Here is a 516,090-nt window from a genome sequence, read left to right as displayed (position 1 = left end):
GGTCCTACCCAACACCAGCTGTTGATAATTGATCTAATCACTGAAGTCTACACCAGTTGGTATTTTTGCAAAGAGTACTACTCATAGATCTTATAATTTTTAACTGAAAGGTGGTCATAGAATTTCAAATACCAGAATCGACTTGGGTTTAGAATGGGGAGTGGGATGAGCATTGGTGAGTGACGGAAGAATGATATTTTTTTTTATCAGAAGACATAATGAATAGTCCTCCTCCAAAATCCTGGTTTTATATAAGGGTGGCATATGTTTATCTAGAATAGCTCCTGAAGAATCTGATCATAAAAAGCTTTGGACAAAAACAGTCTTCTGTAGGTTGTGGCAACTGTGGGGATGCTAATTTTATAACAAGCCATAGATTGATTGACAAGAGGCAGCACAATAGCGGGGTAGAAGACAATCGGCTCAAAGACAGAAGCTACAACTAAGATGTGAGATAACTAGTTGGCCGAGAGAACTGAGGGCCCTTGAGGCACATATGGGAAAGACATAGGGAAAAATTCTAATCTGAGGTCTAGCAGATTAGTCAAGAAGTGGAGTGGGGTTTAGAAGTGCAGAAGTCACTGGAAGTTGATGAGGGCTGCACTCTCCAGGAGACAGCCTTATGGAAGGGAGGTTTAGGTTTGGGCAGTGGGGAGAGAGGTGCCTTCTGAGCAGAGGCAGCAGCTTCTGTACTTCAGTCACAATGAGCCGTGTTGCTCTTAACTTCTGAGAGCTTCAAGAGAAATCTTTTTTTTTCTCTGTTTATATATTTTACTAAGTTTTATTAACACATTCTTATATTACAAAGGCAATTTAGTGGAAGAACCTTCCCTTTGATATTTGAATCATTTGAAATAACACTAACAGATCTATGCATTTAAAAAAAAATTCTCAATTGGATAACAAAACAAAGCGAAACAGACAAACAAAAAAAATCTTTCCTTTCTTACAGGTGGATAGCGAAGTGGACCTAATTTGGTTTTCTTTTTAAAAACTCCAAAGACAAAAGCAGCTTAAAATCTAATCAGAATGAATAAAAACTTTGTTTTCTAAGCTACTGGTCTCCAGCACCATTTTCTATTTTCTGTTGTTTTGATGCAGATTCTTCCTTGTCTGCTTCTTCTCTTGCTCTTTTCACTGTTCCAGCTGCACCATTTTCATTATGTTCATCATCACTATCAAACTTAGTTTTCTTGCCCTGAAACTGTATTTTTCCTTTAACAGATCCAGCCTTTAAAAGATTTAAAATCTTCGACCTTTTGACTTCCATTTGTTTAGGGATTCTTGTTGATCTTCTATAATTTTTTTTAATGCATCTTTCTCCACTTCTCTAGTACTTCCCATGTTACACCTTTGTTCCTTAATTGTAGGTTACCATTATTTGCATCTTTGGCTTTATCCAGCGCTTCTTTAGCTCTTTCTTAAAATAGAATTATTCCCTCTTTTTCTCCTATGACAAAGTCTATCCATTTTATTTCACCATGACTTGAGAAAAGGATGTGCAAATCTTCTCCAAAGGTCTGATCATCTAAGTCACCCGAAAATTTTACCAAGCAATCTTTTCTTCTAGAGATTTCATTTCAGCGTCTTCTGCCAACTCCTGTTTTTCTTCTTGCTCTTGTTTAGCTCTTAATTTAGCTTCCACTTTATTTTGCTTTCTTTCTTCATTCTTTTTTGCAAAGTAATCTTCCTTGAAAAGTATTAGCAGGTCTGTGTCTTTGTATTTCTGGCTAGGGGTCTCCACAAACTTCTTAGCAGATTCAATGCTATAAAATACAGCAAATACTGATGCCTTAAATGCTTTGTGCAATGTTCTTCTCATCTGAATATTTAGTACTTGCCCTTTTACCTCCCAACCATTCTTTTATGTCATCAAGGTATTGCATCAGTTGGGAAGCCTTTAAAATAAACTGATCTGTTTTTTACATCATTTTATACTCGTCAGTCACTTCAGGAAGAGATTTACTTGGAGATCTGCTGATTTTAGTTTTATCTTCACTTATTTCCATGAGTTCTGCCTTAGATTTGCTCAGTGCTTCTACTATTACATTGAAGTCTGTTAGACCGTTTAACCTATTGAATTTTATCATAATCTCCAGAAGTACCCAGCCTTCGTCCAATTTGATGTGTTCCTTTTAAAATTTGTCCCGTGGCAAATTAAAGTCACCAAAATAATACTCAATTTGATGACAGATTTTGGCCTCCAGAGCAGCCATTTTTTCATTATCACCATTTTCAGCCATTGTGGCAACCTTTAGGGTCTTAGTGTCACAGAGATGTGTCACAGGACCACCAGCAGCAGCAGCCTGGACTTCTCCAAAAGAATTGTTCACTGATCTAGTGGTAAAGAAGGAAGGAACAGAAAGAGAAGAGTCCAATTAGGGATTTTCTAATTTCAAGACCTATAAAATCAAGACTCAAAATAAAAAATCAAGCAATTACATCCTTGAGAATAAGGTCTTTTCAATTTGATGTCCTCAGATGAAGCATGAAGCTTTGCATCTGATGGCCACCACATGGTAGTGTTTGTTGATTGAATGAAAAAAACCTCAAACTGATAGACTAGAATGAGATAGAGTTGGGGGAGGAGTCTAAGGTTGAGGTCTCAGAGAGAAGAAGCTCTTAGTCCTTGCATGATGTTCTGCTGTGGAAAACTTTCTGGTGTAAGAATCTTTTCTGTCCTAGGTTGGGGTCAACCATCCTATGACAAACAGGTGTGAGACAAGTCATTTCACTTTCATGGCCAGGCATTTTCTTTTGGTACTGACATCCCTGACTGACAATCATAGTAACGAAAGATAGATGATTTGGTCATCTTTTCTCAGGTTTTTTTCATAAACAGTCTTGGTTGCAATGTAGGGAACCCATTCTAAGCATCATGCTGAATACATTTAAATTTTTCTTTGATCTTATATATGGAGAAAAAATGTATGCGGTTCATTTGCCAGGTTGTGTTGACCATTCCCTCCTCTGTGAATTGACTGTGGAAGCTTCCCTCAGAGTATTCAATATGAAGCATAAGCTTCACTGCCTTTGTAACCAGCTGCCTTCTCTCTTCCAAGACAGAGATGATCTTTTTGCCTCTCGTGCCTTTTGTGGAACTTGGTACATAGTCAATAATTCATAAGTGTTTTGCTGAATGAATACATTAAATCAGAGTGCCTAAAGTGCATCTTTCACATGTGGTGTGAAGTAGATATTTAAAATAATTATCCAGCTATTTCGAACCAAGAAATTCACCTTGAATTAACCTGTCTCTGTATCTTAAGGCATGGTCTTTTGATCTGTTGCATACAGATAATCACCCTCTGCATCCGATTTGCCCAAGTAAACAAAGCCTCTATCTTTACATGTTCCTATTCCAGTGCAGCCTGTGAGTGATGCCGTGTGGTTGGTCTCCCCCTGTCATCTTAGCTGGATTGCTCTGTATGTGTGTGTGTGTCCTGAAGTTTCCATGCTTATGGTATTACATGTGTGTTGTGGCAATTCTCTGCTGAGCTTATCCCCAAACCTCTTTCTCCAAGGAGTTACAGATGTTTTCAGAAGAAGTGAGAATATGTACAGAAGTTTTTATTTTTGTTGTTGTCTTTAAATCACAGTTTGGTACAAAGACGCAAAAGTGAAGCCCCCACTTTTTTTTTTTTTTTTTTAGCATTGTCTTGCAATAATTAAAATATTTTTAAAATGACAGCAGGTTGGATCAGAGGGTGAATTTAACAATATTAAAATATTTAACAAATAACGGCTCTTTTCTATGAGGAACGAAAAGATGAATCAGGAGTTGTATCTGCTCCTAAGAAGCTAATATCAATTAACGGAGGAAGAGATCTCTTTCTCCTCTATCTATGGAGATAGAGCTAGAAGAGTGTACATGTATTGACTAGTCAGTGTGCACCAGGGCTTGGTTATCCCATTTAATCTTCACCATTCCTCTGTGGGGAAGGTATTATGACTGTTCTTTTGCAGCTGAGGAACTGAGGCACAGAAAAGTGATAAAGTTGGTAGAAGCCTACCCTGCTAGGAAGCAGGTAAATCAGAATTCAAAGCTAGGTTTCTTGACCATGAAGCCAACGGCTTTGGTCATGTGATATGTTGGCACCTGTGTCTTCTCCATTCACCCTTTGGGCTTGTTCACCTTAGTAGTTAGGCCAGGACGCAGTGTGGCTGAGCAGTTGACTGAAGAAGACCCTGTTGGAGAGGTGGCAGGCTTAAGGGAATTTGGATGTCCTTGGAGTCTCTGCTTTCCTGGGACTGATGAAGCTGACTCTCTGGGTCTGTTGCATGGATGGAGCTAAGGGGAAGGACAGAGAAGTAGGAGGGCTGCAGACATGTCATTTTCCCAAGGTGGTAACACCAGGGGGAGGTCCTGGCAGGTCAGAGTCAGAGCCCAACATAACCCCCATCTCCACCATCCAATTATTAAGAATGACCAAGTGCTGCAGTTCTTAGGGTTTTAGAAAACTTTTTTTTTAAATTGGAACATAGATGAGAATCAAATTTAATCAGAATTTACCCAAGTCAATGCTAAGGAGTAGTTCAGCCTGGAAACGAAATGAGCCGACCATATGAAGTTATGAAATTCGTGATTAATTTTCAATTAAAATAAGGTTTTGCAGTTGAGATGCAGGGTCTGTGACAATAAATAAAAATAAGGAGAGCTAAAAATAGGAAAAAAATGAAGTTAGAATTGAATCCAGTCAACTACTTGGTTCAGTTAAGGGAAAATACTAAATATATATATTTATTTATATTTATAAAAAAGATAGTGAAAAATCCCTTCCTTATATATTCGTGCATTTTGAGTTAATTGGCTCAACAATCCACGCTGTATATTGAGAAGGAAGTACAGCTTCAGAATGTCAGTGCTTTGTTTTGTGGGTATGGTTTTTGATGATAGTGGAGTGAATGGGTTTTCTCTTTTCAGGAGATAAACATTGTTGTAACAGTTAGTATCACTTAAGAAAAGTTGCTGCCAATGGGGTGATTACAGATGCTCCAAGGCTCTGTGGCAGGTGGGGGCTGGCTGAGGGGCACAGCCCTCAGGACACAAGGAGGTCTGGGAAATTGCAAACTTGAGTCACAGAAACTGAAAACTCACTTGTCCATTTAGGTGAGGGACTTTCCACTCTGGGAGAGGGATATCACCTTCACAATAGCTCTGGTAAAACAGACATAAAATTATGTCCATGCACCACAAGGTTGCAAAAACAAACAAACAAACATGGATACAAGAGGGCTGCTGGGCAAAACTGTGGCAGCCCTGACATAAGACATAATTTCTGGGAGTCAGAAAGTTTCCACAAAGAAGTAGAAAACAAGAAAAAGTACAATCATTCCGTCATTCCACAAAGCTCTCTTGTCTCAGTCTGTCAGGGCTGCTACGACAAATACCACAGACTAGTGGGCTCAAACCACAGGAGTATATTGTGTCATAGTTTTGGAAGCTAGAAGTCCAACATTAACTAATCAGCAGGCCACGTTTTCTCTAACGTTTGCAAAGCTCTTGTGGTGGCTCAATCTCTGCCTCCCTTAATTGACTATCTGCCTCTTTTGGACCTCTCCTCCAGTTTGTATTTCCGTGTCCAATTTCCTTTGCTCACAAGGAAGTCAGCTATATTGGATGAGTGCACACCCTCATTCAGTCTGGCCAAATCTTAACTAATAACATCTTCCAAAGTCCTGTTTACAAATGGGTTGACACTCATAGGGCTGGGGGTTAGGACTTGAGCATGGTTTTGTAGGGGACACTATTCGCTCTCTAACATTGGTTGAGAGTTTCATTTCCATCTGGTTCTATACATGGTGCTGGAGACCCTCAGAGGTATAGGGCTTGTTCCTTGCCCTCAAAAAGCACACAATCTAGACGTGGAGAATGATACTAGATCCAAGATGGTGTGGAAAGAGATAGGCAATGTCAGAGGCACGCATGGCGTTTGTCTATCTGGTGGGCATGCTGATGGCGTAATTAGAGAAAGAGGGCCAGGGCCCCAAAGCATAGTCCCAGAGGAGGTCCTGTTGAGCTGAGCTTTTCAGAATGCCCAGGAGGGAGTTAAATGGAGGAGGTGGGGAAGGGTCTTCTGGCTGAGGGAAACAGAACCACAAAGCCCTGGAGATCTGTGACTTGGACACGAGAAGGTGCTCAGTGGAGGAGATGGCTGGAAACCTTTGGATCTTCACTTTTAAACAGAAAGAGCATTTCCACTGATGCTCTTCATATTGGGCAGGGATATTGAACATTGTGAAATTTAGTTATTAATGTTCATTAGAGACATGTCCTTTTCCAGTTCCAGTGTCATGGGATTATACTCATTTGCCCTACTTCAGGGGAAGACTAAAAGTCTGAATTTTAGATTGTTTGAAAGAACTACACTAGTGAAATTAAGATAAAAATCTTGCCTTTGGGGAGTCTTTAGGGAGCCGCTTTCCTGAAATTTAACAATGACTTATTTCCTATAATAATTATTTGTGAGTGAGTGCTTCTGATGTGTTGAAACAATTTATTCTCTGACGCATTTTGATGCTTCCTCACAAGTGCTGTTTATACATTTAAATTGCCCTGTGAAAGAAAAGAAGGTTTGCTGAACAAATTTCAACTTCAGCCTCAACTCTGTATGAAAGATTTCAGATCATCGGGTTCCTGGTTAATGAAACGTTACCTTAGGTCACAGTAACAAGTTTAATCTATCAAAATGCATGAAACACGCTTGGGGAAGGGAGAGAAGTGGAGGCAGCATTCTGGGAGATGACTACATTTTGTAAGGACTGTCAATGGGAAATAGAATTCAGTTGTTCCAAGCCACACACACACAGAATATATGTATTACAAACAGGTATGGTCGTCTTGCACCTGAGCTCTCAGCACTTGCTCTTTGCCTGGAGTCTCCATCTGAATCAACAGCCTCCTCTCAATGGAGTGAGGTGCCTTGCTCAGGACCAGTAGACCTGCCTGGTGGGGCCAGCTGCCCACCTGGAGCTGTGTGGGCTTCAGCTCAGGCTGCCTTGAAGCTTGGTGCATTGACTCACATCCTGACAAGGGCTGTGCTGGGGAGGAGAGAAGCCACAATTCTTTCTCTCTCATGGAAATCTCAACAAGGCTTTCCTCGTCATCACACATTGTGTCCTGGCACCAGGAGCATCATAAGGTGGCTGCACAAAAGTGAAGGTGTGAGACTCACGGGAAGCCCCATTCCTCCTTGAGGTTTGTATCATTTGAGGATGAGTCAAGAGGACCCAGCCATTTTTCTTTCTTTTGCTGAAGGATTTAGGAGCGAAAATGTGACCACTCTACAAAAGAGCTTGCTGCAAGATAACTTTTCTTTTGGGCTTGGTCCCTGCCCTCAGGAAGTGCACTCTCTGGCTGTGGAGAAAAATACTAGACTCGTGAGTACAAGGGCAGTTCAGTGGTAGAATTCTTGCCTGCCATGCGGGGAACCTGGGTTTGATTCCTAGCCCATGCACTTCCCAAATGAAACAAAACAAGCAAAACAAACAAACAAAAAACCAACCAAACAATAATCCAAACTAATGGTGTTGCAATAAGCGGATATTCTCATGGAAAAAGAATGAAATGTGACTGCTGCCACACAGCATACAAAAGAAATAAAAGATACTAGTTCTAAGATGGCATGGAATGAGATTGCAGTATTTGCTGTTTGCTTGTTTGCTTTTTCCCTATTAATGGTTACCTTGACTTTGTATGTTTATGATGCTTTTGTTTTGGGGAAACTGGGCTTGCAGAAAGCCTTTCTCAAATTACCTATCCTTCAAGTAATAGGTAAAGGCATTGCTGTGGGATGAGCCAGTTCTGACACTCTGGAGGAAGCTTTGAAGTTTCCAGCGTGTGTGTATTGTATTCCCGCTCACTTCTTTTTCAAAATCACCCGATTGGGATACAAATTATTTTTGTGATAAAGAAACCCTCGGACATGTGAACTGAAGCGTCACTTTTAGGGGCTTATTTTATCAAGGGGAAACCTGCAGATGTGTTCTAGTGACAGTCACCTTCACATCCTCTGGTCGCATCTCTAGCTGGCTTGCACGCCTCTTGCTAAATGTCTTCCTGTTTGTGGAAGCAAGTGCTGAAAAAGTTTCTCAAGAACTCTGGCCTGTTTCTCTTATAGTCCTTCCTTTATTTTATTGCCTGCTTTTACTGATAAGAAATACTTGTGTAATGTGGGCTGAAAATGTATCAAGGAAAAGTCAGAGAATGGAGTTGAGAGACAGCTTTTCTTTGTGCGTGTGCCTTCGTTTTTAGATACTTTTTATTTTCTTTAACTCAGCATTTTTGTTCACAGGGTACATTGCTCAGAGTTAGGTGGCCATAGGCACTTATCTGCCAGGGCAAGTACTGTTTTAAGCCTAATTGTCTAGGAATAATTAGTAATAACTTCTTTTGCTCTAAAAAATATCCTAGTTTGGCCAATATATTAATGTGGTCTCTACCCGCCAGCTCATAGATATTCTGAAATGCTCAGTTTTTCCTAATGTCTACATATTGAGTTTACTCTGGAGATTTGAAGATGTGTGTTGATAGCTCATCCAGTGTGAGAAAGCAATCCCACTGATTTCAAAGTCTCTCATGGTGTAGTGACCCACATTTTTTCTTTCTCTCTCTCTCTCTCTCTCTCTTTTTTTTTTTTTTTTTTTTAGCTCTGGCTCCTTTATAAAATAAAGAAATGTACCTGGATCGTTTTGACTCATTTTCAACTGCAAATTTAGCCTAGGGTGGCATGCTTCCCTAATTCGCCTGCTCTCGAAAGCCTATGCAATGGCAATAAAAATGGTCTTTTAAAAAAATACTCAGAGGAAGTTGCAAACGTTTTGACGTTTGGGTGTGCCCGGGCAGCCCTTTCCCGCCTGCCTCACCAGTGGATCCGTTTTTGTTATTTTAGCCTGCCTTCTGTTTTGCAGTTTTATAATGTAATTTCCCCAGATTCCTTTAGGAATGTTTCCTCACAACGGGCCGCTCTTGCAATGCCCGAGGGAGTTGTTCCATCTCCGTTTTCCCTTGCTCTTTTGATTGCTCAGTGCTTAATGAACTTTTCTTGGCTGTTTCAACTGTCAGCATTTTACGGTCTGATGGTGAATGGCGGTTGGCTTTCTTGCTGCTAAACTGGACCATTCAGTGGCAATCATCGCCCTTAATCTCCATGAGAAGTTTGAGGGAAAGGTAAGTCTTCCAAAATCTTCCAATGCAGGAACAGCAGGAAGTGAGCCTGGGAAATAAAAAAGAAAAAAGAAACCCAAGGACCCTTCTAGACTCGTAAGACTGAATGTGATGTACAGCAGATAGTCCTTTGAAAATAAAGCCAGAAGGAATAAAAAGGAAGCCACATTGATTTCTTCCTCTGCTGGGATTGTTTGTACTACAATAGTTGGCATTTGAGCCATTCATTCCTGGGTTAATCAATCCTTAATGGATGCCTACTTTTAACCAGGTAGTACCCTGGACAGCATTCCAGAGACTCCTAAATAAATGTGGCATGATTGCTGACTTCAGGGAACTCTACTGGTGCATAGACCAGCAATAAACTGACTCATAGGGAATAGTCTTTCAAGGGGGAGACAGCTGGAGAGTCATGGAGGCAGAGAAGGGCACCCATCTCAACCTGGAAGGGGACCATGGAAGCTCAATGCTGGGAGCCAGCCAGACTACACAGGAGGGGGTGCAAATAACCTGTCTTTAGGGATGGCAAGCTTAGCAAATTGGCCTGGAGACCACGTACCTAGGAGACCTCCTCCCTCAAACCTTCAGGACAAGGAAGAAATTTCCATGCCTGGTTTTGTTTCCTTTATAAAGCTCCTGAGGGTTCAGCGGAAACTAGCATCCCCTCTCAGCACGTTGAAATCCCAGTCACCCTTGAAGGTTCACTGCAAAACGGCAGCTTCTCGATGTCATGCTCTGGTTTCTCCCAGTCAGATGAGGTCACTCCTGCCTCTACACTCCCACTGTGCTTTGCACAGCCACTCACTTGCCACACATTCATTTCCCTGGTCATTTGCATTTCTGTCTTAAAGCCCAGGTGGGTAGGACAATTCCTTATTTATTTTTGTGCCTTGCGTGTAGTTGGTGTTTAATGAATCATTGTATTAGTAGGTGCTCACTAAATGGTTATTGCATGAAAGGAAGAAAAGTTTCAGATGCTTTTTCTCCTTTTTATTTTTTGCTTTCATGGATGAATTTACAACCAAGCTATACTTGCAATTGATCTTTCTGATATTTCTTTGTTTCCCCTCTAAATTCCCATGGCTCTTTACTTCCTCTCCATCTATGCATTCATCCACCTGATATATATCAGAAGTAATTGCATCTCTGTGTACCCGGATCCCCACAAGACCTCCAGTTCCCAAGGGCCGAGTTTTTACTCATCTCTGAGTCCTGCATGTCAAGTCCTGTGTCCGCTACTAAATGGTAGCTGGAGAGGGCAGGAATTCCAACCCCTGTCATGGCCACAGGGCCATCCCTTCGGCAAACACAATCTTTCCCTAGTCCTATCAGCCACACCTTCTATCTCATTCTAATGGAGGGAGCAGGTGGCCCAGCCGTGCTTGACACCCCCGTGCCTCTTCTTGGTTTCCCCAGCCCCCGCTGTCACAGACCCAGGCACACACATGACGCTGCAGCGAGACGGGTTTCGGTTTTGATCAAAGCTGAAAACTGCAGCTGAGACCTGAACTGGCTGATAAATTAACAAAGACTCATTTCAGCCGGTTGTGCCAGAGTCTGCAAATGTGTGATGCCAAGAGCTTCTGCCATCATTCTGAGTCTGAACCTTCTAAGGCATTCCTTAAAGAACCTCCCAACATGGAAGGGAAAACTGGTGTGTTGAAGATGTAGGATGGTCTCCAAAGTACTTCCTTTAGTCCCCTCCCTTAACTAAGAGGAAAGCAGCTACATTTGTCATTGTTGATTTTCTGCCAGGTTACTCCCACTCTCTTAATAGAGATTGGAAGATGAGCCATTAGAAAAGAAAAAGAAAGAAAGAGCAGGCGTGTTTCTGTTACTTATTTCCAATGTAAACATTTCGAGCAAGCCCATTAGGGGTAACATTTTTGGTGGAAGTACATATTTCTACTGGACACAATGCAAGAAATTTTTGCTCATGGAATTTTCACTCAACAATAGGGGAAAATTGTTTTCACACAGGCGGTTTTGGCTCCAAGTATGGATTTGACAAGTGTTTCCCCAAATGCCACCAGGACTGAAGTATGCAGCTGCTATGGAAATTTCGGAACTCTCAAAAGAACCCCAAATGCATTAAAAAAAATTACTAAATCACATATTTAAATTGTGCTTTCTATTGTTGCTAACAACATTTGAGTATTATAATTAGAAAGACCTCAGAGGCCTTGTCTGAGAAACCTTAAACATTCATTTAGCTGTTCGACTTTCTGTAGTTTCATTTTGTATCATGGCGCGGCGCGAAGAGTCTGCTTGGCTAGTTTCACATCCCATTCATTATAAATTTTACTTTCTGGGTCTAAGACATTGATATTTGGGTTTTCAGAACAGAAAGGTAACGTTGAATATGAAACTCACGTATCTTGGTTAACATTTTAATTGAAATTTCATGTCGAAAGCATCTTCTGCTTTATCTGATGGGATTTCCAGTTTAGTTTAAGGCAGAAAGATGCCATCAAAATTAAAGCAAGCCTGTGTTTTCTACTCTGTGTGACAGCATCATCGGCTCCTTCTGGTGTCATCGTCACCACAGGACAGCAGCGCAACTGATTGCCTCATGCAACAAGAGGCCACGTGGGAATGTGTGACTTTCCCCTTCTGGCAGAGCTGGGGACTTCCAAGGGGTCTTGAAATTCTGTCAAAAATGACTCAGTTCTCTCCAGACTGTATTTATGAAATCTTTTTTTTTTTTTTTAACCCAGGTCGGAGACTGCTGTTCTTCTCTCTCATTTCCTTCTGATTAATCTTATTATGTTCAAAATGTAAAACTATCCTGATCAATTTTAAATTAATTTACATGTTGAAGATATTTAATTAGGTGACTTTCTCTTACCCTTTTCTTATGGCAGCATCCCGCAAGGAAAAACAATGCTTGTTTCTTAGAGTCCAATCTGGGATTCATTGACAATTCAGTTTGCACACACTTAAAAAAATCTATTAAAACAAACCAAAAAATATTTGCATTCACAGATGAGTGTGGCATAATGGAAGTGACTTGGGCATCATTGTAGGAATAGGTAATGGTCTGTCTATGTGTGTCCACTACAGCTAGGCAAATATTAAATAGAATTGAATAACAGAGTGAGAATAACACTTCATTCTACATCTTTCTTGATTTTTAGTGCTATACCTAGAGAAGTTTGATTTATATTTTTCTTTTACAATCACTCATATTAGCATCACCTCTGTAATTCTGATTACTTTTAACAGTGCAAATCAGATCTGACTTCCCTTTGAGGATGAATGTAGGGGTTGGGAGGTATAACCTTAATGCAGTTGGGAGGTGGCAACATCTGAAGCTCATAAAAAAATTCCTATTTTGAGGATCCCTCAATACTTTTAGTGAATTCCCCATTTCAGGGGAAACTGAAGGTGGAGTCATGATTTTAGACATAACTTTGTGCTCTTTGGGTCTGATTAGGAATTGATCCTGCCCTACAATCTACAGTGAAATAGTTTAATAAAGATCTAGGAGTAATTAAGTCCAATGTGGGTGGCTTTATTCAGTATCTTGAATAAGAATGAACTTCCATGATGAATGAACATTTGGCCCAGTCTTCACGCAGCCATTTTTCACATTGATCTACCTGAAGGTCAGTTTTAGAAGTCAGTGAGAGCTGAGTCATCCCCACAGCCTCAGGGGATGGAGCACCTCAGGAGATGGAGCACCTCAGGGAGATGGAGCACCTCAGCTGTGGCCCGATGTATATATATTTATCTTTTGCACCTTTTTTTTTTTTTTACATGGGCAGGCACCAGGAACCTAGCATCATTTTACGTTGGTCACTTTATTTGTGCAAGAAGAACAAAGAATTAAGACATCAGCTATATTCTTAAATCAATTTTTTGGTGTGAGTGTGGGTGGTAATTGCATAATTTTCACTGGAATTCCTTTAAGAATAATTGAAAACTATTTTCTAGTTTGGAGCAAGAACATTTTTTTGTTGTTGTTGTTCCAAGAATTTTAGTTGCTTATGTAAACCAATAACTAAGCAATCTTGTTAAGAGACCCTAAAGTGCACTCATTGGGTGAATGTCCAAATGCAATCTAGGTGAGATGAAATTTGGAGGAATTATGGAGAAGGCTTCATGTTTCTAAAAAGTACCTTTCTAGGAAATGGATTCCTTTTTCTGCTTCATATTGTACCAGATTTTTCAAGATGCTTAACTTAATGAAACAAAACCAATTTAGCTTCTTCCTTTAGGGAAGGAGCAATGAGCATTCTTAGTTATATTCCTGCAGTTCTTAAGTTACCCAGTCAACTTTTTCTTTTTATCGTAAAAAAAAAAAAGGCTCCTTTAGCCTTTCCTCATACAGGTCTTAGTCTCTTCTTATGGTCACCAGGTCTTTCTGTCTCCATGAATCTAGAGCATAGACTATTTACTTATTACTTTCTTAAGCCTCCTTGTTAGGTGTCTTGGCTTTACAGTGACAACTTTTGTTCATTAACAGTGTGGCATAGTGAAAGAACATGGATTATGGAGTCAAGCTTTTTTCTGCCCATCTATTCAATTAACAAATGTTTATTGCACATTTTCCAAGTGCTACACATGATAATGGGGCTTAAAGTCTATTGTGGAGCATGCAAGGTACCCGAAAATGTTATGATTACAGCTCATAATTATAAATATAACTAAAAGCACTAATTATAAATTGCCATGGTGAAATGAATTATGATGGGCAAGAATAATGCATTGGGAGTATCCATTTCAGATCGATTAGTCCTTGAAGAGTTTTAAGGAGAGGGATTAAACAATTTCTCTCTGGTTACTATGTGAAAACCATAAGAATGAGAACCTGGATGGTCTAAGAGTGAAAATGGGGAGACCAGAAGACTTGGGTTTTCTTCTTGGCTCAGACATTTATCAGCTATGTTCCTGGTCAAGTTCATTTCCGTGAATCTCATTTTCTGCATTTGTATAAAGGGGATAATAACACCTCCCATGCAGAACGGTTGGGAAGATTAGCAGTAGGACATTTAAAGCTCATCACCCAGCCTGGTACTTGTTGGGATTCAAATAAATTGGTGCTACTCTTACTATCTGATAAGGGCATATGCTCCTAAACCTTGATCATCTTTTGTTAGCTTTTCAACACTCCTTTCACAGAGCACTCTAGGAGGTCTGTAAGCATATCCTAACTTCTGCCTATTTCAACTTACATTGATTGATCCACCTCCTTCTTTCCTGCATGCTAATGGGAGCCAGAAAAACCAAGATGGATAAACCATGTTTCCCACCCTTTGGAGATTCAATCTAGTGGGGATACGTCCACGGCAAATACTATGAAAAAGGAATTCTCAGGATCACAGAAAATGGTGCTGGGGGTCCGGGAAGACTTCCTGGAATTGGTACCCATGAATTGGTATTATCCATTTAGGAGAGAAATGACCTACAAGGCAGAGGACTCACAATAAACCCACTTATGGTGGGGGCAGAAAGATTTTCCTTTTTGTAGAGAAAGATTTTCTCAGCTTTATTGAGATTTCTGCTCAGGTCCCAAAGGTGGCCTCCTCCAAACAGACTTGCTCTTGCCTTCACCATACCATCTCTTGCTCCCCACATTAAGGAAGAGCCTTGCATTTCATAGCTCTTGGTTCTAAGATAGTAGCTTCCACTTCCTGAAGTCCTCTCTCCAGTAAGCCATTGTACTTGCCTCCCAAGTGGAAAGGAATGGGCAAAACAGGAGGCCTACGGAGAATTGAAGACACAAGCGGTGGGATGCATAAGATTGAAGAAGAAGAAGACTTGATAGCTGAGATTAGAGTTGTTTGGGTTTCAGACCTGGCAAAAAAGATACCTCAAATCTGATTCCAACACATTTTGCTCCCAGTCTTTCTGCCTACATGCCCCATTGCAGCCACACCAACTAATGCCCCTGCTGGCTCCTGCCTCCTCTCCTCATCCACACTGTCCTCTCCAACATTCCACGAATGAGCCATATATCCTGCTTCTCTAAGTGTTCAGGCTCTCTCAGCCCATTCTCTGCCACGTCCCTGACCCCTCTCTGGTCCCACTGACCTTCATCCACTGCACTTCACCCGGATCTTCAGTTTAGTTTTTTCACATTCTGATAATTTATTTCAAACTCATCTCCTCTGGTAGGCTGTGAAATCTTTGAAGGCAGAAACTTGCCTTATTTCTTTCTAGATCCTGACACACACTGGCACGCTGTAGGCATTCAGTAAATATTTGTTGAATGAATGAAGAACTGAGCTGGAGTGAAGCAAAAAAGGGTCAATATTTGGCTGGTTGGTGAAGGTTATTTACCTTGCCTCTTTCCATACAGGCTTTCAGGTGACTTTCAAAAAAGAACATGGAAACAACAGATTAATAAGCATACATGTCATTGGAAATAAAGAGAAAAGAGGCAGAGGAAATATGACAACTAGGAGGAAGAAATTATTTTTTGTGACTGAGTGACCATTTTTCTCTGAGCCTCCTGCTAGGAAGGGCAAAAAGGAAAAGGGCATAATCATGCAGTTATTGCCAGCAGAAAGGAGGAAGCACACCTCTTCTTAGGAGAAGATAATTCTCAGGTGTGAGGTTCTTGGTTTGAATATAGCTACTAAAGGATAGGAGCCAAAGTTTTTAGAAACATAGTGCCACTTTCTTAATGTTCAAGCCATGTGACAAACTTCATTATGATGTATAAAATAGTAGAAGTTCACTGGTAATACAAAAATGAGATAACGGACAACAGTAGCATTGCAAACAGGAAAGAGTTATATTTAAAAAAATTGAAGTAGCATTTATAAAATAGAGAACAAATATGCAGGCCATTCTTATCCAAGAGAGGGAATCCTTAGCCTGCCGTTCATCCTCCATGCTTACCTAGCAAACCTTGTTACTTGCTACTCATGGATTAGACTCTCTTCTCCAGAGAGCCTGATCCTCTCATCGTTCTCTGATTATACTTCACTTCTCCCATCTCTCAATCTTTGTGCCGATTGTGTTTCACGGAGGGCTATCACTTTTCTCTGCTGATTCAAATACTGCTATATTTCAAGGCCTGGATTGAGTCTCATTTTTATTTTTCATGCCTCCATCCCTGAACCTTTCACTCTATATAATTATCTCATTCTTCTCAGCATACTGTAGGTGGGTCCACTCTTTTCACCCTTAATCATAGCCTGTCTTTTGCTATTTTAACTTTTATGCCGTCTGTCTTATTGCCAGCCAAGTTTTAAGCCAGAGTTCCTTGGGTGTCATGGTCATGTTTTACTTCTTTATATCCTCATTCCCCAGCAGCCAAGAGGGCTGTATAATGTTGAGAAGTTAAAGGATTTGGAAACTGGCAACTCGTTTTGAGGCCGGAAGCCAAAGATTACTAGCTATGTGAACTTGGTCAAGTCACTTAGACCTCACTGAGCTGTGAGTTCCTCATTTATAAACCGGACAACAGTCCTCTCTTTCCCATTTTTCTCTTGTTGATCAAGAGAGACAAGGAAAGCAGATAAGCCAGGTAATTTCTCCTAGTCATTTATCCAGCACACTTTAGGTCTTGAGTAAACAGTGGGGGAATGAATGGGTGATTGGCCAGCGTTTCTTTTCTTCTATCTAGACTGTTTCAGATAGCTAACTGCCTGGAAAAAGAAGGTGCATGTCAAAAGGAGGAGAGAGAGAAAATGGCCACAGGTATCTACAAGAAGCAGAGCGAAATTGTAATGGGAGTTGGCCATCTGAAGCCTTGGACTGTGGCCAGACAGGGCAGTCACAGAGCCTCTGGTCTCAGCTGGACATACGCTGAGAGTGGGGAAAGCAGAGCTTGCTGGCAGCTGAAAGCTCAGCTGAAAGGGGTGGGCTACCACAGGTAGGGTCCAGGAGGGCTCCAGTTCTGCCCAGACGGTGGGCCTTGGCTGGACAAAGCCAGAAGGACAGCTTTGCGGGTCGCCCGGCCTCACAGGACAGCCTCAGATATTGGGGCCATTTATAGCGAAGACGTTGCCTCAATCGATGGTCTACAAAATCAATCCCTAATCAAAGAATGATATTTGTGGGAGCCCCAAGTGGCAAGGCACTTATTGATCTTTGCTGGTGGATACTACTGACCATGGGGAGGAGAGTTGTCAGTGAAAGTGAAAGACTGGAATATTTAAAAAAATAAGTGTAAGGGGGAGAAATAAGAGGAAATGATAAAACAAGCAAAATCAGTTCAGAAGAATAGTTGTGATCTTAGAACAATGGGCAGTGAATGGTACGAGTGATTAATGAATCTTCTATTGTGGGAATCATTAACAAGAAAGAGATGATCTCCTTTTACTTGTTCTTCTTGGCCGGGTTTCAGACATTACTGGTCAAACTAACTGCAAAACAGTCTTCAATAAACTAGCATTTCTATATCAAACTGTGATTTTAATTTAAAGAGGACATGGCACATTGGCAGTGTGCTGTAGTTCTCCAATACACAAATCTTATTAAGCTTTTATGTTATTGCATTGAGAAAGGATGACTAGATAATTTCTTTCTGTACTGCTTAGGGCCATAATTATTCCCCAACTTTTTCTCTTCTTTTCTTTATTTCCATCCTCAGGCATGCCAGTTATTGGGTTTAAAGAATGTAGTTGAGTTTAGGTGGCTCCCCAGAGGGTCCGGGCCAGGGCTGGTCTCCAGGGGAAAGTCCACAGTGTTTTGCGGTGGACATCTGCCTCCGTTTACCAGCGCTGCTATGACAAACATCACACAATGGGTTGGCATGGCAACAGGAATTTATTGGCTCAGGGTTTCAGAGGCTGAATCAAAGTGTCAGCAAAGCCACACTTTTCCCCTAAATCTATTGCATTCTTGTGCTTGTACCAGCTTGCTGCAGTCCTTGGGGTGCCTTGGCCTGCAGCTCTGCTTCCTGTCACAGGACAATCCCTCTCTCCGTGTGTCTGTTTTTCTGGTTTCTGGCTTCTGGCTCTTCTGGCAGTGACTTAATTCCTTCTGCTTTATTATAAGGGACCCCAGTAATATCAACTAATATCAACTTCACTGATAATGCATCTTCAAAGAGTCCTAGTTACAAACAGATTCACAACCACAGAGAAGGATTAAGAACATGACTTCTGTTGGGGCACCTGGTTGAATCTTCCACAATGCCAAATGCCAAGCCTGTGGTCATTTTATTTCTCATCCTATGTAGGTGAGGTCAGAGCCGAGAATGAGAGCAGGATGTGTATTAGAAAGGAAGGTTGAGATGATGTTTCTAATCAGCAGAAGTGGATACGTGGAGCACAGCACCTGGAAGTCTGTCCCTACCATCCTCAGATGCTACTGTTTGGGGACTTTGTTATTAGCTGACCCCAAAATAGAGGCTTCTCATTTCCCATTTCAAACTGCTGGGTCATCCAGGGACCCTATAGAACAACAGCTCTACTGGCCTCTAGCACAAGTGCGAGGGGCATGGGGCTCTGTTAGGGTAGAAGGCATGGTGTGAGATTATGACTTACAGTTGCCAGTTGGCACATGTCTGAGAAGCTGTGTGTGTGTGGGGGGGGGGGGGCGAGGGGGGTGAGGAGAGGGCAGGTGAGATGAGATTTGCTTTAATGAGTTTAAGATTTTTCCCAATGGTGTCTGAGACTCATCCTGAAACAGGCTCAAGAGTCACTGCTGAAAGACGACGTGCATGGTTAAAGTGAGCCTGCTGTCATTAAAGGGAGACTGAGCTCCAGTGTTCTTCTCTTACAGAGTAAATGCATTGCAGTTGGACCGAGGTCACCTGCTTTCCTTATTTGAGTGTGTTGCAGCTTTGGGAAAGGGCCCCAACCACAGGCTGGCCTGTGGGTAGCTGGCATGGAGAGTGGTCGTGACTGACGCTGCAGAGTGGCCAATCATTTTGCACACATGAAAGACAAGCTCCTCCCCCTGTTGTGAACCCCTGAGATCCAGACAGCCTTTTTTTTTTTTTTTTTCCTTATATGCTGCATGCTGGGGTCACATTTCATTATTTTTTCATGTGAGCATTCTGTTACTGCAGCACCATTTTTTGAATTTTTGTTTGTTTGCTTTGTTTGTTTGTTTGGGAAGTGCATGGATTGGGAATCGAACCCAGGTCTCCCACATAGCAGGTGAGATTTCTACCACTGAACTACCCTCGCACCGCCCCCAGATAGGCTTTTGAGCAGGACCAAGTGAACTCTGCAGGTAGGAAGAGACCTAGCATGACCCAGTGCTTCTGCCAATGGGCTGCGCAGGAAGGTGTGCTTTAAGCTGGTCAGAGTGTAGCCCCTGTATAGCCCCTACAAGCTGGGCAGCTGGTGGCTGCTATATTTCAGGCTTCTGGGCAGGCATAGCACTTGTGGTACTGACCTGTCTGTCCCCTTAACTACGGCAGGCTTGGTGGCCTTTCCCTGGCTGCTGGAGGGGGAGGTTGGGAGTGGGGGCCTAAACAAAGGATGGGGTTATTCTGGGATCCCATGGCACCCTTCTCACCATGTGCACACACTGAGAATTTATTTTGTGAGGAATGAGGAAAAACCCAGCGGCAGGGAAAAGGGCCTCACCTTTGGGAGGAGCTGAGAATGCCGGTCATTTCCCAGCCCCGCCCTGCTGCCCTGCTGGCCTCGCCCACTTCGTCTTGCCCTTTCATGGGACTCTTTACTCGTGAAGTTTCTATCAGACCCCTTGTCTGGATGCCCTGTTTTGAATGCACTTTTCTGGTGTAAATAAGTACCATCCTGTGACTAGGGCTCCCGATGTCACCTTCTCTTCCAGCTCTGTGGCCTGTGGGTTAAAGACACCTCTTCTTTCAGAGCCAAGACCCCAAGAAACAAACCACACCGGCCACCTTGCAGCTCTGCTCTGCCGTTCCCTGCAGTGAGGGGAGCAGGACTCAGATGCTCCCTGTTAGAGACAGACTTTCTCAAGGAACGATGATAAAAACTCATTGAGTGGTTTCATTTAAGGATGGTCCACAATAGCATTAAATCACCGTATTTGGACAAAAGGACACTTGTGAGCTAGCCTGGAAAATTGATCATGTTTTTTATTTTCTCCAGTCTGAAATTAAAAAAAAAAGACTAAGAAGTATACTTTCAGACAGTATTTTTTTTAAAAACATGTACATTTCTTAAAATTAGTTTTGAACTATAAAAATAATAGAATTATAGCGATTCAAATTGGAAAAGGGGAAACTTCCTTTCCCTTCATCTTAAAACATTTAACCTACAGCTTCCTGGCTAGCTTTTTCATCTTGCGCATCCATATTTTATATCCTTATAAAATCAGTGCAGAGGCAAATTTGTATATTGCTTTTTTTTTCCATTTCATTTTGAATTCTAAGTTTGTTTTGCATTGCTACAGAGTCCTTGCAACCATCATTTATAGTGACTGAGTAACACGCTCCTGAGAGAAGGGATGCTGATTCATCCAGATTGTCGGGGTGCAGCCTGCTGGTGAGCTGGGAAGTGGCTCTTACCAAAAGCATCATTCAAATTTCTAAAAAGGGAAAGAAAACTTTGATTTCTAGTTATAAGCAAGAAGTTCATAAATCAAGCTGTTCTTGGTGCATCCTCACACCTAATTAGGCAAGCCCCTCCCTCTTCTGTACTTGTAGCCATCACTTGCTAAAAAAGCCTGGAGTGGCAGGGTCAGAGCAGCTTCATGGGACAATGCGGGTTTGGAGCATATTTCAGTGGCCATCTTCCTGTCTTCTTTCTCCTCCTTCATAGCAGATGATGCCAGCTCCCAATTCTCTCTCACTGCCTGTCCTAGTTTTTTTTTGTGATATTTTTATTGGGAAATCTTCACGCACATACAGTCCATACGTGATGTGCAATCAATGGCTCCCACTATCATCACATAACTGTGTATGCATCGCCATGATCATTTTTAGAACATTTGCATCACTCCAGAAAAAGAAAGAAAAAAGAAGAAAACTCACATATCCCTTCCCTCTCATTGACTACTAGTATTTCAATTTACCCAATTTTTCACCCTTTCTCTCCCCGCATGATTTATTTATTTGTTTATCCTTAGTTTTTCACTCATCTTGCCCACACGCTGGGTAAAAGGAGCATCAGACACAAGATTTTCACAATCACACGGTCACATTGTAAAAGCTCTATCGTTACACAATCTGCCTCTTCTTTTTCTTGCCTTTACCTTCTGCTTGTCTGTCTGAGAACCAAGGCTTATCAAAATAAGAGACAACTTAAGGTAGAAGTGGATTTGACGGCGCCGTTGTCCTGTGGTCCAGCTTTCTCCTCGCCATTGCCCCCCCACTGCTTCTCCTTTCTTCCCACTTTCTCTCCTAACTTCAACTTCAGGAATTGGGATGCCATTTCATAAGACATGTTTGCCTATAGCTTTTCTCTGACTCTCTGAGATAATGTACCATTTGGTAGCAGAGACACTGCCACTTAAATAATTTTGGTGTAGAACCCTGTGTGAGATTATATACGTGTGTAATTTGGGGTGTGCTGCTTTAGATGTTATCCTGTGATGAGCTGTGATTTTCCTGTAGGGGAGAACTACTTCTTGAAATGTGAGTAACTCATTCTGGCGAGTTCAGCGTTTTCATAATCTAGGTGTGGTGGACCCTGAACGAGCTGTGATTCTGGTTCAGTGGCACGATGAGCTAAATAAAACCCCAAAGTAGAAAGCAAAAGGGGATCTTCATCATGAGATTGTTGGGAAACAAGGCAAGACATGGATTTCAGGAGAGCTTTGGCCTAGGAAGGTGATGTTTCAGCAGATTGTCTTCAGGAGGGACTCAGGAGGACTTTAGGGTCAGAGGGAAGTCAACTAAGGTAGTGGAGGGTTGATTGTGACAGGCTAAATTCTTCATTGTCAGCAGGCAGGGTTATCTCGTTTCGCTGGTGAAGATGTCATGGGGAAGTTAATCTGGTCACAGAGCTGATAGATGGCAGAGCTGGGTTTTGGGTGAGGTCCGTTTGATTCAAAGACCCACTGTTGCCCCAGGCTCCCTTCCACGCCCCAGGCTCCCTTCCACGTGCACTGGAGCAGAAGGGAGGAAGAGAAGGGTAGAAAAGAAAGCATGTGAGCCATCAGTATGACCAAAGGCTTAACCGGCCTGCCTATTTTCAGAGAGTCTGTTAATTGCCACTTTGCACAGCCTGGGAATTTCACACAAGTGCTAATGTGAGACCCGCTCAGCAGCTCCCTTCTCCTTCCAGGAGACACGGAGCAGCACGGAGCTCAGTCACGTCTTGCGTGTTCTTTTCAAACCAATTGAACGTGATCCAATTGCTGTCCCAGAAACAAATAATTTAAGGCCAATTTCATTTGAACAGGTAACGGTAATTTATGGTCAATGCAAAATATATCTCACATTTTTAAGTGAAGGAAAAAAAATGGAGAAAGTCAATTTAGGATTTAATAAAGGCTTCCTGGTACACATGTTAGGACATCACGCTGGGTGCTACAATGAACTTAGATTTAGTGATGGAAAATTAGAACAAAGCCACCTATTTATTAAATCACTGCTGTACAATGAACCGTTGTATTTTGGGTTGGATCTCTGGAGAGTTGACACCTATTACCTTCCTGATTGAAACCATAAAAAGTTGCATTTAAAATTTCTTGGCATCCTGCCTCTGATTAGCTTTCTTATATGCTCTATTTTAGAAGCTGCGTTTCCGTCTCATATTTCTTTACCAGATATATTATCTTCAATGTTTTATCTTTTTTCTTTTCAGAAACAACTTGATTTAACCGTGATTTTTTTCAGTGTTCTTCAGGTAACATAATTACTGGCTGCCAATTACTGTTTTATTAAGGGATACTCTAAGACGAATTTTAAAACATGTCTTCTCATAAAACTGACACAACAAAATAGTTCATGATAACCAAGCAAATCTTAAATGACAAGCATGCCACCAACTTAAAGCTGAGTGGCTGCCTTACGTCCAAACAGATGATGAATGCTGCAAAAAGACACGAATTCAAAAAATTGTCCTTGGTGTTGACTGGGAAAGGAAGCAGAACGTTCACTAATTAGTACAGTGCTGGGAAAGAGTGGTGACTCAACCCTTAATTAGAAGAAAAATTACAAAATGGGTATATTTCTCCCTAGGTGAATGATTCCTAAATTTTGCAGACTGTAAAAGTAGATGAAGTATCTGAACAGGGCAAATAGAAAGCATAAGTCATCCATTTATTCATTCTATTTAAAAGATTAGCTTAGTTGGTTTTTAGGTGATTTTTAGATTGAACCAGAGTTTAAATATTTACACATTTTTAGCTGCAATTCCATTGCACAGCATAGTTAGTTGCTAAGAAAACAGGCGGCCTATAGAGTCAGACAACATTAACACTTATTCATTGAACTCGGCCAAGCTATTTTAGTATTTCTGAGGTCTTAAGTTCTCTGCCCTTCAGTTGCTTAGAGCCGAAATGGGGGCAGGGAGATGGTTAGATGACAAATGATGACACAAACAAAACATGTAAAATCTCATTTGTCGGAAGTCTGAAATAGGTTCTCCAACTAATTGTGGTGCCATGCTTTGAAATTTGTAGCTTCTTTGTATATATATTATTGTTCACAAAAAAAGAAGGAAAAAAAGTTTATCGTGATGATAAAAAAAAGTATTTAAGCTCTCTAGCCTCCTATATTCTGGAGCAGCTAGAAGGAAAAATATGAGAGGATCATATGGTAGCCCATGACAAACTCTGGGATCTGTCCTGCGACCATTTGTTGAAGAGTGCTTTGAAAACTATTGCTTTTTTATCTCCTTGCTTTGTATGTATATGTTATACCATACAATAAAAAAGTTAAAAAAATTAACTAGATAATATTTAGACATAGAAAAAAGTTTAATTGAATACAGAATTCTAGGTTGAAAATTATTTTCCTTGGAATTCTGAAGACATTGATCCATTGTTTTCTTATATATATATATGTTTAAGAAGAATATATGTATTATTCTTGTTGAAGAATCAATTCTTTTCTAATTCTAGCTCCTTTACTTGTGGCTTCTTTTTTTCTCTCTGGAATTGTTTGGATATTTCTTTTCTCCCCAGTTAAATTAAATTTCCCATGAGATGAAAAAATAATGGCATTGGATAAGTGTTTTGGAAGGTTGGAGCCTGGTACTCTAAGAAGATGGAACAGGGATATTTGAGTTGGTCGTAGAGAGCAAGAAAACTTCCTAGACAAAATTATACTTGAAAAATACGGGGGAAAGAGTGGGGAGGAAACAGTGTTCTCAGCAGAGGAAGCAATGTGGGTAAAGATCTCATGGTCAGAGGGAGTGAGGCAAGTGTGCGGGACTGGAGGATAAAGAGTGAATAGTGGGGACGAGGCCATAACTTGTAGGCCAAGTTCAGAAGTTGTGCTTATCTTAAGAGCAATGGAAAGTTATTGAAGAGTTTCAAGAGGACTGTGTTTATGTCTAAGTGGGGAAGGGGGAAAGGTTATCATATGGCTTGATGTGCATTTGGTTAGAAAGAACTAATCTGATGCAAGTAGGTCTGCAGTAGTCTACCATATTAGTCCACACTAGAGATAATGGTAATTTGTGCAAGAGTAGTAGTATAGAGAGTGGAGAGAAGTAGATGGATTGTAAAGATATTTTGGAAGTCAACCACAGGATTTGCTAATGTTTGCTTATGGGCCATTAGGAAGAGTTAAAGATAAAGAATCACCTATGGGCTCCAATCTGTACAAATGGATGAATGGGAGTGCCATTCCCTGAGATAGCCAGGATTGGGAGTGGAGAAAGCTCATGAATTCGGAGTTAAATCAGGGTTTGTTTGAGTTGTCTTTGACATATCCCAAAGAAGAGAACCCATGAGCAATTAAATATATGGATCTGAGATGCAAGATGCAGTGCGATTGGCTAGAGACAGCCACGTTTTGTGTTACCCATGATAGGAGGTAGTCGAAGCTGAGGTATGACTGAGCTTGCTTGGGCAAGATGCCCAAGATGCTTGGGAGGAGAGGAGTCTAGGATCTGAGACTTGAGAAGCTTCAACATTGACCTGCTTGGTAGAAGTCTGCAAAGGTGGCAAAGAAGGCAAGGGAGGTAGCCATTAGACAGAGTAAGAGAATGTTTCCAAGAAGCAAATGTGGTTGACAGTATTGAACACTGCCGACAGGATAGATGAGATGAGGTGGAGATGACAAAGGGCAGATCTAACTCTGAGGAGCAAAGAAGGAGCCCTATGTATCTCCTCAGCTCAACTTCCTCCCTGCTCACCCTGTGCTGCTCTCTGACTTTTGTTTCCTCCTGGCTGACTTCACTAACTTTCTCAAAACTGAATTGGCAAGTTAGAATCCCATGAGGAAGACTGAGGTCTGAGTACTGGATCCAGAGAGGGGTGACAGCAATCCTGTTTCTGGTTCCCAAAGATGAATCCATGGAGTGCTTCTGAAATGAAACTGCTAATGTATTCAATTGCCTTGTAAAGAAAGTGCTCCCTGTCCCCCAGTCAGGAGAGTCATCCAGAAACAATAAGATTGTCAGCCCTGTTTTGCCATTGCTTAGCAGCTGGAGCAAAAGAACAGGCATATGTTGACAACATACAAAATGATTTTTAAAAGAATGCATTCACTTTGCATTTCCACGTTTAGAACATTTAACCTGTTTGAGGGGAGAGAGCCTCTTTGCTTTGCAGATGGGAATTTCATGCAAAGAAACTTTGTTTGTTAGTTCCCCTTCTGCTGGGACTCCAGTATTTTGAAGTAAAATGTTTTAAAAATCAGCAGATATTTCTTAAGCATCTAACACAGGCTACTTATATGGAGGATTCAAAGAAGGGGAAGACAAAGCCTTATCTTCAAGGAGTTTTGAATCTAGAAGGAAAGCTAAGATGAAGCACAGAATAGGTCAACTAACAATAAAGAGTCACAATTTAAACCATGTTAATGATGTTATAGAGCAGTCCAAAGGGGCCAGAAGATACAAAGTGCTGTAGGGTCTGAAGTAAGCTGTGTCTGCCTGGGATTCTGGGTCTTTGAAATAACCAGCTAGAGGGAGAAGCAAAAAAAAAAAATTTATTCAGACATAAAATGACTTTGTCTTTGTATTTATGTTTTTCTCTTAATTTTGCTCAATATTGGTTTGCATCGTAGAATCTTAAACTGTTTTATCATCAGTACAGCTTTGTAAAGGAGCTTTCCAGAAGACCAATTTTCTGACTCCTCAGGAGGTAACAGAGACTTAGATTAGTAGAGGGAATCCCAGAAGCCAAGCCAGTGTCTCAAAATTATTCAGCAGGTCATTGCCCAAATTAAAGATAGTCTCAGGTAAATGTGTCCTTGACCGACATGCTACCTGCTTTGCCATGGGGTGATACTAGGTGCATTCTTTCCAAAATCACCTTTGATTTTTATTCAGCACTCTTCAAATTCTATGCGGTTGGTTCCAGATCCAGGAATCTCTGGTCTGCCCCATTCACTGGGTGGTTGAATGGTTGAGGAAGCAGTTGCCACGTCAGGACATGCCAGACCTGGGTCTGGTTCCTGCAGTGCCACACAGTCTGGTAGTCAATCACACATCCATCCAGTTCATTCTCCACTTCATAAATTTGAGTGCTTACTCTGGAGCCATCACCAGATCCAACATCATAGTCTTGGATACAATGGTAAGCAGGAGAGGGTGCCTTCCCTCAGATGTCACTGCCTAGCAGGGAAACCAGCAATAAACATCACAGAGGGCCATGAAGAAGTGGTACAGGGTGAATTTGTATCCTTATTTGACCTAAACTGAGGCTCATTTTGAGTTAACTGGTGAAAGAGGCAGGTGAAGAGCTTGTGTGGTCCTGGAGATGGTAGCATGGAGTGTTGCTGGAACAGACAGGAATGGTCTATCTGGAGTATAGGGGACCTCTAGGGAATGATGAGGTTGTAGGAGAAGGTGTGACCAGGATCCTAGAACATTATAAATCATATTAAAATGGTTTTTCCCCTAAGGGCAGTGGAAGTATGAAAGGGGTTCAAGCTTAGTTTTGACATATTCAGATATTTCTTTTAGAAGGATGGGCACGTGTTGGCTTCTCAAAAGTTCCTGGCTTGTTTGGGTGGTTTGTGGTTCTCTTAAGAGATGCAGCTCAATCAACCCTGAGAGCAGCCTGCCCAGACTCCTCTGTCAAGGCTTTGACATTGAAACTTCCTCTCTCTCTTTTCCATCTCTCCCACTTGCATTGGCTTCTATGGCTTCTAGAGACAAGTACTGTAGTCTTTGCAGCTGTAGCTCTGCATCCAGCAGGGAATGTTCACTTAAAAATGTTTGTGGAATAAACATGACTGAATAGAATATTTTGCAGAAGTTGCAGGGTCTTGGGTTTAGTCTCAGGAGCCAACACAGGAATCTTGGCTCTCTTAGAACTATAACATTTGGAAGTCACTTTCTTTCTTGGGGCCTTGGGCTCCTTCCTTATAACACATCAAGGTTTGAAATAGCTAGGGCAGTGCTCTGCTGCTGTAACAAAGAGACCCAGTGATGCAGTGGCTTAAACAACCAAAAGAGTCATTTCTCTCTCATATAACAGCTTAGTCTTTAGAGTCATCCCTGGACCCAGGTTTCTCCCAGTTCACCAATCTACCATCTCCTTGGGTGTTGCTATCATCTTTATGGTTGAAATCGGGATGCCATCCTGTCTGGGTTCCAGCTGGTAGGAAGGGGAAGAACATGTGGAGGCTGTCCTCCTGATTCCAGAAGTCCAGCTCCCAGAGGGGAACGATTTCTTCTGCTAACGTTTCATTGCTGAGAATTTGTCACATGGCCACTCTTAACTGCAAGGCAGTCTGGGAAATGCCATGTATCCTTTTATCACTATGGAAGAAGAAAAAAATTAATTTGGCTGACAAACATCAGTCTCTGCCATGAAGACTGGCTATATAACCTATGAGAACCCTTTTAGTTTTCAAGTTCTGTGGCTTTATGAACTCAGAGGAGAAAATGTAAAAAATAAGTTATCTAATGGCATAAAATTCACCAAAACCTTCATACAGATCTCACCCATGAGCATGGCACTTTGGATATCTGATCTTTCTTTCATGTTTTCTGACAAAAGTTTGATATCTGAGAAATTTAAACATATATGTTGTTTGATCAAAAACCTTTGGAAACTCCATTTGGCTCAGTGTGTATCCTATAAAACACAATTCTCTACCACAGACAGCTTCATTTCAGATGGGTTTCATTTTGGTAAAGCCTTCTAGACTGACTGACTGTATAATCTTCAGAGAACATGACTTACCTGAAGGCAATTAAAAAGTGAATTGAGGGAATGTGAGGGTAGTTCAGTGGTAGAATTCTGGCCTGCCATGTGGGAGACTTGAGTTTGATTCCTGGCCCATGCACTTCCTAAAAAACAAACAAATGAACAAAAATTCAACAAATGGTGCTGCAATAACGGGATACTCACATGGGAAAAAAGAATGAAATGTGACACCTGATATACAACATTAAAAAAAAAGAGTCGATTGACTGGTATAGTAAATATGCCACAGTGGCAAACACTCTAGGTACTATTAACTCTGGGCTGTGCTTGAGGCCATTTGTGTTTAAGATTTGTGATATGTTAGAAAATATCCTAATATAATACTTCTAATACTAGCTACCATCTATTAAGTACCTATTGCATACTGCCAAACACAATCTTGCGTCCTTCATATATAGCAATGTAACATAGAGGCCAATGGTTTAAGTTCTTGAGCCAAACCAATTGGTTCAAGTTGACTCTGCCACTTACTACCTGGGTGAAGCTTTAACCTGTGCTCCAGTTTTCTCACCTGTTAAATGGGTGCTAGGATGGAATGTGCTTCGTTAAGTTGCTGTGTGGATCAAATACACAGAAAGCTCTTGGAATAGTACCTACATGGCCTGGTTAATAAAGATGACTGTTATTAGCATTACTATTATTATTATTATTATCCTCATCACCTTTTAAACCAAGACTCAACATTGGAAAGCCTGCTTCAGTGGATCATGTGGCAGAGAACTTGAACCCAGCTCTATCTAGTTGCTTTCCTCTGCCCAGAAATATTGTCTTTGTATGTGTGTCTTAGCAAAAGCCAGGAACATATTTAAATAATAACTGCAATTTTCACTCTGTAAAAAGTTCATTTTAAGACTGACCCCAAAGTCAGTATAAGAAATAAACCAGTTGCAGGGGCTTTCAATCCTGCATTTAATTTTCTTGAGAACTTTTTCTTCTCATGGGAGAGTACTTCTTCTTTCTAAGTACTAAAAGAATTAACCTCTTTTTCTTCTGAGAATAAATCTTATAACCTATTTTGATGGGCTTGCTCCAGAAGCATTCTAAAGTAATTATGCCCTGGAGCATAAAGGTACAAATCCCAAAGATTGTACCATCAGACGGGAAGGAAATCATTCCTGTTCAAAAGGGGATAATACATATTTCAGATCATACTTGTTTCTGATACTCTTAAGCAAAAATTGTACTGTTTCTCAAACAGTTGTCTCCTTAAGCTTGCACATCCACCCATCTTTCTTAATGGTACCATCATCTTCTCAGTGACCCAGTTTAAAATCTGGGAGCTGTGTTTGGCACCTCTTTCTCCTTTACACTTCACATCCAATTAGGTGCTAAATTCCAACTCCTGCAGTCCCTCTCCTTCTTTCCCTCTCTGTATTGTTGCCCTCATTCAAGCCTTCAGTGGCATTTTGTTGGGGCTGGAGAGGAGAGCAGATTAACAAAAGTGGGAGTTCTCCGGGTGCTTTTCCCAGGCCAGGGCCCCTCTCCATGAGTACTGACGATGTGGATGGGAGCTGGAACCAGCAAGAGAGAACACCTAGAAACCAGCAAAAGGCAGGTGGACACTGGTGGGAGTGGGAGTGGGCACAGTGGGGGCCAAGTTCTGTGATTGACAACTAGGCAGGGGTGGGCCCACTCCCATGGCTCCTCCCTCATTTGGTCACATGGCATGGCTGGCTGTGTCCTCAGCTACCAGCTCACACCAGAACACAAGGGCCTTCTGGACAGGAAATCTTTGTAGGCATTCGTTACTGCCTCCAGGGTTACAGAGATGCTGAGTTCAGGGGACTCTATCCAGTAACTGTGACTACCTTCAGATCTAGAACTTCAGGTCTTCATGGGTCATTAGCCTCTCGTTTAATATCCTAGGAAGGCATTTCTGTGACTTTGCTCTAGGAGGTGCCAAACACAGACCCTCCTTCTACACTTCCAGAATTTGGAGGCTAGGTGATCCCTAAATAATCATATTGTCTGTATATTCTGAGTGAGACTTGCTCTGCCGAGTAGATATTACCGAAAGACATCCTTTAGATAAGTCTGCCTAGCCCCCTGGTGGGTAGTTCTTTTTGAGGAGTACTTAATTCCTCTGAGCATAGTTTAAGATGAGGACTGCACAAGATAAACACTAAGTATTTTTTCAGGTCTAAACTCCTATGATTCTTTGATTCTTAAAAGGGAATTTCCTTAAAGGGAGTTTGCCTACAGTAAGTGAATTCTAACTGTACAGGGCACTAAAATCTCTCTCAGTAGTTTCCTGTGTAACCTCTGTCTCTGCTTGGCTGATGTTAGCTTTTCTTAGGATGGAAGTCTGTTTTCAAATTCCTTAGATGCCTCTCTTCCCACAAAGGATCTGCCAGAGCTTTGGTCTTTTCCCAGTAGCTGGCCTCCAGGAGTTTTAAACTTACGTATTGAGAAAGAGCTTAGCATCCTGTTAGGTGAATGAAGCCTGCACACCTGAAGAGAGGGGGTGGTTTTTATGAAGGTATAAAGAGATCAGAAGTTGGGTTTTATTTGGTCACTTGTCACTCCTGATGGTAGCAGAAGGATCTCCAAGGGACTGACCCAGGAGGACCTCTCTCCCTAAGGGAATTCTATCCATTGCACAAATAGAATTCTTGACTGTTTTGGGAGATGTGATTTTTTTCAAGTCTGAAGGTCCTGGCCATTTCTTGTTTCTTTGGATGACCGATGACTCCTTGTATGAGAGACTGACCTGCAGGAACAACTATTATATTCAGCTCTAAGCTGCCACCTTCCCATCTTGACCCAGCTCCCAGCTCTGGGACCCAAGTCCCCAGGCCTCCAGGACTCAGTTCAGGCCTCACTGATGGTAAATGTCAGGAGACATCTGAGCAGGCTTTCAAGCCACTTCCATGTTGGGCTCAACTCTACTGAAGGAATGGGGACCTGCTCTCTTGGACAGCCATGAAGATAAATCCAAAATCCTGTGCTACATACGCTAGTAAGAAAAGCCAACTTGTCACTGGTACTTCACCTCCTCTAAATATCTGTAAGGAAGAAGTTGTGATCTGATGCATGCAAGTTACTGAGCATAAGGCATCCCCTAACCTACACCATAACCTCATCACCCCCTCTCCTGCCACGTGGCTTTATAGTTCAATCATCCTGATGACTCCTGTTTACTCAGCAAGCTCTTATCTTGTGCTTTGTACATTCCAAACCCTTCACCTGGAATTCAGTTTAGTTCCACCCCATCTAATCCCTTCCTGTCCTCACTTATTAAGCATCCGTAAGTGGGTGGGATTGTCTCATGGCAAGAGCTCAGTTTTAGCCTCAGAAAGGTCTACACCACCATCTGGACCCACTGCTGACTACGAGTTGCTTGACCTTGGGCCAGCTATTTGACCTCACTCAGTTTCCTGACCTGTAAAAGGGAGACTCACAATGTTAAACCCTATTATAGTGGGGTAGGCGCCAGGCACTTAATTAAAGCAATTGTTATTTTTCTTGCCATTACATGCATGAGGTGTCACTTGTCCTCTCTACCAAGTGTAAATCTAATCCAATTATCAAAGTCCTGTTCTTATTTCCTGATATCCTCCAATCAAATAAAGCTTTATAGTCTACTCAGGTCTCAGGAAAGAAAATAAAAAAACATTTGAATTAAGAAAAGAGGAGTTAACTGATATTTATAGTTTCTTAGCTGCTTCGGCCTCTGCTTCTGCCCCTTTTGAGAGAGCTGGGGAGACCAGTGCCTAATTAGTCTCACTGTGGCTGCTACAGCTTTCTACATTTCAGTACAGCTCTATGTGCACTAGACCTACCTCTCCCTCTAGAATGCAAACTAGAGCAGAGTGAAGGAAGGAGCAAATAAGCTAATGATATTGTGCTTGTGATACCTGACCTACAATTTTCCAAGTGATTAATATACCAAGCTGTCCTTTCTTCCCCCTTAGTGTTGCTAACTCTCTGTGACTCAACAATTTATTTCTTTTAATTTTAACAGTCTTACAATGAAGGCTATGTAAGATTTATTTAGAAGGAATATTTTTCATATCACATTTTTTTTTCTACGGGTATTGGGGAAAAGGTTTGGAATATGGGCCCTTGGAATTTGAGGGTGTAAAGAAATCAAATGATATGTTTTTTGACTGCTCAGTTCCTATTTATAGAACTATAATGACTTTCCTTCACTACCATCCTGGGTGGAATTTAAATGATTGACCAAGGGTGAAGCAATTCATTTCTTTATGTCATCCTATTTTATCCCCCTGCCATCTTTTCTCCTGTACTCTCTTTCCCTCTTCACGTCTTGTTATGATCTTTCTTTGTCAAGGGCGTTTCTCATGATTAAGCGCTTATATCTGCTGTTCTCCAAGATATTAATTTGGATAGATTTAGGACAGATACAAATATTAAAAATAGCCTGATTTCTTTTTACCCTAGACGAAACTCAAGATTTTTAACTAATGGCATTTGACTTGTTTCAATTACTATAAAATTATCTATTCTTGAGTTCTATAGTCCTTCAAAAATCTAGAGCTTTTGAATATTAAAGAAAACATGAAAGGCCTTAATGAACTGCCTATTTCAGAGACTGAGGATAGCAGACTATTGGGAAAACAAATTAAAAATTTTTTATAAAGGGACTTTGGTCTCAGGCCTGGACTCTGACTCTGTATAAAATAGACGCAGGTATTAATAATAATTTCTTGTGTTAAGGCAGTTTTATTCTGGCTCTCTCAAGGTCCTCTATTAACCTGACAGTGGTTGCAGGTGGGGTAAAGCTGATGCAGAACCTTGACCAAGAGCCCTCCCACCTAGGATCCCTTTCAGTAACCACCAGGCTGACAAGGAAGTGGGACTCGAGGTCAAGTGGAAGTGAAAACTTCAGTGGTGGCCACACAATGTCTATTTTGATGTTTCTCACCCTCTCACCTAGCTGAATGGCTGGATCATCACGGACTTATTTAGCACCTTTCTGTATAAAACTCAAAATGCCTCTGTTCATAGTCTTATGATTTATCCTTGTAACCTCTATTGACCTTAGAAACAAAGATATCTTCAGTTACAGTTTTCTATAGATTGCATTTTAATTCTAGTTATATAGTCATTGGCAGACCTGAACCGAACCCTGGTCTTATTACTAGAATATAGCCTGAGTCTTAAGACTTGGGTCCAGGAACTTCTAATCTGGCAGGATTGCATTTAAATCTTACCTGCTTCTCCTAGAGGTAAATCAAAAATCAGACAATAATACTGACCACAGACCACTCATTCCCTTGAACTCCTATCCTTCAGAAGGAGCAGACACTGATATGGAAGCAGCTGAAAAGCTGTAGACAATATTTAACTCCCTTTTTTTTCCAGTTGTAACTTTTTTTTATTATTCTTTCTGAGGACCAGGTAGAATGCAATGCTGAATTTGATTAGAGTAAAGCCAGTGTAGTTCGCTGTTTGATCACTTGAGAAATAAATGCGGAAATATCATAGTCATATTTGCAATTAACTTATTGCACATACATATCTTTCTATGTATTGGTTTCTTGAGGGTAGTTTATTAATTGCATAAGAGCATAGGGTGGGGGCTACTTAATCCCAAGAGGTTCAATCAGTTCTGCCCCTAAATGTTGGTTATACATGGAGGGAATTGGAAAGTTGGCTCAATCTCCATGACTGCAGCTGTTTTGTAATCTTCAATAGACAGTGTCTATTGAAGTGTCAGTTGAAGATTAGCCCTGTACAGTCCCGTGGATGCTTGTCCATATGAGTTGATAACCTTGAGTCCTCCATCCCTGGGCAGGCTGAGACAATGGTCCATGGATGATCTCCCTGGGTACAGCTCTCCTATCAGACAGGTAGGCTTAGCCATGTCTTCCAACAGGGCACGGGGCTGGGGGCCATCTTTTGAGAAGTCTCCAGCTGTAACTGTCAGAACCAGCCCTTTGCAATAAATCTTCAAGACTTATATTGGGCCTAAGACAATAAATAGACTCTTAATGGCATCCTGGTCAATTCTCCTTTTGGAACCTTGATATCAGGGTCACCGTTGTTCAACCTGACAGGACTTCAATTTGAATTTCTGCCCCAGTCCTGTTTTTTTGAAATAGGCTTTGGGCTCCTTTTACAAATCTCTCTACCCCATTTTTCAGTGACCAACTCTTCATACCAAGGAGGAAGTTGGTTTTTGCTTTTGTTGGAATACAAAATGCTTCATTAGGTGCTAAAGGAGATCCTCAAGTGATTCTTTGGAGAACAAAGATGAGTTTAGAAGTTTCTTGATAGAAGTGTGGAAGGGCATCTGCAGAGATGGGAAGTGGCGAGAGGTGGATAGCAAATAGTTTGGGGCATTCAGTTAAAAAATATTCAAAACCACATAGATAGGGGTGCATGGGTAGTTCAGTGGTAGAATTCTCACCTGCCATATGGGAGACCCAGGTTCGATTCCCTGCCTGTGCGCTACATCACTATCCCCCCCACCCCAATTCAACAAATGGTATTGCAATAATGGGATAGCCATATGGAAATAGAATGAAATGTGACCTCCACCATACAGCATACAAAAAAAAAAAATAATAACACATAGATAATGGCTTGAACATGATCTGTGGGTTATGTTTGTGTTACTCTCTCTGCAAGCTCTGTTTATGATGTGAAGGCCTCACTAGGCATTTGTTGGTAAATTGATACACACATCTAAAGTGCAAAACCTAATTTTTAAAATTTAAGTAATTCCTTTTTGTAAGATATGGGAAAATATTTCTTAACATTTTTTTCTTCGAATTTTTAATATAACAGTAGACCCATGTAAAAGGATAATTTTAAAAAGGGTTAAAAAGTATAACTCATACAAATACACATATCTTTATTCAAATACCTAAGTGATTGTCAAAGATTTTATTTACATCATTGATTAATAAAAAGACCAACAAAATGTTAAAACTGGTTCAACACAAAATTCAAAATACTCACAGAGGTGATCAGGAATGCTGAAGTGAATTTACAGGTCCACAGTGCAATAATCAATCACATCTCTACCAAATACAATTTGCATTTCTATGGACAAGAATAATTTGCATAACTATCAGTTTTCTACCACTTGATTTACAGAATTGTAAAATAGCTCAAAGACAATGCAAAACAGAGGTAATCTGGAAGGGTGAGACTAAACAGTAATCTTTCTTTGTATTGTTTTGTTTTGTTTCATGTGCATATGCATTTCAAAGTCTTATTCAAGTTTTATGGATATCTTCCTTGTTCTAAGTTCAGAGAAGGAATAATGGAAAACCAGTTGGATGTCTGAAAGAGGGTGATAATTAATGTCCCAAAGTTTAAATCAATAATCGTGTAATCAAAATAGCAAATTCCTAGCATTTTAATTTCACATTATCCTTAGCTGTTCACTTGTTACACTCTATGTTTTGTGCAGTGAAGAAAGGGTATTAGACTTGGAGGAGGGGATGTGTTCTCAATCATATGATATACCTGTTTTTGTAGCTTTTGTAGTATGATTCAGTCTTTCTGAGGTTTATTGTTCTCACAGAGATGTGGTGATACAGTTAACTCTGTATCTTCACCATATTATATTGTTTAGCAGAGGAGATGAGATGATGTGTGGTTATGACTTACAAAAGCATATAATCCTCTGATCTCACTAATGAATTTCTGGTTCACATACCCAGTTTTCCATCCTGTAGCTCCACTTCGATGACATCTCAAAATGAGCAAGACCAAAACTCAACTCTTGGTTCTCATTTCCACTCCCCAAATCTGCTCTTCTAGGCTTACTTCAACTCATGGCACCATCATCCACATAGTTGCTGGGTCCAAAATCAAGTTTTAATGTCTATACTTCTCAAGTGTCTTTCCAATCTAACCACTTCTCACACTTTCCATGATTACTACCCTGGACCAAGTCAATACCAGTCCTTACCTTGATTACTGCTATTGCCTCTCCCTCTTGATTAGGTCTTTCTGTTTCCGGTCATTCCCACCTACATTCCTGTCCCCCAAAGCACCCAAGGTGACCTTTTAGAAATGCTTATGAGAGCGTATTGCCCCTCTCCTTAAAATCTTCTAGTGGATTTGTATTGTCTTTATAATGAAAACCTAAATTTTCTTCCTTCTCCATGGCTTAAAAGGCCTATGTTATGTGCCCTCGCTCTGCCTAACTCTTAAACTTCTTGTCTTCACATTCCTTTTGCTCTCTGGGCTCCAGCGGACTGGTCTACTTGCTGTTTCATGGGCTGGGGCCATGCTCATTCCTGCTGAAAGGCCCTTGCATTTGCTGTGTGCTCTGCTGAGGACACTCCTTCTCAAGAGTCAGGAGCCTGGTCAAATATCACTTCATACAAGAGGCCTTCCTTAACCGTCCAAACTAAGAAACTGTGTCCTTTACCCCATTATCCCATATATCAGTCTAATCCCCATCAGGAAACTGATTTCATGGTCAACTTGGGTAATTTGGAGGAGGGCAGTATTTAGCGAAACCAAAAAGAGATAATGCAGTATACTTAAAATCAATAGGCACAGTAGGGAGTTGCGGTGGATTGAATCATATCTCCCACCAAGATACGTTCAAGTCCTGACTCCTGATCCTGTGGGCGTGGACTCTTTTGTGAATAGGAATCTTGAAGATCCTATTTAGATGAGGCCAAATTGAGTCAGGATGGGCCTTAATCATACAATTGGAGTCCTTATAATAAGAGGAAATTTGGACACAGTCAATCAGTAGAAGCCAGAGAAGAAGAGGTAGGTGACCATGCCATAGATCCTGAGATGCCAAGGAATGCCAAGTATTCCTGAGAAATCATCATCAGAATGCTACAGACTCTGGGAGAAAGTATGGTCTGGCCATACTTTGATGTTAGACCTCTAGCCTCCAAAACCTTGAGACAGAGAAAATAAATTCTTGTTGTTTAAAGCCAGTTGTATTGTGGTATTTGTCATAGCAGCCCTGGTAAGTTAAGACAAGATCCTGAAGGCTGAAGGGACAATGGTCAGAGTGGTCGCCAGTCTGAGTAACTGTAGATCAAGGCCTCTTGACAAGAGCTTTGACCTCCTGATTAGGGGATATAGCCAACCCACAGCAGCTCATCAGTAAAGGAAGGTAGGGTATATCTTTCCCAATCTCTTTCTCTTCCTCCTCTCACATCTTTTACTGGCACACTTGTTGGTCTAAACCAATGGAAGCTTGAGGCTAAGGGAAGTTAGTTGATACATTCCATAAAGCAAAAGCAGGGTAGAAAGAGGTAGAGAGTAGACATGGGAGATCAAATTGAAAATATGCAGCACACTTTCTATTTTTAAGTGGCATTACTGCCAACTTAAAGTATGCTGTGTTTCTGTTCGTATATTCATTTCTTTGTTGCCCATCTCTCTCCACTAGAAATCAACTCTGTGAGGGCAGAGATCTTGTTAGTCTTGTTGAATACTTTATCTTCAGCTCCTAGAAGAGTAGTATGTGCTCATTAAATATTTGAAGCATGAACGCACGAAAGGCTTTCTGTAGTTCATAGTGTACCTATAAAAAGACATCACTGTTTTTGTTTGGCTCTCTGTCTTTATTTGTATGACTCTTTCTTTGTTGCCATTCCCTTTTCACCCCCCTTATAGTATCCCCTTTTTCCTTCCTCTTCTTCTTCTCTCATTGCCTTTTCATCTTTTTTCCTTTTCTTTTCCCTCTTCTTATTTAACAGACCACATATAGCTCACAGCTGTATTTGTATATTGTTTGTTGCTTTTACTGAAAGGTGTCCTATGTAAACAGGCTGCAACTTACATTCCTGTAGTCTTGTATTTTACTTATTTTCCTTTGTTAATTATTGCAAAGAACCAGCTCTCTTTTACATACTTTTTTCTCTCTCAGAAAGATAAAAGAATTCTCATGATACACATTAATTTTAAAATCCTTAAAATAAATTAGAAAAATGAGGTGAGATAAATTTAGAAGTCATTAAAAAATTCTTAGAATAGTTTGACTTCAGAAGAACTTTATACGTGAACTGTTTCTTTCCAGCCATGAAAATATTGGCTGAACCAAAGCAAACAGCCAAAAAATGAAAATGGGCTATAAGGAATAATGAACATGTGATAATGCGAAAAGTTACTATGTAAAGTTTATGGAACATACTGTTGCCTGAAATCTCAGCAGGCTACTACTTGCAGAATGGTGTGTGTGAGTCTTTCCCATAAGGTCTGCCCCTCATGATGTTACTATGAAGTATGAACTACCTTTAATTCAGCTCAAATGTATGAAATGGTATTCCTGTGTAATTTAGCCTGGTTTACATTGACCAGACAATATACCGTCACAAAGATCTGGAATGGAGCCCTTTATAATGATGCACAGTCAAACATTTTATCTGTCAATTTCAACTTTAACACTGGAATTTTCTCCATACATACTTCCCCCACAATAAGCCTTGGTTTAACTGCCAAGTGTTGAGTGCATTTGGATATCCATTTGGGACTCACAATAATGTATCTCTTCTGTGCAAACTGTCTGTAGATGATGCAAATTTGAGAGTGTAAGAGGGCTAAACCAGAGCAAGCATTTTATGGATTAGATTAAAATACAGTTCTTGGGGGTGACTTTTACAGTTATTTTTTTTTTATTGAAAGTTTTTGTTGGTTTATTGTTATTAATTATTGTCATTGTTTGGTTTTGTTTGGGGTTTGGCTTTTCTTCTCCACTCATGTTTCATTCCTCTATTAGTACCTGTTCATGCTACTGCAATGGTTTAAATGCAAGTTTGGCTCCTGACTAACCTGTAAACTTGAATTCTCAGAAGACAGGACATAGGTTTTGTTCGCCTTTTGCATCTCTGATGCTTTCTTACAATCAGGCACAGATAAAACTTGTAATAAATATTTACTGAATAAACGATAGTGCATGCCAACAAACTATGGCTTAATGAAAAATTTGTATTTTTATACCAAATCAAGTTTGAGAAGACCTATAGTCATAGTTATTTCTCTGTGTTTTAGGATACAGTATGTTAATGTTACCATTTGTGTTTGCAAAATGTCCAAAATTGCCACCTTCACTCAAATAAGGGCATTTCAATTGAAGAATAGGATAAAGTAGGGTGGAAAGCAGGATCAAATATGTATCATGGTGAGGGAACTGAGAAGTTGAAAACTGAGTTCATTGAGGCTGAAAACCACAGTTACTGTGTGTTGGTTTAAAGGAAGTATGCCCCCTAAGAAAAGCCATGTTTTAATATAAATCCCATTTCATAAAGGTAGAATAATCTCTATTCAATACTGTATGTTTGAAACTGTAATGAGATCATCTCCCTGGATGATGTGATTTAGTCAAGAATGGTTGTTAAACTGGATTAGGGGATGACATGTCTCCACCCATTTGCGTGGGTCTTGATTGGTTTATTGGAGTCCTATAAAAGAGGAAATATTTTGGAGAATGAGAGATTCAGAGAGAGCAGAGAATGCTGCAGCACCACAAAGCAGAGTCCACCAGCCAGCAACCTTTGGAGATGAAGAAGGAAAACACCTCCTGGGGAGCTTCATGAAACAGGAAGCTGGGAGACAAAGCTAGCAGATGATGTCATGTTTGCCATGTGCCCTTCCAGCCGAGAGAGAAGCCCTGACTGTGTTCACCATGTGCCTTCTCACTTGAGAGAGAGACCCTGAACTTTATTGGCCTTCTTGAACCAAGGTGTCTTTCCCTGGATGCCTGTGACTGGACATTTCTATAGACTTGTTGTAATTGGGACATTTTCTCGGCCTTAGAACTGTAAACTAGCAACTTATTAAATTCCCCTTGTTAAAAGCCGTTCCATTTCTGGTATATTGCATTCCAGCAGCTAGCAAACTAGAACATACCGGGACTAGATCTCAGTTTTGCTCCCTGCATTCAGCAATCTGTGCATGCTGTCATATTCCCTCCTTAAATCCCTAAGGACTAGAATGCAGAACTTGATGGAAAGATGTATAGAGATAACTATAGTCCAATAAAAGATTCCTTGGCTTGAAGGTTTTAGAAACAAGATTTGCACTCCTACTTATGCAAACTTGAACTCTCCTTAGCAAAATGGGGATACTACTACTGAATTGATAGAGTTCTTACACGGATCACATAAAATAATACATATGCAAACATAAAAGTTAGAACACAGCGTGCCTGACCCTAGTGATAGGCCTTATGTTATCACAGTGTTAACTTTTTCTTCATTTTATTAATGAATGATCTATTTGTTCATCTACATATTGGCTATGAACCAGGGACTCCTCTAGGAGTGGGGAATACAAAAGTAAACGTGTCATCCTCTGCCAGTCTTTTTGTGAGTGGCAGGACTGGGCTGGTGTCATGCCATCTTCATCGTCTCTAACATGTGGGGACCCTGGGGACACATGGACTGACGTGACAGCCCAAGGGGTGAGGAATTACTAATGCCAGTTCTGAGAGCCTCCTTTGGAGCAGCTATTTACTGCACATAGGTTATTTAAGAGTGAATGAATGGATCCTGTGATCTGGAGGCTGCAGAGTGTTATGCTTATCAGCTTTTTACCTGTATGAACAACTTGTAGATTTTGTGAAAGAATTATATTCTATCAAAAGGATTCTCACACTCTGGGTCGAGATTTTCTTAAGTATGTAAAACAGAACAGTTGTCCCTCAACCCTACAGACATATGAGATGCTCTGTGTAAAAAGATACCATGGTCAAACAATTTGGGACAAGATTTCCTGCTCCACCTCCCTTTATATTAGTTAGGTCCTCTAGGGAAAAATAGGAGCTTAATATAAAATGAAACATAGGACTTGGGCAAGCCCCAATTCTACAGGACAGATCACAAGCTGGGAACTCCATGAAGGTTTTTGATGAATTCCCCAGGAGAAGCTGGCTGGCTGAAATAGAGATGGAAATTTTCCCTTCTAACTGCTGAAATCATCACTTCTCCTTTTAAGGCCTTCAGCTGATTAGGTGAGACTTCTCTCATTGTTGAAGGCGATCTCCTCAGTTGATTGTAGGTGTAATCAGCCATAGATGGGATAAACCTGCTGGTCATTTAAAGCTATGAAATACCTTCACAGTAACAATCAGGCCAGTGCTTCCTTGACCAAACAACTGCATACCATATCCTGGCCAAGATGACACATGAACTTAACCATCAATACTTTTCAGAGAGTCATCAGGCACTAAAGGTTTGGAGGAGATGTACAGACATCTAACCAAACACTGAACAAAACCAGCCATTAGTAATGAGTACTTCTGTGGAGTCGCATTGTAGTAGAGAAGATAAAAGAATCAACATTTATTTTTATAAACCCGCATACAGTTTTTCACAAGCAGCATGTAATTTGGTAAGTTAAAAAATCCTATAAAGTAAAATTAAGAATGAGACCCAGAAACAGTTCTGAGAAGTTCTGCCATAAAGAACTTTATCACTACCCAAATGTTTCTCATCAAGCAACCCTTAACTGTCTCTATAGAGCATTTTTTGGGAAGCGCTGCTCTAATAAATATCTGTCTTCCTTGACTTAATCTTATAATAATTTACCTTTAGTGTTAGAAGGGAGTTAAATCATGGCCCGTAATGCCTCATTTTACTAGAAAATTAAGTAAGGCCTGGAGAAGTTAGCAGCCAGCCCAAGGTGCTAGGGCTCTTGGGTGGCAGAAGGGAAGCTCCCCATTTCTTTTATGTAGAATGAGGGATCCCCTGTACCCCACTCCAACTGGGTATTGACACCATTGCCATAATAAGGTCAGATACTGACTACTGGAGCAACATAAACAGGTGGCATGTAATAGAAAGTCAGAGCCACTGAACAACGACTTTATTTTCAGATCTGGACTCAGGGATCTGCTGTCAGTAAGTACTCTGCACTTTAAATATTTGTTGTCATCCTTTCTCTCCAAACGCTGCATTCTCCCTCAGGAAACAGTCTGATGAGGGCTAACCTGCATTTCGCTCTCATGGGCATTCACTTCTGCTTTCATCTCTTGAATCCTTGCTTGCTTATGACTCCTTCTGCATGAAGGACTAATACAGTAGAGAAGCAGGATGCACAGGAAGTGACTTACTTTACACATCTCTCAGCAAAGGTCCAACAGAAAATTTCATGGGGAACTTTTGTGGCTATTAGCCAGTATCCTTTACTAAATGAGAAATCGGGCTGCCCCTGACACAGAAGTTCAGACTTCTGTTCCAGATAAGAAGTGTAAAGGAACTGTGGTTATCAGGAAGACGGGGCAAGTTGTGCAGCTGCATTTCTACAGAGAGCAAAGTGTAGTGTGGCAAAACCACCGATTTTAATCCTCACCTCCTTCAATGAAGGAAATAAAGACAGAACAGAACACAACTGGCATGCTTGCAAAAACTGGGTCTGAGGTCCCAGTGGGAATAGCAAGCAAAGGAAGAGTGAATGCTGGAAGAGGAGAATGGGTTGGTGGGCTTTCTCACAATGGGAGGTCACCCTGAATCATTTATAAAATGTACACGTTGGGAGAGCATGGGGGCTCTGAGCACCATGCTGTAGGTGTGATTTATGAGGCCAGAGATGGGTTCTAAATCAAATCCCTTTGTTTTAAGTCATTTCAGTGCAGCCGGTCAATTTACATACAAAGAGAATGAGAAAAAATCATGGTACTTTATAATCTGTGAATAACATAGAATCAGATTTCAAACCTGAACTAAGTTTTCCTACTGAGTGTTTGGCCAACACTGCAGAGCAGTGTGCCCACATGGAACTCTTTGGATGGGTGAGTGGGGGGAGGTTGGGGAGGGTGGAGAGTGCAGTGCAAAGAGAGGAGGGTGCCTGGACTTCCAGGGGATGGGGGAGGATGGCTTGATGGGTATCAGAGCTGGAAATCAAGGAATGCCTTCCAATGCTGGCATTTTTCCTATATCCATGACTCTAGGAGTGTCAACGTGGACAGTTGCTCTGACCACCACTGTTTTTGCACCTTAGAATACCGATGGTCCTGGCGCTTACATTGTAAAGGAGGGAAAGACTCAATTCTAGGCAAGTTCTCATCAGCCACCAAGCAGCTGGGGAGGGAGACAGGAGATAGGCTCAAGCACATGCAACCAACATTCTGAGTTCCTATAATGCCTTTGTCCTACTTATTTTACTGTACGATTGTTCACTGTCTTAACTGTTCTTCATTCTTTCACACATGTGAACCCTGTACTCCTCCAAAGATGAAATACTTCCTGAGATCAGAGATCCACCCTTTGCTTCTCTTTTCATTTCTCAAAATGCCGAGCACTTTGTTTGGGGAATAATTGATTCTTAGGATGTGCTTTTTGACTTGAGGCAAATGGCTGGGGAGTTAGGAGAGCAGCATTGCACAAAAAATCAAAACCCCATGGTTACTCAAAACCCTCATCTCAGCTATTAAATTTGGCTTTCTTTTCCTTCAAGCCTTTTATCATAAATACCACTAGAAAAAAAAAGAGGATTATGATATCATCTCTATTTGCTTCTCCTACCCTCCTGCTGGTATTGAAATGATCAAGAGAGTAGAAAAGTGGCCAAGAAATGACAGAAGGGAAGAGATGTAAAGGGCTTAGAGAACCACAAACAAGGGACTAGCCCTGGATGACTGAGAAAGGCTGTCACCGCCAAAGGACCTGCCTATTTCTCGTGAAACTATAGCATCTCTAAATCAGCAAATAACAAGAGCTTTCTTTGTGGTTTAGTGTTGGCTTTCCCAGCTGGGGAAGCTCATTTTTACCCATTTGCATATGTTTTCACATTACGGTTTCAAGTTGAATTTGAAGTCCATTCTTTCAAGGACAGAAGGGAATTTCTAATAGTTTACTGACAGTGAAATTCATGACTAAGAACTTCAAGTGCATGGCCTTGCTGTAGAGTGGAGATTGCTTTTATCATTTTTGCCCTAGAAGAAATTCTTTTTTTTAATTGAATGTGTTTTGTTTCTAATAAAATTATGGAGCATTAGATGCATCTATCAGAGGGTAATATTGCCTAAAGATGCCCTACAGGTTATTGGTATTTTCTGGATTTGCACGTCATGGATGGCAGGGAGAACTGGGGTCACACTACCTGTATGGAGTGGTCAGTGGATTTCAGTGAAGGCACAAACCATGCGTTATGGATTGTTCCAGCCCTAGAACCAGGTCTTGGGGCCTTGGAAATACATGGAAATAAGATCTTTGGAGATGTTATTAGTGAAAAATGAGGCCAAATTGGATTAGCATGGGTTGCGATCCAGTATGTGATGTCCTTTTTTTTTGGTATGGGCAGGCTCTGGGAACCGAACTGATGTCCTTTTGAGAAGCAGAATTTTGACACAGAAAGAGAAGCAGAAGGGAGAACGCCATGCAAGGACTGAGGCAGAGAATACCATGAATTGCCAAAGCCACCCCCTAAAACCAAGAGAGAGGAGAGATACAGAACCCATTCTTCCCTACCGACTTCAGAGGGAGCATGGCCCTGCTGACTCCTTACTTTTGGAATTCTAGCCTCCAGAACTGTGTGACAATCAATTTCTGTTGGTTTAAACCAGCCAGTAGGTGATACCTTGTGACAGGGGCCTTGGGAAACTAAGACACCATGCTGAACATATCTCAGGGAGAAACTGAAGCTAAGCCAGGGAAAGAGGAAGCCAGAAACTTTCTGGAACTGCCCATTCATTCCTTCATCTACCACCTATGAGGTGCCTGTTAGAGTCCAGGTCTTGCTCTGGGTACTGAGAATATAGTGATGTAGTAAGAGGCAGCCTGTGCCTTCCAGGAGCTCAAGCCCTCTTAGGGGAAAGATGGGCCTTTATAACAGTGTGTGTTTTAGGGCTCTGGAAAGGGCAGCCCAGAGTGCTGTGGGGAAAGGAGAGAAGCAGCACCTGCTCCAGACTGTGGAGAGTAGGTACAGGAGGAAGGTGAATGGTGAGACAGATTTCCAGGAGGAAAGGACCTTTGACTCACTCCTGAATAAGCAGTTCCCTAGGCAAAGAAGGTGGGTGAAGGTGGGGCGGGGATGTCTCAGGCATGCAGATGATAAGAGGACTTTTAAAGAAAATATTTGGGTAATGTGCATTTTCCAAAGTGCTGCTATGACACAAAATTAAACCCTCTTTAATTTACCATCTTAAAACATTGGTTATTGAAACATTAGAGGAGGCACTGGACTGAATGGCTCAAAAGGGTGAACGCTGACATGACTTTTTGCATACTCAACATTTAGCTATTGCCTGGTACAGAAGAGCGACTTCATGTGTTTGTGTAAGAGTTAATTAACCTCTTGGAAATTCATTCCCTTGGTCTCCTTTTTTTGAATTTATTTTTTAACACTAAGACATTAGTGGTAGAAGAAGAAATATAATTGTAGCTTATAACTTAATAGCTATCTTGGAGGTCAGGATGAGATTTTCAGAATCTCAATGAAATTTTACTACCTTAATTTGCTGGAGCTGCTCGCACAAATCCCACAAACTGGTTTTGGCTTACCAACAGGAATTTATTGTCTCATGGTTCTGAAGCTAGAAGACATCCAAAAATCAAGATATCAACAAGGCTTGCTTTCTCCCTGAGTCAGTAGCACATTGTGGTGGTGGCTGCCCACCATCCTTGGGGTTCTTTGGCCTTGCTTCTTTGCTGCCCATCACATCACACTGTTCTCTCCTTTTGTCTGCTCTTTTGGACTCTGCTGACCTCCGATTTCTTTCTGTGGGCTTCTCAACTCTTGGATTCTGTTTTCTTCTCCTCCAGTAATATGGATTAAAAACCACACCCACAAGGAGAAGACTGAAACCCTGGCCTCCTTGAAGGATATGACACAAATAAATGAAAAAAAAAAAAGCAAAACAACTACAGAATGAATTGGATAAACTTAAAGAAAACCACTTGAAAAATGTGGATGAGTTGAACAAATCAAAAGAACTTCTGATTGTAGAGAATGAAAAAATGGAAGAATTCAGGAAAGAGATAGAAACCCTAAAGCAGCAGCAGCTCACAAGTCCCAGCAGCTTTCAGCATTGCAGGAAACAAATATGAAACTTGCTAAGGAGCTGGGGAGAAGCAGGGATGACATCACCAGTCATCAGAAGCAGGGAGAAGAGAGATCTGTACCAATAATCAGTTGTTAGAAATAACAAAGAGAATCGAAGTACATAAAAGACACAGATAAAGAAAAAACTTCCTTGCAGAAATCAATCAGCATTACTATTGCCTTACTCACAGAAAATGATGCAGACCTAGAAAAACTGAGAAATGGGGTCACAGTGGAGAAAAACACCTCTGCCAAGCCTTTATATTCAGTCGTTCAGTCTCTGGAATCTGAAAGGGTGAAGCTTGAGCTAAATGTAAAGAACTTGGAGCTTCAACTCAAAGAAAACAAGAGGCATCCGAGCAGCTCCTCAGATACTGAGAATCAGGATAATCAGAACAGGAAGAAAGAGCCTAGGAGAGTCAGATTGATTTCCTAAATTCAGCAATAGTGACCCTTCAAAGGAAGAATCAGGACCTCAGGGTGAAGGTAGAGATGATGTCTGAAGCAGGCCCTGATGGGAATGGGGAGACCCTGAGCTATTATGGCAGCAATGACTGGGACAAAGAATCCAAGAAGAAACCTGCCTTGATCTCTACGGCACAGAGGATTGTCCCCCTCAGGCATGGATGTCTGGGGAGCCTCCCCATTCCATACACCATAGCAGTAGGAGTGAGGAGCACGCAGACTGTGAAATCTGTGAGATGTTTGGGCACTGGGCAACCAACTGAAGTAAAGACAAGACCTTCCGATGCAGGCTTAAGTCAAGAACTGGTCTTTCTAGGCGCACTAGCATGTAAGCAACTTAACATCAGTATTATGGTGCAGACTTATTTTTGAGTCCCATCAACAAATCTAAGAAAATATTTTGACCTTCCTCAAATAGCCCCTTTAGTCTCTCCTCTCCTCGTAATAAGTTAGAACAATAAAGAAATACCTAATAGGTGAGTTTTCACTTTGCGTTTTGCCTTCTTAATTTTTAAAAGTTGCAACAAGACTTTGAACCAGATGCCGTTACCTGTATCGTCCCTAGGGAAACCTCATGGAACAATCCCTATCCTTACAATATTTTATTCAAATGATTTAAATTATGCTGTTACTTTTCATATTTGCACAAAAATGTTTCCAGGCTGCATTTGTATATTTAGAATTTTTGGTTAAGCTTTGACACTGGAGTGAATTGAAAAAGGGTGTCATTTTGCATTTTCATCTGCTCATTGAAAGTGTTTGGTTCTTAATCAAAGAAATATCTGAGCACTTTTCACTGCCTGAGTGGTGCCTTTATTCAGACTTGATAATATTGAAATATGATTATAAAATCATGAAATAGGTCAAGAGGAAGTGAAGCCCCAAAACTGCTGCTGAGGACATTTTGTAATCTATATGCTGCATCTACTTATTCTACTGTGGCATTTTGTTTTTCAATTTTGCATAATTTTAGCTTCTATCTATTATATGTATATATTTTCATAAAATCTGTGTTTTTGGAAAAAAACACCCAATGTGTCTTTCTTTTCAGATATTTACTTTTATAAAAAAGAAAATGCTTCAAATGCTCATTGAGACATAACCAACTAGGCCAAAAATAGCATAGCTTTTGCAATACTTTTTTCTTTTGGTTTTCATTTTGTTCCTTTAACAGAACTCTAGAGAATTTTCTCCAATTTTTTTGCCTTCTCTAGCAGATAACCCTCAGCAGTCAATCAATTGGATAATAAACCACTGTAAAATATTTAAATTAACCAATCTACAATCTGACTCTACAAGGTTTTTTAGCTGAATTTTTAGATGAATGTACGATGAAAAGTTCAACGTTGAAACTTTTGGATTTTCTTATAAAAATTAAAATGAAAGACCTCAAACATAGAACCATTTATCAACCAGTTCGAATCTATTTATCTCCATTTGAATGTCTTCTAGAATGTGTAAAAAGTAATAAATAAGATGTATCTTCCATGTTACATATATAAGAAGTTCAGTTAATTGTATATATATCTCTGATATACTTTCCCCTCAAGATTATCAACTGTGTAATTGATATTAAGCAGTGGATATTAAATAAATCTGTGATCAGTTAAAATTTTTGGTTATAAAATATTACAATAAGAATTGTTTCACAAACAGAAAACAGGTAAAACAGTATTAAAATTTGGGCAAGCAAATGTTCTGTATCTACTTTAATGAATGGTTGTTCTTTTTTTGCCAAAAAAAGAGAAAACCCTCATTCAGTTGGGCCTTAGTTTAACTAAAATAAAATCACATTCAAAAGCTCTTCTGTACAATGGGCCCACACCATAGGAATGTGAATTAAGACTAAGAACATATCAATGTTGGGAAGTACAAATTATTTATCCCTGTTTACTCTGTATTGTGATAAACTAATTTTCTCTATATAAAGCACTGTGATGCATCTAAAATGACAAATAGTTTTGCTGAGTGATCTACTGCCTGGTTGACCCAATGTAAAAAAGAAGTTATTTTTAGTTTTGAGTATGAGAATTTTAAAATAAGAGAAGTCTCTAAGAAGCTGTGGGTTCCATTTGTGTTAAACTGAGAAGTAGAATACAAGTCTTTTCCTTTTCAGTCTTACCTTTCCACACAAAGAAACCACACACAGGGAATTAGGACTGAAAGCATCAAACATACACTGCAACGTGGGCTCGCCCTTCCTCAGCAGGGCCACCCAAAGGTGCACTCCACTTTTCAAACAAACTAAATCGAGACCCCAAATCTGAAAGAAAAAAAAAGCCTCTACAGTTTTATAGCACTTGCCAAGAGCAGTGAACTCTTTTAGGGGTCTATGAGAATTAAGTCATTCAATCTCACAGCAGCCTTATAAGGTGGATTCCATTGTTCTCTTCATTTTACAGGCGAGGAGACTGGCATGGAGAGGAGAAGAGATTGTTCAGGGTCATCAGCAATTATGTGGTGGAGATGGGACGTGAGTCCTGGCATCTGGCTCTTGGGAAACGTGCAGACACACGCTGTGCATTTAACCACTCGATGACTCACCTCCATCTTGCAAGAGGCAAAATGCTGTATGACACATGCGACAATGCCAAGTTCATGATGCTAAAGCATCACGTGGTTAAAAACACCATAGAAATACATGACAGTCATTTTTTGTGTGTGTGGTTTAAAACAAATTTAAATGTTGTTATAAGAGAATGATGATTAGAATGGTGGTTACTTTTCTCAAAGATTTGCGAGACAGACGTTTTGAAACCCAGGATTTTTGCACGCTTTTAAGGCTCCAAAGACAAGAAACCTTGAGAACCAACCATGACATGAGAAACGCTGGCACTGTCAGGCCTAAATATCAAGTGCTGCTTTCATACCTTTGCACATGCTTTCTCCAGAAGTGTGTCCCAACCAGCAGAAAAGTCTCCCCACCTGGCTATTCACCCCATAAGGCTAGTCACCCCGTAAGCGAAACGAGCGCCACCCCAGCAAGCCCCTAACCTAAGGGGTTTTATTGTCCAGAGGCATCCAGTATTAGGAATTTTTAATGTAATCTTCTAGAGACATAAGTTTATATATGTCTGTGTAGTTTTTGTTTTGTTTGATTTTGTTTTGTCTTGGTGGGTATGGGGCACAAATGGTAACATATTCTAGCACTTTGCTATTTTCACTTAAATTCTATGCTGGAAATGAGTTTGGTTCATAGCAGTATATTGAAACTCACGAAACTGGTTATTATTTGTAAAGCCCATTGGTTTTCTCTGCAATATGTTTGCATCCATCCATCTTACTAAATTATCCAATTGTTTGTGATAGTTTTTCGATGATTCCTTTGTCTTTTCTAAATTCGTATGATCTGTATTTCCCTTCCATTTTTCATATTTCACATATATTTATCTATTTGGAAGGCCTGGTACCTCTAGAACAATGTCAGTAATTGTGATAATAGATAGTCTTATTTTTTCCTTGACTGAATTGGAAACTCTGCTGATTTTTTCTCTATTAAACATGATATTGACTTTTGGGTTGACACACATACATAAGCATACATGTGCATATATACAGCCATGCTTAATTGACTTTCTAAAAATGTCAATTTTTAGACATATCTTTTTAGACATCTAAAAAATGTCAATTTTTAGAATTGACATATTCCTATATTTAGGAATAGTTATTAAAAATGGGTGCTGACTTATACACAATTTCTTTTTTTTTTCCTATATGGAGATCTTTTCCTTTTTATCTAATATATGATGATTTATTAAAACACTTTTGCATCTCTAATTTAATGCTACTTGGTTGTTGTACATTGTTCTTTTTTTTTTTTGGCACGGGCAGGCTCTGGGAATCAATCCCAGGTCTCTGGCATGGCAGGTGAGAATTCTTTCACCGAACCGCCACTGTACCGCCCTGTACATTGTTCTTTAAATATGTATTGTTCTTTTAAATATTTCGGTAAGGATTTTATATTGATATTCATAAATAAAATTTTCTTTTTTCACATTAACTCTGTTGCTATTTTGGTTATCTTGCTATTAATCCTTTTTCTTCTTCTTCAAAAATAAATAAGTAAATAAAAGGGACTGGAAGGCTTCTGTTTTAGTTCCCTGGTGGCTAAAAGAAATACCATGAAATGGCCTGGCTTAAACAGTGGGAATGCATTGGCTCATGATTTTGAGGCTAGGGGCAGTCCACCACTGAGGCGTCATCAAGGCGGTGCTTTCTCCCGGCAGGCAGTGGTGTTCTGGGGATGGCTGCCAGCAATCCTTGGCCCTTGGCATGTTCTGTTCCAGCGCCCATGGGCATGCAGGGCCCATGGCAGTGTCTTCTCCTTTCTCTGCTGATTCTGCTGACTTCCAGCTTCTGGCTGTTCCTTCAGGCTTTCTAGCTCACTGTGGCCCTCCCTAGGAGGACTTCAGTAACAGGACTAAGAGGTAGCTGGGCTACCCCTTAACTGAAGTAACTGCATCAAAAGGTCCTATTTACCTTTTCATATGTAGAGGAATGGATTCAGTTTCAGAACATGCCTTTCTGGGGGACATGGCTCCAAGCCACCACAGCTTCCTTATTTTTCCATGCTTTAAATAGCTTAAAAGAATACTGGTGTTATCTGTTTCTTAAAGGTTTGATGAAATTCTCTTGTTAATCATCTAAATCCACTGCAGAATAATTGATCTGTTTTGGGTACACAATATTTTTTGTTGTTAATTTTGGTCATTTATTATTTCAAAAAAGTATTCTTTTCTACATAGATTCTCAGTCATAGCTGCATAGAGTTAAAAAAAACTGGCCTCTTAATGATTTCTAAAATTTCCTTCCCTTATCCTTCCCTATAGTGTTTATTTGTTAAAATTAGTTTGGATAATAGTTGATTTGTGTGTTTATTTATTTATTTTTTTATATCCAACTCTTGAATTTATTATTACTACAAATAATAAATATTTATTATTGGATATTTATTGGATAATTATTACTATTAATACTACTATTTATTATTACTATTATTACTACTAAACTAAAATTATTATTACAATTTTCAGTTTTTAAATTAATTTCTCATGTAAATTCATCCATTCTATCATTTTATAATTCTTGGTTTTATTTTCTTATCCTTTTTCTATTATTTTTCATTGGATGATTTATTAATTTTAATTTTTAGTTTTCTTTCTATTATACATGTTAAAGTTACGCAACTTTCTCTGATTTCTGCTGTCAGTATAGCCCATAGATTTGCTATGTAACTTTTAGATTATTGGTATTTTCTGGCTATAATAAAATCCCAGTTTTGATGTCCTCTCTGATTATGACTTGAAGAAGAACTTTTAAGTTTCCAAGTGGTGGAGATGTGTTTATTTATTTGTCTTTGTGTTTTAGTTTCATTATTAATTTCTAGTTTCTTTTCATTGCATTGTGACTGGAGACATTTTTCCTTATTATTTCTACTTTGGGGAATTAATTGAAGTTTTTTATAGCTGAATGTTTTGTATTTCAGTAATTTGGAAAACTTGTGTTTTTGTCCTAGTGTTTTTTTGTATAACTTTATATTTACATATTTAGTCCTCTGTTTTTTCAATATGGTTAGTGAATGCCAATAGTTTTATTTATTATTTTATTATTTTATTTTTATTCTTTCTTTTGATTCTGTAGATTAAAATTTTTATTTCTGGAAAGTATTTTTTAGCATATCTATTTAAATATATATTTGACCCTGCTTCATCTTGGGGATATGAATTAGGCATATGTTAGATCTCTTTGCTTGTCTTCTTTATCTTTCATTTTCCTGTCTAAACTTTCCTAACACTTCATTTTAATTGTATTTTGATTGTGCTTCACAGTTTTGTACCCCAATGGCCTTTGCTAGGTTTTAGCATCTTCTGTTCTTAGAACTGCAGCCAATGGAGTGGTCTTTAGTTCTGTTGTGGCTTTATTTTTCAATTTCACAACTTTTCTGAGCTGTATCAACTTATTTTATCTCTTGCTGTTGATGAACAATGTTTCCCTGAGCTCTCACGTCTGTTGTGAGATCATATTTAATCAAGGCAATTTTTTTTTTAGATCACAATTTTAAGCTTCTCCACAGTAATATTTTTCTAGTCAATCTTTGCCTGCCATTTGTTTTACATGCTCTTTTCCTTTTTTCTTTTGACATGGGCAGGCATTGGGAATCAAACCCAGGTTTCTGGCATGGCAGGCAAAATTTCTGCCACTGTGTGAGCTTTCCTTCTTTTTTGTGCAGTATTTAAAAAAAAAATACATCCTGGTGATGGTTCCTTTTGGGTTGTTAATTAAAGGACCCAGGGCCTGTGTTTGAGAAAGTTATTTCCAGACTTCACTTTCAACATCATCTGAAACATTCAGGTGCAAATCTTCCCTTAATGCTGAAATTCTCTTCTGCTTCCTGCCTCATTGACAGATGGCTTCCTACATAGATGGTAGGCCTGTCTGATTTCCTTATTCAACCCGCCACATCCTGTTTGTTTCTGGGCCAAACTCAGTCAGTGGAAGTTGCCTAGTCCCTGCCTATTTTTGTTGTTCCAAACAAGGGAGGCTAGTTTGCTCCTCAAAATATGCCACTCCCTTTGGAACATGTACCATAGCAATTTTGATGAAAATTTTCTCCCATGGCACCCTCTGTCCTGCTTATCCATCACTTCATTTAGGTCCCACTCTTTATATATTATGGCTGGGGATTAACTATGTCTCTGAGTTTTGCCAAAGTTGCAGACCCATTCTTATTATTTATAGGGTGTCTGTGCAAAAAGGTTGAAGTGTCTTCTTTACTTTTCTGTATTAAAAATGGAACTCTCCATTTTATTTTCTTTCTTTTGCATGGGCAGGCACTGGGAAATGAATCCATTATATTTTAAGTATTAGTATTTTAAATATGGAAGAACTCAAATTTTGGAAAACAGTTCTACACTGTATCAAAGGTAATATTTTGTAATCTCTTTTGGTACTTTTTTCTTAGTAATGAAAGAGTTTTGTTAAATATGTGACTTTGTTTTACAAATGACTTATAACTTAGATTATCAAATAAGTTTTGATACGAAGAAATATGATGTGATTTGTGAATTCTTATACTCACACAGGTTTATTTTCACTTCTACATGAATACAATTTTTGGTAGATTTTACATGAAAATCCCAGAAAAATGTTTAATTCCTAATAAAATGTGAAAATCCTCAGAATGTTTTGTGTTGTAAAAGACATATGCTAATATGAAATAATTTTAATTTAGTTTTTCATGATTCAAATATGCAGGCCTGTTATCGCCTCTCTTTTGTGCCATCAGGTGGTGCTAAAAAATGTCCTATTTCTAATGATACAATTTTCAGGAATAGTCTCCATGTTTAGTTAACGAAGTTAGGGTCTTTGAGGAGACTGATGTGATTACCCAAATTAAAATAGCATGATTAGGAAGCACAACAGTTTAATATAATTATATGAACTACAGAAATATATTAAATGTCAATAACATTTTTGGTGTTTCAGTACAAATCACATCACATGCAAAAGTATATGCAGTCTTCTGTAACTGTTTACAAGCACTTTATCCCCTATTTAACACAGATGTGTGTCAATTTCCTTCCCTATCATTTTATTCTTTTTTTTCCCTGAGAAGTTGAAATTGGCTTAGTTTGTTTATCTAGCATCAGCTTATCTGAATTCTCCATGTCATATTTGATTTTGGTTTATTGCATTAATCTTGACCTTGATGAAAAATGATTCTATAATTTGCTTACCAGAAGAATCTGGATAAGGAGCTTCATGTAACTGTGACCTCGACAAGGTTTTATTCTTACAATCATACGTCTGTTCATTATGGAAGTAGCAGGGTAATGTACTTTCCAAAGGGGAGCAGGTGACTTTTCAGTGTCTCTTGATTGAATTTCAGTGGCCAGACCTTATAATGAATAGTGTGCATTAGGCAGCAACTTAATTATTAAATTTCTTTGGAAAAGGGGGAACAGGCAGACAGAGAGAGAGAGAGAGAGGCAGAGAGAGAGAAAGGTTATAAGTTATTGCCTTCCAAATCCCTGGGAGAGTACTTGCATTTATTTAGTACTATGTTTTTTTTAACAGATTTTCTTCTTAAAAATAAGTGTGTACTTAATACGTTTCAGAACTATGGTTTGGCTATGAAGGAAGATATTTGCTGAGTCTCCAGCATGTCCTTATTAGTGAGTGTCTCTTAAATTGTTAAAAAGCTTTCATAGTTCCAGTGTGCAGTCATCACCGGTCTAGCCAGTAGAAAGTTGGTTATGAACAGTGAAAGAGTAATAAATTGTTTACTGGAGACAGATACAAGCAGGTTTAGGGTAGCGTATAGGCACAAAAAAAAGGAGTAGTGAGTGTTCCTTCCTTTTTGTGCATAGGTGACTAATGTACAGACAGGGTCATGATGAGACTTACAAAATAATCTCCCTTTCCTCTCAGCTTTCTTATGCAGTCTGTGGTCCTCCCTGGGACACACTAGCCTTTCTTTTTTGGCACAACTGCTGTGGCTCTTGTCCCCTTCCTGACTCCCATGGTGCTTGACCTCCTTTTGCAATGCCCAGAGCTTCTGGAAGGATCCATCTGTAATCCTCCAAACTGACCTTTGGTGATGTGCTCGTAGGGTAGAGGTCAGAGGAGATCTGATGGTGCCTCCAACACTTTCTAGAACATGGCATGGCGGAAGGGAAAACAAAGGAAAGGAAGAACACACCTGAAAGAGTGAGACCTTCCTTTCCATGGCCCAGCCCTGACTCCATTTTCAGGTAACCTGTCCATTTTATCAGTCCCCTGGATTCAGGCCCCAGAGCACTGAGGTCAGGCAGGCATCACTGTGGAGACTCCTCTCTTTGTAGCTGAGAATACCAGGCACCTGTGCCTTGCACGGAAGAAACTTTGGTCCAGACAGGAGCCCAGTGGGCTGGCCTGGCAGGGAGATGCATGGGGCAGAGTGGCTTGGTTTCTGCTCTTTTGTCAGCTGCTTGTCTTCTTAAGAAATGGCCCTATTCATCTAAGTGCTTTCAGAGGAACTTTTGCAGCAGGTAGATCTAATGGGAAGCTTCTCTCAGCAACATTGATGGTGCAGCCAGAGAACATTTGCCAGAGGCCCAGGCCTGGTCCTCTCCCAGGGCCACTCAGGTTTGGGCAGATCACCTTGTGGCATGCCTGAGGAGTTCACTGTTACAACACAGGCTGGTTCAGGAATGCTCCCTACCTGAGACATTAAATTAATCGATTAAGTGTTTTTATTTATGCTAAATGTCTCTGGAGGTTTTTGCACCCAGGATCTGGCAGCAGTCTGTGAGGGATGTAGTATCATGTCCAACGTAGGTGAAAAAGACACATTCTTTCTCTTAATCCCCGTCCCGTGGGGGTGGGTCTGTTTGTATACAGGACCCTCTACAGATATAATGCCAGTTAAGGACTCCATTGTGAATAGGATCTCCTAGGCTCTTGATTAGGAGTCGCCTATGTGAAGGAGGGTGGGCCTTAATCCGTATGATTGTATCCTTTATAAGCAGGAGAAATTTGGATACAGAAAAAACCACACAGGAGGAGACCAGGGACATGGCCATGTGGCGGGACTCAGAGATACAAGCCAAGGCACCCCAGGGATGGCAGCCAGCAGCAGCAAGATGCTTCCCACTGTGGGGAGAAATCATGGCCTTGCAGATGCCTTGATTTGTGGCTTCCAGCCCCTAAAACTCAGAGGCAATAAACTCCTGGTGCTTCTGCCAACCTGTTGGGTGGTACTTGTTAGAGCAGCCTTGGCAAATTGAAACAAAGGATTATTTCTTAAGTAGGGACTAAGAGGGATGGAGTGGGTCTTAAACCGTGTCTGATGACTGGTGGCCTGAAACACAACACGCACGAGGAAGGGGAAGGAGAAGGGAGGTGGGACTCTCTCCAGCTTCCTGGCAGTGGAAGAACTAGATAGCTCCCTAGGGTAAAGGAGAATGGGACAGAAAGGGCATCACTTAGGCAGGCCAGAGAATTTAAAATCTGAAGACCAGCCTTGGAAGATCATAGGGAAGATAAGGGGTAGCCGGTTCAGTGTTATCTGGAGGGGATTAGTGGAATTAAACTTGAAGGCCTGAAGGATTAAGGTGGCTTCAGTTTGCCAGCTTAGCACAGGTGGGGGCTGGGAATTGGGAAATGCCAAGGCTGCAACTCAGCATCCTACTGGAGCAGCAACAAGGAAAGGCCAGTGGCAGAAGTCAGGGGAGGAGAGCCCTCCAGAACTTGGGTTACTGTCAGGGTGTGGGTTGTGTGTGTGGGGCGAGGGGATGGAGGACTCGGAAATTCCCATCACCCATTACCTCTTTTTTTATTTTTATTTTTATTGAGAAATCTTCATACACATACAGTTCATACATGGTGTACAATCAACAGCTCACAACATCATCACATACTTGTGGATTAGTCACCATGATCATTTTTAGAACATTTGCATCATTCCAGAAAAAGAAATTAAAAAAAAAACTTATACATCCTATACCCCTTACTCCCTCCCTCTTATTGACCATCAGTATTCCCATCTGCCAATTTTTTTTAAACTTTTATCCACCCATTATTCTTTTACTCATCTGTCCATATCCTGGTTAAGAGGAGCATCAGACACAAGGTTTGCACAATCACACAGTCATACTGTAAAAATCTATAGTTATACAATCGTCTCCAAGAATCAAAGCTCTGGACACAGTTCAACAGTTTCAGGTACTTCCCTGTAGCCACTCCAATATACCATAAACCAAAAGGGACTATCTATATAATGAATAAGAGTAACCTCCAGGATAACCTCTGTTTGAAACTTTTCAGTCACTGAAACTTTATTTTGTCTCATTTCTCTCTTCCCCCTTTTTCATCAAGAAGGCTTTCTCAATCCTGTGATGCCACGTCCTGGCGAATCCCAGGAATTCTTTTCCACATTGCCAGGGAGATTTACACCCCTGGGAGTCATGTCCCATGTAGTGGAGGAGGGCTGTGAGTTCACTTGCTGAATTGGCTTAGAGAGAGACAGATGCCACATCTGAGCTACAAAAGAGGTTCTCTGGGGGTGACTCTTAGGCATTGCTGTAAGTGGGCTTAATCTATCCTTTGCAGGAACAGTATCATTGGGGCGAGCCCCCACCCATGACCTCCTGATTCTGTGGAAACTGAGTGTGGCATCATTAAGGAGTGGATCTTGTGGCTGCAAGAGGATTCTAATTCTCAGGATGACCCTTTATCAAACCGTGGATAGACTGAAGTTTTCTTTGGGCAATTCCACTTTGCTTCTGTACCCCTATCATCTGTCATGTTGTCTCACACCCTTGCGACCCCAGGGGTATATTCCAGTTACTTAACCTGTGTTTTATGCTTTTGTAAATTTCATTAGGCCTAAACCCTGATGAATGTCATCCAAAGACCCATGAGTAATTCTACCTCCTTGGGTCCACAAATTAGGACCTTCTCTCTATTGACATACTTGTGGACATTGTGATAAGAAATTGGGACCTATTTTTGTAATTCCAGGTTCCCTGAAAGTCAAGGGTGGATCCAGGGTTTTAGGGTGTAAAACTTACACAGTTTTGGGTACTCTCTTTACAGAAAGAGAATGTAAAATCATTAAGACAAAATTAGGCATGAATGTTAATATTTATCCAAAACGAGGGAAAGAATTACAAATGTAAATTTAAAAGCTGACAAATATCACTAGCATGACGAAAACTCAGAAAACAACACAATCTTCTTAGTTAACTGCCTGACACCATTCTACAATACCTTTCTTTCTGACAGATTTTTTTGGTCCCGTACTCATTGATTACCTCTTCATATGAAAACAACTTTGTAATATTTGCTTTTGAGTGAGTAGAAAAATAATGCAGTCTTTCTCTTAGCATAGCCCAATGATCCTGGTTTTGTATTATTGATAGTTTAGAAAAATCTCTCAACTGCAGCACTCTTCGTAGGAGTGGCACTCTATGACTGCCCTAATAGTTTGATGTTCAAGCATTGCAGCTTCCCCAGAGACTGACATGGATAACTTGAGCCATTCGATCTCCCTAGGCATGTTTTTTTGCAGTACTGCTTTAGCAACTGGTCCAGCTCAGCCAGGTTGATGTATTCCCTTGTCCCCTAAACATTGTTAGTGGTGAGGTGGCCATTAAGACTGGATGTGGCAGAACAGGTGCCCCTCTCTTTCTCTTACAGTCAGAGGCAGGGTTTAGATACCCACCTAGGAGCAGTCATTGCTGTGGGCTGGGTGGTGTGGAGCTGGTGGTGGCAGCTGGCAGACATGCTCCATTGCATGGACCATCCCCAAGGAAGAGAGAGAAAACCCCCCGGGGTGTGTCAGAGCCACCCACTTCCCTTCTGGGGCTGGAGATGCTGCTTCCTCCTCACATCTGGGAGGAAAAATTTCAGGGCCTTGGAAAGGACCCAGGCAAGTAAGGAGTCCTGAAGCTTACACTGCATTAGGTGGCTATCTGCTTATAAAATCTCCCTGGCTATCAAGGACCTTTCCTGAAAGTGAGGATGGATGAAGGACTTTTTTTCCCTAAGTCTATAATATAGCAATAGAGAGAAAATATATAAAGTATGTAACTTAATTTCTTCTCATGGTAACTATCCAATGACTGGAAGCTATTATGGTTATTAGTAAATTACCATCTGCTTTAAGCATGCTCCTGTGAGTTTTAGTTGAAACTATTCATTTCCCTCAGTTTGCTCATGCTTGGGAGAACTTGGAATACTCCAGGACCAATTCCAATTTCTGGCTTCCCATTCTCAGTCATTGATGCCCCTTTGCTGAACCACCAACACTGCTGAAGCAGTGTTGATCCTTTCAGTGAATTTGGTGTGAATTACCCTGTAAAGCCATAATCTGGGTCAGTCATTCACACAGTGAGTGTTTACTGAGGTAGTGCTCCAGGGAGCACCATGCCAGGCCCAGTGGAAGATACACAGAAAAATCAGGGATCTTGCTCTAATTGACTATTCCACAGTAGAGTGAATTGAACATCCAGTTATAGAAAATGTTTTGGTTGCAAGTGACAGAAATTATTTTCTATAGCTTTAGTCAAAATAAGGCATTGATTGGCTCATGTAACTGAACATTTTAGAGTAGAACTAACTGGTTCACGTGGGAAGAGCTAGAATAATGACTCAAATGAAATCACTGCTCCCTGCTTCCCTGCCCTCAGTCTCTCAATATTTTGTGTGGTTTCATAGTCAGGTGGGCATTCTCCATGTGGTGGCTCCAGGCTGCTTTAGTTTTATAAACCCCAGCCCAGATCAACCGGTGGAAAGACAACTTGCATTTCCTATTTTTCTCTAGGTGATGCATGCTGGTTCTAATTGACCAGTATTGGGTCACATTGTCCCCTGCCCCACTAAATGTGGTCTGAGTGATGGACCATGCCCGTTCCCCGAGTCAAGGCTGTCAGTCCCACTCAAACCAAACGGACTGTAACTGAAAGTTTTAGAGTAGAATAAATTGGTTCACATGAGAAGAGCTAGAACCATATGGAATTATATTAGGAGGCTGTAGATCACTGAGGCCGTGGCATTATGTATGAATGATAAATTCATGCACAGTGCTTAGCACATATAGATGATCAATAGATGTTTTTTGCTTTAATTGTCATCAGACTCAAAGTTCTGGAAACAAAACTTGTATTCTTCTCACCTAGGATATTGCTTAACCTATCAAGGTACTTAAACCTATCAGGTTCTTAAAGCTAATCCATTCATATGAGCGCAGATCTATTGTGAGTAGGCTTTTAAGATGAGTTGTGACCCACCTCATTTAAGGTGGAGTCCTATCTAAAGAAGATGAGTATAGAGAGAGAGAAGAGAGGAAAAAAATCTGGAGAATCTGAAACAGAAGACCCAGAGAAGCTAAAAGAGAGAAACACACAGAAGCTCAGAAATAAAGCCACAGGCAGAGCAACCAGAGACTGAACGCAAAAAAAATCCATGAGAGAAGGACCAGCAGATGCTGTCATGTGCCTTCCCATGTGACAGAGGTGTCCCAAATTGCCAGCAGCCTTTCTTCAGGAGGTGTCATCTGTTGTTGCCTTGATTTGGACATTTTCATGGCCTCAGAACTATAAGCTTGTAAGCTAATAAATCCCCATAGTTAAAACCCAGTTCATTTATGGTATGCTGCATTTGGCAATTTGAGAAAATTTAAACAGAGACAGAGGTTATCAACTTCTGTGGTCAGAGGGCTTTATCATTTTGGAAGTACAATGTGAACATTTTTCACCTGCATTTGTAAGCTTTCATATTAAAATTTGAAGGGAGCCATAAGTTGGTGACCTCTGGTAACAAATTGCCGATTCCTTAAATGTTTGTCAAATCTATTTATGATGCTATGTGACTGCTTATACTTTTCTTATATTTTTAGACCTATCTTATATTGCAATATTTCCTTGGAGACCATGACAGATGGATATAAATATATGTTCTTTTATACAAGTGAAATGTACATTTTTTCCTGTAGTTGTCAACTCTTTCATCCTTTGTACTGTTCCGGCAGTCTTACACTTATATTCATCTTCTGCATGGGAAACCAACCTGGATAAAGTTTCAAAATACAGAGTTTGTTGCCACCTCTTCCGGCTCCCGTGGTCCTCTCTACCTTTCGTTGTGGTCTTTCTTGCACTGAGTGGCAATTATTTGTTTCCTTGTCGGTACCCATCTCCAAAGAGACTAAAAACACAAAAGCCTTGTCATATTGCCTCCTTTGTTCCCTGTACCCAGAACCAATGTCTGACACTTAATAAGTGCTCAAGAAAATATGCATGGATTGAATGAATGACTGAATAGTGTTACTTTGATGAATATTGGAAGAGGGTGAGGCAGGACCTACTATTTTTTTTTCATGAAGGTTTTTATCAATGAAAGCAGAACATCTAAACTTATGCTAAAAAAATAACCAAACAGAAAGTCATATTTATTTAGAATTGATTACTCAGTGCCATGCAGGCCACTGGGGGAGCTACAACAGAATTTACCCTTACAGCACTTACCCTCACAGCCTAGGTGAAGAGCTAAGGATATATTCGAGAAGGCATTAGAAGAAAAAATATATATGATGGTATGTCCTCCAGCCTAAAACAATACAATGCAGTTGGGCTCCTTATACCTTTTCATGGAAAGCAGTTTGGCTCAGCACTAATGGGAGGTTCTTTTGATGGGGATGGAACCTGAACTGAGATACTTTCAGGGACAAGTGACAGGATATTCAAGCAGACCTTAAATAACTACAACAAAGCAGTGGGGTGGAGGAGAACTTGATTGGCTCACTTAAGTAAAATGGTCAGGGGGTTCGGGCATGGAGAACTGGGGTTAGAATAGAACCATCAGGATGTGGTCTTTCCTCTGCATCTCTTGCTTTGATTTTCTCTGTGAGGCTTTGTTCTCAGGTGGTTGCCTTGTCATAGTCCTCAGCAGCTACAGGCTTACATCCTCCCAGACCTTGCAAAAGTAAACCCTTCTTTCCAGATGGTTCCAGCATACGTCCCAGCTGATCATGATCTGCCCTGCCCCAATTGCCATGGGAATTCAGTGCCCTCTGTCTAAACGTGGGCCATGTGCTCGTGTCTGGTACAAGGTGGCCAGATGGGGGTAGAGTCAACGCTTCCACCTGTCAGTGATATTTATTGAATGAATAATGAATAAAGGAATAAATCAGTGAATGGACAAATCAGTGGTTTTGAAGCTGGGGCAAGCCAAGAACATTAGTATACATAGAAATGTGCTTTTGACTTCTGTGGTTGAGGCCCCTCTTGGTTAAAAAGCCAAATAAGACACAAGCATTGGCTGGCAGCTGCCCTACCCCATAGGGCATAAGCTGGACATGGTTGCCTTGTGGTAGCAGAATAAAAATTTGACATGTGGCTGCTTCTGACCACCTGTGGAGGGAGGCACATATGCTTTCGTCTAATGAGCAGGTTTTGTGTCAATTTAAGGCTTAAACTCTAGACTTTACTTCCCCCTGGATGCCAGAGGCCAAGATTGTTCTAATAAGGGAACATGTTGGGATGTAGACAAACTGGGTTTTGTTTAAACTCTGAGAGCAAGAAAAAGCCTGGTCAGTTTCCCTGGTTAGCTAGTTCAGACATGCATGCATTTCCTAGAATTAGAATCCTCAACTCTTTCAGTCTAGGGGAGCTCAGAGGTTGGAAGGATAGAATGATGGAAATGTTAAGAAATCTGTATTTTGAATGGTTCCCAAACCTTTCACTGGTGGGTTCCCATGAACACTCTGTGAATGTTCCCTTTCACATATAGGGCTCAGAATAGGACCCCTACTCTGAATGCAGCATGACCTGCTAAGGTGACAGTCCACCTCCTCACATTCATAAAAAACTTGGGTTTGAGTCTTGTAGACCCATCTCTCCTCTCCATCTCCCACCTCCACTCTCCTTTTCTTCTGGAAGGATTTTGAATGGAAACATACATAAAATATACCCTTAAAGTAGTAGAGAGATGTTGAATTAAAGTGCAATACTCTGTATATCATATTATCATTGAGGGCATACAACAGAAAGAGTCCTTATAATAGGAGACTCCAATAATTACGTGTCAGCTTTTCAGATTCATCCTTTTCTTTTTTTTTGTTTTTTGTTTTTAATTAGTCTGTGGACTGAGCCAGTTTCTAGGAGTTATCCTCACCTCTGTCTTCCCCATTGTGTTTAGCATCCAGTCAGTTAACATGTCCAAGCAGTTTGACATCCTTTGGAGCTCATGCATTGTCTCCTCCTTGGATTTTTTTAATCCAAATTACATAACCCATCTCTCAGTCTTCAGTTTTGCTAACCTCCCATCCATTTTCCACACTTGGGTCAGAAAGATCCATGTAAAACCCAATTCTGTCATTTGGCTTTCCTGGCTTTTCCTTACTTTGGAAGAAGGTCTTTGAGGGCCCTGTGCAGCCCCCTGTAAAGGGAAAGGCTTTCTGGAAGGGGGTCAACAGGATGAGCCTGATCTTTGAATCACTTAGGTTTCTTATCCCCATAGTCCCCACATTCAGGATCACTGCAGGATCAAAGCCTTTCTGATGCCTTTGCTCCTGGGGCTGGCAGGAGAACTTTTTGCTGCCGCTGCTCATATGTAACAATGAACCAATTTCCCAGGACCTTTCCAAAGGAGCCATGGAAATCCTAGGTAGTTCTCTTCTCCTCTTGATCTCTCTAACCTAATCACAGAGCCCTAAATGTAGCTCCCTTGCATTTGCATACTTAGTTTAAATGAAGCATCACAGATAGTACAGTATTTGGCACACATTGAAATTCAATGTCAATGTCAATTTCCCTCAGTCCGTCTTCCCTATCTGTTGGGCCTTCTCCTGCCTGTCTTCATGTCTGTCATAAACCTAAGCTGTGACCTTCTTTGTTCCCATCTAAGTTATTGACCAAAATCCAGATCCTGGCAGGACTGAATTAGAAATTCTTTCATCTGCACTTTTTAAATTTAGTTATGAAACCAGCTGAGCCTATATTTCTCTTATTTTCAAGAACATTATATGACATTATTTCAAATTAATTGCTGAACTCCAGAAATGCTATGCTTAGGAGATGGATTTGGGTATCTGATAGAGCTGGGCTCCAATCCCTTTCCCACCATAGACCTGAGTTCGTTTAGACAAATCGATTGCATTGACGAATCTACCCTCTCTCAGCAGATGACCGAGATTTCCTGGCTACACGACTTTATAGCTGTATGACTTTTGCTAAGCATTAGTCATCATGTAAAATGGGGATAATAGCTATGACTATAATCCATGCAAATGGCTACAGAAGGACTTGCCCGCAACGGAAAAAAAAAACACTTCACTTTTGAGTAACACTTTTTTACATTGTTTTTGGTTATAATGACTTAACTAACCTCTCTAGACCTCAGATCCCCATGTACCAGATGGAAATATTCTACCAAAAAATTTCTTCTAGAGTTGCTGTTTGAGAAATGTGGGGAAAGTTCAATGACCAGCACATAGTTGGCTGTAAATCTCCCATCAGTGGTACTGCTTAAATTCATGGCACTCACCTTATCTGTCATTCCAATAGCATTATCTATTAAAACAGAAATGATAGCAGAGTGGTGTGATAGGAAAGGAAAAGTGGATGCCTGTGTTAGTGCCTATTGTAACAGATTTTCTTTTGTGTTTTAAAATGCGTGATGGGCCCTTGATTTCACAAGTTCAGCCCTTTCCAAACACCGCATCACAGGTTGGTAATTATATCTTTGGCAATTGGTATTCCCCAGGGATTAATGTTTGGTGCCAGTTTTAATGTTAGAGACATAATTAGAATATTCATTATGCTAATAAGGCTACACCATTCATCTTATGTATATTTATATTTGAGAAAATATGATAATTCTATGTAATGTACTCAGCAAGCAGGTAGGCTAGTGTATCATCTGAAATACTCTTTTCCTAATCAGCGGAGACAAGGAGAAGGAGGAGGAAATTAACATTAACTGAGGACAAGCAAGGTACCAAGGCCTGTGTTAGGTGCTTTGGATACATTATTTTATTGACTCCCCACCATAATGCTCTGAAATAAGTATTACTTTAGCACCTCCATTTAATGGGTAAAGAAAACTTAGGCTCAGACTAGGGACTCCACGAGGCAGTGGTTAAGTGGCTGCTAAACCCAAGGCTCCTTCCACAGCAGCAAAAAAGACCTGAAAAAACAAATAGTCTCTGCTTCTTTCACACTCTTATTCGTATCTTCCTCACGAGGAAAGTGGTCAGTCTTGGGTATCATTTTTGCAAAGCAGACAGAAGTTTTCAGCAAGAGAGGGGCCAAGGCAAACATGCAGCGTTATTTAAAGACATGCAGCTCTAACCACTTAAATTCTTCTTTAGTAAAGGAATGGAAACATCTTAGTTGTGCAAGTCATGAGCAGAGCTCAGGAGAACGGCTTAATTCTCAGGTTGGGTAGTTTGTAAGAGGCTTTTAGCAGCAATGCAGTCTTTTTCTTCACTATGAATTTAGAGCAAGAGTAGGCAGGTATGAGGGGGCTGAAGAAACAATCAGGACCCCAGGCATCCATCTTCTTGGAGATGAAGTCAGGGAACAGGATATTTGTCACCTGAAAGTCCATGCAAGAGAACTGGAGAGGGCCTGCACACTCAGAAGAGCCCTAAGTGTACCAGGGGCTGGGATTCCTGGAATTTCCTTGCTGTGGGATCATGGGCAATTCTTTCACCTCTCTTGAGTGTCTCTTCCCTGACCTACAAAATGAGAGTACTAGCCAGGATCTTCCAGTTGCAAATGACAGAACTTCTAGTAATATCAGTTTACACATCTCTCTCTATCTTGGCCTGCAGATGAGCATTCTCTAAGCAATGAGAAACTTGGCAGTAAGCAGCTGCAGGCTTACCCATCTCAATTTGGGGCATTAGGGAAATGCCTTCAAGTATAAAATTCCAAGAAAGGACTCTGGATGGTCTGTCTTGGGTCTCAGTTCCACCATTTCACTGGGGCTGAGAGGATGAGCTCCAAAGGCTGATTATCAGCAGGAGATGGTAGGGACCCCCAGCGCTGGGCAGACAACAGTTCCAGCTATCCACTAAAGAGAAGGGGAAATCCTTCATGGATTCCAGAATGAGCTGGTACCTGTGTTATTAATTTCTCCCAACCAAACATTTGCCTTTCCTTATTTTCATCCCTGCTTAACGTGAACAAAGTTGTTTTCAGAGTAGGAGGGAGTTTTATATTGGAAGTTCCTGCCCTGCTCAGCATTTCTTCTGTTAAGGATCTGTCTGGTGGCTGTCTGGGTTTCCTTCCCTTGGTGGGTGTGGAATGTACCCCTGGCTGTAAGCTACAGGGCGTAGGCTCAGTTATCACAAAACCCATCGGCCAACCGACCAACCAACCTACCAAAACAACAACAAGGAAGATATGCTAGGTTTAACAAAGTTGCAATGGAAATAGAAATTTAAGACTAAAGAGGGAAAAAGAGAAAGAAAGTGGATGGATGAAGTATGAGAGCGATGACTGCAAACATGACAGCATCTCTTACGGCTCTGAGTTTCCTGGCAGACAATGCAACGAGAGAAACATTCTGTGGCCTTTGCGATACCACCCTTGAGAAAAGCATGCTTATCCCCATCTTCTCTAGCACGTTCTCCTTCCCTTAGATCATCCCTGTTCAATGTGAATCAAGTCATTTTCAGTGTAGGAGGGAGTTTTATACTGGAAGTTCCTGCCCTGTTCAGCATTTCTTCTGTTAAGGATCTGTCTGATGGCTGCCTGGCTTCCCTTCTCCAGCACCACACTATAAAGGAGATTTCCTATCTGATGTTCTATATGAATATCTCTGAATGATATAAGGGACTACCTCAATGACAGAATCTGATTGGGGGTGGGCAAGTTCTAGCTACGCCTGTTGATCGAAAACCAAAGTCATGACATTGAGGTGCAGCTCCATGACAGCTTCTAGACTAACTGACGGGACCCAATGTAGAATTTATGCAGAGACAGTTACATTTGGGGGCAGGGAGCAGGGTGTAGGAAGTACCTGTTGCAGAAAATTGGATACAGTTGCACAGGTCTGAGATGGCTCAGGCCTGAGCACACTCTGCCATCTTCCACCTCTGCATTGTTGCAATGTGCCACTCCCCCTTCCTGAAATGCCATCAGCTCTTGATACCCTCTCCATATCACTTCTGGGAAGAGTTCTCAGGTTTCTCCCCAGGCGCTTTCCACGTGTTTGTCTTCCCCACCAGACTAAGCTCTGTGAGAGCCCACCTAGTCTCTGTGCATGGTGCCTGGTCAGGGGAATTACTTAATAATTATTTGTCAAATGAATAGACAAAGTCCAAAAGCCCATGCATCGTTAGAAAATAGAACAAGGAGTACCATGTAGGCAAATTTCAGCTGAACTGCCTTAAGATCTTGTATTAAATACCATTTTGAATGCACATAGGGTGAAACAAATAAAATTTTATCTGCCCTGGGAATCTGGAGTAGCAATTTTCAAAAGTTCCAAAATATATTTATTTAAGCCATTCACCTGCAGAAAACCGAAATGTTGGTTATGTGCACGCAATCTGCCAGTTAGCAATGTTTATTATATGTCACAGAAGAGGCTCAGGTCTAGGCATGGAGGTGCAGCAAGGGATCAGAAGACAAAGCACCCCCATTTCCAGTGGAGGTGACATGTAATCAAATGAAATACGTAATGCCTGTCAGTTATAAGAAGTCTATAGAAAATACAGGAAGGTGACATGATGGGGAGAGGAGTGAGCGGGTGGAGCAACTCTAGCGAGAGATTTCTTGAAAGAGATGGCATTGGAGCTGGGACCCGTATATGAGAAGGAGGTAGCCACATGAAGTATCAAAGAGGAGTGTTCTAAGCAAGGAAAAGAGCAAGTGCAAAGTCCCTGTGGCAAGAATGAAGCCGGTCTATGTGAGATGCAGAAAGAAAGTGTGGCTGGTATTTAGAGAGCAAGATGAAACACAGAAAAAGAGGTCAGATGAATGGGAAAGGGCCAGATTATGCATAAGCTTGTAGGTTGGTTCGTTTGGATTTTATTTTACAAGTGTTAGGAAGTCCTTGAAAGCTTTTAAGCAGAGGTGCAGCGAGAGCTGACGAAGGCTTTACAAAGATCAGCAGGCTGCTTGGTGGAGGATAGGGTGTGATGAAGGGAACCTAGGTAGGAAAAAGCAGAGGGGGAAATTTGTCTCTCAGGCTAGAGATTACGACTGCCAGGACCAGAGCAGCAGAGAGGGGAGAGGTGGGCAGTAGAGCTGTGAGGAGTGGCTGGATTCAAGAACTATTTTGAAGCCAGCACTGGCAGGATCCTAAGTTTTTGCCTAAGCAGCTGGGTGATGGTGGGGCCATTTCCTGAGAAGGACAGACAGGAGGAGGAGCTGATTTTGATGATGAGGGGTCATAAGAAAAAGGATGCATGCAAAGGCGTACTTAATATTTTGTTCTTGGCCACATCACATTTTAGATGCCTAATGGATATCCAAGTTGGTTATAACAAATGAAAGGCTGCTTAATTAGGAATACATATTTTTTTTTAAGATCTGAGGATACACTCCTCTTTTGGGGAGGTCAGTTTTATTTGACGTCTAGGCATCTAGATACGATTTCACTCACCATCTCATTGCCCTCCTATCTTTCTTTCATTTTTCCCTTTCTATTTGTGTTTTTTTCCCCTTTCCTTTGATTTGGAGGGAGAGTCATAAACCATGTCATTTTTACCAACTCAGATATGGTATTCCTATATAACAAATGCCAGCAGTTCACCCCTCCCTCCCTCTTATCCTCCCTTCCTTTCTCCCGACCTTCAGCAGAGATTTATTACCTTCTTAGCTCTGTACCAGGCTCTATCATAAGAAGTTGCAAGACATAGATACAAAGAGGAATAAACTGGAATTCATAGTTCTATAGAGGAGACTGGATGGTAAACAAATAATCATAATATTTAGTTGCAAATATCTATAAAGAGTAGTGGGAGTCCCTGGGAGGGGGTGTGGCTGTCAAGGGTACAGGGGAAATGCCTTTCAAGTTGCTCCTTGAAGAAAGAGAAGTTTATGAAGCAGAGGAGAAGGATGGAGTAGGCTGGGAAGAGCCGGGGATATCAAGCTAAGGAATTCGTACTGGAAAAGATGGGTGCTGGCCAGAATTAAAAAAAAAAAAAAGAATTCACAATCAAAACAGACCCCCCTCAGACTCAGGTTATGCTGAGCCTGGCTTCTACATTTTAGGAGGAATAAAATATAAAAAGTACTGTTGATGGTAAGATTGCTTGTTGCTTTGTGTGGCCAAAAAAGTGGGGCTTCCATCTGCTTGCATTTTGAAATAAGTATTCAATTTTACATCTGGTCAGACCCCACCCAGATGGTGATACACAAATGTATGTGTTAAAGATATTTTATATTGGTATTGTGGGCGTGTGTGAGTCTGTGTGTGTGTGTGTGTTTCAAGTGGATTATTGTAGCAGCGATAGTCCACCTGTTCCGAAAGAATTCATGTCAAAGTAAAGATAAGCAAAATTGATTGTAAAAATGATTCACAGGCAAATCAAATGACTGTGGGACTATTTTCAGGCAGTTTAGACTGAGGGGTTTTCAGAAAGGGTCAAAAGCACGGCCAGGCATTCAATGAAAACCCCTATTCTGCACCTCCTAGGAAGTGCATATTGATCCTAAATATTTGCTATTATTAAATAAATGCAAGTATTTATTTAAAAACACGAGGCTTTGTTTTAAAGGATTTCGGGGCTTATCGAGCTTAATGTCAACAAATGTTAGCAGGCGCGGCTTTACCTTTCAAAGAAAAGGTTCAATAGCAGGCATTTAGCTCGATCTGTACACCTACACGCCGCAGATGGTTTAGTTTTATAAGAGATGAAACTGCATTTGGTGGAACTGATTAAATATAAAAACACCACCATCTGCCATTTATTCTAATATAAAATGGTTTGGGCAGATGCTGACATGCTTCGAGATGATTGATTCATCTCTGACAAGAGAAGACGCGCAGTGGGCTCCAGCTGCCCACCGCCCAGACAATACCGCTTTACCGGACCCAACGTCGCTCGCAGCAGTTTGATTTGGATTCAGCAGGTGAAGGGACAGCGCTTTCATAATGAGCAACCGGGAATGTCTAAGCACATCGCCTGTCTCCTCTCTACCGGCGTCCTCCCTTGACTTCTGGCCCATATTTAATTGCAGAATATTTTATACACATGCTGCCTTCTATTAAGTGCCTAATATCCCAGGGCTGGGGAAACTGGAGGAGTGTTATTTTCTCAAAATAGTGTGCCTATTCTCATTTTTGTGCTGAATTTTTTCGAAAGTTCTATACATACGCTGCTGCTGGGTTTAAAATTATTTTTTTCAAGTGGACCATTGGGTTTCATTAAAAAATATATTGTTTACAGAGAAGCAATGCCGCATGTTATAGACTGACTTAGAAGAAGCTGCATCCATACTACTTACACAGCAATCGGTGATGTAGTGCCCTTTACACAAGTGGCAATAAATTGTGTCTTTTATGTAGGGATATTTTCCTAGCAACTCTTGAAAAATCTAAATAATTTATGAAAGAAAAATTTGGGAACAAGGTATTTATTTAGTGCTATGTTTATATAATATCTTTCAATTTATTAAAGTGATTGATTTCAAATTATTTCTTAACTCAAAATTAAAGCAAGAAGTAAAGTTGAGTTTTTCTGACCTCGTTCATCATATTCTTAAATATTTGAGCTCTTTAATTTGCTAATTTATTCTTAATGAATAATTATGCAAAAGTAACTTAAATATGCTTCTTGATTTTATTTTCAATTAAATGTAGCAAACTTATGAATGGTAAAATATATCTATACTTGTGATTGCATATTGTATGCACATAATTGTGTATGTTTGTGTGTATATATATATATGTTCCAATTTTTTGTGCATAGACAGTTCTGTTATTTTGAATAAGATGCTCATTCACTTATTTTTTTTTTTTTTCTATTTCCTCGTGACTATTTCTTCTATTAGTACTTTCAGGTCTGGTAAACAAAGGTGAAGAAAAAGATTAAGTTTTGTGTATTTCTCTGACAGCTTTTATTAGGAGCTCAGTCTTCTAGTTCACAATCTTAGTATCTCTTCTCTGATTTTTTCTCTCCCCTTCCACACGTACTTCAGTGTATAAAATGCTGTTTGTATCCTAGCTATATCATTAAAAAAAATTATTATCCCGCTCATCCATTGGTCTTCTCTATACTGTTTATGTGTTACTTCTTTCTTACTCTTTCAAATTAGGGAGAATCTTAGGATTCACTTTTTCAAAGTGAAAAGGAATTCTGGCTGGGTGGTTTCCCAACCACTCTGCTATTCCTACACTCTTTGGTATTCTACCCCACCCTTCTTTCCAAAATTCCTTTACCTCTCCTTTTCTCATTTCTTTCTTCCTTCCTTCACACCTACTTGCCAAGTGCAGGAAACCCAGGCAAGAAGAGGATAGCATACTTCCCTCAAGGATCCCATTGGAAGGGAGACAAAAATACAAGCAAGCAATCATAAGATAATGACAGGTGCTGTCATGAGGCTTGGTACAAAGTATAGACAGAGTTTGGGGAAAGGCCATCAAGAGGGGCGGACCTTCTGCTTAGGAGAGGTAGTTTTGATGCTGCAGTGTAAATAATGAGTAAGAAGTTTGCAGGCAGACATTTAGAGGAAAGAATTCTGGAGAAAGGGAAAAAAAAACTTGTGCAAATTTAGGAAGATGTAGGAGAGCTCTGTCTTCTGGGAGAGTTTTGCCCAGTTACTCTAGCAATGACAGTGCCCATATGGCACCCTTTCCTAGGAAGCCCCTATCCTTTATGAAGTGATCTTGCAACCTGCCTCCACTCCCTGCTTCATTTCGAATAGACACTCTCTGTTCAACGGGCAAATGCACTTGGGTCTGGACTCCGAGGAGGAATAGAGGTCTTCTCACTTATTGCTGCATACCTTAGTGGCTATTATTATTTCCCACAGCTCTGTGACGTGGCTTGGGCACTTCTTTCTTGGGGTCTCTCATGCCTACAGTTGGATGGCAACCGGGACTTGAGCATTGGGAAGCTCAGTGGGGTTGGATGTCCAAGATGACTCCTTCACTCTTATCCTTGGCAGGAACAGCTGGGGTTGCCTCCTCTCTCTCTCCATGGCTAGCATGGGCTTTCCCTCAGCATGGCAGCCTTATAGAAGTCAGATGTCTTCCAAGAGGGTTATCTTTCCTAGAACCAGCGTTTGAAGAGTCAAGGACAGAAACTTAACACCTTAGCCTCAGATGTCATATGGCATTGTTTCTGCCCTGGGCCAGCCCAGAATTAATGTGGGAGGGGCTGCAGAATGGATATTGGAATGGGTGGTTAATTGGGGGTGGGGCAGCACCTTTGGGTGGTAGTTACAAGTGTTTTTTCAGGTGATGGTATTAGGTTTGCCTTGAAGTCAAATGTTCTTGTGGTTAGTGATGTGAATCTGTGAGAATGTCACCAAAGGCTTGAACTGGCAACAGAAACTACAAAATAGACTTATCTTTGTGTGAGAAAACTGGGCTCTAAAATCTAATAACCAGGTCCCTTTTAGCCAGGATGACCGTGTGCAGATGTCAGCATCTGGAGCTCCACTGGACATGGGTGGCTCTGCCAAAATACATGAGCAACAAAGATCAAGAAACACTGTTTTGGGCTGATTTGACTGTTACAAGGAGGCTTAGGGATAACAAACTTCTTTTGTTAAGTTATTAGGCCTGACCTTAGTGAATGAAGGGTATTTGCATGACCATTCGGCCTCTTCACTGGGAAGTGTCGATGAGTCATCTGATTCTAAGACCTGTGGGTCATAGGGCAAGCAAGGAAAATCTGAGGCCAGCGCAACTGCAGTATTAGTTAAAGTGAAAAATTCAACAAGCTGCTGAATCCCTTCTCTGCAAGGAATCTTTCAATCCTAGTTAAAATGATTAATTCTTCAAAGCAAGCAGCCTTGTTTGCTAAATCATTGCAGGAGACATGAAAATCACCAGCTAGCCAGGGCAGGTGGATTTTCAAGTTGCAGGAAGCAGCCAAGTGTGGTCTGAATTTCCAATATGAAGCCTTATTTCTGGGTCTTACCCGCTGTGCCCAGCAGCCAGCTCCCCATCGCTTATTCCTCAGGTTGGAATTGCTCTGTGCATAGGCTCACTAATGACTCTCCGCTTAATTTGCGCCATTTTCCCTGTGATATTAGTTTTCTTTTTTTTTTTTTCCCTGTGAGCAGATTTCTTCTGCCATATGTCCATTTAATCCTAATTGTGGTGTACGAACATCTTGTGTACTTAGTAGCAGTGTCTCTGGAGGCTCCGTGAATCTGAGGGCTGTGCAACCCTTGAAGCCGTGTCAATGTGAGAATTTCATTTTACAGGTTCTGATAACTTGGCTCTCCCTATTCCTGATTAAAAAGAGTGCAAATCCAGGGTTTTTTGTTCTTTTCATAGGAATATCACAGTTTGATTGCTTCCAAATTACATCATCCTTACACATCTGTTAAGGGGAAAAAAAAATCTCGGGGCAATGTGTTTTTAAAAGTTCAGTTTCCCTTAGAACAGAATCCCAAATAAAGGCTGAAGGAAGGAGTGCCCCAGATCAGGAATGTTAATTGTTAAATTCCATAACAGCCAGGAGTGGAAGTTTCTTAGGCCTGGCAGGTTGACAGGATATGGACAGTCCTTACCAATAAGTCTTTTTGGGGACCTCTGAGGCACGCTTGTTCAAGTGTGTAGCTTGTCAATGGAAAGTTTGGCTTCCATATGCTCAACCTCACTGTCTCTCTCTCTGGTATTGGTGCTAAAGGAAGAGAAGGCAGGTTGGCTGGGAAATGACAGCCCATCTGACCATACTCGGTGGAGAGTTCCAGATGCAGAGCTGAAAAGAAGGAACACTTTGAATTTGTGGTAGAGCAGGGATATCTCTATTTCTGTGAAACTATTTAGTACCTCTGTTCATAGTTTACCAAACAGCCAGGCTGCACTCTTGAACTTTTTTTTTGCAGGCCCTGGGAGTTGAACCTGGGTTTCTGACATGGCAGGCAAGAATTCTGCCACCGAGCCAGTGTCATACCGTCCCTGCACTCTTGAACTTTTGAGTTCCCTGAGGTGCTGTTGTTTAAGGTGGTCTCTGCTGGTGGTAGTGACTTACCCAAAGCCATTAGTTCAGTTTGGTTGTCACCCACGTAACAAGAGGTGGGTGTTTGAATCAGCATGACCCAGGCTCTTTCAACATCTCTGATTTTCATTGGTTCTATCTGCCCCAAATGCTGTTCTCTCCCCTTGTATACTTGAAAAATTCCTACTTGTTTCTAAAAATCCCACAGCCTGAAGCCATCTTCTTTGCAGACCCAAGCTGCCCCACTAACAAGGATTTAATATCAAATCCCTCTGGGCTGAGCCCCATAGGTGAGTGTACCTGCCATTGTACTCAGCACATTTATAGCAAGTATTTGTGTGCATGCTCATCTTCCCTTCCAAATTTGGAAGTCTTTGAGTACAGAGAAGCAGCCCCGAAATCTGTTTCAAATCCACATAGATTTAATGAGAATATGTTAAATGGCAGAATCTATGCCAACTCCTTGGGATTCAACAGGAAACTCTTGCCCTCTAAGAATTTTATAGCCTGGTGGGAGAAGTAGACAAATAAGCAGATGATTACAATATTGGGTTCAAAATCTTACCATGAGGGTAAGCATGGGGTACAGAGGGAACATATAAATAGGAAGTTAAAGTAGCAATAATAATATTAGTGATAAATTAATGAATTTTTAATGTATCATTTCATGCATCCCTTACTAGAACCACAGGGCGTTGGTACTATTTATTTAAACCCAGTTTGCTAATGAGGAAAACTGAGTCCAAGGGAAGTGGTTAGGAATAGAACTTGCCTAAACGTAGCCAGCCAGCAAATAGTAGACGCAAGACTCTACCCAGGATTGATATCTCTGTGGCTTTCATTCCTGTGTCTGTTTCCCCAGCACCAAGCCTGGGCCTGGGAATGTTCATTCTAAGGGACTCAGAAAGGAGGAGCCAACAGTAAATGAAACAAGACCCCTGTCTTTGAGGGACATTTAGTCTAATGCAAGAAGCAAGTTCAATAAAGGCCAAGAGATATTGTAGGTGCTAAAGTTCAATAAACGTTGAATGCAATGGAATTGAAAATGACAATGTCATATCCTTTAGGAGGAGAGTTTGAAAACCATGTTTGTAATGATCACTGTCCGATGTATATTTAGTTATCATTTTACAATTGATACAATTGTAAGGTGGGTATAGTGCCCACCTTTCTTCCATCTTTTCTCAGTCCTGGTGACAGTAAGATGCCAAAAACCTACTTCAAGTGTTTTCCCTCTCCTGTGCTTATTTTACTGACTATACTGGAAGCATTTCAGGAGTGGCAAGCAAGTGTTGCTCCTATATTTGTGGCAAAGCTGACAGATAAATGAATAGCTGGAGGAATGCTTTGGCTTGTTTCTTCTAAGGAGCTTATCTTCAGTTAACATTTTGCTAATGGGCCCTGGGTTCATAGCTCCAACCTGCGTGAAGTAGAATGCAGCAGCACCTCAGCAGCTGTAATTCAGGTAAATGAGGTTTAACCTATTGCATCTTGTACATCTGAGTCTTGTGGCCTGTGAGAAAGTCCCAGCAGCTCTCACCAGCAGGAGATAACTTCATTGAGGTCTACGGAGTTTTCACTTGAGCAGCTTCTACCTAATCATTGTCTTTTTTTGAAAGTTGGATTGCAAATCATTGAAAATCAATCTGCATTCTGATCTGGAAGTGTTGATATACAGTTGCATGCAAACAAATTCACAAATATTTATTTATTAAGAACATACATACTTTGTGTTCTTAATAAATAGCATTTTACATTCTTTTTTTTTTTTTTTTGCATGGGCAGGAACCAGGGATCAAACCCGGGTCTCCAGCAAGGCAGGTGAGAACTCTGCCTACTGAGCCACCATGACCCGCCTGCCCTACATTTGTTTTTAATTTTATCTTTACACCTGGCCAATGACGTAGATGTTACTCTGGTTTTCAAGTGGGGAAATCCAAGCTCAGAGAATTTAAATCACTTTCCTTACATCACATAATTGGTGTCTGTATCAGTATAAATCATATTCAAGAATGACCTGGCCTCACCTGAATTCCTCACTAACATGTTAATGTCATGCTCCTCTCTTATCCTTGACGATTGCAATGTTATACTCCTCTCTTGTACTTGAAAATCTCTGGGATGATATATATTCCAAGTGTAAGTGTTAATGAAAAAAATATTCATGAATTCTATCAAAATTCCTTTTGCATCTAAATGTGTTTCTGGTTTGTACGACTCTTTGAGGTGACAGCTTATTCGTATTTATTACCTGCTGTGGCAGATAAAGTTTTCCAAAGATGTCCATTTATATTCTATATCACATGCATGTCTTATGACATGACATTGCCACACCTCCATAGAATCTCTTTCCCTTGAGACTGGGCAGATCTATATAACTGAATGAGCCATCTGGCAGAGGTGACTACATGACTGCAGAGGTCAGTTCATGACAAGCTCCGTAGCTTTCACTTTGGTCTGCTGGATTGCTCACTCTGGGGAGGTCCACGTGGAGCTGAACTACAAACGCCCAACCTCCAACAGGCAGCAACTTGCCAGTCCTGTTAGTGAATGAGCCACTTAGAAGTAGGTTTTCTAGCCTCCGTCAAACCTTCAGATAATTACAACTTTTGAAAGGCACCAAGGGACAACTGACTTGACAATGCATCCCCAAAATCCTGATCAGAGATAATGGTGTGAAACGATAGTTATCATTGTTTAAGTTCTGGGGTGATTTATTTTTTAGCAATAGTGTACTGTAACGCCCATCATGTCGAGTGTTTTCTTTCACATTTTCTAAAACAGTGATTCAAACCTCAAAGTCCACCATCTCCAATATTGACTTCCTCTGTTGTTTTGGGTTTCAGAGAAAAGAAATCAAAATAAAATAAAATCCTTTATTTTATTGAGTAAAATAAAGGAATACATAGATTCTTGGAAGTTAGACGTTGATAGTAGAACTTGGTTAAGGTATTTCAGTTATCTGAATCTCAGTTTCCTCAGATATGGAGACAGTACAATTCTATTAGTGTTCTCCAGTGAAACAGAACCCATTGGATATATATGGATAGATAGATCTATTATAGAGGTTTATTACAGGAATTGGCTCACATGACTGTGGGGATTGGCAAGTTCAAATTCTGTAGGGCAGGCTGCAAGTTGAAAACTGATGCTAATGAAGTTAAATTGCTTCAGACAAGCTGGCCGGCTGAAGTAGAAATAGAAATTCTTTGTAACTGTTGAAATCCTCCATTCTTGATCTAAGGCCTCAAATGTCTTTTTGGATTATTTTTGTTGCCTTCCTTATAGTTCTCTAATTTCTTTCTGGGGAGATAGTCACTGGAATGGGAGTATTTCAGGGAAAAATTAATTCATTTACCAAGCCACAAAGATTTAATGTGTCCCTGTATTTTTTCAAAGCACTATCTATGGGTCATCAACTGTGCAACAGCAGACAGATGCTTTTTTTTTTACATTTATGATCACATTTGAGAGTTTTGTTGGCTGTTTAGGGGGTCAAAAACACCTTGGGCTCTCTGGAAATAGCCTACATTATTTGAAACTTCTTTGGTTGTTAACCATAGCTTTCTACCAAATTGGCCATGTTAGGAGTATTTACCCAATGGAAAATGACAAACAGTACAAATCAGGGCTTTATCATACTTGTTTATTTTTTCATTTATTTAAATGGAGAGCCAGTTTGCCCTCTACTTACTCATTATCACTGGTAGACTTGGGACCCCTGGTCTCTCGTGTGCAAACTGGGTCATCTGTGATTCATGAAGTGTTGGTGTTTTGTGAGATTGTGATAGGTGTTCCTCTAAAAAAGAGGGCTTTTTTTCATCAAGAATTTGAGCAATTGTGGGATAAATATACATAAAGAATGTTTTAATTGCAGGACTTCTTAGAGGCTGTAAAATGATAATATGTATTATGACTATCCGAGAAAGAGGAAGAGATCAGATGAGGTATTTCCCTAAATTACTGAAATATTAAACCAAAAATCCCTTCCTCCAGAATATTATTATTATTATTCTGTCATTATGTCATTGGACCTGAGAGATATTACTTTAGTTTATTTCTCCAGAATGTATTATATTAGACCTATCTCATTTATTTCTGTTGTTTTATTTTTTTTAAGTAAGTTTGCAAAAGCTTCTTGTGAATTGGGGTCCTGAATGGACTGAGGGGAGACCTCACAATGCATTTCCTCACTCAGTCTGCAGCCTTCTCTCCCCATCTTCCCAGCTCTCAAGGATCCCATTTGCAATAAAACCCTTCTGGTCAGTAACACATACCTTGGCAATTTACAAAATACCTTTTTTGAAAGTGTAGAAAAATTAATTGTGCATCTTTCTCCTCAAATGCTTAGCTACCTTCTTAAAATGCTAAGTAGTTAGATCTTGCTGTAAGAAAACACTGAGTACACCACCACTCCCTGCCCAGTAATTATTTGTAGGGTGACTTCACCCTTGATCCCAGGCCATACCTGTAGGCAACGGGTCCAGAAATCCTAACCCAGAACCCATGGCCACACCGCTTCTCATCCTACAATTGGGAATCGGTGCCTGGGTTGGCATCAGGCTGCGAATTCCCCTGAAACACAAATAATGAGGAACGTAGTAAATGATTTTTGCCAAGCAATTGTTTTATAGAGGATTTTATATGTTGGTGGCCTCCCAAATGATGAGAAACAAAAGTCATAATAAAATGGATCATTAAAAACACCAAAAATTCTTACCTGCCATGCTGGAGAACTGGGTTCAATTCCCAGAGTCTGCCCATGCCAAAGAAACCCCAAAAACAAAAATACAAACCACCAAGAAAATATTCGAAGTTTAATATGATAGTAAAAATTAGAAGAGAATGATTAACTCTGTGAATAAATACACACCAGATTTCTCAAGAAGAAATTATTGGTCTTGGTCTTGAGATGGTGCACTGGTGATTTGCATGGCCATGAAATTGCAGTTTTATGGGGTGGGATTAGGGGGCGGTGGGCGGTAGACGTGACTAGAGGCTTGAGTCCACCTATGGATAGGCTAGACAAGTGAGGTTCAAGAAGCAGATACCCTTGAGCTCCTGATTGAATACTGGCCCTCTCACATGAATATTCCTGAGAACGGAGCTGCTACAAACTTCATGGAGAGCAGTTTGGCAATATGGAACAGCTCAAAGTGGCCTTAGATTTGACAAGTTTGCTTTTAGGAGCTTAGGTTAAAGAAGTTAAATACAAGGATATTTACTTCAACATTGTTTATAATCTCAAAAAAGTGAAAAACAACCTTACTGCCTAGCAATAAGGGATTTGTGAAGCAAATTATGGCAGATGTATAAAATAAATACTATGCCCATCGTTTAAAATAATAATATTGATCTATTTTTATGGATATTGGAAAATATGCATTATACATTGATGAGTGAAAAAGCTGATTATGAAAGAGTCTGTTAGTATGAATACATTTTTTTTGGTTAGAATTTATATATGTATATATGTAAAACCCACAAATATATGTGTGCATATGCTTAGGAAAAATCTGGAGGTTTATATACCTGTGTATTAATGGTGGATTTCTCTTAAGGAAACAGAAATTTGGGTTAACTTTCTTCTTTGTGTTTTCCTGTTTTAGCTGACTTTTATTTTACTTTTTAAAAATTTTTACAATATGCCTTTGGTATTTTATTATAAAGCAAAAAAACAAAAAACAACAAATTAACCTTAGCTGTTGGTCTTATCTATTAGGCCTGGATTTTTTCCCCAAGCCCCTAAAATTGTTTATTTCCCAGGACTTGGGGGAATTTTATCTCTCACCTGTTGACCCAGCCTTGTCCCAGTCCTGCGATCAATGTGGCTGTGGCTAGAGGTGTATAAGCTTCATGTTCCTGGGTTCCATGTCCTGAGACTATGCCTTAGGGTCCTGTCCTCTTTGGCTGGAACTCTGCCTTGGTCCTGAGTGCCATTATTAGTGCTTGTTTTTTTATTTTTTTGCTATGACTCCAGTACTTGAGTCCTTGTCTTGTAATTTGCCCAACTTCCCAATTCTTCCAGCCCCACCTTATCTTGATCAGTCACCGATCATAATCGGTACATGGCCTTCAGCCTCTACTTTGATGGCCTTAGCCCGACCTCCCTCTAACAGACCCTCCATGATGGGATCTGTGCCCCCATTGAGACGGATACCTTACCTACTGTCTCTGACATACACTGCGCTGTGCCCACCCTACCAGACTGGCTCTCAGTTGTATATTGGATGGGATCCCATCATCACAGCTGTCCCAATGTTGGTGAATCTCCTTCCTGCTCAAGCCTGTTCCGTCCTGTCCAGTAGCTATGTGCATTCCCAGCTCTGAATCCCAGGAGATTCAACCCTCTGTAAGGCCTCTAGCCCTGGAAACCAATCCCAGACCTAAAGTTCATTATGTGTTTGTGTAACTACTGAAAATTCTGGGTAAATCCACCCACTTAGTAAGAATTCCATGAGTACTAATTACAGACAGGGCATAAAAATCTTATTTAAGAATCATTACAATAGGTTGTTTTGAATCATGAATGCTCTTGAGAATTTGGTGAAGATATTCATGCCCTGTCATCCTTCGGGTGTACCATACCTTCACAGCTCTCCCACCATTTCCTTTATCCCCACTGTATTAGCTAGGGTTCTCTAGAGAAACATAATCAGCAGGAGACATCTGTAAGCATAAAATTTATACAAGTGTCTCATGCAACTATGGGGATGTAAGAGTCCAAGTTCTGTAGGGCAGGTCACAAGCTGGCAGCTCTAATGAAGGTCTTCAGTGAACTCTCAGGAGAGGCTGGCTGGCTGAAGCAGGAAGAGTGGTTGTCTCTTCTGAATCCTTAAAAGTCTTCCAATGATTAAATTAAGTATCATGCATTGCAGAAGACACTCCCCTTTGCATTTGCAATCAGCTATAGATACAGCCAATGTGGTCATGATTTAGGTCCATGAAATGTCCTCACAGCAACAGCAGGCCAATGCTTACCTGACCAGACAACCAGGCACCACCACTTGGCCAAGTTGACACATGAACCTGACCTTCACATCATCCTGATGGGAAGCAGAAGAAGCTTTGCCAATAGGTTACCACTACTTGGGAATCAAGGCTTACCTTTGAATAGGGGCCTGCTGGACATAGTCTCTCGCTATGAAAGCAGGCTGTGACAGCAGTATTTCTAGCCCAGCCGACCCTTTCATCAACTCTTTATTATTCCATGGGGAAGGTCACCTCCTCTGCTCTTCCTTTGGCTGATCTTAAAACTCAGGCCACCATTCTACAAGCTGTCATCTGTGAACTTGATTCTTATTTTGGTCTCTTCTCTTCCATCCTGTCTTGATCTGCACAGGTCTTTCTCTCCCCATCTCCATTAATGAGACATCATAATTCTTTTTTTTTTTTTTTGTGGAAAAAATATGCTTTTGCACCCACGAACTCATTCAACACTTAAGACTAGATGTACATAAACCAGGCAAGACACAGACAGCCGGCATTTAAAAAGAAATCACTTTTTTTAAGGCCCAGGGGGCTTCAATAGAGACTATAGTTCACACATCTGGTGGAGGGTGGAGGGGCTCTTTCATGTGTTTGCTTCTCTCATTCTATCGCACTCATTTATCCGCGTCTTGTCTTGCAGAAATTGATTTATTGATTCGTGACCTCAGATTAAAATCCTTCCCTGGAAAGCAATGTCTTTTATTAAAGGGAGGATATGAATAAGAAGGGTGTTGCACAAAACAAGTGAAAACAGGTGAATTGATAGGCCAACACTGCCTAGAAATCACCATTTCTGAGTTCTCATGACTGTTGGTATCTTTTCTTCTGAAGGGATTCAGTTGTATGGAAGGCAGCTTGGAAAGCACACTAACAATGCTTTTGGAGACGATGAGGAGGGTCACTTCTTGTCCAACAGAACCATTGAGTGTGGTTTCTTTCTCTTCGGTCGTTCTGCTTACTTCACTCTGTCGCTATTTGTATAACAGCTGGGCTGGGCCAGGGCTCTAACTGTGAAGCTGTTTTTTTCTTTGGGCTTTGTTGAATATTTTGATAATTTACACACTCTCTACAGCTGTTCAAATGGTCCTGCTTTTTCTAAGTAGCACCTCTGTGCTCATTCCCACTATTATAGACTTTGTCTCCATAGGTAAATAAAAACAGGACTTGGTGTTAAGCTAAACAGAACAAGCAACCAGTGGCAGTAGAGCTTATGATGTGAATTGTGCGGGAGTAACTCCAGGAAACCTTTTCTATCTGTGACCTAGATTCCTTTGACAATAGCTATGTGCAATTTACTTAAAATCATTTTCTCTCTCTCTTTCTGCCCTTGCACTTTCTAAAACTCATTTTGTTGATCAGTACTATGTCTCCAGTGTCAATCAATGGACACAAACACCTTTTTCTCATTTAGAGGCCATTTGCAGAAAACAAAATAATTTCTCCAATAGAAATTAGACTTTAAAAACATTGCCAGAGAGTTATTTACAGAAATGGTGCTGATAGAAAATAATGTCCATTGAGAATTATGAAAGTATAGCATTTAAAGTTTATGAAAGTCAGGCTTTACTATGCAAAGCAATTTTTGCCTATCACAAATGTGGCCTGTTTCCTGTCTCTATGTTGTCTCTGCTGTTGTGTGGGATCCCTAAAGAAGACCTCTAGTTAAACTCCCAGGATGAAATTGAATTGGGTGTGAACACCTGAAAAGTTCTCATTGCAAGCATCCTGCCATTCATTTCCTGCTAGTTGGCAGAAAAGAAAAAAAAAATCATCCATAGAAATGTAGAAGTTAAAACACATGCATCAAGCCTCTATCCTGCCTTTCCACCATCTCAGTTATTTACTTTCACTCTGTTCTAACAAGCTCTGGGCTTCCATTTTCTCAGCCACCACTACTTTATACGATCATTGGAAGGTTATGTAACACACGTAAAGTGTTTTTCAAAGAGGGTCTGGCACATAGTAGACCCCAGCTCATTTTGTATTATGATTATTGTTACAATCCCGTTAGCAGCCCAGACTCAAACTGGGTCTCACACTTTAAAGGTAATTCTCAACAGAACAAACATTATGTCAAACTGGACCTTCTGTAACCACCTTATGTCTCCAGAACTGTAGATTATTGTTCCTGGGAACTAGTATAACCAACGGAGGGATGATTTTCAGATTGGACGTTCACGCTTCTTGGAGTTTGATGACCATAAAACCTCCTATAAGCAAAACCCATTCAGAGTTGCTAGGATAACCTACACAGATGTCTCCCAACAATATATGGAGAGATGAGATCCTGGCAGACATTATGTATATTTTGATCACTTTACACAAATCCTGTACCAACCTTGAACCTTATAATCAGTTCTTATTAACATAGATGTGGTCAGTTCAGTGCTAAAATGATCAGAATGATGTATTTTGACAGCAACATCTGCCACCCTTCCAAGACCTCTGATTATTTGATTGACATAGGTGACTTAGTGGAGATCTCCTTTCTTCCTTGCTACTTCTTATACATCTCTCCCAAACTTCATGGACTCTCCCAGTAAATCTGCTTTGGAAGGGGGAGGAGGACCTCTGGTTCCAGCTGGTTTTCCCAGCTATGACCGCTAATCACACTTCCAAGGACCATCTGCCAAAGAACATGGGCTGCATTACAATCCTCCAAAAGTATTTGAGTGTCCATCATGCACAAGTCTCTTGGGAAGAGTAAATACAGGAGATTCATAATGAGAGTTGCTCATGGTTGTAATAAAGGTATGAGTTACAATAAGACCTGAAGCCAAACCTAATTTCTATGAAGAGGTTCAGCTGCCTCTCTCAAACCACATTTTTTAAAATTGTGAAATATAACATATCACATACAAAAAAAACAATACATTTCAGAGTACATTTTAACAAGTAGTTATAGAACAGATTTCAAAGTTTGCAGTTTGGGTTACAGTTCCACAATTTCAGAATTTTCCTTCCAGCTGCTCCAAGACACTGGGGACTAAAAAGAAATATCAATATAATGATTCAGTGGTCATACTCATTTGTTAAATCCTAATTTCTCTGCTATAATTCTTCCTTCTCCTTTGATCCTTCTCCCAATCCAAAGGATATTTGTGTTATTCCCATTCTAACTTTTTTCTTATGTTGAAAAGGGGTTTTGACAATATGACATAAGGGGATGGAACTGGTTGTTGTTCTTTGAAATATATTGCTTTTCAGGTTTTATTGTAAATCGCACCTCTGGGTTTTAGGACTTATCTGGTCTAGAAACCATCCAAAGGTTTAGATTTCTGAGAAGTAACACTTAGTGCATGAAACTTTTGTAGGATCTCGGATAAAGCCCTTGATATTCTTTAGGGTTACCAGAAATGATGGCTGCAGTTTGGCAAACCATCTGAACCACATTTTTACCAAAGTTACTAACAAGTCCATCTGGGGACATGTGCTAGTTTAATTTGTATAAGCTCATGATGGGATTTTGTGCGTGTGTGCTATTAAGACCCACAGTTGAAAGCAAAATGTGCTGTGTTCTCATTTCTAAAGAGAGTGCTGGAAGTTGGGGCCAAACAATTTTTCATAAGACCTAACACAATCAACCACCATCTTGCCACACTCATTCTTAGGCTATATGAGAAGTGGGACAGTCTGGTGGCTGGCCTCCTAAGGAGTGCAAAGTTTGTGATGGGGGCGTCATTTCCTCCCCTCCCCATGGGCCAGAGGGTGTTTTTTCCCTCTCTGAAGTCCAGGTAAAGGCCCAAGGGAGTCATTAGGGTGGATGGGAGTATCTGTAGAGTGAGGAGATAAGCAGCTTATTCCCTCCCTGGATGCTTGCTGAGCTCTAGAAATCCCTAGGTCCATTCTTGTCACTATTGTCAAATTGGAATTTAGGGAAAGTTCTTATCAGAACTCAACTCAGGTTTAGACGCACTTATCACAGAGACTGTTGCCTGTTTTGGGTCCAGAGATTTTTGAAGTAGGAGGCAAACAGGATAATGTGCCTTGGAAAAAGGCAAGGTGTACCAGCCTAATCCAATCTTGTGGGGCAGACCTATTGTTTAGGGTGAAAACTTTCATTGGATTGTTTCCACGAAGATGTGAAACACCCAGTTTTGGGTGTGACTTTTTGATTAGTTGGAGATGTGACTCCACACATTTAAGATGTGGAGTACTTTAGTTTACTAGAGTCTTTTAGAAGAGAAAACATTTTGGAGAAAGCTCAGATGCATGGAGAATAGTTGCTAGAGAACCAACAGAGATGCAGACATTTTGATATGCTTGGAGCACTGACAGAGATGCAGAGCCCAGCAGAAATCACCATGTACCCCCCATGAGATGCTAAAAAAGCCAGAACTCAGAATTTTTCCCCAGAGAAGCTAAGTGAAGGTCCCAGACACTTAGAGAGGAAGCCACTGGAATAACAAGCTGGAAGCAACAGAGACACAGATATTTGTAAATGCAAAAGCCCCAGGAGATGACAGCTGCTCCAGAGCTGACATAGACACAGATTTCTGGAGATGCAGAAGAGCTGAGAGAGCTGTCTGAACCCAAAAGACAGGACAGAAGAAATCTCCAGTCCCTAGAGATGAATAACTAAAAGACAAAACCCAGAGTATTGCCCTGGAGTAGCAAAGTGAAGTTCTACAGATGGTGAGAGGGGAAGCTACTGGAATCAAGATCTGCAAGCAACAAAAACTAGGAGCAAGGACATCTGACACCAGCTGTGGGCCTTCCCAGCTGGCAGAGAAATCTCAGACACCATTTAGTCTTTCTCCAGAGTCAAGATATTTTTCTCTGGATGCCTTAGTTTGGACTTTTGTTTTAGGACCTTAGAACTGTAAACTTGTAACTTAATAAATCCTCTCTGTAAAAACCATTCCATTTCTGGTATACTGCATTCCAGAAGCTTTAGCAAACTGAAACATAAGGCTACCCCTCATGCTATTCCAGACTTCCAAGGCCACTGAAGGGCACAGAAGAGGATCACAGGGATTCTTGTAGTTTCTTGTGGAGGAACACAGCACTTACTGGAGTACAAGCCTCTTGGGGCTGTCCAACCTGGCCAAGATGTTAAGGAGTGTCATGAAGAGATACAACTTCCCTCACTCAGAAGCCCAAGGAGGAACTGAACACCGTCCCAAGAAAACCACTCAAAGAAACCAATGGGGGGTGGGCAACAGTGGCTCGGGCAGGCAACAGTGACTCAGTGGCAGAGTTCTCACCTGCCATGCAGGAGACCCAAGTTTGATTCCAGGTGCCTTCCCATGCAAAAAAAAAAAAAAAAAAGAAAAAAAAAAGAAAGAAACCAACTGGAGACTACCATTTTAATAGAGAAGATATAGCCATCAGAATGGGAATCTCACCTACCACATTCTTCCACTTCACCAAAACCAGTTACACTCCCTTCCTGGCTATTCTATTCTCAAACTGTTCTTCCCACATTTATCTACATGGTTTGTTTCCTTATTTTATTCAGGTGGCTACTTACAGGTTGCCTACTCAAAGAGGTCTTCCTTGACCACTTTATCTAAAAGAATGCCTCTTGCCACTCTCCATTCTCTTACTCTGTTCATTTTTTACATAACTTATCACTCACTGACATTATGCTGTGCATTTGTTTGTTCCCTGGATATTTGCCCCCTCTCTTCCCAGATACATGGTGATAAGCTCTGAGAGGACAGGAACTTTATTTTGGCCACCACGCTACACCTACTGTCTAGGACAATGTTGATGCTGTAGATACTTAATATATATGTGTTAGATGAATGGTTGAGTGAAACAGATTGATCCAAAAGAAGACCAGGAATACTTCTCCACCACTGCCAAGGTCAAGAGGTTTGCCTTCAGTGCTAATTGTTTCCCATTTACCAATCCAGATCAATTGCCCACTTGACTTGTGCCTTCAGGTCCAGTGGTTAGGCTGGATTTGACCAGGAACAGCATCTGCGGGAAAATGTGAGGAGGAAAGAGTTAGGGCTATTTCTTCCCTCTGCTCCCTGTCTGCTGGACGAGGCAGAGGCCCAAGTGCCATTACATTGGCTGGAGCTCCCTCCCTGTCCCCACTAAGATGAGGTAACAACTTCCCTTTTGCTGTACTTCTTGGGTCTTTACTCTCTTTGTTGATTCCCTAGCCTTCTTAACCTTATGTAAAGAGTCTCTTCAGTAGCCCCTCAGAATGTTCTAACCATTCCATCAACATCTCCCACGCCTCGTAGCTTGGAGGAGCTGATCAACAGATTTGCTGTCACTGGGGTTGCTCAGGAATTGGCAGCATCAGCAACACCTGGGAGCTGATAGAAAATACAGATTTCTGGTTTATCCTATTCCTCTGGCATCAGAATCTGTATTTTAAACAAGATCCCCCAGCTGATCTATGCACCCAAGAAAGTTGAGGAAGCACTGAAGCCCAGAGAGGAAGGTATATGACCATGGACATATTCCATATGTGACGTCCATGGCATATTTATAAACTAGCAAGGCAGTCTTCTTGAACACTGTCTACACATTTCTTCTGCTTTCCTCTGTCTCCTAATTGGCAGAGAATGGTTGAAGCATGCATGTTTGGGAGTCAAGCTGCCTGGGTTTGAATCTTGCCTGTACCCCTAACTAGCTGTGCAACTCTAGTTTTCTTGTTAGCACAACGGGGATAATGATGATACACACTGGGCAGGATTGAGATGATTAAATGACATGATGGATGAGTAGTGAGGGGATGAACCACGTGAATGCACTTGGGAAGAGTCGTCCAAGCAAAGAAGAATGCGAGGAAGCCGGTGTGACAGCGACTCAGTGCCTGCCCGCAGCCTCGCTCAATGGATGCTAATGAGTATTGTTGATTTTGGTGGGGATGGTGTTATTCTGGGCAGGAGTGGAGGCAGTATGTTTAGATAATACACCAACTGGAAAATCCATTTTCCTATTTCTACTCATAAATAGAAGACAATCACCTGAAATGATAATCACCGCAGCATTTGTATTGACTTTAGAATTCACAAGGCCCTTTCAAAGACATAATATGGATACTTAAGAGCATAAGAAGAAAAGCCTGGAAAGGATGACCTGCACAGCTGACCATTCTAAGCCAGCACATGGTCAGATGGAGAGCTTTCAGAATAAAGTTTACCATAAATGCATCCCTGGTTCCAAATGTAGTAATTCTGCAGATGCACTTTGACTTCACAGCCATTGATCAATAATTCATTTGGCTGGTGACTGCTGATGACATGATTTAATATTTCCAGTTAAATTATGTTCCCTGAGGAACACTCATGCAGACCAAATGAAAAAAATCACAGTTGCCATAGTGCTAGGCCCTGATGGAAGCAAGCCTGCATACATGTCTAAACTTGTTGTTTAAAGAAAAAGGACTTGTGATCAAATCAAGCGAGTGCCTGAGTGAATTGAAATCTTTATAAATCCAGGATTATAGAGACTGTTTTTCATGTCACCCCCAAATCTGGAATGCCTAACATTGGTTAGTATTCATGAGTACCCACTGCCAAGACTAGGCCTGGAAAGGCCAAGGTGACCTGCACCCAGGAAAATTAAAATTGTCTGGGGGTCGTCCCAAGTATCTTGTTCAAATGTCTTTTTAAAAAAATACCTTTTCACTTTTACTATTGGTTGGCACCTTTGCTTATTTTCCTGTTTTCCTCCTGTGGCTGCTCCTTGTTTATATGATCTGAAATATGTTGGGTGAACTGGGAGAAGAAGCAAAGAACACTGGAGGGCACCATGATGTTAGGTTCATTGCTTTAAATAAAAATACTGCAAGAATTGGTTCCTAACAAAACAAGGAATATGGCATCCAGGATGTTTTGTATGAGACAAGTTAAACATTAAAAAGTGGTGGAATTTTAATATACCTATTTCATTTTCATTTACTTTGACTAATACTCTGGAGTCATGTCTAACACCCCTTTCTTCATATTGGGAGACTCTCTTTCCTTTGTTGGCTGCCACTGGCATCGAGTGTTACTCTAAGCACAATTTTAAACAGTGGTTTGATGCATGGATCTTGGCATCAGACTGCCTGGGTTCAAATTGTAATGAGCAATGGCTGTGTGATCTTGGCAAGTTACTTAACCTCTTTGCACTTCAGTTTTCTTATCTGTAAAACAGGCACCATAACGTCATCTTCACCATATGGTTGTTATGAAGATTAAATGGATTCCAATGCAATTAAATTCTTAATGCAGTGTTTGATGTACTTTCTTTATTATTATTATTATTATTACCAGTGGTTTCCTAAGTGGTCACTCTACTCTAATCTTTGAGTCCTGATCAACCACTGTTCAGATTCCTGCCAAAGTAAAATTCTGGAAGACCTATTCAGATAGGTCCTTAGTAATTTCCCAATATGACAAAATAAAGATCAGGCTTTTTAGAATGATTTACAAGAACATCCACAAACTGGCCCTTTCTGGATACCTTTCTGAAGCCACTCTAAGCTATCCCTACCTTCCTAAAAGCCTTGCATTTGTCAGTCTGTGGGTTCATGCTATCCCTTCTGTCCCTTGCTCCATCCCTTCATCCATCATCCATTTGACAAATATTTATTAAATGCTTACTTTGTGCCAGGGTCTGTGCTAGGAATTGATGAGCATGTAAAGGAAAAACTAAAACAAAAAGATTGGGATAATGACAACTGTTATGAAGAAATATAGCAAGGTAATGTGTGTAGAGGATGTTCTTCTAGATGGGGAAGCCCTCTATAAATGACATTTGAGCTAAGATCTGGGGGGCCTGCTATGGAAAAATTTGGAATAAGAATGCTCCAGCAAAAGGACAGCTATGGGTTTTGCCATAGCCCCAAATCCATGCCTTAATGCAATAAGTATCTTTCTTGTTCACTTTAAGACTCAGTGTGGGTTGGCAAAGGGGCATCATTGCCCCAACCAGTGACACCATGATGTGACTCCATGACTTCCAAGGACTTCCAGTATATTGACTGCACATCCAGTGGTCAGATGAGAACAGAGAGAGGAGATGTGGAGGATACAGGGGGAGTTTTAGGGGCCCAGGAAGGATCAAATATCACCTTTGTACCTTTTCTATTGACCCAGTCAGTGAAATATCCCTAACTTCCAGGGAGGTGCTACATGTATCTTACCTAAGGGGTCAGGAAGGAAAAAAGACAGGACTGGATGAGTAAGTAACAAGCTCTGCCCAGGCTTTGGGGCAGGAAGAGCTTGGGTTGTTTGAGGAACAGAAAGCAGGCATAAGTTGGAGTTTAGTATGCAAGGGGAGTCTGAAAAGAAATGAGATCCATGAAGCTTGACCAGCTCTTCAAGGTTATATGAAGGAATTTGGATTTAATTCTAAGATCAAACAGAAGACTTTGTAAAGAGTTTTATCCCAGACAGTGGCATGAGCAAATTGACATCTTAAAAAAACTTTCTTGGTATGGAGAAAGAATTAGAGCAGTGTATTGATTCCTTATTGTTGCTGTAACAATTTGCCACACATTTAGTGACTTAAAACAAATCAAATTTATTCTGTTATGTCTGCAGGTCAGTAGTGTATGTAAGTACCAGTGGGTCTGAAGGCCGTCTGGAGGCTTCAGGGGAGAATTTATTCTTTGACTTTCCTAGCTTCTCATGGCCAACTGCATTCCTTGGATTGTGGTCTCTTCCTTCATATTCAAAGTGCATCGCTACAATCTCTAGTCCCATTTCCACATGGCCTTCTGTCATTTTTACTATAATTCTACTGTGTACCTCTTATAAGGGCCCCTGTGATTCACTGGACCCACCCACATAATCCAGGATAATCTCCCCATCTCAATGTCCTTAATTTAATCCAAAAAATCCCCATTGCCATGTAAATTAAGTTATTCCCAGGTCCTAGGGATTAGGATGTGGACATTTTGGGGTGGCCTGATTCTGCCTTGCACAGGGACAAGGCTGGCGGCAAGAGAACAAGTTAAGAGGTTCTTTCCATGGTCCTGAACTAGGACAGTGGTGGTATGATGGAGAAAAGTAGGTGACTTTGAAGGTTATTTGGGAGGCAGAATCTACAGGTCTTGCTCACTGACTGGTCCTGGACGATAAGGCAGAAGAAGAAGAGGACCAGGTTTCTTCCTTGAGTATAATTGGTAGACTAATGGCCAGAATCATTCAAAGGGTCTATTCAGTAACCAATGATGAATACGAATTCCAAAATTATCTGTAATTTCTAAGGTTTATGACAAGGAGAGAACTTGTAATTATAAACTGGTTATCACAAGATATTACACACTGATTTTGCCTGAATCATTAATTAGCAAGTGAATCAACAGCTGCTGATATCTCATAAACAAGCTATTCCAAATTATTTTTTTTTAAGTACCATGCAGAAAAAGGGAAGACCTATAGAGGTGAAGTCTGAGAAATAGTCTTTAGAATTATTTTTATGTTTCAGGGTATATTTTAAAAGCTGTATTTGTGAGTTATCAATTTTCACTCAAAAAGCTAAAGTAAAGGCTGAGCTACAATAAATTAAACACTTTAATTTAAAAATTGAAGGGGAATAAAAAGTTGCATATTTTCCAAAGACACTTGAGATTTTCATTACCCTTCAGTGACTATGGGTCTTAGCTTTGTCTTTGATTTCTCCCTTCTTTATTCTTCAATTCTCTTCCAGTTACCTATTGCTGCATAATAAATTAACCCTCTCCATAGTGGTTAAATACAACCACCATTTTTATTATATTTTATGCTTTGGTGGGTCAGGATTTCAGGCGGAGTTTCATGGAGGATTCTTCTGCTGTTTGTGGTGTCGACAGATGTGGATGATCTGGCCTGCACCGCATGCCTGGGGCCTTGGCAGTGAGGCTGGAAAGCTGAGCTCCACTGGACCCTCCACTCTCCTTATGTGCTATCAGGGCTCTTCCACATTGTCTCTCCTGCAGGGTAGTCAGGCTTCTCTGGCAGCCAAGGCAACGAGGGACCAAGACGGAAGCTCCCAGTTCTTTTAAAGACTGGTCCTGGAGCTAGCCTAGAGTAAGGTTGCCAGATTTAGTAAAAGAAATACAGGATGCCCTTTAAAATGATGAATAATTTTTAGCATAAGTATATACATATGTACAAGTTTGTTTAAATATTTCTCAAATATTATAGGGGAGATACTTTACAAAAATTATGTTATCTGAATTTGAAATTTAACTGGGCATCCTGTATATATATATATTTCTTATATGCTGTATGACAGGGTCACATTTCACTATTTTTCCACATGAGTATCCCGTTATTGCAGCACTATTTGTTGAATTTTTGTTTGTTTGTTTTGCTTGTTTGCATTGTTTTTGTGGAAGTGCATGGACTGGGAATTAAACCCAGATCTCCTGCACCATCCTGTATATTTTTGACAACCATATCCCTGAGTCATTTCACCATCCTCAATTTGTCAAAGCAGTCACAGGCAACCCAGATTTAATGGGAGAGGAAACAGATGATAATTTGAAGCTGTATGTAGCCCAGAAAAGATAATGTTCTTAAAGCTAACCCATTCCTGAGGGTGTAGACCTATTGTGGGTAGCACCTTTTGATTAGGTTATTTTAGATAAGGCATGAACCCGGTGGATCTGAATCTTCTTACTGAAGTCTTTTATCGAAGATCAAATTCAGAGAAGTACATAGAGAAGCTGAGCGAGAAAATCCAGGGAAGCTAGGAGAGAAACATAGAGAAGCTCAGAAAGAAAACTACAGATGAAGCAGCCAGAAACTGAAAGCAAAAAAGTCTCAGAAGAGAAGGACCTGCAGATATCACCGAGTACCTGGCCATGAGACAGAGGAGCTGAGGATCGCCAATATAGGTGTTCGGAGAGAAGGTATCATCTTGTTGATGCCTTGATTTGTATGTTTTCCTGGCCTCAGAACTGTAAACCTGCGAGTTAATAAATCCTCATTGTAAAAGCCAACCTATTTCTGTTATATTGCATTTTGGTAACTTTAGCAAACTAAAATAAAGCCCAACTCTCAGTGAGGGGTAGAGTCAAAGAACTTGTGGCCATCTTTAATCTGTGCAAACACTCCAATTCACTGTTTGGATATCAGCTGGGGCTGATGTTCTCTGTCCTCTTTGTAAGTGATTCGTGGTCCTTAATGACGTAATGCTGCCGTTCGTCTCAATTTACGATAACCTTCAACTATGGGCAATGTGGCATCGGATGGATGGATTCAAATCGACCCGCGTGTGAATTCTGCATTACCTGCTGCAAATCCATTAATCTCTCAGAACCTTGATTCCCCCCACTTGTTATATGTTTATCACCATAATTATCTTAAAGGTGGCAATGAGGATGAAATGAGACAATGGACATAAAACAAAGTACCAGATAATAACATGCACTCTTCATCAATAGTAGCTGCTACTGTATGAGTGTTTCTGCAAGTAGAAAAGATGTGCAATGGGCAGAGTGAATACTAGTGATAGTGAAATGTGGGACTTGAGCCAGCTGCTTAATAATTTGGCTCTACTCTTAGGATTTCCCTTCCATTAAGGTTCCTTTGTGATGTTTAAAATGCCTAGTCTTTGAGTGGATTAAACACAAAAGTGAATGTCACTCTTATAGGCTTTCATGTCAGAATCCCTTCCCTTCTGGAGTAATATCTTAAAACTGGTTGAGACATTTGTAGGGAGGATTGTGGAAAGGAGGAACAGGACAGTTACTTCTCAGAGAACACTGTCTTCCTTTAACTTCAAGCCTCTAAATGTACTTTGATTTGCTGTAAACATTGGCAGTGTATATTTTCGACAGTTCAGATTATTTTATTCTATCATACTACTACGTCTATATGATGTAAATTTAAAATAGTAAAGGCCATTTTTATTCACAAATGGAAGTATCAGAATGGTTGTATTGGTTTGTAATTGCAATGTCCACCTCCGCTCCATACACTCCTGCCTGCTGTTCCTGTTTTAACTCCTGTGTGGCGTGAGTGCCCTCCAAATCCTTGGGAGGAGACTGAGAGTGGGTCAATGAGGTTTATTTGGAGTCTAAACATGGCTCAAACAGATATAAGCAAGATATTTGACAAAATGCATTTTGAAAAATACAGCGAGTTTTAGAGCCTGCCACTTCCAATAAATTCACTTAGATGAAGGTCCTATGTGTAATAAAAATGTCTCATTTAAGAAATTAAATGATCCTGTCATTTGTAGTAAGGCTTGATAGAATTTTAAAATGGAGTGAGCTAATAGGAAGCTTGGTGAGTCACAGTAGCCTTTCACATTCTCAATATTCCTAAGATAATTATTAATTAACACACCAGAAATGATTTAAATGTTACAACATTATGGTGCAGCTTTAGACACCCAAATGGAAAATGCTTCTTATTAAGGTTGTTCATCCTTTCTTAAAATTAAAATGCTAAACTAATTAAAATCAAAGTTACTTTAAAAACAGTTGGCTTCCAAACAGATTTTTTTTTTATTAGAGAAGTCGAGAGTTTACATAACAATCATGCATAAAATGCAGGATTCCTATATACCACCCTATTAGTAACACCTGGCATGGGTGTGGAACATTTTTTTTACAAATGATGAAAGCACATTTTTAGAACTGTGCTACCAACTCTAGTCCATGGTTTAAATCAGGGCTAGCCTGTTTGCATTGTGCAGTTTCATGGACTTTTAAAAATATATATATTCTAGTAACATATCTGTGTGTGTGTGTAACATGTAAAATTTCCCCTTTTAACCACATCCAAACAGTGCTGTTAATTATATTCACAATGTTATGCTACCATAACCATCATCCATTACCAAGACATTCCCATTGATCTAAAATAGAAATTCTGTACATTTTAAATCTTATTTCCCTTTTTCCTACCCTCACTCTGTCATCTGGTTACCTATATTCCAAGTTCTGACTCTATGAATTTGCTTATTCTAAGTATCTTATATCAGTGAGAAGTAATATTTGTCCTTTTGTGTCTGGTTTATTTCACTCAACATGTTATTTTCAAATTTCATCCATGTGGTTGAAGATATCAGGACTTTATTCCTCTTCATGGCTGGATATTATTCCATTGTATGTATATACCACATTTTGTTTATCCATTCATTGGTTGATGGATGCTTGGATTGCTCTCATTTTTTGGCAATTGTGAATAGTGCTGCTATGAGCATCAATGTACTAATATCTGTTCTAAGTCCTTACTATCAGTTCCTTTGGATATATACCTAGAAGTGGGATTGCTGGGTCATGCGGTAATTCTATAGTTAACTTTTCTGAGGAACTGCCAAACTGTCTTCCATAGCAGCTGCACAATTTTATATTACCATCAGCAAAGAATGAGTGTTCTTATTTATACACATCTTCTCCAGCATTTATTTTCCTTTTTCCTAATAGTAGTTATAGTGATTGTGAAGTGGTATCTCATTGTGGTTTTGATTTGGATTTCCCTAATGGCTAATGATGTTGATCATCTTTTCATATGATTTTGGCCACTTGTATATCTTGACTGGAGAAATGTCTATTCAAGTCTTTTGGAAATTTTTAAATTCGGATGTTTGCTTTTTGTTGTTGAGTTGAAGGATTTCTTTATATTCGGAATATTAAACCCTTATTAGATAGAAGGGTTCCAAATATTTTCTCCTTTTGTTTAGTTAAGTTTTATTCTCATGATAAAGTCCTTTGAGGCACATTTTAAATTTTGATGGAGTTCTATTCATCTATCTATATATTTTTTATTGCTTGTGCTTTGGGTGTAGTTCTAAGAAGCCATTGCCTACAACAAGGCCCTGATGATGCTTCCCTACATTTCCTTCCAGGAGTTTTATAGTTCTGGCTCTTAAATTTAGGCCTTTGATATATTTTGAGTTGAATTTGTATACATTGTGAGGTAGAGGGCCACCTTTATTCTTTCACAAACAGAGGTCCAGTTTTACCAGTACCATTTGTTGAAGAGATTATTCTTTCCAACTGACTGGTCTTTTCTCCCTTGCAAAGATCAGTTAGCCATAAATGTGAAAATTGATTTTGTAGCTCTTAATTCAATTCCACTGGTTGATATGTCTGTCCTCTTGCCAGTATCATGCTGTTTTTTTTTTTTTGGCTTGGGTAGGCATCGGGAATCGAACCCAGGTCTCTGGCATGGCAGGCGAGAATTCTGTAACTGAGTGACTGTTGCACTGCCCAGTATCATGCTGTTTTGATTGCTGTGGTTTTGTAATATGTTTTAAAATTGGGAAGTGCAAGTCCTCTTCCAATTTTGTTCTTCTTTGTCAAGATGACTTTGGCTATTTGACACCCCTTATCTTTTCAAATAATTTCTGTGATTGGACTTCCCATTTCTGCAAGAAAAGTTGGAATTTTTATTGAGATTGTATTGAATCTGTTAATCAATTTGGCTAGAATTGACATCTTAACCTTATCTGGTCTTTCAATCCATTAACAGGGAATGTATTTTCATTTCATTAGATCTTCTTTGATTTTTAGCAATGCCTTTAGTGTGTGTATGTGTATATGTTCTTTATATCTTTGATCAGATTTATTTGTTGATATTTGATTCTTTTTATTGCTGGAAAATGGAATATTTTCTTGATTTTTTTTCCTTTCAATTTGTTCATTGCTGGTATATTTAAACACTACTAATTTTGGGTATTGAGCTTGTACCCTATCATTTTACTGAATTTAGGTATTAGCTCTATGAGTTTTGTTGTGGATTTTTCTGTTTGGAGGGTCATGTTATCTGCAAATAGGGAAAGTTTTACTTTTTTTTTTTTTTTTTCCAATTTGGATTCCTTTTATTTATTTTTCTTGCTGAATTGCTCTGGATAACTTCCAGTACAGTGTTGAATAAAAGTAGAGACAGTGGGTATACTTGCCCTGTTCCAGATCTTAGAAGGAAAGCTTTCAATCTTTTACCACAGATTACCTGTGGGTTTTTTATATATGTCCTTCATTGTGTCAAGGACATTTCCTTCTATTCCTTGTTTACTAGGTGCTGGATTTTGTCAAATGCTTTTTCTTTGTCAATTGAGATGATCATGAAGTGTTTTTCCTTCATTCTATTAATGTGGTTTATTACATTAATTCATTTTCTTATGTTGAACCACCATTGCATACCTGTGATAAATCTCATTTGATCATGGTGTATAATTCTTTTAATGTGCAGTTCAATTCAATTTGCTAGTATTTTGATGAGGATTCTCACATCTTTTTTTCATAAGATGTCTGTAATTATTTATCTTGTGCTATATTTATCCAGCTTTTCTATGATGGTGATGTTGGCCTTGTGGCATAAATTAGGGACAGTTCCCTCCTCTTCAATTTTTTCAAAGACTGCGAGCAGAACTATGTCAATTCTTCTTGGGAAATTCCTCTGTGAATCCTGAATCCCTCTGGTCCTGGGCTTTTCTTTGTTGGCAGGTTTTTGATTACTGATTCAATCATTATTTCTTTGAGACATTTTGCACCTTCTTGAGTCAGTGTAGGCAGTTTCCGTGTGTAGGAATTTGTTCATTTTATCTAGGTTACCTAATTTGTTAATGTCCAACTGTTTATAGTATCTCCTTTCATTTCAGTGGGGTTGGTCATAATACACCCCCCCCCCCCCACTTTTCAATTTTGTTTTTAATAATTTTTATTATTTTTTTTTTTTTTTTTTTTTTTTTTTTTAAAGGAAAGACAGAGAGAAGGAAGGAAGGATAGAAGGAAGGAAGGAAGGAAGAAAGGGAAACATTTTTAAACATTTTCTTGTTTTATTGTATTCTGTTTCTCCGTTTTTGTTACATGGGCTGGGGCCGGGAATCGAACCGAGGTCCTCCGGCATAGCAGGCAAGCACCTTGCCCGCTGAGCCACCGCGGCCCCCCCTCATTTGTATTCTTGATCTTTTTTCTTTGTCAGTCTAGCTAAAGATTTGTTAATTGTATCAGTCTTTTCCAAGAACTAACTTTTTTTGGTTGATTTTATTTTTTATTCTCTATTTTATTTATCTCTGCTCCAATCTGTTTTGTTTCCTCCTTTCTGCTTTCTTTGGGGTCCATTTGTTCTTCTTTTCCTAGTTCTTCCAGTTTTGAGGTTAGGTCCTCTGATTTGTAATCTTTCATTTTTTTTTTAATGTAAGTTGTTAGAACTATAAATTTTCCTCTCAGCACTGTCTTTGCTGCAATCCATAAGCTTTGGTATTTTGCATTTTCATTGGCATTCACCTCAAGATATTTCCTAATTTCCCTTGTGATTTTCTCTTTAGCCCATTGATTAAAAGTATATTGTTTGATTTCCATATATTTGTGAATTTTCCTATTCTCCCAGTTATTGATTTCTAGTTTCACTCCATTGTGATCAGAGAAGATACATTATATGATTTCAATATTTTTGAACTTATTGAAAGTTGTTTTGTGTACCTAAGATATGGTCTGTCCCGGAGAATGAGACATGTACACTTTAGAAGAATGTGTGTTCTATTGTTGTTGGGTAAAGTGTATTATATATGTCTGTTAGGTCTAGTTGGTTTAGAGTATTGCTGAAGTCTTGATTTTTCTTACTGATATTTTGATAGATGTTCTATACTTATTGAAAGTGGTGTATTAAAGTGTTCAATTATTAATGTAGAATCAGCTCCTTCGCCCTTCAAATCTTTTGCCATTTGCTTTATATATGTTGGGGCTCTGCTGTTAGGTGCAGACAGAATTAAAATTGTTACATCTTCTTGTTGAAGTTACCCCTTTATCAGTATATAATGACTGTCTTTATCCCTCATCACTCTTTTTGACTTAAAGTTTTTTTTTTTGTATACTATATGGTGGGAGTCACATTTCATTCTTTTTCCATGTGAGTATTCCTTTATTGCAGCACACCATTTTTGCTAATTATTTTTGTTTGTTTGTTTGGTTTTCATTTGTTTGTTTGCTTTATGGAAGTGCATAGACCAGGCATCAAACCCCGATCTCACATGGCAGACAAGAATTCTACCACTGCACTATCCTTGTACTCCCTGAAAGTTTATTTTTATATGATATTAGTATAGCTGCCCCAGCTGGCTTTTTCTGGGTCTATGTCTTCTGTGGTGCTTGTGCTTGCTAATGGTCTTAGCAAAACCACTGTTTATAGAAATGTGAATGCTGCTTCCCAGGAGACAGAACTTCTTCCTCTCCCGTGTTTCCCTCTTGGATTTAAAGCAAGTAAACCTTTGCTCTAGAGCATCCACCTCAATTATTTCTTTCTCTGTCTTGGTTGTCTCAATCCACATTTGCCTGGCGGCTAAATTCTGGGAGCTGGGAGGCATGTCAGAGAGAAACGGATTTCCGGAGTCAGCCTTTCCCAGCCAGAACAAGACCAGGGCTCACAAAGGAAACACTGGCTTGCTCAACAGTTTGCTGGGCAGGCGAAGATGGAGGGACCAGTAAGGGCACCGGGAGTTTCTCCCAAGCCCCCCTAAAGCTATGCCTTCTTGACTGGCCCAGTGAGTACAGCCCTGTAACTCTGCTCCATAGCTATAAGTAAGTGTACAGTCTTCAAGTCTCTGTCACCGCCTTTTTCCAGGATGGGTTGCAACAATGGCTGCCCTCAAAGCCAGATCTGCAGCAAACTGAAGTAGCTGCACCAAAGCTGTGATGGGCTATTAGCTCACTGTGTTAGTTAGATTCAGTTGTCAACTTGGCCAGGTGAGCAAACCTAGTCTTGTTACTGCGGACATAAGCCAATGGTACGTGAACCTCATCTGTTGCTAATTACACCTGCAGTCAGCTAGGAGGTGTGTCTGCTGCAATGAGTGACATTTGACTTAATTGGCTGGTGCTTAAATGAGAGATTGCAATGTAGCATTGCTAAGCAGCTCGGCATTCCTCATCTCAGCACTTGCAGCTCAGCCCAGGCCTTTGGAGATGCAGAAAGAAGTCACCCTGGGGAAAGTTGTTGGAACCCAGGGGCCTGGAGAGAAGACCAGCAGAGACCATCTTGTGCCTTCCACGTAAGAAAGAAAGTTAGCTGCCTTTCCTTTGAAGAACCAACAAAATAAATCCCCTTTTATTAAAAGCCAATCCGTCTCTGGTGTGTTGCATTCCAGCAGCTAGCAAACTAGAACTCACACATGGGGAAGCAGAGTTTTGAATTCTTTTGTGGCACCAGCAAGCTATGCTTGGGGTTTAGCCCCACTGCTGGCTGCCAGAAGAGTGGGGGTTCTGTAATGGTAACTGGCCATGTGGAGAAAGCAATCTACAGGTATTTTCCATAACTTACTAGGCTTTTCTTCCTGCCCCTCTCTGAATGCTGTATGGTGTTCTACTGGACTCGGGGGTTTTTCAAAAGAGTTGATTCAGTCATTTCTTGCCTTTTTGGTAGTTGTCCTGATGGAGACCAATTCCTATAGCATCTTACTCTGCCGTCTTCCCACAGCCTTTCTCCCCCAAGCAGAATTTTCATATATACCAAGTCAAGTATGAAGCCAGAGTTTTTTTTTTAACAGACTCAAAAATCTGTTAAAATGGAATTTCCAATGGACTTCCTAACAGTCTCCCCTTTGTCTCCATGGAACCTGTGTGACAATAATGCCATTTGAGGAAGAATTAGGGGCCAAGTTTTGTATATTTTAAAAGTAATAGCCCAAAATTACATCACATATTTTCACTACTTTGTTTAAAATATTCCCATTATCTTCTATTGCTCCTAGTATGAACTCCAATTTCTTATAAAGTTCTGAATGTTTTGATCTGTATCCATTTCTTCTCCCTCATCTCATTTTTTTGTGTTACGTTTCAGTCATGTTGGCCTTCTTTTACATTTTTTGAGTGTTTTTTTTCCTTTTAGTTCCTGCCCCCAATTTTTTTTAACTGCAAGTTTTATTGAGATATATTCACATCCCATATAATTCATCCAAAGTATCGAGTGTAATGATGATTGCACAGCTATGTGATGATACTGTGAGGCTTTGATTGCATACTTTGGATGCCTCAAAGTTTTTGAATTTTCCATTCTTCCAAACTGACACATAGCCTCTTCTCACCGTTCTGGTTCTAGTTTGTTCTAGTAATATGAATCTACTCTAACCCATTACCTTTCTTATTTTCTTCAGGGTAATTATCATTGTCTGAAAGTTGTGTTTCCTTGTTCATTATCTGTCTCTGTCATCTATAATTCAAACTCCAAGAAGGCCAGGCCCTTTTCTGCCTCAGTATCTAAAACAAAGCTAAACAAACAAAGTTGAACAAATGAAGGCGCTTAAATCATCCATAAATTATAACAAGGAATTATTACAGAAGACACAAAAGAGGAGATTAAGAAAAAGGCATCATTTTTTTTTTCTTTTGGTGTTTAAAGAAGTTGCCTTGTGCTTCTCTGTGAGACCCTGAAGAGATTTGGATAACAGTGTGTGGGCAGGAAGTGGAAATACACGTATTTATATGCTCAGCTGATCTCTGAATCAAAAAGAAAGAAAACAGAAAGAATGATGGCTTTGAAATAAAAACGCGATAGCAATAAGACTGAGTGGTCAATGCTAGGAAATGGAGGTTGATGCTTTTTTTAGACCTGAGTCGCTTTATTTTTTTCAAAGGGACCAATTTATTTTCTTTCTAGGTTTAGAAATGTTCAAGTAATGTTTGTCAAATGGTTATTTGGTAGACTGGCTTTCTCTTTTTTATTTCTCATAGCTAATGTTTATTCACATTAGCTCACAATTGTGAATAAATGGCTTATTTGCAATATTACAAGATTGTTCTTTTCTGCTTTGCCCTCACTCCCCTCTTTACTAAATCTCACTTTTTAATCCAACAGCGTCTGATGTACAAGTGTTTACCTGACAATGTGTGAATGGCCCCTGCAGTTCTGTAGAAAACTTGTTAATGTTCTAGAGGGATATTCTGCAGGGAAACCTCTGTCTTAGGAATTATGATAAAATGATATACTTTTTCATATTTTAAAAATATGAAATGTATTTTAATCTTCTCTGTTTAAACTAGTCTCTCATATATACCTAAAATCATGCATTTGTTGCTAGTTTATAAGGAGACTCTCAACCCGCAAGCAAGCAGTACTCATGGTCAGCAGTGTGATGAAAATGGACCTGGTATGTAGAAAAAAGGACTCCACCTAGGATACCTGCTGTTCTAGTCTGCCGAAGCGTCCAGAATGCAGCACACCAGAGATGGATGGGCTTTTAATAAAAGGGGATTACTTAGTCAAAAGAACATATAGTTCTTCAATAGAAAGGCGGTTAACTTTCATCTGAGGTTCTCTCCTACACTGGAAGGCACAGGGTGATGTCTGCTGGCCTTCTCTCCACACTTTAGGGTTCCAACAACTTTATCTGGGGTGATTCCTTTCTTCATCTCCAAAAGTCTGGGCTGAGCTGCAAGTGCTGAGATGAGGTACACTGAGCTGCTTGGACTGTGCTGCATTGAGCTCTCTCTTAAATTTCCCATGAATTAAATTAAACATCACTCATGTGGAAGGCACTCACTCCCCTTAGAGACTGCAGATGTAATCAGCCCTGGATGAGTTTCACAGGCCAATGATTCAAATCCACAGCAACAGAACTAGGCACCATCACCTGGCCAAGTTGACGCGTATCCCTAACTACCACACCTGCTAATAATGAAATTAATGTAACTAAAGTACTTAAAGGAGACAAGTAAATCTATTATGGCCATATAACCTCTTTGTTGACCTTACAATTTTAATAATGATTTTTAGTTTTCCTTTAGTGGCTCTAATTTGATGCGGAAAAAAAAAAGTCAAATCAAAGCTATCCTATATGTGTGTGTGTGTATGTGTGTATTGTATATGTAATACATGTAGTAAACATGCAATCCAACAAAATGTATATTGAATGCCTCCCGGGTCCCAGACCCACATGGAGCACTGGGGACATTATAGATGTATAAGCAATGCTTCCCATCCCAGAGGAGAACATCCTGTAAAAGAACCCACAGTGCTCAGAAATTAGCTCTGCCCCTTCATTACGTTTCTGAAATTTAATAAGTATTGTTTCAGATCTCAAAACCTTGAATGACCAATCTCCATTCATTCTTTATAAAATTTTTGTTAAGAAGAAAACACCACAAAGGAATATCAGAGTTTGTTAGGTAGAATGTGCAGTTGAGAATGTTTTCCACCTCTGAGTAAGCAAGGCAAGGAGTCTCCACCCAGCCAGGGATTGGAAAAAGCTATTTTAGGAAGATACAGAGGAAAGAGTGTGTATTTTGGAATTATAAATGACCATGTTGGGATCCCTCTCCAACTCCTACCAGTTGTTTAACTATGGTTAGTTGAATTTTGTGTACTCTCATTTACTACAGCTGTAAAATGGAGCTAGTACTTAGCTTTGTACTGTTTTGATGAGAAACTGATGGGGTATTGTATGTAAAATACCCAGCACAGTGTCATGCCTTGGGCTAGGGTAGCTGAACTCTCAAAAGGGATGGCAATTTAATAACGATTTCCGTTTGCAAGCATGCATCTAAACCTTTCACTTTCAAAGGTCTAGGGTATAGCCATCTTGTACATCCTTTTCCAATCCTCACTCGTTCACTTTCTACAACTGTGATTCATCTTCAGCTTTGTGAACCTTTACCTATCAGAAGTTTGGTTTCCAATTGAACTTTTTACCCTCAATTCCTGGTGGCTTCGTCACTGTGCTGGTAGGCTCTCTTCAAAGATTACATTTGGCAGGAAGATCAAGTTCTTAATTTCTGACCCTTCTGATTCTCAAACCTCTAAGAATTCATCCATTGAAATGGTTCTCAGAGTGTAGTCCAGGGACCCTTGGGGATTCCTGAGACTCTTTCAGACCAAAACTTATTTTGTGATCAAACTAAGATGTTATTTTCCATTTTCATTTTTGTTCTCTCACAAGCTTAGAGTGGAGTGTTTTGGAGATGACATAACACAAGGTGATATTGCTCTGTTGGCTAATGGATTGTGTACTTGTATATTCTTATGTTTTACAGCTAAAATTTCTAATGTCATCTATCTATCTATCTGTCTATCTCTATCTATCTATCTATCTATCTATCTATCTATCTATCTATCTATTATCTATCTATCTATCTATCTATCTATCTATCTATCTATCTATCTATCTATCTATCCACCTATCCATCCATCCATATACACAAAATTTGTTGGGATCCTCAGTAAAATTTAAAAGTACAAAGAGGTCCTGAGACAAAAAGTTTGAGAAGCCCTGATGATTTCAAATCAGGTTGAGGCTTAATTGGGTGGGTGAAATGGGGACCCTTCCTTCCATCCTTCATTCATATTTAACAAACTCTAACTGGGCGTCTACTCTGGACCAGATCCATGACTATGACATAGAATGGACAGAGCAAGGGCTAATCTGCGGTCTCTGCCTTCGAGAGGCTGAGTGCCAGCTGATTTGGATGTCTGGACATGCCTTTTGCCTTCTGATTTTTAGGAGAATGATCATTGCAATAGTCACACATCTTTGCAGGATCATTTCAGTTAAAGCTGGAAGGGCAAGCGCCCCATCTTTCCGGGTGAGTGAGCATGGCTGTTGGGGTGGTGGGGCTGCTGATGCATACGCCAGTAACCGCTGTTTCTGTGGGTGTTTGAGTGTTCTCCGGGCTCCGTGGTGGTCGTGGCCTTAGGGTTAGCAGCCCCGGGCTCAGGAGGTTTGTGGGCGTGCAACCTTGTGCTGTTGACCTCGGACCACGCTGCACAGAAATAACCACTTCGAGCCCCCTCTGCCTGGAACTCAACTTTTAAATGGAGTTCTGAACACACTTTGGGTTTTGCGGTCTTAGACTGGTAACTGCTTTTCTAGGCTTAGCTCCTCTTTGTAACCAAGTGTGCCAGTTTTGGGTCCTCGAAAACAATTGCCTCCTCAGACTCGGTTTTCTGCTCTTTTTTTTTCCATTTGGGGTTTGAGAGACCCTATCTATTGTCAGAAACTTCTCTTTTTTCCATCCTCGGCTTGTTTTGTAGCCTCTTACATTCTTCTGTTGAACATGTGACCCAGTTTTCCTAACTTAAAATTGGTAGCAAAGGGGAACGAGAACAAAAGAGCATTTTCAGTTATTTTTATGAGGAAACTCAAGACCAATTGAAGCTTCTCATTGGATTAATCCATGGGAAATTTCATTTTCTGTTAGTTTATGCTGAACTTTAATATGCATTTAACTATTTGATGCGTGACATCGTTTTACTCAAAATAAGCTATATGAAAGAACAAAGCACAGAAACAGATGTGCTCTTGGGGCTAGTTTTCCCTTTTCTTAATGTCACAGTGTCCCTTCTCAGGATTCTCGTCTGATACATATACTATTTATCTTTCAGTAATTCACAGTCCTCCTCTTCTCTTTCCCATGATAGCAAACTGCACTATAAATTTCTACACTTTGCACTTATGTCTCAGAAACATGTAGCTAATATTCCTATATTTCATTTCGAAATTATTGTAGTAAATATGACACACCATATAGTGTTTACTGTGTGCTAGCCTTACTTAAAGCACTTTCTGAGATTAATTTATTTAATCCTCATAATGACTCCATGACATAGACATTATTATAATCATTTATAAATGAAGAACCTAAGGCATGAGAGTTTAAGTGACCCTCCCAGGCCCACATGGCTAGAGCAGTGGTGGGGCCAGATTCCACTCCAGCTGCCTATGCCTTAAGTCCATGCTCTTGGCTACAAAGGGCTCTGCAGCCAGGAAGACCTGGCAACGGTAGAGAAGTCTTGCAGGAGGGATCTGGAGGCAACAGGTGAATTGCTCATGGGAGTCCACAATATATAGGCCAGCGTATATTTTTCATCTTTGCAATCCTTCCTAACATCACCTTCTCCCCCAGCATGTCCTGGGATCCCCTATTCTCCAATTTTGAGATTAAAATTGCTGAAGAAAATCAAGGTTCCGCCATATTCGATTGGCAGCAAGAGAGCAAAAGTTCCCAAAGAAAGAGAAGGTTGGGTGAGGTATTTCCCAGCTTCTAACACCTGAGATTTATTTTAATTTTTTTATGTGTATTCTTTTTCTTTATGTATTTATTAAACATAACAACATACAAACACGCACATTCTTACCATATGATCATTCCATTCCTGATATATAATCAATAACACAATATTATCACATAGTTGTATATTCATCATCATGATCATTTCTTAGAACATTTGCATCAATTCAGAAAAAGAAATAAAAAGAAAACAGAAAAAAAATTCATACATACCATACCCCTTGTCCCTCCCTTTCATGGAGCACTAACATTTCAATCTACTAAATTTATTTTAACATTTGTTCCCTCTATTATTTATTTATTTTTAATGAGATTTCTTTTTTAATAGCAAGAACAGTGGCCTTTGTCATCACCTGTCATCCCCTGTGCCAGGCCACCAGGTATGGACCAGCGCTATGGGGCTTAATTTTCAGAGTTAGAGGTAGGATTTTCCTTTCCCTTCTCATGTCAATCAATAGTAGGAAAAAAGAGAATATATCATGGGGAATCTCTTGACATTCTTTTTCTTTTAAAATAGTTGCATATTCAAAGATTGAAATTAATTTCTTTTGCTGTTTAGACAGTGATGGGTGGGATGTGGGAGTAGACTGGTTTGTGAGCACACAGTCCTGGGTGAGTGGGTGGATGTTTGGGTCCACATCTGTGCAGCTGGGAATGCTATAACTGGTGAGGTCCCCCGTCTGTACAGATGCTACCATGCCCTGCCTCTCCATGGATTACAGCCAGCTCTGCTCTTGATGCATCATTTATGGACTACCCAGATGATTCCCCGATTCCAGGGACACATGGTGGACTGCCTGTCTCCCAGCCAAAAGCATCAGCTGTCTAGGGCATTTGTTACAAGTTCATTGCCCCAAGGAAGCCCAGTTTTGCATTGTCACCTGCATTTCCTCTCACTTGCCTCTCTTTTTTGACATCAGTGGTCACTTGTTTATTTCTTTTGGATCAATGAACCTTGGTTAACTGCAGAATAGCAATACCTGGAGGAAAGGTGACGTATTTTCATCAACATCTCAGAACAAGCATGTGACTGAAATCATACCGTTTATTGAATACCCATTAGATGCCAGGCACAATATTACCGTACGTAACATAATTATATGATTTATTCTTCATAAAAACTGTCTGGACAATATAGACATATCCTCATTTTTACAGTTCAGGAAACCAAAGCCAAGAGAGGTTGAGTAACTTAGACACAGTCACACAGCTAGTAATAAAGTGATAGAGGGAGAATTCTCAAAAGTCCTGGCATCTGACTTGGGAGAAATCAGCTAAAACAAGCAAACAAGCAAGCAAACAAACAGATGCATTCTACACAGCAGCCTCAGGCATAGTTTCATGGCAGCTGGCTATGCCCAGCTCCCATTGCTACCTGGAGAAGGGAGAAGGACCTTTGGTGGGTGCTTCCCTATGCTTGGAACCTAGACCGACTACCAGTACACTCTGTACTTACCAAAAAAGCAGAACACAGGCAACTTGCAAACAGTGGGTTTTTAGAACTGAAGTTGGACTGTAACATGTGTATTAGTTCATTTATCCAACTAGCAACTCATCAGCTTTTTTGAAGGAACATAAGCGTAACTCGATTCTAAGCCCACAAGGAACTAGTGTTCCAAAGCCACCTGAGTTTGAAGCATCCTTCTCCCAGTCCTTTGCTAGAGCAGAGGCAGACCAGAGCCTTCTCATTGTTCCTTCTCTTAGGAACCTGTAGTAGGTTCCCAACAAATAGTCTTCCAATGAATAAATTAATGAAAAGGAAGGTTACTACTGCAAGCTTCTCTCTTGGCCCCAGTGAAAGTCCTGGTGAAATGTGGAGGTAGCTGTAGGAGGGACACATGGCAAGCTGATGCCACCAGACTGAGGAACACTTTGCTTAGCCATCAGTAACACTTTCCTGATACTATACTCACCTCTCCTTGCCTTGTGTCACCAAGTATTTATTTTCAGAAAAATATCCCTTGAGAAAATGATGCATTCAAGTATATGAGATAGCCAGAGAAGAAAGACAAAGGGACAATTAGAAATGGGGATGAAACGGTTTAGTCTTCACTGGTTGGTCCATACAAGAACAAAATGATGATGTCTGGTTGGTCTTCAATTAAACAGGTATTTAATTCTCCTTTGGTGTTAGAGCAGACAAGACACACCAGTGGCTTTTAGCCTTTTTGAGATGCTACTGGGAGTTTTGGAGCCTCTCCCCAGGAAAAGGAACACATAGATACACAATGTCAAGAGCCCTCAGGACTTCCAGAAGCCATCTTTGGAGACTCTGGCTTTAGAAACTTTGTTTTAGAGTGAAGAAAGGAGGTTGTCATCTGCAGGCCAATTGAACAACAAGAGCTACAAAGAATGCCCATTTGTTGTCTTCTTTTGACTTAATGAAATCAATGGTATTTACCAAAAAATGCTTACAAGAAAGCCAGTTACTTTCTGCCTATCCATTCCTTTTATCCCTTTGACTGAACCAAAGTTTGCTTGGAAAAAATCCTATACCCCTCAAATACAAAGAAGATAAAAGGTCATCCAAAGGTCCCTTTGGTGTGAGGCCAAGGAACTAGATCACTAACTTCCCTTTTAGCGGGATGAGAGAGGTTTAAAACTTTATGGAATTTTTTAACACTACCGCTACCGCACCTGCTTCTAGGCCAAGAATTTTACCTACACTAAATAGATTTAATTTTTGTTAGGATAAGGAACCTGAGCCTCAGAGAGAGACAGACTCACCCAAGACACAAAGCCTGAGCCAGGATTTGAACAGTAGGATTCCCAGAATTCCCACCAAGCCATGTCTCATCTCAGTTCTTCAATTGGTAGATATATATTTTAAAACCTAATTACATTGCTTGTTAGACTTTCTGGCAGCAAAGCAAAGGAAAGCAGCAGAGTCTCAGAAGTCCAGACCCTAGCTTGGAAATAGTGGTCTCGGGCTGCAGAGGAGCCCCTGTGCTAGCATGTTTGCCCGGGGAATGCCTGAACGTGACTCTTTCACGGGGTGTTTGCTTGGCTGCCGCTGCCCATTCCCGCCTCACCTCTCTGAGTCTCTTTGTGGTCAGCTCTGGCCCCATACTCTGGGCCAGTGGGCTGGGGGCGGTAGGAGGGAGGGCTGGGGCTAGCTGGGACTGTGTTAGCACACCTGTGTTTTCCTCACAGCTGTTTGCTTCACAACAGGACTGCTGTTAGCAATTGCAAAACGTTTTCACACCACCCACCTACTCCCCACTGCTTTGTAACATTTGTTGGCGCTCACCCTCAGGGTTGAATGGCTTTATTTCATTTATTTTTATTTTACAAGGGACCCCAGAATTCTTCATGCCTGGGAGTAAGCCAAACTGGCCCAGTGTTGACTGCAGAAATATTCCATCTCCCTTCTGTGCCTGGAATTATTTTTGTTTTCTTCGATACACAACCTAGATACGACGATAGCAAGGAAATAAGTTGATTTTCGGCATCGAGACTCTTTTTCCTGTTTATCAGTGCTGAATAAAAAAAACACCATTGTCAATCATGATATCAGCTTATCTCTGCTGGCAGTGTTCAATCTGTTTTCTTTTTCAGCTGGTGTATGCCCCTAATATATGTACTAAAGGAAGTAGCCATTACATCTTCCAGCCAGGATTAGCTAATTAATATAATTATTAAAATTAGGATCCCCAGCTTAGTCATTTACTAGGCTAAGTGGCCATGGACGTGTGACTTAATCTCTCTGAGCATTAGGAGGGCTTCATTGTCAGGGACCGCGGACCAAGCAGTCCCCTGACTGTCCAAGTGTCCAGAAGACAAGGGTGGCTTAGTCTCTGGGAGTGGGTGGTGGCTGTCACTGACAATCAGTGTATTCCATGTGTTTATTGGCTTGCTATGTGCCTTCCTCCACTAGAATATACATTCCATGAAGGCAGGGACCCCACCTGCCATCCCCATTTTGTTTATTGCTCTATCTCCAGAACCTGAAGCCTGGCACAGAGCAGATTCTCAACAAACACTTGTTGAATAAATGAATGAATATGTGAATGAACTGCAGGGTCTGTATTGAAACACAGCCTTCCAGAAGGATGTTCTTCTTTTAGTTAGGCAAAGTGGATGCCTTAAAACCAACACTGAGTAGAAGAAAAGGAACTACCTAAGACCTAGGGACATTTTGTAGTCGCCCCATTGTTAAATGGGGCTGTTAGAGAAAGGGTTGCAGCGGAGGATGGAAAGTGCTAGAAAGAGATTGAGTAAAAGGAGACTCATGGCCCTGAACATTTGCAGATCCTTGGGGCAAGTCTTCAAACGGGGGTCCACACATTGAAGATCTCAGTATTTAATACTACAAATTTAGCTTACAAGCTATTGAATGAAATTGTTTCTCTTCTCCTGCCTTGACTTCCATGGCCAGGTTCAAATGTAGAATTTAGGCTCCCTAGGGCTTGGCACCAGCTTTTGGGAGCAGAGCATTAGCAGGCTTTGAGCTCCTGCTGCCTGCAGCAGTCCCTTCTTTACTCACATCCCTCTCGTCCTGCCCTGGGCTTTGCTCTGCCTTGCCAGGGGCCTCAGGTTCACACATGTGGGTGCTCCAGCCCTTGGCTCTGTGACCCACCCTCACCATTCTCACCACACTGCAGCTGGTTTGTCCTGCGGCAGTCAGACCTGGAGAAGAGGCTGGAAGCGGTTTGGTAGTATCTGGGCAAGGAGTTCTGGGTCCTGGGGACCCAGACATGATCCAGAAGGGGGTCACATGCTCTGGGAAGCCACATATCTGGGACCATACAGACTCCTCTTCCCTTGGGGAGAGGAGCAGCAGAGATGGCCAGATTAGGACCCTAAAAGTGGGCTCCCTGTGCTCCAGTTGAAGGGCAGTGAGGATTCAGGGAAGGTAAGCAAGCCTGCAGCAGGGCTAATTTCTTTCTCTCAGATATGAAGTGTTGGACAAGCACTTAAGCTATGGTAACAAAAACCTCTCCCTTGGCCCCATGCATCAAGAGTTTGGCTGACTTTCATGTGCATGAACAAATAACTCTGGCAAAATGCTTCCTCCAGCCTTACATTCCTTTGATCTTTGCAGCAACACTGATGGTCGGACCAACCTGGATCACTGACCCCATTTACAGATTAGGAGATTGAGGCTCAGGAAACTAACTCAGAGAAGACAAGGCTATGGCACTACAGGGCTATGATGATTGTCTTTGCCCAGAAGAGGATAAAGGACTTACTCAAGGGTGCATGGCTTTAGGAGGCAGGGACAGGTCTTGAGTCAACACCTTCGGATTTTCAGCCCAGAATTCTCTTCCCCATACCACAATCTCAAGGTGAGTGCCCTGACTCTATGACATTCCCCAGGCTGGTGATTAAGATGGTTCCAGCTTAGCCCATAGGGCTAATGTCCTAGAACCTCCTAATCTCAAGAAGCTTGACCAGCCAGAGTATATTGCACAAGATGCTCTGATTCCATAGCTCTGGGTCCATAAGATATCAGCGTCTCTGCACCTCTTGAACCAATTCCCACTCCCAGATCTTTAAGTTAACCCAAGCCTGCAACTTTGCACAGCCTCCTGTGCTTGGCCTGTGACTTTTCACAGAGACCCCAGAGTCCCCTGCCAGACACGATTTTCAGAGCCTTTTTGAGTTCTCTCCATCTCACTTATCTCCTTGACACTTGCGTGTTTATGGAGTGCCCAAGCAACTGCTACTTTGACTGCCTCTCTTTTTTTCCAGCAGGATCTGGTGCAGCCTTCATCACAGTCCTATGGCTGGGGTTGTATTAGGTCCCCGGAAGCTCTGAACTCCACTCCTAGATCAGGATGCGATGCCTGTGAGTAACATCTGGTTTCTCTGCAGCTACCTGAAGAAGCCAGGTGACACACCTGGGAAGCATGAGGATATTCACTTGGCTGTGAGATGATTTTAATTAATGGGAAACAGAAAATGAAAGAGAGCTGGCAGATAAATTCTTGCTCATTGGTCCTTTTGAGGGAACATTTCAAGACATGATTACTCCATGTAGCCTGGTTCGAGATGTCCCTGATGACAAGGGGATTCCTTGGTGGACCATGGAGCCTTCCCCAGCTTGGCGTCACACAGTCTTGTATTTGTTTTCTACCCTTCCCTTCTTAATTCCAGGGATTACATCTTTTAATAAACTGTTACTGTTTAAGCCGAGCCTCAGTCTCTGTTTTCCAGGGTATCTGAACTCAGTGAAGTTCAAGTGGCTATTTGCCACCTGAGTTTTTTTGTCTGCAGACCCCCATTCCCTCCTGACACTTCTAGGCTTCTGTTCCCGCATTCATGTAGCTTTGTGAAATTTCTTCTACTCCAGCTTCCCTGGTGAAAAAGACCCACAATAGGTAGAATGACTGAGTCATAGGATGATAGATTCTCTGAATGGAATTCTGAAATTCCCCAGCTACATTGGTGAAAGTTCAGCATATCATAGTATTTAAGAGAGTGGCCTCTATAATCTGACTGCCTGGGTTTGTACTTACCATATGGCCTCAGCGAGGTTACTTAACCTGTCTGGACACCAGTATCCTCATCTGGAAAATGGGATACTGATAACATTTACTCACATTATTGAGCAGAGTCAATGAATTAAAATTAAAGTTTGGCACCTAGTCAGCACTCAGTAAGTGTTGGCTATTATTTTGGCCTCTTCAAAACAACTGTCCCCTCTTTGGCTTGACTGAAAGACCTTAAAATATTCAATAATTGTTACCATTTATTGAGTGTTTTCCACATGCCCATAACCTTGCTCAAGTTTTTCCTCATTAGTGAGGCAGGCTGAGGCTCAAAGCCACACAGATGGCAGGTGACATGAGTTGGAAGTTGTACCCAGGTCTGCCTGATGTCACAGGTTGTGTTCTTTTTTTCCCTCATTTTTAAATCTATATACTTTAATGCAATTTTAATGAGATATATTCACATACCATATAAACCATCTGTTCTAGTTTGCTAGCTGCCGGAATGCAACACACCAGAGACGGATTGGCTTTTAATAAAAGGGGGTTTATTTCATTAGTTGTTCATAGGAAAGACAGGTAACTTTCATCTGAGGTTCTTTCTTACATGGGAAGGCACAGGGTGATCTCTGTTGGCCTTCTCTCCAGGCCTCTGGGTTCCAACAACTTTCCCCAGGGTGATTCCTTTCTGTATCTCCAAAGGCCTGGGCTGAGCTGCGAGTGCTGAGGTGAGGTATGCTGAGCTGCTTGGGTTGTGCTATGTTGCGCTCTCTCATTTAAGCACCAGCCAATTAAGTCAAACATCATTCACTGCAGCAGACACACCTCCTAGCTGACTGCAGATGTAATCAGCAACAGATGAGGTTCACGTACCATTGGCTTGTGTCGACAGCAACAGAGCTAGGTGTCTTCACCTGGCCAAATTGATGACTAAATCTAACTACCACACCATCTGAAGTATACAGTCCAAGGCTTACAGTAACATCACACAGTTGTGCATACATCCCCATGATCAATTTTAGAGCATTTTCATTACCCCAGAAAATAAATAAAAAGGGAAAAGAAAACCTAAATTCTCCCATACTCCTTGTGCCGGTTTAAAACTGTTGTGTATCCCAGAAAAGCTATATTCTTTAATCTTGATTTACTATTATAGGGTGGGATCATCTTGATTAAGTTGTTTCCATGGAGATATGACCCATCGAATTGTGGGTGGGACCTTTTGATTAGGTGGTTTCCATGGAGATGTATCTCTGCCCATTCAAGGTGGGTCTTAATCTGCTTACTGGAGTCCTCCAGGAGGGAAATATTTTGGAGAAAATTCAGAGCTGACACAGACAGAGATGTTTGGAGATGCAGAAAGAAATACCCCTGGGAAAGCTGTTTGAAACCAGAAGCCATGGGACCAGCATAAGCCTTCCCAGCTGATAGAGGTGTTCTGGACGCTATCAGCCTTTTTTTTCAAATGTTTTTTTTTATTGTGAACTATAACATATATACAAAGAAAAGAAAGAAAAAGAAATAATTTTTAAAATACACTTCAATAGGTAGTTACAGAACAAATTTCAGAGTTTGTTATGGGTTACTTTCTTTTAGCTGCTCCAAAACGCTGCAGTCTAGAAGAAATATCAATATAGTGATTCAACAGTCATGCTCATTTGTTAACTCCTATTTTCTCTGTTGTAACTTCTCCTTCTCCTTTTATCCTTCTCCCAATCTATAGGGATCTTTAGGCAATGCCCATCTAACTTTTTTTTATATTGAGAAGGGATATCGACACTAAAATATGTGGGGATGTAGTTAGTTGGTAATCTTGGACAGGCTGGTCACTCTGGGTTTCAGAATTTATCTGGTCTAGGAACCCTCTGGAAATTAAAGGTTTCAGGAAAGCAAACTTAATACATGAAAATTTTATGGAGTCTCGATTTGAGCCTTAGGAGTTCTTAAGAGTTAACAAGAGTGATGTTGGTTGGGGTTTAGGAAACCATAGCAATTGGCATTATCTAACTGAGGCTTGCATAAGAGTAGCCTCCAGAATAGCCCTGATTCTGTCTGATCTCTTCTAGCTAGTGATAACTTATTTTGTTACATTTCTTTCTCTTCTTTTGGTTAAAAAGGTGTTGTTGATCTCACAGTGCCAGGGCCAAACTCATCCTTGGTAGTCACACCCCATGTTGTCAGAGAGGCTTTCACCCCTGCGTGTCATGTCCACATAATACGGAGAGTAATGATTTTTCTTGCAGAGTTGGGCTCAGAGAGAGGGGGGGCCACATCTGAGCTACAAAAGAGGCTTCTTGGGAGCAGCTGTCAGTCCTAATTATAGGTAGTCTCCACTTCAAAAATAAGTTTCTGAAGGCAAGCCTTAAAATCAGGCGCTTGGCCTATTTTCTTGGGAAGCCCCAGTGGTTGAGAGGTTATCTGGGTTTTTCCCAGATGGAAAATTTAATTGTTCCTTTTTTTCTCTTCAGACCCTCAAGGGACTCTACCAATGCTTTCTAATTATCAGCCCACCACACCCTGAGATGCATCTGGGTATTACATTAAGCTATACAGAATTACAAGGCCTCATCCCAGTTCTAGACTCCAAGGGTTTGGGTTCTTTAAATGGGCTACCCACCAAGTTGATCCAGACAAGTTGTTACAGGAAAATTAGATTCTATACATGGTAAATCTCTCTGCCTTTGGTCTCTTATAGTAGGAGAAGGTCTAAAGCACATGTACTAGCATCTTTTACCCTGTATTCTGATTTACCTTAGTCCCAGCCAGTTCGGCTTTGTTTTTATCTGTAATTGAGGCCTGATCTCTTTTTCAGTTACTTTCATTGTTATTGTATATAGCTCTGCTAATTTTCAGGGCTGCAGCACTTTATTTCTGGTCTTAGATGTCACAGCATTACTCAAAGTTCTAGGGAAATACCAGTTGATACACATATAGCTCAGTGTCTCAGAATCTAGAAATATACTTACAACTTCAGACTAAGTGTGGCTGCTGTTAGGGCTTACAATATCAGCTCCAATTTTCTTATAAGTTTTTTATGAAAATGGCCTTAGCATATTTGTTCTTTTATTTCAGGCTTATTTTGCAAACACACTGTCCCCAAGGTTTATTCAGTTTGTTGCATGCCTCTTGATGTCCTTCCTTTTTGTAGCTGCACCATATTCCATCATATAAATGCATCACAATTTGCCATTCAGCTTCTTAGTCATTGTAGAATTTGGCTCCCTCCATCTATTGGGCATCGTGGATAATGTCCAAAATAAACATACCATGTCTTACTGTATCCTCACTTGGTTGTGCAATCAGCAGCACTCTCAATTTTAGAAAATATTCATTGGTCCATGGTGACAAAGAACTGACAAATCCAGTGTCACCAAATATCAAATCCAAACTGCCCCTTATCACTTGTTTCTGCCTCTCACCAATTAGTTGCCCCTGGTAGTGCTGAGGTATTAGTGTTGTCTTCTTATTAACTACTGTGCACAGCATGCAATTTTAGTTTTCCTCCTATACCCTTCTATTATTGACTCTATCCAGAATCAAACCTTTGAAATAGTTCATGTGAGAATTACTTATAATTGTAGATTTAATCAGTGGTATACATGCCACTATACATCTCCTTTCAACCATGTTCATCTTTAATATGCCAATGTTACTTATAACCCTGCTAATTAGTTGAGATCACTTTTGTCTGTTCCTTTGTGTGCTGGTTTGAAAGGATTTATGTTCCCTAGAGAAGCTATGCTTTAATCCTATACAATCTTGTGGGAGCAATGGTTTCTTCTAATCCCTATTCAGTACTATAGGTTGGAAACGTGATTAGCTTATCTCCACAGAGATGTGATTCAATCAAGTGTGGGTATTAAACTTGATTAGATGGAGACATGTCTCCACCCCTTCTAAGTGGGCCTTGATTACTTTACTAGAGTCCTTTAAAAGGGAAAGCATTTTGGGAGAAAGCTTCCCAATGACGTAGCCTCAAGAAGCAAAGAGTCTACCAGCCAGCAACCTTTGGAGATGAAGAAGGAGAATGATCCCAGTAGAGCTTCATGAAGCAAGAGGCCTGGAGATGAAGCAAGCAGACATCACCATGTTTGCCACATGCCCTTCCAGTTGAGAGAGAATCCCTGAACCTCAATGGCCTTCTTGACCTAAGGTATCTTTCCCTGGATGCCTTAGATTGGACATTTCTATAGACTTGCTTTATTTGGACATTTCCATGGCCTAAAAACTAAATTTGCAATTTATTAAATTCCCCTTTTTAAAAGCCATTCTGTTTCTGGTATATTGCGTTATGGCAGCTATCAAACTAGAACACCTTGTTTTTAAGTTCAAGTTCATTGGGTAGCCTTTCCGCCATTTCTGGCTTCTGTGTGCCTCTAGGTCTACTATACACTACAGTGTAATTTCTGAGATTACCATAATCATAATAGCAATATCATATAGTATCTATCTTTTTGTGTCTAACTTATTTCACTCAAGGTTCATCCACAGTGTCATATGTTTTGGGATTTCATTTTTTCTTACCACTGCATAAATTTTGTTTATCCACTAGTCTGTTATGGGCATTTGGAGTGTTTCTATCTTTTGGCAATTGTGAATAGTGCTGCTATGAACATCAGTGTTTAAATGTCTGTTTGAGTCACTGCTTTCAGTTCTCTGGAGTATATACTGGTATTGGTATTGCTGGGTCATAGAGTAACTCAATAATTAGTTTTCTGAGGAATTGTTAACTGTTTTTCACAGCAGCTGCACCATTATACATTCCCACCAACAGTGAATAAGTGGTTCTATTTCTCCACATCCTCTCCAACATTTGTCGTTTCCTCTGTGTTTAATAACACCCATTCTTATAGGTGTGAGGTAATATCTCTTTGTCGTCTTGATTTGCATTCCCTTCATAGCTAATGAAAATGAACATCTTTTCATGTGCTTTTTAGCCATTTGCATTTGCTCTTTGGAAAAATGTCTATTCATATCCTCTGCCCATTTTATAATTGGGTTGTTTGTTCTTTTGTTGTTGAGCTGTATACTTTCTTTATGTACACAGGATATCACATCTTCGTCCTACATGTGGTTTCCAAATATTTTCTCCCATTGAGTTGGCTGCCTTTTTACCTTTTTGACAAAGTCCTTTGAGGCACAGAAACTCTTGATCTTAAGAAATTCTCATTTATCTATTTTTTTCTTTTGTTGTTTGTGCTTTAGATGTAAAGTTTAAGAAGCTACCTCTTAAGATCTTGAAGATGTTTCCCTGCATTTTCTTCTAAAAGTTTTATGGTACTGGCTCTTACAGTTAGGGATTTGATCCACTTTGAGTTAATTTTTGTATAGGGTGTAAGGTAGGGGTCCTTCTTCATTCTTTTGGTTATTGATATCCAGTTCTTCCATGTCCATTTATTGAAAAGACAATTCTGTCCCAGTTCAGTGGATTTTGGAGCCTAATCAAAGATCAATTATACGTAGATTTGGTAGTCCATCTCCACACTCTTGATTTTATTCCATTGGTTGATATTTCTATCTTTGTACTAGTACCATGCTGTTTTGACCACTGTGGCTTTATACTAAGCTTTTAAAATCAGGAAGTGTTAGTCTTCCCAATTCACTCTTCTGTTTAAGGGTGTCTTTAGCTGTTCGAGGTGTCTTTTGCTTCCAAATAAGTTTGATAGTTAGCTTTTCCAAGTCTTCGAAGTAGGTTGTTTGAATTTTATGTGGTGTTGCATTGAATTTGTAGATCAATTTGGGTAAAATTTACATCTTAATGACATTCAACCTTCCTATTCATGAGCATGGGATGTCTTTCCATTTAGATCATTTTTTATTTCTATTAGCAATGTTTTATGGTTTTCTGTGCACAAGTACTTGACATACCTGATTAGGCTTATTCCAAGATGCCTGATTCTTTTGGTCACTATTTTGAATGGAATTTTTTCCCTAATGGTCTATCCAGATAAATCATTACTTGTGTATAGAAACATTACTGATTTTCACACATTAATCTTGTTTCTGGCCACTTTGCAGAAATTGTTCATTAACTCAAGTAGCTCTGTTATGGATTTCTCAGGACTTTATAAGATCACGTCATCTGAAAATAATGAAAGTTTCACTTCTTTCTTTCCTATTTGGATGCCTTTTATTTCTTTCTCCTGTCTAATCACTCCAGCTAGGACTTCTGGTAAAATATTGAATAATAGTGGTTGCAATGAACATCCTTGTGTCATTCATGGTCTTAGGGCAAATGCTTTCAAACTCATACCATTAAGTATGATGCTGGTAATGGGCTTCTCATACATACCTTTTATGATATTGAGGAAGATTCCTTCTTTTCCTACCATTTGAAATGTTTTTATAAGGACAAGATGCTGGACTTTGTTGAATGCTTTTTCAGCATCAGTTTATATGATCATGTGATTTTTCCCTTTTGATTTGTTAATGTGCTGTATTCCATTGATCGACTTTCTTGTGTTGAACCACCCTTGCATTCATGATATCAACCCCACTTGGTTGTGATATGTAACTCTTTTAATGTACTGTTGGATTTGATTTGCTAGTATTTTGTTGAGAAGTTTTGCAGTTATGTTCGTTATGAAGTAGTTTTCCTTTCTTGTACCATCTTTATCCAGTTCTGGTATTCGAGTGATGTTAGCTTCCTAAAATGAGGTAGGTAGCATTCCTTTCTCCTCAAATTTCTGGAAGAGTTTGAGCAGGACAGGTGTTAGTTCTTTTTGGAATGTTTGGTAAAATTCCCCTGTGAAGCCATCAAGTTTGTGGCTTCTCTTTGTGGGAAGATTTTTGGCGACTGATTGAATCTCCTTACTTGTAATTGGTTTGTTGAGATCTTCTATTTCTTCTCGAGTCAGTATAGGTTGTCCGTGCATTTCTAGAAATTTCTCCATTTCATCTAAGTTGTTTACTTTGTTGATATATAGCTGTTCATAGTGTTCTCTTCTTATTTTTTTTTTTTTGCATGCTGTGTGGTGGGGTCACATTTCATTCTTTTTCCATGTGAGTATCCCCTTATCACAACACCATTTGTTGAACTTCTTTTTTGTTTGTTTGCCTGTTTATTTGGGAAGTGCATGGGCAAAAACCCAGGTCTCCCACATGGCAGGGGAGAATTATCCCACTGAAATACCCTTGCATCCCCTAGTATTCTCTTGTTTAAAAAAAATTTTCTTCAGGATCCATAGTAACGACCCCCCTCTCATTTCTGATTTTGTTTATTTGCATCTTCTCTGCTTTTTCATTTTTCAATCTAGCTAGGGGTCCATCAATATTATTGATTTTCTCTTGGTTTTGTTGATTCTTTCTATTGTTTATTTCTGCTTTAACCTTTGTTATTTCTCTTCTTTTATTTGCTTTGAAGTTAGTTTGCTGTTATTTCTCTAATTTCTCCAGGGAAGCAGTTAAGTCCTCTTTTCTGCTCATTTTTGTTTTCTAATACAGACATTTAAGGCAATAAATTTCCCTCTCCACACTGCCTTTCCTGCATCCCCTTTGAAGTTAGTTTGCTGTTATTTCTCTAATTTCTCCAGGGAAGCAGTTAAGTCCTCTTTTTTGCTCATTTTTGTTTTCTAATACAGACATTTAAGGCAATAAATTTCCCTCTCCACACTGCCTTTCCTGCATCCCATGAGTTCTGTTATGTTGCATTGTCATCACCATTCATCTCCAGAAATTTACTTATTTCTCTAGCAATTTCTTCTTCGATGCACTGATTATTTAAGTGTGTTATTTACTCTCCACATATTCGTGAAAGCTCTTGTTCTTTGATAATTATTAATTTCCAGCTTCATTCTGTTGTGGTCAAGAAAGTGATTGGAGAATTTCAATCTCATTAAATTATAAAGACTTACTTTGTGTCCCAGTATATAATCTATCTTGGAGAATGTTCTATTTGCACTAGAGAAAATGTAATGATCTATATATGTCTGTTAGGTCTAATTAATTTATCACATTGTTTAAGTTCTCTATTTTCTTGTTGACTCTCTGTTCATTGTTCTGTCTAGAGTGGAAAGCAATGTATTCAAGTCTCCCACTATTATTGTTGAAACATCTATAGCTCCCTTCAGTTTTGCCAGTACTTGCCTCATATACTTTGGAGCTCCTTGATTGGGAGCATAAATGTTTATGATTGTTATTTCCTCTTGGTGAGTTGTCCCTGATTTCCTTTGCTTACAGGTTGCATAGAAGATCTTTTTCCATGCTTATCACTTTCAATCTATTTGTATCCTTGGTTCTAAGGTGTGTCTTGTAAATGGCATATAAGTGCATTAATTTTTTATCTATTCTGCCAATCTGTATCTTTTAATTGGTGAGCTTAGTCCATTAACATTTAAAGTTATTACTGTAAAAACTTGAATCTACCATCTAATCCTTTAGTTTTTTATTTGTCAGATCTATATATTCTTTTCCCTCTCTGTCTTTTTATCCTTTAAATTACCCCTACTGGTACTTTTAAATTCTGTGCCCTGTTCTAAACATCCCTCTCTTGTCTTTTTTTTTTCCAACTGAATGGAATCCATTTAATATTTCTTGTAGGGCAGGTCTCTTATTGACTACTTCTCTCAGTCTTTGTCTTTGAAGATTTTAATCTCTCCCTCAGTTTTGAAGGAAAACTTGGCTGGATAAGTAATTCTTGGCTGGAAGCCTTTCTTGTTCAGGATTTAAAATATACCATAATACTGACTTCTTGCCTCCATGGTGCCTGTTGAGCAGTCTGAACTCAGTCTTATGTGTTTTCCCTTGTATGTAGTAGACCACTTTTTTCATGCTGCTTTCAGAACTTTCTTCTCTCCAATATCTGACAACTTGATTAGTATGTGTTTTGGAGTAGGCCTATTTGGATTTATACTATTTGAAGTTATTGGGCTTCTTTGATTTGCACATTTACATTTTTTATAAGGGGTTGGGAAGCTTTCCCTTATTATATCTTCAACTAACCCCAGTTATATCTTCCCAGCCCTTTACCCTTGTCTTCTCCTTCTGGGACACCAATGATTCTTATATTTATGCACCTTTTGTTGTCCATCATTTCTTTAAGAATCAGTTCCACTTTTTCCATCTTTCTTGCCAATTTTTCTTTTGTGCACTTTAGGTTAATTGTTCTGTCTTCTAGCTCACTTATTCTTCTTTCTGCTTCTTTGAATTTGCTATCATGTGAATCTGGTTTATTTCTAATTTGTCTACAGTATCCTTCATCTCTGTGAGCTCTGCCATTTTTTTATGTATTTTTTTGAATTCTTCTTTATGCTTTTCTAGTGTTTTACTGGTATCCTTAATTTTGCTTATAAATATCCTTGAGTAGTTGTTCCATATTCTGTGACCTTTTGGTGTTTTGATTTGGTTGTATGGCTGGGCCATTTCTTCCTCAGATCATCACATGCTTTGTGATTTTCTTTTGTGTTTGGGGCATTTGATTATCTTAATAAGGTTATTTTGAAAGTCATATTTCTTCACTCATCTAAAGTTTTGTTTTGATTTGGTTTTGCATTGAAGATTCTATTTGCACTTCATTTGTCAGTAATTTCCCACAAAACCAAGGCCCAGATCTCATGTATGGGGTGTAACTCCACTTCAGGGTCTATTTAAAGCTAGACAGGTGTGCATGGGTAGTTCAGTGGCAGAATGTCTGCCCACATGAGGGAGACCTGGGCTTCATGCCTGGCCCATGCACCCCCAAATAAATAAGAATAATAAAATAAAATAAAAATATATATGTATATATATATATATATATATATATATATATAAATATATCTCAGCAATAGTAGGCCCTGACGTCAGAAGGAGACATGCCAAGATATATTTGGAGTGAACTCAGACTGGATCGGTGTGAACTCAGAAGGAAGAGATAATTTAAAAAATTTAAAAATAACAATATAAATATATAATATATATGCATAAAATAAAAAAAATAATATTACTCATTAAAAATACATAAAAAACATATTAAAAAACGAAAAAGCCTAGACAGGGAGTTTGCCAGATTGCACTTACTGCTTCCTTCCAGCAGGTGGTGCTCCTGAGGCACCTCTTTCCCTCAGACCTGTCCCTCCCTGATTGGAGTGGCTGTTTGGGAAGATGGCATGCACCGCGGGGGCTATTTCTGGTGTATGGCAGTGGGACAGCCAGGCCTGGCATGTAAGAGAGGGGAGCTGATTGCAGCACTCAGGGGGAGAGTTGATTGCAGTGCCCAGTGCCAGGTGGATCTGCTATTCACCATGCCCAAAGGGACAGCTATTAGTGGTGCCCAACCAAGCGACTGCTCCTTGCACTCAGATTGTGGCTTTTCTGGTAGATGGCTCGGTACACCTCTGGGCTCCCCACAAGTGCTGTCAACAAACCTCCATGCAAGGAGGTTTTCCTAGCCAGCAGCTGGGACAAGCTAGAATGGAGGGATGGTCAGTTTCCTCAGATCCGAACATCCCTGCATGCCGCTGTCCACGCCCAGTGGGGGACACAGCCGATCAGACCTACCGATTCTTCCTATCCCAATCTCCTTGCCTCTATCCTCCATATGAAATACTGATGACTCTCTTTGTTCACTCACTCCTGGGCCTGCAGTCCTGGTCATTTCCCTCCTGGTCCTTATCTTGTCCTACGGATCAGCAGTGAATCCAGCCTACCTACTCTGCCGTCTTCCTGGAAGTTGCCATGTTCTTCTCACTGTGTAGAACGTTTTCAATTCTTCTCTTTTTCCTGGAAACATTTGATCAATTTTTCGACATGAAGCTTCCCAAGCTGATCTTTGAAGTACAGAGAAAAGAACAGATGCTAACCCTCTGTAAAAGGGGGATCTCAGGGGATTTGAAACTAGGTGGAGAAGCAGAGTAAGGCAGATATTACCCAGTTTAAGAATCCTCTTCTAAATGGCAAAACAGTTAGCTGAGACCAACAAACAGAGTCTGGCTACGTTTGAAGGTGTGAAAAGAATAGCCCAGCACTGAGATACCTTTCTATTGAGCATCCACCCAAGATGACTTGACTTTCACAGCACAGGAAGTGTTGTGGTAACTTTCTAAATTCAGAAGGCAGTCAAATTCCTCAAGTATGGACAGTTTGGTCTGCTATGTCTGTTATGCTTCTCTTTATGGCACAGAATACGTCTCTTCTCTGAGAGCAGGACAATGCGTCCAGATAATTCCTTGGCACATGTGAGCCAGTTTGAGAAAGGGATCTTTAAGACAATCAAATGATATGCTTTGATTGTTTGGGAATTGAAGTCTTCCATACACACCCCATTCAGAGAAAGGTCGTTATGTCATTTAGCAGTGGAAGCAAAACTGGTATTATTACTATTATTATTTTTCCTTTTAATTAGTGTGAAAAAGGACTTCTTTTACCACCGTAAATCTGCTCTCATTGGTACAGCCTGAGAACGTGACAGTCATTATTGGTTTCTTTGGGAGAGTACTTGTTTCCAACTACTTCTTGAGGTGGCAGCCAGAAAAGGGAAACTCAAGGCGCTTTTGAGTTATGATGCTTTTTCATCTCCAAAGTACTTTGCAGCCTTTAACTAAATGCTCAGTCATAATTACCATCCAGACTGAGCTTGTCTATAGTCTTCAAATGTAGTATGGCACCCTACTTTCTCTTTCAACCTCAAGGAATAGTATATATATATATATATATACTATACATGTACATATACTATATATGAGGTATATATATCTATACCTCATGGTGGTTGCTTGTCTAACGCATCCTTTCGGTAGGTTACTGAGATTTATGACTTTCTCTACCTTGTGATAACCAAAAGATAGTGAAATAGACTTCCTAGTCTGCTTTGGATGGGTTTTTAAGGTCTATGAAAGTGAATAACTAAACCTTCGTTTATTTGCAGCTGTTATGAAGGACATTTTGCTTTCCTTTTTAGAACAAATAGAAAGGCTTTATCAGCATAGGTAGCACTATAGAGCTGAATGAAATGCCAATGCAATTCCCAATTCCAGTTTTCCTGCTTCACTGATATTCTGTAGATTTTAGAAGTGAGATCAGATGTATTCCACTCCAGACACCTCCTCCATGTTGCTATTTCCCTTTCATTGCTAAGAAGTGGGCTTTGGTGGAAAGGGAAAATGATGAAAAGACAGATCTGGATTTGAATTTTGGTTCAGAAATTTAGCAGATGTGGGACTTTGGGAAAATTAATTTCTGAGCTTTGAATTCCTCCTCTAAAAAAAAAGGGCAACAATAGACACAGCAGAGGGTTGTAAATATCAGAGCTAATATGCCTAGAAAGATCCAAGGAAAGTAGTTTTGATTAGTTTACTTTTACTGTGAGAGAACTGTTGGCAGCCCAGGAGAGTGAAAACAGAGTTATTAGATAGTGAAAGTAAAGAGGGTGCCGCACCTATGCTGGCTTCTTCTTGATTCTCATGGTGGAAAGAAGAGTGAAGGAGGCAAATCTTGGTAGTGTCCCTCAGTGACAAATCTATTTATTCCAATGCCAAGAAACAGTTAAGAACCTTATAGATGGCCCCTTACTTACTACTGGGTCTTGATGTTTCAAAGAAAAAGAATACAAAGCTACTTTTAGAGGATGAGACTTCTTAGTAGAAAGGGCTATGTGTTTGAGCCAGGTTTATCACTTAAGAGACTCCAGAAACTCTGGAGAAGGTAGATACTTCTTGTTTCACCCCAATCTAGGATTGGGCATTGTAGAGGAAACATAGTTGTTTATTGCTGTTAATGTTTTTAAACAGATTCTTTAGTTTTCTGAAACTTTAAAAAAGTATGGGACTGTGAGTAGAAAGATATGGATGCCATTTTTGTTTTTACCCCAATGCATTACTTCACCTTCTCGGCTTTTCTTTCCTTAGGTGTAGATGTAGGCTTTGGATTGGGTAATATTGCAAGTACATTCTTGCTGTAGGAGTTGATTTGTTTGGAGTACTCCCATTTCATAGACACTTGGTTACCAAACTCCTGCCATCAAAATGCACCCAATCGATCATTCTTACTAAGAAATTGCTAAAGTGAAAGAACTAGCATCAATTCATAAGTGAATTTGTAAAATATAAATTAATTGGAAGAAATTAGGAGGGAGAATTTCATAATATTTTCATTACCAGTCTTAAGAGGTGAAATGAAGTTTACCTATTTTAACAAACAGTGTTCATAAGCTGGTTAATACCAAACATATGCAACACTTAAGGTAAGTATTGTCCAGTAAGCTAAAGACAAACATATGTTTCAGAATTGGATGTGAGACTCTGGTTTAGTGTAATTATAAGTGGTCTCATGAATCTTTAAAATTTGTTCTAGGTTCTTAACTAATGAAAATTCTGAATTAAATAAGATGACTTTACTTTTATATTGTTCATGGCATTCAACTTTTTCATAGCACTTTCTCATACATTACCTTATTCCATTCTTCCAATGTTATGAGGTTTGTAAACCAGATTTTATTTCTATTTTATAGTACATTAGTCACGTGAGTTCAAAAACCTCATCCACTTTATTCTTCATTTATTTAGAATAGTGTCTGGACCATGGTGAGAACTTAAAAAAAAATGTTATGTGAGTGGGTGAGCGAGTAACTGAAAGCAATAAGAAACTGAAGTTCACGCACAAATTAAGTGATGTATCCAAGGTCATTTAGTATTAGTGCCAAGACTTTAATGAAAGAGACAAAAAGCTTTGTCCTCCTCAGAAATCAAACCTCGAAACTTTTCATGTACCTATGGCAACTTAATAAACAGTTTTGCCATTGTAAGGTTCACCATTACCCTGATAATGTTGTGCAACAAACAACTTAAAAATTGTAGTGTCTTGTAATAAATATTTGTGTTTCTCACTCATCGGTCTGTGGGTTGGCTCAGGTTCTATGGATCTTGCTTGACTTGGCTGGGCTCAGTTCCAGGCTCAGGTTTGCTCCATGTTTCTCATTCAGGGGTACACTGTAGAGAACGTGTCTAACTTGGCCATGTTCTTCTCATACAGGATGACTGGAGCACAAAAAAACCAACCAACCATGCAAGCTCATTTAAAACTTCTGCAACTGTCATGTTTGCTCACATTCCATTGGTCAAAACAAATCACTGGCAATGCCATCGTCAATGGGGCCAGAAGGTATGCTCTATTCTAAAGGGAAGGGAAGTGACTATTGGGTAAACAATCATTCAATTTATTACTGCTAATCTGAAGACAAGGAACTAAATTAAATGTATTTTCAAACCCTCTGTCAGCTTTGTAACTCTCCAGTTCTTCTTAAAACAGTAGAAGGAGCTTAGCATTTTGCCAGTGGAAACTGTATAGTCAAACCCTAATCAGCATTCAAGGACAAACAGGGACCATTATTTGAGCTGTGGATTTAGCTGTTTGATAGTCACACATCCTGAATGATCTTGGAAAGTATACTGTTTTCTAATGGCTGTAAAGACAGGAGTTTCTAACATTACAAACTATATATAATATCCCATGAAATTACATTGAATAATGTAATCATGTGTTAGGCTGTCATTAATGCATTATGAGTACCTAATTTGAAAGGTTAATGAAATTGACAAACACGTGAATACCAGGAATACCATCAATACCAGTTAATGACAAATCTCTTGTTTTCATTTGTAAATTCATCAGAAATGAGGAGACCCCATCACTCTAACTGGATTTTTTGGTCATGAATTAAGAAAAGGGTGCACAATATGTTTTGTCTTAATAAAGCATTTTTACATTGCTGATGAATGCATCTTTCATATAAATAAAATCATAATGGTTTGATATAGCCATTTTCACTTTTTCTGAAAAGGGATAACCTTGCTAAGGGTCAACATTTGTTTTAGTTGGACAGATCAAAGAAAGTGTCAGACCAAGGAAAACTGCCATGGGGAAAATTATCCTCAACAGCAAGTTGTGTTTCTGTTGAAGGGCCCTCCAGTCTTGGCTAAAGAACATGCAGCTCTTCATCATAAAAGCAGGGAGATTGATGTGAAGAGAATATTTGCTGACTCTTCAGATCCCTGGGTAAAGTTTTACTTTGACCAGTTGTGTTTTAAAGCAGTTTGATCTTTATCAAAAGATCAATGGATATCACATACAGAGGGGGGCTGACTTCATTTTCATTTTCAACATGGTATCCCTAAAATAATGGATATTCATCTATATTTATGTCTTCATAAAAAGAAATAAGTTAAATGCTTTCTATTCCTGAGTGATTAGGATATATCTACATCAATAATAATAATGGTAATATTTACAGTAATAATACTAGGAGAAGTGCCTGCCTTTGCAATATACAAAGCACTATGTACGTGATTTATTGATGATTAGGTGGGACTCTTTTAGAAATCCAGTTAAGTGTGTGACTCTTTTAGAAATCCAGTTAAGTGATAGAGAAGTCAATGTAATTCTATTCTGCTGATGGCAAGCTGAGGTCTGCAGAGGTTAAATGACTTATCCAAGGTAGAATGGTTAAGATGTATTAAGACTGTGACTTGCTGATTCTGTGCCTTTCCCATTATGCTTCACAGCTTTCCTATCTGCAGACCCAGAAGTCAAATCTTTCTATTAGCCATTTATAGTGTGATGCAGCACTTTTGTTAACAGTGATTTCATTTTCTGATTATTAAAACCACAAGTGGTCATGTAGAAAATTTAGAAATACTGAAAAGTGTATATAAAGGAGAAAATACTAATCACCTTATTTCTGGAATTCAACCATGCAGAAATACGAGCCACAACTATTGACTCTTTTCTCTCTCCATGAGTGTGTGTGTATGTGTGTGTGTTTTAACATATATGCTGGTCATGCGTTCTTAGCACTTTGCAAATAGTAACTCAATCCCCATTAAGATGTGATGAAGCAGGTACTATTATAATTCCAATTTTAGGAATGAGAAAAATTGAGGTTCAGAAAGTCAAATTAACTTGTTCAAGGTCAGGTGGTTAAGGTCTTTCTTCATGTGCAATATGATTATGTCCTCCCCAGTGAACTCTAAATCTAAGAGCAAACATGTTCCATTTGAAACTTTTAAAATAAGCATCAAACTGCATGTAATTCCCTTTGGGTTTCATTATGGGAGAACTATATGGTCTTTGACAATTTCAGACCTACAAAGATGTCCTCACTCCTCCCCTCAAGGATTAAAACAAATGTGTTGCTGAGAAATTTAACAATGCTAACATAATTGGCCTCTGCTGCTCTCCCAGAGGACAATTTCTGTGCTTTGAGAAGTCTCTGATAAACTAAACTATGCTAATGAGAGCAAGAGGGCTAATGCATGGGACTTTTGAAGGCATATCCTTAGTCAAATAGATAATACAGAATTGAAATTCCAAGTCAGTGCCATATAATTTGGAATCTTTGAAGTCTTGTACCATTTCTCAAATCATTGTATTTGGTGGTCTTAGGGAGCTGTATTTCTCAAACCTTAATCTCCATGCAAGTCTCATGGGGATCTTGTTAAAATAGCCATTCTGATTTAGTAGGTCTGCAGTGAAGCCTGAAATTCTGAATCTTTAACAAGCTCTCTGGTGATGCTGCCACTGCCAATCCATGGGCTCCTTTGGCATCTAGATCATCTATTCTTGGATTAGTGGTAAAACCAAGGGATGGAGCAGTAGTTGTATTGTGTCATAGTTTGAAAACTATTTTAATTTGTTAATTGCCACAGAACTCTTCAAATGAAATCTCAAGAGGTACCCAGGTTGAAAGTGGAATCAGGTGGGTAGGGAACTTGTCTTAAAACTTTGTTTGCACTACAAAAACACTGTTTCTAATTAGGTGATGTGTTTATTTGTGATGAGTTGGTAGGAGATGGTTGAAGTCCATAGAGGGTAAGGTTGAAAACCCACCTCAAAACTCCCTTATTCACTCCCCAGTTTTCTCACTGCTTTCATGGAAGCCCTAGACAGAAAGAGGAGATGCATTTGGTTGAAAGGGTAGTGGGAGCTCTGAGCTGCCCACTTGCCCCCTTTTAACTTTTCCTCCCACAGAAATTATCCTTGGAACAGCTCATGGAAGGATAGGTACTTGTGGGAGAGCATGCTGTTTTTTGGTCAGATCACTTGGGTTTTAGCTCAGCTCCAAACCTTTCATCACTATGATTTTGGTCAAGTGACTTAATCACTCATAGGATTCTAGTGAAGGTTGGAGAAGATTAATTATCTAAGACACTAAACAGCGTGTCTGACTCATAGTAATACTTGATGAATGTTCACTGTTATAATTGTTAGTATTATCCTGATTACTACTATTGTTGCTTGTTTGAGACTTTTGGACCACAATATGAAAACCACCAAGGTGGTAGAAAGAACCCAAGGTACTGAATCAAAGGACCTGGGTTCAAGTTCTGGTAGACAAGTAGCTCACTTAACCTGGAAGAGCCTAATTCTTTCATTTATAAAATGGGTTTGTTAATAGCTATCCTACACGTTGTTATGGAGATGGAATGAGATGGTACTGCATGAAAAGCCCCCTGTAGATTCTCAGGGATTATACAGTCACAAATTGATATCCTAACCCCCAGGCTTGGGTTCACGAAAGGAGAAGAGTGCTCATCATTTTATCCAAGCGTGAATCCCTAAGGATATACTCTTTACTTCAAAACATTAAAAATTTTATTCATGCCAAATATATGCATCATGCTGATGATCTCATTTTGAATGATATAGATCCATTATTCAGAATGATTGGGGCTTCCTTCAGAATTGTTTAAAGGTAATTTGGCACCTTAAGGAATTATTCAGTCTTCACTGCATGAGTAAAGTTTTGAGATACTTATCTAGTTGGGAAGGTTCATCGAAAAATTTAGGCTTTTGGTGTGATGAGCCTGGCAATCTTTCCTACTGTTGTAGGAACTCAGCTGGTGAAGTGTCTCTGAAGAATTTCTCACCCATGGGAAACAGTGTCCATCCTTCTGTCATTAGGTCTTGAATTTTTCCTACCCATATTCTTTGCCATTTTAATATTGTGTCTTTCTTCCAAAAGTCTCAAGAACTGAAAAATTGAGGTGAGGAAGTAGCTGTGAAGGACTGTCACAATTTTATTGGGAGTAGGACATCATAGTAGTTAGAAAACAAGGAATTGTAGAAAATAAGAACTCCAGGATGAGTCAAGCCAGTCATATGTTAAAATTATCCTTGTCATCTTCAAGTGGTTTTTAGCACAAGACAAGGAATGTGGCTGTTTACAGAGTATATTAAGGACAAATGGTACTTACTCTTTTAGTAGAGTTTATGAAGATAATTCAGTCAAACTCTCTCTTTCAACAAAATCTCTAAGATAAATCCAATATTATAAATTAATAAAAGCCCAATGCCCTGGCCAAAGCTGCGGGAGGAGGGGCAGGAGGAAGGATGACTAAAAACCCAAGGCTGTCCCTGAAGCAGGTTCGTGGGGCCTCCAGGGCCCTTGATATTCAATCAAGTGATATCTGTGCCAGTACAAGTGAAGGCTACCCAGATTATTACGCAAACAGGGAGCCAGTGATTAAATATGAAGACTGTATGCTGGTGGTTTCTAAATCCACTCCACACTCCCCGAGGATATTAGTCTCATACTAAATTCACCATTCACATCCCCAGTCAGAGTAGGTTGGGCAGGCAAGCCTGGAGTCTTTTCAGAGACAATCTGCCCCCACCGGCTCTTCCTGGTCAAACTTACCTAACTTGCATTTCAGTAGCCTGCCTTCATTCCTTGAATGTACCGTAACTGCAGGTCAACCTGGATGGTACAGACTTCATCTGTGATCTAAAGAGGTATCACTTTGAATTTTATGTGCATATTTATATCCATACACTCCACTCATCTTTGGCCTATATTCTGTCATGATTAGATGTGACCAATGACGATGTGTCCAGTGGACAACACCAGGTCATAAAACCAATTCCAATTCTGAGCTTTATGAAATCACAGAATCATCATTCGAAGAGACAAGATGCAGGAGTGGCGTCTATAACATCCCAAGAGAATGGTCATCCACCTTCTGTTTGAAAACTTCAGGCAAAGGGGAGTTTACTACAATTGCAGCAGACCTCCTCGTGACAGCTGTGTCAAGCTGTATTGAGACAACCCTTCCAGTGGGACAGGCTTCATGAAGGAGGTGACACCCTGGCTTGATGGATGTAAGTCTATTGGGTTTACTTTCAATGAGTGGTCAAGAAAATAAACTAGAGTGGCACACTGGGAGGAGCAGAGCTGTGGATACCTAATTTTCAGGGCTTGGTGCAAAAAGAAACTGCCAGGGCAAAAAAAAAAAGAGGGGGAAGAAGTGCTATTAAAGATACTTACAAAACTTTTCTATTCCTTCCATGGTCTCTCTCTACTTGACATGCTACTAAATGTCTTCTAAGGAAGGAAAAATAAAATTCTATGTTATTAGCATGAATCTTACCATTCGTCTTTGCAATGCTAAGTAAAGCATTCTGCAATGTAAAACTATCTGCAATGCTAGTTTTAAGTGCAAATGTTAGAGCATCTAACTTGTATGCAGAGATGATGAAATTACATAATTTGCATTTTTTGGCTTTTTCTCCAAAGATGCCTCTTGTTGGCCAGAAGAGGCAAACACAAGCAGGCCCAGGAAGATTCCAAGGAGGAAAAGAGGATCCCTTCAGCATGGAGCCTGCTGAAGGAGTATTTCCGGCCTGGGGAACAGTCAGGGGGCAAATGGAGATTCTTATAGGTGCCTGGTAGCCTCCCTGCTTTGAGCCTAGGGTTCTGGGTTTCCCCTACTGCAGCTGCTGGGCTGAAGTGCTGCATTGGAACCTGGGCAGGGTATGGAGAAGCTGATTCAAGCATCCCCTCTTCCTATGGACTGCCACCCCAACCCATGGTAGACAAGCAACTCCGAAGGACCTTTAAACCTGGGCACTTAACAAGCTGAATATCAGAATGAGGTTGAGCATAGGCTGGACCATGTTAGAACACACACCAGACTGAATGAGGTGCTGTCAACTGGGTTAGGGGTGGCCACCACCATACCCCACCCAAAGACCATACTACAGGACACGCACAAACAACCTGGGCTCTCCTTAGGGGTGCAGGTTCTTGTTGCAACTGAAGGCAGCAGTGGTCACAGACTGTGGAGGACAGGTGGATCCAGGAGCAAGCAGCTGAGAACCTTCCCAGGGAAGCAGCTGGAGTGGAATTGGGTAAGAGCCGAGACTCCAGGCCAATCTCATGCATGTCCCTTGCCCCATCAAATCTCATAAAACACAAATTCAATGTGAAAATCATTCAGTATTTCCAGTCACCAGAGTATTTAACTCTTAGTATAGGGCCCCTCTGTGACCGCACTGGTCTCTCACCCACGAAGGAGAGGAGACGCCGCTTAAGTATGCCATCTCATTTGTTCATTTTAAGCAAAGATCATTTATATGTGTAATCTTTTCCCTTCATTTTAATGACCCTACATGTAGAGGTGGCCTCACTTTACAGATGGAGAAATAGTCTCAAGTGTTAAGCAACGTGCGTGCAGGTAGTAAGTACAATTTTTGAGGTGAGATTGTCGTTGTTAAGAAAGGAATACAAAACAAAACAAATAAATGAAACTTTTTTGAAAGTGTGTTTTATGTTGGAGGTAACAGTCCTCACTATTATTATCAAGTAGCTTTTCATCCCCTGAAACTGCCTCTCCTCCATCCTATCTCTTTGACTTGGCTCTAATCAAGAATCCTGGGTTCATGAGAATGTGGGATGATTTCACTTTTTCAAGTGAAAGTCCCTGGATATAGGGAGATGCGTGTTTACTCTGTTGTTCTAAAATTCATTTCTAAATATTGGGAACTTCCATCTTATCTAATGGATGTCCAAATCAGTCTTTAGTAAACAGCTTTCCTATAGAACCACCTCTGTTGCCCAGTTTTCTTTCCAAGGGCAGCCATGACCTGATTGATATACTCTGAGCACTTGGCTCAGTCTTCCTTCTCCTTATCCAGTCCCATGGTGGAGATGGAAGTTACAGAGCAAATCTCTGCTGATTTCAAGATTTCAGCAAGTTGCTTGACATGAGATGGAAGATTTGAGTTTGCTGTGGAAGTAAGCATACCGAGTGCCTGGTAGACAGATGCCGAAAAAGAAAGAACGCAAAGTCCATTTTGTAAAACCAAGATGATAGCCTGAGTTAAATGAAAACACCCTGGGGTTCTTGAGGGTACCAGAAAAAGGGGTACCTTCTTTTATCCTGATTGTCCCTCAGGCTCTCAAGATCCAGGTAACAACTTATTGCAAGTCATTTAACTGCTCATATCCTCGTTTTCTTTGTCTATAATATGGTGATATGTGCGTTAGTCTAATCAATTCACATAAATCACCTAAGACAATACCTGGTCGGTGATTCACCTTCAGTAACTCTTGATTGTCCTTATAACTGTTGTCTTGCCTTTTTAAAATGCTCTTTAACCCTTTGCTTTGCTTCTTGAGCATGGATTGATCTCATTCGACTACTCACTGGGTCCCAGGCACACCATGCACCCATGTGTCTCTGGGTTCCTGCAGTTTCCTCTCTAAAGACTGCTCCCAGAACTCTGTCCTTTCCTGGCCCGGCCCCCATACCATTCTCCTGCTCTCTCTGAAATCTCTGACTCACCCACTGAAACTCAGCTTCACTGTACTAGCCCTTCCTGGCTCCCCAGCCCGCTCTGGGGATCACTGGAGAAATGCCTCAGCCAGGGAGCTAGAGTGACAGGGGCACAGGTTTAGCCTCTGCTTTCGGTAACTCTGTGATTTTGGAAAATCTGCTGAACTTTCCTAAACCTCAGTGTTCTTATTCATAACATAGCGATAATGCTTCTCTTGTAGGGTTGCTATTAAAATTAAATGAGATGAGGTATTTTATTGCATGGTGGCTAGCAGGCACTCTATAGATATCGACCATGACCTCTTTCAAATGTTACTCTCCTTGATCTATCCAGCAGTCTGGGAGCCAGGAATCATTACTTTAGAGATGAAAGCACTGAGATTTGTGGGCGAAGGGACAAGTCCAAGCACACCCAGATGATGAAGGGCTGAGTTCAAAGTTGAACCCAAGACTGCAGACCTTAAATCCTGTGTATTATCCGCTGTCAATTTGCAAAATTATTGCAGACTGATTTAGTAGCCTCTCAAATTTTCTCGAATGAAATCAAACAGAACACTAAGAAATTCTCATTTTTAAACTTATTTATTCATTTGTATTTTATGCTGGATTTTGGTTGCAAAACTACCCAGAAAGGGCAACAAAAATTTTATTTGAAAAGGAAACGAAAAGATGTAACTGGACACTTTCTCATAGCTGGGTATGCAAAGGGGTGTCCTTGCCTGTTGTACTTTTATGAGGCTTGACTGCCAATATTGCTGCACAAACACTCAGAAAGCCCCAAAAGCCAAGCACTTCTGATGCATTTATGATGTTGCTTGTCTTCAAAATCCATGCATAGTAAGAATAATGGTACATAGCTTCTATTTACATAGTGCTTCACTGTGTACAGAATTTTTGCATTTCAGTGGGTGTAAACCAATCACCACCTTTGGTGTGTGTTTGTGTGTGTGAGTGTGTGCATCTCTGCTCAGGTGTTCCTGCCACCCCGGCCTTACCTTTAAAAGCTCATCATGATTTCCTCTGTCCCCAGATTTGATTCCATACCTCGCCCTTCCCCTTCTGCAATCTCATCAGGTATGATTGTATCTTGAAGACTGTGGATCTAACTTGAAAGTAAGCCAGCTCTCATAGCACCATTCCTGACAGAGTTCTTAATTAATCTGCTCAGATTGTCAATAATGTAATTCGCTGTTGATTTAGAAACTAGTTATGTGAGCTCTGCCACCACCATTGTGGGAAAACATCTGAATAATTCAACTAATCGATGTGAAACTCACCCAGCTTGCCGGGGCACAGGGAGGGAACAGCTCATTCGAATGAGATGAGCTCTAGCAGGGTGATTCCAGCAAATTCCAGGGAGCAGGGAGAGGTTGTCATATTGCTAGGGGCAGCAGCTGCCTGGCTTAATTATTGTCATTTTGGGTTTTGGAAACAAGAGCCTGGGCCCCACGCTCTCGAAAGCAGAGGCCATTAACATGCTCTTGAAAAAGATGGTGGAAATTCAGTTCTAAAGGACATGAGGTGGTGGATAGTGGACTATGGGCTATGTTCACGTGTTAATGGGTCTTAATCTTGGCATATAACTTTTTTTATTGTTATTTAAAATGTGAGTTTAGTAACAAACTCATCCACGGACTGTAAAACAATGACTTTTTTTTTTTTTTTTTTGAAAAAAGGACATTTAGTGTGTTTCCCAGAACTGAGTTCCTGGGATAGATGTGTCTTATGTTTGTGGCCATCACCCTTTTTACACCAAAACTTTGGACTGTGAGTCTAATTATGTGAAGAGTACCACATAAGCATAAAAGCTCAATCCCTTTTAGTTATATACTTAACATTTCGTTTTTATTGAAAAGAATAAAATTATATAGAGTTGAGCTAAATTTTTTTTTGCTTGCGTGGTTAGAGTTTTAACAACCCTTAAGTGCAGATGAGTTAGTGCTTAGATGTAAATGTTCCTAAGAATTGTGGTGCATTGGATATAAAATGAGAATGCAGTTGCATTTATCTGCAGAATCACTCTCTTTTCTTCTGTTTCTCTTTCCTTTTCCACGGCGGATATCCTCACACACATGTGAGCACATGTGCACACACAAACACCTCTACATACAAGCACATGCCTTTCTCTGTGGCATCCCTCCATAATTTCTACCTTGAATATCCATGAAAGACCAGGGAATTTCAACTCTGATAACTGAGAAACATTGATAAAATTCTATCAGGGTGGAGTTGCTCTGCCTGAGACATAGTTCCTTATATTTTAACAACTTAAGGGTTGATTTTACATCCTAAATTAGATTGGAACTGCTCAAGGACAGAATTGCCTTTTGGGGACTTAGTGAAAAGAATGTCAGCAAATGATTTTGGACTGAATCAATGAGAGAATCACAAATATGATGTCTTTAAATAAACGCTGCTTTTCACACGTGCACAATAACTGTGGCTCCTGTAGAGAGAATGTGTGTAAAGCATTGTATTGGTTAGGATACGTTTAGCTGCATCTTAGAGAACACTCCAAGAAATGGAGGCTCAAATGAGATGAAGATTTAGTTCTTTCTTACAGAAGAAGGCTGAGGCAGGCTTTCAAGACCTCGAGTGGCTGCTTCGTCATCACCAGAGACTCAAGTCCCAGCTTATTTTATTGTTTACCCATCTTAGTGCACTGCTTGCTTTCTCAAGTTTACCTTATGGTTAAGATATTTGCGGAAACTCTAGATATCATATCCATATTTCAGAGAGCCGAAAAGAGGAAGGGGGAAAAAGGCCACCACTCCCTTCTGCTTTTATTAAGTGGCCTTTCTGGAAGCCTCTGCTGCCCCGTGCATGTATTTCGTCTTGCACATCCTGGACAGGACTTTAATGGCCACACCCAGCTGCAGAGAGACTGGGAAAGGTAGTCTTTTAGCTGGGCATGGGTATATTGAGGTTCTGTTAACAGAGAAGCTATTTGGTGAGAGTTTGCAGCTTATGTCACAAGAAATAACCAATTCCTGCAAATAGTCAATGCTTTAGAATAAGCAGCTATTGCTGTTTTAATGAAACCACAAAAGTAACCCCCATTTTCACTGAGTGTCCAAGTATTTTGAATTGAGAAAATGATTTGAGAAAAAAAGGATTAAGATTAGAGAGCACCCATCATAGCTATCCATGAATGAGTCACTTTCACTATATAAACTCCCAGCCTCTAATTAAGGAGATCAGCTGTTAGTGGTGGTTAGCTATTGTGACAGGTCCCTGAGTTTTCTAAGGACAATGGTTGTTTGGAGACTGCTTTGCCTTGTATTGAAAAATCGTTTGTTTTGTTACTTATGTGAAGAATACTAGCACTCTCGGATCAAGTATTCCCTGGGAATCTAATTTGTAAATAATTACTTGACAGAAACCGAACTGGCTGGAAAATTGTGAATATGCAGAGGCAGAAGCATATCCCAGAGAGGAGGCTTGAGCTGAAAGGCCAAGTACCTGAATGGCTCCAGTTGCAATCTTTCATCTCTCAGCAGTTAGCAGCTAATAAGGTCCCTAGTTAAACAAAAACAAATTCTTGGGCTCCTGATGCAGTGGACGCACTTAGCCAGTTGTTAGCAGAGCTGCTCGGAGTAGCTGGCTCCCTTGGAATGCTGATGAAATGCTTTCCCCCCCTTCACTTCTCCACACCAGAGGATGGAGGAAAGAACAGAGGTGTTCTTCGTTTATGTAGAACCGGAGGATCTTGGTGGAGAATGGGCTGGTGGAAGCAGGGTGTGTGTTTCAAGAGGGATGGTAAAGCCAGCGCCTGACTTCCTGCCCTTCCTGGGTTCATCCTGCTGGTTACCACTTCAGCTCTAATCCAGCACCAATGCTTCTTCTGTTCCTACCTTTTTCTGAGTATGCCATGCTCTGGGCCTCTTCATCTGGTACCCTCTCTGCAGCAAATGCCCAGCTTTCCTTCCCTCCCTCCCTCCCTCCCTTCCTTCCTTCCTTTCTTAGATGATTTATTTCCCATCATTTATTCAGCAGGATCACTGAGCCTCCTTCCACTCAGTGCCCAGTTCCGTGTTGCACTTAAACCATGTACCACAGCTAGAGGACAGATGCACTTACAGAGCCCTCCTTCCAAGGGGGATGGAGACAAAGCCAGTATCAATTAGCACTCAACAGCACTCACTCTGGGCCAAATAATGTCACTGAATCATTCAAGGCTCACAGTAGCCTCATGAGGAAGAAAAAGGCCCAGCAACATGACAGGGCTTTTCTAAGGACACATGTGCAGTGAGTGGCAGAGCAACGAGTCAGTCCCAGGCAGTCTGGCACCAGGCCCTGTGCTCAAGCCCATGCAATAAAATCAGGCCATGACAATCCAATGTGGTCGGTGCTTCCATGGCTCAAGCCAGGGAAGCTGTTGCAGCATGAAGGAAAGGCACCTCTTCTGGTCTTGGGAGCCAGGGAAAATCTCCCCGAGGAACTCATGTCTAAGTTGAGATTTGAAGAATGGGTAGGAGTCAACCAAGTGTAAAGAACAAGAGAAGGGTCTTCCAGACAGCTGGGACAGCAGGCATAAGATCAGAGAGCTGTGGGAGAAGGAGAAGTAATGGAGTGCGGCATGAGCATAGAATACAGCATGTGAGGACTGGGAAGGATTCAGGCTGGAGAGGCCAGAGGGATGTGTCGTAGAGGGAAATCAAAATTGTGGGGAGCCATCAAAGAGATTTAATCAGGGGAATTAATAACATGATCACACTTGCATTTTAGAAGATTGCTATTGCTACGTTGTGGAGAATGGGTTAGAAAGTGGACAGAATGGAAGGAGTAACTTGAGTTTTGGAGGCAGGGAGATGGGCTAGAAGAACTGTGATTCCTGCAGACATACAGCAGTAGCTTTGGTGCAGGTCGAAGAGATAAGTGCAGGGATTCACCCAGTAGCAATAGCAGCTGCCTCCTCCCAACCCACCAGAGCTGAATCTTAAATTTTCAGGAATCGTGGAGCTGGTTGTTATACACAGCCACTATTATAATTAAATTAATGCAATTTTACAGTTAAATAAATTATAGCCAAAACAAAGATGGCAGATACTCAAATCCATCTCCGCCAAATTACTTCCTCATATTTTCCTTTTATCGTTTTGACATTATTTATGTCCACTGTGTTTTTACGGAGAGCATCTGACTTGATGATGTGTGCACACCTTCCCATATCTGCATTCAGTGATGTCACATCGGTAGCTTTAGATCGGCTATTCTTCGGTGGGAGAATTTACACTAAGGACATTGGCAAATGTTACAAATCAGTACAAATAATTTTCTTTTCTTTTCGGCACCCTTCTGGAGAAGCCACCACCCTCTGGAGTTAAAGAACATAGAGGAACCCTCCCCAATTCTTTAAGGTCCCGTGGGGGCCTCCTAAAACATTCTGCACACATGCCTCATAGCATTGTTGTCTCCTAACTGCTATTTGTGCATGCTGGTCCTTTCAATTTGCAAACACCTCGATGGCAGGGACTGGCTCATTCCTCCTAGAACAGACTTCAGCACAAATTAGGGTACGTCATGCATCTGTGGAATGAATGAACAAATGAATGAGTCAATATTGAGAGGTTTTGCTTTCTGACATTTGTCTCTACTCTGCCTTTGGCATGAGCCCTCCCTCACTTCCTGGACAGAGCATTTTGATGATGATGAACCTCAAAATGCTTTTGGCTTCAGAAGTAGCCTGATGCTGCTAATGGTTGCAGGGATTTCCTTTAAATGGGAGCAGAGCTTGAAATGTCTGCCGAGAAAGTACTTCAAAAAGGCCACTTTGGAAAGAAATTACTTTTGAATCTACTTTGAAAACTGCTTGATAGTCAGACTGAGCTAAGGAAAATGTACCCAAGGGAGCTGGGGTGGACACATCAAAGGCATTCCGAAGGACAATTTGAAAAGAGAATCTTATGCCCAATCACCTCGGGAGAAAGTTGTCTTTGTAACTGATCTAAATCGAGGGCAATAGGGCACAAGGACATCAGATTTGTTTGAAGAAAACAGCATCCTGTTAGTCTTGGAAAATAATTGCACAAGCCACCAAAGTGCCACTTCCTCCCCTTCCTCCCCCACACCCTCACTGCCAAATAAGACTTTGTACATCAAAGATTCATTGAGTCCCGTGTCGCTTGTCTCTTCAGTTAACCATTTGAGGATCGATGCTCAGCTGTTGATATAAGTAGGGTTGGAGACAGCCCTCTGCCCCTCCCTTTTAGCTGCTGGGACCTCAATTTCATGGTGCTTCCCTTCTCTGTGGTTCACTTCCCTGGGCTTGCTTTGGTAATTTTTCTAGACGCCAGGAGTCAGGGACTTGAGTTCATAGGTTAACTCTGCCATCTCCCCTGGGAGCCCGGGTAAATCATTTCTGGGTCTTTGCCTCACCCTATCTTTAATATCTGGGTTCATTCAGTTTGCTTGCCCACCTCGTGGGTAGGCTAGAGGTCAGAAGGGCTGATTCACTCTAAGTCACCACCAGAGTTGTAAGCAGATACTCTTGTCTTTCCTTGATGCCACTGCTAGTTTCAGTCCCCTCATATTTTATAGGAGACACCTAAGGTCCTGAGATGGATCTGGGAGTAGAATCTTGGGTGCTTTCTGCTTATAAAATACATTTTTACTCTGTGCAACCTTTCTCATCAGCTCTTAATTGTCAGCCCTGTATCAGGTAAATAATATAATCAGAGAAAAACCGATTGTCATCCACTCTGCTATAGGTTTCTATCCAGGGAACACAGCCACATCCATACAGTCCACTCCCTCCTATCTGCCCCTGCACCCTCCATCACTTAGTTTTAAAATGAAATAGTAGTATGTGCTCTTTTAATGTGGCCACATTTAACTATGAAATTGTGTTTTTCTCTCGCTTATAGTTTAATACACTACAAAACTAGATTTTGCATAAGCTGTCTTTGTTTTATACTCTATATTGGTATATTTATATAATATAAATGGGAATGGCTATATGTCAGGGGCTATTTTAAGTGACTTGCATATATTAACATCCTCGCAACAACTTCATTAAGTCAGAGTTTGTCCCCATTTCAAGAGAGGACACTGAGATACAGAGAGGTTAGGTAATTTGCCCAACATTTCATAGCTAGGGCACAACAGAGGCAGGATTCAAACCCTTATGAGCATGGGTTCAAAGTTTTTCATATTGGAACATGTGGCTTTAAAGACACAAGCCCATGTGCATCCTGAGATGTGTGACATAAAGGATTTTCAAGGTTCTGCCGTGTTAGCTGTAGACTCATTCCGATCATATCATCATAAGCCTGGCCTTGGACCAGGTCACTTGTCTTCAGGAGGTTGAGATAAGACTGAATGCATCAAGGAGAGACATTGAGCCTCTCTCTACTTCCCAGGTGACCACTGCAGCTGTTCTCCTTGGCTGCTCTGGCTGTGGTAGTCTCCCTGGCCACTGCCCTGTTTCTTCTGCACAGCTGGCATGTGGGGTCACCTTCTTTTGCCTGTTGGGAGAGTCTGGTCTTACACATACCCAGTTCTCTCCTTGGAACACTTAGACACTTCTTGGAATCTCAACCTTAAGGTAGCCAGTGTCCACCCACTTCTCAGCACTTTCCCTGAGGAAGGTCAGCATTTCTGTGCTAACACCTTCCAAAGCAGTCTCCCCGGGAACCGGAGAGGCCCCAAATCTGCATTTGCTGCACTTGTTTGCATGCTGAGTGGTTTATTTAGCTGGGGACAGCGAGATAGACAGAAGAAGGAATAATTGCGATACACTCCAATAAGTGTTTAGAAGTAGGGCAAGACTCCCAACAAAGGAAGACAAAGTCTGAGGATGTTCTTCCCCCACCTCCACTGCCCTGGGAGCCCCTCATGTTCTGAGGTCCATCAGCAGAGTTGGCACGCCTCACACGTTTGTTGAGTGAGTGCATGACTGAGTAAGTCCCGCCTTCCCCAGGGTTGCTCATTCATTCATTCTACATTTAATTAGTCTTTCATTAAACTCTTATTATGCACCAACTATGTGCCATGCCCCGAAACTACAGAGGTGAATTAGATACATACCCTGCCTTGAGAAAGCTGCACTGCATGGAGGAGATGGACATAGAGAGAGAGAGAATCATTTTACGATGAAATGAGTTCAACAGTGTAGATGTGACAGGCATTTCAGGAGAGCCACGCCTGGTTGATGTCCAAGAGGACACCTTCTGGAGGAGAAAGTTAGGGCTCGCTAGGTCTGCAGGGAGGCAGCTTTTGAAGGTCTGCTGTAAGCAGCCTTTTCCCGATTGACACTATTGTCCTTTTCAGTACCTTTTTTCTACCAAAGCCCCTTTTGGCTTGGAGGGTGATACTTGGTCTGGGCAAAGAACATATCACTAGAAGATGCCCACTGGATGTCTCTTCCCTTTTCTCCTGGAAAAACCTGTGGGTTCTCTTTCTGCTTTTATTCTTCTTGTCAGCAATTTCCAAGAGGCCTTAGAAAAGTAGGTCTCAACTCCACCCGCAGTTGCTTGGAGTCCATGTTCCAATTACTGTGATGTGTTCGTAACACTTCTCCTTACAGAAATCATTTCACTGTCCAGTGGACTTTGAAAATAGTCTGCTCTTAGTAAGGTAAATTGTTCCTTTAGTGCAAGTTTCAAATGCAACCATCAGATAGAACAATTCTAAAGGGGCTTTAAAATGCAGATGGTCTCTTGAATAGGTTTCAGGTCCCATATAAATCAGAAGTAATTCCGAAATAGGGAAGCTGGGCTCCAGAAATCTGTTCCTCTACTAACTTAGAGAGCCGCTATCATATGCCTGAAGAAGTGTGTATTTCTTTACATCTTATTTAATTTAAATATGCCTGGCATATTTAGAACTTAGGGCTAGTTTCTTCTGAAGATGAGTTCTTGTACAACAAGCTCCCAGTGGAATCATAAAACTAAGTGGGATTTCACATTTAATGCAAACTTTTGATCTTACAAGATAAGGAAACTGAAGTCAGGGCAAGTTAAATGATCTTCGTTAAATTGAAGTCACTGGTGAGTGGTAAAACTAGAACTCAGTGCCGTGCCTCTCAGTCACTATATTATATTTATTGAACTCAGAGCAATAATTTTTAATTTGCCTTACCAAGAAGTTGTCATCTATGTGACAAACATTTTACTGGATATTGTGGGCTTACACAAACAAGTAATGAAGAGTTTTGGTTCTTAAGTACATTATAGTCTAGTGAGGGAGAAAGGCTCTTGTATGTTAAACTGGCATACAGTGTAGGCCGACATCGTTACCCAAGACAGAGGTACAATTAGCTACAAATTCCAAAGAGTCCCTTTGAAAAATACTATCTGGACCAGGACAAAACAATGCAATGAGAAATGGATGAAGAGGTAATAGGTAGTGTCTGATAAACACTGTCATTGGAAACATACTTGTCAATAAAAATGATTATTTCATCTACAATTTTGGCAAGTATTCTTCACAATAATTTGGGTTTTATTTCAAGGAAAGATAATGGTTTGGGGTTCCTTTTTCTTTGAGTGCAAACACACACACGCATGGACACACAATATACACCATATTTGGAGCCTTTCTTTTAGGAAACAGCAATAGCTTTAAACGTGGAGAATTCTGGATTATAAACTCTTCTTCAACTAGATTATATCTAGGACAAGTGTTGACTTTCAATTTATACTTCTGATCTGAGTCATTGAGTGCTCTGATTCTGTGTTTTGTTGGTCTTGTCTTCAGTAAAATGGATTGAATGTAGGGTTATCCAACCATGATGTGGTGCCTCCAATTTTGGGTTGATGAGATCTGAGTGCCTGGCGCTATCTTGCAGGAATATAAACATTGGATTTGGTCTGCAGCCAGCTTCCCTCCTGCACCGGAGCATGGATGGAACATCTGGGAGGTGCTCAACTCATTACCTGGAGCCTGAGCATTTGCATAATACCTGATCTATAAAAATCTAACTCCACACTTCCCATAGGCCTCAGATTTAGCTTATCCAGCTCATGATATTAATGAATCTTGCTTTCATGTCTTCTTTCCTTTTTTCCATTTTGTCATTTTATAGAATTATGGCTTAATTTTTAAAAGCTAAGAAGAAGATAATTATATTTATTTCTAAACTAAAATTTCAGATTTCCAAACTTCCGTAGCTGCTGTCACTGTGGACTCTGTTTCATAGAGATTGTCTTGAAAGCACTCTTCATAGAGCTAAGCATTTTAAATCCTTCTTCAGTGACAGGCAGCCTCCGAACCCCTTGATACTGTGCCCATAAATTCTATGTATTTATGTGCATTTGTATACTTTTACTGGAGAGAAGGCCAAAGTTTTTATTAGGTATTTATAATGATCCATGATTCCAAAGGGGTTAAAACCTGTTGCAGAATTTCACATGATTTTGAAACTAGAAAGGATCTGAGATGCTACTTTATAAAATGAGGCACTCTCATTTTACGGCTGGGGAAACTGAGGACCAAAGAGACGTAATTATTTTTTCCAGTCATTGCAACAAGCCAGTGACAAATACAGCATTGGAATTCAGGAGCAGCAATCTCATATTCTCTTGATCTGTGAATCCAAGGACCTCCAATATGTCTCATCTCCTTTAAGGTTTGGTTGCAGGAGAACTGGTAATCTCTGTGCATCGAGAGTTGGGATGTTAGATGTGTTTTGAATGGAATGCATTCCTCATTTGCCTTTTTTGGTAATTTACTCTGGCAGCTGGTAGGTATTTTATCCCACAGGCCTGTCCAGAAAATTCTATTCACACTGCTAAACCATTCACCCATGTAAATCCTCAGTACTGTTCTTCTTGGCTATTGGGAATAATCACACTTTGGGCAGAACTCCACTGCGTGTGTCTGTGCACACACGTGTGTAAGCGTGTGCACGCTAATGCAATTGCAAAGCAAACAGCAAATTCCATAATAGGGAATCATGAGAAAAAGTCTCAAATTATACTTTTGTTTAACACTTGGCTTCCTAGAGGTTTTTAAACAAGTGTCTGTTTAGGGAAAGTCTTCTTAAGCCTGGATGGTTGCCCTTAGCAAATGAAAGTGTTGACTAAACCTTGTTCTCTGTTGTGAAACGTAAGCCTGGTGAAATTCAAACACATTGTAAATTTACTAATCAGCTGTAATCAAAACGGTGGGATATAAACACTCTCAGAGGGTGGCTTCCACATGAGGAGAATACAATAAGGTGTCTTGGAAGGGCTTGGGTAGCTCTCCAGAGAGCCGAACAGAGAAGCAACCATCTCAGTTCAATCATAAGACAGTCTTATAAAAGTATATACTCCAAAGCTGTTTGAACTGGAAGACAGTTCAAAGAGCATCTACTGTGAAACTTGTACTTTGGCAGATAAGTAAAGTGAGCTCTCCAGAACAATGGTGTTTTTCAGGTTTCACACTGTGGCTCAGTACAGGCTAAAGGTGAAAGCCTTCATCTGACATCCTGCCTGGGGCTCAGGCCTTTGCATTATATGTTATTTAGTCAGGTCAGCCTGTGTCACTGGACAAAGCTCCTAGAGTCAGAGAAGTCTATACTGCACAGCTGGTTAAAATGGCAAAATTAACACAAAAACAAACATAAGAGCAGATAGCATGGAAGGCAATGCGCTAAGCACTTTACGGAAAATACGTTATTTAATCTTTACAACAGTAGCATGAAGCAGGTAGCATTGTTATAATTGTCATTGTACAAATGAGGAAACTGAGGTTCTGGCCAAATGACATAATTAGTAAGTGGCCAAACTGGAAAACCAAAATGAAGATTTGTAATAATTATGTTATATAAAACTCCCATTATTCTTGTCTGTTCGCATGTTTTATTTTTCCTCTACGTCATGCCCAAATTTCCCTGAGCCTTTCTGTCTCACAGAGCATGTTGTGTCAAGGACTTTTGCTCCCATTGGGCAGATGCTTTGAATAGACTTAAATTAACGCAGGTCTCCTGGGGTCTGCAGTGTCCTGGAGATGTGGTGTCAACCCTAGGCAAGTCAAGGGACTAATAGTCAAAGTTTGATTTAGAAGTTCTTTTAACATGATTTTCTCTTGTTTAGCCACTTGCTTCTCCTGGCAGCATCTTTTAGCAAGGCATTAAGTTCATGCAATGAATAATTATGGAGCACCTCCAATTATAAGCCACTGTGTTTGAAGAAATGGGGTTCAACACAGGTAAGGTTTTCTTTCCTTTTTTTTTTCTTCTTACTGTTAGCAATACAAATAAAGCTGTAATAAATATCCTGGTTTGTACACATGATTGGTCATGTGTATAACTCCCCAGATCACATGTCCTGCCCCACTCAGCCTACCCACTCTGCCCTTTGGAAATCAGTGCTACTCTACGAGGAGATCCAAAGACAGCTCGGCAGTAAGGGCAGATTCCATTGTCATGCATTCAGTAATCACCGTGTTTCCTGTGTGCTAGGTACTGGGGACAGATGGATCAACAAGACTTGACCCTTAACTCGACCCTTAACTGGCAGCAGCTTTTCCTCTACTGCCTGTATTTTGAAACACTTGCTTCAATTCCTGACTTATGGGTGGGGAGGGGACTGAACATGGGAGAGGAACAGAAACCAGAGATCTGGGCTCAGCAACACCCCTCCCTATTAACCTTGAGACTGTCCCTTGCATCTTTTTGGTTTCCTGTTACTTGCCATACAAAAAAGTAGTGCTTGAATTGGTTTCTCTATTTATCAGCTATAACAATCCTTTGGGTGGATCCAACAAGTGTTGACTCAGCTGGGAACTTGCACGGTTTGGTGCGTGGTATTTCGAGGCTGTTCTTGCACAAGCCCAGGGGGCCGCTCCCTGGATGATAACCTCAAGGCTGCCTGTTGGACCTTGCTCCCTCTGATGATGACAGTGGGGCCATCTTGCCGGGGGGCAGGGAAGGGGCTGAGTGTGCTGTGATCAAGGTGGGAGGTGGCCAACCCATGTAGGAAGGACCGGTCTTGGGAGCCAAAGGCTTCTCTCCCCTGGGGCTTGGCTATTGGGTTCATGGAGTGTCATTGTTGTCCTCAGTTCTGGCTTTGGGTACTCTTAGTCAGTGAAGCATTTCACAAGGCTGTTTCTGGAGGAGCCATCTCTTAGCTCAAGGCCAAGCTGGTCAGGGAGGGTTTGTAGCAAACAGAGGGGTGATAGGTCATTTCAGCAAAAAGTTACTGCCATGTGTAGTATTTAAATTACTTTTCTTAAAGTAAGATAAAAATACTAGCGAAAGTCAATCCTTCTTAGTGGGTTAATGACAGAATGTAACTTTTCAGTTCACAGAAAATGCCTTAAACACTGGAAAAAAAAAGAAAGCAAAGATAACAAAAATATACCTCTGTGTAATATCTATATAAAACTGTAACATATAATTTAAGTCAATTTAAAATATAAAATAAACAAAATGTAGTAAAACAGAAAGCAATCACCTGGTTAACAACTAGCATTCTCTAGAAGGAATGCAGAACATTAAAAACAACTTTATATTTTTTATGGCTGTGTTAACAATAGATGGCATATCAAATGCTATATGCATTGTAAATTTTACTCCTTATAAAAAAATTCATGATTTCAGCCATAAACGGGGAAACCCTTTTCATAAACAGAGAAGCTAAGTTGTCAGGAGATTAAGTAAAAGGCTCCCCAGCCAGGGGTTGAGTGGATAGGACTAAATGAAAGCTCCTGCTTTTACTGCTTATGTGATGTCTCCTCAGACCCCTCTCTGCAGCTGCCCCAGGGTTGCTTATCTAAACAAAAGCTCCCACAGGGGAATTCTTTGCACTGGGAGAGTTGATAACAATTGCTATGTTGTCAACAAGGGGGTAGTAACTGGGTGTTTACCCTACAACTACATAAATTCCCTCATTCGACTTGTACCACTACCCTGTGAGCTAGGGGTGGTTACTTTTATGATCCTGTGGCACAGACAAGGAAATGGGCTCAGGGGGGTGAAGGAACTTGCTCAACAGGCAGAGGGTGGAGTTGGCTATTCCCACTGTACAACCAAAGAAAGAACTGGTTCAAAGCCAAGGTTCTGTCTACCTTGCCCCATGGCCCATGACAGTGCCTGCTAGCTGCTCTGAGCATTTGTGGCTATAGTTTTATCTTTGGTTTTGTGCATTTGGATGTCCATGACAAGCTTTTTTTTTTTTTCTTGTTTCAGAAAATATATGGTCCCCTTAGCTCATTTCTTCAAATACACTTGCTACTTGTTGTCGAGACATCTTCCTTGCATGTTTTAGAAAGGGTCATAGGCTTTGTAAGTTCTTTGAAATCTTTTCTGCTATATCTTGGCCTCCTTCCCTTTGACCCAGAACCATAGAACTAACCGTTAAAATGATGAAATAAATGACCCTAATGAAAAATACTTAGTTAAAATATTCAACACTTGTTGGTTGCCTCTGTGCTAGGCACCAGAGATTCAAAGATATGTGAGACACTGTGACCATCTCTGAGGATTTTCCAGTGTGATGGGAAAGAAGGCATGGGACAGAAGGATGGACTACATCTTTGGAGTGCAGAGAAGGGAGTGGGTGAGTTGTGGTGGAAAGATGGTTGGACCTGATAAACGAGGTTTCCCCTTTCACCTGCTATTTTCCTGTTCCCTTTGCCTTTCATTCCATTCAAGCAGGACCTTTCTCTGCCCATCATCTCAATGAAGGAAGGTAAGAGCAGAAAGATGAGAGCCAAATACTGCCTCTTTTTTACTGAAGTGGATGCCCGGGTGCTCTGGCAATACCTTAATGTAGGACTGATCCCCAACTTGCTGTGAGTCTGGCTGCTGATAGCACACAGCTGGGCACCTCAATGGCACTCATCCTCTGCTGCAAAGAATTTGCCTCACTTAAAGTTGCATTCACACCAGTAGGGTCGCCCATGCTCAATGATTGGTTGAGGTAGAAATACGAAGGCTTGTCTTCCTTACCTCAATTTGGGATGACACTGAGGGGCCATTTCAAGTCCAGAACTCCCCACTTCAGTTGCAACTGCATTGGGAATCAGTTTCCTCCTCAAAAATCTCTTTCGTTTGTAATTCCTTATCAATGAATCTCTCAGTAGACCTTCTGCATGTAATTTTCCATCTTGGTCTCTGTCTCCAGGAAGCCTCTGAGAAATTTGACACTGGAGGTGGGTGTGAGCATGGCAATTTGGAACTGGATCCCATGGTTGGCTGACAATGAGAATCCGATTGCATGTGGAAAGTGGAGTACGGATGGTGCTTGAGAAGTGTTAGGGAAATGGTAACTAAAAAGGGTATGGGATTGGGATACTGTGGCTGAGGGCTACTGGGGCACTGGAGGGAGATAGGGACAGGCTCAGCGTGATTAATCAGCAATTTAAGAGAGGATGTGAAAGCAAAATTCTCCCTTGGCTGAATTTAGGTAAACCCCAATGGTCTGCAGCTGGAAGGCAAATACCCTGGAAGATCTGTCTTAATCCTAAGTGTAGCAAAGTGTGAGCAAAGATGAAATTCTCATCACTGGCAGGATTAGGGCACACTAAGGTCAGGACCCCTTAGGGACGGGGTATCTGGAAAGTCGAGCACCTTGAGTTCTTGCATTTCCTCAAATCCTCAGGTCCTGCAGAAGTGGTTTGCCCCTCACCCTGTGCTCAAGACTCACCTTTGTTGAAGAACATGGAGACCTTAAGAAAGCAATGCTTGCCCCTTCAAGCTCCACCTTTATCTTCCCTTCTGGCAATAATGGCCAAATATTAGCACAGCATAATTGGGGATGAGCTGGACTGACCAGCAGAAAAAGGGTCTTATGATAAAGAATTGTAGGTTCTAGCTGATATCTACCAGAGAAACCCAGGATGGTACTCAGAATTTTATCACAGTGAGTAGAATATAAAGTTGGAAAAGGGGGAGTTTATTGACATGTGAGATATATGATACTCTCTTGGACAACAACTACCATTCTTGGAGACCTTGTTAACCTTCTTCTAGGACAATACTTCAGAGCCCAGAGAAAGGAATGACCCAAACTAAGTAAAGTCGTGACAGAATTGCAAGGCAGATGGTGGAGGAAGGGAATAAATGGCTCAGAGAAGTGGGCATGTAAGGAAATCCTAGCAGCTGCCCTGTTGGCTATCTTTCCTAAGATGGCCTGGAGTATGTTCTGTTCATAAAGGAATGTGTTAGTGAGAGTAGCACCAGCATGATCTATAAGGTGTCCTCTGTAAGGTAGAGCTGGGGTTAGGAGTTATCACAGAACCAGGTTTCTGAATTCAATGGGGATAATAGGATCTTGAAATGTGGGGGTGTCTAATCATCAGAAGCAATTATCACACTGAGAGGCAAGATCGGTGGGGCACCCAGGTGGTATCCTGCCCTGCTGAAGAATATGGAGTTTGTCAATAGACATATTGATCTTAGTAGTAAGATAGATGGCCAGTCACCAGGGGAAATTCTTAATTTATGCAATTGAAGTAAATCAAGTTTGGATGATCAGAAGTCAAGAGTCAAGATCTCTTCTCTAGTTTCTTGAAATGAGCCAGGTCTTAGACTGAAGACCCATTGCTTAAAAAGAAAAGCAGAGTTATTTTGGGGAAAGATTTTACAACATTACAGCAAGTGTACTCAGAAGTAATTCCCCAGTCATTCCCCAAATCAACCTAGGCTGTTTATTCAGGCCAATGTACACTGGAGAAAAAAGACTACTTAAACTTTTTGAGGATTATTGAACTGACAATGATGCTCAGGGACCCATAATGCCACCATGGTCTCCCTGTTACAGTGGAGATATTTGGGGACCAGGTATAAGTGGAATCCTGGACTGACCCAGCTCTGAGTGTGACCATTGGACCCATGGACATGGTCATCATTTCCCTGGTCTTCAAGCACAACTGGAAGTAGGCAGAACCCTCACTACCCGTTCTTTACGTGTAGAATGAGAGGTGTTGTAGTAGGGCTGGTCCCTTCCCTCACAAGATAGTAAACCATAAACATTATACATCTCACAATAAGGACAGGAATGTCAGAGATTGTGCCACCTTCAAAGACTTAGAGAATGTAGGGACTGTGGTCTCTGGCTTATCCCTATTTAATTCATCAGCCTGGCCCCACACAAGCTAGATGGTGGTGGAAGAGGGTAGACGTCTAGAACTTTAATCAAGTAGTAGTTCCACTTTCAGCTGCTGTGCCAGATGTGGTATATTTACTGGAACAGATTAACAAAGCCTCTGGCATGTGGGACACAGCCATGAAGACTCAGCGGCCTGCAGTATCAATGAGGTTTTTAGAAAACAGCAATCTGGGTCTGGGGATATTCATTCCAAAGTAAAGAATTTTTTCCATCTCATATATTCCGTCATCTTAAAAGAACCACAATCCTTAATAGGCCTCTTCTGATTTTTGAAGCAGCATGTCCTGCCTTTGTAAACACTGCTTCAACCTATTTTCCAGGTGATATAGAAGACTGCCAGCTATTAGGGACACAGAGGTTCAGGCTGTGGTGCAAGTAGGCTTTCTGTTTGCACCTAACCTACTGACCCGATGGGACTGGCACATCTGATATGTATGGCGGATGTCTACAGAATGAAAGATGTACAGTGGGAAAAGATACCATACGGAATTCATGGTAAGTTTAGGTATAATCACTGACATTATAGAGATATGCCATGCCATCAACAGCAGGGAGGTATACATTATTTGAAAAGTAGCTCTTGATATGCTACTAGGCCCTGGAAGAGATGGAGTTTGTCTCCATGGCATGGCCTGTCAAGTAACCATGTGGCCATACTGGATTCAGTTAGACCCACTAATTTAAAGGATTGACTGGGGCCGTCATAAAGGGATGGGCTTGGGCAGGACCAGAAAGAAAAGGAAAGCTGCACAAATAGCTGACTCAGCCCTCATGTCATCCATCACTGCTGTTCTGACTTTTCTCCCTCAGCCCACACCTATTGTTTTTGGAGGGCAACGATGACTTGTTTCATTGGTGCATGATAAAAAATGGTCTGCAGGCACCACTCTTTAGGGTTGGTCCTGAAAAACATCAGTGAGAGGAAATTTTCCTCTCATATATTGGATATATTAGAAATATATCTGGGTAGTTCATTCCATTTGTAGGGAAAGAGAAGGATATAGGCCATGTGACTTTTATGACAAACTCATGGACAATGGTGAATGCTCTGGAAAGATAAAGGTCGGTGCTTGATAGACCTATGGGAGTGAGCACAAGGGGTGAAGATCTTTGTATCTCAAGATCATGCTCAGTAAAGATGATTCTCCATGTAAGTGGCAGTACACAATCAAATAGACAGAAAGACTTGACCTTATTGCTTTAGCCAGCCTGTCAGATACAGTGGGTGCACAAATGGAGACACTATCCCACAGAGATGGAGGCTGGGCCCATCATCTGACCTTCCGCTCTCCAATGCTGATCTAATTACTGCTGCTGCCAAATGTGTAATCTGCTTGCAACAGAGACCAACATTTGACTCTCTAGTATAGGACAGTTAAGGAGACCAATCAGCAATTTGGTTGAAAGTTGAGTGCATGGAAACTTTCGGAAAGGTTAGAGATTCATCTTATCTTGGATCATCAGAGTCTTGGCATGGACTTGCCTTTTCCACCATCAGGGCCTAAGCCAACAGCACCATCTGAGACTATAAAATATATATGATCCACCCACAGAGAAAGCCACATAACAGCACTTTATGTCAAGGAAGACCCATTTCATAGCAGAGGAGGTACAGTAGTGAGCAAATGACCATGGGATCACATGTTTCTATCACATATCATATCACCTACAAGCTGCCAATCTGATAGAGTGATGGGAAGGCCTCTTATAGATGCATATGAGGTGCCATATTAGAGTTAATACATAAACGAATAAAGTCCCTTCAGGACTCAGTATATATATATATACTATATCCATGACACTGTGTCCTGGGTAGATACAGCACTTGGATCTGGGAAGCAAAGGATGACAGTAGGCATGGTCTTACTTATCATCACTCCCAGTTAATCACTTTGGGAATTTGTGCTTTCAGTCCCTGGTTCTGTGAGTGAAGAGATACTGGTTTCCAGAGGGAGAATGCTTTTATGAGAGGACACATTGAACTTTGATTAATAGCAGCAGCCAGGTCATTTAGGGTTTCTTATGCCAATAGACTCACAGGAGCCATCACCCTGACAGACCCTCTTGATCTAATCACATGGGAAAATAGGGCTGCAGATAAACATGGGAGCAGAATAAACAAAGTTTGGTGCTCACGTGATCCACTGGAGCATCTCGGTGCTTCCATGCTTAGGTTTAATTGTGAATGTATAGGTACAGGAGCCATTACCTGAGAAAGGAGAGGTAAAAAGGGATTCAAAACCTTCAGAGGTAATGATCTGGGTCACCCAACAGGGAAGCTGCCTGGACCAGCTGAGGTGCAGATTGAAGGTGAGGGGAAACTTGAATTGGTGGTGGACAAGGGGATGATGAATTTGAATTATAGCTATGAGATCAACCACAGCAGTGGCAGCTGTAATTTAACCTACTAACCTTCTCTTGTAAGTTCCCCAGATAACCAGTCCGCTGAGCGTCCTGGAGGAGCTGTTCCCCTATTGAGGCAAGCTTGTTAGAAACTAGTGAATCTGATGCCTACAGATGAACTGAAGTGGATAGCAGGGTGCTCTACCAGATCCCTCATCAGCATCAACACATCCATCACTTAGCAGTTAGAGATGTTGGCCATTGAACACTCAGCTCCTTCGCTGTGGCCCTCTACCACTGGGGAACTGCTTCACTCAAGTTTGCATCACTTCCAAGATGGCAGCTCATAGTCAATCACCAACTAGTGTGGGAGTACAAAGGAATGACCCCCTTTCCTCAGCTTGGGACAAATGTGTGGGCCCATTACTGCTCTTGAGCTCCCTGTAGGATCAGCTGAGGTCTAAATGCCAACCTTACTGTGAATCATCTTCCCAACTATGCCCAATTCTGCTGACCTCTCTTCCTTCATGATGGAAGCTAAGACTCATTGCTGAATGCTCAAGAGAAGTACCAACATGACAGCAGATCCAGGGATGCCACATGCACAGGAACGGGGAGTACATAAGGATGTTGTGAGGCCTGTTATCTCTGCATGACCAGATGGCATTGAGGACCTGCAGTCCTCTGTCCCCCTAACAGCTCAACCTCTTGTACTAGGTAGGTGCCCTGGAACTTTGGCATATCCCAACAGAAAGAGGGATAGTAGTGGGGACATTTCTAAACTTGCTGAGATTAAGTATCTATCACCCTGACAACATTGGGACATAAAATAAAAATTAAGTTGTGTTATAGAAAACTAAGTAAAATTACATTTTCTTCACCCCTGTATTTATAGACTGGAGATCGTACAGTGTGGTGTTTACCTTTGACCTCCACATCTCTTTTCTCCTTCATTATTAGATGCACCTAAGTTGGAACTTTCTATACCTTCCTAGTAAAATTTCTTTTGTTATTATCCTCTTTATTCTGGCTGATGGTTTTTCTTTAAAGTATATTATTTTTATCTGATAATATTATAGTTACTCCAGTTTTGTTGGTAGCATTTTCTTGGTAAATCCCCAAACCAAGCATGAATTTTGCTTTAGCTAATTTGAATTTGGATTTATTTGGGGCAGAAAGTTTATTTTTAGTTACTAATTTCTTAAGGTCACCATACTCCCAGCAGGGTCATCTCAGCTCCAAGGCAGGCTCCTGTGGACGTGAGTATGAAGCTTAATTCTTGCTAACCCATACACTGAGGGTATAGTCTTTTGGGATCCCAGCTTTATGGAAGGAAGTTCTCCTATTGGACCCTCCAATTATTTTGGAACTGAGAATTTTCATAAAGGCCATGAAAATGAAAGTTCACCAGATTTGCTCTTCAGGCTAAAGTGATTTCATTGCCACTCTTGCTTCTCTGGTTTATGACTTTTGCTTAGATTTTACCCTGTATTTCCTCATGATGTCATAAAGGTGTTTATGAACTTAAAAAATGTATCCTGGATTTTTGGTTATTTTCAGTGTTCAGATGACACTCTTTGACTGCCACATAACTGGAAACAGAATTCCTCCAGGTAAATTTTCTAAGCAAAGAAATTACCAATAATGCTGAAATTTCATACATCAGCAGTAAAAAGTGAAGAAGATATTCTCCACATATGCACAGAACCGGTTTAACTAATGTACTGCAAATATCCACTTTGACATTGGCAGGATGGGCCCTGGGATTCTGAAGATCCATCATGTTCATTTTAATTCACTTCATGTGCATTAAAAAAAAGTGAGACTCTTCCACATTTATTGGATGCATGTTACCGAACAATTTCAACAATTGATTTGCATTATACAGTGGAGACAATAAAATTGAAAATAAATTGAAGCCACTTAAACAACTGTTTTGTGGAACAAATCTGTGAGATTTGAATATTTATGATGGTAAATCAGATTACATTGCTGAGCAGTCTTTTTTTAATCTGTCGCCAATGATGCAAAGCTCTCAGAGGTAAGTTATCAAGTTTTTGTAGTGTAAGTTGATCAAATATAAATAAGCTAATCACATTTTCATGGTTATGAAATAGTTCATTAAATGGGAGAAACAGTGAAAACCGCCTTCTTTTCTAGAAACATATGGTTTAGCAACGTAGATGGATGAAAGTTGTGTCAGAGTTCAACATTTAAATTAAATAAAATCTCCAAAAGTTAAGAAGTGATAGCAGATTTCATATAGCAGGTGATGAAGCTTTGCATTGATTTTTTTAAACTATTAAAACTGAAAACTAAGTTTACTGCATCATAACTGTCCCAAAAGGGTTTATTGTGCTCATTAATTTATTACTATCCTCTTTGCTGTCAAAGTTTTAGAAACAGGTTTCGTCTTCGGGATTTTTCCTCACAAATACAAGCTGTGACATTTGGGACAATACGTAAGTTTTAAATCAGAGAATATACGAAAAAAACCAGAATGTTTTAAATTCTCTTTTTGCCTTGGACTATTGCCATTTCCATTTTGAAGTGGATTCTGCATTGAAAGAATAAGAATTAAGGATTGGAGCTGAGTGGAAGTTGAGGAAATAGAAACCTAGTGAAGTTACATAATTTCCCTTGGTCTTTTAGCTGGTAAGTAGTGGATAACTTTCCTCTTCCCACAAATGGCAATGTCACAACTTCTTTGGTCTCCTGCAACCTCTGAAACCCCTATCCTTCCCTTCTCCTCAGTGGCTTAAAACAATACACATTTATAATCTTATACTTCTGAAAGCTGTCTCATTCCTCCTGGAAGCTGCAAGGGAGACTCTATTTCCTTGCCTTTTCTAGCTTCTAGAGGCTACCCTCATTCCTGACCCGTGGTCTCTGCCTCCACCTTCAAAGTAGCAATGAAGCATCTTCTCTCCTTTCTGACCTCTGCTTCTTTCCTCAGTTCTTCTCCCTCTGCCTCTAACTGTGGGAATTTCTTCTTAGAAGGATGGTTGTGCTTACAGTGGGCCCACAAAACTAAGTGAGGATAATCTCCCCATCTCAAAGGTCATGCCCTTAGTTACAGCTGCAAAGTCCCTTTAGGTTCCAGGGATTAGGATGCGGACATCTTTGAGGGACCTTGGTAAGAGGGATGAAGATCTTTCCACACTCCTCCCTCCCCGGGTTCACCTCTGAATGCTGGAGTACCTTGATTGGGTTCTGGGTCCATTTTCTTCTCCTTGCATACTCTCTGAGAAGATCTCACTGAGGTCCATGATTTTGTTGCTTTCCATGAGCTGGTGACTCCCAAATAAATTATCCCAGTCCTGACCTCACCCCCGAGCTACAGGTTTGTATCTGTATCTGATCTGTCTACACTGTCCATACAACTATTCCATTTGGATATTTCATAATACCCCAAACCTAAAATATACACAAAAGTTCCTGATTTCTCTCTCCCCAGCCTTCCTCTCTCAGTTAAGGGTGCCACCAGATCAAAACTTTAGAACTCAAAACTCTAGGAATCATTCTAGCTTATTATTCTTTATTTTACCCACTCTTTCACATCCGATCTATTAGCAAAATTGTCCCACTGCCATTGCTTTATTTCAATCTTGCCATCTCTGGCCTGGACTCATTAAGTAGCCTCCTAAATAGTCTCCTCACATCATTTTCCCCCACTATAGTCTGCTTTCCACCTCATCTTTTTTTTCTCCCAGAAATAAAAAATTACGTGTTTGTGAAGTCTTCTATTTACCTCTATTTTATCCTGTTTTTCTCCCTCATCCCACTTCCGAGAGGAAACCATTATCCTGAAATTGTGCCTCCTTTTTGATGTGCTTTTGTGCTTACAATCCATCTATGCATTCATATGAAGTGGATAGTATTGCGTGATGTGTTTTTATACTTTACATAAGTGTTTTTTTTACATTCCATGTGTCTGTCACAATGTTTTTTTTTTAGAATTATATTTGAAATGTTTCCATATTGATATACATAGTCATAGTTTATTCATTTCAATAGCTGCATGTGGCATATCGATACTGCAATGAATAGAACAAAATTGTTAGTCATTTTCCTCTTGGTAGATATTAACTAGCAAAATTTTGCTAGTAACACACTATAGCAATGAACATCTATGTGCATGTCTTTTTGCAAATAAAATAAATTTTGCTGTAAAAAAGTTTAAAATTTCAATGCAGCTAAGCCTATCAATCTTTCCCTAAAATATTCATATTTTTGGAATTGGCTTATGAAATTTCTTCCCAATACAATAAAGACATTCTCTTATAATTTCTTCTAAAATTTTGCTTTTTAAATTTAAGTCTTTAATTGTTCTGGAATGTGTGTGTGCGTGTGTGTGTGTGTGTGTGTGTGTTTGGCTTTTCAATCGTCCCATCCCTGTTGAATGGGTATTCTAAACTTTACCTACTGAATTTGAACGCCACCTCTGTAGAATACCAAGTTTCTAAAAGAGATGGTAGAACAGTACTTAAGGAACACTGGTCTGGAGGCACAGCTTTGGTTCAAAATCTGGCCTCATTACTACTAGGTATGTAACCTTGGGCGACTTACACAACCTCTCTGTGTCTCTGCCTTCCTTTCCCTCTTGTGTGAAAAAGAAATATTAGTTACTCCCTTATGAGGATCAAATGAGCAATTCTATATTTTAATTCTTTCACATAGAAACTAGAATATAATAAATACCCAGTGACTGTTAGCTATCATAATTAAGTCATTATTAATTTATTTTATGTGTGAGTCTGTTTCTGGGCTCTGTACTTTGTACCAGGGTTTTTTTTTTAATCAACACCTGTGCATTATAACAAACTCTGCAGCTTTATAGTAGAGTTGATATCTGAGAGGGCAAATCCCATTATCTTCCACCTTATCAGGCTCTGAGAAAAGCAATATGAGGATTTTGACTGCGGTAGTCTTGAATTTATAGGTTGATTTTTTTGAGAATTAACATAGATGATTGAGTCTCTTCATGTGTAAATATGATGCACTGCTCTCCTTATTTTGGTCTTCTTGTCTTTTAGTAGTTTTCAATAATGTTCCTCATAAATGTTTTACACTTTTGTTGTTCTGCAGAAGTTTTTTTTTTTTTATTTAATTAAAATTTTTTTTTCTGGTACTGATTTTTTAAATCGGTTTTGTATTCTAGCAACAACCTCACATCTAATAATTTATTCATAGTGTATTAGTCAGGGTGTCAGGGTTCTCCAAAGAAACAAAACCCATATTAAGAGATAAGTACAGGAATTGGCTAATGCAACCAAAGGGATTGGTTAAGTCTGGATTCCAAAGAACAGCTCTCATTTGGAAACTCAACGACAGTGATGTTGAATTCCCAGGAGAAGCTGGTTTGAAGCAGAGATAGAAATCTTTCTTTCTGACTGTTGAAATCCTCAGTTTTCACTTTAAGGCTTCCAATTTATTGAGGTAGGTAAATCTTGTTACTGAGGGTACTCTCCTTTGTTGATTGTAGATATAATCACTGTAGATGCAATCATCCAACTAAAGATTGAAATCCATCTACAAAATACTCTCACAGTAACAATCAGGCCAGGGCTCACTTGACCAAACAACTGGACACCATCGTCTAACCAAGCTAATGCATGAACTTAACCACCACACTGACAATATTTTTCTAACACTTTTGTCTGTTCCTTTCCACTCATTATATTTCTTTTTAAATGTATCTGTACCGTAGTAATAATCATTAAAATGTATAGAAGGCTTTAGAAGTGCTAGACATTTTTCTTAGCACTTTGCATATGTTAACTTTTTTCCTTTTCATGAAAATAAAATGTGTTTAATAATACTATTATTTCTATTGTATTGATAGGAAATTAAAGTAGGGGGGATTTAAATCTTGCACAAAAGAACATAACTAGTAAGGAGAGCCATGCTTGAAACCCTGATGTTTGGGTCTATCATCAACGATTTTAATGCCTCTGACAGGCTGAACAAAAACGGCAGTGGTTGCAGGGACTTTTGCCATGTTACTGATGTTAATGAGAATGATATTTGCTGTAAGATTGGATAAATACCATTTATGTGGTGTCATGGTCAGGTTCATGTGTCAACTTGGCCAGGTGGTAGTGTCTGGTTGCCTGGTTGGTCAAACACTAGCCTGTCTGCTGTTATGAAGACATTTCATGGACTTATATCATGATTATTTTGACTGCACCCACAGCTGACTGTGTTTAATCAGCTAAGGGGAGTGTGTTCTGCAATGAGTGACACTTAATCTAATTACTGGAAGGATTTTAAAGAGGATTGAGAAGAGGCAGTCACTCTTCCTGCTTCAACTGTCGAGCTTCTCCTGCGGGATTCATGCAGACCATTCAATGGAGTCACCAGCTCCACAGCTCTATGGATTTTGGACTCTTCCATTTGCATGGTTGCCCAGCCAGCCTCTCCTCAGAGTTCGTTGAGGACCAGAGTTGCCAGCTTGTGGCCTGCCCTAAAGACCTTGGACCCTTACATTCTCATGGTTACATGAGACACTTTTATACATTTTATATCTATGGATATCTCCTGTTGATTCTGTTTCTCTAGAGAACCCTAGCTAATACATGTGACTAAGGAATTTCTCATATATTGCTATGAGTTTTTATTTTTTACTTAATCTTATAATTTTTCTCGGCCTATTCTGCTAATCTTATGACTTTTCCCCTTAAATTTGTTAATGTGATGAATTACACTGTGAGATTTTCTCATTTGAACCATATTTGCATACCTAGTATAAACCCTGATAGGTCAGAGTAGAAATCAATTTATTATTAACTCTAAGTATCCTTAATTTATCTTGGTTTTTGAAACATACTTCCAAGATTTTTGCTTTTGCTTTCTTTTTTTTTTCTTTTCTTTAGCAGAGTCCCTGAGAAGCTGTTGTCTAAGTAAATTTAGATTCAATTTATATTGATATTGTATTTTATAATTACAAAATGGAATAAAGGAAAAAGAGTGTTTCTTACAATGTTTAAAGATTTGCTTAATTCCAATGGCTGTGGATAACTTAGAAACTATAAAAGGAATTTTCTTTGTTAGAGTGTTGTTATAGTGTTTATAGTGTCATAATGTTACTTATTTCAAGTTATAAAATATGTTTATCATATGAGATTGATATTCATATCAGCCTTATCCTAATTATCTTTTTAAATATTTCTTATTTATTATTTCTACTCTTTTCTTCCCCAAATCCTGTTAGATGTAGATTAAGAGTCTCTCAATCTGTATTCCATGTTGTTTGACAGCTCTTTCATGTATGCTTTTAATTTTTAATCTCTTTGTGCCATGTTCTAGAGAATTTCTTGGCAATTGCATTTCACATTAGCAATTCTCTCTCAACTGTGTCTCATCTAAAATACACTCCATTTACTGAGATTTAAAATAAAATGTCCATGTCAAACATTTCATTTCATAAACCTGTTGTCTAATTTTGTGCAATCATTTTTTGTTTATTTTTTCTTATGGACAGAATATTCCCCTCTAGATCTTGGTGGCTCTTAAACGTACTAGTGTTAAAGTCATTTCACAGTGCTTGTTTTGATTTGATTTGGAGGGGATCTACCCTTGGACTTTAGATTTCATTGGCTTTTTTAGCGCTAGTATCTATAACCATCGTTGGTGTAAACTAGGTGTTCAAAAGTAATTATTGGATATATGACAAACATTACTGTATGTTCTAGTTTGCTAGCTGCCAGAATGCAACACACCAGAGATGGATTGGCTTTTAATAAAAGGGGATTTATTTTGTTGGTTCTTCAGAGGAAAGGCAGCTAACTTTCCACTGAGGTTCTTTCTTACGTGGAAGGCACAGGATGGTCTCTGCTGGTCTTCTCTCCAGGCCCCTGGGTTCCAACAACTTTCCCCGGGGTGACTTCTTTCTACATCTCCAAAGGCCTGGGCTGAGCTGCGAGTGCTGAGATGAGAAATGCCGAGCTACTTAGCTATGCTACATTGCGATCTCTCATTTAAGCACCAGCCAATTAAGTCAAATGTCACTCATTGCAGCAGACATGCCTCCTAGCCAACTGCAGATGTAATTAGCAACAGATGAGGTTCAGGTACCATTGGCTTATGTCCGCAGCAACAAGACTAGGTATGCTCACCTGGCCAAGTTGACAACTGAATCTAACTAACACACTGCGGGATTCTGGAACCTCTGCTCTTTCCCCGGCAAGTGTGCAGGCTCAATAAACACTTCTGAAATGAAAATTTTTTGTGTACATAAAAGTAGTATATAAAAATTGCATTCTTTTCCATCTTGTTAGAAAATGAAAACCTACCACTAAAATTTTCAAAGAATATCTCTTCTCACCCCTTGGTGAACATTTTTATCATTCTGCTAAGCGTATTATAGAACTCAAATTAAACAGATGTTAGAATCCAGTGGGAAGAGGAGAAGTCCCAGTGGAGATTGAAGGTCATTCGGATAAGAAAGAAGGAATAAGTTTAAAAGGAATATTTGGAAGAAAATGATATTGAGTGTGGATTAGAAAATTTAGCCTAGTATCATGTAGGAGGAGGCAGAGGAAAAGAAGTTTGGAAAAGAGAAGCTGACTGAGAAGCCATGGCTTGGCTCTGAGCTGGGCACTGTGTAATGTGCTAAATAATACCAAGACCCAGCAAAGAAACCACAAAACACAAAAACTTAGCTACTTGCTTCAGAATCATGTGCTCCTGGGAGTTGAACCTGTATACACATTAGCCTAGCCTTCTCATCAATTTTAACAGGCTACTCATCAATATGTGCTTTAAGACCTCAGCCGCCCTGTCCATATCAATCCAAAGGTATTATGTCCTAAACTCTACTCAATTCCCAACCAGTTTCCTACTTGCAAGACTTGCCTTAAAATCATCTAAACCTAGCCATAAATCAACCTCATAAATTATCTCCCTTTGGCATTTTCTTAGATGCTGCTAACACTAGCAAGATGTCCTCTCTTGAATAAAAGTTTTACTGGTAGGGTGGGCCACAGTGGCTCAGTTGCAGAGTTCTCGCCTGCCATGCCAGAGACCCAGGTTTGATTCGCGGTATCTGCCCATGCAAAAACAAAAACAAAAACAAAAACATAGTACCAAAAAAGTGCAAAATATCTCATTAAAAATTGTTATACTAATCACATATTGAAAAGACATTAAAAAAAAAGTTTTACTGGTGGTCTTTTGGAGGTTAACAGCAGATAATGTCTCTTTAACCCTTCTTTCCCTTCTGTCTCTCCCTGTTCTCACTAGTTTTTTTCTTTATAGAAATTGTACATGGACTCTCATTTGTAGATCCGGATCATATAATAATGTGCTGAAAGGTTTGATTGCTGGACAATATTGGTTGGAGAGCCCCTTAAGGCACAGCGCAAGGAGATTTGCAGTTTGGAGTTAGACTATCTGGATTGGAGGCATCTCTCTGCCCATAACAACTGTATGTAACCAAGTATCACCTCCAACCCTCAGCATTCTTGTTTGTAAAAAGAGGATGACAGAATTGCCATCCAGCCCAATATGCAGCATGGTTGCTGGGCTTAAACGAAATGAGTGCGCATGAAAGCCTTTTGAGACTCACTTTCCAAATGTGAGATGTCACCCTCATCTCAAATGCAGCCAAGACTAGGGAGGAAAGGCAAGCAGCCTGGTGGCTGAGGATCAGGAAGTCTGATATGATATTTTCCCACCTAGGTTCTTAGGTGACTTCTCACCACGATTCTCCTTTTGTCTGCAAAGTTCAGCTCCCAAATAGGCATGGTGCTAGGCTACATGACTTCGTTCATTTTCAGAAAGGGTCCTGAGATAGAAATCCTGGCCAGACTGCGATTGCTTTTCTGGTTGGATTCAGATGCCGTGAGCTGCAATGATCGGTTTTCCACACTCTGTGATTATCTTCCCTCCCCCAGCCCCTACCCCGTTGTTGGCTTTTTTTCTCCTTCTAAAGTGCATTTGCCTGTGTGCATGTGGCAGAGGTGTTCTCCAAAGGTCAGTAGAAATGCTTTTGAGCTGCCTTTGCCTGGGGGTCCCAGACACTCGTCCTGGGCCTGATTTCCATCATTTTGACAAAGTCCCGCTCTGATCTGGCAGCTGAGATTCTTACAAAGGGGCTCAGTTGCATTAATTTCCATGTTCTGGTACTGTTTGTTCAAAAAGAAAAAAAAATAGAAAAGAAGCTCACTTTCAAGTTGAAAATTATGATGCGGCACAGAGTCCAGAGATACTTGGCTTAGCAATCAGCTCCCTTTTTGTTTTGATGTACATAAAACCCCAGATTCTTTTTCCTCCCACCCTTTCTTGCTTTTTATTTTCCAATGGTTGGGATAATATTCCAAGAAGCCCGCTGTGATGGAGTGTTCTCCAGGACCTAAAGAATACCTGCTACCTTGTGAGCTTTCTCCTAATTGTTTTTATTATGATTAATGTCATTACAGTATTAATGTGTTTTAATGAGGACATTTGTCTTCTTGCTGTTTGTGTACGTCATAAATCTGAAGGGGAAAAATACTGAAACATAAGGGCGTGTGTCTTTACAAGTGTATTTGGAGGCAAACCAAATGGCGCATTTCTTTTCAGATGCTTTCTGCTTCGCTTTCTGATCTCGAGTCCAGGGCTTTCAGAACATAAATATAATAAAAATAGAATGGCTCCTTTTTAGAAAGGCTTACTAATGTGGCTCTTTCAAGGGACTGGTTTTACCTGTACAAAAACCATCTCCTAGACCTGGAAGTATCGGCTCATTAGTCATTAAGGAATTTACTCCTTGGCACTAAGGACTGATGCAATGCAGTTTTAATTAAAGGGAAAGCTGGAAGTTGATGTTAATTTAATGGTGCAGTCAACTTTCAATTATCCACGATGCTGAAAGGGGGAATGGCACGGATAATCCAAAGTAATGAATAGTCTAGATTACGTTATGCTTTTCCCCCTAAATTCATTAGGATTACTGCTCTGACTATTAAATATTAAAATGATCATAGAAGTCAATTTGGGGGAAGGCTGGGCTTTAGCATGAAGCAGAGAAGTAATTGTGTGTGCTTTTACCATGTTAGCTTTTTAAAATTCACGGCTACCTGTGAGGTGAGTATTAATAGCCATAGTTTACAGTTGAGGAAACAGACGCAGGGTTAAAAGGAGTTCACGAAAGACATCTATCAGAAATTAAAGAACAAGAGGTTCTATGTTTTTCAGTCCAACCCATGTGTCTAGCAGATGAAAAAAGAAAAATGTTGTTTTAATTTGTACCCAAACTTAAACGTCTTCTACCCTTAAGAGAATAGTATAAATTCTCTTCTGAGTGTATGCCATTTTATTTTTTTGACTTTTTTTTATTATGAAGTGTAACATAAACAAAAATGCAATAAATTTCAAAGTACCTTTTAACAGATAGTTTAGAGCAAATTTCAAAGTATGGTATGGGTTACAGTTCCACCATTTCAAGTGTTTCCTTCTAGCTGCTCTAAGGCCCTGGAGACTAAAAAATAAATCAATATAATGATTCAGTAGTCATACTCATTTGTTAAATCCCATATTCTCTGATACAACTCCTCCTTTGCCTTTGATCTTTCTCCTACTCTTTAGGGATGTTTGGACAATGGCCATTCTAACTTCGTGTTGGAAAAGGATGTCGACATTATGAGGTGAGAGGATGCAACTGGTTGATGTTCTGATGCTGTTTTATTTTTAAGTAAAACTCTTGCTTGGCATGAAAGTCTTAGCTTGGAAGAAAATGGTGAAACAGAGTTAAACATGCACTACTTGTCCTGTGAAATGGGTAACTGAGGGTGCGAGAGGTGGCTGATAGGGTAAGGGGCAGAGAGGCCTAGCAATAAGGCAGCAGATTGAGGGTATCAAGTGGAGGTGAGGATGTATTTTTTATTACAGAGTTGATAGAAATTTTGAGAAGAGCATCTAAAAAGTCAACATTTATATTACTGGAGGGGAATTTCCCTAATGTAACAAACCTCCTTTACTCCAAACCTTCAGCAAAGGGTGCCGTGCACAGATACCTGCTGTTAGCAGGGATTTGGTGATCAAATCAGCTACCCTGATTTGCTTCCAGGCAGAAGAAAGAGGATCCCCCTGGGAGGGTGGGTGAGATGAAGTGTGGACATGAGTTACCTGTGAGAATATGAGTGACTGAGAATGAGAGCGGGCATTGAGCCTCTCCTTAGGCACGTAATAGTGAGATAGAATTAACTTTATGTAAATCTTAAAGGACAGGGTGAGTTAGTTCAGCTGATATGTGGTTTATATATTATATCTTACAAACATCCCATTAAAATAACTGAATACCAGCTCACTTTTCAGACAGCTAATTTAGAGTTATATAGACCCCCCCTTTAATGCACCCTAAAATCTTGCCACTCAATGGGTGTTTTCTGGACCAGAATCTCAGACTTAGTGAACTCAAATCTTTCTGTAAACAGATCCCCAGAATATCCCTAGATAGTTCATAGTCACATGAAATTCTGCAAAGTGCTTTCTTAGAACACATCAGTATTGGGGGAAAAATGAGAAGAAAGATGAGGAGAAGGTTGGAATGAGGGTCAGTATAGGGGGGACATTGAATTGTGTTTTTAAAATATTTGCCAGGTATCATCATCTTCAGGAGCCAGGCATAATTCAGAGCTGACAGTAGAATGTGCAACCCATGGATCTAGTTAAACACAGAACTTTGAAGCTTGCAGTAGGCTGAGTGACTGGCGTTACCCTTTCTTCTTCTCACAATTGAGATCTTTGCTTCCAGACTTTTAAGCCCATGCCCCTCACTCTGATCTAGTCTCCTTTTGGAATCCCTCTCCCCCCATGCTCCTCTCTAGAAGCTCAACCTTCAGGGGTAAATGTTTATTCTCGCTGCTCTTTCTTGTCCTCACTCCTGCTTCCCAAGTGTGCTTGTGGTGGTTACGTTGATCATATAGCCCCTGGGTCTCCATACTGAGTGAAGTCCAAGAGGAAGGAATGCTATCCTGAGACATTTGAATCAGAATAATGGGAGCTTGGCGTTGCCTCAAGACTGGCTTGACCTGTGCCCATTGGGGAGAGAGGGAGTGCGTTTCCCTCAAAGTAGCACAGTAGGTGGAAGTACCTCTGGGTGCATGGGAGAAGGTTGTGGGCATCTGTGTATGTGTTATGTTGTATTGTATTTCCCAGTTAAATGATAGGAAGCAGGTGAATAAGTTTTGGGGAACCTGCTCAGCTCACTATTCGTTATTTATTGGTGGGAAGGTTCCTGACACGTGGGGCTGGGGCTGGGCAGGCAACGGTGGATTTGTTGTCTGTATATATATATATATATATACACATAATATACATATATTTACATATATATACATATATATGTAAATATATATAACGCTCTTCCTCTGATTACAGCTGATTCAACCTGACCTTATCTGGGGCAATCAGAGACCCCTCTTGGGAGAGCTGAGACTTAGAATAAAGAGGCACTTGGGGAATGGTTGCCGCTGAATCACATTACTCTGATGATGCAACTTCTGTGAATCAACTGGAGCAGAACTATAGCTGAAAAAATAGTATCAGAATCTCCACATTCTCTGAGTGAGCCGGCCTCCTATATTTTTCGTTTGTGAACTCGCTGCAGAAGGTAACAATAACAGACCCTAGATGAGGCATCCAGACTTGGCCCTCCTAGAACCTATCATCTGGTGAAGAAGATAGAAGAAATCAAACGATCGCTGAAATAAATGTAAAATGAAAGCTGTGATAAGTGTTATGAAAGGAAGGGGCATAGTGCTATGAAATACTACAATAAGAGTAAACAGGAACTTCTTAGATGTGCAAGCAGGGGGGAGAAGGGGAGAAGGGGAACATCACGTGCAATTCCCCTTATCAGAAGAGTGTAAGAGCTGAGAGAGCAGAAAGTAGACTGGTGTGGTGTGGCTGGATCCAGAAAGTGTCTGGGAGTGGGAGGAAGGCGGATGGAGGAGGAGCAATGGGCTGAGGCCATATGAAAGGTTTTTTATTTTATTTGCAAAGAAGAATGAGCCGCCACTGCAGTAATTTAAGCAGAGGATAGTGGTTAGTGATGACCTAGCAGGATTTGCCCCCCATAGCTAGTGAGGATTAGGAAGACATAAGTAGCCAAATATATAGGGTGATTTTTGCTATTTGGAGGGAAAGATTTATGTAGGGGGCAAATCACACACCCTTTATTATTCAGGGCAGACTGTATAGTAACTAAAATGGGGTCCTCGCCTGGGATGTTGATTGTTTTTAAACACCCTTAGAATGGGATTTCATGTTCTTTTATTTTTTGTCTTTCCTTTTTCTATCTTTCTGGCTGTGAGGTTCTAGTTCAATCTGCATCTGTTTGACATTAGGGCTGTATTTGGGTGGGCAGGGAAGGAGGTTCTCTGAGCTTGGCATCTGCTAACTAGCTGGACCAAAGGGTGTGATAGGAGTGGCCACCCACTGTTCTGGAGTGGTCAGCCTGTGGCCAGAGGGATGGTGGGATATGACGGGGCTTCTGAGGGGCCCTTGCTTCAAAGCTCTGGCTGCCTTTTCGAGGTGGTGGGAGCAAGCAGAAGGCTGGTTTTCTTGACCTATTTCTCTTAGGACAAGAAAGAGGCAGGGCTGGCTATCTAGTATGGAAAGGACTGTCATGGTTGAGTCTTGAGAAAATTCTTAAAAAAGAAATTAAAGATTTTTTTTAAACATTCAGGTTTATTAATGTTGTTGCGGAGATTAGAGAGCAAGAAGAGAATTTCCAAGTTTCTGTTGTTTGTATTGATTAAGTTTAGCGTTGGCAGTGTGACAGTGGACTGATACCTGATAGAAATGTTTCAGAAGATCATAAAGTTGAGGAATTTTAAATAACTGCTTGATGCAAATGTATGGAGGTGTTATGCTTTAAGGAAGGTGAGCTGCTGGTCATGTTTCTGAGGACAGGACAACAAGAAACAGACTCCAAGTACGGCACCCAAACAGAGAGGTTCTCATGCAGAAGGATGGATGAAGTGAGTCTTGTTCTCCCTCCTCACCTGCTGGAGTCATGCTGCTAAATGCAGGACAAGGGTCACGGACTCCCTAAAGGCCTTCCTTTAGTCAGGGTAGGATTTTATAAAATAGGGTCACTTTGTGATTCTTAACTTTAGCTGCTCATTAAATTTACCTGGGGAATATCATAACCCCTGCTGCCCAAGCCCCTGAGACCAATGATATTAGAATCTCCAAAGCGTAACCCAGGTGGAATTCGATTTTGAATCTCCCTAGGTGATTACAAAATGCATGCAAGGTGAGAACCACAGATGCCACCCACAGCATTGTTCTTAGGATTGGATGATAGAATATTTGTAGAGAACTTCACAGAATGTCTGACGTGTTAAGAAGGCAACTAATAGTCCATGTATAACATTAGGAAGAAGGTCAACGGAGTGCAGGAGGGAGAAGAAGAACGGATGGCTCAGGTGGGCTGGCAGGCTATGCCACAGTAGAGAGGTTTGAAAACACATTCACATGTTAGGTATTGCAAGGAGATTCATATGACTGGAGCACAGCTTTTGGAGAATATCTAGAAAAATGAGGAAGTTGGGCAGAGATTGGGTTATGGGGGCCATAGTATGTCCTACCAAAGAATTTGTGTTTCATCTTGTAACAATTGGAAACTACTGAAAAGGATGCACATGCTCCATGGGACAGATTCTGAATGGGAAGGTCCAGTTGTGTGGCATCTCTTTATATTTGTGCAGTTTCTGTTTTTTGTACGAGGATGTGTCGAGTGTGATCAATGGGATGTATAGCCCTCAGAGTGGAAATCTTCTGTGTCTTGTTCAATGTGCTATCTTCAGGGCCTGGAGCAGAGCCTGCCACTAGTAGGTGTTTGATAAATGGTGTTGACTGGGAGAATCAATGAAAGAATGAAGGAAGGGCTCAACAGAGGCAGAGTGGCATGATGGACAGGCACTGATATAAAAGTGGGCCTCTTCTTCTAGCCCTGCCACTGATTTATCTCTGCCCAATAAATCCTGCTCCCTTTCTGGGTTTCCCTTTATTCTTCAGTGGTGTGTGTGGCCACCTGGCTCTAAAGTTCATGGAGAATTAAATTCTTCTGGCAATCAATCTGAATGCATTAATGACCTTGCTACCGATATTGCATGTCCTGGGTGGAAATTCCCCTTGAACGTTGCTCTAGGAGCCCAGCTCCTGGCCTGCAGAGTGGAGGCAGCTCCCAGAGGCTGCTGGGAGGAAATGGAAGGGCTGATCTGCAACTCTGGCCTGGAGGGGAAAATCAGGACACCTTGGAACCAGGTGCCCATATCCTCAGTGGTTTGAGCAGATTCTCAAAAGGCATTTTAGGATTTGAGGTATGATGGTGGAGAAGAATTTCTGTACCAAGACCTAGCCAGCTAAGAGGCTCATCCCAGTGGAAAGAGCCCTAGCAGCGGGGCCTGGAAGCCTGGATCCTCATCTTAGCCACTGCAACTACCTGGCTTTGTAACTCTGGGCAAGCCATTTAAACAGTTTATATTTTAGTTTCCTTAGTTGTAAAATGAGGGATTTCTGTGAACTCTACAGACCATTTTTGGCTTTAGACTTCCATATAGCTTCAGTGCGCCCTTAGGTTTCTATTATCTTTATCTGAGTGCATTTTTGTCTCTAAAAGATCCAAGCCCTGATAACACCTTGGTGATCCCTGTACTTTCGGCCCACGAAGGAAGCTAAAAGCTGACTCTGCACCTCTGTGTGCTGCTGAGTCTTTTGCACAGAAAGAAGAGAAAGCTGTTTTTTTCCCCCCTTCTTCTTTAACAGATATTTTTAGCTTTTCTAAAAGCTTCTCACTCTGAGCCTTAAAAAGAAATAAGAAACTCTTCCAAAAATGCAAATGCTCTGGCAAGGAGCAGGAGTGGTGTTTTCAATCTTTCCTGAACAATTGTTTTCTCTCCCATTGGCATTTGCAGCGTAAAGGGGGGAAGGCTGAGGGCCAGAGACAGGGAAGTGGTGGGGAACAGGGGAGGTGTCTTTTCCAAAGTGGACTGAGGCTTCTGCCCATGGGAGAGCTTTCCCGGGGGGCCACCAGCCGGGGATATGTGCGGTGGGCTTGCTTTTCTCAATCAGGCATTTGTTCAAATTGGCCCTGAACATTTCTGGGTGGGAAAGTAGGTTGCTGTAAGTGTTTTAGAGTGTCGTGAATCCGGACAGAACCCTGAGATGAGGCGGAGGGTTCTTTCCTCCCATCTGCTCCCCAGCCTCATGCAGTAGGAGCTGACTGTAGTGGGCAGAGAGTGGCAGAGGATGGCTTGGAAGATGAAAAATAAAGCGATGGCACAATGAAACTCCAGGTGGCTTAATGTTTGAAAGTGTCACTTTAATATCTTATATTCCCCAGCTTTATTTTTTTCTTCTTCTTTGAATTCCATCGTGATGCATTAGCTATTTGAGATCTCTTGCTTTCAGCAGTGTCATTTCCTTCCACTCTGTCTGCTCCCATAGCACTGGCTTCACCTCACCAGACAATCCCCATTGAAGAAGAAATGGTGAGTGGTCTATGTGTTTGCTTTCTAGAGGGATGAGGAAAGGGGAAGAAAACTGTTAATGTGTCCACCATTGGGCTAGTGACCTTATATGTATATCAATTCACTAACTCTTTAAACAATCTTGCAGTTATGTCTAATTCATACTTTGGATTCCTTAGCATGTAGTTCATAGGAGAGGCTCACTAACTGTTTGTTCAGATGTCTGAGATAAGCCTTTTCATTTATATCTCTCAGAGCTAATTCAAAGTTTTCTTTAATCCTGAAATAATGATTTGGCTCAAAATCTCATTGCAAGACAACCCAGTTCAGTTCCATCTATGTCAACTTCACAGAATGTATGTGAATGTGGCCTCTTCAAGGGAACGTTTAATATCTTCCATCTTGTAATCATTTTGCAGAAAATAATTCCATCGACACAGTAGTCTGAAAACAAAGGATACCACATCTCTGTCCCTTGCACACGCTCAGTCACACTTCTCAGAATGCTAGTAATAGAGGCAGAAAGCTGCCTGAGTGGAGGGAAAAAGATGCTTGCCTATTATCTTGGCTTCTTTTCTGGTCGTAGCTCAGCTTCCCTGTAACTGAAAGCAGAGAGTGATTCCATTTCTTCAAGTGAGACTTTGAAAGGCAAGATTATATTTGCAAAGTTGTTTCTGCGCATTGTAGATGAAAGGTAGGCATGGATATTCCTTTTACTTACTACACAATAAAGCTAAGGTGTGGATGTAGGTCTGAATTCAAAACAGCCACTAGGACTGGGGAAAGGCAGCTGTTATGAACTGATAGCTGTGACTTGTGTTTTGTATTTGTGGAGTTTTGTTTTAGAAAGCTTAAGGACATACAAATGGTTATCATTATTTGAGACCCAATTATGTTCCAGGCACTATGATAAGTGCTTTAATATGGTTTCATAAGTATATTTCAAAGCAGGTGTATTAGCCTCACTTTCTAGATATAGAATCTTGAACTCAAGGAAATTGAGGAACTTGCTAAGGCATGTCCTTAAATCTTTCTGCATCTTAAGCTATTCCTTTTTTTTTTATTCATTAAAACATACCATGAGATGGCTTGGATTAAACAATGGGGATTTTTTTTGCTCATAATTTTGAAGCTGAAGAATGTTCACATCAAGGAATCATCAAGGTGATGCTTTCTTGCTGAAGACTGACTGCTGGTGATCCTTGGCTCCTCTGTTATATGGCAAGGTACATGGCAGCATCTGCTGGTCTCTCCCTTCTCTTCTAGGTTTCACTGATTTCAGCTTCTTGCTCCTGCGGCTTTCTCTCCCTCTTTCTTACCAGGGATTCCAGTCATAGGATAAAGACGCATTCTGACTGAGGTGGCCCACACCTTAATTGAAGCCATGCCATCAAATGTTCCTACTTCTAATGAGTTCACACCCACAGGAATGGACTGACCTTCAGAACATGTTTTTCTGGTGCACATACAGTTCCAAACCCACCACAGTACTCCAGCATTAATGATGTGGAAACTGAAGTTGAAGGAAGGTTTCATGTTTGTCTAGAATCAAATGGGTACTTGGAAGACAAGGAAATAGATTGATAAGACTTGGTGAACTGGGGTCAGAACAAATGCTTTTGTCCATTAAATTTTACCATAATCATGCAGGATTTTATCTTTGATCTACTGATAAGGGCTTTGGTAGAAGCCCAGACATTTACACAAAATCCAGAAAAGATATACCTTAGAAATGAAAGGTATATTTTAGAATTAAAGGCAAAAACAGAAATAGTCCAGCCCTAACAAAGCTGAAGCACAAGCATTAGCAGGATCAAAGTGACCCCAGGTAATATTACTGCCTGCCAGAGAAAAATCCAACCCTCTTTAAGGGAAGATAGCATAGTTCAGGACTTCTAAATCGTATCAGTCACAATGTGTAGCGCACAATAAAGAATTACTAGATGCAAGAAGAAGCAAGAAAAAGTGACCAGAAATCAAGATTTGGATAAAAACAAAACAAAGCAAAACTGTCCATGGAAGCAGCCCCAAAGACAAATGAATGAAGTAAGCAGATGTGGGTTTTCAAAATAATTATGATTAAATTGTTAAAGAAAATAGGGAAAAATAGGTACAAAATGAATGAAGAGAGGTAATATTCAACAGAGAGTTAGAATCTATAAAAAATAATTCAAATGGGCATTTTAGAGCTGTAAAATACAATATCTAATCTTAAGAATCCATCGGATGGATTTAACAGGAGCTGGTCACAGAAGATATGAAGTTAGTGAACTCAAATACCTCGCAACAGATCATTAGAAAATTTCCAAATTGAAGCACAAATAAATAAATAAATAAATAATGGAGAAAAAAAACGGAACAGGTTATAAGCAATCTAGCTGATATATTTATGATCCAGTGTGGAGACCCTGAATTAACTTCCTTTGAAACATATAGAACACAATGAGGTAGTTTAGCTGGAAAGGGGAAGAAAAAAAGGGATGGGAGCTGGAGGGAAAAGTAGGGTGAATAGACGTTTCTTTTAAGGATGAGAGAAACAGTGGCATGTTTGTAAGCTGACGATAATCACCTAGTAGAGATGGGAAATTGATTATGTTGGAGTTTGGGGTTGTTGTTGGAATGATGTCCTTCTTTTTTTTTTTTTTTACATGGGCAGGCACCGGAAATCGAACCCGGGTCCTCGGGCATGGCAGGCAAGCATTCTTACCTGCTGAGCCACCGTGGCCCACCCTGGAATGATGTCCTTCTATAGGTGAGGACTTGTTAGCTATTTTTGAGTTTTCCATTTTCTTTCCTCCCTGCATTCCATCTGTGAGCCAGTCCTGTTGTTCACTTCTTATTGTGGTCTCTTCCTATTCCATACTGAACTGCGTTCACTCCAAGCCTTCTAACCTCATTAAAGTCAGTAACACATTGTTCCAGGCCCTGGTCACAGATCTGAGCTTTGGAGAGCAGTCCAGTGGTCTAGTCACCTGCGGTGACTTTCTCCTTACTTGACCTTGTTAAACATGGTCTCATTCGCAAGACTGTCACCTATGAGAATAAAGGTCACTTTACTCCTGCTTCTTACTGTCCTCTTCTACTCCACCCATCATTGTCCCCACCATGTCATCAGACTCAGCAAATAGTGTTCAATTGATTCTCCCTACAGTACTGTTTTATCAGCTATTCCACTGTATAGAAAAGATGTCCAAAATAAGAAATGGATCTAGTCTACTTCTGAATATCAAATGTAAATCGAGTCAGCTCTCCCTGGATTATTTTGAGGCACAATGGAGAAAGATGACATACTCAGGCTGGGTGATAATGGAGCCTTTTGTTTCTGATAGAGCATCATCACTGAATTGAGTAACTTTAAGGGGAAATGAGCACTTAGAAGGAAGACAGTTGTAGTCATATGAGGTTTCTTTTTTTTTAATAGAGATAATTCTTCCATAATACTAACCCACTAGCATAGTATTCTAAATATTGATATATCCAGAAAATGGAGAATGGGCTTGGAGGAAAGGGTGCTGGGATGAGAATAATTAACAGAATTAGGATGGATTCATAAATACCCATTAGACATTTATTGAGCAATGACTATGGACTGGACACTCACGTGCATTCCCTCATTTAATCCCTTCTCAGACATGATGAGTGAGATTCTATTATGCTCATCTTACAGGGGGGAACTAGGGCCAGAGAGGGTGAGTAAATTGTTCAAGATCATGAAATTAGTAATAACTTGAATCTAGGGAAATCTAACTCCAAAGTCTGAAGTCATTCTACCACTGAAAGAAATGAACTGGTACTCCCACTGTAATTCACTCTGATCAATTATGCTAATATTAGCTTAGTATCAGGCTTGGCACTTTGGAATTGAAGAAAGCATTAAGCCTCGTCCCTGGCCTCAAGGATCTTGTAATCCAGTTAAGTAAGCTAGGCACACATGATATCGTCAGTAATAATTCAGGCAATTCATCATTAAATGCTACGTATTTGGTACCAGACCATAGGTTCAGAGGCTCACTGAAGCCCTGCAAGTACTGAGGAAAATCTCTGGAGTACAGTTAGGATCTGTACAGGTAAGAGGGCTAAAGGTGGTGGTTGTAAATGGTCAGTAAGCAAGGGTGGGCAAAAAATAGAGCTGGTATTCAGCCGAAGCCCCCCAGATTTGTTCAGTGTCTGCGAGTTGGCTATTTGGAAGGTGTGGGGGGGAAAATGGCAAACTATGATTCTTGGAGCACAGGACAGTGTGTGCTGACAGATTAAAATAGAGGGTGTGCAGGCAAGTGATATTCCTCAGCTTTTAGTTACATAAGAAAATTGAAATTGTAAACTATTCCAAAGGTAAGTCTACTCAATATTGCTATCATTGAAATACTTTAAAGCTGCATTGCCATGCATGTGTGATTGCATCTCAGCCGTGAGAAATTTAGGGAAAATAAATATTTCATTTTCTTTCTTTGATTGTGCAGATTTTTAGCACTTTTGACATTTGTACAATTCTTCTGATTGTGTATCTTTATGAGTAAATAAATTGTGAAGAAAGGATTCCAGTATACATGTAATGGTCTGTATATAAAATATATACTGCATCACTGTGTTAATATATATTTAAAAAGAGAAATCTTAAACTGATGAGATACACAGAGGCCCCCATTTGTTTTTCCCGTACTTCGACAAATCTCTTTGTGTATCTTTGGAGAATATTAGTCTAAGCCTGGATGCTAGGAGAAGGTTTTCCAAAATGACAAACTGGGAAAAGCTATTGTTTGCAACAGTTACATTTGTGCTTGAAAAAGTTGCACAAAATCATGTTTTTGCAATCAAGTGCTAGTAAAGATATAAATTATAAATGTGCTAGTAGAGACATTATATATAAATGGTTCTTTCTGAAGCCCCTCCAAATTTTTTACAATGAGAATTAATCTGTCCTTCCTCTGAACTTCTGTAGCAAGTTTTTGGAAGCTTCTTTCTTTAGGTCATTTTCATTCTATCTTTTATAATGGTTGGCGTGGCAAATTCTTTCACAAAATTGAGAGCTTACTCAAGGAAGAAATGTTTTCATTGACCTTTTCGTCCACTTCTCTTCGTTACAAATCCCTACCTGTCCCCTTCCCAGGCCCCCAAATCATATTTTTGAGAACCTTCTTATTCTCGGTAGATGATGGGTATATACACTTTTATGGCATGTGGGTAAAGCGAGCGTGAAGTGCACACTATATCTGCCTGCCTTGTCCATCATTCTTTCTCCCACAGTTGTTAAAGGAGAACTGAAAGCATTTGCTAGGAAGCGTTCGGGCTCACAGCGTTTTACTTAATTAAGCAGAACTTGGCTAACATCTGGGGTGGAGACACGTTTCTACCACAGAAAATTGCCTTGTTCACTCCAGATTGAGTCATGTCCCCAAGTCTTAGCCAGGCAGTAGATGTCCAAGGGAATTGTGTCCTGGCATCCACCAACCATGAAATGCTCTTTCTGTAAGTGGCAGAGGTTTTGATGCAGAAGCACCTGCTTTTCTTTACCAGCTTCGGAGGAAGTGGTTTTTTTTTTCCTGTTATGGGGACTTTTAATTTAAATCTCCAGAGTTCCCATTTTTCTGCTGACTTGGCTGCAAGGCAGTGAAGGAATGCATGATTAGCACCTGTGTCTTATTTTTGGTATTGTTATTTACTCTGGCTCTATTCAATAACCCTAGTTGTTGCTTTATAATAGGCTATGATTTTCCAGTTTACTATCGATTAACTGCCTTAGTTTTACATCAACATTTAATCAACTCTAGCAGATGTCTCTTCTTACATATATTAGCAAATGTTGAACAAAAACATGTTTCCTTCGATCAATTATCCAGCTTTATGTAACACATCAGCTTGAAACATGACATAGTTCTTTAAGATTTTGTTACTCAAAATTGTACTGTTTCTTTTGAGGACCAAAGTATGTCAGATAATGAGCTGTCCAGAAACACGCAATTGAATCATAAGAATTACGTGTGCTTTTTTAACTCTCTGGTAGAAACAGTTTGTCCTAGAGAGTTGACCAAGGAAAGTGACTCTCCATTTTGGACAAACCCAGCTTTCCTATTGTCTGTAGAAGTGTGACACTGAATCTTCCTTTTTTTTTCCCCAGTAAAATGGACATAGTTGACATTGTTCTCCTTAACAAAAAAAGTGGCTAATTGATGACTAGTTAACTATAAATAAATTTTGAGACACAAGTATAAGGAACCAGCAGGGTGCCAGGCATATAGTAACCCTCATTTATAGTACATCATTTTTGCCAGACCCTTTACAATAATCTTATTTTTTTCTTTAATAATTTATAAAGAAGGAAATGGAGGCACAGAGAGGCTGAGTAACTGGGCCAAAGTCCCAAAGTTTGACGAATGGCACCCAGAATCAAAACCTGGGAGGACTGAACCTAGTACTCTTGCTCCTTTCTCGGCTCTGGGTACCATAGGCATTCAGCAGATTTTTCTCTCCATTGCCTACTTCAAGAGTTTAGGAGCTGGCACGCAAGATTTGAACTTTCAAAATGGGTTGTGTCCAATGTAGATAAAGATTGCGAACCTGCTTGTATAGCAAAGTGCCCATCTCGGTGATGTGCCATTGCACTTAGAGTTGCTTCACACGATGACGTAATAGGAATATTCCATTTCCCTTCCACAAGTGACCTTTTATTAGTCTGAGAGAGCAGCTTACATGCCAGTGATTCAGGATCAGAAAGCAGAATTATTTGTTTTTAAGAGAGCTTACCACCCACCTGTATATTCTTTTCCTCTCACCCCCCTCCTTCAGACTCATAAGGCAGCAAGTTGCAGGGGATAAAACATAAGGCCCTTGTTAATTGCAAATTAATAGTGCCAGGAATACATGCAGATGGCACCTGAAGTCACTTGCCGACGGCATCATATTCTGGTTGGATTTGTCTTCCTCTCCATGCAACTGTGCACCAAGCGAAGGCAGAGTGGTCTTACTTTCTTGTTTAGTTCTGCATTTCCAAAGGATGGAGTCCGGGTTCTTGACCTGCCGCTGTTCTTATCTTACAAATTCGGTGGTTTTGTTTTTATTTACTCGTTAATTTGAACAAGTTTCAGGTTTGGGTGGTTTATAGGACACAGGTGTAACTATCTGGATGAATGTGCTGTATATATTAGACTACACTTGCTTAGCTAGTAAATATTTTGCTGCATTAATTTGCTCCTTCTCAAGCAATCAGTTGTGAACCTCCAGTGTTGTAACAGGCCCACAGGGAGCATTTGTGCTTTGGTTGGCACTTGGGTTACATTCATCAAATGTTTTTTTTTTCTTTCAAGGCTGACATTTCAGTAAAGTTTTTTTAAAGGTCACATGCCAACTGCCAAAGTCAATTAATTAAATGCAAAATCCAGATTTCATTGGAGGATAGGATTACTATATGAACTAGATGACCCTGGGACAAAACAGACTTCCGACTGCCCCAAACTAGATGAGAAGGATGCTTTTAAACTCTGACTTAGAGCTAATATAAGGGCTACATTAACAGCTCTCAAGTAAATAAAGAGCAGCCCAGGATTTTGATGAAATTGTGGCCTTCCCATTTGAGAACAAGTGGCCCTGCAACTTGTGATACCGTCAGAGATGAAGGCTGGGCAACTGGGTATGCTCAGATCTTAGCCCAAGCTTTGTAATATCATTTTGTCATCTAAATCTTTGTGATTTTATCCTTCAAGAGAAGAAGAGAAGAGCCAGGGTTGACAGCCAGTTCTGTTAATCTAGAGGCATCAATTGAAATACTCTATTATAGTAACCCTTTATTTCTAGGGAAGCAAAATCTCTGTTCTGTTCACCCCATGCTCATGATTCTATCATTACATGCCAGCCTAAGAAAGGCACGTGCTGGGAAGCAGTGTTACTTGGATCGAGGCAGATCAGAAGTCAGCCAGGAGGGGTGTGACCGTGAGAGGTCAGGGATGTCCTCAGTTAAGGCTCAGAGCAGCAAGTCTGGCCACAGTGATTGAAAGCAGGTTGGAAATCTCAGCAGCCCAAAATGGCCCACTCCAAGCCCACCTCCCATTAGGTTAAAAATGGAACCAGCAATAATCAGCCACGGGTGTTCATTGTTTGTGGCATTCCTGTAATTAAAAGTGCTACCAGAACTTGGAATAGTAGCAGGGGCGTAAGGTTAAATTCTGGGCTTTCCTCCAGCCGATGCCACCTCCCCCAATGCCCCTCCCATGTGTTACCTCCTCCAAGTTCCCTTTCCAGTGTGTCTCTCATTCTGCTGTGTGGGTGTATCCTACCCGCACCCACCATGTTTTGGAGAACATGTCCTCCTTACCCCTTTCAAGAGTTGATTATAATGGTGGCAATCTCAGCCATGTGCTCAGGCTCACAGAGAGACATTTGTGGGCACAGAGCCTCTTGGTCCACATCTCCTCATACCACCTAAAGAATCACCAGTTTAGGGGAGGGAGCTACAGACATGTGCAGTGAGTAACCAATGGCTTACAGCTCGATTCGGTGAGAAGTGTTGGGCCCAGAGAGAAGCTGAGGGCATCTAGGGACCCAGTTTGGCGTCTTTGGAGGTGAGGAAGGGGACGAAGCATGGTTGCCCTTACCTGATAAAATAATAAGCCTGTTCTGTGTTCTAAAGAAAACCCCTGCTTGTTCAGAAGGATTGCATATCTTGCTCTTTGTCTCACATTGTCCTTGCAGGATGTTTATCATGGAGACTTCATGAAGTTATCCCTGTGAATGGTAGGAAAGTAGGCAGGCTTGGGTGGAGGGAGAAACTGAGCTAAGACATAGTGCCAGGTCAGGATTCAACTGATCCCTTGGGGAATTGTGGAGCTGGAAACAGCCCTCAGACATGTCCTGAGCTTTGGCCTTGGGCAGAGACAAATGTTAATGAGTCATTAGATGTTACCCTGGGGAGGAGAGGTGAACTTGGGTGAGGCATATTTGGCCAAACTGGCCTCATCCCAAAGCACACATGCCATACCCTCCAACACACACACACACACATACACACACACACACACACACACACACACACACACACACTACATGCAACCCCTAGTCTCTGTAGCTTATTTTACTATTTAATTTCCTTCTAAGTATTTCACTCAACAAATGAAATCCGATCAGCATTAACTGGACATTTACTGTGTGCAACAACTAACGGACAGGTGCCAAAGGGTTAAAGAGCATTCATTTGTTTAAGTGTGGGGATGCAGCCTCTACCCTCCAGGGACGTCCAGACTAGCATGTGTCCGTGTGTGGCGGCAGTGGGGTTGCAGGGTGGGACACATGTGCAGAAGACCTATAATAGGAGATTGACTATAGAAGCCAAGAGGAGATTTGGGATTTAAATAAAAGACAGAAAGATCACATCTAGTTGTGGATGATCAGGAAGGAGCAAGGGGCTAGGGCATTTGGAATTAGCTAAAAAGGGTTAGATAGGATTTAGGGAAAGAAGGAATGAAGGGCATTCTGAGAAGATGGAACACTTCATGTAAAGACACAAATACTGGAGAATATGGAACACGTTTGAAGGAGAGGATGATGATGATGATGTGTGTGTGTGTATGTGTGTGTGCATGCACACGTGTATTTTTTAGTTTGGCGAAACAATAAGGTTATAAAAAGTAATAGCACAGTCATGAGACAAGTTCATCTTTTTCCTCCCCCAACCCACTCAAAACTCAGCCCCTAATTCCAAACTGAAATGTATGCAAAGACTGTTTTATTGATGCAATGTCTGGGAGCTTTCTCCACAGAGCCAGACACGAGTGGGATTCCCAGTCAATCCCTGCTGATTTCACTCAATCAGCAGTCTTTTAGCACCTTTCTCTAAGTCATAGAAAAACTTGGGAAAACTTGAAATATCTGGCTCTCTTGCTTCCCTGCTACACGTCAAGGCTCTTCCTGATCTTATGCCCCTCCAGCAAGATGACAAGGACTTTTACAAAGCATCCTCTGCTGAACCCTGCAGCTATTGTACAAGGAATCTGAAATGATGTGCCATTTTTAGACACATGGAAGAAGCAAAGGATCTTCACCTTCTTCTAGGCTCTTTGGAGAAAACTTGCTGGATGGTGAGAAGACCTGGACTTGAGACCCACTTTCACCCCAAGCTGTGTGATCTTAGACAAGTCATTCATCTCCTGGGACCAAGTCTCCTCAGCTATAAGATAAGGATGATAATGTCTTCTGTAGACCATTGTGAGAATGAACTGAGAAAGTGTGTGCAAATATAAACATAAAGATCTGTAAAGACACAAGTTTAGATTTCTACAACAAAATGCCAGTAATGCAGAGATTTACTGGAGGTATCAGTTCTCTGGATCACATCTTTTCTGAAGACCAAGGGGCAAACCTATGGATCACCAAATAAGAAGGCCAGATAATGGTTGACTTCTATCACAGAAAAGATCAAACCCTGGTGATGTACATATGTTTTTGATATTCCATCAGGAACATACAAGAGATAATCAGCAGGCCAGCAGCAGCCAGCCAGCAGGGAAAGCTGGAGTTGGCAATGTCAGGCATTCATAATAAGAGACTCTCTATGGTGCCTGTGGAGAGATCTATGCCTGGGCAATGCTGATCCTCGCTCCATTTTGGTCCTGGGTTCTTGCTACCCCCACTTCTCTTCTTCTCATAAGAAAAGAAGAGCTATTGTTCCTGCTTCAGGCATTTGGTACACAAATAAGAAACTGAAATCAGTAGAAAATACCAAGTAACGAATCTTTAGGAAAGGATATAAATAAGGAGGTCCCTGTGTGCTCCTTCTGCCACCATGCTTGGCAAACAGTGGGTTCTCAATAATTGATTAATTGTTGAAGGAGTGAATTCAGAGTTTGGGGTGTTGAGTTTGGGTATGAAGGATCGGGTAAGTTTTTTAGATGAGATTAAACACGCAGAAGTGTTGAAGGAAGAAAAGAAGTTGGGTGAAGGGAAGGAGAAGCAAGGGAAGGGAAGGCATTGCCAGACCAGAACATATACTTGTGAGATGGGAGTGGAACAAGAATTATGGAGTGACTTGCCTTCATCTCAAGCTACCAGATGATTTCTTAGGCAGCAGGAAGCCATTGCAGGTACCGATGAAGATAAAGGAGTATTTACTTTTAGAACTGTCCTGTTAGTTGTGCGCTTATGGACTAGGGAGGCCAGATGGTATCTGATGTAGAGAGTGAATTTCCTGCCACAGGTAGGGGTCCCAAAACAGGGAGTTTGGTGACAATTCACAATTGCCCACATATTGCTCCTACCTCTTTCATGAAGTTTCCATGACTCATTTGGCTCAAGAACATCCAAGTAATCTACCTTTTCTTTATGCTATCATTCAGTAAACTCATTTGATTTTCTGTTTTTCACCTTTGGGGAAAGAGGGACATGGCCAACATCTTCCTGGATCTACTCTCCCTCCCTTTCTCTTAAGGGCTTTGTTTTCTCCAAGATGGTTTGCCTGATTCACTTGCTCCCAGTTTACAAAAGGCCTTCATTGAATGCCTGCAGGCAAGTCATCTGGCCTCTTTGCTGCCAGGTTCACCGTGAACAAAACCGAGCTGATTAATACCTGCTCCCGAGGGTTGACATGGAGGTGAGATCAGCATTGTGAAAGCATAACTTTGCATGTAATAAAACATTCCTTTCTTTGAAGGTGCTTTCTTGTCTTATTTTTTTAAATGCTCTTTGAAATGATTTTGAATGTTTCCTTTAGAGGAGAACTTGCAGTGGTTTGGGACAAAACACTGAGAGACTTTCAGGTTTGTGTTGGTTTGAAAGGATGTATGTACCCTAGAAAAGTCATGTTTTAATCCTAATCCCATTTTGTAAAAGCAGCCATTTCTTCTAATCCCTATTCAGTATTGTATGTTTGAATCTGTAATTAGATCATCACCCTGGAGATGTGATTTAATCAAGAGTGGTTGTTAAATTGGATTAGGTGATGACATGTCTCCACCCATTTGGGTGGGCCTTGATAAATTGCTGGAGTCCTATAAAAGAGGAAACATTTTGGAGAATGAAGGAGATTCAGAGAGAGCAGAGAATGCTGCAGCACCATGAAGCAGAGAGTCCACTAGCCAACGACCTTTGGAGATGAAGAAGGAAAATGCCTCCCAGGGAGCTTCATGAAATAGGAAGCCAGGAGAGAGAGCTAGAAGATGATGCCGTGTTCGCCATATGCCTTTCCAGTCAAGAGAGAAACTGTGACTGTGTTTACCATGTGCTCTGCCACTTGAGAAAGAAACCCTGAACTTCATCAGCCTTCTTGAACCAAGGTATCTTTCTCTGGATGCCTTAGATTGAACATTTCTGTAGACTTGTTCTAATTGGGATATTTTCTTGGCCTTAGAACTGTAAACTAGCAACTTATTAAATTCCCCTTTATAAAAGCCATTCCATTCCTGGTATATTGCATTCCGGCAGCTAGCAAACTAGAACAAGGTCTCTCATTTGTAGCTGATGGTTGAAAGAGCATAGGAAGTGGCCTTGCTGGGAAGATCATTGCTTTAGTTTGCTAAAGCTGCCTGAATGCAAAGTACCAGAAATGGAATAGCTTTTATAGGGGGATTTATTAAGTTACTAGTTCATAGTTCTAGGGCCTTAAAAATGTACAAACTAAGGCATCTAGAGAAAGATACCTCAACTTCAGAGAAAGTTTTTTCTGTCAGCTGGAAGACACATGTTTGGGATTTGTCTGTTAGCTGGAAGACACGTGCTGGGTGTCTGAGGTCACTTGCTTCTGGTTTGTTGCTTTGTGTTTCTGATTTCAGTGGCTTACTCTCGAAGCATCTGTGGTCCTTCACTTAGCTTCTCTGTATTGGTTCTCTCCAGGTTCTGGCTTGCTTATGGGAAAGCACCTGGTGACATCTGCTGGGCACTGGTTTCTAACATCTCTCCAAGCCTCTGTGCTGGCATCCCAAGCCTCTGGGTCACCACTCCAGGCATTTTCAACTGTTTCTGTCTTGGTTTCTCCAAAATGCTTCCCCTTTTAAAGGACTCCAGTAAACTAATCAAGACCCACTTGAATGGGCAGGGTCACATCTCCTGGGATCAAAAGGTCCCATTCTACATATCAGATCAAGATTAAAAGAATGTGTATGCTTCCACAAGATTGGATTAGGATATGGCTTTTCTGGGGTATATATCAGTTTCAAACCAGCACAATTGTATTGCAGGGATGGAACAGAGTATAGAGGAAGAGGACGTAGAGGAGGAATAAGAGGGAAATCCATTTGAATTTGTTGAGGCTTTCACTTTGGGGCCCTGGAATTCTACGTAGGGTATCCTATTTTGAAGTAACGTTCTCATTGCTCCAGGAGAGAACCAATTAACCAGTATGTCTGCATGCCCAATAGTTGGAGTAATAGACATTTATGAAGTGCTCTGAAATGTATGGAGTTACTGTTGTTATCTCATTTTTATCCTTCCAAGAGTCCTCTGGGGCTAGTATTGTTGGCATCCTTCTTCTCCATCTTTCTTCTTTTCAGTTGACGTTCAGAAAGCATAAGTGGTTTGCTCAAGGTGAGAAGTGGAGTCCACTCCTCCAAGAGTTTACAGCTTAGGGAGAGGGAGATCCTCACAGAGATGGAAGTGTAACTGTTATGCTGCTGTGTGGCGGTGTGAAGCTGCTATGTTCTCCTAGAAAAGGCCATGTTCTTTTAATCCATTCCTGTGGGTACAGACCTAGTGTAGGTAGGACCTTTCCATTATTTCAACTGAGATGTGATGAACCCCATTCAAAATAGGTTTAATCCTTTCTACTGGAGTCCTTTATGAGAGGATAAAACACATACAGAAGCAGAGAGATGAAATTAAGAGACACTTCTAGAGAAAAGTCCTAGAGTAGCTAAAAGAGGCCACACTGAATTTCAGAGAGGCCACTGGAGTTAGAAGCTGAAAGCTGTGAAAGAAGGACCAGCAGACTCTGGCCATGTGCCTTCCTATCTCACAAAAGTGTCCCAGATGCCAACATCTTTTCTTCAGAGTCCAGTATGGTCATCTCGATGCCTTGAGCTGGACAGTTTCACAACCTAAGAACTGTAAATTGTAAGTCAATAAATCCCCATTGTAAAGCCAACCCATTTCTGTTATATTGCATTCCAGTAGCTTTAGCAAACACAGCCACACACACAGGTGAGTATGAAATGAGAGACAGATCGATAAGCATTATTATAAGAGATGAGAGTCCTGACTACCTGGCAGCCCATCGAGCGTATACATGCATTAAATCTTTTAAATCTCACAACCATCCTATGTAGCATCCATGTGCTATCCCTATTTCAGATTGAGGATTAAGAAATCAAAGCATAAAGCCTAAGGCCACACAATTAGTAAGAGGCAGCCTGCTTTGTTACCAAGGCAATCTGACCCTGAGGCACAAGCTCTGCTGGACCACTCTTGCATTATAGCTTCTGGGTGGGTATTCTACATCAGTGGGGAAGAAAGTATGTGCAGAAGGGAGAGAGCCCCCACCCTACCAGACAGACTGCTTTTTTTTTCTTCTGACTTTTCTGTGTGAATCATAAGATCCTGGGGTAAAATGTTGGGGCAGGGCTGAAAAGACTAGGCACTGCCATGTCCCCCCTGCCAGTACTGCAGGGAGCAAGCAAAGAGCATGCTGTTTGGTCTTCTGCCTTCCTTTGAATCTGTGGGTGGGAGTGGCGTTCACCATCCTTTTAGCCCTCAGCACACTGGCAGGCTTTATGGCCAGCCCTGGGACTGTACCTACATACCTGGAACTTTCCAGCAGAGTGGGGTGCTCAGAGCTGTCAGCACAGATAATGAACAACCTTCAAACCCTCTCTGAATGGCATTCCTCAGCATCCACATGCTCTAAAATGCCTTCTAAAAGGCAAGTCCTGCCCATAATCCAACTGCACTCCAGAGTGTATTGGAAAGTCTACCAATCCAACATAGAATAATTACACTGTGATGACTGCAATTCAGCTGTCGATAAGGCAGCCCTTTGCCTTAGTCAGGTTGCTTTTATTTATTTATTTTTTCCCTCATGGTTATATAAAAATTCAAACACTCCTAAAAGCATTGCCTGCATGGGCTGTTTTAAGCCTGGCAAACGGAGTGATCAATCCTTAGTATGCATAAAGTTCAATTTTGTCCTTTGCTGCTTTCTGGCATTCAGAATTGAAAGGGGGCTTTTCTCATTGTTGGGAGGAAAAAGTGCTATTGGAAAAAAGAAATAATCTCACTGGCAAATTAACCGATAAGGATAGACCCTGCTGATGCCAGGCCAAGCAGACATAAAAATTCAATCTCTTTATCATGGCAAAGCCATTTTACCTAAACTGGGGAAATAATGTAGGTCAGAATACAGAGATGGTTTCTCCTTTTCAAAGTGTTTTTTCAAGTTTGAGATCTTAAACTAAAATTGAAACTGGCATATATTTGTAAAATGACAATCCTGTTCTCGTTTGGATTCTACCACAATTATTAAATTTTTATGAGAATTTATGAAGATGCCCAAGGAATTAAAGGTCTGCTTGTGATAGCAGAGCTGAACTATAAGGCTATTTTTAAATAGCATTTTCAGCATATTAACTGTTGCTTAGATAACAGTCCTATCTTTTCAGGGCTTCTATTTGGGTTTAGCACCACAGCCTGCAAATTAATATAGTCATTATGCAGCAGAAAGCTGTATTACTTACCAGTTCATTATTGTTCAAATCAAAATTCATACTTTTCTGGGTCTCCCCAGGGTTATAAACTATATAGGAGAGGTTCATCCTTCTGTAAAATAAGCTCTCATGTTTCTCTCTCCTCTGTGTTCAAAGGACCAGCTGATCATATTACATTAATTTTCATATTAAAAGGTCCTAGCCCGAAGAACTAGAAGAGAGACCACCCTTTTGTGTTCAATCCTGCCATCCTCTTCTTCAACTCTTCCGTCAGCATAGGAGGTAGACAGAAGCCCTGATGTTTTGTCCTTTCCCGTTCTCAAACCATATAAATGACCTGGCTTCATTTTTAATCAAAGTACCAAGCCATCTCCTAATTTTCAGATAGTGGCTACTCCAAAAAGGATGCAGTCTGCAAACTTCTGCTCTGCTAAAATTGCTGCTCTCAAGAACCTGTACAGGATCTAGATGTTGCTGGGTTTTTCATCTAGCATGTGTGTTTTAGAGCGATCTGTAGTATGAGAGAGATTAGGAAGCCACAAAAAACAAAAGCAACAAATTCCAGGTTTTTTTTTTTTTCAAAATAGCACGTTTTAAACCAAAGGCAGCTTCCCACGTAATGTAACCAATTTTACCCATATTCTAGCATTTAGATTTTAATAAGCTTGACTAGCCAACAATTTATCTCAATGAACAAGGCCACACGTCGAGGCCAGAAGCTGAAATGTTTTTTTTTTTGAGGCCAAAATCTGAAATGTTTTTTTTTTCCTTAGAACTATGAGCAGGGATAGGAGGTGGAATTCTTGAGTTCAAAATGGATCGTACACTATTGTAACTGCTGAGCTGCAAAGCACACCCCCGCCCTCCCCCGCTTGCTAGCATTTGCCGCCTCCATTTTTACCTGATGCTCCCAGGAAGTTTTGAGAAAAATGAGTGTGGAAGGGTACAGACTAGAATCACAAGCGACACATCTTTCAGACGGAGCATTCTTCTTTTGTCTAGAATTTTTCAGCAGTCAAAGAAACAGACATGGTGTCTCTTGGGTACTCTCTGGATATAATCATTTCACTTCTACAACCTTGTAAGAGGCAGCTCTCGAAGTTTCCAGGAAAGGTGCTGCTGGCTCAGTTTATAGAATCCTACTGATTCGTGTTTTGGGGACAGGATTTTAACACCTTTTTGAAGCTGCCATGTGGTTATCTTAGCTGTGAACACATGATGCTCAGATGCTTCAATTGATCAGGACTCCACGTTCTAGGACACCACCTACATTTCAGCAAGCTTTATTTATTTTTTGATTGAATTGAATCATCAATGCGCTCTAGGGGTGGGCCTGTCAACATTGTTTTAGTTTCAGAATCCATATGAAGAGCATTTGTTTCTTGCTTAGACCATCCATGATCCCCCCATTGCTTTTATAGTACAGCTTTCTTATACTAAAGCTTTTTTATACTAAAACCTCTTGATTGTATTAGTTCCTTCTCTAGAAAGACAACAGTATGAAGATCCCTTCCAAAAAGCCAGGGAGTGATGTACTATCGTGGCCTATGAGACTGCTGTCCCACAGGTACGAGTTATAAGGCCGTACATCAGTTTAACTCGAATCATCTTTAAATTTATCCAAATGACAAACGCTCTCTTTAAGATGAAAGAAGAGTCAATTCAAGAACTCAAATTGCGCTGATGTGCCAAGACTCTGGTTTTTTATAGTTCTCCGTACATTAAAATACTTACGATTTCTTTTATCTTACTGCCCCAAGTTACAAGAAATGGAATTCTACTTGGGTTTCTCAACCTTGCAGTCTCTCATTTTCAGTTTAGAGTGGCTGCGTGGAGTTAACACTGAGGCACGCTACCTGTTTCCACTTCGACTCTGGGGCCTTGGAGGACAGCCAAACACATTTTTCTTCTGTGTGCTTTGCTATGAGGAAATCTCTTTTTCAGAGATCTTCTGTGGTAGGTGCTATTCTTTTTATTTACTAGGGAATATGAGAATCTATGAAAATGTAGGTCTAGCAAGATACGTATGGTATTGGTACAAATATAGATCTGGGCTAAATTCATTTTTAAATTAAGTTGGATTATTATTATTATTTTTTTTTATGGACTGACCTGGAATGTGGTTTATGAATCACTCATTTTCTAAAAGTATTTGTTCTTATTTTAGTGGAGATGGAATTGTGAGAACCGTGCAGGGTGAGAGACAATGTATCTTGTACAGTTTTATGTGCTTGCAAGGGGCAAATAAGAATTGGCCAGATCGGAGACAGGCCTTTCTGCTTTAGGGCTGCCACTTCTCCAGAATCTGATCGTACAAACTGATACTGTCTTCTCTTCTCACCTATTGTTAAGAGAAGGAAGAGACACAGACAATGGTTTGATGCAAACACATCTGTTAAAGAAACTGCTCACAGGCTGCATAAGGCTGGGGCTTGGTTTCTTTGTCCATGTAAATAAGGATACTATTCAAGACTTGTCTAAGTTTTCCACCTCCTAAAATAAATCCCATAAAATGGGTTGGCTTAACCACACCAGGAATTTATGGCTCATTTGCCTCTTTCCAGTGTTGGGATCTTCTGACTGGCCAGCAGTCTTTGGGGTTTCTTGGCTTTCCTATCACATGGCAATGGACTTGGTAGCGCTCTTTTTCTTCTGGATTCTGTTGACCTCCAGGTTCTGGCTGCTTCCTTGACTTCTCCTTCCATATCCAATTTACTTTGCTTACTAGGATTTTAACCATGTTGGATTAAGGCCCACCCCTAACAGCATCTTCAAAGGTCCTATTGACAAACAGGTTCACACTTGCATGACAAGGGGTTAGGACTTGAACATGTCATTTGTCAGGGACAGATTCAGTCCCCAGCAGGGCTCCCAAGGTTGTTGTGAGGCTAATCGTTAGGGCAAAGTTTTTAAAACTTGCCTGACACATAGTTAGCCCTAAATACATGTTAACTGTCATACTACTTCCACTAAGAATCATTGTCATTATGAAACTTCATGAAACTACTTTCTGGAGGTTATTGGTATTTTCACCAGAAGCTGCATCTTGAGTCAGACTACTTCCACTCCTTATCAGCTCTGTAACTTGCGGTGACTTCCTTAAACTCTGTATGTCTTGGTTTCTTTACCCATAAATGGAAATAATAATAGCTCGTGCCTTCTAGGATTGTTGGGTGATTAAATGAATTACCACACTTAAAGCACTTGTATTGCACCTAGTTCAGATTCTGTCATAAACCTGGATTAATAGTAGTAGTTACTGGTGCTATTTCATGCACATTCAAGTCATTTTGTCATCCCCACTAATTCTGAAATTCTTATTACTATATACTCTTGCAGGTATCTTATGAGTATCTTCTTTTTGCCGCACATATCACCTCTCTCATTTTGTGCTGGTTTCTGACCTACATCCACACCTTGAAATTTGCCTGAGATTTTGTAAGTTCTGGGTGAAGCTACAAAAAGATGAGACATTTTCCATATTCATTAAGCATCAGTTAATTACATAGATTACTAATTTCCTGTCATAGCCATGCTCATCCTTTTGGATTTGAGTGACAACAAGATTCTTTTGCTTTATCAACATGACTAAGTATCCCAAAAATTAATGAAAAGTTTAACTGGGGACAGGGTGCAAGGGTAGTTCAGCAGTAGAATTCTCGCCTGCCATGCAGGAGACCCGGGTTTGATTCCCAGTCCATGCACTTCCCAAAAACAATGAAAAGAAAGAGAAAACAAACAAATAAAAATTCAACAAATGGTGCTGCAATAACAGGATACTCACATGGAAGAAGAATGAAATGTGACCCCATCACACAGCATACAAAAAAAGAGAAAAGTTTAACTGAGGATATGCTTTCTTTTTTCTTGTAAAGATGGTAGTTAAGGGATGGGGTCCCATCAGAGAAAAGCAGAAGAGATGAGATATCTGTTCCAAGGGTAGCTTTGGGTGAAATTGACCCCTATTGTTCATTTACTCCACAGAGTGTTAAGTATGAGCCAGGCTTCTGGTATCTGTGATTTTCCTGATTAGAGAAACTGACAGTTACAAGTCTCTGAGTCATTCCTTCTTCTAATCTGTGTCTGGCCCAGAGTAGTTGCTCATTAATGTTTGGGGATCAGGCTTCTCATATTCTAATCAGAATTGTGCTTCCAGGGATTCATTTCAGAAGACATAACATGACTTTCAGGCTATATTCGAATCCCTGCAGTAAGCTCAGTGCCTCACTCTTCTCTCTTCTCATCTCTTTTATTTTCAAAATAGATGCCATTGAAGCTATGGAATCCCTAAGAAAGTAAATGGACTAGAGTCTATTCTTGGCTCTTCTGCCATTGTCTTGCTGTTTGGCAGTTCACTTGACCTTTCTTCCCTTCCTTTCCCCCTAAGGAAGATGCCTGCTGTGTGTAGACCCCATGGGGGCGTTGGGAGGATTTCATGAGTGAATACAACTATCTTGGCTTATAATATGATGCTGCCAAGTATTTTGAGGCACTGGATGAAAGATGCTGTGTGAAAGAGCATTGTTATTACATTTTGTTAAAAATATGGATCAAAGGCTGGCTATACAGTAAATGCTAAATGTTAATTATTGTTATAATATCATAACAAAGCAGATGCCAGAATGCTAGATCCCATGAGAAAACCTATTATAATAAGCCAGTGTGAAGTGTACACATTACAAAGATATTTGGCAAGGAGGCAGATTTGGTTTTGAAATCTCAAAGAATAACTAAGCCGAATAAAAAAAAAATAACTTTTAATGCAATGAAAAATATAAGTATCTTGACAACTCCTTAACATAAAAATAAGAAGCTGCCTTTTCCCCATAGAAAAGAGGCAGTATTATTGCTCTCATTCTCTTTTTTTTATCCCAAGCAGAAGATATATTTGTGGCATCCTTGGAAATAGGAAGGGAAAGAAAGCACTATTCTTTCATACAATGACCCCTAAAATAACTCTCTTTATGATAGAGATGAAATGGAGGAAATTTCTCAAGTTTATAGTAGAGCAATGAAAAAATCTATTTTTTTAAAGTTTAAATTAGCTCATTGGTATTGCCTGTTTCTCGTTCATTCCTCAAATCTATGTTCTATTTGATAACATTAGAGAATGGACTTCAGCCAGCATTCACAAGTGTTACCTACTTCTCTCAGCTCAAGTTATTCAAATATTTTCAGATCTAGAAAGAAGAGTACAACATACAATAGTTACTAGGAATAAGAGAAGGAAGAAAGAGAAGACATTGGAAGATGGGTTTAGAAAGAGAACTTTATCTTAAAAAAAACAAGGTCAAGAGAAAATAATTTCCATGCCCTTGTGCTTTTTAAGAATGGAGTGTGTGTGTGAACTCACCTGGCATACTAAATCCTTTTTTTCAGCATATTTCAAGTAATGAATAACCAACTCCTAGGGGAAAGCAAGAGCATATATTTGCATTGGGACACGTTTTACCTTTGGCGAAGAAAATAAGAAAAGGAGCACTGCACATTACCTTCAGCAGATAGTATTATGACCAGATTATAATTGTTATTATCTTGGCTCCATCTCCTTGTTTATCTGCCGTGACACCCACCCAACCACCCGCCTTCTGTAATTCATTCAACACTAACTTCAGATTTTTCCCTTTTATCTCTTTCTCCCTTAATCTAACTTTAAAAAATGCATCCATTATTAGAAATAAACCAGCACCATATCTGTTTGTTAATTGTGTCATGTGTGCTTTTGATGGAAGGGGAGAAAGTGGGAAATCAAACCTGCCAACTTATCTTGGATTTGAGTTGAAATGGGAAGAAATCTAGTTTTTGGTATTAAAAAAAAAATCTCAAAATGACTCTCACTAGAGTCCCAAGAGATTCACTACCCCTATGCCTATGCACTTGAAAGCTCAGAACAACCTCTAAATAATGCTTGTCTTTGAATTGAGGCAGTGGGGGCCTGTGTAAATGTGTGCTGCAACTAGGATTGTGGATTGCTTGGGTCTCTGGACTTTTTCCAAACTCAGTAGTGGCATTTATTATTTTCTCAGCTCCTGTGATGTCAAGGAAGTTTCGTGATAGTGCCTTGACAGCTGCTTGTTAAAAAATAAATTGGGTGCTGGTACTAAAAACCTTAGGACTGTCCCTATGATTCTGCAGGGAGTGAAGCCACAGGATGTGAGCCTAACAAGGTGAAGTGGATGAGCTGATGAGAAAACACAGGAATTAAGCCTGATAGGGGTCTTCACCCTCTAACCAGGTTTTTCCTTCCCACCTCTCTTAAACTGTAGCCTCTTCTAGGCAGATAATTCCCAAGAAAAGAGGCCCAGAGTTGCTGAAAAATGAAAGCCATTGAATATCTTTTTTGTCACCACAACTGGTAGTTCTCTCTTTCTCTGCTCTACAGAAATTGGTATAAAAATTAGGAACTTTATGATAATTTGGAGTTCTGATTCATAAGGAATTCCTTTCATTTTACAACAGACATTGCTGGTGAAAGAGGTGCCAGGCAGAAAGGGATATAAAGTTAGGTAAGACACAATCCTGCAACTTGGCCTGCTGAAAGCTTAGTAGGAAGTACAGCCATAGAAAAATCAAGAAGTGCAGAAGTATTATAGGGGCTAGGAGATAAGATAGTCTGGGATGGGCTAACTCTACTTGGAAGATGGAGGCCAGGAAAGATATTGAGAAGAACGACTTTTAATCTAGGTTTTAAAAGATAGGCAGATGTGTTCACCAGGAAGATGGGTTGGGGAAGAAACCAAGTGAGCAAAGATGTGACAGCATGAAACCACTGCTGATGTGGGGGAACTGCAGGAAGTTCTCTGTGGCTGGTGGCTTGCTTAAGGGGGTGTGGTGTGAATGGGTGGAGGTGGGCAGGAGAAAGGTCAAGTTGATGCTCTCATCAGGTTTTAGGATGGGGCTGAGCGGCTTGGGCTTTTTGCTCAACAGCAATGTTTCTCACACAAGAACATGTATGCATACTATCTGGTATTTTATTAAAATGTAGATTTGGATAAGACAGGTCTGGGGTAGGCCAAGATTCTGTATAACTAACAAACTACAAACTTTTAGGTGATGCCTGCATTGCTGGTCTAGAGGCTATACTTTGAGAAGCAAGGACAGGCCAATTGCTCTGAAATCAAGTTTTGCATTAGAATCTCCTGAGCAGTCATTTAAAAGTATGGATGCCAGGGTTCCACCAAAGACCAATTAAATTAGAACTTAGGGTGAGGGCTGGGCCCTAAGTACCCTTTTTTTAAAGCCCTCCCAATGAGTCTAAGTTGAATCTGAGTTGAGAATTCCTTGATACTAAAGAGTTTCGTATAGAAGAAGGTATAGAGGGTATAGAGAAGAAGGTATAGGGTATTCAGCTGTGTTTTGGACATATTGCTTTTGCCAGTGCTGCATGAGTGAACTGGAGCAGATGCACAGACCTACATTTAGACATGGGGGGGGGGGTAACAGTTAGGAGGCTCCTGAAATACTCTAGATGGAATGGCAAGGATGTGAGTGAAGGTAGTAAAAGCAGAGGTAGAAAAGATGATACAGTTGTGAGGGCTTTAGGAACACAGATGTCATAGGATTTGGAGGTTAGCTGATTATGGAAGGCAGTGGTAAAGATAAAATTAAAGATAACTGGTTTCTGGCCAAGCTAACTGGTTGAATATCATTTCTTGAAAAAATGGACAGGGCATCCAAGAATAAATGCTGGTAAAAACAAGATTCTGTGGGAGAAGTGAGATTCCAGCTCAATCTTGAAATGAAGTGAAGGATAACTGTTTATATGGTGGTGGAGGAGGGGTAAACTAGGGCTGAAAAAGTACACGTTAACCAGTCATGAAGACTAAAAAGTCATAGTGACACAAAGGAATGCCTGTCCAGTGATAGGGTTTCACACAATAATAGGCTGTGGGGATGTGCAGTGATTTGAGGTGTGGGTGAGCTCACCCAGGCCAGGGTTCCTGGAACCACACCATGCAGATGGCTGCTACTGAATATGGCACTCCTGGGACGCAAGAGATAACTTGCAAATACATGAGAAGTCTTGCCAAGCCTTCATTTTTTTCTTTCCATGAAACTGGGAATGGTGGTACAGCAGAGGAGGAGAAAACAAAGTGGCATTTATTCAGCACCTTCCATCTGCCAAGCTCTGAGCTAGAGTAGGTTGTATTGTCATTCTTGTTGTACTTGTAAGGTTCAAACAGGTGAAGTGCGTACTCAAGGACACTCATGTACTGCTAGAGAATGGCCAAGGAAGATAAACACCTAAGCCTGCTTGATACTTTAATGTTTCAGCTCCACACATAAAGAGCTTGGAAGTCATCACTTCCATCTTTCGATAAGAAAGAGCGAGATGAACTGAACGGTGATGACTCTTCTTGGAACCATTGAGAACTGAGGTCTCAGGGCAGTCAGCCACACTGAAATCTGGAGAGACAGGTCCATTGTCAAAAGTTACAGCGCCTGAGACAGAGCAGAAGTCAGTGAATGCCATAACACAGGTGATGGGAGGGGACACAGGAACTTCACCACAGCTCAATAATGAAACCTTATCCTACATGGTGGGGCGGGGGTAATTCCACCTCACTCCAGCCCCCTCAGGCTTACTGCTTCACATAAGGCAAAACAAACAAACAAACAAACAAAAATAACCAAACGTAGTTAAGAAGGGACACGGCTTTAAAGAAATAGACTGAGATAGCTGCAGCAGAAGGTAGGAGACAGGAAAAAAAGAAGCTATACTCTCGGAGAAGCTCAGCTTATGAAAAACCCAGGCCTACAAAAAGATCGACTCAGTGAGATTGTAGGATGCCCTTTTCCACATTCTCCTATACACCAACAAGTAACACACACTACACACAACCAGACTCCTAGCAAGATTAACATAAACCTAAGACTTTTCTCTTTGATGTCAAAAGCTAATGTTGTTCCCACTAAAAGAATGCCCACAACTTACTCTACCAAGTTATTTCAATGGCCAACCAAGTCTTTTTAAATTGCCAAAGCAAAGGTCAAACGAAACTCAACCAGCCTCAAGAATTTCATTAGCAACACTATGTTTGCTGTTTGTTGAGGTCTAACCATGTTCTCGACACACGTTATCTTATTTGATTCTCATTTATTGTAATAATTTTCAGTTTATTGATAAGGTTCAGAAAGGCGAAGTCACCAGTCAAAGTTCAAGGAGTTAATGATTATTGGAGCCAAACTGGGAGCTAGATTTGCTGGTCTCTAAAGTTCATGCTTTTACTACTGTACCATGCTACTTTAGTACTTTTGAGACTAAAAATTATAGAACCAAAATTTTGATCCATGTTTTATCTTTACCTCTGATGTTTAGGCAAATCCATGGCATAAGTCAATCACTGGTAAAAGGGACAGAGAGCCTCAAGCGTAAGAAAATATTTTGCAATGAAACTGACAAAAGCAGGCTTTTTCTCCCAATAGGGGTTGGTGCCAAAGAAATAGTGGGGGACACTGTCTTGGAGAAAGAGAGGCAAGATTTTCCAGCACTGGTTGCCAATTATTGACATTTTGTGACACTTCATTAAGCAGAATCAAGGGCTGGGCTTTTCCTCAGGAGGAACACTCTTTGTGTAGATTCATTGTCCCTGCTGTCAGAATGTGTGGGAGTTGCCCAAGTCTGTTTAGACCATGGGCAAAAGTCAGACCCACATAGCTTTAGCTAGCTTTTAGGATTTTTCTATTGAGAATGCTGCAAGGAGAAAAACAAATCACAACATTTTTATGAGCACTATTTAACCACTCATCTTGAGAGCGTGTGATGCATGGGATTTCAGGAGTAAAGAGCAAGAGGGTTAATATTTTTCTTAAAGAGACCAAAATGGGAATTAGAGGACTCAGGCCTTCAGCATTAGATTCTTTAGGGATAACCAGGAATAGCACGGGGAGAATCTAGGAGCAAGGGCTGCTGATAATTTTACATGCAACTATCTGTTTGTTTTACTGGTTATCTTTCTTCCTCACTGGATTGCCAGTTTCATTAGCAGGGGCCACCATGGCTGGTGATGGCCGAGTAGTAAAGTGAAGGGTGTTGAGCTGTGGGCAGCGGGGCCCAGTGAGCTAAGGTGGGCTGGGGAAAGGAGGAACAGAGGCAGGAATGCTGAAGCAGGGGTAGTGGCACCAAGTGACACATTTTGGAGTATCATTCAAAAGTGAACACCAGGTACTTTTCCTAAGGACAGACTATGTCCATGTAAAAGATGCCCTAATTCCCAGGTACCCCAGCTCTAGCTAAGGTGATAGATTTTGGAAATTCTCAGGGGAGCTGCCTTTGATTTTGACACTCATCATGGCTTGGAATCAGATCGTCATGGAGGGTTGCCACTCTTCATAGTAAGTGGGTAATGACTTTTTCGATGCACTTAAGAAATATTTAAGGTGGACCAGTGTTCATTTAGTGCTCATTTAGTGGACATCTCCCACACATTGGGCTCTGAGTTGGGTGTCTGGGATGTACACATTAATACTGGTTTGGTGTTGAACAAAATCTAAAATGCTGGAACGTTAGAGTTTGGAGATTGGGACAGAAGCCCTGTGAAGAAGGAAATCATGTCATACATTGTGCTTTCACAGATATTGCCCCCTGAGCCCAAGCTGAGCAAGTCAGCTCACAGTGGCTTAGCATTTTGAGTATGTGGAGTTCTTTGTCCCATCAAGTTCATGGACATGCATAGCTTTTCTGGGTACCCTGAATTCATTTCATGTATCCACGCAAAATTTAATCTTTTACCTTCAGGTGTTATGTCTACTATTTCAGTAGTAAAGGAAAGCATCTCCAAAGAGTTCAACTACAAAAGTTATTTTTCTAAAAACAAGGTGCAAAAATTATTATTTTCTTTACAGTTCCATTTCACAGACATCTGTCATGGAGTAGTTTCCAAACTATTTATTTATAAGTTAAAATTTATTTATAAATAAGCACTTCCTCTGGTCATCATAAATTCAGAGTGGGTAGAAGTAGAGGTCAGACTTAGGATGGAAATCCTTTTTTATTTTTTTTTAAGCGTCAATTAGTGGGATAAGACCTTCATGTGTCTGGCAAAATCCAATGAAATGCTTCCTGATGGCTATGCCCCCTTAATAGACGATTCAGACTTGAAGCTTAGGGAGGAAGCTGCTTCCCCAACCCACAAGAGTTACAGCTGAGTCAGAAGCAGGTTTCCGACCTGGAACATTTGAAATCACGGCTCAGCCTGGGCGGGCCACCGTGTCTGCGCCAGCTCCCAGCGGCTGGCGGTGACGTGCCCCTCGGCACATCGCTGGTGACCTTTCCGAGAGTCACGACCGCTAGCACCTCTGTGACAGAGCCTGCTGGAGCCAAAGCGCCAAACTGCACGAGGTTAAGCGCATCTCCAAAAGCCATTCCGAATTCTGCACATGGGCACACTCAAGGGCGCTAATTGGAACAGTTAGATTATATTTGATGAATGGTCCTTGGCAAAATTCCAGTAAGAACTGTGGGGCCCCTACCGGGATCTGGCAGGCAGGTGAGTTTCCAACTTCACTGTTTTCCCCAAACCCACCTGAGGAAAGCTTGTAATGAGCCTGATGAGCTCTCCCAGACTCACCAAGGGCTTCAAAGAAGGAAAATGTTTCTATTTTTTCTTTCTAAAACAGACACACTGTTGCCTGAATGTTTCTTTTTTCAATTTATTATTATTATTTTTGCTTTGAGAAAATGTCATTGTTAATCCTGAAGCTAAATGTAGAACCTCTGGAGAGAGGGAAAATAAAATCCCATGATTGAGTCAGGACTTTTTTATTAACATAGCTAGAGAAAGTGCTCTGGAAAATTCCTAGTAACTGAAACTAACTTTTGTGAAGCCAAGAACTTCCAAACTAAACATATCTACTAACCCGGTTCTTTGTAGAGTAATTCTTCATTAACTGGTTTGAGCATACGCATCCAATAAAATCTTTGCTGAACAAATAAGCTAGGGTTTTATGGGTGACAATAAAAAGAAGTTTATATGAAAATCAAGCATTAACTGGGTGGGAAGATTTTTTTTTTTTGCTTTCGGCCAGTGATAGGAAAACGTCAATATCTCAATATATTAATTCATTTATTTTGTCAGTATATGTTTATTGAGGACCTTACTACTTGATAGGCACTGAATAAGTGCTGGGCTGAGTGCCTAAGAGTGAAGTAAGCAGTCTCTGTGTGCTTCCCTCCTATGGAGGAAACGTAGTCTGGATTCAAAAATAAAATGTATATTTATTCAACAAGCATTTATCAAGTGTCTGTGCCATGCCTTGTGGAGGAAAGAGAGAGGAGTGGGATGCAGGGGCCAGTGGTAAGAGACCTCCCCTTTCTGGCCAAGTGTGGACAAAGGTGGGATGTTGCATGTGCAGAAAGCATTTAAAAGGTGCGTGTTAAGGGATGAGGATGCAGGTTGCTTTGCGCCAAGTGCTGCTTTCTGCTTTCTGAGCTGGAGCGTGAGTAGGGAATGACTGAGTTGCTGTCTTCCAGAAGCCATGTGATCTCCTCGGGGCGCATTCCTGTGGGAGAGACAGGACCTTGGTTCAAGTGGCAACCTGCTCTCTTCTCTGAAGCAGCCCCTGGCTTCTCCTCCCTTCTGCCCATCTGCCCCCTCCCCAATCTCATCAGTTGTGCATAGTGGTGGATGGAGCTAGCAGTCTCCTCCAGCCCACTGCTTGTTCTTTCTCCTCTTGGGAGGGAGAGGACAGGATGCTCGAAACCCTGGGCCATTTATATCCTATAAGCCTGCCATCATCCTGATACTTATGCAAAGGCCAATCTCACTTTTTCTTTTAACATTGTACTGCTTACAATCAGGGGTAATATTCAAAACATTTAATAACTAGTATAGCTTGGGCTTCACCAATCAGAACAGATGCATGGCCAATAAGAAAAGGTACCTGCCAGCTTTGAACTTCTGGTGCTGTGTCTTGGTGCTTCTCTGCCAAATGATCTGCCCTGATTCTAGTCTTGTTTAACCTGATCTGAAAACAGAGGAACAGAAGATTCACACCCCAATTTAAATCTTGCAATTTACTTTAGAGTCTTTCACAATGTCTATTCTGACACCATGTTAACGCTTGAGGTCTATAAATAGTCAAAATATAGTGAACTCAAAGTTGCCTGCTTTTCTGAATTGCAAAATTTTTGTGTGTTTGTGTATAGGAAGGGTGGGATGGAGGGAGTGTGGGCTAACCAAGCTGGTGGGAGCCTTATGGGGCTAAGGGAAGGTCTCATCAGATCTCCTGGACATCCCAGAGGTTAACGAATGGAACAAAGCTGAGTGCCAAAACAAGACCAGTCTTGGAGTACAATTAGGTGATCAGAGTTGGTACCTAAGGGGTGAGTGTTTTAGTCTGCCAAAGCTGCCAGAATGCAACACAATAGAGATGGATTGACTTTTAATGAAAGGGGATTTGTTTAGTTAAAAACATATAGTTCTTCAGAGGAAAGGCAGCTTTCATCTGAGGTTCTCTCTCACATGGGAAGACACAAAGGGGGGCGGTCAAGAACACCTGATTCAGGCTACAAGTCATATCTGATTTTTCTGTGTCCTGTTGTCTGAATAGTCCACACCAGTATCTCATAAGGACTTGTGTTCTAGTTTGCTAGCTGCCGGAATGCAATATACCAGAAACAGAATGAGTTTTCAAAGGGGGAATTTAATAATTTGCTAGTTTACAGTTCTAAGGCCAAGAACATGTCCCAATTAAAACAAGTCTATAGAAATGTCCAATCAAAGGCATCCAGGGAAAGATACCTTGGTTCAAGAAGACTGATGAAGTTCAGGGTTTCTCTCTCAAGTGAGAAGGCACATGGCGAACACAGTCAGGGTTTCTCTCTCATCTGGAAGGGCACATGGCACACACCGCGTCATCTGCTAGCTTCTTCTCCTGGCTTCCTGTTTAATGAAGCTCCCTGGAAGGCATTTTCCTTCTTTATCTCCAAAGGTCGCTGGCTCGTGGACTCTCTGCTTCATGGTGTGGCAGCATTCTCTGCTCTCTTCGAATCTCTCATTCTCCAAAATGTTTCCTCTTTTATAGGACTTCAGAAACTAATCAAGACCCACCCAAATGGGTGGAGACACATCTCCCCTAATCCAGCGTAACAACCACTCTTGATTAGGCTACATCTTCAGGGAGATAGGATCTAATTACATACAGTATTGAATAAGGATTATTCTGCCTCTACAAAATGGGTTTTTGATTAAACCATGGCTTTTCTAGGGTACATACATCCTTTTAAACCAGCACAACTTGGCATAATAAGGAGAAAATTCTGGTCTCTTTTCTGTCTGTCTGAATTCTTAGCCCCTTTCTCACTCTACCTGTCTGACGTACCCCAACCTGAGAATGGCCCTGCCGTGTTTCCTTAGACTGTATGATAGCACTTCCAACTTATACCTCATCTGATCCTTAGTATAACTGTTTGCAAGAAAAAACCAGCCTGTTATTTCAGTTACAGTATTTATACCCACCCATAAAACTACACATGGAAACTACAAACAAATTTATTTGCCATTTCTGAAAATTTGGCCCTTAAAGGGCATTAGCAAGAATATTGTGCCATTTGTACAGATTGTTTTTAAAACACTTGAAAAGATCCAAATTCTACTGAAATTTGGGGCCAAGTACATTGAAAATTCTATCTTGAATTCCAGGATCTCCATGCAGTTTAGTCGTATCCACATCCGAAGAAGAATGCTATTTAGAAATACAAGGAGATGAATCTGACCCTGGCTACATTTACATGAAGTTGTATCCAGACATTCCTGGACCGTGGATGACTCAGTGGAGGGGACCAGAGGGCCCGGTGGCTGGAGACGGAGGGAGGGTAAGGTGGGCTTGCTCCATTGGCTTGAGGAATGACCCCAGATGCTGGTTCTGGAATAGCACTTCCTGCTGCCTTCTTAACACCCTTCGGTAGTTTTTCACTGCCCGTGGGTTAAAATCCAAACTGCTTTTCATTCTGTTACTCTGTACAAACCCCAGGCTGGGGCTACACAAACTTCCTTGTGTTGCCCCCAAATCTTTACACAGGCTACTTTCTCGTCCTGAGTGTCCTTTGCACACTGCCAGCACTGCCTGAATCACATGGTCTCCCTTGGGGGCCTGGCCCCTCAGACTCGCTCCCTGCCCCAAGCTGGCCAATCAGAATCACTTCCTAGTGATTCCAAAAGCTGATTGGACCATAACTCACAAGTGCCTGGAGCAGAGCGATGGTAACGCATCCCACCCAAGACTGCTGCGGTTCCCAGAGCTTGTCCACCTCTAGCAGGGCCCAGAACTTCTTTTCAGTTTTTCCTTCTGTTTGGGCAGTTATCTTTGCAGAGTCTTCCTTTTTCCTTAGTAATAATATACATGTACTGAGATATTATGATGTGCTTTGATAAACACTTCATTACAGTGTATTGTTGCAAAAATTCTTATTGCTTCCATATTGCGAGGAGAAAACTGAGGCTCAGAAAACATACAAAACTTCCTGAAGCTATAACAGTGGACAGTTTTGCCCCTTAAATTTCTCATTTGAAAATAATTTCAAGCTTACAGGATAGTTGCAAAAATGACATAACATTCATACAGAGAACTTCAACATAACCCCATCCAGGTATCCATATCTACCAATTTTAACATTTTGTCATATTTGCTGAATCATTTTATCTATATCTATCTATCTATCTATCTATCTATCTATCTATCTATCTATCTATCTATCTATCTACCTATCTATCCAACCATCTATCATCTATCACCTAAACATTTGAGAGTAGGTTACACACATCGTTTCTTGAATATATAATACTACCCTGCACATTTACTAAGAGCAAAGATATTCACTTATGTAACCACCTTAAGTACAGTTATCAGTTTCAAGAACTTTAACACTGATCTAAAGCTTGCAATCTACATTCCTATTTTTTTCATATGTTCCAATAATGTCTTTTGGGTCTTCTTTCCTCTCATTAGATCCCATCCAGGGTCATGTATTTCATTCAGCTGTTATTGTCTCCCTAGTTGCCCTTTTTGTCTTTAATTGTGGAAACATACATACAACATGAACTTTCTCACCTCAACCACTCTCAAGCATACAATTCTATGGGATTAATCATACAACATTAACTTGCAATGTTGTGCTACCTTCACCACCATCCATTACCATATGCAGTTATTGTTTTAATGTCCACACCATAGAGCCTCTTGAATATTTCAATCACGTAGTCACTTTCTGAAACTTTAGCAAATGAAACTTAAGGGATTCATTCTTTTTCATGCTTCACCCAGAGTGCCTTCTAGAGTCAGCTTGTGTCATCTCTGTGATGTCTTTCTTGACTTGGTCATGCAGGGTTGGATGGGTCCCTCTGAAGTCACATAGAAAGTAATTTGTATTTATCCCACATTGTTTGTTTGCTCCTCTCTTCTCTGTAAATCTATGACCTTCTCACTGGCACAGTCCCTGAATTACTTATGTTCTTTGCCAGAAGCAAAGTAGGAGCTTAATAAATATTTGTTGAATTAATGGATGATTCCTTTTTATCCAGGAAGGAAAGAGAAAGGAAAGAAGGGGCAAGGGGAAGGAATGAAAGCAAGCCAGTGACAACATTATTCCACAGTTCCTAGGGTGTCTGCAACAAATTACAATAAACTTGGTAGCTTAAAGCAATAGAAATTTCTTCTCTCAGAATTCTGGAGCCAGAAGCCTGAAATCAAAGCATTGACAGGGCCATACTCTCCCTGAATGCTCTAGGGGAGAGCCTTTACTTACCTTTTCCAGTTTCTGTTGCTCCAGGTGGTTCTTGGCTTGTGGTTACACCACTCCAATCTCTGCTCCATTTTCACATGGCTTCCTCTTACCTCTGTGTGTTCTCTTCTGCCTCTTATAAGGATGCTGTGGTCCAGGGTGATCTCCTAGTGAGCTCCTTCATTTAATTATATCTGCAAAGACCCTTTACCCAGATAAGGTCCCATTCATAGGTCCTGGGGGTTAAGACATGGATATAGCTTTTGAGGCTTACCATTTAACCTAACACAGTTGACCCTCTGGTCCCCCCAAATTCATAAGTTTAAAGCACATTAAACTTATTGTCATAGCCCCGAAGTTTCAATCCCTTATAGCCTCCTTTGTTGCTTCTCCTACTTAATTTGTTTATTTTATCAAATATATCAGGGCAGCGGACTTTGACTAAGGAATAAGTTGTTGAATATTAATTTCTGTAAGACCAATTAGCTTTATTTTAATTATTTCATTAATTAATTTAGGAAATATATATTGGTGATCTTTCCAAGCCTCAGTAGATAATGGGGTACCAGAAAGCCTGAGTGAGGCTGGATTTCTACATGCATGCAGTCCATCACTGATATGTGCAGACTGGTGAATGTCAGAATGAGAGCTGGCAATTGACATAAAAGAATTATAAGAAAGAAGGTAGAGGAGAATATGATTTGTTTTGACTGGGAGTGTCCAAAGTCTTCACTAAGGAATAGCATCAGGATTCAATTTCAATAACTAGAGGAGATATCCCCTGTAGGATGAAGTTAGTAGGGAGGAAGTAAAAGGATGGATTCATGGAGAACCATCACATGTTCTGAATATAGGTATGTGCAGAGTCACTGTACAGGGAATGAGAGCTAAACATGACTTCGTCCAAGGGGACTCGGAAAAATGTTTAGTCAATAACTTTATTCATGTCATTTTTATACAGAAGGAAGGAAACAACTGGTATTTCAAAGGCTAGCTGAACTTTGTTCTGGTGGCTTTGAAACTGTGGTTCACAGTCACCAGGAGGTTATAAAAAATGTGGGTTCTAGAACTCACCAAATGGAAATTGTAATCCACTTGGTCTGCGGTGAAACCCAGGAATCTGCATTTTATCAGGTTCCCCAAGTGATTCTAATGCTATGGATTCTTCAGACCCAATCTGTAAACCACTTCTCAATGTGGTGAGGACACACTATTCATTGGTTTGGGAAAAATTGTTAATGGACCTTTTGGCTATTTGATCAGATCAGGGTCCTAGGGATAAGCCCAGTGCTGGGAGGTTGCAACCAAGGGAGTTTAACCATTTTTCAAATAAAGAAAACAGGTAACTTTCTGAGGTAGAGAGATTGTTCCACTATAAAATTATTTGGATTTTCCCAAGAGAAAAATCCTAGAAATGGGAATTTCAGGTAAGAATTGTGGTGGGAAAAGTGGTAAGAGGAAGGAGCTGGCTCCAGTGGCAAGATGACAGCTTGGATGTACGGTCTGGAATGGCGAGCCAGGATTTCCCTATGGGTAATGAACTTTAGCAGCAGGGACATTAAATATTATTTCTTATTTAGTAAAGCAACTCCCTTCTAATACCCTCTAACTTTCAGTCAAAGCCAGTGGCACAGATGGCGCTGGATGATTGCCAATCTGGAGAAGGCATAGTTTGGGTCCTCCATCTTCCTTTGGAGCAGAGTGTTTTGGAGTAAAGATGTAATCGGCATGGACTGATGTGAAATAGAACCCCTTCTACCCACTTCTTCCCTGAGATCTTCAGACCTTATCTGGAGGGGGCTCAATTTCTGGAAGAAATATCAGAAATTTTTGTGATTGCAGTTTAAGCCTTTTATCAGGATATTAAAAGAAAAGATAACCCCAGAAAAACTTGGGCCCACTCTAGATACACACATAAAACAGTGCTGAGTGCATTGTTTCTCTAATGTTTGACCTAACTTCACTTTCACTGTAGCCAACTCTATGGCGTCATTACAGAATTCAAATCTGGCTTGTCTAGGGTCAACTTGAGTTCTACTTTCAAAGGAATACTTAATAAATGTTTCAGATATTCATACAATTAAATGAAATAACTGTGAGGCTCTCAGATAAGAAGATTGCTATGCAAATTTGGAGCCTCATTATTTTATGAAAGGTTGGAAAAATAGAAACAGATATGGTGACATACTCCCTTGGTTGGTAGTTGTAATGCTCTGGACACGGGTCACATTCAGATGTCTGTTTGAACAGAAACACCTGGTCCCGCAGCATCCTACAGTTTGTTTCATTTTCAAAGACTGGGATGGCAAATTTAAAATTCAAATTCTTATGAACAGCAGAGAGAATGTAGCTATAAAAGTGTTTCAGACCACACTTTTAAATGAAGGTTAATTTTCTGATAAAATGGGAAATGAAGGAAAAGTTATCTCCCTGCACGCAAGCATGGTTTTGAATACTGTAGCTCAATTAGATGTTCTGATTGGGCAAACAATCAGCTTCATGTCTTGTTAAACTTCTCTTTTTCAAATTATGAAGTTTTTCTATACTAAGATTAGCAGGGTATTAAGGGTACAACAGATAAAAGATCCAGCTGAGCTGGAAGGAAAATTATAACTTAAGAGTGTTTGAAACTAAATGATAACTTCCAAAAATCCCATGGTGTATCCAACATTATTAAAAAATTGTCCAGAATGGAAATTAACTGCAAGTCTCAGAGGAAAGAAAAGTTATTATTCTTTGCTTTTTCTTAAGATGTTGAGTAGTCCTTATTCAATGAAATTTTGCTTTGTGCATACAGAAATATACGACCCGTACATTAATCAAATCTACACAGGTCACATTTTCAAAATCCTTTGTTTGGGGAATACAGACTGTTTACTCTGAATGAATTGGGTTTTGGAGAAAGGGAAGCAAAGGCCATTGGAATTCCCTAATTTTTGTTGCAAATCAAATTTGATACCATATGCCTTAAAAATTATGTTATTTTTTCTGATTCACTCTTGAGTCTTTTTATTCAGCTCTAGCTGGGTTGTGTCCAGAACAAAGAGTCGTGCGGTCATTTTGTACTTAGTCTTTTCTACTATTTTTAATGTTCCCAGTAAAGGAACAGAATGTGTTAGCACCCACTTCATGGCACTCAGTGCACTTATTTGTTGAGTGAATGAAGGATGCATCATCTTAGTAAGACATTTGGATAATATCATGCCTCTCTCTTCTCATTCCTGTTAATGTTCAATTCTTCATTGGCTGGGCTGGGACTGTGGCAGCAACCTCTTCTTCAGTGCTCTCCTTTCCTCTGAGCTCTCCCCCTTCTTACCCAACACATTCCTCCAGCACCTGGCATTGCCCAGCATTCTCTTGCTGTGTGTTCTGCATGTTTGACTTTCAAGTAAGTAATAATTGAATCAATTTTTGAGTTCCTAGAGGAGACACATATTCTTCTTTGAGGATGAGAAGTAATTTTAAAAAGTTGATCTTGAAAGTTCCCAGAACTGAAAGGGTTGCACAAATGTTGCCTGGGACTAAAGTCCATTATATCCACTGCTCTGTTGACTGGGAGAAGAAATTTCGTCTGGTGCAATGGATTGCAAGTGAAATGGATTATAATGGTAATGAACATTACAGAATGAGGCATCATTTCATCTCAGAAAAGGGAACTAAAATATTGTCCTGGGTGCTTTATTCATTAATGCATCATTCTCTGAAGGGGCTCCTCTTGCTTGCATTTTATAGTGAAGAACTTTAACATTTAAGATAAGAGTTTTGGAGTTAGATGGTCCACACGTAAATCTATCATCATTTGTTAGCTGCAAGATCCAGGAAAACAGGTCATCTTTGTGAACCTCAACTTTCTTAGGTGTGGAATGGTATTTAGAAAAGCATGATGAAGTTGCAGTGAAGCGACAATGAGAAAATATATGTAAACATTTAGCACACTGGTTAGGAAAGGCTCAATAAATCCCATATTTAAAGTAGATACACTAAGGTTCAAAGGATTTAAATCCCTAATCTGACCATCACTCGGCTAGGAAGAATCACTGGCTTTTGAATCCAGATTTGTCTATCTTACAAAAGGTAAGGTATTTTCTGCTCTACTTGACTAGTTGCATAGAAATCCGTTATAAAGCCTTTGTTTAATGGCTGTGATTAACATTGCTGTTTTGAGCCTCTTTTGATTCCTGCAGTTTGCTGCAGTGATTTCAGGGTTTTTCCCAGTAATTCTGCTTCAACCAAGACTGGCCTTTATTTTCCTTGTTTTGTCAGGGTTACCCAACACAAGTTGGCATTTTAATGGAAATCCAAACTATGTGTCATTGTTGTTAAATTTTTAGTTTTCAAAGGACATTCCTGGACTTGGCTGTAAAATCCCGTAAATTAAATTGAAATCAGTTGTATTTATGATGGGGTTGTTTAAAAGCTGTAAGTGTTATGAATTATGACTCTGTGCTCACATTCAGCTGCTCACTACTTCTGCTGGTAGGTCTTTTTATCTTGTGTGGAACACAATTTATATTTGTAGGTGAGATCATTATAAACCTTTTATGCACCACAAGTGCAATTTTAAATGTTTGCAAGCCTGGAGAACTATGCCCATGAGATATCTACCATATTTCATGGATTATGGCTCTTTTATCACTGGCAAAAAATCCAACAACCCTAAAACCCAAACCCAAACATTGGACTTTGTAATAGCACCTTAGCCTCAGAGCAGAGGGAATGCTGCACGTGGAGCCATAGTTCTGCTCTCCTTATGTTGTTTTAAAATTCTCTCCTTTTCTACTTTTTTAAAAAAGAACTTTTCATGATAGCCATCTTTCCAAATGTCCCCTACAGACTTGCAGCTGAGGTCAATGAGAAAAGAAAAGCACATCAGGATTTCAGGTCTCCTTTGCACTAAGCAGCAAGGAAGCCCGAGCAGCTGGCTTGCCCTTTCCTCATTATTTTTTGGAATCTTGACCCTGAATTTCTGCGTCTTCAGAATCAAAGGTGTCAGTGACTAAGAAAATGTAACTTTCCAGAGAAGCACTGGTTTAAGAAAATATCATGAATATGTATGTATATTTCTTGCCAAAGGACAGATAGAGGCTGGGTAAAAATCACACAGGGTGACTCTGTGAGCTGTATAGTTAAAAGATGAGTCATCATAGCCTTTGTGACAAGAAGCTGGGAATTAAACCCACTTGCACGATGTGACCAAATTAAAACGAATAAGAGAATATAATGAAGTATTAAAAGCAAATAATGAAATAGATTTTAATATGTACAGACATTTTGTGCTGACTTTGTGCTTTGGGGCCTCTCATTTCCTCTATGTGGGTGCTAGGACTTTATTCCCAAATTAATCCAGGCAATGGTATCATCTGGAGGAATTTTAAAATAATACGCATTCCGGGCTCCGCCTCAGACCCGAATCAGAATTCCTGGGATCACAGCAAATGGTTCTGATTCTAATGACATCTGTGGACTGATTTTGGGGAACCAGAACATGCTCTGATGGCCACTCTTTCCCCATATCCTTTGGAAAGTGCATGGGTTATTTTAGGGCTACCTCTTTGTGTAAGAAAATTCTGGAGGACACTGAGATTTGAGGGATTTTCACACCCTTCTTGCAGATGGAGATGTTGAAGCTGGAAAGATTAGCTCCTTTTTCTAAGGTTTGCCTACCTGGACTCAGCTTCAGGAGCTGAAGCCAAGCCTGCAGCTGCCCAGGCCAGGGGTCTTTGATTAGATCTGGGATTCCCCAACTGTACTTGAAGATGCCTGAGGGTGCCAGAGTGAATGCACAGGGACCCTGCAGAGTATTTTATGCTTTTGGTTTTCTAGGAAAACACACTGATACCCAGTATCTGTCACACATCTTGTGAACTACTAGCTTGAAATAGTTCATAGTTTCCACTTTAGCTTGTGCTGCATTCCCTTCACTGACATATCTTTGCAAAACTGGGTTTTTGAAGATCATTATAATGAAAAGCAGGATTGCAAGAAAATCCACATGAACCTGGAAATGAGGTGGCAGTGTACAATCTGGTTCCAAAGACTGAGACACTGTGCATTGACTGATAGATGCAAATCCCATTAGTAAGTGGTTGTTTTAGAATTAAATACAAATATTATTTTTACTTTCAATTTCTGTAGTTTTTAAAATGGCTACTAACTCCCTGGGACATAATCCTTATGACTAATTACTTAATAAACAGAACTATTGGATTTTTTTTTTTTTGACCCACATATGCTGTGAAAAAGTTGAGCCGCATCGTGAATGAAGAACGTTCGGGAAGGTCTGCACTAGATCAGACTGTCTTCCCACTATCAGACGATGAATTTTGACTCAAAAATTTCAAAGCTTTGGCTTCCTGGGCTTAAAAAAATACAAAAACAGAAACAACTCAATGTCTTCTTATCTTCTTTTGATGTCATTAGGTGTTGCCATTCATTTCAGACTAATTCTAGAAGGATCTGCTTAGGAAAGAATCCCAGATGGCAGTAGTTTTTGTTTCAGCAGCAAAACCTTACATTTCTCCTGAAATGAGATTATATTCAGAGGTAAGGGAGTAGTAGGGCGCTGATGATACAGTTCATTTTGTCCAAAATATCTACTCCATGGCTGGTCATTCTATCATTAGAACTCTATCTCTTTGGGTTCTGTAGGCAATGGGGTCTGCAAGAAACCACCATTAAATTGCAGGTTTTTCTTGGCAGCGTTAGTTCTTGGTAATACTTTAGTTATTGCTAGAGTCAGTTGGGGGAAGAGGACATAGTTTACCTGATTCAGGAGGTAGAAAATGCCAGGAAGGAAACTGAAATGGGAAGCTGCACATGCTCCTTAGGAACTGCTTTTGCTTAGGACTAACAACCTTTGCATTAAATGCATAGGGTAGCATCACTTAAAAGCCATCGTCACATTAAAGAGGCTCTACGGTGGAGGAGCTCTGATGCTTTAATTCAAATTTTACCAAGATAATTGATTAAGCATCTTAGTCATCTTTTGTTTCATTGGTCAAAACAACACCTTCCATTTGCCTAATGCTTTATGTCTCTTGAAGCAAGGTTCTCTGGCTCTCACTATACCCCCTGGAAGTTGGAGGTCAGTGTCATTATCCCCATTTTTAACAGATGAGGAATTGAGGTCAATAAAGATTCAATGGTATGAGCTAGTCAGTGAAAGAAAAGAATAGGAATCTAGACTTCCGGCTCTTAGTTCAGTGTTTGATCCCCAGTCACATCTTTGTGGGTTTAAGAAAACTGTATCCTTAGATTAGTCCACACAATGAACACAAAAGAAGCTGGGGATGTACCTACATTCACCTTTGCTTGGTGTCATCTCTCAGTGCAGTAATTGCTCTTGCTTCAATCCCCAGCCCTTGTCTTACCCCCCTGCCTTCTACTGCTGCTATATGGCCTCTACTCCTACTCCTGCTGCTGGTCCCATTGATTGAGCACTTATTAGGCACCAAGGCCTCTGTATCTCTCTTTTTTTTAAAAAAAAACACATGCTTTATTGAGAAATACATATACAAAAGGGCAATGATTTTCAAAGTACATTTTAACAAATAGTTATAGAACAGATTTCAAAGTTGGTATGGGTTACAGTTCCACAATTTCAGCTTTTATCCTTCTAGCTGCTCCAAGACACTGGATACTAAAAACAAATATCAATATAATGATTCAGAAGTCCTATTCATTTGTTAAATCCTAACTTCTGTTATATGTCCTCCTTCTTCTTTTATTCTTCGCTCAATATTTAGGAATGTTTTTGTTATGGCCATTCTAACATTTTCCATGTGGAAAAAGGGGTGTAGATCATACAGAATGGCATCTCTGGGCTTCTGAATTTTTCTGGCCTGGGAACCATCTGAAGATTTTAGGTTTCTGAAAAGTAGGCTTAGTGTGTGCAACTTTTGTAGGATCTCAGATAGAGACCTGGGTGTTCTTTAGGATTAACAGGAATGATGTTGCTTTGAGTTTAGCAAACCAAGGCAATTAACAATATTTAGCTGAAGCCTGCATAAGGGTGACCTCCAGAGCAGCCTCTTGACTGTATTCAAACTCTCTTAGCCACTGATACCTTATTTTGTTACTTTTCTTTTCCCCCTTTTGGTCAGGAATGCCTTGTTGATCCCACAGTGCCAAGGCCAGGCTAATCCCTGGAAGTCATGTTCCATGTTGCCAGGGAGATTCACACCCTATGAATATCATGTCCCTCTTAGTGGGGAGGGTAATGATTTTACTTGCAGAGTTGAGTTTAGTGAATGAGAGACCACATCTGTGCAAAGAGGTTTCACAGAAGTAACTTTTAGGCATAACTACCAGTAGACTTAGCTTCTTGGCTACAGAAATAAGCTTCACAAGAGCAAGCCTCAAGATCAAGGACTTGAAGCTCTCAGAGATATGCTATTTCTTGTCCCAGTTCATATGATAGTAAGTAGATCCCAGGGTTCAAACTTCAGGTAATCTGACTCCAAAGTCCTTGTTCTTTTCCATACAGCCATATTGTGCGTCTTCTCTCAAACCCAGTCTTGGAACAAGACCTCAGTTTCCTGGGCCCTGGTATTTCTCAAAATGCTTATTCAGAGCCTCCTTTTGCAGGGAATAAAAAGGCTTTGCTGCTATAGATTCCCCATCTCCCAGGGAACTACAGGGCCTACTGGTTCAGCAAGGCCTCTCTCTGTCCGTGTTGCCCAGAGGTGGAAAACCAAAGCAAGGGACGACTTGTTTTGTGGCGGAGAAGACAGGGACACCAGAAAAAGTGTTTTCACAATTGTAGTGCGGTGAAAACAATGAAGTTGGTCCCACAGAGAGGAAGTACACAAAGTGTCTACATGTCTCCAATGGAATAAATTTTTGCTGTGTTGTGGTTAATGTTTGCTCTGAATGAAGCCCACACAGCTGGGACACTCAGTACTTTTGATCTGGCCTTTCAAGCTTGGATGAAGCCAGGAAATTGTATTTAATGGACTGAAGACTGCAGTATAGAAAATGAGAAGGGATTGTTATAAAAACAATGGAGATAATTTAACTGACACTCTCCCCCACACCTGGTTGGTTTTTGTTTTTTAATTTTATTTTTTTATATGGAGCTCCTGAATCTCAGATCTGCAAGGAAAGCCTGAGACTGGCTGACCAGGCACTTCAAGGATGCACACTCCTAGCCTGATTTGCTTGTGGTTAGAGACCTTCCCCAGGGCTTGCTGACTGTGTCAGATAACCAGGCACATGTGACTGAGCCATTACCACTAGGTCAGTCATTTCAGCACAGGAAACCATGCACCTGTACTTCTTTCCCGTGAAATAATTAGTTTGGGGAAAGTTTTCAGCCAGACTTGTCAGAGTTCAATTTATTAACTTCACACTCATGGCCACACCCAACCCTTGTGAGTTGTGGGTGCATAAATATCCCCTGAAATGATACCACCATATTAACATTACATTTTCATGATAGGACTTGGGGGCTTATTTCAATAAAAGAAGAGAGAGGGAAAACAATCCTACTCCTGTTGGATCCCTACAACCTGTCAGATGGGTTTGAAGAAGAGTTTCCTTCCTTCCTCTCATTTTTTTTTCCCATTGTGGAACTGAACACTAGGGTGGACTTTCCACATGACTTACAGTGTCGGGGACAGGTGCAAAATCAGAAGGGCAGAGAAAACAGCTGACTTGGCTGGAGAGATCAGAAGTACTTGCTGGCTTCCTATTTCCATATGACTATGTGTCATCAAGGGCTGACAGGTTTTCAGGAAAGAAACCCATTTTTGTGATAGAAGCATTGGTATTAATTAGTTCCATATCATTAGGGAAAATGTAATGATTATAATAATGGAGAGATGGTTCTTCAGCATTATATAAGGAACTTTAGTATTCAACTACATTTGATCTTCAAGTAATCTTTTGGCCTAGAGGAAACAAGAGTCAATATCATTCCCCATTGTGTAGATGGGAAAGCTGAGCGTCAGGGTTTTACAAAGCAGGTCAAACTGGTACAGAGGCTAAATTACTTAGCCAAGGTCTGGAACTAGAATATGTGACTGGTAGGGGTAGGGGTCTGGGAAAGAGAAAACCACTTGCTGTGTGAGACATAGATATTCTAATGGCCTAGAATAGTCAACAGCAGAGAAATTAGATAAAAGTTATAGTGGCTGGAACAAACTTTAACTTGGTGTTTTGGTCTTTGGGAGCTGTTTCCAGTGGACTTCCTGAAGTTTCCTATGATTTCTAAGTCTTGAAATGAAGTTTGGTTTATTCTCCTAGTTTCTGTTTTACCCTCTCTCAAGTGTTATTTGGCAAAATTAAGAAAGCCATCCTCCTGCTCCCCAGCAGTGATTCTGGTGAAGATCTTTTTTTCCTTCATGGGCTGAGACAGATATGCTTAGGGTAAATGTGCCCATCATCCTTACTGGTTGCCAAGGCTATTTTAGGGTAATTTAGAAACAGATTAGCCTTTTTCACCTTCATTATAATTAGTGGCATGTATTAGATAGAAAGTGAGCAACTACAATCCAAAGGCACTTTGGAGAAAGTGAAAGTGAATCGATAGCACAGAACGCATGGTCTTGGCCCTTGCTGAAGGACCAACACGGAAACAGATTTGGTGTACAAAATTTCTATTGATGGACTTTGTAATTTCCTTTTCCCGGGCACCAGTTTCCCCTTATGCATCTGTTAAGGTAATACTAGCTGCTGTTATACATACCACCCTACCTCCACTCAGTCCTAGTGGCTGGACATAGTGACACTTTCCCATTCATGCAGAAGCCAGTTGGGGGTACTCATTGGTGGACAGTAGTGTTACACACACTCATTCAGTAATCAAAGATCATTTCATCTTTTGATTCTGCCCTCCTTTAGACCTCTGTAGTCCTTGCCATTGACCTGGTGGATGAGAAAAGAGTTGAAGATTACATTGAAGTGATAGACTAAGTTTAGAAATGGCACATATCACATCTGACCACAGTCCATTAGTCAGAACTAAAAAACATGGCCTTATTTTTCTGCACTTGAAGCTGTGAAGTATATTCTGATTTTATGCCAGGAAGAAGAGAAAATAGCTTTGATGAACAACTACTCAGTTCCTAAACCACCTTTAAAAATAAGGGCTTGGATTAATGGCTTCTTGAAATCCATTTTAGATCTAAATTCAACCATTGCAAGCTTCTAAAATTCCTACCCTTCAAGGACTCATGACCCTGTGTGTGAATTAATCCATATATGACATCCCAAAGATGAATTATGAAAGTGATACGCAAGATGACTTCTATGTGAAAGATAACATTTTATTCTTCTATCTGAAGGAAAAAAAGTGATGAGAACACTTCCCACCAAGCTAGTTTCAGTGAGTTCCAGACAAACTGATGACGATGATAATGTTTTAAAAATAAAAATGAAAGCAAAGCAGACAACCCTGATGGAGCAACTGGGAATAAATTTACTATCTTGCTAAAGACAAATAGAAAGTTGGATTGAATTTATGAAACAGCTCATTTCAGACCCTGGAGGTAGACCAGTAGCCCTGGCTTTCTACCTGGAGGCACTTCCCAGCCTGCATCGCAAGAGGGGGATTTCTAGCAGAGAAGGATGATGTTGCTGAATTAAGAGAAGATCAGGACTCAGTCAACTGATGTGCTAGAATTAGTGGGACAAGCTACCAGAGAGGAGAGAATCATGTTTGAAAGAAATGTGTATTTGCAATTGCTGCAAGTTATGGTCTTCATATGTTACTTAAATAATCTGTTATTTGTATTATACAAATTTTCAATATCTCTACTTGTATTTCTGCCTGTTTATTTTCCCCCAGTTACTGAAAGAGGTGTGTTACAATCTTCAAGTGTGATTGTGTGCATGTATCCTTCTATTTTCCTTGGTTCTGTCAATTTTTTGGTTCATACATCTTGAGGTTATATTAATTGCATTCAGATTTAGGATTGTTATATCTTTTTGTTGGATTAATTCTTCCATCTTAATACGATATTCTTTTTTATCTCTACTAATAGTATGATCAGAATAGCTTTCTTTTTAATAGGGTTTGCATGGCACATTTTTTCCATTAGTTTACTTTCAAGCTTTCTGAACCTTTATTATTAGAGTATGTGTTTTGTAAACAGCATATAGTTGAAAAAATTTTTTTGATAACTTTATCCTGTCAGTCTTTCTCTTTCGCTTATTGTGCATAGACTTATTTTAATTAGTTACTGATGACTTGGTTTTAAATCTACTAACTTGTTAAGGGATTTCTGTGACATTTGAGCCAATAAATCTATGTTTTGGTTTATTTATTAAAGTAATTATATTACTCTAATGGATACAGAAGTTATTCCTTTCTTTACTCAATTTGTATAATGAAATACACTATTTTTAGATGGCATTTTATCCTTGGTAGTCAATGAGCGATTTTATTTCTTATATGACTACATCTATTTGCTTTGAAGCCCTCTGGTTTGCCTCTTTCTCACTGTCACCCACCACCCTTGTGCCCCCTCCCCTCTCAGATCATTTCAATTACTGCATTTATTGCATCTTATTGCACCTGCTTGTTTACAAGTCTATAGTTCTTGTGGGTATATTAGCTTTTTGGCAGGGATCTGTTTTATTAACTCTTGTACCTCAGTCCCTGGAACATAGAAAGTTCTTAATTTTTGTTGAATAAATGAATTGTAAGACTTGGATTTACTCTAGTAACATGTGCTTAAATGGGCCAGAGTCTAAGACCAGTAATACCCTTAGAAGATCCAAGGTGATACTGAACTTTCTCTTCTTTAAAATGTTCTCAAGGAATTTGACTAAGCCAGGGATTGGACTTTTCTTTTTCGTTGACCCAAGACCACTAATGGAGCCAAGAATCAAATCTATCTCTTTTTTGTGGTGACAATTAGTTTGGGCAAAAGATTTTTCATGAGACTTTCCCATCCTTTATCAATTTTGGGTTCTATGAATAGCTTTCAATGCAAAATTGCATGTGGAAATCATTGTGTCTGCTATTGAATAATTGCCTAATCTGTCACTCACAGCCTATGAATGAAGGGTCCTAGCTAACTGCACCTGCCAGCTACTGATTGCACCTGCAATTAGGCAATTCTGGGGGTAGTTTTTGTGCTTCCATTTAATTGCCTGGGCAAAAATGGAGAGTACTCTTTACGAATCTTGCTTATTATCTCATTGCAAGACTTTGCAAATATAAGATGACCCCAAGAACAGTGGGAGAAAATATATAGTTTTATTTGCTGCACATCAATTAATGCCATTAACCTAGTGCCAACTTTCTGACATTTCTCCATTTTAGCAAGATATTCAAGTATATTGGGATTAGCCACTATGTTAAAATATAACTTACCACTTCAACATCTACTTTGCTATTTATTCTGACACATATAGCTTAAGTGTATCTAATTGCTGAAAGTCATTCATGATTATTTCGTGCTTGTCAGAGGACCTTGTGAATGTGAGGTGACTTATGGCCTCTTGCTCATGGAGAGGAATGTAACTCTACAACACAAGGCAATTTGGCCATTTGTATACTAATTTAATACTGGGGTATTTTTTCTAATGTGTCTTTGACTTCAAGTCATAAAAACCTACTCTATGTATTATGAAACTTACTTATTTTAACAAAAGTATTATGTTAAAATTTGATGGGGCTTTTGGGAGATTTTTCCAATATTTATTGACTTGTTGCATTTGCTTTTAGTCATATATGCCATACAGAAATGTGCTGCTCAGATACCCTTTCAAAAATGGACTCACTTTCCAGCTGCAATGAGTGTGCTTAGCTGACAGTTTCCGGCTGTTGATTTCCTTGGCTTTCCATCTGAGGGCACGCCCTTGTCCAAAGAAGCTCAGTTAAAGCCCAAGAAAAGTGATGATACAAGGGTCTCGTCATTAGTGCCCAACATGGGACTCCCATCGGGTGCTCTGGTGCTCCCGGTTGACTGGCGGAGACTTTGTCACGTCGTCATGTCAGCGTTTAAATCTACTGGTCCCCACTAACCCCCTTCCAAATCTGCTTCCTCCATTTTTTTTTGTTTTTTTTTTTTGCATGGGTAGGCACCGGGAATCGAACCAGGGTCTCCGGCATAGCAGACAAGAACTCTGCCTGCTAAGCCACCATGGCCTGCCCTCCCTTTTCTTTTTAACAGCTATAAACCTTTTGCACTCTTAGTTCCATCTCAGTGTCTGCTGCCCAGAGAATACAATCTGTGACATAGTCATCAAGTTGAAATGAATTAGAAATAGCTCTGAGGATATTTATGTTATTGGATTATTCCAGATTCAAGGCTTCTCTCCAACAGCAGTGTTCAAGGAAATCTATTTTTCTATGAGATTATGTAAGAATTGTCTCTTTTCTATTTCTTTTTCTTTCTGTTCTCTCATCACCAATATAATGGATAGGTATGTGAAATGACTTAGAGTGAAAAAAAAAAGCATTTTGTAAATTGTTTGGAAATTAAATTTCAAAGGATTTATGTCTTTATTTAAATTATTTTTTATTTATAAGAAAAAATTATTCTGAATAATTCTAAGTGAAATAGAAGTTGGTTCTAAACAAGTTCTTCAGATTGGAAGAGCAATTTTGCTTTAGCATTATTATATCATCTGTGAAATGTGCTTTTTAGTTTACAAAATTTCAAAATTTACTCATTCTTTATTCCTTTGTTACATCTCTTTTGGATGCTTCTTTTTTTTTTTTTTTTTTTTTTTTTGCATGGGCAGGCACTGGGAATTGAACCCTGGGTCTCCAGCATGGCAGGCGAGAACTTTGCCTGTTGAGCCATTGTGGCCCACCCTGGATGCTTTTTTTTATGTTAACTTCTATTATGATTCTGGATAGTGTTATTTAGCAAGAATTCTACTTTCTGCTAGCCACACTCTATATTATAAATCTTGCCCTCTTTCTTCCTTTACTATTGTGCCTAGTGTTTCCAACTTTCCAATAAATGTTAATATTTAAGATTTGAGAATAAAAAATTGGAGTTCCTGGGAATTCTTGGGAACCCCTGAAATCTTAAGTTAGTAGTTTTCATAAGATCTTATATATGTATTTTAAATTAATGAGTTTCACATCTTTTACTATTTTTTTAATAGGGTTAAACTCAACATTTCATAAGCTTCCCATAAACAAAACTTATAATTAATAAATACCTGGTTTATTATATTATGACCCAATATATTGTGGCAAGAATATATATTTTCATAACATGTAAAAAGTGATCTCTATAGGATAGAGGCATTTGATAATGGAAAACATCAATAGAAGGGAACTTTAATATGATGTATCTATCAAACAAAAATCATTTAAAAAAACTGAAAGCTACTATCACAAATATTCAGTATTTAAATGCTGCCATTCTTAAAATGACATTTTTTTGAAAGACCTAAAGTATCAGTTGCCTCATTTGATGGTTTTGATCTTTGTTCTGTCAAAACTATTCCAGACATAGAAAATTGTCTTCTGTTTTGTGCTGAGTTGGTTGAATCATAAAGTGTACATCCTAAAGTACCTTTAGGTTGGGCATTAGGTCCTATAATGCTCCTTTTCTTTTTCTTTTTTAAGAATTAATATACTTTGTTTGCTTGCTCTGATTGGGCTTTGCCATTGAAATCAGATTTTAGATCCATTTCTGATATTATGTAGTAGTATTCTACAACATTCATGTCTTTTCTTTGCATGTCTTCTGTCATAATATTTACCAAGAACTATAGCCTATAATAAATACTCAGACACTGGAAAACACCCGAGAATATTGGAAAGGACTCAAATAATGTAATATTAGGATCTTCTAGGGCGGTTAACAGCATGACAGAAATCACAAGTCAATATTGCCAATTTAAGGATTTATTTTGTTTCCAAAACAAAATGTTTCTTGCAACATCACTAATAGGATTTGTGTACTTTTCATGGCACATATAAATTTATTAAAATTTAATTTATTTGTGAGAATGCCTTGCTATCAGCTAAAGTCAGGGCAGGAACACACACCTATAATATGTTAATGGTACAGACAGGACAGTCTGATTAGATCTTGGTGCTTCTCTGCTTTGCGACCTTCCACTCCACGCATCAGCACTTCCTGCTCTTCCTTTTGATTTGACATCAGTAGCTCCTATTGAACCAATAATATCTTGATTGGTAATTCTGTTTCCTGTAGGGAGCAGAATTTGGGATACAGAAAAACATAAATTTCCTGAGAAACACAGAAAAGGAATTCCCACATAGACACACTGATTATCATGTCTGATTGAATAGAAGAGTTTCTTGGAAATTCCACTAGGAGAAGAAGACTGAGCTTTTCACCCTTTGTGCTTTGTAATCAAGGGAAGGTGACTGTGAAGATTGGAGATAATTGCTGATAGGTGAAATAGTTGTCTTTGTGTTTCTGTGTATCTTTTTGCCTCTGTGCCTCAGTTGGGTGAAGAGGCTTGTGGCAAGAACTTTAAAAGGAAGAACCAAGTCTCAGGCATTCATCCCTCCGCAGCAACTCTAGTGGCTTCCAAATCCACAGAGAATTCTCCCACCAAAAGAGGAAAAAGGCAGCAGAACTTGTGCACATCTGCATTGAAAACAACTTTCCAAAATCAGAGCTTCAAAGTGGAGAACATTCATTGTCCTTGACTTGACACACTTCTGCATCATTCCACACAAACCAAAGCTCTCATGAAGGGTTGAGAAAATATTAGTCGTTGGCATAATATATATGTATTAGGGAGAGAAAAGTCAATCTTCTAATGATCCTCACGGGGCTTGTCTTTATGTGGTTCAACTGTGAATATCTAGGAAATAGTCAAATGCTTAAGTACCAGGAAGACATTTAAGGATGCTCTGATGTTTGTATGGATGTATAATTTTTTGAAACTGAGTTGTGCAACCAAAGAGTTCTTAGTGAAGACAGTTTTGCTTCCTTAAGTTGGATGAACAGGATGCTGAATCAGATTTTCTTTTATATACTTTGATTCTAAATCAGGAGATTTAGAATCATTCTGAAGTGAACTATTATGGAAAGTTTAGAGTAGATAAATGCATTTTTACACATTTAGTGTCCTACTTTCATAAATTTATAACATAAACATGTATAAATGAGATAAAGCTTGCATTCATTTTAAACTGGCTCTTTGGCCCATTGTATGAAGTTATTTGAGTCAATACACTGTAATTATGAGTCACTCACATGGGTTGGTAGAGTATATATTAGACAGTTGATTAAATTACCCAATATAACAAGCTAATTTGCCATATATTTTATTATAGTGATGCAGTATTGGAGGTGATGATATGTTTGTGATCATGTAGAAAGGGCACTTTATGCTTGCAACTGGTAATTTACTGTTCACTCAAATTCCATAAATACTGGTTTTGGCAAGGAGAAATCATCAAATTTATCCCTAATCTAGACTGTGAGTCAAATTTAAAACCCGGAAACATTCTTCTATCTTTGCCAGTGAAGAGTCTAACTGGTGACTTTTATTAGTCTATCCAGGCTAAAGCTTTTATACATGATGGCAAACCAAGGTGCAATGGAAAGTTTCTGGAGAAACCTTCCAGAGGGGTCAGAAGTGGATCTTAGTTCTGGCTCCAGAACTAATTAGCTTTGTGAACTTGAACATGCCACCCTGCCTCCCAGGGCCTCTGCTTCATCATCTGGGGTTTGCATTACTTCAGTGCTCCTCCCAAGGCAGAAATTTTATGATTCTCCGATTTGAATTATAGCCTTGAGCAAACATCTGATTCCCTGGAGTATCACAAAGCCTGGAAAGTCCCAGGCCTTATCCCATGTCTTGTTTAAGATGCTACGAGAGGAATAAAGAGACAAACCCAAATCAGTTCTGTACCAAACAGACTCTGGGCCACTTTCAATTGGAGGCACGTTGGCATAAATTATCCAATCAGAACATTTACAAATATGTTTTCAAAAAAGTTATGAAACCTTAGGGAGGTAGGTTGGTTTTCACCATTGTTTTTCTTAGTTTGGGGGGATATTTACAAACATAGAGGCCCATGGAAGGACACCTGCAGTCTATTTCCTGAGGCAGAAGTGCAGTGACTGGTTTCTTGGCAGGAGTGTAATGTCTCTCACTCTTTCCTATTCTGTTCTCCAAATGGTGATTTTCTTTGTAATGGGGTATGAGCCAGGGCAGGGAGGGGACACTGTCCTGGCCTGTGGATGCTGCCAGCCACAGGTTCTACTGGGGCAGACTTCCACTTTCATAGGGCAGCAAATGTTTTCATTCTAAAAGTCTATTGGTTTTGTGCCAAATATGGCTAAACAGGGACTTTCTAAAAAGACTGTCTCTGAAACACAAGCGATGGTGTAGAACCACCTATCCACCCGTCCTTTCATTCATTTAATGGACGTTTACTGAGCATCTGTTAAGTGTCAGGCACTCTGCCAGGTGATGACAAAGCAGGCTAATCAAGAAAAGCACAGCCCCTGTCCTCACAGAGCTTCTAGTCTGGCAAGGAGACCAGAAACGAACATGCAGGCATCGTGTTTTGGGGACACATAAGATGGGCAGCTGGGCAGGCCACAGTGGCTCAGCAGGCAAGAATGCTTGCCTGCCATGCCAGAGGACCCGGGTTCGATTTCTGGTGCCTGCCCATGTTAAAACAAACAAACAAACAAACAAACAAAAAACATGGGAAGATGGCCAGCTGACCAAGCGTGAGAGACTCACACAGACTTTCTGGAGGAGTGACAGCTGTTGTGATGTCATAAGACTGAGTAGGAATCTCCACACTGGAGAGCAGGGGTCCAGGCAGAGGCAACCACACCTGAGAGACCTGGAGGATCAGAGCAGATATGGTCACCAGTTGGAACGAGAGGCAGGAGGAGAGAAAGTGGAGCATCCCTGGATTCCTGTGCTCTTGGGCTTCCAGTCATCCACCCAGGCCTTCGAATGCTATAAATTACTGGTCGTTCTCAATAATAATAAAAATAGCAATAGTAAGAACAACAGCTCATGCATTGCAAACACTCACCCTCTGCCAAGCATATTGTAGCAGCTTTACAAGTGCTTACTCATTTAATCCTTTGAGATGTAAGAACTGTCATTCTCTACATATAACAGGTGAAGAGAACGAGGGACAGAGGGGTACAGTCATCTCTCCGAGGTGACATACCTAATATACAACTGAACCAGCTGCTTTTAATCAACGTGCTGCTTTGCTTTGGTCCCTAACAGGACTACCTGCTTCTGCGGGTGGGATGCTGCCAAGGGCGGTGTGATAAATACCCTGTAGCCATGGAGGGACAAACTACAGTGGATCTGTGCCTGCTATCTCATTGACTTCCTCACTGTGTTCTTACACCGATCTTATGAATCAGGAAGACCTGACGATATTATTCATCATTTTAAAGTGAAGAAACCGAGGCTCAGAAAATTTGCATGGTCAATGCCAGGGTCCAGGGCTGAGGCTCAGTGTGGCTGCTAGGGGCTGTGGGTTAGTTCACATCTCCTTAAAAGAGGTGTTGATCTCCTGACCCCAGTGCCTCAGAATACATCCTTATTTGGCAATAGGGTTTCTGCATATGTCATCAGTCATATAGAAGGCCTGATTTGGCTCGTGCCCACAGAAGGAGAGAAGAGACAGATGGAGGCACGGGCAGGAAGAAGGTCATGTGAAGGATGAGGCAGACATTGCAGGGATGTAGGAACAGGCCAAAGAATGCCAAAGATGAATGGCAAACACCACAAACTGGAAGACACAAGAAAGAATCCTTCCCTATAGGTTTCAGTGGGAGCCTGGCCCAGTGGGCACCTTAGTTGTGTAGAGCTGGCCACAGCAACTGTGAGAGGCTTGATTTCTTTTATATCAAGCCATCCAGCTTGTGGAAAAATTTTAAGGCAGTCCCAGGAAACTAATAACCATGTCTCCCAACTTTGAGGCTGGTGCAGTTTTCTCAATTCCACACTTTTCATATCAAATCTTGTTGATATGATGATGATGGAAAATGGGCAGTTTTATCAGTTCCTCAGACTCCCAGTTCTCAGTATTATGATGAGGAGTTGAAATTTCAGCCAGTGGAGTAGACATAATTTCTCAGATCCTCCTGCCTTCTGAGAAGGTACCTGCCTGGAATCGCTTTTGAGACATCTAATTTTCTTCTCTCCTTGTTAGTCAGCCTCGCTTAAATCATCCTCCTTTGAGCCTTCCCTTCTTGTCCCTCCCTCTGGTCTTTCCTTCCTCATCAGTTTGTCTTAGCCATATGCTCCATTTGACAATGAACCTTTCATAAAATTCCCATGTGGTTTTATACTTTAAAGAATTTCAGGTGCTGTGAATTTCTCCTCTCCCCAGGAAACTTTCAAGCCTTATCACTCCCACAAGGTCCAGCCCAGAGCCTGGCACCCAGGGTGGGTATAGTTAGTGCTTGCAGATTTGATGGGATTTTAATATGGTTGAAAACATTGGTCTGTCGAGTTTGGAAATGACCAGGTCACCCAATAGTGTTTCCCAGAGAGGCAGGGCTGTAGGGAATCCCACAGTATCGGATAGAGTACCCCAAGTTGGAATCTTTCCAGGCTCCTGCTGTGGACATCCTGTATTCATTGTCCAAAGCACAAGAGGCTTTTAGCATGTGCAGCAATGACCTGTGTGTGATTCAGAGGTTCGGCTTGAACACAAATTAATTTCCTTAATTCAGTCGCCCACCAGGGAGCATTTCCTGGTGGGAACTCAGAGCTTGTTTTACAACACCTATCTTAATTTAGATACTTCCTTAACCCAAACCCAGGGCAGGCAGCCTGACCACCCAGCCCCTCTCTCTTGACCAGGCGGCTTCACGCAGCCACAGAATTTCTCTTGCAACAGCGGTAGAGAAGGGCAAAACTGAGGTCATTGCTAAACTGAATTTTGAAGTAAGGTGGGGAAGAAGGTCTGGTGGTGTCTGGGATAGCAGGGCACGAGAGAAGATGCAGAGGAACATTTATTGACCATGTCTCTTGGGAAAGTTGGATTCAACTTTTAGAACTAGAGAAGCAAGGGGAGGAAAAAACCACAACAAGCCATCAGTGTCACATGACCACTTTACTATCAGGCTGCTCTCTTACCCTAGGGGTCTCATCCTAGAAAATCTGAACTTAGATCAGTGAGTTCTGAATTGGGAACTGGGGGTCCATAGCACAGGGGTTGGAAAAGGCTGTGGGCAGTCACGCAACCTTCCTCATAGGTCCAGGATGGGAATCCTTCTTTAATACCCCCTTCCCACCCCTCAGTGACATGCCAGTAATTGCATAGCTGTTTGGCATCAAATGAGTCAACTCTGGGTGCAGATTGGCAATTCCTTTGTAAGTCCAGGTGTCAGTAACCCAAAGTCACATGGAGAGGAGGGGTGATGATAGAACACAATAGGCAGTAACACATTTTAAGGTTTTATATGAGCATTTATACAACCCTTTGGATTGCATTGCTTATTTTTCTTATATATTATCTCATTTAATCTTCACAAAGTCCTCTGATGATGAAAGTGTTATTATTCCCATTTTATAGATATTTAGTGCTGAAAGTTGGACTGTAACCCAGTTCCTCTGAGACCCCCACATGCTGCCTTCCCCCACGGTACTGGGCTGTGCCAAAACACTCTTCCTCTTTCTCAAATAACAGTTAAATCACCATCTACCCGGTCCTTTCTGTGCATCAGTGGCTGATTGCATTCCTTGGCTCAGGAATTCAATTCAATTCAGTTGTGCAGACTTTCCCTCATTTTCTGTTTTGCATCAAGTACCAAGTGGGGAGATGCCTTGGGGAGCTGCAGAGAGGAATGTGAGGTGGTCCTTTCCCACAAGGAGTTAGCCTACAGGGAGGATGGGGAAATCAGTTCTAGCTGACAGAAACAGGGAGGCCTAAGGGGGAAAGTGGCTTATGCATTGGTCTTGAAAAACAGGCAGGATTTGAACACAGATGGAGGAGGGGCCAAAATAATGGAGAGAGGCTAGTGGGACAGTGTGAACAGTGGCAAAGGAACGTAAAGGCACACGGTATGCCTCCCACTTGCCTGCTCCTTTCGTGTCGATTAGTGGAGTGAATGGTTTGTTGATTTGTGTTCCCTTTTAAGATAATATGAGCTGCAAAAATAAAAGGAAAAACAAAGACTGAGCAATTTCAAAAGGTAGAAGCCTGCCTTGCATTACCCAGATTGCCTTGCATCTTTTTTTCTTTTCTCATGCTATTCTTTCTTCCCATAAAGCTTTCCTCACCCAGCTTGCCCTGTTTCTTTCTTAGTAACAGCACAGATATGGTTGTATATCCAAGAGGTCTCCTCTGAACCTCCAGAATGGAATAAATTCCTCTCTTCCATGCTTGCGTCAAACTGAGCACTTACCACATTCCTAATGAATATTTCCTCGATTAAGTTAATTAGGGTACCACGAGGCCAAACAGATTACATTGAACCAATCTTCTTTAGGTAAAAACATGGTATAAAAGCAACTCGAGAGATTGAGAGATATTCTGGCATAGGTTATAATTTTGGCATCTTCCCGGTAATGAATCCCAAAAGAAGAAGCGACATGTAAAGCAGGTAGGCTGAGCGAGCAAAACAAAACAGGAGCAAAGAAAACAACACAAAACACAAACTTCACCACACTAGCATCAGACAGAACTCAGTCCAAATTCTGGTTCCTTCACTTATTAAAGAGGAGACCTTGAGGAAATTATGTATTTAACCTTAATTTCCTACTTCATAGAATTCTTGGGTGCAAAATACCTGCCTCCAGCTTCACCGATAGTGCTATTCTTATCAGTCAGGCTGTTATCAAACTGTTTCTGCAGTGTCACCGCTTCTTATTTCTGGGTGCTTCCAGACCGTGACCTAAATAAGCATCTGAATTGTGCTTGAAGTTATGTGGAGACTGTCTCTGAGACGGTTATGTCTGGTGCACCGGCTGTTGGCTCAATGTTAAATATAACATCTGATAATTTCCTAAGAGCCTGGTGAAGAGGCAGCGTTTGCCTGCATTGCAGCCCAGAGCCACCTCCTCTGCCCACCAGCTCATCCACCTTGCTGCTCATGACCAGTGGTCCTCTAGGACATGAGTATCCTCATCTGTAAAGGGAGAGGGCTAGAAGAGAATTTGGAGGGGTGTTTGTCCAACTCCAAAATATGATTCTCTGTTGTGCAAGCAGGAGGGCAAAGATCAAAATGGCTGTTGCTATTTTCTTTTTTCTGGCCCAAGGACTCAGGGCATTGCCTCATGAAAACAGTATTGAAGTACACACGGGCTACCAAGTAGATGCGTGGAGTCACCACACTTTTTTAAGGGCTAGAAGGGGACTTGGACATAAACTAGTCTAGCCGGCCATCCTGGGGATGTGGGTGTGGTGAGTGGATGGCAAGGCTGGGACTGGAACCAGGCCTCTGGCCTCCCCCGCCTGTGGTCTTCCAGGCCTTTGCCTCCCTCATCGGAGGGGCTATTTCAGGCATCTCTGGGGGAATAAGCAAAGCTGACCACCCAAGCAGGCTAACAGCCACCCAGGATTCATTACACCAGATCAGGATCTCAGGTATTCAGTGTCAGGAGGAAGACAGAATAACAAATGGGTATCTCATTTGTGCACTCTCAGCTGACCAAGAATAGTCCCTCTGTCTGGGGGTTAGGGCTAAAGGAGGTACAATAATACCCACGATCAGCTCCAGCAAAAACAGGTAAGATGTGTATTATAGAATCCCAAATGCTTTTTTTTCTTTTTCTTCTAAAACAAAGATGCTCCTGCTGTTTGTCTTCATAGAAACACCCAGCTCTTCCTTACTTGCTTATTTAAAACCCACTCACCACTCAGGACCCATTGAACCGCCTACATCTTGTTTTCATTTGTTTATCAATCTACCAATATATATTGCAAACTTAGTTTGCACAGGGCCCTATGCTGGATGCTAAAACCAAGAAAGTGAACTGAGCATGCTCTCTTCTGGTTCTGATACTTTTTGACATTTTTGCCCTATACTGATAACTTGATTGTATTCGGTGCAATGAATGGGCACTTACTGAATACTTGCAATGGGCAAGGCACTTAATTATGCACTGTTTGTTTTCATTCTAGACTTTTTTGTGTGGTATTAGTTTTGGTTCTGCAGTCACTGTCTAGATTCCCAGAGGATAGAAACTTTCTTTTTGTGTTCTCTGGTACCTGGCCAATAGGGCTTTGTAAAATGTGCATTTCATTAAAAAAGGAAAATAATGAAACCACAATTCCTGAACTAAAATTCAGTTGTGCTCTATAACTGATGAGTAGTTTTATCCAAGGAAAATAATATAAATAATATAATATAAAATAAATATCTCTAGTTAGTGAGATGGCATGATAACCACATGTTTCTGACTTTCATAATCTCAATAACCCTTTGAAAGGTATGCATTATAAATCAAAAAACAAAACAAATTCACACAAAAAGATATGTATTATTATCCCATTTTAAAGATGAGGAATTTGAGTCTCTCTCAGGGAAATAGATATAGTAAGTTGTGGTGTGAGTTATGACCATAGGTGTCTCAGAATCCAAAACCTGTGATCATTTCATTAAACCACCCATCTCGCATATTATATTCATTCATATGCTTTCTTCTACATGGTGTAAGATTTAATGCAAATAATCAAACCAAAGTATTTATGATGCTTGCGTTAAGACAGGAGCCAAAGAAACACAAGATAGACAGGACAGAATTGGGAACATTTCAAAAAAGTTTTAAGCACCAAAGAAGAGGCTCAGATAATGTGTGTTAAAAAATGAATAATTTTGTTGAATATTTGCACTATTGATAAAGCTAGCAACGCAGCTAGAAACTGGCATCAGAAACACTTAGGAGAATGAGATTTAGTTTCCTCTGTCTTGTTGGCATATTGTGAATGCAGTGACTCTAAAGTTACTTATCTCTAAGAAATGGGCATTATAATTTGCACCCCCCATCCAGCCGATCATTTTAATTTTAGCTCATAGAACTATTGCTTTAGAGAGAAATGATATATATGGTTCATGCTGTTGCAATGGTGGAATGCTGATACTTTAGGTGAGTGGTGTGTTCAGGTTGAGATTTGTGAGAATATCGAACAGAGAACATTCTTGTAGATTTCTAGTTTTTCCTTAACTCTAACTAAGAAATGAGAGAACATTAGCGAGTAGAGCAACCTCTGTTAGTAAATGAAATACTCTTCCCAGGACCTCCACGACCTCAAGATCTTGGGAGTTGGAAGTCACACACCTGCACATGCTAATGAAATTCATTATCTGGAGACCAGTGAGGTTTGCAAATGGAAACCGTTGTGTTCTTCTCTCCTTTGACAAAGGAGCCACCATTGTCTGCTTCGCCTTCCTTCTGTCACTGCCTGTCATTAAAATAGACATGGGGGCAGGGGCTGGAGAGAGAGAAACCCTTCCACTAACTGCTTCCTGGAACTTTAAGAGGCTCAGCTGTTCTGTGGACCAAAATGAATTCAGCATGCGACACATAGCTGGATGCATATTCCTCGTGACTGGGAAAAACTGCCAATCCGGGCTGATTCCGAATAATTCTAGATGCTTATAACACTCAGGGAATGGTGGTGGCTGTTTTGACACTTCCTACTTTAGTAGGAAGACTTCATGTGGGTCTTTGACAATAGTGCATGTTCCTTGTATCTGGTCTATGTGACTCTCAGATACTATAAATTACACATGTCCGTTAAAAATTGGTGGCTCTCCATCTATGAGGCTGTATTTTATTGACTAGGGTGAGTGACAGGCACAGCATGTCTGCAAGGTTTAGCCCTGAGAATCCAGCCTCTCTAAAGCAATGCTAAGAGGACAGAAACCATTGAAAACCAGCTGTGATGCTCTCAAGAAAGGCTCCTAAGGTTTTTGCCTGCAGGTGACACTGCCATAAATCAACCTAAATCTACCTCGTATTGATAGAATGTTTCTAGCCAGAGCCACCTATCCTGTCCTTGAGGATACTCTTAAGAATGGGAACTTTCTTAGACTATGGTGTATGGGCTTCCATAATTTGAAAAACATAAAAGAATTTTTGGTTTAGGGAATGGAGGTAGGGAAGGGCAAATGGATAGATGCTTTTACTCAATTTTTTTGTTTAAAAAGTTTTCATGGGGTTTTAGTGTTTGTATTTTTATCTGCTTTTCTTCTTTTTCACAATAAAAGCATTCAAAAATTAATATGCTCCTGGCAGAAAATCTTCAGAGTTGTAAAAGCCTAAAGACTCCAAGAAAAAATAGTGTATGATTATATATCAAGGAACAGCCCTAAAGAAGATAACGGTTTATTTCTCTCCAGTCTTTTAAGGAAGGAGGTTACTAAGCTGTGTGTGTGTGTGGTTGTACATAACTTTGACTATGGCTAAAATTATATTTTCTATTTAATTTTGAATCCCATTTTTTGAACTCAGTATTATAAAGTAAGTTTCCTCTATGGTATTAAAATTTTGTTGCCAACATATTTTTTCTGCTTTAAAAATATCACTTTCTCTACCATATTTTTTTTCAAGAGGGATTAAAAACAAACCTACCTTTATGGAAGCTTTAGTTGAAATACAAATGAGCCCACTTATTTTAAAGCAATATCTTTTTTCTACAGAGAGACCGTCTACTTGTTTCAGTTTATAGGTCTTAAAATATTTCATCCCTTTGTGACTTTTATGTTTTGGTGAAAGATTGCGAAACTACATTGGTTGTGTCACTTGATGGTCATTATGGGGGAAATTATGTAGGGTATATTCTTTTCGACAAATACGTTACTCTTCCCCAAGTCTGATCTCTACGTGGATTTCTCGATAAAATTCTCAACTTGTTTGTTTTTCTTCACAAAGCTCTTTTGCAAAGAGGTTTTCATGAAACTAAATTCCATTTGTCATATAGAAAGTCTAAAACCCATGTAAGATTCTATGCATAACCCTCAGTGGGAGTGGTACTTCCTTACATTTTTATATGACACATGACAATCTTTTCCCCTCTTCTTTTCCTTATATACTTTTGGCTAGAATTGAACGTTTCCAAGCAGGTGTGTCCTAACCCAGAAGCCTGGCTTTAAGGATGCTTTCATAAAAACAAATGAGCAATGAACATATTCAATGCCGTACAATTAGATCTCAAAATAGCAACTCTAGATTTTTGAAAAGAAAAGATTCCATACCCAATGGAAATGACATGATTCCAAAAACACCTACGATATAACATTTCTACATGACTCAAAAAATGGATACAATTAAAGAAGTATTGGCAAAGAAAAAGAGAAAGTGGTGCAATTTAGGCAGAAGCTAACTTGCTTAGAAAGAAATTGACCAAAGAAACACCCACTGTGGAAGTGACCGGAGAGGAATTTTCTCTTCTCTAGAAACACCTGCATAATGAATGCCAACTAATGGGAGAGAAAACACAGAATTAATCAGCTTTTGTCCCTTTATTGTAAAATCATTCATACAAGAAAATAGAATGTCAGCAATAAGAGGCTGCTGGTTAGTGTGTTCGAAATGGTTCCTGTTCAAGCCCCAGGCCCTTGTACAATCAGTTGTGTTGCCTTCACTCTCAAATCTGTGGCAGTTTGGACATTAATTTATATGGTCACTTTATATTAATGAAACAGAATTGTTTGTGATATGAAAAATAATTATGGGAGACATGGGTTTCATGCAAGTTCTTTGGAAAGTGAGAAGGAGATGACAAAATAAAATTCAAAACATCTACACCCACAGCTCAGCTCTCCAGTGACACTGGGAGAGTTGAATAGATGATGGTTCTAAGGGAACCAATTAGAATGGGGTACAGAAAAATGAGATTATCTTTATGACCACTGTAATGAAATATTATATTTACAGAGCAAATGACAATGTAGATAGGACTTTCATTGCCCTGGACTCATTTGTTTTTCTGTGATTTGAGTGGTCTATGGAGAGGAAATAATTTCACGGTGACGGCAGGGGTTCCAACTGACCCGTGCTCTCTGGTTTGGGTGGTCCCACACTGGGAATAGACAGTGAGGAGGATGGAAGCAGACTGGAGCATGTTCAAAGAAGGATTGGAGGCACAGAGGCTGTAATCCACTGGGAAAAATTTATGAAACAATCTGCATATTAAGGCATAATTAATGGGATCCAGCAGCTTCTCCTTTGGAAAAACACCTCAAGGGCCTGCTTTTGGTGAGGAAGATGAGGTTTTACCATGGTTCATAGTAAAACGGCCAAATCAGGAAAAGAAACTCTTCAGGTGAGCATTTTGAGGTGATGGGATTGCTCATCTGAGAAAAGATGGCTGCTACCCAAATTCGTTGAATGCATCTGCTGGAAAATTAATTTTTTTTCCATAGACCTTTTCTATATTTGTTTCCTCCAAATTATCCATTCAGCATTTTTTTTTCTGAGGAGTAATTGAGAAGAAATGGAGATTTAAGTACAAATGGCTTAACATTCAATGTATATATCTTGGGGAGCATTGCAGTTTAGTCGGGGCTCCAAGTCCAGCAAGTTAACTAGCACTGGCTGAAAATGATGCTATTTTCTCTAGATAGAAAAATAGGCTCAGTTGTTCAAATTTAATCCATTTGGGAATAACCTCATGGCAGGTTACCCAGTGCTGTTCGCAATTCTTTCAGATCTTTGGCTCCCTGATGCTCTGGAGGAGAAATGGGGTGGACTGACATGACTTGCCAGTGGGCCACTCCCTCTTTCTGAGTCATCTAAGAAGTAAAATGTGGTGTCAGGCTTAGGTTTGATTTCCAGCTTTCCTTTACTAATTGTGAGGCCCTAAGTCAGTTTCTTAATCTGCATGGAGGGGACAGCCATGGGAAGAATTGCTGAGAAATTCAACTGAGATAATGTATTTCAAGCCCTGAAAAGAGCATATTAATTACATTCGTCTGGTTTGGTTCCATTCTGTTGACATGGGCATGGCTATTTTCAGTCGTGTACCCTCCAGGCTCTTATCTACTTTATTAACAGACATAAATTGCCTATGACTTAAACAATTTAAAAACTCTTTGTAATATGGAATCATAATAGGCTTTGAATGTTTTGTGCAGCAATTTGTATATGTTTCACTAAAGATTTTGTTGGGAGACCCAGAACCTGGTTTCCGCTGCATGCCATATGAGAAAATCTTAAATCACCCTCCTTAAACATTTGGGTTCTTTCTTCTAATATTATCTCCAAGCAGCAGTGGATCCATATCCTCTTTGCTATATCACTGTTTTCCTGATCTTGTTTTCTTTTGTTGTTGTTGTTGTTTGTTTCTCTTGCCTTCCCCTCAAACAGTTTCTATTTTCTTTCTTCCAGATCTTTCCCTAACCCCTATTCACTCTACTTTTTATTTGGAACAATACAGTTCTTCTTTTTCTTTTCCAGTTTACTTCCTCCAATCTGTTACCCTCTTCCCATTCGTCCTCCTGGGAAAACAAATGGCTGACCTTAGTATCCACTGTCTTTAGATTAGGGCTGGGAGAATTTAAATGAGAACGATTTTTTTTTAAATCCCCATGACAATGACTCAATGGCATCTATGGGTCTTCAGGGCTGATTAGTCAGTTGTGAGCAAATATTACAAAATATACTGTTCTATGGGATAAGAAAACTCTTAATTTGCATTGCAACTTTAAAACATTTTGCTTACAATAATAGAATGGGAAAGGAATTATATTTCAATTTAGTTTCCTGGCCTCACTTACCTTCTGTTCTAGTTTGCTAGCTGCTGGAATGCAACACACCAGAGACGGATTGGCTTTTAATAAAAGGGGATTTATTTTGTTAGTTCTTCAGAGGAAAGGCAGCTAACTTTCCACTGAGGTTCCTTCTTACGTGGAAGGCACAGGATGGTCTCTGCTGGTCTTCTCTCCAGGCCCCTGGGTTCCAACAACTTTCCCCAGGGTGACTTCTTTCTGCATCTCCAAAGGCCTGGGCTGAGCTGCGAGTGCTGAGACAAGGAATGCCGAGCTGCTTCGGCTGTGCTACATTGCGTTCTCTCATTTAAGCACCAGCCAATTAAGGCAAACGTCACTCATTGCAGTAGACACGCCTCCTAGCCGACTACAAATGTAATTAGCAACAGATGAGGTTCATGTACCATTGGCTTATGTCCGCAGCAACAAAACTAGGTATGCTCACCTGGCCAAGTTGACAACTGAATCTAACTAACACACCTTCTTGTAGTGATAAAAGTGATATTTACATTTATGTATACTCTGAATTAACACTTTTCTATTAACTAACAGCTCAGGTCAAAACAGAGCAGGAAAGACAGGAGAGAAAAAGGGAGAGGGTGGAATGGAAGAGGGATAAGCTGAGATCTGCTGTTGAAATATCATAAGCATTGTTTGCTGGCGGAGATTATGAAGTCGATACCTCCCATCACTAGTAACAGGGACAGAAGTCTTTGCTATCAAAGTCTAAGAAAACTTTGCATTGTCCAAGATCTAGATGATTTTTCTCTTATGCTTTTTTTAAAATAAAAATTGTACAGTTTTACACTTTGCATTTAAGTGAGGATCCATTTTGACTTAATTTTTGGATAAGGTAGGAGGTTGAGATTGAGGAAATTGTAGAAATACAATAGAGTTTTGCTTGTATATCTCATGCCCTGTGATTTTGCTGAATTCACTTAGTAGCTCAAGGAGCTTTTTGGAGAATTTTTGAAAATTTTTTGCCTATGGATGTTCTATTACTCCAGCATTGTTGGTTGAAAAGACAATCTTTTCTCCATTTAATTGCTTCTGGACCTTTGTTAATAATCAGTTGATTATATCTGTCTGTGTCTGTTTATTGGTCCTCTATTGTGTTCTGCCGATCTATGTGTCTATCCATATACCAATACCATACAAATTTGATTACTGTAGCTGTATAATGTCTTGAAACTAGGTAGATTACTCCCACTTTATACTTCCTTTTCAACATTGCTTTAGCTATTCTCGTTCCTTTGCATTTCCATATGAATTTTAAAACAAAAATAAATTTCTCTTTATCTACAAAAATATTTCTGAGATTTTGATAGAAATTGCATTAAACCCATATATCAATTTTGGGAGAAATGACATCATTACCATGTTGAGTCCCTCTAATCCATGAGTATGGTATGTGTATACATTTATTTATATTTTCTTATCTTTCATCAGCATTTTGTAGCTTTCAGCATTCAAATCCTGTACAGATTTTGTTACCTGCCATTTAAGAATTTTCTTCTGATCATTTGGCTAGGAAGAGCAACCTCTTGCTGAGTCTCTTTTTGTACTGTGTTTATCACTGTTTCTATGCTGCTGGCATATATGAGGTGAAAAAAAGCACACAGGGAATTCACACCATGTTGTTCCTTGAATTCTTTTTTTTTGCGTGTGCTTTGGGTGTAAAGTCTAAGAGACCATTGCTTAACACAGTGTCCTGAAGATGCTTTCTTATTTTTTCTTCTAAGAGTTTGATATCTGTGCCTCTTGTATTCAGGTCTTTGATCCATTTTGGTCAATTTTTTTATATGGTGTGAGATAGGGGCCCTTCTTTTTTTTTTTGGCAGATAGAGATCATTTTTCACAGCACCGTTTGTTGAAGAGACTATTCTTTTCCAATTGAGTGGTATCTGCCACTTTGTCAAAAATCAGTTGGTCATAAATGTGAGGATTGATTTCTGAGCTCTGAGTTCTATTCCATCGGGCTACATGTATGTGTCCTGTGACAGTACCATGCTGCTTTATTTAAATTTCATAAATTTTATTTTTGAAATAAACTTCATCTATTGAAATTAAGAAACTGTTGAACTCTGAATTTTTGGTAAAATAAGATCAAGGTTAGATAAATAATCTGTATTATAGATGTATAGTGTAATTTATGAATTTTAGAATAAATGTGACATTATTTAATGTGTATCTAGGGTTATGTCCAATGTTCTATACTCTATATTTTCTATACATAGTCCATAGTTAAGAAATATGCCATGCTTTTGAAAAATAATCAAGGCAAGTAAAGTTTTCATTAATCTGGAACTAAATATTAACTTTCCGTTTCTTCTCAGAACCCATGGTGCTTGAAAGAGTTTGAGAATGTTGGAAAGGAAGCCATACCTGAAAGAGAATAAATGATCACCTGATTGTGGAGAAGGAAATAATTTAGAATGGGCGTGCAACTGAAATGTGGTAGCTGGCGCACTGAGCAACAGAAAGCATTAGCATTGATTCCCTTGAATTCTGAGATCCCTGGTCCATCTGGCTCCTTCCCTCCACCTTTTTTACTTTTGTTGTTTGTTTCATAAATAAATGTCAAAGATATTTTGTTGTACTTAGAAGGAATGATAGGCGAAAGTACATCTACTTCACTTTGGTGGAAGTGAGATATAGTATGTCATTTCATCATCTACAAACCTTCTTGTACCTGCAGGTTTATAAGTGATGGTTATGGATGGAGGGAATGATGTTGATGTTTATGAATGATGGTGGTGACTGTTGTTACTCTTTCTACAGGGAGGTCAGAGAAGGACACTCTGATACAGATTTGGGTAGAGTCCTAAATAAAGTTCAGAATGAGCCATGCAAGTCCCCAAGGGAGGTACGTTTCAGGTAGAGGAAACAGCAAGTACAGACTTGAATTGGGAACTTGGCTGACACATTCAAGATGAAGCAGTCCCAAGCTAATCAAAATGCAGAGGTTGAGATCTGAGAGATGTAGGTAGCTAGATCATGTAATACCTTATAAGACGTTTTAAGATTTTGACTTTTACTTGGAAGGATATAGGAGCAAAGGAGTAACATGAGTTAATTTACGTTTTAGGGTGATCTTATTAGCCACTATGTAGACAATAAACTATGGGGATGCAGTAGAGAAAGGAAAGGACAGGGAAACCAAAAAGAAAGCAATCACATTAGCATCAAGGAGAGCCCTTAATTGTGGACATCTTAGTCCTTTAAGGCAGACTCATTCTTATGCAGCGTTTGATGCATATCAATCAAACAACTCTGAGTAACATTATCAACTATATCTTAAATGGATTCTATTAGGTCTGGGTTGGCAAATTTTGAAATAAAATTTCCAGTTCAAAAGCTCTACCATAGGGTGCACGGGTAGTTCAGTGGTTAGTATGCCCACCTTCCATTCAGGAGACTGGTTTTTTTGTTTAATTTTGTGTGGGGGGGCATGAATCATCATGTATTGAGTGTCGGATTTAATCACTTCCATGAAAACCAGAAAGGCAATTTGAAAAAAAGTCTCTGAAGACCATGCCCCCCCCCCCCCCCAAAAAGCTCTATGATAAATTCCTTCCAATTACACAGATGCATGCCTGCTTACTATTTGATCTATTTACAGGTATTGCATCTTGGCAATCTCTTCTCTGTGTCAGCATAGATACAGCACAATGGTGTTCGTTGTCTCCAGTGTTTTTTCATTTTTCCTCACTTTTTAGAGCTGTTGCCGGAAATATTAATAGCTCTACCCACAATTGGCATGGGTTTCATACAACTTCCAGTTACACAATCCTCTGCAATTAGTAAAACATAGGTTCTTCCACCAGAATTGTTAAAGACTTTTTGTTTTATGTACACCGACCAAGTTTTGTTTTATGCACAATGACCAAGATGCTACCTGAACTGCAGTGCAGCATGCTAGCACACTAAATTATTCAAACATGATTTTTGCAATCTGTTATCTATTGTCAATGTGTTTAGAGGATTTTGTGACTCTGCAATATGGATTCTTAGTTTCAGCTGCAAGATATTTAACAACCACCATCTCAAGTCTGTGCTATCCACCTCTCCTTGCCTATATTGGAGTGTGTAGGTTGGTCATTGGTTTCACTTATTTCAATTATTTCCACTTATTCCAAGGCCATTTATTCCCCCTGGATAAATCAAGATCTTCAACCCTTCTCAGTACTCTCTTTTGAAGTTTTTCTGATTTGGGGATGGCAGCGTGTGAGGGTATAATGAGTTGGGTCCAGTGGAGTCCGGGTGGATGGCTTGGGTGGATCCCCTAGTGCCACCATCTTACACAGGGAGGCAGCCAAATAGACCCCATGTGAGAGGTTGTCCTTCTTGCCCAAACTTCTTTCCCTTCTGCTGTCTAGCTGCTGAGTTCCCATTTGCTTTCCTCTTGCTTCTGGAGCCAACATAATCGAGCCACCTGGAAGCCACGAGTTCCCACATTTATTTCGTATTTCCTCCCTACCTCAATATTTTACTTCAACCCTGAGGAAAAGGCAAGGTGGGGTTTTATGGCTTTGTATCAAAATAAACCTATCAATGCATTAGTAAACCAAACTTGGAAGAAAGATTAAAAAGTACACTTCCATGATAACCAGAAAGGCAATTTGAATGAAAGTTTCTGAAGAGGAATTTAGTGGTCTGAACCCATTTCTGAATCCTCCTACTCCCCTATATTGGGACGATAAAATTTTCCTCCCGAGATTATAAGAGGATTAAATCTGACACTCGATACATGATGATTTATTAAAACTGCCTCTTGAAGATCTTAATTGTCCACAGCACCTAAAAGACGGTGTAGAACACAATAGGACTTAATAGATATGGTTGTGTGAACTCAGACCCCACGTGACTGATACAGGGTCCTCCTCACAGGGGCTCTCAGAATGTCCCTTCATATGTTACAGTCTCAGTACTTTTTAAAAAACAAACATGCACACATTACTATTACTTCAGAGCAGTTTAAACAAAACAGAAACAAGGTTTGTACAGTAATGTGCCCTATCTATATGTAGTTCAGATTATTTTTCATGCTATAAATCCATAAATTGATGGAATGTATCTCTTTTTTTGTACTTCACTAAGTAGTTTTATTGTTAGCACTGATATCGTAACTTCAAAAAACTTTTTTCTGTATATTGTAGGTAAGAAAATATGTAGTATGTTAATATTTTCAGGAACCAAGATTTTTAGTGAAGGAGAAAAGAGATCCAAACATAAAGTCAAAAAAGATCCAGTGGATATTCTGTGTTTTTAGATGTTAATTGGAAATATCTCTATGAACTCATTATTTTAAAAAATACAAATTGCTTAGTTCTGTCTGTTGAAAGTGTCGAGAAGCAATGCTATCCCAGTAGCAGTATCTCAGTAGCACACCTAAAACCTAGATTATTATTTCTGTTTTCCTTTTGTAATTTAATAAGCTTGATGCTGGAGAATGCTGGGAGTTCTTAGAAAATGCTGAAAACTGGACAGCCCCAGGAATTCTTAGAAAAGTCAAGGCCTTGACTGCTGAGGCTCTTGACTCAGCTGCAGGAAAGAACTCGAGGAGTGTCAGTGTGTATAACCCAAAACTTCAGTGCACAGCGAAAGGACATGCTCGAAGGGAGAAGAGCAAAGAACATAGGCATTCCTCAAAGGAGGAGAAGCCCTCTGAGGTTGGCTCATTCCTACATTACAAGGACTTGGAGGGGCCCTCCCCCTTCTGGCTGTGCTGCTAAGGGATTGATGAGCTGTGCTGTTTCATTGGTGCTTTTCAGTTGCCAACCTGTGAGGGCTAGGTGTTTGTCATGCTGAAAGGAACTTTTTGTTATGAGTCTTAGGGTGATTTTGCCCTCCCTCCTTCTCTATCTAACTTGCCTCATTCCCCTCTCAGAGAATTCTGTCCCTTAAACTTAGGGGGCACTGAATGGGGGAAGTCAGTCTTCTGTAACTGCTTCCTGCTGAGAAAGAGGGCATTGTCCCTGGTTATAATGGTAACGGAATTTTCTTGCTATTGTATCTAATCATTTTGGGGGCAGGTTATGGGGATTTTTTTTTTTTTGCATTTTTTTTTTGTTCTAATGTAACCCTTGGTTGTCTGCTGATGTCTTATAAGGGCGTCTGCTCTGTATCATGACTTGTGCTGTTACTGTTGAGATGCAGTGTTTTAAGACAGAGAGGGAGACAGAGAGAACCACAAAGCTAAGGAGAACTATTTTTAATAGGCTATCCCTATTAAACAGAAAAGGATGGAGCAAAGAATGGCACCTATCTCCTTGAGAACTTGAATAAATTAAATGGGAGATCTTGAGACCAGGAGGACGATTGAATGGTGTGGTTTCTAAGGGAGTTAATATCCTGTGCTATTTTTGAGCTTTCATTAACATAAAAACAATGATCCTCTCCTAGGAATTCATATGTTCCTCCATGTGCTGCTGTGAGGGCATTTAGGGCTTGCCAGTTTTGGAGGATGATGCCCGCTAATGAATTTACTTGGGACTGCAGAAAGATTAAGGTGGAGGCTGTTTGTTTGATGCTAGTGGATAGTTCGAGGAAGAGATGATGGTGGGTTTGCTCAGCATGGGCTGTTCCTGCAGATCCAGCAGCTCTAGCTTCCCCAAGCCCACTGGTAGCTAGAAGTGAGGTTAGGCAGTGGGGCTGCTCTTCCGTTCTGGCTTGGGATGACTGGTTGCAAGGCTGGGAGTGGGAAAGACTCATTTCCATTTTTTAGCTTGAGTCCTGGGACCGCATATACTGTACCGCATGCTCCTGGCCACCGTGGGGTGGGCTGAGATAGGTTTTATGCCCACAAAGGAGGAATATTCCCTGATTGTTGTCTAGAGACAGTGAATGGCGGGTTTCTTACTGGTCTGGACGATGCATTGCTGGTTGTTGATGAGGTCACCTGGAATCATTATTTCTAAATTCCATTTCCCACTAAAAGGAGCGGTCCTGCTGGGACTCCCCATTGATTGAACAGGTGAGCTCCCAATGGAGGAGAACAGAATGTAAAAGGGGGGAGCTTAAAATATGATGGGGACATGCCCAAGGGCAGGTGACAACAGGTCAACCAGGATAACAGAATGCTCATTCAGAAGACTGCAAAAAAAATATGAATTGGTACATTTTTGGGAGAAAACCCTCTAGCTTTTGACAAGTTCTCAAAGGGGTTGATCTTCTAAAAAATATAAAGAACCACTCTTGTATAGGCTAGAGCATGGCAAATATAAGAAACATGTACTATTACACTCCCTTGCTCTATTCTGGTACTTGACATAAAGGATGGCCTGATAATTGCCCAGTAGAAGTATTTTTTTTCCCGGTTTTTCTTTATATATATATAATTATAGAAGTCGTAGATTTACAGAAAAATCATGTAAGAAATACAGCATTCCCACATTCACCCTTGTTGTTGAACCTTTGCATTGGTGTGGTACATTTGTTAAACTTCATGAAAAGATTTTTATAGTTGTACTATTAACTGTAGTTCACTGTTTACAATAGGGTTCACTGTCATATATTTCTATGTTTTATCTTTTAGCTTTTGTTCTAGTAACATATATAAAGCCGGCAGCACTTGCATTAAGTGCTGTAATAGCTAATATTTATTGTGTTTACACTATTTAATTTTAATTTATTATTACTTATATAACTATATTACATTACCTATTATTATAGTGTATGTTTATTACTTCAAGAATTAAAGACTTTACATATATTGACTTATGTAATCCTTACAACATATTGTGAAGCAGGGTACTCAGAGAACTTTTGTCATCTCATTTTGCAGCTGAGGCAGTTGAGGCTGAGAGATAGAAATTAACTTGCCCAAGAATATCTCTCTAACAGAAAGAAGAGATGGGGCTCCAACCCAGGCAGACTGAATTCAGAATCTGGGCTTTTAAAGACTAAGCTATAGAAATTGCTAGAACATAGAAAATATGGCAAAGAAGCATCCAATTCAACGTAGGGGGCCAAGGCTTGACATGGCTTGTTTCCTAAAGAAGCAGTACCTAGGAAACAGACGTGGAGAATTCACGATTTCTTGAGATAGGCTATTTGGACATTTCACGAACGTATTTCTGAAAAAAAAAAATAGGAGAATGCAAAACTAAACATTCTAAATGTTATAAAAATCAGGGGAGGAAGGAAGTGGGAACAATTTACCCAGGGAACAGTAGGCTGTGGGGAGGTAAGAGAGCAGTCAGTGAAAGATGGTGAGTTACTTTTTCACATTTTCCATGACTATACCATTGCGGCATATGCTCCAGGCATTTTCTTTTCCTTGGAATTGTCAAGATCCACCGGCTTTCCCAACACTGGCTTTTTCACATGTTGTCCTTCGCCTGGAACATCACTCTCCACTCTTAGCCAGGCTAAACTTCACTTATCCTCAATGTTATTTCCTTGGGGAAGAATTCCTGACCCCCTAGATTGCTTTGATTCCTCCTTATCCATTTAAATATACGTCTGCATTCTTCCTTCATGGCAATTATAGCAACTGTGATTTAGTTATTTGTATAATTATTTGTGAAACACCTGTTAAATATCTGTCTCCATCACGTGATTCTAAACTCGATGAAGGCAACATTTGTCTCTCTTTTGTTCCCCACTACCTACCCGGTGCCTTATTCAATGGCAAGTTCAAAGGGAGGGCCTGATAATTAATTGTGGAATGAATAGAAAAAAGAAGAAACAATATGTGAACACACACAGATCATTTCCCTACTTCAAGGAAGGGCTCAATCAACATTCTCTGCCACTTATGATGCTTGAATTGTGGCACTAATTTTTAAAATCATTTTCTCATTGTGAATTTTGAAATCGGAAGGGATTATTCGTATAGCTCTCAAAAATCCCCAAACAATTTTTTAACCACATCCCCACTTTTTAAAAATTTGATTTTCACCCCTCTGCATAACTGAGGGTAACGAGCAGGAAGAAAAAATGGCTGGTGTCCCCTGAGACCTCTTGCAATGCCAGCGACAATCATAAAATCTTAAACATCGCATATTGTAGAACCAACATTAAATTTTAGGGGAAAAATATGACTCACCCATGTATTTGAGATCATCTTGTCATGCACGGATTGGTACCTGGCAGGCTTCTCTTTCTCTAGGATTTCTGCCACCAACTGTCACCACATACTTTTCAATTTGCGTATCCTCATCACTGCCAAGAATGGAGTCCCTCCGTGTGACTTGTAATTAAAGAACTGCTCCCGCCACCCCCTCCCCAAATCTCTGGAGGTTAAATTTGCACATTTTGACAAAGTAATTTCTTGATTTTGTTTTCTGCACGAATCATTGACGATTTCCTGAATTAGCTCTATTATAAACATCGAGTCAGTGTAAACATCAAAAAGTACTTTCTCCTACTACAGTTTAATTGTTCTCTTGATTTCCAGGCTTTTCTCTTTTTGTCAAATGAAGCATTTTCTCCACATCTTATATAAAGACAGGTATGAAAATATTGGACGGGTTTATAAGCTAAAGAGCTAAAGTGTAATTAGCGGGCAACTGTGATTTTTGCAAATAGGTACATTGCTTCTTTAAACACAGCTCTGAGATTTTTTGGGTGCTACTGAAAGGCTTGAGATCAATGTCCCAGGAAGGAGAACCTGGAAGGAAGACAGGAACAGCAGGGATTCTCTGGAATTCCTGTGTGCCTCTGCATTCATCTGCAACTTGCAATATCATTTCATGGTGGGCCCTCCTTCCACCTGCGTGAGTACCTTGGATGAATTCAGAGCTCCCCTTGCAGCCCAAAACTTGCTTCAGGTTCATAATGAGCCTCAGAATCTGAAATCTTTCTAGCCACTGTGTTTGCCTGTTGTTCACCTGTTCTCTTGCCCTCTCACCCTCCTCCTTCCTCTGAGGAGTGTCTGCTCCTTCTCATTTTCACCTTTTTCTTTTATCTCTCCACCTACAGACTTATTAAAGTCTAAACCACCCTTTAAGAAAACCTCTCCTTTCACAAGCTCTCCCTCTCCATTCCCTGAAGGTAGACCCCTCTTCTCTCATTTCCTCCCTTGCAAAAACCTGAACAAGTTTTCCACACTTTCTTTTACTCACCTTCCGTTCACTTTTGTTTCCTGCACCAATGCTTCATTGTAACTGATTTTTAATACCATAATGGCTATTTTCTGAATTTCCAAATTAAGACACATACAGTCCTCATCTTTCTTGAGCTTTGAAGCATATAACAATATTGACTGTGCCATCGATTGAAACTCTCCTCTCAATTTCTGCATCATTTTTTTGTATTTTTTCATATTACCTCTTTGATTTCCTTTATTACTTAGGTTACAATATGAATTGCCATAAAAAGACCCCAAATAAAGTGACTTGAACAAACTCATTCTGAAATTTTCTCTCATGCAACTGTCGAGACCTAGGCAGACCAGGGTAGGTAGGGTGGCTTTGCAGTCTATGAAGCATGACGTGAGTCTCTCCTATGGTTGCTAGCGCTCCAGCCATCACATCTGCATTCCTGATAACAGGAAGGGAGAAGATAAAGGGAGAACGTGCACATTATTTATAAGGGCAGCAGTGGTCCAGCATAGGCATTTATCACTTCTTTCCAAGCTCCATGGGCCAGCACTAAGCTATTAGAGTAGCTAAGAAAGGTAATTTTGAGCAACCACACACTGAGCTAAAACCAGGGGCTTCTATAAAAAGAGAAAGAGGGGGGAAATGGAGATTGGTGGTCAATTAATGCTCTGCTCCTCGGATGTTAGTTTTCTTGAGTGAATCAACTTCCTCTGTCTTCTTCACTGGTTATTTTAGGATTTGTATTCACACTTTCCTCTTTCATTCACCTCTTTCCTCTTATCCTCACTCCTTACTCATATGTTCTTTAAGGGTAATTTCATCATCTTTTAGAGCTTCAAGCACAATCTCTACGCCTTTACTGCCAAGTCTTTATTTTCATCGAGGACCTTTTATTTTTCTAAGCTTTAAATCTGCATTTCCAAATGCTCATTGAACATGATCACAGCAAAGTCTTATAGATACTTTGATTTAACATGCCATAAAAGGAATTTGATAATGCCCTGCAAAATGTCTCTTCCTCTTCCATTCCCTATTTCAGGTAAATACCAGAATCATCCACTCAGTAGTCCAGGATAGAATCTTGGGTGTTTCCTTGTTTCCTCTATTACATTTCTCACATCCAGCATTATGAACTTTTGTCAATATTTCCTTGTATGTAACTCTCAGACATATTGTCTCCTTTTCATTTGCACAGTCAAAAGTTTTTGTTCAGCCCTTAGCATCTCTAGGGGCTGTTAAATGAAATCTATCTCATTCCTGTTTTCTCAAAGTACAAATCACAACTTGTTAAAGTGTGGACACTGATTTTGAAAATCTCAGAAAGTATTTGAGGTATTTCATTTTTCACAAGCTGCTAGATGCTGGGGCTGCTTCTGTTGGTTCTTTGGCCACTCTTTGAGTGGCAATAATCCTGACAAGTAATAACCTTCTGTCAGAGAGGTCCCCTCTCTGTCTTCTCACTTTCCTCTCCCATTCTCTACTCTGACCTTTAGCCTATACCCTCTGTGGTAGTTTGAAGCTGTGATATACCCCAGAAAAGACCATGTTCTTTTAATCCATTCCTGTGGGTGCAGTTCTTTTGTGGGTGGGACCTTTTGATTAGGTTATTTCCACTGAGATGGGCACTCCCCATTCAAGGTGGGTCTTAATCCTTTACTGGAGTGTTTTATAAGAAGATAAAACACATAGAGAAGCTCAGAGATGAAGTTAAGAGAAAGTTAGAGAAAATCCCCAGAGAAGCTACTAGAGGACCCACAGAAAAGAAGGAAAACCACTGAAGCCAGAACCCAAAGACAGTGAACCCCAGGAGTGAAGGACCAGCAGATGCCAGCCATGTGCCTTCCCATGTGACAGAGGTGTCCCAGATGCAAGCAGCCTGTCTTCAGAGCCCAAGTATTGTCCTGCTGATGTGTTAAGTTGGATGTTTTCATGCCTGAAGAACTATAAATTGTAAGTTAATAAATCCCTATTGCAAAAGTCAACTCATTTCTGGTACATTGTATTTCAGCAGGCTTACCAAACCTAAACACTTCGCTCTGTCCCCATTTATATACCACTCTCTATAGTGATGACCACCTTACATATTTTTTAAAGCAATAATATGACAATGTCACTCTCTTGTTTGAAAAGCTTTGATGGGGGCACCCATTACTTTCAGGACACAGAACAAGTTGCTTGGTAGGATAAGCAGGGCTTTTAATGAGGTAAAACCCACCTGCCTCTTATCTCCCACCTCCGTTGTCCTTCTCAATCCACAGAATGTATGTGTATTTCTATATATCTATGTCTATATCTGTATCTATAGCTATATCTATATATTTATTTTTTTGCCTGGGCAGGCACCAGAAATTGCACCCAGGTCCCCGGCATGGCAGGTGAAAACTCTGCTTGCTAAACCACCATGGCCCGCCCTATATGTATTTTTTTTTTTCAGAAAAAGGTCAAAAACATCTGTTGGTTTCTCAAAGTTGTCTATAACTCAAGAAAGAAGAAAGGGGAATAATCATAGTCTTTTCTAGAAGGAAGAAATTTTATGGATAAGGACACAGTGGCCCACAGATTAAACAATTTCCTGAATTCATCAGCCCTACATAATGGCAGACTCTGGGCTAGACCCTGAGTCCTTGGAGCGCTAGTCCAATGTTGCTTGTACTGAATCATAAAAAACCACCCTTTTTCAGCAAAGTGAGATCTGGGTCAAAATGAGAGGTGGCTATGAAGCAGTGCCATGGCTTAAAACAAAAACAGCAAAGCAACATGCCGTAGCTTCTTGAGGTCTTCCCCCTGCCCGCTTTGGGAGAAGGCTTGAATGTGTTGCTAGGCTATTGGAAAAGAACCGGAAGTGCGGGCAAGGTTCTGCTACCATTGGAAGGGAAACTTGGCTTGTGGCTGCATGAGGATGATGGCAGTGTGAAGTGTCAACACTGTGCCCCGTGAGCCGCAGTTGAGGGAATTTGGCTAATTAGCCTGGGGAAAAGAGGATGTGAGGGTGAGAGGAATGTCCAAGAATTCAGGATAGCTGATTTTCAACATTTTCAAATTGCCATGTAAGCACAAGTGACAGGGAAACAGATTGTTGCCCAATATAAGAAAACAGAAACAATTAAAATCGTCCAGGTATGGAATAATAGACATCGTGATAGAAACAGTGCTGCTCAGAGTTTTGTGGCTGTGATTCCTTCATCGTACAGAAGATTGGATTAGGTGTCTTCTAGCGTCTGCCCTCCACCCTCATTTTCAAGCTACGAAGCGAGGAAACCCTAGTAATTGGCGCTTACCTAATGTTCAGTGTTGACACCATGTAAGTAAGTAGGTACCACGATAATAGCCTTACGAGGAAGGGTAATTTAAGCAGGCTGCCTCTTCTGATTCATCTCTGAATGGCTGAACATTTATTCTCTTTTTGTATTTTCTAGCATTTCTTTGGCTAAACCATTTCATGGATTAAAGCAGGGTTAGCAAACTTTTCCTGTAAAAAGCGGATAGAAAATATCTTTAGCTTTGCGGGCCGTACAGTCTCAACTACTGAACTCTGCTATTCTAGCACGAATGCAGATAAACAGTCAGTAAAGGAATGGGTGTGGATGCGTGCTAGTAAAACTTTATTTACAAAAAATAGGCAACAAATCTCTTAGTCCAAGAGATTAAACCATTTTATAGAGCAAGCTGACTTTGTGTGCAAATTGACGCATTGATGGAAACACAAAGAACAGTTTTAGCTATAGATTTTCTGGGATATGTTTGTGACCATGCATGTGTTTCTTTGTATGATCTCTGTAATTTCTATAAATGAACAAGCACTAATTTAAGATCTGCTTAGTGTCTGAAATCTTGCTGAGGACCTATGTTACATCTTGTCCCTGCAAAAGACTTCCCAAACCACCAGCATGGCACAGGGGGAAAACTATTTTGACTTCCAAAGCTATACTTTCACTTTTGGAATTGTTCACATTTAAAGCCACTGTTTTGTCTCTCAGAAGCCTTTTTTTTTTTTCAATCCCCAAACAAATATCATTTGACATTTAGAAATATAATTAGTATTGAACGTTCGCATTTGGTAGAGGGTGGGTAGGGAAAGCAGCTGCACGTGTGGGAGGAGGAGGGGTTTAGTATCTTCTGTTTATTACTGCTTTGGAGTGATGGCGAAAGGTGGGGACCGCTACATCTTTGGATCTGCTTCACCTCCAGCTGTGAATATGTGATCAATCACCTCACGGACACCGAAGGCCTTTTCCCAGGACCCACCAATGATTTCCATGTGCCGGCAACAGTTTAATGTATGTGACATCTTAATGATGTCATCTTTGTTCTTGGCGTGACTTACAGGGACTCTTGAAAAAAAAAGAGTCAGGACGTAATGACTTCTGCTCTAGACGCTGCGCATAACACGCTACCTTGGCTGGGTTGTTGCCCCGGTTTTCTTCCTATTATAGACGGAAATACGACTTGTAAAATTTGCAACGTCTTTTGAAATTTCAAATGCAAGAGAGTATCAGAGTGCAAATTATTATAATTCTCTCTCACTTGCTCCTTTCTATTTACAAACAGCTGAACTTCCTCCTCCCACTTCTGGATGAGACATAGACACAGAACCAAACCAAGCTTGGAAGTTTTTAAAGGAAAGGCGTGCTGCCTGCAATGTGGAAAGTCAGGAGTGCTACTTTCAGAGAGTAAGAAAATGCTGATTACACCTGCTGCAGAAGTTTCAGTTGCTTGGCTGAAAACCTACTCCCCCCTCACGAGGTACAGCATGATTTTAACTTAGCAAATAAACACTTTTCAATTGAAATTTTAACCTAGAGAGCCGATGCAAAAATCATCATTTAGAATCTCATTCTCTACCATTTCTTGGGATTGAACATGCTTAAAAGAATTTCATGCTTTATTTTTAGTCATTTTAAAACAAACCATTGTAAGCAATTGAAATTTATCACTGGAATTCCCATTTCTACCATTTTCAAAGTGGATGAGACTAGTGGAGAGCTAGCATGGCATTTGTGGGGGTTTTCTGAGTTGTTTTCTATCATGTGCTTGGTGAAATATGGCAAAGCATATGGATGGCTGGTGATTCATCTTGATGTAAGATTTTCTGGAGAAAACTGCAATGCATTCAATTTGCAGAATTTCCCTCTTTTGTAACCTGCTCCTACTTTAAAGAAAGGAAGAATTTTTTAAAACTTCAAATTAATGATCTCAAAAATGTTTTTCCAATAGAATACTTTGCTTCTCTTTTGTCTTTGTGTGACCCAGCCTCCTTTTTTCAGTCTCATGCGTTAAGTCTTACTCACCATATCAGCGTAGTTGGGGCAGGGATATTTTAGCTTGTGTGTTCCATGCCACAGTCATGAGACTTTCGGCAATGTAGCTGTCCTGGAATGAAAGGACATTATCTAAATCAGGAAGAACATTTCAGCAAGTAGAAAGAAACATGCATCTCAGTCATGGTAGAAAGTAAATATTTAGGCAGGACAAGTTGTTGATTGCAAGAACTAATTTTGTGGAGAATCAAGGTCAACTGTACTTACTAATAGCTTTTGAGTTATAGACATTATTTTAAAAATTGAGCTTAATTTACAAAATGCTGTGTTCATGGTTGCTTTTGACTTCGAGACCAAATCTCTCTCTTTTGACATCAAAGCACTGAAGACATGACTGGAATAAGCATAAGATATGGATGTTTTCCACAACCATATCAAAATGCTGGAAATCAGGCAATGTTTCCTTAAATAATCTGCTATAATTAAACATTACTGTTATAGCCATATAGTGAAAAATGATAAGCCACTGAAACTATGGTTTAATTTTAACTATTAAAATGTTTATTGCCAGAGAAGAGTTTATGCTGTATAGTTAAATGATAAAAGGTTGGGATACCAAAAATAAAAGGGGGATACAAATAGTATGTATGCTATGACCCCATTTTCATAACTTTATCTACAATGTTAGGTCAAACCATATGTGATTGCCATTTTTTATGCAAGAAATGGTTTAATATCACCAATTAGTAATGAGAGAATTCCCACATACATGAATGATATTTTCCAAAAGCTATAGTAATTAGAAGCATTGTTAAATTTTCTTTTTTTCCTTATATATACTTTATAGAATGCATGTGAATTACTAAGAAAATAATGTTTGAGGGACTTTAGGAGCAGAACATTTTATTGTGGAGGGAGGTATAGAGTTCAGAACATATATACTTTGTTGGTCAGTAGAAAAAGATTTGAAGTATTTGGTCTCTGGTATCTAGGGTTCTTTAGAAATTACCAGATTTAATGAAAACATCATTTCTTTTCTTCCCATCCCCTCCCTTTCCCTAGCAGATTTCCCCCACCAAACTGTGAGAACTTTTGTGTGCAAAGGGCTAACATCAAGTAAGGGCTCCATTAACGTCTACCAGTGGTTGAATGAATGAGTACATGAAGGAGAGAGCAATTAAATAATTAAGTATTGTGCAATACATTTGAAAGTTTCCTGATTTCCTCCTCATTACTAAATAACTTGATTTTTCCCAAGAATAGGATGTGACTGAAGTCCATATACACTCAATGTTAAGAGAAAAATTTGGTCTATTAGATATTGTCATTGAAAAAGACAATAAATAAAAAAAACCATTGAAGTGATTCTGCCAATTTATTCTAGGAATATCCTTGCAATTCTACTGCGTAGAATATAAAATACCTGGATAAAATCATGGTTATGAATGCCTGGACCATTTTACAATTCTTTGCTCTTTACCAGGCAGACATTCCTGAAATAGGTTGACTTACAGGGGCAAGTGAGCAGTGCCTGGTCTGCTCCCAGAATCTGGAAAAGGCCCCCCAGTATTGACCTTCAATTGTCTGTGAACAGAAGTACTTTTAAAAATCTTACTCCTAAGATTAATAATGATTTTTTAAATGCTCAGTTTCCCTTTGCAAAGTTATTCATCTCTAATTGAATAAAAAAGGAAGGAAGCAAGCAAGGAAAGAAGGAAGCAAGGAAGGAAGGAAAGAAGAAAAAGATGGAGAGAGAAGTGGAGAGGGAAGGAGAGATTTTCAGCGAGGTAGGATCATTCAGTGCTCTTTTTCGTAAACGGTTATTAAAAAAAAAAGCCCCAAAGGGTAGATATTGATCACGACACACTCAGCGGAGTATTATTCCCCTCCTGTGATTCCCTCTAAGTGATTCAGGCCAGCTTAGATGGGTTCTAAGACTCCGAGTAGAGCATGTCCTGAAATTAACTTGAATAACCTAATTCCTACCTTCTTCTTACACATTGTGCAAAGCACAAAACAAAAGTGAAACACGGAAGATTAACAAGGTCTGTGCCAGCTATTAGGGGAAAAGTCATTGTTTGTCTGCATTTAAGGAGAAAAGGACACTATTTGGCAGTGTGGGGTGCCACCGTGTTGGCTCCGGCTAATGATCAGCCTGTGAATTGAGCTGTAAGGAGAGGTGCCCGTTGACCAGCCCCGACTGCTCTCGCTGACAGGTGCTAATGCAAGGAGGGCAGGACACAGCTGCTTGAACAGGAATCCCATTATCCTTTGCTGGGTATTGATTCACCCTGTGGGGTGTTTCCTCTCTGGCTGTGTTAATTTTCAGAGCGCACATTTGCCTCGTTTTGGGCACAGGGAGAGCCCAGAGGTGCGCGGGGTAAATGCAATGGGTTCTTCCCCTGAATCTACAGAGGTTTTGTCTGTTGGGATGCAGGCTTACTCTAATTATAGTGCCTGCTAAGGGACGAGTTCTAGGAGAATAGCTTTGCCACCGATGTAATTGCCCGAGGTGACTAGCAAATTAATCTACCGACATGAGGTGGTTTTTTTGAATGTTGTTTTTGTTCCTCTGTAAACAGCCATTCTCATTTTACAACTTGATGTTTTTGCACAGAAATTCAAGAAGGGACCCAACGTTTGGAATCTTTTCCACCTACAGTCATCTAAAAATTTCTATTGGTTCTTTGTCTATAATTAGGTCTTGTAAAATATCCTTAGAGACTATTCAGAGATGGTTTTTGCTTTTGATCATCTTTTGGAGGTTTTGTATCAGCAGGGAATGTGTGGGTGGATTGAGTTTATTATAATAAAAAATATGGAACGTGATGTTTAAAGTTGTATTATTAAATAGGTCGGTTGAGGTGGATTATACTTTGGAAAATTATGGACTTGTAGCCTCAACTATGGGAGTGAAGAGAGGGCATTTACATTATCTCATCTAACTCGCTATTATTTACAGAATAGCTACTTGTTAAAGAAGTCTTCCTTTGATAAGTAACAACCTGTATTTCTGTACGTTTTGTGCAAGAGTGTAGGTGTGTGTGTTTTGTATCATGACAGTGGCATCTTAGGTACTTTTAAAGATATATTCAAATACACGAATGTTCAGTTTAGTTCATAAATAGCCCCAATTTTCTTTCAGCTCCTGTGTTTGTTTTCGCATGATATGAACCATGCATGAAGACTTAAATGTGAGCTTTTGTCTTGCAGCCTCTATCTGGTCATAGCCACATGAGCTATTAGCATTGTGTTCATGTCTCTGAATTAGTGAGGGACTGAGGTGTTTTTAATTCCTTTGCATACCTCCCCTGGGAAAGGTGAAGCTAAGCAAGGACAGACTGGTTTCCTAGGCCAGAAGGAGGAGGCTGCTCAGTACCACTGGCTATAAGTGAGTTCTGTTCTCGCAACATATATTTCTACGTACATTTGCAATGCTTCTGCCTAATGAGGAAAATGCATTTCAGAGTTTTAACTAATAAAAGACAGAGCATAAGTCAGGCGTTGAGCACGTTAGATGAGAAGGTCAGAAATGTTTTTGGAAATAAGGGATCTTTCTGCCCACAATGAGCTCAAGATGTTTTACATTCAGTATAAATCATGTTCACTTAAGAACTGCAGAGGTAACCATTCAGCGTTTTGGTTAAAACAGGTGTGTATCTCCCTAGAACTGGTCTGAGATAAGAGATTATAATACTTTTTAAATGCATTTTTTTTCTGGTTATGCACGTGATGTGTACAGGTTTTAGGAGATTTGGAAAATTTAAAAAATGACAATCATCCATACTTCTATTCAGAACTCATAACTGTGGTTACTATTTTGACAATTTCTGTCCATTTCTGATGATATGATGCTTGTATCCTTTTTTCATTTGCTATTTTGCCGAAACCTCTGTAAGAATATATGTGTTAAGGAATAAATAGCATTCCAGGGCAAGGGAGGAGACTGGGGTGGGGGCTAGGAAGGGATGTGTTTCTCTGCTAACCAAGGCGGGTGGAAACCACTGCTGGGCAATCTTAGGGCACTCGCATGGTCTTTGGGAGATTTCTGTCCCCCTGTTTGTTTCCATGATGTGGGAGTGGGGATAGATGTGAGTGAAACAATACACAGCAACGGCATCTTTGCAAGAATCAAGTGATCAGTACAGAATGATAGAAGATAAAAAGCTGCCCTATAGCTATTGGTCTGGAGAGCTGAAGAGAATTAAGTTTCAACAACCTTGCATGAAACTTTCGACATGGCAGCCACAGCAAAGTCAAACCTCTGCTAGACAGTGTTGTTAAAGTATTCAGAGATAATAAACTGACATTCAGACTTCCAGCTGCCTGAGCTCCACCCTGTGCCCCAATCACAGCCACAAGTAGAAAATGAAGTACTCGTTGAAAGGAACGGCACCTTTGCAACTTTACTCCAAACCCAAATGGAGAATTAGAATACGAAAAGTAAAAGGCATATAAGGAACAAATACCAGGAAAGAATAATGCACCAAAGCTCAAGAAACACATAAATAATTCTCCATTCAGTTAATACAATTATGATGTCTATTAATTGGTGAAAGTATAAAATATGACCTTCCTGATATGATAACTCAAAGGAGAAATATAAGACTTCAAAGAGGAGATAACTAGGAAACAAAGAAATGAAATGCAAGAAAATACAAATCATTACAGAAATGAAAACCTCAATATAAGATTTTAAAAACTACCTGTGGCTTAAAACATGTTCTGGGACATAAAGAGCAAGTTTGAAAGAATGGGCAAAATGAAACAGAAAAAGAAACAAATTACAAGGGAATGTCGAAGAAATTATTGGTAGTGAAGAAAGATAAATGATACACCATGAAATCATAATTGCGCCTGGGAAAGAAGAAGAAAAAATATAAAGCAAAAATTGAAAAATATATACTTTTAAATACTGAAATTAATAAAAGAAAGATTGTAATCCACAGATTAGAAGTGTACCCTATGTCCCAGAAAAAACTAATTTAGAGCAAAACTACCGAGACATGGTCTTTTAAAGTTAACATACTTCAGAGATAATTCTATGGCATGCAGGGAAAAATCACGTTAACTCTAAGGAAAAAAAGGCAGGGGAGCCTCAGACTTTTTATAGCATTCAAATGTGGAAAACAGTGGAATAAGGTTTACAAAGTTCTTAGTAGATGAAAACGTGACTCAAGATATTTTTATGCAACCTTAGGTCTAAAGGTAACAGACAAGTATTTACTCCCCAGCAGTCTTTCCAGGAAAAAAAATACCCATGAGAAAATAAACTCAGGCAAGCAGGAAATGATTAGAGATCTCAAAACAGAAAAGGAAGAAGAATCCATATGCAAGAGAAGGAAGTTACACTTCTACTTGGTACCATATATAAAAATTAACTCTAAGTGGGTCAAAGCAAAAACCATACAATTCCTAAAAGATATCATAGGAGAGGTACCTTTATGACTTTGGGTTTGGTTCTGATTTCTTAGATATGGCACCAAGAATAAGTAAGAGCAACAAAATGAAAAATAGATATAATGGACTTAGTCAAAATTAAAAACTTTTGTATGTCAAAAGATGCTATAAAGAAAGTGAAAAGAAAACTTGTAGAATGAGAGAAAATAATCACACACCATGTATCTGATAAGAGTTTATTTTAATATTCAGAATAAAAAAAGAACTGCTACAACTTAACAATGAAAAAGGCAACCCAATTTAAGAATAGGCAAAGGACTTGAACAGATATTTCTCCAAAGAAAATATACAAATAACCAGCAAATACATGAAAAGATGCTCAATATCATTGGTCATCAGGGAAATTCAAATCAAAACCACAGTGAGTTACCACTTCATATCCACTAGGATGGCCATTATTAAAAGAAATACAGCAACAGAAAATAGTAAATGTTGGTAAGGATGTGGAAGCCTAAGAACTCTTATATATTGTTGGTGGCACGTTGGAATGTTGAAGCCACTGTGGAAGATCGTTTGGCAGTTCCTCAGAAAATTGAAAACAGAATTACGATGTGATCCGATGGTCTATTTTACGCCATCGAGACATTCCAAAACCATCTATGCAAGTTGAAAATTGCACATAATAGTGACTTCTATTATTTAGTATTCCTTATGTGAACTTACCTATCACATTTTTAATAAATAAAGTACAAAAATACTCTAGTAATAATAAGTAAACAAAATCTATCATATAAATAAACTTTAAAAGTTGTAATTTTCTCTCCCACTGTCTCTCTGACTTTATCTTTTCTGTTGCCAATTGGGTGTATCTGAATTTGCATGTGTTGCACTTGGGTAAAATGAGATCTTACAGTATATACAATGGAATATTACTCAGCTGTGAAAAGAAATGAAGTTCTAATGCATGCTGCAATAACGATGGACCATAAAGATATCAGGCTGTGTGAAATAAACCAGACAGAAAAAGGCAAATATCTATGATCTTGCCTATATGAAAAAAATAAGTGAACCAAACTTCAGAGATAAGTGGCAGATTATAGGTGACCGGGGCAGGGCCCCCTGGGAAGAAGAAATCTTAGCTTAATGGGTGAGTATTTCTTTATGAGGAGATGGAAAATGAGGGGTAATAGATGTTAGTGATGATCGCACTACTGAATTTTACACTTGGGTGTGGTTAAAATGGGAAAACTAATACTCTATATTGGTTACTGCAAAAAAATTTTGAAGAATAAGAATAAAAAGGAGGAGGAGGAGAAAGGAGAAGGTGGGGGAGAAAGCAGTAGTGAACAAGAGGAAGAGTGTAGCAAGGAGTGAAAGAGGCAGACAAAGAGGAAAGAGAGAGAGGGAGAGAGAGGGAAGGAAGGAAGGAAGGAAGGAAGGAAGGAAGGAAGGAAGGAAAGGATAGGAGGGAGGGAAAAGACTGGTGGTAACATTGAATTCACTGAAATATAGACATGAAGTTGAATAACTGTGGAAAGTATAATTAGAGAATAGAATGTATATGTCAAGCTATTATAATAATAAGCTGATAAAACACTAAATTTGAGTGGGGAGAGAAGATGGGGCTATTTAAGTAACATCCAAACAAAGAAACACAGAATGTATAACTGTAGTAGAAGGTGACATACCAAAGAAATGCAAAGAAACATTAAGCAGAGTTGTAAAATTTTATCTAGCAGGTTTCAACAAAAAGCAAAAAAATAACGAAGCAAATTATAAGCACTATATAATGATAAAGATTGCAATCCACAGTGAAGCTTATCATGAATTTTAATTCACCAAATATGAAAAAAAACAACAGAAAATAAAGGAACAAAAAATTTTTGTTCAATGAAACTTGAATTTACATTTCTTAGCTCATGATATAGCAAATAAGTAGAAATATAGGAAGCTAAATAATCATGAGGTATAAAATGGACATATATTGACAACGCTTATAAAAACTAGGAATGAAGCTCTATAATAGACACTATCCTTGACCTACCAAATATTCATTCTCTCTTCTCCCTTATTAGGAGAACCTCCATTTTATTGGAATGGCTATGTCCTCAGCTAAAACACTTATCCAGACTCCATTTCAGTGAGGTTGGCTGTGTGGGAAATTCTAGCCACCGAGATATAAGCTGAAAGTTCTGGGAAACTTTTGCTTTCATGATGCTGTGCTACACTAATTGTTTTCTACTTCTGCTTTCTTCCTTCTTCTTGTTTGGATAGAAAGCAAGAAAGGAGCAGCCATTTTGTGAACATGAAATGGTAAACCACGGATACCCTAGAAAAAGAGTGGAAAGGGCCTTGGTCCTGAGCAAGGCAGCTCTGGTTTGTTCATGTGAAACAAAAATATACTCCACTATCTATTTAAAATACTGAAATATGATTTTCTGTCATCTTAGTTGAATGACAGCTGCCAGAATAATGAAGAACAAATTCCCTACAATCTGGAAATAAAATGAAAAAAAAGCAAAATGGCAGAATATTTAGTAAATAATTGCCACAGAGATTCTGTTTCAGACATCTTTTCTGACAAAAGAGTGGTCTAAGTACTGAGACACCTTCCTTTAAAAGAATAAATATCCTAACTGAAAGTATTTTTAAAGAGTCTTCTTAAATGCACTGATGAGCTGAAAGTAAGTAAGCTTTTCTTTCAGTCTAAAAAACAAAGCAGGGAGCAAATTTAGGGAGGTAAGCCTAGTTCAGTAGTTGGATTTTGCCCTGAGGGTATCTACTGAACCTGCTTTTATGGCACGGGGCACTGAGATTACTGGGGCCACCCAACACAGTCAATATAATAAAAATTTCTTCTTTTATAAACCTAAGGTCTAAAGGGCCATGCATTTAAATATATAAGGATGAAAGAAAACTACACAACCCTCCATATACCCCAGAGTTCAAGAAAATATTGCCTTTCTTGAATGTGGGACCTGTGTGAGGCAGTGAAGGGGATTTGCTGCTATAAACTGGTAACGATAAACCAGCCATACATGGGTATGCAGCTCTAATTCGTTCCACCTGGGTGGCCCAGTACAGTTCAAGAGAGAAATTCAAATTAGAGAGATCTTTGGTTAATAGCATCCTAGAGCACCTAATAGAATCAAGTGTAGATTCCTTATGGAATATTCCAACTTCTTCCCAGCTCTCAAAGAATTTTCACATGTACAATTGCAAGGGAAATGAGAAGATCGCAGCAAAAATCTATGAACAAACAAACAGGACATTAAAGAAGAGAACCGGTGTGAGTGTAAATGGTACAGCCACTATGGAAAGCAGCATGGCAGTTCCTCAAAAAGTTAAATTATAGAATGATTATACAGTCAGGCAATTCCACTCCTTGGTTTATCCTCCCAAAAGTAAAACAGGGACTCAGGTATTTGTACAGCCATGTTCTTAGCAGCATTACCCACATAGCCAAAAGGTGGAAACAACTCAAATATCCAATCAATGTGAATGGATAAACAGAATGTGGTACATGCACACAATACATTCGGCTGTAAGAAAGAAGTTATGCGACATGCTGCAGCTAGGATGAACTCTGAAAATATTATGCTGAGTGAAGAAAGCAAGGTGTATAAAAAATAGACAACAGATCAGAGCTATGAGACCTTCCAATACAGGATTATCAGAGCCAGACCATAAAATAACTTTGTTTCCTCTGCTTAATGAAATAAAGGGCAAGATTGAAAGTGCACACAGAGATGAGAATACTAGGTATAAAATTCTCTGGTATGTAGTTAGGGCAATGCTAAGGGGAAAATACATACCTTTCAAAAGTAGAATTAGTAAATAAAAATACAAAAATAAATGAATTAAAAGATAAGCAAAGAAATTCTTAGAGAGAGAAAGGAAAGAAGGAAGGAATGAGGGAAGGAAGGATGCCCCGATGAATCCCAGAGTGATTTGATCAGTGACTGGAAAAGTATTTGCAAGCCCCCTTTGGGGAATGGTGAGAGCGGGGAGAAATTCAACTTCCCCAAGTTGAATTCTTGATATTCTCACAAGTAGTGTGTACAACCAAAGCTATAGGCTGAGCCCCCAGGCTTGGGGTTTGTTCACATGAAACTTAACCCCGCAAAGGATAGGTCAAGTCTACTTAAAATCCAGGCCTAAGAGTCACCCCCAAGAGAGCCTCTTTTGTTGCTCAGATGTGGTCTCTCTCTCCAGCCAACACGATGAGCAGTCTCACCACCCTACCCCTCTCTGCGTGGGACATGACTCCCAGGGGTGTGGACCTTCCTGGCAACATGGGACAGAGATCTCAGAATGAGCTGAGACTCAGCATCAAGGGAATGAGAAAAACCCTAGAATGAGCTGAAAATTAACATCAAGGGATTGAGAAAACCTTCTTGACTAAAGGGGGAAGAGTGAAATGAGACAAAGTGTCAATGGCTGAGAGATTCCAAACAGAGTCGAGAGGTTATCCTGGAGGTTATTCTTACGCATTAAGTAGATATCACCTTGTTGTTCAAGATGAAGTGGAGAGGCTGGAGGGAACTGCCTGAAAATGTAGAGCTGTGTTTCAGTAGCCATGTTTCTTGATGATGATTGAACAATGATATAGCTTTCACAATGAGACTCTGTGAATGTGAAAACCTTGTGTCTGATGCTCCTTTTAGCTACTATATCAACAGAAGAGTAGAACATACGGAATAAAAATAAATAACAGGGGGGAACAAATGTTAAAATAAATTTAGTTTGAAATGCTAGCGGTAAATGAAAGCAAGGGGTAAGGGTTATAATCTTTTTTTTCTCTATTATCATTTTATTTCTTTTTCTGTTGTCTTTTTATCTCTTTTTCTAAATTGATGCAAATATTCTAAGAAATGATGAATATGCAACTATGTGATGATATTAAGAATTACTGATTGTATATGTAGAATGGAATAATATCTTAATGTTTTGTCTGTTAATTTTTTTTAATTAATAAAAAAAGTTCAAAAAAAAAAAAAACAATATGGTAGGTGTGCCACTTTGAATCTGTTTTGTACCCCAGAAAAGCCATGTCCTTTTTCAATATTGATGGGTTGTATCTTTTTATTGTTTCCATGGTGGTGTGATCCACCCATTTGTGGGTGGTAACTTTGATTGGATGGTTTCCATGGAGATGTGTCTCCACTCATTCAGGGTGGAGTTCCTAACTGGAATTCTTTAAGAGGGAATCATTTTGGCAAAAGCATTAGAGCTGCTAGAACTGACAGAGTTAACAGAATGGAGAGAACCCGTGGGAAGCCATTGAAGAAGCCTGGAGAGAAAGGTAGTAGATGTGCCATGTGTCTTTCCAGCTCAGAGAGAAACCTTGAATGTCATTGGCCTTCTCGAACCAAAACATTTTTCCCTGGATGACTTAATTTGGACATTTTTATAGACTTGCCTTAATTTAGACATTTTCATGGCCTTAGAACTGTCAACTTGCAACTTAATAAATTTCCCCTTTTAAAAGCCATTCTGTTTCTAAGTATATTGCAATTCTAGCAGTTTATAAACTAAAACAGATTTTCGTACCAGACAAGTGGGGTGCTGTGGTTTGAAAACACCAAATGTTGGAACAACTTTTTAAAAGTGTAAGGGGGAGATTCTCAAAGAATGTTGATGGTTTTGATAACAAATGCCTGAATTGCTTTGAAGAGACTGTTGCTAGAAATATGGACTCTAAAGATACCTCTGATGAGGCTTTAGCCAGAAATGATGAACAGGCCATTCCAAACTGGAAGGAAGGCATTCTTTGTAGATAGAAGGCAGAATTTGAGAGTGATGCACTTAGGTATTTAGCAGAAGCAGTTTCCAAACTAAATGTGGAAAATGCAGTCTGGTTACTCCTTGAAGCTTATACTAAAATGTGAGAGGGAAGAGATAAGCTGAGAACTGAACACTTGGGTACCAAAAAAGCAGAAACTGGTGTTCTGGAAAATTTTGGGCTCTCAGAAACTGAGGACCCAGTGAATAGGGCCCCATGAGAGGATTTATCCAAGTATAGAAGCAGTCAGCCATTTACAGGAGAAGTGAGAATTGGAGATGGAGTTATCCAGAAAGGATTTGTGGAAAGTCCTATTGTATGATGGGCATGATCCCAGCATATTTCATAAAAAACCAACAAGAGTGTTGTGGGATCTATATAAATGGAATCACTGCCAGTCTAGACTAAAAGGGACAGAAAAGAGACAAAGTGAAGGAAAAATGGCTTTAGAGGCAAAACCATGGAAGTTAAGGTCTGGAGCCAGGAAACCTCAGGCCAGGAGAGTTGACCAACCCTTAAATATAGAGAAGGTGAGTTTTCCCTGGAAGCAAAAGGTGGGCCTTCTGCATCTTTGTTCCAGAAGAGTTGTGCCACCTCAGGCCTCAGAGAGGGTGGAGTATATAAACTGGGAGCTATTGGGAAGCTGGCTGCCACAGCCCATTATCTGGAGTGGTTGAGCATGTGCCCTGGAGATGACAGTGATCCCAGGTATGGCCCTGATGTGTGGATAGGGTGGAGCTTAGAAAAGGTGGTTCCCCAATGAGCCCCAGTGTTGTAGCTTACCCCAGCATTTGGAGAAAGAGAAAAACTGCTGCATAGCCCCTTGCAAAGGAAACTGCCACCTTCTAAAGCCCCAAGAATAAATGACTTTTAAGTCTAATGGAGTTTTCACTGCTGGTTTTAGGAACTGTTTGGGTTCAGTAATCCTTATAGTCCTTCCAGTTTCTTCCTATGGAAATGAGAACATCTATCCTATGACTATTCCTTATTTGTATATTGACAGCAGATAACTTGTTCTGAGTTTTACAGCTCCAGAGTCAGAGGAGAATTTTGCCTTAGGACGGACTATGCCTATAGCTGATCTTGATGAGATTTTTGTACTGTTTCTGAGTTTATACTGTGTTTGTATTGCTACTGAAATGGTTTAAGGTTTTCTGATATTGTGATGGAATGAATGTATTTTGCATTTGGAAAGAATATGTCTTTTTGGGGTCCAAAGGGTAGAATGTGCAGGTTTGAATCTGTTGTATACGCCCAGAAAAGCCATGTCCTTTAATTCTCATTCAATATTGCTGGGTGGTATCTTTTTTATTGTTTCCATGGAAATGTGACCTACCCAATTGTGGGTAGTAACTTTTTTTTTTTTTTTTTTTTTTAAGAAAGACAGAGAAGGAAGGAAGGATGGAAGGAAGGAAGGGAGGAAGAAAGGGAAACATCTTTAAACATTTTCTTGTTTTTATTATATTTTGTTTGTTTGTTTTTTACATGGGCTGGGGCCGGGAATCGAACCGGGGTCCTCCGGCATGGCAGGCAAGCACTCTTGCCCGCTGAGCCACCGCGGCCCGCCCTGTGGGTAGTAACTTTTGATTAGATGATTTCCATGGAGATGTGTTTCCACCCATTCAACATGGGGTTGTTTACTGGAATCCTGTAAGAGGGAACCATTTTGGAAAAATCTTTAAAACCACCAAAACTGACAGAGCCATCACCAAGGAGAGAGCCCTGGGGAAGCCACTGAAGAAGCCTGGAGAGAAAGCTAGCAGAGGTTGCACTGTTTCTCAGCTGAGAGAAATCCCCAACATCATCAGATTCTTGAGCCAAGGTATCTTTCCTTGGATGTTTTAATTTGCACATTTTTATAGCCTTGCCTTAATTTGGACATTTTCATGGCCTTAGAACTGTAAACTTGCAACTTACTAAACTCCTTTTTAAAAGCCATTCCATTTCTGGTATATTGCAATTCCAGAAGCTTACAAACTAAAACAGGAAGGGACTAGCTGCTTCAAGAACAAGAAAACTATATGGTGCTAGGCTAAATAATCATCCATGTTGAACATGCATAGTTAGAACCCAAACTCACTCCTTAAATGTAATGTAAATTCCAGTTGGATCAAAGAATTTAATGATAGGAGGAAATTGCAAAACCTCTGAAAGAAAGTCTGAGTGAATTTTTGTAATGTTGGAATAGCAAAGACCTTTCTAATCCAGAAACCAGAAACAAAATTAATTGATACATTTGGCTAGATACAACTAAATTTTCTCATGACAAAAATGTATAAAAAGAATCAAAGATAAATAGTAAACTAAGAACAAATATTTGTGATTTATATAATGGAAAAAGGATAACTTTGTTGATACACCCTGGGTAACAATTCAAAATTAAAAAGATATAAAACCCAAGGAAAAACAGACAGAGGACCTCAAAGACAGGCATGCAAAAATAAAAATATATTTTTTATCTGATATAGAAAAGATGACCAAAACCACACACAATTAAAGAAATGAAAATGAGAACTTTACCATTGTTCAAAGTCCAAAGTTCAGAAATCAGAACATTTTATAACATATCAAGTTGACAAATATATGGGGAAATAAGTCAATGACTCATAAACTGTGCTTGTAAATGTAAATTGACCCAACATCCTTTTGGGATAATTTGGCATTATATATCTCATAGTTAGCCATACATTTGCGCTAAATATTCTATTTAAAATGGTAGTTTAAGAGAAAGTTTTAGTTTGGTCTTTTTCCTATTCCAGGTCAGGATCTGTTTTGTTATGTATTGATATGGGCGTCATCCAGGATGACAGAGGGTTTAGTTAATTTACAGGAACAGAAACACAAGTTACTGCTATAGAGACGTAAAAGGCACAGAATTAAACCACATCTGTTACTACCAACATAGAGACCCGTATTTGTTGTAAGGAACATTATGTATCCACACAGAAAATCAAGTTCATCTGGGCTGTGATATGTCCATACTAATTTGGACACTGCTCACGGAAATTTTTCTCCCTCTTAATAAAAAGAGAATACCTAGTTCATCTTGGATCTAAATATCCTTTTGGGCAATTATGTACAGTATAAAAGCTTTACTACTATATATATAAACGTATGTATCTTACTCATGAGTGAAATAACAGGGAGATGGTATTTTAAATACTATCCCTCTTTGTATTGGCTGTTTGTGGGTGCAGTTTTCCAGATCAGAGGGATACATTGGGCATTCCTTTAGTTTCCATCTGTTTCACGTTCTATGGTTTTTGTGATTTCTCCCAGTCTACTACAGTGACTAAAACACTGTGGACCTCCATAAGTGGTGTTACATTGTACTAGAAATTACTAAACTGAGCACATCTACTCTACAGAAACTACAAAAGTCTAAGACAAGGTGTCCCTAATCAGCTTCCAGGATGATCTCTAAGAAGCGATGAAGTTTATTTTACCAAATACTCAATTCGCATTTCCAAGGCTTGTATAGCAGTAGGTTGTAAAAGGTTATGCTGTTCCTTAAAGCATGTAATTATAAAAGCGAAAGTTAAACAAGATGTAAGCAGGTGTAAGAGAAGAAATTTCAATGTAAGTTTGAAAGAAAGAAAAGAAAACAGTTAAATTCAAATAAAATTATTATTGAAAATTATAAAAAAAGGAAGATTACATGATGGTGATTTTTTTACATCAAACAAATATAAGAAATAGTTTTGTACCCCTCCCTTTGTATTTTTGTATGCTATATGGTGGGGTCACATTTCATCATTTTTCCATGTGAGTATCCTGTTATTGCAGCACCACGAATTTTTGTTTGTTTTGCTTATTTGTTTTTTTGGGGAAGTGCATGGACCAGGAATCGAACCCAGGTCTCCCACTTGGCAGGTGAGAATTAACCACTGAACTATCCTTGCATCCCCTCATCCCCTTTCTTTTTATTTGGAGATTGTTTTAGTTTTGCCAGGCTGCTGTGACAAATCCCTTACAATGGTATGACTTGAGCAATTGGAATTTATTGGCTTATGGTTTTGAGGCTTAGAGACGAAAATCAAGGTATCAGTAAGGCAAAGCTTTCTCTATGGGGTCTGCAGTGCTCTGGTACTGGCTGCTGGGAATTGTTGCGGCTCTTTGGCTTGTGTCCTCACCATGTCATGTCACATGATACTATCCTCTCCTTTCTCTTCTGGATTCCGTTTACCTCCAGCCCTCTTCATGGCTTTCTCCAGCTATGTCTGAATTTCTTCTACTTATAAAGCATTCCAGGGACATGGATTAAGACCCACCCTCATTCAGTCAGAACTTAACTAAAATAGCATTTTCAAAGAGCTTCTACTTATAATGGGTTCAAACCTACAAGAACGTGGCTTAAGGTTAAGAGCATGTCTAACACAGGGCACGTAATTCAATCCATTACAGAGGTATATGGGAGAACGAACCACTTTTTATGTTAAACAACACGTAATTTTAATAGAGTAGGTGTCTATCTTTGAATCAGCCAATTTATATATAAATTGTTCATTAATATGCCAAATATGGATAGCCATTCTTTGCAGTTTAGCAAGGCTGTTAGCCAGGAAAGTTGAACTGAGATGTTGAGCAAAATTAGAAAAGCATTCCAGAACCACCAGATTTTATCTGATGATGGAGCATCCTTTATGTTAAAATCCCTTTTGTGGATTCTATCATCTCACACCATTTGGGTATGGTATCATAGATCTGAGAGATTGAAAGTTTTCCTTGTGTAAGGAGCCCACAACTAGCATTTAGATGTTGCCCCCCCACCCCCAATTTTTCACAGCAAACCTTTGAAGAAGTAGGTATTATTATGCTCATTTTATAGTTGAAGTGAAGGTTAGGTAAATTACCTCCCCAACATTACTCAGGGAGTGGTGAGGATAGAATTCAAAAAGAGATATTTTTGACTCTGAAACGCTTTTTTTTCCTTTTTTTTACATTTACAGAGCTGTCCCCCAGTGCAATGGAAAGTTCAAATTTTAGAAAATTAGGAAAAATATATAGGGTTCTGCAACCAATAATTTCCAGTGGATTTACTCAAGTCATTGGAGTGTATTACGATGCCATTGGCCTTACATCAATGAAGCAAAGCATTTTGTGTCCTTTTGGGTTTGCATTCACACTCCCATTTTTCTGCCTCTCCATTTACCTCCCCTATCTCATCAAGCTCAATGGATTTCAGTCCTCCAGACCTAGGCTATATGGCCCCAAATGCCTACTCCTGCCCCACATTCCAGATTCTCCCACTACACTCTGTGTTCCTGCCAGCCTAAATATTCCCACATATTTATTGGCCTCATTCCCCTTCATCAAAAAATGTTTCCCACTTTCTTTCAATGAGAACAGCTTATAAAACTGGAGCACAACATTGCAAATGGTGTATTGCCATTGACACTGAGATATATAGAGTATTCCATTACCATCCCTCATGTGATCCTTTTATAGCACTTCCCTCTACCCTCATCCCCTGCCTAACCCCAGAGAACCTCTAATCTGTCCTCTATTTCTGTAATTCTTTCATTTCAAAAGTGTTAGGTGACTAGAATCATGCATTTCTGTTAGAATTGAGGATTAGCTTTTTATTACTCAGCATAATTCTCTGGGGATACACCTATATTGTCGTGTTCATTAATAGTTTCTTCCTTTTTATTGCTGTGTCATATTCCATGGTATAGATGTATCATAGATTGTTTAAACATTCGCCCACTGAAGGACACCTGGATTGTTTACAGTTTTGGTTCTTATACATAAAGCTACTGTAAACTTTAGTATACAGTATTTTGAGAGAATATGCATTTTATTCTCTGGGACTAATGCCCATTAGTGACATTACATGTGTTTGATGGTTGAATTGTTTTAAGAAATGGCCAAATTATTTTTGCTGGGTTTTGTACCATTTTATGCTCCTACTAGTATTGTTTGAAAGATCCAGCTTCTCCATGTTCTTGACAGCATTTGTTGAGAATGGCTTTTTAAAATTTTCACCATTTAATGAGTATGTAGTGATATCTTACTGTGGTTTTATTTTGTGTTTTCCTAATGGATAATTTGAATATCTCTCCCTGGGTTTTTTTTTTTCCATTTGTATACCTTCTTCATAAAAATGTCTATTCGTGTCTTTTGTACAGTTTCTAATTGAAATATCTTTATACCATTTAGATTTGGAACTTTATACCATTTAGATTTAGATATGCTTTAGATATTCTAAAGCATAGGCTTTTTTTGGATACGTAGTTCGAAAATGTTTTCTACCAGTCTGTAGCTTATCTTTTTATTCTTTCAGTGGGGTCTTTGCAGAACAAAACCTTTTAATTTTGATGAAATCCAATTTACCAAATTTCCCTTTTATGGATTATGCTTTTGGTGTTAAGTCTAAGAACTCCTTGCCTAGACTGATATTCTGAAGATTTTCTCCTAATTTTTCTTTCTAAAAGCTTTGTAAGTTTAGATTTTTCAAATTTGTCCTGTTCATTCTAGGTCCTTTGCCTTTCTATGTAAATTCTAGAATACTCTTTTTTTACTCTAGCTGCAAAAAATCTTACTGGGATTTTAAAAGTAGTTGCATATTCATTTGGGGATAATTATCATCATTACTGAGGCAAAGTTTTCTAATCTATGAATAAGATGTGGCTATACATTAATTTACATCTCTTAAAACTAATTCCATTCATATTTTGTACTTTTCAGCAGGTAAGTCCATTATGTGTCTTAGTAGTCTTATAAGGATTCCATTTTTTAACAATTGTGAATGGTATTATAATTTTAATCTCAGTGCCTATTATTACCTGTATAGAGAAATACAAAGGTGTATTGTATTTTTTATCATGTATCCTGTGACCTTGCTGAATTCACTATTAAGTTTAGGAGTTGCTTTGGAGATTTCTTGGAATTAAAAAAAATTTTCCATATTATGCTTTTCCTCATTAATAAACTTTGCATTAGTGTGGTACCTTTGTTACAATTGATGAAAGACTATTATAATCATACTGTTAGCCATAGTCCACCATTTAAAATAGAGTTCACTGTGTTATACAGTCCTATGTTTTATCTTTTGATTTTTTCTCTAGTAACATATATATGATCTAAAAATTTCCCCTTTAGCCACATTCACACATATAATTTAGTGCTGTTAATTACACTCACAATGTTGTGATTACATCACCACCATCCATTCCCAAAACTTTACAATCTTGAGATTTTCTATGTAAATAATCAATAATAAATCAATAATAAAACCCTAGACAAGAGGGAGACTGACCTTTGTAGATAATTCATCAAGTTAATCAGATTCCTAGACATCAGCCGAAAATTACAAAGTCATACTGAGAAACAAGGAAATGCCACTTACTCCAGGGAGCAAACTAAAATTCATAAGAGATGCAGATTGTGGAACAACTTATCAAAGAAGTTCAAATAAATCCCCTAAAGCAATCCAAGGAGATGAAAGAAAATATGCATAACAAGAATAAAGATATTAAGAAGACAATGTGTGAGCATAAAGAAGTACTTAAAAGTGTAAAAAGAAACATAACAGAAATTATGGGAATGAAAGGCACAATATTAGAGATGAAAAATACACTAGACACAGACAATAGCATTTTGAATGGTCAGAAGAAAGAACCAGAGAATTAGAAGACAGCTCAATCCAAATCATATAGTCGGAAAAACAGGTAGAGAAAAGAATAGAAACATTTATGCAATGTCTCCAGGATTTGAGTGATAGCACAAAGCACACAAACATATATAATTGGATTTCAGTGTTAAAGGAGAAAGTCCCTCTCCAGATTTGTTGGTGTGTCAAATTCTGCCATGTCAATAGGATATTCCATGTAATCCAGTTAGCAGGAGCTGTGGTCCAGGGAAGGCCAGTAGCACCAGAAGATGTCAAGTCCGTGCAATCAGACATTGGGTTCAATTGTGGGCATGAGTTACCACTGAAGCTCACTGTAGAATGGCATTTGCTAGACACTATGCATGAAAAGAAAGAGGTGTGTGGGGAACAATAAACTGTAAGTGGACTAGGGTGGCTGATAGCAGAAGTAGTGACTTTAGGTCATATGGCCTCTGTCTGTACTCCCAGAGGGGAAGATAAGGGGAAAGAGGCAGAAAGAATAGTTGAGAAAGTATTGGCCAAAAATTACCCAAGTCTTATGAAAGATATAAATATACATGTCCAAGAAGCACAATGTACTTTAAACAGCAAAAATCCTAATTGACCTAGTCTGAGATACATATTAATCAGATTGTCAAATGCCAAAGAGAGAATACTGAAAGCAGCGCTAGAAAAGCAATTCACCACATACAAGGGATCTTCAATAAGACTAGGTACCAATTTCTCATCAGAAACCATGAAGGCAGTGGTATGATATATTTAAGGTACTGTGCTGGTCTGAATCTGTGGTGGACCCCCAAAAAGCCATGCTCTTTGATCCTCATTCAATATTGCTGGGTGGGAGCATTTTTTTTTTTTTTTTTTTTTTTTTAAAGACAGAGAAGGAAGGAAGGATGGAAGGAAGGAAGGGAGGAAGAAAGGGAAACATCTTTAAACATTTTCTTATTTTATTATATTTTGTTTGTTTGTTTGTTTTTTACATGGGCTGGGGCCGGGAATCGAACCGGGGTCCTCCGGCATGGCAGGCAAGCACTCTTGCCCGTTGAGCCACCGCGGCCCGCCAGGGTGGGAGCATTTTGATTGTTTCCATGAAAATGTGACCCACCCAATTGTGGGTGGTAACTTTTGATTAGATGATTTCCATGGAGGTGTGTCTCCACCACTGAAGGTGGAGTTGCTTGCTGGAATCCTTTAAAAGAGGAAACATTTTGGAGAGAGTCCCTTTTGGTAGAGCCGCATGAAAGCCAGCAGATGCCGCCATGTTCACCATGTGCCCTTCCAGCTGAGAGAAAAACGTCGAATGCTGTTGGCCTCCTTGAACCAAGGTATCTTTCCCCAGATGCCTTAAACTGGACATGTCTATAGACTTGTTTTAATTGGGACATTTTCTCGGCCTTAGAACTGTAAACTAGCAACTCATTAAATTCCCCTTGATAAAAGCCATGCCATTTCTGGTATACTGCATTCCGGTAGCTAGCAAACTAGAACAGGTACTGAAAGAGAAAAACTGCTACCCAAGAAATTCTATGTTCAGAAAAACTGTTCTTCAAAAATGGGGGATAGTTTAAAATATTCACAGATAAACACAAACAGATTTTGTCAACAAAAGATCTTCCCTACCGGAAATACTAAAAGGATTTCAACAGGTGGAAAGGAAAAGACAGAAGAAAATGGCCTGGAGTATGAAGATCCTCAATAAGATTAACTAAAGGGTAAATGGAGGTACAATAATATTGTACTCTCATATACAACTTTTTCTCTTTAATTCCTATAAGAGTCAAAATACAATTTTACATGAAAAAGGTATATTTTCAGAAAATGGACATGCAAAATATAAAAAGTTAAAGTGGGATAAAAGCAACATAATAAGGGGAAACGGATATGGGAGCAGAGGTTGTACATTCTAGAGAAGCTAAGCTGGTGTTGTTTCAAATTGGTAAGTTATAGATGTAAGTCATGCAATATAATCCCCAGGGTAACCACAAAGGAATTGTTTTAAAAATATGCAGAAATAGAAATGAGAAAGGGATTATTCAGATACATTACAAAATATGAATTGTACAGAAAAGGAGATTGCAATAAAAGGAAAGCGAAAATTAAAAAAAGATATGACATATGTTTTAATTTGTAAGCTGTCAGAATGTGATATACCAGAAATGGAACGTTTTTTTAAAAGGCTAATATGTTAAGTTGCAAGTTTACAGTTCTAAGGCCGTGAAAACATCCAAATTAAGACATCAACAAGAGATTACCTTCACTCAAGAAAGGCCGATGAAGTTTGGGGTTTCTCTCTCAGCTGGGAGGGCACATGGCCACGTCTGCTAGTTTTCTCTCCCAGTTTCCTGTTTTATGAAGCTCCCCCAGGGGTGTTTTCCTTTTTCACCTCCAAAGGACTTTGGCTGCCTGGGCTCTGTGGGTTCTGGTGGCTCTAAAGCTTTTTCCAAAATGGTTCCATCTTTAAGAGCTCCAGTAAGCTACCTCACCTTAAATAGGTGGAGTTGTATCTCCATGGAAACCATATAATCAAAAATTACCACCCACAGTTGGGTGGGTCATATCTCTGTGCAAACAATAAAAACTATTCCACCCAGCAGTACTGAATGAGGATTAAAGACATGGTTTTTCTGGAGTATGTAATAGCCTCAAACCAGCATAACATATGAGAAAACAAAAGATAACAAAGGTTGAAGTTAGAACTACCTTTACAGTAATAACAGTGACTATTAATGGATTAAACACCCCAGTCAAAAGACAGAGATTGGTAGAATGGATAAAAGACATTATCCAACTATATATTGCTTATAAGATACTCACCTCAGACCTAAAGAAATCCTACAACTCAAGAATAAAAACAAACAACCCAATTAAAAGATGAGTAAAAAGACTTGAATAAACATTTCTGCAAACAGGGTATACAAAGGCTAAAATAAAATGCACGTGAAAAGATGCTCATCATCACTAGTTATTATGGAAATGCATATCAAAATCACAAGGAGATATTTCCCACTCACTAGAATAGCTGCTATTAAAAAAAAAAAACACACCAAAAACAGAAAACTACAAGTCTTGGAGAAGATGTGGAGAAATAAGAGCATTCATTCATTGCTGGTAGGAAGAGGAAGTGGTGCAGCCGCTGTGCAAGACAGTTTGGCAGCTCCTCAGAAAACTTAGGAATTACCATATGACCTAGCACACCCACTACTGAGGTTGTAGCCAGAGGAATTGAATGCAGGGACTCGAACAGATATTTGCACATCGATGTTCCTAGTGGCATTATTGACAATTGCCGAAAGATGGAAGCCACCCAAGGGTCCATCAACTGAGGACTGGATAAACAAAATGTGGTATATGCAGACAGCAGACTATTACTCAGCTATAAAAAGAAATGAACTCCTGATGCATGCAACAACCATGGACGAACTTTGAGGACATTATGCTGAGTGAAGTTAGCCAGACACGAAAGGAAAATATTGTATGATCTCACTGGTACAAACCATTATAATATGCAAACTTAAAGAGTTAGAATCTAGAATATAGATTACCAGGGGATAGACTGGTGTTAGAGAATGGGCATTGATGCTCAGCTTGTACAGAATTTCTATTTAGGTTGATTGTAAATGATTGGGAATAGATGGTAGCACAATATTTTGAGTTTAACAGTGACAATTTATAGACGTGAATGTGGTTAAAAGAGGAAATGTTAGGTCACATATGTTACTAAATAAAAATTAAGCGATAAAACATAGGGCTGCTAACCCTATGATGGACTATGGACTATAGTTAATAGTACAAGTAAGATTGTTCTTTCATGGATTATACCAAATGTATGACACCACTACAAGGTGTTAATAATATGCTATAATATATGGGAAAAATACATACCTAATGTAAACTCTGGACAATAGTTAATAGTACTTTTTTAATAATCTTTCAATTGTAACAAAGGTAATGACTGTTAAAATAATACTCCAATTATAATAAAGTGCTGCTATTAATTGTACCACTGCAAGGGGTTGGTGGTGGGGCAGTTATACTGGAATCTTGTATTTTATGCATAATTGTTCTCTAAACCCACAAATTCTCTATTAAAAAAAAAGAACATGCCTAGATTTTTATGATATTAGCTAAGGATATTGTGACTTTGATATGGATTTTTAAATAATTATGAGTATACATGAAATTTTTTTTCATGTTAAAACTATGTATCTTACTCTCAATGTTAACAACTATTCCAATTTGTTGAGTCATCTTGTCCTTCAAGGTTTACATAAACTGTGGCATGAATGTCATCCATTTTGCTAGTTCTTGCCAGATCTGTGGAAATTTTGAGGCTGAGTATTGGGAAGTTCACATTTCTCCTAGGCCCTTCTTGCCTTGTGTCCTTGTCTCCCCTAATTTCTTGCTATGCACTATTTGTTTCACCTCTGGTATGTGTTGACCACTCTCATCCTTTCACTCTTTCAATTTACCACTGACTCATAAAAAGAATGTAGCAGGGTAGGCCACGGTGGCTCAGCAGGCAAGAATGCTTGCCTGCCATGCCAGAGGACCCGGGTTTGATTCCCGGTGCCTCCTATGTAAAAAAAAAAAAAAAATGTAGCAAACCCTACCCCAAATTTGGGAACAGTGTGGGGAACGGATGTGGGGGGAGTGGGGGGAGGCAGAAGGAGGTGGGGGGGGTGATTTCATTAGAGCCATAGCAACCCACACTAGAGCCCAGCAAAAAAAAAAAAATTAAAAATCGAGTATTACCTTTCCCTCTCCCTAAAAATCTCTTGGCTAGTCCCAACACTGGGGAAATTTCTCTAGTGGACTTTTCTATTTGGGCTCAAGCAGTCTGCTATGTTGTTCAGCTCTTCCTTCCTGGACCTCTTCTTTCCTTTTCCCTTTTCGGCTGCCTTCAATTCCCTCCCCCAAATTCCCATTCGTTTCTTCTGTAGAGCAGGCTGGCTGCGTCACCTCACCAAAAGTGAGAGCAACCTTGTCTTCCTGACCAATGCCCTAAAGGCATCGATTCCCTGAGAGAACTTTTGTTTCCACTCTTTCGGCTTTCACATCACAAAACTTCAGGGGACACCTTGCAAACATTCACAGAGAATAACATGAATAGATTATTGGGATCAATAGGTCCTTGACTCTTTGACTATTAAAATATGCCTTGAAACTACTTTTTCCCCTTGATTTATAATGTTTGCTGTTACACTAGTGTATGAAAACATCTATGCATATAAAATTTGCATTTGAAGTTGAATATATAATTTTTCTCTTACATGTCTTTTTATTATTAAGGCCTTTGTCTTCAGGTTATAAATTACTACTAAGATTTTCTTCTAGCACATTTATTTTATTTTATTTTTAACATAGTTTTATTCTCTAACTTGTGATCCTCTTGGAAAATTTTTGAGTTAAGAAGGGAGATAGAGAATCTGCTTCCCCTCCCACCTGCTTACTAGACCATCTGACATAATTTACTGATGAAAGAATCATTTTTCATTGATTTAAAATGCCACCTTTCATCACAACCTAAATTCCTATTTATACATAACTCTATCTGGATTCAAGCTTAATATCAAATTCACATCTGAACCCCCACCCCGCTTCTACTCTTGTTTCTTTATATGTTGCCGGTTGCATCCTTCATTAACACCTTTACTCTAACATCCTCCCAACATGAATCTGCTGAAAAAGGAGATGACTATCTACAACCCCCACTCCAGAATAACTTCATTTTATCCCTGTTAGTATAAATGCCTTATCTTGTGGCCTCAAGCCACTAGATGACCAGAGCTGTATGTGATTTAAGAGTCATCCTTGTCAAGCCCCATGATGCCACAGTAAGGAAATTGAGACCCTAAAAATTAAGCAACTGGCTTGTTGGCACACAGGAAGTCAGCAGCAGAACTGAGCTCTCAAGTCAAGTTTCTGCTTCCTAAAACTTGCATTTTGCCTCTCCCCTTCTTGTTTCTACCACATCGCATCTATCTGTGCCTCTCTGTTAATGAATTGAATCGTGTCTCCTAAGAAAATATGTTCAAATCCTAAATTTAGGTCTGGTGAATGTGAGCCTATTAAAAAATAGCATTTTTTGAAGTTGTTATTAGTTAAGATGAAGCCAAAATGAGCTAAGGTGGGCCCTAATCCAATATGACAGGTGTCCTTATAAGAAGGGGGAAATTGGACAGAGAAAACTAGAGAGAAGACAACCATGTGACAGAGGCAAAGATTATGCTGGGGGTTGCCAGGAAGCCCCCACCAGAAAACCCTACAGACCTCAGAGGAGTAGGGCCCTGCAGATACCTTGATCTTAGATTTGTAGCATCCCAAACAGCCAGGCAGTACCGTGAAGCCATCCAGTTTGACGGACTTGGTTAGGCAGACCTAGGACACTAACGCATCCTGTGATTTCCTTTCCCTAATTGTGCCTGTCCCATTAGCCCTGTCCCCCTCAGTCTATCCTATACAGGCCTCCTAAAATTATCTTGGTAAAACAGTCGCAGGGAAGAAGAGAGAACATTTTGCCTGTATGAAAAACTCTACCCATCACAGCTCCTTGGACCTTTGCCTCAGATAAGCAGTGAACACCCAGACCAGGGATCAGCCCAGCTGGAGAGACTGGCTGACAAGTGTGACTTAAGGTCAGGGAGGCGCATTCTGCCCAGTCCCCGTGTAGAGCCCCCAGGGATCCCGCACTGTTCAGTTATGTGGTTGTCACAGTAAATGGTGGTGATACCAGGCTCAGAAAGCACTGCCCAATTTTAAGGCTAGTGGAAATAGCAGAACAGAGTAAAGCAGATAGCCTTGGGTTGTTTGTGCAAAACAAGGTCTATTTGGTGCTATGTGAGTTGTGAGAAAAGCAGAACAGGATATGAAAACATGTGAATAATGATACATCTTTATGTTTAAGAGAAAGGAGATAGAAATGGTGTGGCAGGAAGGAGCTGGCTTGATGTCTATGAATGCTGATATGGGGGTTGGAAAGGATGAGATTCTTCAGTGGAAAAATACCAGATCTGAAATGTACTTCATTTCCAGGCTGTAGAGGGGTGGTTCCTACTCTTATCCTGAGGGAAAATGCTGGGTACTGATGTTGTTATATAAAGGATTTTTCAAATTGCATCCTAGGGCATATTTCTTGTGATTCCCTGACTCCCCAGGCCTTGGCTGGGATAGACGTGGGGTGGTCTTGGCAGTGGGCATGAGCAGCTGTGGCGTGGCGCATCCCCACAGTTCTTTAGGCAGGCCCCAGCAGGCCTTACCAGCAAAAGTTGCTTGGTACAGGAGAAGAAGACAGAGTGGTTAATACTGGTGTCTGGCAGGACTTATTTTAAAGCCCGTGTAGGAATCCCTGAGGTCTTCCAGAAATTACAAACAAAATTTTTCAGAGGGATATAATTTCTGATTTGTTGGGTAGAGGCAACGGCCCATAAGAAGTGAATTTTGCTCATAACGTGACACCACTTTTCTTCTTCTTGGCCCATTTTTATGTCTCATTGGTGTGGCTAGGGAAACCTTGGGTTCCATTTATTTTCCCACGTTGCTTTGGAAGCTATGAATATGCAGAGCATATTATTTTAGCTGTGAGTGTGGGAGGATTTGCACTATTCAAAATATGTTACCCTTGCCCCCAAATATGCAGCCTGTACTTTTTCAAGGCAGAGGTCTGTCAAGAAAGGGAGTGGAAAAGAATTGTGGGAAAGCTTGATAATAGTTCCTGACCATGCCATGAAAGCTGATTCCCATGGAAATCAGCCAAATTTTATAACAGAGACAAGGAACAGGTATTTAGATGCCCATAATTCTAAAAAGAATGACCAGATACCAATTGTCATTAGTTCGATTTTTTAAGAGCACACCACTGTATGAATATTAACAAATGGGAATATTAACTAAAAATAGTTACTTCTCACAGTAAATGTTTCCCCTATAAAACCACAACACTCTTAGAGCTCTTTCCCTGGAGTGAAGAAAACAGAAACTCACCTCGACCCAAATGCTTAGAGGGAGAAGATGCACGGCAGTCTTCGGCTGGTTTATCGTTTTGGTTTGTGGGTCTCCACCATTTCAATCATTAATCTGTGATATTGGCAGGAACTCACCCACTGGAGTGCTAAATGGCTGGTTAACTCAAGCAGCATCTCAGGAAGACGTAGTCATTTTGTTTAGGTTGGGGAAACCCCAAAGAAGATAGCTCTAAGTGCCAGAGACAGCAAGTCTTGCCTTCTCCGTGGCTAACTGCATGACCTTGGGCTTCTTTGAACTTCAATCCCTTATTTCTAAAAATGGAGATAAAGCAAGATTCATTGTAGGCTCACTGCTCAGAATAAAACATACATGCACCCAACTGCTCAAATTGACCCCTACCCACTCCCCCCACATATATGCGTAGTCAGCTCAGCACTATAACTGGTACACAGTCAAACCTTAAGGCATAGTTTTACTGTTTTGGGTTTATAAAAACAGCAGCTATTTCAGGGTAGCTGTGAACTATGCAATGAATGCGATGTTTCAAAGGAGACGTTTTGAAATTGCAGGACTTCAATTTGGAGGCACTAGATTTGGAGGTAGCAGAAATCGGAGATTCTAGATTTTGAATTATTTTTTAGGATATTTGAATCCAGGAGCTAGAAAGTTAACATCCATTCTATATTAGAGGTAATCACCTGATAATATATAAACTACTATAAATAGTAAAGAAAAGTGCTGCGTGTGGCTTTTCCATTTTTTTTTATTAATAGTATCAGATGCCACAGTAATGGCATTTAGTAAATTATAATGCTCCAATTAAATTATAGTCCTGCAGCAAAGAGTTGTGAATTCAATTATGCTATTTAGCTTCTAGCTATCCGTGTATTGCACAAAATCTACCAAGGATAGCAATCGCTTCAAATTTGAATAAAGAAAAGGACATATTGGGTAAAACCCAAGTTAATAAAGAGAAGCTCAATAAAGTCCATTAGCCCAGTCACGGGAACCACGATCTGCTGCCAAGGGACTGCTCAGAGATTTTCTGTCCTACAGAGATAATCTTATGCATTGTTCCTTCTTTCCAGTTCAGCTATCCAGTTGCCCAGAAAGAAAGAGGAGGCTGTGCCTCCCCACCAAATCCTACGTGGGAAGTTTTGCTAAAGGTACGTACCACTGGAGAGAAGGAGGCTGAATTTACTGAGCTTGAGTGCAAACCTGCCAGGGAATCTCATGGGCAAGTCAACACTTGGGGAATGTAGACTCCAGTTAGGAACAGGAATTATGAGCGTTAGCTTTCAGAGATTCAGGTTTCTTTGGGAGAGAGCATCTGCATTATACGGTTTTCCTGGGGACAGCTAAAAATCCACGGTGGACAAAGGGGTCTTGGAAACAGGGTCAGAGGCAGTAGGTAATATTTGCATGTGTTAAGCAAGTGATTGTCTGGGAATTGCAAGCTCTTCATAAGAGGGCGAGAGAATGAGGTGAAGAGAAAAAGAGTCCACGTGGGAAGAAATGAAATGTCGTTACTGAAAGAAATATAACTGGAAAGAAGAACTTGGTCTGTAGGTTTTAGGACAGAAAAACAAGAAGCACTTGATAGAGTAGAAATACCCTGTGCTGTGGAGTTGTACTCAATCCCAGGTTCAGATTCCAGGTTCAATCCCAGCTTCGCTACTCACAAGTGGTATAACCTTGGGCCAGAACAACATCTGCACGTGCAAATGGAAATAACTACCCTTTCATATTTGTCTTGAGAATTATAAATAATCTGTAGAAAGTATCTTGGCCCAAGATAAATGTGCAATAAAAGAGAAACGGATTTCTGGAGCCAAAATGCATTGCTTTGTATTTTGACTCTTGACTAGCTATGTGATTTTGAACAAGCTCTTTAACTTCTTTGTGCTTCAGTCTCCTCATATAAACTAGGCAAATAATAGTATTTACTTCAGAGTGTAGATGTGAAGATTAAATGAGTCAATGCCTGTAATATACTTAGAACAGTGCCTACCATCTAATAATATTGCTGTAAGTCTTGGTTATTATTGTGATTAGGTAATGTCATTGTTATTATTCCTTGAGAACTATATATGGTCTTGAGGGAATGATGTGTAGAGGGATCAGAGAAGGGGTGGATGCTGAGAGGAAGTAAGGAGTTATCTTCATTTGATAGCATAAGGTGTCATTGAGTCCTTTTCTGCATGACAGAGGTGCCATGAGAACCAGGCATTCTGGAATTCCGAGCTAACCCAAGGAGGACCACTGCCCCGGAGAGAAAATAAACTTTTCTCCATTAAGCCATTGCTATGTTGGCATTGGATTTTTCTTGTAACCAAAGCTTAAAGTGATCTACTTGATAGAATATGGTTTACAAGTGAATATACAAACATTTAAAAAGTGGTCATTTGGAATTCATACACATTTTCTAAGAGGAAGTCGTGCTGAAGAAATGCCTTTAATTTTGATGCAACTGTTAGACTAGCAAAATTGGAAAATATTGTTCATGTTGTTACCTCGCATTCATTCAAGGCTTTGCTCTAATATTTTATTACTAAATTCTTATGTGCAAGAAGGAAAAACACGAGTTGAGTGACACAAGGGTCAGATGCGTTTTTTAAAATTTTATGTTATTGTGAAATGCAACATATATACAAAGATACAATAAATTTCCAAGTACACTTTAACAAGTAGTTTTGTAGAACAGCTTTTAAAATTTGGTAAGGTTTTTTCCTCCTAGCTGCTCCAAGACATTGGAGGCCAACAGAAATATCAATATAAAGATTCAGCAGTCATACTCATTTGTTAAATCCTTTCTTCTCTGTTATACTCCTTCTTCTCTTTAAATAACATATGTACATAAAAGCAGTAAATTTCAAAGTATATCACAATAATTTGTTTGTAGGACAGGTTTCAGAGTTTGGGATGGATTACAATTCCCCAATTTTAGGTTTTTATTTCTAGGCGTATTTTTAACATATTGCCTAACGTATTAAAATGGATGTGAACAAAGTATCGCAGCGTCTGTTCTTTGCCTGTATCTTCCAGCAGCTCAATCACATGGCATCAAGGAAGGCATTAGAAGCCATTCTTACTAGGTTTTTAGATTACAACAAATGGAACGGATAGAACTAGGATTTAAAATAATTTTGCTAAATGCCGAAAATCAATGAGATTGAATTCAAACTGAATTCAATTAGTTGTGTCCAGTTGTGTCCCAGTTGTGTATTGTCCCTTTAAATTTAATTACATAACCCAAAATCTCCATTGTCATTCTACACAGTGTTACTTATTATTTCAAAAGATCTATAACCACGTAAATGTTCAAGAGTAGGGGGATAGCTAAGTAAATGGTGATTTACATCTCCAAAGAATGTTTAATGGCACAGGGAATGCCAAAGATAAAATATTAAATTAAAACTAAGCTAAATACAAAACCATATACAAAGCGATCTCAGTGTGGCTTTAAAGGAAATGAAATAGTACCATATGCATTTTTCTTCTCTCTTTCTTTTTTGCATTTTCAATGAATTTTTATATCAGCAGGCATTTTTTTTAACCAGAATAACAGACTTAAAAAAAGCAAGAGAAGTTTTTATAATGACGTTAAGGTTAGAGGGGAAACTCGCATAAACCTTAACACCTTGGCTGGGTTTATCATGGCCATGATGATATAAGAAATGTGGGGTCTTTGAAATTTTACTGGTGCTGCTGTTGGAGTTATTTCTAGCTCTGATATATGAGCTCATATTTCAGTGTGGTTTAAGTTGTTTTCCAGAAAACTATATTATGAGACCTATCTTCCAGACTGATTTAACCTGGCAGTACTTGGGGACAGTAGCATTCAATTACATTTTCTGTCTAAACAAAACCATTGTTTTCCTGACATGTGGTATCCTTAAATATGCATGCCTTTTAAGAACATCCACTTAAACATTTATTTTGCCCTAGATGAAATGAGCAGGCACCTGAATTTCAAATGTATTTAAAAAGTATCCTTTCAGTGTCTGTGAAAAGAGTGTTTTTATTAGTTTTTGTTACTGTTGTTGTTCTATTTGATTCTAATGCTACATTTGCTGTATCTTTTCTTACATTAATAAAAGAGTTAAATACTTTATCTTAAACTATAGCTCAGAGCTTGCTGAAAGATTGCATACTTTGTAGCATCTTTTTTTTAACATTTGTTATTGTGAAATATAACATATATACAAAAAAGCAATAAATATCAAAGTACATTTTAATGGTTAGTTATAGAACAGAAAATAGCCTACTTTCTACTCTGCTTGTCTTAGCTCCTGCTGTTTAATCTTCCCAACTTTAAAACAGGAGAAATTAAGGCACAACAAGTTCCATGATTATTCTATTTTTTCCCATGTGTCATTATACTTTGCATTCACTGAACTATGTTGCATTGGAAACATATATGTAAAAGGTAGGTGAGATAGTTTTATAATTCTGTTTCTCAGGAACCTGCTTCCATTTAAATTTGGAACTTTTCCCTCCCAACCTTATAAATGTTTACTTCATTTTCTGTAATAAAATGCATTTGGGGAAATGCATTTTGATTTTTAGAATTTTGCCTGACCTAAGTCCTTACTGCTGTGTTGTATGCAGTGCTCCATTTGAGATTGCCTCACCTCATGATTTGAAATAAAAGACCCTTGAAATAAAAGACCCATGATTAATAAAAGACCCTTGATTAATAAAAGACCCTTGATTAATAAAAGACCCTTGATTAATTATATATTAATGAAATAAAAGACCCTGTATATATCTGTTACATATATACAGGTATATATAAAATGGGTACATAATGAGGTATGGTGAAAAATATATCTGGGGAGAAGCATCCTCTGGATTGTCTCAAATACTATCTGATTTCATTCATTCACACATTCATTCCTTCTTTGGTCTGTCTATGTATTTGAAACATGATTATTGAATGCCTCCCATGTCCCAGGCCCTTGCTGCCCGAAATCATTTGTTAGCTCTTGAAATCCTGATCTTTTTCACTATTATTCTTGAGTGTTTGGAAGTGCTGAATTACACTGCTGAACTGTTTGTCACAATATTACTGCTAGTGTATTGTAAAAATTACAGTGTGTTCATTGTTCTCTTTCCCTGTACTAATTTCCTTCCTTACAGCTGATGGTGAATTAAAGCAGATGCTGACGGAAGGGGCAGGCTGCAACCTTAGCAGTCACACGCAGGAACAGAGGGGGTGTTGGATCCGATTCCATGGGGACATATCTGAGATACTTTCTATTGTGCATTTGGCACAAAGTACTCTTTCCTGAGAATGAAAAGCTAAACAAAACAACACGCCCCCCCTCCCCCAACACACACACACACACACACACACGGGTCAAGGATTTGAGGTTCCTTTGATTTGGGTTGCTATCTGGGAACCAGAGAAAGCAAGATAAGGGAGCGCTCCTTAAGTGAAGATGTGCACGTTTGTGTATCTGGTTAATTTGTGCATCTTTAGGAAAATGATTTACCATCTAAAGGAAGTCATGATTTTAAAATCTTAGGTAAAAATTCTTTGGTGCTATGTAGCAAAATGGCCCTTGGGTCATCTGCTGAGTTCCTGCATTTTCATCTTTGCACCCTTCTGCTCCTGAGCAGCCTCCAAAGTGTTGATTGTCTGTTGAATCCGGTGAGACTTTCAATTTCCAGCTAATTGTTGTGGGGATGAGAAAATATGCCATCCATTCATTTATAGTGGCTCTTTATACTGTAACAAAATAGAGCAGCATGTAGAGGCAAGGTGAAAATTTCACAGCAGCGTAATTTCCATTGTGCCCCTTGCACTGTATTTGGTAGCATAAATTTAAAAGTCCTAAGTCTTAGGAAAGAAAGGTTTATGTAAGCTTCTTGGGATATATCTCTTTGTCTTATTACATGTGAACTAATTTGAAGTAACCGAGAGGTTAAAATAGCCTCAGAATTAGAAAAATAGACAATTTTATTTTTGTTCTTGCCAATGGGCCATACAAACCTATATATATATATATATATTTTTTTTTTTTTTGCATAGACAGGCTCCGGGAATCCAACCTGGGTCTTTGGCATGGCAGGCAAGAACTCTGCCACTGAGCCACTGTTGCCTGCCCTTTATGTGATTCTTAATGAGATTTTTATTGCTTTACTTGGAAAAATATGGTGTCCCAGTGACAAAAATTTGGAACCTATATGAACATAATTTTAAAAGCAAAAATTACCCTGACCTTCCTCCTAGACATAATCACTGTTTTGTATGTATTTATATATAAACACAGACATACATACAGTTTCATAAATAAAACACATAATTTTATATGGATAATACAGTCTTAACTGCTTATATTTATAGAGAACTTTATGTTATTTCCACTTTCATCACAGGAATTTTTCTGTATCATTTTAAACTTGTTCAGCTCGTTTCAAGAACCTCATTTTAGTGGTTGTATAATATTCCATTGTACCTTCACAATGGCTGTTGTTTTTCTATGTGAAAATTCTCTTTTGTTGTAAAATAATAGTCTGTTATTCTTTCTGCTTGCAGCAGCAGCATACAACCATAGAAAGTATTTGTTAGAACAAATTGCTGTGCTAAAAACAACAACAAAAAAATCCAGAGATTCTGGCCAGCAGTAAGTCTCATGTGCACCCACTCTCATCCAAAACTAGAAAGAGTTAACATATGTGCTGTCACCACGAGCACTAGTGTGGGAAGAAAAGCCATTCTCCCAGTTAACTGTTTTTAAATCATACCCGTAATTCTGCTAGAAACGAATGTCAGGCCAAGACAGAGCGTTTCTATATTCTAATGAATACAGCAATAGGATTATAAACAAGAAAAACTGGAGCGCAGAAAACCGAAAGGAGAGAGAAAGGGATTCAATTAGATCATATCTATCTATGTACACTCTTTGACAACAAAGAAAGTGCTGTAATTTTCTAACTACGTACAAAGAAACCATTCTCACTTTGTATAATATGTTTTCACTCATAGACGTTATATAAAACCTGGTAACTTAAAAGAAGAAACTATACGAATATTTCTGGTTTGGATTTTTAACTGCTTTTAAAGAATGACTAAGCCATTTTGAATTCACAAATGTAGCTCACTCGTGTCTACAATAGATGGATGCATGACCTATACCATTTGCTGGGCTTTACTGATTATCTGTATTTCCAAAATTAGAACATCTCTGTCTAGACCTACTGACGTGTGTTAAGCCCAAAGTGTGCTCTTGGTCTGCGAGAGTCTTCCCTGCAAGAAGTGCCATCTTCATTGAGGCTGGGGAGACACATTTAATCTTGGTGCTGTTTGCAGACAGCCTTTAAAAAGCTGTCCTGAGAATACATCTTTGCCAGTAGTTTAGTGTGTCAAACCGAGGACAAGAATTTTGCTCTATTCTTAAAATGTGACTATTTGTGTCTTGGGGATATTGGCCAACAAGAAGGCAGGCGGGAGGCCATGGAAACATTGGAGCTGGACTTCAGCAGCCTCACAGGGATTCTGCAAGGGCCACATAACTGGGAAAGAACTGTAAGAGTTAGTCCAGCCCAGGGATGACCATTTGGAGCTTAACGAGATTTCCCCTGGGTGGACAAGATGACTATAAGAATTCTTTGTTGACTTAAAAATGGTTGTGCAATGATTATTTTTTTTTTCTGAAAAAAATAATAAAATCCTGAGGAAAGGTAGGGGACAGGGACTTGTTGAGGGGAGGAGATGTGAAGAACATAAACAAACTGTTTTTCTCACTGGGACCTGAACTGGTGAGATTAGAGTTATATAAAATCTGGTATCCTGGAAACTTTGTGTGCTTTTATTAAGGGAAAAAGGAAAAGTTCTTCGTATCCCTGTTTTGTGCATTACCCAGTCAGAGAAGAATGCAGAGGATTAGGGAAAACCCCATGTTGAGTTGCATGGGGTGATGCTTCCAGTCTGACATGCTTGGTATGGCCCTCAGCAAACCAAACATACCTGCAAGCCAGTGGGCTCTGGGGCCTGCATGTCAGACGACCCCTGCTGCACAACTCGGGACTTCTTTCTGCGAGCAGAGAAATCTGAGGCGAGGATAATTTATGGCATGCTCTTGGAGATTCCCTTAAATAGAAAAGACCAGCCGTTCATCTTTTCTCAACGTGTTCGGTCATCGTCCATGCTCCTCGCTGATGTATGCAGAAAATACAGACCTATGGAAAAAAAATGTCTGAGAGAGATTTGGGCTTAAACACAATGGCCAGATTAGCACAAGGACCCGGATGGCTTCATCATAACACCTCCCGCTCAGAAAGATTTCAGGGTTCAAGTGGAATAATGGATATGGAAACACCTACCTCAGTAGCTGGCCCTTAGCTGACCCTCAGTCGATGTTCATTTCCTTCTCCAGACTTTAAATTTGACCACCAATACATTTTTTAGTATATTAAAGAAGTACTCATTAAATAATAAATCCAGGGTAATAATTCGCTTAAAATGCATAATAAACTATGATTTATGCATAGTCTTGATTTGAAACTGAGAATTATATTAAATTTTAACTTGGGATAAAATTAAAATTAATTAAATTCCTCAGTGTACACTGGGTAGATATTGAAAAATGCCCGGAGTGGATATCAGAACATTAAAATATTAACAATGACTAACATATAACTTGATAATGGAGACTTGGCTATTATCAGGTACTCTGACTACATCACTTGTGGTAGCCCATTGATTTAAAGCAACACTGTGGCATGAGAAGGTACTGAAGTAAATTAGATTCACTTGAAGTTTTACAGATTTTTTGGGAGGTAGCACATATATAAATATATTTTATTGGTATTTTAAAATCAGAATCTAATTGGGCTTTACTAAAGGGTGGTCTGAGGGGTTAAAATTATTTTCTGAAGTGACTTAAGTCATCTGGATCCACATCTGTTTTCTTTGTAGCCGTAAATATTTTGAGGGCTATGTTGGGCAACCAAAAGATGAATTTGAAAGAGCATTTGTGCTCAGATGGAGAGGGTGAATTGTGTGAAGAAAAGATTTAGAATGCAGGGCCAAACTTTCTATGGAACACACGCCAAGCAAGAGCTTGGGAAGAGGTTTTTATCAGGGTAAGACTAGGGAGTATGGAAATGAGGGATGTAACGCACTAAAGGGGACCTTTAATTCACCATCCCTGGGCTGTAGTTGAGTTTCCCTCTTTGAGGATTGAAGATGAACTGGCCAACTCATTTATTCTCTCCCATCTACTCCCAACTTCATTCCTGGGGACAAGACCCACCTAATGTGGTTCCGTCGCCCTGGCCCAAGGGGGGACTGGAATTGTGGTTCAGGGCTCTATCATCTTAAGCATGTTACTTGTACTTCTTTGGCATGGGTTTCTTCATTGGTAAATGCAAGTGCTGGACAGCTGATTTCAGGGATTGGTCTGTTACAGAGTCGTGATTTTTGGGAAGGCATGCATGGGTAGCACCTGGCTGAGGCTGGCATTTGGCTAAAGAGGCAAGAAAAGGAATCTATAAACCCACTGCCTTAGCTTCATTTATGGCTCATGTCACTGGTTGAGTCAATCAAAGCAAACACAGGAAAAGTCCAGAGAGTTTTGTTTTTTTTTTTGTATGCTGTATGGCAGGGGTCACATTTCATTCTTTTTCCAAGTGAGTATCCCCTTATTGAAGCACCAATTGTTGAATTTTTGTTTTCTTTGATTTTTGTTTGTTTGTTTGCTTGTTTGTGAAATGCGTGGGCCAGGAATTGAAACCAGGTCTCCCGCATGGCGAGATTTCTACCACTGAACTACTCTCACCAACACCCCTCCCGCACCACTAGAGAGTTTTTACTGTTACGTTTTTTAATGCTAAACTCAAGTGAAAATGGATGACAGAATCTACCACATTTAAATATCGACTTGGGTTGTAAATATTTTTTCGCCAGTTAAAATATTTGGAAATTCATCAACTTAGAGTTCATATTTCCTTTAGTTAGAAAGAAGGAAAACAATTAGTATTTTTAAAGTGCCTATGATTTTCCAGATCTTGTGTTCAGCAATTTAAAATATGTTACTTTTCATGTCAAAGGAATGGGTGGTGGAGTGAGGGGTGATTTTAGGAACTCAATGTTATCTCATATTGATTCCCAGTTTCTCATTGAAAACTCAAGTCAGGTGTTTGAGGAATTCAAGGACAAAAGGGTAAGTGGTTATAGTTTGAGAGAAATTGTTGGGGAGGGAGAAAAAAGGTAAATCACAGTTTCAGTGTATCTCGGAGGACAACAGCAAAGAAAAACACATACGAAGGGCTCTAAGAACACAAAAGAAGTGATGATTAATTGGTCCGATGGGTTGAAAGGAGCTTCAGGGAAGGCTGCACAGAAGAGGTGACAATTTAGCTGTGCCTTATAAGAAGTAACAAGGGCATTCCAGCAAAGAGAGACATAGGAGAAAAGGGCCTTTGAGGTTAGGGTTAAGGTAGGGTTAGGGCATGGTGTATTAGGGAATAAGGTGGAGCTCAGTGGGACTACAGCCTAGTGTTGGAGGTGGGCCAGTAAGAGTCCTGTGTCCTCCTATAACTTCACTCTAATATGATGTAAGAGCTGTGGCTGGCTGGGAGGACCTGGAACATCAGTAACCTATTCCCCAGCACGTGCTCAGAAGGTGCCTGGAAGACATTCATGCCAACAGTCTCCCTGGAATTTGGAAGGACACATGAAGTCATTGTGGCCCATTAGCATCCTGAGTCCTGGGAAGTTAAAGAGAAGAGTACTATCATTTTGCATTGCCAGGCAATTTTAAGTGCGGAATAGTTCATATATATTGTCTTTATTAGGCAGATTAATCATTTACTGAGCACCAGGTATGCATTTAGTGTTCTTTAGTGTATAACAGGAAAAAGGATGCTGTCTACCAGCACAGGGCCTTAAGTCTTGATTGAGTCAACATATTCCAGCCAGCTTGGTGAGAGTCTGGATGGGACAGACTTTTTCTTTACTGCCATTCCACCAAGGGCAAATAGGTACTGCCCGGCAGGACAGAGAAGGCTTCATGAAAGAGTTAGAAACTTGAGTTGGGACTTGAAGCATGATTAAATTAGATGGGTGAAGGGTAGCAACAAAAGAATTTTAAACATGGGTATTAGCACCAGACATTTACTTTAGGGTATGATATATGGAAACTGAAATAGTCTCAAAAGAATTTTAAACATGGGTATTAGCACCAGACATTTACTTTAGGGTATGAGATATGGAAACTGAAATAGTCTCTTTGAGGGTCCATCTACTAGAATGAAAGAGAGTCAAATGTCACTGGGATGGAAGTAGAATGGAGAGCAGGGGAGGACCTCAAAGGTGAGATGGTTGAAGAGCTGGGCATATGAATTTAAATATGATGCGGGAATAACGAATGTTTGCAATGCCTTCGGGACCTGGCAGCTGTCATAGACCTGAGAAAGAATCAAGTGCAGGGCTGTAGGAATTGGTGAAGCCCGGTGAACTAGATAGAGACTGCAGGGAAGACTTGTATCTTTAATGTAGTTCTGGAAAACAAAACTTTGCAGGTGGTTGTGATCATTGGACTTTGAATTTGTCAACTTTTTTTTCTAGGGGAGTGGGACATATGATTTTAACACTGTGAATTTTCTTAGGAAATGAAATATAAGTAGTTTAGGAAGTTAGCCTGGTACTATGTCAAGTGAGAGGGAGCAGAGGTGGCTGGTCAGAGAGAAGATGATTTCTGAACGCCAGGTATGAAACAGTGATAAAGAGGTAGGTGAGTGCTGGATGGTCTGTAAGAACAGGAAGAAAAGACTAATAAAAAAAAATATTGGGAGAGAGAAATGAAGTTGAGGCAGGACATGATGAAGAGAATTCACTAGAGCCTAAATGTTATTGAAATACAGAGAAAGGTCAGTTTTGGGGAGAAAGAGGCTGGAAGTTGACACTAGTCCACCCCAGTAAAGTTGTGTTCTCAGTGCTCTGTGATATGTACAGAGTGTGCTCAGGACGAAAACCCCCCTTGATTTACAGAGTCTTGCAATTTCCCATCTCTTAAGTTAGAAATTATAAAATTGGAGCTGTTTTACAACTAAATGCTAGAAAGTAAAACAAAACAAAGCAAAATAAAAAAAAACACCTTTTGTTGTTTTTGCACTTTAAAATCATTATTAATATGCTGTTGTTTGCATAGGTGCACAGTCTGGTTTTCACTATAACCTCCAGGAACCATGGTGAAGTACTTGAGAAAAAGAATGAAAATGTCGAATTGCAATGAAGGAAAGAAAAGCATCTCTAGTTTAAAAACAGAAGAACAAACAAAACATTGTCATGACTATTAAAAATAGAAACATATATAAGAATTCTAAGATTTTACAAATTCATGTACTTTTTATTAATTCATCAAATAGAAACTTCCAAAGGCTCACGAAAAGATTCTCAAAATGCTGGGAATGGGGGTAGAATATAAATAGATGCAAGGAAGACATGAATTCAAAGATGGTTTTGAGCATGCTGACAGTATGGTAAACAAATGAGCAGTTGCCTTCATGACACAAACACTGGGACTCGGCTAGTTTTGATTTCTAGCTTTGATTCTGTGTGACTGTGCCACCAAAATTAAGATTTCTCACTTTACATCTCACCATTCTTGATGGGGCCAAAACTGGTACAACATTACATTCCGTCTATAAAGATTTCATCCTCAAAGCAAAACTGTAACATCTCATATGGCAACAGAACATGGTATTCATAACTGCTTCTCTTTCTTTTTTTCTTTCTTTCTTTCCTTCTTTCCTTTCTTTCTTTCTGTAAGCAGAAAAATAATGTGGTTTGCTGCAGTGGCCCGACACAATAGAAGCTAATGAATAGAGCATGTTTCACTAAAGAGACTGCAGTTCATTTACTGGTGGTGCCAATCAAATAAAAAATATTATCCATGGTAACCAGAGATTTCTAGCTCTATAGATACATTGGGGAGAGCCGCTCCTTCGGGGGAATAGCTGGGGTCCAGGGGGGGACATGGGCTTGGTGTGACAAAGCACCACTGAGCTTGTGAATACTGCCTTAACAAAGATGGGCATTGATGACCACTGCTCTTAGAAGCCCTGCTGCGGAGGCCCAGGGCTTTTTTCCCGGAGAACTAGCAGCCGCTGCAAAGGAATCTAAGAGGGAAAGTACAATGGCAAAGAAATATGTATTTAGAGGGAGCTGAATGGGGTGAGAAGAAAGGAAGTTACGTGCTTATGGGTCATTCACTAGCACAATGGCCTGGAGTTTCGTAAGGTTTGGAGCTGTAAGTTATGTTCAGAATGCCGTAAGGCCATGATCTGGGCTTGACATTCTGGTGTTTGAAGATATTTGTTATGGGCAGACATCCTTGGGTATGATTGACGGTCGCCAAGGTGCAGTTGTGAGAGGTGGTGCTCATTTACCTCTACTGGGAAGGCTGCACCACTTCACCACATGTAAACTGGGGTGCGTCCATGTCTCAGATGACCTTATGCTACCTCATGGGTCTGCTTGGCCATCTGTACCATGTCCCTGATGTCTCTGTCCCTCCTTCCTCTTCAGGGAGGCTTGTGGTTGAATAACATAGAAGATAGGAACCTGATGGCCATTAACAGACACCGCACAGCAGGTCAGGGTGAAATCCCAGCTTGGCTCCTTACCAGGTGTTTACCTTGGGCTACTTACTGAATGTCTCTGAGCAGCAGCTTCCTCATGAATCAAATACAGATAATGATGGTCTCACAGGGTGGTTGTAGAACTTAAATGTGCTACTCTTTGTCAAATACCCAAAAACATTTCCTGACATACAACACTCAATAAATTCTACCTTGACAGAGAAAGTGCTGGCTTGTAAGATGTGATTTGAGAGATGACCAGAGCCTTTTCAAGTTCCTACTTTCCCACCCCCCATCAAAAAAAAAAGTGTCTCTCTTCCTGTATGCAAATTTCCAGCAATTTTTACATTGGAAATGGCATTTTTAGTTCACAAGGAGAGACATTGCTGGAGCGCAGGAAGCCTAAGAAAGGGACACTCTGCGTCCAGATGGCAGGGATATTGAAGTGCCCGGCAGGGTGGAGAAGAGCAGCGTAGAGCTCCTGATGGGATGAGTGGGCAGGAAGATAATGTGGTCTGGTGATAGGGTCCAAACGGGAGTAGGGGTACAGAGGATGAATAACAGCTCAGCCAGCTTTCCTTCTCTGTCGGAAGCCTTTATTCATTTAAACAGAAAGGACACTGGCTGTATTTCCTCGGAAGTGAGATGGGTCGGACTAAAGACCATGCTGTATTGTCTTAAATGTAACTGTAGAACTCTCTGAAGGTCTGCTGCCATTGAGGACATCTGGAAACTGGAGTGGGGAAGGGGATGGTTGCCAGAGAATATTTTTGACAGTGGCATCAAGGACAAAGAGAAAGCAGAAAAAGAGGAAAGGTCCTATGCCAGCTACCTGGGAACACAGCCTAGCACTGAGCCTGTGGATGATGTGGAATTCCAGGAGTAGGAAGCCTGGGGAGAGGGAGAATGAGGGGAGGTAGAGAGAAGACAGGCAAGCAAGTGTGTGGTCCCTGCGGCTGGAGACTCAGCCCTGAAGAATATGCCATGTGCCCTTAAGGCATCAGCTTTGGCAAGTGCTTTATGCATGTCATCTCATCTATTCCCAATACTAGAGACAGTTGATATTTTCATTTATAAGCCTGAAAGTCATTAATTCAACAAATATTTACCAGGAAAGAACTGTGCTGAATACAGAGGATGGAGCGCAGAGTCTGAGGGAGATACAGGCAAAGGAATAGGCAAATTTAAATACAGCATGACCAATGAATGAGGAGGTGCATGCTTGGGGTTGTGAGCCCCAGGAGAGGTGCCCACCCAGATTCAGGTGGTCAGGAACTCATTCTAAATCAGCACATCTCCACCAGTGCATTAGCATCACCTGAGAACTTGCTAGACACTGATTTCAGGGATCTCCCCAGATCTATCAAATCAGAAACTCTGGGGGGTAAGGCCCAGTACCCTAAATTGGTAATCCTGGTACAAATCTGGGCTTGAGAACTACTGCTCAGCTTTAGATTCATTTGGCCACTTAAACAAATGCCATGAAATGGGTCAGGTGCAATAATGGGAATTTAATTGATCATGGTTTTGAGATTAGGAAAAAGTCCAAATCAAGGCATCATCAAAGAGATGCTTTCTCCCTGAAGACTGTAATGTCCTGGGAAAGGCTGCTGGAGATCCTTGGTCTTTAGCTTGTCACGTGGCAAGGAACATGGCAGTGTCTCCTGGTCTCTCCATCGATGTTCAGCTTCGGGCTGCTTCCTTTGGCTTTCTCTCTCTGTCTGAATCCCATTCTGTTTAAAGGACTCTAGTAATAGGATTAAGACCCATCCTGATCGAGGCAGGCCACACCATAACTCAAGGCACTTCATCAAAAGGTCCAATTTACAGTGGGTTCACACACAACAGTGGATCAAGTTTAAGAATGTGTTTTTATTTTTTCTGGAATACATTCTGCTCCAAACCACCACATGCCCTAAATCACTGTTTTCTACAAAATTGTCTAGAGATGTTCTCTAAAAACACAGATTTTTGGAGTTTCTTGCTAGCCACCCTCCTTCTCTTTCTGCCCCCCACCCTAGGTCTATTAAATCAGAATTTCTTAGATATAAAATCTTTTTCTTTTTCATATGGGCAGGCACCAGGAATCAAACCCGGGTCTCCGGTATAGCAGACGAGAACTCTGCCACTGAGTCACCATGGCCCACCCATCAATACAGTCTTGATGATGGTTCAGTGGCAGAGTTCTCGCCTGCCATGCCGGAGACCCGGGTTCGATTCCCGGTACCTGCCCATGCAAAAAAAAAAAAAGATCTTGAACCGTAGGGCCCAGGTCCGGTGCTGTTTCCATTTAGACGGCAATTGTTTTTCTAATGATGACTCCTCACTTTGGCATAGGGTTTCCCAGTTTATAACACACTTCAACAAGAATTGTCTCATCTGCTTAATTTTAAGTCCTGACTCACAATCTGGGAGGACAGAAAAGGATACAATTTGTTCAATATTCACTTGTTCAGCAGAACCTCGCTGAGGCAAGCATGGGATATCTCTGTCCTCAAGGTCCCTGGTGAGTGCTAGAAGATGCTCTGGGTTCTGGGTGAATCACATGAGTGTGCTTCATAGTCAGACTATCTTGCAATGTTGTTCATTACTGTGTCTGTCTTGTTTTATTTGGAAGAGAACCTTAAAATTCCATCTGACTATGCTCTCCCCCGCCCTCTCCGCTCTAACTCTCCTCTGTATCTCTACTATCTTTAGGACCTCAGGTCTTTTCATATTTTATCCCCAACTTACTTCATCAGGCTCCTATCTCACCTCTCCCTGCCTCCATCCCAATCATGCCTCAGCTATAATGTTAATAAGTATATCTGCTACTACGCATCATCATTTTTATTTAAAACAGTTCTCATACTGTAATGTGCCTACGAATCATCTAGAGAGTCTATTAAAATGCAGATTCAGATTCAAGGAGGTAGGAATTTGGCCCCAAGCTTCTGCATTTCTAATAAGCACCCAGGTAATGCTGATGGTCTGCAGGCCACCTCTAAGTAGCAGGGACTTCTTAGTACATGCTAACTTAATTCTCACAACAACCTATGGGGCTGGTACTAGTTGGTATCCCTATTATATAGATAAGGAAACTGAGGCACAGGGAGGTTAAGTGACCTGCCTAAGGTCATCTAGCAAGTAAGTCACAGAGCTAGGATTTGATCCCAGGATATCTGGTCTTGAGGTCCATCGTCTTATCCACTCCCCTATGCTGCTTCCCAAACAGACATCACAAATTCTTTATAATTCTCTAAACACCCCAACTTTTTCCCTTCTGTTGTCTCTATTGCAAGTTGCTTAATCTTTCCTCCCCTTAAATTCTCATGCACGAAATGGGATTATGACAAAACCTACCTCATAAGGTCTGTTGCGAGGATTGCATGCTATAATCCATGAGAAGTATCTCATTAGGAATAGCAGTAAGTAATTACTAATGTAGACTTTCTAATCTCACTGCCTCTGAGTTACCCTTCTATCACTCCTTCACTCTCCTTAGTTGTGTGACAAGTCAAAGAATCTCCATAAGTCCCCATCTATAAAGTGGGGAAAATAATTCTTTCTTTGCAGAGTTGTTTTGTGAGGTAAATTAGAAAACACATGTAAAGCTCTTTGTGTAAGTCTGGTACATAGTATGGTACTAAAAATGTCCACCGTTGTTATTTTCATTCAATAAGTACATCTCCTTCAGCCATATCCATATATTTTCATTCAACTAATATTCTAAGCATTTTCATAGGTATCGTCTTATTTAACCCTTGCTAGAATTTGGTGAAATAGATATTTCCACTACATAAATGAGGATACTGAGACCCAGAACTGATATGACTTGCTCAATGCCATCTGGTTCATCCATGGTGGAATAGAATTTTACCCCAACTGAACTGCTGGTGCTCTTTCCATCACAACTGTCAGTGGTGTGATTTTCACACGGAGTTGCACACCAAAGTAGAACAAGACTCATAGCACTTTGTACGAAACTTTCTTCAGTTTCTCTGCAACCCAGATACTTAATTGCTCCCTTACCTCTGAGTTTATAAATGGTTTTCCTTAAATTCCTCCCTCTGTTTCTTTAAACTATTTATCAAGGGTCTGTTATGTGCCGATGAGTGGGACATATCATTTTAGGATTAAAGGACCAGAATACACACACACGCGCACGTGCGCACACTTACACACACACACCTGCTACCTTTGCCATTTCCCCTCTCCAACTTTGGGCCCGTTCATGATAACTGTTGGCCACAGTGGTGGGGGGAGAGTTGGGTAAGTCCGGCTTTGGTAACCAGCTCCTTTTGATTCCTGGCCTTATCCCTTGAGCCCTGCCTCTGTGAGACAAGTCCCTAGAGACAAGATATTAGGGACAGAGGGAGAAAAGGTTCAACAATCCTTGTTCCTGATGGAATTCACTTCCTCCTTCTCTGATGAAAACAGGATAGGAATGGCTGATTAAAATTTGAAGACTGAATCCAGATTGGTTTCAGTTTGGAGTGAATCCATGTTCCACATGGAGCTCTGTGATAAACGGAGATTATCATTTAGGTTGGAGTGGAATATTTTCCTTAAGTAAACCAGAACTTTTCCTAAGGACTGTGGCTAGCTTACAGATATCCCATCATTTTGTAGTTAGAATATTTGACTCTCTCCAAAGTGTTAAATAGCATATGTAAGTGTTATTTGGGAAATTTAAGTGAATTCATATTAATTATATTTTCGCATCAACAAACATTTATCAAGGGTCTGTTATGTGCTGATGAGTGGGACATATCATTTTAGGATTAAAGGGCCAGAATACACACACACACACACACACACGCACGTGCACACATACACACACACACCACTCTTATGATGTATTGAAGGAGATCTTACAGCATGGAGACCTATAAAGAATATAATTGGAAAATAGTCTATGGCATTTTCCATTTAAGATCCCAATGGAATGTTAGATCAGAGGCTAGGTTATTTATCAAGCAGAAACACTGTGTTTTGTGTATAATTTTGAGGACTTTGTCACTTTGAAGGGAGACCCAATTTTCACAGTTAATGGGATGGAGTGGGACAGAAATGTTGAGATCTATTAAATGTACAGATCTGTTTTCCTAGAATAGAAGTGGTGCTGTTGTGGAAAGAACATTGGACTTGTAGTCCTAAGACTTGCATTCTAATTTGTAGTCTGTTATTTATTCACAGCGGGATCCTAAGTAAGATAATTAACCTCTCTGAACCCAATTTTTTCATCTCAAAGATGGAGTTAATAATATCTCCTTTAAGGCTTGCTGGGTAGAAAAAATAAAACAATATACATGAGAATATTTTGAAAACAGTGAAGTGCTGTTTTCATTAAAGGGTTGTTATTATAACAATGTTAAAACATAACTAACTTGAATGTCCAAAAATAGGGAATGAAATGGAGCAAAGGAAGTGAAAGGGAAGAGTCTACCGTGGTTTCCCCATTGCTGTCTCTGAGAAGCAGTTCAGGTCTGACCTGGGGGGATGGAAGAAGGGATTGTCAGTGAGGCCAGACCATCAATTGTAGCCCCCGGGGAAGAAGAACCTTAAACAGGGAGTGACATCATCCCATTGGTGATGGAGAAGTCTGTTCTGAGTCTATTTTGCCTGGATCATTGTGATCACTCCTGGCATGTTTGTTGCAGGTACTGGGTCATTGTCCAGTTCCATGTATATGAGCATTTGCCTTAGTTCTCTTCTTGCATGTATCCAGGTTTCGGTGAGCACCTGTGCAACACACCTGCTTTTTTTTGACTTACTGAATTTTTACCCTTGGTAAGTGGCAGCTGTCCTTAATCTTACTAGCCCACAATTCTCTCCTCCCTCAGCCATCACAGAGCAGGACAGTACCCTGTCATCTCTCATTTGACACTGACTCCACCCGGCTTTGTTTGCCACTTAACGTTTTTAGTTGTTGTTGCTAAGATATGTTGCTCATCTCTCAAGTTAAACTGTAAACTTCTTGAAGGCAGAGCTCTGGTTTAACACCATTTTATGTTCTAAAATGTGATAAGAGTTGCAAAATGGCCACTGCAGGAAGCTATGCTTTATTTGGCCCACGTAGGGAAGCTTCTCAGAAGATCTGGTGATACCAGGAATACTTACTTACATAGCCTCAATCATCTGGAGGTGATCAGAGAATAGAAAGATTCTCTTCTCTAAGTCATGGATCTACTTCAGCCTTGGTGCTCGCATTGGTTTACTTCACTGTCCAACTTTGGTTGACTGCTCTGAGTCTGGCTGACCAGCTCCCTGGGCTCCCTGCTATTGCATGTTACACTTCTACCTTAAATAACTATCAACCTGCCAGATTGTCATCTGGTTAATCCATCCAATGGTTAAGATTACCACTGCTAGTACCCGAGGCCAAAGTCCAGTCAACTCTTGCCAATGTCATGGTAACACCCTTTTAATTTGTCTCCTCTCATCCTCTTTCATTCTTCACATCGCTAAACTAACCTTTTAGAAGATGAATCTGTTCTTATCATACTTTTACTTAAACCTTCTGTGGCTTCCTTTTCCTGGTAGGATACAATTCAAACTCATTAGCGTGGTCTACACGGTCTATAGTACCCTGTTTGTTCTTGTTTTGCCTCCCATATCCTAAGAGCCTGTGTTTCCCTCATCCTTGCTTTGTGCATTTCAGCCCCCTTTGTACTTCTTTTAGTTCTTGGACTACAGCATGCTCTTACTGTCCCAGCCAGTCCCACAGACTTTTCAGCTCTATGTGGAAAACTCTTCTGGATTCCTGTTTAACCAGCTAACTCTATTCACACTTCAGATTTCAGTGAACATCTCCTTTTCTAGGGTAGCCTTTAACAACCTCCCAGACTAAACCCAGTCCCTTGTTTTGCGTGCTTTCTCACCCTCTATCTATCATATTTATCACATTTACCACAATTGCAATTAAAGTGATGAATTGTGCATCCTTGATAAAATGTAACACCCACAAGGGTTGATACAAGCTCATCTTGTACAGAGCTGTAAATCCAGCCTTTAGCCTGCTTGCTTCCTTGTACATGGCAGGTATTCAATTTTAATTTGTTGGATGTCAAGTGAGACCCCCAGCGACATTGGCTCCTTTCACAGTCTCTGCCTTCACTGCTGTGCCACACTTCCCGTGTTTGCACTGTGTGGTGCAGAAACAGGGAGGCCCTTTTGTCCTGGGCGAAATTTGAGGAATGTGCACCATTTCCTGTGAGGTCCACAGAGATGGCGGCGTTTCTTGTTTTCCGCGAGAACAGCAAGGTGAGAGGTACAACCTCTAACTTCCAGACTGGAAAAAAAATGAAGGTACCATGTGGGAAAATTGTTTTCATCTGGCCAGTGACTGTTTTCTGTTAAGCAGAGGAATTGCAGCCTGAGCAGAAGTTGAGCATGTAGGATGGCTGAAATTTATTGTTTCAGGCCAATGTTCATACATTTGAAATGATGTCAGAGCCACGAAGAGAAAAATCACTTAATCTCCTACAGAAGACTGAGTGAAACCAGTGTCCTGTGGAAATTCACTCTCAGTATTTTCCCCTTGAAAGAAACTTGGGGCAAGTGGAGTATAAGTTATCTCCACAAAGTCAAGGGCAACGGAAACGAGACCTGGCAGGGTCCCCATATATTCTAGTTTGCTAGCTGCCGGAATGCAATATACCAGAAACTCAACGGCTTTTAAAAAGGGAAATTTAATACATTGCAAGTTAATAGCCTTTAAGACATGGAAATGTCCCAATTAAAGCAAGTCTATAAGAAATGTCTAATCTAGGGCATCCAGGGAAAGACACCTCGATTTAAGAAGGTCGATGATGTTCAGGGTTTCTCTCTCAAGTGGAAAGGTACATGGCAAATGCAGTCAGGAGTTCTCTTTCAGCTGGAAGGGCACATGGCGAACATGGCACCATCTGCTAGCTTCCTCTCCAGCTCCCTGGAAGGTATTTTTCTCCCTGGAAGGTATTTTCCTTCTTCATCTCCAAAAGTCTCTGGCCTGAGGACTCTCTGTTTCATGGTTCAGTAGTGTTCTGTCATCCTTCTCTGCTCTCTCTGAATCTCTTCTTATTCTCTGCTTCTGAAGCTTTCACCAAAACACTTCTTTTATAGGATTCCAGTTAACTAATTAAGACCCATGTAGAATGGGTGGAGACACATCTCCATGGAGATAATCTAATCAATTTCCCATTTTTGTAAAAAGCAGCAGCCTTTACAAAATGGGATCAGGATTGCAAGATGGTTTTTCTAGGGTATATACATCCTTTTAAAACTGGCACACCACAACTGCAGCAGACAGTGCTGGAGCTGGGACCACACTTGCACATTAGCTGAATGGACAGTTAGAGATGAATGGCCACTGTCTTGAGAGAGGATGTGACGGGCTTCAGTTTGGGGATGAGGCATGGGGTGAAAGAGGCCACCAAAAGCCAGTAATAAAAAGAGCAAGGAAGGCCCAGTAGCACAAATCTTGAGCTAGAGTGAACCTTGAGATAATTCAGACTCTGTGGCAGTTCAGAAAGTATTTGCAAATTTTTAATGAAGAGATTGGTTTGGTCAATTATTTTTTTCTACTAAAGAGATTCTTAGTGAAAAAATATTGATGATAAAGCATGAATCATCCTACAACATAATGGCTAGCATTCATTGAGCATGTGCCCTGTGCCAGGGCTGTGCTAAGAGCTTTCCATGCATCATTTCTTTACATCCTTATAATAACTGGCCAGGACATTTGTATTAACCCTATTTTATAAATGGAACCAAAGCTTGGAGAAAGCAGATAGCTTGTCCTAGCTGATAGGTGGCCGAGGTAGAATTTTAACCTAGTTTTCTTTGAATCCAAAGCCTGCACTTTTTACCATTACAGCAAATTGCTGTTATTTTGGAAGCTTGGCCCAATTGCAGGATCCTCTTGGGGCTCTATCTTATGCAAAAGGGAGCAGCTATAAGAGGTGAAAGACTGAAATCTGTCATTAGCATCCCTAGGAAGCCCGTCACACAATCCTCAAGAAGCATGCTTGTGCATATGGTCACACGCCCTACTAAAACAAACAGAAAAATGCCAGATGCCTCCAGGAGAGGCACTTTCTCATCGGCCTTGTAAACTCCTGTGAGTTGGTTCAGATTTATGTTTTGGTTGTTATTATGTGAGCAAATTAATTTATGCACTCACCCTCCTGGATTCTGCTTTTTGAATTTGCTTTTCTGGTTCAATGCTACATTTGTCTTACAGCATTAGCCCTTTGGCAGTATAAAAAAAGGATGGTCCATTTTTTTTTTTTTTTTAGAGAGAGGGAGGAAGGGAAGGAAAGACAGAGAGAAGGAAGGAAGGATGGAAGGAAGGAAGGGAGGAAGAAAGGGAAACATCTTTAAACATTTTCTTGTTTTATTATATTTTGTTTGTTTGTTTGTTTTTTACATGGGCTGGGGCCGGGAATCGAACCGGGGTCCTCCGGCATGGCAGGCAAGCACTCTTGCCCGCTGAGCCACCGCGGCCTGCCCAGGATGGTCCATTTTGAACTGCTCTCCATTATACAGACTCACGGCATGATATGAAATGCCGTGTCCTAATTAACAAGAAGGCAACACAGCTTAATGCCAATGAATGCGAGCTTTTGGCATGACTGCCTGGTACAAATTCTGATTCTGTTACATATTGCTGTGTGACTTGGGGTTAGTTACTTAAGCAATCTGAACCTCCTTTTCTTCTTCTGTAAGCAGAGGACAAGATCGTACATTCCTACTTGGGTCATTGTGAGGATTAAATGAATTATTATGTGTAAAACTCCTAGAGTAATGCCTAGCCCATTGCAAGAGCTAAATAATCTTAGCAATGACTGTCTGACTTCAGTCTGCATGGACTCTCTGCAAGGCGGAAGCTATTGGGTGGGAAGTATTGCCCTTGCCCTCAGGAGGAGTACAGTCCAGAGGGAAAGAGAGGCATGCACATTCACACATTAGAATATGCTGAAAAGAAAGAGATAGAGGAAAGAGGAATCCTTCTAGTGAGCTGAGGATTGTCCTGGCCTGCCTGCATACTAATTATCTGATATCTTTACATGGAGGTAAGGTTGGCCCCTGTTTTTTAGGCTCTTCTAGCATTATCTGAAGAAGTGGAGTTAAGGTTATGTCAACGCCCCAAATGTGAGATTGGTTTTTGCACAGAAAGGTTGTGTCTTATTCAATAATGGAGTCACAAAAGGCAAAGCAACAAATTGATCTGTAACACTTGATGGTAGGACAGGTGAACAGTAAATGTTTTATAGCAAGTGATATTTGTTCACCTATACCAAAGGCCAGTATGGCACAGATCAAGTAAAAAGGCAGTTCCTGTCTTTGGGAAATTCAGAAGCGAGGGAGGGAGATCCTCATCCGAGAAGCAATTGCATGGCATGACTTGGCTAAAACAGAGGCCAGTGCTCAGGCGGTAGGAGCACAGAGCAAAGAATAACCAAATCTAAAAAGGCCAGAAGAGGAAGGGGCCCTCCCAGGAAGAAGACCTAGAATGAAGTAAGGGCTTAGCTTAGGCTGGAAGGAAACAGTATGGAGTTTGTTGTAAATAGAGTGTTCGCTTGTCCTGAGAGTGGGGAGAGGAAGAAGCATTAAATGAGGGAAGTGAGGCCCACCCAGCCTTAGCAAAGCTTACCTGTAACAAGCCCATTTCACAATTATGTATGATTAATTTTGGTTATGGCATAGCAGTGGCATAATTGCCACAGAACTGCTTTCACTCTTGCTTGCATCTTTGACTGAATTATAAGATAATTTTATGACACCATCCAGAGAAGGATGTTTAGTTTCTTGCAGACAAAAGCAATGTCATGTTCCCTCTTACATCTTCCCTTGCACCCAGCATTCATTTTAATGCATTTTTACTGAAATGCTTTTCTGCTTATCCTATTCAGTCCAACCAATATTTAGTCATCATTAACGAAATGTAATTGAAGATTTCAGATCTGAAAATATCCTCAGAAATCAGCTATTTACCCATTTCATTAAAGAGATGAAAATTGATCTGTTAAACAACTTGCTGAAACTTACCAAGTAGTTTGGTTCACTAGGCAGAGGCCATCCAAATCTTCATAACTATTTGTTTGCTTGTAGGTTGTTTTTTGCTATTTAGAGCATGGTGCTGATAAGAGAAAGAGTTTTGGTCCAGTGCCTGTGTGGACGAGTTAGCTTTCATCCACTTTTTGTGATATCCTTCACTGTTCACCAACTCATAGCCCAAAAAGATCAAAGGTGGGAGTTAAGCTGGAGTTGTGCAAAATCACCCATCAAGTATTGATTAGGCATTTCCCAGAAGTGTGCTCTTGCTAGGATTTGAGGGATGTTAGAAGATGAATCAGACATGGTTCTTGCCTTCCTGAAACTCAAAGTCAGTTGGTAAAATAGCATAAACACACAAACAAAAAAATGACAAAGCATAGTGAAATAACCATAGAAGGAAGTTGGCATCATGGCCAAATTCCATGTGGTAGGTCAGTGTCTCCATAACCCCATCCAAGTTGAGCTGTGCTAGTTGCCCACTTAGGTCAGAATCATTTGGCATCCTTGCAGTGCTTTCTCATTGGAAAGAGAAAGGAGTTGAGATTTCCATCCTGAAAACCAAGGATGAGAAAACAGCAGGAAAGAGCCAGGAAGCACAATTTGCAAGCAAATGAAGTTGGAAATGAAGAATAGAATGGTATTGGGATACTGTCCAGAATTCTTCAGGGCAGTCTGCATTTTCTACAGAAAGAAAAGGAAAACACCAGTTCATAATATGATTACACAAGCTAAAAGACTGTGTTTGTGGTCTACCTGTGCTCTTCTAGGTGGAAGAACCACTAAGACCACAATGACTTTGGATGGACAATCCCTTTAGACGATGACATGTGGATGTAGTGGCATCTTTCATTTTATCTCTTAGAGGAAGCAAACATAAGCTTCTTGATAATCTTAGTTGGGTGTGTGTTACCAAGGCCGACAAAAAAAGGGATAGCAGTGTAGTGTGACAGAAAGTTTCCGCCTAGGTAACTAAAGACGTTCATCGCCAGGTTAGGCTAGAGTGCTCTGTTTAGGACCACCTGGCTTGTTATGACCAAACTTCGATAAGAAGCTTAGCAGAATCAGACCCAGAAGCAATTCAAAGGATCAAAATTAAGCGCTTTTAAGAAAGTACTCAGTCAAAGGAATCTTTTCCCAGGCTCTAGCAGAGAATAAGTACACAAAAAGTGCATGATAAATTAATGAAAAAGATGCATGGGAATGGTAAAAAAAAAAAAAGACTTGGAAGCACATCATGTAATACCTTTAATTATATATGCAAATGTATTAATCGTTAAGAAACTGATTAAATTTACAGATGTGGGAAATAATCACGCAGGATCATATTACTGCCCATAATGTATTGGAATTAAACTTTACAGGTTGGTTTAATTATCCAATTTGTCCCTTAGAGCAGAATGGATAGTTTGCTCACCATTTTATAGAAACTGATGCCGAAAGAACTTAAGTGACTGCCATGGATTATATACTTTTAAGAACATGCTGAACAAATGAATGCACAACTAGGGCAGGGTGACTCAGCCTGCACGTGATAGGACAGACAAAATTTGGTTCTCCTGATTCTTATCTAATGCTCTTCTCATGATTTAAGCCTACACAGGAATGAGTTTCTGAAGACTGTTCTGCAGTTTACCTCTCCGTGGGTTTCTGGTTACAGAATCACTAGTTGAAGGACACCACAAAATGTATACGTATTTATTTATCCTCGTTCTACAAACCATTTCTCCATAAGCACACGTCACTGCTACCCAGGCTAGCATGTGAGTTTATCGAAGATAGGGCCAAGTCATCCCCCTTCTTCCTTTTTGCTTCTTTGCCACTGTGCCCTTGTCTCTCTTATCACACTGAATTGCAAGCGAGCATTTCTCTCTGTCTCATTCATCATATTTTGATCGTATTGAAGGCTATCTTTATGACCTTTCAATGCCCTTTCTAAGCACAGTGCTTTGTATATAATAGGTGCTCAAAAATTGCTTAGTGTAGAATAACTATGACCAATTAACCCCCTCTATCTATTACATATAATATATATTCCAATGAGACATCTTTTTTTTTTTCCGCATGGGCAGGCACCAGGAATCGAACCCAGGTCTCCAGCCTGACAAACAGGTTACTCTACCTGCTGAGCCACCGTGGCCCACCCCCAATGAGATATCTATTGACGATGGTAACAACGAAAAATAATATTATCCCAGATTTCTGGAGTTATTGTCACACCTTCAAAGTAAAGATTTCATAACTGTACCAAAGAAGTTTTTCTTTTGAAAATCACAAAGAATTAATCGACCTGTGCCATAAAGTAATTCATATCCTAGCATAACTCACTCAATACAGAATAATAATAATTTATAGATAGGAGAGGTGAGATTAATAATCCATATCCCAATTAGCTGGTGTTCCTAATTTAATTCAGAGCGCGTGCTCTTTTGTTCACAGTTTTGGAACACGTACTTCTAAAAGCCTAGAACCCACTTTTTGAGTCAATGCTTATTGAGTCATAGCTGATGAGCAGGACGTCATGAAAAGTGTCTGAAGTTGGTTACGTGAGTTATTGCCTAATATAAGAGAAAGGAGATGATGATAGCAAAAATAAAGACTAAGTTCCTATCGATAAGAAAGCCTCCGTTGTAGGCTAAGCACTGGAGATTCTCTCATATTAAAACTTCCCCCAAAGGAAAGAACTGGGTCAGGACTAAAAGCCAAACCAACGGAAAGACAAATTTGTTTCCTAATGTCATTGACAGCCCAAGACAAATAGGAGAAAGATTGAAGACCAGGTAAACGTTTGGGGCTTTGGAGATAAAACTTCAGAGACCAACGACACTATCAAACATGCAAGACAGAAAATTTGCTTCAAAAATAGAACATAATGGGTGGGCAATGGCAGTCCGGTGGCAGAGTTCTCGCCTGCCATGCCAGAGACTGGAGTTCGATTCCCAGTGCCCGTCCATGCAAAAAAAAAAAAAAGAGATCTTAATTTAATAGGTCAAAAAATGAACTAGCTGTCACTAATTGGGGGAAACTGAATGATGACCCCTAAAAAAGTCTCCACTCCCAGGGCACCCAACTTTTGGAAATAATTTTAGAACTGGATTAAAAAATAATGTCAGTAACTGCCTAGCCAGCCTTTTATGCTTCCATTTCTGAGAAAAACTTGTTTCCTCTGAAACGAGTTGGAACATTCCTAGAGGAATTTGTCCTACGCTATATAAATTACTAGCATTCTATCTTACCATGTCTTATAAAAATATAAAAAACTTGCACCAAATTAAGTCTTTAATAATTTTTCAGCTCCTCTACCTCTGGAGTCCACTTAAAGCCACTCTCTGTTGTGGAACCATTTACGAATATCAAAACTTCATATGAAAACAAAGATTTAGAATTGCTCTGGTAGAGAATAATCCCGTACTGGCAGGGAACTATACTAGATGACCTAATAGGTCCTTTCTATCTCTAATTTCTATGATTCAATGAAAATCATCTCCCCCTATAAGAAACAGATGTTGCCTGGATAGACAATGGCTTCGAGGAGCCATCTTCTTCTACAATCCCCTTTCAGAGGCATAGGTTGCCACCTCTTTTATCCCCCCACTTCTCTGCTCTGTGGCAGCTGATGAGATATTTATAGCCCTTTTCCTCAGCCTGCCAATTATAATTATCAATATCTCCACTGATAAAAAAAATTAGAAGCAGCATCAGAGTTGTTCATAGTATGTGAGAAGCCAAATTTGAGTTGAAAATGAGAATTGTTTCTTCCAATTGTGGACAAAAAGAGAGGTGCATTTGGTGGCAAAACTGCCGCTTAATCTGTGGTAATATGGCCATGAGAAATGTCTATGGCCTGCCTTAAAGCAGCTCCGTGGACAAAGAGCAAGGTGGAGACGCCCTTAGGAACAGCTATTGCTTGAATAGACAATGCTGTCTGTACTGCACAGAGTTAGAGAGTTGCTTTAAATATAATAAATAAAAGTGAAATCTTACACAAGGCAGCACAGCTTAGTAATTGCTGTTTTGGAGCTCACGTCTCTGCAGTTATTTAGCTCAGCATTTCATCTCCAGCTGCAGCACAATTTTTGCCAAATATAGATAAATGAAGTTAAAGTTATTGGCAACCACTAGTTCTGTGTCCCTGTTTTGAGTTTATAGATTTCATAGGAATGGCATTACTTTATTTCTGCAGCAGGCAATTGTTCTTCTGAAGTGAGAACTTTTTCCATGGTACAGTAGATATGGCATTTTCACTGAGGACAGAATAAGTGAGATTTCTGTTTGAGCTATGAATCCTTTGAGCAATTTGAGGGTGGACAGAAGACAGACTCTGAGCCCTATCAACATATTTTAAGGGTTTCCAAACCTTAACAAAAACCTACAGTGTCTGCAGACATGTCCTTCCAGCCTGGGCTGCCTCATAAGAGTGCTGATTCTATTCCAACCTGTAGCTGCCCGAGACTTTGGGGAACAGGCAGTCCTGTTACCTGAACACGGGGTTTGATTCTAACCCTTTATTGTTGGTGAAATTTCTAGGCTCTCACATTTCTCATGAGAAAGACTATCTGGGAATTATAGTGCTTAGAATTAAAAAGTGGTATTAGAACTGCAATTCAACTTTCCGTAGCATACTTTCTTCAAAAGTAGACCACCCTCTGGTCTCTTGCTCACCTACAGAGGATCACAAAGCTTAGTCATTCAAGAGGCAGTCAGTTTCATTTTCTGTCCTCATTGTCAGAGTTAAATATTTATTAAGCACAGTTTTGGGGTAGGCATTAGTTGACAGCCATCATGACTTCTCCATCCTAAATATACAATCCTCTCAATTACCTTGTGGTGGTATCATCTTTAGAGTCCTTATCATCCTAGTGGCTTTGTTGCTTTGGAAAAAACACTTTCTAGAACCTTATGTAGTTGTCAAATAGGATGAGAGGATGCATTTTGGAAGGAGGTCATTATGTGAGTCAAAGTCAATTCCCTTCATATGCATTAATATACACATACTGTCATGGTCAGGTTCATGTGTCACCTGGGCCAGGTGGTGGTACCTGTTTGTCTGGTTGGGCAAGTGCTGGCCTGTCTGTTGTGATGAGGACATTTCATAGAATTAAATCATGATCATGTCCGCTGCATCCACAGCTGATTCCATTTGTAATCAGTCAAGGCGCGTGTCTTCTGCAATGAGTGATGCTCAGTGTAATCACTGGAAGCCTTTTAAGGAGGATTCAGAAGAGACAGGCTCTCTTCCTGCTTTGGCTGGAGAGCCTCTCCTGTGAGTTCGTACAGACCATTGGAATCATCAGCTTCACAGCCTGCCCTGCAGATTGCCTGCTCTACATTCCCATAGCTATGTGAGACACTTTTATAAATTTTATGTTTATGAATATTTCCTGTTGATTCTGTTTCTGTAGAGAACCCTAATACACATACACGTATACATATACATACATATGCTTCATATCTTGGTCATTAACTGACCTGGAACTTCCTAGTGAGTTTTTAAAATTAATTTTCTATTACTGTTTATCTCATTCATACTTATGACAAGGTCATTCCCACGTTTCTTTGCTTTGATGATTCCTATATATGTTGTTTAGACGGAGCCATAAATTACTCTGTTCTCTCCTCCCTCAGACCATTCTTTTCTCTTTCACTTTCTCTTTACTTTTTATTTCCACAAGTGATTTAAGCCCCTTCAACAGTGATAAAAATAATTTAAACATTCTAAAATGCCTCTATTTCTATTAACATAATTTTGGTGATTACCTCTATTGGAAATCACTTTAGGAAATATCTTTCCTCTCTTCTGTCAGTCTACTAAATTTCAAGATTTAGTGCAACCTCATCTTTCTTGATCCTCTCCCTCGGACAGAGTTAAAATAATCTATGGCAGCTGAATTATAACATTAATCACACTGTATTATAAATACATTTTGGACCTTACTCCTCTCCCCAAGCTGGTCAATGATCATTGTAATTTGTTGTCATATTCTAAAGCCTAGCATGCCAGTGAATGATACATAGAATGTGCTCAGTAAATATTTCTTGAATGAATGATTCAACTGGTATTGGAAAATGGTACCAAAGTAAAGGGAAAGTCTCTGAAAAAAAGTCTGAAAAAGCAGCAAGGATGCTTCAGTGTCTTGTCTATTAGGTTATGGAGCCTTCTGCTTGCTCACTGCCCTAGTTGACCTAGGCTAGCTGGAGAAGCCTTGTCCCTTCCCAGCAGAGTTATTGGGACTGGAGCTGAGCGCTGCTCAGCGCTTTGAGGTGTGTGATTCTGAGAAATCAGCTGAAAGGCACATGCTGTTTGAGAGCATTTTTAAGAGTTCAGCTGTTGGTTCAGAGCTATAAAGCGCCTTTGCAAGCTTTCACTGGTTGGTCTCTTGGCTACAAGCCTAGCTCTGAAAACCTGTGAGCTTGTCTCCTGCCTCCAGATGCAGAGGATCTGTTCCTACCACCCTTCTTTTAAGACGAAGTGGCAAGGGGTCGGCTCAGGAGGGAAAGGGTCTGCATTTCTTCTCTGAATATGATTTGGTGACAGTTATTCTTGTCTTTGCACAGAACAAGAAAGAATGAGTTTCCTTCCCCCACTAAGTTGTTTAAATTGAATCCAAGGAATGAGACAAAATAACCTGTAGAAGCTCTGTTTTTCTATACCTCTTAAGGAGTTGCCAAAATAACCATTTGCCTTAGATAGTAAATCTTGCCTGACAGCACAAGGGCCAGATCTGTGAGCATCTTTTCCCTACATTGACCATTTCGTGATTTTGAGTGGACCTGGGGGAGATGTAGCAAAACAGCATTGAGCTGGCCTGGAGGAACTCAGGGCTAGCTATAGTTTGGCAAAGGGCCAAAGGACACTTAGTAAGAGCCAGGCCACTAGATTGCCCTTGAGCTAATTTAAGGTCATCCTTGAGGGTTGAAATTTTTCTGTAAACAGCTGGGCTCTTTGGCGTCTATTAGAGCCTACAACTACCATTAGTTTTTTTTTTGTTGTTGTTGTTTTTTAATTGAGATAAGACTTACGTAGCATAAAATGAACAATTAACCACTTTAAACTGTAGGATTCAGTGGCATTTAGTACATTAACTCTGTGTTCCACCAGCACCTCTGTCTAGTTCCAAGAAATTTGCCTCACCCCAAAGGGAAATTCTGTACCCATTAAGCAGTCATTCCGCCTTCCTTCCTCCCACCAAGCCCAGGCAGTGGCTAGTGTGCTGTCATTAGCTTTTTTTTTTTTTTTTTTGACATGGGCAAGAATTGAACCAGGGTCTCTGGCATCTTGAGCTTTTGAACCTAAAATTGTAAGAGAAATGCTCTCACTTTTTCTTTCTCCTTGTGTCTTTCTTTCTTTTCTTTCTTTTTCCCTCTTCCTTCCCTCCCTCTTTCCTTCTTTGTTTCTTTCTTCCTCTCTTTGTTTCTTTTCCTCTTTCACTTTCTTCCTCTCTCTTTCTTTCTTACTTTCTTCCTTCCCTCCCTTCATTCTTTCTTTTGTTCTCTCTATCTCTCTCTCTGTCTCTTTCTCACTCACTTTCTTTCTCCTTCCTTCCTGTAAAAATTTAGCCAACATTTATTTTGTTCCAGGTGCTGTTCTAAGTTTTTGACATTTATTAACTCATTTACTCTTATAGCAATGCCATCAGAGTTACTATTTTTATTCCTGTCTGACAGATGAAGTGACTGAGGCACAGAGAAATAAAGTCATTTGTCCACGATCGCATAGCTAGTGAATGGCAGCTCTGGAACTCACACACGTCTAGCTGTGCTAGAATCCATGCTCCTGAACATAAAGCCATGGAATCTTTCTGAGTATTCAGTTATGTGTTGTAACATTCAGTCCACAGCTTGGATTTCATTCTCCTCTCCCTGCTGCTCCCCACTTAAAGATGGTCCTACAGTCCTGCCTTTTCTTTTCATTTACCACTTGAGGCATTTATTTCTCCGCTTCTTGCTCTGGTTTTGTCCTGCAGTTTCACGGGGCATGGGCAAGGGAGGAAAGATCCAATATGAACATCTGTGTTGTAATTTTCCATGACTATTTCAGAATGACCGAAGACATGACTACTCTTTTCTGGATCAAAAAGACTTTTGGGCTTGATATGACCTCTTTGGACAAACACAGTTTAGGTAAGAGTCCAAACTCTTCAGAACATTCTTTTGGAAACTGAGCCAAACTGGAAATTTTGTCAGTAAGCAACAACCAAAGTTCACGGCCAAACAGTAATGTGTTTGTTTAACCTTGGGGAAAAAAAAAGTTTTTTTAAAATTTTAAGTTATAAAATTTAATGTGGTTGTAACCCATCTTCCAACTAAAAAGGCAACATAGAACCTGATGAGTACAGAATGGCAAATGTGAAAACATTCTCTGTGTATGTAAATAGAAATAGAGTTATATTTAAACATTTTACGTTAATATAAATACGTATATATGCTTCTTATCAATATTGTTACATAACTGAATATACATATGAATACATATATATATACATGTTTATTTTTTAAATTTTAGAATCATAGATTTTATCTATTCCTCCACCATTAACAATGCTTGTTCTTTTAAAGCAAAATTAGCTTTTAAAAGCATGTATAAAATCATTAAAAGAATTAGCGTAATTGTGAGTGTGGGTGGATTGTGTCCTGTGTTTGCTTCTGAAGTGAGAGAGTGACCATTTGGGCCTCTCTGAGATCACAGCCAAGCTTGGGGGCAGACAGCTCTACCTGGGTTCTTTGTTCTTTAGTGGTAATAATCATGCCTCAGTTTGCTAAAGCTGCTGGTTGCAATAACCAGAAATGCCTTGGCTTTTATAAAGGGGATTTATATCAAGTTACAATTCTAAGGCCATGAAAATGTACAAATTAAGGCACCCAGCAAGAGGATACCTTCTCGGAAAAAAGACAGACTTTCTCTGTCTGGAGTTTCTTTGTCACGTAGGAAGGCACATGTGATGTATGCTGTGTCTTTCCCTTCTAGCTTCTCATTTCAAAGGAGTCTCTCAGCTTCTGAAATCTCTTGGGGCTTCTGGCATCTTCTGCATCTCCAAACATCTGTTTCTCCTCTCTCTGTTGGCTCTTTTAAGGACTCCAGTAAACTAATCAAGACCCACTTTGAATGGGCAAGGTCACATCTCCATCTAATCAAAAAGTCCCACCCAAAATTGTATGCATCACATCTCTATGAAAAAAAAACTCAACCTGAAGGTCCCACTCAACAATAGGTCTGCCGCCACAAGATTGGGTTAGGATTAAGGGAACATGGCTTTTCTGGGACACGTAATAGTTTCCAACCAGCTCAAACCAAAATGTGAGTTAACATTTCTTGAGTAATTTCTAAGTGCCAGGTGTTGTTCTACTTGCCTTCCGCTTTTAAACTCCTTGAATCCTTACCACAAGTTCATGAGGTAGGTGCTACTATTGTCCCCATTGTTGTGGATCAAGCTGGGTCACCCCAAAAGATCTCTTCAAGTCCTAGAACCTGGTATCTATGAATGAAATCTTATTTGAAAATAAGATTCCTGCAGATGGAATCAAATTAAGGTTTGTTCATGCTGGACTGGGATAAGCCCTTATTCCAATGAATGGTGCCTTTATAAGAGAAAGATTTGGACCCAGAGACATAGAGGAGCTACGGGGAAGAAAGCCATGTGCCAGTGGAGGCAGAGATTAGAGTGTTGCAGCTACAAGCCAAGGAATGCCAAGGACTCCTAGCCACCACTGGTAGCTTAGAGACAGTTGTACAACAGATGCTCTGTTGTAGGGCCTCTGGAAGGAAGCAACCTTGCCAGCCATTGGCTTTGAACTTCCAGCCTCCTGAACTGTGAGAGAACAAATTTCTGTTGTTTTAAGGCACTGTGTTTGCAGTAATTTGTTATGGCTACCCCAGGAAACTAATATCCCATCGTGTGGATGAGGAAACTGAGGCAAAGAGTACCATCAGGGTTTTAGCATGAGATGTGGTTTCATTTCTGCTACTGGAAAGCAGGTGTCTACTCCTCCTCTTTACCATTCAGCTTCTATATAGATAAATGAAATTAAAGGAAATGCACACAGAGTCTCTATGGAAAGATCTGGAAGGGATCCTGTGGACCTTTCAGCTGCTTCTCAGGTATCTCCACAACCAGCGTAGCTTTTGCAACTGTGATGGGCAATGACAGAAGGAAACTAGGTCTCAGAGGTACACATAATGGTTTAATTTACCTCTACAATCACCGATGTCTTTATGCTGATAGTTTTAACCATGTGGTGAAAAGGAAATGCCATATTTAAAAAATGATTTTTGGATTTTCTTTTCTGTTTGTTTTGAAACAAATGGGTGCAGAATTCTATCCTCTTTCTCAAAGAAATTTAGCAGTCTATTTTTTGTTAAAATTTATGTTATTTTACTAAAATAATTATATGTAACCTGAAAGTTGTTCTCAGATTTAAATACTTGGTGCAAACATATGACTTGATCTCCTGTCTAGTTGTTAGTATTAGTCAGGGATATGGGTCATGCAAGCTCTTGTCATCACTCTGTCCTCTTCAGTGGACCTTTCAGCTGAAGTCTTATGCTCAAGTCCAGGCTCTAAGTGAAGGCACCCACAAGTCCAATTGACTCTCCTATTTTGCCAACAGAACAGCAGTGTAGCTCGGACAAATATAAGACACTTGTCACAGGCTCAGTTACATAATAGGTGCTCAACAAATATCATTAACTCCTTTCTTCTCGCCAGCATGAGTATCTGATCTATAGAAGACCCTGCTGACAGATACAGCTGCATATGACAAGTCTGGTCATTGGGTGGTGGGTGTGTACAGAGCTGTGTTGAAAAAGATTCTAAGCTCGAGACTCAGCCCCGTGGGAAAGTATGCAGGATTGTATTATTGATGGCTGCCATGGGTGTACATTGGCTAAGAGTATATATGGTATAAGGTAGGAAAAATATATATCACTTATTAAATCCTACTAAAAATGCACACTGGACATTTTGTAAATGTTAACCCATTAATCCTTGTAACCACCCTATAGGTAGTTATTATTAGATTCATTCTCCAGATGAGAAAATTGTCAATTGAAAAGTTTAGATAACTTGCCCAAGGTCACATGGCAGTAAGTGGGAGAGCCCAGATTTGATCTCCTTTTTATCTCATTTCAAAGTCTTGCTCTTTCCACCACTTTCTGCTGGCTGCAATCAGAAATGAGCTGTCATTTCTTCTGAGGAGTCAAGAACATATCACTGGTGGTATTTTTTTTTTTTTATGTAAGATACTATTGTGAGGCATGATATTTCTCTATCAGCCAAAGCTTATTTTCATGTGGATGTAAGAAAAAATTACCAGTAAAAATATGGATTGGTGAACAGTCAATAGGTAAACATTCTGCCTTTTCACTGGCAATATCTGACCTGAACTGTCCTCTTTGAAGTGGTAAACTGAGAAAATGTTCAGCTAACTGAGATGTAGGAGAATACCTTATATTTACCAAAGTATCCAGATGGTTAGGCTCATTTTGTTTGTTTGTTTTAATAAGTCCTGAATTATCTGTATAATTGCCTCATGATTCATTACTTCACTTTTTGTATTTAAACATGGTCTAGTGGTATAGGAAAGTTTACAGAATCCCTCTATCCTACTTCTTTTCTTCCATTCCTTGTTAATCCAGGGGCTGGGAGCAAGCTGCCCTGGCTGGTAAATGAACTTTCCAACTCTGCACTAAACTTGGCTGACGGTGGTTCCAGCTTCGTTCATAAATAATCAACAAAAGTCACATCTGGATTCACATACTTAACTAAATGTAGACAAACCTAAATTATTTTGGATCTGCCTGATGTATTTCTATTTTATGCTGTGTTTTTTTCCCCCTAAATATCTCCCCCCACCATCTCATGCCTTCTCATTTCTCTTTTCTCCAAAGACTTAACAACAAAAATATGTGCTTTTATCCCCCTTAACTTTCTCCACCAAAGCAGTGAGTTTAAGGATTTAAGAAATATCCCCTTTTAATTTGATTGAATGCAAATTTCCAAATGAACGTGCCGCACAGAACATCAGAACATCTTAAAACATTGCTACCTGCAGAGACGACATGTGTTTACTTCTTTGAAATGACGCCTGAAAGAGACAGGTCTTTACACCAAATAAGGAGCATGCACTCAGGCACACACACAGGCACAGGCAGCTCTCCCCTCCACCCTCCACTCCCCTTTTTTTTTTTTTTTATTAGAAAACACTTGAAACTTATCATGTGCAGCAGATGGGAGTAGAAAATGCAGCTTGAAGACAGTTATATAAATATATCCTTGATGTCTGTTTTGCTTTTCAATTTGCAACGAAAAGTACAAAGGTAGGAGGGCGCGCCAGCGAGGGCCGCCTTGTGTCTCTTGATATGCATTCCAGATGTTGGCTAGACTTTGTGGAGCCAGGCTTATGGCACAGGGGCCAGAGCCGGCGGCTCTTCCTCCAGGTGTGAAGCCTCATGCTGATTCCCCCGCAAGCTGGCTGGTCTTATCCAAACACCGCAACTGGGGGAGCAGCCTCCACCACCTCCCCTGACCCTAATTTACCTTCCCCTAATTCCTCCGCTCTCTGGGTGGAGGTGGGGGGTGGGGCGGGTCAGAGACTGGATCGTGTGCCCTTACCCATCGCCCTGCCATTTCAACACTGAAAATTTTAAAAAGGAGCAAAAAAAATAATGAAAAGGAAAAAAAGAAAAATTAACCCTGATGTGGCTGCTTCTGCATATTCCTTTCTGCGCTTGGAGAAAGCATGGAGGAACTATTCGAATCCCCTGGCTTGCCCAAACTGTAATGGTGACTCTGTTTGTACATACTTGTAAAGGGTTTTACACCATACTATTTTAACTCCCTGATTAAACATGGCTAAGCACAGCAGTATATCATAAATCTTTGCAGATGCCGCCTTCATTTATCTGAAGGTTAGTTACTGGCTGGTGTGGGTAAACAAATGACAGGCAGCATTTATGACGATATATGGGGCCACAAAGTAGTGCCATTAATAACCTCTGCTCTGTGTTCCCCTTACGGGAGAGGTGCCCTAGTGTTAAGAGAGAGCCTGCAGCTTTTTCTCTTTCAGTTCAGATGGGGGCCAATTGGGAGGGAGGGGGTGGAGGTCTTGAAAAGTATGCACAAAGAATTTCAGGGGCAAAATGATGACTGGGCAAAACCGAGAATCACTAATCACCCCCCAGGGCAATTGATGGTTCCAGTGGGACACAGGGACTGTTTGAATTTTGGGATGTTTCAGTTCTGTAAGATGTTTTGTAATTGGAAAATTTCAGTGAAATAATTGGGGATGACAGAAACATTGAATGTCAGCAAGGGACATAGAAGGTCCAGACCTAGAGAGGACTTGTTTTTTCACTGATACCCTTAGAAGGAGGAAATGAGCTGCATTAGGCATTATTACCATGAGTGGGTGTATTTCGCTGTGTTAATGGCAGAAAACAAACACTGAGAGATTATCTTGCTTTCCCTTCTGCTTCCTCATAACAAAAAGAACATATCTTAATCGGATGGGGGGAGGGCAGAAATACCTGATGCCATGGGTGGGTTGTTTTGATGCTCTGGAGTTCACATTCTCACTTCCATTTTATTTGCTCATTATACTGAAGGAAAATGTAAGTTCACTGACATTTTGCTAGGGTATTATTCATTCTTCCCAGAAGTAACTGTGTGTCCTTGGGCATATTACTCAATCAGTCTAACCTTGACGTACATCACCTGCAAAATGAAGAAAGTAGGGTGGCCTTGAGCTTTCAATAAAATATTTTTTGAAAGTGACTAACAGAGTGCCAAAAGCAGGAAATGTTCTTAATACTTTTCAAAAATGCAGAATTCAGCATGAGAAGGACGTAAGATAATTTGATGGGAAAATCCGAAATACTCTGTTGGAAGACAGTTTCACCTGTAATTAGATTTAGTTCCAACAAACATTTCAGAATGCATAGCATGCAAGATGAGAGTACTGGCAAGTGTTTATGCATTGTGGAAAACACGTGGATGAGAAAAACAAGATTTGTCCTCACAGGATTATATTCTTAAAGGGGAGACAGATTTGGAAACAATTGACTGCACTTTTTTGGCAGAAGGAGCTTTGTCCTACAGTTCCAGGAGCAGCCTCATGAAGAAGGTCTTGGCATGTAGAGAAGATGGAATGTAGAGAAAAATGATTGTGTGTCAGCAGCGGTGGAGGCCAAGCATCAGCTATGTCTTCATAGGAAAACATGAAAGAAGCATAGGAGGAGACCTTCACTTATCATCTACAGAAAAAAAATACACAGTACCCAGGCATGTTATGTGATATTTGCATGGCCTGCCATTCCTGCCACCCAATCATCCACCACATTCCAGTCACATGTGAGTTTTAGATGTCATACCCTAAACATGCTGGGTTTTCTCAACCTTCTACATCTTGGTTCCTATTGTTCTCTCTGCCCAAATCTATTGTACTCCATTCCATATTATAAATGAGCAGTTTTGCTGTTGCAGATAAGACATGTATTTTTTGAACATCAACCATGTGTCAACCCCTTGATTAATTTGACCACTCAAAGAAAAAAGGAGTGGGGATTAATATTTATTGAGCAGACAAATATGCAGCAGCGTATAAATTATTATTTTATATACAATAGTATATATATTATATATACTATATTAGGTATTGATTTTTTGCATGACTTATTTAATATAACCATTGCTAAAACCACCTGAAATTCAGTATAATTGCCAATTCACTCAGGAAAAAAAGTTGATAAATAAGCCTTGAACAGATTCACCTTGCCAAAGGTGTAAAGTAAATAAGTGATCGTTGTAAACCCTAGTCCACATTTTTCTTACTCCAAAGTTCCAGCCCTCTCCATGATACCCTGCTGCCTCCCAAGTGTAAGTGGTATTGCTTCGAAGGCACAGTGGAACACAGATACTCTAACAGTAGCTAAAATTCTCTGAGTACTTATGATCTTGAAGCATTGCTTCAGGCACCGGGGAAGTAAAAGTATTACCTCATTTAATATTGCCTCATTGAGTCTTACACACAACCTTCTGCAAGGAGGTGCTATTTTGTAATGATTTTATAGATGAAGAACCTCTAACACGAGGAGGTAGACTTACCTTCCCACCCAGCTCCTACTCTGTCCTAGCCCTTGCTCTCTCTCTTATCCCACGGCCGTGTCCATGTGAGCTCTGCTCTCAAGCTTTTGTTCTAGTAAGAGAGATGCGTTTCTCTGTGCGTATATTAAAACAGCATATGTCAAACGTTTCATACTTCAGCACCTAGTAAGAATTCTTTTTAAAATCTCCATTGCCACACACGCACACGCCCGCTCATGCAAGCACACACACACTATTACAGAAACAACATTTGCAAGAAGCAATTCTTAACTGAAGCATAGAGCTGGGTTTGTCAACCTCAACAATATTCACATTTTGTGCTGTACAACTCTATGTTGTGGGGCCTGGCATTGTTGAGAGTTTGGTGTGTGCGTCCCTGGCCTTTACCCACCAGATGTCAGTGGCATTTCCCCCATCTCTCCTCACCCCCAAGCTGTGACAACTAACAATATATCCAGATGTCACCAAATGTCCCCAGAGAGCAAAATCGCTCCTGGCTGAAAACCACTCACGGTGATAACACGCCCTCATGTTTTCTGTACTAGTCTACATTGTATTCCATGGATTTAGTTTTTTTAATAATTAATTGTGGTCTACTACATTGATTTCTTGACCCATTAACGGGCCTTGACTCACTGTTTGGAAAACACAATCATAAGATTGTGGGATTAGGGTAGTGTTTTGTTTTGTTTTTTTTTAGAAGGAGAAAATAGAAGACAGGAAGTAACCTATAATAAATGAGCAAATTAAGAATTCAAATTTGCAAATAAAAATTCAGAACTTGGATGGTCTAGTTTAGAGGGATGGGACATTTCAAAATACTAACATGGTAGGCTGTTAGGGAGACCTGGTAAAGTGTTCAGTCATGAATTCTTCTCTTGAACCTTTGAGGGAGGGGCTGATACAGCTGGAAGGAATGTACTTAGATCTCCCCTGCCTCCCCAAAGCGTTGAAACACAGGTGCCTTCAGGATCTGGGAATGCAAAATAATAAAAGGAGTTCTTTCAGTGAAGGATTTATTTGCAAATTCTATCCATAAAAAAGACAGATGACTTTATAAAAAATTAAAACAAGTAAATAAAACCAGAGAATGCATGAACAGGAGGTTTTTCTCTCTTCCTTAAAGGAGGGAAGAATGGGACAAAATTTTATTAGAACCATAAGTCTGAGAGCATGCTCAATATCCATACTGCATTAGTGGGGCTTCATCATGGTTTAGATATCAGAGGAAACACTGAGCCCCACCATCAGCATCAGAGGATGTGGAGAAGCAGCTGGAGCATGGCTTTGGAGCCCTACAGATCCAAGTCTGAGCCCAGGTTTGCCTACCTGCTCTTGTAATTTTGGTCAAATTCCTTAGTTCCTCTAAGCTTTATTTTTCTCCCTTTAACATAAGAAATAAGCTTTAAGCATATAACTAGATTGAGTATTAAAAGAAATAAGTTACACAGTCCTTGCCTAGCATATAGTAAGTCATTAGTAAATGTCATAAAATAAAAATGACTGTTATTATAGATGTATAGCATCAATATGCAACCAACTTTCTAGACATGACTGCCTCTCAAGGTTTGCCCAGTGGTTGCTGCCTCTTGATACAAGATATGCCAGTAGGAGTCACATTTCACACTGGTTGCCTAGAAAGATTTGCCTGGAAACTGTAACTGATGAGCGGAAGTGAGTGACACCTCAACCACCTCAATGTTGAGAAGCTTTTACTGGTTTCTTCAGGAAGGAGCCTCAGAAAAAGCACCTAGTGAATCACCATGGCTTTGGTGCTGAAGTGGTGCCCTGTGGAGGAGATCTTTTGAAAATGAGCTGTGAATCCCTGCTGACTTTAATTTAAGTAGCTATTCATTTGCTTAAAGGAATGGCGTAGGGGTTTACTATTGTGTGGTTGGGTGAAAGATGTATGATAAACCACAATCTGTATGAGGAGAAATTATGAAATGGCATCATTGTAGCTGATACCTTTTAGAAAACTAACATTAAACAAACAGACATCAAATTGTATATGTGCCCAACAGAAGAAACCTGTCAACCTGATGGCTAAGGCCACGGAGTGGTGGCTGACCAGTTGTACACATGGGTTTGCTCAACACTGTTGCTTGGAAACACCACATTATCAAAGAGAACCTCATGTCAGGTTGGAGTAGTTCCCAGTCAGCTGGTTAGTAAAGATAATTTGCACTGGAAAAAAAAATCTAATATCCCGTTCCAACAATTTTTTCTTTCTATTTTTTTCATAGTTGAGGTGATAATTTTGGAGGAAGAATAGCAGAACTCGTTGAGGCTCCTTCTATAAGATGGAAGATGAAATGAGATATTGATGAATATATTTTTAAAGCTGTAAAATAGCTGCGTATGGGTACGGTTTGTTAAAATAACTAGCAAGAAGATAGGGCAGTCTTAAGAGAAAGTGATGAAATTTGGTGATTAAAACAATGATTCATTCTAGAAACATCTGGCAAGTGCAGATAGGAAAACAGACCCTTTAGTGACAAATGTATCTTCCACCTGAGTTCTGATTTAGGCCATTAGGTTCTGAAATATTTTATCATCACAATAGAGGCTCTTCTGGTTGACAAACTCAATGCCAGTTAAGACTTTGCTTCTTAAAGGATATTGTGATGCTTTGCTAAAATATCAACCTTTGTACAATCATGGTTAGAAGGACCTCTTTTTTGTTAAGATGCTTTAAGGAAACCAAAAGCCAGCTCACCTACAGGGAGCCCTCAGAGCCCAATAACAAGGGACCAAAGCTCAAAGGATATGGACTCACTTGAGCCCCGCGGATTTCAAACTTTTGCTCCGCTGGTAAACTCATAAAAAGACCTGTCATTGGAAAGTCTGTTATTTAAAATAGATAGAAGCATAGCTACTCTAGTAAGGGGGGCAAGTTTGGGTCTCCTCTGTCACATGAGAAAGTACGTGGCAGCATTTGCTGGTACTTTTCTCCTGGGCTTTGTTGTGTGCAACTTCTTCTTCAGTGGCTCCCTTTCAGCTTCTCTGGGGCTTTTCCCCCTGAGCTTCTCTTAATTTCATCACTCTTCCTCTATATGTGTTTTACCTTCTTATAAAGGACTCCACTAAGAGGATTAAGACCCACCTTGAATGAGGTTGGTCATATCTCAATTGAAATAGCATAATAAACAAGGTCCCACCTACAATAGATCTGCACCCACAGGGATGGATTAAAAGAATATGACTTTTTCTGGGGTGCATAACAACTTCAAACTACCACAGTCACCAAATCCTCACTTTCCAGTCCTTGGTCCAGTGCATTGACTGGTAATTTGGAGCTGGTTTTGTCATGGGGTTTCCTAAGGAACAAGCCAAAAGTCAGGAAGTCCTCTCTCTATATTAGGTCCTTTCCATATATTTGCTATATATATAGGATGTGATAAATAGGTAGGTGGATTTGTGGATATAGATAGACATATGCATCTGTGTGTCTGTGCGTATGCACGTATACCTGGTCTGATGGGAATGGAAATCCTAAAGAAATGATTTGTAAGACTAAGTATTTTAGTGAAACTGGTAATCCATAAATAACCTCACAGACTTCAAAAGCACACATTTTCAGCAAACGCTTGCTTCAAGCCCTGTCCCTGGCCCAAAAGTGAAAATTCCCAAATAATTATGAAATGTTCTATTTGAATTCATTTCAGCAAGAGTGGAAGTCACTTTTTATTTATTAATTTACCTTTCTCTTCTCTTCAATTATACACTGATCAGTATTTTAGGTAGGTAATGCTGACAGTGTACAATAGACCAGAAATGGGTTCGCTTTTATAAAAGGATTTATTAAGTTAAAAGTTTACAGTTCTATTGGCCATAAAAATGTCCAAACTGAGGCATCCAGAGAAAGATATCCTGACTCAAGAAAGGCTGATCGTGTCTGGACCACCTCTGTCAGCTTGGAAGGCATGTGGCTGGTGTCTGCTGGTCCTTTGGCCTTTGGTTTCAAACAGCTTTCATAGGGGGCATTTTCTTCCTGGATCTCCAAGTATCTCTGCTTGTGTGGGCTCTGAGCTTTTTTCCAGATGATTCCCTCTTAAAAGACTCCAGTAAGCAGATTAAGACTCACCTTGAATGGGCAGAGATGCATCTCCATGGAAATCAGCTAATCAAAAGGTCTTACCCACAATTGGGTGGGTCACCTCTCCATGGAAACAATGTAATAAAAAAGATCCCATCCAAACAAAAAGTCTGCCCCCACAAGATTGGATTAGGAAAAAGAACATGGCTTTTCTGGGGTACACAACAGGCTCAAACAAGCACAAGTATCATGAGTCCATCTCCCCAGTATTCCCCTCGTATTTTAATATAATCCTGTAAAAAGGAATATGCTCCTATTAAAATAGATTATTTGTGAGTTAAAGTGTGACTATATATGTATATGTATATATACACATATAAAAAGATGTGTATACATATATAATTTTTCTTTTTTTTTCTCACTACCAGCCACCAATATTTGATAATGTGGAGTCCCAACTGCTTTCATAACTGAAACAAGACTCTGTTGCAAATTGTAAAAGTTGCAGAATATTTGGGGGGGTCCTAACATCTGAAATCAGTTGCTCTTAGAAAGGCCTGGGTTCTGTGTTCTTCTATTAACTTCTGGAATAGAGTACTATTTTCCCTTGATCAATGAAGGAGTATTTGATTCACAAAACTGATTTGCACTTAGTACACATACCTGCCTCCTTGCACTCAACTTTTAAAAATGAGTAGAGAGCTTTAGAAATCACCAAAGGGAGGCATTTCTACCTGAATGCACATAAGTACTTTTGCTGCAACCTGCAAGCCTTTTAAAGTGATAAACTGTAATTGTTTGAAACTTGGCTCTCTTTTCTTCCCTCAGTAAGAAATAGAAGTCTGCCAGTTTGAACTTTAATGGTCTCAGCTGTTTTGGAATGGTGTAATCACATTGTTAGATTCATTTTGCAGCTGGACGAGTGAATTATAGTCATTGGGAAAAAAAATCAGTTTTACCTGGTTAACTCCAGTTTTCCATGCACGTGGGCATATATTTACCTTTGGTCTTGACCAAGGAAATCTTTAATCCTGGAGGAAATTGTTATTGCTATTATTGTGGTGCTCTGTACACAACATGCCTTTTCTCTGAGGAGTTCTCGAACCAGATGGAAAGGGGGGTTATATTGGGAGTGTACTCATACACACTGAGCAAGTCTTGCATAGGCAGCAATTTCAGTTTCTATTTCTGAGAATTTTGTCAGGAGTCTTGACAGTCATTGTGGACTGAAAACAATTAGTCACAGTTGTGGAGATCTCATGGTCAGAATAGCTTCACTGCGAAAGCCACGTCCAAAGACGAAAATCCAGGCTGGGCTGAATGGTGTTTTTTTCAACCAGAGAATGGCATAGCAGTCTGAGGCTCAGGAAACATCATGACAATCCCTTTGTTTAATCAAAGTTCTTTCCAGCTCCCAAATGCTGGCTTATTTGTAGAGCTTCCTTATATTTCCTATCTGATAGATGATGTAATAGGTGTTGAAATCTTTACAGCTGATCTGAGCAAAATGTTTTCCACCAGTACAAGTGCAGCCAAACAATGTCATTCTTCTTATCAATAGAAGAAATAGCTGAATTTCTCTGAATTAGGGGAGGATTCAGCTTTCCTTCATTTTAGATAGGACATCCAAGTGAGTTCATATAGATTTAAGAAAGCAAGATTTCAGATATAAAAGAACCAAGCCCACCATGGCCTGGAGAGGTATTAGCAAAAACTTAAATATGGGAAACAACCCTCATAAGAATTGAAAACCTGTTTAATCTATACTGAAAAATCTTTTTATGCAACCCCTATTTAGTTTTGTGTCATTTTCTGTTTGTCCCATTTTGGATGGAGGAATAGTGAAGTCGGAAGAGCAAGTATTAATAGATACTTACTGAGAGCTCTGTTTTGTGTTGGGGTGTGAGGAGGATGCAAGCAGAACAGTTCTTCCTGGGTGGGTAGTGGAGATTGGAAGGTGGTCAGGAGATGCTTCAGAAAAGAGTCTTGGAAGATAGGCAGGCGTTCTTAAGGAAGGGTAAGATATTTCACCCACTGCAGCTGGGTAGACAAAGGCACAGAGACACGAATCTGACTTGGATTCAACAACTAAGGCAACCCTTAAACCCCATGGTCCCTGCATATTAATTCTACAATCTTTGGTTTTGAATTTAACCTCTTGAGCTTTAGTTTCCTCATCACTAAACAGGAGAAATACTTACCTTGCAGGGTTGTTAAATAAGGTCAAGCATAAAGGTTGAGCAAGTTATGTATAGACAGCACAAAGTTTGATGTATAGTATGCATAATGGGGATGAAGTAAAAGTTGGTTCTGGTTGTCTCCTTCATTTTAGTTTGTATAGTCTTGGACATAGTGTAGCAGGAATGTATGTTTTGGTTGTTGGTTTGTTATCATCTTCATTTCATTCCTTTTCTCTTCTTCTCTGTGGCTCTGGACCTTCTGCTTTGTTGTTAAATTTTCTCTCTGGGCTCACTGCAGTTAAGCTGTGCTTCAAGCCTTCTCCCCTCTGGCTGCCTGAAGTCTTTGAGCCATACAGCAGAGTTAAGTTTTCCTGGTCCCATTTGTTCTGACCCTTGTGTCTTTCCTTTCTCAACCAGCCAAGGTCTCATTGTGTCTCTGCCTGAATTTGTGGGTAGCAGAATCTCAGAGGCATGGAAGTGAGGAGAGCTTCCCCAAAGAGGTGCACTTTATGTCATCTACTTTTCTTTTGTTTCCCAGCAGGGCTATCAAAGACTAGAGAGTGGACAGCAGCTGGAGTTTTGTTTGGCCAAGCAGAACGTTAGGTGTTGGGCTGTAGACTTGTCCAGACTTCACCAAACCATGAGAACAGTTACACTGAAGCAACGGGCAAGAAAAATACCTAGAAACAGCTTCAGAGAAACCCTTTTGGTTTACCTTCTCTACTGTGGAAATTAAGTAAAGCACAAATGTGCCATGAACGTGTTCCCCACTTTGCTCAAATCTCATATTTGGAGTGAAGGTCATCTGAGGGGAATGATACACGGGTTCCATTTCTCAACTCTGTTCCTTGTCTGTGTTCAGGCCAAAGATGGAAATGAAACCAGGGAAAGCTGCTGTTTTACCTGTAGGTGCAAAGTGAGCTGGATGTGACTTCTCTCTCTACAGATACTGCCTTTTAATAATTTACAAACAAACAAAAAAAACCTGAAAGCAGGAAATACTGGCTGTAGACTTCCCGTTCCTGGGTAGAAAGGATGCTATGAAACCTTGGGAGGTTCAGAATCTAAAGCTGTGGATTTACAACCAAAATTTTTTCTTTTTGTTAACATGACTCTGGCCCCATGCCCTGGACTTAAATAGCAGTCCACAGCTGCTGCAAATTGATTTATCCTCTGATGATAGTTGATTCTGCTGCCTGTAACATCAGAGAGACGCTGCTTTTCAGGCTGTTTTTTTAAAGACACATAATTTTTTTTTCTTTAGATCCTTTCTATTCATTTTGCCATCTGGTGTTTTGGGGAGCAAAGTATAGTTAACAACTATTGCTTTTTTAAAATAGAGATTGTTTTGAAATGTCTGTGTTTTGGGGAGTCATGGAAAGGATGAACTAGCACGTGGTTACCATCAAACATCCCAAAACACCTGCCAGAGTGGACTGCTAAGGTTACGACTTCCTGTTAAAAACACCTTTATGAATCCCTTTTTAGTTACTATGCCTTACCCTTCAAGACAAGTTGGAACAGAAGAGAGGAGAAATCTTCCCTTGTCTAACTAATCTTATTCCCTGTCCCATTAGAAAACTGGGTGGCAGTTCTTAGAGTTGAGGCACAATTTGGACATGTCCTCGCAAAGCAGGGAAGTGGCCCTGGGCTTCTCTGCAATGGAGGTGGCATAGAAGCAAGAGCCACAGGGGTCTTGAAGGTGGGGACAGTGCAGAGATTTGGGAAGGGTACAGGGTTTGGAGTTCAGCAGACCTGCTTTGAGTTTCCTTTCCACCACTTTCTGAGCCTTGAACAATCCACGTAATACTTTTAAGTCTTGTTTACTTCATTTATAAAACTACAGCATTGTCACCTCTTAAGTGCATCCTAAGGATTAAGTTAGACAAGGCAACATCTGCAAAACCTAGCTCATGGTAGCATATGGTAGATACGCATGCAGTATCCTTACTGTGGGCACTTTTTATCTGAGATGGGCTCAGGCTAACTGGAGTGACAGCCAGGTTAGGAGGGGACGTTGTTTTTCTGCAAGAATCCTCTCCCTCCTACTACCCACCTTCCCAGCGGCAGGATGTTTCCCATGGATTGATCAGCACCATCTGCAATTCCCAATTCAGGATTCCACTCTCCAAGGCTTCCAAGCCCTTCTGAAAGGCTTAATGGACCTAATTTGCTAACACGAAGAATGCTTACCTGCACACTCATGAGTGCCATTTTTAACAAACCTGAGAGAGAGGACATATGGGTCAGAAATGGGATAGACAGGATTGCCGGCAAAGGAGCGGAGTTCACGCGAGCTCACACCCCACCCTGGTTTGCACGTGCCCAGCGGCTGTGTTTGTCTCCTGGGCTTGGCGATTTGAGCACCACCTAAGATTTGAGGCCTGTGGCCCAGGAATGTTATCCCAGCGGGTGTTCTGTACCACATGGTGGGACTCTGGCCTTCCAGTGCTATTTTGAAAGTAGCATTGGAAAGCCTGTCACCCATATTTTGTATTGCCAACAGCACATTTCCAATTAAAAGCACAAGTTTGTGGGTATGAATCATGTACTTTGTTTAAATTCTGCTTAGTGATGATTTATTTTCTTGACACCAAATAAATTAGTGAACTTGGCCTACGTCAAGAGCACCTAGTCTATAGAATCTTGGGTTAAACAGAAAGTCAATTGATTGGCATGACAACTAATTTAGTGGGTAGTGGGGACCCCCAAAGTTTGGATCCTTTAGGCAAATTAGTTTAGAGCAGTGAGGAGTCAAAAACTATTTTTTAATGAACCAAAGGGTTTTTATAATTCCCATGGGTCTTGTGAGATTTTAAAAAAACAAAAAAAACCCCCTCACCTAACAAGTGTAGTACAAAGATTAACTTCCCCAATGGAAATACGGAAGCCCCAAGCCAGCCCACATTTGAAATCCTGAAAGAGGTACAAATTATACGCAACCCCCAGCTGTCTACATGCTGTGGCCTATTTCTCTTCTGCCTGCACGAAGGAAGTACAAAGAGGAAAGAATTTCAAAGCAAAGTTTGATTTTGAAACTGACTTCCTTGTTATAACCTAAACTGCCACTGGCCCTCTTTAGATACCGACTATTCCTTTAAATAGAAAAGACATTTTAAAGCCTTATAATATATAATATACTCCTGGGACTTGATGTTAGAGCCTTGACTTTCCTTTCTCTTCTACTTGCAACAAGCGCCATTAGATTTGAAGCCACGCAACCACAGACCTGCAAGCAACCCTAAATGTGCAAATGAAGAAACTAAAACCCAGAGAGGTTTAGCATTTTGTTTAAAGACACACAGCACATCAGACAGAGCTAAAACCATACAGGGGAGCAGCCCGCTTCCCTGAAAATATTCTTGTTAGTACTCTTCCCTTCTCCCCCTACCATGCCCTTGCTACACAAAGTAGCTAGTCTGTGGGCAGGATCTTAGCATCACATAGGAGCTCGTCACAACTGCAGAATCTCAGGCTCCAGCCCAATCCAACTGAGTCAGAATCTGCATTTTGGGCTAATTGATCATCTCAGTGAAACTATATAAAAAACAGTAAAACAACAAAACAGACTCTTAATTTAGGTCCTGTTTAATTCTCTGAAATGCCAGCCTTTACTTTTCTTTATCAGCACACAATTCATTTCCTCTCACCCCTACACTATACACATATGCTTACACCTCTATCACTTCTAACTTCCCATTGGGATTCCATTGGCCAATAAGTGCTTTGCATTTTATCCGCTGAGTATTCTCTCCTCTGTGGGACAGCCATCCTATTCCACAACCCTGCCCCCCTAGTCTGGCTGCCTCCAGTCTTCCCCTTGTCGACATTCCTACCCACTGACGTCAACACTGGTTTTTATGAAATGCCTTTTTCTTCACGTAAATCCTTCATTGTTTTTTTGGGTTTTTTTTTCTGTCTTAAATGGGGACGTGCAAACTTCTTAAAATGGCATGGAGATCTTTCAGGGTTTTGGCCCCACCTGAGAATCAGTAGATGGCTTCTGATTCCATGAATGAATTGAGTTCCGTCATTTGCCTAGAAATTGATACCAGTGTGGAAGGGGTAGAGAAGGAAGAGGTGCTCATTTTGGTTATCAAACAGGGGATGTTGATTTGATGCCTTAAGAGAGGAGAGTCAGGGCAGCAAAAGGCAGCAGTGGTGACAGATCCTTCTGCCCATCTTTTCCTCCCACCTAGCCCAGGTGAAAAAGTACCCCTGGGAAGGTGGTGCTCCTGGGAAGGTGATCCAGTTACCGTCTCTAATCCCAGAAAAAGGAGATCAAGAAATAATGGGATGGGGGCTATTTTCGTTTCCCAGCTGCTAAAACAAATATCATGCAAAGGATTGGATTAAGTAATAGAAATTTATGGGTTCATGGTTTTGAGGCTAGGAGAAGTCCAAAACTGAGGCTTCAGCAAGGCAGTGCTTCTTTCCAGAAGACTGATGCACCCCTAGAAAATCCTGGCTTCTCTCTCTATCTGACTTCCACTCTAACTAGGAAAGGACTGCAGTAATCCAGATTAAAGCCCAGCCTGATTGAGTGGGACCACACCTAAACTGAAGCAACATCTTGAGAAGGTCTTACTTACAAAAGGAGTTGCTGCAAAGCCTGGCCAGAAGCTAGTAACTCCTTGAATTGTTTTACATTTAGCTTCATTAGTTCTGTTTCCATCTGGTTTATACCACAATCTTGGATAGAATAATGGAGGCCAGGGCAGGGCCAGGTTTGGTGGACTGAAGTGTATAAAATTTGTCAGGCTTTCTTTAAGAAGAAAAGAATACAAAATTACAGCATGAGAGGAAAGCAAATATTCATTAAGAGTGAGAAAAGGGACCAAGAGAAAGGGAGTAACATTAATACTATTAAATTTAGTAAAATATAATGTTTTCATTAAATAACTGCTTGGCATGTCTGTAACACTTAAATTTCTACAATTTCTGGCTTATACCCTATGGCATGCTTTTTCATCAGAGAGGAATTTGTAATCTTTTAATATAAAGAGCAGAAGAGCAATTCAGTCTTCTTTTAGCAGAATTGATTAAAATTTATATTAAATATTGATAGTTGCGATGCATAAAAATGCAATTATATACAGAGATATACTTGCTGTTCATAGCACTGCTACAGATTTGTGCCTTGCAAACAACAGGTTTTCAGGTAAATTATATTTTGTCAGATTCCTATAAGTGAAACACGGTGCACTTATAATTCCATATGCAGACGTATTGATTATATGCTTACAGGAGAGCGCTTCCATTTCACTAGGCAATGATGTAACGTCTTCTGCTTGCAATTTTCTATATCTAATGACAAAAGAATTTTCCACTAAATATAGCTTCTGCTTCCGCCTATTTCAAATCTTGTTTCTCCTCCAGGAGCCACATATTTCTAGAGACTGAATCTGTGAGATACATTCAGATTTCCAGTGACCTCTGACTCTGGACTTTTATGTCCCAACAGCTGGCTTAGACTGCAGCAGGAACACTCCCGGAAGCTGTCCTTGTACCAGGAAGTTCACAATTCCTTAACTCTACATGAGAGGGACTGGGAATCACATACACAAATCCCAATAAAGCCAAACAAAATGCATCCTCAACTGACATCTCCAAAACTCCAAAATTCACAAACCATACCAATGGAATCTGAGAAGAGAAGAAATGTGGTTGGGAGGAGATGAGAGTAGAAGGACAGAGTAAGTAGTCTTAACTGATTGCAGTTAAAATATGTTTCTTTGGTCAATTTTTCAAAAATATGATTTTTTCAACCATGTAAATGCGTTGCGATGTCCCCTCCAAGGGCCTTGGAAGCAGCCTATAAAGGAGAGATGTCTGAACACTTAAGATTTTTGGTAAAACTCCTTTATGATGGATACTTCAAAAAAATACTGTACTAAACAGTTGGGTTGTGGTTTGTGTTTGCCCAGTACATGTTTTCCTTATGGCACAGTTAATCTTGCAGAGAAATATGTAAATTGCCTGGGCAATAAAAACTTTTTATGCTCTTTAGAAATCTCCATTTACATGCCAATAATTGATATGCTAATTTCAACTTATTCTCAACTGTTCTTTGGAATAAGCCCTTTAAAGATTTCTTCATTTACCTAAAAAATGAATATGAGCATATACCATAAAATGAAGGTTTATTTAAATAGAAACATAGAATGTGGGAACTGAAAGTGTCCTTAGAAAGTATAACCCCCAGGAAAAGGTACTGAATCCTGGTATTTTTAAAGTTCTATTTAGAAATTATAAGTATTTATCTTAAGGTAAGTGCTCAACTCTGCTGAAAATTGTGGAAACAAGGCTGAATCTCAGGTAGGAGAGATGAGAGCTGCTAGATTCACATATGTTCCTCCAACGCAGGTACTGAACACCACAGCAGAGTTGGCTGTGTTTAGAAGGGAAAAATGACTAAAACATAAAACCAAATCCTTGTGCAATTTGTAGTGGTTGTGTGGCCAGGATGTAAAGAAAATGGGATGATGTGAGATGAAGAAGATCCAACTTCTCAGGGCTCTAGGTCAAGCCAGGCTGCAGAGAGGAAGAGATGGGAGGCCCTGGCAGGGCACTGTGACTCCATGTTGTGGGCCAGCCAGAGTCCAGCATCCAAGGAAGATAGAGATGTGCCTTCTGAGTATACCTGTGTGGGGGGGTGGGGGGTGAGGTGGGAGGTGGGCGGGTGGAGTGGGGTGCAGAGTTGCTGGGAGGGAAGTGAAGGGTGGAGAGTCTGTTTTCTAACAGGTCTGGAAATGCTTCTGGCCACCTATACTGCCTTCTCCCTGTTTCTGCCGTCTCACTCATTCCTCTTTCTCCTCCCTTCTTCTCTCCTCCATTGTGTCTCTGCTATTTCTCAGGAACGCTAGGGCCAGGGGTCTGGTCATCTGTGACATGGTTCTTTTTTTGCTTCTTCATCATGTATTTCCAGCTCTGATCACAAAGTTGCCTGTGAGGGTAGTGTCTGCCAGCTTCCATTTTACCAACAGAAGTGCTATTCTATTTGTGAAATTCAAGCACATCAGCATCTATTGGGCAGTAAGGGGCACAACAAAGAAAATCTAAGTTTCTATAAACAAAGCCTAATTGTTTGAAAGGAAAGTATAAAAATGACACATTAATGATTTTTATAAGCTGTTTCCTTCTGACAGGAAGTATACCTAGTAGCTTCAATATATTAGACACAGGTTGTTGAAAATAAAATGAAGAGGGTGAAACCAACATTTGTTTGAGTGCTTTTCTGCGTGATCTCATGCAATCCTAAAACCTTTTGCTGTACATTCTACTTTCTACAATTTTCTAGATGAAGGAAAGTGAGAGGATAAGGCATGTAATTTGGAAAAATCACTTAACTTCCTTGTGTCTCTGCTTCTGAAGTAGGAGCAATTCAAATATTATGAAATCATGCTAAAAGAAAGCAAATATATCAAGAGTATTTGCATTATAAATTATTATAAATTTAAGGCTTTTCTTTTAAAACTATGGGCCATATACACCATAAAAATCAATAAGTAAATGTCATTTCACACATGAAAATGTTTTTAGGGGACACTGAGTCAGTATGACTGAGGCACGTGCCCAGTGTGATATGTACAGTCCTTACCTTTGAGCTCTCTGATGCTTCCTGATTGTCCCCCATTAGTAACGTAATCATATAAATCCAGTTTTCCCAGGACATCCAGGTTGATTCCTATTATCTTGGCACAATTATTAATGGCACCCATTTTCACTTGTAGAAAGGTCTTGGTTAGGACAATAAATTTCACTGTCCCCCCCACCTGTGTCTCCTTTTAGACTCTGAGTCAGAACTCAAAGCTAAAAATCATCATATGAACCCACTCACGTTATAGGTGAGGAACCGAGAGGGAAAATGATTCTCTAAAGTTCAGAGTGAATAGAAGAAACAATATTGAGCCTCGGGCTTTGTATCAACTGCTCACTGTTCACCTGCTTTACCTGTTTGGAGAGTTTTCTGAAGTCTCCTCGTGCTGCTCAGCGTACCTGTTCTATGAAGGCAGAACCACCTTGATTATGGGGTGGATGCATGGGATTGCTGGGTGGTTGGCTGATCAGAAAGACCCAGAATGCTGATGTCACCACTTTCTCAGAACCAAGACTCATTGTATCAAGATTGGTTTTGCATCAGTTGCATGGCTGTTTTTCTCAGGTAAAATAAAAAACAAAAGTGGTGACAATGAGTCTTGGTTCTGGGAAAGTGGTGACTCCTGTTCAATTTCCTTTAAGAACTTTAAATCAGGTAAGAGGAGATCGCGGTAGGAGAGAGAAAAAGAGAGGTAGAAGGAGTGAAAAGGAGGGTAGGAGGAAAGGAAGGGAAGAGAAATGAGAAAAAAAGCTATTGGAGAGGCGTTGAGATATTGCCAGGGAGTAAAACAGTGATTTCTATTTGAACTTTGTGTTTGAATAATTGCAGTTATCAAGAAGGAGACCTCAACCGACCATGTCTGAAATATCAAAATATTTACAAAGCGTTAGCAATCTGGGAACCAAGTTCTTTAAAATTGTGAAAACGTCAATAAGAATTAAAAGTTCTCATCGACAGGGGGACTGAATGCCTGCTTGGTACAGGTTAGATGATTAAACACAAATAAAGTCACATCATCAATTGAGATTTACTAAAGAGGTCGGAATTTTCTTCATTTTAACAACATTCCTATCTTGACAAATTGCCATTTCCACACATTCGCAGTACAAATAGAACAGGGGCATTGTCAGAACTTATGTACTTAATTCCCATAATTTTTAATATTCTCTCATTTTTCAGACTTTTCTTTAACTTTGTGGGAAGTTGTTTTTGTTTTATTTCATTTTGTTTTTATGGGTGTTGGGAGGAGAAACTTGGAAATTTCTCCTATTCTGTGTTTTTTAGTTTCCCTGAGAAAAACAGCCATGCAATTGATGCAAAACCAATCTTGATACAATGATACTAATTGATTGGAAGAAGAACTTGTTTCTTCCTCAAAGGTTGCTTACAAAGGAATGCATCTTTTCAGCTGGGGATTAACTAAACCAATTGGGTCCTCTCTGTTTGGGACAAAGGAGAGGAACAGATTCCCAGGAGTAAAGTTGGCATAGATATTAGGAGGCAAAGGAGGGCTAAAGAGGAAGAGAAAAGAAGCTGAGGAAGAATTGTGGAAGCTACCTGACTAGATCTTTGTCCCTTGAAATGCTTGCCGTACTTGAAAAGAGCCATCCTGTAAGTCTACTGGTGATTGCCCATTGGGAAAGAGCACTTGCATTTTTCTTTTCCCAGAACCCTTCATTGCTTGAAAATTGCTTCTGAATCATTTGACAGCATTTCTCCTGTTTTGAGTCAGCTGGTTGGATTGCCTTGAAGAAAATAGTTGTTTTATTATCAAGATTTACTTTTTCATATTAGGGAGCTTTCAAAAGACGCTTTAGAAATATGGGAGCATAATGACTGTTGAAATTGAGAAAATCTGTATTTACAAGTTTTAGGTATACATTCAGTCCTGGAGATGTGGCATAAAAATCCAAATTGTGGCATCTCCCATAACCTTTTTTTGCACTACAAAACACAGAATTCACTTATTCTGTTAGTTCCTGGGCTAACAGAACCGGCGCAAACACTGTGCATGAAGTCATTGTTGGTGAGCAAAGAAAAATCAGAGGAAAATCATGTTGCTATTTTAAAATGTAAACTGTGCAAGAAATAAATTATTTCTAATCGAGTTCTACCGAAGAGCTCAAACTTGATTAATTCTTGGCCTAGATAAGCATTTACCTTTAACAATTACATGCCACTATTACAGTGATTATTTTATAAAAGCTAATAAACACTATCTGGAGTTAATATTTGCTCCTGAGGAAAGCTTGCCAAGAGCTTAGAATACATTGATGGGAGATTTTGCCTGCTAGGTTTGTGTACACAATTTGAAACACCAAAATCCTTTTAGCATCGTTAATAACAACAACAAAAAATCGATGTACAAACAGTTACACCCAGTAAAGCTGAAACCTGATATAGAAATAAGCTATATTATAAGGATTTTATGTCATCAGCCAAATACTGTCTATCCTAAGTGAATTCCAGCCAACTCTGCGGCTGATTGAATCTCCAAAGTGACCTTTGCTTAAATCTATACCACACAGCATTGTGCAAATGAGAAAGTAATAACTAATGACCGAATTCTTGCTCCTTGAGAGATTAGTCAGGCACTGTAAATACGATGCAGAATAAGGCCTTTTGGTTTAATGTACCCATGCCAGAGTTAACAGGGGGATGTTGGCTAAATGCTGCTTTCAGTGAGGAAGAATAAGGTACATATTAGTGATTCAAGTACCCGGTCAGTGTCAAGTTCAATAATTTAAGTAGAGCTCGTTTTGACCTAAACTCCTAGTGGGCGTAGATGACTGAATATGTTTTGAATTTGAGTGAATGAATCAGATATTCACTTATCCTTTTTATTAGACCAGGGATAAAGAACAAGCTTATATTTCATTATACTGATATTATGACAAAAATCAATATCTTTCCTAAAGTCACATGTGATTAACCTTTATATCTGAAGAATAAACGTAACCAAGATCTTTGAATTTAGAATCTTCTTCTTCACATAGGTCAATGTTTGTTTCTTATCTAGAAAATACCCATGGATGCGACCATAATTTACTCTATTTACCTATACATCATCTGCTCAGGCAACTAGGAGCCAGGGGTGAGTGACAGCTGAAGAGGCTGGATTGGATTAGAATCTGGGTGTTCAAATCCACTCATCTTCTGTAAATTTCATTGAACTGTTGAATCTCTCAGGCCTCCTCATTTATTAAGGACATGAGGCAAAATTTGTTTTTGTCAAAAAATAAGGAATCTGCTCTAAAATTTCTTCTGCCATTCCACAATTGGTTGTGTGCCTGAAAGATTTTTCTTAGAGTGGAAGATGATAAAAATGTCTGATGTGCTAGGCTGTTTATGTATATGTATGATGAGAAAGTCTAGGAGAGAAGGATGCTTTGCAAAATACTAAAGTGCTTATGTGCATGTTTCTCTTCTATGGAATTTACTCAAGAACTCCTCTGAAGAGTTGAATTTAATTAATTTGTTTCTAAATGGATGGATGTTTGGCTGATATAGAGTATTGCTGACGTAGAAGCAGTGTAAGTTAGTCATTAAAGGTCCAATTTCTTAGTCAAGTTACTTAAATTTATTCTAGTTCAGTTTTTGCCATAGTAAAATGTGTCACTGTGAGAATTAAATAAGAAAATGCATAAAAAGTTCTTAGAACGACCCTGAGTAACTACTACCATGGTAGCCTCCATCAAGGATAAAAGCTACATGTCTGGGGTAAGGGGATTAGGCAATTGTCAATCTTATACAATGTGTTTAGGGGATTAGAGGGGAAAACAATAAGAAAGAAAGTATAGAGAACCATGAGAAAGAATCATAGACATCAATGGTAATTGATAGTTTAAGTGAATTATTTATTTTCCCCAAAATTATGAAGTTGACAAAATTCTTTTTATGATGACATTGCTACTTCAAAGAAGCATAACAAAAAAGAAAAATCAAGGCTAGTAAAATAATGAGATTTCATTTCATCTAGACCTTTAAAGCCAAGAACCATGCTCTTTTTACTCAAAGATCTGCCTGCCACCAGAAATTTTGTCAACAGCCAATTACTATTCTTTACACCAAGAAAGCATTTCTCTCCATCCCTCAAAATACAGATTTGGGTAAATAGATGAGTAACTGTGGCACATGCATGCACTGACATGTAAACTGGGGTAGGTAAATCAACTTTACCATTTGCAGGTGGACGACACCTTTGCTAAAGTCATAAATAAGACTTGTATGTATTTATAGCAAAATTTAATTCTGCAACTTAAAAAAGAAAAAACCATTCTGGTGGGTGTGAGATGATATCTCATTGTGGTTTTGATTTGTATTTCTCTAATGGCCAGGGACATTGAGCATCTCTTCATGTGCCTCTTGGCCATCCGTATTTCTTCTTCTGGTAGGTGTCTGTTTAAGTCTTTTTCCCATTTTGTAATTGGGTTGGCTGTCTTTTTGTTGTTGAGTTGAATAATCTCTTTATAAATTCTGGATACTAGACCTTTATCTGATATGTCGTTTCCAAATATTGTCTCCCATTGTGTAGGCTGTCTTTCTACTTTCTTGATGAAGTTCTCTGATGCACAAAAGTGTTTAATTTTGAGGAGCTCCCATTTATTTATTTCTTTCTTCAGTGTTCTTGCTTTAGGTTTAAGGTCCATAAAACCACCTCCAGTTGTAAGATCCATAAGATATCTCCCAACATTTTCCTCTAACTGTTTTATGGTCTTAGACCTAATGTTTAGATCTTTGATCCATTTTGAGTTAACTTTTGTATAGGGTGTGAGAGATGGGTCTTCTTTCATTCTTTTGCATATGGATATCCAGTTCTCTAGGCACCATTTATTGAAGAGACTGTTCTGTCCCAGGTGAGTTGGCTTGACTGCCTTATCAAAGATCAAATGTCCATAGATGAGAGGGTCTATATCTGAGCACTCTATTCGATTCCATTGGTCGATATATCTATCTTTATGCCAATACCATGCTGTTTTGACCACTGTGGCTTCATAATATGCCTTAAAGTCAGGCAGCGCGAGACCTCCAGCTTCGTTTTTTTTCCTCAAGATGGTTTGTTTGTTGTTGTTGTTTTTTACTATTACTACTACTTTTATTTCTTTTCTTTATATTAACATTTTATATCTTTTTCTGTTGTGTTGCTAGTTCCTCTAAACCGATGCAAATGTACTAAGAAACAATGATCATGCATCTATGTGATGATGTTAAGAATTACTGAGTGCATATGTAGAATGGTATGATTTCTAAATGTTGTGTTAATTTCTTTTTTTTTCTTTCTGTTAATAAAAAAATAAAAAAAAATAAAAAAATAAAAAAAATAAAAAAAAAGAAAAAACCTGAGGAAAGTTACTGGATATAAAAATGATATGTTAAAAAGGAGTAAATTTGTAAAACATTTAAAATCATTAAAGTTTCAAAACTTCTTTGGATTTTAAGTTTTTATTACTTATTACCTTGTTACCTTACTCAATAAACATTTATTATTTATGATGTACATGGAACTGTGCTAGAAAGGAGAGGTATATTGGCTAATTCGTCAAACATGCTCCAATTCTTATGGAACTCAAAATCTAGTGGGAGAGATAAACATTTGACCATTAGTAGTAGTAGTTAGTTGAATTTTAACTTATTTGAAATTATTATTGCTTAGTTGAAAGTGATATCACTGCTGCAAAGAAGAAGCTCATGGACCTGATAGAGTATATTAAGTGGATCAGATGCAGTCTGGCCTTTTGTGGAATGAACTATAGAGATTTCTGGCCAAAAATTATTCCTTGATAAACTACAGAAACAATCAGAAAACACCAATATTAGAAATTAACAAACACAAAAGACAAGAATGTCCTAGTTCATCATTACTGTTTAACACAGTAAGTACTAGAGGTGGTGACCAATGTGATTAGATAAGAAAAATAAGTGAGTAATACAGGAGAGGAAAATTGCTATTATTTGTAGTTGGTATGGCCATATACAAAGAAAAAAATGAACGGGAGAATGAAGGAAATTTTAAAAGCTAATAAAAGAATTTGGCAAGGTGTCCAAATAAAGCATCAAAAAAGTCATTACTATTTATACTCACCAGCAATTGCCAACTAGAAAACTTGATAAAAGATATTATCTATATTCATGATAGCCTACCTACTAATGATTAATTTAAATAAAAATATGATAGAGATTTAGAGAAGTACATAAAATATTATCTGAGTAAATAGAAATGCATTATATAGGGTATAGTTATCTATGGGGCTTGGAAGGACCACAGGGCTCTTTGACAATTTATTTTCTCTTTGTCCAAAAAGCAGCTCTATTATCTCCATAAAAGAATCTGGACATATGGCATGGCTTGTACTGGCTTTTTGATACTTCTCAAAATTTGTCTTTGAGTGCTATCTGTTCATGAATTCTTTTGACACATATTCTGGGGAGTAGCATTTCCTGGGAGTAGAGGGTAAAGACTGATAATTTTTTCTTATTTCTTATCAAAGTCCCAGCCCAAATATCACCTCTTTTGTGAAATCTTCTCCAACATGTATGGCTCCCACTTCTGTGCTTATAATAATGTGTAAATCCATTTACTCACCTTAAGTATATCATCGTTAGTTTATATATATGTGCATTTTCTTCTGTTAAACTGTGAGTTAGTCAAGGGCAAATAGTATGTCTTCATCCAGTTTTGAGTCTTCATTGCTGAGAATAACACCTGGGATAAAGCCTGTATTTAGCAGTTGTTGAATTGAATTTGTAGAAAATGCATTATTTTCCTTTAATTATAATTGCTTGGTTATGAGTTTCTATAATTTCATAGATATCAGCCAAGCATTTTTGTTTTAAAATGTCATAACTGCAATCCATAAATTGTGGCTGTGAGTTTCTTGTCATCATATCAGCCCCAGAGCTGAAAGAGACTTATAGATCTTGGAGTCAAACTCAGCTGTGAAAGACCTCTCGGCTTTCCTCAGTACATCTCAGGAGCATGGTCATTTACAGCAGGATGGCAAGCATTTTCCTAAGAGGACAGTTTTGAGATGTCAGCAAAACCACGGCAGATTTCCTAGCTGGAGACTGCTTACATACCCTTAGGTATTTTGGATTATGAAGCTAACCTCCTTCGTCATAAGAATTCTTGCCTATTATCTCACCCTGAGCACTTCCAAAGTCCCCAGTGATGGAAGGTTTTGGGTGAGAAGCAACATAGCTCTTCACCGTGAACAAGGCACAAGCTGGAGTACAGACTCATTGTCTGCCTTGTGTGTACAATAGGGTGCTGAGATGCTGGTCAGGTAATATTTTGCTGCCTTGAACAACATTTTGATTTATGACCCACATGGCAAGGGCATTCAAATTTTAGATGAAGGGGCCTGCTGTCTGTGGTGGCTGAGGATCATGGGAAAGGTAGCAAGTAATGGGAACTAGAGAATTGAATGTGGGAAATGCGATATCCTTAGTTGTGGCTTTAGTCACTGGGAGGCAGCGTGGTGTAGGAAACACACAAGTAATTAGGAGGTTTGAAGTTAGAAGGCAAGACTAGCTTTCTCCCTCATCACTTGCTGACCAGGGCCAAATTGCTTAGTTAGCAAATGGTATTTAATAAGCAGCTTCATGGAGAGGCTGGGAAGGGCAAAAGAGATGTTGTTTATGAAAGTGAAAGTGTTTCATAACTTTTAGAGCTGTGAACAAATGTTTGATTTTATTAGTATGCATAACCAAAAACAGGAGGAGCAACTAAGGATGTTGAGTGGAGCAAGGAGGACAGAGACCAAAGTTGACAAATAAATCCCTGCCTCTATTTCCATGTGCCTAGGCAGACAGATAGCAAACCTCCTCACAGATTTCTGACTTTCTGTAAAAAAAGTGCTAAATAGAATATGCCACATAGTTGAGGAGGAGTCTTTAAAGGGCAGGCCAGGTTGTGCCTTTGCTTTAGCACTTTGGTCTGATCTCACTTAGATGAAAAGTTCATAATGAATGGGAAGTTGGGGACCCTGAATAGATGTTTTCACTGAATAGTGATGAAATAACTCCAGGGGTGAGAGAACTACGCAGAACAGCCCTCCTTAAATGAAAAACTCTAGATGGAAATCTTCTCTGGGAAATGAGAAATTTCGAAGTCCTTGCCTGCCATCCTAGCTTACCCCAGAGAACACTCACTGGAGCACACACTAGAGCACAGATGCCGGCAGAATCCAAGGTGTGCGCCAGCTCTCTGCAGACGGAAGCGGCACACCCTCATTTGGAACTCCTTGCATGGGCTGAGGGGAAGAGGACATGCAAAGCAGAGATCTGGGTCAAATTTAGGCTCTGTCCCCAGCTGGTGGGTAACCTCAGCAAAGTGAGTTCCTCAGGCTGGGTCTTGTTCTCTGCACCTAGAAAATATGTGGGTTGATTGAGAGTGTTCTCTGCCATAGAATCCTAGGATTCTGGAAAGGTTAGAAAAATATGACTCTCTCTCTTCAGATGTTTTACAAATGTTTCTTAATCCAGAAGACTTTAGCTGTGTGGTTGGGCAGAGATGCATTTTTCTGTCACAGAGATTTAACTTTGAGAATGTAATTTCTGCTACAGCTGTATAATTTGTGTGTTCTCTAGGAACGGTATTATTAATCGTTTACCACATAATTCACACTAACTTCTAATTAATTGAATTTCAGATTAAAAAATTTAGAACAATTTTTAAAATTTAACTTGTGCCCTGTGTATTTTCCTAAGGAAACAGTTATTGATTTCTTAGACACGATGATTAAATGCTCAGGAAGTTTGTTTTAGCACCTTCTTTTTAAAGCTGCATATAAAGAAGCTATAGTTTCTTTCCTAAATATCAGAAAGCTGCAAATTTGAAAACTCTCTCCTTGAGTTTCTTCTCCCCTGTAGTTTGATTTTTTTTTTTTTGGTAACAGTTTTATTGAGATATAATTCACATATCACACAGTTTTCCCATTTAAAGTAGAGTTGAATGGTTTTTAGTATATGCGCAAAGTTGCACAACCATCACTAAAATCAATATTAGAAGATTTTCATTGCTCCAAAAAGAAACTTAAGTCTTTTAGCTAACATTTCCCCTGTGCCACTTCTCTCATCTCCTCCAACTCTAGTCAATCACTAATTTAATTCCTGTCTGTATAGATTAGCCTCTTCTGAACAGTTCATAAAATAGGAAACATAGAATATGCACTTCGTGACAGGCTTCTTTCATTTTGTAAAATGTTTTCAAGTTTCATCTGTGTTGCAGCATGTATCATTACTTCATTCTCTTTTTTAGGACCAAATCATATTCCATTGCATGGATATACCTCATTTTGCTTATCCATTCATTAGTCGCTAGACATATGGGTTGTTTCACCTTTTGACTGTTATAACGCAAAGTCGCTATGAACATTCGTATGCAAGTTTTGTGTGGCCATATTTTCATTACTTTTGGGAATATATTGTCAAGAGTGGAATCGCTAGGTTGTGGTAACATTTGAAGAATCACCAGACTATTTTCCAAAGTGGCTGTCCATTTTACATTCCCACCAGCAGTGTACAATGATTTTGGTTTTCCCACATCCTCACCAACTTTTATTATTACCTTGCTCTTTGATTCTAGGCAACCTAAGTGGATGTGATTGGTGTCTTATAATTTTGAGTCACATTTCCCTGATGACTAATGATGCTGAACATTTTCTCATGTGCCCATTATCCATTTCCATGTCTTCTTTAGAGAAATCTAATGGCTTTTAAGCTTGTGTTATTGGAATGCATATCATAGTCTCATCTGTCTTCTGTTCTATGGTGACCTTCCAGGTAGGGCAATTTGCAAATAATTTCAAGTTGAGATTTTGAGAAACACAACATAGTATAGTTGAGGACACATCATCAGGCTTTCTGTTTTAATACTCCTTCCTTTTTTAAAAATAATTATTTATAACTGCTTTTATGAGGATGCATAATTTGTCACTATATATACACTATGCAACATGATACAATGTGGTTTTCAACTTTAATGTCTTTACTTTCATATGCTTGATTAAGATAATTTTGGTTTTCATAATATTATCTTAATATGCAATGAAATACTGCTGGTTCACATATCAGCTTTAAATATAAAGACCCTAGTTTATCTTAGAAATACTAGCAATCAAATTAGAGAGTTAAGCCAAAAAAAATGATCAAGATTATGTTTCTTCTGCTTCAGGGGCCACTGCTGAATTGTAAGGAGCAACATTTCTCTTCTTTCTCTTTGGATCTCCCACCGAGCAGCCACTGCCAATTTGCCATGTGGTTTTCATATAGTGAGAGTTCATGGCAGTGCATCAGACAGTGTTCTCATCTCTTCAGATTTATCTATTCTAAAAGCATGCCATTAGTCATGCCTTAAAGGCCTTTTCTAAGAGTGAAGCTTCTAGCATGGCTCTTACTCCTGATTTGGTTCATATCTGGGATGTGTAAGTAAATTAGCTACGGATCCTGGACTAATTCTCTATTTCTTAAAAACCTCTTTGGTGTGGGGATAAGAAAATCAATAAGGCGTATTCAGAAGCTCAGCAAACGAGACAGGATGCACACAAGTTGCTAATCCGTCTCATGAGGTTGCTGATAAAGGAGGGCATGAAGGGCTGTGGGAGCACAGAGGGTGGCACCTGAGAGCATTCTCCCAGTGGTGTCAGAGCCGAGACTTCAGGGAGCGGTGACAACTGAGCTTACAATAATGAGTAGGTATTATCCAGGCAGAAGCATAAGCAAGGTCATTCGAGGTGACGGGCCAGAGTGATGAAGACCCAGAGGGACGAAAGAGCAAATAGTCTGCTAGGGCTAGAAGGAAACATCACATCGGGAGGCAGCATGATGGAGTTGGGCTGCAGAAGCCAACAGGCAAATGCCATTCTTGGTTGCATTGTAGCTCATTTTATTTTTTCCCATTGACCTTTGTTTTACTCTTTGGAACAGCAAAGAAGGAATTGAATTATTCCTTCCTTTGAGGATTTTTTTCATATACTTTATGCTGGCTCTAATATCCTTCCCAAGTCTTCTATTTTCCAGGCTAAACGTTCCCCATTCCTTCATCCCCCCTCCCCATATTGGATGTCCAGTCCCTTCACCATCATGATTTTCTCTATTGGCTATATAGAAACTTGTAAATGTTCTTCTTAAAATGTGGCTGCCAACCCCGGATCTAGCATTCCATATGTGACTGGCACAGTGTGATGTGGCGGGCCTTTCCTTCCTCTGCATGAATTCTCAGTGTTGGCATCCAATCATATCTGTTCAGGTGAGCTCTTTTCAGACTTCTGGGCCTGCTTCTCTACTGCTCAAATTCTTTCATCCTCATGCATGTTACTCAAAGTACAGAACTGGATATATATATATATATATATATATATAATTTTCATCTGGTTAATTTTGACCCATTATTCTCAGTGTGCCAGAACCTTTTAAAATCCTGAATTGAATGATCTGATAATGTTTTGGTTATGTCCCCAGTGCCATCTGAAGATTTCATAGACATGCCTGCTTTGTCCCTATCCATATCTTTGATAAAAATATTGATTGCAACTGGGTTCAGTACAGCTACCAGCAGCCCCTGCTGTGTTGAGAACTAGTGTCAGTGCTTCAAGATTTAAATGACAGTGAACCATGTTTGTGAAACTGACTGCAGTTTAGATTGTGATGTTCACTAGTGGGTAAAATGCAACCCCAGAGCACCGTTTCTTAGTTAAATCAGTGGATTCCCTCTGTTGGAATAAACTGAGATGCATATTTAAATGCAAATTACTGGGCCTCATTTCAGGCTTACTATATAAGACGAAAGGGTTGGGATGCCTGCATATGCATTTTAAGAGGTGATTCTCCTGACTATTTGAGTTCAAATGCACGGAGTAGTTACTCTCTCCTTTGCATAAATAATGAGCAGTGATCTAGGATATGACATTTGCATCTGAATGTCATATAGTGAGCTTTGTCCATATTTATCAGCAAATATGTTTAAAACGATGCATTGATGAAATGATGGCAGTAGGGCTGTGATGCATTTTATAAAAAACGAAGCACAAAGAAAAAACACCTTAATCTATGACCTGCCCCACCTCACCCCCCTGCCACGCGATACAGACTTTAGCCTGGGCCAAGGAGCACCTCAGCCTTCTACTAGAGGTGACAGCATTATCCAGACTTACTGCAGTGTTAGTCACGGCTATATTGGGAGAGTGACTGCTCTGCATTGGCTGCATCAAGTGGCTGATCTCATCCTTTGAGTGGCTCCACCTGAAACCCTGTCAGTTTCTCAAGCCTTGAGACTCAGTGGGACTGACTCGCAGCTCTTTCCACACACCCTGCAGCTCTAAATTCATACCAGGGTACAGTGTGGGTTTGGCAACACGCTAGGGAAGAGTCTCCTGAAACACATATTTACTGATTCACAACACTTTGGGCTCCCACTCTATATTTACCCGTTGAACATGGTTGCCAAACTTCCACCTATTCTCACGTGACTCTGACGCCACGGAGGATTTAAAGAGCACTATTTTTAAAACTAGTCGTGAATGTCACATTTTCCCTTGGCTTAGAAGATTCCAGTTATCTGTTTGCTAGACATCCCTCTGTTCTCTGCAACTTTATTCAATGCCACAGGATTTCTCTTTCCTTTAAGAGTCAGTGCAAATGTTTGCTTGGCGTGTCTGTAGGGAGGTCTTACTCTTTAGGGTCTCCCTTTTTTGGGACCTACAAGAGTGCTTGGAGGTCATTCTAGATCTTTCCATCTTCTGACTGCTCCTACCCCATCATTATTTGTCACTCAACTTTTCTATATTGCGATCTCTTTTTAAAATAGGTCCAAAGTCTTTCTTTTGCCCCTAATTTAGAAAGCTAATACCTCTCAACTACTACCATTCTTTATGGATTATAAAATCAACAAGGAAAATGTCCTAAAAGAGAAACACATCTTCTGGTCACTGTTAACTATTTACTAACCATAGAAATGTAGAAAAATCAATGACAATTCTACTACCCTAACATGACTAAATTTTGGTTTCATTTAATTAAATCTTCCTAGTACACACATTTTCACATGTGACATCATATATTATTACATTTTTGCATCCTTCTTGTTTCACTTAGCATTATAAACTGTCTGCTTATATGAATAAAAATTACTATATGGATGGTTCACAGTTATTTAGTAATTATTTGATTGTTGATAATTTATGCTGTTTATTATATATAATACTGTGACAGATATCTTTGAGGTCAAGTTACCTTTATATCTCTCTTGGGCAATTTTAAAGTTAAAGAAATATAACAATTGTTATAACACTAGGTTCTTTTTTTTATGATTCTTAATATATATTGCCAAATTGATTTTTAAAAGCGTTGAGTCCATTACTACGCCAATGCATTTGTGTGAAAGTATTTGCACAAACTCTTTAAATGTCTCTGATGGCATGGGTTATCTTCGGAAAAGTATAGCTATACATTTTAAGGGAAAAATCCATTCTATATTAGTAGAAAGGTGAGAGTATTTTCATAGGTGAAGCAGATGACAGGACAGGTTCCATGGGTTTTTGAATTATCATCAAATCCTTGGTCCTTTGGGTGTAAAATGGTGAACTTCCAAAAGAGTGAGGAACACAGGTATGCTTGTTTGAATCTGTTATGTATCTCAGAACAGCTTATATTCTTTTAATCCAATCTTGGGGCAGATCTGTTATTGGGTGGGACCTTTTGATTAGGTTGTTTCCATGGATATGTAACCCAGCCGATTCAAGGCAGGTTTTAATGTACTTACTGGAGTACTTTATGAAAGGACACAGAGAGCTTGGAGTGCAGAAATGTCTGGAGACATTAAGAAAGTAAACACCCCAGAAGTAACCAGAAGGACCCACAAAATCTGAGAGAGCCATTTTGAAAACAACCCAGGAGGGAAGGGCCAGCAGACATGGCTATGTGCCGTCTCATGTGACAGAAAGTAACCAGTAGCCTTTCTTCAGTGAAGGTATTCAGTGATGGACATTTTTTGGCCTTAGAACTGGAAATTTGTAACCTAATAAATCCTCTTTGAAAAAGCCAACCCATTTCTGGTAAATTGCATTGTGGTAGCTTTAGCAAACCAAAGCAGAGGGCAATAAATTAAAAGGCTATTACATAGACCTTTTGCTTTTCTTCTGACTTTTCAAGCATTATCTGAGTCATTTTCACAGATTCCTTGAAGAATAAGTAAAAAAGCCAAATGTTATAGAACTTAATACTTCATGTGTGTTACCTGGGAACCAGTTTATATAGAGTAATCCCTAAAGATTCTGAATAGAGATGATAAGCCAAAAAGTTTGCTACTTGGAGTAAATTATTATGGTTTAAAGTTATAATTACTGCCATTCAGGAAACTCAGATATTTTTCTTAAACTGTCAAATTGTAAATGAACTCCAAATAGGGAAAAATTGAAAAAAAAAGAGAGAACTGGGAGCTTTACAACGGACTATCAAAAAAGTTGTTATTCAATAATAACTACCACTATTGTCCGTACAAAATCATTTCATACTGCAGACTTTCACCTGCCAGGACTGAGAAAAAGAATAGACTTAGGGTTAATAAGTCTACGTTAAAATTCTGGTTTTGCTAATGTTTATAAGCTCCTTGACAATTTCCTTCAACTTTCTTGTACTTGATCTTCCTTATTTGTCAAAAGTGGAACAATTTTTATGAGGTGACATTTTTATACATGCAACTGTAACATGCACTATAATAGATAATATTATTATTTTTTGAATAATGTAGTCATCGTTATTCAACAGATGTTTATTATTTCCCATTTTCTTCTCTTTACTGCCGTCAAGTACGTGATACATATTCTTTTGCCTTCATTGTTGTTTTCAAAATGTGGTTTCTATTTTCCAGAATTGTACTTCAATACAAAGTAATCTCTTGGTCTTCTAAACTGCTAATCTTATGGCTTGGACACTTTATTCATTTGCTTTTATTTTGAATTTCCGAGCATAAACAAGTCACTCTCACAGATTCCCTGGAAGAATGTTTTTGTGCTGTGGTAATGTTTTTATTATTCTTTTTTGTGTCTTCTCAATGAGATCATAATGGCCTCGTAAGGGCAGGGAAAATATCTTTGTTTTCTTCTCAGATCTTAGCACAATTTCTGAAATGTGGCAGATCCTTGGAAAGGACTTGTAGATTAGATGTTTAATATTCAGTAAAATCCTATACATATTTATTTAGTGCTTACTCTACTAGGTGATAGAAATACAGTCATGAATAAGACTGATGAAATATCTACTCTCTTGGAACTCACACTCAGTGCAGCTCTAGCATTTTTATTTAGGAATGACTTAGAGAAAGAAAAATGAAATGTGGACAGAAACTCAAGGCACTGGAGATTTTTCTTGAGTCTGAGTTTGCATAGCAGAGCACTTAATATAAGATTGAGAAATTATCAATTATCCACATCAAACAAAAAGGAGGTCTGATGGAAATTATGAGTTTACTAATACCCATTTTATATCCTTTCAACTCTCCTATACCCCCACATCCTCAGGTCCATTGACTCTGCCATTGTCCCAGAATGACGGGGAAGGCAGACCTTCTGCCAGAAAACTATAATGGTGTGATAAGTGCTACATTATGGAAAGTATAGGACCTTACAGAAACTCATAGGTGGACCTAATCTAGGGAGGGCTTCTCATAGGTGGTGACATATCAGCTGAGTTATAACGTATGCAGATTATGTAGGATTCAATTGAGTGAAGAAGGAGCGTGGGTGTTTGGCAATGAAAGAGTAGTATAGAGTGTTTTGCAGTGAAAGAGGAGAATAAGCCTGGAGCTTCCCAGAACAAGGACTATTTGAAAAACTGAAAGTGATTTAATGTGATTGGAGATTATAGGAGGTATGTCAGTAAGGATTCTCCAGAGAAAGAGTTAATGAGATATATGCATCCAATTATTAAGAGATTTACCTTAAGGAATTGGTTCCTGTGATTATAGGGACTGGCAAGTCTGAAATTCATAGGGTAGGCCAGCAGAATGAAAACTGAGGAAAGAACTAGTATTTTAGTATATATGGTAGAAGCACCAAAGCTTGATTAGGTTGAAACATTAGAGAATTGGAGGAGTTTAAGGATTATATTTTGGTTCTGATTCGGGTGATCATGATGGAAATTATTCTATTCACTGAGGGAGGGAACACAAATAATTGAATTGTATGAGAAAGATCATTGGTTTAGGACATTTTGAATTTTAGGGGTCTATGGGCCATCCAAGAAGAGAGATACAACTAGGAAGCTATATGTTCAAGTCTGAAACTCTGGAGCTCACCTCTGAATTGATGATAAAGATTTTGTAGGCATGAGCACCTAGGAAATATTTAAGCCAAGGGAGTAGATGAAGATGCCTTGAAGAAATAGAGGAAGTGGAAAGAAACACATGATTATGGTATTTATACTTTAATTAATAATCAAACATGGACTTGATCATAAAGAGCATGTTACTTTGTCACTCATTTTCACATACTAACTCCTTCGCCCAACATTTATTTATTCATTCATGTATTCATATTTTCTTTCTTTATATATTCATGCATCCAATGATCATTTGTTGAACCAGGCACCTTGTTAAACCTTGAGGATTCACAAATTGAGAGAAAGTTTCTGTTCTAAAAAGGGAATGGATCTAGTTTAATGGAGAAGGCAGCCAAAATGATCAATAATGACAACATGGGGTGATAAAAGATTTGATGTAAGGAATTATTTGAATCCAGGTTCCTAACCTACTATGAAAATTCTATCAGAAAGAGGTGAGACTTGAATGGACAGGTGAGCTAGTGGCCCAAAGAAGGGGGACAAGGAGGTGGGGTGTGTCAGGCCACAGGAACTGTCCAACCAATTCCCTGATACGTGAAATAGCAGGAACCCTTGAGAAATTCCAAACTGGTTAATGTGACCATTGGTCTGTAGTCAAGTGTCAGCCAAAGAATACTTGTTGGTATATGGCAAGAGCTGAGATCAAAAGTGTCACTAGGAGCCTTATGATGAAGAAGGTTGTAGGCCATAATAAACAGTTTAAACAACTCTTGAAAGTGGTAGGGAATCATTGAAAAATTTTAATCAGGGGTAAGACATGATTAGATAAATAGTTGAAAATGATCAATCACTCAGTGTGCATGACAAGGTGGAGGGGCAAGAGAATGTATGCAAAAAGGGTATTAAGAAGTGGTACAGTAAGACTGGTTAGAAATGATGATGACTGTCTGACCTAAGACAATAACATAGTGTTGGACAAGAGTGATACAGTTTGAGAGACGTCAAGGAGTCAGAATTGGCAAAACTTGGGGGTAAACTGATTATAGATGCTGAAGGAGAAGAAAGTAAGAATCAAAGATGGTGATCAGGTGTGGATGTTTGATTTGGATCAGCAGGTGGATGGTGAAGCTGTTCACAGTCAGGTCATAGGAGGAAGAGTAGGTGTGTGTTGGTGGTAGACATTTCTCTCTGTTTTGGAGGCAGAGCAGTCCTTCAAATAGATGAAAGTTCAGCTTTGTGAATGATTTTATTCCTGACCATCATAATTGTACTGCCTTTAGAATAAAAGGGGTTAGATCTACATGGATCAGCTAATCTATAGGGTCTTATTGAGCATCTGTTATGTATGTTGTTATATTCTTATTACCGAATAAGAGAGGAAGGCACCCTTTCTCAAAACTGACAACAGTTTAGTAATAGGACTTTCTCCTCTAGAACAAATAGAACAATACGAGATATTTTTCTATGAAGTTTTGAATTGTGTGACACATTCCTTAAAAACATTAAGAGCTTAGAAGAGATAGAGATCAGAATAACAGACAGGAGTCAACAATGATGTCTTGAGGAGGATGCAGGACTTGAGCTGAGTTTGGAAGGGCATGGGTTCTGAATCCAGGGTCTAATGAATAACAGTGGTGAAACCAGCTGGCAGAACCAGATATAGGCTCCGAGCATCTGCACCTCTTCCCAAACTATCATGCTGGTTTAGATTTTGGATTTGAGACTAGGAGATTATCAAAAATATATTGGCTATTTTTTATAGCATGTCCATCATCAAACGCCTTCTTGGTCTCATCCTTTACTCCTTAAATATTTTGATGGTGTCCTTTGATGGTGCTTGAAGATTTTCTGGCCCCTGAGACAGTGGGTACAGGAGACATCTTCCTCTTTGTCCAGGCCATGCTAGGCCTTCAAGTCAAAAGGAATTCCGTGGATCAACTATGGTCATCAGGCTGTGCTTCATACCAGGCCCAAACTAAGCCAGACCAACAACCTCCCTTTGCTGAGAAACAATAACCCACAAAACCACAAGTGGGAGCTACATTAGTGATTAGAATGTCCCAATAACTGAACTGCTGTGCATATGGCCTTTTTGTCTGAGTTGATTTATGTTAATGTCTCCACCGGTACCTGGGAAAAACTATCTCTACATTCTATGTCTGAGTTCCATTTCTTTCATTAACAGGGAAGCTAACTATGTTGCAAAGGAAGCACAGAAGCTCACTGACCCCACAGCTACAACAGCTTGGGGCAGTGTGAGCTTGTCAAAGAAGGTGTGAAAGCTGTTTACCAGAGAAATTCAGTGAAGTCCCAGCCCTTCTGTCATAGATCATATTACTAATAACAAATATTCCTAGCTCAATGATCTGGTTTCATATCAGCCTTTAGTCCTTTGATTTTAGCTACTCATTAAGACCCCCTTCTTTGGTGAATGAGACTTAGTTTTTGCTTGGGGATTCGGTTCTCTGTTCTTCTCCTTCATTACTCCCACTTGCTTTGCTATCAATGTCCTTTCTCCAATCCCAGTGCCCCAGAATCCAACCAAGTGGGCCAGATCATCAGTGTCAAATCAGATTAGTCCATTCGAGACTGTCTGATTTGAGGGAATGATGCTAAATGTTCTAACTTTCCCTTTGTAAAGATGAGTTAGATGCTTTGATGTAACTTCCAAAAGAAAAGCAACGCAGCAGCTGAATCTGGCATACCCCATCCACCCAGCTGATACTTAATTAGGACTGGCCGAATGTCATGGTCTGGGTCTTGGGCAGAGTGGTTAAAGGTACATTCTTCTCTAGCAAATCTGCTTCTGGGGAGTTTTCAGACCCAGCCACCCACAGGTAGGAAGAGAGTGGCAGCAGGGATGTAATTTCTATTCTGCCTTAAGGTCTAAGTTATTGCACTGGGGCAAAAGAGCTGGCTATGAGATTTTGGAATGCTTTTGGCAAGAGCTGGCTTCTAACAAGTGAAGGGCATTATATATTCTTCTTTCCTCTGACCGCAGTGCTGGGAGTGTGTGGCGCATTCTGAAAAGCCTTACAATTATTTTCTAAGCAGAGATGAGTCTCTTGGCTATTCTCAGGCTTAACATGCATGAACAATGTTTGCTCAAGACTTGTCTTTTCAAAGGAAATGTAGGTTATTTACTGGCCAGCCTTTTTGCATTGCCTATTTGCTTGGATACCTGTTACCACCAGTCCTAGGTATTTCTCCTATCTAATAGATGGGGAAATATTGCCAGGGAGAAGGGAAATAAGAGCTTGTGGTCTCATGATAGCATTGATATTTAACACCCCTACCCCGATGTACTGTAATGCTACAACTCACCATGAATTGTATACCAATAAGGGCTAGGAGAATGAGTTTTTCATAAAGGTATAAAAGGATCCAGAAAGGAGAGTTATCTAGAGGTTTGGCAGACTGTAGAAAGGTTGTAATTCCCAGATATCTACACTTTTTCATCCCTACAAGTAATAAAGAGTAAAGTGAGTGAAAGATTCTGACATCCATCTTAGCCTTTCCAAAGTGGTAGCAAAGAAAGGACATGACTTGATTCAGATGATGTATGTGAGGGGATGGATGAGCTGGGGTGGAGGGTGTGGGTAAGGGCAGCTGACCTTCACCTATTATCAGTTACACGAAATTTCTAACCTTCAGATTCCTCAAAGGCAAAAGATACACCCAGTGGAGTTGTGGTTATAAAATGGGATGGGGTCATGAAAAAATGCAAATGCATAGTTGATGCTTAATCAACATTTGTTCTCATCCACAGTTATGCCTTTGACTGAGGAAAATCATCTTTGACTGATGGCATTTCTACAACCCCATTCTTGAGTGAGAAGCTACAAATAACTAGAATAATTATCCAGGAAGAAGGCAGTACAGTGCGGTGGTTTAGGGGTTAAGCCAACCCAAGTTCAAAGCTAGTTCTGCCGTGAGCCAGCTGCGTACCTTGGCTTCGTAGTTAATATTTCTGAGCCTCTGATGTAAAATGAGGGAAACAATAATGTCCATTTCAGGGCAGTTGTGAAGATGGAGTGTGATGCTGTAGTTCTTGAGACATGCGACTTGATAAATGATCAAAGAATCACCGTCATTTTCACATCACATGTTGCAAACCTAATCAGTTTGTAATTAATTTCTGGATGAAATGTACTATTAATCTGTAGTGCACTTATGTTAGACTAGGAAATTGAAGACTGACCTGGCCATTGATCTCTAAAAGCAAAAAAAGAAAAAGCATTAGACTCAGATGCTATTGTTCTATCCTAGGCAGAGTAGAATTTAAGCAAATCACCTTGGAGGATGTGTACCTCTATTTTTACCACTTGGCATTTATTTTATTCTTTTTCTTCCTATCCCTCAGATTTCTTTGTGCTTTGTCCTTACAGGGACGGGGATCTGGAAAGCATGCATCGGGCAGTATGCATCAGGGTGAGGATGTGGGGAAGGGCAGCCGATCTTCACCTATTATCAGTTGCATGCTATTTCTAACCTTCAGATTCCTCAAAAGCAAAATTGAGAAAACAGGATATACCCCGTGGAGTTGTGATTATAAAATGGGATGAGGCCATGAAAAAATGCAAACACATAGTTTGCTTAATCAATATTTGTTCTCACCCACAGTTATGCCTTTGACTGAGGAAAATCATCTTTAACTGATGGCATTTCTATGACCCCATTCTTGAGTGAGAAGCTACAAATAACTAGAAAATTATTGAGGAAGAAGGCAGTACAGTTTTGTTTTTTTTTTATTTAAAAGAGCCACTCATTTGATAAAATTCTGGTTAAATCTGGAAATTAAGATTTCTTGACAGCTCCATATCTGATACAATAGGTATCTAGGCACTTGGACTAGGACTCTTAGCCTGTAACATAAATTACTTTGTTCTCTTGGGATTCCCCAGGTATAATACCATTTTCAAGAATGTGTCTTGAATCTAAGACATGCTTATTTTCTCCTTATGCCACACCTGTTCAAGTTAGGCCAAGCCTACCCATGTTTGGCTAAAGGAATTGATAACGTTGCAAGTTAAAAAGACTACCCAAGTTTTGATGTACTCCAAAGGCTCTCAAGATTGGTTACAATGTAAGGGTCATCTGCAATAATAGGTCCATTTTTCAAGTGCCATTCATGTTCCAGGCACTGTAACCCTTCATCGTATGCAATTTATTCAACACCTACAACGATTTTACAAGGGCAGTATTATTGTCTTTTTCTTTGTAGGTACAAAAACTGAGGACCAGAGATATTCAGAGGCTTCCTCCAGGCCATACAATCTGTGAGTGGTAGAAGAACCTGAGCTTAAACCTAGGGTTTTAAACAGATAGATAGCAATTCGTTTCACTGCTCCTCACTGTGGGTATCTCAGTCTCTATTCAAATTTTCTCTTTGGAGACATTGGAAGGCTATATTTCTTAGATTTGAATAAGTATTATCTTCTACCAATCAGCTGTGCTTGTGTGACATTTGGAGGGTAGACATGAAGCAGCAGCCATCATCTTCTCCTGTGGCTGCTGAAAGCTAAGTGGTTGGATGTAAGTTTATTCCCATCCCCATTTTATCCCACGTTCCAGTGGAAATGTGAGAGCAATCCCTGTGGGTGGCAGGGTACCATTAGCAGGTCCCTCACTTCTGGATTGTGGCAGAAGCAGTGTGGCCTTGAAATCAATAAATAGTACAGTAACAGCTTCCTCATGTCCTGTCTTCTAATCTGTTCACTTGTTTTGTAAGCACCTAATTTCCAGTATTTCTTGCTTGTAATAATTTCCTTTTCCTGTCCTGGATCCTGACACAAGAAATTACAAAGCAGAGATAGATTGGAGCTCCTGAATAAAAGGTTCCAAGAATATGATTATACTTATAATCATAGCAACATTTATATATTTACCTTCTTTTACATCATCCTACCTGTTCTTTTAACCCTTGCATAATCAATTTTTTTAAATGCATAATATATCCTGTCTATTCTTTTCCCTCTTAAATATGTCATTTTAAATATAGGTGTAAATAAAGCATCCCTCTAAGAGCCTGAAAAATAACATTCTCACCCAGGATAAAGTATCTGTGCTCTTTAATTTGTGGGTATTTATTGTAGAGGAATGTGCGATCCAAGTTATGTTTTGGACCTTGAATATAAAACCACAGTTTACTGAACTGACTCCACCATCTTTTGACATTCATTAAATAGTTGCTAGGGTTGCGTGACTTGTGGTAAGCCAGGAAAATAGTGATATAAAAGAAAATACTAAAGGGAGTTCAGATTATATTTATAGAATTGTTTATCTTTATGAATGTGGTTTATCTCCAAGTATAATTTGCATGCATGAATATGTTACACACAGATAGATATGTGCTGGTATTCTACAATTTACCCCTTCCTTCCTCTCTCCCACTCTGACCAGAAGAGAGGATCAAGGGTTTGCATGCTTGACTTATTTCTCCTCCTTAGACTTTTAAAAAACTTTTGTATTGCAGTAACCTATATACAACTGAAAATTTCCCATTTTAACAACTTTCAAGTGCATAATTCAGTGGTATTAATTGCATTTGCAATGTTGTATTTCCATCACCAACATCCATGGCTCCGATTGTTCATCACCTCGAACAGAAGTTATGCAACTATTAAGCAAGAACATCCTCTACCCCTTACCCCTGGCCTCTGGTAACCTGTAGCATCATATCTGCCCCTAGGAATTTTCATGGTCTAGGTATTTGATATAAAAGAGGTCATACTATACCTGTCCTTTAGTGTCTGGCTTATTTCACTCAACATGATGTCTTCAAAGTTCATCCATGTTGTCACATGTATCAGAACTTCATTCTTTAATAGGGCTGAATAAAATCCATTGTGTACCTATACTGTATTTCATTTTACATTCATCTGTTGATGGGCATGGGTTTCTTCCACCTTTTGGCTATTTTGAGTAATGCTGCTATGAGAATTTGGGTAGAAATATTTGTTCCAGTCCCTGCCTTATGTTCTTTTGTGTATATAACAAGCAGTGGGCTTGCTAGGACCTGCAGTAGTTCTATATTCAATTTTCTGAGGAACCACCAACTTGATTTCCATAGTGACTGCAACATTTTACAACCCCACAAACAATATAGAAAGGTTTCTACGTTTCCGCATCCTCACCAACACCCACTATGCATTACTTTCTTTCTTCCCTTCTTTCTTTTTGATATTAGTCCTCCAAGTGAGTATAAACTTCATTGTGGTTTGATTTGTGTTTCCTGATGACCAATGATACTGAGCATATTTTCATGGGTCATTTTTGTATCTTTTTTAAAGGAATGAACTATTCAAGTCCTTTGTCCATTAATCAATTTTTTTTTATTAGAGAGGTTATATGTTTACAGAAAATCATGCAAAATGTATAGAGTTCCTATATACTCCCCTCACACAGTTTTCCTTATTATTAACACCTTACATCAGTGTGGTATTTTTGTTACAATTAATGAAGCAATATTATTATAATTATACTATTACCAGTAGTTCATAGTTTGCATTAGAGTTCCTTGTTTGTGTTGTACAGGTCTGTGTTTTTTTTTGTTCACATTTTTCTTTTTGTTGTTGAATTGTAATAGTTCTTTATATATTCTGGATATTAAACTTTCATCAAATATATGCTTTCTAAATATTTTCTGCCACTGTGTAGTTTGTCTTTTCATTTTCTTAATATCATTCTTTGATGTATAAAATTATTATTTTTTTAAATTTTGATGAAGCCCATTTTATCTAATTGTTTTATCTTGTTGCTTGTGCTATTGGTATGATATCTAAGAAATCACCACCAAATCCAAGAAGGATTCCCCATCTTCTAAGAGTTGTATGGTTTTAGTTATTACATTTAGGTCCTCGATCCATTACAAATAATGAATGGGAACATTCTTTGCAGAAAAACCATCAGGCAGAGTATGAATTAACCCCTCAAGAATTCTTCACCTTAATTGGCCTTGGAAAACAGAGGTATAGTAGGGGGAAGAGAGATGTAAACTTCAGGGAGCATTTTGGAGGTGGGAAATGGAATAGGTAGCCAGTGGGTCAAGACACGAGTGTCAGGTTGGTTTAGATGAGGGACCGAAATATTTTGAGGGGAGGGGTGGCTAGGGAGTAAGACAGTTCCGACTATTTTGGGGTTTAGAGAATAAAAGAGGAAAGAAAATTAATAAGAATTGTGGTGAGCAAGGCACATGAGAGACATGAATTATTTGTTGGCTTAATTTTTTTTAGCTACAATACTTTCAGGCTGGATATCACTAGTGATAGTTTTATTAAGGTTACAAATATAAATAACTTTCTTATAAGGATTTTTCCATATAGTGTTTTTTTAAGGACTAGAAAGAGAAAGAGAGAAAAAAGGAAGAGGAGGAAGACATTCAAACAACACACATTTCCTGAACCCCTGTTTGTGTTTTTGGCTTGGGTAAAAACAAGATGACTAATATAGACCGTACTCTCAAGTAGCATACAAATGATGGAGAGATGCACGGACTTGTATAAAGGACTGCTAGGGAAAAGTAATACATAAGAAGTGTTAGCAAAGTGTTCAGAAAGTCTGAAGATCATAGCACTTTATCTCGTCATATATATGGTTGTATAAGACACTTAATGTTAAAACAAGGTTACTTAATCTTTGCATTGACCCAATGTGTCCATGAGTTAGGCGCTAATAATTATCCTGATTTTATAGAAGAAGAGACAGAGCTTTAGTTAAGTGACTTACCTTAAATTAATGGTGCTATGCATCTGGCCAATACTGGAGATGGAATGGAGAAGTTGATCCTGAAGCTCTTCCCCTGGGCTCTACTCATGGGGAAAAATGGTAGAGGAAACATCTGGGCAGGGAGATGAGGATCAAGTAGGATTGGAATGACAGGTTAGGAATTTTAATAAGTAATGAAGAGTTTTGAGCATTGCTTTGATTTTGAGAGTTGGCAAAATTGGTGTTGTCTTGGGATAAGAGTCTGGGGTCAGGGTGTTGGATGCATTGAAGAGGAAAGAGGGTGGAAGAAGGGGACAAATTTGGAACTCACCATCTTGGTGAGAGGTAACGTGGTGCCCGGCAAAGATGAGTTCCATTGTTATTTATTTTTGGCAGTATGGTGTGTGTGAGAGAGAGACAGAGAGAGAGAGAGAGAGAGAGATTTGAAAATTTTAACTGCATCCCAGGGAATTTAATTGGCATTCGGTAGAGACTAATTGGCCATATACATCCAGGATTGGGGGAAGTGGTTTGGTTAACTGATCAAAGGACCATTTTATAAAGAAAGCTACTGCAAGTACTTTTGCTATGTTGACTTCAAGTATAATCAGATGGCTTCTTATCTAATATAATGAATATTATTTAAAGGTGGGTGGTTTTTCACTGGTGAATTTAGTAATGTATAAAAGATATGCGGCTTGTATAAAGAATTTATAAAAAAAAATTACCAACCCAGTAGACAAAAAGGTCAAAAGATGAACAGATATTTTTCGTAACAGAAAAACATATAGCCAGTAATATGTGATTATTATGTTATTATGATAATACAAATAAAGATACTGAGTTCCATTTTATAACATTTGATTGGTGATAATTAAAATTTTACAATGCCAAGGGCTGGAGAGATATGTATCTAAAGGAGATCTCTTTTACATTGCTGGTAAGAAGGTCCATTGCAGTAAACACATTGTAGAATAATTTGGAGTTATTTCCTAAACAATCATATATACTATTGACCTAGAAGTTCCACAACTCAATTTATACTCAAGATAAACTTTTGCACATGTTCAAAAGACTCATACATAATGCTCATAGAAGCATTGTTAAGAAAAATAAAAACTGAAATAGTGCAAATGATCATCAAATGGGAAGTGGATGAATAAATTGTGATGTATTACAGAAGTCAAAGCAAACAGCATATGCAACAATATGGAGAAATATAGCAATTTGTAATAAGCAAGAAAATAAGTCTTTAAAGATTACACCCAATAAATACCCCTTTTTAAAGTTTAAAATAATTAAACTAAAAAGGCACACACATACTTTTATAGGAATACATACAGACGCAGCAGTGGTATAGAAACAGGAAGGTAAAGGAATGCAGTGCATAGAATTCAGGCTAGCTCAGGTGAAGGTAAGCTTTTGAATGGATGCCATGGATGCAGTTTATTTTCAAGGTCATAGCTTCTGTTTTGGCTGGTGGGTTCACTGGTGCTTAATACATAATTAAAAATAGGCAATTAGATAAAACTGATGAGAAAGACACGTGGAGTGGATGGGGATATTGCACTCCAGTCAATTCTGCCCTTTGGTGAATAAGATATAAAAATCCAGCAAGCCTAATTGCCAACATCCTTTGGCATGGGCTCCTAGGTTTAGGATTCCAAATCTGTCTGTGTTTAGCTGCTTCTGGAAGGATTTTTGTCACCTGACTTGGACTAGAAGGTTAGCTAAATGGTGCTGCTAGAATATCCTCACATCAACATCAAATGACTATTTCATGCAAAATAGAGTATCTGAAAGGCAGAGAGCTGGGAATCACCAACCTAGCAGAACAGGTTGTTTGATGCCTTTTGTGTTGCTACTTACTAATACGTGTATGTGTGGCAGATTTTAGCTGGAGACTCGTTTCGTATTATAACATACCAATGAGGCTGTGCAGAAGGAAACTTGGAGCCCTCTCTTAACTTCAACTTTCCGAAGCCTTAGATATCTACCAAAATGTATCTCGTAACTGGGAATGTGACCATCTTGGTGTTGGGCAATTTGCAACAATGGGTTATAGGAACAATGTTTAGCTTGAACATCAATGAGTTTATCACATCCTGGACATAAACAATTAGAAAACATATCTTCAAGGAAAAAAATAAATTATTTCACCGTTTTCCTATAGCTGGGCACTGAAGTAAATTCTACAGTTTTGTGTATGTGACAATACTAAATAATATGAGAAACATCAGATAGAATCTATTCTAATAACGTTTTTCGGATTTCTTTTTCTTCATATATATTCATAGAATGGAATTACCATTACTGTTTAAAGACTCTCTCAATATATATCCATATATTTGTCAAATCATTTGCATCATTGTACACTTTTAGAGGAAGCATATGAGTTGGACATATATCTTTCAGAGCATAGTTTTGTTTGAGATATGTAAACTTTTCTGTGCCAATGCTGAACCTTAGCAAACAATGACTAGGTTTCGTATTCAAAGTCTTTGGGGTTTGCATGAGTTCTGGATGACCCAGAAGTCTCCACAAAGATAAAGCTGACATTTTCACCAAATGATCGCTCCAATCCATGGGGCTGAGGGGGTGGCCAAGAGTTATTAAAATGTATGCAATGACTAGCCTTTTGGAAAACACCTGAGCAGTTGAGTAGACTTCAACTGGAATTTGAGAAATATTTTTTATGCTGTGATCAGTATTTTAAGTTTCTCTTTGTCTGGCAGCTATTTCTACAAGTACTATCAGCTACCACCCTCTATCTACTAATTCAATCTATCCATACTATGTCCGTCCATATATTCATACTTATATTTAGAATCAGGCATCATTCTTCAAGCACAGGGCATATTCCAAATACTACTGAGTCAGAGACCGTGTGTGTGTGCGTGTTTTAACCCTGTTATATAAAATCCACATGCACACACATTTTAAGAACCCACCCTGAAAAATATGGCCTTTGCCTAAAAAAAAAAAAATAGGAGAAGAACACAGTTTACACTGCTGTGTAGCAAAGACCATATTTTCTCGTATTTAGGAACAAAGACATGTCAAGCTTTATTGAGCACATCACTAACTATATAACTAGCGTTAAACACTCTATTTGCAACTGTTGCTGTGTATTTTGTGTGTGATTATCACCCCTAGATCTGCATCCTATAAAAAGATATTTCTGTTTGCTTAATTATAAAGCTCTTTATGAACAGGCTCATCTGTAAATAGCTTGGTGCAGCTGAAATAGAAATATAATTATAATGAAGGCAGATGTTTGTGAGATACTGGCTCATGAAACTTGTTCAGAATCTACAAAGGAGAAGCACTATGAGCGTGTGCGTTTGTGGGTGGGCCAAAGCTGGGAGCAAGGAGTGCTCGGGTACACGATTATTTTTAAATCGTCTTATTTCCTCTAAACTTTTGCCATCCTAGAGCTCTGTAACATGGACAAAGAGTGGCTTACCTCATCTTATTTCTAAGCTGCAGAGAAAATTGATTTATAGATGAGTCCGGACGAAGGCCAAGAAAAATAAAAACATGAAACTGGGTTTAGGGGAAAGAAGCAGGGTTTGTGGCCATGAATCGGACATCTACACAGCATGGTGGAGTGGTAGTGACATGACTTTCTAGTGAAATATTTCAGAGAAGTTCAGATGAAATTTCCTCAGTTCTGTTCTCTTAAAGCAAATTTTTTAGAAGATATTCACACGAGAAAGGTCTAATAGGTGGAGAGGAGGAAGTTTAAAAAAATGCTCATTTTACAAGCTTTATAATCTGTCCCAGTTCTGAAAAATGGATATACTGATACATGATACCTGTGAATTTACATATTTTATTCACTTAGGTCAGCTCAGTAGCTTGTGTGAGGTTTTAAAATTAGAAGAATAATAATCCAGCCAATCAAATCCTTATTTCCAGGGCAATAACCAGTTGTTTTATTTAAACTTTTTGATTCAGACTAAATTCTATCTGAATTCTTTTGTAAGTGGACAGGGTCTTAAAATCACAACATCTGATTTGTTCAAGTTTTCTGAGTAGTTATTGTGTCTTTTAAGTAATTTTGAGGATTTCATTATTTGGATGAAAACTATTCTAACGTGGCCATCTAGCAAGTAGCAAGTATCAAATAAATTTTAGGTGTTTCTTATTAGGTAGGAAGCTTATCATGAATAAGCCCTGAGAAGTCACTGTCAGAGCCTTGCTGGTACAACAAAAAATGGTAACATACAGAGTACCCACTACATATCAGGCTTTGCCAAAAATGCTTTACTATCATAACTCATAAGAAAAGTAGCTTACAGTACCTGGTTTTCAGTTGAGGAACTAAAGCTCAAATATATTAAGTATTGTTTAGGTTTATAACAATAAATAATGCTGTGAAGAGCATCTCTTCACATAAAATTTAGGGTCTCTATTTGCTTAGGACGGTTATTATGAATTCTAGATTTTTAAAAAGATTTTTGGTATGTAGTCCCAACTTTTTTTCCTGAGTAAAAATGTAAGTGTGATCTTTCCACCATATGTTTGCCAGATGAAAATTGACATCTAGAAATCCTTCATAAGAAAAACATTTTGTCTATCAGTGAGGTTGAACCTCTTTACAAATATGTTAAACACTTGTATTAATTCTTCTCATATTTTAAAAAATTGGGGGTGTTTCAGGATTTTTCTTAATGCCTAAGCAATCTGTATATAATAACACCGACTTTTTTGTCAATATTTGTTGTAAATATTTCTAGTTTCCTTGCTCTGTAATGTGGCTGTTATTTGTTGCATCATTCAAACTTACCAGTTTGAATTTAGTTTAGTTTTTTATTTTTTCCATCATTTATATGCTTTGAAAACCCTTTTCTATAAAGAAAAACGAAAGATTCACATACATTTTTGTGTTTATATTTTCTTTTCAAAACGATTTAACTAATATATAGAATTTCTTTTGGTATAAGGTAAAGTTCCAACTTAATTTTAGCTGACATTTGATTTTTTTTTCCAACACTGGTTACAAATAATCTGTCTTTTCCTTTTGGTTTGTGATGCTTTCTACATCAAACGTATCATTTATTTTTGTGTATGATGGAGAGGGGATTGGTCCCTTTTGTCATTATCTTCTCTCTTCTATTAATTTAGTTGTCAGATCTTCTTACACTAATACCTAAAATGTCTTTTTATTGATGAGCTTTAAATCAGAGTTTGCTAATTAGTTATGTAATCTCCTCATTATATTCTTACCATTATTTAAAGTTTTCTTTAAATATGCATTCTTCCAAATGAGTATTTAGAATAATTTTCTTAAGATAGAAAAAGCAGTTGGGATTTCAATTAGAGTTTATTTAATAATTAATTAGAAAAATAATTTTACTGACTTCTCCAGCACATGCTTACTGAAGTGAACTTATATATAAATGAGTTAGAAGAAATGGAAGAGCCGGACATTATGTGGACACAGAAATGGGCTGTTTCCCACAAGGGAAAAATTACTTCACCCTCCCATCTACTCTTCCCTCAAGCTTAGTACATGAACTTTCAAAGAGTCATTTTAATCATACTTGAAGATATTTTTTAAAAATTTCCTTTCTGGGCGGGCCGCGGTGGCTCAGCGGGCAAGAGTGCTTGCCTGCCGTGCCGGAGGACCCCGGTTCGATTCCCGGCCCCAGCCCATGTAAAAAATAAACAAACAAACAAAATATAATAAAACAAGAAAATGTTTAAAAATGTTTCCCTTTCTTCCTCCCTTCCTTCCTTCTCTGTCTTTCCTTCCTTTCCTCCCTCTCTCTAAAAAAAAAAAAAAAAATTTCCTTTCTTCGGTGGGTGGGTGTGACTTTTATAAAATTGCAGAGCTCTAGTCCAGACATCTACTTACGTTCTCCAGTGGGGCTCGCCATCAATATAGATTTCAAGCTAATACAGAAGACTGAATGTCTTCTACCTCTACGGTTCTCTTCTGCCTTTCTTTTTATTTATTTATTTATAATAATTGGTTTTGCTACAGTCAGCGTTTTAGGTCCTCACCGAAATAGCTGCTTCCAATACTGTCTATAGTTTCAATCCTTGAGATTGTAAAATTTTAGTGGGTTTTGTGTAAAGGAGGACATAAGGGTCCCCTCTGGGACTCAGTTAGTGTTTGTCACTTAGGGCTCCAAATCTCTCTAAGGCAGTGGTTCTCAAACTGTTCGCTCTCAAGTTTCACTTAGAAATTTAAAATGACATTTTTAAAACACAAGAACAAATTCTGCATATTCTGTGAGAGTGATGATGTCATCACATTCCTGTACCCTCTGGAAAACTTCACAGTAAGCTTCACAGTGAACGAGAGTTTGAAAAAAGGCAAATGATGTCGTAGATGATTATGAAAAAGTTTTTGAACTCTTGAACTCCTTTAAAGCATCTCAGGAACCCCAGGGACTTTGGACAATTTTTGATAACTGTTACTCTAGATAAGTCCTGTTACAGTTTTGCCTCTAATTTCCTGCAATGTAGGGATTCAAGGCCGATCTAAGGAGGAAATGGTGGAAAAATGCTTTTTTTTATCTTCTCGGTTTTTCTGACTTATTTTTTCTCCAGTTTTAAAACAAATGCTTTTACGTGGATCAAAGAATGCAAACACATATTCTGTGTGTATGTTAGAAGATAGAATAGAGTGATGTGGTAGGAGAACTGTACCCACTAATAGCAGACACTAAATTACTGTTACTAAAGATGCTTGAGACACAGGCTTTTTTTTTTTTTTGGTAGCAACTCACAGGCTAGGAAGGAACATTAAAGGGTTGTTAACAAATTAATCCAAACATTAATACACAAGTGAACCCAGAATGAAGTGACAGCAAAGAGATGAGCATCTAAGCCACGCTCAGAAAGTGGTCAAAAAAAGTTTCCTGGAGGAGATTAATACTTAATTGAATTCTGGAGATGCAATGAGTTTTCCACAAAACAAAAAATATATTTTCCCGTAGAATTGGGATGTGTAAAGTCAGGGAAATGGGAGAACGAAACTCGGGGGAACTGCAGATGGTTCACTGTGGTTAGAGCTGAGAGTACAATGGAGGGAGTAGAGGAACAGAGAAGGAAGAAACAAAAAGAAGCTTGATAATGAAAGCCCTTATAAGTCATAGTAAGGTGCTTTTATCGTAGATGAAATGGGGAGGCATAAGCTGTCATGGACCATGAACAGTTTAATGTCATGCACTGCCCTCTTATTTTGTTTAACATTTGTACTTTCCCCTCTATTGATTGAAACTCTCCTTAATGAATAACACTGCATCTTTGAACCTCTGTAAATGCCAGAGAACAGAAGTGAGTGTTTAACTGGTGCTTGAGAAGATACTTCTTGGCTGATTGATAAGCTCTTTTCAGGGTTAATGTATGTTGGGTACCCGAACAATTTCCTGCAATGATTGATGGAAATTCAATTTAAATTACCTTAAACATTAGTTCATTTTTTGGTTGATACTTTTTTAAAAGACCTCAATAGGCAAAAATATGATGACTTACTTAAGATAAAAATATATATATATCATGCCTGCGATGCAGGAGACCGGATCTATTCCCAGTCCATGTACTTTCTAAAAAACAAATGAACAAGCAAAAGCAAACAAAAAGTCAACCAACCAAACAAAAATTCAACAAATGGTGCTGCAACAATGGGACACTCACATGGAAAAATAATGAAATGTGACCCTGCCATACAGCATACAACATATATAAATATATCAGAATGGCTTTAGACATCTTTGTAGCAATACTTTAAGCTGGAAGGCAAGGAATAAATTCCTTTAAAAATCTGTGGAAAATTATGTCCAACTGAGGATTCTATACCCAATGAAATCAGTACAGCATATCCTCATATTGTATCATGGCCTATCTCATAAATTAAATATGAAGGTAGACTAAAGACAATTTCAGGCATTAGAGGGCTGAAAACCTTATTTCCCATGTTGTGCTTCAGCAAAAAAAGAGAGTAAATCAATAAAGAGAAAGACATAGAATTCAGGAACCACAGAATCCAGTCCTAGAGGGAGAGAGCCCCCAGGAAGATATTGATGGGAGATTTTTCAGGGGCAGCTGCATCTAAGGCCTAAAGAACAAGAAGTTCAGGCTGAGATAGAATAGAAGGCTCTATCTTGGGAAAAAAGTCTCTAAGAAAACGATGTGGTAAAAGGAGATTTAAACAATTGGGATCAAGTTTGAGAGTGAGTGCGTGGAAGGTAATTTTTAAAATAAGAAGCGAAAAAATACTATTATTAATTTTAGAGTTAAAAAAAAGTTGTTCAAGGAAGGAAAAGTAAGCATAATGTACTAAATGGCTCAGCTATGAATAGTTTGCATAGTCATAATTAAATACACATTGAATATCAATGTAAAAAATTATGACATAATTATATTGTGCAGATGGGGATATGGGTGGTGATAGACAGACTAAATCCTCGTCTTCCACCAAAGACATGAATAGATAAAAAACAGAAAAATCAAAAGTAGCATGCTACACTTGTTCTATAGAGGAGTGAATGCAGATAACAAAAGAATCAACTCCAAGAGTGAAAAGTGTTTAATTTTGACCAGTAGAGAAGGGTTGAGGAGGAACTGTATTTCATAAGTATTACTGAATGATTTGTCTCTTTGTAATATATTATTAACACATTTGATAAAAAGTAAAGACTAAATAAAAAATAGAAGTGAAAATGAATTCTAGGCATTGTTAATAAGTGACCAGCCATCCCAGGGAGAAATTACTATGGTCCAGGAAAACCAGCTGGTGAAGGCTGTGCTGTAAAAGAAGGTAAAATTGAGAGTGGGAAAGTAAAGTGGAAACCAGAGGAAGAATTTAAATCCTAGCAAGCATTTAAAGCCCTGACAGTCTTATGCTGTTAGCCCCAGCCCACTTGGAGGGTATTCGATTATCTGAGGGTTTTCACCATTTCTGTAGCATTTGGGCACCTATGAGAATGTATTATTGATTGTAAAATGGAAGCCAAACTTCTATAGCATTTACTTTGCAAAATACATTTTTTGGAACATCTCTCTCGAGCATTAGAATGAGGAAGGCCCAGAATTAAAGATTATGAACTAAGTGAATAAAAAATATATGTATATAATTTTCAGCAATGTGGGTACTTACTCTCAGTTCTAATTTGTTACGTAAGGGATGTGGAGCAGTGTACTATCCTTTCCTGTGTGTAGCAGGCACAGTATAGGTTCTTTTTTGGATCCAGTTGATTCTCTTACAGAAAATGTTTCAGATTAATCCAGACACTAAAGCTCGTTTTACTTTCCAAGACTAAGCTGTCAAATTTGGAAACTACTTGCTGGAGTGGGTGTACACTTCATCACACTTTACCCATGATCCCCAAATCTGTGCCACTCCACCCAGGCACCAACCTTGAAGAAAAAATTGTATAATCACAGTCGAATGCTACAGCTGGCTTGTACCAGCTCACAAGAGTTGATGGCTAATTATCCAGGAACCTTGTGACCCTGTGGTCAAACAGAGATATTATGTAAAAAATAATTTAAACTAACAATTGCACAATTATCTTAAGAACAAAGATAAATTTCAAAATTCCATCACTTCCTAATTATTTTGCCACGCATTGCTATTATGCATGCCCTCATGGTTATTTATATCTATTGTACCTGTATGGTGTAAATTCTATGTAATGGTGTCTTCTGTGCCTTTCCTCCCAATTCACTGTCAGCAATGGCACTTTTGTAGGTTGAAATTGGCTATGATGGCAATACTTACATCATGGAAATTGGTAAATGCCACAGATCAGGGCCTGCTTTCCCCCAGAGAGCTGGATGTTAGACATTTCCCTGCACACCATTGTATGTTGGTGATATCTTCTGAAAAGTTGTACAAGGGCAGTGGATACTTTTTCCAGAAAGAGCTTGTGTTTGGAATAACCAGAGACACCAGAGTTACGGTAGTTTGAAAACGTCTAAGGTGAAACTGGATAAGTGAAACCCTCTACCTAAATTTGTAAACCTTCCTCCTCTCCTTATTTTCCCCCCATGATTAGATACTCATGTATTTTATTTATTATTATTTTTTCTAATGTATTTGTCTGACATGTTTTATATCAGTTGCATACAAAACTCTTCATATGGCAATAACTAGTTAATATCATACAAAGCTTTGGGAAGTGAATATACAAAATAAATGTGGTTCATTTAGAATTTAACAATTTAATTACTAGCATTATTAATCTTAATGAATATTCTCTTTGGTGTGGCTTACCAAGAGGCAAAAGAACAAATATCAAGCTTTGGTATCAGATCTGGGTTCAAATCTCAGGATCCTATCATTCTCTATATAAGTTACTCGATCTTAGGAAAAGTAACAACTCTCTAAGCTTCAGTTTTCTTATCTTTTGAAATGAAATTTAGTAACACCAACCTTGCATTTCAGAGGTGAGGGTTAAATGAGATAATGAATATGAAAGACACTAGCGCACATATATAATAGATACAAGTGCAATATATTAGATATGAATAAATATTCCTCCCCCCATCTTCTCACATCACCTCCTTTTGCCAGAGAATTCTCAGAGAAGTCAAGATTTTTATGAAATACCCTGGGATCTAGGGCAAATTATAAAATCAAAAAAGTAAGGTAAATCTTTCTTGAGGGAATATATTAATTTTTGTATTATTCTCATATGTCTAATAATTATATGTTGGTCAAAGTAACAAATTGTCAACGTCAACTCAGTAACTTCAAAAAGATATCACATATTCAATATGTCAGTCCTGACTCTGGTTCATGAAGTAATAAATGAGAAGAAGAAGATTATATTTAAGCCTTTAACACTCAATAAACCAATGTGGACTTTCCTTAGGGGTTCAATTAAAGAATTCCCTTCTTTTTGAGAACGCTTTAGATTAAGCACACTCCTCAGATCCAGGAAGGTCACATTTCCATCAATGTCACCTGTGCATGCTACTCGATTGATTCAAAACTAGGAAGAGGGTCCTGATACAGTAGCATGAGCTCAGCATCCTAAACTGCTGGAACCTCTACTACTCTCTGTGCATGTCATGTAATCCCCTCCCATTGTTAGGTCATGTTCAATGCAAAGGTGTTGGGATTTGTTAATGTATATAGTCAGTATGTTTGCCATCTCTTTCTCTGTCTCTGTTTCTCTCTCTTTCTCTCTCTCTCTCTCTCTCTCTCACACACACACACACACCCTCATCTAGCTAGCATGCATAAGAAAGAATTTTCTCCTTTGCAGGTTTGAAGAAGTGAGCTGCTATTTTGTGAAAGAGCCTATGGAGAGGGCCACGAGGCAAGGAACTGCAGGTGACCTCTGCAACAAAGAGCAGTCCCCGGCCAACAGCCAACAAGAAAACAGAAACAACTTCCAGGGAATGAACTCATCCAACAATCGGAGGGAGTTAGCAGGAGATCCTTTGCTAACTTTGCCCCTGATGAGACTGCAGCCCAGAGCATATTATGACTGAGCCCTTGTTGGACCCTGTAAAGTTGGCCAGGGATGGCAACTGTGTCTTTCTAATTTAGGGGAATTAGGAAATGAAAGGTGGATATCTGAGTTATACCATGTTAAAAAGCTGCAGTAGGTAGTGCCATACTCTTGCACTTTGAACATTTGAGTTTATGTTAAATAAACTTAAATTGCATAAATGAGTGTGATAAATATTCTTAATAGCAGGAAGTCTTCTGACAGTGACTGCCCCTTGCACTTTTTAAAAACTTAATGAAGAATAAGGAAAAAAGTATGTCTACTTATTTTCAAAAGTACGCAAATTGCTATAAGGGACCCTGAATTTTCTAGATCATTTTAAATGCCAGATGTGTGCATGGGTGTGTGTGTGTGTTTTAAAAACAACATCAAAATAGCAAAACACAAGGAAACACCTGTGCAGTTGCCACATTCTGCCTCTAAACCCCACTCTCCTTTGGGTGCCCACAGACATGGCCCTGAAGCAATCTGAGAAGACTCAGGTGGTCTTGACTTCCTCATAATTACGGAAAGGCACAGTTGTAAGACTCAACAAATTCCATCTGCGGAACAAATTAGACAGGCCACAGCCTTCTTTTTCTGGGATATCTATCCAAAACATATCATTAATGGAATCAGTTAATATGCCCAAAAGCATTTCTATATGAAAATGCAGCCTATTCATTTATTATGCAGTCATCATTATCTCTAAAAATGGTCACCTCAAAATTATTTGCTTAATCTCCATCCTTATAGTCTCTGGGTGCCTTTACAAAGGGAAATGATCACTGTTAAATTGCCCTCACATTTCGAAAAGCTTGAGTAAACTGATGTTTTTTGCAATGTGGACAATAGGTTGAAAACTGTGTCCTTTAGGTTAAACCATCAGTGTAGATGTTGCAAGGATATTAGCCCTTTTCCTACCTCTGTTCTACCCTTTCCTTGGAAGAAGGTTATTAACATGTCCTTGGAAGCGGTGACCCCTAAACTAGACATAAACATAACAGGGATGCAGAATTGACTCTGATGTTTGAGTGTCTGTGAGAGTTGGGGCCCTGATTCCAGGAAGAATGTCAAAGAAATCAAAATGGAATCAAGCAATAAACAGATCAAATGAATGCAGTCTGTTGGCGAAAAAAATGGTATGTGTATGTTCATATCTGCATATTTGCACGTACATTACATAAACTCACTCAGATTTAAGTAATATGAAACCTGAATCCAGATGACTTGGGCTATCCCATTTGGAGAACAAGATTTAGAGGCTCTATTACCATAGCAATCTTAAAAACGGGCTCAAGCATATCCTTCTTGCTATGAGAGAGACCACAAGAGCTACATGCAAATTCAAACCCCATTTTCTGACCAAAATTTGACCCCCAAAAGAAGGTAACCCCAATTAACTTGGGACAGTAGCTCAGTTCATTTGGCACACTATCATGGTTTTCTTAGTGAGTAAGCAGCTTCATCCCTAATCTTCAAAAGCAGAAAAACCAAGTATAGTGTTGTCAGAGTAAATCATAATATTAATATTATTGTGATGAGCATAGGAATCATCCTTGTATATTTGATATTCTAACTTAAATGTTTTTGGTTATTTGTCATGTAAGAAGATCTGGCATATGAAATTAAACATGCTTAACTGATAATAGATTCATGTTTTTTCAAATAGTTTTTCTATGAAACAGTCTCAAACTTGGAGAAAGGTTGTAACTACAGTATAAATAATTTAATTTTCCAGAGTCATTTAAGAAGCAAGTCGACAATCTGATGTCCTCACATATCTGAATACTTTGGTGTTTATTTCCTACAAAGACACTCTCCTACCTAACCATCACACAACCATTAAAATTAAGAAATTAACATTCCCACGTTCCTACTATCTGTTCTTCAGACCACAATCAATTTTCACTAACTGTCCCTCAAAAGTCCAAGGAAACCAGTTCAGAATTGTGTGCTGAATTTAGCTGTCATATTAATCTCTTTCAATATGGAACAATCCTTTGGTTTTTCTTTGACTCATGTACTTGAAACGTAAAGATTATAGGCAAGTTATTCTATTCACTATTCTTCTATTTCAGCTTGCCTGCTGTTTCCTTACAATTAGATTCAGGTTATACATTTTTGGCCCATGTATATGAGTTCCTGCTTTACCCTGTTAAGATGCCCTCCTTACCCCACACTTGCTCTGACACACCATCCATATCATTTTTCTCTTTACTAGTTATTTTCAGATTAATCAATAGGTATTTTATGATAGGTATTTTGAGATTATTTAAAAATTCTTATCCTTCTCAAACTTTCTCTCTCTCTCTCTCTCTCTCTCTCTCTATATATATATATATATATATATATATATATATATATATATATATATATATATCAAGAGAGACAGATTAATGGCTTCCTATCTAATCCATGGATTATAATAATACTATCTTTTTTATCTTAGTTTTCAAAATGTCTCAGTTATTGTAAATGGAAACCCCTTAAATTGACTCCTGTGTCCTTTGGACACATCCCTATTATTTTTTGAGCACATCTTTACTTTCTGGGACAAGATGTTGCAGGCTCATGTTGCAATCTCTCTTCTCCAGTCTGGAATCACTCATTTCTCCATAGAACTTGGTTTCTTGCAAAAAAACATACTTAGAAAACCAGATCTGTGTTACTCTTGAGGTTGAATGTTCCCAGGACCACTCAGAGAAGAGAGCTAGGAAATATATGCATTCATATTAGTATATATATATATAAACACACACACACAAACTCACCCACCAGCATATTTACATCTATATGTATTTCCATATATACCTAAGAGATTGAACAACTAGTTTGCACAGATATCTCCAAATTCTAATACAGCACCAAAAGGTTCATTTCCTTATCCCTTTTCATATTTGCAACTCTTTATTCCTTGAGTGAGAAACCTGGATGCATTATCCTTAACCTATCTGGCTATTTAATCAAAGCCCTTTGGGTAACCCATCTCCTCTCCAAGCCCCAGTGCAAATATTCCCTGACTTCAGTCTGCTCAGGTTCTGATACTCCATGATAAGTCACCCCTCCATGGAATAGCCCTCTCCACCTCCTTCCTAATCCAACTCCTTGACAGACCCCCTGGCTTGTTCCCAGGCTGACATCCTTTGCACCCCACTTGGGCTCTGACTCCCAGGATGCCCTATGCAGGGATATCCCCTCTGATCTGCTTGCATTCTGACTCCACGTGCCATGCCAACCTATTATGGAGCTCTGACCCCTGTTCCAGGATCCCACTTACATAGGGGTTCTCCTTGGCCCCCAAGAACTTTGACAGCCCACCCTGCCCCACACACTATACCTGCCCCACCCCGTTAGTTTGCCCTCCTCACCCGACTTTTGCTTCAACACACCATCCAGAGCCACCACTTCTTGGGATGCCCTTCTCACCCTACCCGGCCTCTGACAAACACTCTAAACCACTGCAGCCATGAACCCCCAACACAGCACAGACACCTTCCCTGTTTGGGCTCCTCAAATGGCTTTAGTACTGAATTGTTTCTAAGTGGAACAGAAGACAAGGGGAAGCAGAGATTTGTGATTTTTATTGTAAAGTGTAAGAGAATCTTGCATCAACATTTCTCAAAATTTGGAAGGAAATTAGAGTCCTTAAAAAAAAAAAAAGACTCTCTTAAGGTGTTAGATATGGTTTAAAGTGCTTAAGGAAATTTTATTAATTTTTTTTTGTAAATGGAACCATGCATTAGTCAAATTCTCCCTTGAAAGCGACTTAAAATATACTAGATTTGCAAAACTGAATAAATTTTTCAGGTTGAAATTCAAAGCTTGAGAAAGATCAGATTTTTTTATTTGTCAATAAACGGTTTATCAATTTAAAACCCTTAAGGACTATAACATTTCCTTACCCATCTCCATAGTGTGGCAAAGGCACAACCCTCAAGCTGCTGAGGAGATATACTCACACACACTCACACACACACCTGGACTGTGAGGGTGGCTGCTAAAGTACCACCTGCCTGTGATGCTTTCATCCAGAGCCCAGGTGTGCATATTGCTGGAAGCTTCGCCAAGTCCAGAGTGGTCAGGAGTTTTACCATCCTGCTCCCTCTTCCTAGTCTCTTGCATTATCCTTTTTTCAAAGTCTGGATAAAAAACCATGATCTTTTTGACACCTCCATGAGTTTAATTAAGTCCCTTTGCACTTAACTTTATTGCAATGCTTACACATTTTATTACCAATTTACTGATGGTATCTATCTCTCTGGATGAATGTTTGTAAGGGAAGGCTATGAGTCTCATTTTTATTTACTTAATGCTCAGTGCCTACAGTATGAAACACAGTGGCAGTTCATTGAAAGAATAGACAAAGGAAGGAAGGGAGAAAAAAAGAGGAAGGCAGGTTGGTTGGTTTTAATGGATTAAGTGAAGGGTACAGCCTAGTGTTTTTGTCACTGTGAGACAGCTTTGGAATTACTCTGTTTTACTTTAAAGAATTCTCTGCTTTCAGGAGTTACAGAATTAAGTGTTCAAGGCTAGTTTGTTCATGGACTTATCAGCACTGGAGAGATGTGTCACACATGCTAGGTCAGCAGAGAATCAGAGAGAGTTCCAGTGGAAATATTGGGGCCATCCCTATGTGTGTTGAAACTCGATTAAATGTATGTTTCTCATGTATGCAAATAGGGGAACATCTCTGTGCATCTCTGTGTGTACGTGTATCCCTACCTCCTTAAGCAAGGAGGGATTCCTTGAGCCGTTATCAAGTCTCAAGGTTTTGTGTAGGGGTTCTGGTAATTCAGCTCCATCTGGGAATTTGTCATCCAGAGACTTCGTCCTGGTTTCCCACATTGCACAATCTCAATCTGGAAATTTCACATTCAAAAGCAACTGAGTAATCATTCTTGCCTCTTGTGTTTATGTTGTGGGCTCTCGGACAGAAACCTCTCAAGGTCAGCCTAATGAACAGAGTCACCACACTTCGCGCATGCAAATTCAATACATTATTGTGTTGGAATCTGCCCTTATGAATGGATCAGTGGGTATTGCTGAATGGATCACAGAGACCTTCTCAGCTGCTGATTCTCACCAGCCTTTGGTCTTCCATTTTACTGCCAAAAGGATGGCATCAGGTCATGGCAGCTCATTCACCTCATCTGTCAAAGTGCTCTGGGTTCTCCCACCCTTTGCTCTCTTTCAGAGCTGACTTCACCACCTGTGTACTCAGATGCTCCATCAGAATACATGGCTTCTGAATATTGCCCTCCATCCACCATGCTGTGGCAGAAAAAGAAGTAGATGGAATCAACTGGTGCACAATAAAACTGAACTTCTTATAGTTATCAGGTCTACAAGTACCCTTTTCTCTCCCACTCTAGATAGATTCAAGTCCTCAACCAATTTCAGGCCTCATTGGAAAGGTAACAGGTTATGACATTGTTTTCCTTTCAACCCCCTCTTTAATAAGCATTTAAACTTAGGTAAATTGAAAAATTGAACTCATTAATAAATTGAATTAGACTGCTGTGCAACTATAAATATATGCATATGTGTGGGTGTGTCAAGGGATTAGAAATAAAAATAAAAAGGTGTGAAAGAAGTGGGGAGGCTTAGAGTATGAGCTTATCTACTTTTTAATGACTATGGCGGGTTGTATTTTAGAGGCCAAAATTGGACGTTTTAGTTTCAACTGTAAATCACAATTACTATTATTGGCCTCAATTGTCTAAAAGTTTTATGATTATTATTTCTCTAAACTTTGACATTCTAGGTTATCCAAGTTAGTAGGAAATTTGTTCTGAGACAGAAATAAAAATGAACATTGCCATTTTCTGACTGATGCCAGACGGACATTCCATGGGCTGTAGCTGGAAATAAATGCAAGCCATGACGGTTATATTCCCTTTTGTTTACAAATCACTTTTATTCTTTGGAATCTTATTTCTCTCTGGTACTGGAATGATCTTACTTATCCATGCTTAATCAAGCTTTAATTTCCTGTGTCTTTCAATATGACACAGAGTTTCCAGTCTGCACTAAGTGTGGGCACTTAAATCTCACTCTTCAATTAAGTATTAATATTCAGTTGGTGAGAATTCAGAGTAGCTCAGAGTGTTGAATTTTAGAGGTCTCCTGGCCAATTTTTTCCCTCTTATTTTATTTTGCTTTTATGTCATGTTAAGCATAAAACACTGGCTTATAGATTTCATTTATGAACTGAAAACAGTGGTATAACATTATTACTTAACTTGCATCAACAAAGGAAAGGAACAAGTTTAAAGTGGAGATTAACTGGTGACTCAATTCTCAAGGAGATTTGGAGAAGCTTATTAAAGAAAAATCACTGAGAATCAAGATAGGTACAATTTAGGACCTGCAATCTGCTTCAGCCACCTCAGAGACTCCTCATTCCATACATAGTAGGTACTCAGCAAGTATTTGTTGTATTGGTGTATGAATGAGAGAATGAGTGTGTGCTGTCCCTGAGATGCACAGTAATCAAAGGTTACAAGTCTCTTCTATAACATTATTGGTCCTTACTTTCTGCAACCTTGGTTTCTTGAATGCAACAAGGAGGATGGGCAAAACAGAGGGCTCTGCAAATTTAGGAAGATTGTTTTTGTCACTATCAGTGAATAAGGAGTCCGTGGTACTGGAGACCAATTCCTGTGAATCTGTGATGCACCAGGTGCTTTATTTATGAGTCATGTAACTTAAGTCTGCTTTCTCCAATATAGTAGCCACTAGCCATATTTGAATATTTGAATTAATTGAAATTAGATACAATTAAAATTCAATTCCTCCGTTCAAACTAGCCGCATGTCAAGTGCACAATATACGTATGTGGCTAGTGGCTACCATTTTGGATAGAGCAGATAGAGAATGTTTCCCTCATCACAGAAAGTCCTTAGACAGTACTAATTTAGATATATACTATGGTTTCATATCTAGTTTACCACTGAACAAACTGATAGCAATTAAAGAGAGTGACCCATGATTATGTAGTTAATAAACATCTGCTTCTCTTGGATTCTTTATTGTGCAGTTAATAAACATCTGCTTCCCTTGGATTCTATTGCTTGATCTTCTAGTTTTCTAGAGATGTTCCTGTGGAGTATGCTGGCTGAAAAGTGATACCCCAGTGTCCTATAAAACCCCCACCACAAGAGGACCTCAGTCTAGTAGAGCACACATCCCATAATCAGATAACAAGCAATAAATATAAAGTTACAACTACGAAATTGTCATGAAGAAGAGATACAGAAATCTCTTAGTTGTCTGTGGACTTGAAAGAGGCAGCATCTCTTAAGAAATCACTTTTGAGCTCAGTTGTTGAAGGTGAATGGGAGGTAACTAAATGAAGTGTCAGAAGGAAAAACATTCCTAACAGAAGAAAGATCATGAGAAAGGCTCGGGGAGGGAGAAGTCAATTACATATTACAGAAAGAATGGCAGTGTGCTTGAAGTAGGAAGAGCAAGAATTGTCAGGGTAAGATGACACTGGACAGGTAGAAGTGGTCAGAACATGTGGAATCATTTAAATACATTGGCTTCCTTGTAAGAGCAATAAGCAGGGTGGGGTGGGATAAGAAGGTGTGATTTCTGGCAGCAGGATAAGGAGGTGGAGCAAAGGAGGGCCAGGCTCATTTGAAGATAATTGTTCAAGTCCACACCACAGGTGATGGTGGTTTAGCCTGGCGGTGGAGCCTTGGAATGGTTGTGGTGGTGAAGACGGGCTGAGGAGGATGGTTTTGAGAGGCATGAGGTAATATCAAGAGGATTCTGACATATTGAATATGAAGATTGAGAGAAAGGAAGGTGTTAAAGATGACTTCTAGATTTTGAACATTTCAAAGGCTGAAGGGTGATGTTTCAGGGAGGTGGAAAACCCTGGAAGAGGACCAGGTTTATAGAGGAAAGCTTATGAACTTGAATTATGACATGTTATTTTTGTGGTACTTTTAAAACATCCAATTACATTTACCTTTCTTCTTTTTTATTACTTTATTAATTTTTAACTATCAATGCTATATTCCCAACAAGCAATAACTTCTCCATCTTCTCTCTCCCATCTCCCAACCTCAAATCTACTTTCTGTATCTGTAAATTTGCTATCTCATATAAGTGACATCATACAATATTTATACGTATTGCCTTGCTTATTTTACTCAACACAGTGCTTTTAAGTTTCATCCATATTGCAGCATGCCTCAAAACTTCATTCCTTATTATGGTTGAATAATTCTCTATTATGTATATGTACCACATTTTGTTTAATCATTCATTGTTGATGTTGGATTCTTTCCATCTTTTGGCTATAGTGAAAAGTGCTCCTATGAAGCTCCTGTGAAGATTGGTATACAAATATTTGTGAGTGCCTTTTTTGGGGTATGTGGGGTATGTGCCTTCTAGATAATATATAAATTATATATTTAAATTTTTGAGGAATTGCCATAGTGCTTTCTATAGCGGCTGAACCATTTTATGGCCACCAACAAAGTACTAGAGTTCCAACTTCTTTACATACTCTCCAACCTTGTTATTTTCTTTTTTTTAAATAATACCCAACCTTGTGAGTATGCGTTGATATTTCATTATGATTTTGATTCCATGTCCCTACTAGCTAATGATGCTGGGCCTCTTTCCATATGCTCATTGACCATTTATCTATCTATCTTTGGAAAATACCTGCTCAAGTTCTCTGCCCATGTGTTCTAGATATTAAACCCTCACCAGATACATGGTTTGTAACTATTTTCTCCCATTCTGTCTGTTGTTATTTCACTTTCTTGATAATGTCCTTTGGCATGCCTAAGTTTTTAATTTTGATAAGGTCAAATTTATGTATCGTTTCTTTTGCTGTTTGTGCTTTTGGTGCCATTTATAAGTATTCATTGCTGAATCCCAGTTCATGAAGATTGGCCTCTCTGTTATCTTCTGAGAATTTTATGATTTTAGCTCTCATATTTCAGATTTTGGTCATTTTGAGTTAATTTTTGTATATTGTGTGAGGTAAGGGTCCATCTTCATTTTTTTTGCATAGAGATATCCAGTTTTCCCAGTATCATTTGTTTAAGGCACTATTCTTTTCCCTTTGCATGCGTTTGCACGCACCCTTGTTGAACGTCAATTGACCATGATATTTGGGTATATTTCTGGACTTTCAATTCTATTCCCCTAACTAGATATCTTATGTAAGCCATTGATAAATGATTTTGGAGCTCAGAGGAGAGATTTGAGTTGGAATTATGATGAGTTATTTGATTCTATCTGGTAATAGAAGCATAGGTTTGAACAAGATCACCTAAGGACAAAGTAGAGACCTGACCTCTAATGGGTCATGACTTATTATGGAGATTGGTCCTATAAATAGATGGGAAAGGCTGTATTTTGCTGTGAAAACCAAAAGAATGGAATTTTAAGAAGGGACTAGTACATAATTTTAAATGGCATCAAATTAGAGGAGGATTGAAGAGTGTTCACTGGATTTAGTAACATGGAGGTAACTGGTAGTCATAGTAAATGCTGTTTTGGTATCCAGATGGAATTAAAAACAGACTGCAGTGAAGCAGAGCATACGGAAACTGGCATGGACATAGAGTTCATCTCAACCTTACATCTCTTTTTTCAGGTGGGGTAATGGAGATCTAGGTAAGGAAAATGATAGGTTCAAAGTATGAGAAAATGCAGTAAGGGACCCATTCCTTCCTGACATGGGAGTCTACCTGCCTGAAGGACCCCAGAAATACCAGATTGCCACTTAATACGTAATGTTGGGTCTAAAGGAACCCCAAATGATGCTGGTTTCTTTGTATTATATTCCCTATCAGTTGAGGACAGGGAGCTTTGAGGGACAAGGGTTGTTCTGAGGCTCTAGGAAGGAGTAGAAGGGGAAAGAAAGGAGAATTGGAAGCTGCATCTTAAGAAAAATAAGTTTTCTTATATTATTAGTTGTCCCTTCCAAACTGCTTATCCAAAGTGAAAGAAATTTGAGAAGTCTGTGTGTTTGTTTTCAGAAGCAGCGAGTGCAGGGAGCCAGTGGATATCTCCACTCCCTGATCAGTCTTGGTAAGGGAGGCCTCTGAGGAGAGAGTAGAATCGGAGTGAAAGAGGAAAGGAAGGGAGATGGAAATATGGGGTGGAAACATGGAAAAAAAAGATGGGGACCACAGAAAGCTTCTCTGGGCCTGAGAATAGGTTTTCTGAGGGACAGGGTAAAGTGACACAGTGGCAGAGCTGGAGCCACACTCCCAATCCAATGCATGCTCCCCTCTTCCATCCCACTGGTAGTGCTAATCTCCTTGTACTATCAGGTATCAGCCAAAAACTTAGTGGTTGATGGAATGAGGGCCAACGGAACTTCTTGCTAACAAAGAGATCTCATTCTTAATCAGATTACTGAGCCAATAAGCATGTCTGCTCAACGCAACTTAATGTGTTATCATTGTGAGATATTTCATATCAACAACATCACAAATCCCTCTCACATCCTGAGTTTTCATTCAATAAACCTAGTTGTCCTAAACCTAGGAGCTGTTTCTCTTGTGAAAAGATAAACACAAGATGAAAACAAAACTTGGGGTTCTCCCCAGGGTGCTCTCTCTTCCTGCCCAAACACCCTGCTGCTTTTCACATGGCTTCCCCACAGGTCCTGGCTTATCAGCTTTCTGTGCTCATTGTCTTCCCTCCCCTAATGCTTCCTTTGTTCTTTCCAGCTGCTTTTTGAGTTCTTGCTCTTTTCCCAATGGAGTCATTCAATCCTGCCTTTGAGGAGCTGCTTTGGATTTTCCATGGCACTTTGTAAATAACTATGGAACAGGATTGTGTTCCCCACCCACCTACCCAGTCTCTATCTACCTCTACAAGTTCACGCATCAGCCCTTCAGGCATAATGAGGACTAGGCACGAAAATCCTCACAGGAAAATGCTGCCTCCATGCCCACAGCTCTCCTTATGGGCAGCTCTGCAGGGCTCTGCCAGCTCTATCATCTTTATAGCAAGGCTTTTTTACACATGCTGTCCGTTCCTTTCAGTTACTTACAGGCTACCAGGAGTCCTATGGGTAAGGGGGCACCAGTTAACAACTCAAAGCCCATATGTCTGACCTAATATGTCTGAACGGCTCAGGTGTCTGTGTCTACCTTGGGAAAGCTCTAGATCTATGTCTCTTGTACCCTCATAGAGAGCCAGTGAGCCAACTTTATGTTTCTGAGTTTAGGGTATGGCTTCTGCTGCAGTGTAGACCACATATTAGAATCACTCTAGGAGCTTCTTAAAGTTCCTAGTGTCCAGGCTACACCAAAGACCAATGAAATGAGAACCACTTAGAGACACACCGAGGCACCAATATTTTCTGCAAAATTAGGCTCAGATACGATACACCATCTGTCCAGTTTTTCTCTATCCCACCCCACCTTCCCTCTCCCTAGCCATCAATCTTTCACTTCCTCTCCCTTTCTTTCCTATTATGCTCTTATTGCCTTCCTTCCTCCTATGAATCTCATTGCTTTGTACAATAAAATATAGTTTTTTGGTTGTAATTTCATGAATATATTAAAGTATTGCTATTGACTGCCTTCTATGTGCCAGGAATTATATGAAGCATGAGACATTCAACGATTTAAAAACAAAACAACACAATGCTCAAAAGACATGATTCTCAACTTCTCAGAGTTTATGGTCTCATGGGAAAGGTATTCATCATATATATATATTTATATATAGATGTATAATTATAAATTGCAAAGAAGTTTATGAAAAAATAATAGAATTCTGAAAGAGAGACTATAAGAAGGGCCCTGTTTGAATTGGATGATCATGAAAATCCTACTGGGGGAGACAACATTTAATCTGTGACCTGAGATTGAAAAAGGAACTGGTCAGAGAAAGAATGAGAGTAAGAGTGATCAGACAGAGAGAAGAGCAGATGTAAAAGAGCCTTTGATTTGGGAAATATTTTAGTACATTTGAGAAACTGAAGGGTAAATCATGGTGCTTGAGGCAAAGGCTTGTGTGAGATGAAATCAGAGAATTAGGCAAGGATAAGGTCAGGTAGCATTTTAAATAGGAGATGAATACCATTAATTTTATTTTAAAAGATCATCACAGACACTGTATGGAGAATGACCTGAGGGATAAAAAAAACTGGATTAGATGTAAGTAATGAGCTATGTTAGAAGGCTCCTCTGTGGTTCAGATGAGAGGTCACGGTGGCTTGGACTAACATGTCAGTGGAGATAGAGGCAAAAAAATGATTTGAGAAAGGTTTTGGAGAAAGACTTGATGGTATTTAGTAATGGATGAGATATATGGGTCTTCCAGAGTTTGGCAGAAATTTTGAGGCTGTATACAACATGTTTGAGAGTTAGCATATAAAAAGCATTGTAGATGAGATCACTATCTGTTTTGGTCAGGGTTCCCCAAAGGAGCAGAACCAATATAAGACGATAGGTAGGTTGATATATAGATAGATACATAGATAAATAGATAGATAGTAGATTATTATTTTCTATCTATTATAATAGATAATAGAATAAATCATAATCTATCATATCTATTAATACTAATAGATATTAATAATAGATATTAATAGGTAAATTATATCATTAAATAGATATATATTTATGTATTTAAGTAGATACATATTTATATCTATATAAATAGATGTAGTTAGATGATTGTGATGAGGATAAATAGGTAAGTAGGTAGATAGATTATATACATGACATCAAGCATTTTATTATAAGGAGACTTATTAATTGTGAGTCATGTGACCATGGGGGCTGGCAAGTTTGAACTCTGTAGGGCAGGCCACAAAATAGAAATTTTAATAAAGGTGACGTTAAAGTCCTTAGTCTGAATTTTGGGGGGGAAGCTGGCTGGAGAAATTCTGGTAAAAGCCAAAGCTGAAATTGAGGCAGAAATTCTTCTTCTGACCTCTGAAATCCCAAGTTCTGGTTTTTAAGACCTCCAACTGATTGAATGAGGCTTTTAAGATACACTACTTTGATGAGGGTACTCTCTTTTGTTAATTATAGATACAATCAATCTCATCTTGAAATACCCTCACAAGTAACAGGTAGGCCAGTCCTTTACCAAACAACCGGACATCATAACCTAGTTAAGTTGACACATGAAATTAACCATCACACCATCCAAGGCATAGAGAGGGAAGAACAGATGGTAAAAGCTAAGCTCTGAGGAAGTTATACGAATGAAATAAAATAAACATGAAGCAGAAGAGGAAAATCCTATTAAGGAGATTGAGAAGGAACAGAGTTGTAGGCAGAAAACCATGTACTTATTGTGTGATTTTATACTCTCCTGCCAGCCCATATTTAGTCCCAAATATTAACTGAATTTTTCTTACTGATGTGTACAACGTTAATGTCTCTCCCAGTAAGCAAGGGCTCTCATCTACTCCCTCTTGTGTTTGCCCTCCCTTATATTTTGGATAATTGGTTACAGTGATACCTCAGCTCTCTGATGGGTTCAAGAAATATGAAATTGTAGGTATATAGCTTTCTGTATTGCATTGAAGATGGGGACACTGCTCTTTCCAGGTTTCTTCGTCTTACATGGTAGTCAAAATTAACTAGCAAAAACATATAGCTGGGTCTTGCTTTTTTTTTTATCCATCTGACAATCTTTCTCTTTAATAAATGTGTTTAGACCATTTACATTTAATGTAATTATTTATGTGGTTATAACAAGGAATTAATTTGGGAATTATAAAAATTAAAGTAGCTTATGTCTTAGAAACAGAGTTCCATGAGAATGTATTATTTTATGGTTTTATGATCAAGGATAAAATTACGGTCAAATGGTTCCATGAAAATTTAATATGCTTGTGGTTTGATCTTGCCTTATAACTGTTATGTTGATGATAAAAGTGAAATTCTTATAGCATATGACCTTCTTTATATAATTTTCTTGCAATACGTGTCATTTCCCTCATGCTTATTTGCTTACATTTTCCTTGTCAGACCAGGGTCTCATTAAAAGCAGAAAAAACAGCTTATGTATGTATTCCTGTGTTTTGCTGAGTGCCCGCCACAAAAATGTATGCTCAATATAGGTTTGTGGAGTTGAAATACAGTACAGAATCTCTGTACCAGTCCGAAAGCAGAGTATTCTCTAACCAAGAGTGCAACTAAGCATTAAGCATTTGGCCAACCTTTTGGGGACGTTCCTTCAGAGACTTGGTACTGGTTGCCATAAACATTGCCTGAACACCCAAACACCCAAGACAGCTTTGTCTAGTCAACTATCATCATGGGAGGTGGAAATTCTTTCCAAAGCACATGTGAAATCTGGCTGTCAAGCTACCATCAGTTAAACACAAAGCTAAATGGATTGCCAGGTTTCATGGCTTCATATGACTTGTCTCTGAACTGCAGTCATTGTTGCAGTTGTGTGACTTCTCAGCATTCCTGTGACATTACTACCATATTGCCACAGATGTAGAATGATGACAGAATTAAGAGGGATTTTGCAAACCTGTAGAGAAGTTTTGTTTTTTGTATCCATATTACTTGAATCACTTCTTTCCCTTCTGCTGGGGCAAAATTCAAAGGTTTCTTTCTGAGACTTCTGTGAGTTTTCTGAGATTTCAGGGAGCATGGCCAGATTTGTGTGCACTCCAACTTTCATTCTGCTTCTAAGTGCCGAGACTGCTGTGGTATTCCCAGAAAAGCCTTCGGAATCAGTATGCATGCTCGTTTGCATCCCATATTAAGAAGGTAATCTTCATTTCTTTCCTTCTTCTCTCTGCTTATCCCCGGGTTAAATACCAATCTTGACTACAATAATTTCTCCAACCACTGCAAACTCACCCTGGCCTTATCTGCCTTCCATGCTCACACAACTGAGCATCAAATATATACTAGACCAAATTGTTCATTTTCTCATATTTTGTTTTAGTGTTGTTCTCATAGATATTAAGCTTCTCAGAGCAAGATTTCTTGTCTTAAAATTCTCTTTGATTTTAATGGCCTTTTATGAAACAAGGTTAAAATGAGTTAGTGAGCATTTGTTAATTCTATACCTAACTCCACACATAATTTGTTGAAAGGATTTAACTTGTAGCCTATGCAATAGTAAGAAATATTCATGAAGTTGAGATTCAGTGATTTCACATATATATCTTCGGTCCACATATATAATGTTGGTCACACAATTAATGCTGTCCTTTATTAACTACTAGTGCTTGATATTTCTAGGTGATCCCCAGGTCGAATGTTGCACAACTGCTAGAAACAATTCCAGACCTCAGAAGAAAAAAAATAACTTCAATCTGCCAGTGAGGGAAGGTTTACATTGATACTGAACAGTCCAGATTGATCACTATTTGTACCATGGGGGTTAATAATTTGTAGTGGCTTTCATTCCTTCTTACCTGGTGGTGAGCAAAAGTCTGAGATATTATCAGTAATTTGTTGATTATTAGCTAGCACTGGCCTCTTTGGAGACCCAGATTTATTTCTTGGGGAAACTTTGGTTTTTATTTTCCTCTTTTTAGAAGAGTATAGATTAGGACTGCCACCTCATTTCATGGATCATTGGGAATAGAAAGGGAGGTATGGGTTTCAGTGATGGTACTAAGGAAGAACAAGTGAAACATGTAGCCCATGGCAGATTTAAGCCCTCAAATGGCAGGGCTGTGTCCTGTTATCACTTTGTCCTCATGGTAGAGTTGACAGTCATTCAATAGTTACTGAATACATGACAAATGACTGGATTCAAGGAGGGGAAGAGATCTTCTTGTCAATGAATGATTCAATACCATATTGAAGTTTAGTACTAGAGGCTGGAATTATGATATCTGCCTAACTATTTTATATGTATGCCGTGATTTACTAGGTAATGGACACCTCTTTGCAAAGTCTGTTTTATCCTCAAACTTCACCCTGTTTAAAGATGCTGGCCAGCCATCAGCAGAGCTCGGGCCAAAGAGAGCAGTTGGCCCATTATTTATCATCTGCCATTGCTGTGTGTAACATTTACACACAGAGTCACAAAGAGAATTAGCACATCAAAGCCTTTGTTCCTAACCACCAAGCCCATTCATCCTGTCCCCAGCCTGGCTTCAGCTTTGCCAGCTTCCCAACCCATCCACCACTTTGTTTTAAGACTCGTCTACTTCTCAGTGTCTTATATTTACTGTTCCTAGATACCTTTGCAATTGTTCAGGAATACATGGCACAATTCAGCTTCCACGAATACAGGACATCATTGGGTATAGAGTTTTCTTTTCCATTTAGCCATACACTACATTTTCCCCATAAAACTAGAGTGTGGTTTCAATTAAATTAAAAATATATATATTATTCTAATGTCTATAGAGTACAGTCATGAACATAAAGTGCAATGATTCTTTCATGGTTATTAGCTACATGAAGAATGCTTCTCTTCCCCCTCTGTGCTAAGCTGGGTTTGGGAGGAGAAAGTGGGATTTTACATAAGGTCCGCCCTTCTGCAGTACTTGTTATGCTTGGTTATTAGCTTCATTTCTTAAGATGCCCTACACCAGGTACTGTAGCCCTTTCTGGCATTTTCTCATTGAACCTCTCAACTGCAACCTTATGAAGTAGGTCATTATCATTCCCACCTTAGAGAAGAAGAAACTGAAATTCAGGCTCCGGGAGTTTGCATAACACACGCAAGCATCCCATACAGAGGAGACAGAAGAGAACCAGGAAGTGATGAAGGACCTGAATGAAGACTTGTGTGACTCCAAAGTTCTAGCCCTTAAAAATGCATAAAGCTTAGTACAGAAGGCTTTCTAAACACTTAAAAATGAATCAATAGGTTTATTTCCTATCTTGGATAATGTTGCAATGTTTATATAGATATGGTACATAGACCTAAAAATTAGATGAATTATGATTATAAATAACTCTCGAGTAGATCAGGATAATGGATTTTTTGCTCCAAGACACCTTTCTGATTCCATCTCATCCCCTTATCTTCATATAACCAATGAGGAAATTGATTATTGAAATTTAGGATCTTGTCCAAAGCCACTTCCAAAAGGCAAACCAGTACACCATTTTAAGTTACCTTACTGCCAATCCATTATTAATTTTTATACAGTCTCTTACATGGTGGCTTTGCAGTATCAAAGATTATTACTGTTTTAGCATTATATATTAAAACGTAAGCTTTGGCTAAAGGGTATCTGTTTAGTGCATCTTAATCTAGGGGAACGAAGCTGGCTTACTTAAGGAAAAAGAGCAAGTTGCTTCTCACCCCAAATTATGCAACAATATCTGGATGAGTTTAAGGCTCAATATCTTACCAAAAATTGGAAATGTCAGTCTGAACTGGTATTTACACAAATGAAGAGATGTTATTAGTAGGATAATTTGGTTAAATGAATATTGTGCCAAATTATCTCAAATTTTTAAGATAGCATTTATAACAACTTTATGGAAAATTCCTTCCAAAATTATATACCCTTATAAAGTATACACATTAATAACACACCACAAGGACACATAAATTATATAAGAGTCATATCCCTTTGCAGTTGTGTACATTGAATAATGTGGTGTTTTTGCAAGAGCAAAAAGGTATACTATGTTATTAAAACATACCGACATTTTAAAGTGCTACATTAAAATCACCATAGACAACTAGAAGATGCAAAACCAAAAAGTTATAATGTTTGAGCAAGTTAAAATGTGTTCCCCCTCTAAAGGGGAAAAATTTTTAAAGAAAGAAAATACCACATGTATAGAGAAAATGAAATGAGCTCAGAATAAAAATTAGGAAGGCATTGCACCATTTGTAGTTGTATTGTTAGTTTCACTGAAATGAAGAGGTCAATCTAATCATCAAAGTATGAGAAGTTTACTTATGTAGCGACAGGTTTTTGCATTAGTTTTTGGAAATTGCATCTGTTTTGCCAAGGTGAGAAATGAGTAGAACTTATAAGACTGGGAGTGGTGGGTCAAGAACCCCTTTACTGGGATAACCCAGACATACAGGACTGCTCAGGGCTCCATAAACACCATATACAGTTTACTGTATGTTCCCATGTTGTGCTTTTGTAATTCTGATTCATCTGCCTAGAATGTCTTTCCTTCTTACATCATATCTCTTCTCCTTTGATCTTTTGGTGAAATCAAGTACAGTTTTATTTAAGAATAGGAAAGGATAATTTGTATCTGTGAAAGAAAATCCAAATACAATATTTGACTAAACATTTCTGATGTAAAAAGAAGAGTAGAATAATTACTCCATTAAGTTACTCTTTTCTAGGGGATAGATTGCACTGAGAACACGTGCTTGGGGCCGCAAGGGTTAGTTAGATCTACCAACCCCATGACAAGGAATCAAGCACAAAGACAAGGTGTTTCTCACCTTTAAAGAGGCTGTGGGCTTCTGATTTTGCCAAACCATTACAACAAGGTAAAATACAACTCATCTTTCAAGATTTAGTTTGAGAGTCACACTCTCTAGGAAGCATTTTCTGAGCTCAGTCATGGAACTATTGCTTCTTCATTTGGCTTCCCACTGAATTCGATTTAATTCACTTGGTTTCCAAGATGTCTACACTGGACTTGAAGAAGGCTTAATCATCTCTGTGAACCTGAAACTAGCACTTTTATTAGCTCAGAATGGTGAATGGTTGTTGAATAGTGAACAAATGAATGGAAAGAAGAAGCTAAATGAGACCCCAAAACACATAAAAAGTATGCATCTCAATATCAGTGCTACCCACTGTACTATCAATACTCTAGGCACACCTGGTCTGGATCATAGCCTTCGAAAATCTGTGAAGTAGACCAGATGTCCTTTTGGCATCTGGTAACTTCTTTCTTTTGACTGTCTCGATTGCTTCAATTTTGAATCAGCTGTGTTCATTTTTCAAGGTAAACTGGTAGCTGTTGTAACTGGTTTGCCATGGTTCATTATAGGAATTTCATAGGAAGACTCCAACACAAATCTTGAGTGAGCAACCTTCTTTAATATCTGTGTCTAAAAAACCAGCTTCAGTTCTATTGAAACATCTCTTCTCTCTTCTTCTCAATCGTTCCTTCCCTCCTCTTCCTTTCTTCCTTCCGCAAAAATTCATTGAGGGCCATCTAATTGTTATGGATACAAATTTTGACAAATATAACAAAAACAATAAACAACAATTTATTTTTCTCTGTGGCTGAGAGAACAAGTGTTCACTCATACATGTTTGTCTTCTTTTGCTTCTGGTACAGAGCTAGACAAAGCTTTCTAGTTCTATTTGCAAGGTTTTATTTATTTGTATTTGTTTTGCAAATGGCTGGGTTTTTGATAGTGCAATTGTAGGTTTAAGTGATGTGTACCATTTCCATGCCTGACTTTTAAGTCCTCCTACAAGATCCTCTGAGTTTTTTCTCTCTTCCCTTGTCTGATGGCTAGATTTAGTCTATCCAAGAGAACTCCTGAGACCACAGAGGCACCAGACAAAAGGCTGGTAGAGTCAATAGCTCAAAGGCTCCTGGAGCCCTCAAAGGAGCAAAGTACCAAGCTGAACTCCAGCTGACCATCACCACACTATCATGAGAGCAAAATAAACTGTTATTACAAAAAGTCAGCAAAACTGAGAGGTTTCTTGATAAAACAATTAGTCTACTCTAATTGATATTGTCCTCTCAATAAATTAACAACAAACCTTTAAACTTACCTTAATTTCCACCCATTTCCCCCTTCCTGCCTTTTAATATTTGAGATGTTTCCCTTCATTAGGTCAGGTCTTTTCACTTAGCCAGGAAACTTGTTCTATCTTCACCATCTTCTTCTATCACAATGGAAGCATATTCAAATCTTTATCACTTAAAAAAAGTGGGAGAAACAAAGCACTCTCTTGCGTACCCTTTTCTTCTTTTGTTAGTACGTTGTAAGTCCCTTCTCCTTACAACTTAACTTTTGGAGATATTTTTCTACATTATATTTTCTCAACTTCATTGACTTTTTTTTTTTTACATGGGCAGGCACCGGGAAGCAAACCCGGGTCCTCAGGTATGGCAGGCAAGCACTCTTACTTGCTGAGCCACCGTGGCCCGCCCAACTTCATTGACTTTTTTTCTTTTTTTCTTTTTCTTTTTGGCATGGGCAGGATCCAGGAATCGAACCCGGGTCTCCAGCATGCTAGGTTGGAATTTTACTACTGAGCCACCACTACACCGCTCTTCTGTTGACTTTTAAACCTCCTACAATATGGATTCCTTATGCTCCCTTCCTTCTCCTTACGACATGACTATTTTTACTGAGACATTCTAAAAGTGTCATGTTTTTGCAAACCCAAAGCAATATATGGGTATTTATTTTACTCAATCTCTATATAGCATTTGGCTTTTTGAACTTTACTCTTTCTTGAAAAACTCTGTTCCTTTGGCCTCCATGACACCCTATTCTCCAAGTTTTCTTTCTATCTTTTTGTCTACTCTTTTTGCTTTTCTTTGCAGATCCTTTTCTTTTTCTCATCCCTTAATTGTTGGCATTCCAACCCAGGCCATCTGTTTTCCTTATGGCTATGTACATGCTTTCCAGGCAGTCTCATTCTACTCTCCTAGATCCACGTAGCTCAGAGACCTGGTAGATCAGCATAATTATATACTGATTCTTCCAGTCCTTTCCCAGCCCAAGATGCTTTCTTAAGCTCCAGAGGCATTTGTCCTCTGGATAAGAATTTGTCCTGCTTTCTTGATATTACCTCTTGGATACTCCTTAGGAACTTCAAAATCTAAACCTAAACTTCGAAATCTGTCATTTCCTACACAGTTATATAAAATTTGTCCCATCACAATTCCCACCTCCCTGAGTGGCACTGCTATTTTCATCCCTGAGTCTTCCAGCTCCCTTATCCAACTACTGGCCAATTAAAAACTTCTGATACAAATACCTCTCTGATTAACCTACTTCTCTCCCTCCCTCACTGACACTAGCTAATCTGTGCACCAGCATCCCTTTGCAAAGGTTTGCCACAAATCTCCCTGCCTTTGATCCTGGGCCTTCACATTGAACAACTCCAGAGAGTATTATTTACATATACACAGTAATGTGCGTGTTGGTGGCTCTTCTTCAATCTTGCCCCTGTCTAATTCATTCTTCACTCGTGTAGCAAGTTTGACATCTTAGCTTATATTCACTTGTCACATTAATCCCTGCTTATAAACATCTGAATCAGTGTGTGTGTGTGTGTTTGTCCTAATTTTAAAATACATCTCATAGAGTGCCCACTTTAAATATAAAGATTATATATGTTTTCTTTGTTTTCCAGATAAATAGAGCCTTATTACTTTTTTCTGACTATGAATCATCTTGTTAAATAAAAAGATTTTTTTTTTAGTATGTTGTATGGCAGGAGTCACATTTTTTTTTCCATGTGGGTATCCCATTATTGCAGCACCATTTGTTGTACCATTTTGTTTGTTTGTTTGTTTGGGGGGAAGTGCATGGGCTGGAAATTGAACCTAGGTCTCCTGAATGGCAGAATTCTACCACTGAACCACCTTGAGCCCCCACAGAGAGTTTTTTTTAATAAGAAAGTTTAAAAGAAGAAAGTAAAAACCAACCCCCAAATTTATCTCACAGTTAAGCTATAACTACTGTTGAATAGTTGGTGGTTATTGTTCTAGATTTACTTTCTTCACACACACAGACTCATGCATGTGTGCATGCACACACACACACACACACACATACACACACATATTCAGACATACCTGAAGTCAAACATACACCTGGGTATACTTTGCTATCCAAATCCATGTTATACATGTTTGAAACCTTATAGACTCTGACTATTTTCTTGAGTTATGGCTGATACCCCTCACTAACTGAACTCAGCTTCCAAACATGGAATAAGTAAATTTGGATAACAAGGTGTTTTGGTCAGGTTCATGTGTCAACTTGGCCAAGTGGTGGTACCTGTTTGTCTGGCTTGGCAAGTGCTGGCTTGTCTGTTGCAATGAGGACATTTCATAGAATTAAATCATGATCATGTCAGCTACATCCACAGCTGATTCCATTTCTAAGCAGCCAAGGGGAGTGTCTTCTGCAGTGAGTGATGCTCAGTCCAATCACTGGAAGTCTTTTAAGGAGGATTCAGAAGAGACAAGCTCTCTTCCTGCTATGCTGGAGAGCCTCTCCTGTGGAGTTCATCCAGACCCTCCATCGGAATCGTCGGCTTCACAGCCTGCCCTGCAGATTTTGGACTCTGTGTCCAAAATCTGCAGGGCACTCTCACAATCATGTGAGACACTTTTATAAATTTTATATTTGCGAGTGTTCCCTGTTGATTCTGTTTCTCTAGAGAACCCTGACGAATACACAAGTCAACGAGGCAACTCTCACTAGGCAAATTCACTATCCAAAATCAGGAACTGAGTAGATCTGCATAGTGAGGGATACTTTTAAGTATCTACCTGTGTGCATGGTTGTGCCTAAATCACTAAGTTGTATATATATATATATCACAGATTTTACATAAACAATTATGTAGAATATGCTGTGTTATAAATTATGCTTTTCCATTCAATAACAAGTTATTCTGTGGCAATGATGACTTTCTATCCATGAAAATTTATACCCCCCTTTTTAATGTAGGTGAGAAGCAGCTGCCAACCCAAGGACTGTTTTCCCAGTTCTCCTGGCTTATAGGGGTCTTGTGGCTGAGCTTTGATCAATGAAATGTGGGGCAAAATGATGCATATTATGTTGAGGCCCATTACATAAAAATTGCTGATATGATTGTTCCTCTACTCTTTCTTTCTTCCCCTGCCTGCTGGTTGGATATAAGTCTCAATGCTACCTTGAAAGCCATATGGTAAAGCTGATAAGCCTCTGATTCACTGGATAGAGAAGAGCACATCCCTCCTGTCCCACTAGCTACTGAACTCATGTGAGTGAAAAATAAAATTCTATTTCCTTAAATCACTGAAACTTTATAAAAAATAAAATTCTTTTTTCTTAAATCACTGAAATTTTGTGTTAACTTAATTAGCACATTAGCATTGTTCCACGACCATAAATAAAATTTATATCATTGTTTTTACTGGTTCTCTATTATTTCATTTATGAATATAATGGATTTTTTTGACAAATCACTTATTACTCGACATTTTAGTTATTTATGGATTTTTTAGGTTGTTTCTTTTCTTTTCTTTTGCATAAGACAGCTGCAGTGAATATCCTTACATATAAATTTTTGAAAATGACTGTTGCCCTTCTTAGGATAAATGCACATGATGATATCATTGCATCTTGTATGCATGTGTAGAATGCAGTTACAATATTATCCAGTAGCCTCCAGAGACTTATATCAACAGTGCAAGAAAATGTCAATGCATTGAATCTTTTTACCAACATCAGATATTTTTGTTTTACCTAATATATTAAAAAATCTTATTTCAATTATATTTCTTTAATTCAAAGAGGGGTTGAAGGCCTTTTTATATATTTACTGTACATTTAACTTTTATTTTTTTCATTAACTGCTTATGTCTCTGAAAATCTTCATTTTTTATTTATTGTATGTAAAGCACTCATGGATATATTAATACTTTTTTTAGGTAAGTACATTTCCTAATTTTTATTTCTCTTTGAGCTTTCTTTATTGCAGTTTTTGGCTACATAGATTAAGAAAACATGAATTTAAACTTACAGATATTAAAAAATATATATTTCTAGTCATGATGACATGTTTGAGATGGCTTTTTATATCACAAGATTATAAACATATTCACCTAGATCTTTTGGTAGTGATTTTAGTATAAGTTTTTTACATTTCTCTTTTGATCCATAGGCAACGTATATTGAGATAAAGGATGAGAAAGGTTTTGGCTTTTTTATCTTTTTCCCAAAGGGTTAGTCACATTTTCTAATAATTTTCTCATACCTAAAGGTAGTCAAATGCAATATGGCTTTCTTGTCAGCTTCCTCATCTGTGCAACTGGACCAACAATTTCATGAGTCAGGATTTTCAGTGAGATAGCATACAGAAAGCTTAATACAACATCAGTTTTATATCCTGCAAAGAGCTGTTGTTATAGTGGTCCCTTAGGTCTTTATGCAGCTGTGAAATGTTGGATCAGTGTTGCAACTTGTGGGGGGCAGCTCATCATAACTGAAATCAGAAGACTGGGGTAGGTGGTCTTGAATAGTCATTCTATTAGTTAGGGTTCTCTAGAGAAACAGAATCAACAGGGAACACTTGCAAATATAAAATTTATAAAAGTGTCTCACATGACCGCAGGAACACAGAGTCCAAAATTCACAGGGCAGGCTGCAAAGCCGACAACTCCGATAAATGGCCTGGATGAACTCCACAGGAGAGGCTCACCAGCCAAAGCAGGAATGGAACTTGTCTCCTCTGATTCCTCCTTAAAAGGCTTCCCATGATTAGATTTAGCATCACTAATTGCAGAAGACACTCCCCTTTGGCTGATTACAAATGGAATCAGTTGTGGATGCAGCTGACGTGATCATGACCTAATCCTATGAAATGTTCTCATTGCAACAGACAGGCCAGTGCTTGCCCAATCAGATAAACAGGTACCACAACTTGGCCAAGTTGACACGTGTCCCTAACCATGACAATCCACCCCTTGTCAGCTTGGCACCTATATATATATCACCTTAAACCATACTTAATTTCCAAATGAAAACAAATAAGCACACATTTTTTCTTTTACCTGACAATACTCAACTGTCCTGCATATAACTGGAAACACGTTACATCTCTCCACAATAGGGTGCAAATCCTTGGGCAACATTCATTCTTAAACTTGATATTTTACAACTTAAATAGTATAACATGAACAAAACAGAATTACAGTCCTCGTTTCTGTAACTGATCACGTGGTTGAAGTTCATATTTATCACTTCCTTCTTCCACTACCCATTTCATGTTCCCTTTCCCCTCAGCAAGCACTTCAGCTGGCCATGGTTCTTTGCCTGGTGGGGTGACCCAAACCTCCATTCCTGAAGTTTCAGAGCCATTAGTAGTCCTGCCTGGATTGTGTTGTTGCAGTTTTCCATTGATTTTAATCACAGGGCATGGTAGTACTAATAGACGCCCTAGGGGATCTCCTATATTACAAGAAAACTCTTCTTTACCTCCATTATGTAGTTGCAGTCCTACTTCCTTCTGATAGTCAGGGTCAATTACCTCAGACAATAATGTAATCCCCTTCTTGGCTTGTTGATCCAGAGGCATAAGTAGCCCAAAGTGACCAGGTGGCAATCTTAACTTCCAGTTCAGTGGTATCATTGTTGTTTCACCTGTAGGAAACACACCCCGTTTTGGAACTAAAACCTGCAGACCAGCAGAACTCAGGGTAGCAGGGACAGGAAGCAAAAATTTTCCTAGTGGATCACTAGGGGTAATAGTGAGTGGTACTATGCCCATTTCCACCCCTTGGTTCCTGGACCCATGGATCCTGTCTATGGGAGAAACAGCACCATACAGCGGACGCTGATTCAGAGCATACACAGCTTCCTGGAGAACATTACCCCAGCCTTTCAAGTTTTTGCCACCTAGTTGGCACCGTAATTGAGTTTTCAAAAGGCCATTCCACCGTTCTATCAATCCAGCTGCTTCTGGGTGATGGGGAACATGGTAAGACCAGAGAATTCCATGAGCATGCTCCCATTCTCGCACTTCATTTGCTGTGAAGTGTATTCCTTGATCTGAAGCAATGCTATGCAGAATACCATGACGATGGATAAGGCATTCTGTAAGCCCACAGATAGTAGTTTTGGCGGAAGCATTGCATGCAGGGAAAGCAAACCCATATCCAGAGTATGTGTCTATTCCAGTTAGAACAAATCGCTGCCCCTTCCATGAAGGGAGTGGTCCAATGTAATCAACCTGCCACCATGTAGCTGGCTGGTCACCTCGGGGAATGGTGCCATATCGGGGGCTGAGTGTGGGTCTCTGCTACTGGCAGATTGAGCACTCAGCAGTGGCTGTAGCCAGGTCAGCCTTGGTGACTGGAAGTCCATGTTGCTGAGCCCATACATAACCTCCATCCCTACCACCATGACCACTTTGTTCATGAGCCCATTGGGCAATGACAGGAGTTGCTGGGGAAAGAGGTTGACTTGTATCCACAGAATGGGTCATCTTATCCACTTGTTTATTAAAATCTTCCTCTGCTGAAGTCACCCTTTGATGTGCATTCACATGGGACACAAATATCTTCATGTTTTTAACCCACTCAGAAAGGTCTATCCACATACTTCTTCTCCAGACCTCTTTGTCACCAATTTTCCAATTATGGTCTTTCCAAGTCCCTGACCATCCAGCCAAACCATTAGCAACAGCCCATGAGTCAGCATACAAACGCACCTCTGGCCAGTTTTCCTTCCAAGCAAAATGAACAACCAGGTGCACTGCTCGAAGTTCTTCCCACTGGGAGGATTTCCCCTCACCACTGTCCTTCAAGGACACCCCAGAAAGGGGTTGTAATGCTGCAGCTGTCCACTTTCGGGTGGTACCTGCATATCGTGCTGAACCATCTGTAAACCAGGCCCGAGTTTTCTCTTCCTCAGTCAATTCACTGTAAGGAACTCCCCAAGAGGCCATAGCTCTGGTCTGGGAAAGAGAAGGTAATGTGGCAACAAAAGTGGAAACCATGGGCATTTGTGCCACTTCTTCATGTAACTTACTTGTGCCTTCAGGACCTGCTCTGGCTCTATCTTGTATATACCATTTCCATTTTACAACAGAGTGCTGCTGTGCATGCCCAACTTTATGGCTTGGTGGGTCAGACAACACCCAACTCATGATAGGCAACTCAGGTCTCATGGTAACTTGGTGGCCCATGGTTAAGCGTTCAGTCTCTACTAAGGCCCAGTAGCAGGCCAAAAGCTGTTTCTCAAAAGGAGAGTAGTTATCTGCAGCAGATGGTAAGGCTTTGCTCCAAAATCCTAAGGGTCTGCATTGTGATTCTCCTATAGGGGCCTGCCAAAGGCTCCAGACAGCATCTCTATTTGCCACTGACACTTCCAGCACCATTGGATCTGCTGGATCATATGGCCCAAGTGGCAGAGCAGCTTGCACAGCAGCCTGGACCTGTCGCAGAGCCTCCTCTTGTTCAGGTCCCCACTCAAAATTAGCAGCTTTTCTGGTCACTCAATAAATGGGCCAGAGTAGCACACCCAAATGAGGAATATGTTGTCGCCAAAATCCAAAAAGACCAACTAGGCGTTGTGCCTCTTTTTTGGTTGTGGGAGGGGCCAGATGCAGCAACTTATCCTTCACCTTAGAAGGGATATCTCGACATACCCTACACCACTGGACACCTAGAAATTTTACTGAGGTGGAAAGCCCCTGTATTTTTGTTGGATTTATCTCCCATCCTCTGACACGCAAATGCCCTACCAGTAAATCTAGAGTAGTTGCTACTTCTTGCTCACTAGGTCCAATCAACATGATATCATCAATATAATGGACCAGTGTGATGTCTTGTGGGAGGCAGAAACGATCAAGTTCTCTGCGAACAAGATTATGACATAGGGCCGGAGAGTTGATATACCCCTGAGGTAGGACAGTGAAAATATATTGCTGACCTTGCCAGCTGAAAGCAAACTGTTTCTGGAGGTCCTTACTAGTAGCTATTGAGAAAAAAGCATTTGCCAGATCAATAGCTGCATACCAGGTACCAGGGGATGTATTGATTTGCTCAAGCAATGATACTACATCTGGAACAGCAGCTGCAATTGGAGTTACCACCTGGTTGAGTTTATGATAATCCACTGTCATTCTCCAAGACCCATCTGTTTTCTGCACAGGCCAAATAGGAGAGTTGAATGGGAATGTGGTGGGAATCACCACCCCTGCATCTTTCAAGTCCTTAAGAGTGGCAGTAATTTCTGCAATCCCTCCAGGAATATGGTATTGCTTCTGATTTACTATTTTGCTTGGTAGGAGCAGTTCTAGTGGCTTCCACTTGGCCTTTCCCACCATAATAACCCTTTCTGCATGAGTTAGAGAACCAACGTGGGGATTCTGCCAGTTGCTCAGTATTTCTATGCCAATTATACATTCCAGAACTGGGGAAATAGCTACAGGATGGGTCTGGGGGCCCACTGGACCCACTGTGAGACGGACCTGAGCTAAAACTCCATTGATCACCTGGCCTTCATAAGCCCCCACTCTGACTGGTGGTCCAGAGTGACGTTTGGGTTCCCTGGAATTAATGTCACTTCTGAACCAGTGTCTAATAATCCCCCAAATATCTGATCATTTCTTTTCCCCCAATGCACAGTTACCGTGGTAAAAGGCTGTCGGTCTCCTTGGGGAAGACTTAGAGGAAGATTAACAGTATAAATTTGTGGCAGTGTAACAGGTTTCTCCCCCATAGGGACCTGGCCTCCCCTTCATTCAAGGGGCTCAGGGTCTGTAAACTGTTTCAAGTCTGGAAATTGATTAAGGGGCCGTGACTCTGTGTTTTTGTAATTCAGGTTAGATTTCTGTTCCCTTGACCTAGAACTCTTTTGTTTATACAGCTCCAACAAGAATTTAGTAGACTGCCCTTCTATTTCTATTTCTAGGTACCCCATGATTTACTAGCCAATGCCACAAATCTCTGCGTGTCATATAATTCTGATGTCTCCTTTGAGTTTGCTGTCTATTATAATAGCCGCGTCTACCCTGTCTTTGGTGATTAAGTGCTGCCACCTGGCTTCTGCCAACTCGGGATCCTGTCATCCCCATTGTGTTTAAGGATTCCAGCTCAATGACAGCAGTTCCTACAGTAATATCTGACCTACAGAGAAATGCAACCACAGAGCTCTTGAGGGATGATGGTGCTAGTCTCACAAATTTATTTCTCACTGTTCTGGTAAAAGGTGCATCCTCTGGACATTCCTTGGGTGTAAGAGCAGGCTTTGCATGATAAATCCACTCTAACATTCCAATCTTTCTAAGCCTCTGGATCCCCTCATCTACATTATACCAGGGCAATTCTGGCATTTCAACCTCAGGTAATGTTGGCCACCTTTTGATCCGTGTTTCAACCAACCACCCAAACAAGCTGTTAACACCTTTCCTAACCACTCGAGCTATAACATTGAATGCAGAATCTCTGCTTAGTGGGTCCATATCAATAAATTCAGCCTGATCCAGCCTTATTTTCCTCCCACCATTATCCCACACTCTTAAAATCCATTGCCACACATATTCCCCTGATTTCTGTCTATATAAATTGGAAAACTCACACAGTTCTTTTGGAGTATAATGTACCTCCTCATGTATGATACTTTGTACCTCACCATTAGGGGCCTGTTGAGACTTTAGTCTAGTTATAGGTCTAGAAGAAATGAGGGGTGGTGGGGGTGGGTCATGAAAACAATTAGAAATATCTTCCAAGCCATTTGCTTCAGGGCTTTCATTTGCCATTTCATCTGGTGAAACAGGATTAATCACTCTAGGGCTAATCCCTTCAGGAGAAGGCTGGGTGGCCAATTCCTCAAGGCAGGTTGGAGGTGGGGAGGCTATGTCCTCAGGGCAGACTATTACAGGGTTATCTAGAGAAGACTCAGCATGGCCTAGGGTTTCAACCTTGCCCCCAACATCATTATCAATCCATATGTCACCATCCCATTTTTCAGGGTCCCACTCCTTTTCAATCAATGCCCTCACTTTAACAGCAGACACCATGCAAGACTAAGATTTCAGTTTACGTTGTAAAGTTGCTACTCTAACAATAAGATTCTGAGTCTGATTTTCAGAGATCTCAAGTCTATGGCTACAGGAAATAAGATTTTCCTTCAGGATACTCATAGAAACATCTACATCTTTCAGACAGCGCTTAAGCTTCTCGTTTGAAACCTTAAGCCCATCCCTTTCACCCTTAATGTAGACAGTGTATCTGACAACAACCAACCAACATCTCTATAACTCTTATTTCTACAAAACTCTGTAAAGGTGTCAAAAACATTATCCCCCAGAGTCTGGCTTTGTACAAGCGAAGCATTAGGAGAATCGAATGATGATATTTTTACTATCTCCTTTGCCAACTCACTCCATGGATTGGGAGTGTCATTCTGATTGTGGAAATCAGAGTCCTTAGTGTCTCTGAGTCCAGTCAGAGTAGAAAACCATTCATAAAAACCCATTTTTAAGATTCTGTTTCTTAAGAAACACTCCCAGTACCAAGATGTATTAGTTAGGGTTCTCTAGAGAAACAGAATCAACAGGGAACACTTGCAAATATAAAATTTATAAAAGTGTCTCATGTGACTGCAGGAATGCAGAGTCCAAAATCCATAAGGCAGGCTGCGAAGCCAACAACTCCGATAAATGGCCTGGATGAACTCCACAGGAGAGGCTCACCAGCCAATGCAGGAATGTAAACTGTCTCCTCTGAGTCCTCCTTAAAAGGCTTCCCATGATTAGACTTAGCATCACTAATTGCAGAAGACACTCCCCTTTGGCTGATTACAAATGGAATCAGCTGTGGATGCAGCTGATGTGATCATGAACTAATCCTATGAAATGTCCGCATTGCAACAGACAGGCCAGTGCTTGCCCAATCAGATAAACACGTACCACCTCTTGGCCAAATTGACACGTGTCCCTAACCATGACAGTCATCAATTCTACAATTACCAGAGCAGGCTACAGAGCAGAGACAGGCAAAGACAGAGCAGAGACAGGCAAAGATGAAGACTGCCCTGAGGCTCTTTTGTGATTGACATAAAGGGGACTTGAGGTGTTGGTCCAGAGATTAGGCTCCGAGTAAGACATATTCCTGGGGTGGGCCACGGTGGCTCAGCAGGCAGAGTTCTCACCTGCCGTGCTGGAGACCCGGGTTCAATTCCCAATGCCTGCCCATGCAAAAAAGGAGACATATTTCTGCTACTTACTAGTTGAAGGGATTTCATTGAGTTTTATTTTCTTTGTTTGTAAAATAAGATAACTCATGTCTTGCGTGATTGTTGTGGAATTAACTGAGATAATGTGCTCAGAGAGTCCCAGTATAATTGGTGCAAGATAAATTATGGCTCAAGTGGACAATATCTATGCCCTGCTTTTAGCCCCTTGCTCTTACCACTTTGGTGTACACAGGGCTGGTTGACAACTGCCAGCACCTGCATTTCTTTGGCTGAGGGTTTCTCTGGTCTCAGGAGCCTATTTGCCTGCCCACATAGCAAAATGGGAGTTTCAGGAAATTATTAATGCATCCTCATTCTGGGAGCAGCTTTCAACTAGTGACTGATGGAGCTGGAGGATAAATACCCCAGCTCCCCTACTCAGGGGGGATCCCCTGGAGGTGTTTCTCCAGCTGGACTAAACTCCAGTTGTCCATGCCAGTAACTGGCTTGAAAACACACCCTTGCGCAGCTGCTTGACCTTTCTTGACCCTCTTTCCCTTCTCCATCAATGTTCCACTCACTGTCTAGAACATTCTCTTGTCTCAGATCTGCAAGAGGGAAATGGGAAGATACTGCCATACTCATTGCCCTGTGACAAAAAGCCAAGGACCAAGGATCTCTGGCACCAGTCTCAAAATGCCACAGTGTTCTGTGAGAAAGCATTGCCAAGCTGATACTTAGATTTTGGAATTTTCCTAGCCTCAAAACCACGATCCAGTAAATTCCCATTGTTTGATGCATTGCATGGCATTAGCCTTGACAGCCAGCAAACTTATAGGAAGGTTTTCAGCTGCGAAACATTTCAAATTGACAAAATACAGTTTAATAGTTTCAATGCATCTCTCTCTCTCTCTCTCTCTACCCATCTATCTATCTATAAATCTATCATAAGGAAAACCTACTAAGAAAAGTTATTTGTTAAGGGTGGATGGGTGATTCAGTAGTGGTATGTTCACCTTCCATGCAAGAGAACAAGGTTCAATTCCCAGACCATGCAACCCCCACCAAAAAAAAAAAAAAATTTGTTCAAAGTTAAAGGACCTTAAAAATACATAACAAATTAGTATTAGTTATAACTTGTAAGTGAATGAGTGCTTCCACAGGGCTTGAGGAAACTTCTGCCAGTGTCATCCACAAAAGAATAAAAATTCATGTAATTCGCTTTATTAAGTGCTAGATATATAGTTAGTTCTTAATAAACAAGAATAAATGTCTTCACTCACTGACATTATTAAGCATTATCATCAAAAACACGTATCAGAACTGAGCATATTTCTCCTTTAGAGTCTCCAATGACAACCGACTGCCCACAGGATAATCCCTAAATCCCTCAGAGTACTATTAAATGTCCCCTGCAAAGTAGTCACTGATAACTTTTCCAGCCTTTCCTCTGGGTTCTCCTGGATAATCACCTATTATCTAGCCAAATTGCTATTCACAACTGCACCATACCCTCTCCTACTTATATATCTTCACTGGGATGCTGTTCCTTCTACCTCAATTGTCCTTGTTTCATTCTTCTATCAGGAAAATCTGTTTGATCATGGTTGAGCCAACACATTTATTTTATCTATAGATTGTGTTTGACACCAGCCTCCCCATCTGTCTTACCCCACCCCTTGTTAACCTCCAAATTACCACTTGCTAAAGTACAATTAATTATTCTTACTTAAGCTTTTACGATAGCACAGTATATGCTTAATGAAAGCATATATCACATTATGATAAAGTTATCTGATCACACTTATCTTATCCTTTGTATTGTGAACTGTTTAAGGAGAGGGAACGTGTCTCATTCATCTTTGGAGATACCAATTCTGCTACAACACAATATTTTCTTTACATGCTAAACAATAGTAATGTATTGCTTAAAGGCCAAGGGGCCTGAGTTACCCAGGGACTGGGGGACAGAAGTAGATCAGGGGTCTCTATATCTACCCCACCCTCCTCATTCTTTTTCCCCACAGTAATAAATCAGTGAAAGTGTTTGGGCTCATCTGGTTGACCCTGACAAAGGAGCACAGTGATATTCACAAAGTTTACTGAATAGAGAGAACTGGAGGCCAGTGGGCTGACTACAGCAATACATTCAGTGGTCTAGGAAGAAAAGTGATTCTGGGTCACTGAAACAGACAACATGGGAACTGGTGCAAACCAGGACTCTTAGAAGCAGGATGTCACTCTGGTGTTCAGTCAGGGTGACTGAATCCAAAATGCTATGAAGGGGTGCCTAGGTTAGTTTTGGCACGGAACCCCCTGGGCTGCGTATACTCCTTCTGGTTGAAGGATAATCCTCTTTTACTTCAGGAGAGTCTCTGGAGTGTGGTCTGAGCTCTGCAATGTTGGAGGAGGCAACTGCAGCCCCACCCTGTGCACGGGAAGTGGGAGCCAGAGGCTCTGTGCTGTCACTTGCTTCTCATTTGGGTAGGGAAGTGTTCTAGTTTGTTAGCTGCTGGAATGCAATATACCAGAAATGGAATGGCTTTTAACAAGGGGAATTTAATGAGTTGCTAGTTTACAGTTCTAAGGCCGAGAAAATGTCCCAATTAAAACAAGTCTATAGAAATGTACAATCAAAAGCATCCAGGGAAAGATACCTTGGTTCAAGAAGGCTGATGAAGTTCAGGGTTTCTCTCTCAGCTGGAAGGCACATGGCGAACACAGTCAGGGCTTCTCTCTCAGCTGGAAGGGCACATGGCAAACACGGCATCATCTGCTAGCTTTCTCTCCTGGCTTCCTATTTCATGAAGCTCCCCGGGAGGTGTCTTCCTTCTTCATCTCCAAAGGTTGCTGGCTGGTGGACTCTCTGCTTTGTAGTGTTGCTCTCTCTGAATCTCTCTGAATCTCTCATTCCCTAAAATGTTTCCTCTTTTATAGGATTTCAGAAACTAATCAAGGCCCACTCAAATGGGTGGAGACATGTCATCTCCTAATCCAGTTTAACAACCATTCTTAACTAAATCACATCAACCAGGGAGATGATCTCATTACAGTTTCAAATATACAGTATTGAATAGGGATTATTCTACCTTTAAGAAATGGGATTTATGTTAAAACATGGCTTTTCTTAGGGGGCATGCTTCCTTTCAAACCAGCACAGGAAGCAATATGGACTGAGCCATATGAAATCCCTGCTTCAGGAGCACTGTCTGAGCTCTGATTTTAAGAGGTAGAAACCAAACTCTCTTACTAATGACAGTGTGAACTGTGAAGGTTGCATAAGCAGAGATTCACTTTGCACTGTCTTATTTCAGCTTTCTCCATCTCTGTTATGTTATAGTGGCACTTTCCCAAGCAGTATCTGTAGCAGCTGTAAAGAAATTGAGTCTCAGAGGGGTCTCTCTGAGGTTGGTTCCAGTTGAAAGAATGAAACAAACATTCAGCTAATCCAAAGCGTGATGGTACTTGCAGAGGAGGGTAATAGCGGGGGTATGAATGGGGTACTGGACTTGCTGTCAATCAAAAGCACATGTGCATTGGCATATTATAACTTAGGACACATTTCTAGACTGTACAGTGAAGAACTCAAGTTAATCTAAGCAATTCATTTATAAATCTATATTAGTTATGTATTGTTGCCCAGCAAATCACCTAAAAACTTAGTGGTTAAAAACAATAAATATCATATTTATTTATTATTTCATAGTTTTTGTGGTGAGAAATTTGGGAACGGCTTAATTGGATAGCCCAAGATCTCACAGGCTGTTGTGAAGTTGTAGGCCAGGATTGCAATCATCTCAGTGCTTAAGTGAAATGGAGAATGTGCTTCTAGCCCCATGTATGCGTTATTGACAAGCTTCAAGTTCTCAACATCTCTGGTTATTCCCTGCATGAGCGTCCCTCCAAAGGGGTGCTCAAAACATGGCGGCATGCTTCCCCTGGAGCTAGTCTTCTGAGAATAAGAGAGAGGGAGCTCCCAAGATGGAAGCTGTAATCTTTCTACAACCTTCTTCAGAGTGATATCCTACCCTTTCTGCTAGTTAAAGTTCATCAGAAGTAGGTCATTAAGTCCAACCTACACAAAAGAAAGCAGATTACACAAATTACACAAGTGTGGGGATCACAGAGGCCACAAAAGGGGTGGCTTGACAAATCCAGTATTTATTGAGCAGTGAAACATGCCTCAGGAATTGTGCTAATCACTGAGGATACAGAGATGAAACATCATTGTCCCTGCTAGGAGTACACACAATAGGTAGGAAAGGGTCATAAATGCACTTATGTGATGCCCTTCAGGTTGCTTTAATGAAAGTTCCTATTAAATGTAATGAGGACAGCAGAAGCATCCATGTTTGCTTGGTTGGAGGAGTGGAAGGAAAGGTTCAGAAAGAAAGTAGCTCTTGAGAAGAAACTTGGGGACTCTAGGAATCTAATTCAGGCAATAAAAGTCCAGTGAATTACAATTGTTTGAATATGTGAATGAAGATGGTTGGTCTGACTTTTGACCAGCCTCTGAAAATCTTTGCATTTTGAAACAGAGGGAAAAGTACTCATGAAGTGTTTTTGTAGAATTGAAAAATTCCTGATTGGAGCTCTGTGACCATCACTCTTCTTGATCTCTGCTTTCCCATCTGGTCAACTTCAGAGGCTCTGACCCCAACTCTTCACAGTTGCCAAAATAGCACCAGGTCTAAAAAACCACAAGCAGACTGCACACTGATGAATATGATAGCCCTCCTGTCTGAAGTTCTGGTCTTCACAGCAACTGAGTTCCATCTGGAGCCACTTCCCATCTTCTCATTGTGCTCAGAGCTCTGGATGCCAAGTTTTACATAGACAAGGCCACTTGGGGTAGGTGTTCAGCACATATGGTGAAACTCTTCAGACTCACAGTGACCATCATATTCTCACTTGCACCATGGAGTGAATCTCAAATGTGTCTTCGTTATAGGTAATTGAAAGCTATGCTAAACCGCAAAATGGCTCAAAATAAAATTAGGCATATTAGTTGGTGAGTGCATGGGCTGTGGTTTCCCAGAGATCTGATTCCAATCCCAACTTCACCATGCCCTTGCCCTCTGCACCTTCACATCTTTCCAAGTAAAGGGAGGGTAAGCTGACATCCTGGGCTTGTTATGAGAATCAGATGAGACAAAATGCACAAATGACCAGGGATGTAACAGACACTTTAGTAACGTTATCCCTCATTCCTAGGAGAAAACATCCTTTTGGAAACATTACATTCTTTTGCTTATAATTATCAGGCCACAACTGGAATAGGGCAAAGGGAGATCTTCAATATTTTATCATTTAACTGCCTAGATTTTCCTGGAAACCCAGATAGTGTGTGTGGTTGGCTCATTGCACAAAACAAAACAATTAAAGGAGATAAATAATTTTTTGAATATCCGTAGTTCCTGATTTATGAAATTTAAAAATATCAGATGGGAGGTTCCAGGAAGATGGCAGAATGGGATAGATCGAGTTAAACTCTTCTCCAAGGAACAGCTAAAGAAAGGATGGGAGGGCACTGAAATGACGATTCCAGGGTGTAAGTGACTTGGGTGAGTCCTCTGCACCACATAGGGTGACCCTGGTTACAAAAACTGAGGAACTGAGAAGCAGAGGACTGGAGACCATCCAGCTGGTGCAAACAGTCTAATGTAGAAGTCTGGAGCCCTCAGAAGCATTCAAATGGGGAAACAGGGACCAGGAAGTAAGCCAAGCCACATTCCTTGAATGTACAAGCCTCACCAGAGCAGTTCCATGACCCATGACTCACCCCACACCCCAAGCACCTGAACCCCATCACCCATTCCCTCTCTCTGTGCTCCATGCGCCCCCCACCCCACCAACCCCTCACATATGTAACTGCCCCACGCACATGCCTGCCCCAGCCCAACCCACCTCTCTTCCAAAAGTACAGTCCTGTACTGCCCTTCCTGAGCTCTCCTTGCCCTCCCTGTGTCCTGTAGGCAGTCACCAGCTCAAAAAGACCGTGGGAGCTCACCTCCATACCTAGGCTACACCTGTCCCAAGCCTGTACAACCATGCAATCCCACCCCACCCACCCTGAGCTTTCCACATGTGTACATCAGTTTATGGGTCTCCCAGACCTGTGCATGCGCACGAGCCCCAGTCATAACCCCAGCTCTGGGCAAATGCTGACCTGCACAACCAGGCCACATCTGCCCCCAGCCCATATAGGTACAATGCCGACACACTGCCCTGAGCTCTGCACATGCACACAAAGGGCCCAGTGCCCTAGGTCAGCACACACCAGGGCCCCGCCTCCCAGATCCATGCACTTGCACAACTACATCTTCCCCACCCATGCTCACAAACACCAGTGTAACATTCCCAACCTGCACCTATACCTGCACTGCAATGTATCACTACACTGTTGTACCCTGCCCCACACCCTGTATCCCGCTCCACATTCATCCTACAAATACAAGGCTTTAGACTACTGAAGGAAATTAACTTCCAAAATAAACCAATCAAGATATTTACCTGCCATGAAGACAGCAAAAGATCACTAAACATATCATATGCAGATACAGCCCAGCCTAATGACCAAATTAAAACACCAGGGAAGACACAGACATTGGAACAACTAGCCAAAGATGTTCATATAACTCTACTAAATAAAATAAATGGGATAACTAATGACATAAAGGAGATCAAGAAGACATTTAAAGAGCAAAAAGAAGAATTCGGAAAAATAAATAGAAAAATAGCAGATATCACAGAGATTAAGCGTACTGTAGACCAAATAAAAAACATATTACAGACACACAGTAGCAGATTTGAAGAGGTAGAAGAAAGAATAAGTGAACTAGAGGAAAAGACAACTGATTTTGAACACTCAAAACAAGAAATGGCATTAAAAATGTGGAAAAATTTGAATCGGATCTCAGACAAATGATTGACAAAACAAAGCACACAAATACAAGAATCATTGGTGTCCCAGAAGGAGAAGAGAACAGTAAAGGGGTAGGTAGATTAGTTGAAGATATTATAGGGAGAAACTTCCCAAACCTTATAAAGGGCATAAATATACAAGTCAAAGAAGCTCAATGAACTCCAAATAGAATAAATCTATATAGGCCTTCCCAAAGACACATATTAATCAGTCCGGTAAATGTTGAAGAGGAGCAGAAAATCCTGAAAGTAGCAAGAGAAAAATAATCTGCCACACACAAGGGTAAACACATAAGACTGAGCTCAGACTACTCGATTGGCACTATGGAGGTGAGAAAGCAGTGGTATGAGTTTAGACTACTCATTTAGCACTGTGGAGGTGAGAAGGTAGTGGTATGGTATATTTAAGATCCTGAAAGAGAAAGACTTTCAGCCAAGGATTCTAAACCCAGCTAAATTGTCCTTCAAAACTGAGGGAGAGATTAAAATTTTCACAGACAAACAAATTCTGAAAGAATTTGTCAAGAAGAGTCTGGCCCTACAAGAAATACTAAAGAGAGTTCTGCCAGTTGAAAATAAAAAAACAGGAAAGAGAGGTCTGGGGGAAGGCACAGAATTGAAGAGTATCAGTAAGGGCTACTTAAAGGCTAAAAAGAGAGAGAGGGAAAAGAATATAGAGATCTGACAGATAACATCCAAAAGATAAGATGGTGGATTCAAGAAACACCTTTTCAGTAATAACTTTGAATGTAAATGGACTGAATTTACCAATTAAAAGATATTGATTAAAGAAAGAAATACAGATTGGCAGAATGGATTAAGATATATAGTCCAGCTATATGCTACTTACAAGGGACCCATCTTAGACACAAGGATACAAATAGATTGAAAGTGAAAGGATGGAAAAAGATGTTTCATGCCAGCTATAACCAAAAGAAAGCAAGAGTAGCTATGTTAATATCAGAAAAAAGAGGCTTCAAATATAAAGACATCATAACAGAAAAGAAAGACACTGTATACTAATAAAATGGGTGATTCACCAAGAAGATAATCATAAATGTTTATGCTCCCAACCAAGGAGTTCCAAAGTACATGAGACAGACATTGGCAAAACTGAAGGGAGCAATGGATGTTTCAACAATAATAGTAGGAGACTTCAATACAGCACCCTCCTCTATAGATAGAACAACCAGACAGAAGATCAACAAGGAAATAGAGAAGTTAAATAATTTAATAAATGAATTAGACCTAAGAGACATATATAGGTCATTGTGCCCCAAAACACGAGATTATGCATTCTTCTCTAGTGCTCATGGAACATTCTCCAGGATAGATCATATGCTGTGGCACAAACAGGTCTTTATAAATTTAAAACCATTGAAATTATTCAAAGCACATCACATTGAAATGAAGCTGGATATCAATAACCACCAAAGAATGAGAACTTTCATAAATATATGGAGATTAAATAGCACACTCTTAAACAATGGGTCAAAAAGAAATTGCTAGAGAAGTCAATAGCTACTGGAGACAAATGAAAATGAGAATACAGCATCAGAATTTATGGGATGTGTCAAAGGTTGTGCTGAGAGGGAAATTTATTGTCCTAAATGCCTATATTAAAAAAAAGAAAAACAAGAGGCAGCAAAAATCGAGGACTTAACTGCTCACCCAGAGGAACTTGAGAAAGAATAACAAACTAACTCCAAAGCAAATAGAAGATTGGAAATAACAATGATTAAAGCAAATTAAATGAATGGGAGAACAAAAAAACAATAGAAAGAATCAATAGACCAAAAGCTGGTTCTTTGAGAAAAATCAATATAATTGATGGGCCACTAGCAAGACTGACCCCCAAAAAACAAAAGAGGATGCAAATGAACAAATTCAGAAATGAGAAGGTATGCATTACCACAGACCCAGACAAAATAAAACAAATCATAAGAAGATACTATGAACAACTATATGCCAACAAACTAGACCACTTAGACAAAATGGACAAACTCCTTGAAACACGCAAATAAGCTACACTTTCTCAGGAAGAAATAAAAGATCTCACCGAACCAATCACAAATAATGAGATTCAGTAATCAAAAATCTTCCTGCTAAGAAAAGCCCAGGGCCAGATGGCTTCACAGGGAATTTTATCAAACATTCCAAAAAGAACTAACACCAATCCTGCTCAAACTTTTCCAAAAAATTGAAGAAAAAGGAATACTACCTAAATCATTTAATGAAGCTAATATCATTTTAATACCAAAACCATGTAAAGATGCTATAAGAAAGGAAAACTGCAGGCCAATAGCCCTAATGTACATAGATGCAGAAATTCTCAACAAAATACTAGAAAATCGAATCCAACAAGACATAAAAGAATTATGCACCATAACCAAGTGGGGTTTATATCAGGAATGCAAGAATGCTCCAACAAAAGAAAATCAATTAATGAAATGCTGCACATTAACAAATCCAAAGGGAAAAATCACATGATCATCTACATTGATGCTGAAAAAGCATTCGACAAAATTCAACATCCTTTTCTGATAAAAACACTTCAAAAGATAAGAATCAATGGTAACTACCTCAATATGATAAAGGGAATATATGAAAAACCGATAGCCAGCATCATACTCAATGGAGAGAAACCAAAAGCTATCCCCATAAGGTCAGAAGGAGACAAGGATGCCCACTGTCACCACTATTATTCAACATTATGCTAGAAGTTCTAGCTACAGCAATGAAGCAGGACAAAGAAATAAAAGGCATCCAAGTTGGAAAGGAAAAGTAAAACTTTCATTATTTGCAGATAACATGATTCTATACTTGGGAAATCCTAAGATACCTACAAAAAAGCTACTTGAATTAATAAACTAATTCAGCAAGGTGGCAGGATATAAAATTAATGTGCAAAAATCAGTAATGTTACTATATACAAGCAATGACCAAGTTGAGGAGTCGGTTAAGGAAAAAATTCCATTCAAAATTGCAACTAAAAGAATCAAGTACTTAGGAATGAGTGTAACTAGGAATGTAAAGGACTTGTACACAGAAAACTACATAACATTGCTAAATGAAATTAAAGAACATCTAAATAGGTGGAAAGCCATTCTCTACTGATGGATAAGAAAGTTAAATATAGTTAAGATGCCAATTCTACCCTAATTGATCTATGGGGTCAGCACAGTACCAATCTAAATTTCAACAGCCTACTTTGAAGACCAGTAGAAGTTAGTTATTAAATTCCTCTGGAAGGGAAAGAGACTCAGAATAGCTAACGGCATCTAAAAAAGAAGAACAAAGTGAGAGGATTAATACTCCCTGACTTTAAAACTTATTATAAAGTACAGTGGTCAAAACAGCATGGTACTGGCACAAAGATGGAAGTGTTAACAAATGAAATTGAATTGAGAGCACAGAATAGACCGCCAAGTCTATGGTCAACTGATTTTTTACAAGGTCTGCAAATCCATTGAATTGAGACAAAACAGAATAAATGGGCATGGGAGAACTGGGTATCAGTAGCCAAAAGAATCAAAGAGGACTCTAACTTTATACCCTACACGAAAAGTAACTCAAAGTGGATCAAACACCTAAATATAAGAACTAGCACCATAAAGGTTCTAGAAGACAATGTAAGGAAACATCTTCAAGACCTAGTAATAGGAGGTAGCTTCCTAAACTTTATACAAAAGTACAGGCAATAAAAGAAAAAATAGATAAATGGGAACTGCTCAAAATCAAATGCTTTTGCATCTCAAGAGACTTTGTCAAAAAGGTGACGAGGTAGCCAACTCAATGGGAGAAAATATTTGGAAATCACACATCGGACAGAGGTTTGATATCCTGTATACATAAAGATATCATACAGATCAACTTTGAAAGAACAAACAACCCAATTATAAAACGGGCAAATGACTCCACTTTTATGACCATGGTAAAGGTCAAATCAGAGACTTATAATGCAGAATATAGGGGACTTAGAGATACATAGAAAATAGAGATGGGTGAATGGTTAGCCAATGATGTTGAACCCAAATGTAAAGGAATATACAGAAGTGAAGGCAGTTCTCTAGTGGGTCTATAAGCAATATTATAATATTGAAGGTGAACAAGATTGAAAGAGGTTGTATAGACCCTTGTGTCCCAGTGATTAATACTAGAAATATAAATAAGTTCTTGCAAGAATTACTTCAAAGTTATGATTTGTGTACAGAGTGTTTACGTCCAGGGTATAGGTAGGAAACTGCTGTTGCATGATATGGGCTATGTTTAACTGGAAAGGGCAGTGTTTAACTGGAAAATACCAGCAGTACCACAGCAACAGCAGCGGTAAATAACGGGCGGGGGGGGGGGGGGCAAGAGTTAAGGGGGGGTTTAGATTTCCTATTTGTTGATTATCTTCCTCTTGGAAACTATGACACTATCTAAAATTGAGAGTGTTGATGAACCGTGGACTTTGGGTATCATACATGATGCCTAACGAATGCAGGTCACCGAAGAATGCACTGACTGAGAAGCAGATTGGTGAATGATGGTGTACACATATGATCAAATATTGAGCTGCTACAAAAAAGGAACGATGTCATGAGACATACAATGACGTGAATGAAACTGTGACCATTTGGTGAGGCAAAACAAGCTGGAAATGAAAGAACAATTATTGTATGGTCTCCTTTAGAAAATACTGTTAAGAAAACAGGGGCCTAAACTGTAAGCTCTTATAGGAGATACATTTAGTCTGGAGTGGCAGTTATTATTTCTGGATTTTGAGAGGCTATTTTATATATATATAGCCTGGTAGTTAGATATAAGAATGAAGCCAATCAGGTTGGGATTAAGGTAATCCAGAACACAGGGGTAAGGAAGACATTGTCTAGATTTTAGATCCACACCTACTCTCTGAAACCGAAAGAAGAAAGGTTTATTTTGTTTGGAACCTAAATTTTCTGTAGCACATAATCTAACTCAACTTGTCTGGATAGCTCATTTGAACAATTGAAACACAGGGAGCCCAGAATAAGGAGGAGGGCCTTTAATCCTGAATAGTTTAAAGTAATGCCTGGATACATACTAGAATATATTAAGAAGATAATCAAAAAGTATTGGCAAAGTCCCTTGAGGGATGGGAGAAAAAGTATGAAACTATTAATCTTTACCATCAGTGAATCCCCTGACACTGTGTCAAACATTAGGGACAACCACAACCAAATCAGTAGGCTAAGCCCTTAATCTTGAGGCTTACTCTTGGAAATTTTTATAGGTAGCAGAGAAGCTTAACCTACCTAAAATTTCTCCATGCCTAAGACTTACTTCTAGAGGACCTCTTTTTTTGTTCAGATTTTGCCTCACTCTCTCTAAGCCCAACTCTGCAGTGAAATCATTGCCCTACCCTCTACGTGACATGACATCCAGAGGTGAAAGTCTCCCTGGTGGCATGGGAAATGACTCCCAAAGATGAGTAGAGCCCTGGAACCATGGGATCAACAATTCCATCCTGACCAAAAGGAGGGAAAGAAGTGTAGCAAATATAGTGTCAGTGGCTGAGAGAGTTCAAATAGAGTTGAGAGGTTACTCTTTATGTCACTCTTATGCAAGCTGCAGCTATATATTGCTATCTAGCAAATTGCCAGACCCCAACCAAAATCATCCCAGCCAATCCTAAAGAACACTAGGGCAATATATAAGGTTCTACAAAGGCTCCATGCACTAGGATAACTTTCCAGAAACCTACAACCTCCAGATGGGTCCCTGGACTAGATAAGACATGAAACCTAGAGGGCCCAGCCTCTCCAGAACATCAGGTAGTTTCATCTCCCTATCCCATATTATTGACAACCTCTTCCAACTTAAAAAAAATTAGAATGGCCATAGTCCAAACACCCCTTATGGAAGGGATAGAAAGATCAAAGGTGATGGTAGAGTTATGCAGAGAAGGCAGGGTTTAACAAATGAATATGTTGCTGAGTCATTAAATTAATGTATCTTTTAGTCTCCAGGATCTTAGAGCAGCTAGAAATAAAAACTTAAAATGGTGGAATTGTAACCCATACCAAACTCTGAAATCTGTTCTACAACCAATTGTTGCGCGCGTGCTTTGAAATTAATTTTTTTTGTATATATGTTATTTTTCTCAAAAAAGTCAATTGTGGTGATAAAAAAATAAAAAAAAACAAAAAAAATTATTAGTTGAAACAATTGCCTTTTTTCAGTGGTCATCCTGTTATAATATTCTGCTTATACCATTATAAATAACATCTTTAGTGAAATTCTAAAATGTTAATTAGAACACAGTCATTCTCTTTGTTTTAGCATCATCTGATAAGAGAGTTTTCTTGAGTATGGCTAGTTGTGCATGTTAGAGAGAAAACTATGGCAGGCATTTCTGCCAGTCCTGTTTTGCCAAATATTCTTGGGAAATCCTGGGTCTTAAACAGCTAGTCATTACCCTCCTCAACTTGAGAAAAAGATATATTGATCTGTAAGAACTTCACCTAAGTTGCATTAATTATATAATGAAAATGATCATGAATGGATTAATGTTAGTTAATCAGGCACAGTAAATTCAAATGTCTTCAGGAATGGGGGAAGCTGGTGGGAGCAAGATAAAGTGGCTAATGAAACAGAGGGCATATACTCTGCCCTGCAAAGCCATCTGATTTCCTTTTATATTCTCTTCCTTGGGTCCCCTTTGCCATATGAATCTACATATCTCTTCACGTGCCTATCTTCTCTCCAGGTGCATAAACCTCTGCTTCTCACGTTGAGTAGCAGAATATTATCTCTTGGAGGCAATTATAGAAGCAGAAAGCATGTCATTCAGCTTCATGGAGAATCCATTTTGCTTTAATTTGAGGAAATCCAATGACTTTAGTTTTTCTATAAAGGTTATATACACACAGAAACATATACCCACACACGCACATACCCACACAAGTATATACAGAATATACTAGATTGATACAATTTTTTGAAAAGTAAACAAATATTCGAAGAAATGTCACACTTGTAGTTCTAGTTGTGCCTTCTCACCTAGAGACTTGAGGCTGGGCATCCCTCTGCCAAGCTCTTGAAGGATTTGAGGAAAAAAGTTTCTGAAGCATGATGCACAAAGTATAGCATCTTGAAAATTAAGTTCAAAACCCAAAGTTGTCATTTTCCTCCTTAAAAAGGAATTCTTCCCACTGCCTCGGGGCACTTCCCCTGTCATTTAACTCATGCTCCAGTTTTGAGGCCCTTTGAAGCCCTTCTCCTTTTTTACTCACAATTTATGCAAGTACTAATGAATCTTCATCTTATAATATCTCTAGATTTCACCCATTTATTTTCACTCCCACTCCGCCTGTCCTTAGTTCAGGTTTTCAGAATCTCACATGTGGATCATTTCAACTTCATATTTGGTTGTCTCTGTGCCCTTTCTTAATTCAGTTCATTTTAAATTTATTTTGTTTTAGGTTGAAGCAGAAAGATATAAAGATAGAATTATACGCTTTTACATCTCTTTAGGAAGTGGTTAACATGATTTTTCTTTCTTCAAGTTTATAAAATCCTACAGATAGAACTCAGCTTCTAATAGAAAAGATGGTAGGCTACAGAAAACCTTAATAAGTTATGATTCTCTCAGGGCTGCTGATTAAATTCCACAATCATAAAAAGAGAAGAAGCAAGCTATACTGGAATTCATGTAAGGGCCGAGGAAAGAATGGTATTCAACATAATCCTTAACTTCATGAAACAATCTACAATTATTATTATTCCTTCTCCCAGTGACCTTTCCCAATAGCTGTTGCATTATTGTGTCCAGTTTACAGCTGAGAGGAATGAGGCTCAGTGAGGGTAAGTCATTTATCCTTGATCACACAGATTATTCAAGTCGCAGGTCCGTTAGCTTTCCTTGAAATTGTATCCTCTCTTATGTAAGAGTAAGGGAGATACGCGTTAGTATCTATCACAGTGCCAATCCCATGGGGAATCGCAGATATTTGTTCAACTAATTTAATTAACACAGAGTTTTACATGTATGTGGGTGTGCATATTTATAAATTTCAATTTTAAAAATCCTTAACAGAATTGGAAAATTATGTAAGTTTAAAATTAGGGTAACTCACAAAGGCCAACTTTTTTTTTTCTTTCTCTTTATAACTGGAAGGATGTGGAAATAACAATAGGAAGATATTCTTATAAAATTGTTTGTGCTGTTCTTTGACAAGGCATTTGTCAAATACCAAAAAAAAAATCTAGAATTATGTACGTGAACCATTCTGTCTTAATCAATAGCTGTTCATCACTGTAGGGAATGGAAAAGAAAACAAGCAAAAGAAAAAAATTAGTAACTAGTTTTGCATAAATGGTTTGTGACTGCTGGCAACATGGATTCCAGCAGGTCTCAGGAAATAATTTGAGTGTTTTATCTTTTTTAGGGTATTGGCAGACTGTTAAAGCATTTTACCAGAACTCTTATTCATGCACCACACCCTATTGGATTCAATATTTCTGTAATTTAGCAAAAAATATTCAAGTTTCAAAAACTATGAAAAGTAGAATCTTTGCTACAAAACATATTTCCATTAAGCTGCAATTCTGGAGGTCTTTGGGAGATGACAAAGCACTCACGAAGCACATACTTTAAAGAAACAAATTCAGAGCATACCTCCCTTGCCCTGGCCACTGATTCCCAAAGGAGACACTGCAGAGAATCTGTCAGTTGGACTATGGGGTGAGCAGTTGGAGGCTCCTTGGGTTACACATGTTTCTAATATGAAGTTCTAGACTTGACTCTGAACTGGCTCTCACATTTTAAAATCAAAGGCAGATTTAGCAGAAATGTTCCAACAGTATGGCGGGGGGGGGGGGGCAATAAAAGCTTTTCCCACAGCAGATTTTATGGTGCTTGTATGAATCACCAACTTCTGCATTCATTTTTTTTTTTGGAGAGGAATGAATTAATGAAGTTTGCCTGATTTTGCGTTAGGCAGCTCCATGTTGACATCCAAGCTGACCTAGATCCCATAAAGGAAATGTAACATCCAGGGGAACGTTCACCTGGATGTTACTGTTCCTTTATTATTCTGCAATCTTGTGAAGTACCAGCATGTTGTTGATTTGCAAAATACATTGACAGACTAAATGAACAAATCCATCTTCCCTGAAATGAAAATGACTTCCATCCCTACACTGAAAATTACTTCAAAAAATCTTCTGCTTGGTGCCTCCACTACTCTCATTCCTCCATGTTTATTTCACTTCTCTACCTTTGTTCTTATTCTTTGATGCATGCCTTGGTTTCAGTGCATTCCTTTGACCCAGGTAAGAGAGGTGCATGGTCTGGACCTCTTGCAGCCATGGCCCTCCCCACAGGACAAAAAAGCCAATGTGCCCAACAAGCACTCCCCACCTTTCCACCTTCCAGACAAAGCCCTTCCTGAGTCTTCTCCCAAGCATAGACCACTACATTGTTGTCAAATTGTAAACCTTTCTGCATGAGGACAGCTGAAGGGGTGGTGATTGAGAAAGGGGTGGACTGAGCTTGAACTCCAAGCTGAATAATCCACAGGCATGCTCAGGAAGCACCTGCAATATGGGAGGAAACCAGAGATGGGGGAAGAAGGATATCAGGCTGGGAGCTGAGAGCTCCATTCATACTCTCATCCCAGGCCCCACAATGGTTGGCAGTAGATCTGAGTTTTAAGGTCCTGCTGAGACATCAGCACCTTTACTATAGCATACCTTCAGCTATTTGCACTCACTGGAAGCTTAGAAGAGTCTGTCCTGCATGTCCCATATGGCACCATACAGATCATATTTCAAGCCCATCCCTTAAAGGGCATCAGAAAAAGTAAGGTTCACTGATTCCCTTGTTTGCTGTGTTTGTGGTCAGTGCTGGGCTGACTCAAAACTCCTTCACAATCAAACCCTTTAGTGGGAAGGGTGTAATCTAATATGTCACTATTTTATTCCAAACACTGTATCATTGTGGAGCATTTAAACACCTTGAAAAGAATGATACTTGCTGAATATTGGTGATTAGGTCGCACTCTCCCAAAGCCTGTTCCTAGGGCTTTCCCTGTCTAACCAGTTTCTCCCTTCCTCTGCACTCTCCTCTCCCATTTATCACACAGTGGACTAAACAGCCATAGATATCTCACTGACTCTGCCCTACTGGCCAGGTCCTCATAGCAAAGTGTAGTGAAGTCAGAGCCATCTTAAAGCAATATCTGGATAAGGGCAAGGATGGAGGGGTCTCATGCTTTCAGAAGGAAGCACCACCAACTATCATGGCAGAGAAAGAGTAGATTAGTAAAGGAATACGTAACCAACACTAAGTATCAAACACTTTAATACATCCTCACATTTACTCTACACAACACCAATGAACAATACTTTTACTGCCGTTTTGCATACGGGGAAAGAGAAGCCCAGAAAGTTTAAGAAAGTGATCTAGGGCCATGTTGCTTTTGATCAGTTGGGTTGAACCCAGTTCTTTCTAGTTTCATAGCTCTGTTCTTCCCACTCCCTTAAACATCTTTACAGGACATTGACTTTGAAATCCTGTATGTACTAAGAGTTAGGCTCCCTTCTCCCTCTGTTCAGAGCCCTCTGTGAGTCACACAGTTTGGATGGTCTTAAATAGAACAAGTGCATTTTGTGTTTGAGAAGTAGAACTCAATAACCCAGAGATGGCCCATACCTCTTCCCCATGACGTGTTTGAATTACAGAGTGGTCATGGATTCTGAGATTAGAAAATATCGACCTTCATTTGATTTTAATCAGCCGATGTATAGAAAGCCCAGATTTCCTGACCTAATGTGGCAATGATTTCAGATTTAACCAAATTTTTACTTAAACTTACAAAAACCACAGTGGATCCTCAAAGTGTCAATGTACAAAAAGAGTCATGCTTGAGTAGTCAGTATTCTGTCTTTGTCCTGGAGCTAACCAATACCACAGAAAGAAATGGGCTCTGTGTTTGTAGAAAACATTGAACACATTATTATACCACATCACCACGGGTGAATGCTGGTTGTTCAGTGCATATTTCGGTTGCCCCAACAGAAGATAATTGCACACCCACTCCTTCCAACACAGGCTCCATCCACTGCTGTGGTGCTGCTTGAAATTGTGTTTCCAAAGCTATAATCACATTGTGGTGACAAGGACTTAGGGTGGCTTCCCTGGACTTCCAGGGATTTCTCAGAAGATAGTCATCATCTGAGAAGAGCCTGTCTTCTCTTTTTCACCAGGGAGGTGCTTCTTTTCGCCAGCCCCACTTCTTCTAAACCCTGGGGTTTGAACAGCATGCCTTCAGCCAGCCTTTTGTCCTGCCTGGGTGAGCCCTGTTTCTTCCCCTACAGATCTTTTGAGTTCAAAAAAGCTGAAGCTCAAATTCCTCTCTCTCCACTTTTCAATTGCCAACTCCCAAGCCAACTCTTACCTCATTTGAATAATAAATTCCTTATAACATCTATTTACTTCTCAATTGGTCCTCAGGACCTCATTTCTCAGAGTGTCTTAATTACAGGGTGGCACTCTCTGGCCATAAATACCAGCCCCAATCCCAGCCCCTTTGTAGGGTGGCTCAAAGCTTTACAAACTTCAAATAATAAGTTATTATATTCGGTAGCAATCTTATTGATGATTTAAACGAAGCCTTCTCATTTTGGCACATGAGGCAACTGGGTTCAAGTGAGGTGAGGGGATCAGTCCAGTGTTTTGCAGCCTTGTAGCCACTCAGACATGTCTAGAACACTTGGACCTCAATTCCCAGTGTCAGGGCCCTTTCTATGCCCCATTTTCAAGTTTAAGTCTCATTTCTATTTTTTATTGCCCCCTTTATTTCCAAACCCTACTAACTGCCATGTATGTATTTCTGTCCTGCTTTGTCCCTCCAATTTTTTTGGGGGGGGCGTGACTTATAAAAGACTACAGTACAATAAAATAGCAATGCATAGACAAATTTCTTAAAAGTCAAAGTGAAGGGAGCATATGCATAAAATGGTATGGTGAAACCAGAGGAAAAGTTAGTCATAGGAATGTATGCCATAAGGTCATATCCACTTAGTAAAGTTTGACTTTACATTAAAACCTGAGTTTCCTGGTAACCATAGCAAAGAGGGAAAGGTGTGCAAGTGAAGAAGATTGACACTGTCTATGGGATACAACAGCAATTGCTCGAAGTAAGCTTTTCTGGTAATATCTTATTTTATATTCCAGTTTTATTTATTTATTTTTGCCTGAGGAGATAATGCCATGTTCCCTCACTAAAGGAGGTATAAGTCTATTCCTTGGCTTCCTTCCAATCAGAGGCCAATTTCCTTATTAGACTGATGACTTGTAATTCTTCTTTGATAATAGCCCTTCCAAGTTTTCCTTGCTATTCTCCCTTCTTCCTTCTGCTGGGTGTGATCTTCTTTCCTCTCCCATAGCCAGGCTCAGGGTGAGCCATGGAGGAAGCAGCTGCTACTTGAAATATTTGCTGTGGTCAATTTACATTCACCTGACACAGGAACAGACAGGACAAACACGCCAGGAGCTTCCTCTCACCTGTATCAGTGTGTGTTCTCCCTGAACCCTGCCAGCTGTGGAGGAAGACAAGGCAGGAAATTGGGGTCTCCTGTCCTACAGCCTCAAGCCACCATTCCGCTGTCTGCAGAGAGAGGCCACTAAGTGGCATGGGCTCCTTGGCCCATCAGCAGTGGCCAATGAACACTGCAGGGCTCAGGGTGGAAATGGCAGCTCAGGGGCCTCGAAGCAGAATGCATCCTGTTCTAAGTGGAAACCAGCAGAGCGTTGTCTCTTGAAAATTTCGATACATCATCTATTTAAATTGTCTTTCTGTCTCTTCATCTATTTATCAACCGTTCATGCATCCCTCACCTGTTTCCCTAAATTACTTAAAGTGACTTGCAAAATTGTAAGCAATAAGAAAGGATTAAGTCAATGCCGTGGGGAATCTTTACTTGTCTTGGCACTAGGGACCTTGAAGCTGATAGGAACAGAGCCGTGGGGGTAAATTGAGTCCCATTAAACCTCTAATGAGGAGATGCTACTGTTCCTCCCCTAATGACTTCAACTTTGAACTTGGTTTTCTCTTGGGCGTCTTGTGGATTGATAAGCCGTCTCTGGGGACTAGCAGTGTAACTGGTAATATCCACAGCCGGCACATGCCATATGATCCTGCGGTGGTAAGACAGCATTTGTATAATGCGTGACAACATTTGCTAATTGATTCTCAGGAGGAAAATGTCACTGTTGTGCTCTGGGATTTTTGTGCTTTGTTTGCTTTTCAAACCGCCGTCCGGGGCACAGACTTCACTGGGCAGAGCCAGGAGACGTCAGATTTTGAAGGTTACAGTTCCACAGGTGTGTGGGTTTTAGCAGACCTCCCCTGGCTTGACCAAGGAGGGGGTGAGTGGTGGTGGTACTTGAGAAAGAAAGTTGCAAGATTCGGGGAGAAAGCACAGAAGTGCAGAATGGGCACCGGGCTGGGTGTAGTTTTAAACTTTAGTTTATGCTCTCCAGTGAGCATGCTGGGTGACCTCAGGTAAGTCACTTCCCTTCTCTGAACCTCTGTTTCTCACCTGTAAACCTTCGAATTGAATTCAGTGATTTCTGATAACCTCTAATGCTAAGTATTTGGAAGTCTATGTACTTCCTGACAAAGGCCTTTCCTGAAGAAACATCACATTTTGCCCAGCTTGCAAATCACAGGATTCTATCTCATATTCAGTTCTTAATTCCTCAGCCTCACCCTCCTTTATAGCCTGTTACAAAAGCTGAAAGGGCAAAACAAAGATAATGAAACACAATGTAAAGAGTGAATCAGTCAGTAAATCCCTCACTCCATACACAGAAAATTATCACCAGCTGTTGCCCAATTAAACCCGACAAATGAACAGTGCACCAGCCGTTCACAGGAGAATGCACACGCACCCACTGCATGCCCAGCCAAACCACTTCCATGCACATATTTCCGTAAGCTACATTTGTGTTTCTAGCAGAAGCCTTCCAACACAAAGACATGGTGGATGGGCAGTGGATTCCTGTGAGCAAATGTTGCCCCGTGCTTTTATACACACTGTGCCTGCAACACTTTAAAGAAGCAAATTTGAAAAGGACCTCCCTCTTACAAGCACATCAAGAATTATGATGAATGCTTATTAATGTCCTGCAAGATAAGTAGGTAAATATAACATGAAAAACAAGAGCACTCATTATTGTACATTAATTCACTATATACTGTACATTATCTGTGCCCAGCATTTTGCAAAGTTTCCAAGTGTAGGAACAAATAAGACAGGTTTCCTGCCACGACAGAACTCACAGTTTGGTGGAATTGACAAGTATGGAAACTATAATACAATATTATGTTATTACAAGGGTTTTACTAGAAAATTGCCCAAAGAAATGAGCACCTAGGTATTTGAGGGGGTTGGGGAAAGCTTCTAAGGAGCTGTGTTTGAACTGAGACAAAGGCATGGCTAGTTCCTAAATTTAATATAATCTTTTTTTTCCCTCTATGAGTGGTGTTTTGTTTGTGTGTTTGTGTGCATGTTTGTTTGTTTTGTCAAGTTTAAGAAATATTTCCCTACCTTAAAATCATGAATATATTTTCTAGACATGAGGTATTGCCGTATATTATCTTTGGAAAGCTTTATAATTTTTGCCTTCCGTATTTAAGTTTATAGTACACCTGGCCTTGCTTTTTGTGTATAGTGTAGAGATCCAATTTAATTTTTTTTTCATGTGGATACCATACTGTCCAGTGCTAGTGCACAGTATTGAATAAAAGCGGTTAGAATAGGGATTACGTCTTGTTGACAACTTCAAGGGAAAAGCTTTCAATGTTTCCCCATAGGTATTAGGATTTCCATAGTGTTTTCATTGACACCTATCATTAGAGTAAGGGAAGTTCTCTACAACTTCTGATTTGTTGAAAATAATTTTCTTAAAAAATCATGAATGCTCATTGAATTTTATCAAACTGATTTTCTATATTTGCATGGCTTTTCTCCCAGGTGTACTTTAAATGAGTCTGTATTCTGTAGTTTTGAGGACACCAGTCTATTTATTTATAAGCCAGGCTTAGTCATCAAGTTGTTTAAATCTCTGCTTCTTCACTGGCTTTTTTTGTCTGCTTGAACCAGTAATTAATGAGAGAATAGTATCAAAATCTGCAATACAATTCTGGATTTTTCCATTTCTCCGTGTAATTCTAGCCATTCTTGTTTCATGCATTTTGAAACTACGTTATTAACTGCAAACAAATTCATCATTTTTTTTAATCCTTTGGGTAAATTGAACATTATATCATTATGAAGTGACCCTCTTTCTTAATTTTGCCCCGAAATATATTTTTTGTCTGATATGATATAGCTACACCAGCTTTCTTTTGGTTGATATTTACACAGCGTATGTTTTTCTACCTTTTTAGTTTAACAGTCCCATATTCTTTTATTTTAGATGTGCTTTATATGAACAGAGTATAGATTTTATTTTCTTGCTCAGAGTATAGATTTTATTTTCTTGCTCAGACTGTGGCAATTTTTGCCTTTCAGCTGGATCATTTAGTTCATCTATGTTAAAAAATTACCAGTATATTTGGGTTTAAATATTTCATCTTATTTTATGCTTTCTATTTATCTCTCTTTCTTTTCTCTTTCTTTCTGCTTTCTTTTAGTGACTATCTTAGTAATTACTCAAACATATTTGATTTATCTATATTAACAAATGCCTTTTTTTCTTTTTGGATAATACATGGACTGTAGAACAATAACCCCAATCATCCCCTTCCTAGCTCATTGGCTGTGCATCTCTCTTGCCATTGGAAATGGCATGTTCCAGAAACCATCTCCGTAGCCTTTTGTGTATCAGCCTCCTTGGATGCTACTCTGACATTTCCATCCATTACAGTGATTGCATCCAACTTATTCCTAATGATTATGCATTGCCACCCAGCATCCAATACGTGATGGGGTCCCGTTATCTCTACTGATATAAGGAAATGCAGCTCCGTACCATCATTGCCTACTGTAAGGCATGGCATATGGAGAACTGGGGCATTCTTTCTCGCTTTGTTAAACAGACTGTCTCTAAGTCCTCTTGTGATACTTACCTGACTGGTAGATTTTTTTAACCTTACATAGTGTATCCACTCTAGCATCCTCCTTTCTCTGAGACTTTGATGGCTTCTTCTATGTTTTCCAAAGAAGTTCTAGAAAATCTACCTCATCTTGTACAGACCATCACTCACTCCTGGCATCTGCGAGCCATCATAGCAATGTGCTGACACCACCTCCCCTTTCAGAATCCTAACACATAGTTTCCTGGCTCCTAATGATATATGTTAGCTGTGTCCTGAAGCTCTTTTAGGGTGTAGCCCATTTCCTCTTTCAGCAGACCTATCACTTCCTCAGCCATAGTTCAATGTGATATAACACTAGCAATGTGTCTGTGGCTAGAAGGGTTGATGGAGATATATCCTAAGTGGCAGGGAAGGATGGGGAGAGGTGCCTACTATCTTGCAAAGATAAGGCCACTTGAGTTGAATAACGAAGAATAGGTCAATGTTGCTTCCATAGAAGGTTTAAAGACATCTAGGGAATCAGGATTTTTAATTGCATTGACCGAGATGCCCCAGTCCTATATCTCAGGGTCTATTATCCCAAATAGGGATCTGACATAGCAGTCTTGCTGGAGTAGCTCTGCCACTGTAGTAATTCACTTCTGGATATAATTCGAACATTTTCTGCCCCATTGTTTAAATAGCATTCATCATTCACCATTGGAGTCTATTGTCTTTATAACTATTACACTTCTTGAATTACTCAAACGTCTGCTGTATTGTGCTCCCAGTGCATTCCTTTCAGTGCATTCCACTCTAGTTTACTACCAGTAAAACCTATCAGTTGCACTTCAGCATGCTTCTTCATGCATCACCTACCTCCAGTGATGGAGTCTTCAATGTCAGCTCGTCAACAAGGGATCCAATTCCAAAATCCCTTATTAGGGTTTAGAGTCTGCTTCCTTATACAAACCTTGGCACCAACTACCATAGGTCAGGTTCTTTGAAAAACAGATTCTGAGATAAAATCTTACTGCAGCATGTTTACTGGGCTATGCCTTTGGGATCAATATTTGTAAAGGAGTAATGGGAGTAGATCTGAACAAAATGCAAGATTTGAACTGAAATGCAGTCAACACCAAGGGCTCCATGACTCTGAACCTTCTAGGTTTGGGATTTCGATTAGTTTTAACCAGATTTCAGAAGCATAGGAAGCTCCAACCAACATCTGGCTACAGAAACACAGTGAAAGGAAGCTAAGTAGGGCATGTAATGGGATTATCACATTTTGAAGATGCAGAAATAAAAGCCCAGGGAGATAGAGGGAGAAATCACAGTTAGCATGGGGAATGTCTTGAGTTTAAAACTATGTCTCTTTCCTCCACATCTGTTCCTCTTTCATAAACCAAACTACCGCTGAAATGCAGAAAATTCTCCACCAGGATGCAGCTATGGTCACATTTAAGTCACCAGTAAGGAAGACTAATGCAAATGAAGATGAAAGGAACAGATTAGAAGGAAGAGTGTTCATGGGATCATATAGTGCTTCCAGGTAATTTTCTTCTCAAACTGCCGGGTCTGGGTCTTCTGTGGCATTTCCTGAAGCTTTATATTATCTCCAATAATCAGTCTTAATTATAACCTTTCCCTATGGTCCTGCACATCCTTAGTCAGCTCAAGTATTGCGCTGAGTCAGCAGGAAGTGATCTCATCAACTCTGTGGGAAATTCCTACATTGTAATGGAGAAAACAGAATCCAAATAAATTTGATGGACAAGGAAGTCCTCATCAGCAAGAATAGGACTTTGAAACATCAGAAGTAACTGTGGTGGGATGTTGGGGCAATTTAATGGGAAATGTTTCTAACTTTTGTTTAGGAGAAGGTAATTTGCTATACAATAAACTAGAAATAGGCAATCAGATCCGAGTGTCTTGTATGGTATTTTAGTCATGCTTACAATGCATAGTATTCAGAACATATAAAATTATATTACTCTCTCTCAAATAAAGTTTGAAAAAGTTTTAATTCAGGCTCTTTTATTAAGAAAAGTCTGAATTTTAATAAAATAGGTAGCAATCAGACTTGAATTTGATTTTTATCTTAAAAAAAGTTTTCCCTTTAGCTTTCTGTTTCCAAGGGGATTTTTTTTTCCCCAGAAGTATATGTCTTATTGGATGTCACATCTCTAATTTTGAAGTCCATATGTTCTAGGTATTCTGGGAAAGATCTGGGTTTTGAATAGTGTATCTATTGTTTTAAGTAGCTTGCACTACTTAAGGATTCTAGCAGTAATTGTTATTTTTTACTGAACACTTTCTATGTCCCAGAGAAAATACTCAGAGCATTGTCATTTAATTTTTCACAGCAACACTTGAGGTTGGTATTATTATTATTATTACAATCATACATATATATATATATATATATATATATATATATATATATATATATGTTTGGAAAGTGAGGCTTAGAATGGTTAAATAATTGGCTTAACATCTCCCAACAAGCATATGGCAAAGTTCCATGATTCTAGTCTGTTATCTTAAACACCATCCTGCCTCGGAAAGTGATGATGGTTTGGTACTTGGTTGTCAAATTATGTGTCCTTCTGTGGGAGGAAGAATTCCAAGATAGCCCCCAAGTTTCCTGCCCTGGTGTACACACCCACTGTAATCCCCTAATCTCCACAGCCAGAAGAACCTGAGATAGCACTTCTGGGGTTGGGCAACTCATCAGTTGACCTTGAGTAGATCTGAAGAGAGATAACCAGCTGGGCCTGACTTAATCAGGTGATCCCTTAGAGGGATCAGACCCTGAAGTCAGAGAGATTGGAAATATGAGAAGGGCTATGATTGGGGTCTTGTGACAAGGACCCGAGAGTAGCCTTTAGGAGCTGGCAGTGGTCCCTGGCTGACAGCTGGCAAGAAAGCAAATCATTCCTTAGTTAAATCTCCAACTAAGGTTGCAGCTGGTTGACATCATGATTTCAGCCTTTTGAGACCCTGAGCAGAGAACCCAGCTAAAATGTGCCAAAATCCTGATCCATGGACACTGTGAGATAATAAATTTGAGTTGTTTTAAGCCACCATGTCTGTGGTAATCTGCTACACAGCAACAGGTAACGAATAAACCTCCTTCACTTTCTTTACTTTCTTCATTCTACAAATGTTTGTTAAACATTTGTTTATATATTAAAATACATGCTTGGAAATTGACACTACATTGGTAAGCAAAATCAGATGTGGTCTCTGCCCTTGTGTAGCTTATAATATAGTGAGGGAGACAGACACTAATCAAATAACAACATGAACACATGTAAAACTCAAATTGAGGTGAGTGAGGAGGTTTCCTGGGACAATATGAATTAAGCAAGAACTGAAGGATGAACTGTAGTTACTGAGGCCAGAGGAGAAGGGAAGGGCATTCCAGGTAGAGGGAACAGCATGGACAAAGACCCTGTGGATGCAGGAAACATATAGGTGTAAGGGATTAAAAGAAGGCTCTTGTGGCTACAGCATGGAAATTGAGACTGAAGGTGTGGGCACGGCTAGTTCGTGCAAAGCTTTAAAGGCTGTATCAAGATATTTTCCTTTGTCCTTAGAACAAAGGAAAACCATTTTTATGCAGGAGGGCAAGCATTTCAATTACAGGATAATATAAAGTGAATAGAGCTTAGGAAAGCAGGAAATGTGCAGAACAGGTAGAAAACAATTAATATATTTCAGGAAAGATAAATGAGACTCTGAACTAGAGTGATGGCAGAGAAGTTAGGAAGAGAGATAGCTCTTTGCAAGTGACAGAATGGAGATAGGACATGTAATATGGAACCTGAGTGGATGGGGGGTGGTGAAAGTGAATGCTAAGTCAATCTTGACTACAAATTTTTTATTTCTTGGTGACTAAGAGAAGAGAGTTCTGTGGCAGAAAGGGTGAACACGGAAGAGGAGGAGCAAGGGGTGTTGAGAAGAAGGTGGAGTCTATTTTTTCCCTCTTGAGATGAAGGCTCTTGGAATATATCCAGGTAATACTATCAAACATCCATAGAGATGCAGGTATAATCATGGATGTTTACTCCTTAGAAGAGTTATTTGAAATTATGACAGTGAATGAGGTCTGTGATGATGAGAGAGCAGCGAGAAAAGGGCCAGAGAGAGTATTTCTTTCTCACATATGTGGCTAAGGCAAGATTCACATTTTCTCTTTCCTAAGTAATGAAAAAGTGAGTGTGCTGGATTGAAAGGATGATGTACCCTAGAAAAGCCTTGTTTTAATCCTGATCCCTCTTGTAGAGGCAGTCGTTTCTTAATTCTTATTCAGTACCATAGGTTGGAAACTTGATTAGATTATCCCCACAGAGATGTGACACACCCAACTGTGGGTATTAATCTTTGATTAGAGGGAGATGTGACTCCACCCATTCCAAGCGGGGCTTGATTAGTTTACTGGAATTCTTTAAAAGAGGAAACATTTTGGAGAGAACTACAAGAATCACGAGAGCCTTTATAGCCATATTTGGAGATGAAGAAGGAAAATGCCCCTGGGGGAGCTTCATGAAACAAGAGGCCTAGATAGAAAGCTAGCAGATATCACCATGCTTTCCATGTACCTTTTCAGTTGAGAGAGAAACCCTAAACTTCATCAGCCTTTCTTGAGTGAAGGTAACCTTTTGTGAGTGCCTTAACTTGGACAGTTTCATAGCCTTGCCTTAATTTGGATATTTTCACAGCTTTGAAACTGTAAACTTGCAGTTTATTAAATCCCCATTTTTAAAAGTCATTCCATTTCTGGTATATTACCTTCTGGAAGCTTGCAAACAAGAACAATGGGTAAGGTACTCCATTTCTTCTAGTATTTGAATAATAGAAAATTTAAATAATTTACTTTTAGGAACTATTGTGTGATATATCATGGCATGATGATAGTACATAATGAATATAATATACAATGCATAATGGTAATTGAGGCTTTTTAATAATAATTCCAAAACACTATAAAGGCTCAGATAATCTAATACATATTTAAATTAGGTAATTTATTAAGCCTATGATTTAGCCAGCAATGATCAAAGGAACTTACGGCCATAAAGAACTTAATAAATACTGATTGTTTCATTTCACCTCGTGGATTTTAGTCAAAATTTTCTGTGTTGTGAGTTTCTATTCAAGCACATCTGGGAGGCAAGTTTTAATTTGGATCTGAAAATAAATGAAGAAAAAGACTTCACACCTAATAATGAACTCATCAAATTGTATGAGAGGGTTTATGTTTTAGAAACAATGCAGAATGGTATTTGGACCCAGGAGATGAAGTATCTATTATTATCTGGCTCCTTCATCTGACTCCAACTATTTTCCCAGGATATATTAGATTTCCATCTGGAATCAAGCAGAAACACATTCAAATCCTTGGTTTATCACTGACCACCTCTGTGATTCTATGGAAATCATTTATTCTATAAAATACTTCACTCTTAGAGTCAAGTTGTGGAGATTGCATGGGATAAAATAAGCAAAGTGTCTGGAAAAAAGTAGTTGATAGATAAGTGATGATTTCCTTTCCTAGTCTTCCGTTTTGATCTAAAGGGACTGATCTATATTTCAGTTCTGGGTCTGTTTCCTTCACCCCAAATAAAACCCTATCCTCTTGAGAAGAAAAGTCACAAAAAAAGTGAAAGTAACTACAATATTACCTAAATCCTCTTGGGATAGTGTAGGTTGTAGCGAGGGAGTCCATAAAAAATTCTAGCATTTCATTCACTTTCAGCTGCTATCTGTGACATATGGAAGGCTGTAATTTCACAAGGAAGTGAAACCTTACCTCCTACTAGGTGGCAATATATTTTAAGCAAAGAGATATTGCAACTCTGAAATTATTGAAAACTTGTGTTCTTTCCCTCCAATTGCTGGATGCAGATGCAAAAAGTCACATTTTTGATGTCAGCCTGGCATACTGGGCCAACTATCATCCATGAGACACGATGATGGGAGCCCTGGTGCTAGAGACAGTGGCAAACATTTGAGGTGAAGAAAAGGGAGGCGATAGGCTATTTTTAGACTTTTGTTATGTGGGGTTATACTGTTTCTCTAAAAAATGGCAAAAGTCACATTTCTCAAAATTAATGGATGCTTCAAAATTTTTTTTTCTTCAGCTGGCTTTCTTTTTCTCAGCCCTCCATCTCTCTAAAGGTTAAAAGTCAGAAGGTAAGTCGCTTGTGCCCTCTTCACGCACCCAGCTTCAGCTCATTTTAAAATGTCACATTAACTTTGATAGCTTTCAACTCATCTTGGATCTATTTCAACATAGCAAGAAAACACAGGCATGTATAAAATCAGCTGTCGTAGCATCTTAAAGAAGTAGGTTGAATGTATGTGATGTGTGTGTGTATGTGCATTTCCTCCCCAGTGCCCAGTGTTCATTCTGTTCCTATTTTTGTCCTTTGTCATCGTTGCTGTAACAGAGCCCATTGTCATCTGTTAGAAATATTTACCCGCTAGCTCTGACTCGGTCTGGTAACAGTGAGCACACATCTGGAGTCTAGACTTGGCGGCTCTGTGGGCAGGCTCGTATCCCAGAGCTCCACGGGCCCCAGCGCCCCATTCTGTTGGCATAGGTGGTAGGCTGCCTCATCTGTTTCAGCCGCCTGACACCCTGCCTGGCCCCAGCCTTCCCTGCCCCCTGCCACATCCCGGGCTCTGACCGTCACTGTGCACAGCCACTGGAACTCCCCACCCTGCTTTTCTCAGCGACCTCCTTGAACTGGGGGTGCTTTGCCATCAGAGACAGGAAGGAGGGAACTTCTGACCCACAAATCAACATCAGTGTGTAACCCGAGAACTGGAGATTCTGCCTGGGTTAAAGTCCATGGGTTGTGTTGAGTTGGAGAGAGGAGCTTTGGCTAATGTATAAGAGAAAGAGCCTGATGCAGGCTCTGCAATATATGATTTGGGTTCAAAGCTTGGACTCAGGCCTCACGCCAGCTGTGCAATCTTGAAAGTCTCTGAGAATGAACATCATTATCCATAGATTTTGGAGAAGAGTGACAAACCTCGCAAAATTGCTGGGAGGAGTAAATCAGTAAATGTAAAATGCTCAGTGTCTGCCTTCAAGTTGAAAATAAAAATGACCCTTTCTAACATATATATTACATATACAAATGAGAGGTTGTTTTTGAACCAAGGCAAGGAAAACAACCTAGGTATTTTCTGAAAATATAGGGCAGTGTTTGTGGTAGGGTGGAATGAAGTAGGGGGCTGAGGTCTTCGTGTGAAAGGAGACACTTTTGAAAGTGGTCCCACAGCAATATCCACTTTTAGATATAAGGTAGCAGAGAAAAAAGCAACCACATTCTTGCGGCTACAATATTTCCCATGTGGGATCTCTTTTTTTTCTTGTTTCTTTTTATAAAATGAAACGACTGCAAGGCTCTGATAATGGGTTGGTGGCTTCTCTAGAAATAGGCTGGAGCTTCCCCAGGCGTTGAGGCTCCTCTGAAAAGTCATGTTGGACATTTGAGCAATCCTTGCTTTACTTCTTAATACCATGTGTCTTGGATCTTTAAAGAAAAGTTTTTTTAAGCAGCAACAGATCATTTTTTTAAATGTAATCTCTGTAGAAGGGCGTTAGACACATTGTAACAAGTACATTATACCTATATGTATTTTAATTTAAATTATAATAAAATTATAATGAATTTTAATTCTTATAAGTGATGCCTAAATTCATTTCCTGTAAAAGTGACTTTCAGGGCATGTCTACCCAAGCAAACAAAAGCAAGTCTTTAAGAAATTATAGATTTCTCTTGGAAAATTTATTCTGCTCTATCAAGGGTCAGCAAACTGGCCTGCAGCCTGCAAATCAGAAACTGTACGTTTTCCACAAAGCTTAAACTATGTATGCTCTAGCCCTGTACAGAAGACATGTTTGATGTTTGTTATTGCATAAATAAATAGAATTAAAAAGGGTGGTTTTCTCTTTTAAAATTAAAGAATATCAATCTTTCAGTATAATCATAAAAAAGCCATCCAACATTCTCACTGACTACACAATAAATTCCTTACAGACCGTCCTTTCCTAATGGATCTTAACACACATCCCAGTTTCCTTCCATGGAACTCGTTTCTACCCACCTTACGTTCCAGACAAAATCATCAAGTACCTATGAGACTTTATGGGAACATAAATAAGGAAATAGCTCAACAGAGATGTTTAAGTAGAAGAAAGTATATTGACTTGGGCTTTGAAGAACGGTACAGTAGGTTTGCTAGCCAGCTCAAACAGTGCAAGTCCAGGCCTGGCCCAAGCTCTGAAAAGCTCTGGTGTGTTCCCAGAGAACCGAAGGAGCAAAAGTTCTGGGTATGTGGAGGACGAACCCCAATTCACCTCTCTGTTCTGCTAGTCACCTGATGCCTGTGCTTGGGCAGGTTCTTACATGTCTCAGCTTCAGGGTTGTCATCTGTGAAATGGGGATGTTGACACCTGCCTTATAAGGTAGTCATGATGATTAAATGAGAAGCATGCCAGCAAAGTGCAGTGAGGGCTTCATACAAGCCAGCTTGGTCACTGCGTTTGTCATTGTCAACATTCTCCCCATACCAACATCAACTCGTACTCTTTGTGTTTTGTTCAGGGTCCCACTCAAGGAGGTCTCTTTGTACTCTGGAATCTTGATTTTAATATTGCATCGTGCACTTTTTTCTTCAAGGAATTATGCTATCTCAGGCGTTTAAAATGACAAACAGCCAGTTGTCTACCTACCATTTCGATATAAATTTAAGCTTGTGTCATAAAGAGACATGTGGAGCCTTTCACAGGGACCAACACTCAAAGATGGGTTTGGTTTATCCAGCTACAGTGTTCTGGTTTGTAAACTATAGCAGAAATCTAGTAGGGTGACTGGACCTGGCATTTAACTTTTAGTAACATGAAAGTATAATTACTGCAAAGGACTAATTTATCCCTTAGTGTTTTCCCATCATTGGCCTATTATAAACAGATAAGAAAGAAATCTAGTGCTTTTAAGGTAAGCCCTTTAATAGTTGGGACTCTTCTTTAGATTGGTAACAGCATATTTACCAATATATTTTTGACAGCTAAAGTGAAAACCCCTAGCATCCAAGCCAACTGCTTGTTTTTCATTTGTTTCTTTTTCAAGAACATGAAAAAATTGAGGCCAAGGTAAAGAAAAAGCTACAGTTTAGGTTTTCTTTTTGTAGTGGCCAGCATTTCCAGGGTGTAAGACAAAAATCTTGAATTTAAGGGGATTTGGAGTGTCATTAGTCACTCCAGAAGCAACAGTTGGCATTGTCCAATGACTTTGTGCATACGTGTTTGTAAATACCCAACTGATGCATGCATGTGTGTGTTGTGCACACGTGTATTCAAATGCTGGTGAGTCTAAGTGTGATCAATGCTGATATCTGCATATAAGGAAATACTTGTTTCTTGGATAATAAACAGCACCGACCCCATTGAAGTTTCCAAATCAAGGGCAGGGAATAAGGTGGATATTGGCTCCTATTGACTATGACAAATCTCAGTGCCCCCCCTAATTACACTCTTACCTTTGGATGGAAATCTCACTGTTCTAGTAGCAGCCCTGGTTTTGAGTCACGATGTGTTCTCTTCAATCCCTGGGTTACTTCTGAGCCTGCTGGACTGGGGCCAGAAGTGTGCAGAGATGCTGGCTTATTCCACGCTTTATCTGTGACAAGCTGCTTTAGTTCAGGAGGCAGAAAAACCATCATTGTCACTGGCAGCAGAGCTAGGGGCAGCATATTCTGCTTTCCTATGGTACGCTCATCCCTGAACTTGGTTTTCTTTCATGGAGTCCAAAACCAAACCCCTTTTCATGAGCTGGTCCCAGTGCTCAGTAGTGGGGAGTGATGGGGACGTTAAAGAATGGTTTATCAAGTACTATTACTTTATAAGTGAAGGCCTCAAGGCCAGAGGAGGGTCTGGACCCACACAAGGCCACACAGTTACTGGCGGAGTCAAAAATAAAAATGACATCTCCAGATTACTAATCTAGGGCTTTTTCTACCATAACATGCTTCCTGATCTTCTAAATGGGCTGGTAAGAAGGTCACATGGTTTAGTTGCATTTCATATTTTAGAGTATTTCTAACACGGTACTTGGCCCATAACATACCTTCAAAAAATTGTTTGAATGAGTGAAATAACGAATGAGTGAACTGAATGAATTCCAATGGTCTTAGTGAAAATATCAAGAGGCAAAAAACTGTCTACATTAGTTAGATGACACATGTATGCAGTAAATTCGAGTGATGATGATTGTTACTGCTATGTGTGGGTACGTACTAATCCTTTTTGTTGCATTTTTGCTTACCTATACCTACCTTTGCTGTTGGAATTAGAACCAGAAGATTCTGAGTGATGTTGGTGAGATAACAGTTTAACCCAGGCCCTAAAATTGTTCCTGAGGGACGTGATGAGCTTCTGAAACTTTCATGGAAATGACAGCATCCTGCACACACCCTTTATGGAGGTGAGGTGCACTTTTGGGGTCCACTTTATCATCCCTAAGTGGGACATGTTGGAATCTGCTACCAGCAACCCCAGTGTCCACTGAAAATCCCTTTGGATTATGTGAACTCATTGAAAGTTGGCAAGTCCGACTTCTCTACATTTCCATGGCCACTGGCAAACTACTCTCAATCCAGAGTGTTTGACCAAATTCGAATGCATTTCAATTAGTGATATCCCCAAATCTATTTGCTTATTTATAATATACTTATAGTTTTTTCAAAGCTGGTCATTTTGTACTAATAACCACAAATACTAGCAAAGCAAACTTTGTGACTTGCTCTGTAGTTTAAAAAGGTTTTCCACCAAACTATCTCATTTTTCTTTTCACAATTCTTGTGGGATATAGGAATCTCATTTTGCAAATTAGAAACTTAGGCTCAGAGGCTGTGGCTAGAAAAAAGAGTAAAACACAATCTTTGCTTGCTTTTGGTTTTTACTATGCTATATTGTCACAGTTAGCATAGTGGCTAATTGCAAACTGGTCAACGGATGTTGGACTAATAATATCAGATAAACTACAGATTATTCTTTCCTGGGGACCTACTCTATGATACCCAACCTTGCCTATTATTATACATGTGACAGTACTTATTTCATCAATTTAGATTGCAACAGGGTGAGGTGGGAAAGAAAGTGTTAACTTCTAGGGAACACAGAGAAAAGCAAAACATTTAGTAAAATATATTTAGGTTAATTAATGGAAAGACACCTGGGCCCTGATTCCATCTTTGTCTGTTTACTAGTTTTGTGTAAGTACTTTTCACTCACTAATGAGCTTTCTCATCTGTATAAGAGGATTATAATAGGTAACCATTAAGTTAAGATAGAAACCTAACTTTCTATTAATTGTAATAGATACTGGGTGCTTTTAAGATGCTTGTAATTCAAAATCACACTCTATCCATTGCCCCTTAAAAGCAAATTTTGAGGATTGGCATTTATAAAACAAGTTGAAGGCGAATAGAGAATGAATAGTCCAACGGCTACGGGCGTGGCTGGTCTGTGTTCCCGTGCCAGGCCAGGGCCATTGGCTATGTGACCTTGGACACATTGCTTAACCTCTCTATGCCTGTTTCCTCATCTCTAAATAGGAGACTTTAAAAAAAAAGAAGAAATTTGAAAAAAAGCAAAAAATGAAAGCACAACCCCAGAGAGTTGTTGAAAGAGTTAAATGAATAGATAAGATTAAGATTCTCTTTTTTGGCCATCAGTCTGGCATAACCTGGTTTTGGCCAATGTGATGTAAGCAGAAGGCTGTTTGGAGACCTTTAGGAAAGATTTTGCTTTCTCCTGGTGCTGTGGGAGAAAGTTCTTTTGGCCCCAGACCTTTTCTTTCTTACTTGGAAGCTGGGCTGTGAAGGTGTAATGTTAGAGGTAAGGCAGCTGTCCTCTGGTTATAAGGAGAGATGTTCTCAACCCCACAGGCACATAAGGGGCAGGAAGGGGGGTGATTTGGGTTCTTGATAAATTTGTTGAGTCCCAGAAATAAATAGCACCATCTATTTTTATTTCCCATGAAATAATTGTCTTTTTTTATAGGTCACAGTTGGTTTATTATTCTATTAGAAGCCCCCCCCCCGCCCAAAGTATTCCTAGTACACACTCATCCTGTACTTTAATCAAACAGATTAGACCATAGCAAGAAGAAAGGGCTCAAGGAAGGCTAAGTGATACCAGCATGGTTGCTACAACAAGCACAAGATTAACCTTTGTGCTTCGGGGCAGCAGGGACAAAAGGGAAACAAAATTGTACATGACTCGTAAGATCAGAAAGAAGGAAATAACCGATCTGAGAGGAAAAAAACTGTTTGACAATAAATTTGAAAAGCCCTTCCTCATGTTTAGCATCAGAAAGGTGGCACTGCCCATCACAGGCACCCTTTTAGAATGTGTTAGCAGATTGAATTTGGCTTTTTAAGTGGCTGCCCCTTGTAATTCACCTCTGATTTACAGACAAAATCGAAACAAAGCTCAGCCATAATATTCAAGTGAAGCTGTTGCTATGTTCCAGGTGGCTTCCTTCCCTTTTCCTCAGTTCTACTTTCTACCCCTATTTCATTACCTTTTTCCTCACTTGACTATATCTTTGCATAAAATCTTTTCAGAATCACAGAAGAAATTTATTTCATTGTATAAAATTACCCTGAGCACAGTCATATGGACTCACAACAGTAAGTGTACACAAGAACATGTAGCACAGTCTTCTAATACGTGGTCAAAAATAAAAGCAGGCCCTATCCTCTATCATGCCAGACTAGCTGCTGACATGGCACGTTGAGTGCTGAGCATCTGGCAGCAACAGCTGGACAAGGATGGAAGCCTCCTAACGCACTGAGCGGTGAGTCTTGTCTCAACCACTCAACTTGGTGGGTTGTCAAAGTGAATGATTGTAAACCACAGGAGTCACGGACTGTCCTGAGAGCAGAGCATTGGCAGAGAATTCACATTGATTATTGATGTCCAGTTGCTTGGGCAGTGCCTACCTGCACTAGGCTTCCTTTCTAAATAATTTGCACAGCTTCTAGCTCAGACTGACGTGTGTTACTGTCAGTAGCTGTCTCCATGATTGCACAGATCAGATCAGAAATGGCCAAGGAGGCATGGGGAGGGTGTCAGTGTTTGTGACCTCAAATGCTTCTAGCACATTTTGAAAAAAGAAAAAAAAAAAAAACCCTTCTACTTTCATCCCAGAAAATCTGAACATCTGTGGAATGCTTAAGAGACAGAGAAAATGTGTCCTTTGTAAAATAGGCCTAGGACACAGTGCCAGCAAACAAACTCTGAGGAAATGGAACTTAAGGGGATAATGTGGTGTTAGGTTTCAGAAACTGGGTCGGAGACTGTGCCAGGTTCTGTCAGTGGGCATAAGTACTTTTAGAAGGTAAGAAATAGAGACAAAAACATCATTTAAAGAAAATATAATTTGCCCCATTTTTTGTACTGTTTTGTACATATATAATCTAGTATTCAGAGATAAAAATGAATCAGAGTGGGTCCTGATGAAGGTAATTCAGAATACAGGGCTAAGAAAGATATTTCCTATATTTTAGAACTTCACCTACTCTTTGAGACCAAAAGAAGAAAGTTTTATTATGTCCAGAACCTAAATTTTCTGTAACACATAAGCTAACTCAAACTGTCTGTATAGATTATTTAAACAATCCAAACCCCGGGAGCCCAGAATAAGAATGAAAGCCTTTAATCTTGTATAACATAATTTAATGCCTGCATACATCCCAGAGGATATTAATCAGATCATCAAAAAATATTGGCAAAGTCCAATGAGGGGTGGAAGAAAAATTATAGAACTATTAAATTTTACCACTGGGGAAACCCCAGATTCTGTGCCAAACATTAGGACTCCCAAATCTATAGGCCAAACCCTTGATCTTGAGACTTGCTCTTGCGAAGCTTATGGATGTCTTGGAGAAGCTTAGTCTACCTATAGGTAAGACTAAGAGTCACCTCTGGAGGACAGCTTTAACAATAATGTAGTGTTAGAAGTTTGGCGAGTTTAAAAGGTAGTAAAAGGCCTCCACTGGATTTTGATTAGGAAATAGTTCAGAAAACAGTCAGTTGAAAGAGCTGATGAAGTGGATGTTTGCAGGGTCTGAAGCAGACAGATGGTTAGCAATGCAAAAGGCTGCACGTGCTAAAATAAGCATTGGTCAGAGAGAAGCAGAGGTGAGCTGTGAACGGTTTGCAGTGTCCAGGCTGACCCAGTGGCCAGTCCTCCAGGTAAAGTTCAGGAAGAGTTGGAGATAACATATGTCCCAGCAAAACCGTGCTTGTTCAAAGGAAGTCAACAAGCCACAGAATCACAATCTGCTTATTAAAAAGGTGGATAAACCCAAAAAATCTTGTTGTTATCTATTCAACTACAGTGAGCATTAAATTTTCAAGAGAAAAAATACTGAGACAGCCAGTAAGAGATCATCTTTTACAAGAGATCTGATTGGGAAGAGGTGGAGAGAGGGGTCTAAATGAAAGGTTCAGACTGAAAACTGTGAATATTTCCCAAATGTTACTTGTCAAAAATGACATTGTGTTTCGGAGTTGGATGGTTCACTAGCAAATCATGCATATGGTGGAAGCAGAAATTCTTTGAAGGCAGAGAGCCCTGGCTTCAGAGCCCATTAACTAATATGTTGATCCTGGCCAGAATCCTTTACCTCTCTAAACTTCTTTTTCTTCATCTCTAGGTGGGAATAACTAGCCACAGAGGTGAGTTATTATGAGCAATAGAAATAGTTCATACATGATGAATAACATGGCACCTGGCACATACAAGGCACTGAAGCCAGGAGAGTTGCATGATTATGGTCATCATTGAAGTAAGTGCCTCATTTGGCAAAGAAAACAAGTCAGTGGAGGTTAAATGTGCTGCCCAAGGTGACACAGCTTTCTCAGGGAAGAATCGGAACAAGTTTTTGTTCTTGGGTCCCAACCTAGAGCTCTCTTTCATATTTCCCTCTTGAATGCATGTCACACCAGCACCGACAAGACAACAGCTTTAGGGGCTGAGGGACCCACTATAAAAGGGAGTCCATATTTCCAGGGGAGGAGCCATTGGAGTGAGACGAGGTCAGAGAACACTTGGCCTTAATCAAAATCCCTTGCTAACCATTCTTCTGATGCACAGTTTTCATGTCCATTTAGCGCTGTCATTCAGAGTTTATGGTAAATCCCTGATCATAAAGTCGGACAGGTTAATATAAAATATATTAGTCTTTCAAAGCAAATCTATATGGTCTGTTTTAATAAAGAACGTATAAATAATTGACAAGATTTAGAGAGCACTTTCCAGGATTCAGCACTTCGAAGGGCTTTACATGAATGAACTTAGGTCGCATTCACAGAAGACACTCTGAGGCTAGTGCTATCATCTCAGTTTCACAGCTGATGAAGCAGAGGCTTGAAGAGATTACACCACTTGCCCAAGTCACGTGGCCAGCAGGGGGCAGGTAGGATTTGAGCAGGAAGGGTGACTCCTGTGACTGACCTGCTTCCCAAGAGGCTCCTCATGGAGAAATTTTGAATTATTATTATTTTTTTAAATTATTTTAAGAGCAAAAGAACATGCAGAATATGAACAGACACATAAGGGGCAAAACTGATTTTCCCCTCTTGGCAAATGACATAAAAAGTCTATCAGTTTGTTTCTCCTACACAGGAACTGGGGGATAACTGGTGCTGAAAAATATGACAAATACCTAAGAAGGAAAGTGTTCATGTCACCAAAAGAAACCAAAATGCACAGTATAGAAAGGATGACAGCTTTTAAAATGCAATTTTTAGGAATTTGAAAAGAGGACAAAGGCAGAAACCCAGTGATCTGGCTTCAGCATTAATTAATATAACTGAACCCAAGAAAACAGAGAATGCAGCTCATTAGTTATCTGGAAGCCACCAGACACACAACTCTAGAACATTCTCATGGGAAATCTTGTTTCAGCGTGTTAGTTTGCTAGATTGATGAGATTTAGATGATTTTTATGCCTTTTTTTGTGGCCTTTACTCACTTGTATATCCATACAGTTTGACTGGTCCAGGCAGTCTTAGCTGAAAGGCCACCTTCTTTATACATCCCTTCTTGACACCTCTCAGCACCCAGGTCGCCTTCCAGTAACCCTTGCTCATGTTTCCATGACTACAGTGATTGCATTACATTGCAATCTGTAGCCACAAGAATGTCCATTATGACCTTTCTGGGGGTAGACTTTTTACCTCTGTATCCCTGGTTCCTTGCACTCACAGCAATTGTTTCAATATTTGTGGAATGAATGAATGACTTCTCCTGAAGCAAATAATTTTCAAAATGTGGATTGTGGGCAATAAGAAATATGATAGTTAGGCATATCAGGACTTGGGGCACATTCTTTGGTTTCTATGGTATGTTTCAAAACTTAGAATGTATAAGGCCCTTGATGTATTAAAGTCACTTGTTTTAATTAATCTAGGTTTAATACCATCAATGAAATTAATATTGGGACATGCATCAAAGTACAAACTTGCAGGACTGATGATCTGTTAGCCACAGGAATTTGTTTTGAGTGGCTCCTAATATCTCATTGATGAAGTCAGTGTACAGAGCTGATAATGGGACTGTGTGTGGGACTGAGAAGGAAAGAAGACAGTCCCTTCTTTTTACAAATTGCCCAGTTCAATGAAAGAAACAAGAGCAATCCAAATGTTTACACAGACTGATAAGACAAACCACAAAAATATTACATAACTGCATGTGAGACCATGAAGGAAAAGGAAAAACAAGAAACACAGGTATCAGAAATCTGATTCAAGAGATGAATCGAGTTAATGGTGAAAAAAAATCACACAGGGTTTGTTTGTAAAAGTGAACTTGGCTACAGTGTATAGACGAAAAATCCAGTGGACCGTGTTAGGCACTGCTAGATCTGAAAGATGGAGTGAAGAAAAGATGGGAAGTGAAGTGACTCAAGTCAAATGTGGGGAACACTTTAGTACTGAAGTGATGCCTCTTGACTGGTTTGATTAAAAGTGGGGGTTTTGTATAGCTGAGATAAAAGAAGAAGAAATCAAGGGTGGAAGAACAAAATGTGAAGAATGTAGAACATTATGTGGAGGAAGTCAGGTAGGGGAGAATGCAGAAGTCTGTTTCATTCAAAAAGAAGTGAGGAGGTAAAGAGGAGACTGTCATATAATCAAAGTGATGCAAAGAATGGACTTCGGAGGGAGTGGATAGAAGAACTTACATTTAGTATTATAAAGATCTGAAATATGAGGAGAGGAGAGACATGAGTCACTCATCTGAGTGGCTGATTTGTTCTTTCCAAATGACCAATGTAAACTATTATTATCTCTTTCCACGCTTGAAAAAAATGCTATATCCATTTCCATATAGGATTGAAGAAATGGAGAGTGACTTGTTGATGAGAGTAAGACTACTGTAAGTGTTTAGAAATACATAAATAAGAATTGTATCCAAAGCTAAAAAAGTTTGACATTTACTGACAATTACCTCAGGTGGTAAGAGGAATTATTAACTTTATTAATCAACTTCCTACTCCTTTTAATTATGCTACTTGTTCTGAAAGGTATAAGAAATACGCTGGAAGCAAAAGGATTTGAAGAAATGGAATGGGTCCCCAACTTTATCATTAGAGTTAGAAAAAATTTAATCCAAACAAGAATTGGGAAGATGCGTGTGTAATCATGCAAATTAGTGAAAATTTCCACCATTCTATTTCATTGTCACGTTTAAGATTTTTAAGTGTGCTAGCTGAAGGTTTTCCTACTTCCAGGTTAGGGAAAACTGCATGTTGTGCAACTTTCACCTTCAAAGTCTTGGCTAAATGTGAGAAAGCTCATTTTACAAGTAAATATTACTATCTGTACTATGTTATTCTGGATTTGAAGTTGAATGACATTATAAAGAGTTAGAAGAATTATCTTTGAAAAAGAAATGACTGAAAAGATCTGTTTGCAATTACTTTTTTCAGTTAAGGAAAACTCTCCTTAAGAACTAAATACAAAACATCCCAATGGTATTTAATCTGCAGAGTTTGCTACAGAAGAAAAAAAAATTGCAATCCACAAAAACTGCAATCAATTTTTTAAAACCTGATCACTGGGTAGATATGCAAAGCACAGCTGGTAATAAAGGACATACGGCTGGGGCATGTTGACATCTAAACTCTTTTTTTAATTTTGTATTTGAAACCCTATCAGGTATTTTTGATGCAGAAACTGAATATAATTAACTTGTTATGTCTCTTCTTCATTGCAATTATAGTTGAATCAGATAAGCATGTCTGTTGGATGACAAGAAAAGGAAGCATTTACATATTAAGGACCCCTGGTCAAACTCCAGGAAGAGAATTGTACAGTAATAGAGACTGGGGGTGTCACAAATCTTCCAATGGATTTCTTTGGGAAAAGTGGTACCATCTTGGGGATTAGAGCATAAGAAATTATAGTCAACACAGTCCTTAGATGAGATGACTTTTTAATCCAGTAGAGATTAAAGGAATGCCCTAGAATATGCTAGAAGCTGACAGCAGGGCCAGGCTTGGAACCAAGATTTCCCCTCTCCACATTCTGTGACTTTCCCTCCACATTCAACTGGAACATTCTAATCATTGAGTGTATACATAGATGAAACACATGAACGTTTTGTCTCTTCTCTCCAGAGCTTCACAAAAAGCAAAGCAATAAAAATGAAAAAGCGGGAGTTCCTTTCAGATAAGGCCTCTCTGGAGAGCCTTAAGAGTTGGAGAGGGCTGGCTCCTTCTCTGTGGTTTCTCTAATTCATGCTCAGAATATTCTCGGCTCTCAAAGTAAACGATTCTGTACTTTATGGAGGGCCAACTGTTTGGTGCAGGTTTTCATACAGGAATGCCCTCTCCCTGCAGCCCCTGGTCCTGCGTAAATTCTGTAGCTACTGAAGTTAGGGTCTTTCCAATAGTGGCCTCATACTCAGAAGCAGAGGTGTAGGACTCTGGAAAAATCCAGATCTGCCTTGAGTTGGTAGGTTACCTCCAGAGCTCCACAGTTCCACACCGACACCTGGCATTAACTACTCATTAAATATTTACTGAATAATATCTCTGACAGACTTTCTGCTAGATTTTGGGGACTCAACATTTGATTAACATAGTGTCTGCCCTTAAGGGGCTCACAGTCAAAAGAGATCATGACAGATGTGAAACAAACCCCAGTGTATACAGGTGCAAAGCCAAAGTTTTACATCCACCTTTCTTTCTTATGCTTGGCTGATGTGTCATCTAGGGAACAAATAAACCAAAAAACCTTTCATTCCCCAGACTGAGCATATATCAGGAGGAGAGAACCTGGAGAGAAAGAGGCTTGTTTGCAAGCTCATGTTGCACAATTTTTCAATTTTCTACCCCCCATGTACATATATTGAGTATGTTCTATATGAGCAAGCACATGGACTAAACAATTACTACTGACAAAGACTACAGAACAAATTTTAGCTAAAAAAGACAACCCATATACATTAGCTAGCATATCCCCTTTATCAGGAAATACTATCAAAGCAAAACATGTCCATGGTAAAGTATTGAAACATAAAAGCATTTCAAGTTGGGAACTGATGACATCTTCCAGGCACTTCTTATTTTAGAGACAAGAGAACAGAGATCTAAGAGATTAAGAGATTATTCACTGGCTCAGGCTGGGGTTCAGTGTGGTCAGCCTGAGGCTTGTTCCTCCCAACCCTTTTCTCCCAGGCCCATCTTTTTTATTTTACTGCATTCAACTGTATCTTGTTTATTTATTTATTTATTTATTTATTTATTTATTTTTTGTATGGGCAGACAGTGGGAATCAAATGTATCTTGCTTTTTCACTGACAATTTTTCTGCTTTCATTTGTAAGCAGTTCTACCTGGACACAGGTTAACATTTAATGGCATATGGGCATGTGATATATTTCCCTAAGATCACTTCCCCCCAGAAATTGGCCAGGATCTACTCTAAATATACAAATATTCAGGTTTTTAAAAATCTTCATGATGATTCTCTACTACAGGTATTATTATTTTTAATGTCTCCATTTTATGAACAAAAAAACTGAGGCCTTGGGAGAAAAGGAAATTGTCACAGGTCACACATCTAGTAAAAAAAAGACACTACATGTTTTCCTTACTGTTATGAGTTCCTTTAGAACTGGAATTAGAACTTAAATATTTTTTAATACAAGCACAGTACTTGATATAGCAAATGCTCAATTAATGTCCACTGATTGAATGAATGAATTTCTAATGAGACAGGATGTGTTAGATTCAGTTGTCAACTTGGTCAGGTGAGCATACCTAGTCTTGTTGCTGCGGACATAAGCCAATGGTGCGTGAACCTCATCTGTTGCCAATTACATCTGCAGTCTGTTAGGAGGCGTGTCTGCTGCAATGAGTGACATCTGACTTAATTGGCTGGTGCTTAAATGAGAGAACACAATGTAGCACAGCCTAAGCAGCAGCTCGGCATTCCTCATCTCAGCACTTGCAGCTCAGCCCAGGCCTTTGGAGATGCAGAAAGAAGTCACCCCGGGGAAAGTTGTTGGAACCCAGGGGCCTGGAGAGAAGACCAGCAGAGACCATCCTGTGCCTTCAACGTAAGAAAGAACCTCAGTGGAAAGTTAGCTGCCCTTCCTCTGAAGAACCAATGAAATAAATCCCCTTTTATTAAAAGCCAATCCGTCTCTGGTGTGTTGCATTCTGGCAGCTAGCAAACTAGAACACAGGATATGTTTAGATTATTCCAGAGCTTTGTTAAAGATTTGCTTCTAAGAAATTTGGGACAGAATTTCCTTTTACTCAATTACATCTGCTTGTTAATTAAATTACTTGAATGCCCCTACATGCTGCCGCCTTGTTCGGCCGGCCCAGAAAAAAAGAAAAACTCCCATTTTCTTCAGATGAATGGGAGTGGGGAGGGAGAAAAGGGCCCCATTTCCACCCTGGAGGAAAATGTGAGTTCAAAAATTTTCTGAATCTTGCTCCCTGAAAATAAAAGCTATGGGAACCAGCTTGAAATGGAAAGGAAAGGCTAAAAAAAAAAAATACTTTCAAATTTTATGGCACATTAAATTTGGTTCCATGTTTTAAATTTATGTAGGGGTCATGAAGATGGTAACTCTCTTTCCATCTTCCATCCTCCAACTTCCTCAAATTCCTTCCTCAACCTGCTCATTCCAAATGCACAACCAACATGTGCCAAGGCAAATATGAGCTCTGGATTAGCATTTGAACTTCTGGACACTCCTTTGGCCAGTGTTGATAAGGTTATTCAGCTGTGTTCTCCCAGCACAATGGGCACCGTGGTGAATTAGGCCATGAGTTGGTATTTAGACAAATTGAGCAGCATTTTCTCAACTTTCTGGGCCATATGTCCATATGAGAATGGGATAATGAGTGCCTGTGCAGAGGCAGCAGCACTAGACCTAACAACAACAAAAAATAACATTTCCAAACCAGTAAAACTGCAAACACATGAAAGGCAAATATTTCTGAACTGAATTTTACCTCATCTCCATCAGTAGCACCATAATAATAAGAATAGCTATTATGGTCATTATTACAGGAATTCATCATTTTTCTGGTATTGGTGAGAAACAAGGGAGTCCTTATAAAATACTTTTTCAGATAAATGAGATGTTTCATTCTAAATATCAATGAAGATCTTTCTAAAAACTTATCATCTTCTCTTCCTAAGCAGGACTGAAGAAAAAGTAACTATGGGTCTTGCTTTCAGTCCTAAGTAGTTTCTATGACATAGTAGGGACCAGGTACCTACTAAGTATTGTAGAAGGAAAACACAAGCTCCCCTGTCAGTCTTCTCCCTTCACACTGCTTCAAAGCAAGGAAAACAGTCCACTAAGTTTGTCATTGGGTGCTTAGGAAGAATAAGTGGGTTAGGACATCAAGTCATCTCTGGCACATGGTAAGTACTCAGTACGTGTGAGCTATGATTCTGGAGAGATGAGGTTGCTGGCACTCTATCTCTCTTTCTTTTATTAAACCAATTAAATACTATTTATTTGGGGACATTTTAGTATTTACAATGCATTTTCATATCTTGTCAGATATCCATAATGCCCTTGAGAGGTAGACAGGACAATTATCACTACCCCCATTTTATGGATGAGGAAACTGAGGCTCAAGGAGTTTTGCACTTGATCAAGGTCACTTGGCTCAGATATGATGCTGCTTAGACTCAATCCTAGATTCCAAATTCATGTCTTTAAACTGCATTTGTGAGAGCATTTAATTAGATGTTAAAATTGCTGAGCTCTGAAGCTAGTTCCTCCAAAAATGATTTGTGGCTGCTAGTACTCTAACTTCTGGTTAGATAGCATGTCACATTTTCATTGATGTTATTGTATATTTGACATTCAGTCATTTCTATAAGAAATGTTTATTGAGTACACATTATATACTAACTGCTATATTAGATACTAGAGATTTAACAGTACAAAAGTTGGCTTAGGATCAGAGGGGAAGACAAGCAATTAAACAAGAAAATACTGTAACACAATGAATGGTGTGAGAGAGGAAACTTACAGCACAGACTTCTAATCTAGTCTAATGAGGGTACAGGGAAGGCCTCTCAGAGAAGGTAACAGTCCATCAAAAACCTGGAAGATGAATAGCAATTGACAAGTGTAGAAGGAATAATGGCCACACCAGGCTGAAGGAAGAGACAAGAGATGCATTTTGTTAACTAAGGAGACAGATGTAGAGAACGATGGAAAAAAGAGGATAAGAGAGGAGAGGACAGGGGAAGGGAAGAAAGAAGAGAGGGAAGAAGGGAAAAGGGAGGAAGAAAAGAAGGAAGGAAGGAAGGAAGGAAGGAAGGAAGGAAGGAAGGAAGGAAGGAAGGAAGGAAGGAAAGAAGGAAGGGAAGGAGTTAATTATGGCCAAAGCATAGAGTGAGGGTGGGGCTTAGTGGAACACTGAGAGATGAGGTTTATACCAAAGCAGGGTCCAAGTCAGAAAGAGGCTTGAGGCCACCTTTGTGCATTTACACGCATCCCAAGGGCAATGTAGTCCCTTAAAGGGTATCATGCAAAGGGTGATATGGTTAGATTTGTATTTTAGAAGTTCACTCTAGCTCCTGCATGGAGGATGGATTGAAAAAGAAGCATAGACCAACTTGTTGCCTGCCTATTAATTCAAGTTAAAGACTATGGCAACCTGGCCTGGAGTAGGGGCATCAGGGAGGTGGATACAATATAAGGAAATTATAATTAAAAAGATTGGTATCCAATTAAATGTCTGGCAAGGGACAAGGCAAAGTCAGGGAAGATTCATTTTTCTGGCTTTGCAGGTAGCACAGAGACAAAATTTGTAATGAATTATGCTGTAGTAACTACAGGAACAAAAGTGAAAAAGAAAGAGCACAGGAGTGAGAATTAGATTCCATTGGGTTTTTAATGAACTTGTAAGTGCATATTTGAATAATATTTCTAAGTTTTATGTGTTAACTTGTCTCATTCATACAATTAATCTCTAATGGTCCTGTATGGACTTCTTAGTGGGGAATTTGATTTGGAATTATCATTAAAATAACTCCCTATTGTAATAATTGTTTATATGTTCTTTCCTAACTGAATTTTCTCAGGTGCATATGATATGCTGAAGGATAAATGTCAACTGAACTGAGATAGAAACATATAGTAGACAGGGAAAATTGTAGGCAAGAATTTATTGGGAAAAGGACAATTTCCCTTGGAAGGAATTATTTAAAATGTCTTATAGGACTTCCTGAAAATATGCATCAGAAAACAGATTAGTGCAAAGAACAAAAGTAATTTAGCCCATATGTGCAAGAGGACAGTATGGTATAGTAAAGTGAAAGAAACATGGGGTTTGGAAAGACAAAAGTTTTAGTTTTAGTTTTGCCTCCATCATGATATGATCGTATACAAGTCATACAATTTCTCTCTCAGTTCCCACATCTATAAAATAGAGATAACATTAGGATTAAAATTTTAAAATTATATATAAAGTAGTACCTGATACAGAATATGCTCTTTAATATCTAATAAGTAAAAACTTCATATTATTAGTTTTTAAAAACTTTAGATGTCAGTAGCAAGTCCACTTTAAGATCATGGGGCCACTGTGCGATGATTCTTATGAACATAAGAAGAAAATAAACACAGCAAAACCCTTCCTTAAGAGTGGAAACTTCTCAAACCTAACCCCAAGCCAAAAAAAAAAAAATTTATTTTGGAAAGTTTCTTTAAAATATCATCAGGCTATTGTTTCTGGGATTTGAGTTTGATTTGGTTTGAATTATAGCAGTATGGGATAAATACTGTAAATAAATAACAGAGATACCCTTTAATTTCTGAGCTGAGGAAAAAAAGTACAGTCTGTGCTAGGATTGTAAACAACAGCTATGTTTCCAGATAGAGTTACTAAAGAGCAGACCTCTTCTAATAGTCCCAGTGTGAAAATCAGGCCATGGAGGAATATTCCAATAGTGCCTGGCTCATCTGCAGTCAAAAATGAGTCATTGCAAATCTGCAAGTGAAGAAGTTATTATGACATGCAAATGTGTCACTGCTTCTCTTAAGGAACTATAAAATCACTGGCGGTCTCCATTTGGATTCATTGATTGCTGAAGCTGGAAGGGACGTTGGCTGTCATCAGGCATGGACCCCTCCTTGGTATTGTTACAGTCACACAATGAGTTACTCACAGATGCCATAGTGCTGTCCTTTGATTTTACAGTTTACAAAGGGATCCCCTTTATATGATCACATCAAAACTTCAGAGACCTTAAGTCACCCACGTACTTACAGTACACCCTCATTTTGATCAAATTTAGCTTATATATAGTATTTACAACTTTAATATGTACCATGTAATAATTGCCTATGATGGTAAGGTTCATGTGTCAACTTGGCCAAGTGATGGTGCCCAGTTGTCTGGCCAAGCAAGCACTCGTCTGGCTGTTACTGCAAGGACATTTTGTGGACATAAATCATCAGCCAGTTGATTGAATGCATGGCTCATTACATCTACAATCAACTAAAGGGAGGGTCTTCTGCCACAAGAGACATTTAATCCAATGATTTGAAGGCTTTTAAGTGAGAGATGACTTCAGCAGTAGAAGACAGAACTTTGGTCCCTACTTCAGCCAGCCAATCTCTCCTGGAGAATTCATTGAAAATCTTCATTGGATTTGCCAGTTTACAGTCTGCTTTATGGAATTTGGACTTGTGCATCCCTGCAGATGTATGAGACACTTTTATGAAATCTCGTAGCATCTACAAATATCTCCTGTTAGTTTTATTTCCCTAGAGAGCCCTATTATACTGCCCTAATATATTCTGCCATTTGATCCATTTGAAATTATTCCCATTTTACAAGTGAGGGAATGGAGACCTTGCATGTTGAAGTGAGTTGCTTGCCTCTCACAACACGGATGGTAGTACTAAGAAAAGATTTGAACACCTATCTTTTTGTTTGGAAGCCTAGTAGTTTTCTTGCAATTTCATGCTGTCTCCTACTTAAAAAAAAAAAAAAAGGAAAAAAGGAGGAGGAGGAGTAGGAGAAGGACAGGAAGAAGTCTAGGAGAAGGAGGAGGACTAGAAGAGAAGGCCTAGGAGAAGGAGATGGTCTAGGAGAAAATGGAGGGCTAACAGAAAGGTCTAGGAGTAGAAGGAAGGCTAGGAGGAGGAGGAGAAGGAGGAAGAGGTGGAGGGGGAAGAGGTGGAGGAGGGAGAGGGGGAGGAGGGACAGGCGGGGGAGGAGGAGGTTTCCTTACCAGTAAGGAAACATGTTGAAAACCTATGGTAAATAATTGAGGATGAAAATACTCTGTGGCCAAGAATAGAAGCTGAATTTAGCATTTTTAGTGGTGTTTTCTCCCCTTCAATTTCTGGAAAGCCATTTGCTTTAATTTATGAACTCCTGACCTAGATGCCAAATCAGGAAACAATGGCTTCTTTGAGGATTCGCAAACTTTTTATCCACTCAGAAGTGGCTCCCACTTCCAGACAAAGATTAAATGAAGGGAAAAGTGACAGCCAAGGAGGTTCAAACCATGGATGAGGATCAGGGCCTGGCATTCTCTGATTTCCCCTACTAGCATCTATATAGGTGGGGCGGTAATGGATGGGCAAATAAGGTGGTCCCTTGCCAGCTGGAAATGAGGAGTTCCTGGGGTCCGTTCCTTCCATCAGTCATTCCTGGGGTCTGCTGGAGTCAGCCACAGCGTAATAACGCAAATGATCTTGGAAAGCTGATGGGTGCTTTGTTTGATTGGGACTGATGGTGAAGGAAGCTCCAGAGGAATCCCAAGAGAGCCCAGGATCAAAGTCTGACCAGAACTCAGACTAAGGTAGAAAACAAGACTTCCTTTGCCTGGAGATTCCTTTAATTATCAGGCATTTGTGTGAAGCTGGTTTCTTTAAAGTCACGTGTAAGTATGAAAGTATGGTAAGCTGTAATATGGAAGGAAACATCTTGTTTACAAATGTCAGGCAGTAATTAGCATAGAGAAGGAACCACAACTGCTGGCTTTTGTTAGTTGGAAACCTCAGCCCTTTCTTGTGGCTGTGCTTTAAGAGGCAAAGTAGACATGGAGACTCTGAAACCAGTTCATAAATAGTTGATTTCATATTTTAAAATCTTGCACTAAAACTGTCACCCCCTCTTGTGGATCACAGATGGTGAAGAACTAATTTGTTACTGTTTGATAACTGCTTTTATGTATCAAAGCTCTTATTTACTACTCTGTGGGGGGAAATAACAGCCTAAGAGAAATTGTGTGTTTTCTTTCCATTTTTCTTTAACCGCTAGGCTTCTTATTTTTCACACTAACTTGTTTCTTATTTGAAATATAAAATTGTAGGTCTTTTGCATATGCTGGCTTGATTGGACCCCCATTTTTTTAGGGAAGGGGATTGGAAGACCGCTCCTCCTAGTATAGACCAGCAGGTCCCTTTGTTGATTATTTTTAATGCCCCAGTGCTATGAAATAACATTCAGGCCAGTTTCTCTTTTCTCGGTCCAGTCACAAAATATTTCTAATTAAATATGCAAATTGTAGCTTTGTTTTTGAAAACTGTCAGGGAAATGTATGAAAGTATAAGAACAGTCACAAGATGGTTCCAGAGCAGATGCTTTTAGTACCCAGGCAAAACTGTTTTCCTTTAGTCACTCATTCACTCACTCATTCATTCATTCATTTTGTATTTTACTCACTTTTTCATTCAATCAGCCAGTTGATAACTTTTTTCCTTTGTGACATGATAATTTAGCCAAATCAGATCTTCAGTGTAGGAATGTGGAGGCTGATTTTGATACATATTCTGCCACCATTACCTCTACTCAAGTCACTAATGTGTCCTGTGCATGAACTTAGAAGAAAATTTAACAATTAGCTAGCTCAGAGGTCAGCAAACTGTATCATGAGCTAGAATGATTTTTTGTATTTTTAAATGATTGAAAAAAATCAAGAAAAGAAGATTTATTGACATGTGAAAATCATATGATATTCAAATGTCAATGTTGTTGGAACACAGCCACATCTATTCTTTGCCATATTGTCTGTGGCTGTCTTGTGCCACAATGGTAGAGTTGAGTAGTTGTGACAGAGACTGTACCTGGCCTGCAAAACCTAAAATATTTACCATTCTTTCTGACTCTTCTTCAGTCAACCAAATGATTGAATTACCTGAATTATGTGACATCCACTACACCATGAGAAAGAATGTGAATTGCACACACAGTTATGAGTCAGATGTATAGAAACCATCCTGACAAACTGTGTGTATGTGTCTATCTGTATAATTGCACATAGGTTGGGGTGGCTGTGGAGATGGGGTACCAAAAGGGTGGATGCTTATAATTAATAGTTCAACCTCTGTGGGAAACACCAAAGAAACAACCAATAAACCAAACAAATCAACAAACAAAATTTAAGAGACAGTGTGAGGTAGTCCTTGAACCAAAATTCACCCATTTTACCCATCCCATTTCTTCCCATTACTTACAAAAACAAGTCTGAGCAATAGAACCAAAATAAATGCACCCTAGACATTACAGCTCATCTACAATGGTACCCAAACTATAAACCTCCATGCATTAAAAATAAGTTCTTTCCATACTGGACAGGTAGAGAGCTGAGCTCCAAAATTGAGAAGGCAGACTGGCTGAGAGGAAATTAGAACCGCGCAACGGGTAAGAGCTGGGGGCAGGTGGCATCAACATAAGTAAGAGTGGCAGTCAGAGTAGGGTAAAGGGTATAGAAGACAGGCACTTCTATAAAAGGATCTATCAGTCTAGTAAATTTAGGGGCAAAGTCTTGAAGTGACATTACCTAGAGTAGAGCTAATGAGCTATCAGATTCAGGGTACATGCAAAATTTACATTCATTCATTGAGCATTTACTGTTGCAAGGACTGTGGTAGGTGCAGGGGATAAAAAGGTGCCAGTGGCATTATCCTTATTCTTAATATAGGAAAATATCATTCAATACAATCTGATAAATAAATCTGGTAGCAAAAGGCCCTGTGTATTATTTAGCCTCATCTTCATCACTTCCCCCTCACTAACTGAGCACCAATCACGCTGCCCAAGGTCGTGTCTTGCCTCAGAGGCTTTGTACATTCTACCCTGTTTGCATAGACAGATACTCTTTTCCCACACTGATTTTATCTGTTAATTCTTTTTTTTCAGATTTTATATTAAATAAAATTTTATCAGAGGAGACTTCAAGATTCCCAGACTAAATTAAGACTGCCTTTTTTCTTTTCTTTGATACAAGCACTTAAAGTTTCTAATTTTATTATTATTAGTGCTATTATTTCATTGATTGTCCTCACACACTCTTCTGTAAGATCTGTGAAAGCAAAAATAAAGTTGTTTTGTTCGTCATCATATTTCCCAGTGCCCAGCAGAGTGCTGGTAAGTTGAATGAGTATTTGAATGTGTGTATTGGGTCTTTCCTTCAAGCCTTACTGGGTTCTGGGAACGTTGTTAAGTGCTATATAGATAATATGGCATGTAGTGCTCCATGATCAAGTATTATTCTCATTTTACAGAAGGGACAATATAGATTCTGTCTAGAATGGTTTCAATCCCAATTCTGACTCCATATTTCTTACTCTTTATGCTGTTTCAGTTTGCTAAAGCTGCTAGAATAGAATATACCAGAAATGGACTGGCTTTTAACAATGGAGATTTATTAGCTTACAATGTACAATTCTAAGGCCATGAAAATTTCTAAATTAAGGCATCAACAGAAGGATGCCTTCTCTGAAGAAAGACTGCTGGCATCTGGGACACCTCTGTCACATAGGAAGGCACATGGCCGATATCTGTTGGTCCTTCTCTTCTGTGTTTCATTGCTTTCAACATCTGGCTTCAGTGGCTCTCTCTCTGAGGTTCTGTAGGTCTTCTCTTAGTGTCTCCAGGGCTTTTCTCTATGACCTTCTACTAAATTCATCATTTGGCTTCTCTGGAGTTTTTTTCTATAAGCTTTCTGGAGTTTTCTATCTTTTATCCTCTCATAAAGGACTCCAGTAAAAGGAATAAGCCCATCTGGAACGGGCTGTGTCACATCTCAGTTGAAATAACCTAACCAAGATGTTCCACCTACAACAGGTCTGCACCCACAAGAATGGATTAAAAGAACGTGGCCTTTTCTGGTGTACATAACAGCTTCAATCTACCACATATGCTTATTTCACAGATAAGGAAATTGTGTGTAATGCATCACGATTCAAATCAATTCCCACTGGGAAAGGAAAGTGCCATAGAAAATATTTTATTTTATGCGCAAAAAGGTTTTCTCAGCATGTTTTATCAACATAATCATAGCCACATTATCATCATTAAGACATGAAAGAAGAATACACAATTGAGAGGCTCTCCTTTCCCTTCTCAGTCACTCAAGATCTAAATGGTAAATGGAATTTTAAGCTGTGTTTTGCTCTACTTTTAATCATGTTTCCTCTCTTGAATAATCACAAGATGCTAGAGTGTTAGAAACTATATTAGAGAGAATCTAGCACCGCCTGCTCATTTGTCACGCCCAGAAATAAGAGGTGGCTCCTCCCAGTCCTAAAGCCGTTGATAGGCTTAGATCTACAGAACAAATCTCCCTCCTGCAGGGTTTGCTCCCATGTCCCCTTCCTGTCTTCCCTAATTTCAAAACACAAAGGGAAGTTTCTTTGATTTTTCCAATATGGAAGAATCAATTATCCACTGACACCTTCATCATGTCATATTTTCAGATTTGGGATTTTAAATGCATTTTTCATGACATTTTAAAAGCTATTCCTCCCACTTGGTTGTTTTCCCATGTTAGACTTTGTAGCATGGATCATACAGAACCAAGAAAACGGATAGTACATGTCACTCTTTGGAAAATGCACATGCCTCATAACTATTGGAATGCATGCTTCACACATGCATCAGCAGATGTTGGGTGGCTGTTCTGCTCATAGCTTACACTGTCATTTGTTCCGTGTCCAAGTGAAGTTCACGGAGTTACATAATATTATGAAGCCATTAAAAATGAATACAAACAGATCAATAATTCAACATATAGTTTCAGCATGTTCATTATCCTTCATTGGAATGGAAGGTGATGATGATGATGATTGCAGTTATGACCATTAAACAACAGATATTAGAGGTACTTTCAAGCTGACAAAGTCCCTTTGTAATTCATTTTTCTCAAGAAATGATCACAATGACTCTTCCTGTTAGTATTATTAACCCATTATGCAGGTGAAGAAATAGAGGTGCAGAGAGTTTATGGAACATCCCCAAATATCATACAATAAATAAGTGAAGGAACCAGGGAAATTCTGATGTGTTGTCTTTTAAGGAGTAGAAGGACATTTTTTCTGGCATTTAAAACATCTGTATATCTGCTCCCTAATTTATAAAATCACACAATATGAGAGAAAATCTACAACAGAATTGCCCTAGCAAAAGATTTATAATATTACTTAAATTCAGAATGAAATGTAAAGAATGACCATATATTTGCCTGGGAAAATCTCAGTTTACACCTGTGTCCCTAAATGATTGATAATAGTTCCTCCCTTTCAGTTTTAAATGTACCCATGTTTCAACAGTATGTCATATAATCATGAGGTCACACTGGCTATGAAGGGCTGAGTAGTCTTAGTTGAGGGAAGGGAAAGGAAAGAGGAGGAGAGTAGGAGTACTTGAAAGGGATCGAGTAAAGAAATACCCAGTTAATTTAGGCTGGAAGTCTGGGAGGCTCATGTTGTCTTCTAAGTTTTTCTTAAGGCTGGTTCTGAAGTTTTCTAGGAACAAGTAACATTCCACACCAGTCAATCTTGGTGACATATTTCTGGATGGTGTTTGGGCTTCACACTGCATCTAGAGTCTCCTCACCCAGCCCCAGTATGCGTGCTATCCCTCTCTAGGAGTTACATCAGATCCCGTCATGCCTCCCTGTCCACCTCCAACCATCCCCAGATTTGCTCACATTGTGTGAATAAATACATCCCTTCTCTCTGCTCCACAACATCCTTCCTCTTCTGTACCCAGGACATCTCCTGGATGGGCTAGTTCAAGGGCATCCTATAGATGTCCTTCATGAAGCATCACATTTTTTACAATCTGCTGCCAAAGTCAGATTCACGGGAGAGGCTCTGACTGCTCTTAGGCAAGATTAGATTCCCCACCCACTCATAAGCAGAGACCCATATTTGGATAATAGTTTCTAAATATTTCCTCCCATTGTGTAGGTTGTCATTTTACTTTCATGACAAAAGACTTTGAGGAACAAAAGCTTTTAATTTTGATGAGGTCTCATTTATCTATTTTTTTCTCTTTAGTTGCTTGTGCTTTAGTATAAAGTCTAAGAATCTTTGTCTAACAGAAGGTCCTGAGGATGCTTCTCTAAGTTTTCTTCCAGGAGTTTGATAGTTCCAGCTCATATAATAAGGTCTAGATACAGAAAGTTTCTAAAATCCCCTTGCTCAAGTTCATTCCACTCCTGAGACTCACCTATACTTAGTTTTCTGAGGCAACACTAAACTGTCTTCAACAGTAGCTGCATGATTTTACATTGCCACCAGTAATGAATGAGTGTTTCTATTTCTCCACATCTTCTCTAACACTTGTTATTTTCCAGTTTTTAATGACATCCATTCTAATGGATGTGAAATGATACCTCATTGTGACCAGGATTTGTATTTCCCTAATGGCTAATGATATTGAGCATCTTTTCATGGGCTTTCTGGCTATTTGTATATCTTCCTTGGAGAGAGGTCTGTTCAAGTCTTTTGCCCATTTTTTTTAACTGGGTTGTCTTTTTATTGCTGAGTTGGATTTATTTATATATTCTGGATAAGAAACCATTATCAGCTATGTAGTTTTCAAATATTTTCTCCCATTGTGTAGGTTGTCATTTTACTTTCATGACAAAAGCCTTGAAGGAACAAAAGCTTTTAATTTTGATAGGGTTTCATTTATCTATTTTTTTTCCTTAGTTGCTTGTGGTTTAGTATAAGTCTAAGAATCTTTCCTAACAAAAGGGCCTGAGAATGCATCTCTAAGTTTTCTTCCAGAAGTTTGATAGTTCCAGCTCATATAATAAGGTCTGGATCCATTTTTAGTTGATTTTTGTATATGGTTTGAGGAAGCAGTCCTCCTTTTTCTTGTGAAATGGAGATCCAGTTTTCCCAGTGCTAGTTATTGAAGAGACTATTCTTTCCCAATTGAGTGGTCTTTGCCACCTTGTCAAAAATCAATTGACCTTGAATGTGAGGATTAGTTTCTCAGCTTTCAGTTCTATCAATTGTTCTATATGTCTATGCTTGTGTCAATACCATGGTGTTTTTACTACTGTGGCTTTGTTTTAAGTTTTAATGTGAGGAAGTGAGAGTCCTCCAACTTCATTCTTCTTTTTCAAGATTGCTTTGGCTATTCAGGGCCTCTTATTCCTCCATACAAATTTAAGAATTGGCTTTTCTATTTTTGCAAAGAAGATTATTGGAATTTTGATTAGGATTGAATTAAATCTGTAAATGTGGATAGTATTGAAATATAAATGATATTACTCTTCTAATCCATGAACATGGAACGTCCTTCTGTTTATTTAGGTCTTCTTTAATTTCTTTTAGCAATATTTTGCAGTTTTATGTGTTGTGAATAGATTTTTCAAAAATTTCTTCTTTAGATTGTTCATTGCCTGTGTATAGAAACACTATTGAGTTTCAATGATGATCTTGTATCTTGTGACTATGCTGAATTCATTTATTAACGCTAGGAGCTGCATTGTGGATTTTTCAGGATGTTTTGTTTTTAGGATCATAACACATATAAATAAGGAAAACTTCACTTCTTTTCCAAATTGATGCCTTCTATTTCTTTTTCTACCCTAATTGCTCTGGCAAGAATTTCTAATCCAATGTATAATTGTTGTGACAGTGTGCTTCCTTGTCTTGTTCCTGATCTCAGAGGGAATGCTTTCAATCATTCACCATTAAGTAGAACATTAGCTGGGGGCTTTTCATATATACTTTTTCATGTTGAGAAAGTTTCCTTCTATTCCTAGTGTTCTAAGGTTTTATATCAAGAAAGGTGTTGTATTTTGCTAAATGCCTTTTTTTTTTTGCATCAATTAAGATGATCATGTGCTTGTATTCACTTCATTCTATTAATGTGATATATTGCATTAGTTGATTTTCTTAGGTTGAAACTTCCATACCAGGGATATATTCCCGACTTGCTCATGGTGTATAATTCTTTGACTTTAATGTTGTATATGGTTTTCTAGTATTGTGTTGAAGATTTTTGAGGATTTTTGTTGAGGATATACTGTTCTGTAGTTTTGTTTTCTTATGGCATCTTTATCCAGCTTTGATATAAGGGTGATGTTGGCCTCAGAATTATTTAGGAAATGTTCCCTCTTCTTCAAAATTTTTAAAGAATTTGAGCATAATTAGAGTTAAGTCTATCTGCAATATTGGGTAGAATTCCCATGTGAAGCCATCTAGTCTTGGGCTTTTCTGATTTGGGAGGTTTTTGACTACTGAATCTCTTTATTTGTAATTGACTTTTTGAAATCTGTTTTTCATGGTCAGTGTAGGTAGTTTGTGTGTTTTTAGAATTTACTGAATTCATCTAGGTTATCTAATTTATTGGCATACAGCTCTTCTTAGTACCTTCTTATTGTTCTTTCTATTTCAGCAGGGTCAGTAGTAATGTCCCCCACTTTTATATCTTTTTTTTTTCTTTTTCTCAACCTCTCTCTTATTTCTTTGTCATTCTAGCTAAATATTTGCTTGTTTTATCAATCTTCTCAAAGAAACAATTTTTAGTTTTGTTGATTCCTTTTATGGAATTTTTTTGCTTTCTATTTCACTTTGTTATTTCCTTCCTTCTACTTGCTTTGGATTTATATTGCTCTTCTTTTTCTAGTTCTTCCAGTTTTCAGATTAGGTCTCTGACTTTAGGTCTTTATTCTTTATTAATGAAAACATTTATGACTATAAATTTCCCTTTCAGCACTGCCTATGCTGCACCTCATAAGTTTTTTTTCGCATGGGCAGGCATCAGGAAGTGAACCTAAATCTCTGGCATGGCAGGTGAGAATTCTGCCACTGAACCACCGTCACACCACCTATAAGTTATCCCATAAGTTTTTGTATATTACATTTTTATTTTCATTTGTCTCAAGATATTTCCTAATTAAAAAAAAATTTTTTTTAACATGGACAGGCACTGGGAATTGAACCTGGGCCCTCTGGCATGGCAGACAAGCATTCTTGCCTGCTGAGCCACCATGGCCCACCCTAATTAAAAATTTTTAAACCCATTTGGTGTTCAAAAGTATGTTGCTTAATTGTCATGTATTGGTGAATTTTTCTTTTCTCCCAATGTTATTGATTTCTAGCTTCATTCTGCCTGTGAACATAAAATATATATTGTATGATTTCAATATTTTTGAAGTTATTGAGATTTGTTTTATAACACTACATATGATCTATCCTGGATGTGCCAGTTTGGAAGTATTATATACCCCAGAAAAGCCATGTTTTAATCCTGATTCAGTCTTGTGGAGATGCCATTTCTTTTAATCCTGATTCAATACTGTAGATGGAAACTTTTGATGAGATTATATCCAGGGAGATGTGACACACCAAATTGTGGTGTGAACTTTTGATTAGATGGAGACTTGACTCTACTCATTCTAGGTAGGTCTTGATTCGTTTACTGAGAGCCTTTAAAAGAGGAAAGATTTTGAAGAGAGTTAGAAATTACAGAGCTAACAGAAACTTCAGAGCAGCGCTGGCACAGATGCTGACATTCGAATAACAGAGACACAGATATTTGGAGATGTTGGAGTCCAGCAGATAGCATGAGATGCTAAGCAAGCCAGAACCTGGAGAGAGTCAAGGGAAGCCAAGAGATGATGGCCAGCCATGGAGAAGCAAAGTGAGGAACCCATCCCCCACCCCCCATTAACAGAGGCTGAAAGCAACTGAGCCCAGGATCAAGTGACAAGCAGACGCCAGCCACATGACTAACCAGCTGACAGAGGTATTCCTGGCTCATCGACCTTCATTGAATTAAAGTATCTATTCTTGCCTTAGTTTGAATATTTTTATAGGCTTAGAACTATAAATTTGTAACTTATTAAATTCCTCTTGTAAAAGCCATTCTAGTTCTGGTATATCATATTCTGGCAGCTTACAAACTAAAACAGATTTTGGTACTGAGAGTGGGGCACGGCTGTGCTTTGCAAATACCAGACATGTTGGAATAGCTTTCTAAATGGGTAAGGGGAAGATTATGGAAGAGTTGTGAAGAGCTTGATAGAGAAAGCCTAGAATGCTTTGAAGAGACTGTTTGTAGAAATGTGGACTCTAAAGTTACCTCTGATGAGGCTTTGGACAGAAATGATGAACATAATTTGACGTGTTCAAACTGGAAGAAAGTCATTCATTGTGGATGGAAGGCAGAATTTGAGAGTAATGAACTTGGATATTTAGTAGAAGAAATTTCCAAACTAAATGTAGTCTGGTTGCTCCTTGGAGCTTATAATAAAATGCAAAAGTTGAAAACTAAACTCTTGGGTACAAGGAAACAGAAATTGGTGTTATAGAACATGGGATTCCATTGAATAAGGCCCCATGTGAAGATCCAAGCATGGAAGTAGTCAGCCATTCCAGGACAAGCAAGGATTGGAGATGGAGTTATCCAGAAAGGGTTTGTGGAAAGTCTTTTTGTCTGATGGGCAATATCCCAGTGTACTGCTAGAAAACCAACAAGAGTGCTGTGGGACCTGTAGAAATGGAGCAACTCCAAGTCTCAACTTAAATGGACAGAAAAGGGACAAAGTGAAGTAAAAATATCTTCAGAGGCAGAACAATGGAGGTTAAGGTCTGGAGCCAGGAAATGTTGGGCCAAGAGAGTGGACTTAACCATACACATGGAAAGGGTGTTTGCTCCAGAAGTAGAGGGTGGGCCTTCTGCTTTGTTGTGCAGGAAGAGTTGTGCCACCTCAGGCCTTGGAGAGAATGGCGTGCATGTCAGGGATTTGAGGAGCTGCCACACCATTGTTCTGGAAGGCTTGGGCTTGTACCTCAGAGATGGCAGAGATCTCAGGTGTTGCTCTGATGTATAGAGAGGGTGAAGCCAAGAAAAATGTGGTCCTGCCCAATGAACTCCAATGTTGCAACACATTTGGAGAGAGAGCAAGATTGCTGCTTAAGCCCTTGGAAAAAGTGACACTGCCACTTTCTAAAGACCCAAGGATAAATGACTCTCAGACTTTGAAATCCAATGGAGTTTGCCATGCAAATTTGCAGAACTATTTAGGTCCAGTGACCCCTGTTTTCCTTTTGGAAATGGAAACATGTATTCTATGACTGTCCTTTCTTTGTATATTGGCAGCATATAACTTGTTCTGAGTTTCACAGGGCCAGAGCCAGAAGAAAATTTCAGCCTAGAACAGACTATACCTGTAACAGACTTTGATGAGATTTTGCAGTGGTTTTAACTTTGTATTGTATTTATATTGTTACTGAAATAGGTTAAGGCTTCTGATACTATGATGGACTGAATGTATTTTATATATGGAAAAAAAGATGTCTTTTGGGGGATCCAGAGGGTGGAACGTGCTAATTTCAAAGTAATATGCACCCCAGAAAAGTCATGTTCTAATCCTGATTCAATCTTGTAAAGACAGTCATTTCTTTTAACCCTGATTCAATATTGTAGGTAGAAATTTCTGATTAGATTATATCCAGGGAAATGTGACACATGAAATTGTGGGTGTGACCTTTGGTTTGATGGAGATGTGGTCCACCCATTCCAAGAGGGTCTTTATTTGATCTTTAGTGTTGTACCATATTGAGTGTCTTCTCATTTCTATCTTGACATTTTTCATCTATTTTACTTGTGGGCACCATGGAGTTAAAATTTAACATACTAAATTTATAACACTCATATATGGTTTGTTACCAACTTAACTGCTATAGCATGCACATATATATATACTTTTCTTATACCTCTCTGTTCCTTTACCATTTTTGGTAGTCGTACCACTTATAGTTTCATGCATTGTGTATCTGAAACCATAGATTTTTCACTTTTCATTTGCATTTTAGCACATGTACAAAGTAAGAAGTGGAGTTTCATACCAAACAATGCAATAATACTGGCACTTATAATTACCCAAATAGATAACTGTACAGGTCTGTATTTTTCTAAGCTTCTTTGAACCACTGTCTAGTGTCCATTCTTTTCAGTTTGAAGAGTTCCTTTCAGCACTGTTTGTAGGGCAGGTCTAGTGGAGATGAACTCCCTAGGTTTTTGTTTATCTGAGAATGTCCTAATTTCTCCCTCATTTTAAAAGAGAATCTCACTAGATATAAATTCTTGGCTGGCAGTTTTTTTCTCTCAGCACTGTAAGTATTGCTGAGATACTTTCTTGTCCTCAGGGTTTCTAGTGAAGATCAGGACTCAATCTAATTCGGGCTCGCTTTTATGTAGCAAATTCCTTTTCTCTTGCACCTTTCAGAACTCTTTCCTTTGCATTTTTAGTGTAAGTGGTATATGACAGGGTGCATTTTTCTTCATGTTTATCCTATCTGGTGTTCTTTGAGGTTCATGGATGTGCATATTCACATCTTTTGTTAATTTTTGGAAATTCTCTGTCATTATTTCTTTGAATATTCCAGCTGACACTTTCTTTCTTTTTTTCTCCCTCTGAGACTCCCATAACGTACACATTGATGCACTTAATGGTGTCTCAGAGATATTTCAGGCTATTTTCCCTTTGAATGTTTTTCTTTCTGTTCCTCAGCCTGACTCATTTCAAGTGTCTTGTCTTTAAGTTCACTGATTCTTTCTTCTATCAGATTAATTCTGTTCTTGAAAACCTCCTTGGCATTTTTTCACTTCAATCATTGTGTTTTTCAACTCCATTAATTCTGTTTGCTTCCTTTTAAATATTTTGCTCTGAGCACTACATAGAAAGAGAAAGACTTATTTTATATATTCCTTCTTGTAACTTCTTATCAGGAAGTACCAATGTGGATAGTTTTCACCAAAAAAAGAATAAACCGCCTTTCTATGGTACATTTGGTCTATGAAACTGTAACACATGTATATCTTGAATATATGGAACAATTTCTGTATGTTCCTCGAATATGTTTATATTCTAACATGGGAAACAGATGTGAATATATAAAGGGAAGAGATGTCTTTCTACGAAGCCAAAAACTATGCAAGAAATGTTTAAAATGGTTACAAAATTGCTATTGTATGCCATGATGGAGGACTCCATGCCTGCACTTTTCTTCAGGACACCTTATATATGACTCCAGAGACCATATTGACTGGCTGTCTCACGTCTTCATCCCCTGACCAGTATTGCCTCCTGAGCATTGCATCATGATGGCTTCTGAGTTCGATGCTGTAGTTCTCCTCCCCTGGCAGAGATTGTATGACTTTGAAGGTATCATTTTCATTTAAGTGGAGGATTTAGAATATGCCAGGTCAAAGCACAATTTGCCAACGTTTTAAAATTATACACAAATAAGGTCTGAATATCTGCTCAGAAACAGGAAAAGGGTCATTTAAACAATTTAAATGCTATTAACTTGCTTAAAAAGGGAAAAAAAGAAAAAAGAAAGAAAACCTAAAGTTGTAAAGGAATCTACAGATGACTGGATAGATTTATTGAAGTTTTGTTCTATGTTAGAAATATATCTACAGATGCCCCATAGTAAAATTAGGTAGGCTTATGGCACTTAGAAAACTGAAATTTAGAAACACATGGAATGAGTAAGATGATATTTCCAGCAATCAATGTACTCTATAAAGTGACTGAAGAGAGTTTCCTCTACGCAACAATTTTGGATTTAAAAATCGAGTTAAGCAAACCTTGCCTTAAATTATAGTAAAGTCCAAATCCCATTATGACGAACTATAACAGATCATCAAAATTCTTGAGTTAGACCTAGAAATCTGTTATTTTAATGTAGCTTGATCTCAATGTGACAAGAACTGGGAAATCTCTTTGTTACACTGAAAATTATGGCTTTACAGATATTTAATTGTTTAATTTTGTTCACCCCGGTCCTAGAGCAGGAAAAACAGCAAACAAAGAAATACAAAGAGTATAAAAATCCCTTATCAGACCTAAAGTTGGTCATGAATCCAGGTTTGGGGGAATGATGAGTCACTCAAGGCTACTTTCACATCTCTTTATTGCTGCTCCCACAAACAATGAGAAATGTTAGAAATTATTGAGCCCAGTGAATGGATGGGTTCCAGTTGAGGGCCCTCTTGTTTCCCACAGAGGTGAGACTTTAATTTGCTGGTCTGCACATAGCTCATGCAGAATGGATTTTCAGCCAGGTCTCCAGAGGTGTAGACTGGCCAGTTGATCAGCTCCCTAGGATGGTCAAGTGCTATATCAGTACTCCAGAGTCCACCTATTATCATACAAAATAATTCTTCCTGCATCACCATTACATATTTTAACATCACTCATATTTTCAGTGTAGTAAGACTAGCTAAAAATGTAACCACTAAAATAATCTTCTGACATAAAAGATTATGCTGATGCCTGTGTTTGAGAAATTGTTTCTCTTCTGAAGGGTAAAGCATTAAAGGAAGTTTAAAAGGTCAGAGACTATTATTTTAGAACCCAATTTCTTTCTTTTCAAAGACAGGTGACCCCATTCCTTCGCAGAGGCTAGGAATTAAAAAAAAAAAAGTGGGACAATTTCCCCTTAATACATAGCTTACTGTACATATCATAAATGAATAAAGATCAACTTAAGCCTTCACCTGTAAAACTAACAAAAGAATAATATCCTATGGAAGTTTCCAAGAAATATTTTCATCTGTGTCAGAAGGGGAAGAAATATCTTTTCATACATGTGGCACTGAACAGTCTGTTCTTTTAACTTGGCCAAATGTTGTCTGCTCTCTTCCTGGAGCTTCACTTACTGAGACATTTATTTCTACATCTCGTCTTTAGGTTAAGAAAGATGCAATTTTTTTTGTGTGTGAAATTCATAGGATCTGTGGACTATTCAGATTTTTGTAGTACATGCTAATATAATTCTGTCTGGGAATCCTGAGAGGAGATCCCTGAGAGATTTCTAATGTCAGGAAAATTATTTGAAACCTGGAAATATAAGAAGATTACTAGGTGTCCTCTCAGTGCAATGTTGAATTTGCACTTTTGGTTAACTTTCTGTTGACTAGACTATTTTCTCAATCTGAAGGGGCAAATGCCAACTTGGAGCTTTTCTCTGGTAGAGATTATCATAATTTTTGTCCAATGAGAAAAAATAGCCCCAAAGTTTATGGTATATGGTCTTTTAGAATATTAATCAGATTTGCATAGTATTTTCCTACCATTCCTTTATTAAATTACCCATAAATATACAACACCTTAAATTCTTATTTGAACTGGTCTTAAAATCTTCCTGGTTTCCTCATTAATTAATGAGCTGAATAAATCTTTGGCATTTGCTTTTTAATATATTTGTATGAGACATGCGTTTTTAACCTTTTGAAAATTATTTTATAGCACTAGGAAACAACATGGCCCAGGAAACTGGAAATTTCCCTTAAAAACTTTACGTAATTCTCTAAATAGCATCAAATCTCTATCCATATTCTCTAACCATGGAACTTTCCTGAGAAGGATTCAATAACTTCTACTGTTCCCAAGAAAAAGGCACAACTATATCTGCACATGCCCATACCATCTGGATGGAGATCAGACTCCAAAGAAAAGAGAACGATGAAGCAAAAGAAAGTTCAGTGGATATTGCCTAGTGGAGAAATTCTGACAGCAGGATATGGATTAGAATCAGGTGTTGCTGACGTCCTTTCTAACAGCTGTCATCCTGAAGTCTGCTCAATACACCCTGTGCTCTTCCCAGCACCCTCCAATCGTTAGATAAGATGTCTACCTGGAATTAATTTGCATTTGCTCCATTTTCCTTACTGGGGCTTTTTACCTCTCTGCCCCCTTTCCTATTGGGATTGTAGGCTTCACTCTCCAGTTATTGTGTTTGTGCCCTTTTCAAGTCTGTTTACATGAAGACTTTGTTTGGCTCAGAATGGCAGAAGACAACGAATACATTTTTTTCTGGTATTTTTTCTTAATAATTTGCTCCTCTAACTTCAACAGCATCTACAAAATGTGCTCCATGATTCATTACCTGTCCCATGCCTCCTCTTCATTTTTTTTCTTTTTGGGTCATCTTATTCCTTCTTCAGGTGCCTAAGCATATTCCAAATCCTTTTTATTTTTTATTATTGAGTAACTCCCCTCTTTTTTTCCAGGCCAGGTCTTGAGAGCATCAACTTCCAAGGAAATAAAAGCCAATTTAGATATTTTGCTAAGTACAAGAACTATGGACTTCAAAAAATAAAGTTTCTTCTCTAGGAGTCCAAAATAGCTGCAATGTTTTAATCATTTTACTAGCAACGTTTTAAAATTCCTTCTACATTGGTGTAGATGAGGTGGGCGTTGGTAGCAGTGATTAAGGAAGATCCTGGAGAAAGACCAGGAGGGAAAGTGGTAAGTTTAGTTTTGGACCAGTCAAGTAGGGTTCTCATGGAGCATCCATGGCATAATGGGGTGGAATTACCAGATCTGGAGTAGACAGCTTCTTTGTTGAAACTTTGGGGGAAGTTCTTTCCCTTGTTTTGGCTTCCTGTCATTGGAAACCATTTACTTCTTTCTCCTGGAATCTGTCCCTACAAAGAGATAAATCCTCTAAGGCTGAGGGTTCTGTATTATAAGTAGGAGTTATAGACTCCTGAGACATACCCACAAGATCCCCCACCTTCACCCACAATAGGCTTCCCTATGTTTTGTGCATACACTCCCCGTTCTGTGCGATCTTGGCTTTAATGGTCAAAACTAAAGCATCAGCTGCTGTTTCACAGCTTGGATTTTAAAGAGTTCATGAGGAGAGATTGAAAGCTGAATGTCAAATGCTGCTTTCAGATGCAACCTCTACTACCCAAACAGTCTGGGTGTAGAATTAGTCGCTCATCTCAAACATGTTTTCTGTATCTCACCCTTGACCAGAATGAATGACTTAAATTTACTAATCAACCAGAATGTGAAGACTTATATGCAAATTAAAATAGTTCAGTCTTAAACCTGCAGTTATGGTAAGTAGAAATACCCTAAACCATTGTGTCTTGTCTTATAAAAATGATAGCGTGGAGGATATGAGAAATTTCCTAGGAAATAGCTAATTAGGTATTTTAAAATGGGATAGTCAAATGTAGTTATTGTGGACGAGACTTGCTTCATATCAGCAATAGAGCACACTGCATAGGACTCTACAGGTACCCAGGATCTCTCAGAGGTAATTTAGAGAGTAAACATTTTCAGAAACTAATTAGTAGAAAGATCACTGGATAGAGAGGTGGTTCTAGTTTGAGTTTGGCTCCTAACCAGCTATGTGCCCCTGGGTATGACCCTCAGCCTTACAGGGCCCCAGTTTAAGACAAAAGGCAAGGTAGTTTAACTGACTATGTTCTAACAACCTGCAAATAAGTCTGTGTCTTTTTCTCTCCATGTCACTTTTAAGGCAAAGGAGAAACATATGGCCTCCATATTTCTCTCTACTCACCTCCCCTGGGTCAGTCCAAGGGCTAAGCAGTCATATCAGGGCCTTGCTTTCTAGTAGACATAGGCCAAGGCAGCTATTACAAGCTTCCTTCAGCTTCAATGAAGTGTTTATCATAACAGACGTGTCTTTTTGTGGCTGCCCAAGATCTGCAAATCTTTCATCTGTTTGGAGGCTTTTGTTACCTTCATAGGGATCTTATGAGCCTTAAAGGGACTCTGGGCCTGCCTGTCAGTGCAGAAGCTTCAAATGCCAGGCATTTGCTTTGACATCCTCCTTTGCAGCATAGGCACAGACTTAGGTTCCACCATCAGGCAAACTTGCCATGGGCTGTAATTTCTGAACAATGCAGAGACTACAGAGTGTGTTGTGGCACTGCAGTTGCAGCCCAGTTGATGACAGGTGGAAGCAGTGTTAGTTACAGCATATACAGTGAGTAGTTAAAGAGGAGTGAGTGGTGTGAGATGCAGATTCTAGAGCTTGACAGCAGCCAGAACTTATGCTTAGCAGACTGATTCTGTGGCATGATTTAAGGACATTGTTCCTGGTGATGAAGTTATATGGCTGGTGGCAATTCAGCTCAGTGATTTTGTAGGTTAATCCACAATGTTTAAATACAATCTCTTTAAGTTCAACTCAGCCAGATTTGGTTTCTTATGTCTACACAAAGTACTCTGACTGATTTGGTTATAATTGGGGGAAAAGTTGGGTTTCCTTATTACAACTCTTTCTAAAGACCAAAGCTGGATTAAATAATAAAATCGGTATATGTTTAAATTCTTACCTTTTTCACTAATCAATTAGTTCTTCAAGTCTTGGAAACTAATGGTGTATATTACCTTGTAGAAAACAAGCATTATCAAAAGAATATGAACAAAGAAAAATGGGTTTGCTAAGGAGCTACCCATGAGATTCAGAAATGCCCATCAGAAAAGTAACATTTGGGTTGGGTCTTAAAATACAAGTAACTATATGACAGATAGACAAGTTTGGGAAGTGTATTCTAATTGAGAGAATATAAATGTAAAGAGACAGAAATTATAATTATAATGGGAAATTCAGAGTATAGCAATTAATTTGGTATTTGAAGGCTACAGCAAGTTGTTTAAGGTGTTTCTTTCCCACAAAGTCTAGCCAAAGAATAACCCTTAGGGTGCTTGCTAACAAAATCAGCACAGATCAGGAGAAGCACATAGCCAAAGGTACCTGCAAACACAGAAGCTCAAAATCCTTAGCTTTAAGGAGGGTGAATGCAGAAATTGACTGCATTTATAAATCTGAAGACAGAATTGTCACCTGTTAGGTGGGTGAATCATCAACTAATTGGCACCTGGTTTATATGCCGGTCTTGCTGACTTGGTTAAGGGGAGACTGTTACAAAAGATAAAAACCTCTATTTTGGTGAAGGTAAATTAAGGTTTCTAAACAGGTAAGGCTGAAGAATAGACTAAAGATAGAGAATAATTCATTAAGTAAATGTCATTTTGTAGGAGATGACCAACTAGCCATTCCCTATTCCTTCGTCTGGTCATTTGTGAAAAAAATCCTTTATTTTGAGCTTGAATATTTGGCTGAAAAGTAGGGTTGGTTCCTGGAAGGGGAAGGCTTGTGTCAATAATTGGGACAGAAGAGGAATGCAAAATCTAACCAGTGGAAGGAAAGCAAACCCAAGAATATATCATCATATCCCGGGCAAGGGAAAAGATTCCGGGCAATGAATTGGAATAAAAGATAAAGTAGAAAAATCACTTTACTTCAGCAAACACTTTGAGCAGACTGTGTACCCCATTGATTCTGTAAGTTGACAAAGAGCTGGACATATTTTCTAAGATTTCATGGTCTAATGGGGACAGACAAGTATCCCAGAATTGCATTACAACTTCAACAGTGGATGCCAGTCTGAGACACATAAATTAGACTGGTTATCTGAGAGAAGGGAATGAGAAGCAAAGTAAGACTGACAGGGTTGGTTTGGGAGGGAGGGGTGCTATGTGGAATAGTGGCTGTTAATTAATGTCTATGTTTTCTGCTCCACTTCTTAACCTACCTCCTGGTCCTGTTGACAGTCATCCCAGAGCTTCCTCAAGTGTATTCTAGAAAGATAGGATCCCATTCCTGGGATGGCTTCTTGTGGGCATCCACAAGACTTAGCTTCCCCTGAGGGTTCAATTGCCAACAGACTTCCAACCATTTACCATTATTTAGAAAGTGGTTGAAAATTTCTACTAGCTGACAGTGAACCCCTACCCCTTTTCCTGTTTGGGGCCCACATTGGTTTTACAAATATTTCTTTAGAGTGAGTTCAAAGGTTCTTCAGAGCAAAAAGAGGCAAAAGAGTTTGTTCTGTCTTGTCATCTTTTGCATTTCTCCTGTAATCCTCACAACAAGCATATGAGGTAGGTGCTATGATTAACTTCATTTTGAAGATAAGTCCATCTCTACAGGTTAAGAAGCTTGACAAGATAACACAACTATAAAATGTCCAAGTCAGGTTAGAGCTGCAGTCTTACCACTGAGTCTGACTATGCAGAGTAAGCCAGGGCAAGGTGGGAGATGGCAGGCAAGGTAAGGCAAGGAGCATCAAGGAGGTTTTGTGTAATTGATGGGCTTTCAGGAAACCTTTGAAATGTTGGCATGTACCTTAGAGAAGTGGTCCCCAACTTTGTTGAATTTTAGCACTTTTACAAATCTCCATGCCCAATCCACATCCCAGACCATTTAAATGAGAATTTCTGGGAAGGGGACCCTGGAATAAGAATTTTTTCAAGCTTCCCAAGTGACTCCACTGCAGCAAAGTTTGAGAACAAGTCTTTGTGCAGTGCTTCTCAAACTTTATGCAGTGCTTTTATAGGAATGACCTGGAGATCAATAAAGCACAGATTTATATTTGGCAGACTAGGTTTGGGCTGATATGTCTGCATTTTACAGAGGAAACCCTTTAACTGAGAGTTTCAGCTGGGAACTAGGAAAGGATTTTTACTGATGGCATTTGATTAGGCTATAGAATGAATTTCCTGGGCAGTAGCTGCCACTTGTTTTATTTTAAAAGAAGGCTTGGACTATATACCAGAAGTGCAGGCAGAGGGATAGAGGAGGTGACCTAAGGCAAGTTTTATTGCTCCAACTTCTGTCACCAAATGAAACTTGAACAGCTTTTTCACATCTAAAGCAGACCTATATAAGAGCAATTATGAAAATCCCATCCATTACAAAATTCTTCTGTTAAACATAACACTTTAGTAATATGCCACTTGGGTCCCACTCATCCCTGATGGATGGGATTTGGACAATCAGGCTGGAGATGGAAGGTAGGCTGGCTGGAGTCTGTGTAACTGCCTCCCTCTTTTCCAGGAGGTAAGTATTCCTCCCCAAGTCCCTACACTCACTAGACACTCAACATGGCAGTGTGGCTGGAGGAGTGGGAGACAGGACGGTCGTGGTTTCTTCATCTCTTTTTACAGTGTTTTGCAAAATGATGCTACCAGATGTGCTGCTCTATTTAAATAGCAGATGCTGAAAACTCACCAACTGGAAAAATACAGACGTCCTGTACCATATGCAAATAGGTTTTCCAAAGAAAACTGATTTCCTTGCAAGGTTTTGAATTGCTTGCATCCATTTCATTTCTAACCACAGCAGGTCATATAGGAAGGCACAGTTATTGGTTTCCTCTCTGATTGGTTAATAGATGGAAGATGTAGCTCTCAGATAGGTTTATGTTAAATCACTTTTCACACCATTGGGGAGCGGTGATGACCTCTTCAGCAATGTAACAGTGTGTGAACACTGACTGGAATGTTTTAATTTTTAAAGCGTAAGAGGCAAAGGTCTCACTTTACATAAGAGATATACATACGTAGGTATAAGCCTGTATGTACTCCATAAGAAAGTGAGAGAAGTGCCCAGGGGAAAAAAAAACAAGAAACAGATTTAACACTAATGCAGACAACTTCCCTGACCCTCTAAGATTTGTGGCTTTAATTAAGGAGGCCAACCAACGTTATAGAGAAGAAGGAATGAAGATCTGGTTTCAAATCTTGTTTCCACAAATTACTAGCTATGGGACTTTGGGCAAGTACCCCAAGCTGACTGAGTTTCCATTTCTTCCTTTATACAGTGGAAATAATAACAGCTATCTTTTAAGGTTGTTGTGTAAGTTCAACAGTATTTGTATTTGTAATGGGTTCATTCCATTATATACAAACTAGCAGTTATTAACAATTAAATATTGATTAGCTCAACCCCTAGAGGAAAAACATCACTAATTATAAAGTTCATTCATGTTTTAAATGGAATATTAATCTTCATTCTATAGGAGCTCAATGAATCGTTTAAGATACCAATGCATCACATAAAGTGTCATCAATGAACATCAGTGTGAAATGTTTATTTAGAGAATAAGAAATCCTACTGATTGTCATTTAATCATTTCTAATGCATTATAAGTGCTGAATTAAAGATATCATAGTAGATATTGCTTATGAAAACTAGACTGCTTTGATTCCAAGAACACCAAAATATTCATATCTAATTCACTGTTTAAGATGAAAGGCACTTTAAATTATCATTAAGAAAAAAAAATGAAGTTATAGGTGCAACAGAAATTCTCACGCCATTTGTAGCCTTCAGTCCTTTTCCAATACCTGGGATGGAAGTTTTCAAGAAGGGTCGAAGATAACATGGTGATTAGGGAATGGGTGAGTATATAACTTTCAAAATTAAATTAATATATAGGAAATAATTACGTATTTTACTGCATGCATGGAACACCTGTCACTAAACTCATGGTACACATTCCTGAGTAATTATTGTTTTTTAAATCGAATGTTTTGTTTTTAGATTTAATATACATAAGCCTATCCCAATGCCCCGAGTGTTATACACTCCTTCTAAATGTCTTATGATCCCAACAGGGTCCAGAGATGATTCAAATATAAAATTTACCTTTGAATTGCTTATTACCTATGAAGGCAGAGTATGCATGAGTGTAACCTCAAGACAGATTCGGTTCATTTCTGTGGATGTAGGAGGAAACCTTTTGGTGCCTGACTAACAATAAAAGGAAAGTTTCAAGGAAGGCATTTGAACAGGACTTTAATGTTTTGTTAGGATTTGCATCCAGAATTGAGAAAAATATTTTTAGTATGAGCTAAAGATTAGAGACCAGAGTTTAAGTTTCATAAAGAAGAGATAGTAAGAATTAAAGTTAGGATATGTTGTGCATAGGCTGTTGATGGCTGTGAATACCAGGCTAGAGGGCTTGGATGTTATTTTTTAGTTTCTGGGGAGCAGATGAATGGCATGATAACAACAAATGCTAAATGACAAGAAAAATAGGTGAACAAATTCCATAGAAAACAGAGAAGACTTGCTAAGACCAGACGTCGTTATTGGTACACATTATGTAAACTCATGCAGAGCTATTCTTTGGAAAGAGCTTTAGAAAGTTTCTTTCTACAGTGTAAAATCAAGTGCTTTCATCTGAGAGTAAATGAGGCCACGATTCCCATGACCCATTTATCAAAAACCCTTTGGGTAAAAAAGTGACTTCGGGGAGTTTATGAGACTTTATTAAGTAAGTATATTTTTCTGGGACAGATATGACAAAAAAAAAAAGAATAAAAGTAACAATCCAGTAATTGTTTCTTTGAGGTCCCATGATGTGAATGATGCAATGGGTCTGAGTCTTTGGGAAATTCAGAAAATGTGAGAAAGCAGGGGAACCAATATTTATTAATCCACTACCTAGCAATACATCTATATAATTATGCCTAATTTTCACAAAACAGTGCAAAATCAATTAGGATCCCATTATATGGTCATGAAAATTGAGGTTTAAGGTTGTTAAACAATTAGTCAAAGGTCACAAACTCACAGATTTTGGCCTAGAAGATTGAACTCAGTCAGACTGACTCCAAAAGTCTTTACTGCAATGTAGTATTTTAAAGACATTATAATATTCCCTAACTTCTATTTAGTGCCATTGCAACACTCAAAAATCAATATAAAATGCAGGACAGTATGTGCAAGTGTATTAGAGGTACTACTTGAAATGAAATTATATGATTCTAAAGTCCTTCCCATTTATATTTTTCCCCTGCCCTTTTCAATAGGGTTCTTGGTACAGAAATTTAGGAAGACATTAGCCATAGCTCAGATTTGAGTTCCAAATTTTTGCTTTGATTATCAGGGGCCTTTGAAGGTATTATCATTAAATTTGTCTCTGAATGATAGGATTTCACAGAACATATTTTAATTGATTTCCTTTCCCTTCCATCCTATTTCTCTCCCTTCCCTGGGAAGAAGCATCATTTCCATGGCTTGCTAGTGCATGTAGGATTTGAGCCTCAGGCTTGGACATAAGGGTGAGTAAGAGTTGGGCCTGGGTGTGGGTTCCTTTTACCTCTGATCCCCTCAGGTTCTGTCTTGGCAGATAGCAAGTGAAAAATAGAACTTCCCTTAACATAGTGAAATCCAAGAGCAGGAGAATGTCTGTCTGCTTTTACAAAATTCTAGACCATGGACTCTTAGGAACTCTCTATTCAGCATGGTACTGGAACAGGACAATCACATAGAGATGAGGACACCCAGCAACAGTGTGGGTGAGAGCATCTCATATTTCCCCGCATGTCCTAACCCTTTTTCCTTGTCAGCGAAGATAAGTTAGTTATAAAAGAGTCAATGAATGGACTTTCAAGTTGTGACATGGGCATACATGCCTCAAAGCAGAGACTGTGACAAGACAGTGGATTAAAGCAATCAATGCAGTAAATTTAAAGGCCAATAAACAACAGGACTGCTCTTTTTAACAGGAGGCCAGTGGAGGCTGGAGCTGACCTGAACAAGATAACTTCACTTACAAGAAGTTATGTCAGCTCAGGGTTGAAAGGAAGAAGAATGGTAAGAGAAAATATTCTGTATTTACTGAGGTAATGAAAAGTGAAAGTGGAAGTGATTGAATTTTCCTTCAATTGTCAAAAATATGTTTTCTGTTATAGGTTACAAAGTGAGCCCAAGATAGATATTATATTAAATTGCAGAAAAGTCAAGTTATATTTCTTCACATCGAATCTGTGACTTAAAAGTATATATACAGCTACAATTTGATTCCTGAAGACTGCCCATGCCAAATATATATATATATACTTATATATATTTGCAAGTTGTTACAGATGATTGGGTTGCAGGTTGTTTCAGATGATTTTTACCAGAGGAATCATAGGATGGAGAGAACTTTGTTCTCATTCCACATTAGAAATGATTTTTTTGGAAGAGGAACTATTTGAGCCATACCTTGAACATGGGCAATATTTGAAGAGGGGGGACATGTCAGAAAGATTGCAAGAGTAAAGAAGACATGAAAAAGGCAAACATTAGGAATGTGAAAAGACGAGTCAGCTGGGAATATGGCAGTCATTGAGAAGATCATCAGGAGAAGTGGTTGGAAAAACAAATTAGTGCTCAAGGCAGTACTGCAGACCGAGGCAGTGAAGACCTCCTCCCAAAATAAATGGAGACATTGGATAACAAGTAAATGTTATCAAAAACTACTACAACATGCTCAAGAAAGAAAGAAAAAAGAAATAAAAGGGGATATTCAGAAACCCAAAACTAAATAAAGAATGCAAAAGCCTAAGCAGTGGGCTTCTGTTGACGCCAAAGAAATATTGATCAGACATGGATCATTGGAGATGGAGTCTCACACAGTCACTATAGATCTTGCTTTGAGTCTACTAGAGATGAAAATCTGGAACCCCTGTAAATCTTAGGATCCAGAAAAGGTCAATGTTGCAATGGAATATACTAGAAATACTATGTGGCATAGGCCTGGATAAGCCAAAAGGAAATTTCCCATTGGTCCAAGGCTTTGGGTAGGGTTAAAATGTCTCTACTTAGGAATTAAGGCCTGTGCCTCCAGACAGTGTGGAATTCTAATGCACGCAGTCCAAAGAGGTGCTGGAAAGTTACCACAAAAACTAATACAGGAAAATTGCAAGCCCTGGACCAAAAGCAAGAGCAAATATAAAATTGTTTTGTAGGAACATGTTTTCTGCATGATTTTTCTGTAAACCTACAGCTTCTCTAATAGAAATATTAAACCCTGCTGAAGTAGAGCTTACCTGATAAAATTACGTATGTTTTGAGAAAATGAATCACCATGTAGGACCATTGGCTAATGGGCAAAAGAAGTTGAACACTCAAAACCAAAACAGAACAATCTAAAAGAAACTATAAATAAATTGTTAAAATGATGTAAAATTTTGATGGTCCCAATCATCTATTTTTTCTTCTTATTGGTCATCCTCTGGTTGTAAAGTTGAAGAAACCACTGCCTAATATAAGTTTCAAAGAGGTTTCGCTTTTTCCTTCTAGCAATTAATACTTCTGGTTCTTACATGTGGGTCTTTGATCCAATTTCAGTTGATTTTTGTATATGGTGTGAGATAGGGGCTCGCTTTCATGTTTTGTGTATAGAGATCCAGTTTACCCATCAACATTTGTTGAAAAGACTATTATTTTCCCCATTTAGTGGTCTTGCACCCTTGTTAAAAATCAAGTAAAAAATAAAGCCTCGGCGAGGGTTTATTTCAGAATTCTCAATTCAATTCCATTGATCTATATATCTGCCTTTGTGCCAGAACCATGCTGTTTTAATTACTGTGACTTTGTAATGAATTTTAAGATCAGGAAGTATGAGACTACAACTTACTTTCTCTTTTTCAAGATGTCTTTGATTGGGCTGTTTACCCTTCTATACAAATTTAATGATTAGCTTTTCCATTTCTGTAAAGAGGATTATTTGAATTTTGATTAGAATTGCATCAAATCTATAAATTACTTTGGTAGGATTGGCATCTTAATATTTCATTTAACATTCCTTGAACACAAGATATTCTTTCATTTATTTAGGTTTTATTTAATTTCTTTTATCAATGTTTTCTAGGTTTCTATATACATGTCCGTCACATTCTTACTTAGATTTTACTGACAGATATTTGATTCTTAAAGTTGTTATTCTGAATGAAAATTTTTCTTGATGACTCCCTCTGATTGCTAATTGCTTGTATGTAGAAACACAACTGATTTTTTGGTCCTGATCTTGTTTAATTTGCCACTTTGCTGAATTCATTTATTAGCTCTAGTACCTGTATTGTGGGTTTTTCAGGATTTTCAGTATATAGAATCATATCACCTGCAACAAGGAAAGTTTTACTTCTTCCTTTTGAATTTTGGAAAATTTTATTTCTTTTTCTTGCTTAATTGCTCTAGCAAAAACTTTCAGTACAATGTTGAGTAATAGTGGTGACAGTGGGCATCCTTGTCTTGTTCTTGTTTTCAGATAGAAAGTTTTCCTGTCTTTCACCATTCAGTAGTATGTTAGGCATGGTTTCTCATATAAGCCTTTTATCATGTTGAGGTCATTTCCTTCTATTACCAGTATTTTGAGTGTTTATATCAAGAAAGGGTGCCATATTTTGTCAAACACCTTTTCTGAACCTTTTAAGATGATCATGTATTTTTCCCCCTTAATTCTGTTAATGTGGTGCATTACATTGCTTGATTTTCTTTTATTGAACTAACCTCGTATACCAGAGATCAATCACACTTGATCTCAATGTAAAATTCTCTTTAAAAGTGGTTGGGGGTAAAGTCATTAACATGGCAACGTGTAAACAGCTACTGAAAACCTCTTCCAAGAGATTCAGCAAATAAAAAGACAATTCTCACTTGTTCAGAACTCTGGAGGAAGGTATAGACTGGAGAAAAATGCAACAAATGTTAAATTAAAGAAAGAGAAAATATCAGATAGGAGACTGCCATCCTGGATCAATGGGTCCTCCCCTGTCCTCCTCAGTCTCATACACCTCTGGAAGTGCACAGAAGCAACAGCTGGGTTCCCTCTTACCTCCCACCAGGGATACAGATTATAAAACATTCACAGCAGTGAGATGATCCCCACCTACATCCTGACACAGAGACCCTTATCCACAGCAACCCATGGCAAGACGTAAGTGGTGGAGGAGGGCAGAATACAAAAGGACTATAAGGAAGAGTTTCCAAAATGGAGGACCATGGGGGCAGCCACAAAATCTTCCTGAAAAGCAGCAAGTAACCAGGCAGAAACTATCCAATTCATCTGTGTGTGGACTCAGGAGACAGGGGAGGACATTTTCAGCAAGGCATGAAAAGTCTGAAAAATATAGAGACTGTTTCCAGTCCTGGGTCCGGGTGTCCATCCCCCACCATTGAGGAAAACAGTAGCTGGGGGGCGGTTCTTGCCTGGAGGACAGCCGCAGACTGGGGCAGCTGGGGGAATCCTCCACCACAAGTACAGTCGGGTACATTGCACCACATTGGACCAGATCTTGCCTGGCAAAGTGAAGGCACAGGAACCCTACAGTTTCAGCCCTGCCTAGTCAGACACCAACAGGGTGCCAGGAGGTAATCAACCTCTGAGGAAGATTGAGTCACTGAACAGTGACTTCTGCTGGGTAGGCTGGAAAGTGCAGGAGAACAGCAGAGCTTTTCAGAGCCTCTCCAGATCTTATCCCATGCCCATTGGAGCTGGTCTACATCTGCTGCAAGGGTACCAGGACCTGTTTTGGCTGAGAAATACAGCTGACTTAACTGTCAAAGAAGAACACTACTACAAATCCATGCAACAAATAAACCCTAGACAATAGAGAGAATTTGACCTTCAAAATAAGTGCCTCAAGATAATCGGATGGCCAGATATCAGTAAAAAAAATCACATGGCATATTAAACTGAAGAAGAAATGGCCCTGTCAAAGGAATAAATCAAAAAGTCAGGGGAGAGGCAGAATCTGAAACAACCCATCAAAAATGTGCAAACAAATCTCCTGAATGAAGTCAAATAAATGAAGGAAATGTATATAAAAATAAAGCATATTGAGAAGGCACTGGAAGTGCATAAAGAAGAATTCGAAAGCACACATAGAAAAAAATAACAGATATTATGGAAATAAAAGTTAAAAGTATACTGGAGACAAACAACACCAGATTTGAAGAAGTAGAAGAAAGAATCAGTGAACTAGAAGACAGATCAACTTAATTTGAACAAACAAAAGAATAAATAGAGGAAAAAAATGAAAAAAATCAAGCAGGGTCTTAGAGAAATGATTGAAAACACAATGCACATGGATATACACGTTATGGATGTCCCAGAAGGAGAAGAAAAGGGAAAAGAGCCAGGAAGACTATTTGAATAAATAATGGCTGAAAGTTTCCCAACTTTTATAAAGACATAAATATGCAAATCCAAGAAGATCAAAGTACTCCAAACAGAATAAATCTGAATAGGCCCACTCCAAGTCACATGGTGGTCAGAGTATCAAATGCCAAAGAGAAGGTGAAGGGTCTGAAGGCACCAAGATAGCCAAATAAGACCGAGTGCTGATTTTTCATCAGACACCGTGGAAGCAAGAAGGCAGTCGTATATATTTATGATACTGGAAGAGAAAAATTGTCAGCTAATAATTCTCTATCCAACAAAGCTGTCCTTCAAAAAATGAGGGGAGTTTCAAATATTATCAGATAATAAGAAGGTGAAAGAGATTGTTAAGAGACCAGATCTACCAAGAACTACTGGAAGGAATCCTGCTTGATGAAAAGAAAAGACAGGTGAGAGAAGTCTGGAGGAAGGTACAGGATTGAAGAATATTAGTAAGGGTCACATAAATGATAAAAAAGAGAGAGAAAACATAGATCTGACAAATAAAAAATACAGGATAAGATGGATGAATCAAGAATTGCCTTTACAGTAATAAATTTCGATGTTGGGCGGGTCACGGTGGCTCACTGGCAGAGTTCTTGCCTGCCACACCGGAGACCTGAGTTCGATTCCCGGTGCCTGCCCATGTAAAAAACAAACAAACAAACAAACAAACAAAAATTGGTAATGGATTAAACTCCCCAATGAAAAGACACAAATTGGCAGAATGGATTAGCAAATATGATCACTCTATATACTGTTTACAAGAGACTAATCTTAGACCCAAAGAAGCAAGTAGGCTGAAAGTGAAGGATGGAAAAAGATATCCCATTTAAGTAGTAACTGAAAGAATGCTGGGGTAGCTCTACTAATATCAGACAAAATCGACTTTAAATGCAAAAATCTTATAAGAGATAAAGAAGGACACTATACAGTAATAAAAGGGGTAGTTCAACAAGAAGAAATAAAAATCATAAATATATATGCTCCTAATCAGGGTGCCCCTAAGTACATGAGGCAAACACTGACAAAATTGAAGGGAGTAATATACTACTCTACCATAATCATGGGAGATTTCAGCACACCACTCTCTCCAATAGATAGAACAACTAAATAGAGGATCAATAAAGAAAGAGAGAACCTAAATAATATGATATAATATGATAAATGAACTAGACCTAACAGACATATATAGAGTACTGTATCCCAAAACAATAGGATACACATTCTTCTCAAGTGCTCATGGAAAATTCTCAAAGATAATATACTGGGACACAAAACAGGTCTTAATACATTTTAAAAGATTGAAATTATACGAAGTACTTTCTCTGATCATAATGGAAGAAAGATGGAAATCAATAACAAACAGAGAACCAGAAAATACACAGCTAGACTGAGGTTAAACAACACACTCAGCTGGTCAAAGAAGAAATTGCAAGAGAAATCAGTGAATATCTTGAGACCAATGAAAACAAGAACACAATATATCAAAACTTATGGGATGCAGTGAAGGCAGTGCTGAGAGAAATGTATAGCCCTAAATATCTACATTAAAAATGAAAGAGTTGGAGTGTATGGGTAGTTCAGAGGTTAGAATGCCTCCATTCCATGCGGGAGACCCGGGTTCAATTGCTGGACCATGTACCACCCCCCTCACAAAAAAAAAAAAAAAAAAAAAAAAAAAGAAAGAGCTAAAATCAGCGACCTAATTGAAGAACTGGAGAATTTGGAGAAAGAATAGCAAACTAATCTCAAAGCAAGCAGTGGGAAAGAAATAACAAAGGTTAGAGCAGAAATTAATGAATCGGAGAATTAAAAAAATAGAGAGAGTCAATAAAACCAAAAGTTGTTTCCTTGACAAGATCAATGAAATTTACAAACCCTTAACTAGATCGACAAAGACAAAAAGAGAGAAGTTACAAATAAAGTCAGAAATAAGAGCGGGGATATTACTTCTGAATCCACAGCAAAAGAATCTAATAAGATTCTATAAAAAAACTGTATGCCAATAAGCTACACAACTTAGATGAAATGGACAACTTCCTACAAACACACTAACAACCCACGCTGAGTCAAGAAGAATTAGAAGATCCCAACAAACAAATCACAAGTAAAGCGATCAAATCAGTCATCAGAAACCTACCAACACAGAAAAGACCAGAACCAGACAGTTTCATAGGCAAGTTTTACCAAGTAGTCCAAGAAGAATTAATGTCAATCCTGTTCAAATTCTTCCAAAAAATCGAAGATTATGGAACAGTACTTGACTCATTCTATGAAGCCAACATTACCCTCATATAAGAGTCAGATGAAGCTACTCCAGGAGAACTTCAGACTAATCTCTCTAATGAGGAGAGATGCTAAAAATCCTCAACAAAACAACTTGTAAATAAAATCCAAGAACATATTAAAAGAATGATACATCATGACCAAGTAGGTTTTATTCCAGGTATATAAAGTGTAGTCAACACAAGAGAATAATCTAATACACCACATTAACAAATTAAAGGGAAAGCTACATGATCATCTTGATTGATGCAGAAAAGGACTTGACAAAATTTGCATCCTTTCATGATAAAAACACTTTAAAAGGTAGGAAATGAAGGAAACTTCCTTAACATGATAAAAGGCATATATGAAAAATCCACAGCTAACATCATATTCAATGCTGAGAGACTGAGAGCTTTCCTTTTAAGATTGGGAACAAGACAAGGATGCCCATTGCCACCACTGTTATTCAACATTGTGCTAGAAGTTCTAGCTGAAGCAGTTGGCCTAGACAAAGAAAGAAAAGTCATCCAAATTGGAAAGGAAGAAGTAAAACAATCACTATTGCAGATGACATGATCCTATATTTAGAAAATTCAGAAAAATGACAGCAAAGCCTTTTGAGCTAAAAAGCAAGTTCAGCACAAAGTACTAGTGTTTATATACACTAGTAATCAGCTATCTGAGGAGTAATCATGATACAGTGTATTTACTACAGCACCTAAAGAAATCAAGTATTTACGAATAAATCTAACCAAGGATGTAAAGGACTTCTGCACAGAAAACTACACAACATTGCTAAAAGAAATCAAAGAAGACCTGGATACCTAGAAAGACATTCTGTGTTCATGGATTGGAAGACTAAATATTGTTAAGCTATCAACTCTACCAAATTGAACTGTTACTTCTGTGCAATACCAGTGAAAATTCCAACAGACTATTTTCAGCAATAGAGAAGCTAATTTTCAATCTTAGTTGGAAGAATAAGGTACCTCAAATAGCTAGAAATTCTTGATTAAGAAGAATGAAGTGGGAGGTATCGTACTTCCCGAATTTAAAGCATATTACAAAGCAACACTATTATAAAGTCAAAACAGAATGGTGCTAGCATAAAGACAGATATATTGATCAATGGAATCAAATTGAGAGGTCAGAAATAGATCCTCAGATCTATGTTCAACTAATTTTTGATAAAGCTCCCAAGCCCACTCAACTGGAACAGAACAGCCTCTTTAATAAATGGTGTTGTTAGAACTGGATATCCATAGCCAAAGAATGAAAGAGGACCTATATCTTGCATCCTATTCAAAAATGAACTCAAAGTGGATCAAAGACCTAAATATAAAAATCAGTGCCATAAAACTCCTAGAAGAAAATGTAGGGAGACATCTTTGAGGGCTAGAGATAGGTCATAGTTTCATAGACTTTACATTCAAAGCACAAAGAAAAATATAGATAAATGTGTACTCCTCAAAATCAGAAACTTCAATTTATCAAAGGGCTTTGTCAAAAGGATTGAAAGGGAACCAAGTCAATGGGAGGAAATATTTGGAAACCACATATCTGATAAGGTTTTAATAGCCAGTGTATAATAAAGAAAACCTACAACTCAACAAATAAAAAGAACCAACACGATTAAAAAATGGGCAAAGGACATGAACAGACATTTCTCTAAAGAGGAACTGCAGATGGCTAAGAAGCACATGAAAAGATGCTCAGTTTCACTAGCTATTAGGGAAATGTAAATCAAAACCACAATAAGATATCATCTCACACCTACTAGAATGACTGCTATTAAACAAACAGGAAAATACAAGTGTTGGAGAGTGTGTGGAGAAATTGGAATACTTATTCACTACTGGTGAGAATGTAAAATGGACAGCTGTTATGGAGGATGGTTTGGCAGTTTCTTAGGAAGCTAAGTATAGAACTGCCTCATGACCTGGCAACCCCACTACTCGGGATATTCCTGGAAGATCTGAAAGCAGGGATGCAAAAAAGACATTTGCACACTGATGTATATAGCTGCATTTTTCATAATTGCCCAAAGATGGAAAGAACACAAGTGTCCATCAGCTGATGAATGGATAAACAAAATGTGGTATATGCATATGATGAAATATTATTCAGCATGAAGTCCTGAAGCATACAACAGCATGCATGTATCTTGAGGACATAATGTTAAGTGAAATAAGTCATCCACAAAAGGACAAATATTTTATGATCTCACTGATATGAACTAATTATTGCATAGATGCAAAATATATAATATAGGTTGCCAGAATACAGAATGAGGCTAAAGAATGGGGAGTGGTTGCTTGTTAGGTGCAGAATGTTTAACTTGGGTGAACTTAAATGTTTGGAAATGAACAGAGCTGATGGCAGCATTTTATCATGAGATTAATTAATCATGCTGAATGGTGTATGAGTGTGTTGGAAAGGGGAAGTTTAGAGTCATGCATGTTACCAGAAGGAAAGTTGGAGGTTCAAACATGGGAATGTATAACACAGTGGATCTTGTGGTGGTCAATGTCTGAGATGAACAGTACAAATATAAAAAAAGTTCTTTCATGAACTGGAGCAAATGTACAACACTCTTATAAGGAGCTAATAATAGAGGAGCATATGGGAAAAATGCATCCATTGCAAACTATGGGCTATAGTGAACAGTAGTATTTTAATACTCTTTTATCAATAATAACGAATGTATCATACAAACACTATGGGCCAATAATATGGGGGCATAAGGGGTAAGGAAAAATTAGGGTTTTTAAATTTTTATTTATTTTCTGAAATAATAAAACTGTCCTAAATTTTATCACAGCCACGTGATGATACTGTCAATCAATGATTGCATACTTTGGATGGTTTCTATGCTGTGTGAATATATCTCAATAAAATTCTATTTAAAATGTTGGAAATGGTTTGCTAGCATTTTGTGGAGTATCTTTGCATGCATATGCATAAGAGATATTGGTCTATAGTTTTCTTTCCTGTGGTGTTTTTATACAGCTTTGATATGAGGCTGATGTTGGCCTCAGAGAACAAGTAAGGGAGTGTTCTCTCCTCCTCAATTTTTTGAAAGTTACTGATTTCAACTGGAGTTACGTCTTCTCAGAATGTTTGCTCAAATTCCCTATGAAGCCATCTCATCCTGGGCTTTTCTTTTTGGGGGATGTTTTTGATCACTTATCTAATATCTTTACTACTAATTTGTTTATTAAAATCTTATATTTCTTCTTTGAGTCAGGGTGGGTAGTGTGTGAGTCTTTAGAATTTGTCCATTTCATTTAGGTTACCTAATTTATTGGCATATAGTTGTTCATAGTATGCTCTTATAGTCCTTTTTTATTTCAACAGGGTCAGTAGTAATGCCCCCCTTTTCATTTCTGATTTTCATTGTTTTTATTCTCTCTTTTTTTTCTTTGTCAGTCTAGCTACAGGTTTGTAAATTTTATAGATGTTTTCAAAGAACTAATTTTCTGTTTGGTTGATATTCTCTAAGTTTTTACCCCCCCCCCATTTCATTTATCTCCATGCTAATCTTTGTAATTTCCTTCCTTCTGCTCATTTAGGGTTTCATTTGCTCTCCTTTCCTAATTTTACCAATGTCAAGGTTAGGTGTCTGAATTGAAGTCTTTCTTCTTTTATAATGCAATCATTAATTGCTATAAATTTCCCTTTTAGCACTGCTGTGCTGCATTCCATTAGTTCTGGTATATTTTATTTTCATTTGCCTCAAGTATTTCCTAATTTTGCTTCTGATTTTTTTTCTTTAATCCATTGGTAGTTGAAGAATATGTCATTTAATTTCTGCATACCTGCTCCAAAGTGCCCTTGAGAGGGGGTCAGTAAGGGCACGAATAACTTCCCTGATGTCTCCCCAAAGCTAAGCTTCCCTGGCCTGCCCAGCAAATGCAGACCTTCAGCTAACTGTCCCCCGCAGCCTGAGGAAGCACTGCATCTTTAAATTCCCAGCAAAGTACCCCTGTCTTGGGTTGGTTGATACAATGGCTGCCTTCAGGGTCAGACCCAACCATCCAGTTTGCTAACCGAAACCCATAATCAGTAGTTGGCTGTGCCCACCCCTGGTCTTTGGGAAGAGAAGTTTAAGTCCTTTTCTGTCACCAGCCAGCTAGCCAGGGGCTGTATCATGTGGTGATCTGCTGCAAGAATAAGGATGGGCACCAGTAACCCCCATGTTGAGAGAGGAATTTATGGGTCTTTAATATAATTTAGTAGTCTCTTCCTCCTGTTCTTCTCTGGTTGCTGTACAGTGTTCTAATGACCTCTCGAGTTTCCAAACAGTTGTTTCAGACAGTTCCTTTCTATTTAATAGTTGTTCTGGAGGAAGAACTGAATTCTAGAACTTCTTATTCTGTAATCTTCCCACAATTCCTTGGTTCGCTAGTATGTTTTTTTTTTTTTTTTTTTTGAGGGATTCTACATCTCTATTCATTAGGGATATTGGTTTGTTGTTTTCTTTTCTTGTGATATCTTTATTTGGCTTTGGCATGAGGGTGATGTTGGCCTAACAGAATGAGTTAAGAAATATTCCCTCCATGCCAATTTTTGGAAGAATTTGGGGAAGATTGGGTTTAAATCTTTTTAGTATATTCGATAAAATTTACCTGTGAAGCCATCTGGTCCTTGGTTTTCTTTGTTGGGAAGGCTTTTGATCATTGATTTGTTCTTTTTACTAGTTATTAGTATGTTGAAATATTCTATTTATTTTTGAGCCAGTGTATATAGTATGTCTGTTCTAGGAATTTGTCCTTTTCATCTAAGTTATCTGATTTGTTGACATACAGTTGTTCATAGTATCTTCTTATAATGCTTTTCATTTCTATGTAGTCAGTTGTAATGTTCCCCTTTCATTTCTGATTTTACTTATCTGCATTCTTTTTCTTTTTTCGTCAGTGTAGCTAAAGGTTTGTTGATTTTATTGATCTTTTCAAAGAAGCAACTTTTGGTTTTGATGATTCTATTGTTTTTTTTTCTTTTTTAATCCTCTACTTCATTTATCTCTTCTCTAATCTTTGTTATTCCATTCCTTCTGCTTGCTTAGAGTTTAATTTTCTCTTCTTTTTCTAGATCCTCCAGTTGCAAGGCCTCTCTGATTTGCAATCTTTATTCTTTTTTAATATATGGATTTGGAGCTATAAATTTTCCTCTCTATACTGCTTTGCTGTGTCCCATGGCTTTTTAGTTATGTATTTGTTTTCATTCATCTCAAATATCTCCTGATTTCCCTTATGATTTCTTTTTTGACCCATTTGCTATTTCAAAGTTTTGTTGTCTAATTTTCACATATTTGTGACTTTTCCATTTCTCCCTGTTAATAATTTCTGGGTCCAATCCATTGTGACCAGAAAAGATACAGTGTATGAGTTCCATATTTTTATTGAGACTTGCTGTGTGTTATAACATATGGTCTCTCCTGAATGACAGCCCATGTGCACTAGAGAAGAGTGTGTATTGCGAGCATTTTACCCAGATGCTTTCCTTCTTACTTTTCTTTTTAGCTTCTCAGGCATTTGTAAGGTCACATTTCAGTATTCCCAGGAGCACCAGCCCATACCTTCCTTCCACACAATAAATGATGTGCAAGAACTGGTCACAACCAGCCATCTTGATTCTTGTCCAGAATCTCAGATTCCACCTTACTTGAAAGTGGTACCTACCAGAAACTGAGTTCTAAGGGATGGAAAATAATTTCTGCTTTTTGTAGTCCAGATATTTAGAATGATCCAGGAATTTATAACAGGGAAATGGTTAGACTAGTCTTAAAATGAGAATATTTGTAGCCTCATCATCAGCTATTCACCTCTCTAAATATTCTTCAACAACAACTTTTCTTCTTGCTCTGAAACACCCCAGGTGCTTGGTTCATGCTACTTACTCTGTCAGTTTTCCAGCTGCCATACTGGCCCCTCCTTATTTAATACCCTGGTCAAATTGCTCCTCCTTGTGAGAAGTGCCCTTACTATTTTGACCCACAAAGGGCATATCTGTCTTTGAACTTCTTGTTTGTTTTCATGTGATCATTAAGTTTATCAAATAACTCATGTGATTTTACATAGAGGCAATGTGCAGTGAGGCATAAGCTTTCTCTACTGAGAGAAATTATTGATATGAGATGTTGATGGTTAATGATGTGCAGGGTGGGAGTGGGGGCGAGATAAAGGTGAGTCAAGTTGCATAACACAACTCAAAGATCCTTTGAAAAAATAAGAACAAACATCCCACCCTCTTCACCCCAAGATTCTTTTTAAAACTTGATTGCTTCAGCATGGTGCTTGGTATAACATAAATCAACCCAGGAAATCTCTAGCCAAGGATTCTTGGAAGAGAAGGTAGATGAGACTCCTGAAATAAAGGCACTACAGAATTGTCAAGAGGTACAATGAGCAGGTCCATCCCACATGGAATCTGCCATCAAAAGGAAAATGTGCCTCTGGCTCTATGAGGAGGCAAATCCCCACACCTCTCCAGAAGCTTCTCTCCTGGAAGCCCAGGTTAATTTTAGTGTGGTGTGCTCATGTGAAGTTAGCTTCTATAGTAAAATTTGTTCTATTTCTCAGCATGAGGAACTACTATGGCTTGCATAGGACACCAGGCCAGTTTCTACACTTATGGCCTGGAGCAGTTGTCTGGGAACTAGCCACAACTTCTGGTATGCTTTTGAAGCAACCAGCCTTGGAGATTCCTATAGTCTCAAAGGGCATTTCTGAATTTCAATTATAATGATAAGTTAAAAGGATTCTATGTGTACTTGGAGCACAAAAAAAAAACAACCCAGATTTCTGGAGATTTATCTAGGAAAGCTGAACCTGCAAATCTCAAGACCTTTAATTGGGACATTTAAAATAGCTGTGACCTATTTAACATCCTGGGTTGAAGTGAGTAGGATATGTCCTTTAGATTTACATTGTAATTGAATTTTTAAAGTATCTGTGGGCATAGATAGTCTCATTTTCCTCCTATTAAAAGGAGAAACTATACTGCCTAGGAGGCAAAAAACAGGGATTAAACCAGGAAACAGGAATTTTCCTACTTCTGCATTGTAGAATTTATGTGATTATCACAAGTTCAAATTTTATTTTAGTTTCACCATAAACTTCTGCCTGCCATAGTTCTCCTTTTGACATCTTTGGACAAAACCCGCCTTATTTAATTTATATCTTGTCATACCATGTCCCTGCCTTTCAGGGTCAAATCTAAATTTCAAGTATATTACTGAAGTCACATAATTAAATACATACACTTCTCTGAAAATCTGCTCTAATTTCAATTTTAGTATATAATCTCCACAGCATCTCCACAAGACCTTTGTACTAAAATATACTTTGATTTATTATCTCATTAAATAGTTATTTACATCTATACAAAAGATTTTATTGTATATACTTATATAAGTTAAATATATTTTTTTATTCTGAGGATTCCAAATATGCAGGTTAAACATGCTCAACATGGATCCTCATTTCAGAAATGTCATCTCTTGCCGAAAAACATCCTAGAACACTCTAACAAATTTTGACATAGTCTTTTAAATGAGAGTGTCTTTGAACCTCACTGTACCTGCATGAGGATGGCTGTACCAAAATTTTTGGATAAGGAAACCAAGACCTAAAGCACCAAAGTATCCCGACCAAAATCATATTAACATAAGCATAGATTCAGAATTTGAACCCAGGTATCAGTCTACATAAATTCAAATCTTATCACTAGGGCATTTTCAAGAAATGGCATTTCTGACCTAACAAGCAAACACTTAACTGGCACGCTGCACTTCACAGGTTGCTTGGCCGTCTAAACTCCTCATTCTAACGTAATCACAGTAGTGTGGGGCAATCGCCATTCTTCGTTCTGCAGAGGAAGAAGTGTTTGCCGAAGGCCACCAGGCCAATAATAGGTGGCGCTAGGACGTGCACCCAGTATTTCTGATTCTGAGAATTTTGGTTTTATTTTTGCTTGTTTCACCCCTTTTCCCACTTCTCCTCTTCCCTCTTCCCTCCCATTCTTTCTTGGAGAAGATTGACTTACCTCGTCCCAGCCTCTTCCAGAAAGAGGGGAGGGGAAATAGATTCCTTAACTCCATGCTGACATGTGGATATTTTCCAACGATGTAATCCTGGATGCCTTAATTTGTTCTGTTTTTCTCATTATAAAGTAAAGTGTATTCATTTTGTAGAAAATTCAGAAAATAAGAAAATATCTATAAAAGAAAATACATAAACCATTAACCCATTACACAAAAATAACTGCTAGTCTATGTCCATCTCTTTTCATCTTTCTTTCCACTATTCAGTGGTCCTAACTCCATCTTTGATTTATGTTTCTTTAATTCTACATTAATATAGCTTTAAAAATTCAGATCAAATTGAACCTACACTTTATTTACAAATGTTTAATGAATGTTTGCGTGTATAATAAATAATTTTCAGAAACATTATTTTAATCACCACATAATAGGACTTATTTAATCAATTTCCTCTCTTTGGTCATTTCTGCGGTTTCTAGGTTTTTTTTTTTTTTTCTCCTTTTCTGCAATAAACAACACACAATGAATGACCTTGCCAGATGTCCTTTTGATTCTTGAGGGTCAGACGTCTTTGTGGGCTGCTTGTGAGTTTGCTTTTCTCTCCAACACAAGGAGAGTTGTGTTGGAAGCAGCAGGATCCCAAATCAAACAACTGGGAGGTTGATGAATGCTTCAAGTAGCAGCGTCAGCTGCAGGCAGACCATCTGATGCTCCACAACCCACATGTTTGAGGTTTTTGATGAGCTCTGGACTCTATCAGCTTCATTAAAGTAGCCTCCAAAGAACTTCTGCTAGAATTCCAAGTGGGCAAGGATTGGGTGCTTAAAACTGAAATTCATCCTGGCCATAGATTCATGTTAGATAAAAGGGTGTTTCATGATCCCCTCCAGAGGACTAGGAGGCAACCATTAGGGCCTGAAAATTATTAGGCATCGTTCAAAGAGCCTTCGCTCTGGGGAAGGCTGTGTAATTGGAAATTCAAGTTACTTTGTGCATGCTAGAATTAGATTAACTTAAAGCACCTACCTTGTGCAAGGGACTCCCTGTTTGCCAGGGATTGTTCTAACCCCTTGACTTCCAATATCTCATTTATCCTTCACAACCATTCCATGACGGGGGTTCACTAATGCTGCTTGTTTGGGAGATAAGAAAAGAGAGGGTTAACGATGTTAAGGAACATGACTCAAATCAAATAGTTTCTAAATGGTAAAGCTAGGATAGGAACCAAATTTGTCTGATTCAGACTTTCTCAACCTCACCACTACTGACATTTTGGGAAGAATAATTTTCTGTTGTTGTGCATTATACAATGTTTAACGGTGTCCCTGGCCTCTACTCACTGGATGTCAGCAGTAACTTCCCCCTATTCCCACCCGCTTTCCTGCCCACCAAATTGTAACAATGAAACATGTCTCTAGATATTGAAAAATGTCCTGGGGAGGGGCAGGGTGCAAAATCACCCCAATTGAGAACCATCGTTTTAACACCATCATCCCGGCTTTTAACACATTATGCAGTATTTCATTTCCTGGAAAGATAAAATTTACTTTATAAGTGTGATTTGTTAGAAAATGGTTTCTCACAACATGGGTCTCAAGTGGCTGGAGACTTTCTGTCTCTCAGTGGAGACAGAATGACAGTAGGTACATTTGTGCTTGGTTATCTTCTAGCTTGCCAACAGAAAAGACTGATTTTTCCTTTTTAAGGTATGCAATTTTATTCCAGTCCTTAAAGAAAACATTTTTTTTCCATCAGCAAGTAATATTCTGATCAAAAATAGGAATCTTTTTATTAACCTATTAACTTTCTGAACACCTGATAATTTTATTCATTTCCCTTTTCCTGATCATTTCATACCTGGCATAGGGGAAAACGGCCAGCTTGTGAAACTGACTCTTACTTCCAAGTTAGCATAGAGGAGAATGAAAGTTTACATGAGTTGAAAAAGCCATTTCCTGAAATTAAATGGCAATCATTTCTCCTTAGTTGTTCAGGGAGGAACCAGATTATCTTGCCAATGATTTCTCTCCAAATTGGTCATTAAAGGGGTCTGATGGCAAAGTGAATATTACTACCAGAAACTGCAAATTTTATTGCTACGTGGGCCTGGAAGCCTGTGATCTGCATTCAAATATAGCTACAAAGCAGCTGTGATTGAAAATTGGTCATTTACCAGTACTTAATGACTAATGCCCTACCCAATCTGAATTAGCAAGATTTATGACAGAATTGCTTTGTTCAGCTGAACTTGCTCTGCCGTTTTCAAGGAAATCACAAAAGCCCAAAGTGCGTGAGGGACAGCGCTGTCTGGGCCTGATGCATGGCGACGGGCATTTATTCCAAACCTCAGAGGGGGCCTGGACCACTCAGCAGATCTTGGCCTGTTTTAAAACAGAGCCACATGTCTCAAAAAGTGACTTATTCAATCATTTTAGAATTGTATCTAAGGTCAACCCCAACTTCTAAACATTTCTCAAGGCAAAACGATTAGCTCCCACATTCATGTTTATTTATTTTTACCTGTAAGGGCTTTCCAAAGAAAGATATTATAAATTAAGAAGCACTATAATGTAAAAGTAAGAGCTTGCATATTGATGCCAGACTGTCTGGGCACAAATCCTAGTTCTGTCACTTAGGTGATTTTGAACAATTTACAGACTCTCTCTGGGACTCAGTTTCCTCATCTGTAAAATAAAGACACGTTCTTCAGGAAATATTGGTAAAGATGAATGACTAATGCCACATAAAATTTTTAGCCTATTTCCTGACATCATATGTGTTCACTCAATGTTAGCAGCTATATTATTATTATTATTTAATCTAGCAGCTTCCAGTACTGTAAAAAGTTCATTTCCCACACTAACAAAACATGTTTTTAATGATTAATAATCTCTTGAATATGCAGATTTGAATGCTTTCTTCACCCACTTGTTTATTTATTCACTCATTCTTTTAATCATTCGTTGACATATTGACTCAATTTTCGATCCTCACTTGTGAATAAATATGTCCCCAGAACTCAACTAGAGACTCTTAGCTACAGAGATTAGAGACTCCCAGCCTTTGCAGAGATCAAGGACTGATGGAGAAAAGGGACATGGAAAAGATAATAGGATACACTGAAGTGTTTTAGGAGCTAAAATAGATAAGGCATGATACAATGGGGGGCAGAGGGAAGGACTGTGCTTTGTGAAAACACTACTCGAGACTTTCCTTGGCACCAGTGTTTAGAATTGTGTTATTTCTGTCATTATAACATGTCTGTGTAATGCATTTCAATGTCTCCTTTTTATAGAGGAGGAAGATGAGGTCTCAGAGTCAACATATGATCCAACAGTTGTAGAGCTGTAGTCAGACGCAGACCGAGGGTCCTGGTCCACGCTTCTCTAGCTCACTGTACCTTCTAATTGTGACAAGAAGGAACAGAAAGCAACATCAAGTTGCAAAAGTTAGAGACCCATATTCCTTTTGTTTCATAGTCTCTCTCATAAAGAGCCAAGAACCCAAAAAATCATTGATTCAATAATTTTTCAATGCACGCCTCTTGTGCTGGAAGCAAATAATGACAATGGAGTATTTTAAAAAACCACCTCTTACTCCCCTTCCTTCCCAGGGTTGACCCTTGTTCAGAGTCCAGTTCTCTTTTATGCACTTACAAAGCAGACATGAATATGTCCCATATATTCACGTATCACCACGTTTCATTTAATCACAAAATAGACCTTCAAAAGCTAATGAGTGGGTAGACAAGGTAATATCTTCCCATTTTTTCTACACCAACTTAACATTTCCATACAGCCAAAGGTTGTTCCGATATTTTACCTGCTTTGGCAAAGACACCTTCAAGCCAAAGAGCAGAGGGCCGCGATGATGTGAAGGCTTGGCCACATTTAGCCATTTGTGAGGATACCAGTGCGTTGTTGTTCCACAAGGCAACTAGAGGAATGCTGAACATGCTTCTCCTAGGAGCAGAGAACACCCACTGTGCAAGTGTCTGCTGTTATGGAATTAATAAATAACACAATCATTTCCTGTTGATGCCACATACCCCAGAGCCAATAATGAGCTTCTGGCCAACAACTTTTGTCTCCTGGAGTGTTTTGGACCCTAGCCACAGGAGGTGGTCCACTCGGGGACAGCACCTGTCACATCCTAAGCATTGTCATTGATTATAGATCATACCTCCAGGCTGGCTGGAGTCATAAGTACATCTCAGAGAGAAGTGGACTAGGGCTTTCCAGAACAGTTGTTGCTGGAAGCAAGGAAACTCACTCCTCTGCGTAGAGCTGCTGGAGCCCAGCTGGGCACAAGAGCCGGGCTTCAGCCACACAGATGCCCTGGGCTCCAGCCTCCTTGCAGGTAGCCAGATGTGCAGAGACCAAAACATGAAAGGCTGTTCTCCAGATCTCTCCTGCTGAGGGTGAGGCAGCCTGTCCAGAAATATCATGTTTGGCAGTTGTTGAAAATCCCCTCCTACTGCACCTGGCTCACGGCTCCTACAGGAGCAGGAAAGATGCTTACGTTACAGTCTCCTAAAGAGACAGCATTAAAGAGAATTTTTGGCGTCACTCATATTGATACTAAGCTGACAATGTGATTTGCTTTCTTGGTATCTCATTAGTGGAATTTTATGATACAACGAGAGTCACAGTGACTACTAAAATGCACATCTGACCATGTCACCCATCTATGGCTTCGCAAAGGTGCCAAGATAAAATCCAACTTAACATGGATTGGGTTTCAAGGTTGAACATTTTGCTCCCCCTAGACTCACATTTATAAATAAAACATAGGCTTTTGCTTTTCTGTAGCTTGTATAACCCTTGTTATGGTTCCTTACCCTGCTGGGCAGCAGAAAAGCTTAAAGAATTGCCGACTGATGAGTTTATGGTCTCTTCTAATTTGATTGTATGCTTTTAGTTTAAATATTGATTATTGATGAAAACTCAACTCTTTCTCATTGCTCATTTCAGTGGCGCTTTTCGATATTTCAGTATCATGTAAATGCTCAGATTTGTCAAGCTTTCCTTCCTATCAGTTCTCTTTCCCAAAATGGTACCTGGGTGAAAAAGGCCCTGGATCTCATGGTAGTTGGGGAGAAGAGGGGTTGGAACCATGCAATGGCATCTAGATTTTCACTGTTCACAGTTCAGGGTGATTTTCTGGTTTGCTTTGTGGTCTGGTGACCACTGAGCTGCTGTTTCCTCCACTCTTCCCTCAAGATTCTTGAGATGATGGATGAGAATTTATCCTCCTACATCAGATGCTCTTCCCTAATTTTAACTTCATGAATCCTGGAGAACTGATACAGAGAGAATCTAATTCTCAGAAAACTTTTCAAAAATGATATAGTACTGGTAAATATACTATATGTGTGTGTGTGTATACATATATTAATATTATAGAACTAATTATATTATATAGTATATATGGCATTATATAATAACTGTATATCTATATAAATACACACATGTATATCTTTATGTTTTAGTTTCTACTTATCTCTCCAGCTCCATATTTTTCCACTCTATCTCTCATAATATGTGAATTACACTGAATTATTTAAAATTGCCCTCCTTTCTCTTGCCTCCAGGACTTACGCTCTGTTGTTCCTTTCCCTTCTTCACCCAACTAACTCCTCACTACCCTTTAGATCCTGCCACAGCAGGCTAGGTTATCTTCCCTATACTAGGGAAGGCTGGAAATATGCTAGGTTCCTATAGACCCGATGCCTTCCCTAGTGTGATGTGTATCATATTGTTATGTCATGTTGCAATTGTCCAGATCAACAGCATGAATGAAGGGGTTAGTTCTATTTTGTTTACTGCTGCTTTGCCCAGGTCTAGCATGGTGTGGCCTAAGAACAACCAAATACATAAATGAAACAATCAATGAAAGGGCTAGCATAAACACTGAAATACAAAAAAAAAATGAAATGAGTATAGAGTGTTCTGCTGCGACTCTGATGGAAGATTATTAAGAAGATTACAGAATCTCACTAAGGTTATAGCCCAAGACCTTGGATTAGATCTAAGGATCTTGATATAATTCTTCCCTTTTATTCTTTTTCCTTTTGGGGGGGTTATACCTTGAAAGGTAAAATAAAAAAAGAGAAAGCTTGCTGTCATCATTAAAATACTTAACCCTGTCATGGCTCAGCCTTAGCAGCAGGAGGCTGGAACCAACCAGAGCCCTGGTGGAGGTCAAAGAAGGACAGAAATAAGGGGAGAGGGAGGGTGGGCAGGCTATGTAGTGAAAATATTGCAGGATTTTATCATTTAACAGTGTGGACAGTATTTGAAAGTTCAATTGCCTCATTTCCCTCTTTGTTAAATGTTGTCCAGTCATTCACCCAGACAATTATTTCTTCAGAACATATTTGGAATTACATAAATGGGCTGACCACAGTGTGGATTTCCATTAGTTATATGATAATAGGGAAACAGCAAGAAAGTTCATTAGCCTTCTTAAACTGTATTCTGTGTCATAGTTTTTTTTCTTAATAAGTTTCTAAGTGCAAGCTTTTACATCCTCTTGATTAGAAAAAAAAAAAAAACTCAATACAGGCATATTTTTCTCTAAAGTTATAAGCTTACTTCTGGTTTAGGTGAGTCACAAGTAGTAAAGCCCTAAAATGCTCTACATTCTTGAACTCATTTAGTCATCACAGCAGCTATTATTATTCCCATTTTACAGCTGGGCAAACTGAATACCAGAGAGGTTAAGCAATTTCCCTGAGGTTGAACAGTGAGTAGGTAGTGAAATCCTTCTTCAGAGCCAGTGGTCTGCCTCAGGGTGTGATCTCCTGAACAGCCACGCTAATATTGCCTTTCATGAGAAAACTCCGAATTTTTCCTTTTCTTAGTGAGTGGCTGCCGATGAAGGTAAATTTGTCCTTGGTGCAATGAGGAAGGAGCCCATTTTAGCCTCCATCACCAGCTTTTGAGGTGACTTCATGAGCACCGTTATCTCAGGTGCAGAAACAACCCTTTAGATGGAAAGACCACACTGGAGAATTTTGCAAATGTCAGAACAGGGATTAGGTTCCAGGGCCACGGTCCTCCATGCCCTTGCTTCCCTGCCCCCACCCCATACCACCCTGGTTCCCAAGAAGCCTAGGGTAGAGACCTGCTGCTGAAGTAGAGAGATATTTTATTTTCCTCTTTCCATAGGAATTGGAGACCCAACTCAAAACAATCAAATCGAGCAGCTCTCCCTCTTCTACAGAGAAATGAGACTTCATTTTTACCAGACCTATTAATTATCCACCTCGGCTTTATAGAAAAATATGACACAATAAAGAGAAGCTTAAAAAGAAAATAAATGCTCACACCCTCGCTGGCTGACTCAAAAATTTCTACAAGTGCCCTGTATTTATAGCTGAAAAGAGGGAAACAGAGAGCAGCAGCTGCTCTGTTATTTCGAAGAACTTCAGGCTTCCGACCAAAATAGTCTCTGAACTTTTGAAACTTTCATTCTAATAGTCTCGAGGAGGAATGAACCAATATCCCAGAATTTAAGATGCTATTTTTAGTCTTGAAATAAAGCATGCACTTTCCTGCCTTCATCACTGTTCCCTTACACTCTGCATTGAGCTCTGTCATTTGACTCAGGAGAAGGTCACGTGCAGGGCCAGTGCAGAGAGAAACGTGGATTAGGGCTCAATTTTTTTTTTTTTAATATATGCAGTATGGCGGGGTCACGTTGCATTATTTTTCCATGCGAGTATTCTGTTATTGCAGCACCATTTGTTGAATTTTTGTTTGTTTGTTTTGCTAGTCTGTTTGTTTTTGGGGAAGTGCATGAACTGGGAATTGAAACCAAATCTCCTGCATGGCAGGCGAGAATTCTACCACTGAACTACCCTTGCACCCCCGCAAATTTTTTTTAAAAAAGAAAACTTCAAAATATTTCTCTTACAAAATACTCCATTGAGATAAGAAACAATTTAAAAGATGCTCACTCAATAAAAACAAAAAAAGACAAATAGTAACACTTGTTTTTAAGTTTAATAAAAAGGCTTATTAAAATGGATTTCTGGATGCTGCAGCCCATATGCATATTTCATATCTGAATTCCCTACATGAGTTTGTTAAACTCAAAATGTTATATGCCATATGCATATATCCACTCCTTTATTAATAAGTGCTAATGATAGAATTAGGATGAATCAAAGATAAATCCATTGATAAACACCCTCAAGCCAGGAAACTCAAAGTTATCCTTCATTCTATTCTCCTCTCCTGTACCCCCATCAGCAAGTCCTGCTGAGTCTACCCCTAATTGCATTTAAAACTGCCCTCTTGTCTTTGCCGCCACTGCTATCATATCAGTCTGGCTCACCTCCAGCTCCTGCCTGGATGTCTGAAACAGCCACTAAAATAAGTGATATGAGCACCCCTTTCTCCACTGTGTTCAGCCTTCATGGTACCGTTTGTTGAGGAACCCCAGGGTCCTTCTAAGGGGTCAGCATGTGATTCGAGCAAGACAGTCAGATAATGACTCTGTAATTGCAATCTTGACCAAGGATGGCAAGAACTGAAAACATTTGAAGCTGATGATCAATCCCTTTCTGATGTTTAGATGCCCAGCATGCTTCTGGTTCCTTGCCTTTCTTAGAGCTCTGGGTTCAGAGATTTTATCATTTCAAGGTTTTTTTTTTTACTTAATTCAACTCAAACTGGTTACTTATGCTCATAACGCCAAAGCCTTAACAGATTATGAAATCTTTTGAGCGTGTAGTAAGGAAACATTATTTCTCTGCCTAAAACTTTAATGGCTCCCCTTTGCACTTACAATAAAATTCAAGTATTATCAGAGTGCTGAATGACCTGGCCCTGCCTATGTCCCCCAAATTCTTTCCTGCCAGTGGCCCCCCACATTCATTGCTCTCCAGCTGCATGGTCTGCTTTTCACGGGTGGAACTTCTATACTTTCCCAGCCATTAGACCGTTAGTTACCCAGCGCTTTTCAAGAGACTCTTTCCCTGGGCTCTACAATCGCTGACTCCTTTTGGTCTCAACAAAACCTTCCCGAAAACATATCTGAAGAAAGCTAACCTCTCTTATTTGCTATCCTCAATTTTTTTCTTTGAGAACATTTATTGAGGCTGGCTCTTTACCTGTCTTTTGTTGTCCCTTTTATTTGATAGAAGTTCCAGGAGGTTGGAGGCTTATTTCCATTATATGCCATTGCCTTCCAATGCAGTGCCAAGCCTACTCAATAAAGATTTGTTAAATTTATGAATAAATGAATGAGTGAACTCTTCTAGCCTAGACCAAGTAAGCATGAAATAAGTCTTTGGGTTATTAACTTCTGTCTTTACGAATTATCTAGTTTTGTCTGTCTGTGGGTCATTTTGCTAACCCTTACCCCTTAGTTGCTTAAAATCATCAATGTCTGGAATTTTGTGTTATGCTTTCCCATCTCAAGTGGGCCATATCTCTGCTGGCACTCTCTCTATCCCTGATTGCTTTTGTATCACATAGCTCACATAGGAAAATGTAGTTGTGTAGCATAGGGACCATTATTCTAGGGAATGAGAACAACAGAAAGGGATGCATGAGAGAGAAGCTCACAAAATTTCATGCAAGGGCTAGACAATTTATCCTCAAGCTGTTTAATCTCTCTGAAATCATATTTTCTCCAGTTATATAGTCATTCCATATCAGATGACTGAAGGATCGAGTAGGATGATACACATGAATGGTTTCTGTACACTGTGAAGCATTATCCAGACATTATATTGTGTCTGTGATCATACAGGTGGTGGTGATGCTGAGAAATAATCCTTTACAGCATTATTTTCCAAACTGTGATTGCAGAACCACATGATGAGAGATTTCAAACAGGTGCAAACAAACAAACAAACTTGTGTTCAAATAGTTTGAAAAATAAAATACTACAAAGCGAAGCAATGGTAAGTAATGGCACACACCTTGGAAAGGGCTTCTCCATTCTCCCTGCCACCTCCCCTTCTCCACACGTGCTGATTCTCAGAAGACAAGGGCTTGGTCTTATGGACAATTTTCTTCAGTGAATTTTCATAGCAATATGCCCATTATAGATATTTATACCTGTTTATAAATTTTAAAAAAAAAGCTATAAAAAGAGGAAAGAAGTTGAAGACTTCATTTGTTAGTTTTTTTTTAAAGTACCATCTTTTCAGTCCAATATACATTTTCTCAAACAAATACCGTCAATCATTATGTGTAACTTAGAATTTTGGAGATCATTCTTATAAAACAAACAAACAAACAAAAAGCAACTCAATGACTCAGTGATGAGACAAGAGAAGGGAAGAGGCGGTACATGTACTAGGTCCATTTTATACATCAGGAAATTGAAGCTCATATTGGTTAAGAATTATTTGCTTTAAATTATGTAACTAGTAAGGAATAGAGCAGAGATTGAAATTTTTCTGACTCCAGACTCTTTTTCTTCCGCCTGCTTCACAGGAGATTCGCTTCCTATTTCCCGCTCCTTTATTCCCTCAGACCCGCATGGCACGTGTGACAGTCCATTTTCAAAGGACCCTGGAAGGGCTTATGTATCCTGCTTCTGTCGAATGGCCCCAAACTCTAATTTCTTACAAGTTTACCCTAGAATCAAATTACTTATTTAGTTTGTGTGGCATCTTTGAAGATACTGTGCAAATCTTTTTAATTACATGGAAAATTATGTTTGTGACAGAGCAATTACGGAGGAATTAGTTCAATATGGTACCATTTGGGGGTATGTAATAGGCATGGCAGAGATCTCGTTGCAGACCACCAAATATTTGTCCCTTAGAGTGAAAGGATATTGTGAAATTCTCTCACACTTATAATCTCTAGTTTTCCTTTCTCTGAAACGTTATTTGCATAAAATTGGAATAAGACTTTACAGGAACCAGGGCTGGGAACAAAGTGGGCCATGTCTCTCTGGTTTTGCTCCTGCCAAATAATCTGTAAATTATAGTCCATTGCCGTTTTTCATTAATTGCACATATTCTTTTTCATTTGGCTGCAAATTCCATCACTTTGGCCAAAAATGTGTACTTCTGTAACAGCACAAAGTAAGCACTTTGAAAGGACAGGCAGTTCAGAAAGAGTAGGTAATTATACCAAGAAAACCAATGCATGAGGAAAATAAGGCTCAAAAGACTGAAATGAGAAAAAGATGAAATAAAATGTAATCACCTTATTGAGTTTTAAATAACCAAATATAAACTGCAAGTGGTAAGAGACAAATTTGCTTTTTGGCTCTTGCTTCCTCTCTTTTTAAAAGTTTCTCTGTCTGTTCAGCGACATTCTTTGTCCTTCTTTCCTCTGACCAGAGGTTATAGAAACATCTTTATTTGCAAAATACAGCATTCAACCAAGTCTTTGCCCTCGGATCAGCTTTGGGTCCTCAGAACTGCTGTTACTTTTGCTTTGTGTTCAATGCTGCATTTACTGCTCTACCTGTGGTAGACATTATCTTCTCCACTGTTTTTTAGACTGGAAAACTGAGAATTGCAAACATTTATGGATTTACCCAAAAATTCACTCTGAGATTTGTGGCAAATCAAGTTTCAAGCCTAGACTTTCTGACCCCAGCTGAACAGAATTACCTGCAGAGATGGTGCTGCATGAGGTGAGAAAAGGGTCTTTGCATTATCTTCCAAGGAAGGTTTTGAATATATATGCTCTAATTAAGCCAATGAATATCTTTTGTTTTGGGAGGAGGGTGTGTTAGAAGTATTTTCAATCTTGATTGTAGTGCATTCGCATTAACTCTACACTGAAAGGGTAGATTTTACCGTTTGTAAATTATACCTTAATTACAAAAACGGGGGGAAAAACTCAAGATTTCTATTTTTTCAGATACAAACCAAAGAAGGTAATCACTGGCCTCATGTCTGAGTAAAGTGTGAGCTCCCATGAGGGACTGAATCATTAGTTGTTTGATCCTTTATCCCCCTAAACCTGGGATAATTCCATCTTAGAGGAAAAGAAAAACTATAAATATCATTTATAGTTGGTAAAAAACATCCACACACAAACCCTCTAATCTGTAGTTCTATTCTACCCTAGAGAGAAGAACCTTTATTTTTTAATCAAAGTATTTGAGTTGCTTAGGACTAGTAGACTGGAAATGCTTTGCAGGACATTATTTCCCCATATTTAATCACATAATTATATGTATTTCAATGGAAAGCTAATTTGTAATTTATAAATAGTAAACCTCTTGCTGTGTCAGGGCATTGGAGATAGTCCTTAACATAGCACACTTTTCCAAGCCTGTTTCAGGCTCATTTCAGAGTCATGACAACATCATAGAAGGAGTGAAAATAAATTGTATGTTATATTTTACTCACCCTTTGTAGAGAGATCAGAGAAGCAAGACCAAGATAGCTAAACTTTTCAGACCTGTTGGCTCTTTTTCGCTTGCTAGAAATGAAAGCTTTTGGAAACAGAAAATGTGTGGACACAACTTCCAAATGCTCCTGTTCTAGTAAATCTGCCATGAGATGAGGTTATTTGGAATCACTTTTTGAGGTGCTATTGTTTTGCTTATTATTGGCTGTTTGTCCCTTGACTGTGCAAGGGCTTTCCTTCCTTAGAAACTTCTCAGGTCATATCACTTGGGGTTTGGATAGGGAGATAGAGCCAATATGTGTATTGTGGGGATATTGGGATTTAATGTGGGCGATAGAGCTTACACAAATTTGGGGAGAACTCTAGGAGAAACAATCAGAGGGGCTACAGCTAGAGGATGAAAACAGACACTGGGGGACCTTAGCCTTGAAATGCCAGAAGTAATTGTTCTCAAAAAAGCTCACTGAGAAAGTGCTGTGATTCTCAAGAGTTCCTGAGAAAGCACCCAGCAACGGTCTCCTCTGCAGTAGCATGGCAGGTATGTCTCAGCTGTCTGCAGAGAAGCCTCCAGGAATTTCACATTTGCCTGCAGATACCTCCAGAGAACCCTGGAGTCTACTCCTCTTCAGCATCCAGATCTATGTGGGTTTCTCTCATTGGCAACCTCTAACCTGGTAATCTGGGAACATACAGGAAAAGAGATCCATGGGAATATCATTGTTCCCAGCTTCTCCTCCTATTGGAGAGAGGGGAGACAGTGTGATGCTGCTGACGACAGCCCATCTACCACACATACAATGTCCATCCTCCTGGAATATTGTTTCTCTCACTTCCATTCTTCGGGTCTCCCCTTAAGTGTCAGAGTCTTTGTGAAACCTTCTTGAGTGACCCCATTTAAAGTTCATCCTTCTTAAAATTCTCTCTCACAATTCTCTAATTTTTCCTTCATAGTACTTTTGCAATTGGAAAATGCTGTATGTATTTGTTGGTTTTATTATTTGTTGACTCTCTCCAATGTGAGCTTCCAAGAGGGTAGTACCCCACATGCTCTGTTTGGTTCCATATGCAAATAGCAAATATTTTTCCCATTAAATTTCTGTGTTAAAAATGTTTTTTTCTGAGATATATTGGGACCACACTTTACTATTCAAGCTATAAGTACCCATCTAAAAAGTAAAGTAAGAACTAATTAACATCAGATATTTGCAAGACACTTTTCTAGATACTATGAGGAAGGTCACACAAATACTAAACAGAATGTGATTCGTACTCTGTTTTTAAATAACCTTGAACATATTGGTTCAATATGATGAAAAGCCTCACTCAAAGAAGGTCTTTTACTTATTTCTTAATTAAATTTGATATGGCTTCTATGTCTCACACAAAAATATTATTCTCTTTTATTTAGGCAGTTTATACAATGGCCCAAAGTAGAAGAGCTTCTATTAGCTTCCAAGGTTGCGGACAGGATATATGAGCTGAGATATTTGGATTTGATCTGCATAGCCAGGTGTGCTAGCTTGAAACTGTCATGTATCCCTGAAAAACCATGTGCTCTTTTTTATCCAACCTTGTGGGTGCAGACTTATTGTGGTTGGGGCTTTTTGATTAAATTATTTTCATGGAGATGTGGTGCTGTCCACTCAAGGTGGGACTTAATGAGTTTACTGGAACCTTAAGAGGGCTGACACAGACAGCAGAGAGATGAAACCAGATACAGATGTTTAGACATTCCTTGAAATAGACAGAAGCTGAGAAAGGAGGCCACTGGAACCAGGAACTGAAGGCAACAAAACTCAGGAGCAAAGGAGATGTTGCTCTGTGACAGAAAAATCTGGATGTGCTCAGCCTTTCTTGTGTATAGGTATGCTCTTGCTGATGCTTTAATTTAGATATTTTCATGGCCTTAGCATTGTAACTTGTACCTTAATAAGTCCCCTTTATAGAAACAAATCCATTTCTGGTATATTGCATTCTGGCAGCTTTAGCAAACCAAAACATCAGGGTTTCCGACCAATACAAATACCACTGCTTAGGGGGAGAAAAAAAGAAAGGCTTATAAAAAGCAATCAGATGACAACATCTTCCTGAATTTTGGAACTACCTATCATATTTCAACATTCATTTCAGTCAAATTTATTTAGTTCTTGATTTGAGTAGAAAACAAAAGTGTGTGAGTATCTTTCGCTTTTGGATAACACAGAAATACTTCTAGATCCTTTTTTTCCTGTGGGAGTAGGGAGACTAAAGGAAAATTGTCTTCTTTGAAAAGTAGTGACATGACATCCATCCGCCAGGTTAGATGTCTCTCTAGTTAAGAGGGAGATTTTAATTAAAGAACATAAAGTTTAAATGGTTTGGAAAATGTCAACATGGTTTCCTATTTTGAGCCCAACACAGATGATAGAACAAGAGGGTATAAATGAAAATTAAAGAAAAACAAATTCAGAACAGATGTCAGGAAGTGTTTTTTTATTTTTTTTTTCCATGCAGAGAATCATAAATGTGTGGAATAGCTTACCAGGCAAGATAGTTAAGGCAAAAAGAGGGAGGCCATTAAATAAACAATTAGATTGCAAATAGATTGCAAAAACAATGAGATGTGGTGAACCAAATGGTCTATCTCTTTCCTTGTGTTTGGATGTTTTTGGATAAAATGAAATCTTTGGACATGTCTCAAGTTTTAAATATCTAGAACAGGGAAAGAGAACTTGTAGATATTTCAATGTTTGCATCTCTACACTTCAAATGTGAGTTTTTAGAGTGTCATTTTGGAGATTCTCATGTTGGAATTCTTCCACTCAAACACACGTACTTCAGGAGGAAGACAAAGTGTGAAAACATTGAGTTCCAAGTAACAAGAGACATGGCAGCTAATGAATAGACTCTGAAATGATGGATAGATACGGGGAGTTACTGCATCTATGCGTGTATTAAACAGTCAGACTTATACTCAACATTTTAGCTGGTTACAGCTGTGAATGTTCAGGTTGAAATAATTAATGAATGGATCAACCTTCCAATAGAGTGGATGCATTAGTACAGGGTCATCAGGCATCCTGCATACACAGGTCACGTCCTACATTCAATGATTTTGTTCTGTGTCCTATATTGGCTTTTTCAAGATATCCTAAATGCCTTATATACATAATTTTTTTTCCCAATAAATAACAAAAATTGACAATTAGAGCTATTTTTCTGCCACAGTAATGGGTGCTTCAGTGATTAAATGTTAATGTTAACTAAAAATCATACCTTTATGAACAAGGGTCTGGGTCATCCCTAATGATCTTTCCTGCAGATTTGACTGAGGAATGATCCAAAGAGGGGACTAAGAAGAATAAAAAAAAACCTTATTTTTCACATTCAAGGAAAGAAAAGATTGTCCTTTGGCAAAAATCCCAAGCTATGAGCAAATAACCATGGTTGATCAGAGATAGCATTGCATCAGTACACTTGCTGTGAACACCAGCCAGTCCACACCAGCCTTACTCCAGTGGCCATGATTCAGGAAATCAATGACATTCTCAAGCTTCTGGATGTCACCCAAGCAGTGATTAAACCCCCAGTCCTGAAAATCAGCCAGTGATGCCCCCTAAACTTCTAGCCAACAGCCAATCAGCAAGTGATTGCGCTTCTGAAGTTCAGCCTTCATCAGCATCCTTACTTCAGTGACCACAGAAACACAGCTGAAAATCTCATAGTCCTTAAATACTCCCTCTTCTGAAAGTCCAATAAATCCCTGCAGACCACATTCCCCAAACCTCATGTAAGACCAGCTCTGGCTTTGTTCAGAGAGACTGAGCTTTCCTTACAAGCACAACTATTTTCCCTTACAAGCGCAAAATTGAGAAGTTCAATTTGTTTTGCATCAGATACTGAGTTTATAATAGTTTGCAAGTCTGTGGCCGTTTTTATGGTTCAACCTGTTTATAGTTAGTGAGTTTGGACTTGTGATAGCTGATATACTGATGTGTCACTGAGATGATCAAATTCAATCCTCTCCATTTTCATGGTGGGTCTTATTATCCAATATTAATGTGCATATATTTGAACCCAAAATGTTACAGTGCAAGTGTAAATTTCATGATGCGTTTTTTGAACAGTGGGCATTTGCTAAGCAAGTAAGACATAGATCAGCAAGTACCAATAGTTAGCACATAAGATGTATCATTTCTTCAATTGGCACCAAAGAAAGTGATAAAATACACTTTAAAAATTTTTTTGCTTAAGAGGATTCAAATGAAAAAAGATCAAGTAAAGGCAATGGAACTTTTAAAAGTCTTCTGTACAACATAGCATCATCAGACTTTTAGCTCAAACAGCTATTTCAGTTAACTGTTACCCAGAAGTACTTTTTGATTCCGAAATTGCAAACAAAAATTTGAGTGCCAGGACCAAATCTCTTGCAGTAACAAAAATATGATAATTACATTTACTACTATAGATATTATCAAAGATCTAAATGTTTCATTTTTTTTCTTTGGCATGGACAGTATCTAAGAATCAAATGGCAGGCAAGAACTCTGCCACTGAGCCACAGTTGCCCACCCTCATTTTTTAACGAGTGCAAGGGATCACAGTGTGGAACAATTCCCTTTGCTCATGCAATATTTTCTCATGAAAAAGGCTTTCTCACCAGGCTGTTGAGAGTAATCACCTTCCAGATGAGATTTTAGAAACAGTGGCAAAAATTTGCAGACATTTTTTTATAGGAATGGATAAGAGAATATGTAATGTTTATGGTGGAGATAATACAAACACAAATTTTGGTGGCTATAAGTATCAAGGTTCAGACGGTATTTATTCAATGTTCAAGCAAAATGTGAATGATTCTTTCGGAAAGCATTGGCTTTTCAGCCCAAATTCTCAATAATGTTGATCAAAAGCATCCTTTGTCTTTTCTATTGACAATAAAGCAATTGTCATGACATTGTTCTTTTACTTCAACATTTAAAATGTTCAAACTAAGTAATTTAAGGATTTTTGTGATTTTGATGGTGTCAGTGTACTTCCGATTTCTCACATTCAAAAACCCACTGACTCTCTTTAACATAAGCAGTTGAAAGAGTCCCCAGTTTATTTCAAGCACTGAAATCATGCTCTATTTCTGAAGGCGGTCAAAATCTTTGTTGACATTTTGAATAATCAATTGAATGAAAACAACTTATTTCTTATTCATGGTTTACAACATGTCTTTAAAAAGTACTATAGAAAGATGTAAATTGTAAGAGCAAACACTGTTATTGAAGAAGTCTTTTGCTTAAAGGAAATTGTTGGATGTGCTAGGGAAAGAATGAACAAAAATGTATGCCTTTAGGTGCTAAGGCTATTTCTAAAAAGAACAACATTACTTATGAACAGAAAAAGAAATTCTGACTTGAAATGGATAATTATTGTGGTACTCACTATGACTGTTGTGTTAGTTAGATTCAGTTGTCAACTTGGCCAGGCGAGCATACCTAGTCTTGTTGCTGAGGACATAAGCCAATGGTGCGTGAACCTCATCTGTTGCCAATTACATCTGCAGTCAGCTAGGAGGCGTGTCTGCTGCAATGAGTGACATCTGACTTAATTGGCTGGTGCTTAAATGGGAGATTGCAAGGTAGCACTGCCAAGCAGCTCGGCATTCCTCATCTCAGCACTAGCAGCTCAGCCCAGGCCTTTGGAGATGCAGAAAGAAGTCACCCCGGGGAAAGTTGTTGGAACCCAGGGTCCTGGAGAGAAGACCAGCAGAGACCATCTTGTGCCTTCCACATAAGAAAGAACCTCAGTGGAAAGTTAGCTGCCTTTCCTCTGAAGAACCAACAAAATAAATCCCCTTTTATTAAAAGCCAATCCGTCTCTGGTGTGTTGCATTCCGGCAGCTAGCAAACCCTCGGTACCAAGATGTATTAGTTAGGGTTCTCTAGAGAAACAGAATCAACAGGGAACACTTGCAAATATAAAATTTATGAAAGTGTCTCACGTGACCGTAGGAACGCAGAGTCCAAAATCCACAGGGCAGGCTGTGAAGCCAATGACTCGGATGGCCTGGATGAACTCCACAGGAGAGGCTCACCAGCAAAAGCAGGAATGGAACCTGTCTCCTCTGAGTCCTCCTTAAAAGGCTTCCCATGATTGCATTTAGCATCACTAATTGCAGAAGACACTCCCCTTTGGCTGATTACAAATGGAATCAGCTGTGGATGTAGCTGACGTGATCATGACCTAATCCTATGAAATGTCCTCATTGCAACAGGCAGGCCGGCGCTTGCCCAGTCAGATGAACAGGTACCACAACTTGGCCAAGTTGACACCTGTCCCTAACCATGACAACTGTCTGTCCAAATGAATCTCATCTTGGAAGAATTCAATTCTTTTACATGGATGTTACCAAATACTCTTCCAGCCTGGTAACAAGTAAGTATCATCATGTATTGCACTGAAGAAGAGGAGACTAAAAATTGGCAGTAATGCATTTTTAAAATATAAATCAGCAGAAAAATTAGTTAGAAAGTTATTGATCTAGAGATACAATGTAATCCTGAGGAATGGGAAAGCAAGTTATCCCATAGAAGATGGCATTATGCGCTTGAATGAATCAAATCTGAAGAGCCAGTTCTCTGAATGTCAGTTCATGTTTGATTTCCTGGTTCATACTTTTAATGTCAAGCGTACTTTCTCATTAATAAATGTTCAGCGGGCAAAGAACAAAGTAAGTTGTGTGTGACCACTGTCAAAGTTACGTAACAATATAAATAGAATTGAGACTGGAAATTTTATGTGCAAGAGCTGAAGAATAAGAAACTGTTAAGGAGAGCCACATATATATAGTAAGTATAATTAAATGAAAGATGTATGTAATTTAGGAACAAATTTTAGATTGTCAACAAATACTTTTTAGTGTATGTATGTCTTATGCAATTTTTTCTCTCATCTCAATGTACATATGGATAGGCAATCAGGAGTTTTTCAAGTTTAACTGGGTGGTCCCTTATCTTTGTTTTCCAATGCTGGGAGCCCTACATTACTCAAACTTCAAAGTAGTAAATTTTATTGATAAGCAGGGCCTATTATTGATTCCTTTTCTTTCTTAACCAAAGAAACTGTCATATTACTTTGGATATACCAAGTCGGAGTAAAACATGCAATTTTAATGGCTAGAAGAGTAGAAAGAAGGAATGGGTGATTAGAAATTTTTCCTAAAACATACATAATTAGCTAGGTGACTCAGAGGAAATTAACTTTCTTCTCCTGCTCTCTAAGTTTAGGAGTACTGCAGTGAAAACAATGACTTTTTAGTGTCTGCTGAATGAAACAGCAACCATACAAAAAGTGACTGGATTAGATATAAAGGATGTGTGTTTAGGTATCAGCTAACTCCTATTAATTGACTGAAATTATTTATTGGCATACTTCAATTAATTTAGTGTTTAATCAAACCTCACGAAGTAGGTGGAGTTTTTGTATAAGACAGACTTAGTTAGAAGGTTGAATCAAATTATTAAAAAAGAGATGTGGGAAGGGCTAGGGAAGGAAGAAGGAAGGAAAGGAAAGTCCCGTGTTCTCAAATACCAGGTTTAGTTTTTTTTTTGTTTTAATTGTTATTATTGTCAAGGGAATGAAGCTACATAAATGGATTAAAGAAACTATATACCAGTAGGAGAAGAAAGGTTAATAAATAGATCAGAATAATTTTACAGTGTAAATATCATTTTTAATTATATAAGAATATTTAATGTGCTTCGAAAGTCTTAAAATATAATGTGTTCTTATAAACCTTTGAATTCTTTAACAACTATATTTCTAAAAACTGCATTAAAAAATGGTAAACTTCCGCCCATTCTATTAGTGATTCCAATACTATACTTTAATACATTGAGAATTCCCAATTAACGTGTCTAAAATCATAGATTGTATCATACCTGTGGTGCCAGTGAGCATTTTTTTTCTTGAAATGTGAGCATATACATTACCTGGTAATGATGTTAATTTTTTTCCCCTTTTTTTTCTTATGCAATAATGTCAGATTAATGTACTGATTATTCCTCTCAAAGATTCTCAAACCATGTTTCTTGCAAATATCAAAACCAGTCCTAAAAGTAAGATTCTTTAGAAGCCACACTTATACACTCGTGTTCCATATCTCTTTTATACATGTTTCCTTTATTTATGCATGTATATTGTGCTCTAATTTGCCATTCGTTTTAGAAGATGCTACCTATGAGCAGATTTGAGTTATTTTCCTAGGATATAGTGAATTTCTGTTCGTTCTGCAGAGTCAGGTGAACATGAAGGTGTTTATGATGGTCCAGCTTTCGATACAGAAAACCAGAAAAGGGTATAATCATGTCAAATAAAAACAAAACTGCACTTAGGTAAGGAGAGAATTTATTCAACATGATTATTGCAATGAAGGGAAAGGAAGTACTGCAATAGGAAAGACAGTCGCACCATCAGATCAGCAAGCATCTTAAAGGTAAAGGAGAAATGAATCTTCTTGTATAGAGAGGGGTAAATAAAGCTAGAAAGAACCAGGTGTGGAGGAGTGGGATAAGCAGATGATTCTGATGAGTCGATTTTTAGGAGGAAATATAAAAAAGGGATTTGTCTTCTTTTCAAAAGGTAGACCAATTTACAGGGTCCTGTAGGGATGAGAGAAGCCTGGTTAACATTTGGTCAAGTCAAGTTAGCAGGTATTTTGTCCAGATTGGTCTCAGTGTATAAGCAGTTCACCTAGTCTTGATGAGGCAAAGAATGGAGATTTGAAGGGTCTGTATCTGGCCTTATCATAGATAAGCAAGGGGGACTTTCATGAATCTAAGTCATCTGGGGAAAATGGTTCTGGGCAGTAAGCCATTTCCTGGAACACAAAAGTTTGGAGTAATTTCTTTAACTGTTACTGTATTTCATGATCATAGGACTCGGTGAAGTTTAACTTTGTCAATTCTATCTTGTAGTATTAGAACTAGGTAAAAATTAGTTAGGTAGATAACAAATCCATGAACTAAACTGCAGGAATATAGTACCTTTCTTTAAAAATTACGCTGTGCTATTTATATGGCCAACACAACCAAGACTGCATGTGATGGTGTGGCCTAGACTTTGAACAGAGACATTGGCTGAATTGGCTTTAAGATGTGTTTGACCCACATTGTTGAGCTTCAGTCTGTGCAAGTCTCTAGTGAAGGTCTGGATCTAAGGAAACATATGAGATATGATGGCTGCCCTCAGGGGCAGACCAACTCTTCAACCTTACATCATACTCCTGGCACTCCATATCCATCTCTTACTCCATCTGTATGAATATACTCAACATATCCTTTCTTCTACCTCAACATTTTTACTCTTGCTGTTCTCCCAGAGAAGCTCTTTCTTACTTCTCTGACTATCCAAATACCACCCATTCTTCAAATCCCACTACTGCTCTCCAAGGCCTTTCCTGGTAGCTTATTTCCTCACTACTTCCTTTATTTGCCCATCTAGCAAATCAAGCTAGCTGGGCCTTAAAAAAAAAATTCTCCTTGTTTCTATTAAGCATTTGGGCTTTAATTACAGTTCATGCTTTATCATTTGATTTGTGTTTTCATGTGAACAGAGTTGTGCTTGTTTATGTTTACCAACAGGATCTGGGAGGAGAGGTGGTGATCTGATTCATAGAATTTACCAATTTTCATGCTGTAATTCTTCCCACCATGACTGATTTCAAGCTGCCAACAGGATGTCATGGGGTTGGGAAGGGATTCACGCAACTGGGTTTCTGGAGTCCATACAAACCAGCTCCAACATGCCACTCCACTTGGCTATGTAAACCAAACTTAAGTATTACTCTAAACAAGAATAGTAGTGTCTTGTTTGCCTAATCAGAGTATAAGATCCTGTAGGGTAGTAAATATTTTAGTATTTAACCACATTAAGAGTGAGACTACTATTTACTAGATGAATGTTTATGAGTAAATGAATGAACATATAAATGAATTGAAACATGTTCAATATAATCTTATAATTGATTATATTTTTCCCAGTAGATTCTCAAAATATTTGCTTATTTGTTGAATCAGCCACTACTCTCAGGGGTTAATTTCTGTTCTCTGACTTTAGGCTTCATCACAAAATATGAAGTGTAGAGTGATTTATATCACATGTGTGACATCTAGAGCTGTTCCCTCCATCTTCCTTCTTTCCTATGGAATTGGCTTGTGTTTGTCAACCTCCATTGTAACCATGTGCTTCAGGAGCATTGGCCTACACTCAGGAGATGAGTTAGGATGGGCCAAATCCATCATGGTTCCTACTTTCCTCTTGCCAATGACTGGCTTAGTAAAGCATATATGATGGCAGTTCCAGCCAAAGATACAAGAGTAGATGTGTGCTCAGGGTTTGGTGGGAAAGTTCATCTCATTTCAAACATGGAGGACAAGAAAAGTCATTCTTGCTTCTGCGTTTAACTGTTGTATGGGGATGTGTGTTGCTGCAGCCATTTTGTGAGCGTAAGGGAAGTGAGGCTGAGGACTGGAATTGCAGACAGATGGAATGAGCCTATGTTCTTGGTGATGGACTGAGTCAGTAAATTAATCAGTCCTGGAATTCACCAGGATATCTGTGGATATTTTGTATTTAGAAGATGAATGTTTTCATGGCTTAAGCCATTTGTACCTACCTGATATCTTGGAGTAGTAATAGTGTCATCATCATCACTCTCACCATAATCATTAATAACTAGCCTTAGTACCTTACTTGGAGCAAGTAAATATGGCAGGTACTTTGAATGGTGAGGGTGGGGTATTAGTTGCACGGAATCTTCAACAGAGTTTACAAACGAGGCAGAATTATTATGAACCAAGGGCTGAATTTTAAAGTAACCTGTCTCAGAAAGCCCTAAGTCTAGACTTTTAAGGGCTCTATTTGACATTCCTATCTAATTCCTATCTGAATCTCTCTATGCTTAAGAGAGAGCAGGCTAGATCTGGAGTCATGTAGACAAGCAGATAAAGTTGTTACTATGGAATCCTAGCCTTGTGGATGGATAGTTTGAGGAACAGGAGAAGAGCAAGGGCTACTAAGTCTAGTCAGGGAAGATTGTGCACTGGAATGTAAGAGTGTAATTCTGAGTCTAAGAATTTTGTTTCCTGTACTGAAATCAGTATGCAAGTAAACTCCTGAACTGACACCAGAAATCATATGGCAGAAAGTAGAATGGACTCAATTTGCACATCCAAAGCATAGATGTAAGAGGACATACTGAATAGTACAGCCTTAGTATATTGACCTTGCATTTCTATGCCACCATTTTAAGGACGGATTGAACACTATCAGTTGTGGCAGCTCTTGGTTTCTTGATCCGTATTATAAAATGACAGGCTCTCCAGGAAAATGAAATGTATCTATAGAAACTTGTAAAAGATAGAGCTTGCTACCCTGGTATTTAAAGGCGATTAACTCCATCTAGAGATCTTTATGAGCCAGACCAGAAACAATTAGGAAATGAAAGATCTAAATAAGGTGAAGGTAATCGTTCATTCCTGTTCATACCTTCAAAATACCTCAGACATTTCTCAGAGGTTGTATTATTTTTTTAATTTAGAGAGTTGATTTTTAAGGGAATGTTTGAAACATTGATTCTCACGTTATCATTCTCCTAATGCAGTCTGTCAGGGTGTTCCATTCAGCTGCCGCAATCTGTTCATCTCTGTTTTATAAAGGGAAACTAGTTTTCTAACGAAACTCGCTCTTTCTCTCTCTCCACCCCCCACCCTGCCTCCCTCTTCCTTTCCTTCTTGTCTCCCTCTATTTCTCTCTCTTTTGGACCAACGTATTTCACAAAGGAATAAAGGTGTCAAATTTCAATTTTTCATTTTTTTTCATATTTAGAAAACATGAATATACCCTAAAACTTGTGTTTTTTCAGACAAACTTAAGGTGTTTATATATCTTCCACAGCTCCTTTGGTATCATTTTGCCCCATGATATGCTGCTTACTAATTTATTCAAATATAATGGACTTTTATTATGTGCCAAGCAGTTGGCACCATGCTAAACACTGGAGCAGAGATCAAATATCTCTCTATATATTTGTTCTCATGGAACTCACGGTCAAGTGGGGAAACACTTTTTTTGTATATTCCTCTGAGACAACTACTTCAGTGAGAGAAATCCAAAGAGCAATGTAACAAAGGACTTTCATTTCAGAATTTTCTGACCTCAGAGTTGGCCAAGACTGAAGATAATGTGCTTTTGAAACAGATCTGACTTTGAATTCTGCTTTGTCACTTGCTAGCAACATACTCATAGAAAACATATTTAATGCCTTATAACCCAGGTGTTTCCAACTTTAATCTAGACACTTGGCTGTATTGTTGTAAAAGGTAAGGAAGATGATATATAGGCAACTAAGTCAATGCCTGGCTCAAGGTAGGTGATTAATGAAGGTCAGTGATCTTTTCTTTTCCAATCTTCTCCAAGAACTCCCCATATACCTTTATCCCCAACTTTAGCCTGTACATATTATATATTTAACCCATCAATACAATAATTTTAGTATGCTATTAAATGGATAAATAGCTTTAGAATATCAATAATTACTGAATCAAAAAGGTGAAAGTAAGAAATATGTCATTGGAATATTTAAACAATACAGTGGAGTATAAGTAATTGTCAAAGTACATTCATATGATTAAAAGAAATACATGATTCAGTGCTTTTTCTATCACTAGCAAGCTTTTGATCTAGTTTGTAAGAGTATATTCATAAGACATTTGTTTACACAACAATTTCTTCATTCACTTGTTCAATGCACATTCACAGAAAGACTACGGTGATCTATTTAAACAGTTATTTAACAGTATACTGAATGGGACTTTGCTTGTCCAGATATCTTGTCTGGTGCTCAAAGACAGAAAAGCTTGTTAATTCCCGAACAATCAAAAGAGAGGTACTAGATTTTTCCATTCTAGGCTAAATACTATGAGAGCTCAGCTGGTATAGCAGTATCATGTTTCCTCTCCAAGTGGCCCAGATAATAAGGAGCTGGTGATAATGAAAAAGGATGACACTGTTGTGTCCTGTATTCCCACTGGCAATGAGGTGGGGTTTATCCAGAGCTAGATGGATGCTCAAGAAAGTAGCTAAGTTTGAGCTGTTTTCAAGAGACCTAGATCAAGAAGATGCCCAGCATTATGGGGTTGTAGGGTAGATTTTTGGGTACAGGAACTGGTGAAGGAGACACTAGAAGTGAGTTGACGAGTCTCCATATGTATCTAGGATGCATGCAGTGTTCAGGTTCTGTAAAGCTTCTGAGGAACCCACATACCTGCATCCAAGGACCACCCAGCATTTGGACACCTGCCATTAAAAGGGTTACAGTGGTCATATTATAACAAAACTTCCATATCGAATCTTTCCTCACTTTCAATCTCACTCGTGAGGAGCTAGTTTGAAGAGCAGGAGGAAATAAATAAACAGGGAAAGACCAGATGGCCTTCTTTACCTCACTGAAAGTCAAAGCTGAGCTGGGTGGGAAAGAGGTGGTTTGAATCAGATGGAATGGACTTCAAAGCACCTTAAAGTATGTCTTATTTACAAAATGTGATCCTCCAAATAGAAGGCAACCAGAAATTAACATTAAAATGAAAACAAAGGGTGATACATCAAAGCATGTTTGAAGAGAGAATTGGAGAAAAATTAATTGATTGCACATAATCAAGTTCAGGGCATTTAATAGACTGTTGAGACATTCACCAAATTCTGAGTATTTGCAATATGGTGTCCAATCCACAAATGGGACTGGAGTGGTCATGTGATTTTTAAAAAATGCTTTACTGATGTACTTTATAAAGGAGCAATAAGGAAGGCAATACTGTATCTGATAATAAAGTAAAACAGGGAGAAATAATTTTCCATTCCATTATCATCAGCATGGTAGTTAATATTTACAAAATAAATAAGCATCCACCTTGTTCTTGGCATGTCCCATTTCACTTAATCTTCATGGCAGGTATTTTCTCCAGAAATAAAACCTTTAATTCTGGTAACAGGGGGTAAATTTCTTGAGATCATGCAATGGCAAGTGCTGGATTATGTTCACCTGTAGGTGATTCCAAAGTTAATGTTCTTTACTACTGGGTTGTGGCTAAGTGTACGTTTATGGTTATGTTTGGGTGGAGCTTGGTGCAAGACACATTCTATTAAACCTTGATAATGCTTTATCATTATTTACTAAAGCAGTTTGGCCTTAATTGACACACATTTATTGGATTATTACATTATAATAATTCATGATCCTTTACAATACATTTACTTAATGAGAAAAACAAACTGAATGCCTCTTTGTCAGTGGAGAGAATTTTGTCTCCTAGTTATTAGAATTGCACATCATTTCTCTTGGTGATCATTATAAATAAGGGGGAAATGGGAGTCATTAAAATAAAAGGGAAATAAAGTAGATGTCTTAGTTTCCTGAGGATGCTATGAAAAATACTACAAAATGGGTTAGCTTTAACAACAGGAATGTATTATGGCATAGTTTTGGACATTAGAAGTCCAAAGTCAAGCGTTCATCAGGCCCTACTTTCTCTTGGACTCTGAAAATGTTCTGAGGCTGGTTTTGGGTAAGCCTTGTGGTTCCTTGTTTTGCATTTCTGCCTCTAAGACATGGCACTCAGTCTCATTCTTTGGCTGTTTCTGACTCTTGCTTCTACTCACTGACTGCCTCTGAATTTTCTGCTTATAAAGACTCCAGGTATAAGGATTAAGGCCCACGCTGACACCATTCGCCCTCATCTAAATAGGATCTTTGGAGATCTTATTCACAAATGAGTACACACCTTAACTAATAAAACCTCCAAAGGTCTTATTTACAAGTGTGTTCACACCCACAGGACCAGCAGTTAGGACTTGAACATGTTTTTTGTGGGAGACATGATTCAATCCCCAACAGATGATAGAAGAAAAAAATGATTTTAACAACACGGTCTAGAGAGAAAGGACAAATGAAAGATGACACAGAGGCAACCTAGAGCCTAGCACTGTCTCGCAGGGATACCTGCAGGAAGGAACAACAAACACAAAGGGATTTGATGGCTGATACTCTAACACGAATTTGCAAAAAGAATGATTGAAAATACGGATAAAATTTTGAAAAATATTGGAAACCTTTTCCATTTCACATATCCAAGGAACTTTTTCGCTTATTGAAGAGCATAGCATAACCCAGAAGGCAGGAAGAAACAATTATTAGACAGAAGATCAGAAATTTATTGAGTATTTTGATGGAGGACAAGATAAAGGTAATATAATTGATCCACAATCTATTTGTAATCCCCAAATAACAAAATCCCCAAATAACAAAAAATAGCAAATAAGCAAGCATCTTATTAATACTACCAAAGAAGAAGATCCTTAGAACTTTCTGGGGGAAAAATGTTAAAAAAATTACTTTACAAAATATAGTTATTCATTTAAGGTGTTTAATAAGATATTGAGGCTAATTTGTTTGATGTAGCTGCTGCTTTTTTTTGGTGTAGCTGCTTTTAATATTTTATTTTAATGCATGCAAAAACACGTATTTTTAAGGGTTTCCCAACTTTGCAAAAGTCCCCATTATATTTTCCCTACACAGATTCAGTTCTACTCTTTAAACCATGAATTCTCCTTAGCAAAGTTGCAAGGTTTGTGGTAGATAGTTGTTCTGGAATGGAACGTCTATTGTAGGGGAGATAGTGTGGTGAAACAAAGTACCTATCACTTTATAAAAAGTTTTTCACAAGTATTATTTCATTTGATCTTCAAAATATTAAATCAATATCATTATCATTATTATAATTCTCATTTCACAGATAATTTATTTGAGGCTCATTAGCTTACATGACTTAATGTGTTGAGGTAAGAATGTGGGCTTTGGAGTTGGAGAGAACTACCTGACTCTTCCACTCATGACCTTAGGCAAACACTGTGACAATTTACTAAGGCGACTATCTACCTGTACCCTGCAGATGGGGGTACAGGGTTGAACCTGAATTCCCCACAGCCCTATTTCTCCATGGCTTCGCTCCTCTCTACTTGGTGTTATACGCAGTAATTTTTATTCACTGATGAAAAGCTTCGTTTCTTTGTATAATTATTGCCCACCTCCCCCATCAAAAAAGAAAAAAGCCAACCGCTAGTACAGATGATGAAAATAAAGAAAGAGTGAAGCAATCTAAGGCACTTAAGGTTCTTAGCCAGAATGTAAAAGTGAGTAAATTAAAGAGAGAAATGCTGAATTCAGCAACGGCTTAGATCTGAGGAATGAACAAGTTCACCAGTTTCTCCCTACAGAAATGAGAAAAAGACATTTGTGAAACTGTTGTAAAATGTCCCCGCCAGTGAAAAAATTGCTCATCAAGTGAAAGATAAGATTTAAGCGAAAACTGAAAAGGGGGTTAACGTGGAGAGTGAGAATGTGCTCAGGAAACACAAGACGTAGGATGGAAATGGGATTCGGCAGAAAGCCCAGAGCCTGTGCAAACATTTCCACGAAGCAACAGATGGAGAAGACTCCAGTGTGGCTCCTCAACCAACCTTTCCTGTGATTAAAGGTTGATCAGAAAACTTGAAAAAGCATTTTGTCTTGGATAATGTGACATAACTAGGAGAAATGGTAACTCTTTTTTTTGCTGATGGTTTTCTCTTACATTCAGAAAGATCATAAAAGAGAAGTGTGGTAGACCAGAAGGAGGGTTAAGCATTGGTTTAAGACCCTTTATTGGGGGGAAAATGTCTTTGTGAACATAAAATTCCAAGAGGAAAAGTAAATAGGAAGATTAAAGTCAAAGACAGAGTCTTCAGGATTTTGGTAGCATGAGCCAAGTTCTACCATTCCTCTGCCCCCAAGGCATTTAGGAAAAAGAATAAGCACTTCATGACTAATAATAATAAGATGGGGTCATGACACATTTTCTTTCATAAACAGAATTTAGATTTCTAAAGTTCTCAAGACCCTTATCTCATGTTAGGAACATAGAAACTCAAATCACATGGATAAGAGATTGCTGGGCCATGCTTCAAATACATTAATTTGATTTCAAAGTCTATTTTTTCCATTATTCCCTACCAACATTCTGGAGTTGGATTACACAATTTTATTTACCTACAACTTTAAATTAGGGCCCAGAAATGGACAGGAATGGAGATTTTCAGTGGGTCCCATCAGTCCACCCCATTCTCTCCCTTACTGTTAAGGTATAGGAGGGAGTTGACTGAACTGGACATTTGTCTAGGCCCATCATATATAACAAAGTAAACTCCCATAATGCGATAAGATCCATTTTGATTTTATACGTTTTAAAGATATTTTTCTATCAATACTGCTCACAATTTAATTACAATAATTAACATAGTTTTCCAATATTATTTTTGCATTTGATTATATGCCTAAAAATGTTGCAGCTGTGTTTACCTATATGCCTTTTGTCTTAGTCTTCATTTAAAATGAGAAGTAAATATCATTTTTATATATAGCTTTCCACTTGCTTTGTGAACTATTTTCATAATATCCTAATTTAGCTTCACACATCCTCTGGTGTGCTCAGATCCCTCCAATTAGGGTGAGAGTGAGACAGAAATCAGGGGACAACATCAGTTCCCTGGCCCTAGCAAGCAATGTTTCCAAGTTCTCAGAAAATAAATATATTTTTCTTCATAAAAACAATGTAGATAATTTGTAGTCATATTTGGCTACTCATAGCTTTGCAGGCAAAAGGGAACAAAACAAAATCCTTTTTGGCTACTCAACCTCAGAGGAGGGAGAAAGAAATGAGTTGCTGACCAGAAGCCAATTTTATCTTGACTGTCAAAAAAAAAGAAAGAAAAAGAAAAAGCCTTTTAAGGACCACATGGCACAATTAAACAGCAGAGCAGAGCATCAAGCGGTTTCTCAATTTAGCACTTGAGTTATGGCTGAAACAGAGGAAACAAGGATAATACATTCACTTGTCAGCTCCAGTTATCTCCTAGGTACAGATTGGAAGTGGTAGTGGTACCTGAAACTATTGACTGAATGTGACGCCTTGAATGCAGAGACATATAAGTGACTAATTCAATCACAATTAGAGGACTTAAGCATATTCATTGCTGAATGGGGTTAATCATTTCAATGAAGGTCAAAGAGCCTATTACACTTTAAATGAGTAAGTCAACCATATACTTTTTTAACATATCTAAATAATAAATCTGCCAGCAAGGGTGAGCATTGGACTGATTTTGTTTTTAATCTAGTTTATAATTTCAAAAAAGCATGATGTGTGCACTGTTGGACGTGAAGGATGGTTTTAGTTGAAAAGGAGTTGGAGGCCGAGCAGAAGCTGCTGGTACTAGGTGAGCTTGTAGCGGGTCTGTAGGCTGGGGTGGAGAGGAAGGAAGGGACAGAAAAGCTGGAGAGGCATCTGTTTCAAAGGTTATTTTTCTGTTTCTGAGTCTTTGATGGTGGCATTTATTAGTATTGCCCAGACATGTATGTATTCGCACGTGCACATACACACACACACACACACACACACACACACACACACACACACAGTTAGAAGTGGCCCTGCCAGCTGATAGCTTGTTCAAAGTGTGTCTGTGGAACATCGAACTACCAAATCCTGGAACCCTTAATCTTTGAGGCCTGCACATTCCAGGGTCACTGGTGACTGAGAAGTGCCCCCTCTTTCACTCCAAGGCCCAGGGCAGAGTTCATGAGACAAACTGTGGTGAGGAACACTGTAGCTTCCAATTCCAATTTGGAAGATAAGAGGTAGTCTGGAATTCAACATTCTCAGGTTCAGTTTTTGATTCTGAGACATATATTGTGACTGACTAGCTCTGTGACCATAGCCAGATCATGTTACTTTCTTGAACCTGAAATTTTTAAGTGATTAATGGGAATGCCAGTCACATAGGGTATTCTAGTTTGCTAGTTGCCAGAATGTGATATACCAGAAATGAAATGGCTTTTAAATAGGGGAAGTTATTAAGTTGTAAGTTTACCATTCGAAGGCTGTGAAAATGTCCTAATTAAAGCAAGTCTATAAAAATGTCCAAATTAGGGCACCAACAAGAAAGGTCAATGAAGACCTGCACTCAAGAAAGGTCAATGAAGTTCAGGGTTTCTCTTCAACTGCAAAGGCACATGGCGAACACGGTAATGTCTGCCAGCTTCCTCTCCAGGCTTCCTGTTTCATGAAGCTCCCCCAGGGACATTTTCCTTCATCTCCAAAGGTCTCTGGCTGTGTGGGCTCTGTGGTTCTTGTGGCTCTGTCATGGTTTTCTTCAAAATGCTTCCTCTTTTAAAGGATTCCAGTAAACTAATCAAGACCCATCTGGAATGGGTGGGGTCACATCTCCATCTAATCAAGTTTAATACCCATAACTGAGTGAGTCACATCTTCATGGAGAAAATCTAATAAAAATATTTCAACCTACATTGTTGAATAGGGATTAAAAGAAATGGCTGCCTCCACAAGATTGGATTAGGATTGAAGCATGGCTTTTCTAGGGTACATAAATCCTTTCAAACTGGCACATAGGGTATAGTGGGAATTAAATGAGATAATTATGCAGACTGTTTACTATGACGTCTTGCCTCCATTAAGAGCTCAGTAAATGGTGGTTATTATAACTATATTTGTTTTTCAAACACATCCAGACCTGGGAGCAAATCTTCTGACCAAACTCACCTATTAAATCAAATATCTAAAGCATTGTAAATCAACCTGGTTATAATCTCATAAAATAACTGAAAACTATTTTGAACTTCCTAAAAAGACAGTTGAAAGAATTAATAAGTGGTATTCATGAGTATTTCCTCAAATCAGACAACAACAACATATATCACATTGAAAATTCTTACTCCTGATTCTTTTAGTTTGCTAAGTGCTGCCAGAATGCAATATACTGGAAATGGGAATGGCTTTTGAAAAGGGAATTTATTAGGTTACAAGTTTGCAGTCCTAAGGCCATAAAAATGGCCAAACTAATGCATCCAGAGAAAGATACCTTGACTCAAGAAAGGCATGTATCTGTCACATGGGAAGGCACATGGCTGGTGTCTGCTGGTCTTTGCTCCTGGTTCTGTTTCCAGCTTCTGATGCCAGTGGTTTTCTCTCTAAGCATCTGTGCGCCTTCACTTAGCTCCTCGGGGACACAGTTCTGGGTTTTGGCTTGATGAGCATCTCATGGAAGGCACTTGGCAATGTCTACTG

The 516,090-nt window shown here is 39.4% G+C and overlaps 4 long non-coding RNA genes and 1 pseudogene across 5 annotated transcripts; 2 read left to right on the top strand and 3 right to left on the bottom strand.

Annotated features, from left to right (window-relative positions):
* Positions 1–1,017: 1,017 nt before the first annotated feature.
* Positions 1,018–2,270, bottom strand: LOC143676080 (lupus La protein pseudogene; annotated as a pseudogene).
* A 152,847-nt stretch (positions 2,271–155,117) lies between these two features.
* Positions 155,118–167,299, top strand: LOC143676079 (uncharacterized). Its single transcript, XR_013171801.1, has 4 exons — positions 155,118–155,207; positions 155,347–155,635; positions 165,163–165,221; positions 166,957–167,299. It is a non-coding gene; the product is annotated as an uncharacterized LOC143676079 (long non-coding RNA).
* A 20,852-nt stretch (positions 167,300–188,151) lies between these two features.
* On the top strand, positions 188,152–365,164 carry LOC143677295 (uncharacterized). The gene is made up of 4 exons (XR_013172497.1): positions 188,152–188,234; positions 188,484–188,623; positions 247,594–247,788; positions 364,807–365,164. It is a non-coding gene; the product is annotated as an uncharacterized LOC143677295 (long non-coding RNA).
* Positions 219,405–275,266, bottom strand: LOC143677296 (uncharacterized). Its single transcript, XR_013172498.1, has 5 exons — positions 275,084–275,266; positions 248,334–248,415; positions 230,647–230,707; positions 222,042–222,147; positions 219,405–219,514 (listed from the first exon to the last, which is right to left on the bottom strand). It is a non-coding gene; the product is annotated as an uncharacterized LOC143677296 (long non-coding RNA).
* LOC143677294 (uncharacterized) lies at positions 345,846–435,015 on the bottom strand. 2 transcript variants are annotated; one of them, XR_013172496.1, is made up of 4 exons: positions 434,889–435,015; positions 428,382–428,531; positions 353,597–353,708; positions 345,846–349,084 (listed from the first exon to the last, which is right to left on the bottom strand). It is a non-coding gene; the product is annotated as an uncharacterized LOC143677294 (long non-coding RNA). The 2 variants fall into 2 exon arrangements; XR_013172495.1 differs by lacking the exons at positions 345,846–349,084; positions 353,597–353,708 and adding an exon at positions 423,845–424,016.
* Between the last annotated feature and the right edge of the window lie 81,075 nt (positions 435,016–516,090).

This window comes from Tamandua tetradactyla, chromosome 3 (assembly GCF_023851605.1).
Source record: "Tamandua tetradactyla isolate mTamTet1 chromosome 3, mTamTet1.pri, whole genome shotgun sequence".
NCBI classification, from domain to species: Eukaryota; Metazoa; Chordata; class Mammalia; order Pilosa; family Myrmecophagidae; genus Tamandua; species Tamandua tetradactyla.
This window is presented reverse-complemented; position numbering and strand designations above follow the sequence as displayed.